Source organism: Dunckerocampus dactyliophorus, chromosome 19 (genome assembly GCF_027744805.1).
Source record: "Dunckerocampus dactyliophorus isolate RoL2022-P2 chromosome 19, RoL_Ddac_1.1, whole genome shotgun sequence".
Lineage (NCBI taxonomy): Eukaryota > Metazoa > Chordata > Actinopteri > Syngnathiformes > Syngnathidae > Dunckerocampus > Dunckerocampus dactyliophorus.
Genome location: NC_072837.1, coordinates 19,191,357 through 19,768,072, shown reverse-complemented (window position 1 = coordinate 19,768,072; position 576,716 = coordinate 19,191,357). Strand labels below are relative to the sequence as shown.

At 42.0% G+C, this 576,716-nt stretch overlaps 21 protein-coding genes across 70 annotated transcripts; 11 read left to right on the top strand and 10 right to left on the bottom strand.

The window, feature by feature from the left end:
- The first annotated feature begins 1,485 nt into the window (after positions 1 to 1,485).
- Positions 1,486 to 85,730, top strand: LOC129172082 (1-phosphatidylinositol 4,5-bisphosphate phosphodiesterase beta-4-like). 4 transcript variants are annotated; one of them, XM_054761455.1, is made up of 40 exons: positions 1,486 to 1,926; positions 5,019 to 5,068; positions 14,691 to 14,754; positions 36,168 to 36,265; positions 44,885 to 44,965; positions 45,142 to 45,201; positions 48,299 to 48,442; positions 51,994 to 52,073; positions 52,152 to 52,205; positions 52,306 to 52,387; positions 52,475 to 52,575; positions 54,056 to 54,113; positions 54,759 to 54,867; positions 58,535 to 58,745; positions 58,817 to 58,910; positions 59,025 to 59,104; positions 60,187 to 60,271; positions 60,350 to 60,440; positions 60,517 to 60,612; positions 62,710 to 62,858; positions 62,945 to 63,040; positions 63,118 to 63,262; positions 64,593 to 64,677; positions 65,830 to 65,954; positions 69,031 to 69,082; positions 69,558 to 69,660; positions 69,772 to 69,936; positions 73,738 to 73,942; positions 75,346 to 75,434; positions 75,521 to 75,677; positions 76,931 to 76,980; positions 77,085 to 77,150; positions 77,225 to 77,340; positions 79,518 to 79,593; positions 79,679 to 79,854; positions 81,894 to 81,995; positions 82,066 to 82,123; positions 82,232 to 82,318; positions 82,495 to 82,534; positions 84,113 to 85,730. In XM_054761455.1, the coding sequence occupies exons 4-40, from the start codon at positions 36,182 to 36,184 to the stop codon at positions 84,187 to 84,189; spliced, it is 3,729 nt and encodes a 1,242-aa protein (XP_054617430.1). In that variant the 5' UTR covers positions 1,486 to 1,926; positions 5,019 to 5,068; positions 14,691 to 14,754; positions 36,168 to 36,181; the 3' UTR covers positions 84,190 to 85,730. The 4 variants fall into 4 exon arrangements, with proteins under 4 accessions (XP_054617430.1, XP_054617431.1, XP_054617432.1 ...); XM_054761456.1 differs by lacking the exon at positions 5,019 to 5,068; XM_054761457.1 differs by lacking the exon at positions 14,691 to 14,754.
- A 1,095-nt stretch (positions 85,731 to 86,825) lies between these two features.
- On the top strand, positions 86,826 to 91,156 carry lamp5 (lysosomal associated membrane protein family member 5). The gene is made up of 6 exons (XM_054761460.1): positions 86,826 to 87,255; positions 87,473 to 87,651; positions 89,020 to 89,151; positions 89,422 to 89,518; positions 89,720 to 89,908; positions 90,620 to 91,156. The coding sequence occupies exons 1-6, from the start codon at positions 87,204 to 87,206 to the stop codon at positions 90,796 to 90,798; spliced, it is 828 nt and encodes a 275-aa protein (XP_054617435.1). The 5' UTR covers positions 86,826 to 87,203; the 3' UTR covers positions 90,799 to 91,156.
- A 9,770-nt stretch (positions 91,157 to 100,926) lies between these two features.
- On the bottom strand, positions 100,927 to 191,147 carry pak5 (p21 protein (Cdc42/Rac)-activated kinase 5). Of its 4 annotated transcripts, XM_054761090.1 has the most exons (12): positions 190,667 to 191,147; positions 154,660 to 154,883; positions 152,113 to 152,157; positions 122,560 to 123,399; positions 118,403 to 118,612; positions 116,630 to 116,771; positions 116,374 to 116,528; positions 115,832 to 115,965; positions 106,389 to 106,515; positions 102,966 to 103,091; positions 102,762 to 102,896; positions 100,929 to 102,080 (listed from the first exon to the last, which is right to left on the bottom strand). In XM_054761090.1, the coding sequence occupies exons 2-12, from the start codon at positions 154,861 to 154,863 to the stop codon at positions 101,925 to 101,927; spliced, it is 2,274 nt and encodes a 757-aa protein (XP_054617065.1). In that variant the 5' UTR covers positions 154,864 to 154,883; positions 190,667 to 191,147; the 3' UTR covers positions 100,929 to 101,924. The 4 variants fall into 4 exon arrangements, with proteins under 4 accessions (XP_054617068.1, XP_054617067.1, XP_054617065.1 ...); XM_054761093.1 differs by lacking the exon at positions 190,667 to 191,147 and having other exon boundaries at positions 100,927 to 102,080; positions 154,660 to 154,878; XM_054761092.1 differs by lacking the exon at positions 118,403 to 118,612 and having other exon boundaries at positions 100,928 to 102,080.
- A 1,594-nt stretch (positions 191,148 to 192,741) lies between these two features.
- On the top strand, positions 192,742 to 200,618 carry LOC129172575 (galectin-3-like). Its single transcript, XM_054762469.1, has 6 exons — positions 192,742 to 192,783; positions 197,044 to 197,090; positions 197,277 to 197,912; positions 197,976 to 198,064; positions 198,129 to 198,300; positions 200,186 to 200,618. The coding sequence occupies exons 2-6, from the start codon at positions 197,049 to 197,051 to the stop codon at positions 200,342 to 200,344; spliced, it is 1,098 nt and encodes a 365-aa protein (XP_054618444.1). The 5' UTR covers positions 192,742 to 192,783; positions 197,044 to 197,048; the 3' UTR covers positions 200,345 to 200,618.
- Positions 200,619 to 201,460: 842 nt separating this feature from the next.
- On the bottom strand, positions 201,461 to 233,251 carry LOC129172392 (mitogen-activated protein kinase-binding protein 1-like). Of its 11 annotated transcripts, none has more exons than XM_054762066.1 (33): positions 232,861 to 233,251; positions 231,974 to 232,065; positions 231,030 to 231,092; positions 230,192 to 230,249; positions 227,237 to 227,407; positions 224,838 to 224,975; positions 222,804 to 222,986; positions 221,463 to 221,623; positions 221,167 to 221,356; positions 219,360 to 219,497; positions 219,118 to 219,290; positions 218,938 to 219,029; positions 218,276 to 218,401; positions 218,048 to 218,118; positions 213,953 to 214,074; positions 213,802 to 213,877; positions 213,622 to 213,733; positions 212,082 to 212,145; positions 211,712 to 211,816; positions 211,505 to 211,644; positions 211,377 to 211,429; positions 209,746 to 209,937; positions 209,563 to 209,672; positions 209,372 to 209,493; positions 209,047 to 209,250; positions 208,898 to 208,964; positions 206,739 to 206,894; positions 206,508 to 206,674; positions 205,816 to 206,277; positions 205,700 to 205,742; positions 202,811 to 203,067; positions 202,588 to 202,673; positions 201,461 to 202,509 (listed from the first exon to the last, which is right to left on the bottom strand). In XM_054762066.1, exons 1-33 carry the CDS (start codon positions 232,954 to 232,956, stop codon positions 202,297 to 202,299), a joined length of 4,503 nt encoding a protein of 1,500 aa, XP_054618041.1. In that variant the 5' UTR covers positions 232,957 to 233,251; the 3' UTR covers positions 201,461 to 202,296. The 11 variants fall into 11 exon arrangements, with proteins under 11 accessions (XP_054618041.1, XP_054618033.1, XP_054618034.1 ...); XM_054762060.1 differs by having other exon boundaries at positions 201,462 to 202,509; positions 206,508 to 206,680; positions 232,861 to 233,250; XM_054762058.1 differs by having other exon boundaries at positions 211,392 to 211,429; positions 219,118 to 219,497.
- A 1,007-nt stretch (positions 233,252 to 234,258) lies between these two features.
- On the bottom strand, positions 234,259 to 258,346 carry magl (MAX dimerization protein MGA-like). Of its 2 annotated transcripts, none has more exons than XM_054762428.1 (22): positions 257,877 to 258,346; positions 255,305 to 256,466; positions 251,685 to 252,135; positions 248,402 to 248,498; positions 248,225 to 248,338; positions 248,021 to 248,149; positions 247,806 to 247,907; positions 247,409 to 247,730; positions 245,987 to 246,158; positions 245,579 to 245,912; positions 244,464 to 244,591; positions 244,122 to 244,254; positions 243,758 to 243,972; positions 242,139 to 242,369; positions 241,797 to 242,040; positions 241,249 to 241,724; positions 239,337 to 239,443; positions 239,227 to 239,266; positions 238,973 to 239,137; positions 237,875 to 237,986; positions 237,126 to 237,725; positions 234,259 to 236,305 (listed from the first exon to the last, which is right to left on the bottom strand). In XM_054762428.1, exons 2-22 carry the CDS (start codon positions 256,435 to 256,437, stop codon positions 235,713 to 235,715), a joined length of 5,898 nt encoding a protein of 1,965 aa, XP_054618403.1. In that variant the 5' UTR covers positions 256,438 to 256,466; positions 257,877 to 258,346; the 3' UTR covers positions 234,259 to 235,712. The 2 variants fall into 2 exon arrangements, with proteins under 2 accessions (XP_054618403.1, XP_054618404.1); XM_054762429.1 differs by having other exon boundaries at positions 234,260 to 236,305; positions 245,579 to 245,783; positions 257,877 to 258,345.
- A 227-nt stretch (positions 258,347 to 258,573) lies between these two features.
- LOC129171914 (bromo adjacent homology domain-containing 1 protein-like) lies at positions 258,574 to 308,311 on the top strand. Of its 11 annotated transcripts, none has more exons than XM_054761051.1 (17): positions 270,240 to 270,789; positions 292,933 to 294,570; positions 294,919 to 295,241; positions 295,432 to 295,591; positions 295,680 to 295,759; positions 296,035 to 296,126; positions 297,056 to 302,366; positions 302,540 to 302,585; positions 302,856 to 302,886; positions 303,010 to 303,177; positions 303,311 to 303,447; positions 303,553 to 303,646; positions 303,743 to 303,801; positions 303,923 to 304,097; positions 304,209 to 304,380; positions 304,465 to 304,592; positions 304,789 to 308,311. In XM_054761051.1, exons 2-7 carry the CDS (start codon positions 292,953 to 292,955, stop codon positions 297,243 to 297,245), a joined length of 2,463 nt encoding a protein of 820 aa, XP_054617026.1. In that variant the 5' UTR covers positions 270,240 to 270,789; positions 292,933 to 292,952; the 3' UTR covers positions 297,246 to 302,366; positions 302,540 to 302,585; positions 302,856 to 302,886; positions 303,010 to 303,177; positions 303,311 to 303,447; positions 303,553 to 303,646; positions 303,743 to 303,801; positions 303,923 to 304,097; positions 304,209 to 304,380; positions 304,465 to 304,592; positions 304,789 to 308,311. The 11 variants fall into 11 exon arrangements, with proteins under 11 accessions (XP_054617022.1, XP_054617028.1, XP_054617026.1 ...); XM_054761049.1 differs by having other exon boundaries at positions 302,540 to 302,738; XM_054761052.1 differs by having other exon boundaries at positions 302,540 to 302,886; positions 303,311 to 303,344; positions 303,407 to 303,447.
- On the bottom strand, positions 260,147 to 270,890 carry LOC129171916 (uncharacterized). Of its 5 annotated transcripts, XM_054761055.1 has the most exons (3): positions 270,270 to 270,890; positions 269,125 to 269,328; positions 260,147 to 264,708 (listed from the first exon to the last, which is right to left on the bottom strand). In XM_054761055.1, exon 3 carries the CDS (start codon positions 264,447 to 264,449, stop codon positions 263,523 to 263,525), a length of 927 nt encoding a protein of 308 aa, XP_054617030.1. In that variant the 5' UTR covers positions 264,450 to 264,708; positions 269,125 to 269,328; positions 270,270 to 270,890; the 3' UTR covers positions 260,147 to 263,522. The 5 variants fall into 5 exon arrangements, with proteins under 5 accessions (XP_054617030.1, XP_054617029.1, XP_054617031.1 ...); XM_054761054.1 differs by having other exon boundaries at positions 269,125 to 270,890; XM_054761056.1 differs by having other exon boundaries at positions 260,147 to 264,509; positions 269,125 to 270,890.
- A 5,007-nt stretch (positions 308,312 to 313,318) lies between the features above and the next one.
- On the top strand, positions 313,319 to 322,563 carry LOC129171917 (echinoderm microtubule-associated protein-like 1). 2 transcript variants are annotated; one of them, XM_054761061.1, is made up of 7 exons: positions 313,319 to 313,754; positions 317,302 to 317,493; positions 318,714 to 318,843; positions 320,151 to 320,252; positions 320,429 to 320,463; positions 320,564 to 320,590; positions 321,977 to 322,563. In XM_054761061.1, the coding sequence occupies exons 1-7, from the start codon at positions 313,595 to 313,597 to the stop codon at positions 322,252 to 322,254; spliced, it is 924 nt and encodes a 307-aa protein (XP_054617036.1). In that variant the 5' UTR covers positions 313,319 to 313,594; the 3' UTR covers positions 322,255 to 322,563. The 2 variants fall into 2 exon arrangements, with proteins under 2 accessions (XP_054617036.1, XP_054617037.1); XM_054761062.1 differs by lacking the exon at positions 313,319 to 313,754 and adding an exon at positions 313,762 to 316,103.
- A 1,068-nt stretch (positions 322,564 to 323,631) lies between these two features.
- Positions 323,632 to 369,366, top strand: evlb (Enah/Vasp-like b). Of its 3 annotated transcripts, none has more exons than XM_054761525.1 (13): positions 323,632 to 323,924; positions 356,864 to 357,032; positions 357,578 to 357,755; positions 361,065 to 361,131; positions 365,249 to 365,316; positions 365,388 to 365,626; positions 365,693 to 365,790; positions 367,191 to 367,230; positions 367,317 to 367,368; positions 367,559 to 367,616; positions 368,314 to 368,374; positions 368,446 to 368,503; positions 368,863 to 369,366. In XM_054761525.1, exons 1-13 carry the CDS (start codon positions 323,920 to 323,922, stop codon positions 368,898 to 368,900), a joined length of 1,131 nt encoding a protein of 376 aa, XP_054617500.1. In that variant the 5' UTR covers positions 323,632 to 323,919; the 3' UTR covers positions 368,901 to 369,366. The 3 variants fall into 3 exon arrangements, with proteins under 3 accessions (XP_054617500.1, XP_054617499.1, XP_054617498.1); XM_054761524.1 differs by lacking the exon at positions 323,632 to 323,924 and adding an exon at positions 333,561 to 334,124 and having other exon boundaries at positions 367,194 to 367,230; XM_054761523.1 differs by lacking the exon at positions 323,632 to 323,924 and adding an exon at positions 333,561 to 334,124.
- A 684-nt stretch (positions 369,367 to 370,050) lies between these two features.
- Positions 370,051 to 376,719, top strand: yy1b (YY1 transcription factor b). 2 transcript variants are annotated; one of them, XM_054761527.1, is made up of 5 exons: positions 370,051 to 370,899; positions 372,204 to 372,366; positions 372,445 to 372,505; positions 372,892 to 373,050; positions 375,992 to 376,719. In XM_054761527.1, the coding sequence occupies exons 1-5, from the start codon at positions 370,320 to 370,322 to the stop codon at positions 376,172 to 376,174; spliced, it is 1,146 nt and encodes a 381-aa protein (XP_054617502.1). In that variant the 5' UTR covers positions 370,051 to 370,319; the 3' UTR covers positions 376,175 to 376,719. The 2 variants fall into 2 exon arrangements, with proteins under 2 accessions (XP_054617502.1, XP_054617503.1); XM_054761528.1 differs by having other exon boundaries at positions 370,087 to 370,899; positions 372,216 to 372,366.
- A 17,762-nt stretch (positions 376,720 to 394,481) lies between these two features.
- Positions 394,482 to 418,288, bottom strand: lrfn5b (leucine rich repeat and fibronectin type III domain containing 5b). Of its 2 annotated transcripts, none has more exons than XM_054762288.1 (6): positions 417,686 to 418,288; positions 402,864 to 404,020; positions 402,189 to 402,363; positions 399,695 to 400,031; positions 398,649 to 398,949; positions 394,482 to 397,947 (listed from the first exon to the last, which is right to left on the bottom strand). In XM_054762288.1, the coding sequence occupies exons 2-6, from the start codon at positions 403,764 to 403,766 to the stop codon at positions 397,267 to 397,269; spliced, it is 2,397 nt and encodes a 798-aa protein (XP_054618263.1). In that variant the 5' UTR covers positions 403,767 to 404,020; positions 417,686 to 418,288; the 3' UTR covers positions 394,482 to 397,266. The 2 variants fall into 2 exon arrangements, with proteins under 2 accessions (XP_054618263.1, XP_054618262.1); XM_054762287.1 differs by having other exon boundaries at positions 402,864 to 403,780.
- Positions 418,289 to 420,734: 2,446 nt separating this feature from the next.
- On the bottom strand, positions 420,735 to 426,764 carry LOC129172594 (sterile alpha motif domain-containing protein 15-like). 2 transcript variants are annotated; one of them, XM_054762518.1, is made up of 3 exons: positions 426,268 to 426,764; positions 423,045 to 423,246; positions 420,735 to 421,161 (listed from the first exon to the last, which is right to left on the bottom strand). In XM_054762518.1, the coding sequence occupies exons 1-2, from the start codon at positions 426,352 to 426,354 to the stop codon at positions 423,073 to 423,075; spliced, it is 261 nt and encodes an 86-aa protein (XP_054618493.1). In that variant the 5' UTR covers positions 426,355 to 426,764; the 3' UTR covers positions 420,735 to 421,161; positions 423,045 to 423,072. The 2 variants fall into 2 exon arrangements, with proteins under 2 accessions (XP_054618493.1, XP_054618491.1); XM_054762516.1 differs by lacking the exon at positions 420,735 to 421,161 and having other exon boundaries at positions 422,571 to 423,246.
- On the top strand, positions 426,749 to 439,826 carry LOC129172593 (methylmalonate-semialdehyde dehydrogenase [acylating], mitochondrial-like). Its single transcript, XM_054762515.1, has 12 exons — positions 426,749 to 426,913; positions 427,138 to 427,176; positions 428,017 to 428,091; positions 428,439 to 428,600; positions 428,675 to 428,753; positions 434,460 to 434,762; positions 434,851 to 434,972; positions 436,539 to 436,728; positions 436,803 to 436,984; positions 437,317 to 437,496; positions 439,004 to 439,102; positions 439,211 to 439,826. The coding sequence occupies exons 1-12, from the start codon at positions 426,878 to 426,880 to the stop codon at positions 439,313 to 439,315; spliced, it is 1,572 nt and encodes a 523-aa protein (XP_054618490.1). The 5' UTR covers positions 426,749 to 426,877; the 3' UTR covers positions 439,316 to 439,826.
- A 469-nt stretch (positions 439,827 to 440,295) lies between these two features.
- entpd5b (ectonucleoside triphosphate diphosphohydrolase 5b) lies at positions 440,296 to 452,301 on the top strand. 5 transcript variants are annotated; one of them, XM_054761935.1, is made up of 15 exons: positions 440,296 to 440,331; positions 441,433 to 441,632; positions 442,713 to 442,792; positions 443,164 to 443,307; positions 444,432 to 444,507; positions 444,866 to 444,901; positions 445,099 to 445,187; positions 446,432 to 446,505; positions 446,875 to 446,936; positions 447,050 to 447,151; positions 450,228 to 450,374; positions 450,668 to 450,724; positions 450,793 to 450,908; positions 451,106 to 451,181; positions 451,892 to 452,301. In XM_054761935.1, exons 2-15 carry the CDS (start codon positions 441,440 to 441,442, stop codon positions 451,936 to 451,938), a joined length of 1,299 nt encoding a protein of 432 aa, XP_054617910.1. In that variant the 5' UTR covers positions 440,296 to 440,331; positions 441,433 to 441,439; the 3' UTR covers positions 451,939 to 452,301. The 5 variants fall into 5 exon arrangements, 4 of the variants coding, with proteins under 4 accessions (XP_054617910.1, XP_054617909.1, XP_054617911.1 ...); XM_054761934.1 differs by having other exon boundaries at positions 440,317 to 440,411; XM_054761936.1 differs by lacking the exon at positions 440,296 to 440,331 and adding an exon at positions 440,418 to 440,658.
- On the bottom strand, positions 451,026 to 462,738 carry znf410 (zinc finger protein 410). 3 transcript variants are annotated; one of them, XM_054761938.1, is made up of 12 exons: positions 462,599 to 462,738; positions 462,210 to 462,291; positions 462,092 to 462,146; positions 461,875 to 462,007; positions 460,230 to 460,400; positions 459,939 to 460,163; positions 457,266 to 457,443; positions 455,460 to 455,641; positions 455,157 to 455,246; positions 454,938 to 455,057; positions 452,680 to 452,799; positions 451,026 to 451,983 (listed from the first exon to the last, which is right to left on the bottom strand). In XM_054761938.1, the coding sequence occupies exons 3-12, from the start codon at positions 462,122 to 462,124 to the stop codon at positions 451,886 to 451,888; spliced, it is 1,350 nt and encodes a 449-aa protein (XP_054617913.1). In that variant the 5' UTR covers positions 462,125 to 462,146; positions 462,210 to 462,291; positions 462,599 to 462,738; the 3' UTR covers positions 451,026 to 451,885. The 3 variants fall into 3 exon arrangements, with proteins under 3 accessions (XP_054617913.1, XP_054617915.1, XP_054617914.1); XM_054761940.1 differs by having other exon boundaries at positions 460,230 to 460,397; XM_054761939.1 differs by having other exon boundaries at positions 462,604 to 462,712.
- A 77-nt stretch (positions 462,739 to 462,815) lies between these two features.
- Positions 462,816 to 471,237, bottom strand: cipcb (CLOCK-interacting pacemaker b). 3 transcript variants are annotated; one of them, XM_054762475.1, is made up of 4 exons: positions 470,163 to 471,237; positions 469,665 to 469,853; positions 469,411 to 469,583; positions 462,816 to 468,537 (listed from the first exon to the last, which is right to left on the bottom strand). In XM_054762475.1, the coding sequence occupies exons 2-4, from the start codon at positions 469,834 to 469,836 to the stop codon at positions 467,698 to 467,700; spliced, it is 1,185 nt and encodes a 394-aa protein (XP_054618450.1). In that variant the 5' UTR covers positions 469,837 to 469,853; positions 470,163 to 471,237; the 3' UTR covers positions 462,816 to 467,697. The 3 variants fall into 3 exon arrangements, with proteins under 3 accessions (XP_054618450.1, XP_054618449.1, XP_054618448.1); XM_054762474.1 differs by having other exon boundaries at positions 470,723 to 471,231; XM_054762473.1 differs by having other exon boundaries at positions 469,665 to 471,236.
- A 1,424-nt stretch (positions 471,238 to 472,661) lies between these two features.
- Positions 472,662 to 480,113, bottom strand: actr10 (actin related protein 10). The gene is made up of 12 exons (XM_054761513.1): positions 479,873 to 480,113; positions 478,675 to 478,830; positions 478,492 to 478,600; positions 478,304 to 478,411; positions 476,413 to 476,480; positions 476,219 to 476,298; positions 475,163 to 475,198; positions 475,000 to 475,079; positions 474,085 to 474,158; positions 473,843 to 473,924; positions 473,215 to 473,416; positions 472,662 to 473,134 (listed from the first exon to the last, which is right to left on the bottom strand). The coding sequence occupies exons 1-12, from the start codon at positions 479,947 to 479,949 to the stop codon at positions 472,953 to 472,955; spliced, it is 1,254 nt and encodes a 417-aa protein (XP_054617488.1). The 5' UTR covers positions 479,950 to 480,113; the 3' UTR covers positions 472,662 to 472,952.
- A 68-nt stretch (positions 480,114 to 480,181) lies between these two features.
- Positions 480,182 to 529,711, top strand: LOC129172104 (armadillo-like helical domain-containing protein 4). Of its 4 annotated transcripts, none has more exons than XM_054761510.1 (8): positions 480,182 to 480,521; positions 481,091 to 481,750; positions 484,157 to 484,366; positions 517,708 to 517,812; positions 517,899 to 518,048; positions 518,244 to 518,275; positions 518,380 to 518,529; positions 525,741 to 529,711. In XM_054761510.1, the coding sequence occupies exons 2-8, from the start codon at positions 481,111 to 481,113 to the stop codon at positions 525,813 to 525,815; spliced, it is 1,362 nt and encodes a 453-aa protein (XP_054617485.1). In that variant the 5' UTR covers positions 480,182 to 480,521; positions 481,091 to 481,110; the 3' UTR covers positions 525,816 to 529,711. The 4 variants fall into 4 exon arrangements, with proteins under 4 accessions (XP_054617485.1, XP_054617486.1, XP_054617484.1 ...); XM_054761511.1 differs by having other exon boundaries at positions 480,184 to 480,521; positions 484,154 to 484,366; positions 518,380 to 518,514; XM_054761509.1 differs by having other exon boundaries at positions 480,187 to 480,521; positions 484,154 to 484,366.
- On the bottom strand, positions 529,064 to 539,186 carry naa30 (N-alpha-acetyltransferase 30, NatC catalytic subunit). The gene is made up of 4 exons (XM_054761515.1): positions 537,864 to 539,186; positions 535,385 to 535,508; positions 534,570 to 534,625; positions 529,064 to 533,876 (listed from the first exon to the last, which is right to left on the bottom strand). Exons 1-4 carry the CDS (start codon positions 538,623 to 538,625, stop codon positions 533,739 to 533,741), a joined length of 1,080 nt encoding a protein of 359 aa, XP_054617490.1. The 5' UTR covers positions 538,626 to 539,186; the 3' UTR covers positions 529,064 to 533,738.
- A 21,558-nt stretch (positions 539,187 to 560,744) lies between these two features.
- Positions 560,745 to 567,220, top strand: LOC129172108 (homeobox protein OTX2-like). Of its 2 annotated transcripts, XM_054761517.1 has the most exons (4): positions 560,745 to 560,845; positions 564,051 to 564,161; positions 564,237 to 564,388; positions 564,464 to 567,220. In XM_054761517.1, exons 2-4 carry the CDS (start codon positions 564,065 to 564,067, stop codon positions 565,112 to 565,114), a joined length of 900 nt encoding a protein of 299 aa, XP_054617492.1. In that variant the 5' UTR covers positions 560,745 to 560,845; positions 564,051 to 564,064; the 3' UTR covers positions 565,115 to 567,220. The 2 variants fall into 2 exon arrangements, with proteins under 2 accessions (XP_054617492.1, XP_054617491.1); XM_054761516.1 differs by lacking the exon at positions 560,745 to 560,845 and having other exon boundaries at positions 563,843 to 564,161.
- The last annotated feature ends 9,496 nt before the right edge of the window (positions 567,221 to 576,716 follow it).

Sequence of the window (576,716 nt, the reverse complement as noted above, 5' to 3'; positions counted from 1 at the left end):
ATAAAGTGCTATGAGTGTGTGCGTGTGTTGCGTGCGGCGTGTGTGAGTGCTTCATTGAGAAGCCTGATGGCCTGTGGGTAAAAGCTGTTTGCCAGCCTTGTGGTCCTGGACTTCAAACTCCTGTAGCGTCTGCCTGACGGTAGGAGTGTGAATAATGAGTGTTGTGGATGTGTGCTGTCCTTGATGAGGTTGTGTGTTCTTCGTAGGACTCTAGATTTATAAATGTCTTGCAGTGAGGGGAGGGCTGCCCCAACAATGTTCTGTGAGGTCTTGATCACCCGCTGGAGTGCCTTCCTATCACGTGTTGTACAGTTACCTTTATCGTGTAGTAGTATTGCTACACAATAAGTATTGGACAATGTTGCCCCTAGTGTTTCCAAGAGGTATTGCAGTTATTGCACAGACTTGATGTTTCTGAGGTGTTTTGGTCAATGGAAGGCACTTCCTGTGCTTAGTTTCAACAGCATTCTTGTGGGACGGTGACATACTAGTGCCCCCTTGTGGTTTTACTAACAATGACTCGTAAATATCGTCTTTGTTCTCGGAATAGTTTGACTTCTTCTTGTTGTTTTTTGACTACTTGTAATATTTCTACACATTTATGTCTAAATTGATGACTTCATTCTGGTAAAAGTCTGACTTTTTTCTCATTGGCCTGTGTGGTTGTCGTTGTAGTGTTTTTGCAAATGTGGGCAATGTCGCCCCTAGTGTTTCCCAGAGGTATTGCAGCTGTTGCTAGTAGTGTGCGGCGTGATGTTTGACTTGCAGGTGAAAGCCAATAGGAAAAAAGAGTTGAAAAGGAACTTGAAAGACTATCACTGACAATCAGTGACTCCTGTTTGATTCATCTGGCCTTGTGGGCGTAAAAAAGCCTAGAAAGTCCGTTTGGGAAAGTCATGATTACGGTTTTGCGTGAATCACACAGAATTTGAGCTTGGTAAAGAAAGTGTGTTCGTGTCCCAAACCTGTTTTTTGTCAGCCTGGCTGGAACACGATGAGCGCACGTTATTTACTCAGCATGACAACCTGCAGTCATTCTGTGTTTGCTGTGCCAATAGCACGTCCTCTTTTATTTAGCTGCAGGTTTTGCTTGGCTGGCTCCGCCTCCAGCATCAAGCAACAAACAGCGTGTGGACGCCCTCGTCACGGCCCGGTCTCACACGCCATGTTTTCCCGGTTTATAGCCGTACGCAGGGAGCCAGTTGTCGTGTGGATGTGGAATGTCGGTGCTCATGAAAGGTTACGATCGTTCCGTATCGATTGTCTGCTGTCACGGTCTCACAAGACAGATGTGTTGGTTTTCTTTCTGACCTCACAGAGACAAGTCTCCTTTCTAACAGAGCTTTTTTGTTTAGTGCCATCCACCCCCCTTTAAAGCGGCCTATGGGGCAGTTGTGATAGCGCCCCATGAGCTCTGCCACCGTATTGTTATCACTGATTGTTGTAGCGCAGCAAGGGTGTGTTGAAGGTGGGCACATGGAGGGGCCGAGGGGGCGGTGTTCAGCCTCCAACAAGGCATGGCGGCCACAGCAGTCAGCTGTTAGTCGGGGAGGAGCTGGGTGTGCTTCTGCTGGATGACTCACTCACTCCCTGCGCACACTCATTCACACACAGCGCGCTCGCTTATTAAACGCACACGCTTGCATGTTCGAGTGAGCGCAGAGGGCAACAAGAGGAGCGCTTCCTGCTCGGACGGGCCGCTCAGTCTCCACTGGAGGGCGAGAGCTGCAGGAGCACCGCCGGGACCGCACGGAGGAGAGACGCCGAGGAGGAGACACCATCAGCGGGGGGCCGCGGAGAGGAGGCAGCTGGGAAACGACAGAGGAGAGAGGACAGGAGAAAGAGAAGTGGACTCTTCTCAGCATCCTTCCTTCCTTCCTCCTCTTCCCCTCATCGGATTAAAAGAGGCTGCTGCTGTCAAAGCACGTAAGAACAAGCTAGCTGCATTTCTGTCCTTTTTTCAAATTATTGTTTTTGCTTCCTTGTGTCTCACGGATATTTTTATTTAATGAGAAGAAAAGGCACCCATCACGCACGCACACACACACACACACACACACACACACACACACACACACACACACACACACGGACACACACACACGCACTCACACACATTTATAAACAATACAGTTTAGTAGTCGTTGCTAGCTAGCTAGCCAGCTAGCCATTTCACATGACAACGCTGCTGCATGAGTGTGTATGCACGTGTGCGTGCGCGCGCGTGCGTGTGTGTGTGCGTGTTGGGCTTTAAATGCACAGAGATTATTGATGTTTCCACCAAGGGGGGGTGGTGCTGGTGGTGTTCCAGGACACAGCTAGCTGGAGCGGGACAGAAGCAGACTGCAGCCGGGCAGTGACAGTCAAAGCACCCTGCAAGGCAGCGAATGTGTTTTCATTTGACTTTCCTGGCGTGTTTGTGCACACATGCAACCCACGCATGAAAGGTAGCACTGCTCAGCAAGGTGAAGGCTTCTCTCGTGCTGTAGCTTGATGCATAAAGTACCAGCCAAATGATGTGACGTATCTTTGTCGTTTCAATGAGTCCGGTGTGAAGGACTGCAAATGACCATTAGGGACACACGGAGGACTAAAAGTAGCACTCATGCTGAAGTGTAAAGCTTCCATTAGGAGAAGAAAGTGGAATTATGGCCAGGTTAAAGTCAAAGTCTCACGAGAATAAAGTTGGATCGGAACCATATAGCGCTGTGTTTGTTTCACAAGCACAAACTAGAAACACGACGAGAATACGACACTCATTTCACGTGGATATTTAACGACAACAAAGGGGAGAAATTACAAGAAAAAAGTGTGAATTTTTGGTTGATAAAGCCAAAATAAAAAGTAAAAAGTGATCATGTTAAGAGAATTAAGTTGAGCCTTTTATGAAAAAAGTGTGGAGAAATTACAAGAAAAAAAGTCTGAATTTCTTCTCTTGATAACGCCCAAATATTCAGACTAAAAAGTGTCAATGTTGAAGAATCAAGTTGTGTATTTTATAAGAAAAATGTGGAAATATTACAGGAAAAAAATCAGATTTTTTTGTTGATAAAGCCAAAATATTCAGACTGAAAAGTGTTCATGTTAAGGGAATCAAGTTGTGTATTTTATGAGAAAAATGTGGCGAAATTACAGGAAAAGAAGTCAGCATTTTTTGTTGATAATGCCAAAATATTCGGAGTAAAAGTGTTCATGTCAAGAGAATTAAGTAGCGTATTTTATGAGAAAAATGTGGACATATTAGCGGGGAAAAGAGCAAAAGTCTGAGTGTTGCAGGAAGTAGCAAGATTACGAGGGTGGTGTCCTAAAATGAAGACGAAAATGTCAACATGCTCGAGTGACGGAGCCAAAATATTCCAGAAGAAAAGGAGGAAAGAGTGGAAAATGTTGTAAATTTAAAGTTATTATATTATAAATATTCCAACAAACAAGTCATCCTTAATGTATTATGATGACAAAAAGGATAACATAATAACACGATGGAGGAAAAAGTGGTAATTATTTAGCAATAAAGCCATAAATATATATATTTTTGAGAGTAGTTTTCGGATAAAGGTGTAATACGATGAGGGTAAAAATGCAATGTTATGGGACATGGAAGGGTGCGTCCTGTGGGGATGTGCTGTTTGCCGCGAGGTCACTGTGAAGAAAAGGAGGACTTTTTGGCTGTTATATTTTGGAGAGTGCTGTATGTCGTGTAAAATGTCAGGAGGCGTGTCAGTCAGTGTGGCGGGTGTTTGATGACATGCAGCCAGCGGATGAAGTCTTCCTTATTTGCTCAGCGTAATAACCTGCAGGCGAGCCGCTGGGCTTATTTGCTGTGCACACATCTCCACATGTATGCAACACCTTCCACAAAGTTTCCCCTGGCCCGCCAGCCTCACTAATACATTCTTAGTCTACATTGTCTTGACAAACGTGTTGCATCAGCGCAGAGGAACGGTTCTTGTGGTAACGTCTGCGTACGCTGCAGCTTTGCCTAACAGGAACGATGCACACTTGATCACAGCATCACCTGCTGCCCAAGACACACCAACCCTTCACAAGGCCCAAACCTCAGCTTGAGATCATTTGGAATGCTTCCATTTTTCATGTCCTTGAATGTCCTTGAACTGCTCAACCAGTCACTGTGAAGGTCATGGGGTGTAAAAGGATGTCCATTAGAGGTAGGGTGTTTGGTATTCAAGTGTACGTCACACTTTTTATCGGAGCTGGGCGTCAAGCAAGGCGTCAAGCGAGGCGTAATAAGCAAATATAAAGTCTGCTCACATCAAAAAATCCAACAAGACGGAGCCTCTCACTCGCTGCCTTTTTAAAGCATCAAGGCCGTAATCGTCCGTAAAGCTTCAAAGCGTGGTGGAGTGGAGCCGCAGGGCTCATGAGCGAAGAGAGGACAGCAGGTCATGGAATCGGTCACAGGTCCGTGCTAGCGGGGCTCAAGTGGCGTTAAAGCCTTTCATTTTTCCTGTCCTCGTCTCGCTGAAGGTTGTCTGAGTGTTTCCGTCCGTCTGGTTTGTCATTGCTGACAGGACTCCCTCAGCGCTCCCGTCTCCGCTTCCGTCCAGTCGTTCCTCCAGGCCTCCTATAGGTCTCTGCCAGGTTCCTCCAGGTCTCCTCCAGGCCTTCTCCAGGCCACCTATAGTCCTCCGTCAGGTCTCCTTCGGGTCTCCTCCAGGTCCTCTCCAGGCTTCCTCCATGCCCCCTCCAGGTTTCCTCCAGGACTCCTCAATGGCCTTCGCCAGGCCCCCTCCGGGCTTCCTCCAGGCCCCCTGCGGGCCTCCTCCATGCCTGCTCAAGGCCTTCTCCAGGTCTCCTCCAGGCCTCCTCCAGGCCTCCTCCAGGTCCCCGCCATGTTGACTTTGCTAGTTGTGATTTATGTCCTGTTTTCCTGGGCAGTGACACCCCCTCCTCCCTCGTGAGCTTCTGACTGTAAAGCGGCCAAATAAGTCCAGATTTGTGCTGTTGCGATTCATGAAATTCTCTCCCTCCTGACCGCATGTCCTTTTTTGTGTGTGCAGGCTGGCTGAGCCATGAGCGCATCCCGCTGAGCCTGATTGGTGCACAACTGGTGAGTTAGGGAGCTTCTTTCTTGGCTTGTTTTCATGGCTTCAGCTCGTTTCTTTCCTGAGCATCTGGGCCAACATGGCATCACATGCCATGTTGGCCTCCTGCAGCATGGGGGCCCACCTGACATCCTGCATCAGCAGGATGCAGCAACTAAATCAGGGGTGTCCCAAGTGCAGCCGGGGGGCATTTTCAGCTCTTTTTTAATTTGCGCACAGCACATTCTAAAAGTATCATCTAGCAAGATCATTTAAAAAAGCGCAGCAAAAATTGAAATGTTTGCAGTGTTTTTACAAAAATAAAGTAAGCAGTGTGGAACGGGCCTTCGCCCCCCCCGCACAACTCAGCGTTCACGTAAGTCGCAGGGCGTGCACATTGCATTTCCTGTCGCTACTGGGTGGCGAATTCAGGAAGTGAGCTAAGGTGTCATCTTCATTTCATGTATGAAGTTGTGACCTTGAGGAAGTGACTTATTCATGTTTACACTTCAGTGGCAAATTGCCTGATTGGTCATCCAAGTTTGTTGCCATGCCCCGCCCACATCTTATGGAACATCCTAAAATTGTTCGCAATGTAACATCGCCCGTCTGTCTGGTTTCTGTGGTTTTGGTTTGGGCTCATTTGGTTAAAGTACCCAGGACCAGTTTGTTCAAAAACAAGCCCTGCTTTTTGCCCATCATTGCGTAGCAGAACTACTTGTTTTACTCGGCATATGACATAAAACTCTTAAAATGGCCGACTTCCTGTTTGTTTTAGAACATGGGTTCTTGAGACCTTTTTGTGCATCTTGTCACGATTGACGTCTTCGTCGACTTTGGTGACGTTCTGTGAAACTGGTAGCATTGGCTAATTCTTTCTAAATTTAAAGGGGCGCTACTGAGTGAGCTTTGTTTTGGGGCCCCTGAAATATCACATTTTTCACCAGACTTGACGCGCTTGCAAATGGTGAATTTTCATGCACGTACAGGACTTAAAAATGCAGTGCCTGCATGATGACGATGATGATAATAATAATAATAATAATAATTAATAAACCTAGCAGTATCAAGAGGGCCTTCGCACTGCTACCTACCTAGCTACCGACCTAGCTACATAGCTACCTACCTAGCTACCTACCTAGCTACCTGTAATGGTCAATAAGTTACTGCGGGTGTTCTTTTGATTTGCCGTGGGTGTGGGTTGCGTAGGGCGGAGCATGTCTGTGTCAAGAAGTTCTTATTCGCCGTATTTTTATGCTGCATTGGCAGATATCCGCATAGATGCTAACCCTCCGGAATTCCCCGGGAATGTTTTTGTCTATATAATGTAGCTCCTAAAACACTTGGGAGTATTAGCGCGAGAGCATCATCCCCTCCTGCATGCTAGCTGGCTGTTGAATCCACACACTCATGCTGTTCGTGCACACGCTGCTGCCCCCCACTCCCCCCGGCTCCATCCACTGTGGGGATACACGTGAACACAATTTGCACTTCCAATTAAACTGTCGACCTTTGCTCCAGAATGCAAGACTCGTAAAGGATGGCGTCCCGTCCTGTCCTCCTTGCGCTGGAATGGTTATTATTACCCGGCCCACCAAGGCTTCCTTGCACAGAATGGAAGTCAGCAAAAATAATGAGTACATTCGTCACGCTGTCAGTGTTTCAGCAGGTAAATTGCAAAAGGCCGCAGGTGTTTGTTGACTGCTACTCTTGTAAAGAAAAGATAGAGCGGCACCCTGGTTAGCGTGATTAACTCATTCACCACCAAAGACGTATTTACACGTTCTTTTAAACCCGAACGCTCCCTCCCACAGACATAGTTATACGTCTTTTACGTTTTTTTGTGCGAGAGCCAAAAAGAGGCGGTGATGCAAGTGCACAATAAAGAGGTGGCTTTTCCAGCAGTTTTAAGCCATAAAAACGGCCACAAGGGGGCAGAAGTGCATTTGGTAAGAGCTCGGCATGGATGTTTTGCAGGGATTAACTCGTGCGACAGCAAGGAGGACGTGAGAGAGCGTGGAGGAGTGCAGCGTGCAGAAAGTTACACCATTGTGGGGACATTTAAATGCATGCACACGTGCGCACACACGTGCACACACACACAGTTTAGTTAATAAAAGAATTACAAATAGTTGATGGTGTTATATTTGTAAATGAATACTTGTTTGTGATGTTTTTTGTTGGTATAGTTGTTTAGATATTTCAGCTGCCACAAAAGCTAGATGTTTGTGTCAAAGTGAAAGTTATGCTTGAAATGTATCTTTTCACTAAAAGCTGCTTTTCTCCCTTTTTAGTTGGGAACTGATATTTTCCTGAAACTTAGCTATGTTCTACTGCTGATTACTAAAGAACAGAAAAAGGTAGAAACAAACTTTTTTTCCTGATGAAAGACGGGAGTCTAATGTTTGTTTTGCTAGGTTCCATGTTTATATAACCATACAGCACGGTAGAAAGATCAGTCAGAATCGTCTAAAATGGCCGCTACTGAGCGGGTTGGCTGGGATTGAATGACTTCATTACTTCCAGAAGGTTCGACTCAGACGTTAACCTAATCAATTTTTATCCAATGAAGCCGTTCCAGAAACACAACACACGGTTTCATGGTTTTACACGGTTTTATAGTTTGAAGTTTATGCAGAAAAGAATCGCAAATGCATCTGAAACAAGGCTGTCAAAGTCAAATTTCCTTTAACGCCACTTTTTTTTGATGCGCGACAAACATGCGCACGCCCTGTTTGACCCTCCGCCCACACCTTAGTTTGAGGAAACGCAGCGGGAAGAAATATTGAGCAGAAAGAAAAGGGTAAGTTTATCGTAAAAATTGTAATCAGATTAATCACAGTTAATTAATTAATTAATCACCATTAGCAACTATGTGTGAAATCAAGTATTTAATGAAGAGAAAGCTCAATGACAGGCCAGGATGATATATTTGTATGTGTTAACAGCGCCAAACCAACTGAATGACTCAATCAAGCTCAAAGACACCACACAAGTCTACAAATCTATTGGTCAACACTCGTCTTCAATAGTAGCAGAACCACACTCTAAACCGTGTTATTCTGAGCAATGAGGGGTTGCGTTCAAAGTCATTGTGACATTTAAGGTAAACGTACTTGTTTTCAGTGTATTTCCCAGCATACTTGAACGTAGCAAACCGTACGTCGCCACTGAGTTACAAAGTGAATGATAAGACTGTCCGCTTCATGTTTATTTACACACACACACACACACATACACACATACACACACACACGCATCATAAAGCCGTTTTTGTGATGTTTGGAGTGTCCCTGAATGCATCTGGTGTTCTTGCAGTGAGAATGAGGAAGTGCGGTTCCCAGGCTGAAGGGACTGGCATCGTGTGTGAGTTGGAGGTCCATAGGGTGCACATATGGGCTTGGAACCGTGCTGCTGTTGATGTGCTCAGTTAGAAAAGAGCGCCAGACTCTGTGTGGGGACGCTCCACTGTGCTTCCGTCTGCCGTCTTAACAGGGAGGCGTGCTTGCTGTGGTGCGCATGCGTTAATTCCACAAAAGAATGCAACTTAATTAATGAAATAAACGAGTTACGCTGTTAACATGTTATTTTTGACAGCTCTACTTCAAAGCCGTGGCAGATGGTTCTGGCAGCAAGACCAGCGTTACTTGTAGCTGCTGAGCGGAGTTGCCACGGAGTACGTGGCCTGCTGAGGGAAGTGAGAAGGTACTGGAGCAGTGCCGCTACTTTTCAAATTGCCTTGGCATACGAGTGTCCCAACTAACGGGTGTTTTTTTTTTTTAAATGATTTTTTGCTTTCAACTGCGAGCTAAAATGTGGGGTACGAGCTGCTATTTGCTGGCAGGCATATCCGAGGACGGCTATCTTGTGTCAATGTCACCACAACTGAGGACAAGAGTGGACGTAAACAGCGTTAGCAGCGCACTAGCTCGTCACCGGGAGAGACTTCCAACACATCAGCAAAGCACTCGTGCATTTTAGCATGTCATTGATGTCATTCTTATGGATTGGGTTAGGCTTAGGGTGTGCGTACGTTAGTTCGAGTGTTTGTTTTGTTCCTATTTTGGGGGGTCTGGAATGGATGAATTGGACTGACTTGTGATTTCGTATGAGCAGAAATCGGTTTTCGAACGTTTCATTTTTCATGAGCTTTCGGAAGGACTAAATAAGGAAAAGGTGTATTCCAGTGTGGTCGTCATGGAGACGCTTGTATTCGCTGTGCACTGAGGAGCTGAGCTATAAAATGGTGCAGGATAGGATCCATTCAGAAAGTGAGCATCGCCAACACATGACCGCAGCTCGGCATGATCGCATGACTTGACAGGCAGCATTTTCACCTCCTCTGATTGTAGTGTGTGTGTGTGTGTGTGTGTGTGTGTGTGTGCGTAGAGTATGCAGCGAGTAGGAGATGATAAGTCCAAGCAATTATGTAACATTTATCCAGCGAGCCCCGCAGGCTGGATATGTAGAGCAGTTTCCTTATTGACTGGCGTCATCCCACAGCTGCGAGGGAATGCCTGCTTTTATCCGGCGTGAAGGCTTTAATAGGAGCCTAATTTATGGCCTTCATTTTCAATGGTCTTCTTTCAACTTTATTGCTCGTAAAAACAAAAACAAAGCAGAGGGCCGAGGCGAGCGCTTGAACATTTGAGGATTATAAACAGAAATGGACTTCCCAGCAGTGCCAGATATTCCTCAACAAGCCGCACTTCTGGCGTGTCATCTAAACAAACAACGCGGGTCGTACGTATGCGGTAAATCGTTAGCAGGCCGTCATGAAGTCTGCTAACGGCTGACAATCAAAGCGCGTCGTGCAGTAAAGTGGTGTTAGTGCCACTTCAGCAAAACGGTCAACATCGTTTCTCACCTTTCACACCAGAAAACATATCAAGACAACTTTTCTGTTGTTACTTTCCTCCCATTTCCAAGTAGTTTCATCTCATTTGGGAAGTCAAACAGCTTTTTTACACAGTAAAATAGAGCTAAAGACCTACTTTTAAGTCATTTTAATTTTTTTATGACTTTTTTGTTATTTTTACACTTTGATTTAAATCTTTTTGAATTTGTATTATTTTTCACACTTTTATTTCAGTTATTTTTCATTTGGATTTATCTTTATTATTTGAATGTTTTTATTTGTCATTTTTTTACATTGTTTTACATTTGCATTTTTACATTTAAGTTTACACTTAAGTCATTTGTATTTATTTATTTTTATAATTTCTTACACTTTAAGTCGTTTTTATTTTACACTTAAGTTATTTTTCTTCTTTACACTTTTATTTAAGTCATGCTTATTTTGTTATTTTTTACTTGTATGTAACTCTATTTTTATTTTTTACTCTTTGATTTAAATTATTTGTATTTTTATTTATTTGTGTTATTTTACTCTTATTTAAATAAAATGTGTATTCATTTGTATTATTTTATTGTCATTTTTATTTTACACTTTTATTTAAGTCACCGCACGGAGGTCTCGTGGTTAGCATGTTGGCCACACAGTCACAAGATGGATTCTCCCTTGGGCATTTCTGTGTGGAGTTTGCATGTTCTCCCCGTGCATGTGGGGGTTTTCTGGGTACTCCGGCTTCCTCCCACATTCCAAAAACATGCATGTTAGCTTCATTGGAGACTCTAAATGGTCCATAGGTATGAATGTGAGTGTGAATGGTTGGTATGGTACAGTATATGGTATATGCCATTGGCTGGACACCAGTCCAGGGTGTACCCCACCTCTCGCCCGAAGTCAGCTGGGATAGGCTCCAGCATACCCTGCAACCCTAATGAGGATCAGCGGCATAGAAAATGGATGGATGTTCTTTACATGTTCATGATAACATGTCATACTTGGAGTGTTTTGGGAACTTCCTTCCTGGGTGCATTGATTTCACATAGCAACATAGAAAGGAACAAAAACACAGCAGCTCCAATATGTAGCCTTACCTTTGGCTAGTGTGTGGTGAAGCTAGTCGCTAACCGGCTAGTAGCTAGCCGCTGTGGTGTGGTGAGGTGTCACTACGCCAGTAAGGTAGTTCTTGGACGTAACAATGTTAATAACAATAACAATAATAATAATTGGTTAATATGCAGCTCACATGATGGAAATGGAGCCTTGTCGGCACTATTTGGAGGTTTTTTTCAGAAGTTTCCATGGGCAGAATAGGTGTGTCCCATTACGTGCATTCTTAGCTGCCTCTTTTTACATGTTTTTATATCTTTAGAAGGCGCAGAAAAGACAAAGAAGTGTGTTCATGTCTCACATAAGGATTGTGGATGATGGACAAAATAAAAAAAAAGTGCACTTTTCCTTTCCGTAAATGGAAAAAAAAGAGTCGCCATGTAGAAATTAAATTGCATGTTTGCAATTTTTCTCAATTTTTTTGTGCAGCTCTTGGAAAGTACCATCATCAGGGGCACACAAGTGAAGTTTTCCAGGTGGTTTAATCTCACATTTTTTCCAACACTAGACTGTCATTGGTGGCAAACGACATGTGCCTGCTTTGATCACTCGTTAGCGCGCATGTTGGACCTTATTTAGTTCTTAACAAGGAAAGTGTGTCCTTCTCTGGCTGACTCACTTCATGAAAGAACAGAAAGGGAAAAAACCAAACTCTACCTCTCACTTTGCTTGCATCTTTTCTCCAATTGTTTTTTTTCCCACCCATTGAAGGCCCTTGAGAAATTTCTTCCTCTGACGGCTTGACAAAATAAAAATGGAGACGTCGGTGCGGTATTCTTTCCCCACATCCTACTTGAAGTCATGCACTCATTCCATTCAGCGCCACCTCCAGCTGGGCCTCCTCAATGTTCATTCTGTTGCTTCCAAAACACAAACACACCTAAGAGCGTTTCCCATGAAACCTGTCCAGCAGCTGCTGGAGGTCAGAGTGCTCTTATTGATTTATTCATAGAAAAACTCCCAAAGCTTCAAGCTCCTTGGCCACAGAGGCTGCGCCTTCCAATCTGGAAACCCTCCCGCCACCTTGTCCCAGTGGGATGCAGCTGCACGACGGAGCAGAGGGGGTTCACTCTCCAGCACTTCTCAAATCAGCGGCTTGGCGTGCTTTCAAGTCCCGGAGGAGTCCTGCGTCATAAAACAGGAAGATGGCCGACTTTCAAGGGGCCAAAAATACCAGGACAGGAGGTGTCCGTGGCAACAAAAGCATCCGACTGCGAGTCCCACAGAGAGTTGCATGGCAGGCCAGGATAGGGCAGGGCTGCGTTCCTGAAGAGGGGGCACATGTAGTTTGATCATGGTCGCCCAACACTCTTTATCTCCTGTTGATGTTGAACGTCGCTCCCTTTTTAAGGCTGTGCTTTTTAGTCATGCAATTCCAGCGAGAGATATTTGGGATTCAGACCACCAAGATCCTTTCCTAAGCCCTTTTCTGTGCTTTCTTGGCTTTATTGATCTCCAAAGAGTTTCCCTGGAGGTCACATTTGCCAGCTGTTCTTCATTTCCTTTGGCTTTCCAGCGGTTGGTCGCTGTGTTTGTTTGTTAGCTCGCAGGATTATGCAAAAAGTACATTCAATCCCTTCCGAGATGCTGGACACATTTTTCCCATCGCAAATAACGGAAATAGAAGGATTCCGTTACAGGCTCAAACTCTTTAGTAAGTCTTTAGTAACCTTTAGTAAACTACACACATGTTGTGTTCGAGTCCCATTTCCGCACTTTAAGTGTCATCAACAAAACACTCTCCAGTGTTTATTAACCTTCATAGAAGAGTAAAAAGAAGTTTACCATTCTAAATGTCATTTTTTATGTTATGCTTTGTATTATTTTATTTAGATTTTATTATTTTATGCTAATAATTAGTATTATTAAAATATGCATGTAATGTAAATGAAGTAAATTGATTTCAATTTAAATCAAATGAAGAAAAATATAATTTGTGCAACCTGTGGTATTTTCAAATGAAGTGTTATATTTTATAATAAAATAATATATGGTATAATAAGATTTTATTTTAAAATGTCTTATTAGTAATGAATACATAATTATATGAGTATATACTGTATGTGTATATTGTACTGGCAACTGACATTTTTAAACATGATTACATTAAATAAAAAATTACAATGAAGTAAATTAATTTACATTAAAATTTAATGAAAAAAATATAATAACTCAAATAAAGTGCCAACCAAGTTAAGCTTTGTCATCATTCAAGCATTGTGGCCCTTGAACGCCTCATCTTTTCTTTTCTACAAATATCGCACCTGCTCTGAAAAAATGTCCCCATTTTTTGTCTTTGGTGAGGATTTCCTCACACTAAACATCTCCAGTGATTCATTTCCTCACTGAGAATGGAGTCGACCCTCGTTCTCCTCCAATCTGCCATCTGCAACAAACGTTTCAATCCGACACTTATCTTCGCTCAGCCTCTTGCGTGTCTCACATCGCTTTCCCGCTCGTGTTTCACAGCGTTACATTGCACCTTATCGCCTAGAGCCATTGTTATTATTGTCACCTCCTCTCCTCTGAGAGCCCCGCTGCGTACAAACATCTCACTCTGTTATTTTTAGAAGAGCCTATTTCAGGTATGGTGGAGAGAATGTGGCCGTGTCCCATCTTAGCATACCTGTGGGACTTTGCTGTTGTTTCCATCTCCTGCAGCGCTCCCATTGGTTGAATGCCAAATCAACGCTCTCAGTCACCATACAAAGAAATGTGCCTATCATGCTGTGCTGCTGTGCAGTTGGATGGTCCCACGTGCAAATAATCTGTCCTCAAACTTTAGTGTTGGAGTGCGTGCTTATAAGTTTATCTGCAGCAGGCAACCATGACCTGCACGTGTCCTTTCTCGCTTGGGAACAGCGAGGTGGCGCTGGAAGGATGTGATGACATCCATCCATTTTCTTCCACTTATCCAAGAGGTGGCGGGGCTCCTCAGCTCCTCCTGATGGATCTCGAGGCGTTCCCAGGCCAGCTGAGAGACACAGTCTCTCCAACGTGTCCTGGGTCTTCCCCGAGGCCTCCCACCGGTCAGACGTGCCCTGAACACCTCCCCAGGGAGGCGTCCAGGAGGCATCATGACCAGCTGCCCGAGCCACCTCCTCTGGCTCCTCTCAATGTGGAGGAGCAGTGCTTCTCACCTTATCTCTGAGGGAGAGCCCAGCCTCCCGACAGGGAAAATTGATTTGGGCCGCTTGTATCCGCCATCTTATCCTTTGAGTCACTATCCAAAGCTCATGACCGTAGGTGAGGGTAGGAACGTAGATCGACTGATGCAGTGTCTGCACCACTGCAGACGTCCATCCTTCCCCCACTTGTGAACAAGACCCGGAGGTACTTAAACTCCTCCACGTGGGGCAGGATCTCATTCCCGACCCAAAGATGGCACTCCACCCTTTTCCGGGCGAGAACCATGGACTCGGACTTGGAGGTGCCGATTCTCATGGCGGCCGCTTCACACTCGGCTACAAAGCGATCCAGTGAGAGTTGAAGGTCACGGCTGGATGAAGCCAGCAAACGCTGCATACAGGACTTCATCTCCACCTGTGTAGAGAATGCACACAGGAGGACTGCATGTGTTACTACTGCCATGAATAAGACATGAGCCGCTTGATTACTCTCCGCTAACATTTCATTGTCTTCTTACTGTCTCCATGACTGCTTTTTTCTCCTCTCGCTTTTTCCCCCAGAGTGGCCGAGTGCTGTCCGTCACCGTTTCCCTCCCCTTCCCCTCGTTTTGCTGTCTGTCACTGGGTAAGTACACTTGGAACCACACACTCAACAACCCCTTGCTTGGTGTCACTGCAACGGAATGAATACAATAACTGCAGGCTCAGCCGTGTTTGCCAGCTTGTGTTATCCTCTTAGCGCTTCATTACGCTCCAGCGTCACAGCGCCTCCTTCAGCCAGACAAGCTTTTAACTCACCAAACACCCCCTTATTTTGAACACACTATAGAAGTACAGTATTTCCGCAGTGACTCTTACGTCCTCGACGGCGTGACGCTTGTGTATTAGGACACATTTTTTAATAATAACTGTAATAACTATATGGCCATTTGAATATGGCTCCCTCACTATATTGCGTTTTTTCAAAAAATAAGTTTTGTGGTTGACCATGGCCTATTATTAGTCCAAAAATATAGAAAGCCAAGTTATACAGTCTGTAGTATTGTGGTCAGTAGGTGTCAGTAATGTGATGAGATGACATGACCTTTCACTGCATGGAGGCCAGCAGAGCCCAGCCCACATGCCATGGCTGACACAGAGTTTTTCTTTGTTTTTCTTCCCCACTGCGTTTGAAACACTTTCTTAAGTTTAGAATAAGTAAATTGGAAAGGCTGGCTAGATCGCTCGTTAGCTTGCCGTCTGTTATGTCGCTGCAGTGATCCCTTAGCCTGTGCAATGTGATGTAAACAAAGAATAACAGGAGTGTAAAAGTGACTACAGGGCTGTTATTTGATGTCTCTAATAATGTTAAGACACATTTAGAAAGTCATAAACTGGTTTTCTATGCTAACTAGCAGAATCTTCCATTTATTAATACTGAATGAAATTCACTTATCGCGGTCGGGTCTGGAACCGATTAACCGCCATAAATGACGGCATTCCAAATTTGTCAAATGGAATTCGATTTTAAAAGTAAATAAGAATGGATTTGATTTGAATGTTCTAAGAAGACACGTAGCACATACGCTGTCTCCACATCACGTGAAAACAACACATCTGTGGGTGCTGCTGTTTTGATGAGCAACTGATGAGCAATTGAAATGTGAACAACATCAGGCTTCCCAACTGTTAGTCCAGTTGTCTTCTGTCACTAGCTGGACTTGAAAACAAGATCTGTTTACGATAACACAGCTTAGTGTGTGTCTAATGATGTGTGTCAAGGCTCAGGGGAGCTTTTGGTCCGGGTGGCCTTGTGAGTCCCCCCTTCCCATCAGTATAAATACACACTGGGGTCCAGATCACAGGCTGGAATGTTTTTTGTGTGTGCTTGTTGTTGAGTTTGCTGCGCATGTGTGTGTGTGTGTGCATGATGTCGCTGTAAACAGGCGAGCTGAAGGCTGTGGTTGGCCTTGTAGTGTTGCCATGGCGACCAGTTGTGTTGGCAGAGATGAGCAACATCTGTGGAGTGTTTGTCAGCCAGGTTTTCCTCCTGGTCTGCTTGGGAAGCACTTGTTATAAAAGTTTAAAAATACATTTTTCTTCTCTTTTCATGCTTCCAAGCCAACTCTATCACTGTCGTTCTTGCTCCATACCAGGCGGGTTCAACTGGCGACCCCTCTGGTTCAGTTCAAAACTTCAGCGCCTCAAATTTCTGCAGGAGATTTTGAATAATACCAAAGCACTTTTGTCATAGAGCAGTGGTTCTCAACCGCTTTGGCTGCAGGACCCACCATCATCCAAAGCAGCCATCCACATTACCAGACATTTTTCAGCGCTAATTTCGATGTAGCGTGTGGGGAAGAGTAGCTACTGTGAGGTTACCCAGCATGCCTTGCGGGTTGTAAACGTGGGTATAGATTTGCATGTATGTTAGTGTGTCAGTGTTATTGTGATGCCCGCACCACCTCGTGTAGTGCAGTTGTGTTGTGTGTTACATTTGCGATGACTTGTTGTGTTGTTTTTGTGGGCACCACGAGTTAGATAGACGTTTGTGTTGATGACCTCCTGCCCATTTGTGCAGTGTTGGGAGTATTTGCTGGCTAATTGCTGCAAAGGAAAGTTAAGAGCGATGTTGCCACTTTACTGAGTATTCAATGACCACAGCATTAAAAAATACCTTTCAGAATAATAGCATCATTGTTTTGCTCAGGTAAAAGACCTGCGATCCACTGAAAAAGGGTTTGAGATCCTCTTGTGGAGAATCACTGTTATGGAGGATCTTTGACTAGCATTGCTTTTGCAGTGGATCCTTAAAAAGTGCAGCACACTCTTGTCATATAGAGGATCTTTGCAGTAGATCCTTACTTTGTTTCCTATTTCACATGAAGTTCTGTCCCAGTAAGTTCCATTTCCTGTTCTGTGGTTGTCATCACACTTGTCTACTTCCCCGCACTGGGGCCCTTCTGTGGTGGCATCACAGGAAGGCCAAAAAGCTAAATTGCTAAAAGTATAAATTCTCCAGCCACTGTTTCCCACATCCTGTGGTCAGGAGGAGGCCTTCTGCTCTTTGATCCATGGGGAGTCAATCCCTCGTGGGTCCCAGTCCAACAACCTTCCTGTCCCAAAGCCATGTCTTTGTGACTCTTGTACCTTGTGCAACCCCACAAGGTTGGGGGGGAGCATGTAACCCCTGGACCTCTTCAAAGCTGTCGTCTCTATATGGACATGTTCTATTTCCACAGCTCCTCGGCTCCTGGCCACTGGCGAGGGTGCACGTTCTCCATTAATGCATACTTATTTGGGCAATGGGAGAAATCCTTTATTTTGGTCCAGCTCATCTTCCCCTCCTCGTCCTGTCCTCCCCCATGTCTCCAGCTCCCAAGCATGTGTTTATAGCTCATCTTCCTCGCTGGGTTATGTATGCATGGTTCTTTGCTTGTCGTGTGTGTTGGATGGACAGTTCCCTCCAAAGCAAACATTTTGGTGTATTACCACGTTGTGATGGTTTACAGCAGGGGTGTCCAAAATACGGCCTCAGGTCTCATTTTTGTAAAATGAATGAATTATTCATGTTAAAGCTTATATAGCCCTGGTCTACAGTCCTGTATTTCTTGGTATTAATGCAGAGGAGAACATATTTTACATGTTAATTCCAAATGAGAGAAAATGCAGTCGTCTCTCGTTCACGGCAGCTAATTGGTTCCAGACCCGACTGTGATAAGTACATTTCCGCAAAGTAGGATTCAATATTAATAAATGGAATATTTTCATAGTTAGAGCATATATACTGTATATAGAAAACCTGTTTATGACCTTCTAAAAATGTTTTTTAACATTATGACCGCATGAAATAACACCCCTATAGTCACTTTTATACTGGCATTATCTAATATATTCGACATGGTGACCTGTAATAAGACATACTAACTCACAGTTAGCATTGTTGTAGTTTGGCAAATGTAATGTGGGTCGATCGTGCATGGCATTAAAAAAAGATCATCCATCCTCACTTGATATTCATGCGTCTGACATGCATGTCCCATACACGGACGTACTGCTAGCTTAGTTGACATCACATTGCGCACCGCTTGTGCGCAGGCTACGGCATCTCTGAAGTGACACAAGTGACGGCCGCCGCTTTAAACATAGCAATACTCTATACCGAGCTAACTAGTTAGCCTCCAATTTATTTCTCCTAAACGTAACAACGAGTTTGAAACTGAGTGAGGAAGACGGACAAAATAAGCTGGTAAAAACGTACCACTTCCACACAGAATAATACAAGTAGACCACAGTCAACCACTGAACAGCCATCATTTATTCATTCATTCATTTTTGAAAAGCCGTGATGGAGTGAGGGAGCGCTATTTGAAGTGCGATGTAGCGAGGAACGACTAAAATTCTGTACAACAGTTTGCAGATAGCTTAACTTATCTGTGGAGAATTCCTTTGAAATGAAGATCTGAGGCTTCTCAGACAGTTGGACTGTGTGTGTGTGTGTGTGTGTGTGTGTGTGTGTGTGTGTGTGAGTGCGCATGTGTATGTTTAGGGTTTCTGACCATGTTTGGTCAAATGTGGCCCAGAGGATCCTGTGTAGTTGGGCAAACTGAACCTTTGACCTTCTAATCTGGTCTAACTGAGACCTTCATCACAAGCACACATAGCTGCGTGCTGTTGGAGTGTGTGTGTGTGTGTGTGTGTGATGTAACAGTAATTTTGGGATAATGTGGTATTTTCACTCTGTGCTGGCAAAGGCCAGTTACCTAACTTCTTTGTCCAAAGAATTCCCGGTGTCCCGCCGCCACCTTTCGTCACCTCCTGAGTTGAACCTCAATGCATTTGTGCTCAGATTAGACTTAAACCGTGGTTGTCCTCACATGCCTGCGGGAAAAGATTATAATATGAATATGAAGCCATCTGTGCGTGCTCGATATTTGTGCCTGCAACACGGTGTTGTGTGGAGAGGAGGACATATTTATATTTCCTCACATACAGTTGAGACCACTATTTGAAGTAAGGTGTTTGTTTGGGAGGAGGGAGACACTTACTAAGAGACGCATTACGGTGGGAATAGATGACCATCCATCCCAGCTGACTTCGGGCGGCAGGCGAGGTACACCCTGGACTGGTTGCCAGCCAATGGCAGGGCACATACTGTATAGACAAACAAGCATTCACATTGGAGACATTTGGAGTCTCCAATGAAGCTAACATGCATGTTTTTGGAATGTGGGAGGAAACCAGAGTACCCAGAAAACCCACACACAGTGCTAGTGAGTACTGGTGAGGCATTTATGCGTTTTAAGTGGAGGTGGTGAATGCATGCTCTCTGGTATTTGAGGATATATGCTCATACACCATGTGTGGGGTGCTGTGAGGTCCATGTGATTTCATCATCATCAACTTTATTTCAGACACATACATGGTCCATAGAACTTTATAAAAGATAAATAAATAAATAAACAAAAAAGCACACAATAAAAGATGGGTATCCCTTGCTATATAGGTTAAGGTGAACCTGCCTGAACTTTGTCCAGGGTTGGTCAGCACATGCAGATGTTAGCCTACACATTCATCTGTACATGAGGTTCCACAACACAGCAGCACAAGTTGCTACAGCAGTCAGAAGAAACATTTGACTGGCACTAGTCCAGCGGGGCACCTTAAGCAGCATCCTCATGCCATCCTTGTATGCCACCTGAAGCTTATGTATACTGCTTTTTTTATAATGCTGCCACAAGTGGGCAGTATACATAGGAGTACAATATGCTTTAAAAAGTGCAGTTTTAACAGATACTGAGCACATAGAAAACTTACAACAAGCATATTAGCTTGTGCATATTGCATACAACATTGTCTATAAATGTCTCTATCATCTGTCCGGTCAGTGGATATGTAATGGCCCAAATATTTCACCTCATCATAGACTTTTAGGATGTTATCTGCCAGTGAGAAGTCAGGGAAAGTTAATTTCATGTCCTCTTTACTCCTGACAATCATAATATTGCTCTTTTCTGAATTATATTTAATATGAAAGTCTAGGCCATACTGTGAACAAACCCTTAACCACTGCTGTAGACCAGCACTGTATGGAACGAAGATCACCAGATGGTCAGCATACATCAGGTGGTTTATGGGAGTATCACCAACCTGGCAGCCAGTCCTACATTCATTCAGCAGCTTAGATAGATCATCCATATCCGTGTTAAAAAGACAGGGAGACAAAATGCTGCCTTGTCGCACCCCATTCCCAACATGAAAGGGAGATGATGCTAAGTTTCCCCACTTAACAAAAACAGACTGCTGAGCAGACCAAAACACTAACATTCTTATTCAATATTTTGGGACACCCCTATTATACAATTTGTGAAATAACTTTTCATGATTTATATGGTCAAAAGCCTTTGAGGCGTCAACAAAGCAAATAAACGTGGTAGTATTGTGCCTGTTGTACAGATCCAAAAATGCACATATCTGTGCCAAGCTTGGATTTGAAGCCAAACTGATGATAAACTTCTCCATTCCATTCAACATAGCCCTTTCCAGGACCTTTGATCAGGTACTTGCCAGAGCTATAGGACAATAATTATCTTTACTATTTATTTTTCACAATGGGCACTAAGACAACAGACAATATAGACTTTGGTAAGGTACCATGAATTAAAAACCCAGTAAAACATATTGCTAACAGAGGATGAAGTTTTCTGCTGGTGAATTTTAAATGCTCAGTGGATATCTTGTCTGCACCACAGGCTTATTATTGCTGAGCTTCATCACAATCTCATTGACTTCCTGTACACAAATAGTCACATCTTCATCTTTGTCTACATTGTCCACCACAAGGGAACTACTTTTGACACAATTAAACAGCTCATAGTAATGTTTCTGCCAGAACTGAGTAATTTCATGTGGTCCATTTACCCCATCAATATTTGTTGGCAAAGATGTTTTAAAAGTGTTCAATCTTTTGATTTCTTTCCCAAATTCAATAGGACTATTGTTTTGTCATTTTTTTGCAAGTGAGTCTGATCTCAATGTATTTTCATTCCTCTTAATAAATCTCAGGATATATTTAAAATTTGCATTTTCCTGTTTCTTATAGTCAAATAAGGGGCCATGTTTAGGTTTCCCTGCTTCAACCCACAGTTTAAAGGCTCGTCTGGCCCCAGCATGAAGCTCTTCTGCGTATTCATTCCAGCCTGGCTTGGCTTTATACTTTTTGTTTTGTTTGCATTTATGGCTTTAAGTGGAAATTGAAACACGTTCCTCTCTTGGTTACATTCAACAAACTCCCAAGTAACCCTGAGGACAGACCTTATTTAACCCCCCGCCTCACCTCATTCAGCCCCCCTACCTCATTAATAGCGTTCTTTGAGAGAGCATTGCCTTCAGCTTGGTACTCACACACGCACACACACGCACATGCACTGTAGTCTAATATCCTGTATTTAGTAAAAGCTTTAGGCTATCATTTATTAGGGGGGGGTGCTCCATCCATTCAGCCATGTGTTAAATTCTTTGTAGAAGACAACTTGGCAGCGTGTGCAAAGTAATGACTATATATAGAGCTCTTTGTGTGTGTGTGTGTGTGTGTGTCATTTCCATCTTCCAGCAGGAATTCATGGTGGACATTCACCCTACCCCACCCTTTTAATAGGACTCATCCACTGAACAGTAAATCAGTCATATTTCACGTTGCATGCGTGCTGAGGCTTTGTTGGCCACGTTTTGAACTTGACGTCCACATTAATGATGCAACTGGAGACCAGTGAGTGACTGTGAACTATAAAAGGCAAAGAACAGGGCAGGCCTAGGGTCACTTTATCTTGAAGGGAACATTCTTCTCCCCTTCTCTTCACCAGTCAGAGACTTCAAGACACAAATTACTTTGTTGTTTTTTCCTGAGGGTGTGTACAAAGCTTTTGTTGTGTCATGTCTGTCTGTCAATCAAATGTAATGTTTACCAAAAAGTATTTTGCAATTACCGTAATTTCCGGACTAGAGAACGCACCGGTATTGAAAGGGATACGCTCGCATCTTCTTCTGCTGTGGAACACATACGTAAACAAGATGGCTGCGGCGCGCCATCACAGAAAAAACGTGGTGTTACCGTGAGTGTCTTCATCACATGTGCAGGATACGCTGGGAGACAAATATAACGCAGAGCGTTTTTGTGAAGTCTTGTGTTACTCTTTTGAACGCGTGTTGTTTTGAGAAGCCAAACTCTTTACTTACGTTCCTCGTCACGGATCTCCGACCAGATCGGGACCCACGTGACCAATTGGGGAGGTAAGTCACCCTTGATGTACTACACTGCTGATGGGGATGTCATACAACTTCATGGCAAAAAATCACAGCTATCCCTTTAAGCCACACCCACTAAATTTAAAGACAAAAACAGATTCATGTTTCCATGTGGTGACATGGGATGTTTAGTACACAGAAAGATTAAACATAAAACAGGAGCCCACCACAAAAGTTGTGTTGTCATTGCCATCTTCACCCTTCTCCTTAACCGGACCAGACGTCTTGTTGAACGATCCTGCCATGGAACACAGAACCTGGCCCAGCAAGGTGCACTGCAGTCAGACACACTCTCCAAGTAGCCTATGTGTCGCCCTGGAGGTTAGAGGAACCAGGATATAGAGCGGGTGTGGCCCAGCAAGGTGCACTGTGGTCGGACACACAAGCAAGCAGCCCCGGTGTGCCGCCAATGTTCTCATGCCAGAATACTGGAAGCAAGTGTCTCTTCTTCAGACATTTGCTCAACATTTCTGAGGATATAACTACATTTACTGGTCATATTCCAACATCTGTCCACGCGTTCTCCGTGATGTGGGCGCTGCTCGGAAGCACCCGAGATGTTGCGAGACCAGAACGTGACCACGTATTAGCCACATGTTTCAAAGCATGAGAAAAAAGTAGAAAATGACAGTAAGCAGATGATTTGACTCAAGTTTATCTGCGAATTAAAGAACAAGAATCATTTGTAACGAGCAGTGAATAAGGTGAAGGGAACCCCAACTTCACTTCTTTGTGCAGTCGTACAAATGACTGTCAATGCCACTTGTGGCCCCCCTCTGGGTTGTGGTCAAAATGCTTTGGAAGCCATGCTAGCATACATGTAATACAGATATTGTCAAAGATTTACAATCATGACACAGTCGATGACCTTTGGACAATTAGGCCGTGTCCATACGCGGTCCGATCGGGTCTTGTCCCAAATCGGCGTCATTGGCGTGAGCGTCGTAGCCGTTTTAAACCGAAGCCCATAGTGGCGTCTTTGTTCATCAATATAAAGCACAAGTAGGCGTATGTCTACTCTTATACACACAAAAAGCAGCAATGTAATGTTTGCACACATTCTGTTCTACTCACTAGTGTGGAAATGACAGCACGTAATTGTTACATCATCTGTTGGCAACAAGCCAAAAGCTCTGTTTTCGTTGTCAACACGCATGCGCTGCGTCTGGAGTTTTCCAAAAGCTCAGTTTTTAAGGACAAAAACGTAGTTTTTAAAATATCACTGTTGATGTGGACATGGCCTTAGTTGCTAGGTTACTGAGACGTTTTGCTTGATGGCGGCCATGTTTTCCAACCGATCTTGCTGAAATTTGACACACATGAGCTTGTCAGTCCCTTACAGGTGTGTACCAAATTTGGTGGTGATTCAGCAAAACGTGCTAATGGGTGTAGAGCGCAGTGAGTCAAGTCTCTCCGACATGCAGCATGGCGGTCATACTTTGAGATTTAACAACAGCGCCACCATGTGGTGTATTTGTCCAAAAAATAATGGCACTCGTATCACAGTCTGGGTGCATGTTTTGATGAATGTTCATCCTTTTGTGTGCAGCGGTTCAGGAGTAGAAGAATCCACATACAGTGGAACGCTCCAAAGGCTATACACTTAAGAAACCAATCCAAATGTTTGGGGTAAATTTGGAAAAATGTACAAGTTGAACTGTCATCATGCGTGTAAGGTTTACCGCTTTGCAAGGATTTAGGTTAGGTTTATTTGAACTTAGAAAGACAAGAGTATCAACAAGAAAAAAAAAACGTTATGTAAAGGTATGAGTTGCCAAGAAACAGCCTCGTAATATTCACAATTTTGGAGAGTATTCTTAAAGAGGAGGGTAGTCGAGACTTCCACCAATCGAACTGCGATATTGCAAGGGACGACTGTATAGTTAAAAAAAAGGTTTTATGATGTCTGCATGTGACCATGGAAGAAATTATTTCAAATTCCATCATGTCCTGCAAGAAAACCGTTTTAAAATGCCAACAAATCGGAGGTCAGCCGGCATCCCAGAGTGGATTATGTAATAAAAGTTCTTCTTTTCTTTAGGTCGGTCTGTTCTGTAAGCTGCAGGCTACCACTGACTGTCACTCCTTTAGCAAAGAGCCCCAAGTGGGCTAAAGAAAACACACTTAAGCACACATTGACTGTAAGTAAATAGTCACGCTGGGATACAGATGTACCGCACACACACACACACACACACACACACACACACGATGCTGTAAACAGGCCAGACCGTGAAAAAGCTTATGAAGCTTCATTATCGATTTTTTTAAAAAGTTTTTTTTGCAGATATTCCCTCGCTCTCTTGTATGCTGCCCTGCAAGAATAACAAAATAGTCCAGCTCTCGTTGTACATAACAAGTGTCACCAGCTAGTTGGCCAAACAGCCGTCATGGCTCCTGTGAAAGCTCTCCATCCTTGTTGCGGTGTGTTTACTTTGCTGCTTGCCTGCCAGCCTGCTGCTGGTCACCGACGACGTGAACCATAAAAAAGGCAGCAAAGGCGACAGCAGCATTGATTTTGCTGGCGTATGTGCTGTTTGCTTAGAGAACACAGGTCATATTGCTGTCATAAAGAGTCTTATTGCATTAAAGACGTGCTGTGCTGTGTAAATAGAGCTGTGTGTATGTGTGGCCCTTCCTCTCTCTGCTTCCCAGATGATTTCATCGTATCATTTATCCGATCACAACTCATGGAATGCTGAATTTTGACTTTATGACCAACAAATGTTGCATGTTTGTTGTTACACCATTTGAAAGTATAAAAAATAGGCTTGCATGATTTTTGTACAGCGTACTGCACGATGATGCATGTATCATAAACATGCGTGCAAAAGTAAATGGTTGGAGACAACCACAAAGTGTCTCATTAATGCCAAAGTGGTAAAAACACAACTTCTACGCATCTTATTCATGCTTTATGTTCCGACGCATGCTACGCCGGCTGGCTGGCCCCTCCCCCTCCAAACCCTGCAAAATGTAGCGACTACGTAGAAGCATATCCCAGGCTAGAAGTGGGTAGATTAGAGCTGTCAATCAATCTTCCTTCTGTAGCCACAGCTGACCTGGGGTAGTCTAACGGAAACGTGGCTGCCAATCCACTCCCACAGCCTCTCTGACCACCACCAAACATTCATTCGCTTTCATACACCAGTTTGGGCAGCAGTGGAGGCAAGGCAGGTGAAGTGTCTTGCCCAGGGACACGACAGCAGTGACTGTCGGTTCCGGCTTCCGGTTTCTGGATGACCCGCTCGACCTCCTGAGCCACTGCCTTTTGTTCTGGGGAAAGCACGCAAGAATTAATCAAAAAAGTAAAGGTTTAAAAAAGTCATATTAAAAGACATGGTTTGATAAAAACAGATTATCCTTTACCTTAAGTAAAAGTAAAATAATGCTATTTGGAAATGGCAGAAAGGACATGTACGACCAAATACAAATAGACTGAGTGGACGTTGAAAGGATGAATGACAATACATTTATGGGGATCATAATAGATGAAAAAAATTAGCTGGAAATCTCACATCAGAAATATACAACAAAAGGTGGCAAGAAATACTTCAATATTGAATAAAGCAAAATTTGTTCTTGATCAAAAATGACTCCAAACTCTTTACCGTTCTTTGGTATGACCATATCTAACTTATTGTGTGGAGATATGGGGCAATCATTATAAAAGCAACCTTCACTCACTACATGTACTACAAAAAAGATTGGTGAGGATCATTCATAATGCCAAGTGTAGAGAACATACAAATCCTTTATTTTTTTGAAATCACAAATATTAAAATTGCTGATTTAGTACATTTTCAAACCGCTAAAATAAGCACAGCAGCTATTATGAATAAAATAAACATTTTACATTTTACCTGCAATTGGGTCCTTCTCTCCGCATCCTGGGGTCCTGCCACAACACCACAAGCCAGGATGTGACACTGTCAAACTGAAGCCATTGAGGTTTCACAGACTAGTGTTGATTCTCGCAGCGATACGGGACAAAGTGCGTCTCTTGTGGGCTCAATATGGGTGTTGGCAACCCTACGTGATAGCACACGTGCACATTCATGTCATGTTTGTGTTGTCATGACGCTGCCGCATGGCAGTTTTTGTGATCGGCTTTGAAAGGCATTTACAGACAGATGCCGATCACGTGTTTTTATGGAAAGCGGCCGATACTGATTGGCGGCCGATGGATCGGCGCATCCTTACTTATATGTGACTTTTATCTGGTGCTCTAACTAGTGAACAAAAACATAAAGAATTCCTGCTCTTGCAAGGACGTGTGGGTTGAGCTTTTTGACGTAGATGTGGAAATGAGCTCGTACAGTATTAAAGGGTCAACTTGGCTTAAATGTTCTATATTGTTTGTAATTATGCTCTACGTCAGGGGTCACCAACGTGGTGCCCGCGGGCACCAGGTAGCCCCCCACGACCACATGAGGTGCCCGCAAGCTTGCTTTTCATTCAGGTTTTTAGTTAATAATGAAAGAACAGTAGAAAGAAATGCATTGTGAAATACAACATGTGAGTTGTGGACACCAGCATTTTGTTCATGTTCTGGTAAAACAAGCATATTCGCTTTGTTTGGGTTTAAAATAAGCTCCCAAAATAAATGTTACAAAAATGAGTAGCTCTTGGCCATTTTCATTTTGTAAAAGTAGCTTTCACAAGGAAAAACGTTGGTGACCCCTGCTCTACGTTGTGCAATTTTTGAAAGCGAACATTCAATTTGTTAAAATTACATTTTTGTACGTGGAGGGATCCATTCTGAATTTTCTGCCCAGAAAAGGGGCGTTTCCCGAAGTGATGTCGGTGAAGGCACATCCACGCGTAGAGACATGGTGGCATACAGACAGAGGATGTTTACAGTCATTATAGCCAAGATTTGAGCGATGTGTCACTAGTTTTTGAGGAGGAAGAAACATCTGTAGATGAAATACGTAGAGAACTTGCAGAACAGGGAATTAAGCCGTATTTATTCCAACCAGCGACAATGAAAATAGTGTCTGACGAGGAAGAGACATGGAGAGGAAGAGAATGGTGAGTGTAAATGATCTTGGAGTTGCTTATCGTAATGAGCGTAAAGGGGTCCTTATAGCCTTTTTTAGCGTGTATTTCGCTGCAACCAACATCCACCGTCAACATCCATCCATTTTCTATGCTGCTTGTCCTCACTATTGCTGTGAAAATGTGTTTTATAACATGTGTAATGATTTGAATGCTTGTTGCTATGGTAGCATAGCATCCTAGCATCCAAAATGCGTTTATAGTGTACTTTCAAGCCAAATGCTTCTTGTAAAGGGCGTTTCTTCATAGCAGTCTTCAGTCAAATGAACGAGCGGCGGTGGTCCATTGTCTAGCTTCATTAAACCTTTGTATTTTGGAAAAGAAAACAAACTTACAGTATCACTCGGACACTGTGAACAGCCAGCGGCAACACAACGTTTTGGCATGACTACTAGGTGGGTCCTACTGGCGACTCTAACTTGTCCATAGCTATGAATGTGAGTGTCAACGTTATGTCTATATGTGCCCTGCCATTGGTTGGCCACCAGTCCAGGGTGTACCCCGCCTCTCGTCCAAAGTCAGCTGGGATAGACTCTAGCATACCCGCGACCCTAGTGAGGATAAGCGGCATAGAAAACAGATGGATGAATGGATACTATTTTGATGAAAAATATACCGAATAAAGTGGACGAGCTGCCTCTTGAAGGAGTTGTTCACGAGACGTAAGCTGAGAGCTGCGACTTCACCCACCTCACTTCCGGAAACGCCCCTTTTCTGGGCAGAAAATTCAGAATGGCGCCTGCCACGTCCAAAAATGTTTGCGAATTTAATGTTCACTTTCAAAAAACGAACAACGTAGAAGATAATTACAAACAGTATAGAACATATTTAAGCAAAGTTGAAAAAATCATGTCAGTGACCCTTCAAGGCCTGCCTAAGAAGACTGATTCTGGGCTTTTGACTCGTCCTCAAATGAACACCTAATGTGGATTGAAGGCGTCCTCACTCAACCTTTTCACTGCCTGACAGATGTAGCCTCATTTTGCTTTATGAGGTGTGGGACCGCTGGGTGTTCTCCTGGCTGCTGTCGTAGATGAGGAGGCAAGGAACGGCGTGGCCTCACGGGCTTCCAATCTGCTGCAATTATCTCGTTGTCAGGGGTTGGACAAAGGGCTCGGACCTTACGCTCCCCCCCTCCGCTCGGCGTGACTCCTCACGTGTTCGCTCACGCCTCCCACAGCCACCATTGGACACCTTCCCTGTCGCTGAGGAAGTATTATCTAACGCATTCTGTTGAGAGCGCTGAGATCTAGGCTAGCGTCAGGCAGGACAGCACAACCCAATTAGTCTAAATTAGGAGGCATCCCAAATCTGATTTGGGATTATTTATCAAATTTACCCAACTGTTATTGGATTACATTTTGGATGGGAAAAGACCATCTGTCCCGCAAAAACACCCCATGCATAATTGGATTCTTAGTCGCTGCAGAACACTGATGACAGTTTCTGGGTGTGTACTCCTACCAGGACCATCGCAGCTAAAGTCCTGCATGTTTGGCACGGTGGGAGGAGGAGGGCCACACCAGGATTGCATAGAGTCACACAATGACCGTTCTTAACGATAACCACCATATTTCATTCCATAAAGAAATAGTAATCCCTCCTTTATGGCGGTTAATTAATTCCACACTCGATCCATTCAGTCTTAATACATGGAATATTTTCATACTTATGGTGTAGAAAACTCTTGTAAATATGCGTCTGTGTAAGCTCTCAGTCGTACAGGAGTTGTCCATTGAGGGGAAACTACACATTCTTCACAGAAGTACAGATGACGTCTCAAGAAGCCTTTCCCTCTTGTAAATATGCTTTTTAACATGATTAGAGCCCTCTAGACATGAAATAACAGCCCTATAGTCACCTTTACACTCCTATTACCCAATATAGTAGACATAATAAGTGAAAATAAGACATCCATCCATCCTTTTTCTATGCCGCTTATCCTCACTAGGGTCGCGAGTATGCTGGAGCCTATCCCAGCTGACTTTGAACAAGAGGCAGGGTACACCCTGGACTGGTGGCCAGCCAATGGCAGGGCACATATAGACAAACAATCATTCACACTCACATTCATACCTATGGACAATTTAGAAGCTAACAGTGAAGCTAACAGGCATGTTTTTGGAATGTGGGAGAAAACCGGAGTACCCAGAAAACCCACACACACACGGGGAGAACATGCAAACTCCACACAGAAACGCCCAACGGAGATTCCAACCCAGATCTTCCAGATCTCCTGGCTGTGTGGCCAACATGCTAACCACTAGACCACCGTGCGGCTCAGAAAATAAAACATATTAGACATAAATAAGATAACATAGACTAACACGTTAGCAGTTCCTTGTTGTTTTCTGGACAGCATACCTCCTTGCTAGCGAGCTAACCAGCCTCATTATTTCTAAACTTAAGAAGCCAAAAATGTAGCACTTCCACGCAGAATGGAAGAACTTGTTTTCACTCAATGATGTGGGACATGCATTGGTTGACTTGATGCAGTGTTAAGGTAATGTCATGCAAGCTAATGTCGCAATGTTTTGTGTCATTGCTGCCACCTTGTGACCATAATACTACATAGCACTTGTAATTACTGTACATATGTTTAGACTGATAATAGACCATAGTCTACCACCAAACAGCCATCATTTATTCATTCATTTCTGAAAAACTGTCCTATAGCGAGGAACGACTATGTACAATATTGTGAGTACACCCTTATTTGGACCCGCGTTCAGGTTGGGTTAACTTTCCCTCCTTTGGCAGGATTGCATAAGGTGGCAATGTAGCCTAGTCAGAGAGTGACGGTGATGCCATCACTCTTCGCCACGTGAATGATAAGCTGTGCATTTCATAACATAGATACAGTAGATAGATAGATAGATAGATAGATAGATACTGTAGATAGACTTGCCAGCAACAACATTTCTACTCAAGCCTTGTCATTTAATTCATGCAATCTTCACAAGACTGGAAGTAATCCACCAAGTGTGGGATACTGCAGTAATAGAGTACAGTATTGTGGAAGTGTTTGTAAGACTACATGAGTGGGTCAAAAAAGATCTTTTTGTTACCTTTGTTGATGAAGTAGACTCCATGTTGTCCAAAAGACAGCTAACAGGATGCCCCGTGGGATACGCTGCGGTCGCCTACAAGCGTGCAATTTGTTTTGTAATTATCATTTGTGTGCCTTAAGGTACAATGGTGGTTGCCAGACCCTGCGGGGCTATTTATTTATTGGAACGCAAAGTAAATGTTAGCAGCAGTGATCAATGATTCCAAGTGGATACTTTGCATCTTACTGACATGAACTTGCTGTCCTGGTGGTGGTTATTTATCCGCATAGGAAGCGCGTGTCTATGTTTTCATTCCCCCGACATGCCGAGTGCATCTGTGTTCTCGGTTCCCTGCTTGGACATCACAGATGGCAGAGTGCTGGGCTGGTTGGTCTTGGCCCATTTATTTCTACTTTTCTGTCATGGGGCTGCACGGATCGGGCCAAGTGTACTGCAGAGAAATGACGCACAAACAAGCTGCCCTCATGGGGTGTGAAGGAAATACAGCTGGCAAGTGGTTCCACCGTGTAATGCTCACACAGTTAGCATGTTTTTTTGGTGATCTAATGATATCTTTTTTTTTCAATATTCTTGCGATCGACCGGCAAAGTCCTAAAGATTGACTGGTGGCTCACAATGGTGGCTTACTATCGGACTGCACCAGGCACCAGTAACAACCTTCATTTGGGCCGAGGATGGTCCCGTGTCTTCACTAACAGCCAATGGGATCCTCCGGCTCATTTTTTGGGTCTACCGCTTGACTTTTTTGCTCCAGGATGTTTTTCAGAAGTTTGAGATGAGTGTCTTACTGCGTCCAACCTCAGCAGCAATGGTGCGCTGGGAGAGGCCTTGCTTATGCAGCTCAACAATCCCACCGCCTTCAAAGAGAGAAAGCTTTGTTGCCTTTGCCATCAAGACATCATGACGACACTAAATCACATTCAATCCACATGTTTGCCAGCATTTTGCCTTTTCAAGGCTGTGCTTCACCTGAATGCTTCTTGGTAATAAAATGCTTTTTTGTTACCCTCCCATTTCTTCTTTTTGCAATTTGAATTTCTACTTAGAACCTCCTTAAGATCCAACAGTGCTAAACGTACATGCTTCACATGTTTCAAGAGGCGTTGGACTTTAGAGGTTCCAGTGATTGTGCACGTGGCGTGCCAGTGAGTGAGTCTGCGGCAGAGGTTGTGTTGATGTTGGCATGAGGTGACGGTGTATTCCCCACATCAGGAGCAGACGCCCCCCCGCCTTTGCCATCTCCTCTCTGTCACATGCAGCTGTCTGCCTCATCCTGACCACCACCACCGCTCTCTTGTTGCATTTTACACATCTTCTCCCTCTTAGCTGTCACACATCATTCTGAGTTGTACTGCTCATCCCTGGGAGTGAAACACTTGCTTTAGCATGAAATGTTGCCTTTGTGGGTGGGGGACACAACACTAGCGATGTCACGATCTTTTTTGGCTTCCGATCCAGTACCAATCCTTTTTGTTTTTTTTAATAAGCTTTTGTTCCAAACATGAATTTGTGGAACTGAATATGGTTATGAAAACAGCTCTTCAAAGCATTCCGAAGGATGCAACCCAATGTACTTCGTAGAAGAAACGCGCCTCGGCTTTTTTCACTCAGAACGTGCACCTTGTCAGTGGGCGTTGTAGGAGCGACACAGCCGAATATCCAACGTCCGAAGTGAAACTAAGTTGACCACGGCACACGGAGGACATGTCTGCATGGTGGTGTTGCCTTTTCTTCTTCTTGCGGGTGGCGGGGGTCGAGTGGCAACCAGCTTTGAGGCGCATTAGCGCACCTATCGTGTTGGAGTGTGGCTAAGAGATACCAACGTTATACAACAACCGGATCGGCCTGATCTCGTGGAGGAAGCCGATATTGTCCCATCTTCAAAATACAGCCGATCAGCAGCCGATACCTCTCCTGAAGATGGGATCGGCTCATCCCTACTCCACACACCATCACCATGTATTTGGTGTGATTTTCTATGGTTTTCATTGTTTGTGTAGCTTTCATTGAAATAAAGGCCAAAAGGAGATGATGAAAATGATGCACGCTCCCGCAGTCGAGTCAGTAAATGTCCCAGACTGTTAATAGGCCGATATTTCACTGCATGAGCTATTCTATTGCAGCGTGATGGCAAGGGAGAGGACATTCACAAGGTTCAACACACAGATCCACGTGTGCAGAGAAGCACTACACGCTAGACCATCCATGGTGTCATGATGATGCTAACAGTGAAAATAAAAGACGGGTTTCTGACCTGAGTTTGACTGGCAAACGCTTCAAAGGGAGAAATACTTCAAATAAGAATGCATGAAGTCGCTTCATCACCCTTCAGACACTTGCTAAGGTACACCTGCAGAACCTCACGAGACCAATCAGGTCCGAGAGATCTCATTTTCTTATCATATTTGGCTGGAGTTAAGCAAAATATTAGAAACAGCTCTCATTTCAACATAGCATCTTATTATTTATACTATTTCATTGATTCCTGCCTTATTTATTGATTATAATAGTAGTAGTAGTAGTGGTAGTAGTAGTGGTAGTAGTGGTAGTGGTAGTAGTAGGGGTAGTAGTAGTAGTTGTAGTAGTCGTAGTAGTAGTAGTAGTAGTGGTAGTAGTGGTAGTGGTAGTAGTAGGGGTAGTAGTAGTAGTAGTAGTAGTCGTGGTAGTAGTAGTGGTAGTAGTGGTAGTGGTAGTAGTAGGGGTAGTAGTAGTAGTTGTAGTAGTCGTAGTAGTAGTAGTAGTAGTCGTGGTAGTAGTAGTGGTAGTAGTGGTAGTGGTAGTAGTAGGGGTAGTAGTTGTAGTAGTAGTAGTAGTAGTCGTGGTAGTAGTAGTGGTAGTAGTAGTAGTCGTGGTAGTAGTAGTGGTAGTGGTTGTAGTAGTAGTAGTGGTAGTAGTAGTGGTGGTGGTAGTAGTAGTGGTAGTAATAGTCATGGTAGTAGTAGTGGTAGTAGTGGTGGTAGTAGTAGTCATGGTACTAGTAGTAGTGGTAGTAGTAGTAGTAGTAGTCATGGTGGTAGTAGGAGTGGTAGTAGTAGTGGTAGTAGTAGTAGTAGTAGTAGTGGTAGTTGTAGTCATGGTAGTAGTAGTGGTGGTAGTAGTAGTACTAGTGGTAGTAGTAGTAGTAGTGGTAGTAGTAGTCATGGTAGTAGTAGTAGTAGTAGTAGTGGTGGTGGTAGTAGTGGTAGTAGTAGTGGTAGTCATGGTAGTAGTAGTGGTAGTAGTAGTCATGGTAGTAGTAGTGGTAGTAGTAGTAGTGGTGGTAGTAGTAGTCATGGTAGTAGTAGTAGTAGTGGTAGTAGTAGTCATGGTAGTAGTAGTGCTAGTGGTAGTAGTAGTCATGGTAGTGGTAGTAGTAGTCATTGTAGTAGTAGTAGTGGTGGTAGTAGTAGTGGTGGTAGTAGTAGTAGTAATAGTGGTAGTACTAGTGGTAGTGGTAGTAGTAGTCATGGTAGTAGTAGTCATGGTAGTAGTAGTAGTAGTAATCATGGTAGTAGTAGTAGTGGTAGTAGTGGTATAGTGGTAGTAGTGGTAGTACTAGTGGTAGTGGTGGTAGTAGTAGTCATGGTAGTAGTAGTAGTAGTGGTAGTAGTAGTCATGGTAGTGGTAGTAGTAGTCATGGTAGTAGTAGTAGTAGTGGTAGTACTAGTGGTAGTGGTAGTAGTAGTCATGGTAGTAGTAGTAGTAATCATGGTAGTAGTAGTAGTGGTAGTAGTGGTATAGTGGTAGTGGTAGTAGTGGTATAGTGGTAGTAGTAGTAGTGGTAGTACTAGTGGTAGTGGTAGTAGTAGTAGTCATGGTAGTAGTAGTGGTAGTGGTATAGTGGTAGTAGTAGTAGTAGTAGTAGTGGTAGTACTAGTGGTAGTGGTAGTAGTAGTCATGGTAGTAGTAGTAATAGTAGTAGTAGTAGTCATGGTAGTGGTAGTGGTCGTGGTAGTAGTAATAGTGGTAGTGGTAGTAGTAGTAGTAGTGGTATAGTGGTAGTAGTAGTAGTGGTATAGTGGTGGTAGTAGTAGTAGTGGTAGTGGTAGTAGTAGTAGTAGTAGTAGTAGTGGTAGTAGTGGTAGTAGTAGTAGTAGTGGTATAGTGGTAGTAGTGGTAGTGGTAGTAGTAGTGGTAGAAGTAGTAATGGTATAGTGGTGGTAGTAGTAGTAGTGGTGGTAGTAGTAGTAGTGGTATAGTGGTGGTAGTAGTAGTAGTAGTGGTAGTAGTAGTGGTAGTGGTATAGTGGTGGTGGTGGTAGTAGTAGTAGTAGTGGTAGTAGTAGTAGTAGTAGTAGTGGTAGTAGTAGTAGTGGTATAGTGGTGGTAGTAGTAGTAGTAGTAGTAGTGGTAGTAGTAGTAGTGGTATAGTGGTAGTAGTGGTAGTAGTAGTAGTAGTGGTAGTAGTAGTAGTGGTATAGTGGTAGTAGTAGTAGTGGTAGTAATAGTAGTGGTATAGTGGTAGTAGTAGTAGTGGTATAGTGGTAGTAGTAGTAGTAGTGGTATAGTGGTAGTAGTAGTGGTATAGTGGTAGTAGTAGTAGTGGTATAGTGGTAGTAGTAGTAGTAGTAGTAGTAGTGGTAGTAGTAGTAGTGGTATAGTGGTAGTAGTAGTGGTAGTAGTAGTAGTGGTATAGTGGTAGTAGTAGTAGTAGTAGTAGTATAGTGGTAGCAGTGGTAGAAGTAGTGGTAGTAGTAGTAGTGGTGGTAGTGGTGGTAGTGGTAGTAGTAGTGGTATAGTGGTAGTAGTAGTAGTGGTATAGTGGTAGTAGTAGTGGTGGTAGTGGTAGTAGTAGTAGTAGTAGTGGTATAGTGGTAGTAGTAGTGGTGGTAGTGGTAGTAGTAGTAGTAGTAGTGGTATAGTAGTAGTAGTAGTAGTGGTATAGTGGTAGTGGTGGTAGTGGTGGTAGTGGTGGTAGTAGTAGTGGTAGTGGTGGTAGTAGTAGTGGTGGTAGTGGTGGTAGTACTGTAGACTAGTGCTTGAGTCGAAGGTGAACCATGACAGAAGGAAACAATAGCGTGATGATGATGCTTGACTGGTGTGTTTGTATTGGATGTCATGAGGTGTGCCGTGGCCACTGTTGTGTTTTATTTGGATGTATGGTTCCAATGTGGTTCCAATGTGGTTCCAATGTGGTTCCAGTGTGGTTCCAAGTGCAGTAAAAGCAAAGCTGTGGGCTGAGAATGAGGCGTAAAGGAAACAAGTACAGTATGTGTGATTTGATGAGAGAATGAGGATGACTTGATACTTCCTGCACGTAACGTTACGCGTCATGTTCCCGCCATTGCTCGCCACATTTGACAGTGACGTAAAGAGAAGACTATATTTGGCGTGGTGCCATCAACATTTTCCTGTCGGCAGCCCCCCACCCCCGCACCTCGCGGCGCATGTCTCGGCACGTGCAGGTGTGTTGCATCCATCCAGCCTGCTGAGGATCCGTCGACTCTTCCACCCTCGCGTCGCCCAAATTAATCTTCCTCTTGTGCGCTTCTTTTGTCCGTGTCGTTACTCGGGGCCACGCCGCATGATTAGCACTTTAGCATGTGACAGCCCCCCGCCCCCCAGTGATAGAAGACAAAGGGAATCCGTGCTTGGCCGCATTTCTGTTGCACATAAGACTAATTTTCCTTACCTTCTGTTTGCAGGTTTGTGAGCAGCCATGACAAAGTCCTATGAGTTCAACTGGCAGAAGCACGTACCCGACTTCCTGCAGGACGGCGCCTCCTTCGACAGGTTTGATGAGGTAAAGACGAGGGATGGCTTCCATCCTGCCCGTTGGGTTTGGAAACTACCAGCTTCAAGTAGCTTCAGTGGAGTCTTACCTCTTTCACTGTCACCTTCTGCATCTTCTTTGCAATGGCTGGTGCGAAAAAGCCAAAGAAAAAGCTAAAAACGTGCAGAGTGAATGCTTTGCTACTCGCTGAAGTTTAGTAACGCATCCTGACGTTTTTAGTGTGATGTTGTGCGTGGTGAGTGTTGCAAAAAGCCAAAGAACAAGCAAAAAACATGCAGCGTTAATCCTTTGCTACTCGCTAAACTTTCATTTGGTGTGAGAGAGTTGCAAAAAGCCAAATAAAAAGCTAAAAACCTGTGCAGAGTCAACCCTGTGCTACTCGCTGAATTTATGCACCTTATGCTGACGCTCGGTGTGACGTCGTGTTGCAAATATCCTAAGAAAAAGCTAAAAACACGCACGCAGGAGCTTTAGCATCAAATGTTTACGTTGTTGGTGTGATGTCATGCATGATAAGAAGTGTTGCAAAAAGCTAAAAACACGTGCAGAGCTTGCATGTGTGTGGTTTTTTTAAGCTTTTTCTTTGGCTTTTTGCACCACTTTGTGACAGCATGCCACCATGCTAAAGTTTGGCCAAGTACCAAAGGATTGACTCTGCTCATCTTTGCGACACTTCTTGTCATGCATGATGTTGCAGTAAAAAGGTGAGGATACGGTGCTAAACCTCAGTGCCCAAAGCCAAAGAAAAAGCTACTTTGCTACCTGCTGAACTTGGGCACCACATGCTGGCATTTGCTGCGAGGTTGTGTTGGTAAGTGTTTAGTGAGCGCTTAATTAGCCTATGTGTGTTGCTAGCTACACAATAAGCTTGTTGACGCTGGCATCATTTGCTGTGTCTTATTATCATCCTTCGCTTTTAACCACCGGCCAGTCATTAGAGTGACATGCACACGCACACACACACAGTAGCAGGAGAGCAGAGGCGTGTTGTCTACTGTATATACAGTACTGCTGTGGATGCCACATTGATCACGCTCATTAAGAAGCCATAAGGCGACGGCTCCTTGTCTGCAGCTGATCTTTATCACTGATGCTGCATAAGTAATGGGACACAGGAGACAATTCTACTCCAGTAAAACAAGTCTTCATCTTGTGGAACGATTGCAGAGGACACGAGGACAGGGGAAGTGTGTCACCTAGTGTAGACATGCTAGTGGATGCGCATCGGGAAATCCCCTCAGTCCTCGTCAAGAACGTGACCTCCGGTGAAGGGGGGAGGAGAATCTCTCTCAGGCCCAGAAGAAGGCGTGAAAAAGGCAAAACATCCACAAGTAACTGAACTATAGATGCAGAGTATCTTTTTTTTTTTCAAAACGATACTTATAACTTCCTGCTTCTCAAGACGGCACGGTACTGATAACCCATAACTTTTTTTGTTGCGATGCAAGTGTGGTTTGTGTACACGTGAAATATGATGAATGACTACTAGCACTACTAGCACTACTATCAGGAGAACTATCCGGAGTATAAAGGGGGAGGAGCCACCTGCTGTGGCCCAGCAAGGTGCACTGTATTTGGTCACACGCTCCCAGCAGCCGATGTGCCACCACAGAGGTCTCTGGCAAACCTTTTGCACTTTTCCTTGCCTTTCTGGAACGGCTGAATTGGATTTACATGATTTCTTATTGGAGAAATTGATTTGGTTAGTGTCCGTTTTGGTTAGAGTCACCATTTTGGAAAGAATTAATGACACTAACCAAGGTTTTGCTTTACAGTACAGGCCAGAAGTTTGGACTCACCTTCTCATTCAATGCGTTGTATTTATTTACATTGTAGAGTCTCAGAACTGTGAATGAACACATGTGGAATTATGTACTTAACAAAATTGTAATTGTACACTAAGTCCCCTACAAACGAACATCCGACGTGCAAACTTTAGGAGGTACGAACAAAGCCGACTAGTCTATATTTTCATGTGTTTTGCCTTATAAGTCCATATTTCTACTGTACATGCTTGACCAGCAGAGGGCACTGTTACACTGCTAATGGGACCAACAGCGGTAGAACAAGAGGAGGAGGAGGGGAGGAGAGAGAAAGCTACATTGTTAGCTGTATGATACAACCAGGACAGAGCGTGTGATTCAAGTTTATGAAGAGTTAATAGGCCTGCTTAATTCTACACCACCCACAGAACACTACCTCTTTTAGAAGCGTCTAACCACCACGATGATTTTTACTTTTTTCCATTACCACCAACGACGTATGCTCGACCACTCCTCTTCAAAGGTAAATAACATTTATCATTACGTATTATTATATCATTTTTATTATTGTTTTTTTCATTAATTATCCTGGTTTAATATTACTACTGCATCCAAACTCATATTCAAGATTCAAGATTCAAGAGAGTTTTATTGTCATGTGCATGGTAAAACAGCAGTTATACCATGCAATGAAAATCTTATTCTGTTCATTCTCCCACAAAAAGAAAGAAAACACAAGAAAGAATAAGAACATAAGAAACATAAACACATAAACATATATACCAATAAATTAAGCAACAAAAACAGAAGAGACATTAATACAAATAAATAATACAAATAAATAAATAAATGAATAAATAAAGTGCTATGAGTGTGTGTGTGTGTTGCGTGCGGCGTGTGTGAGTGCTTCGTTGAGAAGCCTGATGGCCTGTGGGTAAAAGCTGTTTGCCAGCCTTGTGGTCCTGGACTTCAAACTCCTGTAGCGTCTGCCTGACGGTAGGAGTGTGAATAATGAGTGTTGTGGATGTGTGCTGTCCTTGATGAGGTTGTGTGTTCTTCGTAGGACTCTAGTTTTATAAATGTCTTGCAGTGAGGGGAGGGCTGCCCCAACATTTACATACACACACATATACTGTATATGTATACACGTACATGTAGTACCTACATCATTGGTAATATTACCTTTTCCTCTACTTAAGAACAATTAGGACTTAAGAACGGTGGTCTGGAACCAATTGTGTTCGTTAGTTGGGGATTTAGTATGTTGTGTGTGTCCAATCGTTTGGCCTGTAAGTGGAAACAATGAAGAAGCAAATTCTTGGAGGCTCCCAAACACAAACAGCTGATTAGCATTAAAGCTATACAGCGCGTTCCCGGTAGGAGCACTTTTCACTCGTCTAAATTGCAGCTTCAAGGTTAGATTTGGACAACACACTATAGTGGCACCTCTGACCTTTCAAATGGTTGAAAAATTCTACAATATGCGACCTTTGGGAAAATAAAAAAAACTGTGTAAATGGAGGCTTGATGAAAATGTTGAAAATGAAGATGAAAATGATATCCAGGAGTACATTTGGGAAAGATGATGATGTTATGTGTTAGCTGGTGATGTTTGTCTTCCACAGCGTGTGTGCCGAGTGGGACTGGAAACACCTTTTCCAAATAAGATGTTCACTAAGGCAACATTTAACCAACATGGCCGCTCCGAGCTCTAAGCCTCGACAAATCACAGTAAAGACGAGCAAATAGACACGCAGACAATTCCGCACCCTCCACTTATCTTTACATTCAATAGCTTTTTTAAATGATGTTACAACATCATTGGCCACTTTGGTACATTTTCTATATTAAAGATGCTAAAATAATGTATACAAGTGTCATTCTTACAGTACAAGAGCACATCATATCCCCAAGCATGCTGTAAGGCACGGGTCCCCAACTACCCGTCCGCAGGAAACGTTCAGCCGCCGCAATGATTAAGAAAACACTTGAAAAAAGAAAGAATAAAAGAATATGTAAATTGATTTAAATTTTGGAAATATGGGCCGTTAATTTAGTCAAAAAATAATATACAGTTTAATTCAAGATTCGACTTGTGCCACTTTGTTGGACAGCTCTTGAACGCACCATGTCCGACGCTGCACAGATCGACTACTATACTGTATTTTTACCCTTTTTCTTTCACCTCATATGTGCTTCTTGCGGTACCTGGTGCATGTCTCTACAATCCATCCATCTAAGGATCTATGGCTGATTCTTAGCTGCTACCTGTGCTGCCAAGTCAGAGCGTAGCTCCGATCGCATGGGTTTACCCCTCACAAGCCGAGTATTCATTCATCACTCGTGTGAGTAAATGGGAGTGAATACACCTCCTCTGCAGCATGGGAAATAGGAAGCCTGGAGGCAGTGTCTGCGTCCATTTCAATGGTGTCTGCCAAGTTCTCCCACACTAACACACACGCACACGCACACACACACACACACGCACACACACACACACACACACACACAAACAACACAAATATGCTAAACAGTATGGATTTTTTCTCCTCAAAAACACTGTGAGCCAAACCCTGCTGAGTGACAGATGGTCCAGACAGGTAACATGCATGTGTGTTAGTGAGTGTGTGTGTGGGTGTGTGCGCGTGTTGAGCAACAGGACGTGTCTTATCTATTTATAATGAATGTGCTTTAAAGACTCCTCCCTGAGCTACCACCTTATCGTGGTGGAGGAGTTTGCGTGTCCCGATGATCCTAGGAGCTAAGTTGTCAGGGGTTTCTATGCCCCTGGTAGGGTCACCCACGACAAACAGGTCCTAGGTGAGGGACCAGACAAAGAGTAGCTCAATAGACCTCTATGTTGACAAAAAACATTGGACCACGTTTTCCCTTGCCCGGACGCGGGTCACTGGGGCCCCCCTCTGGAGCCAGGCCTGGAGGAGGGGCACGATGGCGAGCGTCTGGTGGCCGGGCCAACGCCCATGGGGCTCGGCCGGGCACAGCCCGAAGAGACAACATGGGTCCCCCCTCCAATGAGCTCACCACTCATGGGAGGGGCCAAAGGGGTCGGGTGCAGAGTGAGCTGGGTGACAGCCGAAGGCGGGGGACCTTGGCGGTCCAATCCTCAGCTACAGAAACTAGCTCTAGGGACATGGAATGTCACCTCTCTGGTAGGGAAAGAGCCTGAGCTGGTGCATGAGGTTGAGAAGTTCCGGCTAGATATAGTCGGACTCACCTCAACGCACAGCAAGGGCTCTGGAACCAGTCCTCTTGAGAGGGGTTGGACCTTGTTCCACTCTGGCGTTGCCAGCAGTGAGAGGCGACGGGCAGGGGTGGCAATTCTTGTTGTGCCCCGGCTTGTGGCCGGCATGTTGGAGTTTAACCCGGTGAACGAGTGGTGGTTCCCCTTTTTAAGAAGGGGGACCGGAGGGTGTGTTCCAACTATCGTGGAATCACACTCCTCAGCCTCCCTGGTAAGGTCTATTCAGGGGTTCTGCAGATGAGGATCCGCTGGATAGTTGAATCTCGGATTCAGGAGGAGCAGTGTGGTTTTCGTCCTGGTCGTGGAACTGTGGACCAGCTCTACACTCTCAGCAGGGTCCTTGAGGGTGCATGGGAGTTTGCCCAACCAGTCTACATGTGTTTTGTGGACTTGGAGAAGGCATTCGACCGTGTTCCTCGAGGAATTTTGTGGGGAGTACTCCGGGAGTATGGGGTATCGGACCAGCTAATTCAAGCTGTTCGTTCCCTGTATGACCGGTGTCAGAGTTTGGTTCGCATTGCCGGCAATAAGTCGGACCCGTTTCCAGTGAAGGTTGGACTCCGCCAGGGCTGCCCTTTGTCACCAATTCTGTTCATTATTTTTATGGACAGAATTTCTAGGCGCAGCCAGGGCGTTGAGGGGTTCCGGTTTGGTGGCTGCAGGATTGAGTCTCTGCTTTTTGCAGATGATGTGGTCCTGCTGGCTTCATCAAGCCGTGAACTTCAACTTTCACTGGATCGGTTCGCAGCCGAGTGCGAAGCGGCCGGGATGAGAATCAGCACCTCCAAGTCCGAGTCCATGGTTCTCGCCCGGAAAAGGGTGGAATGCCATCTCCAGGTCGGGGATGAGATCCTGCCCCAAGTGGAGGAGTTTAGGTACCTTGGGGTCTTATTCACGAGTGAGGGAAGGATGGAACGCAAGATCGATAAGCGAATTGGTGCGGCGTCTGCAGTGATGCAGACGCTACATCGGTCTGTTGTGGTGAAGAGAGAGCTAAGCCAAAAGGCAAAGCTCTCAATTTACTGGTCGATCTACGTTCCTACCCTCACCTATGGTCATGAGCTTTGGGTAATGACCGAAAGGACAAGATCGCGGGTACAAGCGGCCGAAATGAGTTTTCTCCGTAGGGTGACTGGGCTCTCCCTTAGAGATAAGGTGAGAAGCACTGTCATCCGGGAGAGACTCGGAGTAGAACCGCTGCTCCTCCGCATTGAGAGGAGCCAGATGAGGTGGCTTGGGCATCTGGTCAGGATGCCTCCCGGACGCCTCCCTGGGGAGGTGTTCAGGGCAAGTCCGACCGGTAAAAGGCCTCGGGGAAGACCCAGGACACGTTGGAGAGACTATGTTTCCCAACTGGCCTGGGAACGCCTCGGGATCCACCGGGAGGAGCTGGACGAAGTGGCTGGGGAGACGAAAATCTGGGCCTCCCTGCTTAGGCTGTTGGCCCCGCGACCCGATCTCGGATAAGCGGTAGAAGATGGATGGATGGATGGTGCTTTAAAGAAAATACGCTTTTACCTCCCCGATTGATTTCAAGTTATGAATGTTTTTTTTGAGTGAGTTTGGTGAAATGAACTTCCCAGCGTTGGATGAATCTCCAGGCAGGCAGGTCAGAGGTCAGCTATGAGCTTCCGTCTTTATCACATGGCTTGGAAGTCAGTTGGTTGGTGTGTTTGGTTTCACGTGCGCTGCAAAGCCGCGTAATGATGACATCAGAAACCCTCAATTGGAGGGAAATAAACGTACCAAAACCAAACAAAGCAGACAAAGACTTCTTGGGATCTTTCTGGTGCTTGTTCCTTTTTTTGGCATGAAGGACAAAGACAAACCCTTTTAGTTTTTCACAGCATGACAGCTTTGCTGCCAAAGGAAAAGTGCCCATCATTCACAATCCTTATGTGAGACATGAACACACGTCTTTCTCTTGTCTGTGCCTTCTAAAGATATCAAAAAAGATAAAACGAGGCAGCTAAGAATGCACGTAATGGGACGCACCTGCAAAAACAGCCAACCAGCTCCATTTCCATCATGTGGGCTGCATATGAACAACATTGTTATTATTATTGTTATTAACATTGTTACGTCCAAGAACTACGTTACTGGCGTAGTGACACTTCACCACACCACAGTGGCTAGCTACTAGCCGGCTAGCGACTAGCTTCACCACACACTAGCCAAAGGTAAGGCTACATATTGGAGCTGCTGTGTTTTTGTTCCTTTCTATGTTGCTATGTGAAATCAATGCACCCAGGAAGGAAGTTCCCAAAATACTCCAAGTATGACATGTTATCATGAATGTACCTGTTACTACTTGATCACAGCATGGATGGAAAACCACTAAACCTTCTTGGAGCTTTTTGGACGTGTTTTTATAGGCGGGATAGGTGCGTCCCATTACATGCATTCTTAGCTGCCTCATTTTAGCTGTTTTTATATCTTTTAGAAGGCACAGAAAAGAGAAGGACGTGTGTTCATGTCTCACATAAGGATTGTGGGCAACAATCCACCCCCAAAAAAGTGCACTTTTCCCTTTCTTTTTTTTGTTTTTTACGACGTGAGGGGGAGCGGTGTTGGCGTCAGTCAGGCTGGAGATGAAAGTGGCCGGTGGAGCTTTGTCTATCTGCTCTGCTTTTTGGGGCTTTCATAAAAAGAAGGCAGACTCCTGAATGACATAGTAGCCACTTTTCAGCGTTTTTGGCAGGCTTTGGAAGTAACATCACAGCCGTAACAGAAGAGGGACATTGGAGCTTTTCCATCGGGTCCATGTGTGTTTTGGGGTCTTTGAAACTTTGTACAACATCACAGGCAGTTGACTGTAGAGCAGGCATCTTCAATTAAAATTGAGTATGGGGTCTGTTTATGCAACATTTTTCACGTCAAAGTTCCGAACCTCATTTTGTCTTAAATTGCATCAAACAAACTAGCTTAAACTAACTCGCAACATACCAGTCTGACTCCCAACGTCATCTTTCAAAGAACACTTTACTAACAGCACTACATTCATCACACAGCAACTCACACTCAAAACATACATATACAAACATGTACCAATATGACTTTAAAGTGTTGCTTTCTTCATTTTAAAGTTTTCTCATAAGGCATTGCGTCTGAGCAATGCATTCATTGGGATGCTGCAGTGCCGTCAGCTTCCCTCTGGGCTTTGGGCTAGGGGTCCTCTGGCTCCCTCTGGTGAACAAAGGCAGCATTGCAGCACCATTCACCATTTTCTATGTTTTCTATGATCTACCAATGCAATGGTTTTCTCAAACGAAAAGCATTATGGGAAAACATTAAAAAAAATCATATTTTAAACTGTTGTATTGGTCCATGTTTGTATATTTCTGAGTTATAACGATTGAGTGTTAAGTTGCTGTGTGATGAATTTCATGTTGTGTGTAAGATAAACTGTGAGTCAGACTGTTCTACTTCCACTTCAATCATAGCTCATGATTGGCTCCTGTCAAATAAAGAGCTGATTGGCCCTCACGGACTCCTGTGCGCCACAATATGCCATGACGTGGACACGTGCGGCTTATACACTGAAATTGACGGTACTTTTATTTGCCTAGCGTTCCCTTATGAACTGTTTTCCCTTCTTTCCAGGACCCATATATCTTTGAGCCCAACTGTCAGGTGAAGGTGGACGAGTATGGCTTTTTCATCACCTGGAAGAGCGAAGGAAAGGTACAAAAGCGAAGAAGAGCCAATGGCGGCCATGTTAGTTGTGTTGTTGACGCAGCAAGGGAAGAGGTGTCGGCCATGTTTGGTGTCGCTGATGTCAGATGATGGTAGAGCGTCATGGCAGGCATCACGTGTCTCCGTCCTCTCAGTGTCCTTCCTGTCCACCTGTCCTCCTGCAGGAAGGCCAGGTACTGGAGTGTTCCCTCATCAACAGTATTCGCGTCGGTGCCGTCCCAAAGGTGAGAAAACAAACCGTACCCGAATTTTATTTATTTCATTTATTTTTTGCATCTGCAGCCGTCTCTGCAGCTTCCCATCCACTTTTGGGTCAAATAGGACACTCTGTCTCTGTCACACAAGTCATTGTGCTACACTCGCCCCAAAAATACACATAATATTCGGTCACTTGATTGGATGTACACTAAGTCCCCTACTAACGAACATCCGACATGCGAACAATCGGAGATACGAACACAAGCCGACTGGTCTATTTTTTCATGTGTTTTGCCTTATAAGTCCATATTTATACTGTACATGCTTGACCAGCAGAGGGCACTGTTACACTGCTAATGGGACCAACAGATACAGGAAGACGAGGAAGAGGAGAGAGGAAGGCTACATTGTAGCTGTACAATGCAACCCGAACAGAGCATGTGATTAAAGTTTATGAAGAGTTAATAGGCCTGCTTAATTCTACACCACCCACAGAACACTACCTCTTTTAGAAGAGTCTAACCACGACGACCATTTGTCCTTTTTTTCAATAACTCCTCCTCCAACTCCACCACAACGACGTATGCTCGACCACTCCTCTTCAAAGGTAAATAACATTTATCATTACGTATTATTATATCACTTTTATTATTGTTTTTTTCATGAATTATCCTGGTTTAATATTACTACTGCATCCAAACTCATATTTACATACACACACATATACTGTATATGTATACACGTACATGTAGTACCTACATCATTGGTAATATTACCTTTAATATTACCTTTAATATTTCCTTTTCCTGTGTGTATATATATATATATATATATACACACAGTATATAGCGTTATTTTTTTTTATCTTTATTTTGTAATTAAGGTCATCAATTATATTTTAAAAATGCATTATTTAATGTGCTAAAATCTTTTTGTGTATTTATGTTGTATTATTTCCAAAAATATTCCTGGTACACTGTTTTAATTCTACATGTACTGTAACACATAAGACATACTGCCGAGTGAATATTTTATCTACCTTCATGGATGATCATTATAAGACAGAGAAACAACAAATGTTTCAAATTGAAATAAAAATACAACAAAAAAATAAAGGAAAAATATAAAATTGTAAAATATTATATATTTGTTGTTTTAGGACAGGGGTGTCCAAAGTGGGGCCGGGGGGCCATTTGCGGCCTGTTTACTGTTGGCCCGTGGCACATGGCAGAAATACAGTTAAACACTAAAAAAAACAGCAAAAATGGACAAACCACAGCAAAAAGGTACAATGTAAAGAAACCAGCTTCAAATATGTAAATAATAATACATTTATTATTATTCTGTTGCAATTATTATATATTACTCTTATTTATTATTATATGTAAATGTTTTTTTAGCGGCCGCACGGTGGTCTAGTGGTTAGCACGTTGGCCAACACAGTAACAGCTTGGAGATCGGGAAGACCTGGGTTGGATTCTCCCTTGGGCATTTCTGTGTGGAGTTTGCATGTTCTCCCCGTGTGTGTGTGGGTTTTCTCCGGGTACTCCGGCTTCCTCCCACATTCCAAAAACATGCAGGTGAGGTTAATTGGAGACTCTAAATTGTCCATAGGTGTGAATGTGAGTGTGAATGGTTGTTTGTCTATATGTGCCCTGCCATTGGCTGGCCACCAGTCCAGGGTGTACCCCGCCTGTCGCCCGAAGTCAGCTGGGATAGGCTCCAGCATGCCCCCGCGACCCTAATGAGGATGAAGCGGTATAGAAAATGGATGGATGGATGTTTTTTTAGCCTTTTAATAAAATAAAAAAGTGGCCCCCACATTCTTTGATTTTCTGTACGTGGCCCTCAGTGGAAAAGGTTTGGACACCCCTGTTGTATGATTTTCCATAAATGTTCCTTTATTCATTCATTGCGAGCAATTTCATTAATCCCAAAGTAGGACTTTCTGCTGCGGAAGTGTGACACGTACAGTACAGTATAGTATAGTACAGTATAATATAGCACAGTGCAGTATAGCATAGTACGTATAGTGCAGTACAGTATAGTATAGTATGTGTAGTACAGTATAGTACGTGTAGTACAGTATAGTACAGTATAGTATAGTACAGTACAGTATAGTATAGTACGTGTAGTGCAGTATAGTACAGTATAGTATAGCACAGTATAGTATAGTACAGTATAGTACAGTACAATATAGTATAGTACGTATAGTATAGCACAGTATAGTATAGTACAGTATAGAATAGTACAGTACAGTATAGTATAGTACGTATAGTACAGTATAGTATAGCACAGTATAGTATAGTACAGTATAGTACAGTACAATATAGTATAGTACGTATAGTAGTGTCGCATGCATAAAACATACAGTATAGTATAGTACAGTATAGTACGTATAGTACAGTATAGTACAGTACAGTATAGTATAGTACGTATAGTAGTGTCGCATGCATAAAACATACAGTATAGTATAGTACACATAGTACAGTATAGCACAGTATAGTATAGTACAGTATAGTACAGTACAGTATAGTAGAGTACGTATAGTAGTGTCGCATGCATAAAACATACAGTATAGTATAGTACAGTACAGTATAGTATAGTATGTATAGTACAGTACAGTACAGTATACTATAGTACGTATAGTAGAGTGGCATGCATAAAAGAGTGTCACACGTCATGCAGAAAGAAAGACGTTATGCACGGCTGACAGATAATTACGATGCAATGCCGTCAAGTCGCCAGCCTGCCGCCGCCGCAAGGGTGCGAGCGGGCTTTGCTAGCTGCGTATTGTTGACAGAGAGCAGACGTCCGTTTGCTGTCTGATCCCTGGCGTGTACACATGTAAGAGCACGTCGCAAGATGGTGTGGCCAGATAGCAGCTCGCCTTGTTGTTTGGCTAAAACGCTGCTTTGACTGCTGATGAGCGAGAGAGAGAGGGGGAGGGAGAGAGAGGGCTTCTCCTCCGAGGTTAATGTGGTTACTTACACAAGCCCTCAGAGCTGTAACACATCATGCAATGAGCCACAGGAGATGTGGGCCAGCTGCTCGGTGTCCGCGTTTATGTCCCATTTCAACCTTTTCTACTCGCCACACCTATAAAACGTCTTCTTGTGTCAGGACCCAAAGATCCTGTCGTCATTCGAGGCCATCGGGAAGACGGAGGCCGACCTGGAGGGCTGCATCATCTGCATCTGCAGCGGCGCCGACCTGGTCAACCTCAGCTTCATGTTCATGGTGGCGGAGAACCCGGACACCGCCAGGGTAAAGAAACCCACAAATAATCCTTCCCACGGCCTTGAGATTAGAACATGAGGCACGGTTGCACATTCAGCAGTGCACATGCATGAGCGAGGACAAATGCATAGGCAGCTCAATATATAATAAATACAAGAAATATAAAACAAATACATACATACAGTACAAGTGTTGTGACAACAAACAGACAAGAGTTCCTTTGAAGCCAATAAATAAATAAATCAACTAATAGCCATAAATAGTCTGTAAAGGAAGTATGACCCGTTGCTTGTAGCATGTGCCCCACATCCCACTGGTGCCCTCCTGACATTAGTGATCCACTCACTTGTCACCATGCTCTAAAACAACAGCGGTGCAGCGCGCGCACGTGTGTGTGCATGTGCAGCTGACCCCTAAAAAGCTGCCTTACTGTACGTTTGTCTTAGTCATGACAAAGTGTGCATTAGTGATGGGCTTTTAATAGACAACAATCAAGGGACATTTTCCCTTGACTGATGAAAAATGACACATACTGGATGGAGCGACATATTTGAAGCTCCAGCGTTTGCCGCTTGAGGCCACATGTCCGGGCAAAACATTAGGTACGCCTGGATTTCTCTCACTCAACTAGAAAAAAAGCAGTCAAAGGCAAACACAAGCAAAATGCTCATCATTTGTGTAAAGCTGACTTCATGCTGTTTTTTCAAGAATCGCACATTTACTCTTACCAGTCGCATCGCATCAAAACAATTCATCTTTTCTGCTTTTCTAAAGAGATAGAATTGACATGAATGAATGCTGATGAGTGAATTTTCGTGAAGGATGCCTTACTTATAAATGGAACCTTTTTGTAGTCATGGCATAGAAAACCCATTTACGACCTTATACATTCACTTTAGAACATTACTAGAGCCGTCTAGACATGAAATAACACCCCTATAGTCACCTTTACACACCTATTACCCAATATGGTAGTAACCTTATCCAAGGCCACTAATTGATGTTTTTTTCAGGATTAACTGCACTGCAAATTTGTGGACTTTTATTATTTTTTTCCAAAATAGGCCCTTTTTTTTTAACAACACATTTTAATACTCATAAGTTGGTAATAATGTATAAATAAGTAATATGGGTAAAACTGCAGATGTACAATATCTTCTTTTTTTCCTCAAACCAATACCAATAACATTCTGCTTCTCAAGATCGATATGATACCGATAACCGATCACCTGGAGGTAAGAAGGACTGGAACAAATTAGGATTTCATTGATTAGTCCTCATGAAATATGATGACATTACAACTACCACATATCACTACTATCAGGAGAACCAGAGTATAGAGGGGGAGGAGCCACCTGCTGTGACCCAGCAAGGTGCACTGTATTCGGGCACATGTTCCGAGCAGCAGGTGTGACGCCACGGAGGTCTCCGGCAAACCTTTTGCACTTTTCAAACGTTTCAGGTGGCTGATAAGGTTTTTTCCTTGATGTTTTTTTCCCGTTTGGTACAACTGGCATACAAAAGTAAAGTTTAGCCAAGTGAAAATGAGTAGTAGTAACTGTTGCATGGATGCTGGGCTAAGCTAAAGCTAAAGCTCCTCCGGGCCTGTTTATAACTTTATGTTGACCTGAAAGATGATAAAATATATACATTTCCAGGAAAACCTTACATTTATTTCACAATATGTGACATTTTGTCTAATGGCATGTTTAGCAAAGTTAGAATGAGTAACAGTCAGTTGCATTTATGCTAGGCTAAGCTGAAGCTCCTCCAGGCCCATTTTTTTCAGAATATGTGAATATATTTTAGACATTTTGTGTAATGATATGTTCGGCTTCTTTTTAACTAAAACTGAACTGACTTAAGTTTTCGTTGACTAAAACTAGACTAACACAGTTACAGTTTTTGTCTACTAAAATTGGCCTAAAAGGATCGCATACACAGTAGAACTGGCTCAAATGTGACTAAAACAAGCAGCATTTTCCTCCAAAAGACTCCAAATAAAATCGCAACGCTGGTTCATCATCATGCACAAATGTACAGTATGCACACAGCATCTTTGTCCACAGGTGGAAGCACCCCAGCCCGCCATGTTCCTTGCTCACACGCACACAAACGCACCAAGACACCATCAGCACCTCTCAGCATGAACGTGGCCCACAGTGGCAGACCTCCGGACGTGATAGACTTATTTACATCTCACACACAGTAACAGATTGACTGCTGCCACAAACAGACTGCAGGCCCCGCAGGCTGTGTTATCTTGCTTAATGGCGTTATCTTCATGTCAGTCGTTAATGTGCTACGCCGCCACGGGCAAAGATGTTGATGGGAGATGCTCTCCTACTCACCAAGCTTCTCTCCTGTCTTCATACTGTTCCGTGGCGGCGACAGGGATTGAATTTCACCCAACCTGCGGCAGAATCTGCAGAAAATGTGTATTTTAATGTTGCCGTCACGGGAAAAGGTGTGTTTGCTCAAGATGGTGCATGATATGCTGCTTGCTCCAAATCCTCGGCGAACTGTAGAACAAGAAACCATTTTTTAAAATTCAAAATAGTGATTGCTTTTGACCCAAAATGTTTAACACGCCACAGATTATTTTGATGTTGCCATCATGAGAATAGTGCATGGTATGCTGCTTGGCTGAACTCAGGAAGATTCGTGGGTACAAGCGGCAGAAACCCTTTTTCTCCGTAGGGTGGCTGGGCTCTCCCTTAGAGATGAAGTGGGAAGCTCGGGGTAGAAGCGCTGCTCCTCCGCATTGAGTGGAGCCAGTTGAGGTGGCTCGGGCATCTGGGCTCCCTGGGGAGGGGTTCAGGGCACGTCCGACCCAGGACGCGTTGGAGAGACTATGTCTCTCAGCTGGCCTGGGAAGTTTGGCTGCTGGCGTCACGTTATTGAAGTAGGGAAGGAGTAGATTACAGTCAGTCAGTCCAACGTGTGGATAGTCCTTTCATGGGAAGAGGTTTCTTTAATGCAAGATAGTGCATGATATGCTGCTTTCTGCTATAAAGGAACAGAGGAAAAAACACTCAGGAGTAGTTAAGACCCAAAGGTTGGCCAAATCTGAGCACTATTAGCAGTGCTGTGCGTCATGTCACATGATCAGACTCTGACCATGCATGATATGCTGCTTGGTAAATGACATATTTTTCAAAATGTGGAATCATTTGGATTTTCAATCTGAGGACAAATGGGTTCAGTGTGCCGGCAAAGGCTAGGCTAGCTGGTTTGACGTCACACTCCACGTGGGTCATCTTCTTCGATGCCACAGACACAACCATCTTTATTCAAGAGAGTGCATGATATGCTGCCTGCATCTTGCTGAAGGAAAGAAAGACACCGCAGCCCAAATGTCCAGACAGGCAGGCGCTATCTCGTACGTCATGTGATCAGCATCACGTGACCTGTTTTGCTGCTGTGCTGTGCGCAGCATTGCATGTATCTCACGTCTAATAGCGATCCTAACGTCATGGCATTCTCAATGGGCGGGTTAGAAATAGCATAACGTGAGCATTTAACTCTACGCTGACATCCTGCTGGCATCTTTCTGTGTGCGCCGGTTGTGCTTCCAGAAATGGACGGAGGGACTGAGGTCGGTGATTCACAACTTCAAGGCCAACAACGTGTGCCCGATGACGTGCCTGAAGAAGCAGTGAGTGCGCCGTGCAGCCGTCCTTCCCGGCCTGGCAGCCAGGTCTAATGTGTCTTCATTTGCATGTCCTTGTCTTAGCTGGATGAGAATGTGCGTCCTGACCAACGTTAACGGCAAGATTCCCGTGAGAGGGTAAGAGTCCGTCCTCAGCGAGATGTTCGCTGCATGAACTCATTTCCATGCCAGAAAAATCCACTCATCTTTTTCTTTTCTTTCCATGTGTCCTGTAAAGGATTACACGGACATTTGCGTCAGGGAAGACGGAGAAGGGGATTTTTCAGGCTTTGAAGGACTTGGGCCTTCCTAGCGGCAAGGTCAGGCCTCGTTTCCACATGCGCTGCGAGGGCTTCAGCAGCTAATGTTGATTTAACGCGGATGTTTTGGATCATTTCCATCCGCAGAATGACGAGATTGAGCCATCAGCGTTCACATTCGACATTTTCTACGCACTCACACAGAAGATCTGTCCGCGCACAGACATAGAGGACCTCTTCAAGAAGATGTAAGACCCTCCCCCCTCCATGTTTTAACTTTCCTTGCACTTTACTGACTTATTGTAATCATTCTGTACCTCAGCATAGTAACACAGTGGAACCTCGAAAGTCAAACACAATATTTCTATTCATCAATAAGCTGATCCATTCATCACGTGGAGGTAATCATAATAAGGCAACATGGAGTGCACTACTGGGGTGCAACCAGCAGAGGCGCTTTGTAGTATTTTCTAAATTAGTTTTTTTTGTTCTATTTTTTTAAATATCAAGGATTTATATCGTTTAGAGAATTATAGTATTGCATTTTGTTTTATTTCATTGTGGAAAACACACTTTTTGTATATTTTCTATTTATTTTTCTGTTAAAAAAAGAAAATCAATTCATCGATTGTTAATTTTCCGTATCGCCGACCAGCAGGTGCCGTTGAAGCAGTCTTGCTTTAGTAATTTTATAGCATATAAATGAATGAAAAATAAAATGATATTTTAAAAAAACAATTGACTAATTTCCCTTAAATATTGAAAAACAATCTTAAAATAAAATAAACTTTTTGCTTATTTTTTGCATCTAAAGTGAATAGAAAATAATATGTCAACTATGAAAATGAACTGACAGAAATGAAGGGATGTTCCTCATGGCCAACCAGCAGGGGCGCTGTTGATGCAGTCTCTCTTTAGTATTTTATACCATATCCAATGTTTTAAATATTTTTTTAAATAACTGATTGTTCATTTTGTCTAAATAAAAAACAAATAAATGAAAAAATAATTTTTTTTTTGCATATTTCCTGCTGTCTGAAATCAACAAAGTAATATGTCAACTTAACACAGAATGAATGGATGAATTGATGGGTCATTTTCTGGAAAGCACACTTTCTTGAGTATTTCCAGTCATCTACCAAATGTCATAAAATGATAAGAAATGTGTCGTCCAAAGTCAAGCGCTAAAGTAGAATAAACATGTCCTAAAAGAATATTCAGCCATTAAAGCCATTCGAGCGTCAGATGTGCTGTTTTACTTTGACAGAAAGTAAAATATGTTTAAAAACCAGTGAGTCTGCTTACTTTCTGTGCCCCACGTACATGTTTTTATTTCTATTTCTATTCTGTCGATACAAGCTAAGCACGTGATGATTGGTGCTGGTTGACGTGTGCATGATGCTTTGAACTGAGTGCAACTTTAGGTGCACGTTTGAAACGGACGTTGGAGGTTCCACGGTGGAGCGTTTTTAAACGTGAGCAACACAAGAATGTCCCGGCCGGTCAGTGGCCTTGCATCGCAGTCCCTCCACTTGACCCGAGTTTAGCAGGAAGAAGAATTCCTCAATACTGCATCTTGCGGTGCCGCACTAATAACTTTGTGTGACGAGCCTAACCTGCTTGTAGCTGATGACCACATTCTCGTACGTGACTTCCTCGTGACAGCTGACTGTTTCCAGGAGCCTAACATTTTCTTTTTGTTTTTTCTTCTAATGAATTCCTTTGCAGCAATGGGAGCAAAAGTGATTATTTAACTGTAGACCAGTTAGTCAGCTTTCTGAATGAAGTAAGCTCTTTCTTATTGTTGTGTTTTTACAGTCGCTTGCCATCCTTGCCTGCTCCTTTTGTCCCCTCAGCTTCCCTCCACGCCCCCTCCATCCCGGTAGCCCAGATCTTCCCTTCCCTACGACTCCGTTCAGGAGACGTTTCACTTCCAGACAACCTTCCAAGGGCAACTTCCGCCCGACTCCGCCTCTGCATGCCACCCCTCATCGCTCATCGCTCGTCCCTCTGTCTCTCTCTGCTGCCGTCGTCGCTTGCCTGCCCTGTGTGTGATTGGTGTTGCCACGGCAACGGGAAGGTAGAAGTTTCCGTCCTGTCGCTCCGTCTCACTGGGCTGGGCTGGTCTGGTTCCCTGCTGGCTGTGTTCTGTGGCTGAATAGCTGCTGCGCTTGGGCCCGTGTGTTCCATGCCGCACGCTGGCAGCACCCTAATTGGAGCTTTGGGTTAGATGAATAAGACCACCGTACCCCCTCCTCCTATTGGACCGTCATACGGCCGCACTAGTGGAACATGAAATCACCTCCATGCAAACATCCTTTAGTCCCGTGTTGCCTCACCTGTGTGCTGTGTGCCACTTGTTCTCTCTCTTTTTGTTTTCTGGCCTGTGGATTTGTTTTTGTGACACCTGACCTGTACGTATACTTCCCAGAACCAGCGGGATCCCCGGCTAAACGAGATCCTGTTCCCGTTCTACGACCCCAAGAGAGCCACGCAGATCATAGACAAATACGAGAGGGATGACGAGCTGAAGAAGAAAGGTAAAGAGAGAGGAAGGTGTGGGCCTGTGCTGCCATCTGGCGGTGAGGGAGTGAAACTACACCACAAACAAATTTGCACATTAGCACTCTCCAAGGTCAACTCTGACCTCCATGCATTCCCACATAGTGTCAGCATTTGGGAGCAAACATGAGGTGCAAGAAAAAGGCTAAAAATACAGAATAGTAGTCTATCAGTGCAACGTTACATGGTGCGTTCAAGGACCGCCACTCACAACAAACAACAAAACATGAAAAACTTTACGTTATTTTTTAATAAAGTAATAGCCCACATTTTTAAATTGGTATGCATCTACAGGAAATGTAATGTACTTATTTACAATGTCATTTTTTTTCTGGTGGGTGGGGGCCCCTGGTATATACTGTAGTACATTTCAAGGGACCCAATTTCATGTAATATGTAATATACTTACTTTACGGAGCTGTTTTTTTTTTATTGGAAGCTTCTTAAGACATTTACTTTTCAAACAATATTATTGTTTTACTTTGAAACATTTAGTGGATTTTAATGTAACAATTACAATGTTAGAATTCATGATATACTGTAGTTCTCTTATTGCCATTAATATTTTTTAATTATGATTTAATAAAAACATTTTAGAGGAGAAGCGGATGGATGGATGGATTATTCAAATTTTATAAAAAAAAATACAGCAACAGTTGTAGTTCCTCTCATATTTTGTATCATTTATTTTATGCATTATTGGAGTATAACACAAGACAATTATGCTTTTGTGACATTATTACAATTTTTTGTGTTATTATTATGGTTAAACAGCATATTTTTGTGCATATTTACTGGAGGTTATTAATAATAACACCATCCCTCGTTTATGGTGGCTAATTGGTTCCAGACTCGACCACAATATGTGAATTTCTGTGAAATAGGATTCAATATGAATAAATGGAATAGTTCTGTACTTTCTAAATACAGCTTTTAACATTATTAGAGCCCTCAAGGTGAGCACTCCCTGAAATAACACGACCTATAGTCACCTTTCCACTCCTATTATTCTTTGTTTACATCACATTGCGCAGGCTACAGGATCACTGCTGGAACGGCTGCCGCTAGCATAGCAATCTAGCTAAACTTAAGAAAGTGTTTGAAACAGAGTGGGGACGATAGACAAAGAAGGCAAAAACTTACCACTTTCACACGGGATGAGAGGAGAACCTTTTCTCCACTCGATCTCGGCCATGGTGTGTGCGTCTCGCCATCGTGAGGGACGACTATGCTTTGAAACGCAGAGCTAAGTAGGTTAGTAGCAACTAACTAAACTGCTGCGTAGGTCTCAAACTATTCAAGATTCAAGAGATTCAAGAGAGTTTTATTGTCATGTGCATAGTACAACAGCAGTTATACCATGCAATGAAAATCTTATTCTGTTCATTCTCCCAAGAAAAGAAAGAAAACAAATGAAAGAATAAGAACATAAGAAACATAAACACATAAACATATATACCAATAAATTAAGCAACAACAACAGAAGAGACATTAATACAAGTAAATAATACAAATAAATAAATAAATAAAGTGCTATGAGTGTGTGCGTGTGTTGCGTGCGGCGTGTGCGAGTGCTTCGTTGAGGAGCCTGATGGCCTGTGGGTAAAAGCTGTTTGCCAGCCTTGTGGTCCTGGACTTCAAACTCCTGTAGCGCCTGCCTGACGGTAGGAGTGTGAATAATGAGTGTTGTGGATGTGTGCTGTCCTTGATGAGGTTGTGTGTTCTGCGTAGGACTCTAGATGTATAAATGTCTTGCAGTGAGGGGAGGGCTGCCCCAACAATGTTCTGTGAGGTCTTGATCACCCGCTGGAGTGCCTTCCTATCACGTGTTGTACAGTTACCGTACCAAACAGTGATGGAGGCGGTAAGGACACTTTCGATAGTGCATCTGTAGAAGCAACTCAGGATTGTGGTGGACATGCCAAATTTCCTCAGTCTTCTCAGGAAGTACAGTCTCCTTTGGGACTTCTTCAGAATTTGTTGGGTGTTGTGAGACCAGGTGAGGTCCTCGCTGATGTGTGTGCCAAGGAACTTGAAGGTTTTCACCCTCTCCACCTCAGTCTCATCAATAAACAGGGGTCTATGCGGCTCCTTTTCCCTTGTTCTTGGGTCGATGATCATCTCTTTAGTCTTATCTGTATTGAGAAGGAGATTGTTATCACGACACCAAGCTATGAGGTCCGCCACCTCTCTTCTGTATGATGTTTCAACACCACCAGTGATCAGTCCGATGACTGTAGTGTCATCTGCAAATTTAATGATGCTGGTGTTGTTCTGGGAGGCCACGCAATCGTAGGTGAAGAGCGTGTAGAGGAGTGGACTCAGCACACACCCCTGTGGGGTCCCAGTGCTCACAATTCTTGAGCTGGATGTGCGGTTGTGGACTCTGACTGACTGGGGCCTGCCTGTGAGAAAGTTAAACACCCAGTTACAGAGGGAGGGAGACAGGCCAAGTGTGAGGAGCTTATCTGTGAGTTTGTGGGGGCTGACTGTATTAAAAGCAGAGCTATAGTCTATAAATAGCATTCTGACGTATGTGTCCTGGCCCTGTAGGTGAGAAAGGGCTGTGTGGATGGCAGTGTTGACTGCATCATCCGTGGACCGGTTCTGGCGATATGCAAACTGTAGAGGGTCCACGGTTGCCGCCGGGATGCTCTTTTTGATGTGGGTCATGACTAATCTTTCAAAGCACTTCATAACAATAGGAGTGAGTGCTATAGGGCGATAGTCATTCAAGCAGGTCACGTTGCTCTTCTTGGGTACGGGCACTATGGTGGTGGACTTAAAGCAGGTCGGTACAGATGCTTGTGCAAGCGACAGGTTAAATATGTCAGCAAGCACATCAGCTAGCTCTGATGAGCAAACCCGAAGTGCACGTCCTGAGATGTTGTCTGGCCCTGCTGCTTTTCGTGGGTTTGTTTTGTTTAGAACCCTGCGCACATCAGCTGATGTCACCATGAGAGGTGAGTCCTGTGTGCTCCCCAGGTTCAGCCACCCTCTCTGCTCATCAGGAGTTTGGGTGTCAAAGCGGGCATAGAACTCATTCAACTCATCAGGAAGTGTGGTTTGGCTGGACGTGGCTACGCTACTCTGCTGTCGATAGTCTGTGATGTGCTGGAGCCCCGCCCACATGCGCCGAGGGTCTGAGGTGGAATAGTAGCCCTCCAGCTTCTGTCTGTACTGTCTTTTGGCCTCTCGTATGGACCTCCTCAGGTCATATCTGGCCTTTTTGTAGTCATCAGCGGTGCCCATGACAAATGCAGTCGAACGAGCACGTAGCTTAGCCCTTACATCACAGTTCATCCACTGTTTTTGGTTAGGGTATTTTCTGTAATACTTGGTGGTGGTAACAGTCTCTATGCATGTGCTAATGTAGCCAGTAACAGCAGAAGCATATTCATCCAAGTCAACAGTACAATCTTCCCTCCCCGCTGCAGTTTTAAACACATCCCAGTTTGTGCAGCCAAAGCAGTCCTGAAGTACTTGATCAGTTTCTTCATTCCACACTTTAACTGCTGTACTTACAGGGGGAGCTTTTTTAAGAAGTTGTCTGTATGTTGGATAAAGGAATATAGAGATGTGCTGCTATTGGGTGATTGACGTAATTATTCTCATTAGTGATTCATTCATCTTGTTTTCCCGTAGGCCTCATGTCCAGCGATGGCTTCTGCAGGTACCTGATGTCGGACGAGAACGCTCCGGTCTTCCTGGACCGGCTGGAGCTGTACCAGGACATGGACCAGCCTCTGGCCCACTACTTCATCAGCTCGTCACACAACTCCTACCTGACGGGGCGACAGTTTGGAGGGAAGTCGTCGGTGGAGATGTATCGCCAGGCCCTGCTGTCGGGATGCAGGTATTTCAGCGCTGCCTTGAATGCACGTGAGTTGCTGTGCTGGGATAGCGGAGATGCATGCTTTGTGTCAGATGCGTGGAGCTGGACTGCTGGGACGGCAAAGGCGAGGACCAGGAGCCCATCATCACTCACGGCAAGGCCATGTGCACCGACATCCTGTTCAAAGTGAGCACTCTCACTCTTACGTGCTGCGTGGACACCCTCTTGTGGTCAGACTGTGATGCTGCGTCTGCAATGACTCCTCCCAGTTGTCTTTGAAAGAATCATGTCTTCACACAGGACGTCATCCAAGCCATCAAAGAGACGGCATTTGTCACGTCAGAGTTTCCTGTCATTTTATCTTTTGAAAACCACTGCAGGTATGTTACATCATTACCCACTATTGGTCATGGATTTACTAGGGCTGTCAAATGAGTGCAAATTTCATCCAATTCATCTTAGTTGACAAAGGAATTAATCATGATGAGTCACATTTGCAACTAACAAAAAGATAAATGACAGGACAGGATTATATATATACATATATATATATGTATTCTATGTATCTTATATGTTGATATGCAGTATATTTACATGTACACTACAGTATATATGTACTGACAGCTTCAAATCAACGGAACATTTAGATGAAGCTACTAGATAGCACACACGTCTGCAAAGGTACTTGCCTAACACTACTAGTCTCTCTAATAGTAGCACGACATTGGAACTTGAACACTAAACCGTCTTATGAGCTATGAAGAGTTGCGATCAAAGACACCACGTAACTTAAGGTTGAACTGGCATGTTTTGAGTGTATTTTCTGGGATTTCCGAGCACACTTAAACGCATCAAATTGTACTTCCGCAATAAGAGTTACGAATCCACGTATTGTTTTTCTTTGTTTTTCTGTTCATTTAGACCAGGGGTGTCAAACTGGTGCCATGGAGGGCCGAGACACTGCAGGTTTTCTTTCCAGCCAGTCACTAAAGCAGGTGATCTTAATGATCAACACCTTCAGTTTGAGGGAAGGAGCTCATCAATTAATCACCTGCTGGAGAAACTGGTTAGAGAAAACCTGCAGCGTCTCGGCCCTCCAGGGCACCAGTTTGACACATGTGGTGTAGATGTATCATAAAGACGCTGATTTTCGGCGTGTCCGTGAATGCATCTCACAGCCGTTTAGTGACACTGAGGAGGTGTCGTAGCATCGACGAATGGACCAGAGACGTGTGTGTTTGTTGGCCGAGAGGTCGGAATAAAGTTCTAAAAGCGCGGCAGATGCTGTGCGACTTCGTGGGGACGCTACCAGAGATGTGTGTGTTGTGTATGATGCACATGCATTAATTACGCTAATAGTTGTACTGTAAGTCATAAAGTAAATGAGTTACCACGTTAGCATGCTATTTTTGACATCCCTAGTATTTACTATTATACGCTAGCTCACGTCTTTCACCCCCAGTAAACCACAACAGTACAAGATGGCCAAGTATTGTGAGGAGATCTTTGGGGACTTCCTCCTGAAACAACCCCTGGAGAACTTCCCGGTAACTTCTCCTATCCCCGTTCCTGCCCTCTGCTTGGCTTCTTTTTACACTTACAATTTCAAGTGTTTCCTCGCACAGATTGAAGCTGGACGCCCTCTCCCCTCGCCAAATGAACTCAGACGTAAAATCCTCATCAAAAACAAACGCTTGAAACCCGAAGTGGAACAGAGTAAGCATGCGGCTCAGCCTCTATGTTGCCCGTCCTTCCCGAAGCTGGCTTACGGTGAATGTTTCATGTCACACAGAGCAGCTGGAGGCCTTCAAGAAGCACATGGAGGCGGGCGAAACCAACACCACCGCAATCATCATGGGAGAGGAGAACGAGGACGAAACAGAGAACGGTCAGATGATGTTTGTGTAGACATCATTTTACAACATACACATGCACGCCACAGCGGGGCTTACAAGCTTCAGCACCACGGACAGCGATTATGGCATTTTGAGTATAACAAACCAAGAGAAGGATGAAAACAAGAGATAGATACTTTATTCATCTCCAAACAGGGCTTTGGTTGCTCACTAATAATAAGGGCCCGCCTTCTCAAGCCGCCCTGAGTCGTGGTAGAGGCCCGGCTCCCTTAAAGGAAAAGTGCACTTTTTTAGGAGTATTGCCCATCATCCACAATCCTTATGTGAGACATGAACACACACGTCTTTCTCATTTCTGTCCCTTCTAAAGATATAAAAACAAGTAAAAAGAGGCAGCTAAGAATGCACGTAATGGGACGCACCTATTCCACTTTCTGAAAAAACCTCCAAAAAGCGCCAACAAGGCTCCATTTCCATCATGTGGGCTGCATATGAAGCACATTGTTGTTATTATTGTTATTAACATTGTTCCGCCCAAGAAGGACCTTACTGGCGTAGTGACACCTCACCACACCACAGTGGCTAGCGACTAGCTTCACCACACACTAGCCAAAGGTAAGGCTACATATTGGAGCTGCTGTGTTTTTGTTCCTTTCTATGTTGCTATGTGAAATCAATGCACCCAGGAAGGAAGTTCCCAAAATACTCCAAGTATGACATCTTATCATGAATGTACCTGTTACTACATGATCACAGCATGGATGGAAAACCACTAAATCTTCTTGGATCTTCTTGGAGGTGTTTTAATAGCAACCTTTCTAGGCGGAATGGGTGCGTCCCGTTACGTGCATTCTTAACTTCCTCTATTTATCTGTTTGTATGTCTTTATAACGCACAGAAAAGAGAAACACATGTGTCACATAAGGATTGTGGATGATGGGTAAAATTCCCCCCCAAAAAGTGCACTTCCAGAAGGGCGTGGGAAGGGGGTGTGCCACCCACCCAGCCCCTCCGAAGTCCCTTTGCAGTTGGCGTACACACTTTTGGGAGACGTGGCAAAAAGGCGACACATATTTGAAGCAGTGAAGTGAAATCATATGTTAGAAATAAACACGCTGTGAAAGATTTATCCATCGTTGCATGAAAACGTAATGCCTTTACTGACTTAAAAACATTTGTGGTAAGTGTTGCTGTTTTCCATGACATTTATCATAAGCACCATTACATACCGGTGTAGCATCTGCACTAAAAGGTACATGAAATTGTAATTAGACAATATAAACATACATTTGTTAATTTCAGGGTTTCATTTTGTTGAGAAACCCTTTTATGGTGCTTATAATGGAAGTCAATGGGTTTTTTCTGGTAGGAAACACCACTGCCTACAATGTGAAAAAAACAGTAAATATCACACATTGGACTATTTTTCAACAAAATGAAACACTGAAATTACAAAATGCATGCTTCTGCTGCATATTACCAATGTGTAGAGAAATGGTGCTTATAATGGAAGTCCATTGGACTTTTTTGTCCCCTTGGGATCCCAAAGGGTGGGACATTTAGAATCTGACCCTGCAAAAGAAACAAAAAAAACAAAGCATCAAAATCAATTTTATTACTAATCTTGTGTGCAGATCAACCTTAGCTTTGACATGGTGCCCCAGCCCCCTACCATTTACTGGACTCCTTTTCTAAGCAAAGCACGGACATCATTCAATCGAACGGGCGTTTAGAGGGCTCAAATCATACCAATATTTACATGTTTGGTTGATTAGAACTCAAGTTGATTAAAATATTTGAACAAAAATAGTAGAAAAAAAATATTGATCAGTTATGGGTTTTTTTTGGGGAGTACATTTTTTTGTTGTCCTCTAGGGACCCCAAAGGGGGGGAAGTTGGCCTGGGTGTTTATGATTTGTAATGAAAACCAACATCATGCCATATGGCGTAACACAAGCAATGTTCTGAGCAAAAAACAAGCAAAACAGTCCTTGGGGACCCCAGAGGGTTAAAGTATCTCCTTGCCCTCATCTCCTCTTCTCCTTTTGAGCACGGAAGTAAATGCAAAGGGAGAGACCCCCGTTGTCCTTCAGTGTTGTCGTGCTGATGCCTTCAACGTCTGCGTGCAGGAGAAAAGGAGGCCGAGGACAAGGATGTGACGTCGGAGGCTCCCAGCAGCTTGTCGGAGGCGGCCAGCGACAAAGAGGCCAATAGTGACACGCAGTCCAACGCTGTGAGCGCCAAGAAGGATGAGGAGCGCAGCAACAGTATCAAGAAGGTGGGCGGCCATCTTGGCGTGCTGCTGCGTCCACCATACACAGCAGACATGCTTTCATGTGACGTTGTCTTTATCGGTGTGTCCAGGTGCCTGAAGATGATGCAACTGAGGCGTCAGAAGCTACAGAAACTGCAGACGCCACAGATATCTCAGAGGCGTCCGACCCAGACAACAACAAGAAGGTCCGAAAAAACCCCAAAACAAGCAGCATCACATCTGGACCCATCCGTCCAATCTTAATCCATGTCTGTCTGATCAGGGTGGCGACGGCTCAGAGGACTTGGAGGAGGCTCTCATCGCTCAGTACACGTACGTGGGCGCCACCACCAACATCCACCCCTACCTGTCCGCCATGGTCAACTACGCACAGCCCGTCAAGTTCCAGAGTTTCGACGTGGCTGAGGGTGAGGGTGCTTTCATCTCTGCTAAAATTGTAAACCTTGTATGTCCCGTTGCTCTTTTTCCCCCTCAAGCATGGGGACAAAACTTGATGTCATTGAACTTTGGTTCTTAACTGCTTCAGCTGTGGGACCACCATCAGCCCTCAGTGGTGACCCAAATTACAGATAACTTATTTAAAGGGTGCCTGGCATGATTCATCAACTTTGCTTAAATATGTTGTTTATTGTTTGGAATTATATTCTACATTGTTCCATTTTTTAAAGCCAATGTCAAATTTGCAAAAATGGCAATTAAGTTGATGGCGCCAAGTTTTGATGTTTTTCCTGTGTACCGCATCCAATAGCATCCATTTTCAAAGTGAGTTTATATCGTACTTTCAAGCCAAATGCTTCTTGCAAAGGTGGTCCTTCATAGTCGTCTGTGAAACGATCACTGCAAAGAACTGAACCCAAGGTGGACAACAGTATCACTGGGATACTGTGAACATCCAGCAGCAACACGACATTTTGGCGTGACTACAATTTGGATGAAAAATATACTGAACCAAGTCGACCATCTGCCTCGAGAAGCGTTTGTTTGTGTTTGAGAGGTGTCACCCTGATGACGTCACTTCCAGAAATGAGACTGAACTGCGAGAGCTCAGATGTTTTCCACATGGCACAGTGGAGGGGGCGGCATCATCATCATCCTTCAATAGAACAATGGAGCTTCAGATTGTGCAGGGGTGTCAAATGGCAGCCTCGTCTGTGTGGTAATGACTGGCTTTTTGAACAGGACAACGCCGCACTTCACAAAGAGGAATAAGCTCACTCTTTTGGACCATCCGATGTGTTCCCCTCATCTAAATCCAATGGACAACATTTGGGGATGGATTTACAAAAAACACGAGTTCAGTGGAGACAGTGGATGTCCTCCGTGAAGGCATCTTCACCACCTGGAGCAACATTCCCACTAGCCTCCTGGAAACACTGGCATAAGCATGCCCAAAGCCATTTCTCACCTCATGAACAAGAATGAAGAAAGAACTCCTTTTTACACATTTTATTTCTACTTTAGGGGGGGTTCCTGTGTCTTTTTTAAGCTATGGTCTTAAACTTTTGATCAGCTGATGAACAGCCTATTTCACTTGAATGCTTCTTCGCTGTAAATTGCTTTTTTGTCTCGCTCCCATTTCTTCTTTTTGCATTTTGAATCTCTCCTAAAGATCCAACAGTGCTAAATGTACATGCTTCACATGTTTCAGCTGCTCCCAACATTTGGATGAGGAGTGTATGTTTATTGTCTGTATGTGTTTTTGGTATTGAATGGTCTTTATCTTGTCATCTTCTCTAGACAAAAACATCCACCACAACATGTCGTCTTTCAATGAGTCGGTGGGTCTGGGCTACCTGAAGACCAACGCCATTGAATTTGTCAAGTATCCTTTTGGTTTGGGTGCAAGTGGGCTCTCGAGGCCTCTGTAAACTTGTTTCACTTGTTGGTTCCATTTGTGTATGAATGTAATAATGTAATAATCCATCCAATGTGGACGTCTAGAGACTGAGCGATGACATATTTGTAGGTGTATACACTCCATGACCCCTCCTGGGGGGTGCTGCTTCATGGCCGAGACCACTTGCTGACCACTGCTGTACATTTTACCAGTACGGTCGTCCCTCGCTACATCGCGGTTCCAACATGGCTGCCTCACTCTATCACGCTTTTTCAAAATTGCATTTTTGCATATTTAAGCAAATTGTACATATTTTTGTGCAGTGAGACAAACACCAAACTAGATCGCTGGAACAGCAGGCTTTTTTTAGGCACAATAATAATAACAAAATAATAACAATAATAACACGGGTTATTGAAAGCTGAAAGTCAACTCTGAATCCCCAACATCACTTCCTGTCCACCCCTGATTCTGCTCCCCTACAAGATAAACTGTCTTATAGGTCTTATTGTCTTATTATGTCAACTATATTGGGTAATAGAAGTGTAAAGGTCACCATAGGGCTGTTATTTCATGTCCAGAGGGCTCTAATTATGTTAAAAACATTAGAAAGTTTTCTATGCTAAAGAATTCCAGTTATAAAGAAGGAATCCTACTTTGTGGAAATTCTCTTATGGCCCAGCGTGGGACCAATGAACCGCCTAAAGGAGGGATTACTGTAGTATCTTGGATCGGTCATAAATACAAAGGACTCGATGGACAAAAGATGGTAATCATGTGAGGCGTGGATGTTGAGAATGGCGTGGGAACTTTATGTCAACCATGGGAATTCAATTATGACTGACTTAGAGTGAATGAGATGTTTTCTGTGGAAAAAAGGCTGACTGTTTTCGGGGAATAAAAATATGTTTTTGACAGAAATCAGCTGAATAGTGAATGTGCGTGAATCCACCGTACACAACTCACCCACACGTTTTACCTCTCCTCCTCCAGTGGGACTGCTTGACCCAAGATGCTCACACTAAAAATAGCCCTGTGGTCCGTCTGATGCACACATGCACACACACACACGCACACACACACACACACACATGCTCTGTGGGTCTTTGCTGTAATTTTTCCTGAGCATCAGTGCAGCTACAACAAGCGTCAGATGAGCCGTATCTACCCCAAAGGGGGCCGAGTGGACTCCAGTAATTACATGCCTCAGATCTTCTGGAACGCAGGCTGCCAGATGGTCTCGCTCAACTTCCAGACCCCAGGTACCGCATCACGCGACGTGGACCACACACACACACACACACACACACGCTGCAGATAAATATGTGCTGTATTTACAGTATGCAGTACACTGCTTTAGCCATCAGTCAGAGCCATGGGATGGACAACGTGTTACAAGAGTATAAATTGTGAATGTTAGGAGGTGTCGGTGCACGGCGACGTATGAGTTCAACCTCCGAGGCCTGATTTCACAGCTTTAGCACAGAGGTGTCCAAAGTTCAGCCCAGGGCCATTTGCAGCCAGCGGCACAGTCTCAAAATGTAATTTAACAAGGAAACTAAAAAAACAACAACAAGAGCAGCAAAACGGGGAAAATCAATCAAAAGTCAAAATATTAAGAGAAGAGTTGTAATCTAGCAAGGAAAAAAAGCCAACATTTCACAAGAATAAAGTAATAGTATGAGGAAAAATGTCATTTTAGTAGCATGAAGTTGAAATATTAAAGGAAAAAGTGATATTTTTTAAAGTCAAAAACAATGAATAAAGTTGTACTTTTTGGAAGCTTGGGTTGGGGGAAAATTGATAACATACATCAAAAATATTAGGAGAAGAAAAGAAGTTGAAACATTTGGAAAACTATACAAAAAAAATCAACAGCAGAAATTTTACCAGAGAAAAGTCAAAATATTAACAGGAAAAAAAATATCTCTGAAATGAAAAAAATTCTAATGAGAAAAAAGTTGTAAAATGAGGAAAAATATCATTGCAGTAACAATAATGAAATAAAGAAAAAATAAAAGATAGAAAGTTATAATGACGAGAAGAAAATGTACAAGAGGAAAGCTGAATTGAAATACAGTAGACGCCCCTACAACGTAAATAATCCGTTCAGAGAACTTTTATGTTATAGGGTTTTTACATTATAGGAAGCGTAAAATACATGTAAATAGCCTAATCTGTTCCAAGATCTTCCCAAACTCACCCCTTTGGCACTTCAAAATATTCAAAATCCACCAAATATGGTGGGAAAATATCAGAAAACGTTAGCATAAACATAGTAGAGTAACATTCCAATATAAAATAAGGTAATAAATAAGATTACTGTAAAGGAATAAAACTGAAAAACAAAAACAATCCTACCGTTCACGAGATGTCTTGATCAGGAGCGCAAGTGGAGGCAGGAAGGAGGAGGAGGACTAGCAAGTCGAAACGCGACTCAAAGAGGCTAAGAGTCATCTGGTCTCACAGACATACGCACTCGCACTACACGATAATGCTGTGTGCAAAATGTTAATTTAACTTAACTTAATTGTTTAGGTTAGTTTCAGGGCGACTACGAAGAGGAAGGAGGTTGAAGGGACAAGCCTGTCTCTCACACAAACTCACGTACGTGCTGGATAACTCAGCCAATGAGATGAGAGCGGAGGCGGTGCCCCGATAATCAGCCAATGAGAGCGTGATGCGTCAGAAGGCGTCACCAAGTGTTAGTCTGAACTTGCACCGACTTGAGGCATTAATAAAGTTGATTGAAGAAAAAAAAAAAACTTGCACCGACTTGACGCTTTACGTTATATGGAATTATTTCCGTAATACGAAGCAAAAACTTTACATAAATTCTTTACGTTCAGTGGAATTTACGTAAAAGGAGGTTTATGTTATGCGAGGTACTACTGTAGTTGGAAAATAAAAAAAATCAGCAGCAATGGAAAAAAACTGCTGTAATTTTACGGGAATAAAGTCCAAATACTAGTCATCATCCAATGAATAACAAAAGTCCATATTTTACAAGAATAAAGTCATTTTATTACGAAACAAAAACAGGATTTTTAGTAGCATTTCATCTATATTCCAAAGGTGAAATGCAGTTGTTTCTTGAGCTACATGAAGCCTCTTAGCATTTCTCAATGTGTTGCTTTACTAAATATCAAAGGGGCCCTTGCATCCTTTCGTTTTTCACTATGTGGCCCCCGCTGGTTTGGACACCCCTGCTTTAGAAGGTCATGTGTTCCAGGGTTACACTGTAGCCCTCGTTAAACTTGTATATTTCTCAGTGAAATCATATTTTGTCTTATTTGGCATCCCAAAAGCCAAGCACACATGTGGAGACGCTCCTTTAAAAATTCTAATAAAAAAAGATCCAGTGCTATAGTATTCCAACAATATTTATTTGTTGTTTTCAAGGTCAACTTGAAGGAAGTAATGAAAGAAATACTGTATTTAGGGGTGCACGGTAATTATCCAGCGATAATTATCTGGCCGATATCAGATACTAATACATCTGATAACATTAAATTACATTAAATAACATTAAATAATAATTTTTTGAAACGCTCCAATGAGGCGAGATTACCCATATGGTGCAGGTGAGCAACTCAAGCACTCCTTTTTTCTCCTGCCTGTGACATTAACAGCCTGTCGTAACGTCCCCTGAGCTCACTTGTAAACAAACATTCACTTGAACAGGAAGGACGTTGTACCAAATCAAACACCTGAAAAGCCAGCGCCGCAGTGTTTGAAACGTGCCAAAGGTTTGCCAGAGACGTCCGTGGCGTCACACCGGCTGCTCGGAGCGTGTGCCTCAGTACAGTGCACATTATAATGTCATGAGATCTTGTGACACCCCTAATAAATGCTAGTAATACATACATAATAAAAATGCAAATGACTTTCTGGCCATACGTTATACAGTAGATTCTGCAGGCATTCTGATGAAAGTCTGCTGCTGTGATGTTTGCCACGTATGCTGTCATGTGACATTCACAACAGCCGTTCAGGCTTTGTAATGCTACTTTTTCTTTCTGAAAACGTTGGTTGGACCGTAAAGGGCATTACAATTTTAGTGCGGCCTTACGTACCCAGTCAGTGTAAGGGTGTAGTGGATGCAGCCTGTTGGAAAGCAGCTGTTGCCCCATGCCTGTATGCCTGTATGCCTGTATGCCCGTATGCCCATATGCCCATATGCCCACATGGCCACATGGCCACATGCCCATGAGCAAGAGGCTACAGGGGTTCAGCACATGGCTCTCTTGCAGCTGCTTACGTGGAAGACTGCACATGAGAGGATGAGCATTGGGGAGGGGGGGATGTTCCATCATTTGATTTTTGTGTATTTTTCAGATCTGGCTATGCAGTTGAACCAGGGCAAGTTTGAATACAACGGCTCATGCGGGTAAGAGAAATATTAACAAAAGAATATAACAATTGTAGTCATAATTACCAGAAGAAAATTTCCAAGTGGGGGGGAATATATGTATGTATGTACTGTATGTACAGTATATATGTGTGCATATTATATATATATATATATATATATATATATATATATATATATATATATATATATATATATATATATATATATGTTAACACGTGCAAAAGATGCATGCCGAGCACCAATGAAACACACTTCTGCCACCTTGTGGCCGTTTGGTATGGAATGATTTACAAATGGCGACGTTTGAACCACAGGACGTGAACATGATCAGCTTCTTTTTAATGGCAGAAAGAATGATCGGTAAGAGATATGGAAGGAAGAGAAGTAAATAAGCTCGGCTTCTTCCTGCATGTGACCTTCCCGAATGTAACTTCATGTTAAGAAACCATAAGCATCAACCTTAACTAAAAGTCATTTATTTGTGTTGAAGGTATCTGCAGAAGCCTGACTTCATGCGGCGGTCCGACCGGATGTTTGACCCTTTTTCCGAGACGCCGGTAGACGGCGTCATTGCCGCCACCTGCAGCGTACAGGTCAGACCTTCTTATTTGTCACCTCATCATCAGTTGTTGTTCCAGTCAAGTGTACGCTTTTTCCTTTCACAAGCTGCTCAACCTCTCTCGCTCTCTGTCTTGTCCACGCAGGTGTTCTCGGGCCAGTTCCTGTCCGACAAGAAGATCGGCACGTACGTGGAGGTGGACATGTACGGCCTCCCGACCGACACCATCCGCAAAGAGTTCCGCACGCGCATGGTCATGAACAACGGCCTCAACCCCGCCTACAACGAGGAACCCTTCGTCTTCAGAAAGGTACGCCTCAGGGGAAGAAATGTAAAATACTCTGTTACATTATTTGGAGCTTTTAATGGCAAAAATATACATTTGATTGCATATTGAATGTTGTTGAGTATTATTATTGAATACATGATAGTATATGCACTTTCATATATTATAATAGACAGAACCAGAACCAGTCTTTGACTGAACAATTACTTGCATTTGTTTGTATTGAAACAAATAAATATAACATATTTTCTTATATAACAGAATATTTAATATACAATCAATAATATGATATACAATGAATAATATTTATTTGATATATCATATGATTGTATGTTCTATTATTATTGATGCATTTTTAAATGTAAAACAATAAATAAATGTCACTAAATAAATGCCTATTTGAATAGAATGTATTGGATGGGGTTGGATATGTAAGAGATAGATGATACAAGTAGCACAAGCAAGGGTGTCTTGAGGGCCTTGTGTGTGTGTGTGTGTGTGTGTGTGTGTGTGTGTGTGTGTGTGTGTGTGTGTGTGTGTGCAATAGTGCTGCTCTCAGCAGAATGAGAAGTCTCTCAGCCGTGACTGTGACTCCAACTCCTTAACACACACCATCAATCACAACCTCGTGCAACACGACACACACACACACACACACACACACACACACACACACACTGCAGTATATGCATACACGCACGGGGCACATACACACCGCCACGGGCATCACAAGCTGCTGGCAAGATCTCTTTTGTCACATGTGCTCACGCTCCGACACAAACACCTTCAGAAGCTCACTTTGCGCGTGCGTGCGTGCGTGCGTGCGTGCGTGCGTGCGTGCGTGCACACATACTGTACATACACGACCATGATGACTCACACACACACACACACGCGCACGCACACAGAAGACCACTTCCACTCATTCATCTCGAGTGAGTATTCTTGCACTCTTATCTCTTCCTCAGAGGTATTCATCATCATCCTCTTCCTTCGCTTATCTACTCACTGGAGGCCTCTCTCTCTCTCTCTCTCTCTCTCTCTCTCTCTGTCTCTCTCTCTCTCTCTCTCTCTCTCTCTCTCTCACTCACACACACAGAGATATAGAAATATACATACAAGATCTAGCGCAGCAGTGTAAGAGGTGTGTGTTGTCAGCGTGTTGTGTTGCTATCGCCCCATGGCGTTCACCTCCCGAAGCTCCGTCCACTAAGGACGCTTCAGCTTGAGCAAGACATTCTTCTTGAATACAACTGTAAAGGTGAATACACCCGTAAAGGTGAATACACCCGTAAAGATGAATACACCCGTAAAGGTGAATACCCCGTAAAGGTGAATACACCCTTAAAGGTGAATACACCCGTAAAGGTGAATACACCCGTAAAGGTGAGTACACCCGTAAAGGTGAATACACCCGTAAAGGTGAATACAACTGTAAAGGTGAATACACCCGTAAAGGTGAATACACCCGTAAAGGTGAATACACCCTTAAAGGTGAATACACCCGTAAAGGTGAATACACCCGTAAAGGTGAATACACCCGTAAAGGTGGATACCCCGTAAAGGTGAATACAACTGTAAAGGTGAATACACCCGTAAAGGTGAATACACCCGTAAAGGTGAATAACCCGTAAAGGTGAATACAACTGTAAAGGTGAATACACCCGTAAAGGTGAATACACCCGTAAAGGTGAATAACCCGTAAAGGTGAATACAACTGTAAAGGTGAATACACCCGTAAAGGTGAATAACCCGTAAAGGTGAATACACCCTTAAAGGTGAGTACACCCGTAAAGGTGAATACAACTGTAAAGGTGAATACACCCGTAAAGGTGAATACATCCGTAAAGGTGAATACAACTGTAAAGGTGAATACACCCGTAAAGGTGAATACCCCGTAAAGGTGAATACACCCTTAAAGGTGAATACACCCGTAAAGGTGAATACACCCGTAAAGGTGAGTACACCCGTAAAGGTGAATACACCCGTAAAGGTGAGTACACCCGTAAAGGTGAATACACCCGTAAAGGTGAATACAACTGTAAAGGTGAATACACCCGTAAAGGTGAATACACCCGTAAAGGTGAATACATCCGTAAAGGTGAATACACCCTTAAAGGTGAATACACCCGTAAAGGTGAATACACCCGTAAAGGTGAATACACCCGTAAAGGTGGATACCCCGTAAAGGTGAATACAACTGTAAAGGTGAATACACCCGTAAAGGTGAATACACCCGTAAAGGTGAATAACCCGTAAAGGTGAATACAACTGTAAAGGTGAATACACCCGTAAAGGTGAATACACCCGTAAAGGTGAATAACCCGTAAAGGTGAATACAACTGTAAAGGTGAATACACCCGTAAAGGTGAATACACCCGTAAAGGTGAATACCCCGTAAAGGTGAATACACCCTTAAAGGTGAATACACCCATAAAGGTGAATACACCCGTAAAGGTGAATACCCCGTAAAGGTGAATACACCCTTAAAGGTGAATACACCCGTAAAGGTGAATACACCCGTAAAGGTGAGTACACCCGTAAAGGTGAATACACCAGTGAAGGTGAATACACCCGTAAAGGTGAGTACACCCGTAAAGGTGAGTACACCCGTAAAGGTGAATACACCAGTGAAGGTGAATACACCCGTAAAAGTGAATACAAAATCAAATGATGTTAAAAAACGCAGGTCCTGCATTTTAAATACACTTTGAAATAATACATTTGTCAACAAGTACATGGACGTTAATGTGAAGGGATATGGATTTTGGAATTATGGGCCATTATTTTAGCTTTTGCATGTTGAAATTGTTTGTTGCTCATCCCATTTTGTTGGACAGTCCTTGAATGCACCATGTAACGTTGTCCCACGCTGCACAGATGGACTACAATACTCTACTTTTAGCCTTTTTCTTTCACCTCATACTTGCTCCCAAACGGTCATGCTATGTGCGAAGTGCTAATCACACACATCAAACAGCCACGGAAGAATCTTCTCTCTGAAAAAGCAAGTCCAGGCTGGTACTGGTGGGTGCTGGCTCTGTATTCATTTAGTGCTTTTCATTTGAATGTCTTAGTTTTCCACAATGCATCATAAATAAGATGAATTAGATCATGCATCATGTATCATCATAATAACAGAAAGAGATCATAATAATAGCATGATCATAAAAGAATATAGATCATAATATTAACATAATAATACAATAATATACTGTAAATCATAATAATAACAGAAAGAGATCATAATAATAGCATGATCATAAAAGAATATAGATCATAATATTAACATAATAATACAATAATATACTGTAAATCATAATAATAACAGAAAGAGATCATAATAATAGCATGATCATAAAAGAATATAGATCATAATATTAACATAATAATACAATAATATACTGTAGATCATAATAATAACAGAAATAGATCATAATAATAGCATGATAATAACAGAATATAGATCATAATATTATCATAATAATACAATAATATACTGTAGATCATAATAATAACAGAAATAGATCATAATAATAGCATGATAATAACAGAATATAGATCATAATATTATCATAATAATACAATAATATACTGTAGATCATAATAATAACAGAAATAGATCATAATAATAGCATGATAATAACAGAATATAGATCATTATCTAGTCCAGAGACATAGGAAAAGTGTGACGATAACCATAGAGGAAATCATGGTGACATCATGGTCATCTGTGGCAGCATCACAATAAAAGGCGTGAAAGCCAAAGAAAAAGCATGGACATTGAGCATCGTGCCATCTGTCTCATTTTTTGTTTCCTCCCAGGTGATCCTGCCGGACCTGGCGGTGCTGCGCCTGGCGGTGTACGACGACAACAACAAGCTGATTGGCCAGCGCATCCTGCCCCTGGACGGCCTGCAGGCCGGCTACCGTCACATCTCCCTGAGGAACGAGGGCAACAAGCCCCTCTCCTTGCCCACCATCTTCTGCCAGATCATCCTCAAGACCTACGTGCCCGACGGCTTCGGAGGTGAGCGAAACAAACTTAATCACCAGCTTTTTTGTTTTTTTTAATGGGGTTTCAGGTTTGGGTCTTTTACGGCACCGGATGTACCCCCCAGGGGTAATAAAGTGGCGTCTGCAGCCTCGTTTGTCTTTCTTTCGCTGGCTGCCTCGGGTGGGCTTGAACATTTGCACTAATGACTCGCCCACAGAGGATGATGACGGCCATAGAAGCTTTAAAGCTGAGCAAGGACGTGAAATCAAGCCAACGGCTTTGAGCCCAGGAAATATCCATGACTCCAGTCGTTAGCCACATCCTCCTTGGGGCTTTTAGCTTCTTTTTTGTATTTTCTAATGACCATGCTGTCCTCTAATGGTTGCTTCTTTTTGTACCTCTGGCAACAAGACACGTGGTGTTTTCACCCAGCATGAAAGGTTGCAACTCTGATATTCTGATGTAAGAAGTTCTACGTAGTTCAATGCATCCAGCCTCGTGAGACACTGGAGATGGTTTTATTAGCAAGTACACCAACGACACTCTTTTTTTCACTGCTTTTTTTAACTCTTCCAAATATTTGGCTTTCTTCATAAATAATCTTCATCAATTCCCTACACTTATATACTGTATATTCTGATATATATCACCTTTATTCTTGTAAAATTACAGCTTTTTCATTCCATCTCTGCTGTTTCCACTTTCTTCTTGTCAGTTTTCTTCTTGTAATGTTAGGACTTGCTTTCCATCTTTTTTTTACTTTATTTCATATATTATGATAACATTAGTATTCCTATAATATTATGATAACATTAGTATTCCTATAATAATATGATAACATTAGTATTCCTATAATAATATGATAACATTAGTATTCCTATAATAATATGATAACATTAGTATTCCTATAATATTATGATAACATTAGTATTTCCATAACATTATGATAACATTTGCCCCAGCTTCATTTTCCAACAATTGCAAGTGTATTTTGTTGTGTTTGTCGTAATATTCCGACGTAGAAGCCCACTAGTAGGGAACGTATACGAGGGTGAGGTCGACGGGCGGATCGGCGTGATGCACCGTGGTGGTGAAGAGAGAGCTGAGCCGGAAGGCAAAGCTCTCAGTCCCCATTCATTGTATTAAATGGTTATATTTGATTTGTGCTTTTTTATTATTTAAAAAATATTGATGTATCTAAAATAATTACAAATAAATAAATATACAGCTTGTATTAATTTTCCTCTCAAATGGAGGTGAATGTAGAACGTAAGAATGAAAATATGATGATAAAATAGAATGAATACAAAGTATTTCTATTGATGGTCTGATGGTCCTGTTGGAGTTCCTGCGTGGCTCCCAGGGAGGCAAACGTGGACTTTAGAGGAGCTTGAGGAGGATGGTTGTGCTTTAATGAAAGAGGGGGTGTGTTGCAGCCATCGTGGACGCTCTCTCAGACCCAAAGAAGTTTCTGACCATCGCGGAGAAGAGAGCTGACCAGATGAAAGCGCTCGGCATCGACACGGTACCCTTAGAACGTTGATACGGTGATGGAACACATGCATGAACACAAAGCATCCGCTGACGGAGCTTGTGCATCTCCTCCTTCAGAACGACATTGCAGACGTTCCCAGCGGAAGCTCCAAGAACGACAAGAAGGGGAAAGGCAAAGGGGACACGGTGAAGGCCAACGTGACGCCTCAGACCAGCTCGGACATGGCCCAGACCTCCAACGCCGCCCAGAACAACACGGCAGAGACCAAGAAGGGTGCGCTTGGACTTCATTATCCAGTAGAGTCGCACCTCGTTTACAGCGCTTCCTTGGTTCCACGCCCGACCACGATGAATGAATTTATAGGATAGAAATATGCAGTATATAATAAATGCAACATTTTTGTAGTTAGAGTGTAGAAAACCTGTTTAGGACTTTCTATATACGCTTTTTAACATGATTAGAGCCCTGCAGACATGAAATAACACCCCTATAGTCCCCTTTACACTCCTTTTACCCAATATACAGTAGTAGACATAATCAGAGAAAGTAAGACATATAGGACATAGAAAACCTGTTTACCACTTTTCTAAATACACTTTTTTAACAATATTAGAGCTCTGCAGACATGAAATAACAACCCTATAGTCACATTTACACTCCTATTATTCTTTGTTTACACCACATTGCAACTCTTATGCTGCAGGAACTTGAGACGGCTGCTAGTTAGCCAGCTAACCAGTTAGCCTCAAATTTATTTATTCTAAACGTAAGACGCCAAAAACGTACCACTTTCACACAGAGGGGGAGGAGAACTTTTGTTCATTCTATGATGTGGGACATACCGTGGCTGACTTGATGCAGTGTTAAGCTAATGTCATGTAAGCTAATGTCGCAATGTTTTGTGTCATTACTGCCACCTAGTGACCACAATGCTACATATGACTGGTATTTCCCTATCATAATAGACCACAGCCTACAGCCATCATTAGCATAGGCCTACGGCATGCAGCGCGCAGGTTTTGTTTCTGCCGGCATTTATCTGTTTGCTTGTCTGGTAGTGTTCAAAATAACTTGAAAAATTCTGAATTGATTTGGATGAAATGGAATGTGGAAGAACTGATTACATTTTTGTGGTGATCCGGATCACCGTCTGGATCCAGGATTCTTTAACATGGTGACATAGGACCACTTTTGGCATTTGTGGATACAACTCCACAAAAAATTGGTCAGAGCACTTTTAAACGGGACATTTAACCTTCCCGGTACGTTTCGCTATCATTGTTAGCATGTTAAGATCATCATGTTAGCATTGCTGGCATGCTAATATTAGCATAGTAGCATTTTTATCCATTTTCATTGGTAGACACTATTATGCTAGGTGTTAGCATTGCAGCTAGCATGCTAACATTATTCATTCATTCAAAAAGAGCAATATTGCGAGGGATGATTGTACGCAGGTTTCACAAAATAAGCACACGTCCATGTTGCTTGGGTCGCATGGCCTGCGTGTGTCTCGTGTCTTTCAGATAATGCACTGGTGCCCAACGTCAGCATTGATGACCTGAAACAAATGAAGGTGCGTCCCTGACATCACGCCATCATTCTCCACTTGGTTTGCATATGAAAGCGTGGTTATATTTAGCTGTGTCTTCCCCCCGTGGTGTGTCTGTGTGGCTGCAGACGTACCTGAAACTGATCAAGAAGCAGCAGAAGGAGCTCAGCACCTTGAAGAAGAAACACTCAAAGGTGAGTTGATGCAAAGATGGCGCCTCCTGATTGTTGCTACGTCGCGAGTGGACGTTATTTGTTCCTGGCTCCAGGATCAAAACATCATGCAGAAGGCGCACTGCACGCAGGTGGACAAGATGGTGTCTGCACACGACAAGGAGAAGACCATCTTGGAGAAACTGCTGGACAAGGCCATGAAGAAACGAGGGTGAGGAGCCCGTCATTCCTCCCCATCTAATCATACAGTGTACACTCGATGCATTGGAATGGACCGTTTAAAAAGGAGTCCATTACAATCAAATAATAATACAAGGGTGTCCAAAGTGTAGCCCAGGGGCCATTTGCGGCCTGAGGCAGGTTTTTTTATTGGCCCGTGGCGGATTCTAAAAAATATCATTTAACAAGATGAAAAAAAAACAGAAAAAATAAAAAAATCAGCAGTCATTTTACAAGAAAAAAATGTGAAAGAGGTCATTGTATTATATTATGAACACAAATCAAACTCAATAGATGAAGATTATGTTTATTTTTATTACGTTGGGTGGAAAAAGTCCAAATATTATGGCAGTGTCATTTCACAAGAAAACAAATAAAACAACAGCAGTAAAAATGGAACAATCGGCAGTCATTTTACACGAATGAAATCAAAACAAGGAGAGAAAGTCATATTATGAGGAAAGATAACCTCGGTTAGTAGCATAGCATTGGAATATTATTATGAGTCATAATATTATGAGGGACCAAGAACACAAGAATTAAAGTAGTCATTTTTGGAACATTAGCTTGCTGAAAAACATATTCTAAGTCCAAATATTAGGGGAATAAAGTTCTAATTATGAAAAGAACATTTACAAGAAGAAAGAAGAAAAAAAAACAAAAATTGGAGGGGGGGGGGAGCAAATACCAAAGTTCTTACCAATAAAACGCTTTTCGATGGAAAACAGCTGGGATTTTACGATACGAGAATAAAGTCCAAATATAAGAGAAAAAAGTCATCTAGTAATGGGAGCTAAAGGTGCAATCTAATGACAACAAACTGGTGATATTATGAGGTCTTGTTAGTAGCATGGAGCTGAAACACTCAAAGCACAAAATCAAGTTGTAATTGATGGGAAATGATGTTGGGGGGAAAGAATGAAAAGTATGATGGGAATGATGCCAAAATATTATGGGAATTAAATCATGATCTTAAGAAAATGAATAAATAATGAAAATGAGTTAAGAAGAAAGTTGAAATATTTGGAATAGCAAAAATGTGAAGAGTGAAGTTGGTATTCATAATAAAGCTACAGCATATGACGAAGATGAGGTGAAATACACACAGTAGAACTCATTAGCATTTCTACACATGTTGCTTTGCTAAAGCATTCTTCACTGCAGAACCCCCTGGACACCCCTGCCACAATAAATAGCTTTACAACCTTGGAAGAAAATATGTTTGTTTGTAGTATTCAAATATTGTACAATACACGTAATGGAATATTAAAATACAGGAAATACTGAAATATTGATATAATAGCGTGGATTTTTCTTTGGGCTTTTCTGAAATATGTATTAGCAATATGCAGTACCAGTCAAAAGTTTAGATACACTTTCTCATGCAATTCAATAAGAAGGTGTCTTTAAACTTTTGCCCAGTTTTTTATTACTTGATTGTTGTTTTTTTAATGAAAAAATAAAATAACAACCTTCGGAATGGAAAAAATATATACATTTCTATTAAAATGGTTTAATTGTGAAATAAAAAAACAAATATACCCAAATATAATTGCAAATTTAATCAAATATATGTATTTTTTAAAGCTATAAATGAATGTTGCCTGGCTGCATGCTTGCATGAGTTAGTATAAATGTATTGTATTGTACTGTACTGTACATGTTTATGAATGTATTGTACTGTACTGTACGTGTTTATGAATGTATTGTACTGTACGTGTTTATTGTGTCATTAGTAAGGATGTCCGATAATATCGGTTGGCTGATATTATCCCTCCTATTGGCATAAAAATGTAATATCGGTATGTTTTTTTCCCCTATGATGGAAGCCGATATACGTAGCCCTTTAAGTGCCTCATGTAGTTAACGCTTCACACCAGCAGATGGTGGACATCTCTAACTTCAATCTGAGTGGCATTTGTGGACTTTGTGGACTTGTGGCAGTCCGCACACGGCGCATGCTTGAGCCCATGCTTTGCTTGGCAGCGTTCGGGGTGGCAGGTCGCGGTGGGTTGTCGGGGCACTGCTGGTGGCGGCGGGGCGGACGTGGTGCCGGACTCCTCGGCGGAGGGTGCGCGGCTGCCGGACTTTTTGTCCACGTAATTAGTGTACCTAATGAGCGCTAGTGAGTACGTGTGATGTGTATTTGTACGCTCTGTGCTCCATCAGGGAAAACAACTGCCAAGATCTGAAGAAGGAAACCGAAGACAAAATCCAGATGCTGGTGACTGATCACAAGGCTAAGGTGCGTCTCGTCCATTGTTTGCCGTTTGCACGTGAACTCGTGTTGTGTCGTGTTGTGAGCTCGGCGCACTTTGCGGCGCGTGCAGGTGAAGGACATGACGGCGCAGCACACCAAGGAGTGGTCGGAGCTGATCGGCAGCCACGGCAACGAGGAGCAGGAGATGAAGGACAACCACGTCACTCAGCAGTGCGAAAACCTCAAGAAGCTGCTGAGCGGCGTCCAGGAGCAGCAGACCGGGCAGCTCAAACTCATCCATGAGCGGTCAGAACCTCTTCAAACGTTCTTCCTCAACAACTTGGTAGCGATGAAATACCCGTAAACGTCTGAGTTCATTCATTGGTCATTCCAGTTGGCTGGAATTCATCTCTTCTTGAAGCAAAGCAGGCTAAATGGGGTGCACTACCTGGCTGCAACCAGCAGGGGCGCTGTTGATTTAGTCTTTCTGCCCTCTACAATTCATACCAAACAAATGACACTCATAATTGTTGAGAGTTGTAATTTTATTTTATTTTACACACTTTTGGTATATTTTTGCCATCTACACTCGATATTCAGTCCTGACAGAACACATAAATAAACACACATTATCAGTTTCTCAAATCAGGGGACGCCAAAACATCATTTCTGTCCCCCAGTGGGGGCTTGACAGAAAATAAGGCTCTTTCATAATAATAATAATAAAAAAATAATAATAATAATAATAATGAACTGTACATTTAAATGGGGGGAACACAGTGTGTATTTTCTGCCATCTAAAAATCAACATAAAAAATATTTCCATCTAAAAATCAACATAAAAAATATTTGAAAAACAATAATCAATTACTGAATTGATCATTTTCCCACGAGCCAAGAATATGTCGTCCAATTTATTCATCACTTTTGGATGCAAGTATCTTTTTACAAATAACATATCATTGTCCAAAACACACCTTTTGATCTGTGTAAAAAGTGGTGGTGCGTTAAAGGCTAACCGAAAACCGGCGCCACAAGCAAAATTCCACTAAGCAAGCCGGTGGCCGAGCCGGAAAGCTGGGGAGGCAACTGGGCTCACCTGAGGAGACGCTTGAGTGTAAGTTCAAGTCCAGCGCGTAATGTAACACAACTGCAGATGACACAACAAGTCCAAAGGAAAATGTGCTGGCAGGTAAGCCAACATCTGCGTGGGCGAGCAATGAGGAATAAACCGACGTCTCCCGGCTGCTGTCCATCAGCTCAAGTAAGACACATCCAGTCCAGCTCTGGTGCGCCCAGTTGCCCCGCCTCCAGCTGTCACGAAAATTGTTGTCACCAAAGTTAGTTTCACGTTGGAAGCTGAATGTTTGTCTCATTTCACGTTTACAATTGGACATTCGGCTCCATAGCGACAGCGGTAGTTCCCCCTCGCGCCCTCATGGTGCGGGGAGCTGGCACAGGAAGAGTGTGTGGAAATATTTCCCCAGCGGACCGCTCGTTCACAGCAGCATGTCCTCACAAACACTAAGCGGCCCTCTCCTGACACTAAACATGTTGAGGCAACCAGAAGCCACCCAACGTGAGCTTGAGCTCACGGACAACAATAGCCAGCATAAGCTAGCTGGGTTAGCTTGGTTTAGCGGGGCATGCTAATGCAGCTGTGTGCGTGTGTGTGTGTGTGCACGTGTGTGCACGTGTGTGCGCGCCACTCAGACTGTGAGTTGTGCTTTTGTGCTCGTTAATGTAGGCCAGTGTTTAGGTACTCCGTAGCTATCTCCCTTAGCCATGGTTAAGACACATTTTCGTCACACTTTTGGCCTTCAAAATAAGAGCGGCATGCACCCTGTCTAATAGCGGGTGTCATAAAACTAGCTTGCATGAATAAAGATGTTAGAATTGCATCTGCAGTTTTATGTACAAGCTCCTGGCATTCCGATGACATCGTTAGATACTCTGGAGAAATTCAGGTTTGTTGCGTTTGATGTCATCGCATTATTATGCCGTATAATCCATGAAAAAAATGGTCTCAAAAATGTTGTCAATAATATCGATTATTGACAATAATTTGTAGGACAGTTATCGTCCAGCAGAATGTATTATCGTGACAGGCCGGGGAACAACACAGGACGTGACATTTGTAGTGAAGATTAGGGAAAAGAGGCTAAAATCAACATCATTCAGAAATAATATTTTCCAATAACAATGAATGGATTATAGATTGTCTCTATAGTTGAGGAGATGTCAGCAGTTTGAAGGGAATGCTTGGATTAGAATGTTGAAGAACATCTCCATCATGAGGAAAGGCTTATTCAAAGAAAGAAATAATGTTGTGTTGTGTCGTGCAGGCAGAGTAAAGACATGCGAGCCAATCAGGCTAAGATGTCCATGGAGAACAGCAAAGCCATCAGTCAGGACAAGAGCATCAAAAACAAGGCGGAGAGAGAAAGGTGATTGTTGCTGATGCGTTTGCGTGATGGGGCGTGTTCGTTTCAACACAAGTTTGTTGTCATCCTGCAGGAGAGTACGAGAGCTGAACAGCAGCAACACCAAGAAGTTCATGGATGAGAGGAAGCGAGTGGGTGCTCTTCTTCTTATCCCTTCTACATACAAGCACACATGAAATAGAGTATCACTATAATGATTGCGTTGTGTTGTGTTACTGTGTGTGTGTGTGTGTGTGCAGCTGGCCATGAAGCACCAGAAGGAAATGGAGCAGCTGGAGAAAAGCCAGAGAGAGCAGGTGGAGAAACTGGACAAGTTCAATGAGCAGGTACAACACGTACACACGTATAGGAAAGTACACGTGAACACTGCATTGTGTCATTCCTCCATGTTTGTGTGTGTTGTAAGAGCGTGCACGTGAGAGTATGCATGTACTGTGCATACTGTATGTGTTGATATTGCGAGGAGTTTATTTTTTACTATGATTTGCTTCTCCTGGCACAGCTTTTGACATCCCACCATGCAAACAAACAAAAGCTTGCAGGTAAGACGGCGACGCCGCCTTCATCATCCTCACGTGCGTCCAAGTACGTTACTTTGTGTTTTTGTGCATTTAAAGGATGCCAACGTCATCATTTCTTTATTTTTGCTGCTTTCAACCATGACTCATCACTTCACGTCAACAACATCTGGTCCACCATAGTGGGGGTGGGGGGTGGCGGGGGTACACACTTTCCAATTTAAATTTGAAACATTACTACATGACATTACTATTACTACAACAAACATTCATTTCCATTTAACATTGGAACACTTTTAAACATGACTATTGTCCTCAACATAGCACTCTTTGACCACATGGTCATTTATGAAGAAACATTAGCAGCAACAGAACCAATGTTGTCATTTATGATGAAACTTATTAGCATCGAGAGGACCAATGCTGTAATTTATAAACAAACATAGCAGCAACAGAACCAATGTTGTAATTTATGAAGAAACGTATTAACATCGAGAGGACCAATGATGTAATTTATAAACAAACAGCAACAGAGCCAATGTTGTAATTTATGAACAAACACGTGAGCAACAACAGAACCAATGATGTAATTTATGGTCAAACATAGCAGCAACAGAACCAATGTTGTAATTTATGAACACAGAATATTAGCAGCAACAGAACCAATTTTGTAATGGCATGAAGGAGCCAGCTGCTGAGTCAGCATTAAAAGTGTGAATGAGTAAAGGACAGTGTGGGAAATACAGCTGAGTAGCAACATTTTAAAGTGCACACAGAGCTAGATAATGCTGCTGGATATTGACCATTTGTGATACAGTCGTCCCTCGTTTGTGGTGGTTAATTGGTTCAAGACCCAACAATATTAATAAATGGAATATTTTCAAAACCTGTTTACAAGACACTTTTTAACATGATTAGAGCCCTGTAGACATGAACTAACACCCCTAGAGTCACCTGTACACTCCTATCACCCAGTAGTGCCCAGTAGACATAATGAGAGAAAATACGACATATTAGACATAAATAAGATAAGAGACTCACATGTTAGCAGTTTCTTAAAAATCAGTGTCACAGTAAATGTGTTCCCTAAGGAACCTTGGTGAGGAGTCCAGTGCGTGTCTCACCTAGTGGCCACTGCACAACACTACATTCACGTTTAGAATGCTTCTTCTGCCTTTCATTTTTTTACTAATAATAGGCCATCGTCAACCACGAAACAGCCATCATTCATTCATTCATTTGTGAAAAAATGCTAGTGGTGTTCCAATCGTAATGTAGCTAGGGACGACTGTATTTGAAATGTATAACATTACCCCGGGAGGTTGCCTACAGCCACGGCTATTGATGCCATTGTAAAAAAAAATATAAAAAATACAGACAGTATAATGTGAATCAGCATTTTATTTTGAAAGTGAGTGTTTAACGCTGAAAGGTACTCAGCAGAAGCAGTCTTGTTGCTTCAAGTTGAGGAAGGCTTTTTCATGTCAGTGACTGTTGGGGGGCGTGGCTACATGTGGATTGGCATGTGAGTGAGCGTGTCTCCACCAATGAGAAGCGGATGGACTGTGTGTGTGTTGATGTTGTGTTTTTGTGTGTTTGAAGGCCAAGGACATGCAGCAGATGGCCAAGTTGGAGGAGGAGATGCAGCGCAGACCCACCACGGTGGTCTGAGCGCTTGACACGCACCTCAACACCCGTCTGTCCACACACAAACACACTGTAGCCCCGCCCCCTCGCCGTGTCTACTGGTAACTCAGCCCCCTCTCTCACACACACACACACACACACACACACACACACACACACACACACACACACACACGTACTGGGTTTGGACCACTGAGCCGCCATCACAAACACGCCAGAAAGGGAGCGCTCGTCACCATTTTCCAGTTCTTTTTCCTCCATGGCGCCCCCTGTGGATTGTGGTCAGCATTCACCAAATTGTTACTTATGGACAATTTTGCTTGATGGCGGCCATGTTTTTGAACCAGTCTTGCTCAAATTTGACACGCACGTGCTTGTCCGTCCCCTAAAGGTGCGGACCAAATTTCGTGGCGAAGCGGCTAAGCACCCTGAAATTACGGCAGGTGTTTTGTAGCGCACGCCTGGGAAATTTCAATTCAGTTCCACGTATGGGGTTTAATAACAGCGCCACCATGTGGTGTATTTGTCAAAAAAGTAATAGCACAGGCAACACAGTCGGGGGGCATGTTTTGACCAATTTTCACATTTGAATGTGCAGCACTTCACGAGAAGAAGAGTTTCTTCATATATCATATATACTACATGATATACCATGCATACTTTATGTTAACACATAGAATATCAAATTTTGACATATTTTATTGATTTACTTCAACAAATTCATCACTCAGTGTGTTTAGAAAATATACAATAACAGTTAAGAAATGGCAAGCAAGGTTGATGTTGAAAAACTACAAAAATGGCCGCCCAAACGCTTTGTCACTTTTTTTTCCCCAACAAAGTGCTCCTTTTATTTATGTCATGAAAACTAATGTAATTTACTGACACGCACGCACGCGCACACACACGCACGCACACACACGCACGCACACACACACACACACACACACAGCTGCTTGTTAAGCAACGTAACTGGGTCACCATGGCAACAGAGCATCCACAACCAAATATGTCCACACAAAGAAACAATTAGTTTTATTTTCCTGTGCCCTGCCCCCCCCTAACAGCTAACGACTAAAATGGGTTTCAAAAAGAGAAAAAGTGCTTTTATTCCCCGGCTTTGCAGCGTGCCACTCTTCTTGTCTGTTGTTAAGATGTTTATTCCAGTTTTTCATTCTGTTTTGCCATAAAATGCCAAAATTAAAGGGTTATTTATATGAAGATATACATATATAAATAAATGAACATATATATTATATATATTAGATATGTTGTAGTTTTAAAGGTTGTTTATTAGAGGCTTTTATTTTTCTTTATGTCAACCTTGTCTTTCTAGTCGCTCCACAGGCAAATTATTTTTGCTAAATTCTCCTTCTTTGCTTGTTTGCTCTCCTTTTCATGGTAGCTCTCCACCCAACTATACTGTGCATGTTTTCATCTTTGTTTTTATTTTGTATTTCTATTCTTATCGTACTGTTCTTGTAACTTCTAGCAAAGAAGATGCGGTTGTTACCCGGCTCCTTTAATACTGTTTTATAGTATGTGTACCAATAAACCAAGGTGGAACATGGGAGCATTTTGCCCATCTTGTGGTTTTACTCACCTTCACAAATGGAAATAATCTGTTCCAGGCTGTCATGCAACCTTTATTGAGTGAACAGGCAAGGTTTGAAGTAACTTTCTTCACTTTCAAGTGTAAAAAGAAGTTAAATGCGATAAAAGAGGCTGCTAAGGATGCGTATTAGTGCCGCTGGACAGTCAAGTAACTTCCTGTTTATCTTCTTTCTCCTCTCTGGTTGGGGATAATCCTTCTTTTGGAAGGAAAAACGCTGCGTTTCCCCGCAGTTCATGTCCAAAACACGCCAAAAAAAGAAGAGAAGAGCGCCATCTTTGGTCCAACACATGTAAGGGTTCGATCCCAACTGCATCCAAAGTGAACAATTCTACAAGTACAAGAAACCTTTTGCTCATGCAGCAGCGGCAGCTTGCTCCAAAATAGGCTTTAAAAAAATGTTTTTTTCTTTAAAACTTTTATAAAATATATATTAAAAATACTAGAAAAATACTGTATATATATATATATATATATATATGTATATAAAAGACTATTTTTTAACGACAATGAATAATGAATGATTGTTGAGTGATGAATGAAATAATGAAAATTATAAATGACGTGCAAATGGTCAAAGTATGAGTTCCTAATAATAAAAGTCAGTGCAGCTAAAGTTGCAGATGAACGCGTTCTGCAGACTGAGAAGAAGTGAGCTGCTTCTGCTGGGGTCTGCAGTGTTCCTCAAAGGGGGAGGGGTCACGTGCACGCGCCTGATGCATCTCCAACTGCAACCCGTCGTAAGGAAGAAAAATCACTTGAAAAGAGTTGCTTTTCATTCAAAATGTCATTTTAGGTTCCTCATTTTCCAGACCTGCTTCGCATTGGAGACCTCACTCATCCTTTTGGGGAAATTGTTTTCCAGTTTCGGATTTGTTGCAAAGTCAGCACGCGGGAAACAGAAGCCGACCCAGAAATGTGACTTTTTCTGCTTTACTTCTGCACAACTCCGTCAAAGTAGCGAATAAACGACGACACTCGCTTTTGTTGCGACGCAGCGGTGGCGGTGGGGGGTTCGGGATTGGGGGTTTCGTGGGGGGTGGGGGTCTCCCGTCACGCCTCGCTTCCAAGCAGAACCTGCAGCGGCTGGAGCGCCACCTTTCACGAGGAGCCACTGCCGGGAATCACGCACGGGGATTGCCGGTGACGTGCATGGTGTGATTTTTGGGAGCTGGGGGGTTCGTTTGGACCATCGGAGCCAGTTTGGAGCCCACCCAAGACTGGATGAAGTGGACTTTTTTTGGTGCATTTGCGTGGAATTTCAGTGCGCGCTGAGTGGAGGAGGCATCCGTCCTCCCTCCCTCTCTCTCTTCCTCTCTCTCCTCCCTCTTTCCTCCCTCCTCTCCTCTCCTCTTTCCTGGTCTTGTTTCTGCTGCGCTCAGGTGGATCCACTCGGTCCTGATCCGCTCCTCCAGCGGCGGGAAAGTGTTGAAGATGGGTCGAGCGGGTTTCAGCACCACGGAGAGCTGCCGGCTCCTGCTGCTGGGTACGTGCCTGCGCGCGTGTGTGTACTGTATGTGCGTGTGCGTGCGTCGTGACTCCACGCTGCTGTGCGTGTGCGTGTGCGTGATTCAGCCATCACTTTTCTACTTGCACAAAAAAAAGATGACTTTCTTTTTGGAAAGATTTGTGCTGACTGTGCGTCTTTTGGGCGGCATAGTGACACCCCCTCCCCTCCTCCTCCCCTCTCTCTTCTCGTGCAGGTGTGCTGGTTCTGTCCGCGGTTCTGGCCGAGCAGGAGGGTGAGAACCTGTCCGGGCTTTCCAACAATCCGGACCGAGCCATCTTTGCCGTCAGGGAGAACGGAACCACGTGTCTGATGGTGGAGTTCGCAGTGAAATTTCTCGTGCCGTACGACGTGCTCGCGCTCAACCGGATTGACGTAGGTCCCCCCCACCCCCATATCTAAATCCCCCACCACCCCAACCCCTTTAAAAGGTCGGTGGATGCTTTCCAGCATGTTTCATGCTCGTGCGTAAAAGTGATTCTACAAGCACGTTGGGGTCTTAAATATGAATCGAGCGCTTCTTTTTCTTCTCATTTTAGTAATGCCACTCATAATGTGAGCCACGTGTGGTCCAAATGAGGCAACTGATCGTTAAAAGTTCATTAAAATTCATTTTCTTGAGGCTGTGCGTTGGTGCGTAAAACGCTGACTGTGCAGGCGTGTCGTCTTTGAATGTGCTGTTTTTACTCGAACTGGAATGCCGAGGACATGTTTCTACTTATAAAAGGGAAGAATAACACATTGGAAAGACCACGCATGCTTTTGCAAAATCAGGAGTGTAAAAGTGCCCTTCTTGCAGTCATGGTGGTGTGAAATGTAAAATGTGTCAAACGTCTCCCTTATTTGGAATCACATTTGTCGTAATCAAAGTGTCACGTGGTTAAAATGAGTTGATTGGTGCTTGAAGTGAATAAAAATGCAACTGAAGGCTGCAGTTTGCATGCGTAAAATGCTGACTCTGCATTCTAAAAGCACATTCCGTTCTCATCAGTTCGGATTCAATGCGGATTCAACTCTTTTCTCTTTGCTAGTAGTTTAAAGCAAACATTTTAATCGTCGTTTTTCACAATTTCACTGCATTTTTCCACACTGTTTGGTTCGTAAACGTGTCTTTCTCCTTTCAACGTCAATCACTTGAAAAAAAAGTATTTATCATAACGAAACTCGTATGGATTAAAAACCGGTTCAGATCATTAAAAGTGCATTTTTGGGGGACACTGAGGTGTGGGTGCGTGCGCGTGTGTGTGTAAAATGCTGACTCTGCATCATAAAATGTCTTTTATTCGTGAGAAAAGGCTCTTTTTCCTTTTGCTAATATGCAAAATACATTTGAAACATTTGACATGTTTTTGTCGTTTATTCTTCTTGAGCTGCCAAAAGCTTTTCTTTCCTCCAACTCAGGCGTATTAAGTGTGAAGATGTTGAACTAAATATTTGCCATCGTGAAGCTGACGTGATTCAAACTGAGGTCATGTGGATGACTTAAGATCAATAAACGGTCATTTTTAGTATTTTTTCTAGGCTGAGGTTTGGGGTGTGAGTGTGAGTGTGCATAAAATGCTGAGTCGGCATCATAAAGAGTTTAATTTCCTTTCAAGAGTGAAGATAAATGACACATTTTTTATTCTTTACTCGTAAAAACGTGTAGCATAAACTCTACATGCTCTTTTTTTTGCTTAAAAGTGACTCACACTTTGTTCACTTGCTCCTTGTGTGTGCGTGTGCGCGTGTGCGTGTGTGCAGCTGATCACAGAGCAGGCGTCCTTCACGCTGCCTCGTGGGGCTCAGATTGATGGCAAGTGTGGCAGCACTGAGTCAGAGATTCACATTAGCTGGAAGAACAACGCGTACACGCTACGCATCTTCTTCTCCAAGGTACAACGCTACACTACACTTAATTACACTCGACTACGCTAGACTCGACTCGACTCGACTCGCTCTGGAGCCTCTTGCCAGGTCACCATCGTAAATGAGAACCTGTTCTCAACTGATCCTGGTAAAATCCGGGTGAGAAAAAGAAAAGCAGAATACACGAGGCTAGAGCTAGGCTTCGACTCCTGACTAGACTGGACTACGTTCGAGTAGAGTAGATGGACGTGTATGAGGGAAGGAGAAGTAGCGGGATGTATCTGTGGTGTGTTTCAGGACGTGCGTGATAAGGGCGTGGACGTGTGGAAGATCAGCAAGGTTCAGTTTGTGTACGACACGTCGGAAAGTACACACTTCATCAACGCGTACAACCGTAAGTCTTTCTTTTACTTCCTGGTCCGCATCTTCTAAGACGCCACCCACAGCCACTGGACACTTGATTAGGTACACCATCATGACATCCATCATCCTAATCACAATGATAATCATCATTACGATACCTAATCAAGTGCTGCCAGCACCCCAACACACGCACACGACACTGGCACTGACGGACGTGTTCGCGTTTCCCCAGCCGGGAGGCACACGGCCAACACGCACCGCCTGTCAGCCTTGGTGACCCCCGCCGGGCGCTCGTACGTGTGCACGGCCCAGCAGACCCTCACCCTCATCAGCAGCGACCACCAGAAGGGCGTCACCGTCGCCATGTACGACATCCAGATTCAACCTTTCGACATGACCTCCGACTTCGTCTTCAGCGAGCGTGAGTACCACCCTCACCTGGAGGCAGGGGGGGAACCCAGACGGTGGTCTTCCTGTCCATCAGCAAGACTACGAAGTATATGAATACTAAGTCATAAGTGGACAAAACATTTCCTAAAATTGTGTAAAAATCTATATTTGACCTTTCTTCATATTGTGTGTATTGGAGTCGTCATCCAGTCTTATGAATTATTCTTATACAGTATTCATCGTATTGTTTGATTGCATACTTTCCATTTATTATTAATTACATCATTATTAAATAATTATTGTTCAATAATGATTGAATTTTAACCATTTTTTTATATCACATTTTTATTGCTAATTATTTTCCATTTCTTTCATATTATTAATTCTATTAAACTGATACATGAACATTTCTATTTATTATTAAATAATTATTCAAATCTTATCATTCAATCATGATTTCATTATTCATGTCTTTATTATTCGTGATTATTTTTCTTGCCAGAAACGTTGACAAACTGAAGAAAAACCAAATTCCAAATTGCTCCAAACCTCCTTGGCTCCATTTGGTCGAACCGTTTCTTTTGAAATAAAAGACGCATTTGAAACGCGTGGAATTCATACATCTTCTTTTGGGTGGAGAATTTTTGCAATTATGATTTTTTTTTCCAGTAATGGACACCATTTTTTGTACTTCCTGTGACATGAACGTGTGTGTGCGCGTGCGTGCGTGTGTGCGTTGCAGCGTACAAGTGCATGACGGACCAGCGGGAGCGCCTGGAGGAGACCCTGCCGCTGATCTTGGGTCTGATCTTGGCGCTGATCATCGTCATCACGCTGACCGTGTACCACTTCCACCTCAAGCTGACCGCCGCCAGCCAGCCGCAGCTTCCCCGCGACCGCTCCATGTACAAGAACATGTAGGGCCGGGGGGGGCGCCCTACAAAGGAGATGTGGACATTTGGTGTTTTTTGGGGGGGTGGGGAGAGGCTTGCATGGATGTGGTCGACCCTCCAAAGAAACCTGCTCTCACCGTGACCACGCCTCCCACACAGAAGCCACGCCTCCATGTCACCAACTTCCTGTTAACGTTTCTTGTCTTTTAGGCTTCCTGACCTTTGACCTGTCATGTTTGTTCACGGTGGACGTCTCGTCACGCGTGCAGTGTCGTCTTTCATGCTTTTTTTGGTTGGTTTGACCACGTGTTCCAAATGTCCAATATTTTTGAGAAAGTCTATGCATAAAAAAATAAAAGCTTCTCCTGAAGCGCTGGCGTGTCTTTTTATCTTCCTCCTCCTCCTCCTCCTCCTCCTCGTCATGGCCGCCATGTGAGCGATGAGAGGAGTCGGAGGACAGATGAACTATCGATTTAGTCATCGGCCGGGCTGACAAAGAAGAGTCGTTCGTTAAAGACGAGCGTGTAAAACATCCCAGATGCTGATTTATGGACACCGGATGAAGGTCGCAGACGAGATGAAGGTCACACAAAGCAGCGCCTTCACTTCATCTTCTTGGCTGCAGCTAACTGGAATTATTTCCTGCACTTTTTAGGACGTGATGGAAGGAAGTTGGACATTTTTGTCACATGACACATCCATCCATCTTCCAAGGTCGGGAAGCGGGGGCGGCAGCCTAAGCAGGGAAGCCCAGACTTCCCTCTCCCCGGCTCACTAGTCTCTCCGTCGTGTCCTGGGTCTCCCCCGTGGCCTCCCACGTGCCCTGAACACCTCCCCAGGGAGGCGACGCTCGAGCCACCGCATGTTCTCCTTTCAATGCGACGGAGCAGCGCTTCTACGCTTGAGTTTCTCGCAGTGCTTCTCAGCGGCAGCGTGTGCGTAAAAGGGGGCTCACGTCCCCCCGTACGTGCTCCTGCGCGCAAAAATGGGCAAAATCGCAAGAGACACGCACGTGGCCCGCACTGATTTTCAAACCTGCAGACAGAACGCAAAGCCCGTAGGAGGAAAATTGGGATGCAAATTATTTTGTGCGTGCACGCAGCCAGGTGGCGAGGGCCAGGCACAGGAGGGCATCCGACATTAACGCTGCCACGGCGGGCCGCTCTTCCCGCTGTACACTCTGGTTCTCCCAGTCAGGGATGCCGGTACGCCCGTCTTGCGATCGGAGCGAGCGGCCTTCACGTAAACATGAAGCACACCTGGCACGCACGGGTCGCACGCCGCCCTCACCATCTGAAAGCTACGGCAAGCACGTGGTGTCACGAGTCACTTGCAACCCCTCTGACACTCTACTTCCTGTACGTGCTGGCCACGGCCAACACTTTTCCCACAAATTGCAGAGCCCGTGCGTGTGGCACCATGTGATGTCAGGCCCCCCTACGGAGAAAACTCATCTGGGTCGCTTGTACTCGCCTTCCTGTCCTTTGGTCACGACCCAAAGCTCATGACCAAAGGTGAGGGTAGGAACGTACAGTAGATCCAACGCTGAATTCTTTAGGCTCAGCGCCTCTTCAGCACAACGGACGCCACACGAACATCCATACTGAAATATCGATACTTCCGATACCAGCTCTTCAGGCTCTGAAATGGATTCTCAAATGAAAATACTGATTTTGACGTCACGCTTGTCTGCTGAAGCATTGGCCGATTGTAAAGTGAGCCGCGTGTCATCAAGGTTGTCATTCTTAAAGAACTTCTTCATTTATTTCATTTTCCTTTTCTCTGCTTTAAAATACCATTTTCACATCTTTGATATGATTTAGTTGCATATTAGCTTGGCTGCACTCCAAATCACGCCGCTACCTCAAAATGCTTCCGATAAATCACATTTTAAAATAATGAAAGAAATAAAAAGAATAAATATATTTTAAAAATGAATTTACAAAGTATCGGTAATGGTCGGGTATCACCGATACCGGCCTAACTTTTACTCAGTATCAGATCAGATCAGACATGAAATGAGTGGTATCGCACATCACTACATGGCACACATGTCCTAAGATGTTTTTTTTCAAGTCCTACTACACGTCACGTTTTACAAACAGTGTGGAATTGGAGCAAGTGGGCCAAAAGGAGACGAACGCCCAGTATTCCTGTATTTTATTTTGGAAAAACCTGCTAGAGTGGCCCACTGGGATGAAATATCATTTTTTAAATGAGCACGAGGCAAATCCATTGGCTAATCCATTTCCTTGGCGTACGAGCCCTCCCCTCCCTCGTTTATTTACTGGAGTGTCGTCCGGCCTCAATCAATATCCCATTACGCCGCTGCCACGGGAGGGAAAATGGCTCCGAGGACAGAAGGAGAAATAAGCTCATCAATTACGACCTCCTCTTCAGCTCTGGGCGCTTGGGGGGGGGGGGGCTGCCGTGAAAAGAAGGAAGAAGAGGAAGAAGCGACACAACCTTCTTATGGAAATCCCTTTCGCTTTCTTTTCATTCAAAACATCCGCACTCGCAGGCACGAACATGCTAGTCTTACTCATCCTCACACACACGTTATTATACACGTTATTATACATGTTATTATACACGTTATTATACATGTTATTATTCATGTTATTATACATGTTATTATACATGTTATTATTCATGTTATTATACATGTTATTCATGTTATTATACATGTTATTATACATGTTATTCATGTTATTATACACATTATTATACATGTTATTATACATGTTATTATACATGTTATTATACACATTATTATACATGTTATTATACATGTTATTATACATGTTATTATACATGTTATTCATGTTATTATACACATTATTATACATGTTATTATACATGTTATTATACATGTTGTTATACATGTTATTATACATGTTGTTATACATGTTATTATTCATGTTATTGTACGTTATTATTCATGTTATTCATGTTATTATACATGTTAATATACATGTTATACATGTTATTATTCACGTTATTATACATGTATTATACATGTTATTATACATGTTATTATACATGTTGTTATACATGTTATTATTCATGTTATTGTACATGTTATTCATGTTATTATACATATTATTATTCATGTTATTATATGTTATTCATGTTATTATACATGTTATTATACATGTTATTATATGTTATTCATGTTATTATACATGTTATTATACATGTTATTATACATGTTATTCATGTTATTATACATGTTATTATTCATGTTATTATACATGTTATTACTCATGTTATTCATGTTATTATACATGTTATGATACATGTTATTATACATGTTATACATGTTATTATACATCTTATTATACATGTTATTCATGTTATTATACATGTTATTATACATGTTATTATACATGTTATTCATGTTATTATACATGTTATTATACATGTTATTATACATGTTATACATGTTATTATACATGTTATTATACATGTTATTATACATATTATTATTCATGTTATTATACATGTTATTATACATGTTATTATTCATGTTATTCATGTTATTATACATGTTATTATACATGTTATTATACATGTTATTCATGTTATTATACATGTTATTATTCATGTTATTATATGTTATTCATGTTATTATACATGTTATTATACATGTTATTCATGTTATTATACATGTTATTATACATGTTATTATACATGTTATACATGTTATTATACATGTTATACATGTTATTATACATCTTATTATACATGTTATTCATGTTATTATACATGTTATTATACATGTTATTATACATGTTATACATGTTATTATACATGTTATTATACATGTTATTCATGTTATTATACATGTTATTATACATGTTATTATACATGTTATACATGTTATTATACATGTTATTATACATGTTATTCATGTTATTATACATGTTATTATACATGTTATACATGTTATTATTCATGTTATTATACATGTATTATACATATTATACATGTTAGTCATGTTATTATACATGTTATTATACATCTTATTATACATGTTATTCATGTTATTATACATCTTATTATACATGTTATTAATGTTATTATACATCTTATTATACATGTTATTCATGTTATTATACATGTTATTATACATGTTATTCATGTTATTATACATGTTATTATACATGTTATTATTCATGTTATTATACATGTATTATACATGTTATTCATGTTATTATACATGTTATTATACATCTTATTATACATGTTATTATTCATGTTATTATACATGTTATTCATGTTATTATACATGTTATTATTCATGTTATTATATGTTATTCATGTTATTATACATGTTATTATACATATTATTCATGTTATTATACATGTTATTCATGTTATTATACATGTTATTATTCATGTTATTATGTTATTCATGTTATTATACATGTTATTATACATGTGATTATTCATGTTATTCATGTTATTATACATGTTATTATACATGTTATTATACATGTTATTATTCATGTTATTATATGTTATTCATGTTATTATACATGTTAGTATTCATGTTATTCATGTTATTATACATATTATACATGTTATACATGTTATTATACATGTTATTATACATGTTATTATACACATTATTATACATGTTATTATACATGTTATTATACATGTTATTATACATGTTATTCATGTTATTATACACATTATTATACATGTTATTATACATGTTATTATACATGTTGTTATACATGTTATTATACATGTTGTTATACATGTTATTATTCATGTTATTGTACGTTATTATTCATGTTATTCATGTTATTATACATGTTATTATACATGTTATACATGTTATTATTCACGTTATTATACATGTATTATACATGTTATTATACATGTTATTATACATGTTGTTATACATGTTATTATTCATGTTATTGTACATGTTATTCATGTTATTATACATATTATTATTCATGTTATTATATGTTATTCATGTTATTATACATGTTATTATACATGTTATTATATGTTATTCATGTTATTATACATGTTATTATACATGTTATTATACATGTTATTCATGTTATTATACATGTTATTATTCATGTTATTATACATGTTATTACTCATGTTATTCATGTTATTATACATGTTATGATACATGTTATTATACATGTTATACATCTGTGTAGGCTCTCAGTCGTACAGGAGTTGTCCATCGAGGAAAAGGCTTCTTGAGACGTCATCTGTACTTCTGTGTAGAAGGTGTCGGACGTTTCGCTCCTCATCCGAAGAGCTTCGTCAGCAAACTAATAAGTGCTGGTAGCTTAGGCCTTAAATACAGTAAGAGTGGGCGGAATTGGTGTGCCAACACCCTCCTCCTATTGGTTCGTTACACTAAGCCTGCATTCCTCATCTTTACAGTGGTATAATCCTATCCTGTTATTCACACCTACGATAAAAGGGAAGTGTCGCTCCCTGAATTGGGTATGAACGACTCTGATACTGGCTTGTTAGCATCTATTGTTCTGGCTCGGCCCTGCCTTCACCTCATTTGCAAGACTAAGAGCTGTGGGTTTTGGTCTCAGTAACCTGCTGAACACAGGGTCCAAATTGAACCTCAAACCACCATTCCGATTCAATGATGGGTTCTGTTGTTTGACAAAAATAGCTTCCTTTACTCCTCTTTCAAACCATCTGTTTTCTTTGGCCAAAATCTTTACCTCGCTGTCCTGAAAAGAGTGATTGGTAGCTTTCAGGTGTAGATGTACTGCTGATTGAGGACCACTAGCATTGTCCCTGCGATGTTGATAAAGCCTTTTTTGGAGCATTTGCTTAGTTTCCCCAATGTAGTGCTCTTTGCATTCCTCATCTTTACAGTGGATGGAATAGACCACATTGCTCTGTTTCTGGTTTGGAGCCTTGTCTTTAGGATGCACTAATTTTTGTCTCAGGGTATTTACTGGTTTGAAATAGGTAGGAATTTTGTGTTGCCATAAGATCCTCTGGAGTTTTTCGGAGACCCCCGCTACATAAGGGACTACCACTCCTCTCCTTTTAGCTTCTGTGGGCTTTTGGGTTTCTTTCCCTACTCTCTTCTTTTGACATTTGTTAAAAGCCCACCGTGGGTACCCACAGGTTGAGAGCGCTCTCTGGACATGTTGTGTCTCCTTTTTCTTTCCCTCAGCACTAGTTGGTATTTGTTCCGCTCTATGTTGGAGGGTCCTAATAACCCCTAGTTTATGTTGTAGTGGATGGTTTGATTCAAAAAGCAGGTATTGGTCAGTGTGTGTGGCCTTTCTAAAGACCTCTGTAAGTAGCTGTCTGTCCTTTCCTATAATTACCTTGCAGTCTAAGAAGGCTAGTTGGTTTTCTTTAGTGTCCTCGCGAGTAAATTTGATATTGGTGTCCACCGCATTGATGTGATCTGTGAAAGACTGAATTTCTTGTTTTTTTGATTATGACAAAGGTGTCATCCACGTATCTAAACCAGTGCCTTGGTTTTGTTCCTGAGAAGGATGTGAGAGCCTGTTTCTCCATCTCTTCCATGTACAGATTCGCCACTATGGGTGAGACTGGTGAGCCCATAGCACAACCATGAATTTGTCTGTAGAATTTCCCTCTAAACTGAAAATATGTGGTGTTAAGGCAAATTTCCAGTAATTGGCAGATGTGGTCAGCACTAAGTTTTGTTCTCCGATGCAGAGTTGAGTCCTCGAGCAGTCTCTTCCTCACCACCGAGACTGCTGCTGAGGTGGGGACAGATGTGAAAAGTGAAGTCACATCATAAGACACCAAAGTTTCCTCTGGCTCCAATCTGAGGTCTTTGATGCTCGCCACAAACCCTTTTTGTGTTCTCTATATGATGATCAGTGTTGCCTACCAATGGGGATAAGACTGTTTTTACATATTTCGCTACATTGTACGTGGTAGAGTCAATGCTACAGACAATGGGTCTGAGGGGAAACCCTTCCTTGTGGATTTTTGGAAGGCCATAGATACATGGTGTAGCCTCCCCAGGGTATAACCTATGATACATCTGTCTGTCAATTAGTTCTCAACACATTGGACTACGAAGAAAAAATAACAAGTCTAATTAGTGATGCCAACACATATGAGCAACTTAAAAGGGACCCATCCAGCAGGTATAAGAAAGAAATCATACACTGTCTCCAAAAGTTAGAGAAGGAAGAACTAATTGACAGACAGATGTATCATAGGTTATACCCTGGGGAGGCTACACCATGTATCTATGGCCTTCCAAAAATCCACAAGGAAGGGTTTCCCCTCAGACCCATTGTCTGTAGCATTGACTCTACCACGTACAATGTAGCGAAATATGTAAAAACAGTCTTATCCCCATTGGTAGGCAACACTGATCATCATATAGAGAACACAAAAAGGGTTTGTGGCGAGCATCAAAGACCTCAGATTGGAGCCAGAGGAAACTTTGGTGTCTTATGATGTGACTTCACTTTTCACATCTGTCCCCACCTCAGCAGCAGTCTCGGTGGTGAGGAAGAGACTGCTCGAGGACTCAACTCTGCATCGGAGAACAAAACTTAGTGCTGACCACATCTGCCAATTACTGGAAATTTGCCTTAACACCACATATTTTCAGTTTAGAGGGAAATTCTACAGACAAATTCATGGTTGTGCTATGGGCTCACCAGTCTCACCCATAGTGGCGAATCTGTACATGGAAGAGATGGAGAAACAGGCTCTCACATCCTTCTCAGGAACAAAACCAAGGCACTGGTTTAGATACGTGGATGACACCTTTGTCATAATCAAAAAAACAAGAAATTCAGTCTTTCACAGATCACATCAATGCGGTGGACACCAATATCAAATTTACTCGCGAGGACACTAAAGAAAACCAACTAGCCTTCTTAGACTGCAAGGTAATTATAGGAAAGGACAGACAGCTACTTACAGAGGTCTTTAGAAAGGCCACACACACTGACCAATACCTGCTTTTTGAATCAAACCATCCACTACAACATAAACTAGGGGTTATTAGGACCCTCCAACATAGAGCGGAACAAATACCAACTAGTGCTGAGGGAAAGAAAAAGGAGACACAACATGTCCAGAGAGCGCTCTCAACCTGTGGGTACCCACGGTGGGCTTTTAACAAATGTCAAAAGAAGAGAGTAGGGAAAGAAACCCAAAAGCCCACAGAAGCTAAAAGGAGAGGAGTGGTAGTCCCTTATGTAGCGGGGGTCTCCGAAAAACTCCAGAGGATCTTATGGCAACACAAAATTCCTACCTATTTCAAACCAGTAAATACCCTGAGACAAAAATTAGTGCATCCTAAAGACAAGGCTCCAAACCAGAAACAGAGCAATGTGGTCTATTCCATCCACTGTAAAGATGAGGAATGCAAAGAGCACTACATTGGGGAAACTAAGCAAATGCTCCAAAAAAGGCTTTATCAACATCGCAGGGACAATGCTAGTGGTCCTCAATCAGCAGTACATCTACACCTGAAAGCTACCAATCACTCTTTTCAGGACAGCGAGGTAAAGATTTTGGCCAAAGAAAACAGATGGTTTGAAAGAGGAGTAAAGGAAGCTATTTTTGTCAAACAACAGAACCCATCATTGAATCGGAATGGTGGTTTGAGGTTCAATTTGGACCCTGTGTTCAGCAGGTTACTGAGACCAAAACCCACAGCTCTTAGTCTTGCAAATGAGGTGAAGGCAGGGCCGAGCCAGAACAATAGATGCTAACAAGCCAGTATCAGAGTCGTTCATACCCAATTCAGGGAGCGACACTTCCCTTTTATCGTAGGTGTGAATAACAGGATAGGATTATACCACTGTAAAGATGAGGAATGCAGGCTTAGTGTAACGAACCAATAGGAGGAGGGTGTTGGCACACCAATTCCGCCCACTCTTACTGTATTTAAGGCCTAAGCTACCAGCACTTATTAGTTTGCTGACGAAGCTCTTCGGATGAGGAGCGAAACGTCCGACACCTTCTACACAGAAGTACAGATGACGTCTCAAGAAGCCTTTTCCTACATGTTATACATGTTATTATACATCTTATTATACATGTTATTCATGTTATTATACATGTTATTATACATGTTATTATACATGTTATTCATGTTATTATACATGTTATTATACATGTTATTATACATGTTATACATGTTATTATACATGTTATTATACATGTTATTATACATATTATTATTCATGTTATTATACATGTTATTATACATGTTATTATTCATGTTATTCATGTTATTATACATGTTATTATACATGTTATTATACATGTTATTCATGTTATTATACATGTTATTATTCATGTTATTATATGTTATTCATGTTATTATACATGTTATTATACATGTTATTCATGTTATTATACATGTTATTATACATGTTATTATACATGTTATACATGTTATTATACATGTTATACATGTTATTATACATCTTATTATACATGTTATTCATGTTATTATACATGTTATTATACATGTTATACATGTTATTATACATGTTATTATACATGTTATTCATGTTATTATACATGTTATTATACATGTTATTATACATGTTATACATGTTATTATACATGTTATTATACATGTTATTCATGTTATTATACATGTTATTATACATGTTATACATGTTATTATTCATGTTATTATACATGTATTATACATATTATACATGTTAGTCATGTTATTATACATGTTATTATACATCTTATTATACATGTTATTCATGTTATTATACATCTTATTATACATGTTATTAATGTTATTATACATCTTATTATACATGTTATTCATGTTATTATACATGTTATTATACATGTTATTCATGTTATTATACATGTTATTATACATGTTATTATTCATGTTATTATACATGTATTATACATGTTATTCATGTTATTATACATGTTATTATACATCTTATTATACATGTTATTCATGTTATTATACATCTTATTATACATGTTATTATTCATGTTATTATACATGTTATTCATGTTATTATACATGTTATTATTCATGTTATTATATGTTATTCATGTTATTATACATGTTATTATACATATTATTCATGTTATTATACATGTTATTCATGTTATTATACATGTTATTATTCATGTTATTATGTTATTCATGTTATTATACATGTTATTATACATGTGATTATTCATGTTATTCATGTTATTATACATGTTATTATACATGTTATTCATGTTATTATACATGTTATTATTCATGTTATTATATGTTATTCATGTTATTATACATGTTAGTATTCATGTTATTCATGTTATTATACATGTTATTATACATGTTATACATGTTATTATTCACGTTATTATACATGTATTATACATGTTATTATACATGTTATTCATGTTATTATACATCTTATTATACATCTTATTATACATGTTATTCATGTTATTATACATCTTATTATACATGGTATTCATGTTATTATACATGTTATTATACATGTTATACATGTTATTATACATGTTATTGTACATGTATTTATGTATCCACAAAAATATTCCAATAAAAGTGCAATAATAAAGAAACAGTTGAAAAGGTGAAAAATCCGAAGGACACGAGTCTTTGTTGGCCAACGTTTAATGGAAGTTGCGTCTACAAAGATAGAGCATCATCATCATCATCATAAATATATGGACTGTTTTTAGCAAGGGTTGGCTTGAGGTGGGTTCATGTGGGATGTTTGTATTAGAAAGAGTAGGAAAGATGAATACTGCTCATATGACAAGCACACCAGAAAATACTGAAAATTATCAAAACTATACAGCAGATCTTACAATTTCTCTAAAATACATTTTCACCGCCAGGCGAGCGGATCATCGCTCTGCTGCTGTGGTCTGCAGCCACGCCCGCCCTTTGGAAGCCCCGCCCACTATGGAGCATTTCAGCTGCAGTCCTGAAAAGGAGGTGGGGCCTGCTCAGGTCCATAAAGGTGCATAAAACACCTGGAGTCCTCTCCAGACTTCATTGCTGTGAGTGTGTAGGGTGTTTTTTTGTGGTAAATAAAGTTTGAGCTAATCTACGTCACGGTTACAAAGTGTCGGCGGCGCCGTGGCGGCGGCGGTGGCGGGGCTGCTGTGCGCACCGCTCAAAGGTCAGCGGTGGCGGTAGTGTCTCATGAGGGGGACGATGCAGGACGGCGGTCCGGAAAGTTTCAGGAAGGAATGCTGGAGGAGTTCCTGGGCCGTGGCTCGCTGGGAAGGCTCCCGGACCAGCATGAGGTCCAGGAAGGAGCGCAGTACCGACGAGACCTGGACCGACCACACGCAAGCATGATGCTTTTTATTTGGACTTCATCCTCTAACATCTAAAGACTTTACATCATCTTTCATTTCCTGCCACTGCGTCACTAAAACCAGTCGAAAGTCAGACAAGTAGGGGTGCACCATGACGATCACACCGATATGAGGGCATTATGACATCATACCGATCAATCCCATAACATTAACAAAAGCTCCGACAAACCATCATTTAAAAAAACGCTCCAATGAGGCGAGAGCTCCTTTTTTCCTTCTGCCTGAAGGACGTTGAACCAAATGCGCAATGAGAGAAAACCCCCATGGAGCACACTAAAACCTCATCAGCCACCTGCAACGTTTGAAAAGTGCAAAAGGTTTGTCAGAGACCTCCATGCCATCACGCCGGCTCGGAGTGTGTGCCCGAATACAGTGCACCTTGCTGGGCCACAGCAGGTGGCTCCTCCCCCTCTATACTCTGGTTCTCTTGATAGTAGTGATGTCATCATATTTCATTAGGACTAATCAACAAATCCTAATTTGTTCCAGTCCTTCTTCCCTCCACGTGTGCACAAACTACACTTCCATCTACGTTTAAAAAGTCGAAATGGGTTGTCGTATGAGAAGCAGGAAGTCATCGCTATGGGTTTGACAAAAAAGATATCGTGCATCGACATACACACGTGCACAAGTTACCTTGTGGGACTCTTTTAGCCGTGGGGGCAGGTTGTCGCGTATCCTCCTCATGGCCTGCAGGGGGGGCTCATTAAAGTAGGGGGGCTCGCCATCCACCATCTCGATCACCATGATGCCCAAGGACCAAATGTCCACCTGCAGACACAACACCACAATGCTGATGCAACGTGTGTGTGTGTGTGTGTGTGTGTGTGTGAGGGTCACCTCAGTGCCGTAAGGTAGTCGGGAGATGACCTCAGGTGCCATCCAGTATGGCGTCCCCACCAGGGACTTCCTCTTGGGCACCTCTTTGGACACTTGGGCACAGAAGCCAAAGTCTGACAGTTTGATCTGCACACACACACACACACACACACACACACACATGAACACACACACACACACACACACACACACGAACACACACACACACACACACACACACACAGAGGGAAAAGGTCATTGTTGGATTCCTTAGCGGAGGCGTGCTGATCCACGGCGAGGGAGGTGCTAATGTGATGTATTAGCAGCTAATCAGCCTTCAATGAGTCACGTCTCACCCTTTCATTACTCACCCTTTCATTACTACACCTCACTGATGAGGAGGTCACATGCTGAGTTAGGAGAGGTCAGTGTGTGTGTGTGTGTGTGTGTGTGTGTGTTTTGCAGCAACACATCGTGAGTAGCATCAAAGTGAGCATGAAAGATGAAGCATGTACTACAGTACATGTACTGTACATGCAGTATGTGCAGTACCGTATGTACTGCATGTATACTTATCACGTGTACTTCTTACTGCAATCTGAGTCAAGGATGCTCATTCCTCATTGGTTCCCACTTTTGTTAGCAAGAGGACGTTTTTTGTTGGCGTCACTTTCTTTCATTTGTTGGTGCGTCATGCGGGAAGATGAATAAAAAAAGCACTTTCTAGGGAAAACAACCATTTTTATAACTTAGAGGAGACATACTGACATCACTACAAGGCCATAATAATACACTTTATACGGTATACAGTATTTATACTTTTCTTCTCATTTTATTTCATGAAAAATCATCTAAAATCAAATATTACAACAAAAAAATGGTCATATATATGTATATATTAAATGATTGATACATAATTATTGATGTAATATTAAAAAACATTTTTATTATTTGATTTTATTAAAAAGAAATATCTGCATTGTTAAAATAAAATAAAAAAATACGTAATTATTATTGATGTCAAACTAAAAAAAAGTTTCTCATTTGATTTTATAAAAAAGTAAATTATACTAAAAAAACATATATATAATTATTTTATTTATATTGTTCATGTTTGTATATTATTACTTTTCTATAATTATTATAAATTTATATTTTACTGTGAATTGATGCGCTACTAAAAAAAGTTACCAAAGTAAAAACAAGTCTCACAATGTGCTCCAATAATCAGAATTATGCAATAATAATAAGCAAATAAACACTATCCATCCATCCATCCATCCATCCATCCATCCATCCATCTTCTATACCGCTTCTCCTCATTAGGGTCACAGGGGTATGCTGGAGCCTATCCCAGCTGACTTGGGGCGACAGGCGGGTCCACCCTGGACTGGTGTCCAGCCAATGGCAGGGCACATGTAGACAAACACTCACATTCATAGCTATGGACCATTTAGAGTCTCCAATGAAGCTAACATGCATGTTTTTGGAATGTGGGAGGAAAGCCAGAAAACCCCCCCACACACGAGGAGAACATGCAAACTCCACACAGAAATGCCCAACGGAGAATCCAACCCAGGTTTTCCCATCTCCAGGCTGTGACTGGGGGGCCAACATGCTAACCACTAGACCACCGTGCAGCCCCAAATAAAGGCTATTAAACTACAAATGTAAAAATAAATAAATAACTTTTTTTTTTAAAGTAAAACACAAATAAATACATTTATTTAAAGTACTGCATATTATGAATCTAATTTTATTATTCATTTTATTAAAACAAAATCTACAAACAAATATAAAATTGCGTCAAATATCAAAATAAATAATAGTTCACTCCTGAGGAGCAGCTGAAACATGTGAAGCATGTACATTTAGCACTGTTGGATCTTTAGGAGGTTCTAAGTAGAGATTCAAAATGCAAAAAGAAGAAATGGGAGCGAGACAAAAAAGCAATTTATTGCAAAGAAGCATTCAAGTGGAATAGGCTGTTGATCAGCACAGCCTTAAAAAGGCAAAATGATGACAAACATGTGGATTGAATGTGATTTAGTGTCGTCATGATGTCTTGATGGCAAAGGCAACAAAGCTTTCTCTCTTTGAAGGCGGTGGGATTGTTGAGCTGCATAAGCAAGGCCTCTCCCAGCGCACCATTGCTGCTGAGGTTGGACGCAGTAAGACACTCATCTCAAACTTCTGAAAAACATCCTGGAGCAAAAAAGTCAAGTGGTAGACCCAAAAAAATGAGCCGAAGGATCCCATTGGCTCTCCGTCAAGATCACAGGACCATCCTCGGCCCAGATGGAGGCTGTTATTGGTGCCGAGTGCAGTCCAATAACCATCAGAGGCCATCTGGCAGAGAATGCTTTTAAGAAGAAAAAAGCTCTTCAAAAGGTTTGGAATTTACAGGAGAGCACCAAACATGGGACATTGAAAGGTGGAAGAAACTTTTATTCTCCCTTGACAGCCCTGATGGCTTCCAACGTTACTGGCATGACAAGGAGATGTTTTCCCACACAGCACGGTGGAGGGGACACCATCATGATCCTTTAATGGAAGAATGGAGCTTCAGGTTGCGCAGGGGCGTCAAACAGCAGATGGCTATGTGGAGATGTTGCAGGGGGCATCCCTCATGACTGAAGGCCCTGGTCTGTGTGGTGATGACTGGCTTTTTCCAACACTTCATTAAGAACTTCCTCCAGAGGAAAAAGCTCACTCTTTTGGACCATCCTGCGTGTTCCCCTCATCTAAATCCAATGGATTTACAAAAATGGACATGAGCTCCAGACAGTAGATGTCCTCCGTGAAGGCATCTTCACCACCTGGAGCAACATTCCCACTAGCCTCCTGGAAACACTGGCATAAGCATGCCCAAAGCCATTTCTCACCTCATGAACAAGAATGAAGAAAGAACTCCTTTTTACACATTTTATTTCTACTTTAGGGGGGGTTCCTGTGTCTTTTTTAAGCTATGCTCTTAAACTTTTGATCAGCTGATGACCAGCCTATTTCACTTTAATGCTTCTTTGCAATAAATTGCTTTTTGTCTCACTCTCATTTTGTCTTTTTGCATTTGGAATCTCTACTTAGAACCTCCTAAAGATTCAACAGTGCAAAACGTACATGCTTCACATGTTTCAGCTGCTCCCAACATTTGGATGAGGAGTGCATCACCAGCCGATCGCCACAAAAAAGTTTTTAAAAAACATCTTTTAATGTGGTAGAATATATATTTTAGTCAAAGTGTCCACTTTCATCTTTCAACTTTCATCCAATCAGTGCGTTTTTGTTTGTTTACTTTGAAAATACATTTTCTTTGGGATGCTGTTCCTTTCTACTTTGCTACTTGGAGAGGTAAAAACAGGATTTTCTGGTGTGTGTGGCGTTGCTTTCATGTGTTTAAAAGGTCGTGGGTGTAAGATTGTCAAGATGGCGTAGGCACGTTACCCGTCCGTCGTTGGTCAGCAGGATGGAGTCGCTCTTGATGTCGCGGTGGATGACGCCCTGAGTGTGCAGGTAGGACAGCGCCCTCAGCACCGACAGGCACACGGTGGCGATCTGCTCCTCGTTCATCCTGCAAGCACGCGTGACACACAAACACGTCACAAACACGTCACAAGCGCATCAAGCACCGCTGCGGCCACAGCGTTTGGACTTTGTTTTAAATAAAGACGGAGCAGGCGGAGGCACGCCCGCAGCGTTTTGCAGCAATGACGTGCAGAGCGGGAGGTCCCAGATGGAGGTTGAGGCGCAGTGCGGTGCCTCGCACACACGCACACACGAACACACACACGCACACACACGCACACACACACACACAAACTTACAGCTCCAATGAACATGCAGGTCCAGCTGGCCTGCTGCGTGTGCGTGTGTGTGTGTGTGTGTGTATGTGTGTGCGCGTGTGTGTGTGTGTGTGTGTGTGTGTGTGTGCGTGTGTGTGTGTATGTATGTTCTGAGCTGCAAATGCCACATGAGCAGAAAGTCATGCTCACTTGTAGGCTAACACACACACACACACACACACACACACACGCGCGCACACACACACACACACTAGTCGGAGTAGATTAAGTGTCACACACTGACAGTCACAGAAGACAAATGAGCCATGTGATAACCAACTGTGCCAAAAAAAGCCTACGTGCGCGCACACACACACACACGCACACACAGACACACACATGCACACACACACACACGCACACACACACCCACATGCACACACAGACACACACATGCACACACACACACACGCACACACACACCCACATGCACACACAGACACACACACACACACGCACACACACACACCCACACGCACACACACACCCACATGCACACACAGACACACACACACGCACACACACACCCACACGCACACACACACCCACATGCACACACAGACACACACATGCACACACAGAGATGCACAAAGATTAGAAGAACATGATCACTGAAATAGAAAATTGTTTTCAAGAAAAAACATGTTAATGATCTTGTAAGGTTGTCAAGGGAAGGACAATTACATTCAAATATTACACACCAATTCCACAATATTACTCATACTACTACTACTAGTACTACTACCACCACCACTAGTACTACTACTAATCATGACTACAATCAATATTAGCAATTTAATGTCTTATTTTGTTGGAATGGTGAACAAAAGTTCATAAAAAGTTGTGTAGTGGAATTAATTTCCTTAACACCCCCCCAACTATTTCAATGAGTTTAACATAGGCAAGGGGTGTCCAAAGTGTGGCTTGGGGGCCATGTGCAGCCCCGAGAGACGTTTATTATTAGCACGCGGCACATGGTAGGAATAAAATATAACACTAAAGAAACCCAGCAAAAAGGGACAAAACACAGCAGATGCAAAGACAACAACAATAAGAGATGGTGGGGGTGTTAGGGGTGTTAAGGGTGTTAGGGGCGTTAGGGGTGTTAAGGGTGTTAAGGGTGTTAAGGGTGTTAGGGGTGTTAAGGGTGTTAGAGGTGTTAGGGGTGTTAGGGGTGTTAAGGGTGTTAGGGGTGTTAAGGGTGTTAGGGGTGTTAGGGGTGTTTAGGGGTGTTAGGGGTGTTAGGGGTGTTAGGGGTGTTTAGGGGTGTTAAGGGTGTTAGGGGTGTTAGGGGTGTTAGGGGTGTTAAGGGTGTTAGGGGTGTTAAGGGTGTTAGGGGTGTTAGGGGTGTTAGGGGTGTTAAGGGTGTTAGGGGTGTTAGGGGTGTTTAGGGGTGTTAAGGGTGTTAGGGGTGTTAGGGGTGTTAGGGGTGTTAAGGGTGTTAGGGGTGTTAGGGGTGTTAGGGGTGTTAGGGGTGTTAGGGGTGTTAAGGGTGTTAGGGGTGTTAGGGGTGTTAGGGGTGTTAGGGGTGTTAGGGGTGTTAAGGGTGTTAAGGGTGTTAGGGGTGTTAAGGGTGTTAAGGGTGTTAGGGGTGTTACCAGACGCACAAGACGACACATGAGATCTTAATATTTTTAAGAGAAGTATAGTGAAAAACTCTGAGAATATTGCCATCTACTATTTTCATTCTCCTACACTCTGTGTGTACGCCAGCCGCCCCGTCTTCACCCACCCAGACAAAGAGACCGTACGGCTGGCAAAAGGGCTCACTCTGTTCATGCCGTTGTTCTATGGAACAAACCAAAGCAATGCACGCATGCACGTGGCAATATATTGATTATCCACTTCCTTTTCAGTTCTTGTGTCATTCATTCATTCATTCATTGATTATTGTCCCGGGCGCAGTGCCCACCACATGGCAAACCTTCATCTGGCAAGATCCTGTGACACCCCTAGTTATGGTTTTTAACCTTTTTATAAAAATAAAAATATACATAAAAATATCAAAGTGGCCCCCAGAATGATTAGATTTTTCTGTATGCAGCCCTCTGTGGAAAAAGTTTGGACGCCCCAGAGTAGGGTTGCCATGGTAACGCCACAGGGTAAAATGACAACATATTGTTGCTTTGTCATGCCCGCCTAAGTTTTCTTTTCTTTCTTTCCAGCGAGACAACTGAAGAGAGAACATCTTTACACACACACCCCCACACACACACGCACACACACACACACACACGCGCACACACGCACAGTGTGTGTGTGTGTGTAAGATGGCGTAGCGCCGCTCGTTCTCACTGAAGCTTGTTATTAGTGCGCGATACAAGCGCTGACACGCCACGCAAATGATTGTAATTAAAACGACAAACACGACGTGGGCTTGAAACAATCGAGACGGCGATGGCGATGGAATGGTGATGACGATGACGATGGCGATGGCGATGGCGATGACGATGGCGATGGCGATGGCGATGACGATGGCATGGAAACACGCCTCATCAACAGAGAGCCGATAACTGGTACGGTAACTGTACAACACGTGATAGGAAGGCACTCCAGCGGGTGATCAAGACCTCACAGAACATTGTTGGGGCAGCCCTCCCCTCACTGCAAGACATTTATAAAACTAGAGTCCTACGAAGAACACACAACCTCATCAAGGACAGCACACATCCACAACACTCATTATTCACACTCCTACCGTCAGGCAGACGCTACAGGAGTTTGAAGTCCAGGACCACAAGGCTGGCAAACAGCTTTTACCCACAGGCCATCAGGCTTCTCAACGAAGCACTCGCACACGCCGCACGCAACACACGCACACACTCATAGCACTTTATTTATTTATTTATTTATTTGTATTAATGTCTCTTGTTGTTGTTGCTTAATTTATTGGTATTTATGTTTCTTATGTTTTATTCTTTCTTGTGTTTTCTTTCTTTTCTTGGGAGAATGAACAGAATAAGAATTTCATTGCATAGTAGAACTGCTGTTTTACTATACATATGACAATAAAACTCTTGAATCTTGAATGTAAGAACTTAAGTGATGTTAGTTACTGTATCATCAAGAAAAGCATGGAAGTTGCTCGATATCAGCAATAAAACTCTTGAATCTTGAATCTTGAAAGTAGTTAAGAAAAAGCAAAGACTCTCAAGTGTTGTTAAAGACTCGCTTCCAGCCCATCTGTATCGTCTTCTTCTAAAGTGAGTTTGCTACTTTATGGCGGAGACCATAAGAGCCCCCTCCCTCAAAGATACTCCATCTGTGTGTCGCCATTTGGATCGTCACTCCAGGCTAACTTGGATTTCACCACACACGACCCACACGCAAAAACACATCCAATCCCAATAAACGGCCATCTTTAGCGCCCCCTCCAGATTGTGTTGAAAATGCTTTAGCACCAACGTGATGCAAATATCCTCAAAGTTATGCAATCATTCCACAGATGATCAGTGGCTTATGGACACTTAGCACCTTTTGTCAAGCGCAGATGAGAAATTTCAAGTCCATCAGACTTATGGGGTTTAATAACAGCGCCACCATGTGGCAGCACAGCGGTGGTGCACGTTTTCATGTTCATTCTTTTGTGTGCAGCACTTCACTAATACAAGAGTTAGCTCGCAGCAGGGGTGGCCAAAGTGCAACCTGGGGGCCATTTGGAGCCCTTCGATGTTTTTTTTTTTGTTGGCCCCGTGGGACTTTCGAGAAACATCATTTAACAATTAAACTGTTTTTAAAAAAACAGCAAAAATGGAAAAATCTGCTATAATTTAGCAAGAATAAAGTCAAAATATCAAGAGAACCGAACAAGAAAGTCACAATTTAATAATATTTTGGGAATAAAGTCCTAATATTTTGGGAATAAAGTCCTAACATTATGGGAATAAAGTCATAATATTATGGGAATAAAGTCCTAAAATTATGTGAATAAAGTCCTAATATTTTGGGAATAAAGTCCTAACATTATGGGAATAAAGTCATAATATTATGGGAATAAAGTCCTAAAATTATGTGAATAAAGTCATAATATTATGGGAATAAAGTCAGAATATTTTGGGAATAAAGTCCTAATATTATGGGAATAAAGTCCTAATATTATGGGAATAAAGTCCTAATATTATGGGAATAAAGTCATAATATTATGGGAATAAAGTCAGAATATTTTGGGAATAAAGTAATAATATTATGGGAATAAAGTAATAATATTATGGGAATAAAGTCATAATATTTTGGGAATAAAGTCAGAATATTTTGGGAATAAAGTCAGAATATTTTGGGAATAAAGTCCTAACATTATGGGAATAAAGTCCTAATATTATGGGAATAAAGTCAGAATATTTTGGGAATAAAGTCCTAACATTATGGGAATAAAGTCCTAATATTATGGGAATAAAGTCCTAATATTTTGGGAATAAAGTCCTAATATTATGGGAATAAAGTCCTAATATTATGGGAATAAAGTCCTAATATTTTGGGAATAAAGTCCTAATATTATGGGAATAAAGTCATAATATTATGGGAATAAAGTCATAATATTTTGGGAATAAAGTCCTAATATTATGGGAATAAAGTCCTAATATTATGGGAATAAAGTCATAATATTATGGAAATAAAGTCATAATATTATGGGAATAAAGTCATACTATTATGGGAATAAAGTCATAATATTATGGGAATAAAGTCATAATATTATGGTAATAAAGTAATAATATTATGGGAATAAAGTCATAATATTATGGGAATAAAGTCATAATATTTTGGGAATAAAGTAATAATATTATGGGAATAAAGTCATAATATTTTGGGAATAAAGTCAGAATATTTTGGGAATAAAGTCATAATATTATGGGAATAAAGTCATAATATTATGGGAATAAAGTCAGAATATTATGGGAATAAAGTCATAATATTATGGGAATAAAGTCATAATATTATGGAAATAAAGTCATAATAATATGGGAATAAAGTCATACTATTATGGGAATAAAGTCATAATATTTTGGGAATAAAGTCATAATATTATGGGAATAAAGTCATAATATTATGGGAATAAAGTCAGAATATTATGGGAATAAAGTCAGAATATTATGGGAATAAAGTCATAATATTTTGGGAATAAAGTAATAATATTATGGGAATAAAGTCATAATATTATGGGAATAAAGTCAGAATATTATGGGAATAAAGTCATAATATTTTGGGAATAAAGTCATAATATTTTGGGAATAAAGTCATAATATTATGGGAATAAAGTCATAATATTATGGGAATAAAGTCCTAAAATTATGTGAATAAAGTCATAATATTTTGGGAATAAAGTCCTAACATTATGGGAATAAAGTCATAATATTATGGGAATAAAGTCCTAAAATTATGTGAATAAAGTCATAATATTATGGGAATAAAGTCAGAATATTTTGGGAATAAAGTCCTAATATTATGGGAATAAAGTCCTAATATTTTGGGAATAAAGTCATAATATTATGGGAATAAAGTCATAATATTTTGGGAATAAAGTCATAATATTATGGGAATAAAGTAATAATATTATGGGAATAAAGTCATAATATTTTGGGAATAAAGTCAGAATATTTTGGGAATAAAGTCAGAATATTTTGGGAATAAAGTCCTAACATTATGGGAATAAAGTCCTAATATTATGGGAATAAAGTCAGAATATTTTGGGAATAAAGTCCTAACATTATGGGAATAAAGTCCTAATATTATGGGAATAAAGTCCTAATATTTTGGGAATAAAGTCCTAATATTATGGGAATAAAGTCATAATATTATGGGAATAAAGTCATAATATTTTGGGAATAAAGTCCTAATATTATGGGAATAAAGTCATAATATTATGGGAATAAAGTCATAATATTTTGGGAATAAAGTCCTAATATTATGGGAATAAAGTCCTAATATTATGGGAATAAAGTCATAATATTATGGAAATAAAGTCATAATATTATGGGAATAAAGTCATACTATTATGGGAATAAAGTCATAATATTATGGGAATAAAGTCATAATATTATGGTAATAAAGTAATAATATTATGGGAATAAAGTCATAATATTATGGGAATAAAGTCATAATATTTTGGGAATAAAGTAATAATATTATGGGAATAAAGTCATAATATTTTGGGAATAAAGTCAGAATATTTTGGGAATAAAGTCATAATATTATGGGAATAAAGTCATAATATTTTGGGAATAAAGTCATAATATTATGGGAATAAAGTCATAATATTATGGGAATAAAGTCATAATATTATGGAAATAAAGTCATAATAATATGGGAATAAAGTCATACTATTATGGGAATAAAGTCATAATATTTTGGGAATAAAGTCATAATATTATGGGAATAAAGTAATAATACTTTTGGGAATAAAGTCATAATATTATGGGAATAAAGTCAGAATATTATGGGAATAAAGTCATAATATTTTGGGAATAAAGTAATAATATGGGAATAAAGTCATAATATTATGGGAATAAAGTCAGAATATTTTGGGAATAAAGTCCTAACATTATGGGAATAAAGTCCTAATATTATGGGAATAAAGTCCTAATATTTTGGGAATAAAGTCCTAATATTATGGGAATAAAGTCCTAATATTATGGGAATAAAGTCCTAATATTTTGGGAATAAAGTCCTAATATTATGGGAATAAAGTCATAATATTATGGGAATAAAGTCATAATATTTTGGGAATAAAGTCCTAATATTATGGGAATAAAGTCCTAATATTATGGGAATAAAGTCATAATATTATGGAAATAAAGTCATAATATTATGGGAATAAAGTCATACTATTATGGGAATAAAGTCATAATATTATGGGAATAAAGTCATAATATTATGGTAATAAAGTAATAATATTATGGGAATAAAGTCATAATATTATGGGAATAAAGTCATAATATTTTGGGAATAAAGTAATAATATTATGGGAATAAAGTCATAATATTTTGGGAATAAAGTCAGAATATTTTGGGAATAAAGTCATAATATTATGGGAATAAAGTCATAATATTATGGGAATAAAGTCAGAATATTATGGGAATAAAGTCATAATATTATGGGAATAAAGTCATAATATTATGGAAATAAAGTCATAATAATATGGGAATAAAGTCATACTATTATGGGAATAAAGTCATAATATTTTGGGAATAAAGTCATAATATTATGGGAATAAAGTCATAATATTATGGGAATAAAGTCAGAATATTATGGGAATAAAGTCAGAATATTATGGGAATAAAGTCATAATATTTTGGGAATAAAGTAATAATATTATGGGAATAAAGTCATAATATTATGGGAATAAAGTCAGAATATTATGGGAATAAAGTCATAATATTTTGGGAATAAAGTCATAATATTTTGGGAATAAAGTCATAATATTATGGGAATAAAGTCATAATATTATGGGAATAAAGTCCTAAAATTATGTGAATAAAGTCATAATATTTTGGGAATAAAGTCCTAACATTATGGGAATAAAGTCATAATATTATGGGAATAAAGTCCTAAAATTATGTGAATAAAGTCATAATATTATGGGAATAAAGTCAGAATATTTTGGGAATAAAGTCCTAATATTATGGGAATAAAGTCCTAATATTTTGGGAATAAAGTCATAATATTATGGGAATAAAGTCATAATATTTTGGGAATAAAGTCATAATATTATGGGAATAAAGTAATAATATTATGGGAATAAAGTCATAATATTTTGGGAATAAAGTCAGAATATTTTGGGAATAAAGTCAGAATATTTTGGGAATAAAGTCCTAACATTATGGGAATAAAGTCCTAATATTATGGGAATAAAGTCAGAATATTTTGGGAATAAAGTCCTAACATTATGGGAATAAAGTCCTAATATTATGGGAATAAAGTCCTAATATTTTGGGAATAAAGTCCTAATATTATGGGAATAAAGTCATAATATTATGGGAATAAAGTCATAATATTTTGGGAATAAAGTCCTAATATTATGGGAATAAAGTCATAATATTATGGGAATAAAGTCATAATATTTTGGGAATAAAGTCCTAATATTATGGGAATAAAGTCCTAATATTATGGGAATAAAGTCATAATATTATGGAAATAAAGTCATAATATTATGGGAATAAAGTCATACTATTATGGGAATAAAGTCATAATATTATGGGAATAAAGTCATAATATTATGGTAATAAAGTAATAATATTATGGGAATAAAGTCATAATATTATGGGAATAAAGTCATAATATTTTGGGAATAAAGTAATAATATTATGGGAATAAAGTCATAATATTTTGGGAATAAAGTCAGAATATTTTGGGAATAAAGTCATAATATTATGGGAATAAAGTCATAATATTTTGGGAATAAAGTCATAATATTATGGGAATAAAGTCATAATATTATGGGAATAAAGTCATAATATTATGGAAATAAAGTCATAATAATATGGGAATAAAGTCATACTATTATGGGAATAAAGTCATAATATTTTGGGAATAAAGTCATAATATTATGGGAATAAAGTAATAATACTTTTGGGAATAAAGTCATAATATTATGGGAATAAAGTCAGAATATTATGGGAATAAAGTCATAATATTTTGGGAATAAAGTAATAATATGGGAATAAAGTCATAATATTATGGGAATAAAGTCAGAATATTATGGGAATAAAGTCATAATATTTTGGGAATAAAGTCATAATATTATGGGAATAAAGTCATAATATTATGGGAATAAAGTCATAATATTTTGGGAATAAAGTCAGAATATTTTGGGAATAAAGTAATAATATGATGGGATTAAAGTTGTGTGAAATGTGAAATGTGAAAAGAGAGCAAAGACAAGCTAAATATGCTTTTCCATCTTCATGACAAACTGAGATGCACTGTTGTCTGTACTGTGTAAATTGTCACCATATGTACCTGGCTTACCCGTGCATGCACGCCTACATTCATGTGACATTCATGATAATATTTGTTTACGTGCGAAGCCAGCCAAGCTAACGGCGTGGTCACCTGGTGTGGGTCACGATGTCGGTGAGCGCTCCGCCCTCCAGGAACTCCATGACCACCCACAGCTCGTCCCCCACCAGGTAGCTGTTGTACATGTCCACCACGTTCTCGTGGTGGTAGTCCCTCATGATCACCACCTGCAGAGAAGACGTGACGGCACGTGAGACGTGTCATTTCATAATCAACCCCCCCGTGTGGTGGATTGATCCAATTTATCTCATTTGAGCACGCTCTGAACTCTTAACTTAACAGGATTACATGCAGGGGGACTAAGAGGATTACAATAAAACTAATTAGCTGGAGAATCAACACCCACCACACACACACACACACACACACACACACACACACGCACACGTGCACGTGCATACAGTGTGATAATGCCTGATAGTGTAAATGTAAATGTGTGTGCCAAAACATGTTCACGTTCACGTTCACGTTCACGTTCACGTTCATGCATACTCAGCTGTGGCTAAACAATAAAGTTGCAAAGGCGGGAAGAAAGGCGGATGATTAAAAGGAGCAAGATGATGGATGCCCCCCACCTCGTTAAAGAGCAGCTCCCTCCTCTGCTGCTTCCTCAGGTCCATCTTCTTCACCGCCACCTGCTTGCCGCTGTGCTTCTCGCTGGCGATGCACACGATGCCCGTGGAGCCCTCGCCTATCTTGATGAAGCTGTCCAGGTACTCCCGGGGGTCGCCTGAAGGGGAGAACATGTACGCACGCACACGCGCACGCACACACACACACTGACACTGACACTTGCGCGCCACAAGAGAAAGGTGCCCTTTTCCAACTCACCTGGATTGACCACGAGTTGGAGAGCGGCTCGGAACTGCTCGTGAGACACCCTGGAGGGCTGGGTGTCGGAGCTGGAGCCCCAGGAGGGTGGTGGGTATGCCCCCGGGAGGATGTAGGGGGACGAAGGTTGGGAGTAGGCCCCCTGGGGGGAAAGTACGGACATGGGGAGAGGAGATCTTCACATACTGAAAAGCTATTACAGACAATAAATTATTATTATTATTATTATTATTATTATTATTATTATTATTGTTGTTATTTTTATTATTAGAGAAGCATCATATCTTTTTTTCCAAACTGATACCAACAGAAGTGTAGTTTGTGCACACGAGGAGGTAAGAAGGACTGGAACAAATTAGGATTGGATTGATGTGTCCAAATGAAACATGACATCACTACTATCAGGAGAACCAGAGTATAGAGGGGGAGGAGCCACCTGCTGTGGCCCAGCAAGGTGCACTGTATTTGGACAAACGCTCCTGCCATGGAGGTCTCTGGCAAACCTTGTGCCCTTTTGTCAGTCATACTATGTCTTTTTCTTGGTGGGTGGAGGCGGGGCTGCTGAGTGTAGAAGAGAGTAAAGTAGTGGAAAATTATATCAGTAGATTGCAATATATTCTCATTTATTTTCCACATTTTTTCATTGCACTTTTCTTCCAAGTAATGTTACAATGTCGTCCCGTAGACCCGTAGACAGCGGATGAAGGTGCATGGTGGTCTGTGGGTGCTGTGTGGTCCAGTGTGTGTGTGTTATTGTGTTACTGCTACCAGTAGAGGGTGTCTACTCATGTTGAAGACGCGTGCAGCTCCACCTCGTCCCTGTGCTTACGTGCCAGCACGAGCATAGTAGGAACCCACAGTAGACAATAGCCGGCTAAATATAGCGCCACAACAGCGCTTATTGGCTAAGGGACAACCCGCCTATTGTGCTCTGCATCCTGATTGGCTGTAGACCATTGTCAATCAATCTCCTTCGTGCCGTTTCCTGTTGTGGTCAATGGTCGCTAGCAAACTAGCGGTGTGAACTGCTTGCTAACAGCCAATAAACAATGGAAGAAGAAGCAGCTAACCAGCTGTAGGGCGCTATTGCGCAACAAATAGAGTAGGACGAGGAGGAGTAAAATACGACGGCAAAGTGATATGTTTTAACACGGATGCAAAAATGCTACAGCCGAACGGCGCCAGGACGAGGCACGGTCGGATGAGTGAAATACACGTGAGTCACTTATTACATCTTGTGTCCAACCTAGCAGGTTGATCATTCAAATTCCAATGAAATCTGAACTTTGAGTGTTTAAATGTGAGAAAATGTTATGTCTGTCTGAGAAAAGTGTATAAAGTGTACGGGGAGGGGGGGTTTACAGCCTTAAAACATATAGAATCATTGGGAACAAATAAAGTTGGCTATGTTGTGGCTTTCACTTACTGTGGGCTATTTTGGGAACCTTTCCCCTGCGATAAACGAGGGAACACTGTAGAAGTGTAAAGGTGACTGTAGGGGTGTAATTTCATGTCTAGCGGGCTGAAGGAAACAGGTGGGAAACAGGTTTTCTATGCCATAGCTATGAAAATATTGCCTTGATTAATATTCAGTGCTACTGAGCCATAAACGAGGGATTGCTGAACTTTCACGTCCGTACAGCTAAACTAGAAAGCAGCGAGGCTGGGGGGGTCCAAAGTCTGCCACTGGGGCCATTTGCAGCCCACAGCAGAATGTTACACTTCAGAACATTGTAAAGGAGCATTGAAAACAGACTGGGCGTGGTACAGTACCTGGGGGGTGTAAGGTGGGCTGGGCTGGGAGGGGGGATGGTGGTAGGGTGAGGGCTTGTAGTGGTGAAAGACGGGCGGGTAGGGCAGGTGCACCGGCGGGTAGCCTGGGGGCTTGGCGTGGTTCTGAGGTAGCTTGAGAGGCCCGCGGGGGTAGGTGTCGCCGGATGCCACCTGGGGGCTGCCGTCCCGCGACGCTCGCTCGTATTCACCCTGCGGGAGGCGACGGGAGCAAAGTTAGCGGCCGCTGCAAACCTCCGTGAGTCTTCTCAAGGAACTTGAGTGCAGCTTTTATCATTAGCAGCCTCCGATGCGACCATTCATCACCCGAATCTGGGACACCCCCCCTTCCTAAATATCCTCAGAGGCTTACGTGTGGACACCAGCTGCTACACAACTTCACGCACAAACACTTCATGATACTCCTCAAGTCAATGAACAAGAACGTGAGCAAATAAAAAGTGCCTCTTTGTTACTGTCTCAAACAAACACACGTGCACACACACACACACACACACACACACACACACACACACACACACACACACACACACACACAGAGGGCAGGAAGAGGAGGAGGAGCCATGACGTGTATAATTACATGCTTTTAATCAATCACTCTCAGCAGGTGTGTGAGGGGCTGCTGCTGATGGGACAGTCCAATCTCAGCCCCCCCACGGCCCCCACCTCCGTATTGTTGTCCGGCACCGCTGGCTGGCTGTCAGCCAAGGGGTCTCCTGATCCATGTTGGTTAAACGCGCATTAATCTGAGTTTGGCAGGGTAATCAACAACCTAACTCAACTGTGAAATTGAATTCGGCGCTGGAACATCGTCGGGGCCGCTTTTATGCTAAGGCTGCAGAAACGGGGGTGGGGGGGTTGAAGTGCCGCAACATCAATTTGTCACCGAGAGCTGCGGCAGGCGAGCGAGCTTCCACAAAACAGAGAATTAGGAGAAGACGACAAAGAGAGAGAGTGTGTGTGTGTGTGTGTGTGTGGTGCACCTACCCCCACCTGGTAGAGGGAGGGAACAAATAAAGCAAGACTTGTGTGGGCTGCACCAGCTAAGAGAGAAGAAAAGGCTGAGTTTGTTACAAGGTTGGCCGGCCCGGAAGAATGGTGGTGCTTGCTAAAGCTGCTGGATTGTTCTCAGCCGTGCAACAGCATCCAAATGGTCATGGACTCCACCTCCTCCTCCTCCTCCTCCTCCTCCTCCTCCTCCCCCATCCTGCTTTGACTCTCACATATCTTCTAAAACATGAAATAATGCATCAGCGTGAGAAAATGACCTCCTCCTCCTCCTGCAGCACCATCCTGCATGGCTTGCATTCTCCACCACGGTTTTCTTTTTTCTGTCTTTCCAAGCGGCTATTTAGCGAAGCGTGCAGGTTAAATGGTTTTTCATCAAGGCGCCCTGGGATCGACATCAGCAAACACACTTTCCCTCTCAGCCGCTGGAGTCGTGGAGGTGGAAGTGGAGGAGGCGGAGGAGGAAGGTGATAGCGCCGCAGATGCTATCATGCTGTGCGGCGGCCTTAATGGTGCACGGAGAGCAACATAAGGACCCCCCCACCACCACCACCGCCACCCTCGTACAGGTTGACCGCATGAGTACCTCCTGCCCACCCCCACTGCAGGTGCTCTAGAACTGCCAATGCAGATATTTGGAGAAACTGTGGCCTACAGGAAGTGCAAGGTGTGACGGCACTGCGACAGCCGGGCGGTACGCTCGTGTAGTCCGTAGTCTTCACTTCACATGGATCATTGCAAGTACAGCGGTGCCTTGGCTAACGTCGCTACTAAAACCAAAACACACTCTAACCAAGGCAACTTTTCAAGTCTGTTGAAGGCTTTTTAACATGCACGCTTTTACATTCCACAAACAAAGCCACAAGCATGACATACAGGACACACCTATTCTGCCTATAAAGCCTTCTGAAAAAAACAACAGGCCATTTCCATAATATGACCTGCACGTTGTTATTATTATTAACATTGTTATTATTATTGTTATTTTTGTTATTAATATTGTTATTATTATTGTTATTAACATTGCTATTATTATTGTTATTTTTGTTATTAATATTGTTATTATTATTGTTATTAACATTGTTATTATTATTGTTATTTTGTTATTAATATTGTTATTATTATTGTTATTAACATTGTTATTATTATTGTTATTAACATTGTTACGTCTAAGAACAACCTTACTGGTGTAGTGACACCTCACCACACCACTAGCCGGCTAGCGACTAGCTTCACCACACACTAGCCAAAGGTAAGGCTACATATTGGAGCTGCTGTGTTTTTGTTCCTTTCTATGTTGCTATGTGAAATCAATGCACCCACCCATCCGCTAATGTAAATGTAATAATTTCTTTCATCATTACATTATTATTGCTATTACATGACATTATTATTACTCCTTATTGTTTCTACGTTAAAATATCAAAAAAATCTTAGTAGAAATGAACACAAAGCCTGAAAATACTCCATCGAGTCAAACATGGCAGGCTGGCTCTCCACAGTACATTCATGCACGTAAGAAAGACTAGTCTGTTCACGAGTGCGATCACTCCTCTGAGTTCATGAATGATAGCCAGCCAGCCTCGCTGGGGGGGGGGGGCCAGGAGGAAGCGCCAGGCGTCACGCCAACATGAATAAAACGCTGCAGCTTGTAAAGTCAAATGTACATACGGTAATCCCTCGCAATATCGCAGTTTGATTACCGCTCACTCGCGGATTTAAGCAAATTCTACTCATTCTTGGCCTAAATGAAGCATTTTCGAGCAAAAAAAGGTGAAATGATCGAAGTAAATGAAGTAACGTAGAAATACAAGGCAGAAGAAGCATTGTGTAATATTATCATCCATTATTATTACCATTATCCTCCATCAGTACGAGTGCAGGCCAGAAGAGGGCTTTGGTGCACCTGAATGTGGACTCCATGGGTGGCTTTTCATATTTCATCTCTTTCATCTGTTTGGTTGTTTTTGGAGCACCTTCTTCATTTGGCCTCTTACATAATAAGCACATTAAAGCACAGCATATTATTCAAATGCCATCTTGTTCCGGGACGTCTCTGATTCCTTTTGTCGTGTCCCTCGCTCCCCCCCTCGACCTGGCTTTGTCTCCTCGGCCGGGCTGAGTGTGTCAGAGCCGCGAGGTCGACGCTTAAGCGCTGCCGGTAATTGATCCGACTGCAGAAGGATGATCCTGAACACGCCCGTCGTCTTTGGGGAAGAGTCGGTTAATGTGGGAGTGTGTCTATGTATGTCAGCAAACTACACACACACGTACTCACACACACACACACACACACACACACACACACAAACCACAGGTGCACCATACCTTTTTTTTTTCTAACCCATAACGGTCTGCTTCTCAAGACCGATATGGTATCGATAACCAATAACTTTTTAAATTTAGACGGCGTAGTTTGTGCACACGTGGAGGTGAGAAGGACTGCAACAAATTAGGATTAGTCCTAATGAAATATGATGACATCACTACTACCAGGACAACCAGAGTATAGAGGGGGAGGAGCCACCTGCTGTGGCCCAGCAAGATGCACTGTATTTGGGCACACCCTCCGAGCCGCCGGTGTGACCCCACTGGTGTTTCAGGTGGCTGACAAGGTTTTTCGTGCGCTCCATGGGTTTTTTCCCCCCCTCATGCAGAGCATTTGGTACAACGTCCTTCCTCTGAAAGTGAATGTTTGTTTACAAGTGAGCTCAGGGGACGTCACAGGCAGGAGGGAAAAAAAGGAGCGCTTGATTTGCTCATGGGAGCGTTTTTTAAAATTATAATTCTTGTGTGCCCCTAATATAAACGCATATAAATGACGATGGAAAGGGATGAATGACCATTTAAGGTTACTTTTACCTTCACTGAAGACGTGAGTGAAAACAGGAAGGTGGTGGTGGTGGATCTGGTGGTGGCGCCACATCGTGTCTTTGGGATCAATCATGTCTTCAACGAAGTAAAAGTACGCCTGCCATATTGTATGCTAAACGGCTGAGTGAGGCATAAATGTGGCATACATTTTCAACCTTAACCAAAAAACATGCTAACCGAGGCGGACGCTAACCAAGGTTCCAGTGTACATTAGTTGATAATGTATTCTATATGTGGATCCGTGTTTGTGCAGTTACCTTGTTGATGGTCTGCGAGGTGGCGAGGCTCTCAGAGAGGCGAGGGTAGGTGTAGGAGCTGTACGGGTGGGCCTGGGCGGGGTTCTTGAAGGCCCCGCTGGCCACATAGGGGACGTTGGGCTCCTGCAGCCCGGAGCCCGAGCGAGACCTTTGCCTTATAGCCGGCGTGGGGCTGGTCTGCATCACGTAGGAGCTCTTGGGCCGCTTGTCGTAGTCATCCCGCATGGCTCCGTAGCTCCACTCGCTATCCGGGTAGTTGATCTGCTCGCTGTGCAAGGAAGCGCGGGACGGCGTCCCTACTGATGTGTCCCGGTAGTCCTGGCTGGACGAGCCTCCGACAGATGCCCGGTAGTAGCCGCTGGAGCCCACCCCGCTCCCCACGGTGGAAGCCACCTCGTCGGCGGAGCGCCCCTTGCTCTCCAGGTAGGTGTGGTAGTCAGGGGGAAGCTTGCCATAGTCTGACTTTTGGGGCATGGCGTCAGGGTAGAAGTGGCTGCGGATGGGGTGCGAGTGGCCATTCTGTTTGGTGAAGCGATAGTGCCGCCCCACCGCCCAGTCCCCGTCCATGGGGAAGCCCGGCTTGCTTGGGTCCAGAGAGTAGTCCCTGCTGGAGGTGTCCAGGTCGCAGGAGTAGCGTGAGTAGTAGTGGTTGAAGCCGTTCTCCTCAGGGCCGCCAGGTCGAAGGCCCATGCAGGGTTTGGAGCCGGCGCCGGCCTGGTGGGGCCCCGGCGGGCTCTCTTTGCGCAGCGAGTTGGAGCGCGTCACCGAGATGTTGTCAAACTCCTCCAGCAGGCCGTTAATGGACGCGTCCTTGGGCGGCCGGTTCCCTCGCACGATTGTCTACAAGAGGAACACACAGGGTCAGTCCTGAAATGCCACGCGGCGCCTCCGAGCGTGACGGCAGCAGGCTGATAAAACGCCGGGGGTGCATTCCATTTCAGTTCAGCCATTCTGTCTGAAAACTGAATGAATTGAAATTCATCAATGGACACAATTTCAATTCCTGTGCATCGGGGACAAGTATGAAGTCAATCATCACTTGCAACAAATGAGCAGGCGTCATGTGGTCATGTGACAGTCGACGCGGGGACACCTCGGATCCCAACAGGGAACCGGCGGCGGATCGGAGCGACAACGCTCCCTGCCCCCTTTCCCTCGCAACGCATTAGCTTGATTTCCAGTGGGCGGATGGGGTTTGGTTCTACAGTCAAAGTCGTGACGTTGGGCTCTAGGAGCACACAAAGGGAGCACGATTACGCATCTGCTCGGGAGCATTAAACGTCGGGGGCGCTTCTCATCCCCTCCTACCCTGCGCTAAGCCCTTTACACGCCTGCGTTGTTGTTGCTGTCGTGAGTCACGAGGAGGCTGGTGCTGCGGCTCGCTTGGTGTCGTAGAGCGCGGATGAAAAGCACATCAAGCAAATCAAGTCGCAGCGGGTGCATGTTTTTACAAATCTGCTGCGTGACCACTGAGGGAGGGACAGGGAAGGGGTGGGGGCCGATGCTGAATTCTTGCATAATGTCCATGAGTGCTTCCTGCTATTTATTGTCAAGCATCTTTCATCGCTGGGCTTTGTCTTTGGATTCATCCATCTAAGACTGACTGCACCGCCTGGATTTCAGTGCACTTCAGGTCTACGGTGATCCACCAGCCCGCCCACATGGCAGCGCTAACGCGTGTGAGACGCGCAGGCTAGCCCTTCTGCACACATGACATGTGAAGCAGCCCTTTCAAGTGTGGCAATCACCGCGTGGAAGACGCTAAGGCCCCGCCCACACGGGAACCTTCCTGGGATTTACCCAGCAATCCCAAAAGTACCAACAAAAAATACATTTTATAGAGAATAATTACACATGGGAGGTAATTTATACAGGAGGGATGGCTGGAACTTCCCAGACATGGTGTTTCTCACCTTCTGCATCCAAGTGTGGCCCCATGGCGGGTTATTTAGCAGTCGCACTCAGGTAAGAATGCACAATTGCTTGGGCACTCAGTTTCGCAGGATAAACGCACCATATGAAAAACAAGACGGTGTCAAAACTGAAAAAAACGAGGCAAAATTGTGCAAACATTTTGAGCGAAAACCCAAAAGTGAGAAAAGTCACTTTGATCCTTCACAGGGCACTCGCTGAAAAATGCTGGAAAAACAAAATCCATCCATCCGTCCATCTTCTATGCCACTTGTCCTCACTAGAGCCGCGGGGGTGTGCTGGAGCCTATCCCAGATGACTTATGGCCGAGAAAAATTTGTCTTACTGAGCATATTTTTCTAAATGTTTTTATCATTGGCATTAATATTTATGAAAATGATACATCAGTATAATAATGCATACGAAACTAGATATAGAATTCAACTCTACATTAGAATTACATGAAAACAAAACATTTTTTACAATAAAATATCACATTTCTCAGAAAAGGCGATGTGAAAACAGTTGATTTGTTCGCAGACTAAACGGATGACTAATATTACATGAAGATCATCAAGTAAGGCTGTTATGATAATCAAGTCATGGGTTTATCATGAGTATTATTCCCACTCCTTTCCAATTGGCGGGGAGAATGTTTTATGTCTTGTTATTATGTCTTCATATAAATACGCTCCCTGTTTCCTTTGAAGAGCTCCAATTGGGGCAAAATACCAAATCATTCTGTGAAATATGAGTGGTTCCGTATGTTTTCCGAGCGCCATAAGACAAAGCTTTGCCCAGCGTGGACAGGATTGATCGGGCGATGCTGTGGTTATTGTTGGCGCGGTGCTGACCCGTCAGCAGCTTGTTACTTCTGACACGTCTCTGTCACAGCGTTGTCACATGTGCTGAGGCAGGAAGGTGGGAAAGCCGCCAATGTGCTGACACGTGGATGGCGCTGGGTTGGAGAGCGCACGACGCATTTACACGACTCCGGTCTTCCATCAGAATGCAGGATTGGAAAGACGAGTGTACAAGCTGTGCATACCATTTACTGTATACAGCAGCTAATAAGACATACTGTAATAATAAGACAATATCTTACATCAACACGCACACGCACAGCTGGCTGTGAGCGGGCGTCCTCAGCATCTTCTAACTAGAAAAAAGTTGCAATTTTACGAGAATAAACTCGTTATATTATGAGAAAAGATTAGGTCATTTTTGTAGCAAAAAGGTGAAATATTAAGGATTTTTTTTAAACAATGTAATTCTATGAGAAACAAACAAAACAACAAAAAGTTGTAATTTTTGGAAAATGAAGTTGTGGGAAGAGTTGTAATATTAGCAGAATAAAGTCCCAATAGTGTGGAGATAAAGTCATCACGATGAGAAGAAAGTTTACGAGAGGAAGGATGAAATAGTTGATCAAAAAGGAGCAGAAATGGAAAAAAACAATTGTCATTTTGTGACAATAAAGTCTAAATATTATGGAAATAAAGTCATAATTTTATTAGATGACAACTTAGAAGAAGAAGGTCTGAATAAGGGCCGCACGGTGGCTGAGTGGTTAGCATGTTGGCCACACAGTCTGGAGATGGGAAGACCTGGGTTGGCATCTCTGTGTGGAGTTTGCATGTTCTCCCCATGTGTGGGGGGGTTTTCTGGATACTCCGCTTTCCTCCCACATCCAAAAACATGAATGTTAGCTTCACTGGGGACTCTAAATGGTCCATAGGATGCTTGTTTGTCTACATGTGCGCTTCCATTGGCTGGACACCAGTCCAGGGTGTACCCCGCCCAAAGTCAGCTTGGATAGCCTCCAGCAAACCCACACGAGCCTCATGAGGATAAGCGGCATAGAGGATGCCTGGATGGAAGGTTTGAATATTTGGAAAACATTTTTTCAAAAAAAAAGGAAAGCAGCAGAAATGGAAAAAACAAACATTTTATGAGAATAAACTCATAATATTATGAGGAAAATGTAGTATTATAGAGTTCAAATATTCAAGATTGTCTTTAACAACCTAATATCACATCCTGGATTTGTGCAGGTTTTATTTTTGCGCCACATTGCAATAACTGGGGGGCTTCATCTGCTCACGTTTCTACTAAACATTTCTTACGGTCGCCCCTCAGCTGCTAGTTTCATCACATCTGCTTCACACCATCAAATATCAAATATCAAATATCTTCCCTTCCCAGCCCAGCCCAGCCCACCTCCCCTCTGGGGGGACCCGACTATGATCTGCTCGGCGCTGTGAAGCGGGACGTGAGGTGAAACGTGCGCTAAAGGGCACGGAGCTACGCCAGGCTGAGGGGCTGCAGGATGGATGCTCGGTGAGCAGACATCCATCAGGCTTTTGTCTCGATGCGCAGCACGCTTCGCCTGACACAAAGCATTAAGTAAGAAACACAACTTCCACGATGGACTCCTTTTTACACTGCACACGTCTTTCTGTGGCACCGGTCACCCACAAGGAATGCATTCCTGGCGACGGTGCAAGCCATGCGGTGCTGGTGTACAACCAGGAGGGTCATGTGGAGACTATTCTGGAAACATGCAGGTGGAGTCCCCCGTTGTGCAGCAACGTGCGTCCCTAGACCCTGACTGTCACAACCACGTTGCCTCGTGGTGTTGGACATCAAAAGCTCCTTCCTCAGGCTTTGCTACACGTCTTAAAAAGGAGGCCGGGTGCTCTGCCAACTATCTGTCAGTCGGCTGCAGATATGGTTGCTGCACGTTTCACCGTTTTGAGGCTAAGCTAGCATGAGGCTGCTGTTCAAATGGGAGTGTAAGGCAGGGGTGTCCAAAGCGTGGCCCCGGGGGCCATTTGTGGCACACGGATGTTTTTTATTGGCCTGTGGCACATTATAAAAATATCATTTAATATTTCATGAAAATAATATTGACATCGTAGGAGGAAAATAATATCATTTTAGCAGCATAAAGATACAAATAGTAACGAAAAATGAACACTGAACACAAACACAACAAAACCACACTGGAATTGTGCGCAAGGTTAGCTTGTGGCAACAAAGTCAGCAAAATTGACCAGAACAAAGTGGAAAGAGTTGGAAAAATAATACTGCTGTAATTTTAGGAGAACAAAGTCAAAATATTCAGAAAAAAAATGAAGTTGAAAAAAAAAACTTTATGAGAATAAGCTCAGAATCTTATGGACGAAAAATAATATCATTTTAGCAGCATCAACTTGAAATATTAAAGAAAAAATACCTTATTTAAAAAAAAAAGAGTAACAAACAAAACAAAATAAAATGGTGGTCATTTTTGAAAAATGAGGTTAGAATATTACGGGAACAAAGTCAATATATTACATATGCATACAGTATATACATTAGGGATGTCCGATATTGGCTTTTTCGCTGATATCCAATATGCCGATATTGTCCAACTCTCAATTTCCAATTCCAATATCAGCCGATCTGTTCCGTACTTATTTATTTATTTATTCTTATTCTACATATTTTCTTATTTTTCGGATCTCTCGTGAATTTCTCTTGGACATTAAAGGGACGGGTGTGATTTTTTAACATCCCCATCAGCAGGGTAGTCCGTCAACAGCGACTTACCCCCCCACTTGGTCTTGCCAATGTTGATGGGGATGTCCTACAACTTCATGTCAAAAAATCCCAACGATCCTTTAAAACGTCCATCCATACTGTGTTCCCTCGCTCTACCGTGGTTCACTTTCACAGATTCTATTTTTTAGGTGTTTTTTTTTTATTACAGCGTATGAATGCTGTTGCAGGCCGAGCCTGGCCCTTTAAGAAGAACTGCATCGTAGGAAGTTGAGTGTCTCTCTCTTCCCTCTGTTGTCTGTCTGCGCCTCCCATTGTTTTCCACGTCCTGATTGGACCATTGTCACTCAAGCTCCTTCGTGCCGCCCTGCCGTGTCTCCTGTGCCATCGCTAGCTTGCTAGCTTGCTAGCTTGTAAATGAATCTTCAGTGTGTTTTAGCAAGGACACAAAAGCACTAGAGTACAGCAGGACGAAAAGGCACGGCCACAGGAGTGAAATATGCGTGAGTGACTTTATAATCATAACCAAAATAATAATAATAATCATTCAAATTCAAACGAAGGTTTGAACTTCTTTGAGAGTGTTTAACAAGAGAGAGATGTGAGAAAATGTTACCATGTGGAAGGTGAGGGCTTTTGCAGCCTTGAAACTTATAATAACGGTAAACGAATCAAGTTGGCTCCTCACTTATTTCGAGCTATTTTGGGAACATTTGCCCTGCAATAAACAAAATAATCAAAATCAAACTGTAATTTTTAGAAAATTAGGCTGGGAGAAAAGCTTTATTGTTACGAAAGGATTATTTATGAAGAAAATAGAAATATTTGGAAAATTAAAAAAAAAAAACAACAGCAAAAATGGGAAAAAGAGCAGTTGATATGAATAATGTGCTTTTTCAGCTAATTAGCATCCAGCAGTCATCACCTAATAAGCTCCTAATCAATATGAGCGTGTTGAGGCGGGTGGCGGCCTGTGGTGAAATGCGGCTGGTGGCGGAGGTGTGGAGGGGGAGGGGGTGCCGGAGAGAGCAAGAGAGAGCGAGAGAGAGAGAGAGAGAGAGAGACAAGGTTAATTGTGTGCCAAATCACAGTCAAACGTCCGGGATCGCACCTGGAAATCTTTCCATTAATTTGAATTAGGGGGCTTATACTGTGAAAGCGCCCGCCCCCCCTTTACGCACTTGAGCCCCGCTCACGAGGTCGTGTTCGGCGGCGGCTCTGACAGCGGCCATATTTCACCGGCGTGCGGCGTTGGCCTGTCCTTTAGTGATAAGCTGTAATAGATCTACTCCTGCTCGCCACGGCCTGATCAAGGTAAGCACGGCCCGGGGGTGGGGGGAGGACAGCACAGCACAGTACAGGACAGCCACAAGAAGGACTGGACTTGGGGGGAGGAAATGAGAAGACAAGAAGAGCAGGGAGGGTGGATTGGAAAAGAAAAGCAGAAAAGTAGGAATGAAAATAAAGAGAATAAAGTCAACAAGAAAAGATGGGAAGGGGCGGGGGCAGCAGAGGGAGGGTGTGATGAAAAATGAGGCTCATTGGGAGATAAGGGGGGGATTAACCTTGCTGGTAATGAAGGAGGGAGGGGGGAGGGATAATTAATGACTCCTGGAGAGAGACAAGCCGCAGCAGAGTCCCGGGACAGCTGAGGGGAACAAGCGCACACGCCGGATGGTCAGATTGTTTTTTTCTTTACGTTTTTTGGCACATAAAGGCATCGGCCAATCACAACACTCACTACCGGTGGGGGGGGTGGGCGCTGTAGCTCGTTTCGCTATTTCACGACACGAAGATAAAAAACTCCTCAATGAAATACGACACCACTAAACTGCTGCTGCGACCTCTGGGAAAAATGTCACATCCCCCCCCCCCCCAAAGTGACGACAGAAGACAAGGACGTCACAGTGCAAAAGTGCCGCATCATTCCATTTGCACACTACAAGAAAGAAGATGCTGCATTACGGTGAGCTTCTGGATAAAGGTGCGCACACGCACACTGCTTTTCAACAAAAGCTAAAATGGACAAATGAGCAGTGATTGTGCAAGAATAAAGTCCTCGCATTACGGGACAAAAGTAGTGATTTGATGAGAATAAAAGTCATCTCAACAGAAGGCTGCAATTTTTGGAAAATGAAAAAAAAACAAGTTACAATATTAGGAGAATAAAGTCAAAATATTATGGTAATAAAGTATTAGGAGTATTCAAGTACTGTGAGACAAACATTAACTAGAGGAAAGTTGAAAAAAGTAAAAAAAAACCCAAAATGTTATGAGAATAAAGTCGTATTCTAACAAGAAAGAACGGCACAATTTCACAAGAATAAATTTGTCACTTACGAGGAAAAAAAGGTCATAGAGTTGAAATATTAAAGAACTTAAAAAAAAACAATGAGGTAATATTAGGAGAGACAAACAACAACAAAAGCTTGCAATTTCTTGTGAATAAAGTTGTAATATTATGTAATAAAGTCCTATAATTACCAGAAGAACTTGATAGTTGGGAAAAAACAGAAAATGAATAAAGTCATATTCTAACGAGAAGGAGAATAAGAATCAACTTGTAACATTATGAGGAGAAATAATGTCCTTTCAGTAGAAAAGAGTTGAAATATTAAAGAAACTATTTCTTTTAAGCAACGTAATATGAAAAACATAACATCGTTTGGAAATGAAGTTGCAAAAGGAGAAAAAAGTCACAGTATTTTAATAATAAAATAAACTCATAGAATTATGAGAAGAAATTTGACAAGAAGAAAGTTGAAGCAGTTGGAAAAAAACAACAGCAGAAACAAAACAAAGAAAAATGTAAAATTCTGACAGAAAATGATGTCTTTTTAGTAGCATAGAGTTGAAACATCAAAGATGTATTTTAATAGTAGGATATTTATTTTAGTAGGATATGTATTTTAATAGTAGGATAATACGTCTCATGATTATGGGAATAAAGGAATAATGTTATTACCTGACGATTTACAAGAAGAAACTTGAAATATTTTGAAATTTAAAAAAAACAACAGCAGAAATGGAACAAAATGCAAAATTGTTATGAGAATAAAATCATATTCTAATGAGAAAACGAGAATAAAGTCAATATTCTGAGGAAAAGTAATGTCCTTTTAGAGTTAAATATGAAAGATGTTTTTATTCTTATAAGCAACGTAATATGAGAAAGAAAGAAAAGAATAAAAAAGTAGTACTTTTTAGGATTGTATTGTATTTGGCCCGTGCACGCTACATGGCTCCTGGGGTGCACGTGGCAGATCAGATGAAATCAATACACCAATAAACAGGATCATTGATCCACTGTACTGCCATTGCTAAATAGACATTAGCAGCTAGGATATACAGGATGACACATATTGACTTCTTGTATTGGCTTGTGTACCTAATAAAGTGACCTGTGAGGCACTGCAAACGTGTCTGTTAGCCTGTGGCGCCCTCTGTTGGATACCGTCAGTGAGTGCAACAAGCTGCTTTTTGTGTTCGCTGTGTGACTGTCCTGGAACAAACAACACACACGAACACTTGCATTTCTACACTGATTCCATGCATTTAAGAAACCAACAAGATGATCACTGAGTGCAAGCAGCGGTGCAGACGGGCAGCTCGTCATTGCACATCATCTTCCATTTCGTTTGGGAGAAAACCTTCTCCACCTTCTGTACTCTGCTGCACCCTGCTGGACGGCTTGGGTACTTCATGACCACGCCAGCTGCTTACAGTCTGACCGTATTGCTTCCGGCTAAGGCGGGGGGGGACATTGATGGCCCGCAGCACATTCTAATAATATCATTGGACAAGAAAAGTAAAAACAACAGCAAGACTCCTGCTTAGGAAAAGCGCACATGCTTGACTGTTTTGATGAAATAGTTGAATTTGTGACTCCAAGTTCTGTTATGTGACTCATCAGGATTCATTTGTAATGAACACAGGAAGTGAAGGCTACTGTCAGCGTTTACTAAAACATGGCCAGTATTTACACAGGCTTGTTATGTGCAAAGGGATGAGATAAAGACATAAAAATCGTATTTCATTTGAAGAATCACACAGTACGTGCGTTTTATTGGACAGTGACGTCAAGAAATGGTGTGTTGTAGTTCCCTATCCGGCCATACGAGGGCGCCAGAGGGCCTTGGACGTAACTTGAAAGTTGCAAAGCAGGACCTGATAAACAGCAAATAACAAGCTGTCATGTCGGAGACACAAACATACTTTCACAAAGACTGGGACTTGTGGCATGTGACTAGTGATGTCCGATACCAGCTATTCGCTATTCGTGCATCAGCGATAAAGCCAAGCTAAAATACAACAACAGAAAAATCACATGAAATATGCGAAGGTACTTAGGAAATAAACCAGAAAATAAGCAATAAATCAGTAAAAACTGGTTGTGAAAAGAACCTCCAACCATGGCCACAGATACAGACAGAAAAGATTTAGTTTTTATGTATCTACAAGGATGTATGTGCACATGCCAACTACTATGGACTGACCCCCCCCCAGTCACATATGATGCATCTACTGTATGTCAACTAATCAGCCACTGATTAAGAACTACCAGAAGAACGTATTGACCATCCGCACATGGCTCGTGGCAACACACGAGCGTGACCTCAAATGACTCACGCATCAAAAGGATGGAAGGTCTGCCTGCCTGCCTACCTACCTACCTATCTATCTATCTATCTATCTATCTATCTATCTATCTATCTATCTATCTATCTATCTACCTACCTACCTATCTATCTATCTATCTATCTATCTACCTATCTACCTATCTATCTATCTATCTATCTATCTATCTATCTATCTATCTATCTATCTATCTATCTATCTATCTATCTACTGATATTGTCCAACTCTCACGCCGCCACGAGTGTCTGCCTTTCTTTTATCGTGGAAGAAGCCAATGCAGACATCTACTGATATCACATTTTTATGGCAATATCAGGCCGATAATTTTCACAGCATGGAGCGGCACATCACCACATGTGACAGCAAAGACCTTTACACCTGCTGCTCTTCATGACCCCTCACCTCACCTTTTCCAGCGCAGATTGCACCCTGCTTAAGATTCACAGCTTGAAGGTACAATCCCCCCCCCCCCCCCCCCCCCCCCCCCAAAAAAAAAAAAAAAACTCAATAAGATACTGAAAGATGGACGTTTTTGATGCTCGCCTGGCAGGGAACACCACACATGAGCTGATCTGCTGGCTCTGACTGAGAACGGCGGCACCGACTGACGAGGAGACAAAACCAGAAAAGGAACGAGCAAGGTCGAAATCAATGACATCCGCGCCGAAAGACAGATGCTCTCTCACACGCACACACACGCACACGCACGCACACACACACACACACACACCCATCACTGGTATCTTCCTTGGTGTATTCCTGCTCGGATCAATTAAGGACGCGGCGGCAGGCGGCTGACCCGAGATGAGGTGGATTGAAATAGAAGTTGAAATGAATGAAAGGCGTATTGATCACAGCCAAGTGGATCTCTCTTCATCACATGACGATGACGATGACGTGATGATGATGATGAAAGAGGCCTTCAGTGTCATCGTGACCTCGGCCAAGGAACTACGCTTCCATTTCTTAAAGGACAAGTGTACCTTTTGGGGGAAATGTTGCCCCTCATCCACGATCCTTCTAAGAGACATTGCAGACATTACATTCATTCATTCATTTATAAAAACACAAGAGAGCAACGCTACGATAATCAAACCTCGATACTGCGAGGCACGGCTATTAGAATACGATATGATATTACAAGAGTTTGACTTTATTACAGTAATATTACACATTTTTCCCCAACCTAATTTTCCAAAAATTGCAACTTTGTCATTTGATTTGTTTATTTCTCATATTATTATTACATTTTTTTAAATTACATAATTTAGCCGTATTTAATATCATGACTTTATTCTCCTAATATTTTTGTTTTATTCTTATAACACTACAGTAATTTTTAGATTTTTGCTGGGTTTTTTGTTTCTCATTTAATTGTATTTTTAGAACATGCCGAGGGCCAATAAAAAAGGGTCGTGGGAGAAGTGCACTTTTTTTTAATGTTGCCCATCCTCCACAATCCTCCCCTGAGACACGTTGTACACGTTGTACATGTTGTACACGTTGTACACGTTGTACACGTTGTACATGTTGTACACGTTGTACACGTTGTACACGTTGTACACGTTGTACACGTTGTACACGTTGTACACGTTGTACACATTGTACACGTTGTACACGTTGTACATGTTGTACATGTTGTACACGTTGTACAAGTTGTACACGTTGTACACATTGTACACGTTGTACACGTTGTACACGTTGTACACGTTGTACACGTTGTACACATTGTACACGTTGTACACGTTGTACATGTTGTACATGTTGTACACGTTGTACAAGTTGTACACGTTGTACACATTGTACATGTTGTACATGTTGTACACGTTGTACATGTTGTACACGTTGTACAAGTTGTACACGTTGTACACATTGTACACGTTGTACAAGTTGTACACGTTGTACACATTGTACATGTTGTACATGTTGTACACGTTGTACAAGTTGTACACGTTGTACACATTGTACACGTTGTACACGTTGTACAAGTTGTACATGTTGTACATGTTGTACACGTTGTACAAGTTGTACACGTTGTACACGTTGTAAACGTTGTACACGTTGTACAAGTTGTACAAGTTGTACATGTTGTACACGTTGTACACGTTGTACAAGTTGTACACGTTGTACAAGTTGTACAAGTTGTACAAGTTGTACAAGTTGTACATGTTGTACACGTTGTACACGTTGTACACGTTGTAGATAATCAATTCATTCATTTGTGAAAGCCTGCAGTACCACACTGTGACGTTGGAGGACGACTGTTAGTATCAACTTCTTATCCTTACGTTACAATTTTTATTTTTTACAAATATTTCAACTTTCTTCTTGTGCATTTTATTCTTGTCCTGGTATGACTTTATTCTCATCATATTTGAACTTTATTATAATAATATTACACATTTTTCCCAACCTGATTTTTTTTAAATTGCAACTTTGTTCTTTGATTTGTTTATTTCTCATAATGTTACTACATTTTAAACAATTACATATTTTATATTAATTTAATATTTCAACTTCTTAATATTATGACTTTATTCTCTGTAAAATCACTGCTCTTTTTTTCATTTTTGCATTTTTGGGGGTTTTATTTAATTGTATTTTTAGAATGTGCTGAGGGCCAATAAAAAAACTCATTTTAGATATCATTTATTTCAACAAGTATTTCATCTTTCTTCTTGTTATTTTTATGACTTTATTCTCATCATATTTGGACTTTATTAGAATAATATCCTACATTTTTCCCAACCTCATTATCCAAAAGTTGCAACTTTGGTGTTTCATTTGTTAGTTTCTACAGTATGTTCTATATTACTACATTTAAAAAGTGACTTCTGGAAGTCTTCCAAACTCTTTCCGTGATTCAGACTTGAACTGCCCCGTTTGGCACCGCAGGCGAACCCGACGGTGGCGACGTAGTTTGTCCTTCGCTTCTCTCCTGGACAAACGGGCGATTTTGGTAAGGTGGACGGATGCTACCCCGCCTATCATGTCCTGCTTCAATTTAGAGAAAATACACAACTCAATCAGTAACACATTCCAAATTGCACGGGGACCCTTCATAGTGAATTTCCACAACTTGAATTGAACTGAGCTCCCAAATATCATTTCCCCTCTCTTGGCCACCGAAGGTTTTGTCTGTTTATGCATTTGCTTTGGCCAATGAAGCGTCTTATCCTCCCAGGTTTAGCTTTCTGTCTCTTCTGGCTGTGTGTGGCTTGCTTTGTGAAGGGCTTTTTATGGTTGTTTCTTTTCTTCTTTTTGCTTTCCTCTTGTTCTCTGTACAAACTTCCAGTAAACATTGTGTACATTTGTTGGTGACTTTGTTCAAATTCAATGCATATATTTCTGATTTAAAAACGTACATATTTTAGCCTTTACTATTTCACCGTTATGCTATTTTTTCTCTTCAGATGATGACTTTGTTCTCATAATATTTTTGCTTTATTGCTGTAAAATTACTGCTCTTTTTTTCCATTCCAAGTTTTCTTGTTTAATCGTATTTTTAGAATGTGCCAAGGGCCAATAAAAAAGTGGTGGATTGCAAATGCCCCCCGGCGCTGCAGTTTGGAGACCCCTGCTTAAAAGGAAAGTGTACTTTTTCATCCACAATCCTTATGTGAGACATGAACACACACATCTTTCTATTTTCTGTGTCTTCTAAAGATATAAAACAGCTAAAAAGAGGCAGCTAAGAATGCATGTAATGGGACGCACCTATTCCACCTTCTGAAAAAACCTCCAAGAAGCGCCATCAAGGCTCCATCTCCATCATGCGAGCTGCATATGAGCACATTGTTCTTATTATTGCTGTTAACATTGTTACGCCCAAGAACTACCTTACTGGCGTAGTGACACCACCGTCCACAGATTGATGGCTAAGAATGACAATATGTTGAAGTGAAGATGAATCCTGCCAGTGCATTACTCAGCTGCAACCAGCAGAGGCGCTGTTGATTCAAAGCATATTTTGACTTCAGGACATTGAAACAGGAGTTCAGAACACTCAGAAGAAACAAGTGACTGTTTGGTTCTTGGTTCTTTCCATTGTTGATGAGGGATATTTTGTCAAATCCATCCCATACTGAGAGGTTCGCCAATGATCTACGGTTTTTCCGTGTTGTTATTGCTGTTTCAAAGCTGAATGATCATAAAGACGTGGTTAGATGCAAGCGTGGGTTTGTTTGTTTCATCAAAGACAATCCAAAAGATTCCTTTTAGCCTTTCCTCGTGTAAACTCAGCACAGCAACAAACCTGCCAGCCCGAGAGAGAGAACAAGCTGAGTGCTGCCCACCTAGAACCAACGTCAAGAGTTGGGCGCTGAAAATGCACCCAAAATAGAACGTCAAATACGTGACCGCTTTGAACACTCCACCCTCAAGCCGCGCACAAAATCACAAAATGCAACGTTCGCACTGCAGGTCGAGTCCCATTTCTTTGGCTCATATGTGACTTTTTCACGCCAGGGTGGACTCAGGCCTCCTTTGGCTGTAGACATAAATCCCATAGATATGCAATCTACTGCAGTCTGTACTGTACCTACTGTATATGTCATGGAAAGCCAGAGTTCGGGAAAAGTACTTACAGAAAGTTTGGACCTTCTCATTCAATGCGTCGTCCTTATTTTCATTGTAGATTCCCAAAACTATGAATGAACACACGTGGAATTACGTAACTGAAAATACGTGGTATTCTTAGCTTTTTCTGGTGTTCTCTCAATGAGCTTCCTACTTCACAGGTGGGCCTTCACTGTCATCCAAAACTGATATAAAAACGTGCGTCAGTGAAGCGTCACAGCGAGTCCCTCGCAAACCTCCACAGCCAGACGTCTTCCTTCTTAATCGCCCACGTGAATCATTTGGTGAAGAAAGGAGATTTGGTGACCACAAAGGAGAGCACAAACACGTCATGACGCCATGGTGTGCACATGCACGTGACTTCCCCACGCATCGCGTTCATATCTAGAAGTTGCAGTGTTTTGGTAACGTAAACAATAGGGACGTAAATCTCTTTGTGCTGAAGCGTTCCATGCGCGATACACGGGTTAAGATAGCATTGAAAAAGTACACAAGCTAAAAATGGAACAATTCCATCTAGCGTACAAACGATACCGTTCCATTTGACTCCATCGTAGGGCTCCGTTTGTAGACATGAATCTTACTTTAAAAAATAAAGAAGCCAATTGCATAACACACATGTCATTCTTTCAAATGCGCCAACGAGCACATCATATCCCCAAGCATGCTGTAAGGCAGGGAGGGGTCCCCAACCACCCGGCTGTGGGAAACATTCAGGCGCAATGATACCAAAAAACTTTAAAAAATACAAATAATGATTTGTAAATAGCTGCACGGTGGTCTAGTGGTTAGCACGTTGGCCAACACAGGAACAGCTTGGAGATCGGGAAGACCTGCGTTGGATTCTCCCTTGGGCATTTCTGTGTGGAGTTTGCATGTTCTCCCCATGTGTGGGGGGGTTTTCTGGGTACCCCGGCTTCCTCCCACATTCCCAAAAACATGCAGGTGAGGTTAATTGGAGACTCTAAATTGTCCATAGGTATGAATGTGAGTGTGAATGGTTGTTCGTCTATATGTGCCCTGCCATTGGCTGGCGACCAGTCCAGGGTGTACCCCGCCTGTCACCCGAAGTCAGCTGGGATAGGCTCCAGCATGCCCCCGCGACCCTAATGAGGATGAAGTGGTATTGAAAATGGATGGATGGATGGATGGATTTGTAAATAACCACATCAAATTGTATGTTAAGGGATATCCATCCATCCATCCATCCATCCATCCATCCATCCATCCATCCATCCACCCACCCATCCATCCACCCACCCATCCATCCATTCATCTACCCACCCATCCATCCATCCAACCTTCCATCCATCCATCCATCCATCCATCCATCCATCCACCCACCCATCCATCCAACCTTCCATCCATCCATCCATCCATCCATCCATCCACCCATCCATCCATTCATCTACCCACCCATCCATCCATCCAACCTTCCATCCATCCATCCATCCATCCATCCATCCATCCATCCATCCATCCATCCATCCAACCTTCCATCCATCCATCCACCCACCCATCCATCCAACCTTCCTTCCATCCATCCATCCATCCATCCATCCAACCATCCATCATCCATCCAACCATCCATCATCCACCCATCCATCCATCCGTCCATCCATCCATCCACCCACCCATCCATCCAACCTTCCATCCATCCATCCATCCATCCAACCATCCATCATCCATCCAACCATCCATCATCCATCCATCCATCCAACCGTCCATCCATCCATCCAACCGTCCATCCATCCATCCACCCATCCATCCAACCATCCATCATCCATCCATCCATCCATCCATCCAACCGTCCATCCATCCATCCATCCATTCATCCATCCATCCATCCATTCATCTGTTTTCTATGCCGCTTATCCCCATTAGGGGTGCGGGGGCTTGCTGGACTGGTGGCGGGCCAATGTTGGTCATTCATATTCACATTCATACCTATGGACTATTTAGAGCAGGGGTGTCAAACTGGTGCCATGGAGGGCCGAGACACTGCAGGTTTTCTTTCCAGCCAGTCACTAAAGCAGGTGATCTTAATGATCAACACCTTCAGTTTGAGGGAAGGAGCTCATCAATTAATCACCTGCTGGAGAAACTGGTTAGAGAAAACCTGCAGCGTCTCGGCCCTCCAGGGCACCAGTTTGACACATGTGGTGTAGAGTTTCTAATGAAGCTAACATGCATGTTTTTGGAATGTGGGAGGAAACCGGAGTACCCGGAAAACCCACACACACACGGGGAGAACATGCAAACTCCACACAGAAATGCCCAAGCAGAAATTTGAACCCAGGTCTTCCCCATCCTCTGACTGCATGGCTAACATGCTAACCACCTGGTCACTTTGTCAGACAGTCCTTGAACGCACCATGTAATGTTGTAACGTTGTCCCACGCTGCGCAGATGGACTACTATACGCTACTTTTACCCTTTTTCCTTCACCTCATACTTGCTCCCACATGTGGGGATGCATAAAGTTAAGATTTGATGAGCTTATTGAGTGCTAATGTGCATATTTGTTCTCTGAAAAGCAAAGTCCAGGCTGGTACTGGTGGATGGTGGCTGTGTATTCATTTAGTGCTTTTCATTTGATGTTGTTCCTGTCTTAGTTTTACACCACCCATGATAAACAAGATGAATTAGATGGCTACAAGTATAATGTACGTATGTTATGCTGTTGTGTTGAAAATCTTTCCCGGTGATTAGCTAGCGTGCTGCTAATGCTATTTACAGTCACACTAAGCTCTCGTGTTGTTGAAGAGACGGGCTGTCAAGCGGTGGCTAGTCTTGCGATACCTGGTGCGTGTCTCTACGATCCATCTAAGGATTCATGTCGGATTCTCATCCATCCAGGAGGCTGATACCCGTGCCTTTTGCACTTGTCAAAACATCGGTTTATCCTTCACAACCTCACAATCTCATGAACACATCTACAGTAGACGTGTGGACCCCACCCGAATCGCAACAGCAAAGCCCCCACCTGTTGTTGCATCCGGGCAGCTGCCTTCCCCCGGTTTGGCTCCGGCCTCCCTGTGCCTCTCCACTCTGCCACCCCCGTTCCTGGTCCCGCCTCCATGGCTGCTTGACCCCCTGCCGTGGACCGGCACCGAGGGGGCCAAGTTGACGACCCCGTGCGAGAGGCAGCGGCAACCAGCAGCGGCTGAACGAGCTCACGATCAGGTTTCGTCTAAAAGAGTTGGTGGGCGGCCCCGTGACATTTAGACTATCACGTGCTGCCTTTTCAACTCTTTGTCAGGCACACTCTGACCCCCCCCCCACGACTCAACGACCAATGAATTTACCACCACTGTGACTCTGCACCAAAGTAGTAGACGCCACATACACCCGCCCCTCGTTTATACCCGACCATGATAAATGAATTTCCGCTATGTGGGATTCAATGTTATGAAATGGAATCTCCTGGTTTATCATAGAAAAGCTTTGAATGGTTTTCTACATGATTAGAACCCCTGGACATGAAATAGCAGCCCCATAGTCACTTTACTGTCCCACCACGCACCACTTCGGGCGTGACAGCTTCTTTATTCCTCAGTTCTGCTTTTCAGGGCCTTATTTTGTATTACTTCCTGTTTTGTTCTGTTCTGTTTTTTGTTTTTTTGCACACCTGGCGCAAATTTGTGTGTGAGTATTTAGCTCAGCCGGTGGTGTCTTGCTGTCGTCGGAGCGTTGTTTGTTAAGGTCTCATTTTGGCTACATGCTTTGGCTAGTTTCCTTTTTTCTGCTCTGCATTTATTATAATTGAAGACTTCTCACCTGCACTGGGTTCCCGTCTCTGCATCTTGGGGGTCATCGCCACACCGGATTGTCACACTTTACACTCCTATTATTCATTGTTTACAACACATCGCTCAACTCTTATCCTGCAGGGACTCCAGCCAGCTCCAAGTTTGCGAGCTAACCAGTTAGCCTCGAATTTAGCCAAAAATGTACCACTTCCACATGGAATGGGAGGAAAACTTTTTTCAGTCTATGGTGTGGGACATGCCATGACTGACTTGATGACTTGGTGCAGGGTGAAGGTAAAGTCATGGAAGCTAATGGCTCAATGTTTTGTATCATTACTGCCACCTAGTGACCACAATGCTACATAGCACTTGTATTTCATATAATAACAGACCAACATCATTTATTCATTCACTCTGAAAAAAGCCAGTATAGCGAGGGACGACTGTCTCACATGCTACACCGTAACATGAAGACGTGGGACGGGAGGACACAAACGTGAGGTCACACTAGCATAGCTACAGTATGTGAGCTAAAGTGCTAACATACAACAGCAACATCATGCTAGCTCAGCCCATTTGCTGAAGAAAAACAAGACGATCAAACTCACAGCTCTCATCTGTAGCTGACTGACAGCAAGTTGGCAGGGCTCCGCGCTTTCTTTTAAGATGTGTAGCGAAGCCTGGTGAAGGAAGGGGTTTTTTGTTCATGACGCCATGAACATCTAGAGCTTCAAAAGCGAGCGTATGGTTATTCCCACGCGTGTGGAGTTATCCACTGAAGCCAGTCTGCCAGCACGCGGCATCCAGAAGGAATAAGACGTCCACATCGATCATAAGCAACGTTTGCCTGCAGCCCGCCTTCTCCAGCGTGATGCAAGGCTGAGATATTTAGAGTGTGCCGCTATAACGTTCGGCTTCCTCAAAAAAACCCACAGCGATTTATCCGCCCACGCGGTACCTACAGCGCACGGAGCAGCTCCACGCACAAAGTTGGCAAGCTGACTGCGGGGGCTGCCTTGCCATCTCTCTGCACGGCGACAAGACAAAGAGAGAAGCAAAGATGGCGCCTTTGAATATCAAGGAAACTCCTGGATGCCAACAGTAGATCTTCCTACCACCCAGCAACACCAACTCATTTACTTCTTCATGAGTTATTTATTGGCTTCCACAAATAACTGGTGGGGCGGGGGGGCGCATATGCCTTTACATTTTGGTGCAGATCTGGATAAAGGTGTGTATTTATTAACACTTAGTTCACTGGCATTGGAGCCGAGTGGGGCAGTGACCTGCCTCACCCAGCAGATGGAGCTGTGGTGGATAACGTCTGCTGGCGCCCACTTTCTAATGTACACTACCGCCCTCTGGGGGACTGGAGGGTAACTTCCGGTGGTTTTTAATGTCTCATTTGCAGATGTGACCAAGTGTTTCCACGTTGGAGCGCCACTTCTCTCATATCACAGTTTCCAAAGAGTGACTTTGCCATAGCGTGGCATACCTTGGCACCGCTAACAGCCCACGTCCAACTGTTTCCTTTCCAAAAGCTGTGGAGCAGAACCCAGTGGAGCCAGACCAGCGATGAAGGCCAGAAAGGCGGCGGAAACGAAAACACCACAAGAGCGTTAACATCTTTTCCCCCGTACTTTCTTGGAAGTCAGTGATCCCGCACTGATTGGCATTTTCATCACGTCACACGGTAGCCACGCCTCAGGTAACATGGCAAGTAGCGCGCACACACACATGCACACACACGCACACGCACGCACACACACGGACACACACGGACACATCCCACCAAATGACCTGCTTTGAGGGTGTGAAAGTCAAGGTGCAACATGAGACGACTTACATGAAGGCAGCGGGGGGAGACTGGGGGTTGCATGCATATTTCACATGAACAGCATATGTGCCCTTGACACATGCACACATTTGAAGCACCTGCATACAGAAGACACGCCCACGTAGAGAATTAAAGGTAGAAATGAAGCCTCACAGGTGCCACAATGGAAGCACCGGCTTTGCTTTCGTGTGTCAGTAGCGTTAATGCTAATGACTTTTAATGCTATAGATGCCAAATATCACCTACCACATGAGCTACACTAGCATAGCTATGTGAGCTAAAGTGTTAACATCACACTCACATTTTACCAGAAACATCATGCTAGCTTAGCCTATCCACTGAGGAAACACAACATGATCAAACATCCATGCCTTCCATGTCTGTAGTTGACTGATGGAGAGCTGGCAGAACTCCATGCTGCATTTTAAGATATGTAGCGAAGCCTGGACAATGAGGGTTATTTCTCATGGCGTCATGAACAGCCCCAACTTCAAAAGCAAGAGTTGAGCACCCCTTCTCTCAAAAGTGTAACAAACACACAAGGGGGATGATAAACTAGCATGGCTATGTGTGCTAAATTGCTAACATTACAATCCCATTTTAACAGCAACATCATGCTAAGTTAGCCTACTTGCAAAAGAAAAACAACATGATCAAACTGAATCCATCTGTAGCTCACTGATGGGCAGCTAGCAAAGCCTAATAATAATAATAATAATAATAATAATAATAATAATAATAATAATAATAATAATAATAATAGTGATAATCATCTATCCATCCATCCATCCATCCATCTTCTTCCACTTATCCGAGGTCGGGTCACGGGGGCAGCAGCCTAAGCAGGAAAGCCCAGACTTCCCTCTCCTCGGCTCCTTGGTCCAGCTGCTCCCGGCGGATCCCGAGGCGTTCCCAGGCCAGCTGAGAGACATAGTCTCTCCACCGTGTCCTGGTGTTACACACAAGCTGCAACAACGGGAAGCTTTCTGATGCACACATTAAAGCAGCGCACATGCTTAGCTTGCTCCGTCTTTGCGTGCACACAAGTGAGCACAGGAGTTGCGTGGGAGTCGGAGGAGCGACCCCGACCTCCTATTGCTTTTCATACGTGTGTACGAGACACCCGCATTAGCACTAGCGTTAGCACGTGGCTGGCCACACGAGTGGCATCTGTGGCACTCTGTGGCCGCGTGGGAAAAGTGGACCGCTTCCGACGTGCGGCAAAGCTGCTGTGTGCCGTTTGTGTGTGTGTGTGTGTGTGTGTGTGTGTGCACCCCACACCTACTTTTCACTCTCACGAGCCATTTCACTGCAAAAAAGAAAAAAGAAAAAAGAAAAACATGCACGTCGCCTCCTGCTTTCGTATGAAATTCCTCCCTTTTACCTTCTGCTGGACTGCACAAGCATGAAAAGTGCCAAGGGCGTTTTCACAACGAGCTCAATGACATCAAAATGTATGGAAAAAGATCTGTTTAGTATACCTCCTGCCCCTGGACGCATGGGTACTCAACTGCAGAGAGCAGCAGGCATCTACAGTATGAGGGGCGGGCAGTTCTTTGTATTTGTAAGTTAATATTGAATAATATTATAAGATATTTTTTGGATTACTTTTCCACAAATAAACGATGACAACATGCATCATCGTAAAATATGCATTCATAAGCGGAACATAACAATTACATTTTGTGACTTTTTTATCCAAAAAAAACACCACCAACAAAAATAAGTACGGGGCATCTGTGAGGGGCGGGCAGTTATTTGCCAATATATGAAAACAACATATTAAAGTCATAAACATAATATTGTTGCTGTCCAATCAATTAACCTTAAATGAAACATTTTGTGATTTTTATTTAAAAAAAACAACAATTCTTATTTACTCAACAGCAAAGAGTACCAGGCAGCTACTTACTGCATATTTGTATCATTATGTTTGGTTATGATCCTTTTTTATTATTATCATTCTCTTGTTAGATTGTTGTATTATTTCTATTCTTAGGATCTTATTACACAACTGCTTTTGATCATTTGTCCACAAATAACGACACTTGCTTCAAACTGTACGACAACAATAATAAATCATGTATTGCTAAAGAAACATGGATATTTAGATTTCAATTTATTAAATGGTAAATAATAAATCAATCAATTGTTACAATAGTATCTGTAACTGTATCTGTAACTGTATCTGTGACTGTAACTGTATCTGTAACTGTATCTGTAACTGTATCTGTGACTGTAACTGTAACGGTATCTGTGACTGTATCTGTGACTGTATCTGTGACTGTATCTGTAACTGTATCTGTGACTGTAACTGTATCTGTAACTGTATCTGTAACTGTATCTGTGACTGTAACTGTGACTGTATCTGTATCTGTAACTGTATCTGTGACTGTAACTGTAACTGTATCTGTAACTGTATCTGTATCTGTAACTGTATCTGTGACTGTAACTGTATGTGTAACTGTATCTGTATCTGTAACTGTAACTTTATCTGTAACTGTATCTGTGACTGTATCTGTGACTGTAACTGTATCTGTAACTGTATCTGTAACTGTAACTTTATCTGTAACTGTATCTATAACTGTATCTGTATCTGTAACTGTAACTTTATCTGTAACTGTATCTGTAACTGTATCTGTATCTGTATCTGTAACTGTAACTTTATCTGTAACTGTATCTGTAACTGTATCTGTATCTGTATCTGTAACTGTAACTTTATCTGTAACTGTATCTGTGACTGTATCTGTGACTGTAACTGTGACTGTATCTGTAACGGTATCTGTATCTGTAACTGTATCTGTAACTGTATCTGTGACTGTAACTGTAACGGTATCTGTGACTGTATCTGTGACTGTATCTGTATCTGTGACTGTATCTGTAACTGTATCTGTGACTGTAACTGTAACTGTATCTGTAACTGTATCTGTATCTGTAACTGTATCTGTAACTGTATCTGTGACTGTAACTGTATCTGTATCTGTAACTTTATCTGTAACTGTATCTGTGACTGTATCTGTGACTGTAACTGTATCTGTAACTGTATCTGTAACTGTAACTTTATCTGTAACTGTATCTGTAACTGTATCTGTATCTGTATCTGTAACTGTAACTTTATCTGTAACTGTATCTGTAACTGTATCTGTATCTGTAACTGTAACTTTATCTGTAACTGTATCTGTGACTGTATCTGTGACTGTAACTGTGACTGTATCTGTAACGGTATCTGTATCTGTAACTGTATCTGTATCTGTGACTGTATCTGTGACTGTAACTGTAACGGTATCTGTGACTGTATCTGTGACTGTAACTGTATCTGTATCTGTAACTGTAACTTTATCTGTAACTGTATCTGTAACTGTATCTGTATCTGTATCTGTAACTGTAACTTTATCTGTAACTGTATCTGTGACTGTATCTGTATCTGTATCTGTAACTGTAACTTTATCTGTAACTGTATCTGTGACTGTATCTGTAACTGTATCTGTGACTGTAACTGTAACGGTATCTGTGACTGTATCTGTGACTGTATCTGTGACTGTATCTGTATCTGTAACTGTATCTGTATCTGTATCTGTAACTGTATCTGTAACTGTATCTGTGACTGTAACTGTAACGGTATCTGTGACTGTATCTGTGACTGTAACTGTATCTGTAACTGTAACTTTATCTGTAACTGTATCTGTAACTGTATCTGTAACTGTATCTGTATCTGTATCTGTAACTGTAACTGTATCTGTAACTGTATCTGTGACTGTATCTGTAACTGTATCTGTGACTGTAACTGTAACGGTATCTGTGACTGTATCTGTGACTGTATCTGTGACTGTAACTGTGACTGTATCTGTATCTGTAACTGTATCTGTATCTGTAACTGTATCTGTAACTGTATCTGTGACTGTAACTGTAACGGTATCTGTGACTGTATCTGTGACTGTATCTGTGACTGTAACTGTGACTGTATCTGTATCTGTAACTGTATCTGTGACTGTATCTGTAACTGTATCTGTAACTGTAACTGTGACTGTATCTGTAATTGTATCTGTGACTGTAACTGTATCTGTAACTGTATCTGTAACTGCAACTGTGACTGTATCTGTGACTGTATCTGTAACTGTATCTGTGACTGTAACTGTATCTGTAACTGTATCTGTAACTGTAACTGTAACTGTGACTGTATCTGTGACTGTATCTGTCTCTGTAACTGTGACTGTATCTGTAACTGTATCTGTGACTGTATCTGTATCTGTGACTGTATCTGTATCTGTAACTGTATCTGTAACTGTATCTGTGACTGTATCTGTAACTGTATCTGTAACTGTATCTGTAACTGTATCTGTGACTGTAACTGTGACTGTATCTGTGACTGTATCTGTATCTGTAACTGTATCTGTAACTGTATCTGTAATTGTATCTGTAACTGTATCTGTGACTGTATCTGTGACTGTATCTGTATCTGTATCTGTATCTGATGTGGGACTGTATCTGTAACTGTATCTGTATCTGTATCTGTGACTGTAACTGTAACGGTATCTGTGACTGTATCTGTGACTGTATCTGTGACTGTAACTGTGACTGTATCTGTAACTGTATCTGTAACTGTATCTGTAATTGTATCTGTAACTGTATCTGTGACTGTATCTGTGACTGTATCTGTATCTGTATCTGTATCTGTATCTGTGACTGTATCTGTATCTGTAACTGTATCTGTAACTGTATCTGTAATTGTATCTGTAACTGTATCTGTGACTGTATCTGTGACTGTATCTGTATCTGTATCTGTGACTGTAACTGTATCTGTAACTGTATCTGTATCTGTATCTGTGACTGCAACTGTAACGGTATCTGTGACTGTATCTGTGACTGTATCTGTGACTGTAACTGTGACTGTATCTGTATCTGTATCTGTGACTGTAACTGTAACGGTATCTGTGACTGTATCTGTGACTGTATCTGTGACTGTAACTGTGACTGTATCTGTAATTGTATCTGTGACTGTAACTGTATCTGTAACTGAATCTGTAACTGTATCTGTAACTGTATCTGTGACTGTATCTGTCTCTGTAACTGTGACTGTATCTGTAACTGTATCTGTGACTGTATCTGTCTCTGTAACTGTGACTGTATCTGTAACTGTATCTGTGACTGTAACTGTATCTGTAACTGTATCTGTAACTGTAACTGTGACTGTATCTGTGACTGTATCTGTCTCTGTAACTGTGACTGTATCTGTAACTGTATCTGTGACTGTATCTGTATCTGTAACTGTATCTGTAACTGTATCTGTGACTGTATCTGTAACTGTATTTGTAACTGTATCTGTAACTGTAACTGTGACTGTATCTGTGACTGTATCTGTGACTGTATCTGTAACTGTATCTGTGACTGTAACTGTATCTGTATCTGTATCTGTAACTGTATCTGTGACTGTATCTGTAACTGTATCTGTGACTGTATCTGTATCTGTATCTGTAACTGTGACTGTATCTGTGACTGCATCTGTGACTGTATCTGTAACTGTAACTGTGACTGTATCTGTATCTGTGACTGTATCTGTATCTGTATCTGTATCTGTAACTGTATCTGTGACTGTATCTGTAACTGTATCTGTGACTGTATCTGTATCTGTATCTGTATCTGTGACTGTATCTGTGACTGTAACTGTGACTGTATCTGTAACTGTATCTGTAACTGTATCTGTAATTGTATCTGTAACTGTATCTGTGACTGTATCTGTGACTGTATCTGTATCTGTATCTGTATCTGTGACTGTATCTGTATCTGTAACTGTATCTGTAACTGTATCTGTAATTGTATCTGTAACTGTATCTGTGACTGTATCTGTGACTGTATCTGTATCTGTATCTGTATCTGTGACTGTATCTGTATCTGTATCTGTGACTGTAACTGTATCTGTAACTGTATCTGTATCTGTATCTGTGACTGTATCTGTATCTGTATCTGTATCTGTAACTGTATCTGTGACTGTATCTGTAACTGTATCTGTGACTGTATCTGTATCTGTGACTGTATCTGTATCTGTATCTGTATCTGTAACTGTATCTGTAACTGTATCTGTGACTGTATCTGTATCTGTATCTGTGACTGTATCTGTAACTGTAACTGTGACTGTATCTGTAACTGTATCTGTGACTGTATCTGTAACTGTAACTGTGACTGTATCTGTAACTGTATCTGTGACTGTATCTGTGACTGTATCTGTGACTGTATCTGTCTCTGTAACTGTGACTGTATCTGTAACTGTATCTGTATCTGTATCTGTGACTGTAACTGTAACGGTATCTGTGACTGTATCTGTGACTGTAACTGTGACTGTATCTGTATCTGTAACTGTATCTGTGACTGTATCTGTAATTGTATCTGTGACTGTAACTGTATCTGTAACTGTATCTGTAACTGTAACTGTGACTGTATCTGTAATTGTATCTGTGAATGTATCTGTAACTGTATTTGTAACTGTATCTGTAACTGTAACTGTGACTGTATCTGTGACTGTATCTGTGACTGTATCTGTAACTGTATCTGTGACTGTAACTGTATCTGTAACTGTATCTGTAACTGTAACTGTGACTGTATCTGTGACTGTATCTGTGACTGTATCTGTAACTGTATCTGTATCTGTGACTGTATCTGTATCTGTATCTGTATCTGTATCTGTAACTGTATCTGTGACTGTATCTGTAACTGTATCTGTGACTGTATCTGTATCTGTAACTGTATCTGTGACTGTATCTGTAACTGTATCTGTGACTGTATCTGTAACTGTATCTGTGACTGTATCTGTAACTGTAACTGTGACTGTATCTGTAACTGTATCTGTGACTGTATCTGTCTCTGTAACTGTGACTGTATCTGTAACTGTATCTGTATCTGTAACTGTATCTGTGACTGTATCTGTAACTGTATCTGTGACTGTATCTGTATCTGTGACTGTATCTGTATCTGTATCTGTATCTGTAACTGTATCTGTAACTGTATCTGTGACTGTATCTGTAACTGTATCTGTGACTGTATCTGTATCTGTATCTGTGACTGTATCTGTAACTGTAACTGTGACTGTATCTGTAACTGTATCTGTGACTGTATCTGTAACTGTAACTGTGACTGTATCTGTAACTGTATCTGTGACTGTATCTGTGACTGTATCTGTGACTGTATCTGTCTCTGTAACTGTGACTGTATCTGTAACTGTATCTGTATCTGTATCTGTGACTGTAACTGTAACGGTATCTGTGACTGTATCTGTGACTGTAACTGTGACTGTATCTGTATCTGTAACTGTATCTGTGACTGTATCTGTAATTGTATCTGTGACTGTAACTGTATCTGTAACTGTATCTGTAACTGTAACTGTGACTGTATCTGTAATTGTATCTGTGAATGTATCTGTAACTGTATTTGTAACTGTATCTGTAACTGTAACTGTGACTGTATCTGTGACTGTATCTGTGACTGTATCTGTAACTGTATCTGTGACTGTAACTGTATCTGTAACTGTATCTGTAACTGTAACTGTGACTGTATCTGTGACTGTATCTGTGACTGTATCTGTAACTGTAACTGTATCTGTATCTGTGACTGTATCTGTATCTGTATCTGTATCTGTATCTGTAACTGTATCTGTGACTGTATCTGTAACTGTATCTGTGACTGTATCTGTATCTGTAACTGTATCTGTGACTGTATCTGTAACTGTATCTGTGACTGTATCTGTAACTGTAACTGTGACTGTATCTGTAACTGTATCTGTGACTGTATCTGTAATTGTATCTGTGACTGTAACTGTATCTGTAACTGTATCTGTAACTGTAACTGTGACTGTATCTGTAATTGTATCTGTGACTGTAACTGTATCTGTAACTGTATCTGTAACTGTAACTGTGACTGTATCTGTGACTGTATCTGTAACTGTATCTGTGACTGTAACTGTATCTGTAACTGTATCTGTAACTGTGACTGTATCTGTGACTGTATCTGTGACTGTATCTGTCTCTGTAACTGTGACTGTATCTGTAACTGTATCTGTAACTGTATCTGTGACTGTAACTGTATCTGTAACTGTATCTGTATCTGTAACTGTATCTGTGACTGTATCTGTAACTGTATCTGTGACTGTATCTGTAACTGTAACTGTATCTGTATCTGTATCTGTATCTGTATCTGTGACTGTATCTGTATCTGTATCTGTATCTGTGACTGTATCTGTAACTTTATCTGTGACTGTATCTGTATCTGTATCTGTAACTGTATCTGTGACTGTATCTGTAACTGTAACTGTGACTGTATCTGTAACTGTATCTGTGACTGTAACTGTAACGGTATCTGTATCTGTGACTGTATCTGTATCTGTATCTGTATCTGTAACTGTATCTGTGACTGTATCTGTAACTGTATCTGTGACTGTATCTGTATCTGTAACTGTATCTGTGACTGTATCTGTAACTGTATCTGTGACTGTATCTGTAACTGTAACTGTGACTGTATCTGTAATTGTATCTGTGACTGTAACTGTATCTGTAACTGTATCTGTGACTGTATCTGTCTCTGTAACTGTGACTGTATCTGTGACTGTATCTGTGACTGTATCTGTAACTGTAACTGTATCTGTATCTGTGACTGTATCTGTAACTGTATCTGTGACTGTATCTGTATCTGTATCTGTAACTGTATCTGTGACTGTATCTGTAACTGTATCTGTGACTGTATCTGTAACTGTAACTGTGACTGTATCTGTATCTGTGACTGTATCTCAGAGTCTTTTTTTGAAAAATTAGAAAATGCGTACCTGGAGAGCAGCGCAGCCGACAAGCGTATTCGGGGGTCAAAATGCGTGCTGAGTACAACAAATGTGTAGACATTGGCAGGTGTGACATCCCTCAGCTCGTCAGGGAATGGCTCATTACCCTGAAAGACTTTGCACCTTCACCTTACTGATGCTAATGATTAGCATGATGGTAGCTAATCGGGGTAGAAAGATGGGAACATGCCGCTACAGCTCATCTAGTGTTTGCTACGTTTGGGGGGGGGGGCAGTCATGCGTATGACGGAAGGACAGGGTGGAAATGAAGTCTAGAGGAGCCATGTCGTTATGTCATGTGATCTCTCGGTTCCCCGCCTCCACCCGAACGCATGGCAGCAGGCGGCGGAGACGACGGGAGGAGATGCGGTAACAAGGCGGCGGCGGGGGCGGGGTGGGGGTGTGTGCTAGTGCCAGTGCAGTGCGGAGGGGCGGTGGGGTGGGGGGGTTAACAAAGGGGAAAGAGGGAGTCATACTTTGGGCAACGGTGTTTCGGACGGCCGGACCTTCTTGGGAGATATCTGTGAAGAGAGCAAGAGAATTAACCTTCTTGTTCCCGCCTCTTCAGAGATATTTCCTGTGGCATATTGCTGTTCTTGGGATGGGGGGGTTGGGCCTCCTGGCACGGTTTCCTCTAAGCAAATCATCATCTTTTTGCCAAATGATGCATTTGGCAGGACGGCTGACAAGTGTGCTATGATTGGACAAACACATCCATCCCAAACGTCCAGTATGGAGGGCAGAGCGCCCCCCGCTGGAAGTGTACCATGGGCAGTCTTTCTCACCTACTGGTGTGATATACGATTACTGCAGGGAACCAATGAACAACAACACGACAGAAAAGACACTCAGAAGGGTCGTCAGACACAAGAAGACACAAAAAAAGAGGACGGGGGTGAAAAGACATCATTGCTTTCATGCTCTTTAAATCTGCATTAAACGCAGCATGGGAACGTTACCTTGCACTCACTTCCAAGTCAGTCTTTTTGGGGCCATCTGGGGCACAAAACAACCTGCAACATTTGCCCGAGTCATGTTTTAGTCTCAGGTGCTACACCAAGAATGTAAAGCAGGGGTGTCCAAACTTATTCCTCGGGTGAGGGCCACATCGTACACTTTCGGACTTTATTTATGACTTCATTCCCGTAATATTTTCACATTAAAACTTTTTCCACAACCAAACTTTCCCCCAAAAATTATTTTTTTACTTTTCAGAATATTACACCTTTTTTTTCAAGTATTTTTCTTTAATATAAAAAATGTTTTGCCACTAAAATGATGTTATTTTAGATGTTATTTATTACCAGATTATTCTTGTAAAATTGGGACTTTTTTCTTGCAAGAGTAATTTTTTTGTCTTAATATTTTGACTTTATTCTCATAAAATTACAGCAACTTTTTTCATTTTTGGTGTTTTTTTATTTTAATTTTCCAAATATTTCAACTTTGTTCTACATTTTCTTGTCCTAATTATGACTCTATTCCCGAAACATTTTGATTTGTAACATTACAACTTTTGTTGCAACCTAATTTTCTAAAATATGTTTGGGTTTTTTGTTTTTCAACTTTTTTTTTTGTAAGTATTTTTCTTTAATATTTCAATTTTCTGCCACTAAAATGATGTTATTTTTCTTCATAATATTACGAGATTATTCTTGTAAAGTTGGGACTTTTTTCTTGCAAGAGTAATTTTTTTGTCTTAATATTTTGACTTTATTCTCATAAAATCACAGCAATTTTTTTCATTTTTGCTGTTTTTTTAAATTTTCCAAATATTTCACCTTTGTTGTAAATGTGTTGTACATTTTCTTGTCATAATTATGACTCTATTCCCGTAATATTTTCATTTGTAACATTGGAAATTTTTCCGCAACCTCATTTTCCAAAATATCGTTGGGTTTTTTTGTTTTTCAGAAAATTACAACTTTTTAAAAATGTATTTTTTTTTAATATTTCAATTTTCTGCCACTAAAATGATGTTATTTTTTGTCATAATAGGTTATTCTTGTAAAATTGTGACTTTTTTTGCAAGAATTCTTTTTGTCTTAGAATTTTGACTTTATTCTCATAAAATGACTGTTATTTTTAACAGTTTTTTTCCCCAACTATTTCAACTTTCTTCTAAATCTTCTTGTCATGTGTATGACTTTATGCCCCTTTTTCAGCAAACGAATTTTCCAAAAATGACAACTTTATTCACGGTTCTGTTACTTTTTCATGATTTGAGTCTTTTTTCTTCTCTACTAAAATGATGCTATTTTTCCTCATGACGGTACAACGCTACACTTGTAAACTCTTTGTTCTCTTATTATAATTTGAATGTAGTCCATTTTTGCTGTGGTTGTTGTGTACTTTTAACGGGCGGCACGTTGGCCACCCCTGCTGGAGGTGATTTTTTTGCTCAGATCTCCGGCGGCTTTGAATGCAACAACCAAGCGAGCAAATGCTCCACTGAGCGCATCCAATCGTCGCCGAGTGCGTGGTCTGCACTGACTTACGCAACACGTGATCATTGTGTAACATTGGCATTGACAGATGTGGCTGGAGGCCAACCCTGTGATGTACTGGCAGAAATGGCAGTCGCTGCATTTGAAGGTGTATTCACCTCTGCATGCGCTTTAAAATGTTTCCCCTACTCTATGCTCTATTACAACATTGGTTCTGTTGTTTATTTATGATATATTTATCATAACTGACCATGTGGTCGAAAAGAGCAACATCTTCCTTTCCACTTTCTCATGCACTCCAAATCATGCAGGTTTCTAAAAGCACTTGTCATGTCTAATATTTCCTCACGTTCCACAGCATTTGGCTTAATGCAGGTTTAAAGCAGTGCTCTTTGATGTAAATAGTGATATACTGTATACTGTATGCCAGATGCTACTTGAGAAAGAAAGCAGACGAGCTTTTAGTGTAAAAGAGTCCAGATGAGTGACATTGCAGGATTGAGGGGGGCTACAAGTTAGTGGGGGTCAAAATGGAGGAGTTAGACAAGGAAGGCGGAGGCCGTGTGGTCACACTACCTTCATGGGCGCCAGCTGGATGGGGGTGATGTAGGAGGGGTCCACCATGGGCTTGGGCCGGTTGGCGGTGTCCGCCAGGAGGCTCTGCCATTGCTGGGGCAGCCCGGTAAACTTCTGCTCGCGCGGGTCAAAGCCCGTGTGGACCCGGTGCTCGAAGTTTGACGGAGCCGAGATCTCCAGCCGTTTCTTCTTCTTCCCAAACATGCTGGAAAACCCTGACAAACCTGACAAACACAAAAGGAAACACATGAACGTCGGTGCACGCTAGCAGGCGTGTGGCGTGCTAGGTGTCGGGAGTCATCGCTTGCGGTGTAAAATGATTTGAACAGGAGCAGACTGAAGAACGCTTAGGTCTGTCGCCATAAACCATAAATCCATTGATGCAACTGTATAAAAAAAACAACGATCAATTTTGTCGTCCTGAATAAATTGCCATGCGCATGCATTGTGTTTGTATTCCTCGTCTGGATGACGAGAGGCTTCACTCTGCAGCTGTCTGTGTGTGTGAGTGAGCGAGCGAGCCCTCCTGTCGTCTCCTCCCCGCTACCTTGTGTAGCAGCAAGTTAGCTTCGTGAGCCAGCTTACGCTAACATGAATGATGGCACAAAAGCGATAGTTTCTAAGAATGAATGCTACAGCCACGGTGGGGGAATATTTGGGTTTTAAACAGAATGAACAAGGTGAGTGCATGAACACCGACGACCGACACGGGCAGTTTTCTCAACGGGGGGAAAAAAACTACAGATGGAGGTGTCTCAGGCAGCGGGGCCTTACTGAGGCGTTTGGTCGGCAAAGTAAGTATAAACAAAACAATGCAAAATGGTGCTAATGTGGCTCAAGCAGGCAAAAAATATTGTTGATAATGTCGATTATCGACGATAATTTGTAGCACAATTATCAACCAGCAAAATTTGTTATGGTGACAGGCCGAGTGATGTTAAAAAGATAGAGTCATATGAAGCATAAGGCAGCCACTTGTCAGGTTTTCTGTCCCTGCCTGAGAGCAACATGGTCCAAGTCTGACAGATTGGCGCTAACAAGCACTTCAAGCGTGACTGTCATGCATTCTTCCGGTCGTGTGGCACGCTGAAGTCAAGCTTTGCCATGCTGCGGGACACAAACAAGGCAAGAACAAGCACAAATGTCTCAACATGCGAAGAGAAGAAAAAAAAACAACAACAAGCAAAAAGCCAACAGTCCACTTTGGTTGCGTAACATCAACAGCAGGAGGAAAGAAAAGCTCCTTGCCAAGTTAGTGTGCATGGCCGAACAAAATGGAAGAAAAACAAGACAACTTGGGACTGCTTGCATCTTTCATCTCCGTAGCCGCAATCAGTCACATGCACTTTTCAACTTGACGCCAGCGTGCAGTGCGTGGTGTCACAGGAACAAAATGTCATGGCGGTGAAAGGAGTTCATTGTGCTCCTTCTAGGAGCCTTTGTCCTCACAGTCACACTTGTGGGGCCCCTCCCTCGGCATTCTCTTCCTATCCGACTGCTCTTATTATACAGTATGTACACTTCTCCATGTCTGGCTTTCTCATGGCTCTATTATACAAACGTAGCGTCTTAGTGTGCAAATACGCAACACTACTACGACTGCACCAGAATCCTCAGTCCCACGTGAGGGAATTATGACGTCATGCAGAAAATACTGTCATCATAGTAGCGTAAAGGGGAAATAGTAAAGAAAGAAGTTGTTTTTTTAAGTTGTAATATGACATTGAAAAATGACAAAACTTAGAATATCTTGGCAATAAAGACAAGCTATTATGGGAACAAAGCAACAATATGATGAGAGGAAAATTGAAATAGTTGGGGAAAAAAAACAAAAACAGCAGCAGAAAAGAATTTTTCAAAATGTTAAGAGAAAAAAGTTGTATTCTTACCAAAAAAGTCACAATTTTATGAGAATAAATTTGTAATATCCATCCATCCATTTTCTGTACCGCTTCATCCTCATTAGGGTAGCGGGGGCATGCTGGAGCCTATCCCAGCTGACTTAGGGCAACAGGCGGGGGTTTTTTTTAGAAAATGGAAATGAAATAAAAATGGAAAATCTGCAGTAATTTTACAAGAATAAAATATTAAGTGCAAAATTTGTAAACTAATGAGAAAAAGTTTCAGTTTGACCACAATCTTCCCATAATATGTTGAGGAAAACAACTTTACTGGCACAATGTTGAAATGTTTTTTGAAAAGATAAATAAAGGTTGAAAACAAACCCTGGGTGACCTCTGAGATTAAGGCCCTGCTGAACAAGAAGAAGAGGGTCTTCAACTCGGGGGACAAGGAGGAGCTGTGCAGAGTCCAGAGGGAACTCCGGCATAAGATCAGGAAGGGGAAGGACTGCTACAGGAGGAAACTGGAGAAGCGGCTGGAGGAGAATAATGCCAGGGAAGTCTGGAGAGACCTGCAGACCATCACAGGCCATGGCAAAGGAGTGGGGAGAGACCAAGCCAGTGGGGACAAGATCTGGGCAGATGAACTCTGTTTTTCAACAGATTTGAGTCTGCCCCCCCTCCCTCCCCTACCAACTCACCACTCTTCACCCCCACAACCCCATCCCAGCCATCCTCTACTCCCCTCTCCATAACGGATGATCAGGTGAGAAGTCAGCTGAAGAAGATCAAGGGAAGGAAGGCCCCGGGACCGGACGGCATCAGCCCTAGAATCCTCAAGGACTGTGCTGACCAGCTCTGTGGAGTTCTCAGGCACTTGTTCAACCTCAGCCTGAGCCTGGAGAAAGTCCCAGCCCTGTGGAAGACCTCCTGTGTGGTCCCGATCCCAAAGACACCGCGTCCCAAGGAGCCTAACCACTTCAGGCCTGTTGCCTTGACCTCTCACCTGATGAAGACCATGGAGAGGATTATCCTGCAGCACCTGCGACCCCTGGTGGGCACTCAGCTGGACCCCCTGCAGTTTGCTTACCGGTGGACGACGCAGTGATGTACCTGCTGCACAGATCACTGCTACACCTGGAGGACAGCGGGAGCACTGTGAGGGTCATGTTTTTTGACTTCTCCAGTGCCTTTAACACCATCCAGCCGTCACTACTCAGAGTGAAGATGGAGAGTGTGGGAGTAGACCAACACCTGACTGCATGGGTTATAGACTACCTCACCAACAGACCACAGTATGTGAGGCTCCGTCACTGTGTGTCTGACATGGTACTCTGCAGCACAGGTGCCCCTCAGGGTAGAGATTGTTATCACGACACCAAGCTATGAGGTCCGCCACCTCTCTTCTGTATGACGTTTCAACACCACCAGTGATCAGTCCGATGACTGTAGTGTCATCCGCAAATTTAATGATGCTGGTGTTGTTCTGGGAGGCCACGCAATCGTAGGTGAAGAGCGTGTAGAGGAGCGGACTCAGCACACACCCCTGGGGGGGTCCCAGTGCTCACAATTCTTGAGCTGGACTACATGACTAGCTATAGCATTGTACTGCCAAAAAATGGAACTCTTAGGAGCTATTTTTGTTGTCATTGTTATGTTTGTCCAAGCAAAGCTCCCTTTAGTTGCATCAGGCTTTCACATCAACTAGAAACGTCGATCATGTTGTCCATGACTGTACTGTAGCTGGGGTGCTCACACTTCCCCAGCCTGCCAGCTACTTTTAAAATGAGCCAGTCCCAAAGATCTACTGCCTACTAAATGTACAGAATGTATTTACTATATTTACAAATAGGAGCATTTATGTACGTTTTTACAGTACACGTATATCAGGCGTGCACGTACTTTTTCAGCATTCACGTTACAAGGTGACCTGATCAACTCCTACTATCAAACATATCAACTCTAAGCAGTAATCTACTAAACTACTAAACTACTGTACTGAATCCTAATGATTAGTGGGGGTGCTCTGATCGATCGGCCACCGACTGCCGTGTGGGACGTCCTGTCATTGTGAGAGCCGTGTACGTTTTGCGCCCAGCAAAACACGCCTTAAAACTCTTTAGTTTGGTACGGCGTTTGGGGGGCGGTCACTTGGTGTGGTGAGTTTTCGCAGCCCGCGATGTGATCGTCGGTCAGTTGGGCAGCTGATTAGCCAAACGCGGGACAGGCGCCCGTGATAGCCCGAACACTGGTTTTCAGTTAATAACATGACGACACTAGAAAGGAACGCATTCTGAACTCGAACATGCGAGTTGTGGGTACCAGCGTTTTGTTCATGTTCTGGTCAAACAAGCATATTTGCTTTGTTTGGCTTGAAATAAGCTATGAAAAGAAATGCTTTTTTAATGTTTTTATTAAAAAATGTACACTTGATCTCTGTGATCGGTATCGGTAGCATAAAAACCTGATCGGAGCATCCTGAATGAGTAGTATTTCACAGTCACACTTTCAGAGTTTAAAGGTAATCCAAGATGATGACACGTAATCCCCCAATCGTTGTGTACACAGCCTGAGTATTACGTCAGTCCAAAGAGCTACGTAGCGTTCATCAGACACACACTTCACGTTAGCATTTGCTATCAAACATTACAGACATGCAAGAAACCAAAAAGGCAATGCAGCCCAAATCAAGGCAACATATGAAAGAGCTGTCAGCATCGGGCACGTTTTCCAATCATGAAATAATAGTTGAACAGATGGAAGTGTAGAAAACACACATTTCTACAGTGGAGTTCATGACGTGACTTTTTTCTACATAACTAGACCCTGTGAAAAACAACAGCATTTTTATGACCAAATTGTGCATTTCTGTGACAATATATAGTATTTAAAAGCAAAACATAGCACATTTTTGGTCAACTATAGGTTTTATTCCAAAAAATGGCATTTTTTTGAGATAATATTGCATTTGTGTGACAATATAATGCATTTTGCTGCAAAATGTAGTATTTTTGTGTTTTTATGACAAAATGTTGCATTTGTGTGACAATACATAGTATTTGTCTGAAGTCATGAAGTCAGCCATGGCATGTCCCACATCATAGAGTGAAAAAGCGTCTCCCCCAGTTCTGTGTGCAAGCAGCACGTTTTTGGGTTCTTAAGTTTAGAAGAAATAAATTCGAGGCTAACTGGTTCGCTAGCAGCCGTCTCGAGTTCCTGCAGCATAAGAGTTGTGCAATGTGTTGTAAACAATGACTAATAGGAGTGTACAGGTGACTATAGGGGTGTTAATTCAGGTCTACAGGGCTCTAATCATGTTAAAAAGCGTATTTATAAAATTTCTATGACGTAGCTACGAAAATATTCCATATAACATTAACTCCTGTGTGGCTGTAATTCATTTATCGAGGTGGGGTCTGGAACCAAATAAGCGCTATAAACGAGGGACGACTGTATGGGCAAAAGTTGTGTGGCACAGAATTGACTCACTTAAAAATGAATCAATCAATGAATCAATCAGGGGTTGGACTGGAACCCTGATTGATTCATTCTTCATCTTTTGGACAACCTTTACAAATGAATAGAACGTAGACAGGAAGGTCAAACATCAGCAAAACTGGAGAAAAAAAGCAGAAAACCAAAAATGTGTTGGCATGGTAAGACGTAGACACTCGCCACAGGTGTCCCGTTAGATAAGCATCCACAAACGCAGGCCAATCCTTCCTGTTTCTGCTGATCTGCAAGTGCTAACTCACGCAAGGCTCTCCGCTCTGGGCTGATGTCCAGTTAAAACCCCCATGACCCAAAGTCCCCACAACCTCACTTCCACTTTTAGCGCCAGCGCACAAAGTGACCTCTGCAAGATGGAATATTGACGTGCAGATGATTCCCGTAAGTAATTACATTTCCAAAGCAGGGCCAGCCATGACGACAGACGGCGACACCACAATGTTGTGCAAATATGGGCGGCAAAAGTTTGCGATCCCCAAACGCGAGCGTCGGCTGAGAAAGTGGGACCACAGCTTGATGCTGAGTCATGGACAAATGCTGTAGAGCACACTGTACGCCACACTGACACGCCAGCGAAAAGCACCGTCACGCATGGATTCTACAAGATGAACATTGCTAGAAATACCAAGCACAGAGTAAACACAACATAAACACGTAGTTTTACGTTAAAAGGGCTGAGTCATCCCAGGACTCCCAGGCTGATTTGTCTCCAAACCATCTGTCACCATCTGAGCCTCCACAGGCATTTCCCCTTTTTGCTACTGGCAGGACTTTGGACTGGAACCTGCCCCGCCTTGGATCAAACTGCACAGCATGTGTACCTGTGTGTCATCTGGAACCCAGGGGCCCATTTATTAGGCAATAAAACATTCAGATAATTCAGAGTCGCCTTTACACTCCATTATTCTTTGTTTCCATTGCATTGCGCAGGCTACAGGATCACTGCAGGGACATAGCATGCAAGCTAGCGAGCTAACTAGCTAGCCTCGTGACCACAATGCTACATATAACTTGTCTTTCAATATATTTTGACTAAGTCAACCATGAAATGGCCATCATGTATTAATTCATTATCTTTTGAAAAAGGGACAACTGTAAAACATTCCAATAACCATTTTTTTCAATGAAAAAAAAACAACTAAATATCATCATGAATTCCTTCCGGAAGGTCCAACTCTAACCAAATCAACTTTTCCCATGAAAAAAATAATGGAAATCCAATTCATCCATGCCAAAAAGCCCAAAATGTTTTTATAGTTTTACAATAATAGTTTTACGTGCAGAAAACAAGGTGAAAAGCATATAAGTGCATATAAATGAACATTTACGGTTACTTTTACCTTCACTGAAGACGTGAGTGAAAACAGGAAGGTGGTGATGGTTGATCTTGCTGCCACGTCGTGTCTTTGGGAACAATCACCAGGCCTAAAAGTTCACTTATCCCTTTCATTCATCATTTATATGCATTTAGCAGTTGTATGCACGTAAAAGTATCATTGTCAAACTAGAAAAACGTCTTTTATGTGAACATTTTTGAAGGGCGTACCGAGACAAGGGTGCAAGGCCTCCCAATTTTCTGGCTTAAAGAGAAGACTGTCATCATTTCAGAGGTACGTAAATGGGACGGGAGTGGCTCGGCCATCGGCTGCGATGCACAGCTGGTTCCCGCGTGACAGCCTGTCATCCCGGATGGAGCGCATGGATGGTGACACTGGGTGTTTCTGCCTGTCTCATTTTACATGACAACACATAACTTCTGCTTCCAACAGCAAAACATAAGCATTCCGTAGCATGTTCACATCGTGCACAGTCAAACATAGCACATGCCAAACATAGCACGTAGCACACCTTCTCCTCACCGGCGCACTCTACTTGTTTTTTTCATTTTCAATATTGATGTGCAAGGTGCATGTTTATTGGTTCTAGAACGTTGATACTTAGTTTGATGTGAAAGTGGCCGCAGCAGAATTGGGTGCTTATTTTGTGTTATTTTGTTAATTGATGGTTTGGTGGGTTTTTGCCCAACAAAACCATGTAAAAATGTTCAGTTGTCCATTCATTTGTCATGCTTAAATATTTTTGCATCAATGTCTGCATGTAAAACTATAATTATTGTTCTGAAGTTAGTTTTTTGTTAACATTTTTGGGTGTCTGGAACCGATTGATTGCATTTACATTTTTTTCTATGGGAAATTTTGCTTTGGTTAGAGTCCATTTTGGTTTGAGTCATGAAGGGATTCATAACTAAGGCACCGCTGCATTATCATAACAGTGTTTTTATTTGGTCTCCAAAAATGTAAACAGTAATATTGTTTAGCACCAATTTGTGGGACAATAAGCATTTAAACCCCCCTTTTGGCGCAGTACTGATTATTATAATGCTATAATGGTCCGATTAATGGGCGGGGCCGTACTATTAGCGGCGTGAGCATTTGCTGTGCTCGTGTTGCATCCCTTGAGGGTGCTATCTGGAGGCTGGAAAGTTGCAATTAAAATGCAAGAGGAGAACAATTTTACAAAACTTCATCCATTATTCAAAATGTGTTAAGAAAAAGGACAGCATCTGATAAACAAGGCGAGGGAAGGGTAATTATTTGCAGCAGAGGAGAAGGTACTTTCATTAAAAGGTCACATATTTTGCGGGTATGGGGCGTCCTGCAGGATTTAGGGCCGATAAACATCACTTGTTTGTGTAGCCGCATCAATAGAATTTGTCTTGTTCTGTTTTGTAGCGCTGCTGCTCAGTTCTGCTCCCATTTGCATCGATTTGTTCCCTCCAGACTTGCGCCTGATTTAATTGGCTTAAAAAGAGTTACACAGACACGCTTTTCACCTTCCGCTGCCTGCAGCTGTGTTTGCAGGGCTGTGAACACGCTGGGAGGTTCCACAGCTCCACCTCCCAATTCTAATGAGACGTTACGACCCAAATGATGACCACTTCATGAGTCCGTTTCCGTGACGCTCTTACCTGGGAGGAAATGGACAGTGTCTTTCAACCAATCACAGTGCTGCGGATAAGCCACGGTTCAGTCGCTAATGGCTCCATGAGTCACCAGAGAGGACAATGACAATGAGCACCCCTGCCACGGGGGGACAAGTGATTCAGGTGAGATCCAGAACCCAGAAGTCGCTATGACAACAAGCTTGCTGCTTCTGTGCCCCTCCGTGTCTGCACGCTCTGATAAGTCCAAATGTGAGACGCACGGGGCGCAAAAAAGTGCGGACGCCAGCAGCCCGCGTCAAGGCACGGCCAGACAGCTTTAAGCCCGGACGCGTCCCGTTTCGCTTTCATTGTTTGCCTAACTCCGTTTGACCGGGTCGCATCCCAAACCGAGCAGCCTTTGACTTTGGCTGTGCTTGTGCTGCAAACAGAAGAGCAAAGCGTCCCGCAGATGGTGCCCTGCTCGACCTCGCAGACTCTACACGGAGATGCACGCTCATGCCAGCGTGTCGCAACCCGCCTCTTTGGTGGGGGACAAAATGGCCTGGCGTAGGAGATAAGATGGAAGCAAGAGAATGAAACAGCTGGTCTGGTCTGCGGCTGTGACGGCGCCTGGCCGCTCGCCGAGTGATGGAGGGACGTTGGCGGGGACGGACACGGACTGGCCCGGCGCTGAGGGCCAGCACCGGCTGTGGTGGATCACACAGAGACCATATGGGAACCGGTCCGCCACACCTCTACAGTGGCTGAGGGCTGAAGTGACAAACACTCGCTTTGGACAAAGTCTGTATAAGCTAGCCATAGAGCTCGGTTAAGCAACATCTACCAAGTCAGTCTTTCATTTACAGCTTTAGTGGCCAAGAGAAACACTGCAAACGTCGTAAAAAGTCAAGAGGATGCTACAAAATGTTGATATTGCCGTGTATGGCTGCCTTTTGTCGATCCCAGGAGCAAAATACTGTATATCTGCTGTAGCAAATAGGGGTGCACCATAATTATCCAGCCAATATGAGAAAATTATGACATCATACCGACCTGTTTACCACCTTCTCAATACGATAGAGCCCTCTAGGCATGAACTAACACCCCTATAGTCACCTTTACACCCATATTACCTGATATAATAGACATAATAAGGGAAAATAACACATATTAGACATGGAAAACCTGTTTACAACCTTCTAAATATGGTTTTAACATGATTAGAGCCCTCTAGACATGAACTAACACCCCTATAGTCACCTTTACACTCCTATCACCCAATATAGTAGACATAGTAAGAGAAAAAAAAACGTATTAGGCATAGAAAACCTGTTCATGGCCTTCTAAATACGCTTTAAGCGCTCCTTTTTTCTCCTGCCTGTGACATTAACAACCTGTCGTAACCTCCCTGAGCTCGCTTGTAAACAAACATTCACTTTAAGAGGAAGGACGGGGTACCAAATGCTCCACCATGAGGGGGAAAAACCCCATCGAGCACACAAAAAAACCTTGTCAGCCGCCTGAACCGCCAGCGCTGCTGCATTTGAAAAGTGCAAAAGGTTCACCAGAGACCTCCGTGGCGTCACACCGGCTGCTCGGAGCGTGTGCCTGAATACAGTGCACCTTGCTGGGCCACAGCAGGCGGCTCCTCCCCCTCTGTACTCTAGTAGTGATTATGGGTGTCACAAGATTAAAATGTGACAAGAATCTGGTGGGCACTAGGCCAGAGACAATAATTAATGAATGAATTAATCACACAATAAATGAAAATGAACTAATTATGTCGGCCCTCATATATTGCCATGTGCATGCGTATGTTTTCTATGAGTTCACTGTGCCTTGGTTCAGCACCAAGATGCTTCATAGAACAACTGTGAACAAAGTGAGACCTCTTGTCAATCATACAGTTGCTTTGTCTCGGTGGGTGGAGGTGGGGCCGGTTGCATACACACACGTAGTGTCACGTAGTAGAAATTAAATCAGTAGATTGCAATACATTGTCTTATATTTGTTACATTTTTCTTCAAAGTAATGTTAAACTGGTCTGGTCGTCTGGTCTGGTCTTATGATGTGGTAATGTCATGATATTTGATCCAATCAACACGTACAGTTGGTCAAATACTAGTTTGTTCCAGTCCTTCTTACCTGGAGGTGTGCACAAACTACACTTACATCTACATTTTTAAAAATACATATTTAATAAAGTTATGGGTCATCGGTTTCATATCGGTCTTGAAAAGCACAAAGTTACCGGTATCAGTATTGGTATCGGTATGGGTTTGTAAAAAAGATATGGTGCATCTCTAGTATGCACTTGGCATCCTTTTTAAGATCTGCTTCAGTGTGCAGTACGGGAGGGATACCACTAAGGCCTTCTCGGGACCAGAAAATGTGTTTGATGGCTAAAAGGGTGTCTCACACACACACACACACACGCACAGACACACACACACACACACACACACACACACACACACACACACACACACACACACACACACACACACACACAGCAGACACGCCCCTCCACAAATACGAGCTATAAATATCCAACACTACCTTCGAGGGTCTCACCCCGGGTCTTTCCCTGCGCCTGCCAAACACAAGCTTGCGTGCAGGGGGGCGTAATGTATGAGCTCTCCGGAGGCTGGGCCTGGGGGGTGGGGGGTGCAGCTGCACACTAAATGGAGAGAGCCGTAACTGGAATTATGGCAGTTGAGGCTGGTTTGGTTGTGCTAAGTACACAGCTCTTTCAAATAGTTCTAAAGGGAAGCACCCACACGCCTGCTCGAGGGCCACATCTGTCCCGTACGTGATCATTGTGGAAGGGTCTGCTCAGCATATCCTTTAGCCATGCAAACATGCAGGACATTGAAACTTATCTCAATGAGGTCTCTGCAGGTTTTGTGTATACGCGTGTCCGCAACAAGTGTGTGGCCCTACGTCGACGTAAAACGCTCCAAATATAAGCTAGGGTGCTTATTTAGCTCAAGTGAAAAGACCGAGAACATTCTGCTTCTCAAGACCGACATGATACAGAGCATGGAGCCGAGGGAGCCGCCTGCTGCGGCCCAGCAAGGTGCACTGTATTCGGGCACACGCTCTGAGCACTTTTTGCACTTTTCCAATGGCGTGGTTCTGGTGTTTCAGGTGGCTGATAAGGTTTTTTGTGTGCTTTCCCCTCATCGTGGAGCCTTTGGTACAATTAGCACGCAAAATGTCTTCCTCGGAAAGCTAATGTTTGTTTACAAGTGAGCGCATGCCATTAATGTCACAGGCAGGAGAAAAAAGGCACGCTTGATTTGCTCACCCGCACAGTACGGGTAATCTCACCTCATTGGAGCATTTTTTTTTTTAAAGACTGGTTTTTGGAGGTATTTTTAATGTTATCTGATTTATCGGTATGACGTCAAAATTCCCTCCTACACCCCCACTCACTTTAAGAATGATTTGGAGTGGAAACCAGCCATCTTTGACCAGGCTGCCGTCTATTGACAACTATACGTATTTCCCAACACAGCAGCACCACAACCAATGTTGTAGTAACGGTCAGGAGAAAACTGCTCAGCCAGCATTTATATGAGCTGATGAGTTCATTGTATGGAAAGTGCAACGCGCACGAGTTCCATTTCGACAGCTGAGTAACAACATTTTAAAGTGCATGCAGAGGTAGGTAAAACTGCAGGATGCTGAGCACTCATGACGCTGAATCAAAGAAAGGAGGTTGCCTACAGCCACAGTGCTTGATGACAATGTTTTTGAAGCCACAGCCAGCAACTACATCCAGGAGGCGTATGGTGGAGTGTTTACGGTATAATAGGACCCACAAACGCTCCATTTTGCAGCGTCTTCAAGCGCCTGGGAGGGGCAAACACCCTGCAGGTGGTAGATGGTGACATGGGATTCCATTTGCTGACACACAGGGCATTCAGCGACACACCCCCAAGGTTTGTCCTTCCCTGGGGGGCTAGATGAGGTCTAAGGACAGAGCACAGCCAGCATGGACAGAAGATGTTTGCATGATGGCGGAAGTAACCTTTTCTTCTGGGCACCATGAATAACGTGAAGCTAAGACAGCGCCATGTGCTGCTGGTTTTAGTGCCCTTGGGCAAACCTCTGCATGCACAGCCAGACTGAATAGACACAGAATAGACACTAGCTCATCAGTAGACGGTGAAAAGGAATGGCTGGCAACACTGCAGGGCACGTTGTGCCACATTTCTTTATGCTAGCATGTGTGCGTGTGTGTGCGCGTGTGTGCGCGTGCGTGCGTGTTTGATGGCCAACGAGTGAATGAACAGCCTATGATTAAGACACCGTGCATGAGGTACAACAAAATGCTTCCAGCATTGTCCCACATTCAATAGGAAATCAATACTGTTTGTAGTTTGTAGTGCATGTTACAACACCGTGTACACACTGCGTACTTTTAAGACTTTTCAGCTGATTTTATTCAGGTTGTACTCCACACACATGAACACTTTTTGCGCTTTTTGGGGAATTTTGCCCATCATCCACAATCCTTATATTAAACATAATCCTCTTTTCTGTGCCTTCTAAAGATATAAAAACAGCTAAAAAGAGGCAGGTAAGGAATGCATGTAATGGGACGCACCTATTCCGCCTATGAAAACACGTCCAAAAAGCTCCAAGAAGGTTTAGTGGTTTTCCATCCATGCTGTGATCATGTAGTAACAGGTACATTCATGATAACATGTCATACTTGGAGTATTTTGGGAACTTCCTTCCTGGGTGCATTGATTTCACATAGCAACATAGAAAGGAACAAAAACACAGCAGCTCCAATATGTAGCCTTACCTTTGGCTAGTGTGTGGTGAAGCTAGTCGCTAGCCGGCTAGTAGCTAGCCACTGTGGTGTGGTGAAGTGTCACTACGCCAGTAACGTAGTTCTTGGGCGTAACAATGTTAATAACAATAATAATAACAATGTGCTTCATATGCAGCCCACATGATGGAAATGGAGCCTTTCTGGCGCTTTTTGGAGGCGGAATAGGTGTGTCCCATTATGTGCATTCTTAGCTGCCTCTTTTTAGCTGTTTTTATATCTTTAGAAGCAGAGAAAAAAGAAAGACGTGTGTTCATGTCTCACATAAGGAGTGTGGATGAGGGGCAACATTACAAAAAAGTGCACTTTTCCTTTAAGGATAATAATAATAATGATGATTGCCATTTTAGCTAAGTTATCCTTGCAGCCATGTTTCTATCTATTTCAAGTAACAAACAATAACATAGAAATAAATAACATACTTCCTGCTGGTGGTTTTCTGCGCTAAAAGCACCGTGTTCTTTGAAACCTTTCTCAGGCCATTATCGCTGTGATCACGTTGAAACCGCGAACAATCGTTTATTATTGATAGCCTGGGCGAGAAAACCCTCTCTCCTGTTGTTAAGGGGAGGGAAGAGGTTTACGACTGGGACGTAAAAAGATGGAGGGTTTTTGCAGAGAGAGCAGCTTTGGATCGCTGGTCATAGTTGAAGTCAAAGAAAACGATACATCAGATTTGAATGGAAGCCGCATGAATAAAATCCGCTCCCATTTGGTGTTGTGAGGCAGCGGGGTCGCGTCCAAGTGTTGTCCATGGGGGAGGTTAATGGTTCATGAGCTGGCTAATACGGTGCTGTTGACACCACATCAAACCCTCTCACTTCAGCCAAGGTTACAACAACAACAACAAAAAACGTCAACTCTGACAGATGACGCACCAGCGTAGAACCATCCTGTCTGGTTTACACCAAACGCTTGCTTCCAGCCGTTTGCATTAATCCCCGGAAAGCCACACGCACACACACTCATGCATCCGAGGAATGCCAGCGTGACCTCATTTTAAAGAGCAAAAGGTCACGTGAGCATGCGCTGGCGGACTGGGAGGAGACGAGGGTTCAGACTTGGCAGCATCGCTCTCGATGTACTCGGGTCTCTCACTGGTACTGTCCTGTCATAGCGCTTGGAATACAAATACCACCCAAAGAAGTCACAAAAAAGCCAAAGAAAAAGCAAAAGACACTTGCTTGTTAAGATTTGCAGATGAAACTGACAGGGGTGCCATTATGTCAATCGCGAGCTACCGGTCGATCGCAAAGGCAGTTTGGGTCGACAGCGTAAACGTCTATTGTAGATGTCACATGGCATTAGTCAGCTGACATTAAGCTCCCCTCCTGATTTGCTCTTGCTCCCCTGCAGCAAAGATGAAGTGGTGAACAGACGTCTCAAACTACACACATGGAGGTGCAGCTTCCATCTTTATTATTCCGATTAGGGATCAACTGAGGGAGCGGTAAGAAGCCTATACAGCAGGGGTCACCAACCTTTTTCCTTGTGAGAGCTACTTTTAGAAAATGAAAATGGCCACGAGCTACTCATTTTTGTAGAAATGATTTTCATAGCTTATTTCAACCCAAACAGATCAAATATGCTTGTTTTACCAGAACATTCACAAAATGCTGGTATCCACAACTCACATTTTATGTTTCACAATACTTTTCTTTCTAGTGTTCTCACATGATTAACTGAAAGCCTGAATGAAAAGCAGGCTTGCGGGCACCTCATGTGGTCGTGGGGGGCTACCTGGTGCCCGCGGGCACTGTGTTGGTGACCCCTGCTATACAGTATCTACTGGATAACAAAAGTTATCTGTTCACCTGCAGCGGCTACTCAATCGTCCAAAAGTCAGTTGCTTTGCTTCGCGTCATGCACTCCACTATAGAAACGTGTGCTTTCTACACTTTTGCTTAATTATTTCTTGATGAAATGGAAAGCTTTTTAACACGTTGCCTTGACTTCGGCTGCATTGTCTTTTGCGTCATCATTTTCATTTCTTGCTGATGTGTAATGTTTGATAGCAAATGCTAACATGACGTGTGTGTATAATGAACGCTACGTAGCTGTTTGACTATTGAGGAATCTCGTGTAATTATCTTTACTGCCATACTGAATTGAATTGTGAATCATCTGTGAATAGTATCCTACTACTACTTACTACTTTGATATCAACGATTACCTGTAAACTCTGAAAGTGTGAATGTGAAATACGTTTAGTCGAATAGTTTGAAGGTCTACTGGTTAGATATGTTTGTCTTATAGTAAGAGACAGACCAGGTGACTTGTGCACCTCTGACGTACATGGACACTATACATAAATAATCACATTTGTACATATAGTAAATATATCTTTTTCCTGTACACTGCAAAAACAACATTTCAAGAATGTAAAAAAAAGTCCCACTTTAAGCAACCATTTCTTTTTTTTTCCTAAAAGGAAAAAGTATCTTGTCTAGCAATTTTCACTTAAGAAAAATCATCTTCTATTAAGAAAGGATGGCTAGCCAATTCTTACGAAGAGACTTTGGCCACAAATTAGTTCTGTTTTCTAATAACGAGCTAAATTCTTCAACAACAGATTAACATATATTTGTCTTAAATTAAGAATAAAACCGCTTTCTAAACGTTCTAAATTTACGGATGGACGGACGGACTCTAACAACAGAAACTATATCAGTGGTGTCCAAAGTGCAGCCCGGGGGCCATTTGCAGCCCGCGGCTGTGATTTTATCGGCCCGCAGCACAGTCTAAAAATGTCAATTGACAAGGAAACTTCAAAAAAAACAACAACAGCAGCAAAACGGGGAAAATCAATCAAAAGTCAAAATAAGTCAAAGTCTAGCAAGGAAAAAAAGCCAACATTTCACAAGAATAAAGTAATAGTATGAGGATGTCTTTTTAGTAGCATGAAGTTGAAATATTACAGAAAAAAGTGATATATATTTTTAAGTGTGAAACAATGAATAAAGTTGCACTTTTAGGAAGACAACATTGGAATAAAGTCAAAATATCAGGAGAAGAAAAATATACAGTAAAAACTATACAAAAAAAATCAACAGCAGATATTTTACCAGAGAAAAGTCAAAATATTAACAGAAAATGAGAAAAAAGTTGTAAAATGAGGAAAAATATCATTGTAGTAACAATGTTGAAATAAAGAAAAATAAAAGATAGAAAGTTATAATGACGAGAAGAAAATGTACAAGAGGAAAGCTGGAGGAAATGAAATAGTTGGAAAATGTAAAAAAAATCAGCAGAAATGGGAAAAAAGGCTGTAATTTTACGGGAATAAAGTCCAAATATTAGTCATCAAAGGTTGGATTTAAAATCTGTAAATGTGTAAAATGATTCAACTCGATGCAAGAAAATATGACTCCCTTTTTGTCTCGCCTATGAACGTAAAAACAAGGAAATTTACATGCAAATCACGCCCAAAAAAAGAATTCTGATAATGTTTATGACAGCAGGTTTTCCTAAATGAAGTGAATTTTAGATACAATCACACTTTTCTCTTTTGAAGTCAAACAGTTCCATCCATATGCTTTGCTTCATGCTTGCTGAAAAGCTCAGACGGCTGAAGGAGGAACCAACATAACCAACATGCCGACACGTAGCCATCTTCACTGTACGGTGGCAGAGTGGTTAGCACGTTGCCCCCCCCCTTCCACATTGCATGACAGCTTCATTGGAGGCTGTCAAAATGGTATGAATGGTTGTTAGTCTGGAGGAAAATCTCTCTTCAAGAATAGTAACTCCTGCATCTGGAATATGGAAAAACCTTTTGCTGACATCGAGACTCATAAAGGCAAATTTGATCTCAGTTTATGAATCTTACAGGAGCATTTGGTTGACTTCTTCCCTTAAATAAGAACATGTGACTTTAATCTCGCTATGGGATTAAGAACAGCTTGTTTATTTTAGGACTCGTTATATTATATTGGTAAAGTCACAAGAAAAAGATTCTAGTGAACAGAATTTTAGCCAAGCAACTTTTGCTTACCCCATTGGCAGAATGTTTTGCTTGAATAAGAAAAGTTGTCTCATTTGAAAGTCATGTGGGCTCCTTTCAAGTATGGCTGTTTCTGCAGCGTATTAATACGCAGTATATAGCAGTAGATCGGAGATAGCAGTAGATCTTTGGGACTTGGTCATTTTAAAAGCGGCTTGCAGGCTGAAGAAGTGCGAGCACCCCTGCTTTAGAATGACAAGTGTGGGACGGAGCGTGGTCCGGTGCTGGTGCCTTGTGATTGGCAGAGCACATCAATAGAAGTGGCGTCTTGTGTCTGGCCTTCTTTGTGTTTTTCTTTCAGGGAAGAATGCCAGGACAATACGCTGCGTTATCTTGACCACACAGGCTTGGCCCACGCATGGCACACGCGAGATAAGTGGGTGTACTACAAACTTAGAAAACATAGATCAGAGCCCCCGCTACAGTGCCTTTATCCCCGCCCTCCACCATCCACTCAGCCCTGCGTGTGCGGTGATTACAGCCTCGCTGTGTCCTCTTCCACTCTGCTTGTCTGGAGCTTACACCTGTTGACCTACATTGCTGCCATCTTGAGCAGCAGAGGTTGTGGTAATCCTGTAACTAGTGTAGAGGTGGGGGGGGGCGTCCATGGGCCGAGATCTGTTTGCAGGCTCAGTCCTGCTACGAGGAGCAAGCAGTAGTAAATCATTTGGTCGCTGGGAAATGCGGTCAGATTGAAGCAATTAGGACACAAACTGAGCAAATTTGTTGAAATAATTAGACTAAACTAAGGTAAGATAAGCTAAACTAAGAGGGAGGTCCCTGTTACGCAAAAGTCATGTTCTAACAGTCATATGTGTCGCTACGACCTCCAGCCATCTGTTTTCTCGGGGTTGCGGGGGTATGCTGGAGCCTATCCCAGCTCACTTTGGGCGTGAGGCGGGGTACACCCTGGACTGGTCGGCCTCGACAACCTGCTTATGAAAATGTCAGAAAAATCTCCTCCTTTGTTTGCTCCAATTTTGAGAGGAGAGGCACCTGAGCCGGATCAGCCTGCCTCGTGGATACGCCCTGTAAAATAAAAGCAGGCTTCGCTACACATCTTAAATTTAGCACTAGGTGTCACTAGTAACACGCACCAGACTTGATCGCTAATGAGAGCCTTTTACTATTTTAAAACGACTTAAGGCACAATGATAATAGTCATCATCATCATCATCATCATCATAACACGGGCTACTGCTGAGGCCGTACTCCAGCTACAACTCAACTCAAGCCCTGATGATGACAGGAGTGCACTGTGAGGTGCGGAGGAGAGCGTATAAAAGAGAAGGCAGCGCTGCCTTGAAAGGCCACTCCAAGGCCACCAGCCAACAGTGGCTGTCTGCAACCAGTCCCGCTGCTCTTTGCTCAGGTGCCGCTTGGCTTCTGGACAACTCGACGGGCCTGGCAGCAAAGGGCTGCTCTGGCGGGTAGCAGCGAACGCCTCCGACCTTTGGTGGACAAAAAGTGCTGTTCTGGGAGCTGTCCGCTCTCGTGACATACTTGTGTAGCTATTTTGGGAAGCATGGTGAAATGGCGTGCATTATTCATCATGGTTGGACGTTTGCGGGCTAGAGAACATGCCCTAGTGAATATGTAAGACTAGTAGCCACTAGTCCACCAGAGCCCCGGTCACAAACGTTTGTACGAGCTCCTACAGCTGGTCGCATGTGTGACGTGCAGATTTTTGCTCTGTCTCTATTGCCATGTATGTGAGGGGGGTCACATGTTAAAACGTCGGCCTGGGAAAATAATACATTCATTACTTAATCACACAACAAATGCAAATGAAGCCAACCATTTAGCAGACCTCCATACACGATGGAGATCAAAGATACATGATCAAAGATGGCGCCCTCCGTGGCAGACGTCTCTGTGACACTCTCCTGTTTTTTTCTATTTTTTGCTATTTTATTGTTCATTTTGGACATTCAACACACTCACGCAGTACATTACAACAGAGAGAGGTTCACCATGAACTTTCATTTAGCCTCTCAGACTTTGCCTTTCTTCTGCGCCGGGAGAACGCAGCAGCCGGCGAGCAAAGCATCCGAGGCGGAAACGAGGCAAGAGAGGTGGCCTGCATGCTAGGCTAAAAGCTAGAGCGAGTAGGCCACCGCTACCAAGCTTGCTGCTAGCCAACGTCCGCTCTCTTGAAAACAAGATGGACAAACTAAGAGCAAGGATTACAGCTCAACGTGAGATCAGGGAATGCTGTGTGCTCACCTTCACAGAAACCTGGCTGACGGAGGATATAGCGGACTCGGCGATCCAGTTGGAAACATTTGCTGCTTACCGGGGAGATCGGACTTTAGCGTCTGGTAAACACAGAGGTGGCGGCGTCTGTGTTTACGTAAACAAACGGTGGTGCACAGACGTACAGACGATGGAAAAGCACTGCTCGCAGGACATTGAGCTGCTGATGGTGAAATGCAGACCTTTTTATTTGCCTCGTGAGTTTAGCGCTGTGTATTTAACTGCTGTTTACATCCCACCACGAGCTAACACCGCTAACGCACTAGGCCTCCTGCATGACATCATTGATAAACACGAGACCAAACACCCAGACGCTGTATTCATTATATCTGGCGATTTCAACCACTGTAACCTCAGGACTGTCCTCCCCAAATATTACCAGGGAGGGAAGATTGTACTGTTGATTTGGATGAATATGCTTCTGCTGTTACTGGCTACATTAGCACATGCATAGAGACTGTTACCACCACCAAGTATTACAGAAAATACCCTAACCAAAAACAGTGGATGAACTGTGATGTAAGGGCTAAGCTACGTGCTCGTTCGACTGCATTTGTCATGGGCACCGCTGAGGACTACAAAAAGGCCAGATATGACCTGAGGAGGTCCATACGAGAGGCCAAAAGACAGTACAGACAGAAGCTGGAGGGCTACTATTCCACCTCAGACCCTCGGCGCATGTGGGCGGGGCTCCAGCACATCACAGACTATCGACAGCGGAGTAGCGTAGCCACGTCCAGCCAAACCACACTTCCAGATGAGCTGAATGAGTTCTATGCCCGCTTTGACACCCAAACTCCTGATGAGCAGAGAGGGTGGCTGGACTTGGGGAGCACACAGGACTCACCTCTCATGGTGACATCAGCTGATGTGCGCAGGGTTCTGAACAAAACAAACCCACGAAAAGCAGCAGGCCCAGACAACATCTCAGGACGTGCACTTCGGGTTTGCTCATCAGAGCTAGCTGATGTGCTTGCTGACATATTTAACCTGTCGCTTGCACAAGCATCTGTACCGACCTGCTTTAAGTCCACCATCATAGTGCCCGTACCCAAGAAGAGCAACGTGACCTGCTTGAATGACTATCGCCCTATAGCACTCACTCCTATTGTTATGAAGTGCTTTGAAAGAATAGTCATGACCCACATCAAAAAGAGCATCCCGGCGGCAACCGTGGACCCTCTACAGTTTGCATATCGCCAGAACCGGTCCACGGATGATGCAGTCAACACTGCCATCCACACAGCCCTTTCTCACCTACAGGGCCAGGACACATACGTCAGAATGCTATTTATAGACTATAGCTCTGCTTTTAACACAGTCAGCCCCCACAAACTCACAGATAAGCTCCTCACACTTGGCCTGTCACCCTCCCTCTGTAACTGGGTGTTTAACTTTCTAACAGGCAGGCCCCAGTCAGTCAGAGTCCACAATCGCACATCCAGCTCAAGAATTGTGAGCACTGGGACCCCCCAGGGGTGTGTGCTGAGTCCGCTCCTCTACACGCTCTTCACCTACGATTGCGTGGCCTCCCAGAACAACACCAGCATCATTAAATTTGCGGATGACACTACAGTCATCGGACTGATCACTGGTGGGGTTGAAACATCATACAGAAGAGAGGTGGCGGACCTCATAGCTTGGTGTCGTGATAACAATCTCCTTCTCAATACAGATAAGACTAAAGAGATGATCATCGACCCAAGAACAAGGGAAAAGGAGCCACATAGACCCCTGTTTATTGGTGAGACTGAGGTGGAGAGGGTGAAAACCTTCAAGTTCCTTGGCACACACATCAGCGAGGACCTCACCTGGTCTCACAACACCCAACAAATTCTGAAGAAGTCCCAAAGGAGACTGTACTTCCTGAGAAGACTGAGGAAATTTGGCATGTCCACCACAATCCTGAGTTGCTTCTACAGATGCACTATGGAAAGTGTCCTTACCGCCTCCATCACTGTTTGGTACGGTAACTGTACAACACGTGATAGGAAGGCACTCCAGCGGGTGATCAAGACGTCACAGAACATTGTTGGGGCAGCCCTCCCCTCACTGCAAGACATTTATAAAACTAGAGTCCTACGCAGAACACACAACCTCATCAAGGACAGCACACATCCACAACACTCATTATTCACACTCCTACCGTCAGGCAGACGCTACAGGAGTTTGAAGTCCAGGACCACAAGGCTGGCAAACAGCTTTTACCCACAGGCCATCAGGCTTCTCAACGAAGCACTCACACACGCCGCACGCAACACACGCACACACTCATAGCACTTTATTTATTTATTTTATTTATTCATTTATTTATTTGTATTATTTTTATTATTATATTATCTGTATTAATGTCTCTTTGTTGTTGTTGCTTAATTTATTGGTATTTATGTTTCTTATGTTTTATTCTTTCTTGTGTTTTCTTTCTTTTCTTGGGAGAATGAACAGAATAAGATTTTTATTGCATAGTATAACTGCTGTTTTACAATGAATATGACAATAAAACTCTCTTGAATCTTGAATCTTGAATCTTGAATACACGGCCAGGCCTCATCACTCACCTCCAAACAAACAGGAAGAGAGTTCACTCTGTGCATTGCTTTCAGCGCAGTGGCACATTTGTGCTATAGAACAACGGCATGAACGGAGTGAACCCTTTTGTCAGTCATACAGTGTCTATGTCTCGTTGGGTGGAGGCGGGGCCACCAGCATACACACAGAGTGTAACGTAGTAGAAATTCTATTAGTAGATTGCAATACATTGTCATTTCATATTTTTTCATAAATCTTGTCTCGTCTTGTTGTCGTAGACCTAGGCCTGTCACAATAATCGATAAATCAATAAATCGAACAATTAAAAAAAAAACAAAGTCGATAATTATGCCGGCCTCGATAACTTGACACGTGCATGCATGCGAGTTTCAGGCTGGATGAGCAGAGGGTTCAGTCTGCATGTGTCTGTGTGCATTGCTTCTACAGTGGAATGAACTGAGAGAGTGAACCCTCATCTCATTCAGCCTCTTTGTGGAGGCGGGGCTACTAGTGAGTGGTGTTAGCAGTTAGCCTTGCGAACCAGCATATGCTAACATGAACGAAGGCGCAGAAGTGATGGTTTCTGAGGCGAACGCCACAGCTGACTGTGGGAATATTTTGGTTTTAAACAGAATGAACAAGTTGAGCGCATGAACACCGATGAACCAATGTTGCATTTGTTGGAAAGTAGTGACAAGGAAGAAGAGGAACACGACCAACTTGTATGCACACCTGAAACACAACCATTCTTTTCAGTTTTCCCAACTGGGAAAACAAAACTACCTCTGGAGTTGCACCGGAGCCTTCGTCCCGACTGCCAACGTTTACTGAGGCGTTTGGTCGGCGATGTAAATATAAACGAAGTAGCGCAAAATGGTGCGCGCTCACAGACAGTGTTGCTCGCTACACTCCAAAAGAAATGCAACCATTCAATACGGTTACATGGCATACATTTTATAAAGCTGTTGTCAAAATTATCGTTTATTAATGATAATTTGTCGCACAATTATCGACCGGCAAAAGTTGTTATCGTGGCAGTCCTACGTAGACCCAATCTTATGTATCGTCCCGTCTTGTGACACCCCTAACATATATGTAAATACATATTTCTATCTGACTCCTGTTACAATGCATATTGTTATTTACGTGAGCGGATATGACGCATACGCCTGTGGTGCATCGTGCATGTGCTGCGTGAGGTCACAGGTGGTGAATAACGAGCATCTACATGCTGGCCAGTCTTCTAATAAGCGCCATTAAGGAAAAGAACATATTACGTATGGTTATTGAACATTTATGTTCATAAACATAACATTTATATGACGGCACGTGACGTCACAGAAGATCTGTCGTAAAAAAGTGAGTAGAGGAAGTGACGTAGGTCTTGCGCATGTGCAGAATCAATCATGATTCCGGTACAGATCTTACGTGGTTGGTACGGACAACGTACAGCGCCCGCGTACTTCTTGCAACCTTCATACGATGCCCGCATGGAACGCGAGGTCAGTACTTTTGGTTTTCCAACTTGTATGAACGCACGCATGAGCATTGGGTGCGAGGTACGCACGTTCCACTTGCAGGACGTTGGGTGCGTGGCGATCTTACTCCTTCGTGGTCACCACAACTACATTCTCCAACAACAACAAAAAACAACAAAACGCAGCGTTTTGGGGAAGGCAACAAATCACACAGTCAAACAAACGTGCGTCCCTCCTTCACTTTGAGACATGCGGCCTAGAACAACCTCGCTGTGAAGTGATGAGAGATGTTCTCATCCGCACATCTCTTGGAGGCGCAGACTCATACCGGTCCACATGACTTCACACGCTGATGCGCCGAGATAACACGTCGGGATTAGGGCCGCCGTGTGTCTGCTTTGTGTGTGTGGGGGTGGGGACGGATCGGTTTGAAAACGTGACGATTCCTACCCGTGGCAATCAGAGCGAGAGTCTACGGCAGCCCTTTCCAACATGGGGGATTAAACCCACTCTTGGGGGGGACGCATGGAGAACAGAAGTGATGAAATACAAAGGCAGGCTGAGGAAGAACAATTGGACCAAAGTTTGTTGCTGTCACAAGCGCCTCAAGGACCAATACTAACCTGGATATACTGGAGAGTAGTCAGTGTGCAGCTTGCATAACAGTGTACTGTAGATTATTCCAGGGGTGTATAATTATCGGCCCAATGACATCATACCGATAAATCCGATAACATTAACATTAACTTCCCCTGAGCTCACTTGTAGACAAACATTTACTTCCCGAGAAAGACATTTTGCGTGCTGGTTGTACCAAATGCTCCGACATGAAAAACATGAAGCACACAAAGCACCTTATCAGCCGCCTGAAACACCAGCACTGTGCTGTTTGAAAAGTGCAAAGGGTTTGACCTGCTCGGAACGTGTGCCCGAATACAGTGCACCTTGCTGGGGCACAGCAGGTGGCTCCTCCCCCTCTATACTCTGGTTCTCCTGGTAGTAGTGATGTGCTAGTAGTCATGTGATCACATTTGATTAGGACTAATCAACACATTCTAATCTGTCCTTCTTACCTCCAGGTGTGCACAAGCTACACTTCCACCTAAATAAAAAAGTAGATAAAAAGGTGATAGGTTATGTGCACCACATCCGTGTCGGCTTGAAAAGAAGATATCAGGGCCGCATGCTGACACTCAAAGGATGCGGGGTGCCACTGATATCATTTAGAGCGTGTGCATGTGTGTTATTATGGAACTTTAAAGCGTGCACTTTGCATATATAAAAATTCCAAAGTATCCGAGTGGAATACAAGAATAAACTGAGTACTTCCTGCCAAATGGTCCACTTGTGCAGATGAGTGGCACAGGCACCTGCTGCATGCTAACAAAGAGGCTTTACTGGCGGGGATGAAAATAAAATAAGAATAATTCCTCGTGCTTTTTACCAGGGGAGCATCCCGAGAGAGGACCAGACAGCCGCCCGCAGAGGTGAACGACCTGGTTTAACTGCTGCCTTCTGGGGTTACGGAGGTCGTGCTATTTCTGACCGGATCAAGGAAAGAAAGACGCGCATCCCACCACCACAGCACGAGGGACACATGAACAAACAAAGACACATCTCCGTCTCAGCAAACACTATACAGTGTAAAGCTGGGGGGGGGCGGTGTTCTGATCAATGTTTTATAATTCGCTGCACGACCACAACCCTGCAAGGCTGCAAAGAGCTTGATAAGCCTTCCTGCTGCATACTGAACTTCATGCTTAGCGGAGGAGTAACAGTGTTTAGGGGTGTCCAAAGTGCGGCCCGAGGGCCATTTGTTAAGTATCATTCAGAAGTACACAATCACAATCAGAAGTACTTTTACGAGAAGAAAGCCAAAACATTAACACAAAAAAGATGCAATATAACGAGAAATAACTTCTTCATATTATGAGGGAAAAAAAACTTTTAGTAGCAGAAAATGTAAATATTGAGAAAAAAAAATATGTTGTTTTTTAAGTCAAAATGAAAAGTAAAAACATTCTGAGAATTACAAGAAGAAAGTTGAAATATTTGTAAAATAAAAAAAAAATAGCAAAAATGGAGAAAATGGACCAAAAACTTAAGTTCCTGCGAATAATACACTTTACATACACACAACGATGGAAAAAGCAGCAGGATTTTAAGAGAAGAAACGCAAAAAAATTTAGAGGAAAAAAAGTCATATTCCAACAAGAAGAAAGTCATAATTTGTATTTTTATTTTATTATGTTGAAAAATAATGTCATCTTAGTAGCATAGAGTTTAGAGGTTTTTTTACATTAAAATAAAGTTGTCATTTTTGGAAAATTAGGTGGGGGAAGAAGTACTAATATTATGGGAAGAAAAGTTACAAGAAGAACATTTAAATACTGAATAAATAAAATAAGAAGAATAAAGTCAAAATACTAAGAAAAAAAGTATGTAAAAAATGTCATTTTCATAACATAAAGTTGAATTATTAAAGAAAATATTTTTTAAAGTCATATTATTATGAGAAACAAACACAACAAAATAAAGTTGTACATTTTGGAAAGGTAAGTTGTGGAAAAAGTTATAATATCATTGGAATAAAGTCAAAATATCACAAGAAAAACATTTACAAGAAGTAAGTTGAAATATTTGGAAAATATGAAAAACCACAGCAAAAATGGGGTAAAAAGAGCAAATACCACAGTTCATCCAAATACACTTTTTCACCTAAAAATAGTCAAATTAAAAAACAGCAGAAATGGAAAAAACAGCTGTAATTTGACAAGAATGGTGAAAATAAGTCGCAATTTTATGAGAATAAGCTTGTAGTATCATGCGGGGGAAAATTCATTTACACAGCATAGACTTGAAATATTCAAGAAAAGTGTCGTAATACGATGAGAAACAAACAAAACAAGATCAACTTGTACATTTTGGAAAAGTAGGACGGGAGAAAAGTTCAACTATTATGGCAGTAAAGTCGTAAAATGATGAGAAGAACATTTACAAGAAGAAAGTTGGAATATTTGGAAATGTCAAAATAAAAGCTGCAAAAACAAAGAGTGAAGTGAAGCAAAGCGACCAAAGTGGGGGTTCGGCGTACACAGCCATGCTAAGGTTGCGATGATGTTCTGACGGATCCTAAGCTGAGCCACGCTCATGTGACCACAGAAGCCATGCGCTTCATAGCAAAGAGAGAACGATGCCAAGCGACGTCACGGCCGTACTTGATGAGCCTGAGCGTGCAGCTGCTGCAGGTTACAGAGCGCTGAGCACGCCACGCACGTCAGCATGCATCTTATTTGGATTTTTGGATTTTTACAAGCACCGGCGTCCCTCCGTGGCACTCATTTCCTGCTGTTTCATGCCCGAGCATCAAAGAGGGCACAGCTGTGTCACTGGATAACTGCTTTCATCTATTCAGCCGCTGCATCTGCGCGCTTTGGTTTTATGCTACGTCATTAGCGGCAACAGACCTGCCCCTCCACTGCTCCCTGGGCTCTAATGTGTGTGTGGATGTGCATAGACTACCAGTGCAGCACAGTGACCATGGAGGTTAACGAGACTTGTTAAGCCTGAGGTTGTGTTGGCTGAAGGCGCCATTGAGATGCTACAAGCGTCACGTCACACACTCCCTGGTGCTAAATTTAGGAGGGATGACAGCTTTTGGCTGCAGAGGATCGAGGCGTATCTGCAGAAAAGACGAGCCACAAGCCGCACAGTCGAACTGAACCGAGTCTGACGGACGCAAGCGGGCCAGAACCGGGTCGTTAGATGACCCATTAGCATTTGAATGAGGCAGATGTCATTGTGAGCCGCTATTACATTTACACTAGCTCACATTCATCCACAGGCTCATGTGCGACCTTTTAGAGACTTTATAAGCAGATCTTACATTTATTCATTTGCGGAATATGCCAGGATGACATTTTCATCCTAATATTACACATTTTTCCCAACATCATTTTACAAAAGTTCTGGTTTGTTTATTTCTCATAATATTGTGCCTTTTTTAAACTACATATTTTACTACTTTTTGTGTTTTGATATTGTGACTTTATTGTCGCAAAATTACCGCTCTTTTTTTACATTTTGGCTGTTTTTTTTACTTTTCTGATTTCATTGTGTTTTTAGAACGTGCCGCCGGCCAATAAGAAGCAGTCGCGGGCTACAAGTCTTCATTGACCATGTGATCGACCACGTCTTCAGTGAAGGTCAAAGTAAGCTTAAATGTTCATTCATGGCTTTCCTTCCTGGTTTACATTTACCGTTGTTTCAGGCATGGAAAACGATTTAAAAAACTGTTTTGGGGGAATTTTTTTGAGTCAACAGGCGATGTAACTTATGGTTCCGGTTGCTAGCTTGCTAATAGAATGCTAACAAGGAAGGACATTTCGTGATGGCAAACAAATATGAAGAAATAGGGGCGTTCACAAGATGAGACATTGAATGATAAAATATGACAATATACTGCAATCTATTAAAACAATTTCTACTACGTTACACTCTCCTGCACTCTGTGTGTATGCTAGCAGCCCCGCCTCCACCCACCGAGACAAGAGACTGTATGACTGACAAAAGAGCTCACTTCGTTCACGCCATTGTTCTATGCAACAAACGCACCAAGGAGCTGAAAGTAATGCACAGAGTGAAGTTTATTGATGAATTCATTTATTTACTAACAACCAAGGCCCGCCCACCGCACATCATTTCTTCAGAAGGAGAAACCTTGTCATGTTTTCTTGTGCCACCCCTGTTAAGAACACAGTTGGACTCGACATTAACGACACGACAAGACGCACACAAACTGGAGAATGCACACAAACAAACAAAGTTGTGGCGTACATTTTCTACGTTAACCTGAAAACACGCGAACCAGGGCGTTTGTTTTTCCAACAGCAACAGGACCATTGTAGGACAGCGATATTCATTGAATGATGATGCCTTTTTACCTAATACTTGCACCCATAAACCATGGGACAGTGGGGGCAGGTGAATGTTTACAGTATCGTCTGGGCTGGCGTGATTCAAGTGATCTATTCTGTATAATTAGCTTCGTGAGTCTTATGCCGAGCGATGGGCTTTGAGCCGTTTGCTGAGGGCACATGGGGCTCCGAACACTCGCTGTTTCAAGGCCTTCGTGGTTTTCCCTGCCTTCATTCACTACTCGGGGTACCACGAGACCTCGCAAGATTAAAACGTCACAAGATTTCTCGTTCTCGTGGGCAGTAGAGCTGGGACCATAATGAATGAACCAATCAATGAAAATGAAGTGGGTCATCAATATATCGCCTCCTTGCCCCCCGCCTCCAAACAGGGCACCTTTGCACGTTTGTTCCACAGAACAACGGAATGAGCAGAGTGAGCCCTTTTGTCAGTCATACAGTCTCTTTGTCTCAGTGGGTGGAGGCGGGGCCGCTAGCATACACACGGTTCAAAGGTTACATGAGGTCTGACGCTGTCCAATGAGCACCCCCTCATGGCGCCATGCGGTTGGTGGAGAAGACATCAATCCCTGACTGATACCAGACCTCCTCCTCTTTCCTTTGAAGCGGGGGGGTTGGTAATGAATCACGCAGAGGCGTATTCAACTTCGCTTTGATGCGATTCCACCTGACTGATCTCAAATCACGGAACAAAACAGGCACGAGCTCGCCAGCGGCCGCCGGGAGCGCCGCGGCATCGCTCGCTGCCAATGTGACGGATTCCTTCAGGATGCGTGAGCGTGCGTCTCCTTCCTCCGGTCCAATTCCCTCCGCCAGCACAACACAGAGATTGAGAGAAATGTATTTTAACTCCTGCTAGGCTGTCGTGCTTGGCGGAGCGGCGTGGTTTAGTGTCGTCCTGCTGACCTGGGATCTGCTTTTATGGCAGCAAGCATGTGGAGCAATCAATGCACACGCTGGAAAGACACACTAAACAACGCAGCCCTGTTACACACACACCTTTCCACCAATTAGTACACGTTGGTTCCGCTTAGCAAGGCGGCGGGTTGATGAGGTCATAACGCCACCCAAAGGCGGTCCCATTCAAAGGCTGCTGTGTTCAAATAACCCAAGGGTGTCCTCATTGTCACACATGACTGTACGTGTTTGTGGAAGCTAACTCGTCCCAATCCTGAAACGCTGCACACAAAAGAGTAAAAATGTTTCCAAACATGCGTCCTTGCTGTGTTTTTATTCTTTTTCAGACAAACACACCACTTGGTGGGCTTGATATTTCTCACACGGTTCCACATCCTGCACAAAACACCCGCCCGCCTTGTGCGGTCACGTGCCCTTTCGAGCGCGGGCAGCAGCAAGCACTTAGCAGAGGTTAGCGTTGTTGGGCTTGGCCAAGGAAAGTATATTGCTGTGTTGTTTATTTGTGTTTTTTTAATAAAACACATTTTCAGCACATTGAAGAAGACTGCCACTGCGTATTGGGGGTGTCACCAGACACCAGTTCACAAGAAGAGACAACATTTTAACATTACGTTTAGGAAACGTACAAGGAAGGAATATATGACAATATACTGCAATCTACTCATACCATTTCTACTACGTTACACTCTTCTGCACTCTCTGTGTGTATGCTAGCAGCCCCGCCGCCACCCACCGAGACAAAGAGACTGTATGACTGACAAAAGGGCTCACTCCGTTCATGCCGATGTTCTGTGGAAGAAACGTGCCAAGGTGCTGAAAGCCATGCTCTTCCTGCCTGCTTGGAGGCGGGAGACGAGGAAAACAGACACGCATGCACACGGCCGGCAAAATGATCGCGTTGATTGTCATTTATTGTGTGATTTATTTACTTATTGATGATTTATTGATGATTTATTACGGTCCCAGGCCTACTGCCCACAATACTTTTTTTTTTCAAATGAGAAATCTCGCCACATTTTAATCTGGCAAGACCGTGCGACACCCCTAATATGAATTTCTGCTAAGACACACATTCATGTCACACTGACTCGCTATGCTTATCTGCCGGAGGCCTCTTGTGGCTAAAACAAGTCCTCCGCATGCTTATCACCTGATTCAAATATCCTTGGGTGCCTGGCCATGTGAGTCTGCCCGTCATCACCTCCCCTGGCATGTGTGGTTTGCTATATTGGGCATGGATCATCTTTTTGGGTGGTGTTATCTATGATCTATTTATGAGCTATTTTGGAGCCAGCAGTCGAGTTTGCCTTGACAGCATAAAAGTTTTTGTTTGTTTGTTTTTTTTTACCCGCCTTGCTGGACTGGTTGGTTTGCTTCCTTGGTGACGTTCCTTTTGGGTGGGTCTCGTTTGTGTGCTTTCTTAATCACATGATCCCTCCTCAAAGCACAATGAAGGCGTGCAAACTGCTGCAAAGAAACGACATGACCTCCTTCTACTCTGTTGCTATAACTACTGACACTCGCATCGTCCTATTGGAGCATCAGCCTTGTTTCAGTGGCGGCCTCCTAGCATCACTCTGCTTCCTTTTCATTTCGTTTGCTATTCCATGAAGCCGCTCAGGGCGCTAGACACGGAGCAAATGGCACAAACGGCTCCTTGCTTTAACGACATGCGCGGATGATTAAAAGTTGCTATTGTTCCTGCTGATAAAGCTGCCAGACGTGCTTTAGGGGGAAGGGACGGGCGCAGACGCCGCAATTGGCTTTCTCCACCCGCCCATTCCAAACAGGTATCGCTTTAATGGCGATTAAACTGGAATTAGTCTCCGACTGGTAGCACTTTACAAGTCCATGCGCACCTCGCGTGCAAGAAGCAAACGCAACATGCAGGAGGACGCTTGGCAACGGCGCGTGCTGGCAGTAATGTTTCAAAATGTTTTGAAAAATCGAAGAAAATAGCACCACGGCTTCAGCCTGAAGGGCCAGGCGGTCGGGGCAGCAGAGGCAGATGCAACGCTCCGAGGCCCGAAGGCAGCGCTGGATGTTCAGGCTTCACTGGGCCTCCTCACACACACCCACACACACACACACACACACACACACACACACACACACACACAGCCTTTTCAAACAGACACGAGGAAGAAGTAGAACAGCCTCATTGAGCCGAGAAATGTGAAGAGGATTTAGGTTACGTGTCCCTCTGGAGAAAAAAAACTAATTCCGTGGAAGCATTTGGATGAAGTCTTTGTGTTTGCATGCTGGTGCATCCTTAAAGGTCCCCCATTATCCAAGAGTGACTTTTTAATGATGCTGTAAGAGGAAGATGTGTCCCTGTAGCCTGTTTATGAGCAACAAACATGAGAGAGATCTGTCATCTGCTTCGCTTGTTTGCTCCACTTACGGCTCGCTTTTCATGACATCATGGAGGAAAAACCTCATACCGCCGCCGACGTGCCCACAGATAGATGAGACCGCCCGTGTATACACCCACCACCAAAAAAAGCAAAAGCAAAGCAAAGCAGGCTTCGCTACACATCTTTAAATGCAGCCTGGAGGTCTGTCAACTATTTGTCAGTCAGTTACAAATGTTTGATCACTGTTTTTCTTCACACACGTCTTTCTCTTTTCTGTGCCTTCTAAAGATATAAAAACAGGTAAAAAGAGGCAGCTAATGAATGCATGTGATGGGACACACCCATTTCACCTAAAAAGGCCGCTATTAAAACACGTCCAAGAAGATCCAAGAAGGTTTAGTGGTTTTCCATCCATGCTGTGATCATGTAGTAACAGGTACATTCATGATAACATGTCATACTTGGAGTATTTTGGGAACTTCCTTCCTGGGTGCATTGATTTCACATAGCAACATAGAAAGGAACAAAAACACAGCAGCTCCAATATGTAGCCTTACCTTTGGCTAGTGTGTGGTGAAGCTAGTCGCTAGCCGGCTAGTAGCTAGCCGCTGTGGTGCGGCGAGGTGTCACTACGCCAGAAAGGTAGTTCTTGGGCGTAACAATGTTAATAACAATAATAATAACAATCATAATGTGCTTCATATGCAGCTCACTTTATGGAAAGCCTTGTTGTTCTTTCAGAAGGTTTCATTGGTGGAATAGGTGCGTCCCATTACGTGCATTCTTAGCTGCCTCTTTTTACCTGCTTTCATATCTTTAGAAAAAAGAAAGACGTGTGTGTTCCTGTCTCACATAAGGATTGTGGATGATGGACAACATTCTAAATAAAAGTGCACTTTTCCTTTAACGCAAATCCACAATGAAATAAATGTATGACGCCACAGGGGTAGAAGTCCATCCAAGTCATATTAGACGTGCGGCTAACTGGTGGCAGCGTCGCCTTGTCACCGTCTGAGAGTCTTCATCTCAGGTGGATTAGCCAAGCTTTAAGAATTCAAAGTGGCTGTTGGGTCAACAACAGTTGCTATTTTGCACGGCCCACCTGCACCCTCAATAAAACCCCACAGTCCAGCTCTGATGATGAATCCCCCCCCCCTTATTAGTCAACCATCTGATGCACCCTTTCACATCACATCATCTCTATTTCCCTTTCATCCTCGCTGGCCTCCATCGTCTTCCACCTCTTCACGGTCACCTGCGCTCTTATTCTCTGCACGTCTATCTCGCCTTCATCCTCAGCCCCCCCTCGTCCCCCATCTATCACAGTGCCAGGAGGCTCCTGTTTAAACACAGATGGGATTCAATGACAGGTAACAAACAAAGATGGCGGCGTACGCCGACGGCACGTGGGGTCAGGGCTGATGATTGAGGACGCGGCGCCGCTACCCGATGATGTAACATCTTCCTCCTCCTGGTCAAATTATTCAACGTATGACTCCACGGGTTCTTATGTAATTGGTGAGCAATGACGGCGATGCTATAGGGGGCAAAACTAGACGCTTGCTAAGCACCCAAAAACAGAAAAAGACCTGCATGAGAGGCAGAATGTGAAGTTACTGTCCATATGATTATTATTACCACTCCTGCAGGCCGCTTTGATCATTATGTAAAGCTCTGGTGCTGAGAACCCGCAAGCTAGCAAGCGTACACGCACGGCACATCAACAAATTTAGAGAAGAATTTAGTGACCAAAAAACCCCCCCAAAAAACCGTATGCATTGTGCAACACGTTGGAGCTCATTAGCGTGCGACAGAGGAGCAGGCGTGTAGATTACAAGGTTTAACGACGAGTACGATGTTATGTTGATTAAATGGCGCCATATGCCACGCTAGAATTTATGCTCCATTGGAGGGGGTGGGCGGGGGACAGGCTGCCATCAATATGCTTATTGGACAGGGTCAATGGCATTTAAATCAACAAGCTCAAGTAAAAATTGAGCGTGTGTGATATTTTTCCACCAGTGGAACACACACACGCACACACACACACACACACACACTGTCACCCTTATTTATGTCTTTCCATGGCGAAAGAAAGCCCGTGCAGACATTTCCGAGCCTCGTTCATCCATATGTTGCATAATTGAGAAAATAATGCTATGGCAAGCTGCCAAGTGTCAACAAATAGTAGCAGTGACTTGACACCATACCCCAAACAATCAGCACACGAGATGCCCATTTTTCTACCCTCTGGAAATGTTTGTTTTTTTAATGTGTGTATGTATACCTTTACTGGCTTTACGGCTTTTAACAGCAACCAAAAAGAGGGAGCATATTACCCCAATTTTAGCTTCCCTGCACTGGTTGCCTGTGCGTTTTAGGATTGATTTTAAGATTTTATTGTTTGTTTTTAAGGCTTTGAATGGGCTGGCCCCTCAGTACATCTCGGACCTCATCCAAATCAACACTCCAGCGCGCACATTGAGGTCCGAAGGTCAGCTCCAACCGGTGGTGCCTAAGACCAGACTTAAGACCAGGGGAGACCGGGCCTTTTCCGTAGTTGGCCCAAAGCTGTGGAACACTCTTCCCCCCTCATGTAAAAACGGCCCCCACAGTTGAAAGATTTAAGTCTCGTCTTAAAACTCACTTTTATTCTCTGGCTTTTAACTTGGCGTCAGTCGTGTGGTCCTCTGTGTCTTTTATTATTTTTTAGTTTTAAGTGTTTTATTTATTTTAGTTTTTAAATTTCATTTACTTATTTATTTTTTACCTACTTCTTGGACTTTTGGCTTTTATTGTTTCGATTTCTTGTTTTAAATATTTTATTGTAGTACGTTTCTTTGTTTCTATTTGATCTTTTAGTTTTTATTGTCGTAATTTTTACTTATTATTTACATTTACATTCCTTTATTTACTATTATTTATGGTTTTGCTAGTCTGTGCAGCACTTTGGAAATAGTGTTTATAAAACGTGCTACATAAATAAAGTGGATTGGATTGGATTGGATTACTGTGTGTCAACACACACCACCTGCAGAGCAGACGTGGCATCTGTAAAGCTGACGTTTCAGGTGGCGTTTCAAAGAGAAGGTGCAGGGCTTTATGGGAAAATGTGATATTATTCAACATATTTGGCAAGGAATGAATGACTAGCGTCTCATCATTGCCTTCACAGCGCCTGCACCTGTACACATGGCATCTGTAAAGCTGAAGTCTACGGTGGCTAAGTGCAGCTACGCGTACGCAGAATTCAGCATTAAGGAAAAATATATGGGATTTTTGTACAGGTTTTTAATGCATTTGCACAAATATGGCACTGCAGCCTTACCCAAAAATAGATGTTTAGTACCCTCTGCAGTTGAGTCAACAGTGCAACTATGTGAGGAAATAAAGTATGCAACCTGCTTGCACTAAAAGGACGAATCAAACAGGCGGGCATCACTGTTGGAACAGCTTGGGGTGTGTTTTGCACCAGTTATTACCTCCATTAGCGTTGGTAGCGCTGCAGCTAAGGGCGATTATGAGCTTAGCAGGGGAACCCCAGCTGAAGAGGGGCCCGGCCACCACTTTTAATTTTCGTCTCCACATTCTAATCCCAAAGAAATCCAGGGTGAACTTGAACACCAGCCATCTGTCCCTGTCCTTTATTTACCTGCTGGCCTACATTACAGCCACACATATACAGTACACACGCCGGCACAGGGGGCCTTGTGGGTAGCATGACTGCCTTACAGTATGCACACCGGGGGTTCGAATAGCCATGTGTTGCATGTTCGACTAATTGAAGGCTCTAAATCGTCCAAATGTGAGAGAGAACGGTCTGTATGTAGTCAGCTGGGATAGGCTCCAGCAGCAAGTAATATAGAATATGGATGGATAAACACACCCTGGAGGATGTGTACACAAATCCGTACATGTCTTCTTGCATCCTGCTAAAAGGGATGCAGAAATGGGGATGTGGCCATGACACAGGTGGAAGAATCAGAGCACAAATAATAGCTACAACGAAGCTACAAACATACGCATCCATAAAAATAAACAATGTGAGCAACTAATTCGATGATAACATGCAGCAGTCATGACAACAAGGCAGGCACGTTCACAAAAATGGTGCAAAAAAGATCCAGAAAGGGTGTGATGCACGCCAGCTTCAACACCAAGGACAGCGGCCGATGCACGGCGAGCCTGACAGCCATGACAACAACAACACAGCTCTGTTTTCGGCACGGATGTATCGTTACAAACGGCCGTGCAGAATTGCAGCTCGGACACAAACCTGCACATTAAGCCGACCAGCAGTTCGCTTTTCGCGGCGGCGAGCGTCCCTTGACCCCCTCCTTCCACCATCCAGCAACAGACGGAGCTCGGCCACAATTGGGCAAAATGGAATAAATACAATGTACACTCACCCGCTCGTCCGGATCGAACAGCTCACATGTCCCGTGGTTTCTGGTCCTCTCATGCAATGATGATCATTATTGGGATAATAACAGCGGGCAACGTTACGTGTGAGCCAGCGCCATGTTAGTCAGTCAGGGAGCTCTCCTGTGCGCCACATCCGGGCCGCTCGGCGGAGCGAATGAGCGGCAGAGAGGGGCGGAGAAGCGCCGGGGCGAAGTGGAGCACCTGTGCAGGGGGACGTATCTCCTCCACACCTACGGAACGAAGTTGCCCACTGATAACAGCCCGCTGTATTTCCACTAAAACAAGTTATCCCCTCTGCTTGGCCCCTTAAATGCCGTCAGTGAAGGGGCTTATGGCAGCGGCAACAACAAGCTAACGTCATTACAATTTCATTAGGGATGCTAACTAGCATTCACGTACACTGCCATTTCCAATTAGCATGTACAGGTTGTACAGGTTTGGGAGAAACAATCAAGCAGGGCTGTTTAGGTGACCTAAAGGGTTCTAAGAATACAAATTCACCGTTTTTAGAACGGCATGGGGGAAGGGGGCTGTGTGAAGGGGTGCTACAAATGACGAAAGTGTTCAACGTCATAGAAGGGATGCCACCATTACTTCTTTGACGTCGCCATCTTGTGGTGCGTTGTGGGAATGCGCGGCCCTTAACGGTGGGCTTCTTTATAACCTTATAACCGTGCCATAAATGGGAAAAAAGTGTCGTAAAATACAACTTCCTCAATTTAACGTTATAGAAAAAGGTCATTTGTATTGGACGGCCGGTCTGCTCTGCAGTTGAGTAAATATTGGTGTTACATGAGGAAAGTATGGTATACTCAATCAGCATGCAGTAAAAATGACCAAAATAAAGCCCTATATACACACTAGCTTCCTTTATGGGTTCCTGATTGAAAATCAATAGCTGCTAAATAATGTAACGTTGTTTCTGACGACTGTGTCTCCAAGCAGCTGTAAATAAATCCTCACAGGATTAGTCAATCTCAGCATTCTAAACTTCTCCGCCATTTCTTACTTTTTTTTTAGCTAATCTAATAACAACGAGAGGACAACAAGCGGGATTGTTACATCCTTCAGCGAGGGTTATTTGTTGGGTGGTTGCCATGGAGATGTATTGCAAGACATTGTCTCTTGTCAGTGAGATTCTCTTAGTTGACATTTTGCTGGGTTAGCTTGGTTGTTGTCATGGCAGCATAAACTTTATGACTCTTGGGAACAAATCAGCAAATGTAAATATATAAAATATATATCAATCTAACATATATACTATTATATGCCATATATAAATATATATCAATCTAATATATATTATTGTATGCCATATATAAAATATATATCAATCTTATATATATATTATTATATGCCATATATAAAATATATATCAATCTAATATATATATTATTATATGCCATATATAAATATATATCAATCTAATATATATATTATTGTATGCCATATATAACATATATATCAATCTAATATATATATTATTATATGCCATATATAAATATATATCAATCTAATATATATATTATTGTATGCCATATATAAAATATATATCAATCTAATATATATATTATTATATGCCATATATAATAAAACTGAATATATACATAAATATATAAAATGTAAATAAGTCATTTTAAGACATCTTTTTTTCAAATTCTGTTAAAACAAAATAAATGAATAAACACGATTGAAGCAAAAAGAATTATACATCAATTTTTTTTTTTAATATAAATAAAAACACAACACAACCTTAAAAATCAGCAGTCAAACCATGCAACACTAAAAAAGCAAACATAAATACTACACAAAGTCAATTAAATGTCAAATAAAATACAAAATGAATACAAATGGAGTTCTGGAAAAAAACCAAAAGCGGCTGAGATTGCAGACCTTTTTTTCTAAATATCTTTCCATGAGTAAGACAAATCATGTGAACTGTTGATGTGTGCGTGTCAGTGTTGTGTGACGGTGACAAAAAGAGGTGTGGCCAATCGGTGAGGCCGTGTTTGGCCTATAAAAGCTCATTTCATTGGCCGCAGGCGGACTCATTCCGCCTTAACCACAACACTGCAGCCTGCAAGCAACACCAGCGCCACAGGTAACTCCATTTATTCACCACATTTGATTTGCATTAGTTGATTTAATGCATGCATTTATTTTTTGGTTACTTTTTGCACACGTGTGGATCATAATGGTCAGCAGTACAGTAGATTTAACAGGACATTTCTGTGCATAAATGAATACATAAACTAGTACGGCAAATGACAAATCAAAGAGAAATTGATTAATAAACTTACTGCCCATTTTATTAAGTACACCCTCACAATCTACGGCAAACCAATACAAAATTGTGCCTTTGAAAGTGTAACAATATTATTATTATTGTGCTTGCAGTGGAGTACAACTCACTGCACCTTGCTCTGAGATAATATTTTGGTTATTATTAGGGGTGCATGATGTCATACTGATAAATCCCATAACATGAATTCATTCAATCCCAGCCTTTTTTCAAAAGAAAACCCCTTCAGTCGCGGCCATTTTACACCCTTTGGACTCATCTTTCAAGACACACAGAATATTGTCTTCCATGGTTATATCCAGTAAACGTGGAACCTACCAAAAGAAACATTAGACTCCCGTCTTTGTTTCTACCATTTCCCCTTCTTTAGCAATCAGCAGAAGAACATAGCTAGGTTTCAGGGAAATATCAGTTCCCAACTAAAAAGGGAGAAAAGCAGCTTTTAGTGAAAAGATACATTTCAAGCATAACTTTCACTTTGACACAAACATTTGTTGCTTTTGTGACAGCTCAGATATCTAAACAACTACACCGACATAAACAACACAAAAAGGCTTGTTTGGTTGGATTCTCCCTTGGGCATTTGTGGAGTTTGCATGTCTCCCCGTGTGTGTGTGTGTGTGGGGGGGGGTTTCTCCGGGTACTCCGGTTTCCTCCCACATTCCAAAAACATGCATGTTAGCTTCATTGGAGACTCTAAATTGTCCATAATTGTCCATGAATGTGAGCGTGAATCGTTGTCTATATGTGCCCTGCCATTGGCTGTCGACCAGTCCAGGGTGTACCCCGCCTCTCGCCCGAAGTCAGCTGGGATAGGCTCCAGCATGCCCCCGCCACCCTAATGAGGAGAAGCGGTAGGAAGCCACCTGAAACGCCAGCGGCACCACGTCTGAAAGTACAAAAGGTTTGCCAGACATCTCCATGGTGTCCCACCGGCTGCTCGGTGCGTGTGCCCGAATACAGTGCACCTTGCTGGGCCACAGCAGGTGGCTCCTCCCCCTCTATACTCTGGCTCTCCTGATAGTAGTGATGTCATCATATTTCATTAGGACTATTCAGTCAATCCTAATTTGTTCCGGTTCTTCTTACCTCCACGTGTGAACAAACTACACTTAAATCGGTTATCGGTCTCAGAAAGTTAAGGCTGTTGGTTTAAAAAAAAAGATATTGTGCATCTGTAGTTATTATTTATTTATATGAGAGCGTGAAAAGATTACAAACATCTCTCAGTGGAAATCTCTATCATTGCAAAATACAACCACAATAAAAAAAACATTGTAAAATTCATACTATTTACATGAAAATGAAGCATTATTATCCTTCTAAAGTTAGATTTTGAAAGGAATGAAGTGTCCAGAGAACGTGTGTGTGCGACTGAGAAGTTGCACAAGGATGCGCATTTTTATGAACTAATTGAATGTGCAGTCACAAGAGCGAGTAACGAGGTAATGCTGAGGTCCTGACACATCACTCATTCTTCCAGCAGCCGTGTCAGCAACATCCTCACACGCTGTGTGTTTGTCTGCATGACTCACTTTGCCATCCCTGTGCTCATCTTTCAATTACCAGCCTCAAGTTAGTTGGCGTGTGAGACATTTTCACAGAAGTCCTCTGCTGGACACTTCATGGACTTCTCTTCATAGGCGTGTAATTTCAAACTAAAAAACATCCATCAGTTGTTCATTGGTCAAAAGGAAGCTGGAGTCTACCCAGGAGTCTTCCAGGAAACTAAGGAAACCATTTTTCACAAACATCAAAGACAAATTAGTCTTTAATGCGCCAAGTTAAAGCGTAAGTTTTCGTAATTGTTAGAAGACAATTTAGAGTCTTCAACGAACCTCGCGTACGTGTTTTAGACAATTTAGCCGTACAAGTTTCCGATGCATCAAGGACAGCTCGTCAATGATGTTCACGTACGCGTCTTCACATACACTGAGGAGAATTACTTTAAATAGATTGGATCTTGCACCAAGCTCTCAGACTAGAGCTGTCCTATCTAGTCTGGCTGGTGTGTGTCCCACCTAGTCTCTGAGGATGAACTGGTGAAGCCTGCTCGGAATGAGAGGCCAAACGTCTCCTAGGACAACCCTGTGAACACATGACCAGGATGAATGAGAATATTCACAGGCATTCAGCAAAGCATGCTGGGAAGTGCGTCATTCCACAGATGCCAACTCTTCCGGGCTACACATCCCACGGATTGTGATGAGATAAAAGAGTGTAGCTTTTGCCCGGACATTGAGAGAATGACGAAGAGGTGGTCACTCAACAATCACTTTGTTGAAGCCAACAACCGCGCCTAAACAAGCACAGTCGTGCCGTGTATCCGCAGGGAAGCAGAAAGCAGACATTTCAAGCAGGAATGAACGGACAGTGAAGTTTGAAAAAAATGTATGTCCACATAAAGACACATTCACCAGCTGTCATGCACACAGTATGTTCCCATCCCGGCACTGCACGCGCGGGGAACCGAGACAAAAGCTGTGTAGGCTGCTTACTTATCTAGTCGTCATTGCTTATGAGAGATTTTCTCAAAATGTGACCATACTAACTACTATTTTTTCCACCCGGATTATTGGTGCATGTCCTGGAGCATCTGTGCATGCGTTGATGATGCACATGAGTGTCCTTCATTCACCAGTTATCTTGCTAAAAACCTTTTTAATACTTTCAATATGCAGAAATATACAAGTGTTGAACATTTCAGGATAAATAAGAAAGATACAAAGTTGGGGGGTGGGGTGGAGGTAATGTCCAGCGGGCTTTGAGTTTTGGCCCCCTGTGCAATTGAGTTTGACTCCCCTGATTTAGAGTCTTCCACAACCCTAGCGTGTGTGTTTAGCCGTTTGGCAAGTTTTCCAATACATCAAGGTCAATTACGTCTTCAGGTCACCTAATCTCAGAAGATGATTTCAACTCTTCAAACTGCTATGTTTATTACTATTACATTACAATACATTACTATTACTACATATTTATTATTCCGCCAAGGGCAGTGTTTTTGCCGGCTTTCATCTGTTTCTTTGCCTGTTTTGTGTTCAAAATAACTTGGAAAGTTGTGAATGGACTTGGATGAAATTTTGAGGAATTGACCGAAATGGGACATGGAAGCACTGGCACATTTTGGGGGTGATACAGATCACCGTCTGGATCCAGGATTTTTTTAAAGGATTCTTGAACATTGTGAGATAGGACCATTTTCGGCATTTGTGCATATAACGCCACATAAAATGGAGAGCACTTGGGAAAAAAATACAGAATGAGTTCCAACAGCTTCTACAAAATATCAAAGGCTGATCCAAAATATGTAGGATTATTATTTTGGTATGAATCACACTTTCCTTGCACTTTTTAGGGCCTTGTCATGCATAAAAAGTCACCAACACGTCAGGTCCGGTGGAAAACCCGATATTTCACGGACCCACAAACACAAAACCCGCAGAACTCACTCAGGAGCTTGCCACCAGTTTCACAGAACATCACCAAATTTGGTGGAGACGTCAATCGTGACGGGACGCACAAAAAAGTCTCAAGAACCGATGTTCTAAAACAAACAGGAAGTCAGCTATTTTGGTTTCCTGCTGCAATTTTGGGCAAAAACTAGGGGTTGTATTGGAAAGAGCTAGACTTGGCCAAGAGAGCCCAATGAAAATCACAGACACTAGACAGGCAGGCAATGTTGTACTGAGAAGGACCTCAGGCTGTCCCATAAGATGTGGGCGGGGCATGGCAACAACCTTGGACAACCAATCAGACAAGTCACTACTAAAGTCACACCTTCATCATCATTGGTACGTCAAATGAAGAGGACACCTTGAAGCGATACATAATCTCACTTCCTGAATTCATCTCAGCGCCACCCGGTGGCAACAGGAGATGGAAAGCTCACGCCCTCCACCTTACGTCAACCCTGAGGTGTGTGGGGGTGCGAGAGCCCGCCCAACGCAGCTGGCAGCTTTCGTTGTTCTTGCATTGATTGGAGTCTAATAATGTGGAGAATTTTCAGGCAAATTGTGTGTGTTGTGATGAAGCAATGACGGAGCGGTGTTGTGTTGCCAGGCATCATGGACGTAAGTACCCCCCCACAATATCAGATGGCAGCTCAGGTGAGAACATTTGCTCTTTTTTTCTGGTCTAAATGAGAATGTTGAAATGTTTGCTTGTGTGGATGTTGAACCTGCAAGTTGGTGTCCTCCATCCTTTCAACCCTCTCTCTCCCTCAAACCTCCATCCTGGCCCCCGAACCCCCGCCCTCCCCGTCATCACCATCTCCTCCTCCTGCCACTCTTCAGCATGCTGACGTTCTGTGTGGCAGCTGCCCGCCTGGTTCTGCCCCACAGACTAGCACCCTCTGGCCCGGTCAGGTGTCTGGGGCCACGTTCCCTTCATGGCCCGGACAAGCCGCCCAGTCTGCCCCGCCTGCCCAGCCTGCCTTGCCTCCCCAGCCGGCTGCATGCTGGACCGGCCAGCCTAACACTCCCTGCTGGCTTGGAACTCAACCGCTGCCGGTCTCTGGGGTCACCCCTGTTCCGGTCCTGCCTCAGGCCGTAACACCCTCCCCTGCCCCAACCACAAACATGGTCCCGGCTCCAGCTCCCACCATGGCTCCAGCTCCGAGTCAGAACTGCCAGCCTTGTTGGCCGGGAACCCAGTACCAGCCGGCTCAGCCGCCGGCTCCGGTTCAACCCCAGGTACCCTATCAGGTTCCAGCCATATCTCCTGTCCCTGTGCCACCAGCACCCGCCCCTGCTTCTGTTCCTGCAATTGCTCCCGTCCCTGCTCCTCTTCCTGTTCCAAACCACCATCCAAACATGCCTGGCTGGCCCGCCCACCCCGGTTGGCCGTACAACCCAGGACAGTCAGGATGGCCGGGACAGAACCCGTCCCTGGTGCCCCAACACTGGCTCCCGCCCACATCAGGACCGCTAGTGAGTACAGCCCACAAACAGGACCTGAGTTTGTATCGATGTTAACATTTATCCATGTTTTAGAGCGTACCGTACAACCTGAACCTGTCCAGAGGCGTGTATGACAAGATGATGATGACCATCCTGGGCCACGTTAAACCCAACGCTAAGATGTAAGCAATCCCGCCCGCTCCTGATGGACGCCGTCTGAGAACAACGTTGTTCTTGTTCTTGCAGGTTCACCATCAACTTCCTGAGAGGAAACGACATCGCCCTCCACATCAACCCCCGCTTCAGCGAGGGCGGCAAACAGGTGCTGGTGCGCAACCACAAAGTGGGCGAGCGCTGGGGGGCCGAAGAGCGAGACCTGAAGGGACCCTTCCCTTTCGCCCTGGGGAGCCCCTTTGAGGTGAGCGGAGCGGGGCCAGACAGGAAGCGTTGAAATAAACAAGATACGCCCGCGGGAGTTTTTGTTGATGCTTCTTTCACGTGGCGTCGCCACTGACTGACTGCACGGTTTTAATGTCAGGATAACGTTTGGCTGAAAAGGTGGAAAGGGTTGGAAAGACGTTTGGGACAGCTGGTCCTAGATCAGGGAAGTGCTGTGCTGCAGGGAGACTCCTGGAGGTCAGTCGCGGTCTGGTGTTGTTGCTCTATCGCAGTGTTTCCCAAATTGCAACTCTTACGGAAGTTAAGCTAGCAAGCTAACCAGTTAGCCTAGAATGTATTTCTTCTACACTTAAGAAGCCAAAAACGTACCACTTCCACACAGGATGGGAGGATAACTTTTTTTTCACTCTATCATGTTGATACTGAAATATCCATACGTCCCATACCAGCTCATCATAAAATCTGTCAAATTGATTCTCAAATCAAAATATCGATACTTTCGATAGTCTTTCATTTGAAGTAGTGTAAACGGAGCCATGTGTAGATTCTGAATAACGTTTTCATTCTAATCACTTATTTGAACTGATTTATTATTTTGCTCTTTTCTTTATTTATTCTTTAAAATACCATTTTCACATATTTGATACGATTTTTGTCCTCAGTTTTTTCTGTTGTTGTGTATCAGCTTGGCTATATTGTAAATCACCCTGCTAGCTCAATTCCCTTCACGGGTTAAAAGAAATAAATACATTCCGGAGTCTAAGTCGCACCAGCCAGAAATGCACAATGAAGAGGAAAAAAACATACAGAAGTCGCAGTGGGATATAAGTCGCAGTCAAGACCAGGAACAGACATTTTATCTTGAAAGGCAAGTTAAAGTAATAACAGTAAAATGGAGAACAGGCTAAACAGGCGTCTGTTAACGGAACGTAAATAGGTGGTATGCTAACGTAACGTCAGATTACTATAGCCTAAACCACATAATTGGTTTACTTGCGGCTTGTAATCTTTTTGGGGGCATTTGTGTTCCGTCTTTAGAAGTTGATGTTTACATTGTACATTTTAGTAGTACAGGAGTGGTGGGAGTAGCAGATACTGGCACACAAGCCTAGAGTGCCCTCTCATGGCTGTCAGTGTGAAAACAAACATACAGTATAGAGGTCGCTCCGGAGTATAAATGGCAGGACCAGCCAAACCATGAAAAAAGGCGCAAATTATAGTCTGGAAAATACAATCATGAAATTAATTAGTATATTATTCATTTATTTAAATGAATAACTTATTAAGTTAATAAATGAATGGTATTGTATTCTTTATGCTATGATATGAAAACACATTTACCAGAAACATTAGGTAAATTTGCACAAAGTATCAGTAGATGGTATCGTTGATACCGGCCTGAATTTGACTCCATATTGGGTCGGAAAGGAAATCAGCAGTATCGCACATCACTACATGCCATGGCTGGCCTCATGACTTCATGCAGTGTTAAGCTAATGTCATGTAAGCTAATGTCTCATCAATGTTTTGTGTCATTACTGCCACCTAGTGACCACAATACTACATATTACTTGTATTTCCATGTGTTTTGACTAATAATAGACCATATATAGTCAATCATTTATTTATTCATTCATTCATTCATTTATGGAAAAAAATGCAATATAGCGAGGGACGACGGTAGAGCGTTACTCAGCTAAGAAAGGACAGGGAGAGACGGCAGGGACAGTCAGCCAGACACACAGTAAGTTATGATACAAACATACAGTAGGAGATACCATAGAAGGAACTTTTCCAATAAAGTAAACCATAACCATAATAAGCTTACCCCCTGCTGGATGTGGGGGGACACTGCAATGCAACATAAAATGCTACAAGGTTTTGTGTGCGTGTTCGTGTTGCAGATGAAGATCCTGTGCACGCAGGAGGCGTTCCGCGTGGCGGTCAACAACATTCCGCTGTTTGAGTTCAGACACCGCGTCAGAGAGCTCAACCAGATCAACCGCATCAACATCCTGCACGACGTCGTCCTCACCTTCGTCCACGTGGAGACGCTCCCGTAGGAGAGGCGTGCAAATGTTGGATATAAAAGTACTAGATTGTCAGTTCGTCTTTATGGCATGATATTGGGATTGAACAATAATAACAACAATAACAATAATAATAATGTGAGCTGAGCTCCTTCACAACTAAACGGCAAAGTACTAATAAGCATTTATGAAAAGAAACGCAGCTTTCTTTGGACTGTGTGCTTTCTACCACAAATCTATGTACTCGCTATGTACTCGCTACTATATTTTGTACCATTCATTAACAATTAAACTGCCTCAAACTCAATGACGGATGCTCTTTGAATTATTTTTTTATGCACTTGTATTATTATTACTGTTATTATTATGATTATTATCATTATTACTGTCTACACATGTTAAATAAATGAAAATATAGAAATGAAAAGCAATAAAAAAAGAATAACATAAAAGTATGTTTTTAAAAATCAAAAATCTATGAAATTATAATAATAATAATAATAATATAATAATAATAATAATAATAATAATATATAATAATTATTATAATATATATCTTCTCCCAGCAATTAAAAAAAGAATAACAAAAGCATTTGATACACTTTTAAAAATGAAAAATATTTTTAAACATTTAAAATATTTTTTCTAATATTTTTGAATTTTCTTAACATTTTTTTAAAGATAAAAAAATCAAATACTAACAAAACAAAAATCAAAACACAGAATAACCTCAATATGGCTTTTTTATTTTAAAAAAACACTTTTTCTACTATTGTTTTTTAAAGAAATAAAATATAATATAAAAATATTCTTTAAAAAAATTCCAAAATACTGTAAATATCTCCACCCAGCAATAAAAAAAAACAGAATAACTAAAGCATTTCATACCTTTTTTTTTAAATAAGCTTTTTTTTTACACATTTAAAGATTTATAAATATTTTTTTTCAAAGATAACAGTTTTTAAAGAGAGAAAAATGAAATACAAAAAAAAAATAAAAATCAAAAAATAGAATAACATCAATATATGTTTTTTTTAGATTTAAAAAATCATTTAAAAAATATTTTTTCGACATTTTTTAAAAAGATTTTTTTAAACTGATTTAATGAAAATTAAAAAATACTGTAAATATCTCCTCCCAGCAATAAAAAAAAGAACAGTGAAAGCATTTGATAATTTTTTTTATAAAAATTATTTTTAAATATTTAAAGATAAAAAATATTTATTTTCTAAGATTTTTTTTTAATGTAAACTTTTTAAAAGATAAATCAAATGCTAAAGAAATACAAAAACAGAACAACAACGATATATGTTTATTTTTAAATTTAGAAATTAATTTTAAAACACTTTTCTAAGATTACATTTTTTTAAAGATAAAAAAATATTTAAATAAATTCAAAAATATTATTATAACATTGAATATGTTTTGTTTTTTTTAATGACAAATATCTGTAAACCTTTTTCTAAAGTGCCCTGTGATTGGCTGGTGACCAGTCCATCGTGTACCCCAAGACAGCTGGGATAGGCTCCAGCACAGCCGTGGCCCTAGTGAGGTCAGGGAAGGATGGACATTTTCTGAAGATGAAAAGTGTTGCTTAAATGCTAAATGAAAAGAAAGATGCTTGGCTTTGTTTTGTTTATTTGGAGTCGATAGTGTGGTCAAGTACGCACACGACGTTCTTACAGGATGAAAGCTTACTGGCTCACAAAGAAGAAAACGATTGAGACGCGTGCATTTCCAACCTGATCACTCCTTCACCTCAACTTGTCTTTCATGAAAGGTGAGACTTGTCTTTTATGTGGGGGTGTTCATTGCGATAAGATGACAAAAGGTGCTTAGAAAATACAAATGAAACAACAAAGAGCTAAGGCAACGCATCATTATTATTTGAGCAGAATAAGGCAGACTGCTTGAAGTCTTTTAGTGCAAAATCCTCAGCGACAAATAAGAGTCGGTTACCATCTTTGCGGGGGTGTCCTCCTCGGTCACATCTTTCCATCCAGCTTCCTCTCCACGGACTTCAGCAGCAGCTCGGCATACTGCTCCAGCAGGGCCAGGGCTTCGCCTTTCACCTCTGAACCCGTCGTGGAACGAGACAGCGGGTCCAGCTCAGCCTTGACGGACGCCAGGGCTTCAGACAAAATCTTCTCCATCTCCTGGAGACCTTCACCTGCGGCCTGTGGATGGCGCTGGAGCACCTGATTGTCCGGACAGAACCACAACGCTTTGAGAATGTGTCCTAGAAGTGGAACACATGGGACGGAAGGTACACTGACCGCCGTGTACAGCGTGATGGTTCTCCTCAGACTGCTGTGAAGATCACCGACAGCCTGCTTGCACGTTTCCAAGGTGATGGACTCCCCTGCACACACGCACACACAGAAGTGTAAGAGTTATCAACCCAAGCGGAAACACAAACAGATGGGAAAGTTGAGGACAAAAGAAGAAAAATGAGATGAGCAAACGCAGAAGACGCCTAAAGGAGTTCCTACTGCTCACCGCCGTGGCACTGCCAGCAGGGGGGCGGCGCCACACACGGAGGAGACACGGGCGACACGCACGCAGACTGACACACGGGCCGGGCGGCGAGTGGTGGCCGGCGCGGAGCAAGAGAATGACGATGAAGACAAAGAGGAGGGCTAGGGAGCGACAGGTTAGGAACAAATGGGACACCTGGCTGGGAGTCAGGAGGGGGTGCACAGAGATGTTCCACCGCCAGAGGGAGCTCTTCAGGTCCAAACCCTGCATCCTGGTTACTACGGGACAAATGTGGAAAATATTTGTTTCCTTTTCCATTTGATATTTTTCTTTGCTCAGAACACATAACTCTTTTAAGAATATCGTCAAATATACTTTATACTGTAAATATCAGACAAATGTAACATTGTACAAGCACACAACCATCATAACTTTAGAACATTTCATCTCATTTAAGCTATTCATTTTTATTTATTACCATTATTTATTTATTATTCTATTCAAATTTGTGCTTCTTAATTTGACAAATTAGTAAAAAAAAAAAAATTGTAAATACTTGTTTTGTTATTATCATCATTTGAAATTTTATTTTATTTTATTTAACTATTGTGCTTTATAATAAAAGAATAATATTACACAAAAATTCAATATTAAAAAAGAGAATTGGGGCCGCACGGTGGTCTAGTGGTTAGCATGTTGGCCAACACAGTAACAGCCTGGAGATCGGGAAGACCTGGGTTGGATTCTCCCTTGGGCATTTCTGTGTGGAGTTTGCATGTTCTCCCCGTGTGTGGGGGGGTTTTCTCCGGGTACTCCGGCTTCCTCCCACATTCCAAAAACATGCAGGTGAGGTTAATTGGCGACTCTAAATTGCCCATAGGTATGAATGTGAGTGTGAATGGTTGTTTGTCTATATGTGCCCTGCCATTGGCTGGCGACCAGTCCAGGGTGTACCCCGCCTGTCGCCCGAAGTCAGCTGGGATAGGCTCCAGCATGCCCCCACGACCCTAATGAGGAAGAAGCGGTATAGAAAATGGATGGATGGAAAAAGAGAACTGCATCTGAATTGTCAAAATTTAAAAATATGGGAAAATATGTTCCCATCACATAAATAATATTACAAAAAATGAAACTGGATTGGATTTCCAGAATTTAATGGGAAAATATGTTATTAATGTAATGAAATAATCAATAAATACATTAATGAATTAATAATAATACATATATTATATATATATATATATATATATACAGCCTGAATTCCTCAAGGCTTTGGATGTTGAGGGACTGTCTTGGCTGACACGTCTCTTCAACATTGCGTGGAAGTCAGGAACAGTACCTCTGGATTGGCAGACTGGGGTGGTGGTCCCCCTTTTCAAGAAGGGTGACCGGAGGGTGTGTTCCAACTATAGGGGGGTCACACTCCTCAGCCTCCCTGGGAAAGTCTATTCCAGGGTGCTGGAGAGAAGGGTACGACGGTTAATCGAACCTCGGCTACAGGAGGTGCAATGTGGTTTTCGTCCTGGTCGCGGAACACTGGACCAGCTCTACACCCTTGCAAGGGTCCTGGAGGGTACTTGGGAGTTTGCCCAACCGGTCTACATGTGCTTTGTGGACCTGGAAAAGGCATTCGACCGTGTCCCTCGCGGTGTCCTGTGGGGGGTGCTCCGGGAGTATCGGATTGGTGGCACCCTACTACGTGCCATTCGGTCCTTGTACAACCGGAGCAGGAGCCTGGTTCGCATTGCCAGTAGTAAGTCAAGCCTGTTTCCGGTGAACGTTGGCCTCCGCCAAGGCTGCCCTTTGTCACCGATTCTGTTCATAATTTTCATGGACAGAATTTCTAGGCGCAGCCAAGGTGTCGAGGGAGTCCAGTTCGGGGGCACTAGGATCTCATCTCTGCTATTTGCAGACGATGTGGTCCTGATGGCCTCATCGAGCTGTGACCTGCAGCGTTTACTGGGACGGTTTGCATCTGAGTGTGAAGCTTCTGGGATGAGACTCAGCACCTCCAAATCCGAGGCCATGGTTCTCAGTCGGAAAAGGGTGGATTGCTCCCTCCGGGTTGGGAATGAGGTCCTGCCCCAGGTGGAGGAGTTCAAGTATCTCGGGGTCTTGTTCACAAGTGAGGGAAGGTTGGAGCGTGAGGTCAATAGGCGGATCGGCGCAGCGTCTGCAGTAATGCGGTCGCTGTACCGGACCGTCGTGGTGAAGAGAGAGCTGAGCCGGAAGGCAAAGCTCTCAATTTACCGATCGATCTATGTTCCCACCCTCACCTATGGTCATGAGCTTTGGGTCATGACCGAAAGAACGAGATCGCGGATACAAGCGGCTGAAATGAGTTTTCTTCGTAGGGTAGCGGGACTCACCCTAAGAGACAGGGTGAGGAGCTCGATTATCCGAGAGGAGCTCAGAGTAGAGCCGCTGCTCCTTCACATGGAGAGGAGCCAGCTGAGGTGGCTCGGGCATCTAGTCCGGATGCCTCCCGGACGCCTCCCTGGTGAGGTGTTTCGGGCATGCCCAGCCGGGAGAAGGCCCCGGGGAAGACCTAGGACACGCTGGAGGGATTATGTCTCACAGCTGGCCTGGGAACGCCTCGGTGTCCTCCCGGTGGAGCTGGAGGAGGTGGTCGGGGACCGGGAAGTCTGGGCTTCCCTACTGAGACTGCTGCCCCCGCGACCCGGACCCGGATAAGCGGAGGAAAATGGAATGGAATAATAATACATGGAATCAAATAATAAATACTATTACAACAAATAAAACACTGCATCTGGATTTCCAGAATTTAAGTGGAAAAATATGATCCCATCATGAAAATAAAAATCCAGACCAACAAAAATGAAAAGAATAAATGTGAATAGAGGAAAGATCAAATAAATCCCCTAAATGAGATCAAGCCAAACGACGTACCTCCGTGACACAAACACGGTCTTCTTGTCATCTGGAGCCGCTGCTTGAAAGGACAAAAGGAAACAAAGCTATACTTTTATTCTGGACTTGTATAAAGTTGAGTGATGTCGTCTAACCCTTTGTGCGTCCTGGAGAGGAAGTGACATCACACGCTGGTTCCACGGCCAGACAGGAAGTCTTTGTGCCGGCCTTCAAGTCCGAGCAGAGGCTGCGTCGCGGGCCGAGCGGCTGCTTGGGCTGAGGGATACGAGTTGGCAGAACTGTGGCGGTGGGCTGAAGACAGGCCAGCGCGGGCGACTCCGCCTCCAGATCCCCCGACAATGACCTTCTGGAGGAAAGGGAGAAGCTGAGGGGGAGGGCGGCGTGGAGGCCTTCGCCCAGTGAGGAGGAGCGGCTGCTCTTGGCCAGGGAGCTGGCTGTGGGATTCATGTAGGAGTGGGGGGAGCGGGGAGACTGCGGCGACCCCGGGGAGGGCGAGGACAAGTAGGAGGGCTTGGGAGCGTCACGGTCCAGAAGAAGATGCTGGGGCCTCTTGCACACCTCTATCCGGTCGCTGGAGGGCAGTGGAGAGCGTGGAGCTACAGAGTGAAGAAGAAAATGAGGAAATTCATGACTATTTTTTTCTACATTTTTTCTTTTTCCTTTACTTTTTTTTTATGTGACCCGCTCAATCCAAATATTATTCACTGACTCTGAAATGTTAGGCTTTGTTTGTCCTGCCAGAAGATGAAGGGCAACACCACAAACAACCACTAGGGGGCTGTGTGGGGCTTGCTATGGCATGCTGTGATGTGCGTATGCAACGTACAGGTTAAGGTCAGGTTCTGGACGGACTGAGACTTCTGCAGACTCATGGCTCCGTCCAGCAGCAGTGGAGGTGTGGACGGTGGTGTGGAGAGCCTCCAAAGGTGGGACGCAGATGTGGTCTTCTTCTGCGGTCTCGGGATGGGAGCAGAGACGGCGGTAGCCCCCCTGCTGAGACTAACCTTTTTATCAAACCACTTGAACATTTTTCACATCATCGTCTCTTCCTTCTTACTTTGGACCGTGGGTGGTGCTGGGGGACACGGGGGTCTTGTCCTCCAGGTTTCTGCTCACCCCTTCTTCCATCAAGGGTCTTACTTTTGACACAGGGGGCTTGGAGGAGGGGCTGCTGGGTGCCTTTCCCTGCACTTTAGCCAACAGGGGGTCTCCGCTGCACATGGAAAAGTCAGTCAGCAGTGTGGCTTTAAAGGGTCACCAACATGATTCATCAACTTTGCTTAAACACTGTATGTTGTACATTGTTTGTCATTATGTTCTACCATGTTCGTGTTCTGAAAGCCAACCATACATTTGGAACAATTCCATTTATAGTACGTAGCGGGAGCCATTCCGGAGGCGACGTCTGCGACGGCATACACTTTATGTCTATGGCCGCAGCGTAAACAAAAGCTTCTAGAGGCAGCTCGTCGACTTCGTTCGGTCTATTTTTAATCAAAATCGCAGTCATGCTAAAATGTTGTGTTGCCGCTGGATGTTCAGTGTACGAGTGATACTGTACGTTTCTTTTCTTTTCCAAAAGACCAAGCTTTAAGACTACAATGGATGAAGCCAGTACAGAGAACGAGAGACAAATGGACCCCCGCCTCGCCTTCTGTTCTTTGCAATAATCATTTCACTGAAGACTGCAATGAAGGAACACATTTACAAGAAGCATTTGGCTTGAAAGTACGCATTTTGGATGCTAGGATGCTATTCCTGATGCTATGCTACACAGGGGGCAGCGCCAAAGTTGCCACAGAACACAGTAAGTCACATCTTATTTACATATGGTATTCTAAACACTATGTTGCCATGGCGACCAGCATTCCAAGCATGATACATGCTCTAAAACATACATTCACAGCCATATGCTGACGGCGAGGAAATACACAATAAAAAAAGGCTCTAAAGACATCTTTACGCTCATTAAGAAGCCCATTTAAAACAATACTTGAAGGATAAGCAACTCCACGGTCATCCACACTTAGCATTCTGTGTTTACAAGGCACCTCCACATCTCAGCGTCTGACACGCCCGTTTCATAGTCGGCTTCTGAACGATACGGCTTGAATAAATACTGCTTAATTCCCTGTTCTGAAAGTTCAAATCTTGGCTATAGTCGCTGTGAACATCCTTTGATACGGCGCCATGTCTGCCTACGTGTGAACGTGCCTTGGCCGACGTCACCTTCAAGGACGGCCGTTAGTTATGGCTCCTGCCACGCACTGCAAATGTCATTTTTAAGAATTTACCGTTGGCTTTCAATAAACGTAGACCATAATTACAAACAATATAGATCATACTTAAGCAAAGTAACACTCCATTAAGTTACAATAAAACATACATGCTTTAAAATAATATAGTTTTATTGACACAATATTTGGCTCTTTTTAAATTAAAAAAAATAATAAAAATATTAAAGTGGCCCTTGATTTTTCAGCCCCCAAAGTTGGGACACCCCTGCACCGCACTATTAAGTCAAAAGTTTGGAGGCACTTTCTGATGCTATTAAGTAGCAAAGTGTCTCCTACCTTTCGGTTGGTACAGATGACGGTCCTATGATTTCCATGTTAACAGAATCACAGAATTGTCTAATAACAACGGAATTTACTGTGACTGGCAGGCGACCGGTCCAGGCTGTACCCCGCCTCTCAGCTGGGATAGGCTCCAGCATACCCCCGCAACGCTAGTGAGGACAAGCAGCATAGAAGAAGGATGGATGGAAAACGAAATTTACTGTTGAACGCTGAATCATGCAGAGAGTGACATAATGTGAATGAAATAATGTCACTGTGAGAAGGAACATTTGTGTGGGGAAGAATTTCCCCGGTGGACCGCTCAATCGTGGAGGAATCTCGCCCCCTCCCGAATTAAACGTGTCGAACCGGTGGCCTAAAACACCGGTGAAAGTTTGCAAAAAAAGCTGAAAACTCCTCGTTATGGAAGCTAGCGGGGTTAGCTTAGTTTAGCAGCGCATGCTAGTGCGGCCGTATGAGTGCGCTTACACTGTGCTTGTGTTGTGTTTTACCGCCAGCGAGCGTTTTACGACACCCGCAAATGTAAGGGAAAAAAGCACAAAATCTATGCTGGTAAAATAAGTGGAAAAGGTAAAAAAAACGGAATTTGGGAAGAAAAAGGGATTTCGTTGTGCCCTAGTAGAGGTGAAGTAGTGACCTGCTATGGTGTCCTCTGGCCAGGAAGCGTGAAGACATGCTGAGCCTCGGGACTCTGATGGGCTCAGCTGCCGAACACACACACAAAAAGTACCACAGTTCAGTATTTTTGTCTGTTCAAGTCAAAATGTTCCTTCAAGGTTCTCCAACCTATGCTGCAGCCATCTGCCAGCGTCTCAAAGTTCTGCTTGAGGAAATCTTCTCGGCTGTCGAGCTCGGAGGTCACCGTCTTAAGAGCTTCATCCACGCCGGTGGTCTCAGCCTTCTCTGCCTCCTCGTCTTCATCCGTGCCGTCCTCCATCTCCTCGTCGTCATCCGAGCTGTCCAGGCTGAGGGACGCTGCATCGGCAGAGTCTGACAAGAAAAGGGAGCACAAGTGAGGTGCAAAATCTTCTCCAGAACCTTCAACTTGCTAAAATGTAGGCAAGATGATGAGATGAAGCAGTGACTAGTAAAAGTCTGCTTAAAAGTTCACCATCCAGGACTCCATCAGGACTGGTCCCTCTGCTGTCGTAGCCCAGCGAGCAGGCGCTGTCCGGGCTGTAGCTGTCCTGGCTCTTGCTGAGGACTTTCTTGCACGGTGGATCCCTCACCATGCTGTACAGAAGAAAATGATGAGAGGCAGATCATGCCCAAGTACCCACCTTCTCTCTGCATGAGGCCTACATGTCTTGTGGACCCGTCTCCCCCTCGTCTCTGTTCTCGTCTGTGCCGTCCATTTTCGTCCAATCGCGGCATCGCCCGGGCCGACGCTTGGCCCGCTCCTCAAGGTGCTGCTGTAGAAAGACGACAGTGAGCCACCGGAGAAGAGAACTCAGGCATTGGACATTCTTGGAGGTTCAAGCTCACCGTGGGCTCCCGGAGGCTGGACGTGCTGTGTCGGTCTCCATTGCGAGCGTGGGAGTCCGCGGGTTTACTGGGGGCAAAGGTTTCCAGCTGCCTCAGGTCCAGCATGGACTTCACCATCAATTCCAGGGAGCCCATACGACGGGACCAGCGCCTGCGAGGACGACGACTGGTGCTGGGTGTGGTCACCACGGGCTGTAATCACGTGCAAAATATGATATGAGCATGAGTAGTACTAGTACTAGTACTAGTACTAGTACTAGTATGTACTGTATGTGTGCTGTTTTACTTATTTTACTGTAATTAATTTCATTAAAAAAACTTTTATTTATTTAGTTATTTCATATACATTTAGTCACTTAACTCTTAGTATTTTTTACTTTGGTAGGTTTGTCCCCCCAAAAAATATTATTATATTCATATTATATACAAAAAAATGTATAATTATATAAAACATTTATTAAAAGAATTATATTCCTTTAATAAATAAAATATACATATTCATTATATATATAGTATATATGTTTTATTAAGTATAAGATTGACTTAATTTAATAAACTAATATATATATTACATACATAAGTCTTTATTAATTTACTTATTATTTATTATATATTAGTTTTATTAATTAAATCCATTTTTAATAGAATGCTTTAAATATATAATTTTATATAATGTTTTATATATATATATATATATATATATATATATATATATATATATATAATGCTAATTATTTCTGGTGAGGGACAAACTGAAGTGGAAATAGGAAGAGTTTAGGAAGAGTTAGGAAGAGACTAAATAAGGTTCCACTGTCTAATAAAGGGATTACAATATTGAAATCGTACACATAGAAATTAAATTAATTAATTCTAATTCCATTTTTTTAAATGTTTGAATTTGAAAAAGGCCGCACGGTGGCCTCGTGGTTAGCATGTTAGCATGTTGGCCACACAGTCAGGAGATCTGGGTTGGATTCTCCCTTGGGCATTTCTGTGTGGAGTTTGCATGTTCTCCCCGTGTGTGTGTGGGTTTTCTCCGGGTACTCCGGCTTCCTCCCACATTCCCAAAAACATGCATGTTAGCTTCATTGGAGACTCTAAATTGTCCATAGGTATGAATGCGAGTGTGAATGCTTGTTTGTCTATATGTGCCCTGCCATTGGCTGGCCACCAGTTCAGGGTGTACGCCGCCTCTAGGCTGAAGTCAGCTGGGATAGGCTCCAGCATACCCACGACCCTGTGAGGATAAGCGGCATAGAAAACGGATGGACGAATTTGAAAAAGAATTCAAGTGATTTTCCACATGTTCCCTGGTGGAAAAGGATATTTGATGCTTTTATGTTGGCACATTAAGTTGGTCAAATGTTCTTTTCCAATATCAAATGGAAGCGTGTGGAAGTCGTGTAGATCAGATGTTAGGTATGTGTACTGATATTATAGTTGTATTCAAATGCATGACTGCACTTCCTCACATGAAACTAATGGCGGCGTGCTCTACCATTTGAAAGAGAAGAGAAATGGTGGCCATATTGTATAAAGTCTATATATACAGTATATAGAGTATAACAAGAGAAGTATGAAGTCATATATTGTAGTTCATTATGAAAGGATAGTTCACCTTAAGCACTTACGGTAGCATCACTTACTTTTGTCAACCCCCAGTCAGGTCCTTCATCGGAGCCCCCTGTTGATGATAAGACAATGAGAGGAAATAAAATGGGCTTTTCATGGCTATTGAGGGTCAGTGCTCTGCTTAAACCTGTGTCCTCTTCGCCATGGCTGCTGTCAGAGGACGTGTTCATGGCTGAGTTCTCTTCCTGGCGGTTGGAGTCTTCGTTGTGACCGCCGTCTTCGTCCGAGGAGAGGCCGACCAGAGCGGGAGCGCTGTACGCCTCTCGCCTGCCCAGAAAAACAGAACAAATCAGCGTGAAACACAGACGGTGTACAGTTAGTACACGTGCTTCACCTGAGGGTGGCGCTCTTGTGGGTGTTTGCGCCCTGCCGGAGCTGAAAGAGCCTCTCTCTCATGCTGATGGTCATCTCTGAGGCCAGACGCCACACCAGGATGCAGCTTGAGGATGAAAGCACACACCAGCGTTAAAAATTCAGCGGCTCATTTCAGCTGCAGCACCATGTGCAAACTCATCTCCACACTTGTTTGCCGCGGCCACACAGGTCGAAAATGATTGCCATTTATCATGGAGCGTGTGTACTCATCACATGACCATATTTGGGCTTTGTAATGTGACAGCAGCGCCAGCTATTGACACTGATCAAGAATGGTGCCTTTGTAAGTTGAACAATACATGAGTGTACAACGTGTGCGCTGGCCTCACCTGTCCCCCGACACGCTGATCAAATGCTTGCAGTCGTTGGTGAACCTCATCCCAGTGACGATCTCTGAAAGCCCAACAAGCTAGCTTTGTTAGCCATAATGTGTATTTCATAGCAGTTTTTATGTTTGCATATAATATTTACCAGACTTGACAAAATTTGTAATTGTTTTTATGAGGGTGCACGATAATTATCGGGCCGATAGGAGGGAATCATGATGTCAAACCGTCACGATAATAGATAAATCCACCAGAATGGATGTCAAGAGTGTTCACTTCGCATGTGTCTGTGCACATTGGTTCTATAGTGTAAGGAGTATAACGAACCCTCCTGTCCTCCTTGTGGAGGCGGGGCTGCTAGTGAGTGGATACAGACTGCTAGCCGTTAGCCTCGTGAGAAAGCGCACGCTAACATGAAAGAAGGCACAGGAGTGGTGGTTTCTAAGGCGAACACAACACCCTAGTGTGGGAATATTTTGGTTTTAAACAGAATGAACAAAGTGAGCGCATGAACACAGACAAACCGATTGTTGGAAAGTAGTGACGAGGTAGAAGGGGAACACGACCAACTAGCGCTGAGAGCCAAAGCGGCGAAAACAATCCTCGTAGTCCCGTGGAACATTATGTGGGAAGCGCACCACCTGGGGAGAAGGTGGCAGCCAGGATTTGAGCTTCACAAGTCTGTCACCCCATGTCCCCCTGCGTGTACGTTTTCCTGGGAAGCAACGGCTCCTCCCGCAGCAGGAACTCTGGCACGTCGGCCAGGTAAGAGGGACGCGGTTTGTTTGGCCCCCGTACTCTTGTTTCGCACAGGCGGCCACAATGTCCTGGATTTTAAGTCATTCTTGACGATCATACACCAGCAGAGAGTCGATGGTCCTCATGACAAATGATAAAACCAAGATAAAACCCACCACAGTGAGCTGACGGAGGTGGCGAGCCAGACACACCGGCTTATATTATGTCATAAAATTCATGAAAAAAATGGTTTAAAAAAATGCCGATAAATACGATTATCAACAATAACTTGTAGGACCAATAAATAATACCAATACCAATAAATCTGATCATGTAAAAAACACTTCAATGAGGTGAAATTCCCCTTACTGGGTGGGTGAGCAAATCAAGCGCTCCTTCTTTCATGGCGCACAGCCATCTGAAGTGCGAGCACCGCAGCGTTTAGAAGTGCAGAAGGTTTGCCAGAGACCTCCATAGCGGCCCACTGGCGACTCACAGCATTCGCCCGAATACAGTGCACCTTGCTGGGCCACAGCAGGTGGCTCCTCCCCCTCTATACTCTGGTTCTCCTGATAGTAGTGAAGTGGTAGTAGTAATGTTATCATATTTCATTAGGACAAACCAAAAAATCCTAATTTGGTTCAGCCCTTCTTACCTCCAGGTGTACACAAACTACACTTAAATCTACATTTTAAAAAGTAGTCAGTCTTAAGAAGATGATTATCGGTATCGGTTTGAAAAAGAAAATATCGTGCATCTCTAGTATTTCATGTCCACTTGTGGCCCCTGATGGTGGGTGTCTTACCGGAATGTCCAAACATGGTGGCCACACACTCGCCGCTGTAGAAGTCAAAGATGCTGATGTTCTTATTGGAGCAGCTCGCAGCCACATACTGACCCGATGGATCGATCTGAACCTGCAAGGCAGACGACAACATTTAGGTAAAGATCCACACCCAGATCCAAAGAGGAGGTGAGGTGTTACCCTGAGCAGGCTGCCGTCCTCACTGAGGGATCCTTTGTAAAGCTTCCTCTGTTTGCCACTACTGATGTTGAAAATCCTGGTGATAAAATACAGGTAACAACATCAGCGTGTGAGCTGTCCATTGCAACGCACGGCCTTGAAGGACACGCACCTGATGCAGCGGTCCTGGCAGCCCACAGCGGCGTACTTGCAGGTGGGGTCGACACCCAAGTCGTACAGCGTGCTCTTCCTCACCGTGTGGTGGGAAGGTCGAAACGCTGCTCCTTTGTCACTCTGCAACAACAACAGTACGATATGTCGCCTTATTCAACATGTTGCATTTGCATGTTCTACAATAGATTGGATTAGACAGAACTTTATTGATCACTTGGGCGTGGGCCCTCAGGGAAATGAAGGTTCCAATATTAGCAACAGTGTATTTGGGATACCAGACCCAGCAACAAGCAATAGCAGCACAATATGCAGAATCAAACAGGCATTTTTTTTGTTAACAAAGGATAGAAAAAAAAAAACAGCTGCAGCTCCACCCCAGTCCAGCTCCACAACACCCAAACAGACAAAAATCCACACAAAACAATCAAAAAGAGAACATCCAACCAAAATAAAACACCAAAAAATACAAACAAAAGCAATTAGAACAACAACAACGATGATGATGATGATAATAATAACAATCACAACAGCAAAAATAATAATAAATAATAAACTGCAATAACAATACCTTTTACAACCGTCTTGCGATCCTCATCAACACTACTACCACCCCCAATAACAACAACAGTCACAATGGCTTACACCTGCACGCTGCAGTCATCATGCATTCATTTATATCTGAAAATCATACAATTCCACTTATGCAAGGAAGGACATTTACATTTTAATAGTTCATATAATGGACCCCAGATTTCTAAAGGGGGTACAGTGGTTCCTCGTTTATCGCGGGGGAGAGGTTCCCAAAATATCCTGCAATAAGTGTTTCATTTTGTTTACAATTATTATATCTGTTTTAAGGCTGTAAAAGCCCTCACCACACACTTTATGCACTTTTCCCAGACAGGCAATAACATTTCTCACATTTCTCTCTCGTTTAAACACTCTCAAAAAAAGTTCAAACCTTTGTTTGAATTTTAATGATCACCACAAAAAATGACTCAGTCACTCACGAGCATTTCGCTTCATCCTGGCGCTGTTCCGCTGTACTGTAGCGCTTTTGTATCCTTGCTAAATCATGTTGCTGCAGACGAACTGAAGATTCCTTTACAAGCTAGCAAGCTATGCAATGGCACAGGACACATGACAAGACAGGACCACACGAATGACAATGGTCTACAGCCAATCAGGACACAGAAAACAATGGGCGGTGCAGACACATCAGAGAGAGAGAAGAGATAAACACTCAACTTCCCACAATGCAATTATTCTTAAAGGCCTGGTCTCGGCCTGTAACAGCGTTCATACACTGTAACAAAAAAAAGAAGCACTAAAAAAAATCTGCGAAAGGTGAAGCGAAACACTGCATGCAGCAAAAGTGGCTCAACAAAGCCAGGCTTTGTGCTCAAGATGCAACTCGACAAAACCTAACATCCGCCATCAGATTAATTGGTCTTGCGACGGTGGTTATCAACTCACTTTGTCGAGTCCAGTTTTTGGCTTTGTGCTAAGTGCGCGTTCACATGAAAGGGGGCGTTTGACGTATTATTCTACTTCCGCTGAAAAGTGAAGCAAACCCAGACAGACAGTGTATTTGACAAAAAATGAGTATGGAATTATGATGGAGCCTTATGAGGGGTTCCCAAAAGATGATGACTGCTCAAAGCAACACTGTCGCCGCCAAAAGCGAGAGGAAGTTAATACTGACCTATTATACTAAGGGGGTATTCTGCAAAGTGAGTTTAGTGGGTTAGCGAGCTGTGTCGTGTGGATAGCCGGACTCACGTGTTCAGCGACGGTAGCTCTCTTTTAAAGCAGTTGTATCGCCATGGTAACCGGGACCAAATTATGTCCAGGCTTTCAGCCTAACATCAGCCATGAAAGTGCCACTGTTTCTGTTTAACTAAGTCGGAGATGGCGTCACCATTTATTTAGAATCTACGAGGTTCCCGAGGGGACATGGAAAAAAATATAAAACAAGAGCATTCCCTGATGATATTATCCATCTGTAAGTGAGGTACATTTTCAGCCGAGTAAATACGCTAGGTGTGCTCACGCAAGCACCAGAAATAAAATGCAATATGAAATATGAATAATTCATGTTAACAGATGTAAATGTCATAGGAGTCCTTGGGTGAGTACTGAGCCTGTTAGTCTTCTTATATTACAATATTTGTTGGAGGAAAAAACACTCTGAGGCATCAATCAACTGCATTAAAACACTTGTTTTATTATAAAACCGAAAAAAATGTAAAAGTCTCCACAAAATCAATACAGATAAGACTAAAGAGATGATCATCGACCCAAGAACAAGGGAAAAGGAGCCGCATAGACCCCTGTTTATTGATGAGACTGAGGTGGAGAGGGTGAAAACCTTCAAGTTCCTTGGCACACACATCAGCGAGGACCTCACCTGGTCTCACAACACCCAACAAATTCTGAAGAAGTCCCAAAGGAGACTGTACTTCCTGAGAAGACTGAGGAAATTTGGCATGTCCACCACAATCCTGAGTTGCTTCTACAGATGCACTATGGAAAGTGTCCTTACCGCCTCCATCACTGTTTGGTACGGTAACTGTACAACACGTGATAGGAAGGCACTCCAGCGGGTGATCAAGACGTCACAGAACATTGTTGGGGCAGCCCTCCCCTCACTGCAAGACATTTATAAAACTAGAGTCCTACGCAGAACACACAACCTCATCAAGGACAGCACACATCCACAACACTCATTATTCACACTCCTACCGTCAGGCAGACGCTACAGGAGTTTGAAGTCCAGGACCACAAGGCTGGCAAACAGCTTTTACCCACAGGCCATCAGGCTTCTCAACGAAGCACTCACACATGCCGCACGCAACACACGCACACACTCATAGCACTTTATTTATTTATTTATTTATTTATTTATTTGTATTATTTATCTGTATTAATGTCTCTTCTGTTGTTGTTGTTGATTAATATATTGGTATTTATGTTTCATATGATGGTATTTGTTTCTTATGTTGGTATTTAGCCGCACGGTGGTCTAGTGGTTAGCACGTTGGCCAATACAGGCACAACCTGGAGATCAGGAAGACCTGGGTTTGATTCTCCCCTGGGCATTTCTGTGTTGTTTGCATGTTCTCCCCGTGTGTGTGGGTTTTCTCTGGGTACTCCGGCTTCCTCCCACATTTCCAAAAATGAGGTTAATTGGCGACTCTAAATCGTCCATGTGAGTTTGAATGGTTGTTTGTGCCCTGCGATTGGCTGGCGACCAGTCCAGGGTGTACACACACACACACACACATATATATATATATATATATATATATATATATATAGTAATTGGATAATCAGGAAACATATACATAAATTAAAAGTAACTAATCAGTTTCAACATATAATATGGGCTCTCTTTTGTTCAATTTATGACTAAAATGAGCTCATGGTCAGGGGTTATAGTGCCCCCTGTTGCTTTGGTGGGCACTTGACAGCCTCAGCATGGATTCTGATATATTTTTTGAGCTGAATGTGATTTAAAAAAAGGAGCTTTGTTCACATGTCTGTCTGTTACCCACATGCAATCAAACAAATGCTAACACCTCCAAAATCCTTAGGCCGTGCCAGTGTGTGATTACGAGGAAGCTCGTTTAGGATTCCCACGGGCAGGTCAGGAGAGCTCCGTAGATCTTGCCTGAGACTAACAAGCCTTTTGTTTATCGTGCTCCATAAAAGTTGATGTTGGGGAGTCGGCGGCAGCAGCGGCGATGGCCTGAATTGCGCTTTTGGAAGGAGGAGGAATGAGGTGACGTCTTATGCAACAAAACGCTGGCCCAGTAAACCGGCAGCCAGTCACCGCGAGGAAAGAATGAATACCTTTCAGCATGTTAAGTTATGTAACCTGCAACTCCTACTAAGATGCGTGATGGAAGCAAGATGTGCTTATTAAAAAAAGACATCCCATTAAATACAAATATTATACAATCTTCTGGTTGGTTTTAGCCTTGTTGGTCGTTTACTACTAGTTCAAAACTTTACGCTAAGCTAATTACTACAGCTACACATTTAGGACCCCCCACAGGTGTTGCATGTGTGGAAAAAGGTGCGAGCTTACCATATGGGCAGTGCGAAAATAGATGCTTTTATCCGCCCCACAGCTGATCAGCCTCACCTTGCTGTCATTGGCTGAAGGACAACAGGAAAAACACACATGTAATTATGCAATATCAAAAATAAAAGTATTGGGTCAGACTTCGCTCACTGACTACACATGTCTGGTTGTAATCAATTATTTAAAGGCGCAGCACTGTGAAACAAACAAGGCGCTGTTTGCGCGGCTCACCGGCAAAGCGAACGGCGGTTATGGACGAGGAGTGCTCATCCAGCGTTTGCACCAGACTGTAGTCGGCGGCGGCATCCAGGACGTGGATCAAGCGGTCCCTGCTCGCTGTGGCCAGCAGCTGCAGACCTGTGCAATGAAAAACTACCGTAACTTCCGCTGTATAAGCCGCTACTTTTTTGTAAACTTTGAACCCTGCGGCTTATACAGCACTGCAGCTAATTTATAATTTATTTATTCATTTAAAAATGATACGTGAGGAATGGGTGGAAAATCTGGCAAAATGGAATGCAATTGTGTTTATCACCTTCTGCATCAAAGTTTGCAGTCACACGCAATAAAAAATGAGGCGAACATAATCCGAGGCAAACTTTTGATGAAAATTTTGGACAAAATCCAAATCATGCAAACACTGGGAGGATCTATTATTTAGCTACAGTGGAAAAAGGAAGGGCCGTGGAAGCAACAGAACCAATGTTGTAATAGCGGTAAGCAGCAACATTTTAAAACGCATGCAGAGCTAGATGAAGCTAGATGAAGCTGACCACTCCATCAGCCACAGCGGTTATTGTCAATGTTTTTTTTTGTCCTGGCACAAATTCCAGACATGGGTGGTTATTTACCTTTGTAGACCACGCCCCCCGTGAATATTAGGATACACTGACCAGTTTCTGGTTTGCTGTACTCCAGGCACAGGATTTCAGCATCATGGGCTTGGACTTGAAGAATCTCCTCCATGCTGCTGAGGGTGTGAACTCTGAACAACAAAGACGAGGCACATGTCAGGTGTACCTAATGTTGCGTCCGGCGTGTACGGATGGACAATTTGGAGTCCCTGCACTCACCTCAGCATCCCGTTTCTGTCTCCAGACGCCAGGTGTTTGCCGTCGGGGCTGACACAGATGGTCCTGATGCCTGTTCGGCTTTCTGCCGCTTTACCCAGACTCACGTTGGTCGTAATTTCAGGGTCATGCAAGGCGACGGTGCTGCCGCCGGTGTAGATGATCTTAAGGAGATCCTGCATACAAAGACAAGTCAGCACTTCCTCGTTGGCATGTGCAATTTTTTGGAGGGAAGTGAAACTCACCTTGCTAAGGATGTTGCTAGAATGAACTTGCGCACGGTCCTCTACGTTCCAAAGTCTGATGGTGTTATCTGACGAACAGCTGAGGAACGCAGCAGGAGACAGCCCAGCTGCTGTTTCTCCAGGAACATCTGGAAACATCTACGGAAGATTACAGACACACAATTCATCCATCCATCCATTTTCTTCCACTTATCCGGGTCCGGGTTGCGGGGGAATCAGTCTTAGTAGGCAAGCCCAGACTTCCCGGTCCCCGGCCACCTCTTCCAGTTCCACCGAGAGGCCACCAAGGCGTTCCCAGGCCAGCTGTGAGACATAATCCCTCGGTCTGCCCCGGCTGGGCATGCCCGGACAACCTCACCAGGGAGGCATCCAGACTAGATGCCCGAGCCACCTCAACTGGCTCCTCTTCTGACTCTCTCTTCACCATGACGGTCCGGTATGGCGACCGCATTACTGCAGACGCTGCGCCGATCCGCCTGTCGACATCACGCTCCAACCTTCCCTCACTCGTGAACAAGACCTCGAGATACTTGAACTCCTCCAACTCGTGCAGGACCTCATTCTCAACCCGGAGGGTGCAGTCCACCCTCTTCCGACTGAGGTACAGTAAAGGTGTAAAAACAATGTGACAATATATTGCAATCTATTAATTGAATTTCTACTACGTTGCACTCTTCTGCACTCTGTGTGTATGCTAGCGGCCACGCATCCACCCACCCAGACAAAGAGACTGTATGACTGACAAAAGGGCTCACTCTGTTCACGCCATTGTTCTATGCAACAAACACACCAAGGAGCTGAAAGCAGTGCACAGAGTGAACCCTCTTCCTGCCTGGCTAGAGGCCAGAGACGAGGAAAACAGACACGCACGCACATGGCGATACAGTATTTTGATGATCTGCTCCATTTTCATTGATTGTGTGATTCATTTATTTATTATCGTCCCAGGCCTAGTGCCCATGAGACAGTTTTTTTCTGAATGACAAATCTTGTCATGTTTTAATCTTGCAAGATATTGTTACCCCCCCCCCACTTTATAAAATTTTTATATATTTTTTTATATTTGCAATTAATTAGTTTACACTCACAAATATGTACAAATGTGCTAAATATTTGTAATTGTTTTTATTCAGGGTGCACAATAATTATTGGACTGATAATTATCGGGCCGATATCAGTGAATTATGACATCATACCGACAAATCCGATAACTGCTGATAACCCGATAATTAAAAAAAAAAAAACTCTCCAATGAGGCGAGATTACCTGTACTTTTCTCCTGCCTGTGATGTTAACAGCCTGTCGCAACTTCCCCTGAGCTCACTTGTAAACAAACATTCACTTTAAGAGGAAGGACGTTGTACCAAATGCCCCACCATGGAGGGAAGAAAACCCCCATGGAGCACACAAAAAACCTTATTAGCCACCTGAAACGCCAGCGCTGCAGCGTTTGACAAGTGCCAAAGCTTTGCCGGAGACCTCCGGGGCGTCAAACCGGCTGCTCGGTGCGTGTGCCCGAATACAGTGCACCTTGCTGGGTCACAGAAATCAGCAGGTGGCTCCTCCCCCTCTATACTCTGGTTCTCCTGGCAGTGGTGATGTGCTAGTAGTCATGTCATCATATTTCATTAGGACTAATCAACAAATCCTAATTTGTTCCAGTCCTTCTTACCGCTACGTGTGCACACAACACACTTCAATCTAAATTAAAAAAGTAAAAGTAGATATAAAAACTATATTGGGATATTGGCATCACGGTGCTGCTGGATGCATGTTTCATGGCACATGTTTCCTGGCCAGTGTTTACCTCCAGGTCCCAGACGCACGCAGCATGGAAGAGGGCAGAGTGGACCTTTCCTACGCTGTTGAAGTCTCTCACATCCCACACGTACAAGCTGTGGTCGTCGTACACGCAGCTGAGCCAGAAGTTGACGGAGTCGTAGGTTACTGCGATGGCGTCCGGGTAGCGTGCGTCGGTCTTTGTGCAAAGTAATTGACTGGCAAAAGAGAGACGCATTAGCTCGGTGGAATGACACGACAACTAAGGAAGGGCGATTCATTGACAAGCATTTATTTCGCCAATGGATGACTGCCAAACCCCACCTAGCCTTGGTAATAGACGCAATGTCCGTGCCCAGGGGGTGTGGCCGGGGCAGCGTGCAGACAAAGCGCAGGTCAAACAGGCTGAAGGCTCGAACCGTTCCATCGGCGCAGGCGCAGAAGATCCTGTCCTCGGACAAAGACAGCGACTGGGCCATGCTTGTCTGCAACATAAGAGAAACGTGAAGATCCCCTATTTTGCAAAAATCACTTTTTAGCAAGTCACAAATGGAAAACTTCCTTCCACAGGCTTCGCTACAAATCTTAAAATAAAGCACGGTAATCTGGCAACACCCCGTCAGTTAGTCCGTAAATTGGATCATTTTGTTTTTTCGTCAGTAATTTTACAAGAATAAAGTCCAACTATTAAGGGGAAAAAGTTGTAGTCTAACGAGAAAAAGTCCTAATTTTACAGAAAAAGAATCATAATTTTACAAGAATAATATTTTGAGGAAAAATAACATAATTTTAGTAGCTTAACGTTGAAATATTTAAGAAAAAAGACATTTTGTACAAGTCATAACATTTTGAGAAACAAGCAAAAAACAATGAAAAAAGTTAGGCTGCGGAAAAGGTTATGAGAATAAAGTCAAAATATTATGTAAATAAAGTCAGAATTACCAAAAAATATATTACAAGATTATGAAAAAAATAAATAAACAGCAAAAATTGAAAAAATATGCTGAAATTTTCAGAAAATAAAGTCAAAATACCCTGAGAAAAAAGCCGTATGCTAACGATAAAAATAGAGGCAATTTAACGAGACTACGCTCCTAATATTACAAAGAAAAATAATGTCATTTTAATAGCCTGGAGTTGAAATATTAAAGAAAAAATACTTGTTTTTGGAAAAAAAAAGTCGTAATAGAGTCGTAATATTACGAAAAGAACATTTACAAAGATTATTTAAGAAGGAAGTTTAAATATTTGGGAAAAAAACAGCAACAATTGTAAAAAAAAAAATAAAATAAAATAAAAAAGAGTGAAATTTATATTGATAACAGGCTTTTTCACCTTTAGGACAAAGCTGAGTTGCACTTTTTAGCCCGCTAGCTTTTCCCAACGTCACAAATGAAAAACTTCCTTGCTGTTAAAATGTGAGTGTAATGTTAGCATTCGTGTTAGCACTAGTGTTGCTAACATTTGTGTCGTCCTGTCCCACTCCTTAATGTTACGTTGTTGCATGCGATGTATGCCGTCCATTATGCTGGATGAATGCAGAATGACGGTGTATGGACACACACACGCACACACACGCACACCAAACGACGTGTTCCCAGTAAGGCTTTAACTACAAGCACTTTTCAGCAAAAACTGCATCATCAAGGTAAGCTGTCCTCTTACCCGCAGGTCCACCCACTTGTCCAGCATCCTCTTGCCGTTGAACTCGCACAGCAGGCCGGAGGAAGTGATGCAGAAGGTGGAGTCCCATTTCTGGCCCCGCCCGCACGCCACATGGCAGAAGTTGTTGTTCCTCAGCTCGCCCAGCAGCCCCGAGCGGCCCAGCAGGGGGACGGGGGCGCTGGCCTGAAACACCACACAGGTGAGCCTTAATCATTGGAGGCTTATGCTCCCGCAGATGGCGCTATGATGCATATTTTATATCTAATAAAGAGTAGAGATTCCATTGATGTGCAGAAACAAACATTCCTCCTCAGCCTCATGAAGTCCTTTTTACAGTAAAAATCAAATGTATTAAAAAAAAAAAAAAAAAAAAAAGCTGACTTGCTCTGTCCTTTCCACTTTCCCCCAAACCGCCAAAGCAAGAGCAAAGTGAACGAACTGGATGCCTTTTTTTGGATTGGGCAAATGAATTCTGCCTAGTAACACATTCTACTACAAATGAAAGCATTTTTTAAAAATGCAATGATGCGCTTGGTGCTCGGGTGTTTTTACTGGCCCACGTCACATTCTGGAAATATCACCTAACAGGAAAACTAAAAACAACAGCAAACATGGAAAAGTCAGGAGTCATTTTACAAGACTAAAGTCCATATATTAAGAGGAAAAAGCTGTAATCACACAAGAAAAAGTCCTAATTTTACAAGAATAAGGTTGTAATATTACCGGGAAAAAAATCATTTTAGTAGCTTAACGGTGAAATATTAAAGAAAAAAAACTTAGTTTGAAAGTCATAACATTATGAGAAACAAACAAAAAACAATGAATAAAGTTAGGTTGCAGAAAAAGTTATGTTATGAAAATAAAGTCAAAATATTATGGTAATAATAAGTCTTACTTACAAAAAGAAAATACAAGATGTTTTTTATTTAAAAAAAGAGCAAAAATCTTTTTTAAAAATGCAAACATTTTAGGAGAATAAAGTCTAAATATTCTGAGGAAAAGTCGTATTCTAACGAGAAAAATAGACGCAATTTTACAAGCCTAAATGCCTTATATTAGAGGCAAAATGATGTCATTTTAGTAGCCTGAAGTTGAAATATTAAAGAAAAAATACCTTATTTTGTTCTAAGTTGTAATACAATCATAATATTATGGGGGAAAAGTCTTCAATATTATTAAATAATTTAGTTATTTAATTATGACTATTATTTAAGAAGAAATTTGAAATATTTGGAAAAAAACAGCAAAAATGTTTAAAAAAAGAGTGAAGTTGATATTAATATGCTTTTACACCTTTACGACAAAGCTGAGATGCAGTTTTTTCTTGAAATGTATGTAAGTACAGTACATGTAAGTTATTGTCTAACAAGAAAAAGTTGTTGTCATTTCACAAGAATAACATTGTAATATTTTGAGGAAGAATAATGTAATTTTAGTAGCATAAAGTTAGAAACTATTCAAATATTAAAGAAAAAATATTTTCTTTTTCAAAGTTGTAATATGAGAAACAAACACAACAAAATAATGATGTCATTTTTGAAAAATGAAGTTTGGGGAAAAGTTAGAATATTATGGCAATAAAGGCAAACTATTATGGGAATAAAGTCATAATGTTACGAGAGGAAAACTTACAAGAAGAAAACTGAAATAGTTGGGAAAAACCCCCAAAACAGCAGCAGAAAAGAAAAAAAAACAGCTGTAATTTTACAAGAATAAAGTCAAAAGATTACGAGAAAAAAAGTTGCATTCTTACAACAAAAAAAGTCACAAGTTAACGAGAAGAAATGTCGTTTATCATGGAAATAAAGTCAAAATATGGCGAGACAAAAGATGAAAGAGTGAAGTTGATATTGATAACAGTCATGTTCACCTTCATGACAAAGTTGAGATGAAATACTCGATATAGAACTTCTTAGCATATCTACAAAATATTCAAGTGGCAAAGTTGCGTCCTTTCATTTGTCCTTTCAAGTGGGCCCCGGTAGAACAAGTTTGTACAGCCCAAAATAGTGAAGAGAAGAATGCTTGGAATACCTTGGTGGCCTTGCAGTGGTCCAGATACCAGAACTTGACATGCCTGTTGCCCACCGTGACAAAGTAGGAGCTGTCCTCGGAGAAGGACACCCCCGTCACCTTGCTGGACACCTTGTTGGCGGCGACCACCACGTCCTTCTGCGACACAAACACAAACAATAACAAATTTGCTACAGATTGACAAACTGTGGTGCGAGTCCCACTGCTGGTACGCAGGTTCCATTCTGGGGTACGCGGGTACGCCACATTTTCTTTATCAGAGGAATAAATGACACACGTAGACAGATGAAATAACTACACAAATACAAATGAAGCCACCTCATACACCGCAGCCCAATTAGCTAAGAGTACACGCCGCAGGGTCCAAGCTACACCGTGATGGTGAGCCGACGGAGCAAAAAAAACACAGTGGTGTGAAAAAGCTGATTTCTGGGTTTTGTGCATGTTTGTCACACTTAAATGTTTCAGATCATCAAACAAATGTAAATATTAGTCAATGACAACACAACTGAACGTTTTACTATTAAGGGAGAAAAAAAATCCAAAGCTACATGGCCCCCTGTTAAAACATAACTTAAGAGATTGAGATCTATCTGTATAGAAAAGGTTATAAAGTCATTTCTAAAGCTTTGGGACTCCAGCAAACCACAGTGAGAGCCATTATCCATAAATGGCAAAAACATGGAACAGTGGTGAACCTTCCCAGGAGGGGCCGGCCAACCAAAATGACGCCAAGACCGCAGCCACGACTCATCCGAGAGGTCACAAAAGACCCCACAACAACATCCAAAGAACTGCAGGCCTCACTTGCCTCAGTTAAGGTCAGTGTTCATGACTCATGACCATAAGAAAGACACTGGGCAAAAACGGCCTGCATGGCAGAGTTCCAAGACCAAAACCACTGCTGAACAAAAACAACATTAAAGCTTGTCTCAATTTTGCCAGAAAACATCTTGATGATCAGCAAGACCTTTGGGAAAATACTCAAAAGTTGAACTTTTTGAAAGGTGTGTGTCCCATTACATCTGGTGTTTCAGAAAAAGAACATCATAGCAAGAGTAAAATCTGGTGGTGGTAGTGTGATGGTCTGCGGCTGTTTTGCTGCTTGCTGTGGTAAGTGGAAGCATGAATTCTGCTGAAGGACAATGTCCAGCCATCTGTTGGTGACCTCAAGCTGAAAGCAACTTGGGTTCTACAGCAGGACAATGATCCAAAACACACCAGCAAGTCCACCTCTGAATGGCTAAAGACTTTGGAGTGGTCTAGTCCAAGTCCTGACCTGAATCCTATTGAGATGCTGTGGCATGACCTTAAAAAGGAAAAGCCCCCAATGTGGCTGAATGACAACAATTGTGCAAAATTCCTCCCGAGCGCTGGAAGAGACTCATTGCAAGTTGATTGCAGTTGTTGCTGCTAAGGGGGGCCCAACCACTTATTAGCTTCAGGGGGCCATCACTTTTCACACAGGGCCATGAAGTGTTGAGTTGTGTTGTCATGGACTAATATTTACATTTCTTTGATGATGTGAAACATTGAAGTGTGACAAACATGCAAAATGATAAGGAATCAGGATGGGGGCAGGCACTTTTTCACACCACTGTACTTACAAAGAAAAATATCCTGGAGGTGCTTCTTGGCGTAAAAGGTGGAGAACCACCATCCTATCGGAGACCTGCCAACCGAACAACATTTACATCAGGGGTGTCCAAACTTTTTATATAGTAAAAATACATCGTAAAAAAATACAAGGATTCAACTTTGTCACATTCATATTTTATAAGACGTTGCATAAAAAAACTCAACTGCACTCTTTGCTCTTCTTTTTTTGCTGTTTTTTTCCCCAAACATTTCAACTTTCTTCTGAAATAATCTCTTCATAAATGTTCTTTTCCTAATATTGACTTCATTCCCATCATATTTTGACTGTATTCCCATAAAACAACATTTTCCCCAACCTCATTTTCTAAAAATGACAACCCCTTATTTTATTTTATTTGTTTTTAATTATATTACCACTTTTTTAAACAAATAACATATTTCTTCATATTTCTACTCTAGGCTCCTTTATTATTCTATTATTCTATTATTATGTATTATTATATTATATTATTATTTTATTTATTTCTCCTAATATTAGGAGTTTATTCTATTTATTTTTCCTCATAACATTATGATGTTATTCTACTAAAATTATGACTTTCTGGTTAGATTACAACTTTTTTCTCTGAATATTTTATACTTTTTGTCTGTTTTTGTTTTTCTTGTGAAATGATATTTTTGAATGTGCCGCGGGAAAAGAAAAAACTTTGGACACCCCTGGTCTACGGTGAAGATGCTTCGGCACGTATTGAAGTCGTGTCTGCTATGGTCGTACGTCGTCACGGGCGGGGGGCGCTTACTTTCCACGCCCACACGTTGACCATCATGTCGTGCTGGTTGCCCACGCTGATGATGTACTTGCAGTCAGGTGAGAAGGTCACGCAGGAGACGCCGTATTTGTGCTTCTGGAGCTCGGCCACCTGCCGTCGCTCAGCCACGTCCCATAGTCTGACAGCGGGAAGGTGGCCGCTCTGGGGGGAGGAAACACCAACGCATAAGCAAGCGTGTCCCGCGGCTCTTCTATTCTGAGGATGCACTCGTCTAAAAGTGATTATCCTCTTCCTCCTCCGCTCAATGCACAGCGCTACATGACCTTTGAACTGCTCACATATCTCTCTCTCTAAGGGATCACGAGGCTATTTGCGCAGCCTCTTCTTGAAGACGACAAAGTCAAGGTCGGAGATAATAGGTTGAGAGAGAAGGACGCCTGCAGCCTGGAGGACACGGAGCGCCCGCGCAGGACTTGACGTGCACACAGATGAGACCTTTATGCTAATGAAGACGTGATGAAGCTGCTTTATGGACACTCAAATGTTGAGTGATTTAAGCGCTCATCACATAACTGCTGAAAAACAACATTCCGCATGACTTCATACGCATTGTTGTCAAACTCCTTTTCACATTGCGCCACATTGCAGTTATGGTTGCCCTCCCAGGGCCGCCTGGAGATGCCAAACTGTAGAAATAAATGTACAATCACCTCATGATATGACTGGGCATGATATGACTGGGCTATACCGTATACGTATGGCCACACTCCCACTTCTGTAAAATACTCACTCTTCTTCAGCACTCCATTTCTTCTAAGCTGTCAATATTCATTCCGCTTAGTTGCTGGGTGTTTTTTTTGCAAAGGTTTATTTGTAACGTCAGTCACAATTAGGCCTGTCAAGATAATTGATTAATCGAACAATTAAAAAAAAACCCTGGATAAATTGACATGTGCACGTATGCGTGTGTGTTTCATGTGCTCGTCTCTGTGCCACACAGGCTGGATGACCAGAGGGTTCACTCTGCATGTGTCTGTGTGCATTGCTTCTATAGTGGAATGAACGGAGAGAGTGAACCCTCGTCTCATTAACTGTCTTTGTGGAGGCGGGGCTACTAGAATTTCAAGAATTTCATTGCATAGCAGAACTACCTGTTTTACTGTGCATATGACAATAAAACTCTTGAATCTAGTGAGTGGCTACAAAGTGCTAGCAGTTAGCCTCATGAGAGAGCATACGCTAACATGAATGAAGGCGCAGAAGCAATGGTTTCTGAGGCGAATGCCACAGCCGACAGCCCCGGCGTGGGAATATTTGGGTTTAAAACAGAATGAACAAGGTGAGCGCATGAACACCAATGACCGACACGGACAGTTTTCTCAACTGGGAACAAAAAATACCGCCGGAGGTGCAGCAAAGCCTTCGTCCCAACAGTCAATGCTAACTGAGGCGTTTGCTCGGCAATGTAAATATAAACAAAACAGCGCAAAATGGTGCGCGCTCACAGACGGTGTCGCTCGCGACATTGCAAAAGAAATGCAACCATTCAATGCGGTTATATGGCATACATTTTAAACAACATACATACAGGCAACTTCTGTGTCAAGCTAATGTGGCTCACACAGGTACACTATACTTGAGTACCTTCTAGTGGTTCAAATGTGAATTACACCTCTCATGATAATAATTTTTTAAATGGTCTCAAAACATGTTGACAATAATATCGATTATCGACGCTAATTTGTAGCACAATTATCGACCAGCAAAATGTGTTATCGTGACAAGCCGAGTCCAAACGGTATTTAAAGAGATGATTTGCTTAAAGAGAATGACATGTGAGTGATGGACAGTTTACCTTACCGATGTCTACTTGTTGTACTTTGGCTTTGCTTTTTATACATTCATGTCCATTTTGCTTTGAGCTGTTTAAAGAAAACAGAATGTTTCACAAACAAAAATGTGCAAAAAGCAAACATATTTACCTGTCTCATGTTGATAGGTGTATTAAAAACTTTAAAATTCAAAATCTGCCATTAATAATTGTGATTAATTACGAGTTGTCTATGACAACTTAAATCATTTAATCAATTGGCAGCCATCGTTAATATTAACAATGCTTGGCTTCTTTTCACACTTGTATAAATGTTTAAAAAAAACAAATAGATGGATTCATACGTCAGCATCATTAAAGTTAAAACTGGAGTGTTGTTATTGTTTTTAGGCTTCAGTTTTAGCAGCAGTTCATTTCTTTTTACACTTGCATGACAAGTACATTCAAAAAATGGATGCATCTGCAATGCAAATGATATGTGCATTACCCTGTAAGGATTGAGATTTCATGTTTATGCGTTAGTTAACTGTGGTTAGCTTCTTTTTACAGTTGTATGACAAGTAAAAATGTTTTAAAAATGAGATGCATCACAGTCTTGTTTTTGGGATTTGTCGTTAAAGTTCAAACATGAGTTCTATTTCCATTACTCCCGATGGGGATTTTTTTGTGTTGGTTCAAATATGCATGCTTTTACATCGTACTCTTGCCAACTAACAAAACAATGGTGAAATCATCCATTGCAATATACACAGGGCATCAACTGTTTTTGAACTTTGGTCTCTGCTGTCATGGCAACCACTTATCCGCTCAACACGGAGAAGTCTTTAATCAGCTTTGATTGGCCGGGTGGGGGAGGAAGGGGGGGCTGGGGGGAGGGATTACGACGGACCGGCACGTTGTTTGGAGGCTGAAAGGAAACGAGCTGTGAGGTACACGGTCTGATACATGTGGGGCCTAATCCTGCAGAGATTTTCTCAATGGAGCACGACACCTGCATGCACCTGCATGCACCTACTTGCACCTGCATGCGCCTGCATGGACTTACATGACAACACCACGCTCATAATTAGTCTTCTATCAAGCTGACACGGTGACTGAATGATTGCAGAGCAGATATGTGATAAGATGTGGAAATGAGATCATAAGAGCCTCACCTCTCCCGTGACCAGGTGTTTTCCATCCGGGGAGAAGGACAGAGCTGTGATGGTCTTTCTGTGAAGAGGAAGAGGAGAATGTCGGCACACTTTAATGGTAGTGACGTGCGATACCACTGATTTTGCTTCTGATCCGATACCGGGTCAAACTTAGGCAGTTATCGGCGGTATTTTGCACCAATTCACCTGTGTCTGGTCAATTTTAAACAGTAGTGTATAGTAGTGAATACCAGATAAATAATGTATTTAAATAAAATAATAATTGAATAATGAATTTAATTTATTTATATATTTATTTTAAACCTGGAAGTTAGATTTACAATATCGCCAAGCTAATATACATCCACAGAAAAAAAGAGAAGACAAAACCATGTAAAAAAAAATGTGAAAATGGTATTTTAAACTATTAAAAAACAAATAACTGTACACTATTTTTTGTGGCAACCTTGTTTTTTACCACGACAGGATGTGCTATTATTTTGAAGGCTCGGTAGTCATGTTGTTATTGCACTCTTTTGCTATTCCCTTGTTTGGGAATGGATTGATTGTGTGGAACGGTAGCAACCCGCGCGATTCGGCTCGTGTCCTTTCGTTGCCACTCCACTCCCACAACATTAGTGGGGATCTTCACCCGCTCAGATAAATAAGTAAAATATAAAACCATTCAAATAAATGCTAAATTATGAAGAACTACTATACGAATGAAAATTGTATTCGCAATTCACACATGGCTCCGGTTACGACGGGTCATCCTTTCAACGACGTTTCAGACAAACATTACCTGAAATGACTGCAGTATCAAAGCATTATGTTGTCTTTCTAAGGCAAACAAGCTCACCCTGACGTGTTGATAAGGTGCTGCTGTCTGTTCTTTCTGGGGTTCAGCAAAACAAGCACACACCTGCAATGGGAATCCACTTTGTGTTATTGCTTTCAATGCAAAATAGACACATTTACACGACTGGAACGCATGCGGTTTTATCTATGTAATGGGCTTCACGTTAGTAATCTCAGATAATCTACTATTAGCATTGTTCTGTGTACTCTGTTAAATAACACTGGAGGAAGGATTACAAGGAAACACACGGGACTATTGTGCTCAGAAGTGCTAAACTATTTTGCCCAATACTTAACTTTAAACACTAAATGCTTTACATACCTTCATGTCCATGCACATATCTCTTTTCAGAATTGTCATCTACTCGTTAGCATTTTTAATTTGGTTAAAAATATTGCCAAAACATAAGAAATAAAGCGTTTAATTGACGTAAAAGATGTTTTTGTAGTACTAGCAGCGCTACAGCAACTGACGTTAGCATGCTAGCTATATGTAAAGAGAACACAAAAATGGCGCTAGTACAATGTTTATTTTTCTTTAAAAATGATTTCACATAAGTAACAAATAAACCTGTGTGATGATGATGATGATGACGATAATATTACGTTTAGCAAATGGTAATTATGTTATTTCTGCCCTAGCGAGCCCTTTCTTCTCCAGTAGAGGGGGGACAAACCAGCGTTTTGTAACATGCTGCCCCCTATGGCCTGGAGTGTGAACTACATCTGCTTGATCGTAAGCATTGCAATTGAAGATACGCATACTGTATAAAATAACCTGTTTTTAAAAAAATTATTGAATTGATATTAATTTATATTTACATAATTATAATTTATATATATAATAATTGTAATTCTTAAAATTATAATAATATATATCATTTCTATTTATAATAATTTATTTATTTATGTTAACAGGGAAATAACGTTCATTTTACTTCTCACCCTGCAGGATAAGCCACTAGTCCAGTTTTGGGGTCGCAGGTCAGGCCGCTGTTGCCCAAAGTGGTGATGCCCAGAACCTTCTCCAATGTTACCTGTGAGAGGTAGACATCAAGATGAGGTTTCATCGATGGTAAACAGGATCATTGTAAAGTTCAACTACGTTTACACTATTTCATAATGAAGTGTAACACATAATACCATTTCCTAATCGTTTTTTCTTGTTGCTTAACAGGAAACGTTGCTCAACGGGAAATGAAAATAACAGAAGGCCCGACAAGTCTTAATCTATAAAACATCTGTTAGTGCCATTGATTTATCGGGAGGACCTGAACTTCACATGAGAGACCTGCTCAGGCAGATGGCGGTCAAGTGTGGCAAACGTTACAAATATGCCGCTTGTCCTCACTCGCGCCGCGGGGGAATGCTGGCGCCTATTCCAGCTGATTTGGGGCGAGATGCGGGGTACACCGTGGACTCGTTGCCAGCCAGTCGCAGATTATGTTAATATTAATATCTGTATATATTATGTATATATAACTGACCCTTGACGCTTAAAAGTAGATAATTAGCTCCCAGTTTGATGAAGATCTCGGTTGAAGACCACCACAATCCATGCCATCGGGCATCTTCCAATTGCTTGTGACACGTGGACCCATACAAATGTTCACTGTTGTGGTTGCAAATGACCCTGGATGCTTACAAATAAGCTAACCAAAAACATGGGCTCTCGGTACGGCACGGCCACAATGTACCCCATTGGGCATCCTCCGATTGCTTGTGATAATCTGGTTACAATAGTAGGACAGGGAGACAGTATTTTGACCCTTGTTGATGTCTCAAGTAGTGTCTCACACACACACTAAAATGTCAGTAATGGTATGAGAAACCTTGTCGATGATGTTGTCCCTCCTGGCCTTCCTGGCTGAAGGAGACCTCAGCAGGTTCCTAATGCGACTCTTGAATGTAAATCCATCGACAGGCATGGTGGAGGAATGCGGGGTTGGGGGGGATGCCTGTCAAATCCAAAAGTCACTCTCAAGACAATTCAGAATTCCTCCCGACCAACAGAAGCAAAACCGGCAGCGGCGGACTCCCTCCCGAGAACGAGGCTGCGAGACAAAGTGGGACAGTGTTCCCGCTGATGCCGGGACATGTGGACGCTAATCTCCTGAGTGGGTTTAGCGCTGCTGTGAGTGAGGCTCGCTTGTCAAGGCCCGCCTGTCGCCTCACATCAAGCTCCGAGTCCTGCAGCCTCCTCCTCCACCTCCTGCTGCTCTTTGCTTCCAAGTGGAGCGACCTCATGATTACATCAACGCTGGCGTTTGTGCCTCGTTAATTCACTTGATTGGATTAAAGGGAGAGAGATGGGGTGCTTGTTTGTAGGCTGACACATGTTCATGTATGCTCAACCGCACTAATTACATTTCATCATCTTGTTTTTTTTTCCAAATTTGGTTAATTACCAAAGGAAAGAAAAAAGAAACAACCCCAACTCCACCCCAGTCCGGTTCTTTTATGACCCTGTGTGAAAACTGCGGTATGTTCAATTCTTATTTTTATTTTCATCAGTAGCGCTGTAACAGCGGTACCTAATTAATTTCCTTAACTACGTTAAAGGTTTTAGCGTCATTAACGCATGCGTAGGACTGTCACGATAATAAATCAATTAATTGCACGATAAAAAGGAAGCAGATAATGGATGTATTGACATGTGAATGCGTGTTTGTTTTCCTCCTCTCTCTACCAAGCAGGCTGGATGACAGAGGATTCACACCTGGGCGTGTTGGTTCTCTAGCGGAATGAACAGAGTGAGTGAACCATTCAGCCTATTTGTCCCAGTGGGGATAGGCGGGGCATGTACTTGCTAGCTGTGTGTGTGGTGTGCTTGTTGTGTATAAAACACCGTCTGATGTCAATTTCAGCCTGTTTGCTATTGATGAGGAATTAAAGTTAGATTGTTGTTGATATGGTGTACTGGCATTATTATGCCATAATAATGTTGCCGATAATATCGTTTAGCTGCAATAATTTGTGGGACAATTATTGTCCAGCAATATTTGTGATGGTGACGGGCCTACAAGCCACATCTCTGTTATGACAGCACACAAGCCACAACAGCATCCCCACAGAGCCTGCTGCTCTTTTATAACTTTATTCTGACCTGAACACATAGCAGCAGAGCAATTCCATCACCACATATCTATGGCCAACTAGTACACTTCCTCATTGTGACTACACTACAGCGAGGTGCTTTCACTGACACTCCGAAAATCACAGCAATAAATATGGACACAGAAAAAAAGATTGATGGGTAAATAAAAAAAGACAAATTTTTGCTAGATTTCGCAAAACTGTTTACAATAACAGCATTGTACGTCCACTACTTCCGTGTTCAGGACGTTGAAACTTCAAAGCAGCACATTGGTTGAGTTTCTGATATGAGTGTTTACCGACAAGACAAGCAGTGCACACAAGTGAAAGACTCCCATGTATGGATAATCAATGTATTTCCTTTGCAGTACTAGCAGTACTCAGAGTTTCCAGCAACACTAACTAGGACCGGATGTTGACATTTTATTTTTCAAAAGACGAGCCGATTAACCATCACGGAATTTAAAAATTGTTCCTGTAGTTACAATATCACTTTATACAAGTGTGCAGTGAGGGATGCGGAAATGGTAAAGATGGAAATTAAATCACGCATTTCCACTCGCTGTGTCGGCAAGCTATGACCGGAAGTGTGTCCTGTAGCGTCACATACTTTTGCGAGATGACGAGTGAACGCAATAATTCATCTTTTTACCCATCTTTTTTTTCCTTCTGTCCCCTCGGTGGCTCCGTATGTATGCGTGGTCTAGATAAACAGAAATACAAAGAAAAACAGTAAGTACATAATTCTTCTCTCACCAAGTTTTACTGCGGAAGTACAAATTGCTGTATTCAAGTTTACTCGGACGTCTTAGAGAATACATCTACTCAAAACTACAATGAATTACGTTACGTGTTGTCTTTGAACGCAACACCTCATGGATCATAATAATGCAGTTAGTGTGAAAACTGATTAATTTGATTGCAATTTGTAATCATTTGACAGCCCTAATTATTTTGTTTTATTATTTTTATTTGACAAGGCTACACGAACTGAACAGTGACAATCACAGTAAAAAAAAAAAAAATTACAATATTCCTTTTGATACAACACGTGGCTCTTGTGTTGCTTGTAACCCAGAAAAGGTTGACGTCTTCCACCAAAAAACAACATTCAACCACTGGGAAAAAAAAAAAAAATCATCATTTGTATAAGACAGCTTTTCCCAGTTTGTGTGTGGAAATAATGATTCAGTGCATTTTAATGCCGAGCATACGTTAAAACAAAGTACAGTATTTACCATTAATTGCTTTTTCACCTTTCACACCCATTTATTGTCAACTTAAATCCATGTGGCATTTACCTAAACAAAAGAGTGTGTGTGTGTGTGTGTGTGTGTGTGTGTGTGTGTGTGTGTGTGTGAGCAATCATACATCATGCAAACATTCAGCAGGATTAATTTACGTACCTGATAAAGTAAGAGCGGTCCGCAAGCTAACTAAGCAGCATTAAGTGTTTCACAGTGACTCTGGTCCTTTACATTCATTCTCACACAGACACACACACGCACAGACACACACACACTTAGGCACATCAGGTGATGATTAGCGACCTGTATTTCCCACTGTAGTGATTCCAACCCACGCAGACTCAGTCTGACTCAGATTCAGGCTCCAGCTCCATCTCGAGGTCTATCCAGGACCGCCTCTTGGCGCTGGGGAAGTTCTTACCCAGTGAGGCCCGTGTTCGTGGCCGTGACCCGCTGCCACCTCCAGAGGAGTCTGCGGTGGCGGTGACGTGGGCGAAGTTGTCCTCTCCGTGTCCCACCACCAGTGGCTTCTTCCGAGGTCTCCCCCTGGGACGTTTGCACGGCGGGGCGTTCCTTCTCGTTTTCACGCTCACCAAACATTTTTTGTCCTTTGCAGGCGGGGGGATTCTGGCGTGCTTCGGCGGTCGACCTCTGGGTCGATGTACGACAGGCGGGCTGGGATCTGTTTTGAGGGGATGCCGCTTCTCGCCACATGTTTTCACGTTGGGTTGCCCGGCATCCGATGCGGCGCTGCCAGATGAGACGTTCGGCGAGGACTGGCCGGGTGCGTCCTGAGGCCTCGCCGAGTCTGCCGGAGAAACTTGGTCCTGGTTCTTGTCAGAGGTCACGTTGGACGTCCGTATGCTGAGGACGGAGTCCATCTCTCCTTCCTGGGTGGGGTTCCTGAACATGAGCGTGTAGACGCCTTGGACAGCTGCCACAACAAAAAACACACATTACAATAAATACACACAGCTTACAAATACACATTCACTCATGTGCTTCTATCAGGGGGCAGGCATTAACCTGGGGGGAGGCCTACATTTTTAGACATTTTTAATCATTTATCCTAAAAAATGACAGAAATATGCATTTGAATAAAACGTATCCTACGAGACAAACCAAAAGGCTCAGCGTCCACACACAAACACTGAGTGAGAGTTCTGCATAATGGACAATTATGCAAACTGGAAATGAGACTGCAACACTGCTGCATATCAACTATTGTGTGTTCGAATGGAGGTACGGCATCTATTCCAGCAGGGGCCACTATGAGGAAATATGGTGGACTGTTGCTGTCCATTTAAAAACCTTTAAATTCAATTTAAAAAATATAAACATTTTTAAAAAATGAACACAAATCTCTGAAGCCTATAAATATTTACTAGAGGTGCGCCATAATTATTGGACTATGAGGGAATTCTCATACTGATAAAGCCAATAGCATGAAAAAACGCTCCAACGAGGAGAGTTTACCCGTACAGTGCAGGTGAGCAAATCGAGCGCTCCTTTTTTCTCCCACCTGTGAGCTCACTTGTAAACAAGCATTCACTTTAAGAGGGAAACCCCCCATGGAGCACACATCAGCCACATGAAACGCCAGCGTCGCTACATTTCAAACGTTGGTTTGCTAGAGACCTCCGTGGCGTCACCGCGTGTGCCCGAATACAGGACGCCTTGCTGGGCCACTCCATTTTGGATGCGAACTTGACAGACATTGAAGCTGCGGCGGGCACCATGAGGAGGAAACTTACGTGGCTTCAGACACGAGGGAAGGATGAGTCTGCCAGTCTTGGAACGAATCAGAGGCAGCGATAAAGGCTGCGTGGGTGGAGTCACGGTCACCTTGGCAGGAGGAGGAGGATCTGATGGCGCTTGAGGGGGAGGGGGTGGCTTTGGGGGGTCGGAGGGAAGCAGTGGTTGGGCATCACTTTGGGGCGGCGGGGAGGGATTGCTTGCCGGAGGCGGAACTGAAGGGGGGTGAGGTTGGTGCACTGGTTCAGGTAAAGATGGGGTTGGGGGAGGAGGCAGCGGCAGTACTGGGGCTGGCGGTGGGGGTGGAGGCGACTGCAGCTTGGGCTGGGTGGTTGCCGCTGACAGTTTGGGCTGGATGGTTGCTGCTGGAAGTGGGGTCGGGGTCGGCGGTGACTGCAGCTTGGGTTGGGTGGTTGCCGCTGGCGGTTTGGGCTGGGTGGTTGCCGCTGGCAGCGGGGTGGTCACCAGTTTGAGGGGGTCAGCTGTGGACTGGTGCTGCTGAGGCATGAAGAGAGGCTCCGATGTGCTGGAGCTGCCTTTGCCCTTCAACCTCTTGAAGAGGATTTTCAGGTTGCTTTGGATCCGTTCCTCTGACTTCCCTAAAAAAAAACAAACAAACAAAAAAAAACATTCAAGTTGATCTAGAGGTTTGTTTGAACTCTGGGGAGACGTGATCAGATGCAGCCAAAGATTCTCTTGGAGATGAATCAAGTGTCCAACATGGGCAATATGAGCAGCAGAAACGCACCAGACAAGGAAGACAGCTTCTTCAGGTGGAGCGCTTGAATCCGAGCCAGCTGGTTCTTGGTCTCCAGCAGGCTGTTGGCCATGGCAGTCAGCATGTGGATCTCATTAGTAGCCTGCCAGCAACACAAGGCCACCACAGGTGAGCTTACAATTCAACACAGCCGATCCCCACCTAATGTATTTCTATTTCAGCATTCACGGCCCCGCATATTTGCAGATTTCTTATCAGAATGTTTTGGGTTTTTTTAATCACAGTAATTCCTCCTTTATCAAAGGTAATTGGTTCCTCCTTACTTATAAATACAACATTTTCATAGTTAAAGCATAGAAAACCTGTTTACAATAATTGAATATGGTTTTTAACATCATTAGAGGGTCATCATTAACACCCCTATAGTCATCATTACACTCCTATTACCCGATATACTGTAGTACCCATAGTAAGAGAAAATAAAACATAAGACATAGCAAACCTGTTTATGACCTTCTAAACATGCTTTTTTAAACATAATTAGAGGTTCCTAGACATGAACTAACACCTCTATAGTCACCTTTACACTGCTATTACCCAACATAGTAGACATAAGAGAAAATAAGCCACTTAAGACATACATAAGACTGGTGCTTGTGTGTGTGTGTTGCTATAAATGTGTGCCCTAGGGGAGGTGAGTGAGGGGTAGACAGGAAGTGATGTTGGAAGCTCTTACAGCTATAAAAGTAGCCCGTGGACCATACAGGAGACTATTAACTCATTCAATACCAAAGACGTATTCATACGGAATTTATGTTTTTTTGCGCAAGAGGCAAAAAGAGGTGATGATTCAAGTGCAAAATAAAAGAGGTCACTTTTCAAGCGGTTTTAAGCCATAAAAACGGCCACAAGGTGGCAGAAGTGCATTTGATAAGAGCTCTGCTTGAATTTTAACTCCTGTGCAATATGAAAGTTATAAATAGTTCATGGTGTTGTAAATAGATGCATGGTGTAAATAAATTGTTATTTTTATAAAAACGTGTGAGGCGTATTATAGGTGTCATTTTCGCGATCGTGTGCATTGTTTGGGTTTTTCCCCACTATTTGCTGGTGTCGCGTGAAACCGACCATTGTGAGAAGGTGCAGTCTGGAGGTTGCCTGTTTTTCCAGGACGTCCTGGAGCCCGTCGAAAAGGGCCCGCTGCTCAAAGCGCCGCTGTCTCTCCAGCACCGTGTGCTGCCTTCGCTTCTTGGTCAGCAGACAGCTAGCGTCGTCCTCATCGTCTTTGCTTTCCTGAAGCAGTAAAACAGAATCAATGTCCGAAAATAAGGAAAGAAACTGCACGTACAATATATGCCATCTTCGGTGTTTAAATGCCATACCTGCTTTTTAAGCCATGCATCATCGACAGCAGAGCGATGACTGGAAGAGAAACGAGATGTCAAAGTCAAGACATGCAAAAGGTAAAATCCTCTGCTTCAGGAAAACATACGGCAAGATTTTGGTTCCTTCTGACTCCTTGGCCATTTCCTTCAATCTGGCAATGGCCTTTTTCTGTTTGGCCTCCTCCACAGTCTCGATGTCCACAGAGGAGTTCTCCTGGGGAGAGCGTAAGGAGAATATGAGGCATTTGCTTTAACAACACTACGACGACATGCAGTCATGTTCCATGATGGCTCACTGCACATAAAAAGGTGAAAATGTGTCACAACATGCACCCCTACTGTGCTGCCTGTACAAATACACCACACGGTGGCGCAGTTATTCAAACCCCCCAAGTCAGATCGACTACTCACATAGCTCATGCGCTCCACAAAACACCAACTGGAACTTTAGGGCAGGGGTGGCCCAAGTGCGGCCCGAGGGCCATTTTGGCCTGTGGCTGTTTTTTTTTTTTTTTTTTTTTTAAAGTTCTAATAATATTATTTAACAGGAAAACTAAAAAAAAAAAAAAAAAAGCAGCAAAAGCTAAAATGGAAAAATCAGCAGTCATTTTACAAGAATAAAGTCAAAATATTAAGGGGAAAAAGTTGCATTGTAAGAAAAAAATCTGCCATTTCATGAGAATATCTATCTAAACTCGTAATATTATGAGGGAAAATAATGCTATTTTAGTAGCATAAAGTTGAAATATTAAAGAAAAAAGCCGTAATATGAGAATTAGGCCTGCCACGATTGCAAATGTTGCTGGTCGATAGTTGATAGACAACATTTTTTCATTAATTGTCATGAGAGGAAGGTACTCAAGTATAGTGTACCTGTGTGAGCCACATTAGCTCGACACATTATTTGCCTGTACGCATGTTGTTTAAAATGGATGCCATTGAATGGTTGCATTTCTTTTGCAATGTAGCGAGCGACCCTGTCTGTGAGCGCGCACCATTTTGCACTGTTTTGTTTATATTTACATTGCCGACCAAACGCCTCAGTTAGCGTTGACTGTCTAGACGAAGTCTCCGCTGCCCGAGGCACCACCATCGGGAGTTTTTTTTCCCAGTTGAGACAACTGTCCATGTCGGTCGTCGGTGCTCATCCGCTCACCTCGTTCATTCTGTTTAATACCAAAATATTCCCACACCGGGGCTGTTGGCTGTAGCATTCGCCTCAGAAGCCATCACTTTTGTGCCTTCATTCATGTTAGCGTATTCCGTCTCACGAGGCTAACTGCTAGCAATCTGTAGCCACTCACTTGTAGCCCCGCCTCCACAAAGAGGCTGAATGAGACGAGGGTTCACTCTCTCCGTTCATTCCACTATAGAAGCAATGCACACAGACACATGCAGAGTGAACCCTCTGGTCATCCAGCCTGTGTGGCACAGAGACGAGCACATGAAACACACACGCATACGTGCACATGTCAATTTATCGAGTGCGTCATAATTATCAATGCTATCACAGTGATGCTATCACAGGGGTCTCCAACAGGTAGCTCGTAAGCTAGCTGTAGCTCACCAGCTGATGTTGACTACTTTACCAAAGAATATTTGCTTCCCCTCTTAGTTCTATTCAAAGATGACACCTGATCACACTGAGTGGAGATGTGCTTTGCAAATAAAGTGTCATTTAAATGTTGGCAGTGCTCTCAGCGACTGACGAGCACGTGTCAAATTTGAGCAAGACTGGTTGAAAAACATGCCGCCTTCAAGCAACTTACAAAGGATGACAGAATGTCTTCCAATGAATTTTGTCCGCATCCCATAGGGGGCGCCACAAGTGTCACTTCATTTCATTAATGTCATTTAGTGAGAGAACTTGTAATTCAGGTAGTATGCATCATTAGCTGACATGGTGATGTTGACACTGAATCAAGAGCGCACGCCATTGATTCATGGCCAATTCCATCCAATACGTCACAGTATATCATGAAGCACATGCCAAGTCATAACACTTAAAGTGTCACTCACGTCACTCAAGTCAGACGAGCCCGAGTCGGAGCTTTCATCTTCGGAAGAAGAAGAAATCAGGATGACCCCCTCTGTCCCTGAAAGCGTTCCAATAATGGCCTTTGTCACCTCCCCCGGCTCCTCCGCCACTTTACAGGTTTCGTCGGTCCCTGCCGTTTGCAGCCCCGTGGGCGCAGCTTCCGGCTTTGGCAGCTGAATGAGGGTGAAGCCCCCCGGCAAGGAGATGCCCGGCTGCTTCTGGTCTCCTTGGACCGGGTTGGACGGAGGGCAGATCCTGAAGCAGTAGGTCCCGCTCTGGCTCAGGAAGCTGGGAGTTTTCAGCGAGGGCGACACTGTAAGAGAGACGGGCGAGCATGAGGGCCTTTGGAAGGCGCCTAGGGGCCCCAGCGCTGATCTCTGGTTGAGGGATGAGGTCGGAGCTTGCTGCGGCAGAGTCTCAGCCTCCTTGTTTTCACGCTGCGCTTTTAACAAGTGAACTGAGGAAAAAGAAGCAGATAAATCAAGCTGGTGAAAGTGTGCTCCATAAAATGAATAAAAGGGACACGTACACAATGGGTGCGTCTTCACGTCAGTGCTGTTCTTCGCCGAGACCACAAGGGGAAGCAGTCTGCCGGCGACCTTTAAGCTCTGTTTAGCAGCCGGGTCGTGTTTCGGTCCGCCGTCGGTTTTCAAAGGGATGTCCACGCTGGGCTGCAGCCTTCCAGTGACGTACGCTGCCAGCCGGTTGGCCGGGTGCAGGGAGCCCATGCTGCCCAACAACAGCCGCGCCTGATTGTAGGACTTCCCGTTGACCTGTGACGAAAAGGGTAGGAAAAATAGGATTCTTTTACTCAACTGAAGAGAGTAGCAGGCATGTACTTTTATTATGCGAATGCATTTTGCACACCAACCACTATGAGTCCAGACTCTTGGACACCGACGGGTTTCATCCTGGCGACCATCACGCCAGCAGACATCACGCCACTCAGGAAGGGCGTGACTCCCAACAGCCTCGAGCCCTCGACCTCCGCCAGGACCTGCTCTTCGTCACAGCTGTTGTTAGCGAATTCAGCATCCTCCTGCTCCTCCTCCTCCATGTTGTTGTTGCCCAAGGTAATTCTTGCACTTCGACCGATGTGTACCTGCAGTGGGGACGATACACCAACACACATGTATTAAATTCCTACATTTTGGTAGGAATGCACACATTGGATGGGGTGGAAACATTTGTAAAGATATTTATGTTAAAAATAATAACTAAATACAGTAGGTCCGCACGGTGGTCTAGTGGTTAGCACGTTGGCCACACAGTCACAGTCTGGAGATCGGGAAGACCTGGGTTCGATTCTCCATTTCTGTGTGGAGTTTGCATGTTCTCCCTGTGTGTGGGTTTGCTCCGGGTACTCCGGTTTCCTCCCACATTCCAAAAACATTGGTGACTCTAAATTGTCCATAGGTATGAATGTGAGTGTGAATGGTTGTTTGTCTATATGTGCCCTGCCATTGGCTGGACACCAGTTCAGGGTGTACCTCGCCTCTCGCCCCAAGTCAGCTGAAATAGGCTCCAGCATGCTCCCGCGACCCTAACGAGGAGAAGCGGTATAGAAAATGGATGGATGGATAACTAAATAATGGACATTTTATATAATAGTTAATAAGAATAATATATAGATATATAATAATACATCATAATAATTATTATTGATTATAATAGATTTTTTTAATTAATTAAATTAAAAAAACTGTAACAAAAATGTGCTGTATATCCTTGGTTGAAGTTTCAGCCAGATGAAATCCATTTCATTTTGCTTAAATGGAACAATAATATAATAGTTATATATTGTTACATAGGTGGCTGATAAGGTTTTTTGTGTTCTCAGTGGGTTTCCCCTCCCCCCATCGCGGAGCATTTGGTACAACTAGCGTGCAAAATGTCTCTGAAAGTGAACGTTTGTTTACAAGTGAGCTCAGGGGAAGTTATGACAGGCCGTTAACGTCACAGGCAGGAGAAAAAAGGAGCGCTTGATTTGCTCACTCACACAGTACCGGTAATCTTGCCTCATTGGAGTGTTTTTTTAAATGATCAGTTGTCTGAGCTATTTTTAATGTTATCGGTATGGCGTCATGATTCCATCATATCGGCCCGATAATTATCTTGCATCGCTATTTTTTTCATTTAAAAACTGTGGCTTAATGTACACATGCTGACATATTAAGGATTTGAAAAAAAAACAACACTACAACAAAAGGTTACTTCCATTTATTCACCGCTTAGTTTTAATTTTTTAATTTGCCTACCAGGTTATGCTACTTTTTCCCATTGAAAGCATGCAGCAAAAGTGCCTTGCTACTGAAATGACAGGTGTGTCTCTCTTGATATTGATTTCAGGTGCTTCTTTCTGTCAAATCTTATCAGATCCTGGATGGTAATCACACTCATGTTTTAGCCTTGGCAGAGGTCCTCGTGATTAACAAAGCCTGTCTGAGTCCACCGCACCCTTGTCTTCTCGTGCTGTTTGTGCAAACTCACCCTGTAGGTGAGGACGGCTCCGCTGGGCTTCTTTATGAAGATCCTCATGATGGGGTGGATGTGATACGGTCCCACGGTGAACGAGTCGGACAGCTTGTTCTGACTCATGCGCTGGCACAGGGCCTCCAGGACCATCTGGGTGTCTTTTTCCCAACAGCACGCCGACTGGATCTCGATGTGTTTTTTAACTGCCACTTGTTTGGACGCCGTGCTTTCTATCGGGAAACACGCACGCACGCACGCACGCACGCACGCACGCACGCACGCACGCACGCACGCACGCACGCACGCACGCACGCACGCACAGGAGTCACACTCTGGAGCGCAAGATGGTTCATAATAAATACCGATGACACAGTCTTACCGCTTAGTGTGGCGATGCCATTGGGCTCGATGGTGAGCTGAGCCGGCGGGTCGCTATCGATCGTCCGTACGCGGGCGCACGTCAAGAAGCTCTCCAAGTATTTATACACCGGATCCTTGTCCTCTTCCTTAATCTGCAATCATGTTGGCATTTTTCATGTGGCAAGCGTAAATATTTACATTTCAAATAATCACCCTTTTCCTATAGCGAGGGAAAAGAATAAAAAGTGTGTGTGGGAATAGACAAAGGCTCATGAAGTGATCAAAGATAAGAGTAGAAAAAATAAATAAAAGCACTGAAGTCAATGAAAACAAAAATGTGGAGGATTGTTTTTTTTTGTACCTTTTGCAGCAGAGGAGCACTGCAGGCTTTAGGTGTCTTCAGAAGGGACGCGCTGAGGCTTTTTGGAGAAAAAAGCGGCTCGAGATCCTTGTCCAAAATGTTGTGATTCCACAGTTTACTAGACCTTGCTGGCGAAAACACAAAAACCAAAATCTGTGTGAAGGTTGTGAGCCATAAAAGTGGCAGCAAAGCAAAACAATAAGCGGGACCTACAGGATAATAACCAGGGCCCGGCTAGGCAGCGACTAACACATTCCTAAATACACTAAAGCACTGTCATAGAGAGGATCTTTGACTAGTACTTTCTGCCACAGCACCAGAGCAATCCTGTCTTATAGAGCAGTGGTCCTCAACCCCCGGGCCGCGACCCGGTACCGGGCCGCACAGAAAGAAAAAATAACCTCCATTATTTCTTTTTTGGTGTTTTATTTTGAAAAGTGGCCGGATTCCCCGTTACACCCGTCTCACTTGACGCATGTCCATTGTGGGTGTGCTAACTTTATCTCATGCTGCACAGATAGACTACTACTGTATTTTTTTTATATACTGGAGCATTTTTCTTTCACCTCATATGTGGTATAAATGCTGATACTACGCGGGAATGCATGAAGGTAAGTTTGGATGACATATTGAGTGCTAATGTGCACATTTGTCTCAAGTTAATTCATGCTAGCGATGTCATCATCTCTCTGGAAAAACTAGGCAGGAACTTGAACTGGTGGACGGTGGGTCGCCATTCATTTTGTGCTTTTAATTTGATGTTATTCATGTCTTAGTTTTACACAATACATAATAAATAAGATAAATTAGATCGCTATAATGTACGACACCCCCGCCGCCCCCCCGGTCCGCGGGAGATTTGTAGGAACAAAAGGCCGGTCCGTGGGTCAAAAAAGGTTGGGGACCACTGATATAGAAGATCTTTGCATGGAGTTATTGTGCAACAGGTGCTTCAAAACAGCACCGCGCTTTGTTGTCATGCCTGTGCTGCTCCCAGCCACTAGGGGGCACACTTTCATGGTGACATGCTGTGATGTAATAACTGCTATTTGGCAACAGCCAATGACTGTACAACTTCAAAGGCACCTTATGATCACAAAGTGCAATCATCTTACCCTGAGTCGCTTCAGCTGTTTTGTGCTGGTAGCAGGTGCAGCCCAACATGCATTCGGGCTGCCGGCAGTGGTGGGGGCCAGCTTTGGGATATTGGAGGCTGGGGCAAACGCAGCCCAGCCTGCAGAACTCCTGGCCACATTCTGGCCCTGTGGCATTGTGGTCCAGGTGCGGGGGAGATCTCTGCAGAGCCTGGCGGTGCGGCGTCTGATCAAAAACAGGAGGAGGAGCAGGAGAGGTCTCAAGGTCATTTCTGCAGGTCTCTGGACCTGATGGATGCTGTATGAACACCGTTTGTTGACATGTACACTGGCCACTCCAGCTGTATCGAGAATTCTGACTCCACAAACATAATAATGTTAATTTCTTTACTGACATCATCGAGCAACACACACGCACCTATTTCCTACCTTTTCAGTCAACATGACAGACAGAGCAGCCGACATCCTCTTTGACGTCACCTGCGTTCTCTCCCATCCCTGGCTGACGGCCTCCGCCTCCATGTCCATCAGCTTGGACTGAACCTGTGGGTCGCACAAAGGTCTGCTCAGGCTGGAGCTCGGGGACGTCTGCTTGGAAGAACTGAGGATAGACGGAACAGAAAAGTCAATTCTTTGCCGTACCCAAGCAGACAAATACATGCATCACAAACAAAAGATACATTCCCATTTCAGCTGCTACATCTATCTACCCAGGTTCTTTGGGTTTTAAAAGTTCTCCTGTTATGTAAATGTGATGTTTTACTGTAATGTGTCCCCTTAAAGCCTGTCTATGGGCACCAAACACGCACAAAAACACCTACCACTCAATAACTTGATGTTCTGTTATTGAATAACATTCAAAAACTCGAGATAATGTCACATATTTCACAAAACAAAAGCTCAGTTTTACCATCACACAAACACACAGTCAGAGTTTGTGAAAATCTCCACTCTGGCCGAATTTTGCATCATGCAAACTGTACAACGATGCCACCTACCCCCCACAAATAGACGCCAAAATTAGACTGCAGTCCTGTGGGAACCACTGTACAGTTGACCCTCATTTATGGTTCATTGGTTACAGACCCGGCCGCGATAAGTGAATTTCGGAGAATTCAATATTAATAAGCGGAATATTTTCGCAGTTAGAGCATAGAAAACCTGTTTATGACTTTCTAAAAACGGCTTTTAACGTTATTAGCAACCTCTAGACATGAAATAACACCCCATAGTCACGTTTACACTCCTATTATTCTTTGTTTACATCACATTGCGCAGGCAACACGATCACTGCAGGGACATAACAAACGGCCAACGCTAGCACAGCAAGCTATCTAGTTAGCCTCTCCAATTTAGTTATTCTAAACTTAAGTGTTTCAAACGGAATGGGGAAGAAGGTCAAAGAAGTCAAAAATGTACCACTTCCACATGGAATGAGAGGAGACCCTTTACCTTCTCAGCCATAGCATGACGGCTCAGCTGTGCTGGCTTGGTAGCCAGTCTCCATGAAAGGTCATGTAGTCTAACGTCATGTCTCATAACATTACTGATGCCAAGTGACCACAAGACTACATGTAACTTGTCCACAGTCAACTATGAAACAGCCATTATTGAAAAGCCGTGATAGTGAGCGAGCGATATTGGAATTGCGACTGTACAGACATACAAGACGGAGTGCTATCAGTAAGGCTTATGAAAGCACTTTTAAACTGTCTAAAGATTCCAACACACTACTGTGGCACCCCTAACACTAATTTCAAATCCCTTATTCTCATTAAAAAACAAATGTGATTTTCAATTCAATTTTGCCTGAACAGCAACAATAGTAGGAAAAAGCCATCAAGTTATTACCTTTGTGGATCAGAACCAGCACTAGCATCTTCCGCTGCAAGTTTCGCCAGCCCTGGAGCCGGTGACATCAAGGCGGCATAAAGGAGGGGCTTGAAGGACCGCGGGCACGGCCTGTTGACGCCCAGGGCGGCCTTGCGCCGCTTGAGCACGCTGTCAAGCGTTTTAACGTAGCTGGAGCTTTTCTCTGGCAGCTGATAGGCCACCGATGCCACCTCGGGGCTGGTGGAGAAGGCGGCGGCGCGCTCGCTGATTTGCTGCGCTTCACTCTCCAGGTACTCATCCAGCATGTTGCTGCAGAAGGCTGAGTGGTTCTTTTGGGATGCTAAATACGTCAAATGAGTCTATTGAGGTCATATTTACTCGCCATTCATTGCAAGGTTTAAAAAAAACCCCTCACCATCACTTGCTTGCTTGCTTTGAATGAACTTGTTTTTCCAACCCTTTATTTTGGTTATGTCACTTGTCTTTCCTGTTCGGGAGATGAAGGGCAATCCCTCACCTGCACAGAAAGCACAATGCAAGAGCTTTCACTTTCACAACACTGTTCAACACCGCATAAATAGCATTTACTCCTTTATTCTGTTCATTATAGAACTGATGAGTGCAACTTACCGTCAGTGCCCATACAGGTGCCGCCATTGTCTGCTCTTGGCAGCTCCAAGGGGGGCAGCGGCAGGCGAACCCCCAGGTAACGCAGGTCGATGGACTTGGTGAGGTCAAGGGAGCTCAACTTCAAACCCACTAAATAGAACACAGGTAGTAGTACAGATTTGGTAAGATTTAAGGACTGCATCGTCAAAGTGCGTGTCCACTCACCCTCCTGGAGGACAGGGTGGATGACCTGTCTGTGTTTGATAACTTTGAGGTCCTTCAGTAAGATGGCCTCCAGGCGACAAATCTTCTCCTCAAGCGTCTCTAGGATCAGCTCCTCTGAAACATCCCAAAGGCATCAAGAAAATGCAAGGCAACGTTTGGTCGTCACAAGCTTCTTACCCGTCTTTTTGGACTGCGTGGGAGTTGCTGAGGAATCTGACGGTGTTGTCGAGGCCGGATTGGCGGGAAAGGCTCTGACATGACTCTCCAGGGCCTCCTGTGACACCAGTAAAAGTATGAACTGGAAGGAGGTTTCAGGGTATCTAGTTCAGCGTGTCCAAACTTTTTCGAGTGAGGGCCACATAGTGAAAAATGTGATATTTTGTAAAACACCACATGTAGATACTAGGGATGTCCGATGCCGGCTTTTTTGCAGATAACCGATATCCCGATATTGTCCAACTCTCAACTTCTGTTATCAACCGATACCGATATGCGTAACGTGACATATCTCCTGGGCTGGACTTATTACCTTATTATGTATATTTATGTATTATTGCAGTACAAATTTAACATGATCTGTTCCGTATTTATTTATTCATTCTATTTTCGTATTTTTCTTATGTCTCGTGTCTTGCCTTGGTTGTTCTATTTTGTGATTAAGTTCACTATGACATTTTTGCACAGCTGCTGGAAATGTAAATTTCCCTTGGAGATGATTAAAATATCTATTTTCTTTTTTCACCGATACTGTCCAACTCTCAATTACCAATATGTGTAACATCACATATCTCCTGCCGTGGCATTAACACCGCTGCCACGAGTGGCTGCCTTACAAGCAGCTCTGTTTTCTCATTCAAGCACATTTGTACGTACCATGAGCGCGACGTCCCTCATCCTTGTCCTGTTTACTCCTTCATATGGAGGCAGCACAGTCCGGGCGAAGATGAAAGTCAAGCGGCTAGCAAAGAAGTGGAAATTCAAGCCTTCGGTACCTTACGAGCTGGCAAGAACGTCCAGACCTTCAGGGAGTGCAGCTTATTTGTATTTGCAAAGGAGGTGGGCTTGCACTGTATGCGAACAAACTGTGGTGTCATCCTGGCCATGTGAACATTAAAATATCCATCTATACAACATTTTTAACATCGGTTTTCATTATCAGACAAAAACCCAAGCCAATGCCGATATCTACTGATATCACATTTTTGCCAATATCGAGCCCGATATTATCGAACATCCCTAGTCGATATGCTAACGAGTTATACAGTGGCGTGAAAAAGTCTTTGCCCCCTTCATGATTTCTTTTTTTTTTTCATGTTTGTCACACAATGTTTCAGATCATCAAACAAATGTAAATATTAGTCAATGACAACATACCTCAACACAAAATGCAGTTTTTAAATGAAACTTTTTATTATTAAAAGGGAGAAAAAAATCCAAAGCTACATGGCCCTGTGTGAAAAAGTGATTGCACCCTAAACTTAATAACTGGTTGGGTCCCCCTCAGCAGCAACAACTGCAAGACCATCACACTACTACCACATTTTACTCTTGCTATGATGTTCTTTTTCTGAAATGTGCCGTTACTTTTACACCAGATAAAATGGGACACACACCTTCCAAAAAATTTAACTTTTGTCTCATCAGTATTCCCAAAGGTCTTGGGGATCATCAAGATGTTTTCTGACAAAACTGGGACGAGCCCTAATGTTCTTTTTGTTCAGCAGTGGTTTTGGTCTTGGAACTCTGTCATGCAGGCTGTTTTTGCCCAGTGTCTTTCTTATGGTGGAGTCATGAACACTGACCTTAACTGAAGCAAGTGAGGCCTGCAGTTCTTTGGATGTTGTTGTGGGGTCTTTTGTGACCTCTCAGATGAGTCGTGGCTGCGCTCTTGGGGTCATTTGGTTTGGCGGGCCACTCCTGGGAAGGTTCACCACTGTTCCATGTTTTGGCCATTTGTGGATAATGCCTCTCACTGTGGTTCGCTGGAGTCCCAAAGCTTTAGAAATTACTTTCTAACTATTTCCACACTGATAGAGCTCAGTTTTTTCTTTCTCATTTCTTCCTGATTTTCTTTACATCTTGGCATGATTTCTAGCTTTTGGGGATCTTTTGGTGTATTTCACTTTGTCAGACAGGTCCTATTTAAGTGATTCCTTGATTGAGAACAGGTGTGGCGGTAATCAGGCCTTGGTGTGGCGAGTGAAATTCAACCCAGGTGTAATAAACCAGTTAAGTTATGTTTTAACAGGGAGCAATCACTTTTTCACACAGGGCCATGTAGGTTTTGTCATGTTCCACATGACAGGTGACACTTATGCTTTTGAGTTCTCTCGACCTTGTTCTGAGGCAGCTACTGGTCTCAGCTGTTCCTCGTTAGCAATCAGCAGGCTTGTTAAGCACAGTATTGTCACTGGGACAATGCTGCACTATTACGTTTTCATGGGATTATTGGAAGTGATTTAATGGTGAGTTTATGCTACTTTGCTTTGGACTTTTGTATTTTTACATTTTGTTGTGTCAGCCTTAGTGAGCCGTGCTGCTCTTAGTGCGCTCAGTTCTTGGACAATAAAGACCTATTTTGACATGCCTGAGCATCCTGGGGCAAAACATAACACGTTTGGATCTGTCTTCCTTAATAAAAAAGTTTCATTTAAAAACAGGATTTTGTATTCAGATTGTGTTGTCACTGACTAATATTTAAAATTGTTTGTTGATCTGAAACATGGGCCGCACGGTGGATAAGTGGTTATCCACAGTCAGGAGATCTGGAAGACCTGGGTTGGAATCTCCGCTGGGCATTTCTGTGTGGAGTTTGCATGTTCTCCCCGTACGTGTGTGGGTTTTCTCCGGTTACTCCGGTTTCGGCCCACATTCCAAAAACATGCATGTTAGGTCAATTGGAGACTCTAAATTGTCCATAGGTATGAATGTGAGTGTGAATGGTTGTTTGTCTATATGTGCCCTGACTGGCGACAAGTCTCTCATCATACCCCCGCGACCCCAATTAGGACAAGAGGCATAGAAAATGGATGGATGGATCTGAAACATTTAAGTGTGACAAACATGCAAAAAAAATATGAAATCAGCAAGGGGCAAACACGTGTGTGTGTGTGTGTGTGTGTGTGTGTGTGTGTATATATATATATTTACGTATATATATGAGTTGTATTTTAAATATGATGTATGTACGTATATTTATATAATTTGTTAGCTGTAAATATAAGGAAATTGGCTACATTATTATTATTAGCAGTTAAACTGATGTGTAGATTAAAATATTACAGCAGGACACTGCATTTTTACTTGACTTTTGAATGGTATGGAAAGGGGGCTAACGTGTTATTTGTCAAATCAAATGCTTGAATTAATTAGAAAAAAATGTAATTTTCAATCATTAATAAATAAAACCTGATGCATCGTTTTGGAAAAAAAAAGAAAAAGAATAAATGTTGAGTCTTACTCTCGTGTGGAATGACAAAAAGGTGATGCCCTCCACCTCATCCAACTCTGGTTGCGTAGCGACGCCAAATGACGGCCTGTGGTCTTCTGCGGGGGAGGGTGCGAATTTCCATCCTGGGCGGAATCTCGCCCAGTGCCCCCTCCTCCTGCCGTGCACTTTCAGGGACTCCTGGACGGATGCTGACGGTAACGATGGTGATGGTGATGACACCTGTGTTTTCGGGGTGACTTCCATGTGCGGCTGCTTGCTGGGGGGAGCATCATCAACATCAACTTTATCATCATCATCCACATCTTCTTCTTGGACTTCCACAAGTGAACGTTTTGAGGTGAGCACAAGGTCCCCCGAGGCTTGACTGCCCGTCACACACCTGGTGATGTGCTCGTCCTTTGGGGTGGGGTTGAGGGGGATGGGCTCAGCGGGGAGGGACACGGACTTGGTGCTCAGAGGGCTGTGAGACATGAGACAGTTGCAAAGAATCAAGATACACGACACGTTCACACTCGACTGGGTCTGTTTGAGAAAAGACGCCTTTGAGGTGCTATTCTGTTACTACTGTATATTGTGAATGACTGCAATGTGTGCGCACGTTACAAAGACAAGCAAATAGTAGTTCATCAATTAATGCCATCGCTTCGCCTGGCCTCACCCGCCAGGGCAGCGCACTCAATTCGCCCTTGTTGCAGGACAGGGAAAGTGAGGAGGAAGAGTCGGCCATCATGCTAAAGACAGTGCCGCCAGTGTTTCCCATACCTTCATTAATTTGTGGTGGCCTGCCACGAATACATTTGGCGCTACCTGTTGGCCCTCGCCCGTAAACACATTATAATGGGACTGCTTGTGAATGGAGCCTGTCGTTCGAGCTCGATGGCATTGGAACTGCTTCTTAACACGCCTCACACGCACCTGCTCTGCCACAGAATAAGAAGATGTAGCAGGAGGGATCAGTGTTGCCAATTTAGGGACTTTGTTGCTGTTTTTGTGAGTATTCAGACCCCACTGGATTAAAAAAATGACTAGCAACAAATCTGTGAACTTTTTCCCCATGTTATTGGACACCTGCTGTGCCCGCCACCAGCAAGGCGGCCTTTCTTGTTTGTGACACCAAAAAAACACACACAAAAAGAAGCAACATAAAGAAAGCTACTGTATGTCTAGAAAGGCTAGGTGTAGCGTTCCTTTCTGTGTTGCTACGTGAAATCAATGCACCCAGGAAGGAAGTTCCCACAATACTGCCATTATTACATGTTGTACCTCAGGGTTTCTGCTACGTGCAATTCGTGGTGGCGATGCACCACTACAAAATAAAAGCCACCACACCTCAAAAATTACTTTTTTTCTTTTAAAAACTTGAAAAAAATGTTTAAGTAGTATATTGCATGAATGTGAATACAGTATATATACACACTCCTGATCAAAATCTTAAGACCAGTTGAACAACTGCTAGAATGATCATTTTGCACATTTGGATCTTAATGAGGTTTTAAGTAGAGCTACAACATGCAAACACAAGAAAGGGGGTGAGACAAAAAACATTTTGAAAAAGTAATTGATTGAAAACAACAATTCAACTGAAATAGGTTGTTTATCAGCTGATCAAAAGTTTAAGACCATCGCTCAAAAAAGAAAAAAAAAAACCTCTCCAAAGAGGGTTTCCAGGAGGCTAGTGCACTGCAGTCAGCACCAGTGAGGGCCTTCATGTGGGTGGAAGACCGCCCGCCCTGTGTCTTGATGGACAGCCAATTGGACCCTCCGGCTCAGCGCAGGTGATGTTCTTGGGTCTACCACTTGACTTTTTTGTTCCATAATGCTCAGGATCTTTCCAAAACTTCAAATTGAACTGATTTCCTGCTCCCAACCTCAGCAGCCATGGCACACTGCGAGAGGCCTTGCTTATGCAGCTCCACAATCCCACCATGTTGAAAAAGAGAAAGCTTCTTAGCTTCACCATCAGGAGGGCATGACAGTGGGAATGATGACACCACATCAACATTTGGAGCACATTTGGGCTTTTATAGCCTGTGGTCTTAAACTTTTGATCAGCTGATAAACAACCTATTTCAGTTTTTTTTGTTTAAATTACAAGTTCAAAAAAATGTTTTTTGTCTCACACCCCCTTCTTGCTTTTGCGTATTGTAGCTCTACTTAAAACCTCATTAAGATCCAAATGTGCAACATGCTAATGCTAGCAGTTTTTCAACTGGTCTTAAGATTTTGATGAGTGTGTATGTATGCTATATAGATACATACACAGGTTATTATTATTTCCGCACATATTGAGCACAATTAAGTTTGAAAACGATTTAAAATACAAAAATGTTTCACTGCGCTTTATTTTGATAAACATGCACCGGAATTGCCCGTCAGCCTTGCTGGCATGTGACCAGTGACCAGATATGCGACACATCTTGTGTTGACTTTCACTTTGTTTCTTACTATCGGGAGAATGAACAACAGCCGTTTCAATCTCATTCCACTTTCTGGCATTTCTGTTTACATGCCTGGCTAGCGGCATCAAGCTAACTCTGTGGCTACTACTTTCTAACCTTCTAACTACGTTCATGGGATACGTCAAACATCACTACTTACTTTTTAAAGTGCTCTCTTGTTATCATTATAATACTTATGCTTGTCTTCAAAACACTAGCAGTGTGTTGAAGTTGTGCAACAGAACACGTGGTGTGTACAGCTTTAGACTGTGATGCTATCACAGGGGTTTCCAACAGGTAGCTCGTAAGCTAGCAGTAGCTTACCAGCTGATGTTGAGTAGAATATTTGCTTCACCTCTTAATAGTTTTATAAGTGTTGATTCAAACATGACACCTGTATTTAATGACAAGTGAGCACACTGTGTGGAGATGTACTTTGTAAATAAAGTGCAAATTAAATGTTGTAACTTTGCCATTAAATTAACAGTTTTGCAATGTTCTCGGTTCATGTTCGGTTAGTTATTGGAAAAAGTTAAATAAGTTAATAAATAAATAAATCATTTAAAAAATGTAAATCCTTCCTTTTTTTAAAAAAAATGGAGAAGCAGCAGCGGCACGACACAGCAGTGGTAATCCGCCCTCCCATGCAGCCCTCCACCACAGCTTCCAAAAATCCCAGGGAAAATCCTGTTTTGGAGGTGTTTTTATAGCTCCCTTTCTAGGCAGAATATGTGCATCCCATTACGTGCATTAATTACCTGCCTCTTTTTTACCTCTTTTTATATCTTTAGAACGCACATATGTATTCATGTCTCACATAAGGATTGTGGATGATGGGCAGAAATTCAAAAAAGTGCCCTTTTCTGTTAAAGACTACCAGACCTCCAATAAGGATAACCCCTAAATTGCACATTCTGTAGACGTGAACCTCATGTGTATTGCTGATATTGATCATTTAGACTCATCCTTTAAGCCATGGATCTGCACCTTTATCCAGACCGGCACCAAAAACTGTGATGATTCTTGCATCACTCTGCTCCTTGGTGGACGAATTAAGGTGCAGTCTTTTTGTGAAGTGTACACAATAATGATTCGAATTTCGTTAAATGTATGCATGTTAACCAGCTATTATGACAAAAAAAACTCCATGGCGCAAACAAGAAGTGCACTTTTGGGAAAGTAACAGCATACCTTTGCTCCACATGTTCGTCTTTGGTTTCCATTTGTTCCTCAGGCTGTAGGCCCAGAGGTTCGCTGTTCAGCAGCAGCGTCCCCGTTCCACGCAATGGAGTGTCACCCCTGTCCTCCCTGAAGCCCTTGGCAAAAGGATTGTGGTTAATTTTCAGCTGGGTGATCATAAAGTTCTGGTAAGTGGTCACGGCCTTGAATTCCGTCTGTGAAAAGGTGAAGGTCATGGTCTCTGGACCGATGACAAGAGGCTGCTGCAGCGGGGGTGTGACCTCGTTGAGAAGGGGGATGATGTGCAGCCTGGGAATGTAGCGCCGCATGGACGTCAGGATGAGGTGGCCCTCCAGGTCCCTGGGGTTGTTGGTCAGTTTGACCTTGTAGAAGGACACCAGCCCGCCCATCAAGTCGGAGCCGAGGCATGGCGTGTAGTGATGGCAAAAGGCCCGCACCGGACTCTCTGCCTGCTGCTCCGCCAATCCAATGACCTCCCACTTTGAGGAGTTCCAGCGGTACCTGTACGTGTCTGCTGGAATGATGGAGAGCACCAGGCTGTAGCGCTGGTTGGGATCCAGACCCGCCATGCGGTAGCGGCAGTAGGGGAACATGCGGCGGCCGTGTTTGGTGACGATCATCTCGGTTCCGCAGCTGTAAAACTGCTTCCACACACGGTCGTTCTCCAGAGTCACACTGACACCTCTGAAGGTCAAGACGGCAGGATGGTCATCCGTCTGGAGCGTTGAACCAAAATCAGAAGCCGGCGGCGCGGTCGACACCGGTGCCGATTCTGTTATGTGGACCAGGCTGCTGTCGGCGTACGCTACAGAGTCCGAAGCTGAGATAGCTGGGCCCGTCTCCGCCGTGCTGTCCAAGGTGGTGGGCGATGCTACGCCGGGCTTGGCCGGGCTGGCCTCGGCGGGGGAGTGGAGCGGCATGACGCCGTCGCTATGCGCCACGGAGACCGCCTTGCTCTCCAGTGACGCTTCGCTGCCAAAGCCTGGTGTCGCGGCGGTGGGAAAAGTGGGTGTAGAGGAAGGGACCACGGGGAGGGGACCTGACGGGGGCGCGTTAGCCAGGCTTCCCTCCTCCACATGCTGGTCCTCCATGATGCCGCCCGGTTCATCGTCAGTAGCAGGCATCACAGTCCACTGAGCGCAATCACCTCATCCTGTTTGGGAAAGTATAAATATATAAACACGTCAGACGTCACACTACCCAATATTGCTAATATCCTTACATTAGTCACTGACAATCAGTGAGATCCTCTATGTGCAACAATGCTAGTCAAAGATCCTCTATATGACGGGAGTGCTCTGCTGTTTATAAGGATGTAATAAAACAATGCTAGTCAGAGATCCTCTATGTCAGGGGTCCTCAGCCACTGGGCCACTGCCCGGTTGGGCTGAACCGGGCCACGGGAAACTTTCAGGCGCAATGATACAAAAAAACAGTCACATAAAATTTGTTTTATTCAAATAAGTACATCAAATTTGATGAAAATGGATATAAATTCCCCCGCTGGAGATTTGTGGGAACGAAAGCCGGTCCGTGGGTCCAAAAAGGTTGGGGACCACTGCTCTATATGACGGCAACGCACTGTTGTTTTTGAGGACCTTCTACAAAAATAGTCAAAAATGCTCTATAAAAATAGGAGTGCAAGGCTAAACTGCAGTTGGATGTCATCCACGGGCCAAATTGCCAGTTGAACACCCCTCAAAATAGCATGCTTTTATGATAACAATGCTTAGGGGTGTTCCTAATATTGTGACTCTCTACTATCGCTACATAAGGTGGGCAAAAAAAAGAGGAACATCTCTCAATATGATGCACGTGGTTATACACCACCGCGAACAACATAACATTTTGTTCAAGTTCTACCTCTCTGATCGTCACCATTATTGTTGTAAAGGCAGACGTGCACGTGCTTTTTTTTTATCATATTTGTCTGTAAGCTTAAAACTGAAATTTTGATACGTTTTTTTTCCCATATGGTCATCGTAACATTACGTCACAGCCATCAAAACACTATTGACCAACGATGACAGATATCACAATGGGCATTTAATTTTTTAAAAAGAGCAGCTTTTTACCTATTTTAGTCCAGTCAAGTGCGAGAAAAGTGGACTTTGATAACAGCGTGAGCTGTTCGGTGCGACTGACCAATAGCAGCTCGGTGTCTTTACTCGTGGAGGACATGGCTGACATGGCCGGATAGTCCCGTGATAAACTCGAATGAAAAACGGTAACAATATAAGCACGCCACAAGAGTATTTTATAGCGTGTTTAAATGATGACGAAACCTTGTAAATGAAATATTATTCAAATAGAATAACCATCGTTTAAAGCGGTGAGCACGAGCACACCGCCGTAGAGCTACACAGTCACACCAACATGATGCCGTTGACCAAAGGTGTTAATCGCTATCAAACGGCTCCCAGCCACCATGTTTACGTCCTCAATCTTCTGCTTCTACCCCGAAACCACCGAGCTTTAAAAGAAGGAAGTAAATTAAGTTGTTGGGAAAAGAAATAAAGAAAAAATGAGAGCCAGCGAACGAAGCAGGCAGGCCGCCACTCACCAAGTTGGAAAAGTTGCAGTTTCCTCAAACGCCTCACGACTCGGCTCCGGTGCAGCCAACGTGGGCCTTGCACAACTGTTGCACCGCCCGGCTTTATCCTTTTTGTTTTTATTTATCCGTCGATCGCAGAGATGGCAAAGGGGGAAGGCCGAGGAGCCACGCCAAAGCCAGGGCTGCTGCTGCTCCGCATCGACCGACCCCGCTGTGCGTGCACGTCGTGGAGCCAAGAAAGCGCATGCACAGTATCTCCACTCCTCCCCCTTTCTTTACTTCCACCAATGACGCTGGATCCGCCAGGAACGCGGGAGTTTTTTCGTCGTACTGGTGTAAATAATAATCAAAAATAAACTCAATGAAGTTCGCACTATTATTTAAAAAATCCAGAAACTTCTTTGGCGTCTTCTTCTTCGTCGTCGTCTACCTGCTCGTGAGTACACACACACAAACACTGGCGCTCGAGGTTGTGACGTAACACCCTCACCATGGCGCCACAGCTCCAGTGGGCCAATACGCATGCTCCTTCCGGTTTGTGGAGCCCGTCAACTGCTTGAGTTTAACCTCAGAGTTCAAAATAAATTACGTTGAATAATCACAATGATGGAAACATTACAAAATCTACAACATGAGCATTTGTTGAGAGTTACTGCTTTAAACGAGATAAATCTGATTCGCCATTGGTCGCCGCTATGTTGTGACAAAATGGCGGCCTGGCGGAGTCGCGTAAGTACTAAGTACAGTTTACACGGTAAAAATGACTTCTTAAAACACAATATATTGAAGCTATTGTGCTGTTCTAAACAGTCATGCAGTAAATATGATAACCTAAAGTTATCTCACCTTAGTTAAATTCGGTGTGATTTAAATGTATACTAACACAATGGAGCTATCCTTAACAATAGCTACAGTATCTATCTGGCAGGATTGTGTCGTTAGCTCACAGTAATGTTAGCAGTGTTGTTCCTTACAGCAGCTATACAGTGCATGAATAGTGCTAAACATATAGTTAAATATATAACATGTATTTCCTAAAATGACAACTCACTGTATTTCATTGTTTTGGTAGTGATGAGCAATACCTCTGATATAATTTCCGATCCGATACTGAGTAAAATTCAGGCTGGTCTTGGCAATGACGATCCGATACCGCTACTTTGTGCAAATTCACCTCATGTGTTTGGTAAATTTGAAAAAGTAGTGTATTTCATATCATATAATATAAAGCATACAAGACATTTAATTGATCATTTACATAAACTAATAATTTAATAATTACTTTAAGTTTTTTATTTGTTAATTTTGAACCATGAAGTATGTTGAGGTAGCAGAGTGATTTATAGTATAGCCAAGCTAATATACAACAATACAAAAAACAGGGCATAATCGTATAAAATATGTGAAAATGGTATTTTAAACGATCAAAAAAGGAAATAAGTAATATAATAAAACCATTAAAATAAATGATGAATTCTTAAGAGCTGCTATAAGAATGAAAACTTCAGTCACAATTCACACGTGGCTCCGTTTATGATCAGTCATCCTTTCATCAGACAAACATTACCTCAAATGACCAAAGCGTTGAAAGTATCGATATTTTTGATTTGAGAAATGATTTTAGAGCATGATGGGTAGGTATCGGAAGTATCGATAGTTCAGTATTGAGCTGCACATCAGATGGATAGATCAATAGATACTTTATTCTTCCCAGAGAGAAAGTCACATTTCCAGCAGCTCTGCAAAAATGCCATAATAAACTTAAGCACTTAAAAATAAAACAAACAATGCAAGATAGAAGCGATAAGAACAATAAGAAAATAGAATAAGACTAAAGAAATTTCATTACCTAAATTTCACTACATCACTACCTTTTGTTGTGGTTTAACAAAAAAGTACATCAAAAGCCCTGTTTCATATGCCTTAAATATATAAATATGCCTTATATTTATTTATTTATTTATTTATTTATTTATTTATTTATTTAAAAAAAATATATATATATATTTTTTTATTCACAAAAAACTATATATATATTTATTTAAAAAAAACTATATATATATATATATTTTTTTTTTTTACCAAATGTGACTAAGTTTAAGGCATATGAAACAGGGCTTTTGATGTACATACTTCTTTGTTAAACCACAACAAAAGGTAGTGATGTAGTGAAATTTAGGTAATGAAATTTTTTTATTTAGTCTTTATGTATATGTATGTATGTGCATGGCTTAGATCAAGGGTACGGAAGTGTTACATTTAAAATTTTAAACTCGTGGATAGACCTTGGTAATGTTATCAAGACAAACTTCAGACATTGCAAAACACACACCCAACATACCAGAGCTGGAGACATCTTCCATTTCCCATAGCAACCCTCCCAAGTTCACTCTTTCTTAAATGTAAAGTACATAACTCGGTGTCCACTCGGTGTTAGACTTTTGTTCAAATAATCTTATTTTACTCTTTTATACACAAAAAAATCACTTTAGTTGCAGAGTTGAGTAATTATTCCATGAATATATACCATTGTAATCGTGGGGTTTGTTTTTCCATGGAATTATGTTCTTCAAAATTTTCAGCAGCAGGCGGACACGAAGGTTATGTACTTTTCACTAATGATTACACAACAGTTGTTTTTTTTTTACACTGAGAATATTTCAATAAAACACATTAGAAACCAATTTCAGACGACATTCTTTAATTCTAAGTAGAAATCATGACACAATTATCAGAGAAAATATTGTTAATTTCACAACAAAAGTAGACAGGCTTTACATGGAACATTTCAATGTCCAAATATAGACACTTTTTTACAACATAGCCGTGCTAGCGCGAAATAAAAACATGAACAGGCTTAATTTATGGTTTGGTAAGCTTCCTCACTCTATAAACGTCAGAGTGATAGGGATAGTACACATTGTTAGAACAACAACTTCAAATACTACTCAAGTGAAGTTGAAGACAGAAAAGGGTACCCTTGATCTGAGCCATGCACATATATATTACAGCTGTCAATCGATTAAAATATTTAATCATGATTAATCACATGTTGTCAATAGTTAACGAATAATTAGTCACGCATAATCGCAGATAGAAATACGTGTTTATCTATAATAAGTAGGGATGTAAATCTCTTAGTGGTAAACAATTTGATACGTAACGAGGAGAACTACATCATTTATGCAAAGGGTTGTCACTTTTGGAAATATCGGCCATTATTTAATTCAGAAATCAATCCACATTTAGAAATCCCCCAGTTTTTGCATGTTTAAAGCAAGTCCTTGAACGCACCTTGTACAGTTGTCCCATGCAGTACAGATAGACCACTATACTGTATTTTGATCCTTTTTCTTTCACCTCACATTTGCTTCCAAGTTCTGATACTATGTGGGAATGCATAAAGGTCACATTTGATGACCTTATTGAGCGCTAATGTGCTTGTTTGTTGGGTGGACGGCCTCTCTGGCAGATGGTGGCTTTGTATTCATTTCGTGCTTCCTCAAACTACGGTGTGGGACGAGGGTCAAACAAGACATGTGCACGTTAATCACGCGTCCAAAAAATGAGTGCCGTTAAAGGAAATGTCTGTTAATGCGTTAACGTCGACATATTCACAAACATGCAAGAATGTAGACAGCAAAGTGAACCACAACAAGAGAATGGTGGATACACCTTTTATTTACCTGCAACATATTGAACCTGTATGGCAGCAAATCATGTTAAAATGTGACTTAAAACATCGCATGCAGAGTTAATAAAGGTTTTATGATGGAGATGAATTGACGCTGGAGTGAATGATGGAGTCATGTCAGGATTCAACGGTTATAAAACAGTCATTAGGTGACAAAGTGTCAATACCAACACTAGTTTGGCACATCTCATTGCATTTTTTTTACAGAGAAAAACTAAAGCACACAAGAAATATAATGACTAAAGATATACGGTTGCTTTACTTAAGAAGAGGACACATTTGTTTGGAGACAAAAAAGAGGTATTCCCTCCAAACCCTAGAACTAAGAAAAGTGATTATTGACGTAATGTGCACCCACTTTAATATTTATTAGGCAGATAAAAACAGTGGCATATGATAGAAAAGCTCTGCAATAAACCCCCTCTCCAGGGTGAGGGGGTGGGGGGGATTATAATGTGCTGCAGTTTTTATTGAATGTGAAAGTCGCTCAGTCCAATAAAACTAAACGGCAGGATTACGCAAAAACATGTGGTGAGAAACGGCCTCTTACATTTTGGTGCAAAGCTTTTGGTCGTTTGGTTCAGGATGGTACTCAGGAGTAGAGCCGGGTGGATCGATACCATTATTGATAGCAATTGAAAGCGTGACGAGATCTATGTTTTTCAGTTCTCTTCTGTCTTTATTTTCAAAAATATCTGAGTGTGTGTTTGGACTTTGAAGGATTTGAATGCCAATAGGAGTTTTTGTTTATCTCTGGCACTATTGACTTCATTTTGCTGAAGCAATTGTTTCTTCTACAATATGAACAATCCTTATATTTTATTTAGTAGGGGTGGGAATCTCTGGTCACCTCACGATTCGATGTGATTACGATTCAGAGGCCTGCGATTCGATGATCGATGCATCCTTTTTTGTAATCAATAGTTTGTCAATTTTTTCAAGCATGTTTTTTTTCTCCATATAATTTCTTTTTACTCACTATGTACTACTAAAACAAAGCATATAAGCATTGTAATGATCCCCAATTAAAATAAACATGACACAGATGAATTGACTTCCATTATCTTTGAATAACTGGAAGGTTCCATCTACCAACATATTTCCCATTGCACGGCACCAGCAGGACAAGTGAAGTGCACCAGTAGCAGCGTATACGACCGCAAATCCTTTGCAATAAAAGTGTTTCAAGCAGAAACACTTTTCCAAAGAGTTGGGTGGAAAATTAGTTATCACCTGCTCGATGGTTCTCTGGCTGGTTGGGGTGGAAACGTGTTATGTGCTTTCTCATATTTGTCGTGTTCCCAAAGTATCTGAAGCTTGTATGACAAAGCTTGCATATTGTCTGGCTGTTGTCCAAATCTCTTTTACCTTCAACGACGTGAAAGCCAAAGCGCTTCCAGACGCTCGCTTTGAATCCAGCGGGTGCGAGTCGGAGTTTACGCTCAGCCGTTCTGGTAGCGTCTTACGCCTAGGTGCACCACCATAAACCGTCCAGGCTGCACTTCCGCTTTCCGTCTTTTTGTTCCGTCGGCATGGATTATTTTAATTTATGAATCCATTAATAATCGTCAATGTCCGCATCGCGATGCGTATAAGAATCAATTATCAATCAATTATTATTGTTTGTTAAATTGTTCACAAATAAGGTTGTTGATAATATATTTGTTTTCCTAAAGTCTGTGTCCTGTGTTTCATTCTGATAATAATCAATTTAAGGCAAAATCATTCAATGATCCTGAAAAAAGTGTAAAGAAAGAAAAAGTGTCAGTATCAATGAGTACTTTCTCTGTATTGACTTGGCATTGGATTGCCCACCCTGACTCAGGACTACAGAGTCCCACACCCATCTATTTGTGACATGCTCCGTCATTCTCCATGACCCACAAAGTAGCTTTGGAACTAACAATCGGACGTACAAACAAGCAGAAATAAGGTGCTTCACCATTTTCCCACCTTTGCCACTACAAGAACATTCTTCTAAAGTTCTTGACGGAGAACAAGCTATTCCCAGTCCCGTACACGTATGGACTAATGGACGTATAGGACGTGGATATAAAGAACTCCAATTCCGCCCAAAACGGGACATCTGTGGGGTTGAAAGCCATCTGGAAGACCAGATAGAGAGTCCAGTCCACCTGGAAGAGCGCCATGGCCGCCAGGATAGCGACGGTGCTCCGGTGAAGCCTCCGACTGTTACGCTTTCTCACGGTCTGCGTCGAGCCGCTCACGCTGGCAATGGGCATCACAGTCGTCGTCCGACTGAGCAGCACAGCGACGATGAGACCGCTGGTGAGCGTGACAACGATCAGAGGCAGTAGATTGCACAGCAGGAGGAAGACGTACTTGTAAACGCGGTTGACTGTTGGACAGTGATGGTTGCTGCAAAGGAAGAAGTCCAATGGGCATCCTGTGTGGTTCCTCGTGAGGTTCCCTGCCTGGCCTTGCAGGTTCATGACAAAGATAGGGGTGCTCAGGACAACGGAGATGCCGACGCAAAGCCCGCTCACCATCCAGGCCGCCCGGATGTTGTCCAGGTAGATGGGAAGGTGGACCCTTTTGTTGCTATCTCTCATCTTCTGGTAGCGATAGATGCTGATGAGGACGGTGAAGAGGATGCTGCTAATTTCTCCAAACACGGTCAGGAACTTCAGCGAGCGACAGGACCAAGCGTCCGAGACGACGTACGAGGTCTGAAGGACGTCATCGATGTTGATGATGAGAATCTCCTCCAGGTTGGCCGTGGCCAATCCCAGAAGAAACAGCTTGAATGTTTTGAGTGGGGAGACCCCGGTGTGAATGATGGAAAGGATGAGGACCGCATTACCCACCAGCCCCATGCAGGAGAGGACCACTCTTAATATCAGGAGGTGGATGGACAACTCCAGCATGATTGGATCAGTGACTCCTCACTTTGGAGCATCGGTGAGGAGACGCTTGTTATCAAAGTTCTCCGAGATGTGACAAGAGTGGAGAGAGAGAGAGAGAGAGAGACTGTGATGATTGCTCATTATAAAGACAGCAAAACAAACCTTCTGGAAACTTCTGAAGGCTGGGAGTCATTAAAGTTTCACCTCTGAGCTTTGCAAAGCATCATCCAGAGACCATGGATTGATTGAAGGCATGGACATGTTTGTTGTTTTCCACTGGCTGACATCGACAAATACACCTTTACTTGTTCAGCGCTTAGTTTTGGAATCACACTCTTCAGAAATTAGTTATTCAAATCATTTTCTCCAGTAAGTACAGTAGCTGCATATAACATCAAAAATTAAAGGAAAAGTGCACTTTTTGGGGGAATTTCCTATCCACAATCCTTATGTGATACGTGAACACACGTCTTTCTCTTTTCTGTGCGTTCTGAACATATAAAAACATAAAAAAGAGGCAGCTAAGAATGTGTGTAATGGGAAGCACCTCCAAAAGGCACCAACAAGGCTCCATTTCCATAATGTGAGCTGCATATGAACCACATTGTTGTTATTATTATTGTTATTAACATTGTTACGCCCAAGAACTACCTTACTGGCGTAGTGACACCTCACCACACCACAGCGGCTAGTTACCAGCCGGCTAGCTACTAGCTTCACCACACACTCGCTCACAATGCCTCAGGCCACTAGCCAAAGGTAACGCTACGTATTGGAGCTGCCGCCACTGCTGCTGTGTTTTTGAATTTGAAAAAGTTAACACTAACGTGGACACCACCTTGAGTTATTTTGTGAATTCACGAGTGTTTCCCGTCTTTATCAAACGCTGGCACTTGCAACTGTCTGTGGCTCCGTGATGGGTCAGATTGCAGCTGTCAAAGATTAAGCAAAAAATCTAAGTTTGTTATTGTAGGATATTTATGAGAGATGCACGATGTCTTTTTTTCAAACCGATAACCTTCTGCTTCTCAAGGCTGATATGATGCAGATAAGTACTAACTTCTTATATGTATCAATATACTTTTTTAAAGATTGAAGTATAGTTTGTGCACACCTTGAGGTAAGAAGGACTAGAACAAATTAGGATTAGTTGGTTTGTCCTAATCAAATATGATGACATCAGTACTATCAGAAGAACCGGAGTATAGAGGGGGAGGAGCCACCTGCTGTGGCCCAGCAAGGTGCACTGTATTCGGGCACACGCTCTGTGCAGCTGGTCTGGCAACATGGAGGTCTCTGGCAAACCTTTCGCATTGTTCAAACACAGCGGCACCAGCGTTTCAGCTGGCTGATAAGGTTTTTTGTGTGCTCGATGTTTTTTTTTTTTTTCCCCCCTCACGGTGGAGCAACGTCCTTCTTCCTTAAAGTGAAAGTTTGTTTACAAGCAGGGGTGTATTTAATAAATTGCGGGCCCAAGGCAAAACTAGTCATTGGGGCCCCTCCACTATGTCATTTAGGCCACTTTTTTTTTCCTGCTTTTGAAATCTGTCACATTTATCTCTCAGTTTAAGTTACTAGTTACTTAGCCATGTTTATACCCCCCCCCCCCCCCCCCCCCCCCCCCCCACACACACACGTAATATTTGAAATATTAATATTTATCATCTTCTAACAAGTGTGAATATGAGAAAAATCTCCTATTTCCAGAAGTAGCTCAAGTCCTTAAACTCCTCCTGGGGGATTATTATTACCGAACAAGTCAATCATCTCAACGCTTTTTCTGTAATTGATAAGAAGATGATGTGACATTTAACATAGTTTAACATACTGTAGTTTGGCGCTTTAATACTCGCATCTTTGTGATGAAAAGCGCCCCCAGCAGCTTCATCTCCATGCATTCTCCTAAGTTGACACGGACAGTAGCGGTGCTGCTGTGCTCGTGGCTACGTTTGTTGTGACTGTGAAAAAGGTTGACACAGTTTCACAGACAGTTTCCATTTAAAACTTTAAAACTTTTCTCCCATCTTTGGGACATGCGAGGTAACATGGAATAGTCCATTGTTGAAACACTGATGAAAGATTACACATTTTGATGTGAAGTTTTCAGCACGTGAATTAAAACTAAAACAGTAGGATTAAATTGAAGGGGGAAAAAACTCAATAATCACTTTTTATAACATGTTTGGGGGCCCCTGGAAATCTCGGGGCCCCAGGAAATTGCCTAATGGTAGGTCTGCCCCTGTTTACACGTAAGGTCAGGGGAAGTTACGGCAGGCCGTTAACATCACAGGCAGGAGAAAAAAAAAGGAGCGCTTGATTTGCTCACTCGCACAGTACAGGTAATCTCGCCTCATTAGGCCGTTTTTTGAAATGATCAGTTATTGAGCGATCTTAGCATATTTACGGGTATGACATCATAGTTCCCTCATATATAATTATCAGTCCAATAATAATAATAATTATTATTATGGTGCACCTTTATATTGATTTATTTATTGTTTTACTGCGTTTATTGTTATAGTCTGTACAGCTTGTGCAGCACTTTGGTTGTTTTAAATGCACTATAGAAATAAAGTTTGACTTGACGTGACGTGATGAAAAGAAAAGCATGGACTTTTATCTTCTTTTTAGACGTGCAGGACAACTAGGAATTTTCAAAAGTGGTTACAGTTTAGACTGAATGTTTTATTATTTTTATTTGTATGGCGGTACAGAATGATCAAATGAGATATTAAACATTGCCTTGACTGTTTAAGCTTGAATGATGGCTACAGTTTGACCCTGGAACAGACCATTACTATTTCCTATTGGAAAAACAGTTTCCGAGGCGGACTAGCATCTTAGTAATAACATGCGCACGGACAAATGAGGAAGCCGTAATGGGACACGGGAGTCTCGCTGCTGACAGAGGACCAGTTCATGTTCCAGCTTGTCTCCTTCCCTTGCTTAGTGCATCGTCTCGTTAGCAAGCCCTGCATCCTGATTCAGCTTAATGCTGTGTGTGTGTGTGTGTGTCTGTGTGTGTGTGTGTGTGTGTGATTAACGATAAGCCCTATGCTGGCAGTAAATGGGAATGTTGGGGATTGAACGTTGGCAGTTTAGCATCTGATAATTATCAATCAAGAACCTGAAGACATGAAATTAGGTTTTGTTGTACAAATGTAAGTTCTTTTTTTGTTGTTTTTGGTCTCAAACGTCTCTGCTGCGGACCGTCATCAGCTTTCATTTCCCTCAATATTAGCCTTTTACACCAAACCCTAGTTTCTTCTTTATGTTATGTAAATGTAGTCTGTGGATACATTAATAGTTGGCATGAGTTAAAGCAATAAAAGGCTTAACTGTGGCAGACGACAAAGCACTCATTGATTAGCACTGACGACAATCAGTTGACAAGTCTAAACTGAGCAAAGATGTCACCTTTGGCCCCATCGGATATACACTGCTCAAAAAAATTAGAGGAACACTTGGAAAACACATCAGATCTAAACTGGGGGAAAAATGATGTTGAATATGTTTCCTGATAATAAGTGGGTGATGTATTAGTAACAAAATGATGCCACATCATTTGATAGAAATGAAAATGATCACCCTATAGAGGGGGGAAATCAAAGACACCCCAAAAATGAAAGTGAAAAAATGATGCAGCACACTGGTCCATTTTGCTAAAATGTCATTGTAGCAACTCAAAATGATTCTCAGTAGTTTGTGTGGCCCCCACGTGCTTGTACGCATGCCTGACAACATGGGGGCATGCTCCTAATGAGACTACGGATGGTGTCCTGGGGGATCTCCTCCCAGATCTGGACCAGGGTATCACTGTGGTACCTGGACGCATGGAGGAGATTCCAGGAGACAGGTAGTTACTCCAGGAGAGCTGGACAGGGCCGTAGAAGGTCCTTCAACCCTCAGCAGGATCGGTATCTGCTCCTTTGTGCAAGGAGGAACAGGATGAGCACTGCCAGAGCCCTACAAAATGACCTCCAGCAGGCCACTGGTGTGAATGTTTCTGACCAAACAATCAGAAACAGGCTCCATGAGGGTGGCCTGAGGGCCCGACGTCCTGTGGTGGGCCCTGTGCTCACTGCCCAGCACCGTAGAGCTGGACTGGCATTTGCCATAGACCACCAGAATTGGCAACTACACCACTGGTGCCCTGTGCTCTTTCTTCCCTGATGAGAGCAAGTTCAACCTGAGCACATGCGACAGACATGAAAGGGTCTGGAGATGCCGTGGAGAACGTTATTGGGACATTATGTTTAGGTCCATCCGGCGCCGCCAGGTTACTCCTCAGACTGGAGCTCATTGATGCCCTGGTCCAGATCTGGGAGGAGATCCCCCAGGACACCATCCGTAGTCTCATTAGGAGCATGCCCCCACGTTGTCAGGCATGCGTACAAGCACGTGGGGGCCACACAAACTACTGAGAATCATTTTGAGTTGCTACAATGACATTTTGGCAAAATAATTTTTTCACTTTCATTTTTGGGGTGTCTTTGATTTCCCCCCTCTATAGGGTGATCATTTTCATTTCTATCAAATGATGTGGCATCATTTTGTTACTAATACATCACCCACTTATTATCAGGAAACATATTCAACATCATTTTTCCCCCAGTTTAGATCTGATGTGTTTTCCAAGTGTTCCTCTAATTTTTTTAGCAGTATATTTTAACATTCCAGGATTGTATAATCTTACTTAAAAATAGGCATGTCCAGATCAGAGCTTCAGGATCGGGATCGGCTGCCGATACTCTTTATTTTGAAGATCGGATAGTATCGGCTTCTGCCACGAGATCGGGCCAATCCGGTTGCCGTTTAGCGTTCGTAACTCTGGGCCACACTCCAACACGGTAGGTGCGGTAATGCGCCTCAAAGCTGGTTGCCACTCGACTCCCGTCACCTGCAAGAAGAAGAAAACGCAACACCACCATGCAGCTAGTTTTACGTTGGATGTTCGGCTCCATAGCTACAGCGATAGTTCCCTCTCACTCTGCCTGGACTGCTGTGTCATGGTGCGGGGAGCTCACACGGGAAGTGCCGCTCTAACCATTGGTTGTCTATACTAGGGACCGTCATTGAATTACTTTTGCGTTGAAAAGAGTTTGTCACACCGCAAATTGATCAATAACCATGTCAAATGATTAGTGCTACCCTAAAAGTATTTTGCACGCCCATTTTTTCCAATTTGATCTTTTATTGGATGGACTTTTATTGGATCTATTATTGGATTAGGGACCTGACTCACAGAGGTTTGTTTCAAAAGCCAAACAATATTGTTAGTCATGCTGTGTAATAATAAAGTACATTTAGCAATACTTTGCTTACATTCTTTTTAATGTTTTGAAGAGCTATTTTCATAATCATTTTCAAGTCCACAAATTGATGTTTGTAACTATGCTTATTAATAAAAAAAAATTGGATCGATCTGAAGCCAAAAATGTGGATCAGGACATCCCTGCTTACAAATGACGGACATAGTTTGACCCTGGGACGGATTTATTCTCTTGCCATTTGTTGTTATGGGGAAAAAATTATTCTAAATCCAAACAAATCAGTCTTCCGCGGTTCATCACGGATAAGCTTTGATGTCATTACTTTTTGCAGTGCTTAACTTCCTTTTACACTTGCGTGACAGTTTAGAACGTTAGCAAGTGCGTGCAACAGGAGGTACACGGGTGTTGTGCACAGGTGTTGCATGTAGTTGTTGTACATACAGTAGGTGCTTGCATTAACACAGGAACGTCACAGTGGAGCTCCCCTGCGAAGTTGACAGGGTGGGTCGCGTACGTGTGAGCGTGTACGTGCGTGAGTCACGCGTGGATACCCCTTTAAAAGGCTCACCATGTTGCCATCACATGCTCCAGCAGCAGCGAAGTAGGATGTGTAGAACGTTCCTCCTCTTGTTATGTAAAACGTTAGAAGAACAGGCAGCAATCATCAACCAACGTGGAGACTTTTGTTCGCCGAGCATCTGCTGACTTTGCGCCCGGCGAGAGGGGGACAGGGCTCGGCCCGTGTGTCAGCCCGAGCCTCGCTGCTGCTGGTCGTTGTGTTGTTCAGCTCGCTGGCCAACCCAAAGCTCCGTGTAGCGGCTGGAGGTGCAGGATCCGAGCCGATCGGCTCTCCGTCGCGGAGTGGAGTGGATGGAACGCGAGGGGAAGCGTGCTCGTCTCGGCGTGGAGTGCTGCCCGTCTTCGTTGGTGGTGGAAGCTCCGACTTGTTTGCTTGCAGTCTTCGTCGAGGAAGCGAGACAGAGCTCGGTTGTGGGAGTCTTGCTGGGTCGGACTGTGAGCAGGCTGGCTGGTCTTTAACCGGAGCGTTCGGTGGAGCACAAGGTGCCCCGAAGCTCAACTACATCCCGGTAAGCTCCACATGATTACTTGTATTATTATCCGTCATCGGGCCTCGTTGGAGTTGAAGAAGTCACGTCTGATCGTAATGGTGATCATGCTGTATAGTGGTACAGTGGTGCTGCTAGGGAGGTGTAGTCTTCTACTTTAGTTTCTCCTCCAGCCGCCAGTAAAGTGCAGTGCGAACATTGTACTTCAGTAATATATGGCTAATGTTTAGATAAACTGCTTGATTTGTTTCCCTCACTGCTGGAGTCAATTTGTGCCTGTCGGGGTTTGCAGAGTACCCCCATATAGGACTAGTCACTGACCTGGAAAAGGTACAGGCGTGTTCCCAAACTGTCACAATGTTAAGGGTGTAGTCAGACTTGTGTACCACAGCAGGTTTGAAGCAGCAAGCAGCAAGCATAGTCCATTTATGGAACTTATTCGGTCAACTCTCCTTACCTGTTCCAGGATCAAAAAGTGCCCCCTTTTTATAGTGGATCAGTGAAGTCAAGGGTGTAAAAAGTCAGTATTTGATTGTACCACCCCAGTTAAGAAACACCCAATGAGTCTATGAGTCTGTGTCTCAAGGCAGTAGTGGAGATAATTAATTGGACTCCTTCCTGTTCCCAAACCAAAAAAGGGAGTGATATTTAATTGTACAACCCCAGAGGCATTTTGTAGGTACAGTAGGGTGAAGTATTGAAGTCATTGTACCTGTTCTAGAACCTGAAAGGTACTTATGTGTTTCCAAACTGGACCAGTCAAGGGTGTAAAAGCAGAAGATTTCCGTGTACAAACTTTAGTTAAAATAAAATACAACCCCGCAGGAGTGCATTTATACGACTCAAGGTAGAGTAAGACTCTGTGTACCGGTTCTGGAGCCAAAAAGCAAAAAAGTGTGTAGTTCAACTGTAACAGCAAAGAGTCAAGGGTGTAAAAACGGAATATTTGATTGTACCGTGCCAGTTAAAATAACCCGAAGGGGTCAGTTTATGGCACTCAGTGTTTGGTAGGTTGCTCCAGTGTAACAATAAAGAGTCACTGCTGTAAAAAGGGATTATTTAACAGTACAACCTCAGTTAAAATAGACTAGAACTCTTTAGGAGTCATTTTTAGCGAAGTCACTGTACCTGTTCCAGAAGCTAAAAGGTACTTGCGTGTTTCTAAACTAAACGTATCAAAGTGGAACATGTAAGTGCAACACCAGCACTTCAAGTACAACAGAACCCTGCATGGGAAGCACTATTCACTGTATACAACTTTGTGTACCTCAGGGGTGTCCAAAGGTTTTCCCAATCGCTTTGGAAATATTTGTTTTGCAATATTATGGCTTTATTCCCTTAATGTTTTGGCTTTATTCCCATAATATAACTTCTTCCCCAACCTAATTTCTGCTGTTTTTACATTTTTCTTACAAATTGTCTTTTTGTAATCATGACTTTTATTCTAATAATATTTTGACTTTATTCTTGTAAGATAACTTTTTTCGCAATCAAACTTTATTTGTTGTTTGTTTCTCACAATGTTACGACTTAAAAAAGAAAACATCTTTTTTGTTTAATATTTCAAATCTATGCTACTAAAATTACGTTATTTTCCCTCCACAATATTTGGAGTTTATTTCTGTAAACTTGCGTCTATTTTTCTTGGTAGAATATGACTTTTTCCTTTCACTTAATATTTTGACATTAATCTTGTAAAAATTTTAGCAGTTTTTACATTTTTTTTCTTTCTTGTAAAATTTCTTCTGGTCATTTTGACTTTATTCCTGTAACATTATAACTTTTTCCACAACCTAACTTTATTTGTTGTTTTTTGTTTGCTTCTCATAATGTTACCACTTTGTTATACTTTATAATATTTCAACTATCACTGTAACAAATTTTGCTGGCCGATAATTGTCCTACAAATTATGGGCGATAATCGATATTATCGACAACATTTTCTGAGACATTGTCATGAGAGGTGTACTTCACATTTGAGCCACTAGATGGTACTCAAGACTGAAGCCTCTCGTCGTCCAGCCTGAAAGAGGGACGAGGAATACAAGCACATGAATGCATGCACATGTCAAATATCCAGGCCGACAAAAAAGATCAACGTTGTTTTGTTTTAATCATTTGATTAAATGATTTATTGATTGACATGACTGGCCTATTTCAACTGAAATGTTCATTTTATATCACATATTTCATATTACGGCGTTATTCTCCTAAAATGATGACCTTTCCTCATTAGATTACAACTTTTTCTCTTCATATTTTGTACCTTATATTCTTGGAAAATGACAGATTTTCCATTTTTACTGATGTTGTTTTTAATAATAATAATAATACATTTTATTCAGAAGCGCTTTTCTAAAAACTCAAAGGCACTTTCCACTCAATGAAGCAATGCCATCAATACAATGCACCATAAAACAGAAGAATACAAGACATGTACAGTTAAGGTGAGAATAAGTAAGCAAAAAATGGGATTAAACATTATAAGCTTAAAGGTGGACAGGTCAGTGCAATTACGGGCGGGTGCAGGGAGGGAGTTCCAGAGGGAGGGGGCAGCAAAACTAAAGGTTCTGTCGCCTTTTGTTTTAGTTTTCTTGTTAAATGACATGTTTAGAATGTGCCGCGGGCCAATAAAAAAACAGCCACGGGCTGTAAACGGCCCCCGGGCTGCACTTTGGACACCCCTGGTGTAGCCATTTCAGAAGCAAACGTACGTCCAGTCATGTTAAAGTCCAATCACGAAGCGCTGAAGTGGAGCCGTTAATAAAGGAGCATGGAGTACATGAAATAACCAACTGTATTCCTATGGGCGGGCTTAACATCCTAATAATAAGACACTTTATTCTGTTACGTCTGGCCCGTTTCTCTGGGGTGCTTTAGGTTGTCAGCGTGTGACTCATTGGGCCTGATGGGAAAATAAATGCGCTAACATTGAGAGGAGAAGAGTGGCTTGTTGCTGCACAGATAGAAAGGTAGGAAGCAGAGAAGCGCCATGACAACGTAGAACAAACAGATATACGCGTGTTCTCATGGACGCTCGTGACAACGAGGTCGTAAATGCAGGGTACGCTCAGGGCGGGTGACGCCAGCATCATGTCATCACTGATCAGTGGCGTTGGGAGCGAGCACATCTGGCAAGAAAGGAAACTATTCAATGGAATCACTCAGTGATGATCAAAGCGGCCTATGGCGGTTAAACGTGCACCATTCAACTAAGAATGATCATAAACACTGTGGCCATCCCACAACCTTTATAAAGCCAACATGCAACGCCTTAGCACACACTGACACATTCTTAACTGCCTTAAAGCTGTACAACCAAAACGTAAAACTTCACAGCCAAATATTTCATTTCATTTTTCAGAAATGAATGAATAAATGATGGCTGTTTGGTGGTAGACTAGGGTCTATTTTTAGCCAAAACATATGGAAATATAAGTGATATGTAACATTGTGGTCACCAGGTGGCAGTAATGACACAAAACATTGAGACATTAGCTTACATGACGTTACCTTAATACCGCGTGAAGTCATGAAGTCAGCCATGGCATGTCCCACGTCATACACTGGGGAAAATAAGTTCTCCCATTCTGCATGGAAGTGGTAAATGTTTGGCTTCTTAAGTTTAGAAGGATAAATTCAAGGCTAACTGGTTAGCTCACTAGCTGGTGGCCGTCTCAAGTCCCTGCTGCATAAGAGTTGCAATGTGTTGTAAACAATGAATAATAGGCGTGTAAAGGTGACTCTAGGGGTGTTATTTCATGAGCACAGGGCTCTAGTAATGTTAAAATGCATATACTGTATAGAAAGTCACAAACAGGTTTTATATGCTCTAACCACAAAAACATTCCATTTATTAACATTGAACCCTATATTGCGGAAATTCATTTATCTCGTTCTGGAAAGAATGAACTGCTATCAAAGAGGGACGACTACGACAGTGGGTGTCACAAGATCTCAGGATCTCGAAAGATTAAAACATGACAGGATTTCTTGTTCTGGGATGATAGATAAGTGAATCACACAAAAAATAAAAATGAACTGGATAATCAATACATTGTCGTGGGCATGCGTGTCTGTTTTCCTCATCAGAGGTTCACTCTGTGCATTGGTTCCAGCACTCTTTGTCTCGGTGGGTGGAGGCGGGGCCTCTAGCATACACACAGAGTGCAGAAGAGTGTAACATAGAGTCATGTAGGAGAAATTAAACTTTTGGAGCTGAGTGTCTTGTGACGTCCTTAGTATGATATACACTTATAAAGCTAACCGGTTTCAATAGCAAAATGTAAAAAAAGTACGTCTTTTTTTAAAGCAACATTTTATTTATGGTCATACAAGTTTAAAAAGAAGTTCATCACCGTTTTCCCCCTTAACATTTTACACTACATGCAGACTTCATGGAGTTATTAATAACAGTCATTCATTGGATCATTTACAGTGTATATATTTGTTTATTTTTCTTAATAATAATAATAATTATTGTACATTGACGTACATGGATAGGCGCCTTTCTGGACACTCAAGGACAATGTGTAAAAACACACACACACACACACACACACAGGCTGCAGCAATAAAACAGCTAAATAATAATCGGTCAATTAAAAATGATATACATGTTGGATGGGAGTGTAATGAAAAAGTGATGGGTTGTAGAATAATAAATGTATCGAAATATGTTTAGTGTTTTTGTAGTTTGTCGTATGATGCAAAAAACCACCATAAAATACTACAAAACAATAATAATAAACATGAAATAAAATGAACAACTAGAGGAATTAATTGTAAACAAATCTTGAATGTGGCTTTGTGTTGTTTGTGTTTTCTATTTTGATATGAACAGATATTTATTTGTATATCATGCAGGGGACATGATGTGATTGTGTAGTTGGTTTTGTTGCTGTGTTATGTTCCTGTATGAGTCCACCAGCTACAGTAGTTTAGTGTAGTGCAGTGGTTCCTAAACCTGTGACAGTGGCGTACCCCTTCAGACATTTGACCTGAAGCCACGTACCCCCTACACTTAAACATACCATTCACCCTTTTATCTTTATTAACTTGAAATATTGAACACAATTCATTGGTTCATTCACTTGATAGTAATTCCGAGTCAAAATGTTGTATTTTGCTTGGGTACATTTTGATCAAGTTTGACATGAGCGCTGCTAAATGGATAATTAATCATCCTGCATATCTTTTATTCCAGTCTGATGTTGGCATCCTTCTGCTTGAATTTGTCCACTCACGATGGCTATGGTTTAAGTCTGCATATTCACTTAACACCAAATTGAAGTGGAGTGTTTAACAATCACGATAGAGCAGTATCCCAAGGACACAAATACACACAACCAAAGATAAATCCCCAATCACAGTGCCGGGTTTTCACTGCTGCGCCGTGCGGAGATTGGAAGAGCGATATCAATGAAATCTTCAAGATTAAACACCAAATAATCATCAGACTTACTTATTTGTTGATATGATGCACGCAGAGCAATGGACAACTTCATGCTTCGTCTCCTTGATGCTCCGTTGTCATTGCGCCGTGAGGCGTTCAGGCGCATTCGTAGTTGAGAGTGCTGGGCGCTAATTGCTTTTACATTTTTATTCACGTCCCCCGTATGACAATTTGCGTTCCCCCGCTTTGGGGCGCTAGGGTGTAGCGTATATGTTTGGTGTGACATGATGCTCTTCATTCACTCTTTAGCAGCTACAGGTTGGTTTTTTTGGACCCATTTTCCTTACAAGGTAGAATCTTTTTGTGGTCACTTCTTGCGGACCATGTGACTCCTCTGTAGCCAAAACATGAGAACGCCCACAGAAACATCTTCACAGCGCTGTCCCAGCTCGGCTTCCCACCTCTCTTCCACGTTTGATTTAGCTCTCGGTCTGGCTTGTACTCCTTGAGTTTTGCTAAATGCAGCACTCCAAGCTGTTTCAAAGTGACTTACAGTACTTGCTCGCGTTTAAGCACTTTGTGGGCTGTAAGACTTCTCGGAATGGGATTTCTTTTGGTGGGGAACATAGCTACAGATAGCTACAGAAACTGCAGAGCACGAAGGACCAACTCAGACCAGCAGGATTCAGAAAAAAAACAGGAGTTGAGTGAACTGGCAGGCGATAACTGCCTCATTTGGACTTTTTCCACCTCGTTCATCATGGTTAATTGGTTCCAGAGATAAATGAATTTCCGTGAAGTCGGATTCAGTATTAACTTAATACCAAAGACGTATTTCTATGTTTTTATGAACCCAAACACCCGAGCCCAAAGACGTATTTGTACATCTTTTACATTTTTTGTTGTTTTTTTTTTGTGTGTGAGAGACAAAAAGAGGTGCACACTAATAGATGTCACTTTTAGAGCAGTTTGAAGTCATAAAAACGGCCACAAAGTGGCAGAAGTGCATTTGATAGGAGCTTAGCATGGATCTTTTGTCTGTAAAAACACACTTGACAGCAAGGAGGAAGCAGAACAGTGTGGAGGAGTGTAGCGTGCAGAAGGTTACGCATTGTAGGGAAATTTTAACACACGTACACGTGCACACACATAGTTTAGTTCCAAATGTGAGAATTGTAAATAGTTGGTGTTTTATTTGTAAATAAATTGTTATTTTGATGTAAAACAAGCCTTTTTGTGTTGTTTATGCTGGTATAGTTGTTTAGATATTTGAGCTGTCACAAAAGCAGAAAAGTGAAAGTTATGCTTGAAATGTATCTTTTCACTAAAAGCTGTTTTTTCCTTTTCTCGTCAGGAACTGACATTTTCCTGAAACTTAGCTATGTTCTACTGCTGATTACCAAAGCACGGGAAAAGGTAGAACAAACTTATTTTATCTGATGAAAGACGGGGTTTAAACTTTCTTTTGCTAGGTTCCATGTTTATATAACCATAGAACACAATATTCTGTGTGCCTTGAAAGATCAGTGAAAATGGTGTAAAATGGCCGGTACTGAAGAGGGTGTCTTTTGGAAAAATGGCTGGGATTGAATGGGTTAATCAGCATTTGGCACTCTATGTGAAATATTCCTATTTTTGCTGTATTTTATGAAATGACAGGACACTATGATATACATACCGTATTTTCACGACCATAAAGCGCACCGTATTAAAAGGCACAGTCTCAGTTACAGGTGCTATTTTTGTATGTAACACATACACAAGGCGCACCTTATCATAGGGCGCAGGTATGCACAGTATCTGTCGCTCAGAAGTCAGTGAGGAAGCGACAATGATTTATTTCTGTAGATAAATTAAGAGCAGAACTCTCATTCAGTTTATTAAACCCATTTGAAATCAGGATGGTCATCACTCAACACAACAGTCTCAGTCATGGTGCACAGCTAAAAACATCACACAGCAACGCAAAAACAGACCAGACACTACCGCTACTTTTGCAGAACAATAACTAACAACTATGTAGCTTGAAAATGTAGCTTTAAGAGCATTTGCACCAAAACACGACCGCAACACACGCTGGGGAACAGGAAGTGCTCCCAGCGACGCTACAATATGCTAGCATGCATGCTATTTATGTTTTTAAAAAGCCAGCGAGAGCAAAACTGAGTTGGGTTGTCCGTCATTGAAGTATTTAACAATGTACTCACGTTATTTTTGATCAATCCTCATCCACACATCCATCAAAGTCCTCATCTTCTATATCCCAAATGAACAGCGGGACAAGTTCTCCATCAAACACGCCAGGTTCCCTGTCGTCATTGTCAGTCAGTCTCGTTGCCGTGCGGCGCCTCAGAAATGGTGCTGGCTTTTGTGAAAGCTCCAACAACAGTGCATCAGACGCGTTAGCCCAAGCATCCACAATCCATTAGTGAAGCTGTGTTCGCTAGCTGTCATCCATCTCTCCCACGCCGCTCGCAACTTCACTTTAAACGCCGTGTTTACATCCATTCAAAAATGGTGGCGAAACTCGCACGGTGCTACCTCCCAGTGTTAGTGAAGCTGTGTTCACTAGCTGTCATCTATTGCTCCCACGCCGCTCGCAACTTCACTTTAAACGCCGTGTTTACACCGATGTCCAACGGTTGGAGTTCCTTCATCAAGCCTCCTGGAATGATGTTCCAAGTTAATTTGCTGCACTTGTGACGCGTGTGAAAAACAACAGTAACAGTAAAAGCTGACTTCTCGTGCCCTGTTGTGTGTGATGTGGAAAGTGAGCGGCACGTCGTCCATGTTGGTGATGTAGTTGTCTGCAATGTTTTTACTGCAGTAGGAGCGGAAGATGGCCAGCTTTCCTTGTAATCCGCTGGATGTCGCTGCGCCACGGTAGTCCTTGCCCGGATGGATAGATGGCGCCATTTTATAAAATATACTTGTATAACTACTGGGGCGTGCCTTTAGCGTCCTCAGTCACGTCCACCTTTCCTCTATACAAGCAGCGTGTCGGCAGGAGACGCTCCCAGTCAGTCGAGCGGAGCGCTCATGAAAGTCACACAGCAACACTTACAGATTTTGGAACTCGGTACACACATACGGTGCTCCGCATTATAAGGCGCCCCACCCATTTTGGACAAAATTTAAGATGTGCGTTGTGGTCGTGAAAATACGGTATATTTGTATGTATTAACAGCACCAAGCTAAAAAAATAACACGTCTGAAAATGTATTAGTCTCTTTAGTAGTAGCAGAATCACACTTGAATTGTGTTGTTATCAGCCATGAGGGGTTGGTTGCATTCAAAGACACCACGTAATTTTTGAAGTTTTATTCACTGTTTTCAGTGTAGATGTATTTTCAGGGATTTCTAATGCAGCAGATTGTGCTGTCAGAGTTGCGTTGGGGAGGGATAAGAATATCCACTTACTGTTTTTCTTTGGTTTATTTGTTCCTTTTCTTTCTTTCTTATGAAAAATGTCTGGGATTGAATGAACGGAATATTTTTGCAGTTCTGGCATAGAAAACCTGTTTACAAGTACCGTGTGTTTTTTTCCCCCACTTATAGTCACCTGTACATTACAATGACCAAATATACAGAGAAATAAGAAGGTACCATAGACTCACAGGTTGTGAATAATCATTTGAGTTGCATTTGAGTTGCAGCACTGTAGGTTGGGCAGATATGCTGGGAAGGAATAATGGTCTGGATATGTGAAAGAGCGGCGCTGCCAGGTCCATTGTGTATGAATTGATGACATCCCGGTGTCGTCTAAGTCAGTCGTTTGTAAGTGAAAGTTGATTCGCCACAAAATGAGGCCTGCTTTGACCGTAAAATGTGATTTATCTATGGTTGACATCATCAATAAGTTATCATTCCATAGGGCCTCCCCCCTCAATCAATACTCCTTTACAGCTTTACAGCGTTGGCACACTTCTTTCCTTCTGTCCAAATGATACAACATTAATGACATGTGATCAGTCAGGACTGGAATAATGGAAGTGATTGGGTCAGCTTCCAGGTATTGATTTATTGTGTCACTGCCGTCTCTTTTAAGTTGCTGAGCGGCAGCGCAAAAACACCCCCAGCCTGTCACTTGAATGAATCAAAAAACGTGCTTTTTGTCACGTGAAACCAAAACTGTGGGTTTCTACTGTATCTCCCTACAAGATGTTCATGAAGTTGCCGTTAAGATGGAAATATTAGCATCACCTGTCAATATTGCAAGGAAAGTACACTTCCATCCAAAGTTTCTTTTCATAAAATACTCCATGAATATCAAGTCGTGTACAGAGCAAATCTACATTCTTCTCCTCTTTGCCAAAATGCTCAATTCGGCAGCCTCCTCCTCCGACCACGCCTACTCTGTTGGGAGGGGTCGGGAGTGGAGGTTACGTGTTGGTGGTTATCAGCAAACATTAGAGAATATTGGCTATTGGATGAATACTGGAGAATCCGGCGTCATGAAACGGTTATCTATGAAGTGGCGAGAGCAGGGACCGCATGCTAGGTCTTTACCTCCCTGAAAACAAAAAATTCTGCTGTTTTCTGCCAAAATGCTAGTCAATGATCCTCTGTGTGATGGGAGTACTTTGCTGGTTTTGAGGATGTACAGTACTGCAAAAACACAAGTCAAAGATCCTCTATATCAGGGGTGTCCAAACACATAGTGGAAAAAAGAAAGGATGCAACTTTGCCACTTGAATATCTTGTAAAGCAGCTTTGTGATATACAGTAGGTGAAAGTCTATTATTAGTTTCAACTTCGCTCCTTCCTATTTTTTTCCCAATTTTTGGTGTTTTTTTCTTTAAATGTACCAAATACACTCAGTCCCCAACTTACGAACATCCGACTTGCAAACAATCGGAGATACGAACGCAAGCTGACTGGTCTATATTTTCATGTATTTTGCCTTGTAGTAACTCCATATTTATACTGTACTGCTTGACCAGCAGAGGGCACTGTGACACTGCTAATGGGACCAACAGGTGGAGGAAGAAGGTGGGGAGAGAGTGTAAAGGAGAAATGGAAAGCTAAATTGTAGCTGTACAATGCAACCCTGACAGAGCGTGTGATTAAAGTTTATGAAGAGTTAATAGGCCTGCTTAATTCTACACCACCCACAGAACACTACCTCTTTTAGAAGAGTCTAACCACCATGATGATTTTTACTTTTTTCCATTACCACCAACGACGTATGCTTGACCACTCCTCTTCAAAGGTAAATAACATTTATCATTACGTATTATTATATCATTTTTATTATTGTTTTTTTCATTAGTTATCCTGGTTTAATATTACTACTACATCCAAACTCATATGTACATACATACACATATACTGTATATGTATACACGTACATGTAGTACCTAAATCATTGGTAATAGTACCTTTTGTTGGACTTACGAATAAATCGACTTGCGAACGGTCGTCTGGAACCAATTGTGTTCGTTAGTTGGGGACTTGTGTATTTCATTTTTCTTCTGAAATACTTAGGAATTCTTCCTTCTCATAATATTATGAGTTTATTTCTATAATATTTTTACTCTATTCCCATATTATAACTTTTTCCCCAACATAATTTTCCAAAAATTACAACTTATTTAGTTTTTTTCTCATAATATTATGATGACTTTATTCCCATGATGTTTTGATTTTATTCCCATAATATTATTTTTTTCCCCAACCTAATTTTCAAACAATTAAAAACTACTTTTGCCCCCGGGCCACAGTTTGGGCACCCCTGCTCTATATGACGGGAATACTGCAGTTTTTAAGGACCTACAACGAGAACACTTGTCAAAAATCCTCAGTATGACAGGAGTGTTTTGCTGTTTTTAAAGACCAACTCCAAAAACGCTAGTCAAAGACTGCTGTTTTTAAGGACCTACTGCGAAGACGCTCATCAAAGATCCTCTATGTGACAGAAACACCCTTGTTTTTAAGGAGCCGCTGTTTTCAGCAGGTGGTGGGTCTTTTGTCCGGGCAAAAGAATACATGATGTAATGACCCGATGTCCGTGAATGCACCACGCGCTCCTGTCCTTGCGCTTTGCTCGTCACCATGTGCGTGCCTAACAAACGGTCCTTTTAAATATAAGGCATTTGATAAGTTTGACTTGAAAAATGTGTGCCATTTGGGTCATTGAGGGGTGATGGTGGGTCATTGAGGGGTGATGGTGGGTCCTGCAGCCTAACCGGTTGAGAATCAGTGCTCTATATGACAGGACCGGTGACTGCAAAAACGCTATACGACCGGAGTGCTTTGCTGTTTTAGGACAGACGGCAAAAACGCTAGTCAAAGTTCTTATATATGACAGGAATGCTTTGCTGTTTTTGAGGATATACTGCAAAAGCACTTATTAAAGATACTCTGTGTGATAGGCTCATTTTTAAGGATCTACCACAAAAAGGATGCTACTAAGTCTTGAACTGAACTCGCAGGTCACTCAGATATCACTCACGGGCCACTCTGACATCATTCATGTGCCACTCTGATATTACTCAGGGTACACTCTGATTACATTCGGAGCCACTCTGATATCATTCACGGGCCACTCTGATATCACTCAATGGCCATTGTAATATAATTTACGTGCCACTCTATCATTCACGGCCACTCTGATATCACTCAGTGGCCATTCTGATATCAATCACGTGCCAGTCTGATATATTCTCACAAGCCACTCTGATATCATTCATGGGTCTCATTTGGCCCACAGGCAGCCAGCTGAATGAGTGCTGGAGGTAGGAGATGTTACGTATTCCGGAAAAAGTCCAATGATAAGACAGAAACGGCAGCGAGTGTTTTTAATGAAGTGGACTCTTGGAAGCTGTTAACGGAAGGAAGCCACGATACTGGTCTCGATTCGGATTCAGTTCGCTTGCAAACGGTGGGAGCACAACCAGGAAGAACACGCGCACACGCACGTACAGTTGCACGCGCGCGCGCGGGCACACACACACACACACACACACACACACACACACACACACACACAGCGCCACTGATCGTCCTCCACTCCTCCCCAACTCTCCCAGTTTACCGAGCCGTGCCATCGCACCAGTCCGGCTCCCTCGCCTCGCTCCCCGGCACACGTTCACTCGCACGACGCCCCCCCGGCAGGCAGGAAGTGCGGCGGTAAGTTGTCGCTTCGATCGCGGTCGTCGCTTCGTGCTTCAAGTTGTTCCGAAGGAAAAGGGAGGGGGCGAAGGCAATTCTTTTAAAAATGTCATATTTATTTGTCGACGCGGTGGAGAGGGGAGGGAGGGAGGGAGGTGTGGAGCCTCACGCCGGTCGGAGCCTCCTCCTCTTGGGTCTCTTCTCGCCCGGCCATTCGGTCGTGTCCGCCGCCGTGTCGCTAATGAGGGTTCGAAAATGCGATCGGATCGTGGAGGGAGGGGAGGGGAGTGCAGGGGGGTGCCTTTTTATTTGGCTTCTATCGGCGTCTGCCTCCCTTTCCTCCCTCCTTCTCCCCCAGCCCATATTTAGAGCCTGACTGGCTTCTTCAGATGGGCAAGCGACGTCAAGCTTTACTGTATCCCATCCTGCTGAATTAGTATTATTCATACTGCAACATGCATGGATGTGTGCACGCACGGCAAAGTATGCGCGGAAGACACACACAGGCAGAAGGTGAAAACTTGACGCTTTGGAATTCTTTTTTATCTCCTACAAGCTCAACATGCCAACGCCTCCTGTGGGCTGTCACGTCGAACGTGTCAGTGGGTGACATGCAAACCTTACAATGCTTTGCGTTTCTCCTGTTGTCACTTCATTCATTACTCTGAAGTTGCAAGCTGGCTGGGCTTCCTGGTGTACACTTCAGTGTGATCCCACAAGCAGAGAAGATACTCCGTTGCAATAATGCAGAAATCATTCAGAAAAGGCGGGGGGATGGGTGGGAAATGTGCAACTATGACCTGCGATGTGCTTGTAGAGGTGTTCCTAATCATTTGGATGCCTACCTGAGGCAGTCCAGATGTGATGTGTAGTACACAACAATAATGTCGTCATGTTTGTCAAGGTAGAATGTTACTAGATTGTGCAGGTGTACCTCTTGGTGTCTGTGAAGGACTGGAAAGTTCAAGGAAAAGTCGCTTTTTTGTGAAATCCCAACCCACCCATCATCCAGAATTCTTACGTGAGACATCAACACACGTCTTTCTCGATTTTGTGCGTTCTAAAGATATAAAAACAGGTAAAAAGAGGGAGCGCAGAATGCACGTCTTGGGGCGCACCTATTCCACCTATAAAGCCTTCTGAAAAAACCTCCACAAATATCATTTTACACGATTGTCACTTTTCATTTTACCACAATAAAGACCAAACCATTACAATAATGTACATTCACATGAAAAATGTAGCATTGTTATGAAAAAAGCAGAAAATGTGTCATTTTATAAGCGTACTTAAATCATGGGGTAAAAAAAAATGGTCATTTGTTGCCAATAAAGTCACACTCTAACGGCAATAGCGGCACATTTTTACAAGCATAAAGTTGTGAATTCACAGAGAAAAGTAGTAATGTCACGGGGAAAAATCACATTGTCATTTTATGATCGTACAAGCAAAAAACATCCACTGCACTCCACTTTTTCTCATAACATCACGTCTCCAACAACCATCTATGAGGCCAAAAAATACTGTAAACAAAGTATAAAACGACACCTGTTTCCCCTCTGCAGTGTAAAAATGTTGTTCATTTAAACTCAAATTTCTCTCTTCTGACAGCCAAGTTAGAAAACCTCACAACTGAACAAGGATTTTAGCTCACTAAGCCTGATCATGTTAGCATGGCCACCGTTGCTAGGCAGAGTTCGTGGGGCGCTATCATAACTGCCCCGTAGGACGCCTTGAATAAAAAGTGCACTTCTTTCGGAATTTTGCCTGTCATCCACAATCCTTATGTGAGACATGAACACACGTCTTTGTCTTTTCTGTGCATTCTAAAGCTATAAAAACGGGTAAAAAGAAGCAGTCAAGAATGCACGTAATGGGACACACCTATTCCGCCTGTAAAGCCTTTTGAACAAATGGCGCCAAAAAGGCTCCATTTCCATAATGTGAGCTGCATATGAACCACATTATTATTATTATTATTGTTATTGTTATTAACATTGTTACGCCCTAGAACTACGTTACTTGCGTAGTGACACCTCACCACGCTACTAGCCGGCTAGCTACTAGCTTCACCACACACTAGCCAAAGGTAAGGCTACATATTGGAGCTGCTGTGTTTTTGTTCCTTTCTATGTTGCTATGTGAAATCAATGCACCCAGGAAGGAAGTTCCCAAAATACTCCCAAGTATGACATCTTATCATGAATGTACCTGTTACTACATGATCACAGCATGGATGGAAAACCACTAAACCATCTTGGAGCTTTTTGGACGTGTTTTAATAGGTGGAATAGGTGCGTCCCATTACATGCATTCCTTACCTACCTCTTTTTAGCTGTTTTTATATCTTTAGAAGGCACAGAAAAGAGAAAGACGTGTGTTCATGTCTCACATAAGGATTGTGGATGATGGGCGCACTTTTTGCTTTGAAAGTGAACAATTTGGATGGAAGTAGTGTTTATTTTAGGGGGTGGTACGTCATCAAAATGTAAATTTCCTTTGGGGGAGGGGGCTGGAGTTTCCTGCATATCTTTGTGCACATGTATGACTGTATTTTTTTTTCATGTGGTGTTCACTATTAAGTGGCTGTAATCGACTCAGCTGAGACCCAACAGTTTTGTGTTGTTTTTGTTGGCTTATTTAACGACCCGAGAGGGTTCACAATATTAGAAGCAGTTCTTAATATGATGCAGTGATGCAAGCCTCCAGCCACAATAATTCACACAGAGCGTTATTGTGGATATTTTCGTATTGGATTGCATGTGCATGTGCATGTGTACCTAATGGTGTGCTTTTAAAACTCTGTAAAGTTAAAGTGAAGAATTTGGATGGAAATCTGTGTACTTGGGGTGTGGTATGTCATCAGGATGGCAATTTTTGGAGGGACCGTTGCAAGCACTACATGGTGAGTTTCCTGGGTTTCCCATTTTTTATGCAACGTGAACTACACTCCTGATCAAAATTTTAAGATCAGTTGAAAAATGTGAAGAAAGTACATTTTGCACTGTTGGATCGTAAGGAGGTTCTAAGCAGAGATTCAAAAAAGAAGAAATGGGAGTGAGACAAAAAGCAATTTAATGCAAAGACGAAATAGTAAGTGAAATCAAGTGAAATAGGCTGTTCATCAGCTGATCAAAAGTTTAAGAGCATAGCTTAAAAAAACCCTGAAATAGAAATAAACTGTGTAAAAAAGGGGTGGGTAATGAGTCGCTGTGCCATTCTTGTTCATGAGGTGACAGATGGGTTGGGCATGCTTGATGCCCGTGACTACGTTTACATGCAGTCAGTATTCGGGTTGAAGTCAATATTCTGGTTTTGGAAACATTCGGAATAACGCGTTTACATGCGTGACGTGAAAAAAAAAACACACTGACAAGGTTTCGACGCACGGTAAACATCATGAGGCAATGCCTGTCATTTCCACTTCTTCTTCCTGTATCCAAAAACAACAACACCGGCACGGCGGATAATGAACGCTGTGCCATCCACATCCACGCTACATCCCCAGAGCCCCCCGACATGAACATGCGGTCATACCAACCCTGCTTGGCGTAACTGCTTGCTCACCTTCTGATAGATTTGGCTATTGTGGTACTTCCTACCATCAATAAAAGACGTAATGTTCCTGTCTTTCCCCGCACTAACAAGGTGGCTTGTTTGCCTCTCGCTCCAAAAGTGGGGGTTTGCATGTCGTCATATTTACAAGTAGTTCCTGCCAAAGACACAAGAGTCCCTTCCAATAGAACATGCAGAACACAAATTAATGTTCCTTTTCATCGGGATATCCCCATGGGTGTATACATGACCCGATTTTCGGGTTAGAAAAGGAGTAACCCAGGCGTAATATTTGGGTTTTTAAAAACTGGAATATGAGCATATTCAGGTTTTTCAAAAGGGTTATTGGTGTTTACATGGCCAAGTGTTCTCCATTGGATTTTGATGAGGGGAACACACAGTTTTGAGGGATGCCCCCCTGCAACATCTCCATGTAGCTGGCTGCCGTTTGACGCCCCTGCACAACCTGAAGCTCCATTGTTCCACTGAAGGATGATGATGATGATGCCCCCTCCACTGTGCCATGTGGAAAACATCTGAGGTGGGATCTCCTTGTCATGCCAGTAACGTTGGAAGCCATCAGGGCTGTCAAGGGAGAATAAAAGTTTCTTCCACCTTTCAATGTCCCATGTTTGGTGCTATCCTCCTGAAAATTCCAAACGCCCAATTTTGAAGAGCTTTTTTCTTGTTAAAAGCCTTCTCTGTCAGATGGCGTCTGATGGTTATCGGACTGCACCAGGCACCAGTAACAACCTTCATTTGGGCCGAGGATGGTCCCGTGTCTTCACTAACAGCCAATGGGATCCTCCGGCTCATTTTTTTGGGTCTACCGCTTGACTGTTTTGCTCCATGAGCCTCAGGATGTTTTTCAGAAGTTTGAGATGAGTGTCTTACTGCGTCCAACCTCAGCAGCAATGGTGCGCTGGGAGAGGCCTTGCTTATGCAGCTCAACAATCCCACCGCCTTCAAAGAGAGAAAGCTTTGTTGCCTTTGCCATCAAGACATCATGACGACACTAAATCACATTCAATCCACGTTTGCCAGCATTTTGCCTTTTCAAGGCTGTGCTGATCAACAGCCTATTCCACTTGAATGCTTCTTGCAATAAATTGCTTCTTTGTTTTGCTCCCATTTTGTCTTTTTGCATTTTGAATCTCTACTTAGAACCTCCTAAAGATCCAACAGTGCTAAATGTACATGCTTCACATGTTTCAGCTGCTCCTAACATTTGGATCAGGAGTGAACTATTAAGTGGCTGCAATGGACTGAGCTGAGACCAGCCGTGGGGGGGGTGTTGCTCCGGATGTGACGCAGTGCAGAAGCAAGAAATAATAACGGACTATTTTCTTTGTAAAGGCAGAAATGTTGTGTTGCATGTCATTAGCTCATGACTGCAGTTTGTATAGAAATGTGTGGCATGCTATCCAAATGTACATTTTTGGGGGGGTTACTGGTGCAGATATTTGTCTTTCTGCATGTTTCTACATATGATCTATTTTTGATGTGAAGTGCACTTTTAAGTGGCTATAATTGACTCAGCTGAGACCAGCAGTTTTGCATGATTGCTATTTTTTACAAACATTTTTGCTGCACAGTTAACTGGGAAAAAACATACTTAGTCCACTATGAAGAAAGACTTGGCTTGCATTTTATTGCATCCTACCTTGCTCCCCTTATCATTTTTATAGCGAGTTCTGCTGCACACCAGTTATTTTTGGTTCCTCCGACTAATACAAGTCATGATTGTGCTGTTTCCATGGCGGTGCACAACCTCGTAGCACGGTGAAAAAAACGAGTCCAGCGACACCCAGGAACTACTATTTGTGTTGTAGTAACAACAGCTGGTGGTAATTTATGCTCTTTAGGATTGTTGACAAAGTATGTGTGAAACGTACGCAGCTCTTTTGGGCAAGAGCACGCCTGCTGTTTTCAAGGCGTTTAGCGCTGGCTCATTCATCCACTGTAAACAGGACACCACTTCCTGGAACAGGCAGCTGAACTGGCTTTAAAGGAGCCAAATTGCTGCTCGGCCACAGCGCTACCGCACGAGATGTAAACTCCACAGTGGCCACCTACATGACATGACATCGCATTGCATTACATGACATTCATGACAGTACATGACAGTACATGACAGTACATGACATTACATGACAGTACATGACAGTACATGACATCGCATTGCATTACATGACAGTACATGACATTCATGACAGTACATGACAGTACATGACAGTACATGACATTCATGACAGTACATGACAGTACATGACATTACATTGCAGTACATGACAGTACATGACAGTACATGACATTACATTGCAGTACATGACAGTACATGACATTACATTGCAGTACATGACATTCATGACAGTACATTAGACTACACATTAGACTACACTGTCTATTTCATATTTAAAGTAGCACTGTCAAATGATCAAAAACGAATCCCAGTTTTCTAATGAACTCATCCTGATGAACTCATTCAATAGCAAAGGCGTATTGATACGTTTGTATAAACATCCCAACAAGGTATTTTTATGTCTTTTACGGCCACCAGGTGGCATAAGTGCATTTGATAAGAGCTCTGCAGAGATCATGCGGACGGAAAAAACACACATGACAGCAAGGAGGAAGTGAGAGAGCGTGGAGGAGTGTAGCGTGCGGAAGCTTACGCATCGTAGGGAAATTTTAGCACCCACACACACACAGTTAAGTTCCAAATGTGAGATGTGTTATATTTGTAAATAAATAGTTATTTGGATGTTGTTTATGTTGGTGTAGTTGTTTAGATATCTGGGCTGTCACAACAGCAACAAATGTGTCAAAGTGAAAGTTATGCTCGAAATGTATCTTTTTTCACAGAAAGCTGTTTTTCTCCTTTTTTTTGGTGGGAACTGATATTTCCCTGAAACGTAGCTCCAGTATGTTCTACTGCTGATTACGAAAGAACGCAGGAAGGTGGAAACAACCTACTTTATCTGATGAAAGACGGGAGTCCCATCTTCCTTTTGGTAGGTGTCCATGTTTATATAGCCATAGACAAGGGCGGAACTTTGGCTCTACCACTGGGGGGGTTCAAATCTTTGCCTGTTTATTTATTTATTGAATCCTTTACTTTTTATTTGGCGTGTCTGTATTAGAAATACACTGTGATACTTTTACTGTGATTAGGCTGTGCCTCCTCCGTCATTTCCTCCTCTTTGGTCACCTGTTGGGAAATCACATTCTGGGACCTGATATTAAAAAAAGCTCACTTTAGTTCATGTCCACATGGTAACAGGCCAGTGACGTCAAAGCACAATTGAAGGACATACATTCGGGTATTTCCCAAAGCTTGACATGAAGTCGCTCTACACTTCTGTCACTGTCACCCCCAGGGTGCTCCCCAGCCGCCAGGACTGGTGCGTAATGTCACTTGAAGGAGCGTCTGTCATCACCATGGTTACCGATCTGACTGCCTGGTTAAATGTGGCTGCTGTGTAGGCGACGGCGTTATTTGGTCAGTAAAATACCTTCACTACTTCACTCCCAAGATATTTGATGTGAAAAACAGCGGCGTTGCGATCACTCAACTGAGAAATGTAGTTGAACTCGTAACGCCGCTACCCAGCACTGTGTGTTGGAGCAAAGTCAGCCCAACTGACATTGGCCCTTCACAGTACATCCCTGACCCCCGCTGGCAACGGAACAACTAGCTTGCTGACAAACCATCGCCTAACTTAACAATGCGGTATTTACCTCTTTTTGGTCAGGATTTTTTTCCTTTTTTTATGAGGTTTAGGTGTCGACCAACAATTACAAATTGTGGTCTGTCCGCCTTTTTTGTGGTCTTTTCATTTTTCATGCCAAACATACAGCAAATGGTGAACATCAGCTGGAGAAAGCGGGTTGGCTAATACCAAGTAAACGGGGAGGGGAGGTGTTCCATTACTGGATGACTAAACATGCTACTGTTTTGCTGGCAAATGACATAAAGAAAGAATATCAACAAGATATTCATGCAAGATAATGTATATTTTTTTATTAAATTGGAATCATGTGGTTATATCCGGGGGGGTTATATTGGCTGGATCAAATTTTTGCAGGGGTCACGACCCCCATATCCCCGGTCCAAATGACACACTTGGCCATAGAACACAATATTGTGTGTTGCTTGAAAGATCAGTCCGAATGGTGTAGAATGGCCGCTACTGGAGGAGTGAATGAGTTCACGACCGTTTGCTGCTATATGAGAAATATGCCTATTTTTGCTGGATTTCATGAAGATAAAGTTAAATGGCAGGACACAATGAAACATATGTGTGCGTATGAACAGCTCCAAGCTAAAACATACCATGTCTGAACGCTAGTCTCTTTTAATAGAATCACACTTGAATTGCGTCATTATGAGCCATGAGTTGCATTCAAAGACACCACGTAATGTTTGAGGTTTTAGTCACCCTTTTGGGTGTAGATGTACTTTCTGGGGTTTCCAAGCGTGCTTAAATGCAACAAACTGTACTTCTGTTGTAAGAGTTACGTTGGTGAGAGATAAGAATGTCCACTTGCCGTTTTAGACCACACATACACACATAATAAAGACGTTGTGGTGTTCGGAGTGGCCCTGAACGCACCTCGCCGTGGTCTAGTGACAAAGAGGGCTAGAGATCTACGTACGTGCGTACACACTGTGTATGTGGTGTTGGCATACCTGCTGAGTAAAGTTCTAAGAGACTGTGGGGATGCTCTTGTGCCTTCGTCTGTCGTCTTAACAGAGAGGGGCGGCCTGACATGGCTAAAAATGTGTGCGTGATGAATGAAATAAGAGTACATTTTGGGCAGTAATGAAAGATGCTGAGTGAGTCATTCCTTGTGATTGAAGTGACTCAAGCCTGAGCTGCCTCACACATCAACGCTGGATCTCATTGTCTTTTGAACACAACTCACATTTCGACGCACGTTGTCTTCAGTTTCTCGTCATAAACAAGAGCGGTGAACACTCTGGTCTGATTTATTTTGCGGTTTGGTGTGTGAGGTGTGACGTTGGCCTGTTTGCGGCCTGAAGGAGCTGTTAGGTCGTCATGCTGTCTGCGCGCCAGTCAATAAAGAATGAAGCGTATGAATTGAGCCCGTCATTAAGCTCTAAATGATGAGTCAAACGTGCGTGCGTGTTTGTCTTTGCTTCTCGTTTTCATTTGCTGTAGCAGCCTGGGCTCTTTCAGCGCCTGCATTCAAGTCAGGGGAAGGGAAATGTGTTCGATGATGTTCATGGTCCCTACTCCACGCCGCAAATCGCTGGTAGCGCTCCCCGACTGTCAACACTCATCATCAGTCCTGCTCTCAAACGTGCCCGCCAATTTTAGCATCTGCTGCTAAAGGGGCGTCTTTCGTTTAAAATCCTGGTTTTGAGCATTTTTTGCCTCCCAGCAAGAAAGGCTCTGGTTCAACTAGAGCTGAAACACTCGGAACGCCTCATTTCCAGGTCTCTCTTTGTGGCGCTTTTCTCTGGTGCTGCAGTTTCCCCCGACACCAAAAGCACATCATGTTCATTTCCAGCCAGCTCCTCAACAATGACGATGACAAAATTGTATCGTTGACGAAAAAGAGACGGTGACGAGCTAAACATGGCTCTTTGATGACTAAAACCAGATGACTTGTGTGAGTTTTCATGACAAGACAAGGCTGGATGAAAATGTTAGTGGGTGCTCTATCGCGATCTAATATAGCTTATTTATTATGTATGGTGTCAAAGTTAGACAGTAGCAACATCAAATTAAAAGCACAAAATGAATACTGACCCCCCGTAAAAGGCAGTGTGCTAGCATGAATTACCTTGCGGTTCTTGACATAAATTAAGTTTTTTACATTTTTTTTGGACTAAAACTGAAGTAAAACGCTTTTAGTTTTTGTTGACTAAATTAAGACTAAAACTGTCACAAATAAAAATGTGACTTAAACATGAAGAGTTTTCATCCAAAAAACTAAGACTAAAAATAAAACTGCTGCCAAAAACAGCACTGGTGCACACGATGTCTGGGTCCGCTCCACAGGGACACCATGTTTGCCAGCAGCTGCCAGCAGTAAACGATCTGTACTTTCCGTCTGCTTCTCACCTGCAGGCCCAGTCAAGAAGCATGTGATGACCCACACCAAGCAAAGGGGTTCCAACCAACACTGGGACCGCAGCCCCCCGTGGCCGCATGGTGCCGCTATGGGCGGAGACCAGCCCGAGCGCTCACTCCGCTTCGGCCGGACCAAGAAGATAAGTGAGGTCGTCCGTCGAAGGAAGACGATGAAGGACAAGGGATCCAATCATACCCAGAAACTGGACTGCAATAAAAAATGGGACAGGAAGTTGTATCCTCTAAGGGGGAGGGTGGGGGACGGGCTTAGCTGTCATGTCCTCCTCACGAGGTTGGAGGAAAGCATCCGCGGGCAAAAGAAAGCTGAAGAGAGAAAGGTGTCCGACAAGGCCAGGAAAGGTGGGATCAGCGTAAGAACGGAGGCCAAGTTGACGTCAAAACTCAAATCGAAGCTGAGGGACTTCGTACATGTCTCGCAACCACGCAAGCGCCGCCTCGCCTCCCTCAACGCCGAGGCGGTGAACAGCCTGCTGCTGGAAAGAGCCACTGACCAGCCGGCAGTCAAACAGGCTAAAAGACAGGAGGAGCCCACAAATGGAGCGCTCTCCATGGAGGAGTTTCCCACGTCCAGGAGCACCACCACGGCAGCTCTGAAAGTCTCACGAGGGAGCGTCGCTAAACCCTCCTCGTCTCACAAACCAGACCAGTGCCGAATCTCCGTGAAGGTCAAGAGAAAAACCTCCAGAGGAGGCGAGAGTAGAGGGTTGAGTTTGGACATTCTGGATACGCCCACGCCGAGGCGACTGGCTGGTCTTAACGCCGCCGCCCTGCTGAAGTTGACCAGCTCATCTGCTGTGACGAAGCAGCGAGTAAAGGCGCCCCCCAGCGCTACCATCACATCTGACTGCAAGAACCCTGCTGCGACCCAAAAACAGCCCCCTCGAGTCAAACACAAAGAGCGCTCGCCGAAACAAAAAAGGAGTCCCATGAAGGTGTCCCCCATGCACTGCAGCTGCTCAGCTTGCAAAGAGAAGGCGGACTTTGAGCCCAAAGTGGAGTGGGAGTCCGGTACCGTTGCCAAACCGGGCTACCAGCCACGCAGCATGCTAGGCTACTCGCTGAAAAATGTGAAGGAAGAGCAGCTGGAAACGGAACTAAGCCCCTGCTACTGCTGCCCCCCTGAGGGCTCTGTGGAATACTGTCACCGCCTGGCCTTCTTCCTGGGCCAGCAGCCCTACGCAGAGTCAGGTGATCAACCCATCAGCTCGGCGGTGACCCCTGTGAAGCGTGAATGCCTGGTCACCTCGCCGTCCCTTACCCACTCCCACCCGGCCCTGACCCTCAGCCACCACCCCTGCCTCTGCTACTACGTCCACATCACCCCACACCCGCCGCACACTGGAACATCTGCACCGCCGCTCCCATCCAGACGCCTGAGCTTTGCCCCACCCGGCTTGTGCCCTAATCGGACGATTGCCTCCGAGCCGCCGGGTCCTCCGGTGACACACACATCAGGAATGCCCCACCCGGCCTACTGCAACACGGTGGGCTCGCCTTGCTGCGGCCAAGCCTGCGGGATCAACGGCTACACCTGCAGGGCATTGCCTCCTCTCAACAGCAGGGGATGCTCGTTCAGCGCAGGATGCACTGGATGCTCGCGTGGCATCAAAACAGGTTTGTCGAAAACACAGTTCTGGAGAACTGTCCTCAGGGGGCCACTTATCCAATTCTTACGCTAGCTTGATGCAAGCGTGAACATCTCTGAAGAGGTTTTGTATCTTATGATCTCTCACATTGTACTCACAGTAGCTCAGGGCTCAGATTTAGATCTTCCCTGATAAGACAGAAGCATATCTACACGAGAACCACGACAAGCCACCCACAACCTTCAGTTTCCCGCCACTAGCTCCATCTTCTTAAGGCGTTCTATGGGGTTCTATGGGTAGTCATGCTGTTAGCTGCTAGTCTCAAAAGTTTCCGGTGTTAATCCGAAGTGTGACGTTGTCGCTTCTCTCTCCCCAGAGACTTTCTCCTCCCCTCAGGGTGACCACAGTCCCTCCCTTCTGGTCCCCCCACCTATCTCCACCCAGACTAATCCCCACCTGCTGACCCCTCTATCGGACCGGGATCAGCAGCCCCGGGCCAGGCTAAAAGCGGCCGCAGACCACCCACGAGGCACCAAGGCCTCCTCCAACGGCACCCTGCCCGCGGGCCGCCTGCGGTCGCCCCAGCAGCTTCCTCCATCCCCCCCAAGCCCCTGCAAACAAAAGAAAGTGGTTCGCAGACGCGCCACCAACGGCTGGCGGCCTGTTGGAACCCCCGCAGGGAAGGAGGTTTTTATCGCGGTGAGTGTGTTTCTGCTGAAGATGAGAGATTACACGGCAGCGGGATCGTCTCTCTCAGGGTAGATTTACTCTCAAGGCTGCTTGCCAGAAGAAGACGGGAAAAAAAAAAATCATCTCCGGGGCAAGTGGAGATAATTGTGTGACAGTTTTCTTTTGGGTGTTTATAAGGAGGACTCTATTTGTGTGTCAGGGGGAGGATGAGACGGCGCTCCGGCTGTGCTACGAAGGCGTCGAGAGGGACGGCGAAGTGATCCGCGTTCGAGACACGGTGCTGCTGCGATCGGGCCCCAGGAAGAAATCCCTGCCGTACGTGGCCAAGATATCAGCACTGTGGGAGGATCCCAAATCAGGTACAGGAGATGAGAACATGACAGCGGGATTGATGGATGGAGGGTCAAGGCTGTGTGTGCTCATACGCGCGCTTATGTGCCGCCCCAGGGGAGCTGATGATGAGTCTGTTCTGGTACTACCGACCTGAGCACACCCAGGGAGGCCGAGATCCCAGCACACACTGTGAGGTGACACTGTTCATTACTACGACAAACCTACATCCACAACGGAAGCCGTAGCACTAACAGCTCTCAGCAGGAGTTGCACGATAATAAAGCCATACGTCTGTGAAAGTCCTCCCGACCGAGCACATTATTATCTGGCTGCCCGCAGACAACTGCAGTGATGCTATCTGTCACACGGCTCACACCACATGTCTGCTCTCCTCATGGGCACCAGCGGTGCTGTCTGCATGCGAGCCTTTTCTTGTCCTAAAACTAAACGAGGTGTTTGCCGCTTCCAGAACGAGATCTTCGCCTCTCGACATCAGGACGAGAACAGCGTGGCCTGCATTGAAGACAGATGCTACGTCCTCCCGCTAGCCCAGTACTGTCGGTGAGGAACAGAACCACACTCGCTAGAATCAAAACGTACCACTGGACATACCTCATAATCAGTTAATCATCTCTTAAGTACTTAATTCTTCATTCTGGCAAGACATTTTGGACGGTTGTGTGCTTCCAGCAGTGACCGATGACCTAACAAATGCACACAAAAATAGTTACTGGCGCGTAAAACAGTTGCAATGTTAGCAGACACCCAACACACCAGATGAGATTGGAACATTCCTTTGAAGAAAAGCACATGACTAAATATGACTGGACAAACAGACTTTTTAAAAATGTTTGTCCCACAAATTCATAACACAACAACGACACGAATCATTGATTGACGTTACATCACATGACCTGAACACTGCATGCCGTCAGCCACGGCATGACAGAGTGGAAAAAAGTGGTAAGTCCTTGGCTTCTTACTTTTTCTTTCTTCCCCACTTGGTTGGAAAACATTCTTAAGTTTAGAATACATAAATTGTAGGCTAACTAGTTAGCTTGCTAGCTTGCAATGCAGCCGTGGCCGTCTCTTGTGTCCCTGCAGTGATCATGTAGCTTGCGCATTAGCGTAAAATGAATAAAAGGAGTGTAAAGGTGGCTATAGGGGTGTTATTTCATGTCTAAATGGTAAAAAAAGAATATTTAGAAAGTGATAAACAGGCTTTCAATGGTCTAACTACAAAAATATTCCATTTATTGACATTGAATCCTGGAACCAATTAGCCACCATCAGCGAGGGATGACGGTACTGTTTATCAGTACTTAACACAAACATGAAAAAATATTCCTTAAGCACGCGACATGTACAGACATTTTGATGTTTCCTGTTTGGTTGAAACACGCTGATTTGTCAGTTGAGTCACTGCTCTGAATGAACATAAAATACTTTTATGTCCACGTACTGTAACTGCGCTGTGTGCGTGTTTGCAGATATTGTGCCTTGATGAAGCGACGTTCCGAAGGCGCCCCGCCCGGCGGCTCCAGCACGGTGCCCCCGTGCACGGACTTCGTGCCCCCCTCCCACCGCTGTGTGCCCAGCGACGTGGACCCGGAGCTGGTGTACCTGTGCCGCCACGTCTACGACTTCCGCTACGGACGCATCCTCAAGAACCTGCAGTAGGATTTTCCATGAATTATTAATCACCATCCAGTACACCCCCTGCCCCCCCGTCCAGCTGAAGGACTGGCTTGTGGGGGGGGTGAAGCACGGAGCCCTTTAGCTGGCTGAAGAGGTTACAATGAAATAGATGATGTATGATGTCTCAGCCAGATTTGAGCGTCCTCCACCACCAATACCCCACCCCCACCCTTCGCCCACCCCCCCGTCTCTCTGGCTGCCAGGCATGCTGTACACCACACTGATCTGGCCGACCGTCTCTAGCATGTTTGCCCCAAAAGCATGTTAGCACTACAGCCGTGTTTCTAAACCACCGGCTCAGGGGGGCTCTGGTGGCTAAGGTTCTTCCGGGGTGGGGTGGGGTGGGGTGGGGGGGACGCACTGGACCTCAACTGTGCTCAAGCATGCAGGCTGGAGGAGCACCTAATGGACACTTTGGGCTGGCGTGTGTGCGTGGGAGAGCGAGTGCTGTCAGTGTGGATAAATGTGGGAATGTGTTTTGCTGGTGTTTTATTTTTTCCCGACGCTTTCAGGCAATCAAACCAAACAAAAGCAGCTTTTTTAGAGGACGAGGATCTCTGTGCCGCTCAGTTTCTTATCCCGTTTCTAAATGACGCTCTGCACAATCTAAAATATTCCTTTGACAGACCAAAGTCGCCCCGGATTTAACTTCTGCTCACCTTTTGCCTATTTTGAGGGTGTCTTTTTTTATTTTTATTTTTTAATGGGTCCAATCGGGAAAGAAGGAAGCAGTTGAAGGAGCCTTCCTTGCACTCTACCGCTTCCATTTTGTCCAGGGTCACTGGGGGAGCTGAAGAGGACGTTTGCCAGCTACGTGAAAAAGGTTCCATCAAAGTACAGCTGGCCACTCTATGGTTTGTGTTTCCAGTGCAGACGGGATGACGTTGACCGTTAGCTGCTACGTAAATAGTAGGGGTGTCACAAGATTTGTCCTTCTCGTGGGCACAAGGCCTGGGACCACCATAAATACATAAATGAATGAATCACACAATAAATGAAAGTGAACTGGATCATTTTGCCGGCCTCAATATATCGCCATGTGCATGTGCGTCCGTTCTCCTCGACTCCCGCCTCCAAACAGCAGGAAGTGGGTTGACTTTGTGCATTGCTTTTGTTTATTCCATAGAACAACAGCATGAATGGAGTGAGCCCTTTGACAGTCATACAGTCTCTTTGTCTGGGTGGGTGGAGGCGGGTCCGCTAGCATGCACACAGCGTGCAGGGGAATGTAACCTCGTGAGGAGCAAATGTAAGGTAACGCAGTAGAAATTAAAGTAGTAGGTTGCAACATATTTTTTATTCTACATTTCTTAAGTCATGTTGAAATCTTGTAGCGTCTCGTCTGGTGAACCGGGTGTCTCGTGACCCCCCTGGTAAATAGCGAGACGTGGTGCTAAGGAAATCGGCATCACCTCAAAAATATTTAGCTACCTCTGCTTGCCAGCACGGTTTGCCTTCCAATATGTGGCTTGCACTCAGCGTATGAGGAAAGTTCAATGCTTACTTTGAATTCATCCATCTTCCGCTTATCCAAGATGGCGTCGCGGGGGCTCATATGTTTGTATTTGTAGTCATGACACGTATGTGTCGCTAATATCATTTCATTACGTTCATTTTCTAAAATCTGGTGTTCCTGAGTACCACTAGATCAGGGGTCTCAAACTTGAGGGGCCATTCGCAGCCCACCAAATCGTATCTTGCGGCCCCCGTCTGGACATCAAAGAGTAGTGTAACTGCAGCCTGCAACATCCGGCCAAGCTCAGTGTGGCTTCCATACTTCCAGGGGCAAGGAAACGCCAACACTGAACTACCAGTGGTGTTATCACATGGATGCATGTGAATGGTATCGTATCGTGAGGTACCCTGACATTCCCAGCCCTACCCCCAATAGTTGATGCGGCCCAGCCTCACCCACACTCTACCTCCACTGGCCCGCAGTGGAATTGAGTTTGAGACCCCTGCACTAGATGGAGTCAGTGGGCCACCGGGGCTATGCCCTAATGCCCTAATGGAAAGCTTGCTAACTGTTTGCTACGGAAACAGCCCAAAGCTAACCAAGGTCACGGTGACAACGCATGTCTTCTGTGATACTTCCTGCGTTCTCAGCCCCACCACACAGGAAGTTCCACTCAGTTCGGCGCAGTTTATTTTGTCAGTGTTTCCATCGTCAAAAGTTACATGGAAGACCATCAGTACCAGCCCCCCCCCACCATCGTCACCATCCGTCCTCCACGCCGTGCACTGGAAACACACGCCAGATCGCGATTTACTGACTTTTTGAGACACGAATCGATTGCTTTGGTCTGGAAAGTCCATTGCTCAGATTGAAGCAATTGCACCCCTCAGCTGCCCCGTGTTTCCATAAATATCCATTTGTCTCTCCACTTCCTGGTCTGATGCCACACAAGTCCCACCCCCTCCACATCCTCCACTCCTCATCAGAACTTCGCTTCGTTCTTGTGTTGTTTTGCACTAAAACATTCCTAATCATCTTAGGCGACGCAGTAGTGAAGATGTCATGGCTGCTATCAGTAGTAGTAGTAGTAGTAGTAGTAGTAGTGTTAAAGTTGTACTACTTGTTACTGGCCCAGTACGGTAAACATGACTGAAGCCATTCCGTTGATTTAGCTTTGAAGTACTTATGAATATATATCCATCTTTATGAATATATGTATTTCAAAGAGAAAAGAGAAGGTGAGAAGCGTCTTTGTGAAGCCATCGTTGCGTGTTGGAGGTGCATGAATCCTCGAGCCCAAATTCCGCATATTCTCCTAAGTAGTATTTTTCCCTGGGATGTACATGCAGTATATTTTTAGACTGTCTTGGTTTCCTCCAAGCAGCAAAGCAACACAACAAGTCTGACATGAAAGACCAATACATTGAAATGACTAAGAAGACACGTGAGCCCTGTTGAAACAGCCAATAGAATCACAGCCGAGCCTTTCTCTTCTCACTCTGTTGAAAGCAAGGAACACCAATATTTGTACAATACAGTATATTAAGGTATGGGTTAACTTATTTGGGGGGCATGCTTTGTTGAAATAATGAACTATGATGTGTTTTGTTGGATGGAATTTTGAAAATGTGATTTTTAAAAATTTTTTTTTGGCAAGAGCGAAGCACGCGCTCACATTAGGCAGGTTGAAATATTTCCTCAAATAGTTGCCTCCGCTCTAATCGGCGCCGTTCCTTGTGCGTTGCAGACGGACATAAATAGACGCCCCTCGGGGGAATAAATAACGAGGGTGCACGATAATTATCACATGGATTTATGACGTCATACCGAGAGATCCCACCAATCGTCATCTCCGTGTTTTTTCATCTCCAAATGTTTCTCCCTTCTTTTCTCCTGGAAAGCTGTTGGCGCTCCAGATGTCCCCAACCACACTTTTCAGCTTCCCATTGGATTTTTTTATAGTCTTGCCAGTCTGATCCGATCCGATACCGATCCCTTTTCTTAATAATAAGTTCGTCCTGTGTGGCGCCATCAACTAATAATGTTGTTTTTGCATACTTGGGACAGGGCACTTGCAGTGCACAATGTGGGAGTATTGAAGTTGGTGAGAAACGCTATCATGGGACCTTTAAGTAGGAAGGTTGAGCTCCGCCTCTCACAACACTGCATTAATTACAGGAAGCACAAATAAAGCGCAGCACAAATAGAAACTGAAGTCAGGCTGTTCTATGCTCACTCTAACTGCGCATTTGGACATTTGAAACGCCCGGCACTCTCTGCACTTGGGCAAATAAACGCCCTCGGCCACTATTAGAGGAAATACGGCGCAAGCTTGAGGCGTGCGAGCTCTCCCGCCGACCTTCACATGTGACACGTGGGTTGGAGTGGTGGTCACCTGAGCCTCCTGTTGATTTGTGCTGATAAAAGACGGCGTGGGACAGGACGTCCCCCCATGAAAGGAGGACTCTTCCTCTACACACCCATACGTGCATGCAGCTGGCCTTTCTTCCAGATGTGCACCCAAAAAGCCTCATGCCCCCGACCCCCCCGCCCTTCTTGTGGGAAAGCAGAAGAAGCTGTGAGGTTTTTTGGGGGGGGTTAGTGTGCAGCTGTGTAAGAATTGTGTTTTTTTTTCTTTTTGTGACGTCACACAGGAAGCGTCACAAGTCAAAACGAAAGCGTGCTCTGCACTTTCTGTCGACATATATTTTGATATATTTGGGGTGCAGGGGCTTAAAAAGTTGGGGTATTTTTGCAGTAAAAACGTGTGTATCGGATTTATGGTGACTTTTTTTGTCAGATGATGTAACATCCCTGCTGATTTCAAGTTGCATTGAAAGAATATTTATACATTTGAAATGAAGCCCTTTGTGAAAACTTGGCGTGTGCGAGCGCTTTTTTTCCTTTCATTTCAGACTTCAGCGCACTCGGCTGCCTTCCCTGTTCGCAGGGCGCTGGACTGCAAAAGGGAAGCTCGTCCGCTCGCATGTGATCAAAATAGGAAGCGTGCGAGAGCCTCCCCCCCCCCCCTTAGCGGAATAAGGGAGGGAGGTCCTGCATCCAAATCTCCACAGGAGGTCAGCATTGAGACGAGCGTGCGTGCGGATCAGGGTCACTAGACCCTCCGCAGCCTTTGCAAGGACTGCAGGTCTTAATGAGGTCGCTCACTGCATCTGCTTAGGACGATGGAGGTGTAACCCCCGCCCCCTCCCGCTGGCATTCTGCCTACACACACACACGCACGCGCGCACATCCTGCCACTCATTATCTACCAGCAGCATTAGGAAGCCCACACACAGCAAATTGAGGAGTGTTAATTTTTTGGTGTTGATGAGAATCTTGAAGTTGGAGTGTGAATTTTACACTATTTGGAGTTGATCTAACACTGCATTTTCTTAAAAATGTTAAATTTAACACTGGATCATGAAAGTGTTGTAGTTAAAATGGAGTGTTGAAAATGTTCAAATCTTGTTAGTGTCACAATAAAGACATTCAACACTTCCACACTCCATTTAACACCTAACAGTGTTCGCTGTCTTAAGCTCCGCCCACGGACATTTCATTTAGACTCCACCACTCACTTCACGTTGCTGAAATGAAAAGCAGATGGAAGAAGTTGACAATTAGGAATCATTTTGCATCAGTAGGTAAGTAAACGTTTAAATAGATGAACTAATGAATTGTGTTGTACCTTGTTTACACATAAAAAACGTTAGCCTTTGGTGTGATATTTAAGACTAAAAAACTGAGGCACCTGTTTCCACCCAAAGCCTTTGCTAATGTTAGCTCGTGTTTTTGCTAAGTTATATTTTCTATTTAGTGTTGCTGTGAGCTGAATCGGCACTGCCTGTGCAACATTTGGCAAAGTAAGTGAACGCTACGTTACATCTTCATTATACTGTCTTCATTTTGAATAAGCTAATGGCTAACTAGCTAATTAGCACGAGGAGCCCCCACATGTAGGCCTGCTGGCCCCCAGCAAAGGACTTGATATGCTGTACAAGATACAAGATATCAAGGTTGGGCAACTGTAATTGTTACTTTAACTTAAAAATAATTGTCAGGCGTGTGTTGGAAGTGAACTACACAATTTTTTTTTAGAATGATGCATCTTTATTTTTCTTCTTGATTCACAGAAAACCTTTGCTGGAGTCTTACATGAATGTGGTAAGTAATATCTTTTTTTTTAAATCAAGGCATAATAAGCCCTGCAACTGTGGCAATTCCATATTTATTTTATTATTTTAGTAGGATGTTTTATATTATTATTTTATTTATTCTTATTCTCAGAGGTGGATGGAGATGTGTAGACTCCACTATCCCTTCACCCCAGTTATCGCCAGTGGTGGTGAGCCTCCACTCTTGCCGACTACATCCCATTCATTGGGTTCAACAATTTATCCTTCAGCCCACAAGAGGAACCCAACAGAACCAATGGATCAGGATGAAGCATGACAGGTAAGCTTTGAGTAAATAAATGTAAAATTAATATTATCAATGATACATAGTGTTTTTATGCATGACATTGTTTTATTGAAAAATCCTCTTGAATTCCCATGAACACACTATATCATTTTAATATTTTTGGCAGAAAGTCGGTGGTGTTTTGAGGGCCAATCCGAAAGGTGAGGAAATCTTCAAGGAGTGCAACAAGACTGAAACACTAACCGATGCAAGGTGTAAACAGATGGTGAACATCCTGGTTGCAGATATGATGGAGCTGCATGGGTAAGAAGAACTTCCCCCTTTCCATTAGAACAGTCATTCCATGTAAGACCATGTACTGTGGGAATGGTTCTGTCTGTGATCATTAACTATGATTTGTTTTGAAAGGAGGGTTCCGCCATCATGTGTGATGAGAAATTACGCCCTGAGAATTGTGACTTGTTTTCCATACCTCAAAGATCCATTCTCCAAACCTGGATATGTACGTGTCTTTTCAATGTAAAACCCAAAGTACTGTTTTTGTTTTTCCTTTAGGTGTGTAGTTTGTATTCAAATCTTGTTTCAAATATGTTCATAGGATGCTTAGCTTAGCTGCAGTGGCTCAAGAGGTAGAGCAGGTCGTCCAGAAATCGTAAGGTTGGTTCGATCCTTGCGCCCAGTCACTGTTGTGTCCTACACGGCTCTCAAAGCCGTTCCAAGACTGTTTCTTCATGATGGTCCAAAAACCAGAGGAGAATATCTGTTAACTGGTCAACAGCTGTTTGGTGAGGAGTGCAAGGAGGCGCTATCTACAATAAGACATTCAACCGATGAATCCGTGGTCAAAGAAGATGAGAGCAACTTTCCAGTATTGACAGAATATGATCCAAGCGGAAGATGTATCATCGTCTGTCCTTGATGTGTTCACTCGCTTCCTTGATGTTCCAGGATTGGTAAGGAAATCTTTAGTATTTAGACTAGTTCAGTATTGGATTACCCATTACGTCAACCATTTGTAAACCTGTAGGCCTACAGTATTTGAAATATTCATGTCTTGTTTCGAGATTGACCAGGATTTCTCAATGATGTTTGCTGATGAAGTATCTCAGAGGTTCCTGGCTAAGTGGTCAACTGTCTTCAAAGCAGAAGTCATTGCAGACTGCAAGACTCTCCCGCAAAAGCGGAACATTGATGAGATGCTGTCAGGAACTGAACCTCAACCTGATGACAGCTGTGGTCAGTAGAAACAGTTCTGTATTACGCAAATAACTTCAAATATTTATTTCCTAGCTGTTTTAAAAATGATTTTTTTCCTTTTAGGCTGGGGCAGTGATACATCCTCCATCCTTCTACTCCTGCATCTGCTCCCTCTGACCTCTAGAGGCCAGGAAAAAAAACAGCAAAGATCAGTTTGTCAAGCAGCCAACCATCTTCTCAGATATCTTAAGGTATGCAAAGGTCCATTTTTACATATCAAAATATGATTTCTGTCTCAAAGCATTCATTTTAGGTTGCAGATGTTCTTGAATCGGCTAATTGCGTTGATTCAATGTTGTATCGTAATAAGGTGTGCTAAACGCCTGAGAAATGGAAACCAGGCAAAGGGGTTTCAATTGTTGTTGTTGTTGCCCTTTTCAAACACAGGAAGGAGCCAGTGTGACCCCCTTCCAAGACTGTTGACACAAGACAAGCATTTCTCCTCTGCATCAGTGAGCGAAGGTGACATCCAGAGGGTTTGCATGATTGACCAAAAGCCGATTACATGCAAGGCATATACATTTATTGCAGCTTTTGATGAAATGTTCAAAGCTCACTATGTCTTCAGTCTCTCGTATGGTTAAAAATGGATAAGAGCAAACATTTGGGTCTGAATGCTGCCCAGTCATGGTGTCTTCTATGTAACACTCCACTTCTATTTGGTGATGGCATTGAAAGGAAGAATGATCACTGGAACTTCCTCCTCCTTTTGATGCAGATTGTCAACATACCTGTAGTGTTCTCCTACACCATAACTGATGGAATGATCCTTTACTTGAAACATCTGATAAGTGACCCCCACACTCGGTACAAAGCATTGCTTCCTGGTAAGAAGTTGATTCCCAAGCACCGCTTGATGATACACTATCCAAGATGCATACAAAAAATTGGCCCTCTTTTCCAGACGTGGTGAATGCGTTTTTGAAGCCAAACACAATTTTTTCAAAAGGAGTGGTTAAAATTTTTAAAAATCTCAGCCGTTTGTCGTGGCCTTTCACTATGAAAATTATTATTTTAGAAGATTTGAATTTGGCCCTACATCAAAAACAATCTGCAACTTGAAAGGAGGGGAGGAGCGTGGTCAGGCATGATGTCTGCAAGCATCTTCAAGTGTGTCAAGTACCAACTGGGTGAGAAGTTACGGTATAGAGCACCATGTTGGTGTGTTCATATGTACTGGATGTAGCTTTGATCTACCTGTGTTCAAGAAGATCTGTGATATAATAAAACACAAAGAATGTGCTTTCATAATAGCTGTAATGTAGAAACGATGTACTATGATGACCCGTTTAACGCGTACTGCAAAGAAGACCAAATGCTTGAGTTTTCTGTCATGTGTTTAAATGAACTGACTCATTTCAGACCATTTGACAAGCAGTGCTCTAATGACAAGTGTCAAGGAGCATACATACTGTAGTGCCTGCTGTTATTTAAGCTACTGTCTGTTGGAAATGAAATGTTTTTGAATAAAATGTATGAAGCAGTCAACTAGTCATTTTTTAAAAAATTTTAAATTTTATTTTGAAGTAGTATATTAACACTTTTATAGTGTTAATGTTGCAACTCCTTTTGAGAGTAAAATGACACTATAAGAGTCAATAAATGACTCTTAAGAGAATTAATTTGTGACACCTCACACTAGTGTTAAAAAAATGCAACACCGGTTGGTGTCGAGGAGTGTTAAATTTTAACTATATAAATAGTTAATATTGACTCTACAATGGTGTAAAAATGCCTACACTTTCAAAAGTGTTAAAATAACACTTTGTAGAGTGGACCCCATGGGACACTTTGAAAGTGTTGAGATTAACTCCTACAGTGTCAATTTAGGCCTGCTGAATTTGCTGTGCACGAGGCTCAGTTACGCAGCAAAGCTCGTGATGAGTGTCTTATAAGAACAGAACCCAAGAAGCTCGGTGACTGGGAAACAACAATAAGGGCTGTTTGCTACATCAATACTGGGGGGTCCGCAGTGTCAAAGTCCACAGCACATTCTAAAAATGTCATTTACAAAATAAGCTAAAAAAAACACGCAAAAATGGAAAAATCATCTGTAGTTTTACAAGAATAAAGTCCAAATATCAAGAGAAAAAAGTGGGTTACAAGAAAAGTTACACCAATAATCTTGATATTTGTCATTTTGGTAGCATAAAGGTGAAATATTAAATGACTTTTTTTAAAGTCTTACTACTATGAGAAACAAACCAAATTGCGAAAAAAGTTCTAATGTCACAAGAATAAAGTCCAAATGCAGTATGTGAATAAAGCCCTAATAATGAGAAGAAAACTGAAATAGGGAAAAGAAACAGCAGAAATGCTAAAAAGAGCTCATTTTACGAGAATAAAAGGCAAAAATATGAAGAGAAGAAAGTTGTATTCTAACACGAAAAAAGCAATTTTACAAGAATAAATCAAATATGAGGGAAAATAATTGTAATATTTCAGCAGCATAGAGTTGAAATATTGAAGAAAAAAAATGTTTTTTTAAAACTCGTAATATTATGAGAAACAAACAAAACAAAATAAAGTTGTAATTTTTTGCAAAATTCCGAGAAAAGTTAGAAAAGTGTTGGAATATTTGTCATTTTAGTAGCATGAAGCTGAAATATTAAATTAAAAGGTGTTATATTTTAAAAGTCTTAATACTGTGAAACAAAACAACAAATAAAGTTGTAATTGTCGGAAAAACAGTTTGCAAAAAAAGTCAGAAGAATAAAGTGGAAATATTATGGCAATAAAGTCAAAATTATGAGAAGAAAATTGAAATAGTTGGAAAAATTCAAAAACCCCAGCAGGAATGCAAAGAAGCTGTAATTTTAGGAGAATAAAATCTAAATGTTAAGAGGAAAAAGTTGGATCCTAACAATAAAAAAGTAGCAATTTAACAAGGGAATTTAACAATATGTCAAAGTCCCATGTATTTATAAATAGAAAAAAAGCCTCACCCAGGCTTCGCTACACATCTTTAAATGACGCCTTGAGTTCTACCAAGTATCCATCAGTCAGCTATGAATGTGGGCGCTGTCAGTTTCATCATTTATCGGCTAACCTAGCGTGATGCCAGCGCTGTAGCATCAATCACATAGCTATGCTAGTGTTGCTAGCATTTGTGTCCTCCTGTCCAGCTGCTTCATGTTTTGCTGTTGTGTGTGATACATCCATTACGTCGCAAGCGCAGCGTTTTGAGGACAGCCCCTGGCCAAATTGGGACCCTAAGTAAAATTTTATTGAATGCGCCCCCTTGGATCATGGGGCTCCATGCACAGCACGTGTTCTGCCTGTGGGGGGGGGCGGTCCTGGCTCCAGTACAGTACAGTAGTCCCTCGCCACTTCACGCTTCAAATTTCGTGGCTTCACTCTCACGGTTTTTAGTCCAAAAATATGCCCATTTAAACAAATGTTGCGTATTTTGCCATCTTCGAGCATATCTAAAAATGGCTAAATGGACTTAAATACAAATATATGGCATTCAGAATATGTAGTACTGTGCACTGGTCACTAGGTGTCAGTAATGTTACAGTCATGTTGGCTGAGACACACAAGCACCAGAATCGGTGGCTGTTATTGCACATTAACTCCCAACATGGGCTACTGTTGCGATCATAACCCACGCCAAGCTAAAACTCAACTCTGAACCCTCAATGTCACTTCCTGTCCACCGGAGCACATTTGTATCCACACACATCAGTGCGAGTCTTATTTTCTCTCATGTATGCTACATTGGGTAATAGGAGTGTGAAGGAGGTGGTTAGCATGTTGGCCACACAGTAACAGCCTGGAGATGGGAAGACCTGGGTTGGATTCTCCCTTGGGCATTTCTGTGTGGAGTTTGCATGTTCTCCCCGTGTGTGGGGGGGTTTTCTGGGTACTCCAGTTTCCTCCCACATTTCAAAAACATGCATGAATTACTTTCAAGATGGCGCCGGTGTGTCTGGCTCGCCACTTCCCTCAGTTTACTGTGATCGGTTTTATTGTTATCCTTGCATTTTTTACGAGGACCATCGACTCTCTGTTGGTGTATGACCGTCAGGAACTATTTGACATCCTAGACACTGTAGCCGCTGGTGCGAGACAAGAGCAATGGGGGCCAAATAAACCGTGTCCGTCGTACCTGTCTGACGTACCAGACTTTCTGCTTCGGGCGGAGCCGTCGCTTCCCAGGAAACGGAGACGCCGGGGCGCACGAGGTGGAAGACTGGTAAAGCTCAAAACTTGGCTGGCGCTTTCTCCCGAGGCGGCAAGGCTCCCACGTAATGTTCCGAGGGACTTTGAGGATTGCTTTCGCCGCTTCATCTCTCGGCGTTTTGTCACCTCCGTTGGGGCCTGGCTGGTGCCCATCGTTGGGCGGCGCGACGAGCGCTGTGCGCTGCGCCCTCGCCGCTCTCCTGTTGCCTCTGCCGGCGTGAACCCCGGCAACCTCCGGCTGCTGAACCGGGCAGCTTCAGCAGCTTCAGCGGCTCTTCGGGTTTCAACGAAGTGTGCACTGGTGAATGCGAGGTCAGTTTCAAACAAGACTTTTATCCTCCAGGACCTCTTTAAGGAGCATTCTTTGGATTTATTATTCGTCACTGAGACCTGGATTCATGCCGGTGAGTCCGCTTCCTTCTCTGAGCTGTTGCCTCCCGATTGTACTTTCATTAACACGCCAAGAACTACCGGCCGTGGAGGAGGCATCGCTACTATTTTAAAAACGTCCTTACACCATAAGCCATCGTCCATGGTGTCTTTCTCCTCATTTGAGGTGAGCTGCTTCGAACTGCGACAGTCTGAGCCGCTGTTGTGCGCGGTCATTTACAGACCACCCAAACACAACAACGACTTTGTCCGGGATTTTTCTGACTTTATCGCTGCAATGTTGGTAAAGTTTGACAGAATGTTAATTGTGGGTGATTTTAATGTTCATGTCTGCTGCCCTTCTACGCCTATGGTGAAAGACTTTTTAGAGTTGGTGGAGGCTTTTAATTTAGTACAAAATGTTACAGGAGCTACACAAATATACGGACACACTTTGGACCTTGTATTGTCTCATGGACTGGCTGTTGATAGTGTCTCTGTAGGGGATGCAGTGTTCTCTGACCACAGTCCGGTCATGTTTGACTTTGATTTGCACTGCAGTGCCACCCTGCCTGCTCCTGCTCGCCTTGGCCGTTTCATCAAGCCTGACACGGCCTCTGCCTTTGCCTCTCTGTTCGCCACTGCATCTCGGGTTGCAATGGCTCCAGACGCTGCTCTTGATACTGAGCAGCTAATGAACTGCTTTACTTCTACCTGTGCTGATGTCCTGGACAGTCTAGCCCCGCGTAAAACCATGCTCCCTAAAACTAAACAGGATGTGTGGCTCAACGATGTCACACGAGAAGCACGCCGTGAATGCCGAAAGGCCGAGCGCAGGTGGAAGAAAGATGGTCTGCAAGGTTCCTTTGAAACCCTCAAAGCCAGTTGGAGGCGATATCAAAACATAGTGAAGGCTGAGAAAAGAAAATACCTCTCAGATGTGATATCAAAAAATATGAACAACCCACGTGTTCTTTTTAAAACTATTGACTCTGTTTTAAACCCCAGTCCATCCACGACACTGGAAGTCTCATCTGACACTTGTGAACATTTCCTGCACTTTTTTAATAATAAGGTTGCGTCTATACGAGCCAATATATCACCCCCCTCTATTAATTTGTCTACAGTGACACAGTGTTCTAAAGTTTTTAATCAGTTTGAACCTGTGTTGCTGGCCTTCATTACCAAGGTAGTTGATGGTCTTAAGCCTTCTTCCTCTCCCACTGACCCACTCCCCCCTCGCTTTTTTAGGGAGGTGTGGGAAACTATTGGCCCCTATGTTTGTGATATCATCAACAGCAGCCTGTCCTCTGGTATTGTTCCTTCCTTTTGTAAAGAGGCTGCTGTTGAACCTTTGCTTAAAAAAAAAAACAGGTCTGGATCCTTCAATTTTATCAAAGTATCAGCCCATTTCTAAACTACCTTTTATCTCAAAGATTTTAGAAAGAAGTGTTCTTGCACAGATGCAGCCTTTTTTAGATGAAAATGGGATTTTAGACACCTTCCAGTCAGGTTACAGGGCCTTTCATAGCACTGAGTCTGCACTTTTAAAGGTTTTTAATGACCTGTTTTTAATGACTGATACTGGTGGTTCAGCCATTTTAGTGCTTTTAGACCTGACTGCTGCCTTTGACACAGTGGACCACACTATGCTTTTATCTCGCTTGGAAAACTGTGTGGGTGTCGGGGGGGCTGCCCTTGATTGGTTTAGGTCTTATTTGTCAGGGAGATGCCTTACTGTGGGACTTGGTGACTCCACCTCATACTGCCCCTTTGAATGTGGAGTCCCCCAGGGATCAATCCTGGGGCCCATCCTATTTGTTCTCTACCTTAGCCCACTTAATACAATTTTTAGACAGCATGGCATCTCCTATCACTTTTATGCAGATGATTGCCAGATCTACTTATCAATGACAAGAAATGACCATGCCCCCCTGACTCCCCTTCTTGAGTGCTTAAGTGACGTCAAGGTCTGGTTGGCTCAAAATGTTTTAAAGCTCAATGAGGGGAAGACAGAAGTTATCATCCTTAATAATAATGACCCCCACTTGGACTTGGGTCCCATGAAAAACCATGTCAGTCCCACAGCCACCAGCCTTGGCGTCATCATTGATAGTGATTTTAAACTTAATAAACAAATCAATGCCGTTGTAAAATCCTGTTTTTATCATCTTAGGCTTTTATCCAAAGTCAAATAATTTTTATCATTGCAACATTTCGAACAAGCCATGCAGGCTTTTATTTCGTAACATCTGGACTACTGTAATGGGCTTTACTCTGGAATAAGCCATAAATGACTCTCTGGCTTCCAGTTAGTCCAGAACTCTCCAGCAAGGCTTTTAACAGCAACCAAAAAGAGGGAGCATATTACCCCAATTTTAGCTTCCCTGCACTGGTTGCCTGTGCGTTTTAGGATTGATTTTAAGATTTTATTGTTTGTTTTTAAGGCTTTGAATGGGCTGGCCCCTCAGTACATCTCGGACCTCATCCAAATCAACACTCCAGCTCGCACATTGAGGTCCGAAGGCCAGCTCCAACCGGTGGTGCCTAAGACCAGACTTAAGACCAGGGGAGACCGGGCCTTTTCCGTAGTTGGCCCAAAGCTGTGGAACACTCTTCCCCCCTCATGTAAAAACGGCCCCCACAGTTGAAAGCTTTAAGTCTCGTCTTAAAACTCACTTTTATTCTCTGGCTTTTAACTTGGCGTCAGTCGTGTGGTCCTCTGTGTCTTTTATTATTTTTTAGTTTTAATTGGTTTTATTTATTTTAGTTTTTAAATTTAATTTACTTATTTATTTTTTACCTACTTCTTGGACTTTTGGCTTTTATTGTTTCGATTTCTTGTTTTAAATATTTTATTGTAGTACGTTTCTTTGTTTCTATTTGATCTTTTAGTTTTTATTGTCGTAATTTTTACTTATTATTTACATTTACATTCCTTTATTTACTTATTATTTATGGTTTTGCTAGTCTGTGCAGCACTTTGGAAACAGTGTTTATAAAATGTGCTACATAAATAAAGTGGATTGGATTGGTTAGCTTCATTGTTAGCTTCTAAATGGTTCATAGGTATGAATGTGAGTGTTTGTCTATATGTGCCCTGCCATTGGCTGGACACCAGTCTAGGGTGTACCCTGCCCAAAGTCAGCTGGGATAGGCTCCAGCATACCCACGACCTATGTCTTATTTTCTCTTATGTCTACTATATCAGGTAATAGGAGTGTAAAGGCGACTATAGGGGTGTTATTTCATGTCTCGAGGGCTCTAATCGTGTTAAAAAGCATATTCAGAAGGTGGTAGACAGGTTTTCCATGCTCACACTACAAAAATATTCCATTCATAAATAAAGAGTCCTACTTAAAGTCAAGTTATATGAAAATGGACTTATTTCGGTCGGGTGTGGAACAGATTAACCGCGATAAAGGAGTGCTTACTGTACTTGTAAAAAGTAGATAAATGCATAATAGCACACACACGACACTTCCTGTTTGGACAAACTCAGCTCATCAGCATTAAAGCTACAGACACAACATAATTGTTAGTAAAAGAAAACAGCCAGCATCAAAGCTTGACTTGCAGTAGACGATGGTGGCGTGGATGGTGGCGTGGATGGTGGCGTGGATGGTGGCATGGATGGTGGCGTGGATGGTGGCGTGGATGGTGGCGTGGACGGTGGCGTGGACGGTGGCGTGGACGGTGGCGTGGACGGTGGCGTGGACGGTGGCGTGGATGGTGGCGTGGACGGTGGCGTGGATGGTGGCGTGGATGGTGGCGTGGACGGTGGCATGGATGGTGGCGTGGACGGTGGCATGGATGGTGGCGTGGACGGTGGCGTGGAGGGTGGCGTGGACGGTGGCATGGAGACTTGATTAAAAGAGGTTCAACGTAGCGGAATATTGGACTTTTCATTGGAAGGGAAGCAATAGCGCGACACTGCAGAAAAAGCTGGACAGCTCAGCAAGAAAGAGAAAGAAAGAGCATCTGGTGGAAGACAAAAAAACAAACCAGCCAGAAAACAAAGTCAATCCAGCGAGTGCGGCGTAGACAGAAAGTTAGCTTTCCCACCGGGGGGAGACACTGACGAAATCTCCTAACTGGCTCCTCTCCTCTTCCTCTCTCGGCCTAATTAGCGCATTCAGCGTATTGTCCTTCCGATGACGGCAATTCATCAAGTCCTGCTCCCTAATCTGTGGATGTCCTCATCCTGGCGCACAGCGGATGGCAGCCTGATGTCAGCGCTTTTTAAAGATGGCACTCGTCTGCTTTGCAACAAGTGGCCATCTGTGTAGTTTGGTGGAAGTTTGTCCGTGAAAGTAGTCAGTGTTTACTTCCTAACACCCCCCCCGCACACACACACACACACACACACACACACACACACACACACACACACACACACACACACACAGCGTCTCTGCCCCTCGAATAAGTGTTGAGATGGCTTACCAGACGCTTAATCTGTCCTCTGAGTGACATCACCCTCTCCCTGCACCCTCGCCATGATCCTTAGCAAAGCAACCTCTGAAGATGCAGGTGGGCGGGTGCCTGTAGGTGGGAGGGGTGCGTTGGGAGCACTTGTTTAGAGAAGGTGACCCACATCAACAGTGGTACGACTCATCAAGCCGGGCCAGTGGCAACCATGGCAACAGGAATGTCCGAGGGGGACACGGAGGAGCTGGTGGATGCTGGTTTGGGGATGGATGAGGACCCGGGGGCCCAAGGGGTCCTACAGAGGGCCTTGCTGAAGGAGGGCTATCACAGCGACTCCCTGCTGGCGCCTGACGGCGACTCCATGACAGGTAGACAGCTTCGTTTCTCATGAATAAAACGTCAAATCCTTTGGAGGAGCGTTTCCAAGCTGAGGATCAGGGACCAGAATGGGTCCTGGGGTGACGTTTCATTGGGTGGCAGATCGTTAAGGGTACGATTGTGAGGTTTTTTATTAAGTTCTCATTTAAAGTGTGTTAATGCATCGTCAGTGTTTTGGCAGTACAGCGTATGTTTTATAAGAGTTTGGTCCTTAACTGCCCTCCGGATTCTGCGGTATGAAAGCTAAAATAAATCAGTTTGCACTGAAATGTTATTTATGCCTGTCACTGAAAGCATTCAAGTTACGTGGTTGAAGGTGACCCCCCCCAGACATAATATACAGTAGTACCAGTGTGGTCATATGTGAAGGCTTGCATGAGCGCACGCTGTTCCTTCATTCAGTCAAATCCTTCTGGGAGCAGAGATGAAAAAGTCCAGTGCTTTCTTCAACATTTCACTGAAATGCAAAAAGTGTCTTTTTGATTTGTGCAAAGCTCTCCTGAATTTGCTTGTATTTTTTAAAGGTGTTTTTACAAGAATGTTTGCATGAAAGGCATCCGCCGAGAGGCTGTTCTTTGTGCGTCTGAGTTGAGCTTTGGGCGCTAATTCCCTTTTACAGGAGCGGGATTATGTGCTATTCTAAATCCCAATCCCCATATGGAGCGTGTGTGTGTGTGTGTGTGTGTGTGTGCACGTGGATGATGTCACGGCCGGGACGAAGGGACAAACAGGAAATCAAAGGCCGACACGGCAACATGGCAGATTAAGGGCCTGCGGTGGCGTGCGTGCTTGCATGATTACCAGCCATACCTGCCAACATTTGCATTCTAAAATAAGTGACATTTAAGGGAAAATGAGGGAAATCCTGGTCTTCCACAAGAATTTAGTGGAAAAACATGGGAAGGGTTAACATGGGCGGGCGCCAGGAAAGAAGGGAAAAATACGGCCGTTTTGTAGTGAAAACGGGAGGATTGACAGGTACTGTATGTGCTGGTTTATGCACGAGTTTAAAAAAAACTCAGGGCGCTGCAATGATGTCAGCCTCCCAATGGGCCCCTCCAGCTCCCTCTGTTGGACAGACACAGCATTGCAGCACCTTGGCAGGCATAACCAACTAAATGCTTTGCTGGGACAAAATGCATCGTGGGAAAATGTTGTTCTTTTTTAATTGTTACTTGTATTTATTTCTTAGCTACCTTTGAGTGTTAAGTTGCTGTGTGATGATTTTAGCATTCTTCGTAAAATGACACTGAGTCATGACCTCCTGCTTTTTCATAGCTCATGATTGGCTCCTGGACCTACCTGGTCCTCACGGACCCGTGAGCAATGCAAAACGTCATTTTATGACATGGACATGTGTGGCTTATATATGTACAAATCTGTTTTTCTCTCTACATTTGGTGGGTGTGGCTTAAACACCGGTGCGTCTTACACAACACAAGTTACGGTAATGAGTTAAAAAAAACACAATATAGTGAGGGAGTGATAATCAAACTGCGATATTGCGAGGGTTTACAGAATTTTTTTGTGGTATTTTTGGACCCTGCTTTGACCTTAAACCAGGGCAGCAAGAGAAAAGTGCCTTCTGTAAAGCACACAGGTGTCCAAAAGGTCTTGCAAAGATGCAGAATGAAGAACTAAGCAGCTACTAAGGAGTCTAGTCCTCCCTTTGACTGATTCATTCAATGAAGAGGTGAGTCCAAAGCCTTGTGTCCACAAAGTACAATAAAATACTGAGCCAAAAACTCCCAATGGATGCTTGTTCCAATGTGGGCGCATCACAACTCATCTCCTTGCTCCACACCATGAAGATATTCTGTAGACATGATGACACGGGGAGGAGGTAGAGGACCTTGTTGCTCTGCCCGTTTCCTCCCTCGTTCTCCAGTTGTCTCAGTGACATGAGGCTTATGGGCCAGGGCAAGGGGGCGGGGTCAAAGAGGCTCAGTCTGGGGGATTATCATTGTACTCTCCACACACACACACACACACACACACTGTACTGTACATACCATTTAGGCTGATTTGGACGACTGCTGAGGACTTTAGTCATTCCCATCACCGCATCTGACTGTTGGTCAGGCAGTCGCCGTGGAAACGACCAGGCTGGATGCTAGGAGGCGGACCAAACACTTTTTAAAAGAGAGTTTGGCAGATCGGGAGATGAGATCTTAGGAAGATGGAGGGAGAGTTGGCCTATCTGAGCGGATCCAGAGGAGGGGGGAGGAGGACGGAGAGGATGTGCTCGCGGGAGGAGAGGAAGAGGAGAAAGAAGGTGGCGGAGGAAGGCCTGCAGAGACACCTCGAAAACTCGTCCTCGGTGTCCAGCGGCTCGCACGGTACCAGAACTTTTGCTAAACGCGACGGCGGGACCTTTGTTTACGATCTGCTGTGTCCAGCTGTGCCCTGACCTCATTTGCTTTACACTGACTAGCATGTGTGAACGGGGCGGGGGGTGCAGAGCTTATACTTTATTCTGATAAACGCAAAAATATTGCTTTTGTGATGAGTTTGTTTGCCACAGGAGAAAAGCAATAATATGCTGAGTTTTGATTGGCACGGCCGTGAAACAAAAGGCTTATTTCAGCAGAGGAGTTCTTACTTTTGCTCATGTGCGTTTCTGTGGACCCGCAAAAGATACTTCAGCGATTTTCAAGTACATTTGAAGAGTCGGGAGGCACACAAGAAGCCAGCAGGCGCCTGAAAAGGGCTGAAATGCACTGGCAGTTCAAAAACAGGTTTTCTATTGATTGTTTAATAAGATGAAATATGAAATAGCAGCGACGTCACGAGACACTCGGCTCATCGGACGAGACGATACACGAGATCGGGTCTAAGACAACGAGACGAGAAGAGATTTTAGCATCATTTTTAAGAAAAGTACGATGAAAAAATATATAAAATATATGACAACATATCGCAATCTGCTCACTTAATTTCTACTACGTTACACTCTTCTGCACTCTGTGTGTATGCTAGCGGCCCCGCCTCCACCCACCGAGACAAAGAGACTGTATGACTGACAAAAGGGCTCACTCCATTCATGCCGTCGTTCTATGGAACGAATGTGCCAAGGCGCTGAAGGCAATGCACAGAGTGAACTCTCTTCCTGCCTGTTATCTTCATATTCACTTATTGTGCGACCGATTCATTTATTTCTCATCATCCCAGGCCTAGTGCCAAGCGTTTTTTGCCGAATGAGAAATCTTGTCACATTTTAATCTCGTGAGATGTTGTGGCACCCGTATGAAATAGAAATGCAACTTATAAAAAACAGACAATAAAACCAAAATAGAAATCTTCTAAAATGTAAATATATCATGTCAAGTAAATAAAACAACACATGCGCACGCAGGCACATGCCAACCTATGGAGGGCAGCATAATTATCAACTTTTTTAATCATTTGATGAACGGATGATCGTGCCTCCGTCATGGCCTCCTCCTTAACGTTGAAACATGAGGCAAACAAGCGAGGGTTCACGGGATCCCTCATGTTCTAATGAGCTGTGATGCAACAACCGTCCACCCCCCACAGATGGTCGCAGTTCAGCGGCCAGCAACCTGGACGTGGCCGACCGGCTGACCTACCTGGAGCAGAGGATGCAGATGCAGGAGGACGAGATCCAGCTGCTGAAGATGACCCTGGCTGATGTCCTCAAGAGGCTCAACATCTCCGAGGAGCACCAGGCCGCCACCGCCGGCGGGAGGAGGGTGCCGGGCACTAAAGGTCAGCGAAGATCTGTGTTAGCAACATCGTTATTGACACCTTCATTTTGTTCCTGGGAAGACTATTGACTCTTATCTTGTTGTCATGCTCTGTTAATTGGACAGGGACTAATTGATTTCTGGTCCATGTCAGCTTCCATCAGCTTTAATTAAGCATTAACTGTGTTTTACTGGACAATTTGGATATTTTGACACGTTATTGCTTTATTGTTGTTAGTAAATGCTGCTTATTAAACATAACTTGACTTTGAGATGCAATCGACCCTTATTTTTCCTTTAATAATCACACTTTAAGGGGAGAATTAAACTAATAATACTAAATAATTCGGAAAATGGTCCAGCCATTAGCTAATTGTGATTATACGTGCTCGTTCACACAAAACGATAATTCAACTCATGTGACCCATCGCCTTCTGGGGATTAGAGTCAATCATTGGGGAAGGTCTTCCTAATGTGTCTATCCCATTTTGGTGACCCATGTTTTCTTAATAAAAAATCATTTATTAGGAGTTGAGATGCACGACGTCTTGTTTTTCCAAACTGATAACTTTCTGCTTTTCAAGACCGATACGACACCGATAACAGATTGAACAGTAGTTGGTGTACGCCTGGAGCTTAGAAGGACTGGACAAAGTAGGATGTGACCGACTGCACCGATATGGGAAAATATGGGAATAAAGTAAAAAAAACAACCAACAAATAAAGTTGTAAAATATGATGGGAATAAAGTAATAGTTACAAGAAGAGAAAAAAGTTGAACTAGCTGGACATGTAATAAAAAACAAACAGTAGAAATGAAAACATAGACGTCATTTTACAAGAATAAAGTCAAAATATTCCGAGAAAAAAGCATACTTGCGAGATTTTACGGGAATAAACTCGTAGTATTTTGAGGAAAAGTAACGTTCTTTTAGCAGCGTACAGTTGAAATACTAAAGAAAAAATGTTTTCTGACTTGTGGGTTTGTGCCAATGAAATCCGATGACATCACTACTACCAGGAGAACCACAGTATAGAGGGAGGGGAGCCGCCTGCTGTGGCCCAGCAAGGTGCTCTGGATTCGGGAGATTTCTTTACGTTATCGGCTAGCTGAGCTTTTTAAGGTTATCCAATTTATGAGTATGACGTCATAATTCTGTCATATCCACCCCATAATTATGGTGCACCCCTATTTTAGAGTGCATTACAATAACTGTCTAATGGTGTAATCTTTACCCCCAGGGAGGCCGGTCTCAATGGCCCTGCCCCCCAGACCCCACATGGTGACCTCCACTGCCGCCAGCTTGAGGAAGAGCTCCACGCTGCCCTCCAGCGCCACGGGCAGGAACTACAGCCCCACGCCTCCTCGCAGGTGCAAGCGCTCCTGTGCAGCCACACAATATATGGATTATATTCCAGGGTTTCCACTACATGTAACTACAAAATAAAAGCCGCCACACCTTAAAAATGTTTTGTTTTTTTTTACTTGAAAACAATGTTCAGTAATATATTTTATGAATGGATATACTGCATATGCTATATAGATACATATTTTATTATTATTGTTATTATTATTTATGCACATATTGACTACAATTTGTTTGAAAACAGTTTAAAATATCATACAAATGTTTCACTGCGCTTTATTTTGACAAACATGTCACGCACACGTCCGACCAGATAAACGCACGCGTCTTGTGTTGATGTTCACTTTGTACCTTGTTATTGTGAGAACTGACGACAGCTGATCACAGGCAAAGCCAGCGTGTGTGATCGCTGATGTTTCAATCCCATTCGACTTTGTGGCATCGTTGTTTACGCCGTTTGCCTCTCACGGCCTCTCGGCGGCAGCCAGCCAGCTGCTTTTTGCCCCGTGAAGGGCGAGCGACAAGTCACGTTCAAAGTGTCACTGACAATCTTGCTGTCTTCTTGTCGCTCTAATTCTTATGGCTTGTTTTCAAAACACTAGTTGTGTGTGGAAGTTGTGCAACAGAAACACGCAGTGTGTACAGCTTTAAGTGATGCTATCATGGGGGTCTCCAACATGTCGAGTAGTTCACCAAAGAATATTTGCTTCGCCTCTTAGTAGTTTTATAAGTGTTCTACCCAAACATGACGCCTGCTAATGACAAATGAGCACCCTGAGTGGCGACGTGCCGTTTACACCTGTGCTATCATAACCCTGCACTCTCAATTTATACTCTTCATACACCACGTTTCTATCGCAAACATATTTACATTGATATTTTATTTTGTTAATTGTTCATTTTTTTAATTAAAATATATATTATTGAACAATTCATTTCCCATGTATTTGCATTACTCTAAAACAGGGATCAAATTAAATTGAGGTTTTTGTCAAATAGTACAAAACGTTGTACTTTTGTACTATTGGACTAATTAAATTAACTAACATTAACATTAAATTAACAGTTTTGCAGTGTTCTTCATTCATGTCCTGCTGGTTGTTGAAAAATGTTAAATAAATAATAAATAAGTCTGAAAAATAGTTATTTGTCATAATAAAAAATAATAAATGCAGACGCAGCAGTGGCACGACACAGCAGCGGCAGTGCCATGCAGCCCACCACCACAGCTTCCCAAAATCCAAGGGGAAACCCTGTGTTCTTGTAGAAAAAGAAGAGATTTACTTACTTTGTTGCTTTGTCTTCTTTCCAGCGGCGTCAGGAGCCCGGCAGGAAGCGTGAAGGACAGCCCTTGCAAGACCCCCAAAACACGCCCAAGCTCATCAGCTTCCACCTGTAAGACAGCCAACGAAGGGTAAGAAAATGTATCCTACACGTGCTAGCATAAAAACAACATAACCACATTAGCGTTATATTAGTTGTAAAGGCAAATAGCACTGGTTCCAGTAGGCCGCCTTGCGGAACACCACTGATGAGCAGCAGTTGCCACTTTGTCTGTGTCATCTGTTTTTCTTGTCTTGTTCGCAATAGGAGCAGCAGGTCCAGGGAAGGATCAGTAACTTTAGGTTAGTCAATCTTTTTGATGTATGAACCATATGTCAATCTACGAAGGAGGCTGCCATACGGAACACTTACCCAACCTTTTTCCACGCTCTTATGATGCAGGCACAAGGAGAGTGACACACTGCAAAGGTAGGATTCACCACTGACGACACACTCGTAACACTTAACCTCGGACTCGACATCATAGAAACGGCATTACGGTCGTCCCTCGCAATATCGCCATTTTTCAGAAATGTATTCATTCATAAATGAATGCTGTGTGGTGGTATACTACGGTCTATTATTCGTCAAAACAGCGCAAATAAGAGGTGGCAGTAAAACACAAAACATTGAGACATTAGCTTACGTGACATTACCTTAACACTGCCTCAAGTCATGAAGTCAGCCATGGTAGGTCACACATCATGCTGGAGAGTGAGCAAAAGTTCTCCTTCTCCTGTGTGGTAAGGTTTTGGCTTCTTAAGTTTAGAAGAAATAAACTCGATGCTCACTGGTCAGCTTGCTAGCTAGCTGTCTCGAGTCCCTGCAGTGTTGCGCAATGTGATGTAAACAATGAATAATAGCAGTGTAAAGGTGACTATAGGGGTGTTATTTCATGTCTACAGGGCTCTAGTAATGCTGAAAAACATATTTAGAAAGTCATAAACAGGTTTTGTTGTTCCAACAACAAAAATATTGAATCCTATATAGAATCCTATTAATAATATTTATATAATATTCATTTATCGCGGTTGGGTCTGGAACCAATTAACCGCAATAAACGAGGGACGACTGTAAATGATAGACCAGAAATTTGATGACTTTACCGACATTACATGAAATTTCTGGCAATGTTTACACCTCTGCTGTCACTTAAAAAGTGACACACATAAAATAATAAAACAATAGTAAAATAAAAACAGCATAGATAAATATAGATAAAATTATGTATGATAAAATTACAATAATTTATTAAGTATAAAATATTAAATAAAATTAAAATCTTTATTTAGTTACCAGAAATAATAAACATCCTAATTAAAAAGAATTTAAATACAAAATTTCAACCGGTGTGTTGTATTACAAATGAACAGCGTCCGCTAAATAAATAAAATATAATAAATAAATGCGCTAATAGAACTTCATTGTGTGAGACAAATTACTACGACAGCGACTAGAAATAATAATTGTCGTGGTAATAAATACAGACAACTTTCTACCTTAAAGTAGAATTGTTTAATTTCTAAATAAATATACATTTAACAGGAACACTTATACTGTAATAAAGCACCAGTTGTACTTTCCATGAACTTTTTATTTCATAAAACATTTGACTTTTTAACCCTCGAGACAAGTGGTGATGGAAGCTTAATTCTTAATTCATCATATTTTTGTGAATAGTGTTTGAGTCTCTTGTCTCTGTGTCCATCCTTCATTCATTTCCACATCTCACCATGACTTCTTTGCCACCCCTTCGCCCCGCCCCCTTCGCCATCACCCTTCACCCTCCTCACCTCATGCCACCACTTCACTTAGTGACTATGCAGATCTATCTGAGCCCCCTCGCAAGAAAGACTGGGTCTTCTGAGAGCGCCACGTCCGCCCCCACCGTGCCTGCCGGTGGCGGCGGGCCAGGTCATCTTCAGGCCAGGGGCGGAGCCAAGACAGTGGCGCGTAGAAACAGCCCGTCCTTCACTTTGAACCTGCAGAAGACCACAACTAACGTCAGCAACAACAAGAACACACAGCAGGACGCTCCTAACTTCACAAGTCCACTTAAGTCGCCCAGTCAGTACTTTCAGATTTGTTACTGAGGAAGTAAAACCTTCATCTAATATCTGATCTCTCCTAAAACCTGAAACTGATTTCTTGGACAACATTTGGCCAACTGTTGAATTAAGTTAGCTTAAATATGCTTTCTCACTTGCTATTTCCTGGTTATGTGTTGTTTGTTATTGCTTTTTATGATGCGTGTGTGTTTTTGCATTGATTATGTCTGTTTGACTTGCTGTTATGTCGTAGAACTCCCACATTGTGCATTTGCTAACGCGCAGCGCTGTACTGTGTGTACTACAATGTAAGGTTAAGTGAAATGAATAAATTAACTGTGCTGTGATGTCAAATGTTGCGTTTGTTTTATCAGAGGAGCAAGTTTCCTGGATGAGTTCAGGTAAAAAAACAAAAAATCACAGATAACCACCTCTTGCAGATGCCTAATGCATTATTTATTGATGGAAAATGCCCTAATGACTAAGGTTAACAAAATGAATAAAGCCTGCGTCCGCCACTTTATCCAGATTTGCACTAAAGTGTAATACGTTTCTTTTGGCCAAACTCAGCACAGTAGTTTTTGCATATTCCTGTTGAATAAATAATGGCGGTGGTGGAAATGGTGCCATAAAAACGTGCAGTAGCTTCTATGTTGGCCTTGTAACACTTCATATCATTTAAACGTTATTGTATTCATCCTAATTAAATTAAATGTCATACATTAGGATCACGGGCCGCACGGTGGTCTAGTGGTTAGCATGTTGGCCACACAGTCACAGTCTAGAGATGGGAATATCTGGGTTGGATTCTCCCTTGGGCATTTCTGTGTGGAGTTTGCATGTTCTCCCCGTGTGTGGGGGGGTTTTCTCCGGGTACTCTGGTTTCCTCCCACATTCCAAAAACATGCATGTTAGCTTCATTGGAGACTCTAAATTGCGAATTGTGAATGGTTGTTTGTCTATATGTGCCCTGCCATTGGCTGGCGACCAGTCCAGGGTGTACCCCGCCTGTCGCCCGAAGTCAACTGGGATAGGCTCCAGCATGCCCCCGCAACCCTAATCGGGAGAAGCGGCATAGAAAATGTATGGATAGCTATTAGGATCATGTGAATCAGGACAGAGCTTTGGCGTCCTCTTGTGGTTATGAAAAGCCACACATCCATTATAACAGGCTTACTGTATTGCTACCAAGCAACACTATTAGTGCCAAATCGAACACATTTTCTACAGCTTTCTATCAGGTTTCCCTCAGTTTTGTGGACAGTTATTCTTTATACATTTATTCATCTATCTAAAATTTAAATACAACAAACATACTAATTTTAACGATTACAGAAATTGTATTAGTTTCACTTTGGTTACAGTACCAGTACCGCAGAGGGCGCTGGACTACATCAACAGTGTCCGTGTTCTTCCTCCTCCGTGCTGCCATCTGGCGGACGATGATAAGACAAGATGGCACCTCTGGAGCAGCGCGCAGCCACTCCGCCCGGCTTCTAGTCCATTGGATGGCGGCGCGCCGGCGTGAAATGGCTCCTCGTGAAGCACCACCGCGACTATTTGTTTGAACTAAAACGGCATCTGACGAGAGAAGTGTGGCCATTTCCTTCACCTGCCTCCTCCTCCTCCCCCCGAGAACATCTGCATATCCAGGCGGCAGCAGGGCGGTCAAAGCCGGGTTGAGCCGCTGGACGTTGACGTAGACACAAGATGAGGTAAGCAGACGTTTTTGCTCTGTTGTGGGTTTTAACAGCTATACTCAAGGCTAACTTGCTATGTTTACATCCAGTGTATGGGGTCTCAGGCCTGTGGCCCGCCTATCACCTGCCGCTAAAATAAGGTGCGCTTGCTCTGATTGGCCAGCCGGCAGGTCATGTGTTCGGCTGCAATAGGTGCGTCCCTTTAAGATGGCGTCACTGATCCTATCCATTGTCGCTGCTGAATCGCGTTTCCAAATATAATATTAAGCTCAATTGTGAAACAATAGGTAATATGAATCTTAACTGTGACTTCGAATTTGACATGAAGCTTCATTGTCACAGCGATGACCTCAAACAAGCATGCTAGAACTATTTTAGTCCAGTTTACGTGCGTCTAATCCAGCCAATTAGAAGCAAGTTTGCTGTTTTAGTAGGAAAAGCAGGACGTGGTTGTTTCTTTTTATCTTCCTGCGACCCAGAAAGATATGCCACAATATTTGTTCGTGAGAAAATCAAATAATCTCAAGATCTGTGACAATGGAATTGCCTTCTTGTCTTTATAGAGTAGTGATGGACATTTCGGCTCTTGCTCTTTAGAGAGGCGGTTCTTTTGGCGCCCCGCTAAAAAGAGCCGGCTCTTTCGGCACCCAAGTGGCTCCTCAGATTTTTTTGTTGTGTTAGTTTATTGTATTGTGTAAAATAATTAATAATTAAAAAAAAATACAAAATCAATCAAATGTTTATTATTTCAGTGGATTTATTTAAATCCTCAATGAACAGCTACAAAAATATAATAATATATTATAAAATACAAAAACAAAGACCCATCTCAATAGACAAGATCAAATCTCTGCATGCAAATTTCTAACCATTTACAATGAAACAATACAAAACCAACAAAATACCAGACAAGAAAACATAAATTAAAAAGTGCAAAATGAAAAGAAAAGGCAGCATCCAGGTAAATGTTAACTTCACACTGTCTACACTCTGTTTCTTAAAATGTGTCCAGACTTTATTTGTTTTTCTGTCACTCATGTTTTTCCTTTCTGGCGCCGGTGTCTCTCTCTCTCTGTCTCCCTCCCTCCTGTTTGTGTGCTGCTTTGTTGTGCTCCGCGTGCTGTGTGTGTTTAACCCCGCCCCTCCACCTGCCCAGTGTGGACACATAGACGCTGCCACACATGATGACCGATGACTTTTGCCTTTAACACTCGGTCTACCAGAATTCTGCAACTACTAGAATGACCATAGCAGTCATTTTGACTCTTGTATATAATTTGGATTATCATTAAAAAGATCTCAAAATAAATTGGTGGAATGGGTAAAAAACACATCAGGACACTAAATGAAAACCATAGTGATGGAGTGTTTGATTGAATTGACACAACAACACTTCTCTGCAATTACACGTGCGAACTCGAACTGCAACCATTTTCTCTGAAGCAAGGCTAAAGCCTCCATAGCTGTCACCTTCTTTCTACTTGTCATTTTTGTCTCTCTTGGGTTTAGAGTGAAGCTATAGCTAGGTTTTAGCATCACAGAGCATAAAAAACAAACAGCCAATAGAGCAGGAGGAAGGGCGGGAAAAATGTAGCAAATAGTGAAATATGACACCCCCTGTAAAAAGCAGGCAGTCAATTTGACTGCTGTGGTCATTCGAGGTAGTAACGCTCAGATCTCTTTTGTGTTTTGAAATTTTAATGATAAAACAATGTTAGAATAAAATATACACACATTTAGGAAAAGTCAGGGTCCTATGGGTACATAGTTTTGAAAACAGTCTAAATGACTGCCTTGGGAGTGTTAACAGAAAAAAAGACGAGGAAAAAACGAATTGGCTCCTAACGACGCGAGCCGGCTCCTTCCGTTCATTTCAAGGAGCTCAAATGGCTCTTAGAGGCGATTTGTTTGTGACCGACTCATCAGTATTACAGGGGAGGGGCAGTTGTACCTAATGTTGTGACCGGTGCGCTTCACAGACGTGCTCTGTAGGGGGCAACACAGGCAAGTTGGAGGAGGTTGGGGGTAAATGATCTTTTGCCCATGTATGACGTCAGTGAGTGCAGCGTGTGTCAAATATTCATTTATTTTGGTGAAGATGGTTTAGATGTAATGAAGGGCAAAGGGTTGTGCGGTGTATTCAAATACTGCAGAAAACATTTAGTGACCTTTCTAGCCTTCTTCACAGATGATGCACGCTGATGTTTGTGTCATCATGTGCACTAATCAGCTTTCTCCTGCTTTAACTTGACATCTTGGCCCAAGCAGCACTGACTTTGCATGTGAAGCGGCGCCCTCCTAACTGCGGCCCACTCGTAGCGGGATCGATGAGCGGGACCAAGTGTGCGCTCCATCGACGGAGCATCATCAGTGCTGCCTGATGCGTATTGACAGCGGGCCTTGTGACCCATATGAATGGCAGCCCCGATGGTGATAGTGTGTTGGTTGAATGCAGGACAAGGGCAAAGAGGGGAGCTGAGTTCATTGTTGCGGGTCATGTGATGCAGGTGTGAATGTAAACCACAAGTGTGCCTAATGTTGTGACCAGTGTGTTTATATTGTGTGCTGCATCCATTTTGAACCATTGTGTTTGTAATAATAACACTGATGGAGTCTGACACCCATCTGTGTGCGTGTGTGTGCGTGTGTGTGCGTGTGTCAGGTTGGCTTAGTATGCACCGAAACATCCGGTGTCAGGTGTGAGATCGTGTGACCTGTCACGCTGTGCATTCTGGGTGAGATGAGTCACACAGTTCTAAACACTGAAGCGGTGATGCTTGCTGTGTGTTTGTTGTGAATGAAAGGTATCCCCTCCCCCCAATTGCTCGCAACTCGTCTGCCACTAATAAATCTGAGGACGATTATCGCTTGTCTCTTCACCTGCTGACCACTTGCAGGTGGCCTGTGTGTGGGCGAAGGAAGGTCAGAATGGATTTGACATGCCGACGTGTGACAGGTTTGCCAGAAAAGGCAGGAAACCCAAGTGATGTTTGTTGTTAGTGATGCACTGTGTGTTGCCGTGCAAACGGTACTAAACTGCAGCACCCAGTGTTTCCAGCCCCAGTTACACAGCAAGGCAATGTCATGCAACATTCGACGCTCCAAACAAATTTAAATTTCCCTGCTGGCCGAACGCAGTGACGCACGACGGATGGTGGCGGCCTGAGCTGTGTACTAGAAAGAATACTGCACTAGCAGGGTGTAAATATGGGAGGGATTTATAGTGATTGCTGTGGAGATTATTTTTTTCCATAGCCACACACACACAGAGCACTTACTGTATATGACTTATAATCTGCATGCATCTGCGCAAGATGAAGTGCGTCGATATTAAAAGGGCAAAGTTCACCCCAGGATGCAAAGAGCGGTTCTGGCTTTGACTTGAAGCCTGATTTGAGGAACAGTGTGGCCCACTGAGGTCACATGTTGCTGTTTTTCTGGTATTTTTCATTCATTTCTACTATGGGTGCACGATGATTATTGGACCGATACTTATTGGTCTGATGTGAGGGAATTATGACGTCATACCGATAAATCAGATAACATTAAAAATACTTCCGATAACCAACAATTAAAAAAGTACTCCAACGAGGTGAGAGCGGCCTGTCGTAACTTCCCCTAAGCTCACTTGTAAACAAACATTTGCTGTCTGAGGAAGACATTTTGCGTGCTACTTGTACCAAATGCTCCTCCCCGATGAGGGGAAAAATAGAACAACAAGCACACAAAAAACTTGATCAGCCACCTGAAACTCCAGCGCCGCGGCATTTGAAAAGCAAAAGGTTCATCTCTCTCTGTCTCGCTTGTTCCATTGCCGCTTTGCTGCTTTGCCGTGTCCCTTTCCTTAGTTTTAGTCTGCAGCACAGAATCCCATGTTACTTTGGGTAGGCTTAGTTATTTCCTCTCTTTTCTTGCTGGGCTCCCTGTGCCTATTTGGGGTTATTTTGTGACTATTTCTTGTGAAATAAATCATTGTTTGAGCACGGTCGTGGCTGCCTCGTATGTTATGCGTCCCTTTTCACCCGAGACGACTGTAACAGGGACCGTAATAGTGAATGAAAAAACACCCGTGGTAAATCAGAAGTAGTTTAGTGAAAGAGTAGAGCTTTTATTGTGGCGTAAATATGGTACATTAGTGGTGCATTAGGCACATTAGAGCAGTGGTCTCCAACTTTTTTTTTGTGAGAGCTACTTTTACAAAGCACTTGTGAAAATGCCAAAGGACCTCCCTACCACATCAAAGGCCTCGTTTCAGTGTTGGTTTTATTAGACTTTACAGCAAGCAGCATTCGACTCAGCTGATCACCAAATTCTAATACAAAGATTAGAGCATGCCCTTGGCATTAAAATGGTTCCGGTCCTATTTGTCCGATTGCCTGCAGTTTCTATCCATTAGTAATAAAGAATCCAGACGTGTGAAGATCAGTCATGGCATCCCACAGGGTTCTGTGCTAGGACCTGTATTATTCAGTCTTTATACAGTATGTCCCCCTCAGGTAACATCATTAGAAAACAACTCCATAACTTCCACTGCTGTGCAGATGACACACAAGTGTACTGCACACAACCGGAGAGCTGGATGACCTCAAAGGTGTTGTTATTAAACTCAGATAAGACTGAAATCATAGTCTTTGGTTCCCAGCACCTCAGAGACATGATTATGATATTAGTGCCCCAGATGGTCTTGCACTCACCCCCCACAATACAGTCCAAAACCTTGGTGCTATCTTTGATCAGGACCTTTCCTTTAGTTCCCAAAATACGACAAGTGTCAAAAACAGCATGTTTTCATTTACCAAACATAAAGAAAATCAGAAAATTCCTGTCACCGCCAGATGCAGAAAAACTTGTTTGTGCTTTTGTGACCTCCAGGTTGGATTATTGTTAGTAGGGTGCCCTGCGAAATCTTTAAAGACCCTTCAGTTAGCCCAAAATACTGCTGCACGAGTCTTAACCGGAACCTGCACTGGTTACCTGTCAGATTTAGAATTGTGTTTAAAATTCTTCTTCTTGCACTTAAAGCACTACACGGCCAGGCACCAGTATATCTGAAAGAGCTCCTAGAACCCTGTCAACCCAGGAGAACACTACGCTCCCACAACTTACAATTACTTGCCACTCCTAGAATGTTTACAAGTAGAATGGGAGGCAGAGCATTTAGTTATCAGGCTCCTCTGTTGTGGAACCATCAACACCCTCCCTCTATTTGAAAGTCAACTCTAAACCTCCCACTTTGCTAAAACATAAAGTTAGAACAGCCCCCTGATAGGCTGATATCTATCAGAGACACTCCTCTATGTTCCTTGGACTAAGAGTAAGACTTCTGGCTTCTGGCTTCTGGCTTCTGGCTACCATCTATCCCTCTGCTCTATTTTATATCTTAACCCAAACGGTCGAGACAGACGGCCGCCCCACAGAGCCTGGGTTCTGTTCAAGGCTTCTTCCCCAGAGGGAGTTTTTCCTTGCCTCCGTCGCCAAGTGCCCATGAGGGGTTTCAGTTGGTTCTCTGTTTTTCATTTATAAATGTGACCATGCAAACTTTTATGACCCTGCCTTTTAAAAGCGTCGGAACCAAGACTCGTTAGGAACTGCAATAGAAACGAGGAATCATAATTGGAACCAGAATCGTTCAAATTCAAACGATGTCCAACCCTAAACATAAACACACAATAGGTCAGATAAAGAAGAAGAAGCCAGGCCGTTCAGCGGGTTAAAAACCAAAAGTAGAGTTTTAAACTGGATCCTGGAATGAACAGGCAGCCAGTGTAAGGAGGCCGGGACTGGGGTTATGTGTTCCCGTCTCTTGGTGCCAGTCTACACGCGGGCAGCTATGTTTTGAGCCAGTTGGAGATGATCTGTATAGGACTGGTCCGGACCACAATACAAAGAGTTGCAGTTTACAAAGTTTAAAGGAGGCATCCAAAAACACGCCAAGGTTTTTACCATGTGCTTGGCAGTATGACGATGATGGGCCCAATATGCTGTCACACCATCTGAAACATGTGCATGTGCTGAAACAACAGCATGTGAGCTTTCCCACAAGGGAAAATAACATCCTGGACCAAGTCTACAGCAACATGAAAGGTGCTTTGAAGGCTGTTCCAAGACCCCACTTTGGAAAGGCCGACCACATCTCTATATTCCTTTATCCAACATACAGACAACTTCTTAAAAAAGCTCCCCCTGTAAGTACAGCAGTTAAAGTGTGGAATGAAGAAACTGATCAAGTACTTCAGGACTGCTTTGGCTGCACAAACTGGGATGTGTTTAAAACTGCAGCGGGGAGGGAAGATTGTACTGTTGATTTGGATGAATATGCTTCTGCTGTTACTGGCTACATTAGCACATGCATAGAGACTGTTACCACCACCAAGTATTACAGAAAATACCCTAACCAAAAACAGTGGATGAACTGTGATGTAAGGGCTAAGCTACGTGCTCGTTCGACTGCATTTGTCATGGGCACCGCTGATGACTACAAAAAGGCCAGATATGACCTGAGGAGGTCCATACGGGAGGCCAAAAGACAGTACAGACAGAAGCTGGAGGGCTACTATTCCACCTCAGACCCTCGGCGCATGTGGGCGGGGCTCCAGCACATCACAGACTATCGACAGCAGAGTAGCGTAGCCACGTCCAGCCAAACCACACTTCCAGATGAGCTGAACGAGTTCTATGCCCGCTTTGACACCCAAACTTCTGATGAGCAGAGAGGGTGGCTGGACTTGGGGAGCACACAGGACTCACCTCTCATGGTGACATCAGCTGATGTGCGCAGGGTTCTAAACAAAACAAACCCACGAAAAGCAGCAGGCCCAGACAACATCTCAGGACGTGCACTTCGGGTTTGCTCATCAGAGCTAGCTGATGTGCTTGCTGACATATTTAACCTGTCGCTTGCACAAGCATCTGTACTGACCTGCTTTAAGTCCACCACCATAGTGCCCGTACCCAAGAAGAGCAACGTGACCTGCTTGAATGACTATCGCCCTATAGCACTCACTCCTATTGTAATGAAGTGCTTTGAAAGAATAGTCATGACCCACATCAAAAAGAGCATCCCGGCGGCAACTGTGGACCCTCTACAGTTTGCATATCGCCAGAACCGGTCCACGGATGATGCAGTCAACACTGCCATCCACACAGCCCTTTCTCACCTACAGGGCCAGGACACATACGTCAGAATGCTATTTATAGACTATAGCTCTGCTTTTAATACAGTCTGCCCCCACAAACTCACAAATAAGCTCCTCACACTTGGCCTGTCTCCCTCCCTCTGTAACTGGGTGTTTAACTTTCTCACGGGCAGACCCCAGTCAGTCAGAGTCCACAACCGCACATCCAGCTCAAGAATTGTGAGCACTGGGACCCCACAGGGGTGTGTGCTGAGTCCACTCCTCTACACGCTCTTCACCTACGATTGCGTGGCCTCCCAGAACAACACCAACATAATTAAATTTGCGGATGACACTACAGTCATCGGACTGATCACTGGTGGGGTTGAAACATCATACAGAAGAGAGGTGGCGGACCTCATAGCTTGGTGTCGTGATAACAATCTCCTTCTCAATACAGATAAGACTAAAGAGATGATCATCGACCCAAGAACAAGGGAAAAGGAGCCGCATAGACCCCTGTTTATTGGTGAGACTGAGGTGGAGAGGGTGAAAACCTTCAAGTTCTTTGGCACACACATCAGCGAGGACCTCACCTGGTCTCACAACACCCAACAAATCCTGAAGAAGTCCCAAAGGAGACTGTACTTCCTGAGAAGACTGAGGAAATTTGGCATGTCCACCACAATCCTGAGTTGCTTCTACAGATGCACTATGGAAAGTGTCCTTACCGCCTCCATCACTGTTTGGTACGGTAACTGTACAACACGTGATAGGAAGGCACTCCAGCGGGTGATCAAGACCTCACAGAACATTGTTGGGGCAGCCCTCCCCTCACTGCAAGACATTTATAAATCTAGAGTCCTACGCAGAACACACAACCTCATCAAGGACAGCACACATCCACAACACTCATTATTCACACTCCTACCGTCAGGCAGACGCTACAGGAGTTTGAAGTCCAGGACCACAAGGCTGGCAAACAGCTTTTACCCACAGGCCATCAGGCTTCTCAATGAAGCACTCAGACACGCCACACGCAACACACGCACACACTCATAGCACTTTATTTATTTATTTATTTATTTGTATTATTTACTTGTATTAATGTCTCTTCTGTTGTTGTTGCTTAATTTATTGGTATTTATGTTTATGTGTTTATGTTTCTTATGTTCTTATTCTTTCTTGTGTTTTCTTTCTTTTCTTGGGAGAATGAACAGAATAAGATTTTCATTGCATGGTATAACTGCTGTTTTACCATGCACATGACAATAAAACTCTCTTGAATCTTGAATCTTGAATCTTGAACAGGGGTGTCCAAAGTGCGGCCCAGGGACCATTTGCCGCCCGCGGCTGTGATTTTACCGGCCCGCAGCACAGTCTAAAAATGTAATTTAACTATTTAAAAAAAACACCACCAGCAAAAATGGGAAAGTTAAAATATTAATTTAAGAGAAGAGTTGTAATCTAGCAAAGAAAAAAAGATTTAAAAAGTATGAGGATGTAAAGAAATGTCATTTTAGTAGCATGAAGTTGAAATATTAAAGAAAGGTTTTTTTTTTTTTTTTTAAGTCAAAACCAGTGAATAAAGTTATAACTTTTGGAAACTTAGGTTGGGGGAAAATATAGAAAATGGGAATAAAGTCAAAATATTAGGAGAAGAAAATATACAAGAAGAAAGTTGAGATATTTGGAAAAAAAAGCAACAGCAGAAATGGAAAACAGCAGAAATGTTACCAGAGTAAAGTCAGAATATTAAGAGAAAAAAATAGTTTTCTAATGAGAAAAAGTTGCAATTTTATGACAATAGACTTGTAAAATGAGAAAAAATATAATTTTAGTAATAATGTAACGCTGAAATGCTGTTGTTTCTTGAGCTCCTTACGGTGAAGCCTCGAAGCATATCTCTGTGTGGCGCTTTACTAAATATCCAAGTGGCCCTTTCATCCTTTCATTTTTCACTATGTGGCCCTCGGAGGACAACGTTTGGGCACCCCTGATGTAAAAGATGGGTTTTTGGTGGTTCAGCTTGATGACTGGAGTGGAATGGTCTTTCACAAGAGACTTACATCCCTCGTGAAGTTGCATCACGTTGTTCCATTCATTCATTCATTCATTGCGCTCATGCACAGCCACTGACTTTCTCATCGTCTCCTCCACCTGTGTCCCACTTTGTTAATCAGCATCCAGTCAAAGCGTCTGTGTGTGTGTGTGTGTGTGTGTGTGTGTGTGTGTGTGTGTGTGTTCCAGCTAGACGTGAGCCATCAGATGAATTAAACTCTCTAGCTCCGCCCCCTCTTCTCTCCATCTTTCTCCGGCACCACGTGGTTTATGGATCCCGGCCTGGGCCAATCCAGCAGATGGTGGGAGAGGAGGCGAAGGGAGGGCAGGCGAAGAGGAGAGAGAGATGATGGATGGAGGAGAGGAGGGAGGAGAGGGGGGAGGGCAGGACCAGCCGTTCTTGACACAGCTGGGAGGGGAGAAAGGCGGGGAGGGAGGGATGGCGAGCGAGTAGGTAATCCAATGAGACACAGAGAGGAGAGGCAGAGCGAGGGCAACGCCTCAAAGCACCGGGAAGCTCTCTCTATCCATCTCCATCTCTCTCCCCTTTTCCCTCTCTCTCCTCTGTGAAGCGTAAAGCGACCTGTCGTCTGGATGTGGCTGCAGCTCTCGCCTTTTGTCGCCACTGAATAGCCGCCCAGCGTTTATTCCTACACCAAAGAATGAAGTGGTGACCAGCTCCTCGGATTGTTGCTCTTTTTTTTCCCCCCCTCAGTGGCGTCATCTTTGTTGGGGGAGTGGGGAAAGAGGTTAGTGGACCTTTTTTCCAGCTGAGAAGCAAGAGGCGTTTGTGTGACAGGCAAGGGGGGGCATGCCTTCCTAGCAGGTAGACATTCGGGGTGCGATGCCGCCGCTTGAACTCTGACCTGACACAAGCAGGACAAAGCAAAAAAAAGGGGGTTATTCTTCTTCAAGGGTTTTTTTGTTCTTTCTTTGCTGTCATCATGGACATCAACCTCCAGTCGCACCGCTTCTACTTCCCTCAGATCTACTGTGCCGAGCCGGGGGCGCAGCCGCAGCTGACCGAGTTCAAAGTCAGGTATGTGATGTCAGCGAGGTGTCCTCATGTTAGCTAGCTAGAGTGTCTCTGCAATGATGCTGAATGTGCAGTGGAGGCTGCTGTGGCCTTGCGGGGGGAGGGAGGGGTGGCTGCATGCTAGTGCGCTTGCTGGCTCTGCAGAGAGCGCTTTGGCCCCCGAGGAGCAGCATTGATGGCCCATGAAGGAGCTTGACAAGTTTGGCAGCGCTGGTTTAAGTTGGGGGGGAGGTTGACAGTGACAGTGTCGTATTCCCAACGCCACCCGGGGCAAACACTCTCATTGCCTACCCCCCGCCCCCCGTGCGCCTCCTTTGTTCTCCGTGCTGGCGTTGCCGCTTCCTCCCTCCAGCTGGTGTGTGTAAAGTGCTCACAGGCACCTTGTTGCATCAACAGGCGGCCCTCCTGTTCGCCTGACGCTCGCATGATGACATCCAAAGATGTCCCCCACTTGTCACTGTTACTCAGATTCAGTAACAGAAGCATGGATTTGTCTCTTCACAGTCACCACCGTATGCTAACTCTCCTACTTCTGAATAGGCATGGCGTGGTTAGCGGTGTCAACGTACACCACGCTATGAAAAAGTCACCCTTTTAAAACCACTGACCATTTTGTGTCGTACTGTTTGTACGATACGATACGATATGAAGTGGAAGTCCAGCACCGCCACCATGTGGAAACCACTTGGTCACGTCCTGTGTTGTTCCTCGTGGTCCAAACTGGGCTTCGGTGTGCAGGCGTGTGCTGTGTTAGCATTACTTTATCGTCATGTTACTCACGTGGAGGGTCACCAAATGTGGAGATGTGATTGAGAAGCAGACAGGAGTGGAGGAGAAGTGCTAAAGAGCGTTTATTCTCCACTTAACAACAAGCAACAACCACTTAACAATAGGGGAGGGGGAAATCATCGATTCTTAGATACATGGCGATGCGGACATTGACGATTATTAATCGATTCATAAATGTCAATAATCGATGCCGACGCAGCAAAAAGACAGAAGCTACCAGAACGGCTGAGCGTAAACTCCGACTCGCACCCGCTGGATTCAAAGCGAGTGTCTGGAAGCGCTTTGGCTTTCACGTCGTTGAAGGTAAAAGAGAGCTGGCCAACAGCCAGACAATATGCAATCTTTGTCATACAAGCTTCAGATACTTTGGGAACACGACAAATATGAGAAAGCACATCGCACGTTTCCACCCCAACCAGGAGGAAAAACAGCCTGAGAACCATCAAGCAGGTGATAACTCATTTTCCACCCAACTCGGAAAAGTGTTTCTGCTTGAAATGCTTTTATTGCAAAGGATTTGCGACCGTATTCGGTTGTTGAGAAGCAAGGAACCCAGATAATACGTCCCATCACAACATTATTTCACTGGCACTGCAATTGTGTTTAAGGGCAGCCTAGTATTTTTGGTTATTCAGAATATACTGGCGTCTGCAAGCATTAGCCTTGTATGAAAGCCGCTGGTACAGAAATCTATATTTTTATATGAAATCTGTTTTGACTTTGCTGTACTGCAAAAAATTTTAGTTTGAATTCACAAAGATTTCACTTATTTTGTTGTTATCTATTTTAAATGCATATGTTCCACTTCCATCATGTGGTTTAAAAATGACTGTTTTGAGTTGCATTTTTTCCTCTTTTCAATAGAGATATTTCAAAATAACACATTTTGGAGGTGTAATTGTAATACGGTGATATTTTTGCCCAAGGTTATCATACCGGCCCATGCATACTCCTGAACCGCTGCACACAAAACGTGCACCTCAACCGTGTTACTTGTGCCTATTTTTATCACAAATACACCACATGGTGGCGCTGTTATTGTACCCCAAAGTGTGATCCCAATAAGTCGTACTGACTAGAAATTTCTCACACAGCTCAATGCGCTCTACAAAAACGAGTACTGTTACTTTAGGGTCTTTAGCCAAATGACCACAAAATTTGTAACACACCTTCAGGGGACTGACAAGCACGTGTATCAAATCCAAGCAAGATTGCTTGAGAAACATGGCCGCCAGTAAACGAAACACAACGTGTCATAGCATGTCTTCCACAGCATTTTGAACACAACCCATAGGGGGCGCCAAATGTCATTCATTGCACAGTAAGTTAATTTAAAAAAACATTGTGATAAGAGCTTCCAATTGATGACAGCTACAGTCACTCATTACCTGGTTGCGTTAAATGAAATTCTGCAATATAGGATTCAATGTTAATGAATGGAATATAGTTAGAGCATAGAAAACCTGTTTCTGACTTTCTAAATACCCTTTTTCAACATGATTAGAGCCCTGTAGACATGAAATAACACCCCTATAATCACCTTTACACTCCTATTGTTTATTTACATCACATTGCGACTCTTATGCTGTGCTGGAGGGACTCAAGATGGCCGCCAGGTAGTGAGCTAACCAGTTAGCCTCGAATTTATTGCTTAGAAACTTGAGAAGCCCAAAAATTCCCACTTCCACACGGGATGGGAGGAGAACTTTTGTTCACTCTCTGATGTGGGACGTGCCATGGCGGACTTCATGACTTGATGCAGTGTTAAGGTAATGTCATGTAAGCTAATGTCTCAATGCATTGTATCGTTACTGCCACCTAGTGACCACAGTACTACATATCAGTTGTATTTCAATATGTTGTGACTAATAATAGACCATAGTCTACCACCAAACAGCCATCATTTTTGAGACCAAGATCCCTGGTCTCGGCCGTGAACCTGCACAAGAGCTACCCGCCCCCCCGAACAAGCGGGATATATGCTTTGTGTTATTATTGGTTGTTGTTTTCAACATTTCAACTTTTTCTCATGGTGCCTTTTGCTGTATTTTATCATTTTTCCAGTATTTTACATTTTGTTTAGTTTCTACAGTGATGCAATGACAAATGAGCCACGGGCCGCAGAAGGCCCCTGAGCCACACTTCGGGCATCTCTACACCCCTACATTTGTGGCTCTTGGTCCGGGTCGGGCTTGTTGGCTCAGCGTAGTGGACGAGCGATGCAGACTGAGGAGAGAGGCGCTGGTCAACGCGCTTCAACAGTCAAACCTTAAAGAACGGCGGCGTCGCGGCTCAAAGATTTTTTTGGAGGTGCACATCTATGAAGTTATATTTGTGCCTTAACTTTGAGGTACCAAAGGCAGACTTTGAGCCCTATTAACCTGCAATAATTGCTGTTGTGTGCGCAGGCACATCGCTGCAGCGCTCTGTCACTCCCTCCCTCTCTCGCTGGACCTTTTTGCTAGCGCGAGGGGGGTCGAGTCTGTATGAGGCGAGCCGGTGTTTTGGGGACGAGGCTGCTTGCTGGGGCTCTCGGTTTGCTGCCTGGATAGCGGCGAGGCATACGGGTGTCAGTGGACAAAATGCCTGCTTGTTGGTTGCTCTCCGGGAGGCGAGGGCGCTGATATGATAACACATTTTTGAGATTGACCAGCAAAGTGGCAAAGATGGACTAGTAGCGCACCATGGACGGGTTGGCGACCCCTGTGGTAAAGAGTGATGCTGCCACCTGCGGGATTACCAACTTTACTGTGACACAGCAGGGTTCAGTATTTTTTATTTTTTACCTCATGAACACATCTGAAGGTCATTTTTTGGTGTAACTAACTGTGTCCTGTTACAATGGAGGAATGTATCACAAAAGAACGTTTTTCTCATGAACCCAGCTGTGGCACACATCAGCGTTAGGGGGATTGTTTGACCACCGCTCGGCTAACGGCTCTGATTAGTGCAGCTTTAAGGGACTCGGCCCTGCTAAGAAGCTTTCAGTTTGGCAGCGCTTCTCTCGAGTTGGAGAAGGTTTACGGGGGCCGTGACGTGTCACGACATCACAGCCTCACCGGAAACAGGAGACAGGAAAAGGTGTCTTAAAACAAGCATGGCGCTACATCACAGCTGTGCTGTTGTTTTTATACCATTAGAGGAAGAAACTTGATGGACGTCATTTACCTAAAATTCACCTTTTAGCATCAGCAAATGTTTAAAAATGTCCGCAAACAGCATCTTTCCTTGTGTCTACAACCACACACCACGACAAAGCTGAATGCCAATTCTTTTACATATTTGAAGGGTTTTTTTTAAAACAAAGGAACGTAATTCTGTTACTAATTCAATCACTTTCTTGGGAAAGTAACTATCATGATGACTTTTTCCAGTAATTTGCCCAACACCGCTCGTAAGCGACGTTAATGGTTGCAAATCAGTTCCGTGCGGATTAGGTAAACAGTTGCGCTCAAGAAGGCAAACTGTAGCCATTGATTGTAAGGTGAGCCTTTGAAGCGAGAGGGAGGATGAGGAGAAGAAGCCGAGGAAGGAGGAGAATAAGAGATGGGGGATGGGGGGAACAGAAGAGCCCAGCAAAAGGGAGCAAATATGAGAGAGGAAAATGACCCATGGATGTATTGGGATTAGAGGAGGAGAAGCACAGCAAGTAGCAGTAATATGAATGTCTTGTTGTGTTTTGAGGTTTGGTGCTTGAGAGCATTTCTTTGTGAAGGATGCTGGCGTACGTTAGGTTGTGTGGTGGTTGAGGTATGGCCACATCGCCATGGCAACCAGCTCCGGTCAATTATAAGGCCACACTGGTATACAGCACGTAAAGACAGTAAAGAAGAATGTTCTTCATGTTGCTCTAGCGGTCATCGTGTTTACACAGCCCATTTTTTTAATACAGTCGTCGCTATATCGCGGCTCGAATATCACTCCCTCACTATATAAACTATAAAAATTGGGGCGTTCTAAAACTTTTGACCGGTAGTGTTGCTATCTATTCTTAAAGCTGCTGTGGTCAGATGAACTAGCCACCACAGCGACAGCCTTTTTGGTTAAAAATGTTTGCTGAAGCCAACACACGCCGCCATGTGTTCTGCGTGGAAAGCTTATTAGTAGAGATGATGTCATTAGCATTGTTGACTCGACGCTGTTTTATTCACGAGGGAGGTTTATTGCGCGAAGGCCACAGCTGCACCATTTGCTAATTAGCTACTTTGGTAGCAATTATCTAACGACTTTGCTTTAGTCATGTGTCTGCTGGTGGTGGCTTTGTTAGAAAGTGCCATAAGATAAGAGAAAATCTGTGTTGGCACTTTTATGAAATGACTGTAATGGATGTATATTCATGCTAATGTTGCTGCTAGCGATGCTGCTAGTGATGCTGCTAGCGATGCTGCTAGCGATGCTGCTAGCCGTGCAGCTACTGTGTTTTTAATGAATAAGAAAGCTGCCAGCAATAAAGACTCAGAAGATAAAATGACACAAAGGATGCTGATATTAATTGTTATACTTTAAATCAGATGTTTAGCTGCAGATTTTGCTGCTTAGCACTTAGGACTGTCACAATGACTAATTTTGCTGGTTGATAATTGTGCTGCAAATTATCGGCGATAATCGATATTAGCAACATTTTTTTAAGACCATTTCTTTCATTAATTGTATGTCATAAAATGTATGCCATATAACCGTATTGAATGGTTGCATTTGTTTTGCAATGTAGCGAGTGACACTGTGTTTGCATTTTGCATTTTGCGCTGTTCTCTTTATATTTACATTGCCAAGCAAACGCCACAGTAAGATGGTTGTGTTTTAGGTGTGCATACAAGTTGGTCGTGTTCCCCTTCTTTCTCGTCACTACTTTCAAACAAATGCGACATATCGGTTCATCGGTGTTCATGCGTTCACCTTGTTCATTCTTTTTAAAACCCAAATATTCCCACACTGGGGCTGTTGCGTCCGCCTCCATTCATGTTAGCGTATGCTTTCTCATGAGGCTAATTTGCTGCTAGCACTCTGAGCACTCTGTATCCACTCACTAGTAGCCCCGCCTCCACAAAGAGGGTGAATGAGAGGATGTTTCACTCCCTCCGTTCATTCCACTATCGAGCCAGACAGATGCAGAGTCAACCGTCTTGTCATCCAGCCTGTGTGGCTCAGAGAGACGAGCACATGAAACACACTCGCATGCATGCACATGTCAATTTATCAGCTTTTTTTTTTTAATTGTTCAATTCATCGATTAGTGTGAAAGGCTTATTAGCACTATTAGCGACATTGGCTAACAGCATTAGCCGTTAGCTCAGATTGGATTTCCACATCATGCACATTTGACACAACCTGTTGACAATAGAAATATTTTGGAATGTTTGATGATGATTTAACCTTTATGTACGTAAAACGAGCATTGTCACAGTTTTCTTTTCTTCACCTGGCTTCAATCCAAAGTGCTTCTGTAATACGGTTTATCGGTGGAGGATAAAGTCCCAGGACGATGCAGGCAGGGCTTTCTGGTTTCCAGGATTCCCAAAGGGGAGGTAGCAAATATGCCAGGTTATTCCCGTAGATGCGCCGCGCTCCGACAGATTACAGCTGAACTCCACGGCGCACGCATGATGCAAAACACGGGGGGGGGGGGGCACTGCTGGGAATTTGTAACATATTCTGGGTCACTGGATGCGGCGAGTGATGACTCGTGGCTGCACGCAACAAGATGTCCGTGGCGGTGGACACGCTGCCAATTACAGAAGTGCCTGCGAGACCTTGGCGTCCCACAGGCACTTAAGCTAATAGCACGTTTTCACCTGGGTTGTTGGCGTTCACAGTGTAAACAGTTTGTGCCTGATTGTTGAGGATTCTGTGTGGATTCTGTGCTTGTTGATGACAGTAATCCACTTTGGATTTTGCGGCTGTTTTGCGGTTGAATGCGGCCATTTATTAGTCTAAAATTATGCATATGTAAGCAAATGTTACATATTTTTACAAAAATGAAAAAATGTTCAAGCATAAAATGTGATAAATGAAGTAAAATATAAACATAAGGCATTCACAAGACACATTCAAAGAGGTTGTGATGATATGTAGTATTCTACACTGGTCACTAGGTGTCAGTACTGTTACTCTAATAATGGCTGAGACACACAAGCACCAGACTTGAATGCCAGAACAAGAGGTTTTCATTGCAGCTTTGATTGATCTCACAGCAGGCACAATGATCCCTGAGACAAGCTAAAACTTAACGTCACTTCCTGTTCGCCTCCCCGCTCAGCTCCCCGAGCACCAGACGAGCACAAGTCTCATTTATGTCTTATTTTCAGTTATGATGTCTACCCTATGGGGCAATAGGAGTGTAAAGGCGACTACAGGGGTGTTATTTCATGTCTAGAGGGCTCTAGTAATGTTAAAAAACACATTTAGAAGGTGCTAAACCTGTTTTCTATGCTCTAACTACCAGAATATTCCATTTATAAAAAAAAAAAAATCCTACGTAGCAGAAATTCACTTACCACGGTCCGGGTTGGAATCAATGAACCGCCATAAACCAGTGATTCCTGGAGTCACTTTTTGAGGCAACTGAGACAAACGTTGCATCGTTCTCCATCAAGCAGGAGGTGGCAGGTGTACCTAATGTTGTGTCCAGTGAGTGCGACAGTTAAAGCACATTTTGTGCCAACATCGCAGCCCGAGGCAGAGATTAAAGCGTGCCGAGAGTTGTGTATGGAGACCAGGGCAGCCAGAAGCCAACGGCATGGCTACTATGGATGATAATACATGAATCATTAATTAATGTCTGCACCCTTAATCATAGAGCGGTTCTGTTGACGCTCATTGCATTTGCATCACTTTCAAGCCCCCGCGATCGCCTGCTCCGTTTCATAACACCTCATGCATCCATGTTGACAATTTAGCAACACGGTCGATATATTTAGCGTGTAAGAGTGCGCATGCATTTATTCGGTAAGTAAATACAAGCCATCAACAAAGGTGAAGTGCCCGCAGAGTGAGCTCCACCTGTGTAACACCGTGCAATGCACGTCTGGAAGCTGTAAAAACCCTCCACAATGCAACCCAGCCCTTGACCCACCTTGAGCCAAGAAGGCAGAGCTTGGACACACACCTCCGTCGCCTTGCAGCTCCTCGCCTTCCCGCTGAAACACGCATGCGTGTATCCAAAGTGTGGCGCAGGGGCCATCTGTGGAATGTGGCTCAATGCAGAATTAAAATAAACAAAAAAAAGTGGAAAAATAGAGCAAAATGGCATAAAGTAACTAGAAAAAGCGAGAATGTTGATCCTAATAAGTAATAAAAACACAAAGGTTTGTCTTTAAATATATGTATAATGTTTTTTTTTTATTCTAAATTGTTTTTTCTTTAATTTTAAATATTAAAGGACAGGTGGACAGCCCTGACATAAATAGTCGAAGACAGGTAGACAAGTAGTTGCATTATTATTATTATTATTATTATTATTATTATTATTATTATTATCATAACAGTGGTTTATTTGGTCTCAAAAAAATGTTGACAACAATATCTTTGAGCGTCAATTCATCAGACAATAAACATTTCAAAACACAGTTTGTTTGTCCAGTCATATTTTTTCGTTGTACTTTTCTTAAAATTAATGTTCAAATCTTGTCTTGTTTGGTTCTCGTGGATCCAATCTCGTGCATCGTCTCGTCCCGACACCCCTACTGATGCATGTTTACAATTCCCTGAGTCTCTGAAAATGACCTGTAAACTAGTTTGAAACCTCATCTGCATGCACCTTGTCAAGTCTCCACTATGTGTGTGTGTGTGTGTGTGTGTGTGTGTGTGTGTGTGTGTGTGTGTGTGCTCACAGATTAACTTGTTTGTTGAGGGCCTCATCAGGGATATATTGACTTCCAAGTGTTGGCTGCACTCGTGTTATGTCAGAGGATTTGGATTTGGTCTTTGGCGGGCAACATCAAGAAGCAATCCTCTTCCTTTCTCTTGTTTTCCACCCCCTCTCATCTCCATTAGAGGACATCCCATCAGTCAGCTACCGACGTGGCAGAAGTAGTGTACGTAAAGGTGCTCTATGTGTGCTACATGCAGCTTAAAGACTGAAAAAACATTTCCTGCCATGGCCGCATAAAGTGCAGACGCCACGCTTTACAATAATGCCTGCATCAAAGTCGCTCATTAAACTTTCACATCAACCTACTGCTGTGCATCCCTCAGCATCAGCAACCTGCAGGAAGCTCTTTAATGCTTTATGGGACCTCGTGTAGACGCAGGAAAAGCAACCCATCCCTCCGTGGATGTTCAGAAGACCACCAAGTAACGTATAACGCAGTTCTAGAGGATTTTGGAGTGTGCCTGTGGGAATTTGCGTCCTTCTGTTGGACGTGTTGGCTCTGTATTCGGGCACACGGTCGGAGCAACTGGTGTGACACCGCGGAGGTCTCTGGCAAACCTTTTGCACTTTTCAAATGTCGCAGTGCTGGCGTTTCAGGTGGCTGATAAGGTTTTTTTTGTGGTTTTTTTCCCCTCATGGCGGAGCATTTGGTACCGCGTCCTTTCTCCTAAAATGAATGTTTGTTTGCAAGTGAGCTCAGGGGAAGTTACGACACGCTGTCAACGTCACAGGCAGGAGAAAAAAGAAGCGCTTGATTCACTCACCCCCTCACAGTACGGGTAATCTCGCCTCATTGGAACATTTTTTTTTAAATGATCAGTTTTGGATTTATCGGTATGATGTCGTAATTCCCTTATAGCGTCCCAATAATTATCGTGCACCCCTAATTTAAATTAGCCCATCAAGAGCATGCCAGGGCAACAGTGGATGCCATACTCCTGAATTATTGCTTCATATTCGTCGGGGTGAATGTGGCATTGCATAAAAGCAAAATCATACACGGTAGTGCCAGTCAAAAGTTTAGACACACTTTCCCATGCTAATAAATGAGGAGGTGTATCCAAACTTTTGACTGTTGCTGTATGTGGCCTGATAACGTCATGTCATGCATGAGTTAGCAGCAATAAAGAAAAAAAACATGGCGTTTTTTCTGAAGTTCTCCGAGGGCCATCGTGAAACAAGATGATGCGGCCGTTGGTGACTAGTCTACAAGTCATGAGCATTTGTGTGTTGTGGTTGTTGCTGGACAGCATATAGGAAGCCCCCGTCACGTCCTCATGAGACGTGTGATTATGAGAGGATGAGACAGGATGTGGAGTGTCTTACAAAGACCGCCAGCCAAGTCATTAATGAGATGCTTTTTTTCTTCATTTATTTATTTATATCTCACAGCTCATTCATCTTTTTCTTCCCAGCCTGCCATACAGTATTTTCTAGGCCAGAGCCAATATTCCACGCCTGTTGTCATGCCAACAGATTAGCCTGCTCGTGCATGCCCTCAACAGTCTAACACTGTGGAGTGTGTGTGTGTGTGTGTGTGTGTTGTGTTCACGCGCACACAGATAGTGGCTCAGAGTGTGTGTATAAAATAGGGTGTCTGCCAGTATGAAAGCACGCGGATGATATCGATGTTTTTTCCATAATTGAAGCCATCAGTGCTGGACTCGCATATTCCCAACGCCATAAAAAGGGATTATGTGAATTAGCATTAAAACTGTTGTCAGTGCTCCAAGCGTCCAAATGAGCTGTTGGAGATGCTGACTTCCTCCCTAAAATATCTCCTGCCAGCTGATTTTTCCACACTTTAATAAGATCCAGGTTCTGTCAATACAGTGGAACCTCGGTTAGCGTTAGCCCTTGTCATGTTCTTGTCATGTTCATGTATTTTAAGCAGAAAACATCTTTCCTTGTTAGCATCTTATTAGCTAGCTAAACAAAATGGCAAAGGGAACCTTAACCTTAACGTCAAATGTTCATTTATCCCTGTCATTCATCATTTATATGCATCTCCAGTTGTTTTTTTGCCTGTAAAACTATCATTTTAGAGCTATAAAAATGTGTTTTTGGGCTTTCTGGAATGGGTTAATTGGATTTACATGATTTCTTATCGGAAAATCAATTCAGTTAACGTCTTTTTCAGTTAGAGTCGGACCTTCTGAAACTAATGAATGACGCTAACCAAGGTTCCACTGCACACTTAAGGAGTGGGACAGGAGGACACAAACGTTAGCAACACTAGCATAGCGAGCTACGTGAGCTACAGTGCTAACATTACACTCACATTTTAACAGCGACGTCATGCTCGGTAGGCTAATAGACTGTTGGAGCTAGTGCTTCCGTAACCAGATACAACTATGGTGCGTTCAAGGGCCACTAAAAAAAGTGCAAAATCATAACACTTGATGGAAAAATATTATCAGTGAAGCATAAAGACTTAAACATGTCAAAATATAGGCTTTTAAAAAAATTTTAAGTAAATGAAGTAAAAAATGTAATTGAAAAATTGACTTTTGATCAATTTAAAGTGTTTTATATGGAAAAAAACTGAACTTATCCCGATCCTTATCCCTGACCATGAATGCTAAACTGCAACTGTGCGGGGACACACTGTACATTGCAGCCTCTTAACAATATAACAGCAAATATATCAGTATATTGTCTTTGGCATATAATTGACAACAGAACAGGTTGCATAGGCCCTAAGGAAATCAAAGCGTTAAAATAAATAGATTTTTTAAATAAAAAAATGTACTATGTAGTTTTTATTGTGTAAAACTGTAATTATACATGTTTTAAGATGTGTAGCAAAGCCTGGTGAAAGAGGTTTTTCCTCCACGAACTTGTAAAGCAAGCTTTTGAGCGCCTCTTCTCTGAAAAGTGGAGCAAACAAGTGAGGGACAGGATAGCTGTTTGTCACGTTTGGTGCTCCTGGGACATACAGTGTTCCTCTTAGAACATCAATCACAAGTAGAGAAGAGTGTCGCAAGAGCTCGCACCACAATCAATGAAAACAAAGACATGTCATTTTTATGGAGGAGAAATCTTGTGATGTTTTAATCTCACAAGATCTTGTGACACCCCTTGTAGGATATTTTGTCACATAATTTTAATAACAATAATAATAATGGATTTTATATTATATTATATTATATTTTATATTATATTTCATATAGCACTTTTCAAAGCACCCAGAGCGCTTCACAATGAAGTGAAGCCATTATTCATTCACTCTGCAGTCACACACTGGCGGTGGTGTTCTACATCTGTAGCCACAGCTGCCGGGGGTAGTCAGACAGAAACGACCAGCACCAAACATTCATTCCCATTCATACGCCAGCGTGAGTGAAGTGTCTGTGGTTAATATTTTTTCATTGTACGTTTCTTAAAAGTAAAGTTTGAATTCAAAATGTGTGTAAACAGGAGTTCAGAACATTAATTTTCTCCCATATGTCAAAATGCGTGCGTGTGTAACGGATGCTAGCCGGTGTGGCTGCGCACGTGTGCGTCAGTAAAACCTCTCTCCCTGCGCCTTAAGAGCTGCGCTGAATGCTAAGTTGACAGTCCGGGCTTTTGGCCCAATGGTCAGCGCTCTCGTCTGCCATTCCGAAGGTCCTGTGTTCGAGTTGCAGCGCGGGCAGCCGGGTTACACGTGTTTGGGTTTTCTCCGGGTCCTCCTACTTCTTCCCACATTCCAAAAAATCCATGTCAGGTGAAGTGGCGACCCCTAAATGGTCCATAGGCATGAATGTGAGTGTTAATGCTTGTTTGTCTATATGTGCCCTGCCATTGGCTGGCCACCAGCCCAGGGTGCACCCCGCCTCTTGCCCGAAGTCAGCTGGGATAGGCTCCAGCATAGCCCCCACAGCCCTAGGGAGGACAAGCGGCGTAGAAGATGGATGGATGTTGAAAACGAATATTTCCAAAGTAAGAATGGTTTGATTGTTAGTCCAGTGTCACTGATCCAAATAGTGGATGAAAGAATGGCCGTCCCTTCTTGGAAGGAGGGGAACCCAACACAAGCAGCTGCACGCCAGCACACAAACCTCCCTTTTCTGCCAGTGTTGACTGACAGCGGTCAAGTGCTGCAGCGCTGGGCCCGAGTGTCATTACCCAAAGTGGCCCCCGCCCGATGCCAGCTGGACGGCAGCGGAGCGTTTTTAGCCCACTTTATTCCATTTTCTATTAAAGCCGAGACGAGTGCTAATGTAGCGTGCTTATAAATGTTTAAGCCCTCAGCTGTCAGCTTCTCCGCTTCATGCTTCTTTCATAGCTTCATGCAGGAGAAGCACAGGCGCTTTTTGCAACAGGCGCCTCCAAGGACAGACAAGGTTTTGTTAAAGATTTCGCCAAAGCGATAAAGAGTTTGTGGAGACGATTGTGAGGAAGAGTTTTGGACGTTCCCTCCGAGCAGCTGCCGGGAGCCACAAAGACGCCTTCTGTTGTGTCGCCTCTTTTCAGACGCCGCTGATGCTGCAGGGCGGCTGTGTGGTCACGTGTGCTGAATCAGCTACTGTAGTGGACGCCAGTACACTAATGCATCACTGTGGGGGACTCAATGGACTTTGTGGTTCCGTACCGGAGCTCGGCGACACAAAACACACGTGCAGCTGGAGGAAAATAAATCATCATCTCATCTCAAGGTTTTAGAAGAATAACGTCCTATTTTTACAAGGTTTTATTCATCATTTACAAGGTCAAGATATCAAACAAGAGTAAAGATAAGAGAAGATAAGATATGCCTTATGGACGCATTAAGACACTCATCTCAAACTTCTTCACACATCCTGAGGCTCATGGAACAAAAAAGTCCCAAAAAAATGAGCCGCAGGATCCCATTGGCTGTCCGTCAAGACACGGGACCATCCTCGGCCCAAATGAAGGTTGTCACTGGTGCCGAGTGCAGTCCGATAACCGTCAGACGCCATCTGCCAGAGAAGGCTTTTAACAAGAAAAAAGCACATTCTGAATTTACAGGAGAGCACCAAACATGGGACATTGAAAGGTGGAAGAAACTTTTATTCTCCCTTGACAGCCCTGATGGCTTCCAACGTTACTGGCATGACAAGGAGATCCCACCTCAGATGTTTTCCACACGGCACAGTGGAGGGGGCGGCATCATCATCCTTCAGTGGAACAATGGAGCACCAGATTGTGCAGGGGCGTCAAACGGCAGCCTCATCTGTGTAGTAATGACTGGACAGGGCAATGCTGCACTTCACAAAGAGGAAGAAGCTCACTCTGATGGACCATCCTGCGTGTTCCCCTCATCTAAATCCAATGGAGAACATTTGGGGATGGATTTACAAAAATGGACATGAGCTCCAGACAGTAGATGTCCTCCGTGAAGGCATCTTCACCACCTGGAGCAACATTCCCACTAGCCTCCTGGAAACACTGGCATAAGCATGCCCAAAGCCATTTCTCACCTCATGAACAAGAATGAAGAAAGAACTCCTTTTTACACATTTTATTTCCATTTTAGTTTTTTTTAAGCTATGCTCCTAAACTTTTGATCAGCTGATGAACAGCCTATTCCACTTGAATGCTTCTTTGCAATAAGTTGAGTTTTTGTCTCACTCTCATTTCGTCTTTTTGCATTTTGAATCTCTCCTTAGAACCTCCTAAAGATCCAACAGTGCTAAACGTACATGCTTCACATGTTTCAGCTGCTCCCAACATTTGGATGAGGAGTGCATTGCAAGAATGAAGTCATATGTTCACAGGAATACGAGAAGAGTAAAGTCATACTTTTACAACAATACATTTTTATTTTACTTTACGAGGGCAAAGCAGTCATTTTTAGTGAATCCAGTTGCAAAGTTTTGCCGTAATGAAGCTTTCATTTTCTGTGTTTATTTCTGCGTGTGTTACCATGGCGACCCATCATGATGACTCTTTAACCTCCAGCTTAGTACGCCTCATCGGTGGGCAGCAAAATTCCCTTCCTGTCTCTCTCCTTCCGCTCCCATGTGGAGAGCGAGGCAAGTAACCTTGGGAAAAGGTCATTATGTTCTCTGCTTCCTGATGCGGTAGATTTATGTGACTTTGGAAACAGAATCACTGAGGCTTGGAGAGCTTTAGGAAGCGAAATGCAACAAATAAAGAATGTGGCAAATACGGAGGAGCAAAATATTACAAAAAACGCAAATTAGTTGTTGATAGTGCTCGTATTTTTTTATTTTAATAACCATTCAGTGACCCAAGCCCCGGCAAGGAGCTGTTTAATTGTGTGTGTGTGTGTGTGTGTGTGTGTGTGTGTGTGTGTGTGTGTGGATGAGATGAAAAGGATAAAACATGAATTCATGCTTGAATTTGTGCTGTGTGGATGTGAATAATTCATGTGTTTATCCTTCCATGTGACCTCACAGTCAACTATGAATTTAATGATGAAAGACAAACTTTAGCAAAATCACCACTTCATAACACTTACAGACGATGAAGGAATTAGTCCAAACATTTCCTTTCTTATTTGTAAATTCATGACATTGCGCCACAGCCGCCCACTACTGTACATGAGATCCCAATGCACTCTACACACCCTAACTAATAACAGGTGTCATTTATCACACACAACAACCTTGCATGAAGTAGTGGCGCAGGACGACACAAACACTAGCACAGCTACGTATGTTAGCTACAGTGCTAACACTACACTCGCATGCTAACATGGGGGTGTCTAAAGTGCGGCCCGGGGGCCATTAGTGGCAAGGGCATGTTCTTAAACTATCATTTAAGAAGAAAACTAAAACAAAAGCAAAAATGGAAAAATCAGCAGTAATTTTACAAGAATAAAGTCAAAATATTAAGTGAAAAAAGTTGTAAACTAACGAGAAAAATGTGAAATTTTACAAGAATAAACTCGTAATATGAGGGAAAATAACATATTTTTGGTTAGGAAAAAAATATTATTTTTTAAATTTGTGATATTATGAGAAACACACAAAACAACGACTAAAGTTGCAATTTTGGGGAAAAATAGGTTTTGAAAATGTTCTGGGAAATATTATGGGAATAAGGTCATAATTGCGAGCAGAAAATGTGCGTTCCGGTATTGGCCGGGTTCTTGGTTCCGTTTCAGATTTCTTCTGCACTTCTTCAGAGGTCCAAAAGGACAAGAGACGGTGTGTTCCTCTGGTGTCCGTGCTTTGGGAGCCTTTTCCATTGGTGGCGTTGCAATGCAATGCAGCAAAGGTGGAGGCAAACCCGCCCACCTCATTATGCTGTTCGCTATTCGCTGGAGCGGACTGCCGGGTCGTTGGCACAGCTTCACGCATCATTTTAAGATATGTAGCAAAGCCTGAAAGAGTTTGTTTTTTTTCTCTTAGAAGTGGATCCAAGTGTGGGAGATGGTGGATTTTTGTCACATGAGGTTCTCATAAACATCTTGGAGGAAGACTCATTACTGGTAGAACATCATAGTACGTCATGCTAACGGTGGACCTTTAAGACAAGTCACTTGTGTGAGGATGATCTCTCCCCCGTCACAATTCAACGAGGGTGACATTTAGAGTGTGTGTGTGTGTGTGTGTGTGTGTGTGTGTGTGTGTGTGTGTGTGTGTGATGATATATTCAGAAGTGCCTGATTAATTCATGTCTCATGGAGAACTTATTCACATTTCAAACAAGGGTGGCATGCGCCGATCCAAGCTGCACATGACTGTGTTTGCCTTTGTGTTTGTGTGCGCGTGTGTGGTGCGTGTGCGCGTGTGCGTCCTCTCCTTGGACCCGCCTTCTTCCCGCCTTCTCCTCTTTTAGCACAAGGCCCTCATTTATTCATGCCGCTGGGACTTTTCTCCACCATTTTCTGCCAGTCGTCGAGGAGCAGCGTTTAAAGTTTAACCGAGTCGACATGTTAAATCAAGAAAATGAATTATAAACACGTCGCTGTGCTTGCTGGCGCGCGTGTGTGTGTGTGTGTGTGTGCGTGTGTGTGTGTGCAACATATGGCAACATGACGTGGCATACAAACGTACAGAGGTTACTTTTATTTTCTTACTACACTTGAGAATAAAGTCAAAATATTAGGAGAAGACTAATGAGAAAAATGTGTAATTTCATGAGAATAAACTGGTAATATGAGGGAAAATGACGTCATTTTAGTAGCCTTAAGAAGAAAAAAAATGTTTTTAAAAAAAAATTCATTATATGGAAGATGTAATCGGTGATACGTCATAATTGTCACGATTAATCAATCTAAGATGATGGTTTGAACTCCCAAGTTTTGATCTTTTGAGTTTTGAGGAAATTTAGGTTTTATCTCCAAATTTTAGTGACTTAGTGGGGACGTTGGACCTTGAGGCTATCATTGTATAACTTCCAGTGGCGCCCCCTTACTGGCTGCAATGTATTACTGCAACTGTCAAGTTTCCACTTTCGAGAAGATCATCTACTTGGCGTTTTATGAGATGGATTTGGGCGACCACAATATTAGAAACAGCAGTACGCTGCAATTAGTCCTGTCACGATAATCAATAAATCAATTAACTGCACGATAAATACATTTTATCGTTTCAATATATTGACATGTGCATCCGTGTTTGTTTTCCTCCTCTCTTTCTCCCAAACCAAGGCTGGATGACAAGAGGGTTCACTCTGTGCATCTGTCTCAACACCTGGGCGTGTTGGTTCTATAGCGGAATGAGCGGAGTGAGTCAACCCTCCTGTTAGTCATTCACTCTCTTTGTCCCGGTGGGGGGAGGCAGGGCTGCTGCTTGCTAGCTGTGTGTGTGGTGTGCTACATGATGGAATACTTTCTTGGTGCCATCTGACAGCACTTTCAGCCCGTTTGCGCATCGTCATTTTGTGACATAAAAAGGTTTGAGACAAAGACTATTAAATAAATACAGTGTTCCCTCATTTATCGCAGGGGATAGGTTCCCAAAATATCCCGCAATAAGAGAAAACCACCAAGTAGCCAACCTTATTTGTTTCCAATGACTCTCTGTTTTAAAGCTTTAAAAGCCCTCACCACTTTTGATACACTTTTCTCAGGCAGGCGTGTACATTTTCTCACATTTCTCTCAAGTTTAAACACTCTCAAAGACGTTCAAACCTTCCTTCTTCGAATTGAAGATTCATTTGCAAGCTAGCAACAAGCAAGTTAGCGATGACACAGGAGACACGGCAGGGCGGCACGAAGGAAATTGATTGACAATGGTCTACAGCCAATCAGGATGCAGAAAGGAAAGGGTGGTGCAGCCAGGAAGAGAGAGACACTCAACTTTCCACAATGCAATTCTTCTTAAAGGGCCAGGTTCGGCCTGTAACAGCGTTCACACGCTGTAATAAAAAAAAATAAGCACAAAAAAATTTCAGAGAAATTTCAGCGAATCCACGAAATGGGAACTGCGATAGAGCGAGGGAGCGCTGTGCTGTAAATTCCGGTGTATAAGCTGCTACTTTTTTCTGACTTTCTTACTTCTTTACTTCAGAACTACTGCTAATTGTTTGAATACTGTGCTGCTTGTGAGTCAGTGAGGAAACGCTAGCTCTTTCTTTGGCAGGAGCCAATCACAAGCTATCAGTGCACTCACAACGAGTTTGTCAACCCACTGGAAATCGCAGGAGGTCATTATATATAACAACATAACAGTATGACTCACATTAAACTCATCACACAGCAACTTAACACTCAAAATGTATACCTGGGAAATATACAAACATGTACCAGTACGAGTTCCAAAAAACAGCTCTTGTTGTTTTCCCATAATGCTTTGCGTCTGAGCAACTCATTCATTGGGGTGCTGCAATGACATCAGCCTCCCTTTTAACGTTCCATCTCGTTAAAGGAAAACGGCGTACTCCACACACAATGTTGCTGAAAGTCAATCAAGCAAGTGTGTATGCAAATGAGCTGACGTCTGCATTGACACACAATGTCAACTTCACAGCATTTCCAGACTATTTTTTGTTTGTTTTATTAGGTTTGTTTAATTTGTTTGATTTAAAATCTCTTGACATTTCAGTTCCAATGTTAAATACTCTTCCTGACAGGGTGCACTGGCATGAGGATGCCGTATCTTATCTTTACAGTCATGAAAACACAATAATATCGGCCATCATTTGTAGGACGATCATAGTCCAGCAAAATGTGTTACTGTGACAGGCCTTATCAAGGAGTGGCATGCTAGCGTGGCGTCTGGGCATGGAGCCCATCCCATCCAGTATCAGTATCGGGTTCCCATACCAGCGTAAATAATAATTGGAAATTGCCGATACCACTTGCAGAGATTTCCGATCCTTTGGTCACATCTGTGCTTTAAGTTGTCAGCTTGTTGCTGGCAGAAAACATACAGGTGGCTACTAGAATGTCAGCAAACGCCGCGCTTGCCGGAGGTAGTCATTTGTGGGACAACTATCGTCCAGCAAAATTAGATACGGTGACTGGCCTGGCCGAAAAATACATGTCATTCTTTCTGGGACATCACTGATAATTAGTCATCATTTGGAAAAACATCAAAGGCTTTTTAAACACACATTGCAGCACATATCAGTTCATCTGGCTGCAGCGTGCTAATCCATGCTTACACTAATTGTCTAATCCAAATGCAATCTGCTGGCATTCTTAATGAATGAGGGTGTGTGTGTGTGTGTGTGTGTGTGTGGGTGTGTGTGTGTGTGTGTGTGTGGCCTCCAGTGTTGTGTCTGCATGCTTTTCCCCATCTGACTGCGTTTATCTCAGCCCACCGTGGCGCCCTTTGTCGCCCCACTTTCCCTTACACTGCAACACACACACACACACACACACACACACACACACACGCTTCCTTCACCATGTGCTCCACAGACAAAACACACAAGCGCCAAAAAAAAAGAGGTAAATGAAATGGAATTATGTGAAGACTGATGAAGCCGGGAACAAAACACAAGACACACAAACAATTTTTGACTTGCAAATGAGATTAACGAGCAAAGTCCCATCTGTGTCTTTGCCTCTCTGCCAAGCTAAAATTAGACGACGGACCCTCGAGGCAGAGCTAAAAAGCTGCGTCAGAAAAGACTAGAGGAAGAAGAATGTCGTTGGAGGAGGCGAGAGAGAGAGAGAGTGAACGCGTTCACACACCCACCAGCCACTTTATTAGGTACATGACAGCCAGGACGCGAGCTGGATGGAAAAGCCAACGACACCAATGCTCCGTTTTGTGTGTTGTGGTGCCACGCTTAATATTATTGCACTTGCATCATACTCAGCGGTTTCTCATATTCAGCCAATAATAAATGGAGGAGGAAGTTCCCAGAATAAAGTTTATGATGATGAAGTCGCACTTTTACGTGGAAAAAAAACTGTCAGTATTATGATAAAAAGCTGGACTTCTATAAGAAAAATGAGTAATACAGTATTACTACAGTATCATCAATTTACAATACAACACTCGACGTTTATGGGAATAAAGTTGCAATTTTACAAGAAAGGTTAACATTTTCAAAGAATGAAGTCATAATATTACGAGGAAGAAGGGGTCCTAATTTTATGACAATGAAGTCATAATGTTGTGGGCTGCAAAAAAAGTTAACAATTTTGCAATATTTCAGGGGTGAAATCTTAATTTTTCTGGGAATAAAGTATGGATGCTCCAATTAACCGGACACTGGTCAGTATCGACCGATTTCCGTAAAAAAATCATGTGATCGACATACGCCAATCACCTGTGGCTAGCACTATTGCAGCGTGCAGCGTAGTCAACATCTTGGGCCCATAGCACCCATCATAAATACATTTCAAAGTGTATAATTCATCCATGTGATCGGTATCAGCCGATTTCAGTCCTGGATGATTCGGTATCGGAATCGGCAGCATCAAACCCTGATGGGAGCATCCCTAGCATAAAGTCATAACATTGCAAGGAAGAAGTTGTAATTTCATCAAATATATACAATATTGACAGACAGATATGGATAATGTACATAGCAAGCTGTCTTTATCGTGTGTTATTATTCTATGCTTCCTATGCTGTCTGCCCATGTGGCTGCTCTACAAAAGCATCAGTTTCCTGCCAATGATCACTAACGGTTTCTCTATATCTTTGTATCGTTCCATTGGAATACATTTGATAGTTTGAGGGTAAAGAAAACTTTGAGAAGAATGAAAGAATGACGTGATAATGTGATGAGAAAGACGAGCCCTCATTCAAATGAGAATTAAGTCAGAACTTTGTGGGGGCCAAAAAAATGGACAGTTTTGTAATATTACAGGGAAAAAATTGGAATTTTTCTGGGAGTAAAGCAGGGGTGTCCAAACTTTTTCCAGCGAAGGCCACATAGTGAAAAACGAAAGGAAGCGACACGTAGAGATATGCTAAGAAGCTGTACGGCGCTCAAGAAAAAACAGCATTTCACCCTTTTTCCACAATAATACGAGTTTATTCTTGTCACATTGCAACTTTTGTTCTTCATTCGATTAGGACTTTTTATCTTAATATTTTGACTTTATTCCCATAAAATTACAGCAGTTTTTCCCATTTCTGCTGTTTATTTAATTTTCCAAGTATTCCATTTCAGCTTTCCTCTTTAAATTTTCTTCTCCAAATATTTTCCCTTTATTTGCATAATATTTTTTATCCTTAAAAAATATAATGTACTTTTTCTTTATTTGCACATTGTTACTAAAATGATATTTTTCCTCAAATTACAAGTTTAGTCTCATAAAATTGCAACTTTTTTCTCATTAGAAAGCTGTTTTTTTACTTTTTACTCCGGCTTTACTCTGGTAAAACTTCTGCTGTTTTCCATTTCTGCTGTTGGTTTTCTTTGGACAATTTTCCCAATATTTCAACTTTCTTCTTGTATATTTTCTTCTCCTAATATTTCCACTTTATTCCCATCTTATCAATTTCCCCCCAAGCTAAGTGTCACGATACGTTGAAGCTGTCGGCAGGTTGACCCCCAGGGTGCAGAGAGAAGGCGGCAAAGTGCAAAAATAAAAGTAATTTTATTGCACAGGACAGGAACAAACTAAAAGTGACAGAGGAAAAACTCTGTGGGAAAATAATACCAACTATAAACAGGCAGGTGACAGCACGGGAAAATCAACGATGGAAATGACAACAATGAACCAGCGCGGCGCATACGACGGCGCTGGTCTTTTAACTGTCAGTGATTAGAATTGACCGCAGCTGTGCGGCCACCAGGCGTGGAGTGGCAGTTCCTTCCACCACCCCGGAAGCATCGCTTGCCAGAATAATGGCGCAGGACAGAAGTGCACGCTCCTGTCCTGCGAAGCGTGACACTAAGTTTCCAAAAATTCCAACTTTATTCATTGTTTTTGACTTAAAAAATGCAACTAAAAGGATATTTTTCCTCATACTATGACTTTATTCTTGTGAAATGATGGCTTTTTTGTCTTGCTAGATTACAACTCTTCTTTTAGTATTTAGACTTTTCATCGATTTTCCCATTTTTGCTGCTTGTTTATTGCTCCTTGTTAAATTACATTTTTAGACTGTGCTGCAAATGGCCCCCGGGCCGCACTTCGGACACCCCTGGAATAAAGTCATGATACTGCGAGGAGGAAGTCAGAATTTACATTGCTATATTGATAAGAATATATATTGATCATGCATAATGTACATAGCAAGCTGTCTTTGTTTTTATTCTATTTTATTTCTTTTTGAATTTCAGTTTGTCTCAATATGATTTAGTGAGAACCAAAAAAAAAATCGAATGGAAATAAAACTTTAATATTACGAGAAAAAAGAATAAAACCATATTACCGTATGAGGAAGTTGTCATTTATTTCTATTTTTGTAGTAGGTGTGCAAGACAAAAGCTCATAATATTACATGACTGCGGTCGTCAGGGTGTTACTACGTTGTTCATGTTGTTGTCATCATGAGACTGCAGTGAAAGGATGAAAGCTGTCTCCACACATGGCGCTGGGGCCAGCGGAGGATTAGCTTAGCATGGCATGAACACAGGAAGCAGGAGGGGGGAGGTAGCACATCCAAAAGAGTCTCACGAAGCTGTTTTTTTGCTCACAAATCAAACTTCTCAGCTTTGTGGTTAATTAGGAGCTTGGCGTTCAGGTGCCAGCCAGCGTGAGGCTGAGGTCATTAAAAGTCTCCTAACTTTGTTGCGTCCTCCGCAGTGAACAGAGCATCTGCCAGGCGCGGGCCTCCGTCATGGTCTACGACGACACCAGCAAGAAGTGGGTGCCCATCAAGCCGGGCCAGCAGGGATTCAGCCGCATCAACATCTACCACAACACCGGCAACAACACCTTCAGGGTGGTCGGCGTCAAGCTGCAGGACCAGCAGGTAACAAGCAAAAGCAGTGTGTCCAGTCCTCCCTCGCTGTGTTGCCCTTCCAATATCGCCCTCACTGTGTCATTAACTGCCATAAATGAGGGACTGTATGGAGTTTTGACTGCATTTATGGTGTCAAACTGTAATTCTACATGTTTTAAGATGTGTAGCGAAGCCTGGTTCATAATGCCATGAGCTTGAAAAGTGAGCGTTTGAGCGCCTCTTCTCTCAAACACGCGCGGGTGATGATGGCTTTTTGGTGCTCTGGGGACACACACACTGTTACTGTGGGAACATCAACAACAAGTACGATGTCACAAGATCTCACCAGTTTAAAACCCTCGTGGTCACTACACCTGGGATGACAACTCTCGGGGTGTTATTTCACGTCTGGAGGGCTCTAGTAACGTTAAAACGTGTATTTAGAAAGCCATGAACATGTTTTCTGTGCTCTAACTACAAGAATATTCCCTTTGTTAACGTTGAATGCTATACAGTAGTGTGGAAATTCATTCAACGGTACAAAAGTGGGTCTCATGTGCCGTCTCCTGCCCCAGGTGGTCATCAACTACTCTATCGTGAAGGGCCTTAAGTACAACCAGGCCACGCCCACCTTCCACCAATGGCGGGACGCCCGGCAGGTCTACGGCCTCAACTTTGCCAGCAAGGAGGAGGCCACCACCTTCTCCAACGCCATGCTCTTTGCCCTCAACGTGCTCAGCGCCCAGGATGGAGGTGGGTCCTTGTAACCTGCTCTCTTTTTTTTTTGTCTTTACGCAGAATAACGTCATCACGTAATACCTCGTGATGTCCTGGTGCCACGTCGGTGCCATGTCAGCTTGATAACAAATAAACACACGTCATTCAGACACCCACCACATTTTTGGGGGCATAAAACATGCTGGGGTAAGAGCATGATCCTAGTCTCACGTGTGATTGGCCGCATGGATTCTCAGCGAGTCCGCTGAGCAGGAGAGGCTGAAGAATCAATTCTCCCCGATGGGAGTCGACTATTCGTGTTCACTACAAAGCATCAAGAGCCGACTCGTTTGTGAACGACTCATTTCTAGTCTACAGTATTTCTGTAGACTTAATGTTAACATTTGTATGTCCATTCACATAAACACTTCATGTAAACCTTTGTATGTCCATTCATGCATGAATGTTATCATTTGTATGTCTATTCACATCTAATGTTGTCATTTGTATGTCCATTCACACATAATGTTATCATTTGTACTGTATGTATGTTCACATTCACACGTTAGCCCTTGTGTGTCCATTCACATTGGGCAAAGTGTGATGATGTATGTGTGTGTGTGTGTGTGTGTGTGTACTGTAAACATGATGATGAGTGTGTGTGTGTGTGTGTGGGGGGGGGTGTGTGTGTGGAGTGTTTGATCTTTCTCCCAAAAGCAAATATGAAAGTCAGACATGAATCCCAGCTTTTCCTCTTTCTCCGCCCAAATGAGTTCCCCCGTGTGCCCATAATCCTCTTGCGTAGAAGCATCATCATGCAGGAGGTCTTTCAAACCTGGAAAGACTGATGGATTTAATGCCCCCCCTCAAAAAAAGAAAAAAATGGTCTGTGTGGAGATGACACGGATTAGAAAGATGAACAGTTGTCAGACAAACAGATGAAGAAAGACAGAAAAAATACAAATGATGCTTTAGTGTTGATATGATAAACTAAAACACACCCGTATGTCCATTTGCACACATAATGTCATCATGTCATAATGTATATCCATTCACATACATGCATAATGTACACATTTGTGTGTCCATTCATATGTACACATGATGCAAACCTTGGTCTCTCCATTCACATACACACATTCAGTACATACACATTTACATGTTAACATGGGTTTGTCCATTCACATACATGCATACTTGTTGTCTATTCGCATTTGTTTATAAAATGCTACGATAAAAATGTTATCAGATACCTTCTGTGATTATTTTCCCTGCTAGGCAACATCACACTTCTATGCAGGGAATTTTTGCGAGACAGACTCTTTGGGGCACGATCTTAATTGCCCCACCGCTCAATTAAAAAAAGTAAAAGTAAAACAGTCTTTAGCTTTAAAGGGATAGTCGGGATTTTTTGACATGAACTTGTAGGACAGCCCCATCAGCAGTGTGGTGCATCAACAGTGACTTACCTTCATGCTACACGTTAGCATGCTAATGTTGGCATGTTAGCATTGCTAGCATGCTAATGTTAGCATAATTGCATTTTTAGCTATTTTCATGGGTAGACACATATATAAACACTTAGCACTGTTATGCTACATGTTAGCATGACATTAGCATTATAGCATTGTTATCCATTTTCATAGCTAGACACTAAAATAAACACCACGATTATGCTACGTGTTAGCGTAACATTAGCATAGTAGCATTTTAGCCATCTTCATAGCTAGACACTTATATAAACACTTTCCACTATTATGCTAGGTGTTAGCCTGCTAACATAAGCATGTTAGCACTGCTATTGCTAACATTAGTAATCTAAATATGTAGATAAAATAAATGTAGGACTAATATTGATGGTGCAAATCACAATATGGGGGAACTATGGCGCTTCGTGGAGGTCTGCGCTGTCCGAGTGCTTTTCGAGTTATTACATCAACTCTGGTCAGATTCCGAAATGTACTACCTCCAGCTGCACCATCTGGTGGCTCATCCCCGCCCAGCGCCCCTGCACCTGCAAACATAATCGCCGCTGACTGTTTGAAAGAACACGGAACCTGAAACATGATCCTGCTCGCTGCACTTCTGCTGCCCGAAGGTTTGCATTACAGCGACGTGACAGATGATCCCGTTTGTGGCCCGACGTAGGGGGAGGGAGGTCAAGTGAGGTTCTGGAGGATGAGGAAGGGCAGGTGAAGGCGAGCGATGGTAGTGAGCAGGGAAAGGTTGTGTCAGTGTCTCTGTGTCTGCTACAGCCGCTTCCTCTTCTTCAGCATGTCATGTAGGTGGACCAGCTCGCTGTCTGTGCATGACTTTCACTCTTGGATGTGTTTACTGGTCAAAGGTCGGCGTGTGCACCACGGGTATGGGTAAGCTGACTCGTCTGCTCCTGAAGCGCTGCACACAAAAGGGTGAAAATGTGTCAAAACACGCACCCTTGTTGTGTTGATGTGTGCCTGTGGCAGAGCCGGCTGGACGATCAGGCAATATTGGCGACGCTAAGGGCGTGAACCTTGAATATAAAACTAGTCAGGGCTTTCTTAGTTGATTAATAAGAAGCTTGTTGTTTGGGTTGATGGAGTAATGGGTTCGACCCAACACCGGCGGTGTCCAAACCTTTTTCCAGCGACGGCCACGTAGTGAAAATGAAAGGATGCAACTTTGCCGCTTTGATATTTCGTAAAGCAACACTTGCACAGTAGATACAGGTATGCTAACAAGTTATGTTTTATATGTTAAGTTATAAGTTATATTTCACCTCAGCGTTGTCAAAAAGCATATTATTATTATCAACTTCACTTTTTGCTGATGTTTTTTTTAATCTTCCAAATATTTCAACTTTCTTTGTAAATTTTATTCTCTTTGTTCCCTTAATATTTTGACTTTAGTCCAATAATATCACAACTTTTTATGTTACAAAAAAATAGATCTTTTTTTTTTTAACATGGCTTCCTTATTCCAGTACTTGTTGTTGAGCAGGTCCTTGCCGCGCAAATGTCAAATGTTATCGAATTTAATTCTTTCTTTGTGGGTCGTATCCTCTTGGCCTCTAACCGAAAAATGTGCTAACCGGGGCGGATGCTAACCGAGGTGCCACTGTAATACTACTAATATTATTATTCATTACCTTATTTACAGGGTTTTGTAGTTCATATTTTTTGTATTTATTTGTAGCTCGTTAACTGTGGGTAGGAGCGGGTTCTGGCTGTGCTTTGCTTTTTCTGACAAATACACCACATGGCGGCGCTGTTGTTAAGATGACCACATGGAGTACATGGGATGAACTTGAAATGTGCTTGATGATGTCTGAAGTCCGTTTCACCTGAGATGTTTCCTCCCCGCCAGGTCCAGCTGTGCAGCGTCAAGTCCAAAATGGACCCACCTCGGAAGAGGTGGAAGCCCAGAGAGCGAGGTATGGAACCAAGAACCCAACATAACTGATAACAAACCTCACAGGCCCACTCGCATTGGACTTTTTCTGCTCGGGGAGGGGAATATTTCAACTTTCTTCTTGAATAGTCTTTGTAAATTTTATTCTCATAATATTTGGACTTTATTCCCATCACATGATAACTTTATTCCCCAAGTTAATTTTCCAAAAATGACAACTTTATTTTGTTCTGTTTCTTATAATATTCCGACCAAAAAAAATATTTTTTCTTTAACATTTCAACTCTGTGCTGCTAAAAATGACTTTCTTTTTCCTCATAATATTACCAGTTTATTCTGTAACTTTTTTCCTCAGTAGAATTCAGTAGACGCCCCTACAACCTAAATAATCCGTTCCGAGAACGTTTATGTTATAGGGTTTTTATGTTATACGAAGCGTAAAATACATGTAAATAGCCTAATCTGTTCCAAGATCTTCCCAAACTCACACCTTTGGCCCTTCAAAATATTCAAAGTCCACCAAATATGGTGGGAAAATATAAGAAAACGTTAGCATAAACATAGTAGAGTAACATTCCAATATAGAATAAAGTAATAAATAGATTACTGTAAATGAATAAAACTGAAAAACAAAAACAATCAACTAGTTTCAGGGCGACTACGAAGAGGAAGGAGGTTGAAGGGAGAAGCCTGTCTCTCACACAAACTCACGTACGCGCTGTATAACTCAGCCAATGAGATGAGAGCGTAGGCGGTGCCCTGATAATCAGCCAATGAGAGCGTGAAGCGTCAGGAGGCGTCACCAAGCGTACTCTGTTAGTCATGGAAAATGTTTCCCTCTCTGTCGCGTGAGCTATTCAAATCGAATTTCTGAACTTGCGCCGACTTGACGCTTTACGTTATATGGAATTTCTTGCGTAATACGATACAAAAACTTGACATAAATTCTTTACGTTCAGTGGAATTTACGTAAAAGGAGGTTTATGTGATGCGAGGTACTACTGTACAACATTTTTACTTTACTCTCAGAAAATTCACTTTTTTTTTCATTCCTGGGGTTGTTTTTTTTGTTTTTTCCCAAACATTTCCTGCTGAAAAAAACCTAAACTAATAAAAATACTCACACTGACTCAGTTTGGACTTTTTCTGCTCAGGGAGGCGAATGAAAAAAAAAAAAAGCTGCTTCCAAATCCTCTTTGGTGATGTAACCCTCTTCCAAATGAGTCCAACCTTTGACCTTTAGCAGACAGCTCATTGGTTTCATGTTGGATTAAAAAAAAAGAGAGAGATTGTTGACTTAAAATAAAAAAACTAACACAAATCTCCCGGCGCACCCAAATAACAATTTCAAGCGGACGTGCCGTCATTTCAACTCATTGAGGACGGTGATCCTCATCACTTAAAGCTCATTTTTATTCATGGCTCAGGTTGTCCCTTTAAGCTAAACAGTCCTAAAATACATCCAACATGGTGACAATGCCCCCAACGTGGCGTGTTTAGCCAGACAAAACCCCCTTTCTGTGTGTTGCGCTACACAGTGTAGTCGTGTGGTGTATTTTTAGTGTCTGACAACAAGGCACCGTTGCAAAGTATCATCTGACAAAGCAGCGGGCGAACTCTGAGTGAACCCAAAGACGAGCAGTGGTCAGGATTATTACACTGCTGTGTGTGTGTGTGTGTGTGTGTGTGTGTGTGTGTGTGTGTGGCATGCAGTGACGTGACCATGAGCTAGACGTTTGTTTACGTTGACTGTATTCCCCAAAGAGTCATCCAGCGGCGTTGTTGTAATCTCATCTAAGCTACTGTACATACCTTCAGTTCCACCACCAGCACACCACAAACTCTTGTAGAAAGTCTTCCCTGAAGAACGGAAGCGGCGCGACCTTACATGTACTTGAACGTTCACTTCCTGGAGGTACAAGGTGGCCCAATACTTTTGCCTTTATAGTTCCTGTAGAGCGGGGGTGTTTCCCCCCTCCCAGTGAGGGTCACATAGTGACCGATGAAAGGATGCCACACATGTAGCGATGCTAGCAAGTTAGTGTATATATGCTGTATACCAGGGGTGTCCAAATTGTGGCCCGGGGGCCATTTGCAGCCAGCGGCTGTGATTTTATTGGCCTGCAGCACAGCCTAAAAATGTAATGTAGCAAGAAAACTACACACAAAAAAACACCAGCAGCAAAAATGGGAAAGTCAAAGTATTATTTTAAGAGAGGAGTTGTAATCTAGCAAGGAAAAAAAACATCATTCCACAAGATTAAAACAGTATTGTGAGGATTTGTCTGACACTTGCAGAGGCGTACACCCATGTGGATGAAACAGTCTTTTTAATACTACAAAACAGCTCAGGAACAAAAAGTTACGATGCCATGGAACGAAAAGGGCATTGCGGAAAAATGGAATAATATGCAACTTAAAGGAATACCAAAGCTGCTCAGGCGGAGCTACAAACAAAGCCGTGGGGAAAAACCAGGCAGGACTGGATGGCCGACGGCAGCAGCACAGATCTTGGCTTGGAGGTTCAGGCACGAGGAATCACCGAGTGCCATCCAGTCGCCACAGGTGAGCTAAAAAGGAGTGACAGACAATGAGGCACAGCTGTGCCTGTTCTGTAGCTCCGCCCACTAGAGATCCCCAGGATCTGTGTGATAAAACAAAAGCAGATAATGAACAAGGGAAAGGAAATATGACACAAATAATAACCTGAACCCAAAATGGATAACTGGTGTCGACGCCAGGCGTGACAAGTATGAGGATGTCAAGAAATGTCATGTCAGTAGCATGAGGTTGAAATATTCAAGAAAAAAGGTTTGTTGTTTTTTTTAAGTCAAAAACAATCAATAGAGTGGAAATTTTTGGAAACTTAAGTTGGGGGAAAATTTATAAAATTTGAATAAAGTCAAAATATTAGGAGAATAAAATACAAGAATAAAGTTGAGATATTTGAGAAAAAAAATAAAGTAAAAATATCAAGAGAAAAAAAAAATTCTAATGAGAAAAAAGTTGCATTTTTTTTATAAATAAATAAAAACAAAAATAAAATTAAAAAAAATTAAAAAAAAAATGTTGCAATTTTATGAGAATAAACTTAAAATGAGGAAAAATATCATTTTTGTTACAATGTTGAAATAAAGAAAAAAATCTTTTTTTTAAAGATATAAAGTTCTAATTACGAGAAGAACATTTACAAGAGGGAAGCTGAAATGAAATAGTTGTGAAATAAAGAAAACACGGAAATGGAAAAAACAGATGGAATTTTCCAGGAGTCAAAAGTCAAAATATTAAGAAAAAAAGTCACAATTTTACAAAACAGAAACTGGTATTATTTTGGAAAAAAAGTCTTTTTCAGTATCATTTCACCTATATTAAAAAGCCCAAATGCTTCTTAGCACATCTCTATGTGGTGCTTGACTAAATATCCAAGTGGCCCCTGCCTCCTTTCATTTTTCACCATGTGGCCCTCGGTGGAAAAGGTTTGGACGCCCCTGCTGCATGCTGGAGTTCGTCCCAGCGTCGTCACAGAGCTGGAAAAGCATATTGTTAATATCAGCTTCGCTCTTCGCTCTTTTTCCCCCACCTTTGCGTTCTTTTTATTTTCCAAACACAGCGTTCGCTCGCTCTATTGCGGTTCACCTTTCGCGGATTTGCTGTTTTTGTGTTTTTGTGTAATGAAAGCAGGGATTTCATTTCATCTTTCTTCTTGTAATGTTGACTTTATTCCAGCCATATTTAGCCTTTATTCTTGTCATGTTGTAACCTTTTACACAACCCAGTTGGCCAAAAATGCCAGTTTTATTGACTGTTTTGTTTGCTTTTCATAATCTTACAACTTTGAGAGCAGTTCTTGAATATTTGAAGTTTATGCAACTAAAGTGAGGTTAGTTTTCCTCGTGATAGCACCACCTTATTCTCCTAAAATTACAACTGTTTTTTCTCTAATGTTTTTTACATTATTCTTATAAAATTGCTGCTGATTTTTCCATTTGTGCTGTTTTTTTTTTTAGTTTTCCTGTTATATTTTTAGAATGTGCCACAAGCCAATAAAAAAACACCCCTGATGCAGCCAGTATAAAGATGTGTGTGCGTGTGTGTGTGTGCGTGTGCGTGTGCGTGCGTGCGTGCGTGCGTGCGTGCAGGCAGATGATGGAGCAGCAGCAGCAGATGCAAGCCCACATGGAGCGAGAGCGACGCTCCTCCAACTCAGGTAGTGACGTCACACTCCTCACGTTATTCCTGTTTGGTGCAAAAGAAGCCACCCTGATGCGTTCCCCCCAGGTTCTCCTTTCCAAGGCCACCCCGCGGTGCTCTCTGTGGCGCCCCCCGTCGTACCTCCCCCCGCCAACATGGGGGCGGCTCCTCCTCCACCGCCGCCACCCCCGGGGCCTCCGCCGCCTTCCGCCGGGGCACCTCCGCCTCCCCTCCCTCCTCCGCTGCCGAGTCACGGGGAGGAGCCGGCGGCCCCGACGGGTCTCGCCGCCATGATTGCGGGCGCCAAGCTGCGCCGCGTTCAAAGAGTGAGTTGTTCAGTTTTGTAAATATCGCTGGGGGACATCTCAACCCACGTCCTTTCCTCTCACCAGCCGGAGGACAGCACGCCCAGCGCCAAGAACGAAGTCAACCGGACGAGCGGCGGCAGCGGAGGGCTGATGGAGGAGATGAACGCTCTGTTGGCGCGAAGGTCAGACAATTTAACATGATTAGGAATTTGATGCTTGAATTTGCATGTTCAAGGTTTGGAAAGTGCTTGAAAATATGACAAAGAGCTGCCCGACACCCCCGCTCAATCACACCGGCACCCCATCGGACTTGGGCCCCCTCCACAGCCATGCGCGTCCCACGGCCCCCGGCCTTGGCGTCATTCCAGACAGTGATCGCAAGCTCAAGAAAGAAACGGTGGTGAAATGAATACTTGAACTTAGTACTTATTTAATATTTAGTATATAGTACTTATTTACCTAGTATAGTTGTACTACTCTGGGCAGCACTTTGGAAACGCCTCCTAAAATGTGCTCTATAAAGAAAATGCATTGGGTTGGGTTGGACTGACAGCATCGTTTGCTTGTGAGGCAGCAGAACTCAAATAAAACCTTCTTCACCGTAAGACAACGTTGTATGTTGACAGCAGAAAGGTTCCTCCCTGGGGGGTCATTCATCAGATACTTCCAACACAGACAAATAACATGTATTCAAGTATCTTGTATGTCCATAGCTTCTTTTTGTGCTCAATAAACTAGTGTGAAAAAAGACATACTGTAAATGTATGACGCAAAAATAAGATAAAAATGGGATGTTTATAGCAAAACATTGTGTTTTTGTGAGGTCAATGAATCAATGATTTTTTACGATGAATAAATAAGACTAATGCAAAGGCATCTGTGTAACGTATGGCAAGAAAATGAAACTAAAATGATTTGTCAAGTCAAGGTGATATACTGCATCTTAGTGAGGAAAATTAACCAAATATATTTTTTAAAAATGTATAAATGATACCTATTCAAACATACTGTGTAATGTGTAACAATAACATTTCATTACAATTATTTGTAAGAGGTTATAGCAAAATATTGTGTCTTTGTTTATTAAAGAAATATATTTTTACATTCATAAATAAAACCTAAACAAACACATAATGTATAATATGTAAAACAATTAAATAAAATTACAATTATATGACGATGTAATTATAGCAAAATATTGCGTTTCTCTGAGGGACATTAATTACAAAAATGTAATGAATAAATACGACCTATGCAAGCACATACTGTGTATTGTATATAATTAACTTAACTAAAATGACTTGATCATTTATAGCAAAACATTGTGTGTTTCTGAGGTAAATGAAAATAAATAAATGAAAGATATGCAGTAAAATATAGAGATAGGACATGTATTTACTGATATAATAGGAAATAAATCAGCACTTCCAAAATGAGGGTTAGTGAGAAAGATGACTTCACCAATGACAGTACAAAATAAGATGTGAGGAGCAGGAACACGTGCTAAGAAAGAGTTACACGTAGCCTTGGAAGTCATTTTACTGATTTGGATATCTAACATGGCGCCTTTTCTTGCTCCCAGAAGAAAAGCAGCGTCAGAGAAGCCGGAAGACAACCAAAATGTGAGTGTGCACCTCCCACCTCATATAATAACCACCGTCACCGTGCAAGTGGGGAGAAAACACTGTCATGCCGTGTCTTCCTTTAGGATGACCCAAATTCTTCATCGCCCAACACCAGGGGGAGTCACAACTCCACAGGTGGGCTAACATTTTTCCGTTCATATTGTTTTTTGTGGTCTACAGCATCGTTCTCCATCGTTACGTTTATTTACACACCACTGGAGACTGTGTAGTTCCTGCATATCTGTGTATAAACCACACGTGGTCATATAAATGCATAATGTATGCTGTTTTTTATTTGTGCCAAACACTTGCCAATGTCGCCAAGATGGTGCTAAAAAGCCCTGGGACCGAGCCAACTCCGTGGACAGGTCCATGGCTGCAAGGTAAGAGCACCACACGTCTTACTGTGCACCACAATATCACACAAGTGCATTATTGTTATTATTATTAGGGGTGCACGATAATCATCGGGCTGATATGAGGGAATTATCACGCCATACCGAGAAATCCGATAACATTAAAAATAGCTCAGATAACCGATATTAAAAAAACGTTCCAATGGGGTGCGGGTGGAAAAATCAAGCGCTCCTTTTTTTCCTGCCTGTGATGTTAAACGGCCTGTTGTTGTTCACAACAGGCTGTTGTTCACTTGTAAACAAACATTTACTTTCCGAGGAAGACGTTTCGGATGCTAGTTGTACCAAATGCTCTGCGATGAGGGGGAAAAACCCCATGGAGCACACAAAACAACCTTAGCAGCCACCTGAAATGCCAGCGCGGCAGCATTTGAAAAGTGCAAAAGGTTTGCCAGAGATCTCCTTGGCAGCGCACCGGCTGCGTGTGCCAGAATACAGTGCACCTTGCTGGGCCACGCCAGGTGGCTCCTGCCGCTCTATACTCCGGTTCTTCTGACCACCGGAGTCTTTTGAATCTTTCTTTCCTCCGAGTGTGCACAAACTACAGTTAAATGAAAATTTTAAAAGTAGATTTCAGAAGTACAAAGTTATCGGTTTCAGTTTTTTTAAAAAAAGATATGCATGTCTAATTATGATGGTTGGTATTTTTCCTATGATAATGCAGGATACGACCAGCGGGGAGTGCCAACGACACAGACTCGCTAGACATGGATAGAATGAAACAGGTGGGAAGGATTGTGTTTTTGTAAAGGCTCTGGCCAAGAGAATAAATCCAAAATGATTCTTGTTCCCTTAGGAAATCTTGGAAGAAGTGTTCCGTGAGTTGCACAAAGTGAAGGAAGAAATAATTGATGGTAAGTTTACATTTTATCTGTTTAAGATTTAACTTGAATGGGAACCAGTTTGATGTTGCAATGCACGCTGGTGGACACTGGAGGGCACTATAAGCATTAGCTTCTAACCACAAACACATACTATGGAGCACAGTGTACAGTCACACGTGTTTGGTTGTATTAAAAAACAATCAGCATTGGCAGATTTTTGGTCCAAAAAAGTAACTTTTTGTAATGAATGTATTTATCCATTTATTCTCTGAAAATACACGGTTTTCTTGCAGAAAACACATCTCAGCCACTCTAAGTCATAAATCATTTGTCATGTTGTCATTACAAGCCTGACTCTCTTGTCTTTGTGTTCTCTCCCTCCTCCGTAGCCATTAGACATGAACTCAGTCGAGTTAGCACGACATAATCTTCCAGAAACACGCGCCTCTTTAAGCAGAAGGAGGACGAGGAGGAGGAGAAGTCAGGCTCAAACTGTGACATTCACTGTGGTGTTGAGGCGCCGCCATGTTGCTGTGACACTTGTGAGTGACAAGTGTGTGTGACATTGACTTTGTGCTTCTCCAGGGAGCCGTGTGTGTGTGTGTGTGTGTGTGTGTGTGTGTGTGTGTGAAGGGACGCTATACAATTTTTACATTTCTGTCTCTTTGTTGCCCACTTTGTTCCTCTGTCTCTGTTTGGCTGAAAGAACACTAGAAGATTCTATATATTTGGATTGTTTTATGCTTTTCAAAGGATTATTTCACATTTTTACATGTTTACTCTCATTCTTATTACCCTTACTTTCATATTTCTCATTATTGATGTATTCCTAGAGGAAACGTCATCAGTAACAATGAGGAGAATATGATAGTAAAGATAAAACTATTATTGCACATATTTGTAATTCGTTCAGTTTTATATTATTCACTTATGAACTGTACAACCAAATGTTTCTCATCATCTGACCTGTATTTGTTTTATATTTTTATTAGATATTAATCTTTATGGCCAACACAGCAATGCAGCTTTGACCAACGACAAACAGTGGGGGAACATTGCAAACTTTTGAACAGAATAATAATAATAAGAAGAAGAAGAATAAATAACACATGGGAGTATTTGTGGTCATGTTGTTAATAATCATTTTTTTTAATGTTTATTGGCTGCCAGTATTGTTCATTTTATTATCTTTATGACAAAGTGCTTCCTTGTTGGACAGTGGAGAGGGGAAAAAAGAAAACGCACTGACTTTGAAATTAATTCAAATAAAACTGTGAACAACGTCTTGGATAATTAAGCCTCACTGTTTCATTTAATGTGTGTGTGTGTGTGTGTGTTTTTAATATTTAAAAAATATATTTGTATGAATATGTATGAGTTCCAATGCAGTCAGTTATGGGCTATTTTTGGATATGGGTGCCAGATACAGGAAAGAGCAATTAAAACACCCATGCCAAACGTTTGCTACGACATAAAAAAAAAGTTGTTAAACATAGTGTTTCAGCAATTTACAGTGGTAATTGGGTATTTATTTCTTGAATTGTGTGTACATTAAACAAACAACAACAAAAACAAGAAACGTTGAAACAAGAATCTTCCGCCTTTGGTATTCGCGTCTCGCTCAAGCCTCGCGATGTTTCCCTACGAGGGCGCAAAGTGGCGACGAGATCTGGTGTGGGACTGGAGAGTGGCGATAGTTGGTGCCGAAGAAGAGGCATCGCAGGCGGGCAGAAGCAAGAGCCGAGCTGGGGGGCGTGTGAGAGCAAACGTGGTGGGTGCTTAATCCCCACCAAAACAGTATCACAAACACGGCGTGAATGAGACAGGCAAGCTGGCGGACTTCAACATGGCATCCGGAGATACGCTGTACATAGCGACAGACGGCTCGGAGATGCCGGCCGAGATCGTGGAGCTCCACGAGATAGAGGTGGAGACCATACCGGTGGAGACCATTGAGACCACGGTGGTCGGCGGCGACGACGACGACGACGACGACGACGATGATGATGAGGAGGAGGAGGAGGACGAAGACGACGATGAACAGCCCATGATTGCGCTTCAGCCGCTGGACAACCACAGCTCTATCCACCATCACCACCCGGAGGTGATCCTGGTTCAGACCCGGGAGGAGGTGGTCGGCGGGGATGATTGCGATCTGCACACGGATGACGGCGGCGGGGGATTCGAAGACCAGATCCTCATCCCGGTGCCGGCCCCCGGGGTGGAGGACGAGTACATCGAGCAGACTTTGGTGACTGTTGCTGGGAAGAGCTCCGTGGGTAGAGTGAAGCGGGGAGGCGGTGGGAAGAAAGCGGGCAAAAAGAGCTATTTGAGTGGCTCGGAGGCCGGAGCGAGGAAATGGGAACAGAAGCAGGTGCAGATAAAGACACTGGAGGGGGAATTCTCGGTGACGATGTGGGCGTCGGGTGAGTAGCGTTAGCCCAGCTGCGGCTGTCACATATCGGCTACATGAGGCCTCATTGCCAGGGCGTTGTCCTTGCTGCACCCGACTACTTCCTGGAACGTTCCGGTTGCAACCACCATGAGAAGCGACAACCCGAGCGAGATTTTGTTTTGTTTTCGACGTGAAATCTCGGCTCGGTGCGCGGAAATGTGTTTATGTTTTGACGGGAAGCCATGTTTTAAGTGTTACTGGGCGCCGCCATATTCCCCGAGTCTGAGAAGTATGGCGGCGGCCCCGAAAAATGGCGATGGCGGTTAGGTGGTTACGGCGGCAGCCGTGCTCTCAGCGGAGGGAGAGAGGCACACACTGTCGTTTTTTTGTTATTTACAGATCGAAACACGCCGGCGTTGTGGCGTTGACACATTCCCGGAGCATTTTGTTGAGTACACGTTCACATTAGGGTCTGTTTTTCCCCCCAATTTTAGTTCAGTTTAGCTACAAGCTATCTTGTATTAGCCGTTAGCAGCTCAGCTAACAGTTGGCCTTATTGCGCCTTGACAAGGTGTCAGTAAATCTGTCGACGTTGTTTAACAAATTAAGGCAGTTACACAAGTTGTTGTTCTCTTATACTGTTTATTTCTGTACTAGTGTCATTGAAAACCACAAAATTAGCGTGCACGTTTATTGGAATGCAATGTTTTCCAGGATGGCGCTATTTTTAGGGCACTCTGATGGTTAGAACTAGAAGTGAAGAGTAGAGCTGTGCGAGTCATGAACGAATCGGTAAAAATTCACGGGTACTCGTACGTTAACTTGTTCACTTACTCACCCACGTGTTTAAATGCGGGACACGCCGGGGGAGGGGTGGAGCTTATTTGTGATGGGGGTGACTCGAGGGAATCGAGTACCCGGTTGACAACTTGTTGCGCACGTGGAAGTTATTGTTCATGCTCTGTGATGGTAACCCTGAAAGAATCGAGTACCTGATTGACTTCAGGGGAAAATGTGCAGCAACGACTAAACACTCCAAACACAGAAATTATCCTAAACTAAAAACCTGCGTTATTTTAGATTTTGCATGATATTCCTGTCTGCTTTTGTAACACTTTCAATGGACAGAATGTGATGACAGTCCACTCACATGGTCCCATAGTTAATAATTACAAAATTCCCTCTTTTTTTAAATTTCACTTTACCTCTGAAATAATCACACATACAGTTGTGTCATTTTCCCGTGCACTGTTGCTGCTGCAGCTGCTTCCCGCAGGTGCTCGCTCAGGGAAATGCCATTGTGTTTTCGGTTCAGTCTCTGTAATGTATTTTTAGATGACAATAAAGACATCGACCACGAGTCGGTGGTGGAGGAGCAGATTGTCGGGGAGAATTCCCCCCCAGATTACTCGGAGTACATGACTGGGAAGAAACTGCCCCCTGGTGGCATCCCGGGCATTGACCTTTCCGACCCCAAGCAACTGGCTGAATTTGCCAGGTGAGTGTTCACCAAAGACATGGTGTCTGAAGGTGGGATTGAAATTATATATACTGTATATTTTTTTCTTTTTAACAGGATGAAGCCCAGGAAAGTCAAAGAAGACGATGCTCCACGGACGATAGCTTGTCCTCATAAAGTAAATTTGATGCCGCACACCTGCACAATATCTGCATCGGCTCATATCACATACTGTATCACACTGAGAACTGTTCTGGTTGCCTTCTTTTGCACAAGGTGCTCACAGCATGCTTGTTATCATGCAAACCACAAATAAGTAATAATAACCAAGCATTATCGTATTTGTAAAGCCAGATGTTTTAAATAGAGTTCCTCTCATTTGCTTTTGCAGGTGTACCAAATGAAATGAGCAGGTACACTTCAGGACTTAGACCTGAAGCCTTTCAAATTAAAAACACAAAGACACCCACACTGTCTATTTTTGTGCGCACCATCTGTGCAGTCTTTTTGTTGTTTTTTTTTTTAACGTGTGTTTGCGTGTGTGACGGCGGTTATTCTCCTCAGGGCTGCACAAAGATGTTCAGGGACAACTCGGCCATGAGGAAGCATCTCCACACCCACGGGCCCCGCGTGCACGTCTGTGCAGAGTGTGGCAAGGCCTTCGTGGAGAGCTCTAAGCTCAAACGCCACCAGCTTGTCCACACGGGGGAGAAACCCTTCCAGGTTGGCTTAGGCTACTGTCACGTAGCACTTACTGCATTAGCCTGTCATCTTAAACATCTCCTTGATGTAACTTGCAACATGAAGGGGATTTAATAGCGCAGTTAGCTGGAGGTTGCGGGGTTAATGGGCTGTTAAATGGATGAAAGGTGCATGGGTCACAGAGTGGCCGATTAAAGCCTCCTCTTCTTTCTGTGGATGAAAAGCTGCTGACCAGCGTTCAAATGGGCACATCTTACCAAATTGAATTAAGGTTTTGTAGTTAACACACTGTTAACCCAAGTCAAGTGGTATTTTTGATCATTTGCAAACAAGACATTGTTTTTACATCATTTTCATGAAGGAATGTGAAAACATCCTGTTTGTTGATGCATTTATTAGAGATGCACGATATCTTTTTTTGCAAACCAATACTGATAACTTTGTGCTCCTCTAGACTGACCCAATAACTTTTTTTGGATATCTATTTTTTCTAATTTAGATTTAAGTGTAGTTTGTGCACATCTGGAGGTAAGAAGTACTGGAACAAATTAGGATTTGTTGATTTGTCCTAATCAGGTATCATGACACTACTACTACCACATCACTACTATCAGGAGAACCAGAGTATAGAGGGGAGGAGCCATGTGGCGTGGCCCAGCAAGGTGCACTGTATTCAGACACATGCTCAGAGCAGTCGGTCCGTGGCCAACTTTTTGCGCTTTTCAAACACGGCGCTGCTAGCGTTTCAGGTGGCTGATAAGGTTTTTTGTGTGCTTGATGGGTTTTCCCCCCCCCCCATTGTGGAGCATTTGGTACAACATCCTTCCTCTGAAAGTGAATGCTTGTTTACAAGTGAGCTCAGGGGAAGTTACGACAAAACTTCCAAGGCAGGAGGAAAAAGGAGCACTTGATTTGCTCACCCGCACAGTACAGGTAAACTTGCCTCATTGGAGCCTTTTTTTTTAAGTTATTGGTTATTTGAGCTATTTTTAATAGGATGTATCGGTATGATGTCTTAATTCCCTCATATCAGCCCAGTAATTATCGGTCCGATAATTATTGTGCACCCCTAGTATTTATTTTAAAAATCCAACAAATGATGCTTAAATTTCCTCTACTGTGACAAAGTTTTGAATTACCTTTTTTTTTCTTTTTTTTAAATGATGTTGAAACAGTAAAACGTGTCCCCAGAGCCTGTTTATGAGCACCAAACGTCATCTCCATCACTTGTTTGCTCTTAAGTTTTTCATGACAAAGGGAAAAACGTCCTTCATCAGGGACTCGCCCCATGTGTACACATGAAGGAGGACAGCTTTTTTAAATAAATAAATTAGTAAATAAATACATACAAAAAAGCAGGCTTCTCTACACATCTTAAAATAAATAATATGTGACCTTGAAGCAATGTTCTGTACGTGGGGTTGGTGCTTTGTGCCAAAGATGTCAACTGCAACACATGACCATATCAGTCTGATTAAAAGAAATTACAGCCGCCCAGGAGGCGTTTTTTTAGGTGCATCATTTATTTATTCAAGTTAGGGCTGTCACATAATTAATCACATGATCAATAAAAATGAAGTGGATAATTTTGCTGGCCTCAATATATTGACATGCGTGTTCGTTGTCCTCCTCTCTCTCTCGCTAACAAACAGATTTGATGACCTGTTTGTTTAATTTATTTAATTTAAAAGCTTGTTACATTTCGCTGACAATGTTCAACACTCTTGGGAAAATAAAGTTGCTTTTGTTACAGTGTACTCGCACTATTATGCCATATATTAGCATTATATTCATGAAAAATATTGTCTCAAAATAATGTTGATAATGGTATCGTTTATCTGCAATAATTTGTGGGACAATTATTGTCCAGCAAAATTTGTTACGGTGACAGGACAAATTCAAGTGGACGGAGATTATTTGGAGCGTGGCGTCCATTTGAGCAGAGGGGGAGGCAAATAATGTATATTGTGTGCTGGAAATGTTAGAGACTGTAAAAAAAAAAAAAAAAAAAAAGAACAACAAAATAATTAGGGCTGCAGCTAACGATTATTTTAATAACCGATAAATTGGTTGATAATTTTTAAATTACTCGGATCGGATTAAAAAAACGCATTTTTAATTTCCGCCTCTGTATTCAAAAATAGAAGATTTGAACTGACAGAGCAAATAAGTGCACAAACACCAGGTTGCTGCTGGAATATTCTGCTAAAATGTTTAATAATAAAAAATATAAATGTTTGTCAAATAGCTTCAGTAAAACAATAAGTGTACACAAAAACACAATCATGATCATTTTCTTAGTTGATGAATCTGAAGCTTGTTTCAGTGAATGGCATAGTGGGTTAGACCATAGATGGACCAAATGAATGTGAAGCAAACACCTGCAGTTAGTGGTTGAAAAGAGGCAAAAATGCCCATCACTGTTTTCCAAAGTCAAAGCTGATATGTGTGAATAACAAAAAGATAATAGGTCTGCTTTCATGGATGACTAAGGAAATTCCAAAATATTCACATTTGAGAGGCTGAAATCAGGATATTTACATATTTAAATCAAGAAACGATTAATTGTTGCGGCTCTCAAAATAGTAGTTCTGTGGTGTCCAAAGTGTGGCCCACAGATCGTTTTTATGATTATTTAAAATGTTTATTATGTATGCTTTTTATTATTACACTTAAAAATAGCCTAAAAAATAAAAACAATTAAAAATTGGGGGAGAGAAAAATGACAAAGTAGAAATGTTGATTTGTTTGGTTTGGTTGGTTTTAGCCAATACAAATAACAGGATGGTCCCCAAATCCTTTGATGTTTCAGTTTGTGGCCCTCGAAGGAAACCCCCCAGCAGTAGTTCATCACACTTGTCAGCAATGTTTTCTTGTTTAGCTGCCAGTTTTCTCAAATACAGCAGTTACACAGCGCTTCCTTTGGGTAGCTAACCTTTGACCTCCTGTTTCCCCTGGGCAGTGCACCTTCGAAGGCTGCGGCAAGCGCTTCTCCCTGGACTTCAACCTGCGCACGCACGTCCGCATCCACACGGGCGACCGGCCGTACGTGTGCCCCTTCGACGGCTGCAATAAGAAATTCGCCCAGTCGACCAACCTCAAGTCTCACATCCTCACACACGCCAAAGCCAAGAATAACCAATGAGGCGGCCGCGGGGTGCGGCCGCGGGGTACGCCCACAGGGACGCGTCCTCACGGAATGACAAGACTTTTATTCTATGACTAAAACAACACCTGACAGACTTTTTCCAGAGAAAAAAAAGACACTGAGTGTGCTCTCCTGCATCTCGTCGCTTTGGCTGTCATTTCCAATCAGAAACACGGTGACGACAAACCCCCTTCCCACTCTCCAAAAGGCCCGATGCGGTCCCTCCAGGCCCCCCTAGATTGCTCAAGACCGAGCCCAGGGAGAAAAACATCAGAGACTTATTTTTACCAGAGCGAGCAGCGAGGCGCATATCTACTGTTTGTTGTTTTCATGGAGTCACATGGCTTTTATTTGCCTTTCAGGTGTGCATATTGTACGCCTTTGTTTCACCACCAAGCTGTAATGTTTGCATCCGCACACTAATCCATGCTAACCACACAATAACCTCCTGTACTTGTATCATATGGCTGTATTGGACTTGCATAGACATTTAGAGGTGGGATTAGATTTTTTTTTTTTTTTTTTTTTTTTTTTTCGTGTTTAACCAGTTAATCTTCTAGTCGCAGCCAGGTGGGCATCACTTCCTTTTTTATTTTGTTAGAATGTCATGTACAGACAATAATCAATAACCTCTCCCGTGTTGCACCCATGTGTATCAATAAAGCGACACCACGCCAGCACTGTTGGATTATAACGCAACTGTGTCTTAACTGCGACATTTTCCTGTGGTTTTCTTCATGTTGCATCTTTTTGCAGTAAAACGTGGCTGAGAGCAAAGTAGCTCAGTCGATGTGAAGGTTTTAGGAAACACCTTGTACGCTTGTTTTTTTGTTTTGATGGAATTACTGTCAGCCTAAAATACATGTAAAGGCTGCTGTGCTGTTACAGTGAAAGCAGTCACTGCCTTGCACAAAGATTGAATGACACTTTCAGATGGGTATTATTATTATAAATATATGTACTATTGGCTATCTTGCTTAGATATCTTTCACTGCGGTAATATTAACACTTCTGACCAAATATGACTATAAGCAATTATGTGGTTGTGGTCATTTTAATAGTATTGATTTCATTTGACCATTTTATTCAATTTTGTCATGTATTTCTATTGTTTGTTTTTAATATCTGACATTTTTATGTTTTAGCTAAGTGCCAGCTTGTATGGCCAGTGGACACAATTTTAGAGGTTTTCTCGTCATGTGCAGCTTGCGAGACTTTGCCAAGCTAGCTGGGATTTTCTTCCTTATTTCCCTTCCACTTCTATGCTGAAGTTAACTCCAGTGTTTGTGTTGTGCTCACTCAGCAGGATTAATTTAACTGTCGACGTCAGCAGCGTCCTGCAGAGGTGTTCCTTTCTCCTGCCGGCTTCGAGACGCCCACATACTGCTGCTGCTGCCGCTACTGCCCCCTTCTGGCATCTGGAAGTAGCTACGACAGGGAGCTCTCCATGGTGCTGATCTCCAGTCATGGTGAGGAAGAAAAGGCTTCATTTATTTAAGACTTTAAACTGGCGTCTAGATTATTCCGGTAAGTACTGGTCCATCAAATCCCACACCACCCGAGATGAACTTGACGATGACGATGTAAGCCCCGCCCACATTTTGTCTTTGTCTTCAAATCTCTGAAATGTTGGGCTTTTTCTTTAGCTTTTCTGTGATGTCACCAGACCACAGAAAGGTACCGATAGGGACAGAGGAATAATGCGATGATGGCCCTATGGAAATGCAACATAGGAAATGAGTGCATTCTAGTACAGTAATCCCTTGTTTATTGCGGTTAATTGTTTCCAGACTGTGATAAGTGAATGTCAGCAAATTAGGATTCCTTATGTATAAATGGAATATTTTTGTAATTAGAGAATAGAAAACCTGTTTACCACCTTCTAAATATGCTTTTAACATTAGAGCCCTCTGGACAAGAAATAACACCCCTATAATCACCTTTCCACTCATATTATCCAACATAGTAGAATAAGAGAAAATAAGACATAATATCGACTCACGTTAGCAGTGGGAGAGTTCCTTGTTCTTTTTTTACTTTCCGTTTCTGGACAGTTTGTCCTGCGGTGGCTCTGGTCTCATCCATGTAACACTACTGACACCCAGTGGCCAGTGTAGAATAGTACATATCGTCACGTCTTCGAATGTATTTTCTGAATGCCTTATAATATTTGTATTGTAGCTCATTTAGACCTTTTTATTCTAGAAAAAAACACAAGGTAGGCCAAAAATACTTAAAATTTGCTTGAATATGCATATTTTTTTGGACTCATAATTGACCATAGTCAACTACAAAACTGTGATGATTTATTAATATATTTTCAACCACCATGATAGTAGTGACGCCGCAAAATTCAAAGTCTGATGTGGCGAGTGATGACGAGTGATAAAAATGTCCATCAATCCATTTTCAATGCCACTTGTCCTCACATCATTAAAAAAAGTGGAAAATTCTCCTGCCTGTGTCATTAACAACCTGTTGTAACTTCCCCTGAGCTCACTTGTGAACAAACATTCACTTTAAGAGGAAGGACGTTGTACCAAATGCTCCGCCATGAGAGGTAAAAAAAAACATCAAGCACATAAAAAAACTTATCAGCCACCTGAAATGCCAGCGCTGTCAGCGTTTGAACAGTGCGAAAGGTTTGCCAGAGACCTCCGTGGCGTCACACCGGCTGCTCGGAGCGTGTCCCCGAATACAGTGCACCTTGCTGGGCCACAGCAGGTGGCTCCCTCCACTCTATACCGTGGTTCTCCTGATAGTAGTGATGTGCTAGTAGTAATGTCATGATATTTCATTAGGACTAATCAACAAATCCGAATTTGTTCCAGTCCTTCTTACCCTCAGGTGTGCACAAACTACACTTCTATCTAAATTTAAAAAACAGTTCAGTTCAGTTCAGTGGATCATACTTGTTTTGAGAAGCAGAAAGTTATCACTATCAGTTTGAAAAAAAGATATTGTACATCTCTAATATATATCATTGTATACAATCATAAATATTTGGAAAAAAATAAAGAAAAAGTAAGTAAAATAAAGAAAAAGGCTGCAGTTAACATTTAAAAGTGTCCAATAAAGTTTTAGCAACGTACACAATATAGAGTATGTGTAATATACAGTGATTCCCTAACTTTTTCCCCTTGCATGACAGTAAAGAATGCTAAAATGCTCCATAAAGCGTTACCTGTACACTTAATAAATGTTTCACGGTGGCCCCGCTTTGACCCTGGAACAGATGATTTCTATTTCCATGATTTCCTTTCGGGGAAGTTGAGCTTTCACTTTATTGTAAATGTTCAGGCTCTTTTGCAGGCCAGTTGCACCAAAGTGTGTCTTGTTGTGTTTTTAAGTAAGAGGTTATTTATCCAGCAGATTGGCATGACTGACAAAAGCAAGGAGAGGGTAAATGCGCTACTTGTTATGCAGCTGAAGTCTGTCAAGGCTCCAACACCTGCTCTCTTTCACAGGCTTATTTCATTATGGCTCCCAGGAGTCAAAGCACTCACTCCTTCTCCCCCCTCCCACTCTCTCTCTTTAATCCCGTGCTCCGTGTTTACCTGGATGCCATTCTCATCCTTTTTAGTTATTTGCAGCAGGCGGCCATCGCCGCTACCGTGCTACTCGGCAGCTGGATTTATCCTTTCATTAGTCTGTCTCCCGCCTGCCTCGGCAAGCTGCGAAACAAAGCTGTGTCACGGCGGGGAAAAAGATGCGGCGCTAAGCCCCTTTCATCTCCGCGCCGACACCATCAGGACATCCGCCCCTCGGCCCTCTGCGGTTTATTATTCCTTTTCCGTTGCCTCATAACAAGGTTCTTTTTCACCCTCCCTCTTTTTGTCTGCGCTCAGCTTGTCAAGACCTAAATGAATCCCCGGGAAGGGTGTAATCACAAAACGGCCCGAGCAAATGGTGGTAATGGTCTTCCTTTTAAATCTCCACAAACTTTACTGTGCACACACTCACTGGACACTTGATTAGGTACACCAGTACCATCCAAGATGTCTGTAATATTTCATGTGAGTCGTAGTCATAGAGGAATCAAAAGATCAGAAACAGCAACTTGTGTTCCTAATGACGTGACTTCCCTTCTTTGCGCCATCTCTTCAGGCAATTTAATGAAGGGAGACACGCATCACGAGGTCAATTTTAACAACTTAAACCTGTCTTTACACGTGTCGGAATGTATTGAAGTGGATTTTTTTCTTTCCCAGCGAGTGCAGCCACAGATGCTATTCCCATGCAGAAAATATGTTGCCAAGGTAACAGAGGAGAGAGTGTGAAAGGCAGGCTGCAGACAGCGCGAGCGTCGCCGGCGTTCGACACTTACTTACACATGTGATGGCTGCCTTTGAATAGTTGAAATGTCAAGGCTGGCTTCTTTGCCTTCTTTTTTTCCCCCTTCCGTGTCATAACACAGAATATCGCTTGGAATTCATCCTCCGCCTTCTCCTTGCTGTGATGCCCTTGTCTCCTCCAGTGTGTACCGACGCACTTTCTGTCTCTGGGCGGCCTTATTTGCAGTCAGCGTCTGTCTCCGTGCCGCCGCCTGATTTGTTTCGCCAGAGTAATTAAGCCCCGAATTACCCGAGCAATTTGTAACACTCGAGTATGACCACTCGCAATGTCGGCATGGAGATGCAGAACGCCTCGCATGTTAGCTCACAGCACACCCATCTTCATCTCCTCTGCTAATGATGTTAATCATCTGAATTATGTCATCGGGCGGCTTACTGTCTCTACTGTTGCCAAACACCTCATTAGCACCACAGTCTAATGAGAGCCAGCGCAAGAATCCTGCTTTGACAAACAGTGCATTGATTATTGTGGTCAAACCGTGACTTATGTTGTGTTTCAATGCCGAGCGTTGATGTTGGGCCAGGATTTAACTGGGCATCTCCTGCAGAAACGAACACCAATGAAAGCTGCAAGCAGCTTTGAACGGGCCCTCGCACCCACACGCAACCCAGGGTTCACCGACATCTGGGGGCATGTCCGTTCCATTTCCTGTTGCCACTGGGAGGCGCTGAGACGAATTCAGGAAGTGACCCAAGTATAGCTTCAAGGTGTCGTCTTCATTATATGTACCACTGACACTCCTGAAATGTGAAGCATGTACATTTAGCACTGTTGGATCTTTAGGAGGTTCCAAGTAGAGATTTAAAATGCAAAAAGACGAAATGGGAGCAAAACAAAGAAGCAATTTATTGCAAGAAGCATTCAAGTGGAATAGGCTGTTGATCAGCACAGCCTTAAAAAGGCAAAATGATGACAAACATGTGGATTGAATGTGATTTAGTGTCGTCATGATGTCTTGATGGCAAAGGCAACAAAGCTTTCTCTCTTTGAAGGCGGTGGGATTGTTGAGCTGCATAAGCAAGGCCTCTCCCAGCGCACCATTGCTGCTGAGGTTGGACGCAGTAAGACACTCATCTCAAACTTCTTCACACATCCTGAGGCTCATGGAGCAAAACAGTCAAGCGGTAGACCCAAAAAAATGAGCCGGAGGATCCCATTGGCTGTTAGTGAAGACACGGGACCATCCTCGGCCCAAATGAAGGTTGTTACTGGTGCCTGGTGCAGTCCAATAACCATCAGACACCATCTGCCACAGAAGGCTTTTAACAAGAAAAAATGTTGTCTCCTTCAAGGCCACAAAATTGGGCGTTTGGAATTTGCAGGAGAGCACCAAACATGGGACATTGAAAGGTGGAAGAAACTTTTATTCTCCCTTGACAGCCCTGATGGCTTCCAATGTAACTGGCATGACAAGGAGATCCCACCTCAGATGTTTTCCATCATCATGATCCTTCAGTAGAACAATGGAGCTTTGTGTTGTGCAGGGGTGTCAAACCGGCAGGGGGTTGGAGAGGGCATCGTCTGCGTGGTGATGAGCGGCTTTTTCAACAGGACAACGCCACACTTCACTAAGGACTTCTTCCAGAGGAATAAGCTCACTCTTTTGGACCATCCTGCGTGTTCCCCTTATCTAAATCCAATGGAGAACGTTTGCAAAACTGGACATGAGTTCCAGACAGTAGATGTCCTCCGTGAAGGCATCATCACCACCTGGAGCAACATTCCCACTAGCCTCCTGGAAACACTGGCATAAGCATGCCCAAAGCCCTTTTTAGCACAGCTACTCATTACTCACCCCTTTTTTATTTCTATTTTAGGGGAGTTTGGGTTTTTTGAGCTATGGTCTTATACTTTTGATCAGCGGATGAACAGCCTATTTCACTTTAATTGCTAACTGAAAATGTTTTGTTTCACTCCCATTTCTTATTTAGGACAGTGCTTGCAGTCCTTGCAGTTTTTCAACTGGTGTTAACATTTTGACCAGGAGTGCATGACGAGCATCTCACCTTGTGGAATTATTAACGTTTACAGATTAGTGGCGAGTTTGATCATCAAAGTTTGTCGCCATGTCCCGCCCACACCTTATGGAAGAGCCTAAAATCCATTGCGAGATGACGTCACCCGCTTCATAAGGGCTCTTTTGGTCCAAGCGCTAGGACTAGTTTGTTGAAATACAACCCCTGCTTTTCGCCCAAAATTGCCGCTGGAAACCAAAATGGCTGACTTCCTGTATGTTTTAGAACATGGCTTCTTCAGACTTTTTTGTGCGTCGTGTCACAGTAGCCACCAAATTTGGTGAAGTTGCATGGGCTAGTTTTTTTATGATTTAAAGGGGGCGCTACTGAGTGAGTTTTGGTTGCTTGTGTTCGGGATCACTGAAATATTTTTGGAAAATTGTAAATTTGGATTGGTTTCATGAATGGTAAGGCCCCCAAAAATGTGAGGAAACTGCCGGCATTATAATATTAACAGTAAATACAGCAGCTTGAAGGGGGCCCTTGCACAGTGGTGCTGGGGCCCTAATAAGGTCCTCCACATTCTCTTTCTCACTTGTGTTCAGTCGTGATGGAGTTGTGCTGTGCTGAGTACAACTCTAGATATGCTATATTGGCAGAAGTACTCCATAAAGGTCTCCTATTGTGCCAAAGTGACTTTTTAATGATGTTGTAACAGTAAGGTGTCTCGCTAGAGCCTGTTTATGAGCACCCAACTCATTCATCGCCCTTGCTTCTCTGCTCCACTTTTGACAGAAGAGGCGCTCAAATGCTCAAAATGCTTTCAAATTTGCAGATTGTCATGACATCACGAAGGACTCCTTCCTCGTGGACATGATACCTGCCTCGAGTATACACCCGCCGCTATGGGGTTTCACGACACATAATGGTCAGCAGCATAGGTGGGGGCTGTGAGTTTAATGCAGGATGGAATCGTAATAATTACACATTAGGTAGAAATATTTGCTCAAGTAGTGCTGTAATAGACGCCGTGCCTTGTGCGTCGTCAACAAACTAATGCATCATCTCAAACAGACGTCCCTCTGGGGGGGAAAACAGGCAGCTGTCATTACCTGTGCTGTAGCCAGTACACTTCACGGAGGACAGCTTTGTAAAAATCGCTACACATCTTAAAATGGCGGCTGGAACTCTGCCAACTGTCCGTCAGTGAGTTACAGACGTGGGAGCCGTAGTAGTTTCACATAAGATTGAAATATTTCCTCAAATAGCGGCACCGTGGCTTGTGCATCGTAAACAAAGAAATGCTGTCATTACCTTCACTATAGCCGCTAGACGTCACAGCAGGCTTCGCTACACATCTTAAAATGAACCCTGCCAACTATCCATCAGTCAGCAACAGACGTGGGAGCTGTAAGCTTACAGCTTGAAATATTTCCTCAAATAGCGGCCTCCCTTCAAATAGACGCCGTGCCTTGTTCGTCAAAAACACACAAATGTGTCGACTCAAATAGCGGTTCCTGCCCCTCCATTTGTTTGTAACAAACAGTACACTCCATGGTGGACAGTTTTTCTAAAAAAATGTATTAAAAAATCAGGCTTCACTACATATCCTAAAATAAAGCCCAGAACTCTGCAAGTGAGCTACAGACGTGGGAGTTTGCTGTTGCTACTAAAATGTGAGTGTAATGTTAGCACTGTAGCTCACATAGCGATGCTAATGTCACTACTCCTTACTGTTACGTTGCATGAGGAGTTACTACTTCCTGTTTGCCCAGTACTTTTGCGTAGCAAATGTTTGTAGGCGGGGTTGTGTTGTCATTGCTGTTATTATACAATGGCGAGCAGAACGATGATAATGAAGGTGCTGTTCTCCGCCACACATCAGCTGCTGCTTTTCTCTCCCAGGCTCTCCCGTCAATCAAGACTTGACCTTTATGTCGGGATGAATGCTTCATTTCAGGCCCTCCGTCACGTCCCAGCCTCGGAAGGTGAGCCATCTTCTAACGACTTTTTTTTTCTGCAAAGAGGTTGTAATCAGCATGGAGGTTCCACTTTGCAAATAGGACTGATCAAAAGGCCTTGTTGTTGGCGAGGGGCATCCTCCCAGCTGCTGTCCCATCATCCCCGGTAGATGACGGATGATCAAGCCGTAGCTGCGGGGGCTGCCGCAGCTCCCGTGTTAAGTCCATACACGCCCCTTTAACGCATGCTCGCCGTGCACGCCCAATTAGCGTCACACCCATGTTAAATGCGACGCGGCGGCTCCCGACAAGCTTGCTGAGATGAGATCAGCGTGAGCAATAAATAAGATTAGCGCACAAAAAACACAGTGGATTCATAATCCTGTACCATCCATCCGGCTGAGGGAGCCCCCGCCGGCCATGTGGATTTCTGCATCGCTATGACATGACTCAGCATTTGAAGAGCTCGGGAGGCGCTCGGGTTAAGCGCGACAAGGCCGGCACCCCTCCCCGCCTTCCCTGCCACCCTGCAGCAGCTTCCCATCCTCTATTACCACATAGGCCTGAAGTGATAACAAGATTAGCATAAGCACTTTTTAAAAAGTCACACTGAATGGCAGCCCTAAAGAGGCTTAAACTGCGACGCACCCCCACCCCCCCTCCCCCCACCTCTGCTCTGCTCTGCAGCACAGGATGGATTGTGGGAGCTCGCCGGAAACATCTGCCTGCTTGTTCTCTTTGTGATCTCCAACACAGGGAGAATCAATGAGAGATCCATCATTGGCAACGATTGGTGAAGAGACGGAGCAAATCACCTGGATGAGCGATAGCGGCTATCAGGCAAAATGCTTCCTAATGGTGCCTGCTGTGTCTGCTGTAAAATGCAGCCAGCCTCCGCGTCGTCCATCACCCCAGAGCACATGTAACTGAGAACACGGAGGATGGTGGGCCCAGGGGGGTTGGGGGGTTGAGGAAAAGAAGCAAGCCCGGGTGCGGCATGGGAACCTTGCTGGGGAGGCAAAGGCGATGATGCCAGTTGACGTAGTCTAAACGCTGTTGTCTGTGCGGCTAAATTCACTTGTTAGCCTTCATGCTGCCTTTGAGGACCCTGTGGGGTCGGTAATGTGTTCCAGGGTTTGACCTCAGAGCTACACTGACCTTGATAAGTGTGTCGTCTCGCGGTTGACGTACTTTATTGTCCATTCGATGAACACTACAGGTGGTGGATGTTTTGATGTACGCATGTCAAATAAGTCACTCACATTGTACACAAAACACGTGAAGGACACGTCAAATGCAGTAGTACAAAGAGAAATACATGTAATGTACATGCAGGGGAACCTTGGTTAGCATCATTCATTCATTACAGCGGGTTAGACTGTAACCCAAACGGGATCCAATTCTCCAAAAAATCCAATTTTCCCACAAGAATGAATGTAAATACCATACATCCGTTCCAGAAATGTTAACACAAAACTAGGGATGTCCTGATCCACATTGTTTTGGCTTCTGATCCGAGAGCAGTAAGAAGAAGGGAGGGGGAATCGCTGTGTTTGTGAATGATAGATGGTGCCACCCGGGACACATCTGTGTGAAGGAGCAACTGTGCACCAGAGACGTGGAACTGTTAGCGGTTAGCATGCGGCCATACTACCTTCCGAGGGAGTTTTCACATGTTATTGCTATGACTGTGTACATCCCTCCCTCAGCGGTCGCTGCTGCAGCTATAGAGCAGATCCACACCATCGTCTCTCAACTTCAGAACCAGCACCCCCAATCCCTCCTCCTCATCTCCGGTGACTTCAATCATGCTTCCCTGTCCTCTGCTCTTCCCACCTTCACCCAGTATGTCAGATGCCACACTAGAGACAATAAAACTTTGGACCTCCTGTATGCAAACATCAAGGATGCATACACCTCATCCCCCCTCCCCCCGCTGGGTCGTTGTGATCACAACCTCGTCCATCTCGTCACAGACTACACTCCAGTAGTGAATAGACAACCCCCTGTGAAGAGGCCTGTGAAGCAGTGGTCTGAGGAGAGCAGTGCTAGGCTAAGAGACTGCTTCCAGACAACAGACTGGGAAGCGCTCTGTAGTCCCCATGGCAGTGACATTGACAGCATGACGCACTGCATCACAGACTATATCAACTTCTGTGTGGAGAACACTGTGCCCTCCAAGGTGGTGCGGTGTTTTCCCAACAACAAACCCTGGGTGACCTCTGAGATTAAGGCCCTGCTGAACAAGAAGAAGAGGGTCTTCAACTCGGGGGACAAGGAGGAGCTGTGCAGAATCCAGAGGGAACTCCGGCACAAGATCAGGAAGGGGAAGGACTGCTACAGGAGGAAACTGGAGAAGCGGCTGGAGGAGAATAATGCCAGGGAAGTCTGGAGAGGCCTGCAGACCATCACAGGCCATGGTAAAGGAGTGGGGAGAGACCAAGCCAGTGGGGACAAGATCTGGGCAGATGAACTCAATCTGTTTTTCAACAGATTTGAGTCTGCCCCCCCTCCCTCCCCTACCAACTCACCACTCTTCACCCCCACATCCCCATCCCAGCCATCCTCTACCCCCCCTCTCCATAACTGATGATCAGGTGAGGAGTCAGCTGAAGAAGATCAAGGCAAGGAAGGCCCCGGGACCGGACGGCATCAGCCCAAGAATCATCAAGGACTGTGCTGACCAGCTCTGTGGAGTTCTCAGGCACTTGTTCAATCTCAGCCTGAGCCTGGAGAAAGTTCTTCCCTGTGGAAGACCTCCTGTGTGGTCCCGATACCAAAGACACCACGTCCCAAGGAGCCTAACCACTTCAGGCCTGTTACCTTGACCTCTCACCTGATGAAGACCATGGAGAAGATTATCCTGCAGCACCTGCGACCCCTGGTGGGCACTCAGCTGGACCCCCTGCAGTTTGCTTACCGGTGGACGACGCAGTGATCTACCTGCTGCACAGATCGCTGCTACACCTGGAGAACAGCGGGAGCGCTGTGAGGGTCATGTTTTTGGACTTCTCCAGTGCCTTTAACACCATCCAGCCGTCACTACTCAGAGTGAAGATGGAGAGTGTGGGAGTAGACCAACACCTGACTGCATGGGTTATAGACTACCTCACCAACAGACCACAGTATGTGAGGCTCCGTCACTGTGTGTCTGACATGGTACTCTGCAGCACAGGTGCCCCTCAGGGTACGGTGCTCTCCCCTTTCCTCTTCACCCTCTACACCTCGGACTTCACACACAACTCCACACAGTGTCACATCCAGAAGTTCTCCGACGACACAGCCATGGTTGGTTGTGTTTCAGAGGGGAATGATCTGGAATACAGGACGGTCATCAGGGACTTTGTCAGCTGGAGTGAGCTTAACCAGCTGCAGCTCAACACCAGCAAGACAAAGGAGATGATCATTAACTTCCAGAGGAAAACATCTCACTTCACACCGGTGAACATCCAGGGAGCAGACATAGAGTTGGTAGACAGCTACAAATTCCTGGGTGTTCACCTTAACAACAAGCTGGACTGGTCCGTCAACACCCACGCCCTCTACAAGAAGGGCCAGAGTCGCCTCCACCTGCTGAGGAGACTGAGGTCCTTTGGTGTGTGCAGGACTCTTTTACGGACCTTTTATGACTCTGTGGTGGCCTCAGCCATCTTCTATGCTGTGGGCTGCTGGAGAGGGGGCAGCACGGACAGGGACAGGAGCAGGATCAATAGGCTGATCAGGAGAGCGAGCTCTGTCCTGGATGGTCCTCTGGACTCCGTGGAGGAAGTGGGGGAGAGAAGGATGTTGGCTAAGCTGACATCCATCATGGACAACACCTCTCACCCGCTACATGACACTGTGGGTTCCCTTAGCAGCTCCTTCAGCAGCAGACTGTTACACCCACGGTGTAAGAAGGAGAGGTTCCGCAGGTCCTTCATACCGACCGCTGTCAGGCTCTACAACACCTGCACCACCTGAACCATGTTGTAGTCACTATGTATTCTTTACTTGCGTATCTTGCTTGCTGCTGTAACAAGTCAATTTCCCCGCTGTGGGATAAATAAAGAATACAGATCCGGTGCTGACCAACAATATTGTCTGGCTTTTGGAACAAACCCCTGTGAGTCAGGCCCCTAATCCAATAAAAGAGCCAATAAAAGTCCATCCAATAAAAGATCAAATTGGAAAAAATGGGTAGGACTGATCATTTGACATGCTTATTGATCAATATGTTGCGTTATTTAGAATATATGATTTTTCTTTTTTTTTTTCCAACTGTCTCAGGGCCGTATAAAATCTGTTCTATTTTTCCCCAAATTCTGTTTTTTCAGTTTAAATTTTTAGAATTGTGTTTTTTACCTTTTGCACTCATTTTACCAGCATCGGGTGTGTGCTATTTGGATTAGTGAATAAAGTCCATGAATGAAATGCAAAAATCCTTGCATTTATTAATGCAAAACATCAATGGCCCATTTTGTCCAGTAACTGGGGAATGGATGTAGCCTAGCTAACTTTTCTTTTAATAAGATGTCAGCCTCAGGATCTTCAACAAACTGTAGTGCTTGTCATCAAGGGAGATGGAGTCACCCATGCAATTCCATTCACGTTATTAATGTAAGATATTTTTAGGACACAATTGTGACACAGAGCGCTCTTATTTTGAAGTGTTGTTGTGTGTGTTGAAAATGGCAATTGACGTGGATACGAGCTGAGTGCAAGAATAAACGTGCCTCGTCTTTTTCCACTCAGAACCTGCACGTTGTCAGTGGGCAATGTAGAATGGTCCTGGCGTTAAAGCGGTAAAACACAACACGGTAAAAATATACTCATCCAGCCTGAGTCTCACACTCAGCTGCACTGCTCAACTAAGCTGACCCGCTAGCTTCCATTCACGCTCCGTAACAGAGGAGCTACGGAGCCCATTATCCAACGTCGTGGCGGAGGCCGATATTATCCGATCTTGAAAATACAGTGGATCAGCAGCCGATCCCGATCCTGAAGATGGGATCGGGTCACCCTAGTTTTTATACATTGTGTGCACAATTCTTAGGCAATTTGCATTATTGAAGATTAGCTTTATTGTTGAAGAATAACAGTGCTCTTGGTCAATCCAAAATGTTAATAAACCTCAAACTTGAATATTTAAGGAAGTGAAAGTGAGATGTTGGCTTTTATTGAGAATATCTGTGTGCACTTTTATCAATTATCAGCCAACTCAAACAAAAATAAAAATATCCTCATCTCAACACTTTATTTTCTTTTTTTTAAGTCAGAATGATAAACAAACAACACAAACTTTACAAATAAATATTTCTGATATTTCCAAGAGTGAATCAGTGACCAGTATAGCCACCCTTCTTTTCAATAACACGGAAAAGCCTTCCATCCATGGAGTCTCACTTTCTTGATCGTTTGGTTTGGTTTAGTTTGGTTTGGTTTGGTTTGGTTTATTTGACCATCAACTTTTTGTGCAGCAGTAACCAAAGCCTCCCAGACACTTATCAGAGAGGTGGACTGTTTTTCTTCACTGTAAATCTTACGTTCAAGGGCCCACAAGTACTCAATAGGGTTTAGGTCAGGTGAGCAAGGAGGTCATGTCATTATTTTTGAAGACCTTTGCTAGCTAGCCACACAGTGGAGTACTTGGATGCATGAGATGGAGCTTTGTCCTGCATAAAAGGCATGGTCTTCTTGAAAGATGCACACTTTTTCCTGTCCCACTGTGGGGAAACATGGCAGTAGGTTTGGGAGTTGAGTTGGAGTCCATCTACAAGCTGAAAAGCCCAACAAGCTCATCTTGGATTAATTGCAGCCCTTACCAGTACCCCACCTCCACCTTGCTGCCATCTGAGTTGGAGTGGAGCTCTCTGCCCGTTGCTGATGCATCCATCTGGTCCATCAAGAGTCACTCATCTCATCAGCCCATAAAACTTTGGAAAAATGTGTCTGCAGATATTTCTCAGCCAAGTCGTAGCCCTTCAGCTTGTGTGTCTTGTTCAGTGGTGGTGGGGTTTCAGCCTTTCTTACCTTGGCCATGTCTCTTGAGCGCTGAACACCATCTACCGTACTTCTGGACACTCCAGGTAGATTACAGGCTTCCTGGGAGATTCACCTTGGATTTTTCTGAAATATTTGGCGGTTCATTTGCATGTTTTTCTCTCCACACGTTTCTTGCGGCCCTTTTGTCCACTTGCAACAAAACATTTAATGGTGCTGTGGTCACGTCCTGATGTCTTGGCAATTTCAAGAGCGCTGCATCCCTGTGAAAGATGTTTTACAGTTCTTGATGACTTCTTTCAGGGTCTGCTAAGTCTCTTCTGGCCCATTGTGTCCACCCCCTCCCTCAGTACACACATGCACGTCACCTGGCACACCCAATAGGCATTCAAGTTTATTCAGCTTGGGGGTGGAAATTAGGCATAAAAATGAGAATATGGTCAAAATACTGACTCTCCTAATAATTGTGCACACAGTGTGGTTTGCAATTATAGATTGACATGCAGAAAAGAATTGGCAATGTGTAGAAATTACATATAAATTAGACCGCATGCCAACAGCGCCTCTGCTGGTTACAGACAGGTAGTGCACTCCATTTAACCTCTGTTGCTGCAAGACGAGCTTCACTGGCAACCACTTTCAACCGAATCCCGGCTTCCTTCTGCTGCCAGTTGGGATCCAAGAGAAGCTGCGTCCAGAAATGGTTGTTTTGGTAAAGGAAGCTCAGCAGCGTCAGGCGGGGATCGTAATGATGACGAGGCGGCGGGTGCTCCGTTACCGCCAGGATACTTGGCCCTCTCAACCAGTCACAGTTGGTGCTGAGTAAACAAGTCGGTCTGGTTTGGAATTAGCCGTTTCAATTACCTCCTCTTCCCTCCCTTCCCATCCTATCCCCCGTGCCCAGACGGCTGTTTTCCCAGAAACAGTAGTCACATTCACTATTAATGAGCTATGATGTTCATCCTGGACCCATTTACTCTTCTCAATAATGCATACTCCATGAAAATTGCCGGTGCATATTTTACACCGCCACCTCCAGTCCCACCCCCCTTTCCTGGGAGGAGGGATGTGTTGTTTTGGTGGCGCTCGCTATCTGGCCCCGGGCTCTCCTCATGTACTCCCAGGAATGATGCTTAGCGGGGAAACAATGGTCTCATGTGTGAATGATAATGAGAGCGGCTGCTGCTGGGAGATAATGAAACGCCGGCGAGCCAAAGGTGCTAAAGCACTCGTCGGAGCACCTCGGTGTACTTTGATGAAGTATTCCTATTACCCGGCTGATTCAAACGGGCCCTTCAGTTTGTTCAAATAGGCCCGGCGACGTCTTTAAAAACAAAGACGACGCCACCAATTGGAGCCATCAGAGCTCCAATGGGGTTGTCCCGCTCATCATGGCTGTCGTTAAAAGCAGGCGGCGGTGGCGGCGTCATCCATAAAGGGACTCGCGACTCAAAAGTTGCAGAAAGAAATGAAAAGCCTATTAGCATTAGCACAGAGAAATTGAATTTAATTGGTGGAACAGCGAGGAGGGGGAAAGAGATGCTAATCAAAGAGCCTCAGATGAACACCCTGACCCGGCGGCGTTTGAGCAGCATTTCAAATCAGGCGCACAAAAGCCTCTTTCACACAGAGATACCGCAAAATTGCTAAATCCCAGCTGTAACGGTGTATCCCCCGTTTGTCTGTGCATTTCACACAGAACGCAGCCAAGCAGGGTATCACAGTGATTATGGTGCAGAATCCTGTTATCACATGATTTGCACGCATGACGGCGCCAACATCTGGGGTGTCATGGTGGGGAGCAACAACTGCTTTCAACACGACAGGACGGGCGATGTGACTGTCACGCTCATCCTGCGCTTTCACACAGGTGTCGTGTTGCCTCCCTTACGGCTCCAGTATCACAACCAAAGAGGCAGCGGCTCAACCCCCCCCCATTCCACGTCAGTACCATCCATGTTGAAGAGCGGCACATAAAAACTCCCCTAAGAGCTGTGTGAAAGGGGCTACAGATGGTTGTTTTCCTGATGGTCAGGTGCACAAAAGGCCCCTTTCACACACAGATCAGGCAAAATTGATGCATGACTGCTGTAACACCAAATCCCACATTTGTTTGCCTGTGCATTTCACACAGAACACAGCGAAGCAGGAGACTGCAGTGGGTGTGATTTCCCGTGGTCATGTATCTACAAGTAGTACGACCTCCAAAGCCTCTAAAAATTGAAAGAAGAGCAGCATGTGTAAATAATGTGGGGGTGTCAAAGCCATCTTTTAAGAGCTGTGTGAAAGGGGCTACAGATCAGCATCAGTTGGTGATGGCGGCTGTTTGATGATTTTTTTTGGGCGAGTTGTTTTTCTGTAGGCGAGGAGCGCAAAAGACGAATTTTTCAAAAGAAAAATAGCTAAACCTGAGCCATGACAGCAAACCCCGCTTCTCATGTTTCTGTGCATTTCACACAGAATCTAGCAAAGCAGGACTTGTCAGACAGTATTTTTGTGCCAATTGCTTTTAACTAGGGGTGTCACGAGACACTCAGTTCATGAGATTGGGTCTTGTACTTTCAAGAAAAGTACAAGAAAAAAAACAATATATTGCAGTCTACTAATTTCATTTCACTACGTTACTCTTCTGCACTCTGTGTGTATGCTAGTGGCCCCGCCTCCGCCCACCGAGACAAACAGACTGTATAACTGACAAAAGGGCTCACTCCGTTCACGCCGTTCTATGGAACAAACGTGCCAAGGCGCTGGAAGCCATGCACAGAGTGAACTCTCTTCCTGCCTGTTTGGAGGCGACAGGAGAGGGAAACAGACGCATGCACATGGAAATATATTGATTATCCACTTCATTTTTATTTGTTGTGGGATTCATTTATTTATTATCATCCCAGGCCTCGTGTCCACCAGATTTTTTTTTTCCCAGCGAGAAATCTTGCCATGTTTTAATCTCGCGAGATCTCGTGACACCCCAACTTTGAACACAACAGGGCGAGAGAAGTTCAAGCTCAAGTTAAAGTAGAGCACTCTTATGTTATTTCGTTGGTGAGAGCCCCGCCTCTGTTATGGCTCCAGTACGCAAAAACGCCGTCTTTTTAAGAGCTGTGTGAAAGGAGCTACAGATGGTCAGCGCCTGTTGCGGATGGTTTGTGTGCTTGAGGTGTTTTGGGAGGCTTGAGAGGCTTGAGTGAACACATTGGTAGGACTTCGGAAAGCAGGTCGCGCTCGTGCGGTGTCACTAAGGAGCCGCTTGTGTATTCGATCTGACCCCCCACGACCCCTCCAGACCTCCAGCCAATGTCTGTCACCTCAGTGCCCCCACACAACCCCACCCCCACTTCCCCTCTTTGGATGGCTGCCTTGAATACAGAAGAGCCGGCGGCTACATGGCCGCCGTACAGAGGATGCTCTTTCCCTGTCTCCTCCCCTTCTTGTGTTTCACTCCACATTCTTTCCCACTCCCCCTGCGGCCTCTTCTCCCAGCTCCTCCGCCTCCCTCGTCATCCTTACCCCCTTTCCTCCCGCCCTCCTCCCTGTGTATTTGTTTCGCAAAACCTTCCATCTTTTCCTGCTCTCCTCCTCGTCTCTCCCCCCCTGCATCTATTATTAACAGGCACCTCTGGCTTTCTGCAAGGAATGAACTAAGGCTCAGGCCAGGCTCCTCCGCATTTTAATCACCCCTAATGAGCTCGTAATGATGAATAAACATGCTAGGCACCAGCCGGCACGCATGAAAGCAAAGCTTTGTCGTACGCGTCGCGCGCTCCGCTTGTCTTTGCAGGCTCCCCCCGCGTGACTGCATGACTCTGTATGTATTATAGCCGCCGTTTGCGCAGCCCCCACCCCCGAGACTTCCTGCTGTGCAAGGCAAAGCGCACGTAAGAATCAATCAGGCAACATCCGACGACTAAAATACACAGCGTGTCAGCTCATGTTGCAGCCGATGCTGGTATCGCCGTCTCAGATCAATGTCGGCCAGCAGGACGTATCCACCGAGCGGCACCGTTCCTTCGCTGTGGTTTGGAACGGTAAACCAACAGCGGTGCGGTTGAGTAAATGGTGTGACATCACACCGTGCAAGGCGGCCATGAATTCAACAAAAAGGCCTCACAGTAAACAAAGTAAGAAACAACGGAGGACATCTTTGTTGATGTCTTTGTTTTTTGTTTAGTTTGCGTCGTGAAAGCCACCTTCATCTGTCCACCAATTAGCCAACCGCCCTTTTGGCACTGTAGCACTACCCAGCACCCTACTAGCCTACTACCCACACCCTGTAGCACCCTACTGTAGGTAGGGCGCCCAACAAGCGGTATAACTGAGACACATTATATTGGTGCCCTTCAAAACTTTTCAAACACTAACACGTCTCGCAATAGCAAATCCATTCAACTAAAATCAACAAACAGTGCAGCTGGGTTCCGTCCAGCGCGCTACGCTGCAAACACTGACATCTAAGCAAGATTAAATACCTCGAGTCGAGGTCACAAATCCTTATTTCGGATAAACAAGCACATTTTGTCTTAGCGGGCACTTTCTATGTCGGATCAGTTAGCTTCTTTTAAGTCATATACACTCAAATATGAGATATGCTTTAAAATGAGCAAAATAATCACAGCAGCAAGAAAAAATATTTTATGAACTGTTTGAAACCAGTAAAGTTCCGGCAAGCAACATCTTCTGCAGGGTTAGATATTCTGCTTATTTTTAGTAGTACAATATTCCCTCCTTTATGGCGGTTAACCGGTTCCAGACCCGACCGTGATAAGTCCATTTCCACAAAGTAGTACTTTTGTAGTCAGAGCACAGAAAACCTGTTTACCACCTTCTAAATATGCTTTTTGACATGATTAGAGCCCTCTAAACATGAAATAACACCCCTACAGTCACTTTTACACTCCTATTACCCAATATACATGTAGTAGACATAATAAGACATTAGTCATCATTAGTGACACTGAGTGACCAGTGTGGAATAACACTGTACATATCATCACATCTTTGAAGGTGTCTTTTGAATGCCTTATATTTGTATTTTACTTTAATTAGCCATGTTTATGTTTGAAAATGCTCAATTTAGGCAAAAGATATGAAGACATTTGCTTAGATATGTATATTATTTTTGGACGAGTAATCGGCTAGACTAGTAATAGGCCGGGCCGCACGGAGGTCTAGTGGTTAGCACGTTGGCCAACACAGGAACAGCTTGGAGATCGATGCTTGGTTGGATTCTCCCCTGGGCATTTCTGTGTGGAGTTTGCATGTTCTCCCCGTGTGTGTGTGGGTTTTCTCCGGGTACTCCGGTTTCCTCCCACATTCCAAAAACATGCATGTGAGGTTAATTGGCGACTCTAAATTGTCCATAGGTATGAATGTGAGTGTGAATGGTTGTTTGTCTATATGTGCCCTGCCATTGGCTGGCCACCAGTCCAGGGTGTACCCCTCCTGTCGCCCGAAGTCAGCTGGGCTAGGCTCCAGCATGCCCCCGCGACCCTAATGAGGAAGAAGCGGTATAGAAAATGGATGGATGGATAGTAAGAGGCCATAATTCCCCCACAACACTGAAAATGATTTCTTGATATATTTTTGAAAAACCGTGATAGAGTGAAGCCGTAAAATTCCAAGTGGTGAGTGGTTACGCTGTCTCAGTTTTTAGTACATATTACCAAGTTGTTCTAACGTAATAAGGAACAAATAGCCCAAAACATACCCTTGACCTTGATTTGAGATATTCGGTCTTGCTTAGATTTCAGTTTCTGCACTGCTGTTGTCAAACTTTGATCTGTAAGTGGTGGTGCGCTACCTGATAGGGTGGCGCTCGGCCCTAGTTGACATCACTGGAATGGGAAGAACACCATTTCAAAGAAAATATGGTTTGACTCAGTATGGAGTCATCTAATTAATGGGATTTGTTGACATGATGTCTCACGATTTCCGAAGCTGATGTAGTCATCCCGCCGACAAACCCTGCGGTAGAAACATGAGCCTGATCGGGATTGACAGCTCCAGAGAAATTGGCGGGAACTTGTTTTTGCTTCTGGAACCGGCGCCCCATGGCGACTGCAAAGCAACAAGGGTACATACTGGAGTGCTGGACATCACACATGGAATGTCCCTTGTATCACTGGTTTATTTGGACTGTTAAACATCAAACAGAAACAACAGCAAAATCAATCCGATACCTGCAATGGTCGTTCCGCTTACAAGTTCATTTACATCAGCATGTCATGATAATACGTGGAAAAAAATAATATATAAAAAAAAAAGAAGAAGAAGCATGGAAATGTCTCATCCACGCAGAACGCCGACATCACTCCTCCTCTCGCCCCGTGGGGCGTTGCGTCTGCGCCAGTCGTCATTCAAAGCGTTTCTCGGGTCTTTGTGTAATTAAATGATAGAAACGATTTGATCGATTCAAACCGGAGGGCAGTATCAAGGCTGAGTCAACGTGTGCCACAAAAAATGCTGCATTGTGCTGCGTCTGGGATGTAAAGCACATTCATTATCTCTCTGAAAACCAGCGCCAAGGTCACAAGTATGTGTGCTTGCTGTCTGTCTTTAGGGCACGACAACCCCGTCTTTGTTATCGTCCAGCGTGTGCAGGTTACTGCATTCGTTTACACACAGCTAAACATTTGTATAGGAGTTCTTTTATACACTTGTGCTTTTCTTGGTCCGCCCAAAGTCCCTTACGAAGAAGACATTGATAGGTTATAGTGTATAAAACAAAAGTGAAGCCATAATATTCCCTTTGAGTTGTGCGGGCGACCTTCAGGGCAGTTCCACAACAGGCCACAAATCCCCCCCCCCAAAAAAACAAAGGATGCAAGCAGTAAACTCCAAATCATAAAGTGCTCTCCAGAAGCCACTCAGACCTGCACAGCTTGTCGCGAGCCCGGTGAATGTTTGTTACGCTTTGCAGCTGCGGCAGCTCGCCGCTCATGGACAGGCTTCGCTTGGAGCGCAGGCTGGCTCCTGTTTTGGGGTACGCCACGTACAAGCGCTCCCTGGATGAGTCCACATTCAGGGAGTGTCTGCGGTTCAGCCTCACACCCCCGGCGGGCACAGTCATGTAGTGTCGTGGTGCCTGGCGGGCTCGCGGAACCCTGGGAGCCGCAGTCCATTGTCCGGGCGTGACTCGGGCCACGACAGGCGGCATCTGCGAGGAGTTATTGCGGTTCACATTGTTGAGTTCAATGTCTGCCAGGCGGACCTCGGACGGTTTGGACGGCGTCATGGAACGTTTCACCCTGGGGGCACCCGGTGATGCCGGGTGCCAACTGTGGCTGGCAGCCGAGGTGGACACGGTACAGTCGGGGACGCAGGGTTTGGTTGCGGCGTTGGCGGCGGTTGCAGTGGCAGCCGTTCGCTGCTTGGCTGGCTCCAGCGGCGGCAATGCAACTCTGAGACAGTCCTTGTCGTTCTTCTCCGGACGCAGGACCTGCTTGGAGAGAGATTTGGGAAGCCCGCAGCCTTGAAGCTGTCCGTCACTGCTCAGGGAACGTATGTCACCCATCTCCAGGGCCTGACAGGAAGTAGGAGAAAGAGAGGAATGAGAGATATTCATTCCCCTGGGCAAACCAGTTTTCATTGATAAAGTGTTGTTTTGTCCTTTTGTTAGCTTGACAACTGTGTTTTGGAGTGTGACAATGGAATTAGGTGTCAGTGATGTCCAGTGACTGAATGGACAAGATGGTGGGTACAAGCGGCCGAAATGAGTTTTCTCCGTAGGGGGATGCTGCCTTCGAGATAAGGAGAGAAGCACTGTCATCCGGGAGAAACTCGGAGTAGAAGCGCTGCTCCTCCGCATTGGGAGGAGACAGATGAGGTGGCTCGGGCATCTGGTCAGGATGCCACCCGGACACCTCCCTGGGGAGGTGTTCAGGTCACGTTCGACCGATAGGAGGCCTTGAGGAAGACCCAGGACACGTTGGAGAGACTGTATCTCAACTGGCCTGGGAACACCTCGAGATCTGCCGGGAGGAGCTCGACAAAGTAGCCGGGGAGAGGGAAGTCTGGGCTTCCCTGCTTAGGCTGCTGCCCCCGCGACCTGACCTCAGATAAGTGGGAGAAGACGGATGGATGGATTTAGTATTCAGTGTTGACTTGTGAGAAACTACCATTGGACCATTGGCTAAAACCTGTGCCTATCACCAACTACTGGCCTGGGATTTACTTGATAGATCCCAACTGATGACAAGGCACGAAGGATCATGCGAGGCTAACCTTGTCCGTGTCTCCTTGGTTGCACACCCGGTAGCGCACAATGAGAAAGATGATAAAAGCCAACACGGAGGCCACGATGATCCCCCCGATGATGACCACGATGGTTCCGCCCAGGAACTGCGACTGCATGAAATGGCATCTCAGGTACTGCGGCTCAGTGGTGAAGTGGGCGCAGCCGATGACCCGGGTGGCGGTCAGGGAGGTCACCTGGTCGTCGTAGATGGCCAGGACGCACAGGTCGTACTGTGTCCCTGCCGCCAGGTTGTTCAGCAGGATGTTCTCGCTGGTCGGCGGGATCATTCTGTGTTGGGGGGGAAAGAGGCGGGTGAGATTAGAGCGGTTTGTTTTGACGGCGACGGAACGACGTTGACAGCCGTTCATCTCCGGGGTGCCGTTTAAGACGCGTCTGCGCGGAGTCAGTTGTGACATGTGATTCTTTCCCTGCGCCGTCATTAGCGATAAAAGCTTGCTATTTGGGCTTCTGTTTCTCTGACACATCTAAGCTATCTAATGTGTCTGCCGCGCTGCAAGCATGCTGTTGACTTCAACGTTTTTTTGGTGTGTGTGTGACCGTCCTATCATGTGGCGGCGCTAAGTAAGGACCGAAAGAGATGAAAGAATGCTGCCTTCGTGACGCCTTGGATGCTTTTTGCGAAACACTGCCTTACTGCTCTTTCATCTTCCTATGCGCGCGGCTTAGTGCTGACATTTTGTTTTTTGATTTTGTTGATTAAGCATTATCAAGGCAGTAAATGGTACACGGCGGCAAAGGGGATTATGAGTTGAAGAATGAGAAGTCAGATGCAGTGCATTAGTACTCCTGATAGGATTAATGGACACCGCAAATAATCACAAAGACAGTCGAGTCCCAACCCAGGAGACAACATCCTTCGGGATTTAAGCATCCGGAGCAGGTAAAACCAGGGTCATGGAATTTTTAATCATGTGGTTAAGGTCATCTGGAGTTTAGCTGCTTGCTTTGTCTCTCCAGTTTTTAATTGGACACCAAATCTCTATCCCTATCCTAAGGTTTGGTATTTGCTGACCTGTAGACTAGAGAGTCATCATAGGTCCCGTTATACTGGATCTGGAACATGCGGATCCCCGGAATGTTCCTCTGAAACTGAAACTGGACCATGGCTGAGTTGGACGTGGCCTCGGCGATGACCACCTTCCTCTCTTGGCTCGTCTTGGCATTCCCCAGAGGCACCCCGCCCGGCCCCTCCGCCCCCGTCTTGGTCACCGTGGCAATATCCGACGACCCGGGGTCGGGCTCCCGCTCGGCGGCCGTGTTGTTGGTGATGTGAGGGAGTTTGGCGATGAGCAGGTCCACCTTCTGCTGGGCCTCGCCGGCTGGGTTGGAGGCCACGCAGGTGAAAGAACCTGGAAGGTGATAAGCTAATTAGCTTAGCGCTCTCGCTGGGTTTTATCACAATGTACAGTAGGGACACACTTGGACAGACGTCCAATATGCTAATCCCAAGAGTCATTATATACTTGGCTCCATTTCTTGCACATACTCACACGGTTTAGGTCCATTACGCTTACACTGAAATGTATTTACAGCATCCGCTTGGCTTCATTGAGCACAAACATTACAAAGGTTCAGCGCAAAGGTAATAAAAGCCAGACTAGCACTCGTTAAGTGCGTGTTTAATGCGGTACATCTCGGAATCCGACTGTAAGGACACAGCACTCCAAGTAAATGAATGTCCCTAGCTTTTTTTTTTTCTTCTTCTTCTTTTTGCACATACATTACACTTTTTTTTATAGAGACGAAACAAAGAAGGCACAATATGGTGAGTTTCACGGGTGCGTTGAGGAGCATATTGTTACTTTTAGCGGCTAGCAAGAAGGCTAATGCTTTGCTAACCCTTGGCAGCAGCATTTTACCATCCTACTCAAAAATACTGCAGCATACTACACCTACACTGTCTTTAACCACCAAAACCAGGGGTTAGGGTTAGGGTTAGGGTTAGGGTTATTAGGGTTAGGGTTAGGGTTAGGGTTAAGGTTAAGGCTAACTCTGTCCAAAGTGCAGCTCGGGAGCCAAAAGCAACAACAGCAAAAATTGAAAAATCTGTAATTTTACAAGAATTAAGTCAAAACATTAGAGAAAAAGTTGTAATCTAATTTAAAAAAAGTAATAATTTTACGAGAATAACATCATAGTATTCTGAGGAAAAATAACGTCATTTTTGTAGCATTAAGTTGAAATTTTAAATAATTTTTTAAAAAGTCATAATATTATTAAAAACAAACAAAAAAACAACAACAAATAAAGCTGTAATTTTTGGAAAGTTAGGTTGTGGAAAAAATTCTAATGTTACGAGAATAAAGTCCAAATATTATGGGAATAAAGTCGGGAAGAAAATTGGAGGCCATTTACGACCCGCGGCTGTTTTTTTATTGGCCCTGGGCACATTCTAAAAATACAATTAAACAAGAAAACTAAAAAAACAACAGCAACATTTGAAAAAAGAGCAGTAATTTTACAAGAATACTGACAAAATTAGGAAAATGAATTTGGAATATTGACAGAAAAAAAATAAGACTAAAATATGTTTTAAAAAAAATATAATATTTATAATATAATTATTATAAAATAAAATGATGAGAAACAATTTTAGAAAAATTAGGTTGGTAAGAGTTGTAATATTACAATAATAGTCTAAATATCATGAGAATGAAGACATAATCTTACAATCAGAAAGTGTAAATATTTGTAAAAATGAAAACAAAAACAAAAACAAAGGAGCAAACAAGCGTAATGTAAGTTAAAAAGTTGATCTAAATGTACGCTTTGTCAGCCATCACACTAAGCTGAGGTGCAGGCTGGTTTTTCTTTAAATATGAGTTCAGGGCTGCAGCACGTTAACGGCGGTAACTGATTTATTTCATTCATTAGGTTAAAATTCTTAACGTAATTAACACATGCGCGTCATGTCAAGCCACTCCTCTCCGTTATGACGGCAGACGGAGCCGCAGTAGCGTCCCCGCAGTCACACAGAGGCCGACGCTCTTTCATAACTTTATTCTCTCATTCCTGTTGTCACCAGATGACCACGAAGTGCATTCAGGGACACTCCGAACATCACAACAACGTCTTTATTATGCGTGTTTGTGTGGTCTAAATAAACAGACAAAGAATTATGATGAATTCATATGAAAACTGTGATTAGCCGTAATTTGGCTACAATTTTGAATCGTTTGACAGCCCTAAATAAAACAGAGGTGGGAATAAGACGTAGCCAGCCTGTGGCAAGCTGCCACTTTGGTGGGAAAATGTTAGATTTCACAGCCATTAGGCCCTTGAACTGGGAAGCAGGTCAGTGGAGGAAAAAAGTGCATTCTTGCAAAAATACGTCCACTCACCAGCCACAGTATTGTACAAGCTAATGAGGTCCAATTTTAGATACAGCTCTTGTACTGGAACTCATGAGCCGGTGTGCCTAATGTTGTGGCTGGTGAGTGTTTACTGTCACATTTCCATGTCATGGTTCTACTATAGAATGTATGATTGGGTGTCTTTCAACCAACCTGAGTCCTTGACGGTGCTGATGAGGATGTCCAGTGTGCCGTCGGTGTGGACCGTGGCCCGGGAGGAGTTGGACATGAGGCGCCCGTCGGGGGCGATCCAGTGGATGATGGGGTCCGGGTCGCCGCGGGCTTTGCAGCGCAGCGTGACGCTTTGACCCTCCAAAGCTCGCAGCTCCTGACGACGAGGTAAGAGAAAGAAGAGGTAAACGCTTGCTGATATGTGGGGCACGTTGTGCTTTCCACCGCTGTATTCCCTGTAAATGGAATCGACTATTGATCATCTCCCTCACGTTGAATTAGCTCGATTTAGGGCAGTCGATATGGTGGCACGTCTCGCAGTAAACATGCGCTTGGCTGCGTGAAAGATAAATGCCTGCAATTATGCAAAAGAGGCCTGCGTCGCAGCTTCTGTCATTTGATGCGGATTTGATGGCATGCTTTTATTTGGATGCATGAGTCAAGGCTGTAATCACCCTAATAGGAGCCTCACTGCATCATAAAGCTGCTAAAAGCTCATTAAACCCCCCTCAAGATCAGCTTTTAGGTAAACCTTGAACATACTTCAGAATATCTTGTTAGCGGAGTGGACCAGGAAGGTCCCACGAGGTTAGCAAATGAAATGTTTGATGTGACAATATGAGAAAAGGCTCAGCGGATTAAGTTCTAAGGTCACACCTGAGAGTGCCTGGTGATGAGAGGAGGCTCGCACAGGAACTCTTCCTCCGACACGGACCAGAAATAGCGTCCGGCGAGGTGCTGCGGTGAAGCGCAGGTCTCCAGGTCATCCTCTCGTAGCAATCTCCGCAGCCAGAGCAGCTCGCAGTTGCATCTCAGCGGGTTCCCTCCGAAGCTCAACGCGAACGACGTGGGCCCCATGATCCCTGAAGTGGCCAGGGCGCCTGCTCTTTGGAAAATGGGATCCGGAGGAAGCTTCTGCAGCTTGTTGGAGGTCACGTCCAGCCTCTTGAGCTTCTGCAGACCCGAGAAGGTGCCCTCGGGGATGTAGCTGAGCATGTTGTGGTCCAAATTGAGGGTGTGGAGGCTGGACATTCTCTGGATAGCCACCCAGGGGATGCTCTCCAGGTTGTTGTAAGACAAATCCAGTTCCTCCAGCGCCGTCAGGTCATTGAAGGCCCCGATCTGGATGTAGGTCAGCTGGTTGTTGTTGAGGATGAGGTGGTGCAGCTTGGACATGCCGCTGAAGGTGTCGTTGGTGATGCGCGTCAGCCGGTTGCTGTCCAGGTGCAGTGCTCGCAGGTTCTCCAGGTCTTTAAAAGCGTTGGGCACGATGGTCCCGATGGTGTTGCGGGAGAGCGTCAGGTCCACCAGCTTGGTCATGTTGGCAAAGTCCTTGCGCTTGATGCTGGTCACAAAATTATCGCCCAGTCGCATTTCCACGGTGTGCCTGTCGATGTTGGGGGGCACAAAGAGCAGCCCCTTCTTGCCGCACAGCGTGGCCAGGTTGGGGTTAAGCACCTGGCACATGCAGCGCCTCGGGCAGACTTGAACTTTGTGGGCCCTGACAGCCGCACAGAGGACAATCAGATAAAGCAGGAGGGTCTCCATTGGACTTGTCATTCACGTTGTTACGCCTGCAAAGATAAGGCAAAAAGAGAGAGACAGATAGAGGGAAACGGTTTATCGAGCAGCGGAAGACTGCAAAGCAACCCGAACGAGCTCTGTCATCTCTATTAAACATTAATTTGTCTTGCTGGGGAATTCACTCGGAGAAATCCTCCCTTCAAGAAGGAGCATTTGGTTTCTTTGTGCTGGGTTGGAAATAGAGTCAGTCGCTGGCGAGTCCGGCTTGTAAGCAGGGGGTCAGTCAGCGCCTGTGCAAACAATAAACGACGTGCAATTAGCCATGGAGCTAATTAGTCACCTGCAGACTTGAGAGGGAAACATGACTGCTAGGCCTGGGATGGATTTGGGAGCCCGTTTGCGTGCTAATTTAGTGGGATTTCATGAAGGGAAAGGATTCCAAATGAGTGTAACATACGTAAGACTGTCACAAAGGTAGCCTTTCACCAGGTCTTTATTCCAAGATAAATGATATTAGTTGATAATATGTTTGCTACACGGGGATTAAAGCCTTAAGTGTCAGTCGGGTCCTGATGAGAATTAGACGGTTATCTCGGAGGATCATATGGCCAAAGGGGGCAGGGATGATTGGGCCCGGTGGCTCTGCAAGGATGTGCTCTGCCTCGCTATTGATTTTCTCTCCGCTGCTACTCTCACTTATGACACGACTGAGATGAGGGATAAGGGGGGGATCCATTTGATGAATCCCGAGAACTTGTCGGGGGGGATAGAACGTAAACCCTGAGAAAAGCGGAGACGGCATCGCAGCGAGCGAGCGGCCTCGGCTGAAATTTGGAAGGTTTAATATTCAGGCCCGCGGCCGCGCAATCACGTCACGCGGAATTGAAGACCAATCCAATCAAACACGGAGAACAAGAGATCTCATCCCACAACTGTAGTAAAAATCTAAAGGCTAACCTTTAAACACAGACGAGAAGGGCTGATTTATGGTTATGGCTCGGCGGTTTGCTCGTAATGCCTCCATTGTCGGTGCCGGGTCCTGACAGTGTGGATAAAAGTCTTACCTCAGCAAGGGGCCGGCCAAATGAATAGCGTCATGATTCAAAGGCCCTCTTGTTTGCCGCCGACATGTGACCCCACCTGCCGCCTAATAACCTTGACAGTCAGCAATTGGAGGAAAGATTACGGAGCGAAGAAAGATCAGACTTGACGCGGGCCCGGCGATGGCGGCGGTTACCCTCTGACAGCTGAGGGAAATGTAGCAAAGGAGGACAGAAGGAGGTCATATTTAAAACGGGCGCTGATGATGAAATGATACCACTGGAGCGAGCCTGCTGGGTCGGACATTTTTCACGAATACTGCTGATCAAGCCGCAGTGAATCTTCCATGACCTATTTTTTATTTGCAAGAGAAAACTTCACCGAGTCCCACACAGAAATTACAATTCCCTCAGACGCATGCTGTCACCGCGTTTAACAAGAGAAACTGAAAATGTCACTCAGCCAAGACCCAACACTCGCAAGTTCCACAAATTGGAATCACCACATTATCGGAATCCACTCCCAACAAACAATTGAACGGAATAAACTGAGGACTGGAACATCGGTTAAGTGCACACGTGCTCCCTTGGGGCTGTGATCAGCAACACAGCAACCTGATGGGACACCCAGGACGTGCCTTCTTCTTGCACGTTGCCGTGACATCAGTACCGCAACATTCCATCCCTGCCGTCATCCCGTCTACGCCTGGAGAAGGTTGAACGTCAGAAACCATGGAAGTGTTTTCACATGCCCTCCCCATCCAAATTTTAAGATCGGTTAAAAAATGTGAAGAATGTACATTTTGCAAAAATAAAAAATGGGAGTGAGACAAAAAAAGCAATTTATTGCAAAGAAGCATTCAAGTCGAATATGCTGTTCATCAGCTGATCAAAGGTTCAAGACCAGAGCTCCAAATAATCCTGCCCCCCCTAAAATAGAAATGAAATGTCTAAAAAAGGAGTGAGTGATGAGTCGCTGTGCCAGTGTTGCTCCAGGTGGTGAAGATGGCTTCACGGAGGGCATCCACTGTCTGCAACCGATGTCCATGTTTGCCACCCATCCCCAAATGTTCTCCATTGGGTTTAGATCAGGGGAGCACGCGGGATGGTCCACCAGGATCGTCAAAGGAGAATAAAACTTTCTTGCACCTTTCGATGTCCCGTGTTTGGTGCTCTCCGGCATATTTCAAACGCCCAATTTTGTGGCCTTGAAGGAGACGAAGCCTTTGAAGAGGTTTTTTGTTCTTAAAAGCCTTCTCTGGCAGATGGCGTCTGATGGTTATTGGACTGCACTCGGCCCCAGTAACAACCTTCATTTGGGCCGAGGATGGTCCCGTGTCGGGACGTTCACGCAGGATGAGGGTCCAAGATGTGCAGTGTATGTTCATAGCCATATACTGCATGTTTGAAGCACTGAGGTACAGACAGTATATGCTGAGAAGGATCTGAGGTATACATTTATCTTCACCAGGAGCTGAGGTGTATATGTTCATCTCCATTAGCAGCTAAGGTGTACTTTAACATTCATGACTAGCAGAAATCTAAACGTTCACGTGTATGAGGAGGAGCAGATGTGTATTCATTCACATTGATGAGGAAATGAGGTGTATATGTTCATGTGTGGAACTGAGGTTTACACACCATATATACTGACCACCAGGAGCTGAGGTATACAATCATGTTAGTGAGAAACTGGGGCGTATACGTTCGAGTTGAGAGGGGCTGATGTGCATACGTTCACCTTGAGGAGGCCCAGATGTTTGTATGTTCACATTGGTGAGGGCTGAGGTACATACTTTGATATTGATGAGGGCCTGTGGTGTATACATCCGCGTTGGTGAGGGTCTGAGGTGTATATGTACATGTTGATGAGGGTCTGAGGTGTACATGTACATGTTGGTGAGGGTCTGAGGTGTACATGTACATGTTGGTGAGGGTCTGAGGTGTATATGTACATGTTGGTGAGGGTCTGAGGTGTATATGTACATGTTGATGAGGGTCTGAGGTGTACATGTACATGTTGGTGAGGGTCTGAGGTGTATATGTACATGTTGATGAGGGTCTGAGGTGTATATGTACATGTTGGTGAGGGTCTGAGGTGTATATGTACATGTTGATGAGGGTCTGAGGTGTACATGTACATGTTGGTGAGGGTCTGAGGTGTACATGTACATGTTGGTGAGGGTCTGAGGTGTATATGTACATGTTGGTGAGGGTCTGAGGTGTATATGTACATGTTGGTGAGGGTCTGAGGTGTACATGTACATGTTGGTGAGGGTCTGAGGTGTATATGTACATGTTGATGAGGGTCTGAGGTGTACATGTACATGTTGGTGAGGGTCTGAGGTGTATATGTACATGTTGGTGAGGGTCTGAGGTGTACATGTACATGTTGGTGAGGGTCTGAGGTGTATATGTACATGTTGATGAGGGTCTGAGGTGTATATGTACATGTTGGTGAGGGTCTGAGGTGTATATGTACATGTTGGTGAGGGTCTGAGGTGTACATGTTGGTGAGGGTCTGAGGTGTATATGTACATGTTGATGAGGGTCTGAGGTGTATATGTACATGTTGATGAGGGTCTGAGGTGTATATGTACATGTTGGTGAGGGTCTGAGGTGTACATGTTGGTGAGGGTCTGAGGTGTATACAGTATGTACATGTTGATGAGGGTCTGAGGTGTACATGTACATGTTGGTGAGGGTCTGAGGTGTACATGTACATGTTGATGAGGGTCTGAGGTGTATATGTACATGTTGATGAGGGTCTGAGGTGTACATGTACATGTTGGTGAGGGTCTGAGGTGTATACAGTATGTACATGTTGATGAGGGTCTGAGGTGTACATGTACATGTTGGTGAGGGTCTGAGGTGTATATGTACATGTTGGTGAGGGTCTGAGGTGTACATGTTGGTGAGGGTCTGAGGTGTATACAGTATGTACATGTTGATGAGGGTCTGAGGTGTACATGTACATGTTGGTGAGGGTCTGAGGTGTATATGTACATGTTGATGAGGGTCTGAGGTGTATATGTACATGTTGGTGAGGGTCTGAGGTGTACATGTACATGTTGATGAGGGTCTGAGGTGTATATGTACATGTTGGTGAGGGTCTGAGGTGTACATGTTGGTGAGGGTCTGAGGTGTATACAGTATGTACATGTTGATGAGGGTCTGAGGTGTACATGTACATGTTGATGAGGGTCTGAGGTGTACATGTACATGTTGGTGAGGGTCTGAGGTGTACATGTACATGTTGGTGAGGGTCTGAGGTGTATATGTACATGTTGGTGAGGGTCTGAGGTGTACATGTACATGTTGGTGAGGGTCTGAGGTGTATATGTACATGTTGATGAGGGTCTGAGGTGTACATGTACATGTTGGTGAGGGTCTGAGGTGTATATGTACATGTTGGTGAGGGTCTGAGGTGTACATGTACATGTTGGTGAGGGTCTGAGGTGTATATGTACATGTTGGTGAGGGTCTGAGGTGTATATGTACATGTTGATGAGGGTCTGAGGTGTACATGTACATGTTGGTGAGGGTCTGAGGTGTATATGTACATGTTGGTGAGGGTCTGAGGTGTACATGTACATGTTGGTGAGGGTCTGAGGTGTATATGTACATGTTGATGAGGGTCTGAGGTGTATATGTACATGTTGGTGAGGGTCTGAGGTGTACATGTTGGTGAGGGTCTGAGGTGTATATGTACATGTTGATGAGGGTCTGAGGTGTATATGTACATGTTGGTGAGGGTCTGAGGTGTACATGTACATGTTGGTGAGGGTCTGAGGTGTATACAGTATGTACATGTTGATGAGGGTCTGAGGTGTACATGTACATGTTGGTGAGGGTCTGAGGTGTACATGTACATGTTGATGAGGGTCTGAGGTGTATATGTACATGTTGGTGAGGGTCTGAGGTGTACATGTACATGTTGATGAGGGTCTGAGGTGTATATGTACATGTTGATGAGGGTCTGAGGTGTACATGTACATGTTGGTGAGGGTCTGAGGTGTATACAGTATGTACATGTTGATGAGGGTCTGAGGTGTACATGTACATGTTGGTGAGGGTCTGAGGTGTACATGTTGGTGAGGGTCTGAGGTGTATACAGTATGTACATGTTGATGAGGGTCTGAGGTGTACATGTACATGTTGGTGAGGGTCTGAGGTGTATATGTACATGTTGATGAGGGTCTGAGGTGTATATGTACATGTTGGTGAGGGTCTGAGGTGTATATGTACATGTTGGTGAGGGTCTGAGGTGTACATGTTGGTGAGGGTCTGAGGTGTATACAGTATGTACATGTTGATGAGGGTCTGAGGTGTACATGTACATGTTGGTGAGGGTCTGAGGTGTACATGTTGGTGAGGGTCTGAGGTGTATACAGTATGTACATGTTGATGAGGGTCTGAGGTGTACATGTACATGTTGGTGAGGGTCTGAGGTGTATATGTACATGTTGATGAGGGTCTGAGGTGTATATGTACATGTTGGTGAGGGTCTGAGGTGTACATGTACATGTTGATGAGGGTCTGAGGTGTATATGTACATGTTGATGAGGGTCTGAGGTGTATATGTACATGTTGGTGAGGGTCTGAGGTGTACATGTTGGTGAGGGTCTGAGGTGTATATGTACATGTTGGTGAGGGTCTGAGGTGTACATGTTGGTGAGGGTCTGAGGTGTATATGTACATGTTGGTGAGGGTCTGAGGTGTACATGTACATGTTGGTGAGGGTCTGAGGTGTATATGTACATGTTGGTGAGGGTCTGAGGTGTACATGTTGGTGAGACCTGAGGAGTCAATGGGGGTCTGAGGTGTACATGTACACGTTGATGAGGGTCTGAGGTTTGAGGTGCTCTGACTGGCAAGGCCTGTGGTTGTGCAATGAGGCGGAGACAACCTGCTACTTTCAGGCTGGAATTGCGCTCAAGACGCAATATCGATTCACTCTGTGGAGATTGAGGGTTTTTTTTCTTTCCATGGAAAAGTCATCTGAACGTGAAGTGAATGCTCCCAAGTGTAATCTGTACTAAAGGCCTTCTCCTCCAGCGAGGACGAGAGACAGGACAGGAAATATCTGTCGCTGTCCTCCTAATTTGCATTTAATTACGGGCGTTCCACTGAGATTTGCATAACAGGTTGCACTCATCAGGTACACGAACAAATAAGTAGATAATCAATCCATGCATTCATCAATCACACACTTCATCTCTAAATGTCACACACCCTCCAGAAAGTCATTATCCTGCAGGTTGGGCTGTTCATTATGCAGCGGTGACTGGGGAGGGCCCCAAATAAAGCAGAAAACAGGTAATCTACTGATGCATTGACCATCATATCCTTCCCAGTCAATCAAATGTTGCTTTACTCGCTGCCGGCATGTCTTTCCGCCCTCGGAGAACACAACAGACTGACAGCACACACCCACACATGCGCCGGTGGGTGGATTTGTGCCTAAAGAGGTAGCGCGCTTCACAAGCGCCAGCCATGGAAACAGCAGCAGCAGCAGTGATGTACAGCAGCACAGCCTATCCACGCTCTCCAGGGGCGGCCTTCTCTGAGAAAAGCCCAGCAGCGTGCCTCATCCTGCACGCTGCTGGGCTGGCGGCGGGGTCACGGGGGAAATGTTTTCAGATGGTCCAAATTACGCGGAGAAAGCCTCAGCAATCCGCGTCTGTGCAGGGAATCACGGGAAGGCGAGGGGTGGCTAATGAGACGTCTGGCCGTGGCACCTGGCAGCGCCTTGCCTCACCTTGCTTTTCTCTGGGAAAAGCAGACGGACACGTGCGCCTGCCAAAAATGCTGCTCACTCTTCTGCTCGCTGGTGGCAAAATGGCTCCAGCAAAGCAGTAAAACATCTCTGCGGTTATTAGAAAATAAGCCAACATGGATGTTGCTATGGCTGCCTGATTAACACGTTGTGTGCGTATGCACTGTGACACCCCGTCCTTCTTTTCGCTCTGTGTTCTCTGCCAACGATAGAATGCGATAACTCTTGGGTGACAGCCTCGATGCCATGGCAACACTGAAAACGTCACTTTGGGGGCGAGATGCAATCAGGGGCTCATTTGAAGATCACCTAATGACATTTAGAACAAAGAATCCCCGCCGGAGAGGAGAGGACCCGGACAATTTAGTCACGGATAACAAATGAGGTTCTGGTTAAAGCCCGGAACACCATGAGGCTGGTATTGCTCGCTAATGGCGTGTGAATAGTAAGAGACAGCCATTCACACTCATGCTATTTTTCTTATTGCTCTTATTGATACCCTCCGCCAGCTGCAAAAGCGTGAAGGTGATGAGGTTTGCTTTGATCGCTGTTACTTTAATGAGCAAAACTACAAGGTGGAAGTCTTCTACCCTTCAACCGCTGCACACAACCGGCTGAAAATTAGTCAAAACATGCACCCTTACTGTATTACCTGTGCTATTACCTTTATGACAAATACACCACATGATGGCGCTGTTGTTAAACCCCAACGTGAGCCGGGTTGACTTGAAATTTCTCATACAGCTCACAGCACCCTCTGTACTTTAGACTGTTTCGCTTAATCTTCGTGAAATTTGGTACACACCTTTAGGGGACTAACAACCATTTCTGTGTCAAATTTGAGCAAGATTGGTTGGAAAAACAAAGCAAAAACATCTTTTAAGAAAAGTACAATAAAAAAATGGCAAACTACTAATTTAGTTATTACTATGTTATACTTCTGCACTCTGCGTGCGTATGCTGGTGGCTCCGTCTCCACCCACCGAGACAAAGAGGCTGTAGGACTGACAAAAGGGTGCGTGTCTGTTTTCCTCGTCTCCCGCCTCCAAACAGGCAGGAAGAAGGTTCGCTCTGTGCATTGCTTTCAGCACCTTGGTACGTTTGTTCCATACAACAACGGCATGAACAGAGTGAGCCCTTCTGTCAGTCATACTGTCTCGGTGGGTGGAGACGAGGCCGCTAGCATACACAGGGTGCAGCAGTGTAACATAGTAATAAAATTAGTAGACTGCACATATTGAGAACATAGAACATATTGTCATATTCGTTTAACATTTTTTCATTGTACTTTTCCTAAAAGATGCTTTTGCTTTGTTTTACAACCAATCTTGCTCAAATTTGACACAGAAATGGTTGTCACTCCCCCAATGGTGTGTACCAAATTTCATTGTGCTTTTCTTAAAAGTAACGTTAAAATCTCGTCTCATCTCGTTCTCGTCGACCTAATCTTGTGTATCATCTCACCCAAAAATATTAACAAAAAACATATTTCATAGAGAATAATATAAAAACAATGTGAAGTCATGATAAATGAGGAATGGTGATACAGACATCCTGATTATCCTGGCGAGATGGAATTCAATCGTGTTTCTCGCCTTCTGCATCAAATTGCTGGCACTTGCAACTTTCTTTGGCCCCGTGGTGAGTCATTTAGCAGTCGTACTCAATAATAAAAAATAAAAAAATACCAGGGCAGTGGGTTGGCAAAGCGTAGGGTGCTTTGTTTGGGGACTATATTTTGTGGAACGATAGGGTACGAGACAAATGGACGAGTACATTCACACTGCAGGGTATGATGCCCTATTTGGATTTTTTTGTTAATAAACGACGTGTGTTCCGAGGAACGTGTGGGTGGCAGGAGCCACTTCGATGACACTTTTTAAAATAATTTTTGACTGACAAGAACTTTTGCCTACATGGGTGAGCACCGTATTTTCCATACTTTTTTTTCATGGTTTGGCTGGCCCTGCTACTTATACTCTGGAGCAACTTACATGTATGTGTTTTTTTCATGCTGACAGCCATGAGAGGGCGCTTTAGGCTTGTGTGCCAGTATCTGCTACTCTTATCCCTCCTGTACCACTGAAAATGTACAATGTAAACATCAACTTATAAAGACAGAACACGAATGCCCCCAACAAGAAAATCCTATTGTGCAGATTACAAGCTGCAAGTAAGCTAGTTATGTTAGGTTGTTTAGGCTAGCTATCTGATGTTACCTTAACATGCCACCTGTTCACGTTAACAGACGCCTATTTTTATTGTTATTAAAGCTTGCCTTTCAAGATGAAATGTTTCTGATTTTATCAAATAAATTTTCCCCCCAAAATGCAACTTACAGTCCACTGCGACTTCTATATGTTTATTCTTCTACATTCTGCATTTTTGGCTGATGCAACTTATACTCCGGAGCCACTTATAGTCAGGAAAATACGGTACCTTTGTCCAAGTCGTGCACGGTAAACCACGCCTTTCGATGACGAGCAGGTGGGATAAATGCACCCTGACAGTTCAGACTGCAAGTGGGATACAGATGGGATTTATATGGTATCTACGTACCAATGAGGCCTGAGCCACATTTGAAAAGATGGGAACTGTACTCCTCACCCTGACGTGAAACAATCAGATGCAGGTCACATATCAGCAAAACAATTGTTATTGACCTGCAGTGTGAACATAGCCCTAGTCTGTTACGAGGCGGTGCACACAAAACGCTGCAAAATTGTACCGAAAAAGAGGTTTGACTATCCAAATTCTTTAGGGGGGTATTTGCACGGGGGTTGCTATGATATGCTGTGATGCCGTGGACTTGGCATATCAGCGTCTCTCATCATTCAAATGTGCACTTTCTGAGGTAACTGCACTCTCTTATTGGACCTCAAGGCTTGATGCCGGATTGTTGTATCATCAGGTTTGTGTGTGTGCGTGCGTGTGCGTGTGCGTGTGCGTGTCCAAGGGGATGGCATACTAAGCAGACCCCAGTGCATGAAGAGAAGTGCTGTTCATCAGCATTTACAACTCTTCCCCTGCCATTTTAGCAAGTGTTTTCCCTCGCACGGCATCCGAGCAAGAAGACAGAACCTCGATACGCTCGCCAGGAAAAACAGACACAACCCTCCTCGTATTTTCCGACGTCTCGCTCAAGCAAACAACAAACAATCAAAAAAAAAAAAGAAACAGCAGTAGACGAGTCTCAAAACGGCAATCTGCATTCCACTGCTATGCAATCGCACCCCTGATGTGAGGGGGGCTTATGACCCGGGATTTTCTCTCAGAAGTGGAGGGGGGGGGGCAGAAACCTTGAAAACCACTCTAGAATATCAACACAGCCCCGGCAGAGAGCACATTCTCATTTGCAGTTTGATTCCTGCGTGTTGGACGCTCAAGATTTCATGTAGAGGAAGTGAAAGAGGGGTTGGGTGGGGATTTAAAAAAAAAAAGTTCAATCCCTTCCCACGTTGCGAGCAGACAAAAGCTCCATAACAGGTTTTATTTGTCGTGTTTGCGGGGAAACAAGGACAAGCTAAATTGAATCCATCATGGCTGTACTGGCTGTGGACTCCATAGAAAGTCAACACACTGCTACTAAAAAATAACACCGTGGTGAATCCTGTTTTAAATCTGTTTTTTAAAAGGATCATCTGCAACGGGTGCAATTCCACTGAAAAGAAACTAGAAAAAAAAATAGAAGCTCACCATAAAAGTCATATAAGGGTCTATCTTTCCAACACTTAAAGGGTCCCTGACATGATTGGTCAACTTTGCTTAAATATTTTAAATATTGTTTGTAATTATGTTCTACATTGTTCCATTTTTGAAAGCAAATGGTAAATTTGCAAAAATGACATTCATAGTTGATGGCGCCTCGCAGTTTCAGCCTCATTTCCGTAAGTGACATCATCAGGGTGACATCACTCAGGTAAACAAACATGGCGGTGTACGAGGCGGAGGATGTTTACAGTGATTATAGCCAAGATTTGAGCCATGTGTCGATCATTTTCCAGGAGGAAGAAACATTTGGAGGTGAAATAAAGAACCTTTAGAACATGGACTTAAGCCTTAAGACATGGAGATGAAGATTGGTCGCCTTGAAAACACAGAATGGTAAGTGGAAATTACTCAAGAGTTGCTTATATTTCAATTATTGTTTTAAATCGGCTTCTTTATGAGCATAAAGGGCTTTTTCTAGCATGTTTGATTGTATATGTGGATAAATGTTCGCCCCTGCCACCCAGTAAACATACAGCTGTAAAAAGATGTTTATATAACATGTATAATGCTTTGCAGCCTTGTCGCTATTGTGGAATAGTGTTTAGAAGACGTTGTGCAAACAAGACATGACTTACTCTCTTGTGGCCACTTTGACATAGTGGTCGTTCTTGTTTTTTCCCTTTTCAAAAATGCGTTTTTAGAGTACTTTCAAGCCAAAAGCTTTTTGTAAAGGTGTTCCTTTGTAGCTGTCGTCAGTGAAATGGTGACTGCAAAAGAATAGAACTTGAGGTGGGCGTCCATCTGTCTCTTGTTTGCTGTGTCCATTGTTGTCTTGAACCTTCCTTTTTTGGAAAAGAAAACAAACTTACAGTATCACTGATACTATGAACATCCAGCAGCAACACAACATTTTCACTTCACTACTATTTTGATGAAAATTATACTCAACTAAGTCAACCATCTACCTCGACAAGCATTTGTTTACTCAACAATTAGTTTACTTCAGCTGAGAGGTGTCACCCTGATGACGTCACTTCCGGAAATGAGGCTTAGCTTATCATTTTTGCCAATTTACCGTTCGCTTTCAAAAATGGAACAATGTAGTACATCATTACAAATATACAAATATAACGTATTCAAGCAAATTTCATGAATCATTTCAGGGACCCTTGAAGTTTCGTGCAGAAGCGCCCATTTAGATCACCCCAGAGATTTTTAATGGGTTTTAGGTCTTTAGGTCCGTATTTGTAGACGCCCCTGAAAATGGCAGTACTCTGCATAAAAATAGCCATAATTAAAAAAAAAAAAAGCCACATTTTTGTGTAACACTTTAAAATCTACACTTCTACTCCATGGTTATTGTTTTATTTCACATCCACTGTGGTGGTCAAGGCAAAAAAACAAACTCATTTTCAAAACTGAAAATGAAGGCATAAAAATGGCTGTAATTTCGTTTATGTCATATTTTCATCTTAAAGCAAACCTTAGATTCTACCTGAGCTTTTTATTTAAAATCAATTGAGATGGTGCATAAAGGCAAAATTATTTTTTAAAAAAACAATGCCAAATACTTTTGCATCAAAGTGTACTTTTGAGCTCCTGAATGTGGAGGCATAAAATTGATGAAATGTTAGGTGCCATATTTTTGTGCAACATCTTAAATCAAAGCTTAAAGTCTTCTACTTCTATCACACATGACTTTTTGGAATGTTTCCAATCAAATGTGGTGGCGCAGAAACGGGAAAAGAAATGCTAAAAACTGCATTTGGATGAAACTGTAAGATGGAGTCATAAAACGGATATCATTTCTACACGGTGAATGCCATATTTTTGCCAAACCTCAGAAATGAAAGCTGAAAGTCTCCACTTCACTCACATGTGAATTGTTTCAGTTCAAATCCACTGCGATAGCGTGTAAACACATGCTCATAAAAGCACCGTTGTTGTCCAAATACTTTTGCCCCTAACTATTTTGAGCCCCTGAAAAGCAAGGCATGCAAATGTCTGTAATTGCTCAACGATGAATGCCATTTTGGCCATAATGCTACAAATACGGCAGTAATTGTTGACGAACATAAGAGACGTGGAAAATAGTACATTCCTTTTTGAAGAGAATCTTAATTAATCTCCAAGAAGTCGACTTGTGGATCCAAAGGGTGTTTGTTTGGCTGTTGTGAGAGGACCCTAAAATAGGCGCGTGCCTGGTTGTGCCCGCAGCCAGGCCACGACCCGAGCCCGTCTGCCAAGCACTCTTGCGGGGCTGCTGCTGATGCGGGGCCACCGAACTTGGCAGCCTTTTTTGAGCCCCTGAAAAGGAAGGCATACGAATGTCTGTAATTCCTCAGCGACTAATGCCACTTTGGCCATCATGCCGTAAATATGGCTTGTTGTTGAAGAATTATTAGCCATTTTTATGCCTTCCTTTTCAGGGGCTCAAAAAATGGTTAGGTATTTGGACAATAACAGTGAAAGCTCTTCAATGAAAGCTGAAAATCTCCACTTGAATCATGTATGAATAGTTTTTTCCAAATCCACTGTGCATGAAGGCAAATCATAACAGCCAGTACAGAACCCGTGGGTGTGGTGTTGAAAGGCATGGAGTAGTTCTCCACCTTTCAGCTTCCTGGCGGACATTTGAAGGTTTTTGGCGCCGAACGTGACCGTTCAGTAGTGATGAACCTCTCTTCTCTTTGACAAGAGAGGAAGTTGGACAAGAGCACATCCTCTGCAACAACACGCTTTCCTCCCAAGTGAGCCAAAATGTGGGTCATTGAAAGTCAAGTGAGCACGGTGTGCAGGAAGGAGCTCACCTGTCTGCAAAGCAAAAAAAATCAGACACTAAAACGAGGCGTGGGCCCGCTCGCATGCCCGCCTGCATGCATGCATGGAGCGCTCCGATGGTGCCTGCGGGCGCTCATGAATAATAAGCCGTGTGATAACCAACACTTGACACCAAGCAAGGCCGCTCAAGCTGGAAAATCTTGAGAGGGGGGAAAAAAACAACCTTGTTTCATCAGCCCGAGTTGGACTCCATCACACCTTGCCACCGAGGCGGCATTTACATATCAGCTCGGCTTCAATCACTTCACAGCAGCGAGGAGGAGGAGGCGAAGGAGAAGGAGCACCTATCAGTGCATCCCCAGGGCAGAGGCAATAAAACAAGCATCATTGCAGCAGACATCTTATCTCAAGGAGGGAGGGGGGCACAGAATTATGTCCATGTTGGACCACAGTATCACCTGTGTGAGGACAACAAGAACAAAACAGCCCAGAAGATGCAATCTAATGACCTTGCAGGAGTGCTGCATGCAACTGTGCACACTTCAACAACCCCTCCCCCCCCCCCCCCCCCCCCCCCCCCCATCACAAGAGTTGCTTATTGATTGACAGCAGCCCATCACATCATGTGATTAATGCCTATTTACCTTGCCGGGGACACATCAGTCAGAAGAGGAGCGCCTTCCCAGCGGAGAAGACGAGCAACGGGAGGGAGAGGAGAATTGAATTTAGTCCCGGACGCGCTGGCTCGGCTTGCGCTGACATGTGTCCGGCCTTGGCAGCCCGTCGATGCCCTTCAAGAAGAAGAAGAAGAAGAAGAGGAAGAGGAGGAGGAGGATGGAGCGACGGGAGCATTGCACGGCGCGGACGAGCTCACGCTGCAGGGTCCCGCTGAGGCTTCTTTGGAGGCTGAGCGGGATCGCCTCTTCCACTGCGCACCACCCCCCAAACACTCCCACCCACCCCCCCAAAAAAAGAGAGAGCTAGAAAACGCCTTTGTGGATGGAGAGAGGGAGGTTGCAGCCAGATGTTCCTAATTCCTCTCTCTCTCTCGCTCTCTCTCTCTCACTAGTTAATCCAGATTGCCTGAAAGGTTGCAGCCGTCATGCATCCTCATCCTCCTCCCCTCCCCCTGCCCTCGGACGCCTGTCAACCACAGAGCCGGCTCCATTTCTGCGTGTGGAGCAGAGGTGCGCTGTGCCCGGAATGGTAATGGCGAGCAGCACTGGAGGCTGCACACACACACACACACACACACACGCGCGCGCGCTCTCAAAGAGAGAGAGCGAGAGAGAGCATTTGTGTGTGCAGACAGATGCACAGCCCTCCCGGCCTCACTCACAGCCAAGCGTCATCATTTATTCATGGACATGGAGAGAGAGAGGCAGCCTGCTTGCTGCATGCAAGACAAAAAAAAATGCTTGCACGGTGCACCATCTTCTTCTTCTTCTTCTTCTTCTTCAGGAAGTCCTGATTAGTTTGTGGGGAGACCAAGAAGGTTCTCATTCATGCTCAAATGTCCTGGTTTGTGTCTTGCAGGATCCCAAATAGCAATGTGGGCAGTCTCTCTTACAGAAGGATTCAAATGTTGAGTTGGCTGAAACTTAAAGCCCATCGCTCCCTGTGGGTCTGTACCCCCTCCCTCATTACGCCGTCTGATGCTATTGTGTAGAAGTTAACAAAGCGGCTTAACACAATAACGCATTGTCAACACATTTACTGTATATCCAATGACAGCACGAAACAAACGCAAAATGACAAAATGCTGCAAATGAGAACGGCTGCAGGGTCAGAAACAAATCCCAAGAACGCACAGAAAGGAACAGCTGTTCCAGGGAGCGGAGAGGCGTAGGGGGCTTAGCACGCAGCCTTGTGGGGTACACCAGTGCTGAGGCTGATGTTGGAGGAAGTGTGGGGGCTGACTCTCACCCTCTGGGAGCGATCTCTCAGGACATTGTGGCTCCAGCTGCAGGGTGAAGGGGAGACAAACCCAGCCAGTCTGTGTGGGAGGACAGCATGGAAAGCGGCGTGTCCCGTGTTGCCCTGCTTTGTTAACAAACAAAAACATTTCACCTCAATTTGAATGCAAAAAATGACTTAGAACTTGTGTGATTCAGTCAAAATGTTGTTTTTGATATCTAGTGGAATCCTGGGTTAGCATCATTAATCCACTCCAGAAGGTCCGACTCTCACCGAAACGAACGCCAACTGAATCCATTTTTACATAAGAAATGTCAATCCAATTCATCCGTTCCAATAAGCCAAAAATAACACAAACACGTTTTTATACTTTTCATTCTAATTAGACACACAGAAAACAATGTGAAAAGCACATAAACCATGAATGAAAGGGTTAAGTGAACATTTAATGAAGATGCGATCGAGTGAAAAGAGGAAGGTGGTGGTGGTTGATCTGGCTGCCACATCGTGTCTTTGGGAACAATCACGTCTTCAATGAAGGTAAAAGTTACATTAAATGTTCACTTATCCCTTTCATTCGTGGTTTACATGCATTGACAATAGTTTTATGCATGGAAAACTACATAAACGTGTTTTGTTTTAAGTCAACTGCTATTGACATCATAGACGGGCTGCTTGCCATTTTGTTTAGCTAGCTAATAACATGCTAACAAGGAAAGACGTTTTCTGATTTAAGAAAATACAGTCAGAACACAGTAGACTCGTGCAGTGCATTAATAACGCGACGTATGCTAATCAGAGAATGAACGCGAACAGAGGCAAAATTTTAGCAAAAGTTTTGGATGTTTACCAAAAAACCCTAACCGGGGCGGACGCTTGTCTTATTTACTCTCACCGCATCTTGTAACTTATTTATTTATATTGATTGGTAATGGTTTCATTGTATTTGAAGATGCATTACAACGGAATACATCACATCATTCAATTCACACTTCCACATGTCCAAAAGGCGTAGGAAGAAGCAAATTATTGTTAAACATTCATTCCTATTTCATCAATTTTATTCCGTGTTAATCTCATTTTTTTATTTTTTTCCACATTATTTCTTCCTTTTCCTTAACACTGCACATGCTTCTTGACCCTTTTCTCCTTCAGCGCCGTCCTGTCTTCACATTTGACACGTAAATGCCAACATGGAAGCATTGTGAAGCCTGCGGTGAGAAATTAATGATCAGTGGGAGACATGAAGAAATATTTTCATTTCAACAATTAAATATAAACTCTGCTTCTTCCTACTCCTTTTCAGATGTGTTGGCTGTTTGTGAAGAGTTTCTATTTCTAATCAATAGTTTGACCCGTCACAGGTCATGCAGCCGATCAATAAGGACACCCGTTAGGTCGGCTCGTCAATTTATATACTCACTGGCCACTTCATTAGGTACACCACTGGGATTACAGCCGTGCTTGTAGGGGTTGTCAAGCGAGGTAGGAATCTTCATCAATACGCTTTTATGTCTGATAGATGAAGGCAAAATATGAGACATGTTTTTCAAGCGATATCCATTTCATTTGCTGAATGTGTGACCTTTGGACATGAAGAGCGTCCTGTGATGGCAAAATGTGTGTGTGATACTAAGATGTTGATGTTGCAATAGCGGCTGGGGTGGCTTGTCAATGCAAACCAGGTGAAACAGGTCAACCGGAAGTAGCGAGGGTTGTGCTGTATTCATAATCATAAAAAAAAAGAGTACAATGAACAAAATGTACAAAAACCAGTGCAGCAACGGGAATGTAATGTCTTTCAGATGCGATTGTGTTTGGACAAATCTTGTAAAACATTTGGGAGTTATTGGAATTTGGTGTGATGCATACAAACTGGAAGGAACCACTTTAGTTATCCTCCACAGATGGAAAGCACCGCCCAAACAGTCCTATGAAAGCTGAACCTATGATACCTAAACGTATCAAAACAGTCATTCCATTTCCTTCCACTTATCTGGGTCCTTGAGGTGGGGGCAGCAGACTCAGTAGGGAAGTCCAGACTTCCCGCTCCAAGGCCACCTCTTCCACCGGGAGGCCCCCTAGGCGTTCCCAGGCCAGCTGTGAGACATAATCCCTCCAGTGTGTCATAAGTCCGGCTTGGCATGCCCGGGACACCTCACCAGGGAGGCATCCGGGAGGCATTCCGGCAGTCGTATGAAACCTAAACGTATGAAAATGAAAGCTAAACTTATGAAAACAGTCGTCGTATGAAACCGAAGTATAGGAAGAGTTGTGTGAAAGTAAAAGATGCACAACAGCAGCAGAGTTGGAACACCCAAGCTACTTCCTCATAACGGCCACTCATCTTCAGGAACCAGAGACCGCACCCCTTATCCGGCACGGGGGCTTCCACCCTCCAGGAACCTGGTGATTGGCATCAGGCAAAGGGTGGGTGCCACACACGGGAGACAACAAACAACTGCGATTGGTGCAACTCATCGCCAACGCGTAGCACACGGGAGGCAATGAGCGGCTGTGACCAGCTACACCGTTCACATCCAGAAATGGACAAGTGTCCCATGGTTTTGATTAGCCGTCAGATGTGGAGGGAATTTGGGGGTATCAAAGTAGTTCAGAGTAGGAAAAGCGGCCGGTGTTGATCGAGTCCTCTTGCTAGTACCGGATCTTGCTAGTATTGCAGATAACCTTCCATAAATGTCCGTGTAAATTCATGAAAACTTGTAAACGAGTTCCCATGCCGCTGCTTTTTTCTTTATATCTCTACATTCTTTTTTTAGAAATCAGCTCCGGGAAATCTGAAACGGGAAGTATTGTTTTACCTCCATGTTTACGTGCAAGAGAGTACTGATTGGCATCCTTTCCACTCATTGGTCGATCAATAAACCTCCCGCTGATTGGTCGACTGCGATGAAAAGGTGAACATTTTCAACTTTCTGGGATCACGTTGCAAGCCAGCGTGTGCACGAGCACAAACTTTGCACATCGCTTGGCCGAACGGTGACTCGCGATAATGGCCCTATCATGCCGGTTCCATTGCAAATGAATGGAGTGGAGGCTGTGCCGCCCATTGCTTTGTTGCGATTAGCACACGTTTTGCCCCATGGTTTTTCCAGTTTAACTAGGTTGGCTAGTGGCAGGTTTGCCGCCCCGGCCCCAGAGGTTACTCACTATAAGGTTCTTTTTTTCTTACACTTGACTTTTACAGTTTAGAAACATCCCTGTACCCATTTTGACCTTGGATAAGGTATAAGCAGCTATCAGTGCAGCTACATTGTCCCCTTAAGGGTACAGTGGCCTGCCACTGGGATGGTGTTCTGTTTTTGTGCCCTTGACACTTGACTTTTCACGTCTTTGGACCATACTGGCCCTGAAAAGGTACAAAGAGTCCAATAATTAGCGTTATGTGCTGTGGAGGTCTGGACCCCAGATGCAGAGTCATGAGGCTGAAAAACAGTTTTAGTCTCTTTAATGGGAGTCCCACCAAGTCGAACAAAGCCAACAAAGGAAGGAGCAAAACAAAAGGCGATGGTGCACACCAGCTTAACTGACAACAGACGCCACGATAAAGCCTACTGTTGTAAAACAAGGAAAAGCAGAGGGCCAGGCTGGTTGGCAAGGAAACAATGAGGGTGGGGACGCTACTAGAAGATGCAAGCAATTACATGTCCAAAAATGAGAAGAAATCTAAGCGAGAGCGTCCTGGGAGCATGGAAAAAAGAACAGGCGTCTCCCAGCTGCAAACAATTGGTTTTAAGTTGTCCCATCTCCAGCCGGAGCTGGCTCATGTGGAAGGTAACAAATGAGCCTTTTAATGTAATAGCTTACAGAAATGGGACGGTACGGCTAACAAACACAGCTGCATGATATTTAAGCGGGTGTTTATTGAGATGAATATTACATGGATTTGATGAGACAGCATATTCTAATAAATGTATTTTGTACCAGCCTCAATTACTGCACGCCAGCACTCAGCAGGTGGGAAGTGTGAATGTCAGGGCCCGCATGCAAGTGAGTCACCAAGACAGTTGGCGGGATGAAAATTGCATTGACACATCCCGCTTTCCACCACTTTGTCACACTCACACTCTCACGCACGCTGGGTTTCGTCTCGTCAGTGGCAGATGTCATCCAGGAGCTGCTGATAGGTGAGCTGGTCCGACTTGACACCTGTGCGGCTCTTCATCTCCAGGAAGAGGCCCATGTTATCCCGCGGCGGGTCGGCGATGCTGCGACTCCACAGGGCTTCTGTGATGCCCAGCAGCTCGCGCACACGAGCGGAGATGGCCTGTAGAGGGGAGGGTGGGGGGAAGGGGGAGTCCTGTGTGAGTCCTTTGATAGAGCTCACGCTGTATCTTTACTTTTGTTCAGTCGTGCCGAGAGTTGCGGCAATCTCGACATTTGAGATAAGGGTTTAGGGGAAGATGAAGTGTGCGTACGCCTGCTTCACCTTGATGTTTCCACAGCGAACTCATTTAGTTGTCATCTCAGAGAACGATAAAGGCGAAAAAAACCCCAACACAAATAGGACGTATGGGATGCTCCTTCCCTCCTTCTCACGGGATTATTTCTGGATGCCTCACTCTTCAATGTAAGCACTAGTTCTGTTTGAGATATATAATTGAGTTGGCACCAGCATCGCTCTTTGATTCGGCGCCTCCTCTACCTACACGCTGCCCACTCGAGTGCCGTCATCCATTTGAATGTAGCGCGCTGGACACTTCATTAGGCACACTTGCAACCTCCATTCACCTCTCAGCTGTGCCAAGAGAGCGATGCACGTGCTATGTTATACTGCATTTCCTCAAATAGTGACTATCCTCAGCTCTGTTAAACACCGCACCTCGAATAGACGCCATCTTTACTCACAGGAACAAAACAAGCGGCCCAACGGGGCATCTGTAATCACCTAAAAAGTACATGTTTGGTTTTGATGAAAACAATGTCTTAACCTCAGCTCTAATGGATGCCACACCTCAAATAGACGACACCTTTTTACTCACAAGAACAAAACAAGCGGTGCAACTGGCCGTCTGTAATCACCTAAGATCATGTTTGGTTTTGATTAAAACAATGTCAGACGTACTAGTGCATTTTCTTCAAATAGAGACCTCTGCTCTAATGGATGCCGCACCTCAAATAGACGCCACCTTTTTACTCCCAAGAACAAAACAAGTGGTCAAACTTGGTGCCTGTAATTACTTACAAAGATAATAAGGCTCAGTTTTAATCAAAACAATGTCAGAACTGTTACTGTAGTTCCTCAAATAGTGACCTCAGCTCTACTAGGCACCACACCTCAAATAGACGCCACCTTTTTACTCTCAAGAACAAAACAAGTGGCACCACAAGTGCCTGTAATTACTCACAAATATATTGTAATGTTCTGTTTTGATGCAAATATTATTATTAGTGTATTTTCTTCAAATAGTGACCTCAACTCCAATGAATGCCGCACCTCAAATAGATGGCACCCTTTTACACTTAAGAACAAAAAAAGTGGGGCAACTTGGTGTCTATAATTACAAAGATAATAATGCTCAGTTTTAATGAAGACAAGGTCAAAAGTGTTACTGTATTTCCTCAAATAGTGACCTCTGCTGTTTTAGGCACCACACCTCAAACAGACGCCGCCTTTTTACTCTCAAGAATTAAACAAGTGGCACCACTTGGTGTCTGTGATCAAAAGATAATAATGTTCACTTTTGATGAAAACAATGTTAGAAGTAGTAGTGTTCCCTCAAATAGTGACCTCAGCTCTATTAGAAGTCACACCTCAAATAGATGCCACTTTTTACTCTCAAGAACAAAAGTGGTGCAACTAGATGTTTAGAATTACTAATGAAGAGGATAATGTTCAGTTTTGATGAAAACAATGTCAGAAGTGTTACGGTATTTCCTCAAATAGTGACCTCAGCTCTATGAGACGCCACATCAAATAGATGCCACCTTTATGCTCTCAAGAACAAAACAAGTGGTGCAAGGTGTCTGTCTTACAAAGACAATAATGTTCACTTTATGATGGAAACAATGTCAGACGTATTAGTGTATTTTGTGGCCTCAGCTGTAATGGAGGCCGCACCGCAAATAGACACCACTTTTCTACTCTCAAGAATAAAACAAGTGGTGTTTGGAATTTCTTGCAAAGATAGGTTTTGATGAAAAAAATGTCAGAAGTGTTGTTGTATTCTTTCAAATACAGCAGTGACCTCAGCTCTATTAGATGCCACACCTCAGATAGATGCCACCTTTTTACTCTCAAGAACAAAGCAAAAGGGGGAAGGTGTCTAAAAACAGACAATAATGTTCACTTTTGATGAAAACAATTTCAGAAGTATACTGTATTTTCTTCAAATAGTGACCTCAGCTCTAATGGAGGCCGCACCTCACATACTCTCAAGAACAAAGCAAGTGGCGCAGCTAGGTGTCGGTAATTACTTATGAATATAGTAATTTTTTGTTTCCATTAAAATGTCAAAGGTATTACTGTATTTTTTTTAAATAGCTTGAATAGAGGCCGCACCTCAAATAGACTACTTTTTTTTTTTTTACAAGCGGTGCCACTTGGCATCTGTTAATGTGATACCGCCATGTATCATGTAGACATTTTTAACATGACAATCAGTGCCTTCAAAGCACAGAGCATCTGTAAAGCTGGAATGTACTGTATATTACATACTTATTTGTGGAAAATTTGCAAAAATATGATCAAGTAATGCGTACACCAAATAGACGGCTGTCACTTTCTGCGGTTGACTAAACAAGGGCCACTGTATGAGGACACATGTTTATTCATGTGGTTGTAGTTGGTGGTGTCAAACTTTTGGTAACCTTGTTTAGATCCATGAGCGATGCAGTTCATCAAAATGTTATCCATTGTGTAGGTGTAACCTAATTATGTGTGTGAGTCATCTGCTTTAATGTGTGCATTGTCAACTGTTCATTCAAATGAAGGCACAGCTAAAGAACAAGTGTTGGAAAAGCAGATGGCCACACTTGGTAATGCGCCACACAGCTTCTTTAAAACTTCTTTCATCTTAGATTTGGAACGGTGATCGTTTCTGAACAAAGGAGACTCAAACTGAGCGCATCCTTCTGTTTTTGTTTTTGTTTTACTACCTGCATGTCTTTAAAATCTGTGATTCCAAGTCTTGGCATGTGGACACAATCCACAAAAATCAGCTTCCTGCCGGTGACGCAGTTCTCAACGAAACATGGCTGCCATAAAACATAATTTCAATTACCATAGTCGTGATCATATTTGTACTGTATTGTTTGTCTCTGCATAACTATTACAATGTAAACCTACTTTATACTGTGGAAATCCTATAGACTCAATCCATCTTGCAACCTCCTCAGAAGTCCATTTCAGGAAGTCCATGTTTCCTGTATCCATGTTGCCATGGAAACTGGCACTTGGCCGCTCAATGTTCCTCCGTGCTTCTTTCAGTGATAAAAAAAAAAACAGTTTTAGTGGTAAAAATAGATTTTCAAAAATCCCCACTGGACTAGTTTGACGTTGCTGTACGACCTCGCAACATTTTTTGACGCGTTCATTTAGGAAAGGTTTGAACTAGAGAAGTTCTGCTCGCGTCTGTGACAACAACCAATGAGCTGCTTGGAACACAGGGCGGCTGCTGAATACCGTTTGTGATTGGCCTTTACGTTGGCTGCCCCGCCTTCAAAGGAGAGACTAGACCAATGTCGCGCTTGACAGGTTTTACTGATTAAAAAATCACGTGGAGCTACGCTTGCCTCTAACTTTTGAGCGCTCTAAGGTTTATAGATCGCAGCCTCAAAGCCCCGCCCACCCGTCCCTAGTATTTCTGCCAGCGGAAGTTCGTACAGGTTTCTACGGTCTCTGGTGAGTCGGTTCAAGGGCTCCGGGGCTAACAAAAAAGACACCTGACTTTAACACAATGGCAGCAATACTCCGGTCCGTCCTGAACAACAAGGTAACGCAGACACTGGAGCGTTAAAATTGTTACAATTCTGGGCTAGGCGGTTGACGCTAGCGACCGACGTGGCTAGCTTAGCTTGGCATGCGCTGCTGGTACTTTGCTAATACTTGTGTAACACTAGTTAGGTCGCTTAAATCCGGGTTTATTTACAATGCATAATCTAACGCCAACTGTGGTGGCCGCCGTGTAAAGTAAAATTTATGTTTGATTCCTTGCAGAACCCGCTGCAGCTGAGCCGTATGTGTTACTCCTCTGTGGTAAGAGCGCTCACTGTGCAGCTTTTGTAAGTCATACACGTGAACGTCACACTGGACGTCAACGTGAGAGGCCATCACGTCACGTTACATGTTGCTACACTTCAATAACGCACTTTTCCCACAACATGAGAAATATCGTGACATATTAAGATTTATTTTATGGAGTGAGCTTGGTTGAAACCAATGTGTCGTTCCTGTCTTGGAAACTGCAGTCAAATGTTTATTTTCTGAGCTACTTGTTTAGGGTTACTTGTACTTGATCCCTATAGTCAATCACAAGACACAGACATTTATTTAAGTCATATTGTGTGCATTATATATACACCATACACACCTATGGACAATTTAGTGTCTCTGATAAACTTAAAATGCTTGTGTTTTTTTGGGTCGTAGGTGGAAGAGTACTTGGAGAAAATCCAGGCATGCACACATGCTTGAGGAGAACATGCAAACTCCACGCAGCGATGCGACAAATAATGTTGCACTTTTCTTATCCAAACCAAAAAAGCTGTTTTACCTGTCCATACAGAAACAGTGCAACTGGAGTTTTTCCAAAGCTCCATTTTTAAAAACAAAAATGTATATTTGCATGTGGACAAGAGGTGAAAATGCATAGACAAATACAAGTTTTTAAAATATCTACTTGCGAGGACATGGCCCTCACTTTGAACACATTGCACACAAATTGTGCTTTGACAGCAGTTAGTATGATCCATTTCAACCCACAATGAGAAACCTAATGAATACATTTGTAGCTGTACTATCTTTGTAACTTGTATTTTTACAAGACTGTGTGCATTACATGGTGTGACTGTACATGGTGTGACTGTGACATTGCAGCCCTCCACCAAGCTCTTCATCGACGGCAAGTTTGTGGAGTCCAACAGCTCCGAATGGCTCGACATTCACAACCCCGTGAGTATTTATAGACGCTGTGTGGCCTGTCTGATAATAACCGAGTTTGTTTATGTGTTCCCTAAAAATGAATATTTGAGATCGATTGCCCACGATAAACGATCACAAAAAAAGGCATCTGAGGCTGTGCGAGTTTCATTCTGGCTGTAGTTCAAGCGGTGATGTTTCCAGCAAGGTTATGATAGCTCGTAAAGACAGCCGAATGCAAACAGACACATTTACAACATTGTAAAAGGATAAAAACATGCATTTTGCCATCGACGTGAATGCATTAGAGCACATGTCGTAATCTCAAGTAATGACTGCTCCTCGTCAGCGTGTCTGTCTGTTCTCCGTCTGCCCCTCAGGCCACTAATGAGGTGGTGGGCCGCGTTCCTAAAGCCACCCAGACCGAGATGCTGGCGGCCGTGGATTCCTGTTCCAAAGCCTTCCGGTTCTGGTCCGAGACCTCCATCCTGAGCCGGCAGCAGATCTTCCTGCGCTACCAGCAACTCATCAAGGACAACATTGTAAGACTTATTTCACATCAGTTTACTGCAGGAACTCTACTCTTCTGTTGTTATATATCCTCTACTCTTTTTAGAAAGAGCTGGCCAAGATGATCACGCTGGAGCAAGGCAAGACTCTTGCAGACGCTGAAGGCGACGTATTCAGAGGACTGCGTAAGTGACATTGATTGCTTCTTTTTTTTTAGCCTTACAAAAATAAATATATTGTACATTGAACCAACACTGGATAGAGCAAACAAAAATATACATACAAATACAGTAGCTATAAAGAAGAAAATGGAAATTCTAAAACTAGCTTGAAAAAGAGTTGGAAGAAGACAAACTTATTCACTCCCACCTTCTATTCATACATAAATTATATGGTTGCTATTATAACTTAAATAATAACAAATAAAATGGTGGACTAGATTTTATATAGCACTTTTCAAGGTATCTTAAAGCACTTCACAATGAAGTGAACCCATTATTCATTCACTCCTCAGTCACACACTGGTGGTGGTAATCTACATCTGTAGCACAGCTGCCCTGGGGTAGTCTGACAGAAACGTGGCTGCCAATTCACGCCTACAGCCTCTCCGACCACCACCAAACATTCATTCCCATTCATATGACAGTGTGGGCAGCACTGGCGGCAAGGTGGGTCAGTGTTGCCCAAGGACACAACAACACTGACTGGGGGGAGGGAGCGAGGATCGAACTTCCAACTTCGTTTCTGGGCAACCTGCTCTACCACTTGGTTCAGTTTTATTTGAACATACATGCAGGTTGCAATGGAATACATCTCATCAATCATTTCACAGTTCCACATGTCCAAATGGAGTAGGAAGAAGCAAAGCTTATTTAATCCTACCCCCCCATCCGTTCCACATCTTGTACAGTTCATATTATTCACTTCCTGCATTACATATAATATTATTCCATATAATAACCCATGTAGTAGTAATAAATAAATAATAATAAATAAAACAATCATGACAGAACAATAAATATAATAATCAATATACGGTAATCATAAATAAATAAGATGAAGGCAAGCGTAATAAAGCAAGTTCAAGCCTTCTGCCTTGTGTTTAGCAAACATCAACTGCTTGTATTGTTTATTGAATTTGCTCATCTCTGTACTTTGTTTGAGTTCCTTACTCAATCCATTCCATAATTTAATTGGGCATACTGAAATGCTGTGGGTTTTCACTGTTGTTCTGGCATAGAAGTGTTTTAAGTTTAATTTTCCTCTAAGATCATATTTCTCCTCGCTTATAGAGAAATACTGTATGACGTTTTGGGCAACAAGTTATTAACTTTATGCATTATTTTGGCAGTTTGAAAATGTAGTAAATCAGCAAACTTTAGTATCTGTGATTTTAAAAATAAAGGCTTTGTATCTTCTCTATAGGAATTATCCTCACCCATTTTTTTTTGCAGTACATTGAGTGAGTGAAGATTGCTTTTATAATGATTGCCCCATATCTCCACACAATAAGTTAGATATGGTCATACCAAAGAACAGTAAAGAGTGTGGACTGATTTTTGATCAAAACAAATTTTGCTTTATTCAATATTGAAGTATTTCTCGCCACCTTTTGTTGTATATTTTTGTCCCACACGTGGTGCAGCAAGTGATTGTGTCAAAGCGCTAGCTTCTGGGCTCTGTTGGTCAAGGGCTGGGTTGCATTGTGGAAGGTTTTTTACAGCTTTCAGCGCGGCATTACGGAAGTGAGGCTCACTCTCGCTCGCCTGCTCGGCAGATTCTTCACATTTTGTTGATGGCTTGTATTTAATTGCCGAAAAATGTATGACGCAAGAAACACTTATATGCACACCCTTACTCCCTTACAGGGAGCGTCAATAGAAGCGCTCTGTAATTAAGGGTGCAGACAAGTTCGAACATTTGCGTAGGTTCATCTGACAAATCTTGTCAAATGTACACTGCGCCCACAATTCGTAGGCAATTTTCATTATTGAAGATTAGTTTTATTACTGAAGAATAACAGTGCTCTTGGTCAATCCAAAATGTTAATAAACCTCAAACTTGAATATTTAAGGAGCCCTTACCAGTACCCCACCTCCACCTTGCTGCCATCTGAGTTGGAGTGGAGCTCTCTGCCCGTTGCTGATGCATCCATCTGGTCCATCAAGAGTCACTCATCTCATCAGCCTATAAAACTTTGGAAAAATGTGTCTGCAGATATTTCTCAGCCAAGTCGTAGCCCTTCAGCTTGTGTGTCTTGTTCAGTGGTGGTGGGGTTTCAGCCTTTCTTACCTTGGCCATGTCTCTTGAGCGCTGAACACCATCTACCGTACTTCTGGACACTCCAGGTAGATTACAGGTCTGGAATATGACGGCACCAGAGGATTGATTTTTCTGAAATATTTGGCGGTTCATTTGCATGTTTTTCTCTCCACACGTTTATTGCAACCCTTTTGTCCACTTGCAACAAAACATTTAATGGTGCTGTGGTCACGTCCTGATGTCTTGGCAATTTCAAGAGTGCTGCATCCCTGTGAAAGATGTTTTACAGTTCTTGACTTTTCAGAGTCCGTTAAGTCTCTTCTGGACCATTTTGCCAGAGGAAAAGAAGCTGCCTAATAATTGTGCACACCTCGTAAAAGTCGTTGATCTCCTCAGGCCACACCCTCCCTCAGTACACACATGCACATGACCTTGTATGCTTAAACCCAATAGGCATTCAAGTTTATTCAGCTTGGGCTTGGAAACACAAATGACGACCTGGTCAAAACACTGCCTTGCCTAATAATTGTGCACAGTATGGAATTACTGCAGCTTCTGTTTGGACATCAACAAGTCGCAAGCAGCTGTTTAACTCCTGGGGAAAAAACAGCCACACGTCACAAATGGCAATATATTGAGGCTGGCAAAATCAATTTTCATTTATTGTGTGATTGATTAATTGATTTTTCCAAACAAGAAATCTTGCCACATTTGCCACATTTGCAAAAAAAAAAAAACACAGAATTTCAATGTGTGCCCTCATGGAAACTCTAATGAAGCCGCTTTAATTTCAACACATTTGAAGGAAGTCCGTGGTGGAAAAAGCACAATCACAACAGCTAGGATTAATACAGAAGTAGTTACTTTTAAATGTGTCATACTAGTAAAGAAATAATAAAACAAAAAATACAGATTACCAGTAGCAGGTGGATTAGACAATTGTTATCCAATCAAATGCAGTCAAATGGTTGACTGAAATGTATGGAAAAATACAAGTGACTTTTTAAAGAATCTCCCACAGTAACACTTTTCTTCACTACCTCGTGAAAATCCAGCCAGGTTATTTATTATTTTTCTGGATTGATGCCTTTCCAGTAAAGACGAGCAAACAGAACAGCGGCGTCTCCAGCGTGGTCCCAGGGAGGTTTTTATGTGCGTCTTTGGGATTGATCGCTGCTGGCCAGCAGCTAGTTAATGGGCCGCGATAAAAACACAATTTCACCCTCGCTCTGTGTTTCTGATGACAAGAACAGAAAGCCTGCTGGTGACGCCAGCTATATCGTGTGCTTGTCTGCTGTGGGGCACCACTGGCTATAGTCTGGGTGGGGTGACTCGGCAACTTACGAGTCAAATTCAAGGAAATCCAAAATACTTTCATTTATATGATGTTTTTATACATGTTGTGTGTTAAAGATGATCAAATCAGTCCATTGTAGGCCAATATATGCTAAGCCAAAGGTGTCCAACTCTTTTTCACTGTGGGCCACGTCACAGTTCTAGTTACCCTCAGAGGGTCACCTGTAACTATGAAAGCATATTCATGTATCATAGTCTCATAATATTATGCCACATTTGATCATCATTTTCATTTCATGTTGTTTTACCAACAAACTTGCATTGAAAGAAGTCAAAGTGCCAATCACAAATTTCAGTATATTATAATAATAATAATAATAATAATAATAAATACTAATTATAATAAAAAATAAATAATGATGATGATAATTATTGTATTAATTATTCTTCAATAAATACTAAAAAAGTAATATTTGGGTTCTGGCAACATAACAATTATATAAAAAAATAACTTAAGTTTTAAAAATAATAAAGTAATAAAAGTTTTAAAAATAATAAAGTAATAAAGTAAAATATATGCAAATATTATGAAAAATAATAATATAAAATAAGTGGGGTTTTTTTATATTGTTTAATAAAATGGCCACCAGGATGCACTTTGGACACTACTGACTTATTGGATCAAACTTTTAATAATAAACAGCGCAGTTTAATTATTATTAATAATGTTTAATAACAGCGCCACCCTGCGGTGTATTTGCCGATATAAATGATAGCACAGGAAGCACAGTAGGGTTGCTTGTTTTCACCCTTTTAGTGTACAGCGGGTCAGGAGTAGAAGAGTTGCATCATGGGTCTCCTAGGTTTTTCACAGGCCCATGCATGCTGTTTCTAATAAGGGTGTCACAAGATCTCACAAGATTAAAACTTTACAAGATTTATCGTTGAGGAAAATGTGTCTCGTGGGCACTGGGGCCTTGGATGATAATAAATTAATGAATCACACAATACATGAAAATGATGTGGATAATCAATATATTTCCATGTGCATGCTTGTCTGTTTTCCTCGTCTCTCGCACCAAACAGCCAGGAAGAGGATTCACTCTGTGCATTGCCTTCAGCGCCTTGGCACGTTTGTTCCATAGAACAACAGCATGTACGGAGTGAGCCGTTTTGTCAGTCATGCAGTCTTTTTGTCTCGGTGGGTGGAGGCGGGGCCGCTAGCATACACAGAGGGTGCAATGTAGTGGAAATGATATTAGTAGATTCCAATATATTGTCATTTTTTTAATTGTGCTTTTCTTAAAAGTAATGTTAAAATCTAGTCTTGTCTTGTTCTCAAAGACCCAATCTTGTGCATCATCTTGTCTTGTGACACCCCAATCTTGTGTATCATCTCGTCTTGTGACACCCCAATCTTGTGTATCATCTCGTCTTGTGACACCCCAATCTTGTGCATCATCTTGTCTTGTGACACCCCAATCTTGTGCATCATCTCATCTTGTGACACCCCAATCTTGTGCATCATCTTGTCTTGTGACACCCCTAGTTTCTAATATTTTTATACACTTTTGTGTAGATAACTAAGGTAACCAAAATAGTATAAACTACAAACCACAATAGCAAGCACCTGTTGAATGACTACCACTGAGAAAAAGAGTGTTATGTTTGTAAAAGCAGGATTTTGTCATTTGATGAAGCAAGTCAACCTGCAAATGTGATTGATTTTTTTTTTGTTTATTTCAATCCAAAATGGGATGAGTTGTCTATTTTGCCTGTATTGCTGTGCCAAGTTCCAAATGACATTCCAATTAAGATGGCAGAGGGTGTTAAATGTATTTAGCGCCAGCGTTCCTTCCCGTGTAGCACTTTGGCAACAATTATGCCCCTCCCTTACGCTCCTCCACTGTGGCGGCGGCGTCAGCGCGCCAATCCTGTCGAGGAATGAAGTGCAGCGGCGTCCGTTGCAAATAACAGCACATCAATCCGTGTTATTAGTGCCAGATGCTGCGCCAAAGTGTGGCTTTGTTCAGCTCGCGGCGGTCAAATAACGGTTATCAGCAGCCAGACAGGCGAGGCGCACAGGTGTGCTGCCAGCGCGGGGATTTACTGGCGCACAGTCGCCACCGCCGTCAACTTTTCACAAGTTGCTGAAAGGGAATCGACAGCTCACATGCTCGCTGCTGCACCGAGAGAGCAGAATGCATTGTTATGCAAACATCTTGCATACACAATGTGCATCAGGCAGGCAGGTTGTATTATTGAACTACTACTCGTGCTCTTTGTTCGGCTTTTTTAAAAATGTATTTAATTACTGTCCCCGCCCCCCGCAGAGGTGGTGGAGCACGCCTGCAGCATCACGTCACTCATGCTGGGCGAGACGCTGCCGTCCATCACCAAGGACATGGACACGTACACCTACCGGCTGCCCATCGGTGTGTGCGCCGGCATCGCCCCCTTCAACTTCCCGGCCATGATCCCGCTGTGGATGTTCCCCATCGGCATGGTGTGCGGCAACACCTACCTGATGAAGCCCTCGGAGCGTGTGCCTGGATGCACCATGCTGCTGGCCAAAATGCTGCAGGATGCTGGGGCGCCCGACGGCACGCTCAACATCATCCACGGGCAGCACGCTGGCACGTCCGCAATCTTCCAGCTAACATCTTCCTGGAAAAACATCAAAAGTTTGAGTGTTTTTTAATTTATCTCTTTATTTGTACATAGCGGTGAACTTCATCTGCGACCACCCTGCCATCAAAGCCATCAGCTTTGTGGGCTCCAACCAGGCAGGAGAGTACATCTACGAGAGGGGCTCCAAGAACGGCAAGAGGGTGCAGTCCAACATGGTAATACAATGCCCAAATATCACTCTACCACCATTTTACACAATACACTTGGTTACTCTGCCATGGTGGTTTTCTCTGCAATGGCTTTTAAAGATATTAATCTCTGTAAAAAAAAAAATTAAAATAAATTAAAAGTTTTTGTAATATTATGATTTTATTCCCATAAGTTTTTGACTTTTTTCCCTATATTATTACGTTTTATTAACCTAATTTTGCAAAAATTACATTTAAGATTGTTTGTTTCTCATAATATGACTTTTTTTTTTTTTTTAAAAAGCATATTTTCTTTAATATTTTAGTGGTATTCTACTAAAATAGTTTTATTTTTTGTCATAATATTATGAGTTTAATCTTATAAAATTGCGACTTTTTTCCTCGTTAGAATACAACTTTTTTGTCAGTATTTCTGTTTTTTTTTTCTCCACAACTACTTCCACTTTGTTCTTGTAAATTTCCCTCTCGTATTTATGACTATTTTCAGATTTTAACTTTATTCTCATAACATTTGAACTTTTTCCGCAACTTAATTTTCCAAAAAGTAAAACTTTATTTGTTGTTTTGCTTGTTTCTCCTATTTTGACTTTTAAAAGAAAACTTCTTTTGTCTTTAATATTTCAACTTTATGCAACTGAAATGTTATTTTTCCTCATAAAATTACAACATTTTCTCGTGAGATTCCAACTTTTTTCTCTTAATGTTTTGACTTTATTCTTGTCAAATTTCTGTTGATTTTTCCAGTTTTGCTATTTTATTTTTTGGTTTTCTTGTTAAATTATATGCCGCGGGCCAATAGAGAAGAAAAAAACACAAAAAAAACAGCTGTGGGCCGCAAATGGCCCGAGCCCTGATTTTAGACACCCCTGCTGTACATCCTATAATTTGATATCATAATGAGGATAAATTTTAGTTTAATTATATTAATTTAGACATAATTATTCATGGTTGCATTAATTATACAGTGTAGTATATATTTTGTCTATGATATAATACAATATAACACTTGGTTTAGTTTATTTGAACATGAAGGTTCCAATGGAATACATGTCATGAATCATTCTTTGACAGATACACGTGTCCAAAAGGAGTAGGAAGAAGCAAAGCTTATTTAATCCTACCCCCATCTATTCCACATCTATTACAACACTTGTTATTCACTTCCTGCGTTCCATGTCATGTTTTCTATGGTAATCAGGATAATAGATAATAGATGACAGTAAGACCAAAAAAAAAAAAGAATATATAAGTTAAAAATGAATAAAGAAAGAATTTTTTTCTTTTTTTTTTTTTTTCTTTTTTCTTTTCCCTTCCCCCTTTCTTCTCTTTTCTTTTTCTCCTCCCCTTTCCTTAAAAAAACCAAAGCAAAATAAATAAATAAATAAAAAATATACATTTTAATATTTTGTGGCTTTATGGTTGAAATATAGTTTTTAAAACTTGAATGAAAAATAGCAACCAGCCCTTGCACATTCTTGAATTTAATGTTTAAAAAGCCTTGGCGGAGGTCTGTTCTTATGTTTAGCCTTTTATGATCTTGGCAATGTCACATGACTTTATTCTGCATTGCAGGGCGCCAAGAATCACGGCGTGGTGATGCCCGATGCCAACAAAGAGAACACCATCAACCAGTTGGTGGGCGCCGCCTTCGGAGCGGCTGGCCAGCGCTGCATGGCGCTGTCCACCGCCATCTTTGTGGGCGAGTCTCGCGAGTGGCTGCCCGAGCTGGTGGAGCGCTCCAAATCGCTGCGCGTCAACGCAGGTGATTACCGTCACTCGCTGAGAGCCGGGACGGCGGCGCTTCAGCTCAGCAAAACAATGTGTCTTTCTGCGAAGGTGATCAGCCTGGCGCCGACGTGGGACCCCTGATCTCTCCTGAGGCCAAGAACCGGGTGGAGTCTCTGATCCAGAGCGGCGTGAAGGAGGGGGCCAAGCTGCTGCTGGACGGGAGGAACGTCAACGTCAAAGGATATGAAAACGGCAACTTTGTGGGACCCACCATCTTGGGCGGCGTGACGGTAAGCTGAGGGCCAACATGGCCGCTCGTCCAGTCTAATAACTGATGGGCTTTGTGTTGTTTAATGCCGTTTTTACATAGTGGATACAGTGGAACCTGCTTGAGTCAGTGCCGTTTATGGTGACCAACTCGTCTAGCCCTGGTCCACCGTGTTCTTATTACCATAAAGTGCCTGCTTAAGTCGACGCCTACAAACATGGCTGACCGCTTTTTGGGTCCGTTTGTGTTGTAGTATTTTCACCTTCACCATACCAGTTGATTTAACGTCTCAATGCACATTTTGCTGTTTTTTTTTTTTTACAATTCATGCCGTCTCATTCTCTCTTCCTCCAGACAAACATGACTTGCTACAAGGAGGAGATCTTCGGGCCGGTGCTGGTGGTCCTGGAGGCAGACAGTCTCGATGAGGCCATAGCGCTGATCAACAGCAACCCCTACGGAAACGGCACCGCCATCTTCACGTCCAATGGCGCCACGGCGCGCCGATACACACATGAGGTGGACGTGGGCCAGGTGAGACTGTGGCAACACATTTTGTTCTCAGTTTACAATGAAAAGTGCTGCAGTTGTACCTGCCTTGACAATACAATCATACCTCATTTATTGCGGTTAATTGGTTCCAGGCCCAACCGCGAAAAGTGAATTTCCGCAAAGTAGCATTCAATATTAAAAACAGAATCTTTTGGCAGTTCGAGCATAGAGAACATGTTTATGACTTTCTACTGTAAATGAGAGTTTTAACATTATTAGAGCCCTGTGGACATGAAATAACACCCCATAGTCACCTTTACACTCATTATTCTTTATTTATAACACATTGCACAGGGTATGGGATCACTGCAGGGACGTAAGACAGGCAGCGCTAGCATAGCAAGCTACCACGCTAACTAGTTAGCCTCTCCAATTTACTTATTCTCAACTTAAAGGAATTTTGCCCACCATTCACAATCGTTATGTGGGACATGAACACACGTCCTTCCCTTCTCTGTGTATTCTAGAGATATAAAAACAGCTAAAAAGAGGCAGCTAAGAATGCAATGGGACACACCTATTCCGTCTATAAAGCCGTCTGAAAAAACCTCAAACGCTCCATTTCCATAATGTGACCTGCATATTAACCAAGCTACAGCGACGTTGGTGTTGTTAATAATAATAATAATGATAATATTATTATTATTATTGTTAACATTGTTACACCTAAGAACTACCTTAGCGGTGTAGTGACACCTCGCCACACCTACCACATACTGGCCAGCCAGCGACTAGCTTCGCCACACACTAGCGAAAGGTAACGCTCCATATTGGAGCTGCCGCCACTGCTGCTGTGTTTTTGTTTTTGAGGCTCGTGTAGCGTTCCTTTCTATGTTGCTATGTGAAATCAATGCACCCAGGAGGAGGAGGTTCCCACAATACTACAAGTATGACATGTTATGATGAATGTACCTGTTATTACATGATCACAGCATGGATGGAAAACCACTAAACCTTCTTGGAGGTTTTTGGAGGTGTTTTCATAGGCGGAATAGGTGTGTCCCATTACATGCATTCATTATCTGCCTCTGTTTAGCTGTTTTTATATATTTTAGAATGCACGTGTGTTCATGTCTCACATAAGGATTGTGGACGATGGGCAAAATAAATTTTAAAAAAGTGCACTTTTCCTTTAAGAAAGTCTTTCAAACAGAGTGAGGAAGGACAAAGGAGACAAAAACTTGCCCCTTCCACACAGAATGAGAGGAGAAACCCCCCCCCTTCCCAGTCTATCTCAGCCTAGGCATGTGGGCTGGGTTCTGCTGGCTCAGTAGCCAATGTCCATGCAGTGTGAAAGGTCATGTAATCTAATAACATTACTGATGCCTAGTAACCACAATACTACATATAACTTGTCTTTCAGTATTTAGTGACTAATAGGCCATAGTCAACCATGACATAATTTATTCATTTTTTAAATGGCCATACAGTATAGTGAGGGAGCGATATAGCGAGGGTGACGGTAAGGTGTATTTATGTGCTTGTGCAGATTGGCGTGAACGTCCCCATCCCAGTCCCCCTGCCCATGTTTTCTTTCACGGGCTCCCGGGGTTCCTTCAGAGGAGACACCAACTTCTACGGCAAGCAGGTCAGAAAGCTTTTTTTAAAAATTAAAAAAAAAAAAAACATTAAAAAGCTAGTCTGCTGTGTAGTTTTCAACAGAGTAGCTCACAGTGTTGTGTTTTTTTCCGTGTAGGGCATCCAGTTCTACACCCAGATCAAGACCGTCACGTCACAGTGGAAGGCCGAGGACGCCACCCTGACAAGCCCTGCCGTCACCATGCCAACCATGGGACGCTAAGCTTCACACTTTACCATCAGTGACTTTTAACATGCCTTAAAACATGACTCATTTAAGAGGGATGGAGAAAGGTTTTGTGTTTTTTTTTTTTGTTTTGTTTTTTTTTAAACAAAGTTTATTAGTTGCTGAATGTTTAGTCTCCTCCTCCTATGGAGAAAATTGACCCGCTGTTGTCGGTCACCACTGATGTTTTGTGTTTTATTCCCCTCATGTCCTGGGTTTAATCCTTGGAATGATCTTATTTGCTCTCACGTTCCTCTAAGCCTGCAGGGAGCAATCAAAAGATCGGGGATTAAAAAAAGGACGTCTTCCGCCACTCTGTTTGAGGGCTACATTTGACATGCATAATGCTGTGGAGGGGAACACTAGAACTGAAACTATGCACTCATCTGTTGTGCTTTATTCATCCATACTGGCTGCTCTGTCAGACTAGGCTTCCTCTTTGTATTGGATGTGATGGTTAAGATTGTCAAGAGCAATAAACTGCAGTGGTTTGCTTGTCTAACTTGTTTTTCTGTTTGGAAATGGGCATTGATCATTTGGTTTTTAAGTGAGAACAGCTCACATTGGCTGTTTGTAGTTGCACAATATCAGAGCAAGTGAAGGCAACACTCCAGTAGCTGTTGCATGCAGTTGGATCATCAAGCCTTGAAAGTGTTTTTCCCAGTAAATAAAGGTTGAACCCTTATTAAAGTTTATCTGATGGGATGAAGAAGCCTCGTAAAAGATACTTATGTGTTTTGTGTTTTATCAAGTAAAAATCCACAAAAAGATGCAATACGGTACTCCTTTTTACATTTTTTTTTTTTACATACATACTTTTTACATACTCTTTAAACAACACTGTACGGGGCTCAATCATAAACGTTTTATATTTACCTGCCAAGTCAGTAATTTTATTATTTTTGGCTTAAAGAAGGGCTAAATGATGTCGTTAGTCGGTTGTATTTTAAAACGACAAGAAACGTGTTGCGTGGCAGCGACGTCACAGCTACGTAACCTTACGCAACATCATGGTGAGCCTACCCAGCGTGTGGTATTCTTGTTGCTTTGACGTACTTTGTTGTGGTGCTTATTCGGTGGAGTTCGTATTGGGGTGAGGAGTCTTTATTGGTTAAATGTCTGGTAAATTTTGCTTGCTCGAGCTCGCTTGCTAGTTTAGCTTGCGTTGTCCAGTTTCGCCAAGTTAGCCAGCAACCCAGCGAGCTAGCTGAAGTTGTTAAAAAAAAACAAAAAACAAAAAAAAAAACAAGCGGACTTTGCTGAGTGATGAAATACGGAACAATAAAACTAAGCAAGCGAACTATGCTGATTGGTGAAATACGGAACAAGTTGTGCTTTTGGTGAGGAAACAAGGTAGTGACTCCGTGTGTTATAATATAACAATATAAACACTACCGACTTTGAACGACATGATTGACTCTCTGCCAGAAAGCGCAGGTGGCTAATTAGCATCACCTGCAATTTCAGCTAGCAGCTTGCAGCATTATTGACTTTATACCGTTATTTACTGAACTGTTTTTTGTTGGACAACCTTTAGCATAGCTAAAGCCATAAGAAGGTATTCATGTGTTCCTTTTCATATTTAGATATAGTCATACATTTTCGCATAGACGTAACGACAATAGACTAGTGGTGTGCGGATCGATACTGAAATTTAGATACCAGCTCTTCACGCTCTAAAATTGAACCTCAAATCAAAATATCGATACTATTGATAATTCAGTCATTTTAGGTAATGTTTGTCAGTTGACAATTGTGAGTGAATCATTTGAATGCTTTTATTACTACAAGTGTGAATGCACCCAAACATAAAAAAAGAAGTGAACTTGTATTGTTGTTTCATACGTCATCTGTATGATGATGGCAGATGTTCCAGCATCGTGGCGTTGCAGTGATTTGAGGTAAGTGATCAAGGGCTTCGCGTTCCTGTCATGACTCAGCAAGCCCAGCCAGTGATCTGATGTTACTCAGAACGTCCAAAAGTGACACCCCGCTAAATAACACCATAGCCTGTTGCCCCCCTACAGCGTGTCACGCTGATATCCCCCAGCACGAGTCACTGAGCTTTAGCCGAGCCCATTCAACTTCTAATGATGTGTCGTCGTCCTCCTCAGAGTGAAGATGAATCTCGTGCTTCTGCTGACGCTCGCTGTTGCAGGAGGTCAGGTTGCCACTTGTGGTGGGGGCTTCAACGGCGTTCTTCCCAGCCTCCACCGCCCGGCCAACCACAGCCACATCTTCTACGCCGTGATGTTTGACGCCGGGAGCACGGGGACCAGAATTCACATCTACACTTTCATCCGCAAGGAGTCAGGTGATCTAGCGGCACCTCATTTAGCTTTAAAAGTTAAACCATTGGTATCGCATCATCATATGTAGAAAGTGTTGCAAGCACGTGTAAAATATTCTTTATTCCCTCACAAATTTGAAGCTTTAAGGCGAGAGTTGAGGTGAATTTGGTACCTGGGCCTACAGTGGGTACTCGATCCACCTCTTAATACCACCACTATCACATCACAATTACACAAACTACCAATAATATACAAAAGCGCAATATAACAATTGGTGTCATAACAGAATTGGGGATGAATAGCATTATTAATAAAGCAAGAAACCCAGTGAACCCTTTATCTTCCCATACGTCGTATCTAAACTCATTTGTTCCTGTTACCCACGCATAATGCTGGACAACTGTTGGAACACGAAGCGCTGCACCGTCCATGTGATGGGGTGTTCAAGCGCACTGCGCAACTCTAACCAATCGGGACAGACTGACGTCGCTGTACGCCTGCTAGCTGGACATGTGAGCTGAATCTGGAATCAGATTGGTTAAAAAAACAGCCCCGTTGCTAATAGTGCTGAGACATGGGCCAGCACTGCTGAATCTGAAGACCCTGGGCGTATTTGTTTGACATGGCAAGATAATAGACTGTCAGGAATAAAATGAACACCATTTCACGGAACAAATGCTAGGATAGAAGGTGAAAATGTAGGTCAGTGCTTCTGATAGTGTTTAGTCCACCTCTGCTGGCCCTGACCGCCAGCCACTGGGTAAAGTTGAACCACTATAATGTGGTTATGTTTGTTTCACATTGCCTGGAACGTTATGTCCAACACTGTTTTCCACATCTGGCAGCTCTAGATCTTAGCTGAACTACCATCTTACCCAGCAAGACCTCCGCCAAGGCTGACTGGATTCTGTCCAGTTAATAATATGCCCAATTGTTATTGAGATTCATGCCTTACTCGCTGAGAAAGTAAGAACGGGCCAAAAATGGAATGCCAGCAAAATAGAAAAATGGATCTGTATAAAAGTCTAATTAAAAAGTTCCTTGGTGGAGGTAATAGTGATATTAATGACTGTACTACCTCTGGTATGGATGTTGTCTTGCAGAGGCGCTGCCCGTGTTGGACAATGAGATGTTCCACTGGGTGAAGCCCGGTTTGTCAGCCCACGCCGACTCTCCCGTGACGGTGAGTTCATTGTCCCGTTGGATCGATGGTATCGACCGATAGGAGGAGGGAAGGTTGGGTGCCTCTCAATGTGTGTGTGGTCTGGGAGCGCGGCCAGCAGTGTGCTCATGAAAGCGGGAAACAGGAAGTGACAGCAGCAAAAAGACAAAAGCAGACCTGCCAACATGGACGTATTATTAGGAATACAGCATTTTTTGTATGTGGCAGCGACGCGGACCATTAAGGCTGTGATTGACATCCCAAATCTGTGAATGACTTCTCCTTCAATTTCTGATCAACATTTGCAATAAGAATGACTTGATTTGTTCCGAAGAACAGCTGAACACAGTGGCTGGAACGAATACAAAAAAGCTGTGTGTGTGTGTGTGTAGGCTGCGCACTCGCTGAGGGAGTTGTTGAAGGTGGCCAAGAGCACGGTGCCTCGTCCGGAATGGAAGAGGACTCCGGTGGTGCTAAGAGCCACAGCTGGACTTAGACTGCTGCCTGCCCCCAAAGCCCAGAGTCTCTTGGACCAGGTGACATGACACCAGCACACATGCATCCCAGTATCACTTCAACAGTCTTTCTTCCTTTCTTAGCAGGTTGGATGATTGCAACTTGCAGCTAATCCAGTATCTCCAGAAAATGTGAAAAATAATCAAGAAGTTGAATATTGTCAACTACTAGCTCACATTCCAATTAGCAAATCAACTGGAAAACTCCCTCATTGATCTCTGAAGGCGGGGGGGTTGGACAAAGTGTACACCCCATGGCGCAGTCTGAAAATACAATCAAACAAGAAAACTAAAAAAAACCAACAGCAAACATGGAAAAAAAAGCAGTAGTTTCACCAGAATAAATATTAGGAGAATGAAATAATAAGAGAGAAAATAGTTGACATATTAAAGACAAATATGTGTTTTTAAAAAGTTGTAATGTTATTATGAGACACAAAACAAGGAATAGAATTGCAAGTTTAGGAAAATAAGGGTAACAGCTAGAAGATGTGGTCATCAAGTCAAAATGTCCTGAGAATAAAACATAAGATTTAAGAAAGTAAAAATATTTGGTTTAGAAAAAAAAGCAATTTAAGGAGAAAAAGTTGATGTGCAGTTTCATTTTTTAAAAACATATTCAATTTGATTAAAAAAAATTGTATTAACTATTTTTGTATGTATATATATATCAATGTTTTCTTATTTTAATTTTAATATATGTAATTATTTTTATATATACAACATCTATTTCCAACATTAAGCATAAATCAATTCATGTTAGATGCAGGCCAACACTTGTTTTTAGCTGATACCACCCGATATCTGATATCAGTATGGGATCGGGACTAGCCAGTGGTCTTTGCCAAGCTTTCAGAAGAAGCCCAAAGATTGTGATTGAATTTGTTGTTTGTGTTGCCATGCGAGTGTGTGTCTGTCAGAGCAAAGTGTAACGACTCAGCCGTAAAAAAGTGAGCCAAGTTAAGAAGCAAAGAGGAGTGTTATCAGTGAGGAGGGATAAATAGTCATGCGTGTCCTTGGGGCGCCTTGGCAGATAAAGCATACTTTATTAATCCTCCTCAAGAGGGAATTAATCAATCCCTTGAAGCGGAGTAGCTGCCATTAAACATTTAAGGCCATTTTTTCACTTCCTCCTCCTCCTGAAGGTCCGACGTGTGTTTGATGAGTCTCCGTTTCTGGTCCCTGACAACAGCGTGAGCATCATGAACGGCACGAGTGAAGGTAACGTGTCACGCTGATGCACCAAGATGGTGATGGAAAGACCCAATACATGATCTTAACTCACTCCTTCACAACCCAATACATGATCTTCACTCACTCCTTCACAACCCAATACATGATCTTCACTCACTCCTTCACAACCCAATACATGATCTTAACTCACTCCTTCACAACCCAATACATGATCTTCACTCACTCCTTCACAACCCAATACATGATCTTCACTCACTCCTTCACAACCCAATACATGATCTTAACTCACTCCTTCACAACCCAATACATGATCTTCACTCACTCCTTCACAACCCAATACATGATCTTCACTCACTCCTTCACATCATCATGTGTTTTCATTTAGGAATCCTGGCGTGGATATCAGTCAACTTTCTGTCAGGTGAGTGGTGTCTCCATGGGGGGTTGATACTGTCAGGTGAGTGGTGTCTCCATGGGGGTTGATACTGTCAGGTGAGTGGTGTCTCCATGGGGGTTGATACTGCCAGGTGAGTGGTGTCTCCATGGGGGGTTGATATTGATATTGTTGGATGTATTGGAAGACCACATGTAAATGAGCGCAGGTGCAAATGTTTCCAGGCCACCTTCATGCTGGGACCAAACAGACGGTGGGAATCCTGGATTTGGGAGGAGGATCCACGCAGATTACCTTCCTGCCACACGTCAAGGTGAGACCAAAGCCCTTCATCACTCTGCAGAGGGGACAGATGGCTGCAGCAGTATAGGACATCATCACGATCCCAACCATCCAGGCTTGATTAACTTACATACACGTGTCAAAATAACCAAACATTTCATCTTTATAATACAACCTAAATAGATATTTTATTCTTTTAATTACATTTGTTAAATGTAATATTTTATTTTATATTATATACTGTTGATATATTTATATTTTCTTTCTTCTGTTTTTTAAAATGTACATTTTAAATTATATATGATCATATTATTTTTTTTTATTCATTCATATTTGTTTTTTAAGTATTTTTTGTAGGAACTATTTTGTATAATGTAATGTATGTTATATTAACACTTAAATTAATACATTAATCTTATTTTAACTGATTGTATTGAATTTAATATATATTTATATATGATCATATATACTTTTATTTTCATCCATCCATCCATCCATTTTCTATACCGCTTCTTCCTCATTAGGGTCGCGGGGGTATGCTGGAGCCTATCCCAGCTGACTTCGGGCGACAGGCGGGGTACACCCTGGACTGGTGGCCAGCCAATGGCAGGGCACATATAGACAAACAACCATTCACACTCACATTCATACCTATGGACAATTTAGAGTCGCCAATTAACCTCACCTGCATGTTTTTGGAATGTGGGAGGAAGCCGGGGTACCCAGAAAACCCCCCCACACACGGGGAGAACATGCAAACTCCACACAGAAATGCCCAGGGGAGAATCGAACCCAGGTCTTCCCGATCTCCAAGCTGCTACTGTGTTGGCCAACATGCTAACCACTAGACCACCGTGCGGCCTCCTTTTATTTTCATTTTTTATTTAATTTGATTTTTGTATGAAATATTTAGTATGTCTATGTTATATTAGTATAGCTCTTTCTAAAGTTAATATATCAATATTTCCTCATTTTAATTGTATTAATTTAAATGTAGTTTTATATGCGATCATAAATACGGTTTTATTTTCCTTTTTTATGTAGTTTGATTTTGGTAAATCATTTTTTGCATTCAATATTTTTGTGTAATGTATGTATATTATATTAATATATCTAATTTAAACTAATATAATACTGTTCTGTTTTCATTTTTTTAAACAATTTGAACTATTTTTTAAAATAATGAATGCTTTTTTTGTAAAAGTTTTTAGTGTAACTCTGAGTAAAAGTACATTGAATTGTCATTACGCTTGTGCTCTGGTGTTGTCGCTGCAGGCAGACGTTGAAAAAGCAGACGAGGTTGGCAGACTGAACATCTTCAACTCCTCCTTTGTGTTGTACACTCGCAGGTTAGCAAAGCCTTGTGCTCTTTGCACAAAGTGAAGGCAATGAAGCCCCAACACCCGAATACCTTCCTTACCGTCCCCTGCAAGTCATTGATAGTCCCATACAGAACAATGGTTTATTACAATATAGAGAGAAATAAATGATCAAAAATGTATAAATGTTTCCCAAAATGGAGGTACTTTTCGGGGATGGAGTGTATAGAAAGTGTTTGTATTGACGGCTCCAAATGTCACTGACTGCAAAGTTGCAGAGAAAAACAAGTTGGAAATGTCAGTTGAATCAGTTCTTGATCAAATGAGTCATGGGGATGTGAATAATAAGCTTCCTTTGTGTCACCGCCGCTCGCCTAACAATCCCTTGTTGTCCTGCAGTTACCTTGGCAACGGGCTGATGGCGGCACGACTTTCCACGCTGGGAGCGCTCGGCGCCCGAGGTACCGTTTTGTGTTGATGCTGCTTAGCGTTCGAGGCTGATCAACAACACGGGAGTCATGCTGACACGCAACACAAAGAAACTCATCCTGTGTGTGCGTCCTCGCTCTGGCAGGGCCGCCGCAGACTGTTTTTAAGAGTCCATGCTTGCCGAAAGAGTTCCAGGACCGGTGGAGCTTTGGGGGGGAGACCTACCATGTGAGCGGAGACCCAGTTGGTGCGTCAGTTGCAAACGTTCATGTAACGTTATCAGTTCATCAGAAACACCAAACATGGCTGGCATCGCTTGCATGTTGGCGTCGTGGCCTGTTGGCGTCGTGACCTGTTGGCGTCGTGGCCTGTTGGCGTCGTGGCCTGTTGGCGTCGTGGCCTGTTGCGTGTGTGCAATTTTGAGGAAACAGCGCCGCTGCTGGTCACAGCCCAGTACTGCATAGACCAGGTGTGTCCTAACTTTGAAAGGATGCCACTTTGATATTTTGTAATAGATATGCTAACGAGTTATATAGAATTTAAGAAGAAAGTGCATCTCAGCGAAAAAGCAGATTTGATATTATTGCTGTTTTTTTCCCAAATTTCTTCTTAAATGATCTCCCTAAATGTTATTTTCCTAATATCAGGACTTTATTCCAATATAACTTTTTCCACAAACTAATTTTCTTAAAATTACAACTTTATTCTTTGTTTCTCATATTATGACTTTTTAAAAAGTTTAAAAATATATATATATTTCGACTCTATTCTATATGAATTTATTTGCTTAAAATAGTTACGTTGTTCTCTTAATATTTAATTTTATTCTTGTGAAATTACAGCTTTTTTTAATTAGTTTTTTAATTTTCCAACAATTTCAACTTTCTTTGTAAATTTTTCTCATAGTGATGATTTTACAGTCAAACCTGTCTTAGCGGCCACCTTTATAGAACGGCCACCTGCCTATAGCAGCCACTGAAAAATCCCCCGCAGCAAATTTACATGTTATAGACCCTGTGTATAGCAGTCACCTGTCCAACGCGGCCAGCGGTCACCCATTTTGTCTCCCTTGGTCATATAGCGGCCAAATTACCAACTCAAGTAGAAGCTTCATGCACGAAAAAGTTTAGTTTTTCAATCAATGAAGCCGTCGTGTGTAGACTTTAATTACTGAGTCCTAGCTCAGTCACAATCATTCACAAGATCCACACAAACTGTCAGTTGTTCCACATGAAGAAGCCGTCTTCTTTTGAGCTTGCTATTTCCTGGTCAAACATGTAACTTTAAAAGCATTTGCACCAAAACATTACCGCAAAGTAGGCTGGGAACAGGACGTGCTCCCAGCGACGCTACAATAAAAAAAAAAAAAACATACGCTAGCATGCATGCGGCAGCGGGAGCAAAACTGAGTTGGGTTGTACTTAATTGAAGTATTTTAGAATGTACTCACGTTATTTCTCATCAATCCTCATCCACAAATCCATCAAAGTCCTCATCTTCTGTATTCGACACAAACAAAGCCGTCTTCTTTTCCGTTCGCTACTAGTCTGTTAACTTGTCAGTGTTATTCAGCTCCGAAGCAAAGAAGGAAACTTCTCCTGTTGCTTCTGCCAACTTTATTTATTGAACGCGGCCACCAGACAGCAGCTCAGAACACACACATCTCTCAGCATCGTCTCTCCTTCCTGCTTGCCCACAAGGCAAAGGTTAAACAAGCCCCACTACATAGCTGTCCAGCCAATGCCTGTAACAAGTGACACCGTTTATTTCCTGGTGTGCACTGGTCAATACTGTAATGCCGCTTGTTGTGGGGAAGGAGAGACTCACGTCGCCGATGCACTTTAATGGCTTTATTAACAGCGGAGAACACTGCAGGACTTTACATCCACGCCAACATAAACACACTTCCCAACTCTCTCCAAACTCACAGCTAGCACTGAGCCTAGCTCTCCTGCTCGGGACGCCCACCGTCACTTCCCGTCACTTCCTGATGAACTAAAGCTGTAAAAAGTAAAATATAAAAAACAAGCGTAAGACATTACTAGCACAGCTTTGTTCTGTGGGTGGTGGATATATTCTATCAGTTATTATTAAGCCTCTAGCTTCCTTTTAGTAAGTAAAAACCTTGGCTATGATTGCACTACATTGTCATGTAGACCTACAAAGTACACTTGGAAGAACAAGAGGTGAATAAATGTATTGCAACTGATGTGAAACTGATGAGGGGTAGGATTAAATAAGCTTTGCTTCTTCCTACTCCTTTTTGGACATGCAAAATTGTGAATGTGATGTGCTACTGTTTGACTCATGCATGTTCAGGATGAATTAAAACCATGAACCATGATAATAACAAGCCTAGTAGTGCTGTACAACTTTTATCCGCAGTCCGCAGTGCCCTCTACTGGTCAACATTATTATTTTTTTCCCCTTTTTTTATTTTTTTTTCCCTCTACTGGTCAACATTCAAACTGGACGCCAACCTGTCTATAGAGGCCACCTGTCTATAGCGGCCACTTTTGCAGACTCCCTCTAGTGGCCGCTATAAACAAGTTTGACTGTATTTCTATAATATTCTGACATTCGAACTTTTTATGCAAACTGTATTCATTTTGGGGCTTTTTTGGTAATATTTTAACTTTATCCTAGTAAAATGACGTTGACATTATTTTCATAAAATTTGTTTTAAAAAATTGTGTTTTAAACTTTTATGCTCGTAAAAAGATGTTGACGTTATGTTTTTTTCATAAAATTACAACTTTAAAAAAAGGTTTTTGTTGTATTTGACTATTATGCTACTAAAGACGGTGACTTCATTTTCATAAAGTAATTTTTAAAAAATTATGTATTTTTTAAAATAACTTACCTTTATGCTACTGAAATTATTTTCATTAAATTTCTTTTTTTTATATTTTTTTAGATTTGAAAATTAAAACTTAAAAAATATTTTTTTTTACTTTACTAAAATATAATTTTCATAAAATTACTTTAAAAAAAATAGAACTTTATGTCACTAAAACATGTTATTTTTAAATTAAAATACTTTTTAGTAATATTTGAACTTGATTACTAAAATGTTTTATTTGTTTTTTGAATATTTTTTTGTAATAGAACTTTATGCTACTAAAAAGATGTTGACGTTATATTTTCATAATATAACTTTTTTTTTTCTTTTTTAGATTACATTTTTCACTTCAAATTTTGACTCTATTCTTGTAAAATTACTGCTGATTTTTGCTGCTGAGTTTTGTTGTAGTCCTTGAAAATGACATTTTCCTTTTGGACCCCCCCAGAATGGACGTCTGATATGCGTGTGTTGTGTGCAGGTGCATCAGGATTCGACGTGTGCTATCAGGACGTGTTGAAGACAGTCAAGGGGATTATTCATCAACCGCAGCAGCTGAGAGACACCACCCATCTTTTCTACGCCTTCTCTTACTACTTTGACCGAGCCTTGGATGCCGGCCTCATTGGTACGTACACACGCATGCTTTACAAAAAGATAGAGAGAGCCAGCAGGATGTTATTAGCCATTCCCATGCAAGATGCAGGCAGCGTGACTCATCTGCACCTGTCTCAGGGGATTTGAGGAGCTGGGGGTGCGTGCTGATTAGAGACATTGCTATTCTGGGCCGGTCCAGGCTGAAAGGCCACCAGCGCTATTATTATCATCACCCACATTTGTGGGGAGTTTTTAATTTTTCTTTTAATTTGTATGAAATGTGAGGTAGAAGCGCTGCAATCAAGCCTTCTTCTTCCGTTGCAGATGAAGTCCAGGGAGGAACGCTGGAGGTCAGCGACTTCACGAGAAGAGCCGAGGAGGGTGAGATGCACATGACACAGCGACGTGCAGTTTCACACGACACCACTTCTTCCTCCTCGTGTGCTCAGTGTGCAAGAAGAGCAGCAGGGAGACTCGCATCAGACCTTTCCTGTGTCTGGACTTGACCTACATCTCCTCTTTGCTCAAGGACGGCTTTGGCTTCAAGGAGAGCACACGACTGCTGGTAAGCCACCACAAAATGACGATTCCTAAAAACCGTCCTTTTGAAGTTGAGCTTTCATGCTTTGTAGCAAATCGCCAGAACTAAATAACAATTCAAGACTCACAGAAACAAAGCAAACACTTTCTTGTTTTTGTAATTTGAGTTCAATAAATACAAAAAGGCATTTTGAGTTATTTGGTTATTGTGACGCTTTGCAGTTGGCCAAGAAAGTGAACAACGTGGAGGCAAGTTGGGCCCTGGGGGCCATGTTGGACCACCTCAACTTCTTGCAAAGTGAGTGTGGCTTTTGTTCCATTCATCACATTTTTTCCACTTACAGGGATGTATTTTACACACACACACTTGATGAATAGGCTTAAGTGCAGGGGGGTGGGGAACCTTTCTGGCTAAGAGAGCCATGAAAGCCACAAACAGCAAATACAACCAAATGTGTTTTTTAAGCAAGACCAACAATTTTAGAATATTAGAAGTCTCTGAATGTATTCTTTGTAATGTTATTCTGAAGCTAACCAATAATAAAATACTTCTTACTGATGCCACCGCATTCAACTAGAAAATGGATGAATTAAAATGCATATTATAGTTTATTATTTTCCAACACGGGGATTTTTTATGTTTTACTTTGTTTGAAATGTCAGCAAAAAAAAAGTTGAATAAATAAATGTTATGGTGTTAAGAAATATGAGATAGATGGAATCATCAAAAAAGCCTCATGTGGCTCCCGAGCCATAGGTTCCCTCCTCCCTTCTCATGATGTCTCCACTGGTAACAAATGCTCACACATTTTTGCTCAGACATTTTTTTTAAACCCGTCTCAGTACTTCTTTGGGAGTATTTTCTTCTTGATTTTGTACAAACGCCGTTCCACAGCCGTCAGAAATAGAAGCATTGGTTGGCAGCTCCTCGGGGCTGATATGTACAAGACTTCTTACAAAGTCACTCATGAAGAAGCTATTTACACTTTGCCCTCTGACACGCTACAGCAGCGCCACCACATCCCCATAGGTGGCGCCCTCTGTCGTCATGGTGACCAGTTCATGTGGCGGAGAGAGGACCACGACGGAATCTGCAGGGCCTGAAATGGAGAACAAGAACCATAGTGGTCATGTGAACACACCCCGGTTAAACAACCACTACTTGTATGTAGCGAAGCACATGTATTTACTTTTTTTATCTTTGACTCAGCATAATTCAACAACATATTACAAACATACATAGTACGTATGACTGTGTACATTTACTGTAATGCAGGGTGTCCTTTATGTCTGGACACACACACACACACACTATACCAAAAACATTTAATTAACATATTACTCATTTATCCACAATAAGTAAAATATGAATAATGTGTATATGGACACACACCTTTGTATTAAATGTTTAAGAAATATTTGTATATTATCTGCATTTGTGTTCAGAAATGAGGGCCACCCTGAAAAAACTATGTAACAAAAATGCACTTTAAAATTTTTTTTTTTTATTAGCTTTTGACAAAAAGCGTGTTATTTATTGAACAGTAAAAATGAATTATCATCCATAATAGTTTCTAGAAATGTCAAGCCTACGTTTAAGCAAAAGGAAAATGTGATTTTAATATGAATGATGAATAAAAAACAAGACCGTGTGGGGGGGGGGGAGTGACTAAGTAGTTTGACGAGTGGCAGAAGGCCGTTACGCCCGAGAGTGAAAAGTTGAAGTCTTTTGTTGAGAAAGTACAATGTCATCAATGACTCAGCGCAAGAAGAGTGTAAACATCGGCGACGCCTACCTGGTGATCTCAGCATGGCGTGATGAAGATTGATGGGTTGCACGCCGGTCGTCAGGGCGACCATCCCGGCCTCGTTGTCGCCATCTGCCTCCAGCAGGCTGCTGTGTGTCAGCGCTTCCCCTGTCACACAGAAAACTGTCATGTCAGACCAGTCCTTCCTTACCCTAACTAACCAAAGCACGAGCCCAGGGGTGAGCAAAGTGCAGCCACTGGCACAATCTAAATATAAGCACTAAAAAAAAAAACCAACAAAAATTGAAAACAGTAATTTTACAAGAATAAAGTCATATTAAGAGAAAAAAGTTGTAGTCTAACAAAAAGTTGTAATTTTGTGAGAAAAATTGTCACTTTATTCTTGTGAAATTACAGCTTTTTTTCTTTTGCACTTGTTGATTTTAATTTTCCAACTATTTCAACGTTCTTTGTAAATTTTCCTACTGTAATTATGACTTTATATTTTTATGTTGTAACTTTACACAAACTATTCTTTGTTTTGTTTTTTGACTTTGAAAAAAAAAACACTTGTAGTATTTTTACTTTGTTACTAAAATATTATTTTTGCAAAATTGGAACTCTTCATAATTTTGACTTGTAAAATTTTCCAACTATTTAAATAGTTGGAAAATTAAACAAATCAGCAGAAACGGAAAAAAAACAGCAATCATTTTACCAGAATAAAGCCAAAACATGAGAAAAAAGTGTCAATTTTACAAGAACAAACTCAAAACTATGAGAAAAAATTAAGTCACTTTGGTAGCATAAAGCTGAAATAAAATATATTTTTAAAAAAGTCATAATATTAGAAACAAAATAAAAGTTGTAATCTTTGGCAAATTAGGTTGGGGAAAAGTTAGAATTTTATGGAAAAGTCAAATATGAGAATAAAGTCAGTTAAACGAGAAAAAGATTTAAGAAGAAAGAAAAAAACAGCAAAAATGGAGGAAAAAAGAAGAGTGAAGTTGGTATGTTTTTTTGCAGCTAAATGACAAAAGCTGGGATGAAATCTACACAACTACGGTAGTTAGCATACAGCATCTACATGTGTTGCCTTACTAAATATCAACCTTTCCTTTTTCACTGCGTGGCCTCACTGGGAGAAAGCTTGGACACCCCTGGCCTAACTCCTAACTCTTTTTTTTTTTTTTATTTTTTTTTTAGGTAAAAGTATGTGTGGATAGACTACGGTCTTATTTCTTTTTTCAGTTAAGATCACAAGTGGCTGTTAAGTTCATGGGGTACATCAATCATCCATCATCACAACTTACTTGTTTTAGAACAGGGGTGTCAAACTGGTGCCATGGAGGGCCGAGAGACTGCAGGTTTTCTTTCCAGCCAGTCACTAAAGCAGGTGATTTTAATGATCAACACCTTCAGTTTGAGGGAAGGAGCTCATCAATTAAATCACCTGCTGGAGAAACTGCTTGGAGAAAACCTGCAGCGTCTCGGCCCTCCAGGGCACCAGTTTGACACGTGCTTTAAAGTGTCACGTCACAGTCTTGCTCTCTTGTTATCATTCTATACTTGTGCTCGTCTTCAAAACACTAGCTGTGTGTTGAAGTTGTGCAACAGAAACATGTTGGTGGCGTGTAGTTTTAGACAGGGATGCTACCACAGGGGTCTCCAATTGTAGCACACAAGCATGTAGTTCACCAAAGAATATCTGCTTCACCTCTTAGTGTTTGTAGAAGTGTTCTATTCCAACATGACGCCTGTGTTTAATGACAAGTAAGCACACTGAGTGATGTGCTTTGTAAATAAAGTGCCATTTAAATGTTGGCAGTGCCCTCAGCAACTTTGCCGTTAAATTAACAGTTTTGCAATGTTCCTGGTTCATGTTCTGCTAGTTGTTGAAACAGTTAAATAAGTCATTAAAAAATTGCTATTTGTCATTAAAAAAAACTGCAGGCACAGCAGCAGCACGACACAGCGGCGGCAGTTCACCCTCCCATGCAGCCCACCACCACAGCGTCAAAAAAATCCTAAATGAAACCTTGAACAGGCTAAACTAATCTAATTCAAAAACCTAAAACTAGGACTAGTACCTCCTTTTTGTCAGTGGAAAAGCACCAGTAGCAAGTGGAGCCAAGAAGGTACCATGCAGTGGCCGTGAGCCGTTAACGAGAAGAAAGCTTTCAGCTGTCAACCTAAATATTCTTCTGTGATCACACTTAAAATGCACGAGCTGCAGTGAAGCGACATAATCTGAGGGATTAGCATACGTCCTTAGCGGGGTGGTGTCGCGTGAAAGGGAGACAGACCTGTCTCTCCGCTGTCGGCGGCGAGTCCCTCCTCTCCGTGCCGCCTCCTTATGTGAACGTTCCTGCTGCCCGACTGGGAGAATGTCTTGCCGCAGATCCCGCAGTGATGGGGCTTCTCGCCTGCAGCGCACGCACGCACATGACAGTGTTGCCACATAGGAAGTGTAAAGTGGACATCAAGTAAAATCAAGCGTGTAAGAGCATGGGGGCGCCACTCACCAGAATGTACCAGCATGTGTTTTCTGAGACTGGAATACTCTGCAAAGGATCGCCCGCAACCATCTGCTTCGCAAAGGAAAGGCTTCTCTCCTGCAGGAAAAGACGCCGTCAGGTGATGGTTATCATTTACACAGCGTGCAGAGTTCAAAGCCAGTTAGCTCTTTAGGCGCCAGAGCGCCACTGAAGGTCACCCTCGATGAAATACGAGCTCTTTCTCCCTGGTGGCAACCGCCACTAACGAGTCATCAGCTCGCCAGTTAGGACGGCGCGAATGGAACGGAGCGAGCAGGGCGGCATGCTCACCGGTGTGTACGCGTCGGTGGTTCTTCAGGTTCCCGGCGGTGGTGAACTTCTTGCCGCAGTTCTTCTCCTTGCAAATGAAGGGCTTCTCGCCATTGTGCGTCCTCATGTGGACCTGCAGACGCTGCAGCACGTAGAAGCTCTTGCCGCAGCCTTCCGCGCCGCAGCGGAACATGCGGTCGTTCCTGCAGGCAAAGCGGAAGACGTGATGGATGATATCAACATTACTTTTATATGACAGGATAGTGGATACACAGTACAGCCTCCATTCATTTGGGACAAATATAGAAAGTTAGGATAGCTCGCATTCAAAGGCGAGCTTTTGCTTTTTAGGCCTTCTCCCAACTTTTGTCCAAGCTCGCCACACACTTAATTTAGAGTTGTTGGTTTTTTACCGTGGTTACCTTTACCACCAGGCTAGTGAAGGACGAACCCATCACGCCGCCCACCCGATATCCGCTTTAAAAAGTGAGAGATACGGCTGCAATCGGTAGCTGGATCGATAAGCATCTGCCAGAAATCCTTATATAAATCTGTTGTGATGTACAATAGCACCGATTTCATTTCCAATCCGATACTGAGTAAATTCAGGCTGGTGTCGGCGACACCAATCGGATAGCGATACTTTGCTAATTCACCTAACATGTCTGGTAAATTAAGTTGTTTATTTAATATTGTAGCATAAACAATACAAGACATTTCATAATCTAATCAATTCATTAATAAAATCTTAATTTAAGTGCATTAATTATTGCGAATTACTATTAAAATGATAACTTTATTGACAATTCACACGTGGCTCCCTTTACGATTGGTCAACGTTCCAACAGACAAACATGACCTCAAATGACTCAACTATCCATATTTTGATTTGAGAGTCGATGGCAGAGCATGAAACAGCTGCTATCGGAAGTATTATTTCAGTATCGATCCGCACATCGATAATGGATTGTAGCGACATGCACCCGCTATCGCGAGATGAGGAGCCGGACGACAATCCGTCTCTTTAACATCGCGAGAGCCTGGGCTGCGGGCGCAAGCTCCGTAGCTTAGCATGGCTGAAGACCAGAATGGCTCTAAATAGCATTAGCAGCGCTAGCATTAGCAGCGCCCCAGCTAATCAACTGGAAAGATTTTCAACACAACAGCAAATCATGCGTACATTATAGCACTCTAATTGGTCTTATTGATGATTGATATTGTGTAAAGCTAAGACAGGAACAACGTCAAATTAAAAGCACTAAAAGAATAAAGAGCCACCAGCAGGACTACAAGCCTGGACTTTGTTTTTCTGTGAACAAATATGAACATTAGCGCTCAATAAGGTCATTAAATCTTACCTCGATGCATTCCCACATAGTATCAGCATTTGGGAGCAAATGTGAGGTGAAAGAAAAACGGTAAAAGTAAAGCGAAAAAGCGTATAGTAGTAGTAGTAGTCCACCTGTACAGGAGGGAGATAATTAGATGGTGCGTTCACGGACCGTCGACAGTGGGACAAGTCGCCGCTGGCATTAAACATGCAAAAACTGGAATTTCTAACCGTATTACTTTAGGAATTAAATATTTCCAAAATTGATATCGCTTTACATAAAAATGTGATGTAGTTATATACAAATGATTTCATTTTTTGAAGTGTTTGGTTGGGGACCCCCGCCTTACAGCATGCTTGGGGATATGATGCGCTCTTTGACACATTACAAAATACTGTAAGAATGACACTTTAATACACTTTATCTTATAATGTAAGATTCACGTCTACGTCAACAAATGGAACCGCTAATGGTCGGTGTTCAAACAAGGCGTCACCTGTGTGTTTTCAGGTGGTACTTGAGGTGAGCGGGCCAGGTGAAGGTCCGACAGCAGCCTTCAAATGAGCAGCGGAGGACCTGCCTGGTGAGGGGGCGCCCGGTCCGAGGTGGTGGTGGCGGCAGCGGCGGCGCCTCTCGCTTTTCCCCTTCGGACAGTGAGCCGTGCGTGTGGTCGCCTAGGAAACGCAGGGAAGGAGTGGAGGGAGGGAAGGCAAGAAAAAAAAAGTGAAGAAAAAGGGGAGTGCCAGGTGGTTGCTCCCTGGAGGTGGGCTGTTAAAAGAGCTAATGGCGGGCGGCTGATGGACGCCTGCTGGACTGGAGCGGCTAAACGAGACAAGCGGAGCAGCTGCCCTGCTTTGACTGCTCCAATTAGGTGCAAGGCATGCCAGCAGCAATGGGCCTAAAAGTCATAGCCTGCTGCTAAACGTACCAGAACATTTCAAAGAGCTCATCGCTTCTCACCTTTAACCACCGTCTACGCTCTAATTATGGCCGGGGTGTTCATGTAGCGAAGCTGCAGTTGGAAACAGGTGTTCACGGGAGCGATGCTGTTGCTTCCTCATTCTGCACAACCACTTTTTCAACTTGAGTAATGATTTGGAGTGCATGAGAAAGTGGAACGCCATCTCTTTGACCACATCAAGCGTATTGCTTTCACGTGACGTCACATCCGGTTGAAAGATGGGAGACAAACAAGCGTTTGTGTGACCAGAAGTAAAGTCACAGCAAGAATACACACAGATGCACCACTCTCTTATGTGGAAATCATTCAAATATGTATTTCATAAGGGTGTCACATGACAAGACGACATATTAACATTACTTTTAGGAAAAGTACAATGAAAAAATATTAAAAATATATTGCAATCTACTAATTTAATTTCTGCTACGTTACATTCTTCTGCACTCTGTGTGCATGTTAGCAGCCCCGCCTCCACCCACCCACATAAAGACTGTATGACTGACAAAAGGGCTCACTCCATTCATGCCGTTGTTCTATGGAACAAACGTGCCAAGGTGCTGAAACCAATGCACAGAGTGAACTCTCTTCCTGCCTGTTTAGGGGAAAACAGACATCCATGCACATGGCAATACATATATTAAAAGGAAAAGTGCTTTTTAAAAAATGTTGTCCCCCATCTTTCTCTTTTCTGCACGTTCTAAAGGTATAAAAACAGCTACAATGAGGCAGCTGCATGCACATAACGGGACGCATGTGTTATTTCATGTCTAGAGGGTTCTAATAATGTTAAAACCCACATTTAGAAGGTTGTAAATAGGTTTACTATACCCAATATGTCTTACCTTCTCTTATTATGTCTACATATTGGGTAATAGGAGTGTAAAGGTGGCTATAGGGGTGTTATTTCATGTCTAGAGGGTTCTAATAATGTTAAAAAGCATATTTAGAAGGTTGTAAATAGGTTTACTATACCCAATATGTCTTACCTTCTCTTATTATGTCTACATATTGGGTAATAGGAGTGTAAAGGTGACTTGTAGAGGTGTTATTTCATGTCTACAGAGCTCTAATAATGTTAAAAAGCGTATTTAGAAGGTGGTAAACAGGTTTTCTATCCTCTAACTATGAAAATATTCCATTTATAAATAAGGAATCTTACGTCGTAGAAATGGACTTATCAAAGTTATGTGTGGAACCAGTTAAGCGGCACCAAGGAGGGATTACTGTAGTCCAGAAAGCAGGTTTTTCATTATGACATGAAACCATTAGTGTAAATAGAAGTAAGGCAGGAGAACTTTCCAGACAGCCTCACGGGGAGTTGAAAGATGAGGAAAGTGGTGACATTTCACAGGACGGTAAAGGTCATTTGGACATGTTTTACCAACTTGTACATGTTGTCATCCTGTCATCACTAGTTGGCATGGAGACCATATTAGCATATTAGTATTTCATATATGTCATGTATTCTATGTATGTCATTTTTCTCTTTAACATGAGCGACATTTCACAACTTCTTTAAGCATTCATGGCAAGATGCGCAAACAATCAGGCTACAAATTTAATTTGATGCCGAGACCTTTGATGAGAGCGGCTGAAAAGCGTTGGGAGTCACTGCTGATTAGACGACGTTTCATCTCGACTGCTCTGACCTCCTTTCAGCTCGCCTCCCTCTTTTTTTGATGCTTCTTGTGAAGCACGCTTGCTTTTTTCCCCCCTTCTAATATTAGTCTGCACATGACGTCATAGATATAACAGGCTGGCTGCACCACACCTCAACTCCTGGCATCCAATATTCAAGAGTCAATTTGGCGTCTTGTGCGCTATATTATTAGATTACATCATCCTTATTGTAGAGTATAATACTTCCAAACAATCCCAAATAGTCCTCGCACTGCATGTTATTAGGCATCACCTAATCAATCATTCTCCTGAGACAGGTGTGTCCAAAGTGCGGCACGGGGGCCATTTGCACATCATAAACTACTATTGAACAAGAATACTAAAAATAACACTAAAAAGAGTGAAAAAAGCCACAATGCAATGAGAAAAAGGTGAAATGTTATACTAACAAGGTTGACATGCAGGCTGTTGTGTCTTTAAATATATAAACATATACATATAGAAAGGTTTTAGCATATACAGTATATATATCTGGTTTTAGCCCGATTACAAAATGTAAAATATCCAAATGGCCAAAAGCGTGGTTACCGTTTATGGCGACATTTGCCGCCCTGGCGTCCTGACTGGCCTTGGCATCCCGAGCCAGCTGTGCCCGCGTGGCTGCAATGAGGCTGTCGTGCGCCAGTTCCTGCACGCGCAGATACCAGGGGGCGCTACCGTCCAAACCGTAGTCCCCCGACGACACGCCCTCGTCTTCCTCGTCACCGGCGCCGTCCGCAGCAAAGATGAGGGAGTCGGAGGAGGTGGTGATGTCTGGAAGAGTGAGTGACTCCTGTCACTGTGAAGGCGATGATAGTGTGTTGGACTGGTGTGGATTACTTTTAGCCAGGTTGAGGAGGACGTAGGATGTGCCATCCGACTGCTGCAGGTCATGGAGGATGGGCGGGGGGCTGGGCGAGGAACGCGGGTGCACATTGTGCGTCTGCACCACCAGGGGGCTTCGTTCTGACGACACGCCTCCAAGTTCTGACAGAACTTTTTCAGAACCTACTGCAAAGAAAAATATGCAAGTCAGAGTCTAGATGATGACAGGAGCACTCTGCTGTTTTTAAGAATCTACTGCAAAAACATGCTAGTCAAAGATCCTTTATAGGACAGGAGCATGCTACTGCTTTTCAAAACCTACTGTAAAAGCACCAGTCAAAGATCCTCCATATGACTACTGTTTAAGAACATAGAACAAAAATGTTATTCAAAGATCCCCTATGTACCAACATGAGCACTCTGCTCTTTTTAAAAACCTACTGCAGAAAATGCAAGTCAAAGGTCCTCTATATGATAGGAGGACTTTGCTGTTTTTAAGAGCCTTCTGCAAAAATGCTAGCCAAAGATAATTTGTATGACAGGAGCGCACTCCTCTTTTTAAGAACCTAATGCAAAAATTTTTTTTTTTAATAAATAGCCAAAGATCATCTACAGAGCACACTACTGTTTTTAAAAACTTAACGCAAAAAATGATACTCAAAATATCCTCTATGTAAAAGGAGAAGTTTTTCTCTTTTTAAGAAGTACTGCAACATTGTTCGTCAAAGATCCTATGATCCTTACGGCAGGAGCACACTACTCTTTTTAAGAACCTACTGGAAAAGATTCTCTATTAAAGAAAGGGAGCACCCTGCTGGTTTTAAGACAGCACTCTGCTCTTTACAAAAACCTACCGTAAAAAAAGAACATCCATCCATCCACAATGTAGTAGTACTGTAATAGTAATGTAGTAGTAATGTAGTGGTAATGCAGTAGTACTGTGATAGCAACGTAGTAGGACTGTAATATTAATCTAGTAGCAGTGTAGTAGTACTTTGATTGTAATGTAGTAGTACTGTGATAGTAATGTGGTGGTAATGCAGTAGTACTGTGATAGCAACGTAACAGTACTGTAATATTAATCTAGTAGCAGTGTAGTAGTACTTTGATAGTAATGTAGTGGTAATGCAATAGTACTGTGATAGTAATGTAGTAGTAGTAGGATAGTAGTACTGTGATAGCAAGGTAGTAGTACAGTGATTGTAATGTAGTAGTCATGTAGTGGTAATGCAGTAGTACTGTGATAGTAATGTTGTGGTAGTACAGTAGTACTGTGATAGTAATGTAGTAGTATTGTGATAGTAATGCAGTAGTAGTGTAGCAGCAGTAGTAGTAGTAGAGGTGTGGTGGTACTGTGATAGTGATGCAGTAGTAGTAGTAGTAGTAGAAGTAGTGGTAGTAGTAGTGAAGTGGTTTGTGATAGTAAAGTAGTAGTAGTAATAGTAGTAGTAGTGTAGTGGTATTGTGATAGTGTAGTAGTAGTAGTAATAGTAGTGGTAGTGTGATAGTAATGTATTAGTAGGAGTAGTAGTGTAGTGGTACAGTGATAGTAATGTAGTAGTAGTAGTAGTAGTCGTGGTGCTAGTGGTAGTGTGATAGTAATGTAGTAGTAGTAGTAGTAGTAGTAGTAGTAGTAGTGCAGTGGTGGTCATGTTGTGACCTGTTAGCTCGAGCTGGCTGCACAGGGAGCTTTCAACAGGGGCCAGCAGAGGAAGGCAGGAGTGTTTGGGCTCAGAGTCCTCCAGACCCTGAACCAGAGGGATGGAAGCGTTCTGGACAAACTGCACCAGCAGCTGGAAAACATGAAAAACATGCTGAATGTACAGGTCGCTGTGTGAAAGGTATAGAAAGGGTTGCTGTATTAAAGGTGAAGTCACCTCTGGCTTGGAGTCCAGCTCATCGGAAAGCATGAGTGTCCCTGCTGTGTGTCACCTGCAAAGCAACGCAAAAAATGTCATTATCTTACTTCTTCAAATCATAAAATGATGCGCTCACCTTCAATCCAACCTGCTAAAAGTGCCAGTCTCTTCGGGTCATTGGTTTGTGGTCATCCTGGAACTCCAAAACATGGCACGAGCTGCGGTGAAACGTCACACAACAGTTAGCTCGAGCCAACATTTCAGATTTACAGCAACTTTAAAACACACTTAAAAATAAACTCCGCCAGCAAAATTCATCTCAAAGCACAGTTTGGCATCATGACGAGTGTTGTCAATCATGTCAATGATGGAAGACGCTCGAAAAGTGTCATTAACTTTAGCGGCTAGTGTTGTTAGCCATTTGCTAAGTAGCCACTGGGGCTAGCAGCTGGCCGACCGGTGTTTAAACTTATACAGACACAAGACGCGGGGAATTAAACAACAGAGGTGAAGTCTACGTGTTACCTTACAGCAGCGATGTAAAGACAAGACTTTTTCGGAAGAAGTTGGTTTAATATGTCCTTAACAAGTGCCGTTAGCCAGCTGGCTAGCAAGTGCAACTGTACGGCGTCTCTGATGGAACAATGTTAATATGGAACACCGCCTTCTCAACTCTGCGATCACTACTGACATCTAGCGGCCAAAGAATGACATGACAAATAGTGTATTTTTTTATTTAATATTTAATACATAAGCAATGAAATGAAAAATACAAAACCGCTCCAAATCACCTCACACACACGCACACAAAAGAAAATAAAGTGATTCTACTTGTATTGATCCCAGAAGTTGGAATAGTTATAAAATAGAATGCTAGCATACATTCAGTCTGCAAAATGAGTCAATGATTGTGTGTGTCAGATTGAAACACAAGCACCCTGTCTCTGCTGTACACACCAAAAAACACTGCTGCGCTTCTTCAGTTTTAATACACGTCAATTTGACCTCGCCTGCACACTGTGCAACCGTTTCTTACAACTGATCGCCAGTGGCAGTAAAGCGTTTTTTTATTTTATTTTATTAAATGTGAGGGACCGTAAACAGTTTCTGAAGAAGAAAGCTGCTGCAAAAAGGGCACAAATGCACTTTTGTTTCATCCGAATCAAAGACGTGCCAAGCGGTCTGGCCTCAGCCGTCTCACGAAGGCCCTCCCTTAAAAGCCTGAGGGAGGACGCGTGACTCGTACAATGACTTGCTGTACTTGACCGCTCATTTTCTCGGGTCACACATGTAAGGTGTCGAGTTGACTCCCAACAGCCTCCGAAAAAAGAGAAAAAAGATTGCACAAAGGCTGCTATGCAAATAAGCGATAGAGGACAAAAAAGGGCAACACTATCTGAGCCCGGGGGTTGATTAGACAAACAACGGCCCCTGAATCAGTTGGAAAGCTGCTGATTGTGCGAGCGTGTTCTGTTGAAAGTGGTAAGTAGCAGATAAGGGCGTAAATCAGTCAAACAGAAGCACGGAGGTTAAAAAATGTCTTTTTTTTCCCAGCTGGAAATGAGTGAAGCCGTGACAAACAGATGGCCTAGTTTTGTCGAGGAGGAACAGAACTGGTTACCATCATTTAAGACTTGATTCCACCAGCCTGGCTGTCACGTTGAAAATGAAAAGGAAGATGTATAAAAAGGAAAAGACAACAGCACACAATAATTGATAGGATTCAACCATTTTTTAAAATCTGTTTGTGTCCAAATATGAGCATTATATATTTACCAGAATCCTTTTTCTTTACTAGAAGATATTAAAATCCAAATCCACCACGTTCGTTTGAATGATGTCAACTATATAGCTGCCTTTGGGATGCTGCTTAAGGGCTTCAACGCTTGAAAAGTGCACTTTTTTTTCCTATTTTGCCCATCATCCAGAATTCTTACGTGAGACATGAACACATCCTCTTTTCTGTGCCTTTTAAAGATATAAAAACAGCTAAAAAGAGGCAGCTAATTAAGGCGCGCAATGGGACGCACCTACAAAGCCTTCAGAAAAAAACTCCAAAAAGCGCCAACAAGGCTCCATTTCCATAATGTGAGCAGCATGATAAAACCACATTGTTATTATTATTGGCATTGTTACGCCAAAGAACTGCGTTACTGGTGTAGTGACACCTCACCACACCAGCTAGCTACTACAATGCCTCAGGCCACTTGCCAAAGGTAATGCTACATATTAAAGCTGCCGTAACTGCTGCTGTGTTTTTGGTTTTAACGCTATGTATAGCGTTCCTTTCTATGTTGCTATGTGAAATCAATGCACCCAGGAAGGAAGTTCCCACAATACTAAAAGTATGACATGTTATCATGAATGTACCTGTTACTACATGCTCACCGCATGGATAGAAAACCACAAAACCTTGGAGCTTTTTGGAGGTGTTTTAATAGCAACTTTTCAAGGCGGAAAAGGTGCATCCCATTACGTGCATTTTTTACCTGCTTTTATATCTTTAGATATAAAACCATCCAGCGCCTCATAAAGGGGAAGCAGGGCCTGCTGACGGTGGAAGGAATACTTTGAGGCCCTTCTCAATCCCACTGACATACCTTCCATAGAGGAAGCCGAGTCTGAGGACACAAACGAGGACAGTTCCATCACCGTGGCTGAGGTATCTGGGGTAGTCAAAATGCTCCCCAGTGGCAAAGCACCGTGGGTGGACGAGTTTCGCCCTGAATTCCTCAAGGCTCTGGATGTAGAGGGACTGTCTTGGGTGACATGTCTTTTCAACATTGCGTTGAAGTCAGGAACAGTACCTCTGGATTAGCAGACCAGGGTGGTGGTCCCCCTTCTCAAGAAGGGTGACCGGAGGGTGCGTTGCAACTATAGGGTGATCACACTCCTCAGCCTCCCTGGGAAAGTCTATTCCAGGGTGCTGGAGAGAAGGGTACAACCTCGGCTACAGGAGGTGCAATGTGGTTTTCGTCCACACTGGACCAGCTCTACACCCTTGCAAGGGTACTGGAGGGTACTTGGGAGTTTGCCCAACCGGTCTACATGTGCTTTGTGGACCTGGAAAAGGAATTTGACCGTGTCCCTCGTGGTGTCCTGTGGGGGGTGCACCGGGAGTACGTGATTGGTGGCGTGCTACTACGTGCCATTCGGTCCTTGTACAACCGGAGAAGGAGCCTGGTTGGCATTGCCAGCAGTAGGTCAAGCCTGTTTCCGGTGAATGTTGGCCTCCGCCAAGGCTGCCCTTTGTCACCGATTCTGTTCATAATTTTCATGGACAGAATTATGTCTCACAGCTGGCCTGGGAGCACCTGGGGTCTTCCAGGTGGAGCTGGAGGAGATGGCCGGGCACCAGGAAGTCTGGGCTTCCACACTGAGACTGCTGCCCTCGTGACCCGGATAAGCGGAGGAAGATGGATGGATGGATGGATAACTTTAGAAGACGTTGTGTTCATGTCTCACATAAGGATTGTAAATGATGGGCAAAATTCCCACAAAGTGCACTTTTCCTTGAAGGCTGTTCATTAAAAACAAGCTCTTGCTATTAAAAGCAAACCATGATAAAAGAGCTGCTGCGCTAACAGGAAGTTGGTTTGTGGCAGCTGCCAGCCACGCTTGGGGGAAGCTAACGACTGCTAGCCTGTGCAGGAAATGATGAATAAAAAAAAAAAACAACAAAAAGACACTTGTGTGCTAAAAAAACCCCAACACAACCACTCAGAAAAAAAGTTCCAGGTGCGGTTATGTCACATGATCAGTGTGAAGCAGACACCTAGGCCAACTCCGCTTCAACTCCTCTGGAATTTTCTGCGTGCTGTAAAGACCTCGTTTGAACCCTTGGTGGCCGTGACACTCGCATGCCGACGACGCCCCGGTCACGACCTGACCTTTCCAGTGAAACTGAGCTTCTTGTGTGAAATGAGGGCAGCGCACCGGATAAGTGGGATGCACTGCGGCCTCACAAGTTTTCGAGTTCCAATCGCGTGTCAAAATACGTGGCTTTTGGCGTGTGGAGCCCCCAAAGGCCAAACACAAGTACTGCATTTCCTCAAAGTGTGGCCTCCGCCGTATCTCAGCTCATTGCTGGGTTTTTATTCAGCAATTTAATGCATCTTAATGCTTTCACCCCATACTAGTTATCTACTTTACTATCACTTTTGATACCACCGTGTGACGTGCTAGGCGTGGCATCTGTAAAGCTGACATTTTTTAGCGGAGGGAGTTTAACGAGAAACCGAAGCAAAGAGTGGAACAGAAGCTGCAAAAACTTTCAACAAAGACGCAACAAAAAGGCAAATATGTTGTAAGAAATACTACTAATTATGTTTTGGACTTGGATAGCTCCTTTCAAGATAATAAAAGATGAACCAAAGCAAAAAAAGTATACCAAGTATACTTATTATAGTACTTCTATTCTGACACATATTACTATGATTATCCATATTTGTATAAAAAATATACATATATATTTATTCAAATAGATTAAAGATGCACGATATCTTTTGTTTCAAACCGATACCAATAACTTTCTGCTTCTCAAGACCGATAACAGACATTTCACATCTACTTTGTGAAATTTACATGTAAGTGTAGTTTGTGCACACCTGGAGGTAAGAAGGACTGGAACAAATGAGGATTTGACCAACTGCACCTGTTGATTTGTCCTAATGAAATATGGTGACATTACTAGCACATCACTACTATCAGGAGAACCAGAGTCTAGAGCAGAGCAAGGTCCACTGTATTCAGGCACACACTCCGAGAAGCCGGCGTCACGCCACGGAGGTCTCTGGCAAACCTTTTGCACTTTTCAGAGGCTGCAGCGCTGGCCTTTCAGGTGGCTGATAAGGATTTTTGAGGAGAATTTGGTACAACTAGCACGCTAAATGTCTTGGCTGATAAGGTTTTTTTGTGTGCTACATGGGGGTTCTCTCCCCCGCCTCATGTGTCCTTACAAGTGAGCCCAGGTGAAGTTACAACAGGCAATTAATGTCACCGGCAGGAGAAAAAAGGAGCGCTTCATTTGCTCGCCTGCATGTTACAGGTAATCTCGCCTCAATGGACCGTTTAAAAACAATTTTTTGGAGCTATTGGATTTATCAAATGATGTCATAATTCCCTCAAATTGGCACGATAAACATCGTGCGCGCCTAAAATAGATGTATTATTCATAGATATATGATGAAAATTCCTGGTACACTATGCAGCCACTGTTTGAGGAAATAGAGTATTTATGAATGCGGTCGCCAGGTTTGAGGCCCCTGGCCAGAATGTAGGCTATGTAGGTTGAAATCAAAGTGTATTTTGGTGTGTAACATGAAAAGTGTTTTGTTGTGTGACAGGGGTAGAGAGAAGTATGATCATTATTATTATTGTGAAGAATAACAACGCAGTAATAAAAAAAAGTAGAGGTCGCCCCCCCCACCCCGAGGGCAGGTGGCAGCCAAATGTAGGCCAGTGCCAACTGTGTGAAGTAGTGGGTGTGGAATGTGGGCCACATTACTCTCGGTCCATCTGTCTGTGCTCACCACCCCCCACTCCCTCCTTCTACTCATCCTTGCAAACGAGCTTGGCCTTCCTCTCGCCGTGTCAGTCAGGAGGATTTACCGTGCGGTCCGAGTCTAATCGGCCTTTGAGCCGGTCACGGCCGCCCGCTCCCTCTCCTTGTCGCCCCCCTCCTCCTCCTCCTGGAGGCTGGAGTGCAGCTTGACGCAAATGCCGGCGTCGCCGCTGCGCACGGCCTGCAGGAAGAGGTCCGTGTGCTCTCGGAGTCGGTCCAGGTCCGTCTGGGTGCGGCGGTTCTGCCGGAGCAGCTCCTTGGTGCGCAGCGTGATGTCCAGAAGGCCTGACTTGCTGAGGATGTTGTAGGTGTTGCAGAAGCGCTTCCTCCTGGTGTCGTCGTCACCGCCACTGTCCTCATGCTTCTGCTCCGCTGGGGAGGTGTCCTCTCTGGGGTCAAGGGTCGCCAGGTTATTGGAGAGAGAGGGCGAGGGCGTGAAATCCGACCGGCTGACAGCTGGCGAAGGCGTCTCGCTGCGGTTTGAAGTTTGAGGGAGTCGACTCAGTGGCAGAGTTGAGTTTGGGGTCCCGGAAAGATGACCTGAGTTACCAGAGCGACCGCTTTGGCTTTTCTGCTGCTTCTCTCGCTGGCAGTGGTCACGGTGACCGGAAGCTGAGGCACTGCCCCTCTCCGACCCCGAAGATGATGACACGGAGGATGCGGTTCCCCTCCCAGAGCTGGAGCTGTCTCCGGGATACGGCGCGATTTTGGGGTAGGACTTGAGGATGGGAAGATACTTCTTGGGACGCCTGTGTCGGGAGGCCTCCTTGGTGGCCGGGGAAGCTTGACGGGAGACAACGGGCTGGAGGAAGACCACCTGGGGCTGCTGGACCACCGGCTGAACCACCTCCACGGCGGGCCTGAAGCCCCAGGGCTTCATAGCTGGGGGGTTGTCTCCAGGCTGCCAAGAGAACACAGTCAATATGATTGCACCATAAAAAGCAACACACCCATTTACATTTTACTGTTTTTTTATTTTCACGGTTCAGGTGTTCATTAACCACCCAATTGAACTTAATATCCTGAACCATCACTTGCTAACAGAGCAGAGCCCTTTAAGTACCTCACATTGTGCTTATTCATGCCTGTGACAAACAATCACGTACAAAAAAATGGGACATGCTCCAAATACAACAGTGACCTCTGCTCTGTGCACAAAAAAAATCAATGTGGGCACTATGATGCCAATATATATTTTATATGATGCCAATATATATTTTATATTTAAATGTATTTTTCTTGCAAAGGGTCGCAAATATATATATTTGAGTGTGCATATGGTTCTAAAACCTGTAAAAAGAATTTGATTTTTATTTTTGAAATATGCCTCCATAAATGTAGGAAAAATCCCTTCCTCAGGTATTGTGCTCAAAGTCACATAATAGAAGGAAAAGAAGAATAAAAACAAGAAGATACCCCTGGACAGTGTACGATACGCTGCGAAAATTAACAAGAAAAAGGTCCCATTCTTGGGAAAAGACTTATTTCTTTAAATATTGTAAAACATCAATAGGTTTAAAGTCCTGGGAGTCAAACCTGAGGGAAAATCTTCATTGACTCGTAACTTTAAAAACTTAGTCACGACTAAGTGCTGTTTGCTACAGGTCAACAGGGACTGTTTAAACTATGTGACCGGTCAGCCTTTTTTTGGGTGACACATTCCAGACAGCTGAGTTGAGACCGTGAAGGAGACACTTAAAAGTGTCAAGACAAGAGCGCGGGTTCAATTCCTAGTGTGGCCAGGCTGAAAATGACAGCATGAAGACGTTTTTACCTGCTTTAAGAGCACGTTGTTCATGATGATCATGGGGGAAATGCTGGAGTAGGACCCCCTCACCATAGCCAGCGGCCCAGAAGCGGACGTCGGGGGGCCCGGCTGCACAAAAGGGCGTGGCGAGTCCTCGGAATCAGTGGTGTCCATGGTGCTCATGTGCTCCGAGCTTGCATCTTCAGAGGAGGAGAAGAAGAAGAATTAGACGTGACTAACTGGGTGTCCATTCAAAAACACGTAGTAAATTGATATTAAACCTGAGAATCCTGAGTCCCTCTCAGAGTCGGCTCGCGAGTTCCCGTGAGACTTCATGATGCGTGGCCGGCTGGCGGCCTTGGAGTCACTGTCGGCCTTCCTCTTGGTGCTCATCGTCTCCTCTTGCTGCTGCGGCTGTGGATGCGGCGCTTGGCACTCTCGGATCATCAGCATTATCAGAGAGGGTACATCTGGAAAGGGATAGACAAACATCCAGTAGATGGGCACTCACTCACATGGACTGTGCCCAAAAGGAGGCGCTTGATAAGTTTGCGTTAAGGAACATCACGTGATTCTACATGTCCCAAAAGGAGCAGGACAAAGCACAGCTTATTTAATTTACATATTTTATTTTTTGTATTTTAAAATGACATAGCTTATTTCATCCCAGCAATTATTGTTACTTTGTTCACTTCCTGTTTTTAATATGGAAAGAAACGAATGAACAAATAAATGATTCCAGAGAATATGATTCTAAACAGTCTTCTTTTGTCATATACCTTGTATGTGATGGCACCATTTCTTCAAAGTCCATTCCAGATTTACTCCGCATATTGATATAAAAGTGACATTTTAAATAACATTTTCTCCGGATGTCATATTACAGAAAAAAATGTGGAACTTTAATGTGCTGCAGATTGTTCTTTGCTTAAATTGTGGTTTTTAAATCATTCTCTCCACCAGGTGCGTGGATGTTTACATCTTAATCACTTTCTGCTCTGTATTATTTATAAAGTGAAATGAATGAAAACAGCAAGTCCTCAGAGTAGCTGTTAAAACTGGCAGTAGTTTTAGCTAGCAGACTATTTACATGTGTTCAGACTCGAATATGAACACGCTATAGACGCGTATTGGATTAAAACGGGTGTTTTAACGGTAAGAATATGGTTGGAATAAATCCAAAATGTGGACAAATGAACACTTTCGGTTAGGACTTGGCTAGCGAGGCGCTAACTTGACGACGCACACAAAGCTAATGTTAGCCTTTAGCATCGACTGTCATTAAAAAGGTATAAAATGCAACACGACACTCCGTAAATGTAAAAAATAAACAGCGTACTTTCCCACTCGGTCACGTTCCGAAGAGTCGGAGAACAATAGGAGTCAGAACATCTCGCTGGTTCCCCGGTAAGGCAGCCTGCTTGTGGGGCGGATGCCTTCCAGTGTCTGTCTGGACGTGGCTGCTTGCCAACACTCGGCGTTCCACGGTACAGTACACGGGACACAAGGCTCCTCCCCCGGACCTCCGTCACATGCAAACCACGGTGTCACCAACCGGCGTCAGCTGTCTTAAACTGTCACTTAACTGCAGTCAAAATGACTTAAAGAGCAACAAATGGCGGAGCTGTCGCATTTCCTCCGGAAAAATGTCGCTCAAAGACAAAAAGCAAGGAAACAGCGCCCAGGCGCTCCACCATATTTGGCAATGAGGAGGCGTGGTTTTGGGCGAAGGCTAAATGACGTCAACGACTGGAGCGGCAGGCGCACGCCCACATTGTAGCCTTCTGCGCTTCTGATTGGCCAGCGAGGCCAGCAGCTGAAAAACGTGACCGCTGCCCAATGCGTGGCAAGATGAGGACATCGTGTTCACAGTCAGGAGGTGTTCTTACCCCACACACACAAGCATATCTCATGTATCATCAGGGAATCCAGTGACGTGGGCTCTTTCTCTCGGGTGTAATATTGTGGCGCATTACATAATAGCCTGCTTGCTTGCTTGTCCTGCAGCTAACCTGCGCCTGGGTACAAAACGTCCTCACGTTCTCCATCCATGCTGCAGCAACAAAACTGGAAGATAATAATTAACAACACATCAAAGTCCCAACACAGGAACAAGTCAATTCTGCTCAATGTGCAAGGCGCTGTATTTGATACCACAGTATTGCTATTAAATGCATTGCTACTGCATTTACAAGACAAGAAGAGCTCACGTCCATGGCATGCAAGTACCAACCATACAGCGCTACCAATGTTTACATTTTGCTTTTTTAAAACTATTTGGTGCTTGGACCTGTTTGTATGACATTTTCAAGCACAAAAAACCCACATTTTGATCATTATGTCAACATGACGTCCAGAATGACAAAATAATTGCAAATCTGGAAAGCCCTCATCCCCGTGACTAATATGAGGTATCACTCGACATGGTGTGTTTCACACCGATTCGTGACTTTGTTACAAGTGAACACTGATCAGAGGACTTATCTGACCTTAACTGTGGCACTACTAGAAAAAGCCATGATAAAAATGGATAGACATGGTAGTTTTGTACTGAAATAACATATGTAGATTTATGACATTTTAAAGCAAAAAAGCATGTATATTGTCAAAATTTAAGCTCATAATGGCAAAATCATTTCAACCCTCATAAGCCTTCACCAGAATTGCTGTAATATGTGGTATCACTTGCTTAACTTCCTCTAAGGTAAATATATGAGCCAAAATACACATGCAAATCACTTTTAAAAACTCGTTGAATAAACTATTAGTACAAACATGATGCAGCACATGTCAGCAAACTGGTTCAGCTGAGGTAACAGAAGGCAACACGCGCCCTCTGGTGGTCAAATGACAGAGCTACACCCGTACACGACTAATGCTTCAGCGATGACGCAGCACACTGCATTTCAGATCACCATTTTCCATGTTACTTCAATGGGTTTATAGAGAAAATATGTTTTGTGTGTGTATAGAAATGCTTATAATAGCTACTGTCTTGCAAAATGACTTTTATGAAGGCTTATTGTGGGAAAAGGAGGCTGGAGGGTGCTCCCCCTACATTATTTATGAGCATCCAGGTGTGTTTTCAAGGCAGCGTAATTGGGCTGAAGAATGGCTGTCGAGATAAAGGCGGATGGTTGCCTCTTTCCCATTGCCTTTTCGAGCAAGTCTGTGTTGCATCGTTTTGTGCACTAAACCATGAAAAAAACACACCTTCATTCATTCAAGCCATTTTCCATCCCTTTGAGTCAGAGGTTTGTATAGCTGGAATGACTGAAAACACAAGAGTGCACGTGCAGGAGCTTTTATTTCAGGGCTTGGACCAACACCAGCTGTGCAAATAATAAATTAACAAAACTTTCTTTTGTCCATGCAGCCTCAAGTGCCAACATTTAGTAGAAGTTTGCCTGCTGAGACCATTTTAACACTGTTGACATTTGTTGGAACCTCAAAATTCACTTCCATTCAAGAAACCGGCTCACAAACTGGTCCAGACACATGATTAATATGGAAATATGACAGGTGCGAAAAGATATCTAGCCAATATGAGAGAGTGTTGAATACTTGATCTATTTTTCAGTGGAGAAGGCTCTCTTCATGAGCGGGGGCGGGGTCTTGCCGGCCTCATAAAGGGAATCGGGCAGAGGCGAGCTCAGACAGCACCAGTCCGGGATACGTCCTGTCTGGTTGTAGTAGTCACGAGACACCGACCTGCTGCCCAGGATGTCCTGGAGAGCCCCGAAGATGGCACCTGGAGAGCAGAACACAAAAAAATCGGTTAAGAAAGAGGTCAGTCTGGGAAAAAACTAATGAAACAGCGAAGCGCCCAACCTCCCAGCCAAGCAGTGCAGTTGGGCTTGGCGGGCGGCAAGTGGATGCGGAAGCTCTTGCTGGCCAGGACGTCGCGGTACTTGGGCCTCTCCACCAGCAGGCGTATCTCGGCCAGCAGCCGGTGCAGGAAACCTGGCAACATGGCTGTCCCGCCGATGACCACCAAGTTCTCAGACAGCACTTTGCGCGCGTCGATTGGACACTAGAAGGAAACCCAACGGAAGAGCAAGGTGGTATGATGTCATTGTATTATTATTTCTGCTCGTTTTATTAAAAATGTTGATTAATATACAGGTACGTTGCATTTATTTCATGTTTAATGAATAAAACCACACAGTACATCTCACAGCCACCAGGGAGCACAGTTCGGGATTACTATGATGCGCTGTGATGGAATCTCTTTACTGAGGCTTTAATTCCCTTCACAGCAGTCCAATTAATTAGCCTACCCTACATGTGATGAAAAGCACAATGGAGAAAGTGTTGCCATGGAAACCGCACTATGGATCAAACAGCTTCCTCCTTAGAGGAACAACGTGCTACTGCAAAGGATTGTTGAGGCTGAGACGGCCAACTAATTATGAGCATGCAAATGGAGGCAGATAGAGACGAGCGGGTCACGGCGTACCTTCACCAGAGCGTCGAGTATCAGCGAGGCCACACTCTTCTCCTCGTTGTCCTGCTCAAACAGAATCTCCATTAGGGAGTCCCTGCCCCAAAAAAAAAGGGGGTTCATTAGTTCACCATTAGTATGTCTTCAAGACATACTGGATGCTCACTAGTCATTTGGTGTTTGTATTGAAGCAATGGAGACATCATGAATACTACTCGGCAGAAACCAGCAGAGGGCGCTACAAAATCAGACCCAACCTGATGGATCCTTTGATGTGCAGGATTTTCTGTCCATCCAGAGGATAGTCAACATCAGGAGGCGGGGCTGGACGCTACAAACAAACACACAGGAAGAAGTTGTATTAATATCTTCTTTTTCAAACCGATACCGATAACTTCCAGCTTCTCAAGACACACATGATACTGACAACCGATAACTTTTTGATATCAAGTCTAGTTTTTAAATCTAACTGTAGTTTGTGCAGCCGCACAATGGCCGAGTGGTTAGCATGTTGTCCACACAGTCAGGCGATCGGGAAGACCTGGGTTCGAATCTCTGCTTGAGCATCGCTGTGTGGAGTCTGCGCGTGTTGGGTTTCTCCAGGTACTCCGGTTTACTCCCACATTCCAAAAACGTGCATGTTAGCTTCATTGGAAACTCTCAATTGTCTATAGGTATGATTGTGAATGTTTGTCTATATGTGCCCTGCGATTGGCTGGCGTACCCTGCCTCTCACCCAAAGTCAGGTGGGATAGGTTCCCGCATACCCCTGCAACCCTAATGAGAAGCGGCATAGAAAATCACACCTGGAGGTAGGGACTGAAACCAATTTTTGCAGAACATTTGGTACAATTAGCTTACTAAACGTCTTCCTCGGAGAGTGAATGTTTTTTTCTCCAAGTGACCTCGGGGAAGGTTCGACAGGCCGTTAACGTCACAGGCAGGAGAAAGAAGGAGCGCTTGATTTGCTCACCAACACAGTACAGGTAATCTCGCCTCATTGGAGCGTTTTTTTTTTCTATTATCGGTTATCTGGACTATTTTTAGTGTTGTCGGATATATTGGTATGATGTCATAAATCCCTTATATCGGCCTGATAATTACATGCACCCCTAATAATCATACACAATATTGTGTGTACTTCATGTATTAAGTGAGCACATCTTCCTCACCTCAGCTGTACCGTCCAGATTGAACTTGGCCTCCTGAATCTTGACGCCTCGCTGCAGGTCGCTGACGAAGCACGTTCTCACTGCCAAAAGAGAGACGTGTGTTCTAGAAGCAAACATTGCTTGAACTGAATGCAGCACTTGGTAGAAGCTCAGTCCAACTCACCCTTAATGTCCTCCACGGTCTCCTCTGGGATTGTTCCTGGGGAATAAAAGATGCACAATGCTCAGTATGAATTGCAGCAATAGGGTCCAGTTAAGCGAGTCTCTATGAATATTTCATGTGACCAGCTTTAGAAGTCACAGCTCAACACAGTAGCACGTCTATTTGGTTTGAAAGGTGAGCTAAAATAGATTCTAAGTGTATGAATAATTGCTGGGTCACATTCGGTTGTTGTCAGCCCTGCCCCAGAGAGATGGGGGATGGGGCAAACAAGCGTATTCGTAACTACAAGTAATGCAAAATTGGAGCAAAAATACCAGAGATCCACCATTATCGCATGTGGAAATCGTTCAAATATGTATTTGGGAAAACGTTATTACTAAGATAGCCCATCACAACGGGAAAAAAGTCCAGGAAACGCGGAGAAGCCACCGTTTTCAGCGTTTGCTAACCAGCTGTGGCTCTGGTGGAACAGAGTACACGCGCTCCAGTTTAAAGTGAGCAACAAGAAGCACAATTCATACTCAAATCAAAGTTAAAACTTTGTTGAAACTCAAAAATGTGAAATGCAGCCACATGGAAGAATGTCCAGCAATGCTCCACAGAGGGCTTGGAAGTGACAATAGCTAACTAAATAGCAGCCCAGAAATAGTGCGTAAAATCTGGCTGAAAATTGGTAATGGAGCTCAAACAGTACAGCGAAACGATGAAGGACATACACAAGAATGTATTCATGCACACTGATTGGGTGTAAGAAGGCAAACGGACATGTTACAAGCATTATTGTCATGTCTGACACTGCTTTTCGACCATCTTGTTTTCGACTATTTTATGTCTTCATGCTCCACGCCAGGTACACTCACACAACTGGAGCAAATCATTTCAACAACATGCACCGTTATTCTCTTCACTCTCCAAAATACAGCACAAACGTACTGAGTGCACATGTGGCCGTAGCTTATGCTTGACCCCCGTCTGCCTCTAGGTCATGTGGTTGAAACCCAGCAATTCACACACAGTCTTCATGTAAAAGTCTAACAAACATTACAGCATGATTACCAATGCTAGCTGGTATAGTTTGTCCAGTGGTGGTGTCTGTGTCCACGGTGCACTGCTCCACAAGAACGGTGTTCAGTTCTCTAAAGGAAACACATTTTTCAGTCAGAAGGCTTCCATGTTTCACTGAAAATGTACAAAAGCAGAGTTCTTCCATTAGGCAAGTGAGCACAATGTCACACATAAAAGCCTCTTACTTGTGGATGGCTTTTCCACCCAAAGGCAAGGCCTCCCAGGCAGGCAGGATGGGAGTGCACTCGTAAACCTGCCTCCGGAGTTAAGGGGTTAACATACACATTCCACCTCTCTGTTTATATGCAATGTAACGTAAAGGGTCCCTGACATGATTCATCATCATTGCTTAAATGTGTTACAGTATATATTGTTTGTAATTATGTTCTACATTGTTCCATTTTTTTTAAGTAAACGGCACATTTGCAAAAATGACATTTATAGTTGATGGCGCCACCCATGACGACAAGCTAGCTGTCACTGTTCCGCCTCGTTCCAGAAGTTACGTCATCGAGGTGACACCTCTCAGCTAAAGTAGAGCCAACAAACGCGTCTCCAGGCAGATGGTCGACTTGGTTCAGAAAATGTTGTATTGCTGCTGGATGTTAACAGTATCCGAGTGATACTGGAAGTTTGTTTTCTTTTCCAAAAGAGGAAGGTTTAAGACAACAATGGATGAACCAAGTGCAGAGAACGTGAGACAGATGGACTCCCACCTCGAGTTCTGTTCTTTGCACCTTTACAAGACGCATTTGGCTTGAAAGTACGGTATCAATGCGTGTTGAAAAAGGATATTATTCCGTTGGTACACAGAAAAAAAACAAGACCAGAAGACCACTGCGTCAAAGTTGCCACAGAACAAAGTCATGTCTTCTTTACATAATGTCTTCACACTATTCCACACTAGTCTACGATAGCGACAAGGCTGCAAAACATTATACACTAAGTCCCCAACTAACGAACACAATTGGTTCCAGACGACCGTTCTTATGTCGAATTGTTCTTAAGTAGGGTAAACGGTAATGGAGGAGATATTGGAAAAAAAGGACAAATCATCGTCGTCGTCGTTAGACTCTTCTAAAAGAGGTAGTGTTCTGTCTCTCTCTCTCTCTCTCTCTCTCTCTTGAATGTAGAATGAAGCAGGCCTATTAACTCTTCATAAACTTTAATCACAAGCTGTGCCGGGTTGCATGTACAGCTACATCTTAGCTTTTCTTCACGTCTCCTCCCCCTGGTCCTCATCGCCTGTGGGTCCCATTAGCAGTGTCACAGTGCCCTCTACTGGTCAAGCATGTGAAACATGGACTTAAATATAAATAAATATGGACTTATAAGGCAAAACACATGAAAATATAGACCAGTCAGCTTGTGTTCGTATCTCCGAATGTTCGCTAGTCGGACATTCGTAAGTTGGGGACTTAGTGTACATGTTATACAAACATCTTTTCACAGCGATATGTTTACTGTGGACGGCGGAAAAACATAAAAGAAAAAATGGTGATCGAGACCGCTTTACGCTCATTAAGAAGCCGATTTGAAACAATAATTGAAGGACAAGCAACTCCAGAGTATTTCACACTTACCATTCTGTTTTTCATCTCCATGTCTTAAGGCTTAAGTGCATGTTCTGCAAGTTGGCTATTTCATCTCCAAATGTTTCTCCCTTCTTTTCTCCTCAAAAACTATTGACACATCGCTCACATCTTCACTATAATGACTGTAAACATCCTGTGTCTCGTACACCGCCATGTTTGTTTACCTGAGTGATAGTATCGATGCCGTCACTTCCGGAAATGAGACTGAACTGCGACAGCTAGCTCATCATGGCTGGCGCCATCAACTATAAATGTTGTTTTTGCAAATGTACTGTTTGCTTTCAAAAATGGAACAATGTAGAACATAATTACAAACAATATTTAACACATTTAAGCAAAGTTAATGAATCATGTCAGGGACCCTTTAAGGCTAATGTGTTCCTTGCTTTTTTTGTTAACCATTACCTTACAGCATGATGCTGTTAATATTCTATTTTGTATGGGGAATTATTCTTGCTAAGGGGCGGACACTAAAGGATACAGGCAGCACCAGTGTCTCCGTGTGGCCGCAGTCCATCACAAGAGCCGAGTTGATGCCTAAAGTCATGATGGCCATCAGGTGACTTGGTGCAAACAGCACAGAGGGCACCTGGGAAACAATCACACAGTAAAATATTAGAAACTCTGTGCTTGTTTTCTTTTAGTATGACGTAGAGGAGCTGGCGTTACCTCAAACTGTTTGAAGAAAACCTTGGTGAGCGTCTCCCTGAAGTGGGACGGGCAGAGGATGGACTCGATAACGACCACTCTTCTGTCGCGAGGGTTCACCAGCAGGTGCCTGGTGATGGAAAACAAGAAGATGAGTATTGGATGACTGAATTTCACCTTTTCCCCCCAATAAAGTCTTCTTACCTGAAGTAGAGTGTGTGGATAAACTCTTTGAGGATGACATAGAGCTCTTCTGTGTTGATGTTGTACTGGACCACTTTGGTGGCCTGCTGCTGGCCCAGCTTCCGGATCTCGCTCGGAATTATGAACCTGGGCCCCGTTTCCCCTGCAAAGCCACATCTGCAGCCGAAAACACAAGCAACAGCGATCCAACACAACAATTCTGGCATTACAAAGAAAACCTCTAACTGACATAGAGGACGTACAGTTGTAGTTTGGAGTAATATTCCAAGCCTTTCATGTAGCTAAATAAGGTAACCCAAACAGAACTAGCTCTGATGCAGTGCACTTCGACGCCAAGTTGTGGGACAAAGACGTCTTTATCTGTACTTGTTGCACTCTAGCGCCATGTGATTTGCTGTCGGCGAAGTTGTTCAGCTTGCTTGACTAAATCCAGGATGCTGTTCACTGGACAAACTGTAATAATTACTTCACCACGCTATCATACATTAAGTGGAGTAGTTAAATTGAAAGGGATGGCTGATGTTAACTTTTAGGCTTATAGGAAGGAATTGCCACAACAGACAGACAGAAAGGAATCCACTTTAAGATAGGTCAAGGTTCTCCTGACCTCTGTAGTGGCAAACTGGCTGCTCGGAGCATGTGTCCGAATACAGTGCACTTTGCTGGGCCACAGCAGGTGGCTCCCTCGGCTCTATACTCTGGTTCTCCTGATAGTAGCGATGTCATGATATTTGATTAGGATAAATAAACAAATCCTACTTTGTTCCAGTCCTCCTTACCGCACTTAAATCTACACTTTAAAAGTAAATATAAAAAAGTTATCGGTATCGATTTGAAAAATAGACATTGTGCATCTCTAATTTTAAAGACACGTAACAAATGCACAATGACATTACGCACTTAACCGTATAATGCGCGCACATGGACAAATGTCGACAATGTGTCCATAAGTGGGTCACTATGTTGTGTTGCTTCTTACAGCATTGGATCTTGTTTAGTTAGCTCCACAGTCGCTAACCCTGACAGGTTAGCACTGCTTTATCTATCTTTATTGATTAGAACCGATAACAAACTTACACTTTATGAAGTGAAAAATGTATCTTAATTGACCACTTATGTAATAAATAAAATAAAGACAAAAAACATAACATTTATGCCTGCGACGGAAGCTAGCAGAATGCTAACGATTAGCACTCACTTTGTGTACGCTGCTCCCAAATCGATGACGATGGCTGTCTTCTCCGCTCCACTTCCCAGACCATCAAATAATGGCATCTTTAAGTTATTGAACTGTATTCAGCGAAATAACAGCGCACAATTCAGCCTTTACGGTCTTATCACATAATTACTATTATACGAAATCACGAGCGTCGGTTGGTGGAATAGAAAATCTGTTAACTTCCGGTTGGGCTGACTTGGGGCTTGAGAGGCGCGGTGACGTCACGAAAAGGCGCCTGTTCAAAAATGTGTCAAAATTGTCGGTCAAATGCGAAAATATTCATTTCATTGTCGGCTTTTAAATTACGACTACATGCGTTTGTGCCGTTTGTGTCTTGTTAGGCACATGTACGATAATATATGCGTGCACAAATAATTCAACTATGACGATTAATTAGCATTTACATCAAACTTACACAAAAATAACGGCTTAAATGCCATTTTGCACGACTGTCTTGGATTTAAGGCGTCTGGTGGCAGGACTCAAAGCTGCAACAACACCACCGAACCTCCTCTCCTCTCTCCATCCTCTCTCTCACACACACACGCGCGCGTGCGCGCGTGCGAGAAAACCCAAATTCCCGTCTCATCCTCTGGCGTCTGCCATCCATCATGACGATCTCTGCAAGGTAAAGACACTTGGGTTTATTTTTAGCCCTATGCGACCTTACTGTCATTTATATGCTCTATGGCGCTGAATGCACAACAATATATCTTTAATTGGCAACGTGTTTCAATAGCTCATCGTTTGCTTGTTTGCGAAGTGTACGTGGCTGCCCAAATTAGCCGTTACGGGGAAAGTGGGTTTGTATGTTATTGTTTATTTTATTTGATGGATCTTTGTGCACCACTTGGCGATGCTTACAGTGACTCAGCTCGGATTTTGTAACCATGACACAGCGGATCAGAAGATTATTGCAATCAAAGGACGTAAAATTAATGGAAAAAATAGTTATTATTTGTGACATATCACATTAATGCATTTTTGCAAAAGAGAATAGGTGCTATTTTTGTAGAGGAAATGCCTCTTAATTTGTACAAAAACATTAAAATGATGCAGGTACTACACTAAAGTAGGGAAAATGTAGAAAAAATACACTTGCACTGGCCCTTTAAGGTGCAGTCTCACAGAATAATAGAAGTTCCAACAGTCACTTTAAGCCTCTTAGCATTTCTCATGTGTATCCACTTCCTGCAGGCACTGAGAGCAGACAGAAGATGCTGATGTTGCACACGCTCCATCACTTCATCCTGGCTGGAGCATGCCTGTGTGTGTGTGGAAGTCCAGTCCAGCAGGATCCAGCAGCACGTGGCGGCGCACCAAAAACATCCAAGTCAAGAGATGGCAGCCATGTGAGCGGCCTGGTTCTGGAGGTGGGCGCAGGCTCACGTGGACCAGCATGGAGACATGGGGGGGTAGCGGTGTTGCTGCAAAACAGGGACAGTCTCCATGTGGAATCTAGGCTGAGCACGTCTGACATGAGGAGGGGGACGCAAGAAGCTGCAGGTACGGGAAGTTTAAAGAAGGGCAACCTGGAAGCTGTGCTAACTTCTCCAAGGACAAGGACGCCAAGAGACAAGGAGGACAGGCAGGATGGTGACCAAGATGCACAGACAAGGCAGATATCCTCCACTGAGCATCCAAATACATCTTTTGGGATACACAGTCCTGCCTCCTCCAGCACCATTCCTCCATCCACCTCCCCTCCGACCTTCACGCCTTTACCATTGTGGGACAATGAAGGAGCACTCATGGCCACGCCACCAGAAGCACTCTTACCTGACATTGAACCCAACATGATGCCCAAAGAGGATGGCATGGAGAGCCTTTGGACCGAGGCTGCCAGACCTGGTGGAGGTAAGGAATGAAGCACATGTGACAACATTGGTTTGGTTTGGTTTGGAATTAGTTTATTTGAACATGAAGGTTACAATGGAATACATCTCATGAATCATTCTTTTGACAGTTTCACATGTTGCTTCATCTCATGAGATCCAACACTGCAATTCTGCTTTGACAAAGATAACCATGTTAACCATGTTAACCATGTTAACGTTAATTATTGGGGTTCTGCCCTACAATTCTAACATTCTGCTGACCTTACGTAATAGGCTGGTCACGCCAACAAATTTTGCTGGTCAATAATTTTGCTACAAATTATCAGCGATAATCGATATTATCGACTACAGTTTTTGAGACCATTTTTTCATTATTGTCATGAGAGGGGCAATTCACATTTGAACCACTAGATGGCACTCAAGTACAGTTTACCTGTGTGAGCTACATTAGCTTGACACAGAAGTTGTCTGTATGATACAGGCAACTGGTAGATAATTGTCCTACAAATGATTGTCTGATCGATGTTATTGACATTTTTAGACCATTTTTTCATTATTTATTTGGCATATTAGTGCAAGTACTTTCTCAGGTGTATTTAACATTATAATCGGACTGTCAAGAGGTTTTAAATACAATACATTATATACCGAAATGTTGGCTTTCAACCGTATTGAATGGTTGCATTTCCTTTGCAATGTAGCAAGCGACACCGTCTGTGAGCGCACACCATTTTGCGCTATTTTGTTTATATTTACTTTGCCGAACATACGCCTCGGTAGGCGCTGGCTGTCCGGACGAAGGCTCTGCTGCACCTCCAGCAGTACATTTTTTTTTTTCCCAGTTGGGAAAACTGAAAAGGATGGTTGTGTTTCACATGGGCAACAAGTTGGTTGTGTTCTCCTGCTTCCCCAGTCTCAGTATGATGCATCACAATTTGGCAGCACTGCAAACCACAATCACAAACATGGTGTTCCACTTTGAACCCCAACAGGGACCTGTGGCCATCTAATTAAGTTCTCTTTCTAGTTCTGTTTCTGTTTGGGCCGGGTAGCAGGGCATGTTCAACAAGCCTTGCTTGGTCATGTCTTGAGTTTTTATGCTGCCAAAATCAAATAAACATGAAGCTAATTGAATAGATTAAAATCTGAAGTCATAAATTAATTGAATTAACTCATCAGTCTGAATTAATTAATCACTCTGGCTTAACTATCCAGCCATCCTTTTTCTATGCTGCTTATCCTCATTAGGGTCGCGGGGGTGTGCTGGAGCCTATCCCAGCTGACTTCGGGCACATATAGACAAACAGCCATTCACACTCACATTCATAACTATGGACAATTTAGAGTCTCCAATGAAGCTAACATGCATGTTTTTGGAATGTGGGAGGAAACCGGAGTACCTGCAGAAAACCCCCACATGCACGGGGAGAACATGCAAACTCCACACAGAGATGCCCAAGGGAGAATCCAACCCAGGTCTTGAATTACGTAACTAATCAATCTGAATTAATTAATCACTCTGACTTAACTAATTAATTGCAAAAATTAATTGAAATCATTGAATTAGTTTGTTAATTATTGAATCATTAAATATGATCAGAATCAATTAAATTGAACCATTTGTTTTTTATTCACTTTATTTATTCCATTGGCGCTTTTCATTGTGCTGCAGCATCATGAAATAAAAATTTCTAAAAAGTCAACTAAATACTAAAAATGAAAATGTAATTCAATAAATAAAAAATGGGTGTGAAATGTATAAATTGTTCAAAATGTAAGTCATTTATTCTGAATATATTTTACAATTTCATTTATTGATGGTCATTTTTTTCCAAAGAATACTTGAACTATACTTGAACTATCTATTTAGTGGGCTATCATTTGGGCTGCATGCAGCATAAAGGATGCTGTCTAAGCCAAGGTGTGCTCTTCCAATGTCGCTGACAAACTTTATAAGCAACTTTCTGGCTTTGGACCTAAAAAAAAAAAAAATGCACTTTTTGTGAAAGGGTATATTTTTTCCCCCGCAGTCTTTTTGTAACGGTGCGCTAGCTACATTGTGAACTCCGAGCTTCAGCGTGTAGAGAATTGTGCGTCCAAAGATGTCACAGTGGAACATTCCGATCTCGACCCAGCGCATCAACAAAACATCTCCAGGTTTTCCTGACATTTTTGTGATAAAATGACAGATACGGTAACTAGAATAGCTCTCAGCAGAGCGCAGACCGCCACCAAGGTGGAAAAACATCTGTCAATACAGGGAACGTTATTGAAGACTTGCTGTAGTACCACTATCTGGTCACAAGATGGCAGCAAATTAAAGGGCACACAGCCATTTGGGTAGTGGGTTGGTGCGGTGCTGTCTGGTGTTGTACCTGATGTTGTGGCCTTAAACGTGCCTCTCGTTTTTCGACAACGACAGCAGACACGGCAGCACCGCCGTCTCAGGACGACGCCACTGAGGGCACCATGTCGTCCGAGTCCCTCCCTCTCATCTTTGAGCCTCTGGAGGAATCTGTGGAGGATGGCGCCCCGCTTCCCACCGCTGCCATGGCGACGGGAGGAGCGCCCCTGTCTGAGGCGGACCTGGAACTGCTGGTCACCTGGGAGACAGACAAGGGAGCCAGCCAATTAGGTCGGTTTGCTTCAATGCAAAAAAAAAAGTTGGATGGTACCAGAATAGAAAATAACACAGGCCTGCCTTACTTCCGTGTGAGAGCTTGTCTTGCTCCAGGCGCTCCTGACTTTCACTCACAGAAGGCTGCCTTCTGAAAATCATTCTGAAGAGATGAGAGAGCAAGTTTGAGTGAGTTATTTGGAAAAAAAAAAAAAGTTGGTTACATCAGGACGCTTTGATCGACTGAAGGGAAAACATCAAATGCTAATTAAAAAGTATCAGAGGAGAAATATCCTGGCATTTAAACGGGAGGAGCGCCAACGCTGTTTAATTATGCAGCACGACGGATAATGCTGACATTAGATGGATAGATTCATCATTATTCATCATTATTCATCTCCAAGAGACATTGTGCACGTTCGAGAAAGGTCACTGGCACTGCAACTTCTTGCTAGTCTAATTAACAGACGTTAACTCCTAGGGCAGTACAGTATTATTCATATACAATATTGTTCACATACAGTATTATGCTTACACAGTATTGTTCATATACATTATTATTCTTATACAGTATTGTACATATACAATATTGTTCACATACAATATTGTTTATATACAGTATTATTCATATAAATATTGTTCACATACAGTATTGTTTATATACAGTATTATTTATATACAGTATAGTTCATATACGGTATAGTTCATATACAGTATTATTTATATACAGTATTATTTAAATACAGTATAGTTCATATACAGTAATATTCACATACAGTATAGTTCACATACAGTATTATTCATATACAGTATAGTTCATATACAGTATAGTTCATATATAGTATTGTTCATATACAGTATAGTTCATATACAGTATAGTTCATATACAGTATTATTTATATACAGTATTATTTACTGTACATACAGTATAGTTCATATACAGTATTATTTATATACAGTATAGTTCATATACAGTATAGTTCATAGACAGTATTATTTATATACAGTATTATTTACTGTATATACAGTATAGTTCATATACAGTATTATTTATATACAGTATAGTTCATATACAGTATAGTTCATAGACAGTATTATTTATATACAGTATTATTTATATACAGTATAGTTCATATGCAGTATTGTTCATATACAGTATAGTTCATATACAGTATTATTTACATACAGTATAGTTCACATACAGTATTATTCATATACAGTATAGTTCATATACAGTATTATTTATATACAGTATTATTTATATACAGTATAGTTCATATACAGTATAGTTCATATACAGTATTATTTATATACAGTATTATTCATATACAGTATAGTTCATATACAGTATTATTTATATACAGTATAGTTCATATACAATATTATTCATATACAGTATAGTTCATATACAGTATTATTCATATACAGTATAGTTCATATATAGTATTGTTCATATACAGTATAGTTCATATACAGTATTATTTATATACAGTATTATTCATATACAGTATAGTTCATATACAGTATAGTTCATATATAGTATTGTTCATATACAGTATTATTTATATACAGTATAGTTCATGTACAGTATAGTTCATACACAGTATTATTTATATACAGTATTATTTATATACAGTATAGTTCATATACAGTATTATTCATATACAGTATAGTTCATATATAGTATTGTTCATATACAGTATAGTTCATATACAGTATTGTTCATATACAGTATAGTTCATATACAGTATTATTTATATACAGTATAGTTCATATACAGTATAGTTCATAGACAGTATTATTTATATACAGTATTATTTATATACAGTATAGTTCATATGCAGTATTGTTCATATACAGTATAGTTCATATACAGTATTATTCACATACAGTATAGTTCAAATACAGTATTATTCATATACAGTATAGTTCATATACAGTATTATTTATATACAGTATTATTTATATACAGTATAGTTCATATACAATATTATTTATATACAGTATAGTTCATATACAGTATTATTCATATACAGTATAGTTCATATACAGTATAGTTCATATACAGTATTATTTATATACAGTATAGTTCATATACAGTATTATTTATATACAGTATTATTTATATACAGTATAGTTCATATACAATATTATTTATATACAGTATAGTTCATATACAGTATTATTCATATACAGTATAGTTCATATATAGTATTGTTCATATACAGTATAGTTCATATACAGTATTATTTATATACAGTATTATTTATATACAGTATAGTTCATATGCAGTATTGTTCATATACAGTATAGTTCATATACAGTATTATTTATATACAGTATAGTTCATATATAGTATTGTTCATATACAGTATAGTTCATATACTGTACAGTATTATTTATATACAGTATAGTTCATATACAGTATAGTTCATATACAGTATTATTTATATACAGTATTATTTATATACAGTATAGTTCATATACAGTATTATTCATATACAGTATAGTTCATATATAGTATTGTTCATATACAGTATAGTTCATATACAGTATTATTTATATACAGTATTATTTATATACAGTATAGTTCATATACAGTATAGTTCATATACAGTATAGTTCACATACAGTATTATTATATACAGTATTATTTATATACAGTATAGTTCATATACAGTATTATTTATATACAGTATTATTTATATACAGTATTGTTCATATACAGTATAGTTCATATACAGTATTATTTATATACAGTATAGTTCATATACAGTATTATTCATATACAGTATAGTTCATATACAATATTATTCATATACAGTATAGTTCATATACAGTGTAGTTCATATACAGTATTATTTATATACAGTATAGTTCATATACAGTATTATTCATTTACAGTATAGTTCACATACAGTATTATTTACATACAGTATAGTTCATATACAGTATAGTTCACATACAGTATTATTCATATACAGTATAGTTCATATACAGTATTATTTATATACAGTATAGTTCATATACAATATTATTTATATACAGTATAGTTCATATACAGTATTATTCATATACAGTATAGTTCATATACAGTATAGTTCATATACAGTATTATTTATATACAGTATAGTTCATATACAGTATAGTTCATATACAGTATTATTTATATACAGTATAGTTCATATATAGTATTGTTCATATACAGTATAGTTCATATACTGTACAGTATTATTTATATACAGTATAGTTCATATACAGTATAGTTCATATACAGTATTATTTATATACAGTATTATTTATATACAGTATAGTTCATATACAGTATTATTCATATACGTTATAGTTCATATATAGTATTGTTCATATACAGTATAGTTCATATACAGTATTATTTATATACAGTATTATTTATATACAGTATAGTTCATATACAGTATTATTCATATACAGTATAGTTCATATACAGTATAGTTCATATACAGTATTATTTATATACAGTATAGTTCATATGCAGTATTGTTCATATACAGTATAGTTCATATACAGTATTATTCACATACAGTATAGTTCACATACAGTATTATTCATATACAGTATAGTTCATATACAGTATTATTTATATACAGTATTATTTATATACAGTATAGTTCATATACAATATTATTTATATACAGTATAGTTCATATACAGTATTATTCATATACAGTATAGTTCATATACAGTATTATTTATATACAGTATAGTTCATATACAGTATAGTTCATATACAGTATTATTTATATACAGTATTATTTATATACAGTATAGTTCATATACAATATTATTTATATACAGTATAGTTCATATACAGTATTATTCATATACAGTATAGTTCATATATAGTATTGTTCATATACAGTATAGTTCATATACAGTATAGTTCATATACTGTACAGTATTATTTATATACAGTATAGTTCATATACAGTATAGTTCATATACAGTATTATTTATATACAGTATTATTTATATACAGTATAGTTCATATACAGTACTATTCATATACAGTATAGTTCATATATAGTATTGTTCATATACAGTATAGTTCATATACAGTATTATTTATATACAGTATTATTTATATACAGTATAGTTCATATACAGTATAGTTCATATACAGTATAGTTCATATACAGTATAGTTCACATACAGTATTATTATATACAGTATTATTTATATACAGTATAGTTCATATACAGTATTATTTATATACAGTATTATTTATATACAGTATTGTTCATATACAGTATAGTTCATATACAGTATTATTTATATACAGTATTATTTATATACAGTATAGTTCATATACAGTATTATTCATATACAGTATAGTTCATATACAATATTATTCATATACAGTATAGTTCATATACAGTGTAGTTCATATACAGTATTATTTATATACAGTATTATTCATATACAGTATAGTTCACATACAGTATTATTTACATACAGTATAGTTCATATACAGTATTATTCATATACAGTATAGTTCACATACAGTATTATTCATATACAGTATAGTTCATATACAGTATTATTTATATACAGTATTATTTATATACAGTATAGTTCATATACAATATTATTTATATACAGTATAGTTCATATACAGTATTATTCATATACAGTATAGTTCATATACAGTATAGTTCATATACAGTATTATTTATATACAGTATAGTTCATATACAGTATAGTTCATATACAGTATTATTTATATACAGTATTATTTATATACAGTATAGTTCATATACAATATTATTTATATACAGTATAGTTCATATACAGTATTATTCATATACAGTATAGTTCATATATAGTATTGTTCATATACAGTATAGTTCATATACAGTATTATTTATATACAGTATTATTTATATACAGTATAGTTCATATGCAGTATTGTTCATATACAGTATAGTTCATATACAATATTATTTATATACAGTATAGTTCATATATAGTATTGTTCATATACAGTATAGTTCATATACAATATTATTTATATACAGTATAGTTCATATACAGTATTATTCATATACAGTATAGTTCATATACAGTATAGTTCATATACAGTATTATTTATATACAGTATAGTTCATATACAGTATAGTTCATATACAGTATTATTTATATACAGTATTATTTATATACAGTATAGTTCATATACAATATTATTTATATACAGTATAGTTCATATACAGTATTATTCATATACAGTATAGTTCATATATAGTATTGTTCATATACAGTATAGTTCATATACAGTATTATTTATATACAGTATTATTTATATACAGTATAGTTCATATGCAGTATTGTTCATATACAGTATAGTTCATATACAGTATTATTTATATACAGTATAGTTCATATATAGTATTGTTCATATACAGTATAGTTCATATACTGTACAGTATTATTTATATACAGTATAGTTCATATACAGTATAGTTCATATACAGTATTATTTATATACAGTATTATTTATATACAGTATAGTTCATATACAGTATTATTCATATACGTTATAGTTCATATATAGTATTATTCATATACAGTATAGTTCATATACAGTATTATTTATATACAGTATTATTTATATACAGTATAGTTCATATACAGTATTATTCATATACAGTATAGTTCATATACAGTATAGTTCATAGACAGTATTATTTATATACAGTATTATTTATATACAGTATAGTTCATATGCAGTATTGTTCATATACAGTATAGTTCATATACAGTATTATTCACATACAGTATAGTTCACATACAGAATTATTCATATACAGTATAGTTCATATACAGTATTATTTATATACAGTATTATTTATATACAGTATAGTTCATATACAATATTATTTATATACAGTATAGTTCATATACAGTATTATTCATATACAGTATAGTTCATATACAGTATAGTTCATATACAGTATTATTTATATACAGTATAGTTCATATACAGTATAGTTCATATACAGTATTATTTATATACAGTATTATTTATATACAGTATAGTTCATATACAATATTATTTATATACAGTATAGTTCATATACAGTATTATTCATATACAGTATAGTTCATATATAGTATTGTTCATATACAGTATAGTTCATATACAGTATTATTTATATACAGTATTATTTATATACAGTATAGTTCATATATAGTATTGTTCATATACAGTATAGTTCATATACTGTACAGTATTATTTATATACAGTATAGTTCATATACAGTATAGTTCATATACTGTACAGTATTATTTATATACAGTATAGTTCATATACAGTATAGTTCATATACAGTATTATTTATATACAGTATTATTTATATACAGTATAGTTCATATACAGTACTATTCATATACAGTATAGTTCATATATAGTATTGTTCATATACAGTATAGTTCATATACAGTATTATTTATATACAGTATTATTTATATACAGTATAGTTCATATACAGTATAGTTCATATACAGTATAGTTCACATACAGTATTATATACAGTATTATTTATATACAGTATAGTTCATATACAGTAATATTTATATACAGTATTATTTATATACAGTATTGTTCATATACAGTATAGTTCATATACAGTATTATTTATATACAGTATTATTTATATACAGTATAGTTCATATACAGTATTATTCATATACAGTATAGTTCATATACAATATTATTCATATACAGTATAGTTCATATACAGTGTAGTTCATATACAGTATTATTTATATACAGTATAGTTCATATACAGTATTATTCATATACAGTATAGTTCACATACAGTATTATTTACATACAGTATAGTTCATATACAGTATTATTCATATACAGTATAGTTCACATACAGTATTATTCATATACAGTATAGTTCATATACAGTATTATTTATATACAGTATTATTTATATACAGTATAGTTCATATACAATATTATTTATATACAGTATAGTTCATATACAGTATTATTCATATACAGTATAGTTCATATATAGTATTGTTCATATACAGTATAGTTCATATACAGTATTATTTATATACAGTATTATTTATATACAGTATAGTTCATATGCAGTATTGTTCATATACAGTATAGTTCATATACAATATTATTTATATACAGTATAGTTCATATATAGTATTGTTCATATACAGTATAGTTCATATACTGTACAGTATTATTTATATACAGTATAGTTCATATACAGTATAGTTCATATACAGTATTATTTATATACAGTATTATTTATATACAGTATTATTCATATACAGTATTATTTATATACAGTATAGTTCATATACAGTATAGTTCATATACAGTATTATTTATATACAGTATTATTTATATACAGTATAGTTCATATGCAGTATTGTTCATATACAGTATAGTTCATATACAGTATTATTCATATACAGTATAGTTCATATATAGTATTGTTCATATACAGTATAGTTCATATACAGTATTATTTATATACAGTATTATTTATATACAGTATAGTTCATATGCAGTATTGTTCATATACAGTATAGTTCATATACAATATTATTTATATACAGTATAGTTCATATATAGTATTGTTCATATACAGTATAGTTCATATACTGTACAGTATTATTTATATACAGTATAGTTCATATACAGTATAGTTCATATACAGTATTATTTATATACAGTATTATTTATATACAGTATTATTCATATACAGTATTATTCATATACGTTATAGTTCATATACAGTATAGTTCATATACAGTATTATTTATATACAGTATTATTTATATACAGTATAGTTCATATACAGTATTATTCATATACAGTATAGTTCATATACAGTATAGTTCACATACAGTATTATTATATACAGTATTATTTATATACAGTATAGTTCATATACAGTATTATTTATATACAGTATTGTTCATATACAGTATAGTTCATATACAGTATTATTTATATACAGTATTATTTATATACAGTATAGTTCATATACAGTATTATTCATATACAGTATAGTTCATATACAATATTATTCATATACAGTATAGTTCATATACAGTGTAGTTCATATACAGTGTAGTTCATATACAGTATTATTTATATACAGTATAGTTCATATACAGTATTATTCATATACAGTATTATTTATATACAGTATAGTTCATATACAATATTATTCATATACAGTATAGTTCATATACAGTATTATTCATATACAGTATTATTTATATACAGTATAGTTCATATACAATATTATTCATATACAGTATAGTTCATATACAGTATAGTTCACATACAGTATTATTCATATACAGTATAGTTCATATATAGTATTGTTCATATACAGTATAGTTCATATACAGTATTATTTATATACAGTATAGTTTATATACAATATTATTTATATACAGTATAGTTCATATACAGTATTATTCAAATACAGTATTATTTATATACAGTATAGTTCATATACAGTATTATTCATATACAGTATAGTTCATATACAGTATAGTTCATATACACTATTATTTATATACAGTATAGTTCATATACAGTATTATTCATATACAGTATTATTTATATACAGTATAGTTCATATACAATATTATTCATATACAGTATAGTTCATATACAGTATAGTTCATATACAGTATTATTCATATACAGTATTATTTATATACAGTATAGTTCATATACAATATTATTCATATACAGTATAGTTCATATACTGTATAGTTCATATACAGTATTATTCATATACAATATTATTTATATACAGTATAGTTCATATACAATATTATTTATATACAGTATTATTTATTTACAGTAATTATTTAATATACAGTATTATTCATATACAGTATAGTTCATATACAGTATAGTTCATATATAGTATTGTTCATATACAGTGTAGTTCATATACAGTATTATTTATATACAGTATAGTTCATATACAATATTATTTATATACAGTATAGTTCATATACAGTATAGTTCATATACAGTATTATTTATATACAGTACAGTTCATATACAATATTATTCATATACAGTATTATTTATATACAGTATTATTCCTATACAGTATAGTTCATATACAGTATTATTCATATACAGTATTATTTATATACAGTATAGTTCATATACAGTATAGTTCATATATAGTATTGTTCATATACAGTATAGTTCATATACAGTATTATTTATATACAGTATAGTTCACATACAGTATTATTTATATACAGTATTATTTATATACAGTATAGTTCATATACAGTATTATTCATATACAGTATAGTTCATATATAGTATTGTTCATATACAGTATTACTTATATACAGTATTATTTATATACAGTATAGTTCATATACAATATTATTCATATACAGTATAGTTCATATACAGTATTATTCATATACAGTATAGTTCATATACAGTATAGTTCATATATAGTATTGTTCATATACAGTATCGTTCATATACAGTATTATTTATATACAGTATTATTCATATACAGTATAGTTCATATACAGTATAGTTCATATACAGTATTATTCATATACAGTATTATTTATATACAGTATAGTTCATATACAATATTATTCATATACAGTATAGTTCATATACAGTATAGTTCATATACAGTATTATTCATATACAGTATTATTTATATACAGTATAGTTCATATACAATATTATTCATATACAGTATAGTTCATATACAGTATTATTCATATACAGTATTATTTACTATATACAGTATAATTCATATACAATATTATTTATATACAGTATAGTTCATATACAGTATAGTTCACATACAGTATTATTCATATACAGTATAGTTCATATACAGTATAGTTCATATACAGTATTATTCATATACAGTATTATTTATATACAGTATAGTTCATATACAATATTATTCATATACAGTATAGTTCATATACAGTATTATTCATATACAGTATTATTTATATACAGTATAGTTCATATACAATATTGTTCATATACAGTATAGTTCATATACAGTATTATTCATATACAATATTATTTATATACAGTATAGTTCATATACAGTATTATTTATATACAGTATTATTTATTTACAGTAATTATTTAATATACAGTATTATTCATATACAGTATAGTTCATATACAGTATAGTTCATATATAGTATTGTTCATATACAGTGTAGTTCATATACAGTATTATTTATATACAGTATAGTTCATATACAATATTATTTATATACAGTATAGTTCATATACAGTATAGTTCATATACAGTATTATTTATATACAGTACAGTTCATATACAATATTATTCATATACAGTATTATTTATATACAGTATTATTCATATACAGTATAGTTCATATACAATATTATTCATATACAGTATAGTTCATATACAGTATAGTTCATATACAGTATTATTCATATACAGTATTATTTATATACAGTATAGTTCATATACAATATTATTCATATACAGTATAGTTCATATACAGTATTATTCATATACAGTATTATTTACTATATACAGTATAGTTCATATACAATATTATTTATATACAGTATAGTTCATATACAGTATAGTTCATATACAGTATTATTCATATACAGTATTATTTATATACAGTATAGTTCATATACAGTATAGTTCATATACAGTATAGTTCATATATAGTATTGTTCATATACAGTATAGTTCATATACAGTATTATTTATATACAGTATAGTTCACATACAGTATTATTTATATACAGTATTATTTATATACAGTATAGTTCATCTACAGTATTATTCATATACAGTATAGTTCATATATAGTATTGTTCATATACAGTATTACTTATATACAGTATTATTTATATACAGTATAGTTCATATACAATATTATTCATATACAGTATAGTTCATATATAGTATTGTTCATATACAGTATAGTTCATATACAGTATTATTTATATACAGTATTATTCATATACAGTATAGTTCATATACAGTATAGTTCATATACAGTATTATTCATATATAGTATTATTTATATACAGTATAGTTCATATACAATATTATTCATATACAGTATAGTTCATATACAGTATAGTTCATATACAGTATTATTCATATACAGTATTATTTATATACAGTATAGTTCATATACAATATTATTCATATACCGTATAGTTCATATACAGTATTATTCATATACAGTATTATTTACTATATACAGTATAGTTCATATACAATATTATTTATATACAGTATAGTTCATATACAGTATAGTTCACATACAGTATTATTCATATAAAGTATTATTTATATACAGTATAGTTCATATACAATATTATTCATATACAGTATAGTTCACATATAGTATTGTTCATATACAGTATAGTTCATATACAGTATTATTTATATACAGTATAGTTCATATACAGTATAGTTCACATACAGTATTATTTATATACAGTATAGTTCATATATAGTATTGTTCATATACAGTATTATTTATATACAGTATTATTTATATACAGTATAGTTCATATACAATATTATTCATATACAGTATAGTTCATATACAGTATTATTCATATACAGTATAGTTCATATATAGTATAGTTCATATACAGTATAGTTCATATACAGTATTATTTATATACAGTATTATTCATATACAGTATAGTTCATATACAGTATAGTTCATATACAGTATTATTTATATACAGTATAGTTCATATACAGTATTATTCATATACAGTATTATTTATATACAGTATAGTTCATATACAATATTATTCATATACAGTATAGTTCATATACAGTATAGTTCATATACAGTATTATTCATATACAGTATTATTTATATACAGTATAGTTCATATACAATATTATTCATATACAGTATAGTTCATATACAGTATAGTTCATATACAGTATTATTCATATACAGTATTATTTACTATATACAGTATAGTTCATATACAGTATAGTTCATATACAGTATTATTTATATACAGTATAGTTCATATACAGTATAGTTCACATACAGTATAGTTCATATACAATATTATTCATATACAGTATAGTTCATATACAGTATTATTCATATACAGTATAGTTCATATACAGTATAGTTCATATATAATATTGTTCATATACAGTATAGTTCATATACAGTATTATTTATAGACAGTATTATTCATATACAGTATAGTTCATATACAGTATAGTTCATATACAGTATTATTCATATACAGTATTATTTATATACAGTATAGTTCATATACAATATTATTCATATACAGTATAGTTCATATACAGTATTATTTATATACAGTATAGTTCATATACAGTATTATTCATATACAGTATTATTTATATACAGTATAGTTCATATATAGTATTGTTCATATACAGTATTATTTATATACAGTATTATTTATATACAGTATAGTTCATATACAATATTATTCACATACAGTATAGTTCATATACAGTATAGTTCTCTTACAGTATTATTTATATACAGTATTATTTATATACAGTATAGTTCATATACAGTATTATTCATATACAGTATAGTTCATATATAGTATTGTTCATATACAGTATTATTTATATACAGTATTATTTATATACAGTATAGTTCATATACAATATTATTCACATAGAGTATAGTTCATATACAGTATTATTCATATACAGTATAGTTCATATATAGTATAGTTCATATACAGTATAGTTCATATACAGTATTATTTATATACAGTATTATTTATATACAGTATAGTTCATATACAGTATAGTTCATATACAGTATTATTTATATACAGTATAGTTCATATACAGTATTATTCATATACAGTATTATTTATATACAGTATAGTTCATATACAATATTATTCATATACAGTATAGTTCATATATAGTATAGTTCATATACAGTATTATTCATATACAGTATTATTTATATACAGTATAGTTCATATACAATATTATTCATATACAGTATTATTTATATACAGTATTATTCATATACAGTATAGTTCATATACAATATTATTCATATACAGTATTGTTCATATACAGTATAGTTCATATACAGTATAGTTCATATACAGTATTGTTCATATACAGTATTATTTACTATATACAGTATAGTTCATATACAGTATTATTCATATACAGTATTATTTACTATATACAGTATAGTTCATATACAGTATTATTCATATACAGTATTATTTATATACAGTATAGTTCATATACAGTATAGTTCATATATAGTATTGTTCATATACAGTATAGTTCATATACAGTATTATTTATATACAGTATAGTTCATATACAGTATAGTTCACATACAGTATTATTTATATACAGTATTATTTATATACAGTATAGTTCATATACAGTATTATTCATATACAGTATAGTTCATATATAGTATTGTTCATATACAGTATTACTTATATACAGTATTATTTATATACAGTATAGTTCATATACAATATTATTCATATACAGTATAGTTCATATACAGTATTATTCATATACAGTATAGTTCATATACAGTATTGTTCATATACAGTATAGTTCATATACAGTATTATTTATATACAGTATTATTCATATACAGTATAGTTCATATACAGTATAGTTCATATACAGTATTATTCATATACAGTATTATTTATATACAGTATAGTTCATATACAATATTATTCATATACAGTATAGTTCATATACAGTATAGTTCATATACAGTATTATTTATATACAGTATAGTTCATATACAATATTATTCATATACAGTATAGTTCATATATAGTATTATTCATATACAGTATTATTTACTATATACAGTATAGTTCATATACAATATTATTCATATACAGTATAGTTCATATACAATATTATTTATATACAGTATAGTTCATATACAGTATAGTTCTCTTACAGTATTATTTATATACAGTATTATTTATATACAGTATAGTTCATATACAGTATTATTCATATACAGTATAGTTCATATATAGTATTGTTCATATACAGTATTATTTATATACAGTATTATTTATATACAGTATAGTTCATATACAATATTATTCACATACAGTATAGTTCATATACAGTATTATTCATATACAGTATAGTTGATATATAGTATAGTTCATATACAGTATTATTCATATACAGTATAGTTCATATACAGTATTATTTATATACAGTATAGTTCATATACAGTATTATTCATATACAGTATTATTTATATACAGTATAGTTCATATATAGTATAGTTCATATACAGTATAGTTCATATACAGTATTATTTATATACAGTATTATTTATATACAGTATAGTTCATATACAGTATTATTCATATACAGTATTATTTATATACAGTATAGTTCATATACAATATTATTCATATACAGTATAGTTCATATATAGTATAGTTCATATACAGGATTATTCATATACAGTATTATTTATATACAGTATAGTTCATATACAATATTATTCATATACAGTATTATTTATATACAGTATAGTTCATATACAATATTATTCATATACAGTATTGTTCATATACAGTATAGTTCATATACAGTATAGTTCATATACAGTATTGTTCATATACAGTATTATTTACTATATACAGTATAGTTCATATACAGTATTATTCATATACAGTATTATTTACTATATACAGTATAGTTCATATACAGTATTCATATACAGTATTATTTATATACAGTATAGTTCATATACAGTATAGTTCATATATAGTATTGTTCATATACAGTATAGTTCATATACAGTATTATTTATATACAGTATAGTTCATATACAGTATAGTTCACATACAGTATTATTTATATACAGTATTATTTATATACAGTATAGTTCATATACAGTATTATTCATATACAGTATAGTTCATATATAGTATTGTTCATATACAGTATTACTTATATACAGTATTATTTATATACAGTATAGTTCATATACAATATTATTCATATACAGTATAGTTCATATACAGTATTATTCATATACAGTATAGTTCATATACAGTATTGTTCATATACAGTATAGTTCATATACAGTATTATTTATATACAGTATTATTCATATACAGTATAGTTCATATACAGTATAGTTCATATACAGTATTATTCATATACAGTATTATTTATATACAGTATAGTTCATATACAATATTATTCATATACAGTATAGTTCATATACAGTATAGTTCATATACAGTATTATTTATATACAGTATAGTTCATATACAATATTATTCATATACAGTATAGTTCATATATAGTATTATTCATATACAGTATTATTTACTATATACAGTATAGTTCATATACAATATTATTCATATACAGTATAGTTCATATACAATATTATTTATATACAGTATAGTTCATATACAGTATAGTTCTCTTACAGTATTATTTATATACAGTATTATTTATATACAGTATAGTTCATATACAGTATTATTCATATACAGTATAGTTCATATATAGTATTGTTCATATACAGTATTATTTATATACAGTATTATTTATATACAGTATAGTTCATATACAATATTATTCACATACAGTATAGTTCATATACAGTATTGTTCATATACAGTATTATTTATATACAGTATTATTTATATACAGTATAGTTCATATACAGTATTATTCATATACAGTATTATTTATATACAGTATAGTTCATATACAATATTATTTATATACAGTATAGTTCATATACAGTATAGTTCTCTTACAGTATTATTTATATACAGTATTATTTATATACAGTATAGTTCATATACAGTATTATTCATATACAGTATAGTTCATATATAGTATTGTTCATATACAGTATTATTTATATACAGTATTATTTATATACAGTATAGTTCATATACAATATTATTCACATACAGTATAGTTCATATACAGTATTATTCATATACAGTATAGTTCATATATAGTATAGTTCATATACAGTATAGTTCATATACAGTATTATTTATATACAGTATTATTCATATACAGTATAGTTCATATACAGTATAGTTCATATACAGTATTATTTATATACAGTATAGTTCATATACAGTATTATTCATATACAGTATTATTTATATACAGTATAGTTCATATATAGTATTGTTCATATACAGTATTATTTATATACAGTATTATTTATATACAGTATAGTTCATATACAATATTATTCACATACAGTATAGTTCATATACAGTATTATTCATATACAGTATAGTTCATATATAGTATAGTTCATATACAGTATTATTCATATACAGTATAGTTCATATACAGTATTATTTATATACAGTATAGTTCATATACAGTATTATTCATATACAGTATTATTTATATACAGTATAGTTCATATACAATATTATTTATATACAGTATAGTTCATATACAGTATAGTTCTCTTACAGTATTATTTATATACAGTATTATTTATATACAGTATAGTTCATATACAGTATTATTCATATACAGTATAGTTCATATATAGTATTGTTCATATACAGTATTATTTATATACAGTATTATTTATATACAGTATAGTTCATATACAATATTATTCACATACAGTATAGTTCATATACAGTATTATTCATATACAGTATAGTTCATATATAGTATAGTTCATATACAGTATAGTTCATATACAGTATTATTTATATACAGTATTATTCATATACAGTATAGTTCATATACAGTATAGTTCATATACAGTATTATTTATATACAGTATAGTTCATATACAGTATTATTCATATACAGTATTATTTATATACAGTATAGTTCATATACAATATTATTCATATACAGTATAGTTCATATACAATATTATTCATATACAGTATTATTTATATACAGTATAGTTCATATACAATATTATTCATATACAGTATTGTTCATATACAGTATAGTTCATATACAGTATAGTTCATATACAGTATTGTTCATATACAGTATTATTTACTATATACAGTATAGTTCATATACAGTATTATTCATATACAGTATTATTTACTATATACAGTATAGTTCATATACAGTATTATTCATATACAGTATTATTTATATACAGTATAGTTCATATACAGTATAGTTCATATATAGTATTGTTCATATACAGTATAGTTCATATACAGTATTATTTATATACAGTATAGTTCATATACAGTATAGTTCACATACAGTATTATTTATATACAGTATTATTTATATACAGTATAGTTCATATACAGTATTATTCATATACAGTATAGTTCATATATAGTATTGTTCATATACAGTATTACTTATATACAGTATTATTTATATACAGTATAGTTCATATACAATATTATTCATATACAGTATAGTTCATATACAGTATTATTCATATACAGTATAGTTCATATATAGTATTGTTCATATACAGTATAGTTCATATACAGTATAGTTCATATATAGTATTGTTCATATACAGTATAGTTCATATACAGTATTGTTCATATACAGTATAGTTCATATACAGTATTATTTATATACAGTATTATTCATATACAGTATAGTTCATATACAGTATAGTTCATATACAGTATTATTCATATACAGTATTATTTATATACAGTATAGTTCATATACAATATTATTCATATACAGTATAGTTCATATACAGTATAGTTCATATACAGTATAGTTCATATACAGTATTATTTATATACAGTATAGTTCATATACAATATTATTCATATACAGTATAGTTCATATACAGCATTATTCATATACAGTATTATTTACTATATACAGTATAGTTCATATACAATATTATTCATATACAGTATAGTTCATATACAGTGTGCAGGCCTTGCTAGCCAACCAGTTAAACAGTTCCCGAAAGGAGATGAAAGAGGCAGGTCTTTCTTCTTTAGCCTTTATAGGATTTTGTGAAACTGTAATACAATACAGAACTTAAATAAGAACAGAACAATAAAACTCTCTTGAATCTTGAATCACAAAGGTTGGCCGCATGTAGAATTAACAACAAGAATAAAGTTAAAGCTCCATAGGCAAAGATACCAAAGGGAAAGCTGGCTTAGCCTACTAGGGGAACACCAGCTACCATTGCACAAGACTACTTAATATGAAAAAACACAAACTGCACTTACAGACGTTGCTTTAGCTGTAGGAACAAGGAAAGACAGGGTAGTGTAACTGGAAACCGAACATGAAGGGCAGGAGTGGAAGTATTCACTGAGAAAAAGTCAATGAGAGCAGCGATAGGAATAGACAACTGACGAGTCACGTTAACGTAATGTTGAGAAAAAAGAGAAAATGACCCGTATGTACAATAGGGACCATTGCTTAATACGTCCACAAGGGGGTGCCATTACACAAGAAAACATAGGCTCTGCTCAGGAGACTGAACATACAGTATAGTTCATATACAGTATTATTCATATACAGTATAGTTCATATTCAGTATAGTTCATATACAATATTATTCATATACAGTATTATTTATATACAGTATAGTTCATATACAGTATTATTCATATACAGTATAGTTCATATATAGTATAGTTCATATACAGTATAGTTCATATACAGTATTATTCATATACAGTATAGTTCATATACAGTATTATTTATATACAGTATTATTTATATACAGTATAGTTCATATGCAGTATTGTTCATATACAGTATAGTTCATATACAGTATTATTTATATACAGTATAGTTCATATATAGTATTGTTCATATACAGTATAGTTCATATACTGTACAGTATTATTTATATACAGTATAGTTCATATACAGTATAGTTCATATACAGTATTATTTATATACAGTATTATTTATATACAGTATAGTTCATATACAGTATTATTCATATACGTTATAGTTCATATATAGTATTATTCATATACAGTATAGTTCATATACAGTATTATTTATATACAGTATTATTTATATACAGTATAGTTCATATACAGTATTATTCATATACAGTATAGTTCATATACAGTATAGTTCATAGACAGTATTATTTATATACAGTATTATTTATATACAGTATAGTTCATATGCAGTATTGTTCATATACAGTATAGTTCATATACAGTATTATTCACATACAGTATAGTTCACATACAGAATTATTCATATACAGTATAGTTCATATACAGTATTATTTATATACAGTATTATTTATATACAGTATAGTTCATATACAATATTATTTATATACAGTATAGTTCATATACAGTATTATTCATATACAGTATAGTTCATATACAGTATAGTTCATATACAGTATTATTTATATACAGTATAGTTCATATACAGTATAGTTCATATACAGTATTATTTATATACAGTATTATTTATATACAGTATAGTTCATATACAATATTATTTATATACAGTATAGTTCATATATAGTATTGTTCATATACAGTATAGTTCATATACAGTATTATTTATATACAGTATTATTTATATACAGTATAGTTCATATATAGTATTGTTCATATACAGTATAGTTCATATACTGTACAGTATTATTTATATACAGTATAGTTCATATACAGTATAGTTCATATACTGTACAGTATTATTTATATACAGTATAGTTCATATACAGTATAGTTCATATACAGTATTATTTATATACAGTATTATTTATATACAGTATAGTTCATATACAGTACTATTCATATACAGTATAGTTCATATATAGTATTGTTCATATACAGTATAGTTCATATACAGTATTATTTATATACAGTATTATTTATATACAGTATAGTTCATATACAGTATAGTTCATATACAGTATAGTTCACATACAGTATTATATACAGTATTATTTATATACAGTATAGTTCATATACAGTATTATTTATATACAGTATTATTTATATACAGTATTGTTCATATACAGTATAGTTCATATACAGTATTATTTATATACAGTATTATTTATATACAGTATAGTTCATATACAGTATTATTCATATACAGTATAGTTCATATACAATATTATTCATATACAGTATAGTTCATATACAGTGTAGTTCATATACAGTATTATTTATATACAGTATAGTTCATATACAGTATTATTCATATACAGTATAGTTCACATACAGTATTATTTACATACAGTATAGTTCATATACAGTATTATTCATATACAGTATAGTTCACATACAGTATTATTCATATACAGTATAGTTCATATACAGTATTATTTATATACAGTATTATTTATATACAGTATAGTTCATATACAATATTATTTATATACAGTATAGTTCATATACAGTATTATTCATATACAGTATAGTTCATATATAGTATTGTTCATATACAGTATAGTTCATATACAGTATTATTTATATACAGTATTATTTATATACAGTATAGTTCATATGCAGTATTGTTCATATACAGTATAGTTCATATACAATATTATTTATATACAGTATAGTTCATATATAGTATTGTTCATATACAGTATAGTTCATATACTGTACAGTATTATTTATATACAGTATAGTTCATATACAGTATAGTTCATATACAGTATTATTTATATACAGTATTATTTATATACAGTATTATTCATATACAGTATTATTTATATACAGTATAGTTCATATACAGTATAGTTCATATACAGTATTATTTATATACAGTATTATTTATATACAGTATAGTTCATATGCAGTATTGTTCATATACAGTATAGTTCATATACAGTATTATTCATATACAGTATAGTTCATATATAGTATTGTTCATATACAGTATAGTTCATATACAGTATTATTTATATACAGTATTATTTATATACAGTATAGTTCATATGCAGTATTGTTCATATACAGTATAGTTCATATACAATATTATTTATATACAGTATAGTTCATATATAGTATTGTTCATATACAGTATAGTTCATATACTGTACAGTATTATTTATATACAGTATAGTTCATATACAGTATAGTTCATATACAGTATTATTTATATACAGTATTATTTATATACAGTATTATTCATATACAGTATTATTCATATACGTTATAGTTCATATACAGTATAGTTCATATACAGTATTATTTATATACAGTATTATTTATATACAGTATAGTTCATATACAGTATTATTCATATACAGTATAGTTCATATACAGTATAGTTCACATACAGTATTATTATATACAGTATTATTTATATACAGTATAGTTCATATACAGTATTATTTATATACAGTATTGTTCATATACAGTATAGTTCATATACAGTATTATTTATATACAGTATTATTTATATACAGTATAGTTCATATACAGTATTATTCATATACAGTATAGTTCATATACAATATTATTCATATACAGTATAGTTCATATACAGTGTAGTTCATATACAGTGTAGTTCATATACAGTATTATTTATATACAGTATAGTTCATATACAGTATTATTCATATACAGTATTATTTATATACAGTATAGTTCATATACAATATTATTCATATACAGTATAGTTCATATACAGTATTATTCATATACAGTATTATTTATATACAGTATAGTTCATATACAATATTATTCATATACAGTATAGTTCATATACAGTATAGTTCACATACAGTATTATTCATATACAGTATAGTTCATATATAGTATTGTTCATATACAGTATAGTTCATATACAGTATTATTTATATACAGTATAGTTTATATACAATATTATTTATATACAGTATAGTTCATATACAGTATTATTCAAATACAGTATTATTTATATACAGTATAGTTCATATACAGTATTATTCATATACAGTATAGTTCATATACAGTATAGTTCATATACACTATTATTTATATACAGTATAGTTCATATACAGTATTATTCATATACAGTATTATTTATATACAGTATAGTTCATATACAATATTATTCATATACAGTATAGTTCATATACAGTATAGTTCATATACAGTATTATTCATATACAGTATTATTTATATACAGTATAGTTCATATACAATATTATTCATATACAGTATAGTTCATATACTGTATAGTTCATATACAGTATTATTCATATACAATATTATTTATATACAGTATAGTTCATATACAATATTATTTATATACAGTATTATTTATTTACAGTAATTATTTAATATACAGTATTATTCATATACAGTATAGTTCATATACAGTATAGTTCATATATAGTATTGTTCATATACAGTGTAGTTCATATACAGTATTATTTATATACAGTATAGTTCATATACAATATTATTTATATACAGTATAGTTCATATACAGTATAGTTCATATACAGTATTATTTATATACAGTACAGTTCATATACAATATTATTCATATACAGTATTATTTATATACAGTATTATTCCTATACAGTATAGTTCATATACAGTATTATTCATATACAGTATTATTTATATACAGTATAGTTCATATACAGTATAGTTCATATATAGTATTGTTCATATACAGTATAGTTCATATACAGTATTATTTATATACAGTATAGTTCACATACAGTATTATTTATATACAGTATTATTTATATACAGTATAGTTCATATACAGTATTATTCATATACAGTATAGTTCATATATAGTATTGTTCATATACAGTATTACTTATATACAGTATTATTTATATACAGTATAGTTCATATACAATATTATTCATATACAGTATAGTTCATATACAGTATTATTCATATACAGTATAGTTCATATACAGTATAGTTCATATATAGTATTGTTCATATACAGTATCGTTCATATACAGTATTATTTATATACAGTATTATTCATATACAGTATAGTTCATATACAGTATAGTTCATATACAGTATTATTCATATACAGTATTATTTATATACAGTATAGTTCATATACAATATTATTCATATACAGTATAGTTCATATACAGTATAGTTCATATACAGTATTATTCATATACAGTATTATTTATATACAGTATAGTTCATATACAATATTATTCATATACAGTATAGTTCATATACAGTATTATTCATATACAGTATTATTTACTATATACAGTATAATTCATATACAATATTATTTATATACAGTATAGTTCATATACAGTATAGTTCACATACAGTATTATTCATATACAGTATAGTTCATATACAGTATAGTTCATATACAGTATTATTCATATACAGTATTATTTATATACAGTATAGTTCATATACAATATTATTCATATACAGTATAGTTCATATACAGTATTATTCATATACAGTATTATTTATATACAGTATAGTTCATATACAATATTGTTCATATACAGTATAGTTCATATACAGTATTATTCATATACAATATTATTTATATACAGTATAGTTCATATACAGTATTATTTATATACAGTATTATTTATTTACAGTAATTATTTAATATACAGTATTATTCATATACAGTATAGTTCATATACAGTATAGTTCATATATAGTATTGTTCATATACAGTGTAGTTCATATACAGTATTATTTATATACAGTATAGTTCATATACAATATTATTTATATACAGTATAGTTCATATACAGTATAGTTCATATACAGTATTATTTATATACAGTACAGTTCATATACAATATTATTCATATACAGTATTATTTATATACAGTATTATTCATATACAGTATAGTTCATATACAATATTATTCATATACAGTATAGTTCATATACAGTATAGTTCATATACAGTATTATTCATATACAGTATTATTTATATACAGTATAGTTCATATACAATATTATTCATATACAGTATAGTTCATATACAGTATTATTCATATACAGTATTATTTACTATATACAGTATAGTTCATATACAATATTATTTATATACAGTATAGTTCATATACAGTATAGTTCATATACAGTATTATTCATATACAGTATTATTTATATACAGTATAGTTCATATACAGTATAGTTCATATACAGTATAGTTCATATATAGTATTGTTCATATACAGTATAGTTCATATACAGTATTATTTATATACAGTATAGTTCACATACAGTATTATTTATATACAGTATTATTTATATACAGTATAGTTCATCTACAGTATTATTCATATACAGTATAGTTCATATATAGTATTGTTCATATACAGTATTACTTATATACAGTATTATTTATATACAGTATAGTTCATATACAATATTATTCATATACAGTATAGTTCATATATAGTATTGTTCATATACAGTATAGTTCATATACAGTATTATTTATATACAGTATTATTCATATACAGTATAGTTCATATACAGTATAGTTCATATACAGTATTATTCATATATAGTATTATTTATATACAGTATAGTTCATATACAATATTATTCATATACAGTATAGTTCATATACAGTATAGTTCATATACAGTATTATTCATATACAGTATTATTTATATACAGTATAGTTCATATACAATATTATTCATATACCGTATAGTTCATATACAGTATTATTCATATACAGTATTATTTACTATATACAGTATAGTTCATATACAATATTATTTATATACAGTATAGTTCATATACAGTATAGTTCACATACAGTATTATTCATATAAAGTATTATTTATATACAGTATAGTTCATATACAATATTATTCATATACAGTATAGTTCACATATAGTATTGTTCATATACAGTATAGTTCATATACAGTATTATTTATATACAGTATAGTTCATATACAGTATAGTTCACATACAGTATTATTTATATACAGTATAGTTCATATATAGTATTGTTCATATACAGTATTATTTATATACAGTATTATTTATATACAGTATAGTTCATATACAATATTATTCATATACAGTATAGTTCATATACAGTATTATTCATATACAGTATAGTTCATATATAGTATAGTTCATATACAGTATAGTTCATATACAGTATTATTTATATACAGTATTATTCATATACAGTATAGTTCATATACAGTATAGTTCATATACAGTATTATTTATATACAGTATAGTTCATATACAGTATTATTCATATACAGTATTATTTATATACAGTATAGTTCATATACAATATTATTCATATACAGTATAGTTCATATACAGTATAGTTCATATACAGTATTATTCATATACAGTATTATTTATATACAGTATAGTTCATATACAATATTATTCATATACAGTATAGTTCATATACAGTATAGTTCATATACAGTATTATTCATATACAGTATTATTTACTATATACAGTATAGTTCATATACAGTATAGTTCATATACAGTATTATTTATATACAGTATAGTTCATATACAGTATAGTTCACATACAGTATAGTTCATATACAATATTATTCATATACAGTATAGTTCATATACAGTATTATTCATATACAGTATAGTTCATATACAGTATAGTTCATATATAATATTGTTCATATACAGTATAGTTCATATACAGTATTATTTATAGACAGTATTATTCATATACAGTATAGTTCATATACAGTATAGTTCATATACAGTATTATTCATATACAGTATTATTTATATACAGTATAGTTCATATACAATATTATTCATATACAGTATAGTTCATATACAGTATTATTTATATACAGTATAGTTCATATACAGTATTATTCATATACAGTATTATTTATATACAGTATAGTTCATATATAGTATTGTTCATATACAGTATTATTTATATACAGTATTATTTATATACAGTATAGTTCATATACAATATTATTCACATACAGTATAGTTCATATACAGTATAGTTCTCTTACAGTATTATTTATATACAGTATTATTTATATACAGTATAGTTCATATACAGTATTATTCATATACAGTATAGTTCATATATAGTATTGTTCATATACAGTATTATTTATATACAGTATTATTTATATACAGTATAGTTCATATACAATATTATTCACATACAGTATAGTTCATATACAGTATTATTCATATACAGTATAGTTCATATATAGTATAGTTCATATACAGTATAGTTCATATACAGTATTATTTATATACAGTATTATTTATATACAGTATAGTTCATATACAGTATAGTTCATATACAGTATTATTTATATACAGTATAGTTCATATACAGTATTATTCATATACAGTATTATTTATATACAGTATAGTTCATATACAATATTATTCATATACAGTATAGTTCATATATAGTATAGTTCATATACAGTATTATTCATATACAGTATTATTTATATACAGTATAGTTCATATACAATATTATTCATATACAGTATTATTTATATACAGTATTATTCATATACAGTATAGTTCATATACAATATTATTCATATACAGTATTGTTCATATACAGTATAGTTCATATACAGTATAGTTCATATACAGTATTGTTCATATACAGTATTATTTACTATATACAGTATAGTTCATATACAGTATTATTCATATACAGTATTATTTACTATATACAGTATAGTTCATATACAGTATTATTCATATACAGTATTATTTATATACAGTATAGTTCATATACAGTATAGTTCATATATAGTATTGTTCATATACAGTATAGTTCATATACAGTATTATTTATATACAGTATAGTTCATATACAGTATAGTTCACATACAGTATTATTTATATACAGTATTATTTATATACAGTATAGTTCATATACAGTATTATTCATATACAGTATAGTTCATATATAGTATTGTTCATATACAGTATTACTTATATACAGTATTATTTATATACAGTATAGTTCATATACAATATTATTCATATACAGTATAGTTCATATACAGTATTATTCATATACAGTATAGTTCATATACAGTATTGTTCATATACAGTATAGTTCATATACAGTATTATTTATATACAGTATTATTCATATACAGTATAGTTCATATACAGTATAGTTCATATACAGTATTATTCATATACAGTATTATTTATATACAGTATAGTTCATATACAATATTATTCATATACAGTATAGTTCATATACAGTATAGTTCATATACAGTATTATTTATATACAGTATAGTTCATATACAATATTATTCATATACAGTATAGTTCATATATAGTATTATTCATATACAGTATTATTTACTATATACAGTATAGTTCATATACAATATTATTCATATACAGTATAGTTCATATACAATATTATTTATATACAGTATAGTTCATATACAGTATAGTTCTCTTACAGTATTATTTATATACAGTATTATTTATATACAGTATAGTTCATATACAGTATTATTCATATACAGTATAGTTCATATATAGTATTGTTCATATACAGTATTATTTATATACAGTATTATTTATATACAGTATAGTTCATATACAATATTATTCACATACAGTATAGTTCATATACAGTATTATTCATATACAGTATAGTTGATATATAGTATAGTTCATATACAGTATTATTCATATACAGTATAGTTCATATACAGTATTATTTATATACAGTATAGTTCATATACAGTATTATTCATATACAGTATTATTTATATACAGTATAGTTCATATATAGTATAGTTCATATACAGTATAGTTCATATACAGTATTATTTATATACAGTATTATTTATATACAGTATAGTTCATATACAGTATTATTCATATACAGTATTATTTATATACAGTATAGTTCATATACAATATTATTCATATACAGTATAGTTCATATATAGTATAGTTCATATACAGGATTATTCATATACAGTATTATTTATATACAGTATAGTTCATATACAATATTATTCATATACAGTATTATTTATATACAGTATAGTTCATATACAATATTATTCATATACAGTATTGTTCATATACAGTATAGTTCATATACAGTATAGTTCATATACAGTATTGTTCATATACAGTATTATTTACTATATACAGTATAGTTCATATACAGTATTATTCATATACAGTATTATTTACTATATACAGTATAGTTCATATACAGTATTCATATACAGTATTATTTATATACAGTATAGTTCATATACAGTATAGTTCATATATAGTATTGTTCATATACAGTATAGTTCATATACAGTATTATTTATATACAGTATAGTTCATATACAGTATAGTTCACATACAGTATTATTTATATACAGTATTATTTATATACAGTATAGTTCATATACAGTATTATTCATATACAGTATAGTTCATATATAGTATTGTTCATATACAGTATTACTTATATACAGTATTATTTATATACAGTATAGTTCATATACAATATTATTCATATACAGTATAGTTCATATACAGTATTATTCATATACAGTATAGTTCATATACAGTATTGTTCATATACAGTATAGTTCATATACAGTATTATTTATATACAGTATTATTCATATACAGTATAGTTCATATACAGTATAGTTCATATACAGTATTATTCATATACAGTATTATTTATATACAGTATAGTTCATATACAATATTATTCATATACAGTATAGTTCATATACAGTATAGTTCATATACAGTATTATTTATATACAGTATAGTTCATATACAATATTATTCATATACAGTATAGTTCATATATAGTATTATTCATATACAGTATTATTTACTATATACAGTATAGTTCATATACAATATTATTCATATACAGTATAGTTCATATACAATATTATTTATATACAGTATAGTTCATATACAGTATAGTTCTCTTACAGTATTATTTATATACAGTATTATTTATATACAGTATAGTTCATATACAGTATTATTCATATACAGTATAGTTCATATATAGTATTGTTCATATACAGTATTATTTATATACAGTATTATTTATATACAGTATAGTTCATATACAATATTATTCACATACAGTATAGTTCATATACAGTATTGTTCATATACAGTATTATTTATATACAGTATTATTTATATACAGTATAGTTCATATACAGTATTATTCATATACAGTATTATTTATATACAGTATAGTTCATATACAATATTATTTATATACAGTATAGTTCATATACAGTATAGTTCTCTTACAGTATTATTTATATACAGTATTATTTATATACAGTATAGTTCATATACAGTATTATTCATATACAGTATAGTTCATATATAGTATTGTTCATATACAGTATTATTTATATACAGTATTATTTATATACAGTATAGTTCATATACAATATTATTCACATACAGTATAGTTCATATACAGTATTATTCATATACAGTATAGTTCATATATAGTATAGTTCATATACAGTATAGTTCATATACAGTATTATTTATATACAGTATTATTCATATACAGTATAGTTCATATACAGTATAGTTCATATACAGTATTATTTATATACAGTATAGTTCATATACAGTATTATTCATATACAGTATTATTTATATACAGTATAGTTCATATATAGTATTGTTCATATACAGTATTATTTATATACAGTATTATTTATATACAGTATAGTTCATATACAATATTATTCACATACAGTATAGTTCATATACAGTATTATTCATATACAGTATAGTTCATATATAGTATAGTTCATATACAGTATTATTCATATACAGTATAGTTCATATACAGTATTATTTATATACAGTATAGTTCATATACAGTATTATTCATATACAGTATTATTTATATACAGTATAGTTCATATACAATATTATTTATATACAGTATAGTTCATATACAGTATAGTTCTCTTACAGTATTATTTATATACAGTATTATTTATATACAGTATAGTTCATATACAGTATTATTCATATACAGTATAGTTCATATATAGTATTGTTCATATACAGTATTATTTATATACAGTATTATTTATATACAGTATAGTTCATATACAATATTATTCACATACAGTATAGTTCATATACAGTATTATTCATATACAGTATAGTTCATATATAGTATAGTTCATATACAGTATAGTTCATATACAGTATTATTTATATACAGTATTATTCATATACAGTATAGTTCATATACAGTATAGTTCATATACAGTATTATTTATATACAGTATAGTTCATATACAGTATTATTCATATACAGTATTATTTATATACAGTATAGTTCATATACAATATTATTCATATACAGTATAGTTCATATACAATATTATTCATATACAGTATTATTTATATACAGTATAGTTCATATACAATATTATTCATATACAGTATTGTTCATATACAGTATAGTTCATATACAGTATAGTTCATATACAGTATTGTTCATATACAGTATTATTTACTATATACAGTATAGTTCATATACAGTATTATTCATATACAGTATTATTTACTATATACAGTATAGTTCATATACAGTATTATTCATATACAGTATTATTTATATACAGTATAGTTCATATACAGTATAGTTCATATATAGTATTGTTCATATACAGTATAGTTCATATACAGTATTATTTATATACAGTATAGTTCATATACAGTATAGTTCACATACAGTATTATTTATATACAGTATTATTTATATACAGTATAGTTCATATACAGTATTATTCATATACAGTATAGTTCATATATAGTATTGTTCATATACAGTATTACTTATATACAGTATTATTTATATACAGTATAGTTCATATACAATATTATTCATATACAGTATAGTTCATATACAGTATTATTCATATACAGTATAGTTCATATATAGTATTGTTCATATACAGTATAGTTCATATACAGTATAGTTCATATATAGTATTGTTCATATACAGTATAGTTCATATACAGTATTGTTCATATACAGTATAGTTCATATACAGTATTATTTATATACAGTATTATTCATATACAGTATAGTTCATATACAGTATAGTTCATATACAGTATTATTCATATACAGTATTATTTATATACAGTATAGTTCATATACAATATTATTCATATACAGTATAGTTCATATACAGTATAGTTCATATACAGTATAGTTCATATACAGTATTATTTATATACAGTATAGTTCATATACAATATTATTCATATACAGTATAGTTCATATACAGCATTATTCATATACAGTATTATTTACTATATACAGTATAGTTCATATACAATATTATTCATATACAGTATAGTTCATATACAGTGTGCAGGCCTTGCTAGCCAACCAGTTAAACAGTTCCCGAAAGGAGATGAAAGAGGCAGGTCTTTCTTCTTTAGCCTTTATAGGATTTTGTGAAACTGTAATACAATACAGAACTTAAATAAGAACAGAACAATAAAACTCTCTTGAATCTTGAATCACAAAGGTTGGCCGCATGTAGAATTAACAACAAGAATAAAGTTAAAGCTCCATAGGCAAAGATACCAAAGGGAAAGCTGGCTTAGCCTACTAGGGGAACACCAGCTACCATTGCACAAGACTACTTAATATGAAAAAACACAAACTGCACTTACAGACGTTGCTTTAGCTGTAGGAACAAGGAAAGACAGGGTAGTGTAACTGGAAACCGAACATGAAGGGCAGGAGTGGAAGTATTCACTGAGAAAAAGTCAATGAGAGCAGCGATAGGAATAGACAACTGACGAGTCACGTTAACGTAATGTTGAGAAAAAAGAGAAAATGACCCGTATGTACAATAGGGACCATTGCTTAATACGTCCACAAGGGGGTGCCATTACACAAGAAAACATAGGCTCTGCTCAGGAGACTGAACATACAGTATAGTTCATATACAGTATTATTCATATACAGTATAGTTCATATTCAGTATAGTTCATATACAATATTATTCATATACAGTATTATTTATATACAGTATAGTTCATATACAGTATTATTCATATACAGTATAGTTCATATATAGTATAGTTCATATACAGTATAGTTCATATACAGTATTATTCATATACAGTATAGTTCATATACAGTATTATTCATATACAGTATAGTTCATATATAGTATAGTTCATATACAGTATAGTTCATATACAGTATTATTCATATACAGTATAGTTCATATATAGTATAGTTCATATACAGTATAGTTCATATACAGTATTATTCATATACAGTATAGTTCATATACAGTATTATTCATATACAGTATAGTTCATATATAGTATAGTTCATATACAGTATAGTTCATATACAATATTATTCATATACAGTATAGTTCATATGGAAGGTTTTCATCCAAACAATCTAAACAGCAAACAAACTGTAACTATACCACCAACGGACTAATAAATACAATGACTAAGCATGATATGTGAATAAAACCTACCTTTAACTGCATATTAACTGAAAATAGTTACAATTGTTTGTGCCATTAAAAGGGTTGTTTGTGCTGTTTTATAGGTCAATCTAAGTTCACTGAGCTTTCCTTTTTCTCCATATTAAACAAAAATAGTTTGCAATCCTTTGTGCTGTTTTTGTTTTTGAGTTATTAAAAGGTCATTTTATAGGTCGATCTTAATTCACCCAGCCTCCCAGCTACTCCAAAAAATAGTCGCAATTGTTTATGGTAGGTTTGTGCCATAAAAATGATCATTTGTGCTGCTATACTTCTTAATTTGATAAAGATTTAAAGCAATATACTACTGCCAAACACAAAATACCAGAGCATTTGTGCCATAAAAATGATTGTACTGCTGTACCTGATACTGATTCATGAAGATATTTTACAGCGGTGACGTCATCCAGGCCCAACACTGACTACAAATTGAGCAACAATGGTGTGTCGACTCTCATTACCTGATGGCAACTTCTTGACCTGCCCTTTATGTGTCTTTCTCAAACAAATCACCAAGTGACAAGTGTCAATGGCGTTTTAGCACCCTCTGCTGGAAAAAATATGCGATGACACCTTTTGACGCTTTGATAATAACAAACGTTTGCACTTTAATAAACATATCCATAAGGTTTCCATTAAATAATAACGAATAATAAGAATATCAGGAAATGTAAACAAACAATCAAATATATTTGATCATTAAAGTGTATTAAAATGATAATGATCTATGATCTAAGTGTAGGACATTTTTTAAAAAGTCATTTGTGACATTCAGGCACCGTGCAGACGTCAGACTTTGCTGACAACGAGCAGGTTACCATGACAACGCATCCCACTGTGCACAAATCCCAATCAGGATTAGACGAGATGGAGTCTGAGGGTATGTTTCACACGCTGTGTGATCGTGTCGCATAAGAGGTGGCCTTTTCTACTTACTGCAATGCAAACTCCTCCTTTTCCCCACAGAGGATCCGGATGACGAGCATTCCGAGGAATCCGTGGAGGAGGAGGAGAGTGAAGAAGACCTGATAGAGACCACTAAAACGTCCTTGACGCAGCCTCCGTACAGCCTCATCCCTCCGCCGCCCATCTGGGTCCAGCGCAACCAGGGCCTGAGTAAGATACAGCACCGCAACACACAAGCATTCAGATGGTAGGGGGCGCCATTTAGCTAAACCGTATGACTTTTTCGTACCCTACAGTAGGGAATCGGTACCTAAATAGGTGGAGCGCAATGATAGAAATACAAGCCCTTTCTGTACGGTGGAATAGAAACATTCATATTCTTACAAAATTATTCTTTTCTTCCAGTGCGCAGCTGGGTGGCGCTAATCAGAGAAAAGGTGAGACTGCCCCCTGCTGGCCCAACATGCGCATTACGAGGTCCAGCTGTTGTCTTGCTGTGTCTGAATCTTTACTCACCTTCGTTTGGGCCTCCGCTGTGCAGGCAGGTTACGTGTCGGGCATGTTGGCCCCAGTGGGCATCGGCATCGCTGGGGCCCTGCTCATTGTGGGCGCCCTCTACGGCGTCAGGAGGCTTCAGCGCAAGAGGAGGAACAGCTTCAAGCACCAGCGGAGGAAGGTCAGACAAGCAGAGGTCAATACACTTCCTGTATTACTACTACTACTACCACTACCACTCAAATATTGTTCTTATACTCTTATATGTGAAAGTAGATTACTTAGATGTGCGTTAGTCAAGCAAGCAAGGAGGTTTTTGGTTGTTTCAACAAATTTAAATTACATTTTTAGAGAATTATTTATTACGTTTTCATGGGCCAATCCAAGAGTATTTAAAGTAGAATCCGATCCAGAATGTTGGACGATGTCTTTTTTCCCCCCCCAATAGGAAATCATGGAAATAGAAAAAATCTGTTCCAGGGTCAAACTGTGGCCATCATGAAGCAGTAGGCGTCAAAAGACATAAAAAGAAGCTAACTGCTGTTAATAGTTATAATGAAATTAAAATTAAAATTGCGCTTTGGGCGGTGGTCGAGGGCGGGCGCCTAGGCGACCTGGTCTTCGGCAGCCAAATCTGGTTCTTGGGACATGGAATGTCACTTCTCTGGCGGGGAAGGAGCCCGAACTTGTGACAGAGGTTGAGACATTCCGACTAGATACAGTCGGACTCACCTCGACCCACAGTTTGGGTTCTGGATCCAAACTCCTCGAGAGGGGCTGGACCTTGTTCTACTCTGGAGTTGCTGCAGGGGAAAGGCGGTGAGCTGGTGTGGGCTTATTAATGGCCCCCCGGCTTGGTGCCTCTGTGTTGGAGTCATCCCAGGTGAACGAGAGGGTCATTTCCCTACGCCTCCGGGTTGGGGAAAGGGTCCTGACTGTCGTTTGTGCGTACGTGCCAAACAGCAGTTCAGAGTACCCAGCCTTCCTGGAGTCCATCAGAGGGGTGCTGGAGAGCACCCCAACTGGTGACTCTGTCGTTTTGCTGGGAGACTTCAACGTTCATGTGGGCAATGACAGTGTGACCTGGAGGGGCGTGATTGGGAGGAACGGCCTCCCCGATCTGAACCCGTGCGGTGTGATGTTGTTGGACTTCTGTGCGAACCACAGTTTGTCCATCACAAACACCATGTTTGAACATAAGGATGTCCACAAGTGCACATGGCACTAGGACACCGTAGGCCGCAGGTTTATGATCGACTTTGTAGTCGTATCACCAGACCTGCGTCCGCATGTTCTGGACACGCGGGTAAAGAGAGGGGCTGAGCTGTCAACTGATCACCACCTGGTGATGAGTTGGATTAGATGGCGGGGGAGGATGCTGGACAGACCCGGATGACCCAAACGTGTAGTGAGGGTGTGCGGGGAACGTTTGGCAGAGTCTCCTGTTTGTCGAGTCTTCAGCTCTCACCTCCGGCAGAGCTTCGGCTGCATCCCGGGGGAGGACGAGGATATTGAGTCCGAATGGGCTCTATTCCGTGCCTCCATTGCTGAGGCATCTGATCGGAGCTGCGGCCGCAAGGTGGTCGGTGCCAGTCGTGGCGGCAAGCCCCGAACCCGATGGTGGACACCAGAGTTCAGGGCTGCCGTCAAGCTGAAGAAGGAGTCGTATCGAGCATGGATGGTTTGTGGGACTCCTGAAGTAGCTGACAGGTACCGGCAGGCCAAGCGCCTCGCGGCTTCAGCTGTGGTCGAGGCAAAAACTCGGGTGTGGGAGGAGTTCGGTGAGGCCATGGAACACGACTTTCGATCGGCCTTGAAGAGGTTCTGGCAAACCGTCCGGCGTCTCAGAAAGGGGAAGCAGTGCCCGGTCCACACTGTTTACAGTGGGGACGGGGGCCTGCTGACCTCGACTGAGGATATAGTTAGGCGGTGGAAGGAATACTTTGAGGCCCTTCTCAATCCCACGGACATACCTTCCATAGAGGAAGCAGAGACTGAGGACACGAACGCGGACAGTTCCATCACCGTGGCTGAGGTATCTGGGGTAGTCAAAACGCTCCCCAGTGGCAAAGCACCGGGCGTGGATGAGTTTCGCCCTGAATTCCTCAAGGCTCTGGATGTTGAGGGACTGTCTTGGCTGACACGTCTCTTCAACATTGCGTGGAAGTCGGGAACAGTACCTCTGGATTGGCAGACTGGGGTGGCGGTCCCCCTTTTCAAGAAGGTTGACTGGAGGGTGTGTTCCAACTATAGGGGGATCACACTCCTCAGCCTCCCTGGGAAAGTCTATTCCAGGGTGCTGGAGAGAGCGGTACGACCGTTAATCGAACCTCGGCTACAGGAGGTGCAATGTGGTTTTCGTCCTGGTTGCGGAACACTGGACCAGATCTACACCCTTGCAAGGGTACTAGAGGATACTTGGGAGTTTGCCCAACCGGTCTACATGTGCTTTGTGGACCTGGAAAAGGCATTCGACCGTGTCCCTCGCGGTGTCCTGTGGGGGGTGCTCCGGGAGTATCGGATTGGTGGCACGCTACTACGTGCCATTCGGTCCTTGTACAACCGGAGCAGGAGACTGGTTGGCATTGCCAGTAGTAAGTCAAGCCTGTTTCTGGTGAACGTTGGCCTCCACCAAGGCTGCCCTTTGTCACCGATTCTGTTCATAATTTTCATGGACAGAATTTCTAGGCGCAGCCAAGGTGTCGAGGGAGTCCAGTTCGGGGGCCTTAGGATCTCATCTCTGCTATTTGCGGACGATGTGGTCCTGATGGCCTCATCGAGCTGTGACCTGCAGCGTTTACTGGGACGGTTTGCATCGGCCCCTCCGTGAATCACCACCTTACCGTGGTGGAGGGGTTTGTGTGCCCGAGTGATCCTAGGAGCTATGTTGTCTGGGGCTATATGCCCCTGGTAGGGTCTCCCAAGGCAAACAGGTCCTGGGTGACGGACCAGACCAAGAGTGATTCAGAAGACCCCTATGAATAAACACACGAGGAGAGACCGCACCTCGCCCGGAAGTGGGATACCGGGGCCTCACCCTGGAGCCAGGCCTGGGGGAGGGGCTCGCAGGCGAGCGTCTGGTGGTCGGGCTTTCACCCGTGGGACCCGGCCGGGCTCAGCCCGAAGAAGCCACACGGGATCTCCCCCCCGTAGACCCACCACCTGCGGGGGCAAGCATAAGGGTCCGGTGCATTGCGTTTTGGGTGGCGGTCGAGGGCGGGCACCTAGGCGACCTGGTCTTCGGCGGCCAAATCTGGTTCTTGGGACATGGAACGTCACTTCTCTGGCGGGGAAGGAGCCCGAACTTGTGAGAGAGGTTGAGACATTCCGACTAGATATAGTCGGACTCACCTCGACCCACAGTTTGGGTTCTGGATCCAAACTCCTCGAGAGGGGTTGGACCTTGTTCTACTCTGGAGTTGCTGCAGGGGAGAGGCGGCGAGCTGGTGTGGGCTTATTAATAGCCCCCCGGCTCGGTGCCTCTGTGTTGGAGTCATCCCCGGTAAACGAGAGGGTCATTTCCCTACGCCTTCGGGTTGGGGAAAGGGTCCTGACTGTCGTTTGTGCGTACGCGCCAAACGGCAGTTCAGAGTACCCAGCCTTCCTGGAGTTCATCAGAGGGGTGCTGGAGAGCACCCCAACTGGTGACTCTGTCGTTTTGCTGGGAGACTTCAACGCCCATGTGGGCAATGACAGTGTGACCTGGAGGGGCGTGATTGGGAGGAACGGCCTCCCCGATCTGAACCCGTGCGGTGTGATGTTGTTGGACTTCTGTGCGAACCACAGTTTGTCCATCACAAACACCATGTTCCAGCATAAGGATGTCCATAAGTGCACATGGCACCAGGACACCCTAGGCCGCAGGTCTATGATCGACTTTGTAGTCGTATCATCAGACCTGCGTCCGCATGTTTTGGACACACGGGTAAAGAGAGGGGCTGAGCTGTCAACTGATCACCACCTGGTGATGAGTTGGATTAGATGGCGGGGGAGGATGCCGGACAGACCCGGGAGACCCAAACGTGTAGTGAGGGTGTGCTGGGAACGTTTGGCAGAGTCTCCTGTTCGTCGAGTCTTCAGCTCTCACCTCCGGCAGAGCTTCTCCTGCATCCCGGGGGAGGACGAGGATATCGAGTCCGAATGGGCTCTATTCCGTGCCTCCATTGCTGAGGCAGCCGATCGGAGCTGCGGCCGCAAGGTGGTCGGTGCCAGTCGTGGCGGCAAGCCCCGAACCCGATGGTGGACACCAGAGGTCAGGGCTGCCGTCAAGCTGAAGAAGGAGTCCTATCGAGCATGGATGGCTTGTGGGACTCCTGAAGCAGCTGACGGGTACCGGCAGGCCAGGCGGCACGCGGCTTCGGCGGTGATCGAGGCAAAAACTCGGGTGTGGGAGGAGTTCGGTGAGGCCATGGAACACGACTTTCGGTCGGCCTCGAAGAGGTTCTGGCAAACCGTCCGGCGCCTCAGAAAGGGGAAGCAGTGCCCGGTCCACACTGTTTACAGTGGGGACGGGAGCCTGCTGACCTCGACTGAGGATATAGTTGGGCGGTGGAAGGAATACTTTGAGGCCCTTCTCAATCCCACTGACATACCTTCCCTAGAGGAAGCAGAGACTGAGGATACGAACGCGGACAGTTCCATCACCGTGGCTGAGGTATCTGGGGTAGTCAAAATGCTCCCCAGTGGCAAAGCTCCGGGGGTGGACGAGTTTCGCCCTGAATTCCTCAAGGCTTTGGATGTTGCGGGACTGTCTTGGCTGACACGTCTCTTCAACATTGCGTGGAAGTCGGGAACAGTACCTCTGGATTGGCAGACTGGGGTGGTGGTCCCCCTTTTCAAGAAGGGTGACCGGAGGGTGTGTTCCAACTATAGGGGGATCACACTCCTCAGCCTCCCTGGGAAAGTCTATTCCAGGGTGCTGGAGAGAAGGGTACGACCGTTAATCGAACCTCGGCTACAGGAGGTGCAATGTGGTTTTCGTCCTGGTCGCGGAACACTGGACCAGCTCTACACCCTTGCAAGGGTCCTGGAGGGTACTTGGGAGTTTGCCCAACCGGTCTACATGTGCTTTGTGGACCTGGAAAAGGCATTCGACCGTGTCCCTCGCGGTGTCCTGTGGGGGTTGCTCCGGGAGTATGGGATTGGTGGCGCGCTACTACGTGCCATTCAGTCCTTGTACAACCGGAGCAGGAGCCTGGTTCGCATTGCCAGTAGTAAGTCAAGCCTGTTTCCGGTGAACGTTGGCCTCCGCCAAGGCTGCCCTTTGTCACCGATTCTGTTCATAATTTTCATGGACAGTATTTCTAGGCGCAGCCAAGGTGTCGAGGGAGTCCAGTTCGGGGACACTAGGATCTCATCTCTGCTATTTGCAGACGATGTGGTCCTGATGGCCTCATCGAGCTGTGACCTGCAGCGTTTACTGGGACGGTTTGCATCTGAGTGTGAAGCTTCTGGGATTAGACTCAGCACCTCCAAATCCGAGGCCATGGTTCTCAGTCGGAAAAGGGTGGATTGCTCCCTCCGGGTTGGGAATGAGGTCCTGCCCCAGGTGGAGGAGTTCAAGTATCTCGGGGTCTTGTTCACGAGTGAGGGAAGGTTGGAGCGTGAGGTCGATAGGCGGATCGGCGCAGCGTCTGCAGTAATGCGGTCGCTGTACCGGACCGTCGTGGTGAAGAGAGAGTTGAGCCGGAAGGCAAAGCTCTCAATTTACCGATCGATCTATGTTCCCACCCTCACCTATGGTCATGAGCTTTGGGTCATGACCGAAAGAACGAGATCGCGGATACAAGCGGCTGAAATGAGTTTTCTTCGTAGGGTAGCGGGACTCACCCTAAGAGACAGGGTGAGGAGCTCGGTTATCCGGGAGGAGCTCAGAGTAGAGCCGCTGCTCTTTCACATGCAGAGGAGCCAGCTGAGGTGGCTCGGGCATCTAGTCCGGATGCCTCCCGGACGCCTCCCTGGTGAGGTGTTTCGGGCATGCCCAGCTGGGAGAAGGCCCCGGGGAAGACCTAGGACACGCTGGAGGGATTATGTCTCACAGCTGGCCTGGGAACGCCTTGGCGTCCTCCCGGTGGAGCTGGAGGAGGTGGTCGGGGACCGGGAAGTCTGGGCTTCCCTACTGAGACTGCTGCCCCCGTGACCCGGACCCGGATAAGCGGAGGAAAATGGAATGGAATGAAATTAAAATAAAATACAATTTAAATTAAAAATAAAAAATAAAATACAAGTGAATTTTTCCTGGGTATGACCAAAGTATCTGAAAGTAATGGCGTATCTTTAAAAAAATAAAATAAATAGAAAATAAAAGAAGCGCTGCAAAACGTACTGTTGTACTTTATTGGATTGCAAGTGATTTGGAAGCAAAACTAATACCGGATGCAAAGGTGATTTGTGTCACAGCGTCGCTGCATCTTGTTTTTGTTTTTTTTCCCATTTTAACTGTCGCACAAGCGTAAAAAGAAGCAAACCAACGGTAACAGCAAAGCCACGGGTCAAACTCAGATTTGTTTTTAGCAATGTTAGTGTATTTTTTTCTGAATTGCACGACTTTATCCACGTTTGATGTCAGCGTTTCCACCGTACAGTCAAACCACGTTTTTTGTTGGAAAAATGTCACCCAAATTTTGCCTTGACTTTTGTTACAATTTTGCACGAAACAAACTAGTGTGTTTGCCCTGTCTGGACTGTATTGCACTTCTTTCTGGAAATATAAAAGCTACAACGCAATTACCGAGGTCGCGGGAGAAAAATACAACAAAAAAAAGCTCAACTGCCTCCAATATGGCTGTTTAATCAAACCAAATTAATCCCGCATATGACACTCCCTCCCCCCTAAGTAAACATATTCAGCCCTCTGCACTCCCTCGACCTCCCCACCCGCCAACAAAAGGAATCATACCAGTAATCTGGTCAAAAAATGGAAAAGTCAAAATGTTAATTCACTAATTAGTTTGACACGGTGGCCTAAACGCCGGCTCGCAAGATCCCAGGTTGGTGTGTGACATCACTCTACCCGCCTGTTGGCGCGCGGCACATGCCTTCGTAAATACACACCTTAAAGGTTTAACAAAAGGAATTTGTAAATGCCTGATGGGCCAGATGTGGCCCGCGGGCCGCAGTTTACCCTCCCCTGCCCCACACCGTGCTGACTCACCGTACGTGTATTTTTTGAGTGTGTCTGCTAAATAACCCGCCATGGGGCCAAAGAAAGTTGCGAGTGGCAGCAATTTGATAAAGAAAGTAAGAAACACTATTGAATTCAATGTCGCCAGGATGTGCGGGAAGCCGGAATCAACAATAAGCTCCACTCACTCCTCATTTAGAATTACTTTGCATTGTTTTCTGCACGTAAAACCAGAATTATTCTCAATCAAATGTATTCAGTGTCATCAATCCCCTTACCTCCAGCAACCTCGCGAGGTGGACACAAGCCGCCAGGATCAGGCCATGCTGCTGGCGGACAGCTCCGAGGACGAGTTCTGATCCGGGTCCAAAGGCTGAGGCTGCCGCTGGAAGTCGACATCATCATGACAACCGCATCCATCACTCTTGAGCTGTTTTGCTGTGACTCGTCGCATAAACGGTGTGCAGAGTGAATGAAGGAGTGCGCCCCCTAGTGCTCACTAGCTTTGGAGTCTGGCACTTTGACCCACTCAAACAGTGATGTGCGATACCACTGATTTAGTTTGCGATCCAATACAAAGTAAAATTCAGGCTGGTATCAGCGATACTGATCCTATACTTTGTACAAATTCACCTAATGTGTCTGGTAAATTTTTAAAACTTTTGTATTCCATATCATAGCATAAAGAAGACATTACATGAATGTATGAATTACATAAATTATGAATAAATATGAATTAAAAATGTAAGTAATTTATTATTAGTTTTTTTAAAATATATGAAGTATATAATATAGCCAAGCTAATAAGCAATAGAAAAAATGGAGGACAAAATCATATAATATGTGAAAATTGTATTTTAACACAATAAAAAGAGAAAAGTACAATTATAAAAACGTTAAAATCACTGATTAATAAGTACTACTATAAGAATGAAAACAATCATCGTTTCAGCAGACAAACTTTACCTGAAATGACTCAAGTATCAAAAGAATCGATATTTCAATTTGAGAATCAATTTTAGAGCATGAGGAGCTGTTATGGGAAGTATCGATACTTCAGAATCGATCCGCACATCACTACTAGTAAATAATGAGCAGGCTGTGTCACTAGCAATCCATACCGGAAACACAGTCGGTTCTATGCACTGATCTAAAAAAAGACTGGATCGAGCTTCTATTGTTTTATTTTTGAAGCCAATGGAAATTTGCGGCGGCCATCTTGGTGAGACCACTTTGCTGTGAGACAACAGTATGGCAACGCACTGGTAAAACTTCGATTGATCGTATAGCCACCAAAATCAACTGCTAAAGGTTATAACTACTCAGATTTATACGCTTTTGTGTCATTTATCAAGCTAGTAAGATGTATTTTAGCTTCGAGACGGACGAAAAATTGGCTGTGTGGCAGCCTGCAAACATTGTTTACGTACGGAATTTAAAGTCTATCTTTGTCTAATTATTTTCCTACGGTAAACCATTATTTTTTTATCTCAGGATAAGGTTAAGGCAGGAAGAAAGCAGAAATTTTGTCACGTCTTCTACTTTTGCGTGAATCATGTGTGGTATCAGAATTAATGTAACTGGGTAGTTGTGGTAGCTTTTAAAAAAGCTGTTTTTGGTACAAAAAGACATTAGATAAGTGCAAATACTCAAAGCCTACTGTAAAAAACTGCATAGAAATAATTTTATCATTGATTGCTAGGCTAGGCACCAAAAAAAGGCCTAGTTGTTACAGGAAGGTGTAACGAGAAAATTCTTGCAAAACCACCCATCAAAGTTCATACTTTAACTTTTGGTTACATTTCGAGAACTTTTCAAAGCAAAGCCGTTCAAGTAGTGGCACATATATCAGGTCAAAAAAAGGTGCCAAGTAAAAGTACTTACGAGTGGAAGGTTCTTGGGAAGTGCTTTTTAAGTTGTGTTTCCTCATCCTCGCTTCCTTCACTGGCACTCCTGATGTTTTTGATGATTTTTCACAAATTCTGCGTTCGTATACCAGCACAATCACAAAGCTGTGGCACGTAAGGTGGTCTCACCAAGATGGCGGCGATCGAAAAAATCTGGCTTCAAATTTTGGCGCGTGAAAACAATAGGTTGCTCGATCCAGTCTTTTTTTTAGATCAGTGGTTCTATGCATGTGCAGAATGCGGCTACAACGGTCGGCAGTCACGTGTTAAGCACGCGTAATCTAAGTCATGCATTTTATGCGCTGATCTGTACGAAAACAATCTGGATAGCCCATTGGTCAATGACTTGTGAAGCCATGCAGCAGCCATATTGCCACGCACAAGAAACACTTCTCGGACAATGCCTTATGTGAGAACTTGTGAGTTAAGTCTGTTGTTAGTTTGTTACCCACTCACACTAAATGCAAGGTTAGTCTTCAGTGGGGGTTTTTCTAAACGGAGAAATAGCATCCATCCAAACATATCTTGCTAGCAAATGCTTTTGTGTATAGTTTTTCAGTGGCGAAAAAAATTTAAAATAATTTATGGAATCAAGAAAAGAGGGCTTATAATTAATATCCACTTGCACCAAGGATATAATATAAGACAAAAAAATGTTATTTTGTAATTTCTCAAATCTTAACGTTATTTGAGGGGGGGACGTATATTGCACATTCGTAGTAGAAATCTTGTTGCTTGACGTGTATGCTCTGTAACTGCCATAAAACCACTGATCTGTACGAAAAAAATCTGGAGAGATCATACCTCGCATGCGCCCGTGCAAGCCGCTGACTCCACAGCGCACGCACGAGAGGCCATCTTACCACTCACATCTCGTACGTAGCAGACTACATTGGCACAGCGTACACGGTGTACAAAGCAGATGAAGAGGCTCGCACAACATAATTAAAAAGCGGGGAGATTCTCCCATTCCTTCAAGTAACGCAACCTTCGTCCCTTAAAAACCATTTGATACGTTATTCTCTATCTTTTGCTATATTAAATGTACTTTTTCCCCTTCCAATTCTCATTGCCTTTGGGACAAAAGTCTACTGTGCACCCTGGCTCAGCACTCCCCTATAGCAATGATAGTTTTACTCCTCTCGAAAGAGATTTTCATTTGAACTGCATATCCCATCCCTTTTTTCCACTAAAATCCATGGTCATGATCCTTTACTTTCTATTTTACTTTCATACAATTCACTATGCTCTCGTCTGTACAAAATATGAATCACAAAATAGAGTGACTTTGGACAAGTTTTAAAGTCATTTAACATTTTGCTGATTTTTTTTGTTTCGGGTACGGATTGCGTAGCGAAAGGCTGTAAGCAGCGGGTAAAGCAAGAAAGGGCTGTCAAGAAAATAAAAGGTGTAAATATATTTGCTGTAAATGTCTGTCATACTAGTGTACATACAATTTCCTTTATGTTAGACACTTGTAGGGATCAGCAAAATAGGTTTATGTAACTAAAGCCAATTAGCTTAGCCAAATCCTTTCAAAAATGGCACACAAGCATGAAAAGAAGCTAACCAGACGTTAAAGGGTTAATAGCAACATCACCGTTTCTCGAAGTCAAATTTCCCCCTGCTACTTCAGTCTTGTATAGCGTGTAAAGCCCGTTAGCCTAGCTTAGCAAAAGCTGCAAGGGTTAGCCTAGGTCCTTTCCAAAATGGCGTATCACAATTGCCGTCATTTCAGATGCTACCGTAGCATAGAGCTCGTGTTTTATTGTTAAGATTTAAGAGCACTGTTACTTACCTAGTGAACAGAACCGGGCGAGCCGTTGACTTTCTCCCATGATGTGCTAACAGCGGTAGCTTCTTCAAAGCAGGGTGTTGTGGTGTCACATACACCCTCATTTATCGCGGTTAATTGGTTCCAGCCGCGTTGTATGAATTTCCACACTATATGAGACAATGTTATTAAATTGACCATTTTCGTAGTTATAGCATACACAACGTGTTTATGACTTTCTAAATACGTGTTTTAACATTATTGGAGCCCCGTAGCCACGAAATTACACCAATAGTCACTTTGACACTCCTATTATTGTATCCTATCACATTGCTACGGGATCGCAGGGACATAAGACATGCCCGCAGTAGCATAGCAAGTTTACTGAGCTAACTAGTCATAACATTAGGTACTGAAGTCTGGTGACCACAATACTACACATAACTTATCTTTCATAATTTTTTTGACTAATAGTAGGCCATAGTCAACCACAAAACAGCTATCATTCATTAATTATATTCGAACTGTGATATAGGGATTGCTGTAGTTACTTTTGAGTAAATTGTTTTGTTATCCCCAACAAATCACTGATGTTTGCTGCAAAAGTGCAACTTGGAACTCCCGCGTCAGTCGTCGTATGTGCCGTTTGTTGGAAAAGAACAAATGATGGTATTTGGTGAAAAAAGAAATGTCCACTTACTGTACATGGACTTCTTTGTATTGTCACTGTTCAACAGCAGGTGTTTATGCAATAATACTGTTTTATGGCTGTCAATGTGATGTAAAAGAGTGATTTTGTCTTCTATGTGTAGATATGAAACAAGTGTGACCAAATCAAAAAATATTTCTCAGAATAAAGACTATGGGGGGCGTGGGGGAGTGACTTGTGTTGAAAACAACTGACAACTCCAGTTTACAGCATTAAAAAAAAATCAAATAATTTATTTCTGTGTTCTTTTTTTTTGTTTGTTTCTCTCCACATTAAATAAAAACTCTCTCGGACATTTCCAGATTCAAATGGGGGTTGGGGGGTGGAGGAAGGAAAAAGGGCAAGGGAAACAAGTCTGACATGCAGAAGAAAAATAAAACACAAAAATATTCATTTTGCTCTCTGGTGGTGGCGATGGCGCTCGAGGCGGGGCTGCCAAGAGACAGGAAGCCCCGCCCAGAGTGTGTTTTGTGAATAAAGTGGTCCATGGGGAGGAAAAGGAAGGGGGATGGCACTTCTGGGATGGCATCCCATGAGCGAATCGACATCTTTTTAAGCAAAATCGGGCCGTTATTATGAAGCCACGGCGACAAACAAACATGATGAAGCCCTTCAGTCGGATGCGGTTGTAACGCCCTTTAAAGATGGTGGCAAGGGAACTGAACATAAGTGACTCGTACATGACGCTCCTTTTGGAATCGAATCGTTTGAACACCCGCGGCCACATCTCCTGTGACCGAGAATCGCCCTCCCACGATGGATGATTCATCAAGGACATGATTTGGGAGCAAACATGTTACAAAAAATGAGAAAATGTAGTAGTTAGTTCCGTGTCATCACGCAAACACACAAGATGTTGTAAACGTGTCGCAAAATTGGCTCCGTCACCCAAGCAAAAATCACATTTTAAGAAAAGTAGCAAAGTGTCTTTTTTTTCTCGCTTACGGCAGCTAAGGACAGGAAAATTTTTTTAAAAAAAAAAGCACGGACAGGCGGCCATTTGCATATTTTTTGCTTCAATTGCACACTTCCAAGGGGAGGAGCTTACAGGCCAAAATGAAAAGAAAAACATGTAAAATTACGATAAAGAAAAACCTACACAGTTCCGAGAATAAAGTCGTATTGTTATGAGTAGTCTTTTTTTGTTTTAGTGTCTTGAATGTTCGCAAGTTACATTTTAGAAAACAAAAAGTTTGTATTGTTTTGAGTATAAAAGTTGTCATTTTACGAGATTGTGTTCTTAAGAGAAAAGTCGTAATGTCACGAGAATAACGTGTTTTCAGGAAAATGTCATTATATCCCCCCCCCAAAAAAACATAACATTACCAAGTGTTAGAACGCGAATACCTTTACTTCTGTGTTTCTAAGAATAGAATAGTAATGTTGCCAGAATAAAGTCATACTTTGGAAAAAGATGTAGAAAAAAAACCCATAATGCTACGAAAATGTTCGGAAGTCGTATTTATAAAAAAAAAAAAAAAAAGAAAAAAAAGGTGAGATCGGAAGAAAACAATTCGTATTGTTCCGAGAAGAAAGTTGTAATTTTACGAGGATTTTTTGTTAGTATTTTTAATAGGAAAACCATAATGTCATAAAGTCATATTAAGCTAAATAAGTTGTAACGTTACGAGAATAACGACATGTTTTCAGGAAATAAATCAAATCAGACTGTTACTTTGACAATAGTCCCATTTTTACTTCTGTATTTCTAAGAAAATAACTCGCATGTTGAAAAAGTTGCTGCCTTGTGAGGATAAAAAGTCATAACGTTATGAAAATAAATGTTCAGAAGTCGTATTTTTAAAGAAAGGGTTGATACTAGAAGAAAAAAATATGTATTGTTCCGCGAATAAAGTTGTCATTTTGCGAAACGCAGTTTTTTTTGTTAGCCGTAATGTCATCAAGTCATATTGTGGAAAAAAAAGTAATGTTGCGAGAATAACCGTGTTTTCAGGAAAACGTAACATTCTAAAAATAAAATGGTAATGTTACCAAGCGTTACTATGCGAATACCTTTACTTCTGTTTTTCTAAGAAAAGAATAGTAATGTTGCCACAATAAAGTCGTACAAAAAAAGCCATAAAGCTACGAAAATAAGTGTGCGGGAGTTGTATGTTTAAAGAATGTGGTGATAATACAAGAAAAAAATTACCATTGTTCCGAAAGTAAAGTTATAATTTTATGAGTACAAGTATTAAGAAAAAGCCGTAATGTAACAAAGTCATGTTGAGAAAAAAAAAGTCGTAATACAGTCAAAAATAAAACTAACATTACCAAGGGTTATTATGCCATTTCTACGAAAAGAACAGTAATGTTACAAGAATAAAGCTGCATTTTGAAAAGTCATGCTATGAAAAAATATTCTGAAGTGGTATTTTTGAGAAAGGTGCGAAATAATGACTATATTTAATTATTCCAAGAATAAAGTACAGACTTACGAGAGAAAAAATGTCATATTCCTAGAATAAAGTTCTGACTTTATTCTTGGAATAATTCCATTTGATTAGGATTAGAAGTGTTTTTCTTTTCAGCGTGGCCGTAAAACTCCTTTGAATGAATTCTAGTTTCCTTGTGCAGGCCTTTTTGAAGACAAAAGTAAAAAATAAAAAAAATCTGAATAAACCCACACAGCAAAACAGACAAAATAGGACACACACATACACACAAACACACAAAACTGCGGCAAGTTCCAAACAAGTGCATCTGACCTTTTTTTTAAAAAAAAAAAAAAAAAAAAAAAGCAAAACAAAAAAAGCGCTTCTTTGTCGCCGGTGGTGTCGTCTGCGGGGACACTTTCTTGGCCGTGAAGGTGCGCAAACAGAAAAATGGGAGACTCACACTGGGAGGCGGGGCCTAACTGCTGTACTCTGAGGCAGGGCGGAGCTTGACCTCAAGTGTGCTGCAGCCTGCCAGCGTGCAGCACAGCGGCGCCACCGCCTGGCCAACACTGACTTTATCGTCCAAAAGGCGCCACAACTTGACTATCTGAGCCAAATCCCGTTTGTTTGGCCTTGATGGACGTCTGTGTTCTACTGGGTGTCATTCTACTTGGCATTGTCTCCTACACACACACACACACACGTCGGTTTTGGGGGGAGGCTGGCAGTGCATTGTGGGAAACGTTGCAACTTTTAAAGTAGAGATTGACTGTGATGACAGACTTTGGATCTTAAAGAAAAAATGGAGGTGAGGTTTGAGGTGATCAAAGCGGAGTGATGAAGGAGTTCACACTGGTTGTCATCTGCGCACGCACACGTACACACACACACACACACACACACACACACACACACACACACACACAAAATAAAATAAACGCATGCGCAGCTTTACAGGCTTTAGTCCTTGAGAGGCTGTGATGTCTGGCTGACACAGCGCTGCCATGTGAACACATTTGGGACGACACGCAACAGTCGCGCGCGCGCACACACACACACACACACACACACACACACACACACACAGTCGTTAACCCTCCAAGGTTTTAAAAAAAAAAAAAGAAACACAAAAATAAACTCCACCAATAAGTTTCTGTGTCTTGCTGCTTATTTGTTTTTTTCTTCAAGTTTGTTCCGAGTATCCGTCCAGCAAGGCTTCGCCCGATGTCCCCATTCCTTGTCCTCCTCCTCCCGTCTTTGAAGGTCAAAAAAAACCCCAAAATGTCATCCCATAGACCACCTCCTCCCCACTAGCTCCTCCTTTAAAAAAAGAGTTGATGGAGGAGGAGAGACGGGGAGGTGTCTGTTTTGAAACTTGTTCAAGGTTGAATATAGTGTGTGTGTGTGTGTGTGTGTGTGTGTGTGTGTGAAGAGGTGAACAGCACGTCCTGTCTGTTCGTCTGTCTTAACGCGCCCCCCCCAGGTCTCCCGTCCTGTTCTTCCCCCTCCCTCTTTCAGCGGAGCCACAGTTTGAGTCGCAGCGCGTCCACGCCGTTCAGGTAGTATCTGAAGAGCCGCTTGTCCCTCACAAAGCCTAAGTTCTCGTAGAGCTTCAGGGCGGACTTGTTTGTGATCTCAGTCTCCAAAACCACCTGGAAGAAAAGGAAGGGAGGGAGCATCAAGGTGCTGTTGGGTTACTTTCAGGGATATTGGCATAAAAATGGAATATTGGATCATATCGGTATCATTTTTTCTGCTGTTTATGATATCAGTGCACGAGTGACACCTCATTATTTTATCTGAGCTATTTTTTTTTGGTCATATTTCTCTGTATGATGTTGTAATTCCTCATATCGGCCCAACAGTTATCTGTCCAATATTTATGGTGCACCCCTAAGGAAAACCAAAACTCAAGTCAGAAAAACCTGCCATGCGGCACATGACCTAAAGCGCTGATTACGCGCGGTGGGTCCGTGATGTTATGATTGTGAGATAATTCCAAGGGATCGTTGGAATTTGTTGACATGAAGTTGGATGACAGCCCCATCAGCAGTGTAGTACATCAACAAATTACCCGGGAGTGTCCCTACATCTCGCCAAGTCTGTATTTATGTTTAGTCAAGAGGAAATTAGCTAAAATGCTAACAGTTAGCATTCTAGCACCCTGTACCAAAAGTACCCAGGCAGTTCTAGAGTGTCCCTACATCACACCATGCCTGTATTTACATTTAGTCATGAGGAAATTAGCTAAAATGCCAACATCTGCTGCCGATATCGGTACCTGTAATACAGTGCCGGATATGAGAAAGCCAATAGAGCATCTCTTGTTATTTTGTGGCTCTTACCTCGTCACAGTCGCCCTCCACCATGGCGTAGATGGCCTTCTTCACCAGATTAGTACCTGGAATGCCAAAGATGCAGGATTGTGGCTTTTTAAAGATGTTCTAACAATTACAAGTGTTCTTAGAGACTGTTTGTGAGCACCAAAGGTAAGACAATTGATAATCTGCCTCACTTATTTGCCCCACGAGCTCAAACGCTTGCTTTTGAAATTGTGATTTTCCGTGATGTCACAAAGGAAAAACCTTCCTCATACACGATACCGCCTCTGACCTGCCCCTAACTAGACAAGCCTGCCTGTTTATATGCCCGCTACTTTGTAAAAGGATAGCTTTGTAGAAAAAAAAAGAATGGAAACAAAAAGAGAGGCTTCGCTGCACATCTTAAAAATAAAAGCTGGATCTCTGCCATCTATCTGGAAATCAGCTACAAATGTGAAACGCTGTAAAGCCTGGATTATGCTTCTCCGTCGAGGCTCATCCCCCCTCCAAACCTTCCCACGTAGCTTGACGTGCACCTGCGTAACATCTTCCCATAAAGGCTGTGATTGGTCGGCTTGTAGGACATTATTTCCTGTGTGTGGTGCTTACATGGCCCATCAGATTACTTCCAGTCATTTCTCTCTTTAGTTGCTCATACTCACTTGCGACCCAGGAAGCTAACAAACTAATCAACGAAACTTGTGGTTGAGTCTCTGAAAAACACGACCCGCCACCCCCCACTGTGATAAGAGCACAGTGTGACAGTTCCACAGCTGTATTTGCAAGCAAGTACTGTATGTATTGATGCAAATGGCCTGATGACTTTTTGGTGCTCTCACCGATGCTTTTCCTTCTGTGTTTGGAGTCGACGGCCAGCATGGCGATGTAGCCGCGCCGGAACATCTTCTTGTGCAAGTCAAGCTTACATACGATGGCGCCGACGCACTCCTGCTCCACCATGGCCTGGCGAGCACAAACAAACTCATGTCACACGCGGTACATTTTGGACATGTTACATTCATTTCATAACAACAGATCGTAATCAGTATTGACACCGCATGTCGGGGGTGTAAAACATGCATATGCAACGACAATAACCTTATTTTGTGTAAAGATGCTACTCGTGAAGGATTCTTTGAAAAGGGATGCACATTTAGAACACTTAAAATACACACTGGTCGCATACCTTGATGGGGGTGCACAGCTCGCCAAGACACCAGCTCGATCGCTCGATTAGGGCTTTCTTTTATTTCAAATTCCGTTTGAATTTTTTTGGTATCGCGTTTTTTACCTTGTCCGCTTATTTAACCAGCATAGAAGGTGTGCTTCTTGGTTTAGTGGATGAAATGCAAAAACCCTTACATTTATTAATGTAATACATCATTTGCCAATTTAGGGCAGCAATTGATGAATGGATGTAGCTTGGCTGAGTTTTCTAATGGGAGGTCAGCCTCTGCACACATTGCCAAAAAACCTTCAACAAACTGTAACGCCTGTGCTCGACATTAAGGACATGCTTAGTTCGGGAGGGGGGGAGGGGTGATGAGATTCCACCACAATTGGGCGGTCCGCCGGGGAAATACTCCCCCACATTAACATAATGCCACTTTCCGCAAGATTCCGCGTTTAACAGTGAATTCTGATTTGATCGACTAATTCCGCGATTGCTTAAACATGGAAATCATGGGGCCCTACTTGATGGTAATGTAAACATGCATGAGCAAGCTGGTTTTCAATCGCATAATTTCAATTCTTCTTCCATTCTTTTTATAGCACTCTCACAACCTGACAGCTTCTCACAAGGCCCCGTTTCCGCTGACCTCTGAAAATGTTGACTCCCGCTGCACAAAACCCTTGAAATTGCCACAAACGCGCCAAGGAGAGCACATATTGAGGCAATGTTTACTACCGTGAACGCACGTCAAAGCATATGACATTGTGTCTTTACGCATTCACGTCACTTCCCGGACGTTTTGCATTCACACATAATGTGAACGCCCACGTAAAAGACCTGAATTGGGCATCATACTGTCAACGTAGCCTAAAGGATTTAAAGACATCAAAAAGGTTCCCGTAGATGTGCTACAAGGCACTTCTGAAGACCTGGATGAACTGTAACGATCAACAGCATCCTTTTACTGAAAAGACGCAGGCAGGTATTTTTTTACTGCACTTACTTACGAGACACTCAGTTCACGAGACGAGATGATACACAAGATTGGCTCAACGAGAACGAGGCAAGATCGGATTAACAGTACTTTTACGAAAAGTACAATGAAAAGATATGACAAGGTATGACAACATGTTGCAATCTAATCATTTCATTTGGACGACGTTACCTTGCATTGCTCCTCACAAGGCCACACTCGACTGCACTGAGAATTTATGACGGACAAAAAGACTCACTCCGTTCATGCCGTTGTTCTATGGAACAAACGCGCCAAGGTGCTGAAACCAATGGACAGAGTGAAACTGCTTCCTGCCTGTTTGGAGGCGAGAAAGGAGGAAAGCAGACACGCCATGCAAATGGCGATATATTGAGGCTGACAAAATTGTCAAGTTCATTTCAATTTATTGTGTGATTAATTCATTTATTTATTGTCGTCCCGGGCCAGGTGCCCATGAGATAGTTTTTATCTGAACGAGAAATCTTATCACGCTTTAATCTTGCAAGATCTCGTGACACCCCCAGTCGCTGTGCATCACCTGGTTCCGCTCATGATTGATGGCATCGTATTCGCTTTTAACTCAGAACTACACTTGGCTGACGTGTGGATCGAGACCCATGGCTCAGGGCGCGTTCACACTCTTTGGCCTGGTTAAAACAGACTAGAGCCTGTTGTTGACATCATGTTGTTGTGGGTGTACGAGGTCGTCGGACAACGTACTGTACATGTCACATACACCGGCCAATCGAGGCGTGGCTTTCAGCATACAATACAGAGCATTAACTGATAAATATACAAGTTTGAACGCTAACCCGAACACGTTTAAGTGAACAAGTACATCCAAGTGTGAATGGCACTGAACACACCCTCGAGTGGTCTAGGCCCCCCCTGTTGGTCCTGAACTGCGTTTACACTTGAGCAAGGGAGCTGCACAAGCAGAGCAAGCAGACTGTTGTCTGTTTTCCAAAGACCAAAGATGACAAGTGTGAACGTACAAGCAGATCAGCTAGATCTGGACCACAGCTCCCACAATTAGTGCGGTCAAACTGGTTCTGCCAAACGGAAAGTTGTCAGGATGACAAGTGAACTAAAAATGCACACCTTGTCAACACCAGCAATGGACTAATGGTGCAATGGAGGTGTCACTCACCAGGAAGCAGAGCTGCGGCCAGTTGTGGATGAAGTACCTGTACGTGTAAATGGAATAAGGCTCAGACAAGTCCTTGGTGATCAGTCTCATGATCCACGGCATCTGCAGCTCGGATTCGTAGCGCACATAACAAATGTCGTAGCTCTCCTCCGAGCCGCTCAGATCCAGCCGGGCCAGCTCGGCTGTGGGCGGCTGGGGCTCCTCCGTTCCCGGTTCTACGGGCCCGGAAGCGTTGTGGTCCAAGTCGGCGCCGTCGGTAAGGCTGCGAACCGCCAGAGTTCTTGTCTTGTCCGGCATCCCGTTCATGCTGCTGCTAACCAGCGGCGAGTGGTTGCCGTTTTTGGCGAGGGGGCCTTCATGTTGGCAGTTCTCCACGTCGTTTCCGTCGTTGTCACAGTTGTCCACGGACGGTCTCGGACTGCCAGGCTGGCTCGCTGGGAAAGGGTGGTCGTCCGGCTCCTGGAGGGGACTCGCCAAGCCGTTGAGCTGCTGCTGCTGCTGCTCCCCGGCTTGGAGGTGTAGCGCCGGCTGGCTAGGTCGAGCTAGCATGTTTGTCTGCTTCTTCTTGATCGACTGCTTGGGTTCGCAGACAGCCGGCGTCTTCGCCTTCCCCGCACCGCCGGACACGACCTCCTCCTCCCCGGGGCGACGCGGCCCTCCGTCGTCGCACCCCGACTCCGCGCTCCCTGCCCCGGGGAAAGGTGGACTTTCAGCCGGGGATGCAGGCAGTGCGCTACTAGGCCCAGGCGGCACTGTGGCCATCCCACCGCATCAAGGTGGCGAATCGCGTTTAGGAAACGTTGGACGCAATCTCATCCAAAAGGCGAAGAGATATACGACGACGTCGGAGGTGTCGGTTCGCCGAAAGTGGCGTAAATCCTTGGATTATTGAGGCTAAGGTGTTGCAAGTGGCGACGTTAGTAGTAGCTGCTTTCTCCTCGAGCCCTCTTCGCTACCGCAAAGTGCTGTCGCAGCAAAGGCCATTGCAACACCGCGCAGTGGCGTTTTACGACAGTGCCGTAACGCACCCTTCTACTCGCAGGAAAGATTTCATTCTTAACTCTACGAGTCTCAAGTGCGTCAAATTGTAAAGCCGTACGTGTAATGCGCAATAAACCCTCTATAAAAAGCACATTTTTATTAATTAAAATATGTATGTAAATATATTGAGACATTACAGTGAACAGTTAATTTCATTAAAGGTGCATTTCTCCTCTCCAATGCAGTACTGAAAAAATGTCATCTCTGACATTATGCCTTTGAGCGTTTACAAAGACAGAATAGCTTCACTTGTGTATGCTTGCTTCTGTGCTGTGTAGACTATAAAAGCGCTAGATATTGACATTACACATTGTTAAACGGCAGTAAAAAGTGTCATTTTACCTTTCTTTCTGTCACTTCCAGGGATTTAGGGGTCGAAGAAGGGAAAGGTCACAAACCAAGGCGCTGTAATTTTTCTTTTCCACCAGCAGAGGTCGTCAAATATTTTTTTTTTAAACCACTCACCCGTGTCGTAATACCGTTGTTTTATCAGAAGGTGTCGCCAATTCATTTGTTTTCGTCAACAGTCTGCCAAAGAAGCAAGGTTTTTTTATTATATATTTTTTATATGTACTGTATCATTTTTTTAAAGAATGATCGGCAATTACAGATTCACACACATTTTATATGGCAACAGCGTCACAAACTGACACTTTTCTGGTGAAATTGTCCTGCTGGAACCTTGATACGACAGTACTGCTATGCTGAGACATGTTAGACAACAATGATTGAAATCAGTGAGAAATACACAATATTAATAATTGGACACCTGTTTTATGTTTAACTATTGTGAACCTCTGTATTTTCATACATTTACAGTATATCAAAGATTCTGCCCTACAAAGGTAATAGTGCTCAGTGTTGATAGATTGATGTCGATAGGAAGCATAAAGATGCATATTTTGCCTAAACACAGGAAAGAGACGCGGCGATGTAGCGTTGCAGACAGAGACAACCTTTGAAAGCTCTTACCCTGGGGGGCTGAGAACTCTCTGAAGAGCTGGAATCAGACATGCACAATCAGTTCCCCTCTTCAAATCTCCTTTGCGGGCCTATCTACTTGAACAGGCTTCTCTTAATTACTTTCTCTATCACTTAGCGAGCTTTGCCGGGGACTCTCGAGCAGCCTCTTGCCAGAGACACTTGGCTGCTTTTGGAAGCCGTATTTAAATATGGTCTTTTTCTCACAATTCTGTCCCGCACCTTTTCCAACAACAACACCCCCCCCCCCGCCACACACACACAGGCTCTCCCCATCCTATCTCTTTCCAAATATCTCCAGGGTGTCAGTTGCGTCATGTGACTGGTGTGCTTGTGATTACAGAGCTTGGCACTCACGCTCAACTGAAGCCAGAACCCAAAATACCTTAAAGAAACACACACACAAACGAGTGTAAATAAGAATACGATCAGGATAGGCATCAAGGAAAACCCTGGCTGACAAGGATACCCTGCTTCCTTCTCTTTCTTCTGGTCCACGAGAGCTTGCTTGGCTTATTTCTGTGGTTCCCAAACTTGTGACGGTGGCGTACCCCTTCAGACGTTTGACCTGAAGCCATGTAAACCCTACACTTAGAAAACACGCACCTTTTTATCTTTATGAACTTGAAATATTCAACAAAATGAATTGGTTCATTCATTTTATAGTACTTCCGGGTCAAACGTGTATTTTGCATGGTCACATTATGATGAAGTTTGACATGAGCACTGATAAATAGATCATCCCATATCTCTTTTAGAAATATTGAACATAATTCACCGGTTAATTCAATAGATAGTAATTCCAGGTCAAAATTTAAAATTTTGCGTGGTTACATTTTGATAAAGTTTGACATGAGCACTACTAAATAGACAAGTAATCATCCTCTGATGATGTTAGCTCACGATGGCTGTGGTTTAAGTCTGCATATTAATTTAATACCAAATTGATGGGGAAGGTTTAACAATCATGATAAAGCAGTAGCTGCAGTACAAAAAGACATACAACCAACAATAAAGGCTCATTTTAGGGGGGACTCCTCACTCACAGTGACAGCTGGTTTTCACCGCTGCGGCGTGCGGGGATTGGAACACAGATATAAACTATATCTTCAAGATTAAACACTCTTAATGTGTAAAATCATCATCAAACTACTTACAGTTCATATACAGCAATTCCCAACTTCGCGCTGTCTCTCCTTGCGCCGTGAGGCGTTCAGGCACACTCGTAGCTGCGAGTGGGAGGCGCTAATTGTTTTTAATTTTTATTCACGTACCCCCCATTACAATTGGCGTACCCCACTTTGGGAGCCTAGTATTTACAATATAGCCAAGCTAATGTACAAAAAAAACAGAGGAAAAAATCATGGAAAATATGTGGAAATGGTGTTTTAAACAATAAAAAAGAAAATTACTTCAAATAACAAAAGTACGAAAATGATTTAGAAGCATGAATAATTAAGAACTACGATAAGAATCAAAACTTTATTGACACATGGCTGCATTTACCGGGCGTACGGTGGTCTAGTAGTTAGCATGTTGGCCACACAGTCACAGTCTGGAGATGGGACGACCTGGGTTGGATTCTCCCTTGGGCATTTCTGTGTGGAGTGTGCATGTTCTCCCCGTGTGTGTGTGTGTGGGTGGGTTTTCTCCGGGTACTCTGATTTCCTCCCACATTTCAAAAACATGCATGTTAGCTTCATTGGGGACTCTAAATTGTCCATAGGTATGAATGTGAGTGTGAATGGTTGTTTGTCGATATGTGCTCTGCCATTGGCTGGCCACCAGTCCAGGGTGTACGCCGCCTGTTGCCCCAAGTCAGCTGGGATCTGCTCCAGCATGCCCCCGCGACACTAATGAGGAGAAGCGGTATAGAAAATGGATGGATGGGCTGCATTTACCATCACTCAACGTTTCAGACAAACATTACCTCAAATGACTCAAGTATGAAAAAAGTATCCATATTTTGATTAGAGAATTATCAAGAGATATCCAAAGTATCGATATTTCAGTATCGATCCGCACATGACTAGCATGCGGCCTTGGGTGGAATGAAAGCAAGTGAAGTGTAGATCAAATGCTTAGCGGAGGGCCTGTGAAGCGTACATCAGTCTGTGTGACGCACACGGAAAAGAAATGAAAATGCCACACGGCGCCAGCCTGGGGGAGATTAAAGCCGCAGCAGCGTGAAGGTGGAGAAAAAAAATGCTCAAGCAGACGCAAAATAAAGAAGAAGGAATGACAAGACTGGATTTGACCTTTTCCGAGAGGAGAGGAGAAAGGAGAGGAGGGCATCTCTGGCATGGCTGAAGGGCCCCTGAGTGGGCAAGGGTGCCGGGGCCCTTTAGACAGGCGCCAGCCCAGCAGGGAGGCCGAGACAATCACTCCGCATCCAATGGAGGGATGCAGGGGGGATGGAGAGGGGAAGGATACGGAGGGGCTCAAGGTGGAGGAGCGAGAGAAGCGGCGAGAGGAGACGTCGGAAGAAAGATGGCATCCATTCCCTCCCTCTGTTACAGTCTTTATCAGCGGGCCAGATCGTGGCGTATGAACAGCCATCCAAGTCAACCATCTGCTGAGGCTAGATAAGCCTGGGAGAGCCGGGTATTGAGCTGTCACTCAGCGAGAAAGAGAGGAGGAATAAAGACGGAAGAGGCAGGGAGGGGTGTCTACAAGGTAGGAGAAGGCAAAAAAAAAAAAGATTGCTGCAGTCCGGCGAGCATCTGTCTAGTGCCGGGAAAGACTTAACGTCAACTTGACGTCCGGCCGTCACCTGATCTGGGAATAATCCCGCTTCTCTAATGAGGAGAAGTCTATTTGCTGGTTTGTCTTTTTGTCAGTCCACTTCTGTGGCTAATCATGACGTGCAGGCGTGTTTTTTTTAAATAACTATGTCGTCAGGATGGCTTTGTGCACAATGTAGCTTCCCATGAAACACAGCATCAAAATAACCAAAGCTGCTGTTTCGGGACTATCATAATGGATGAGACACCTCGGGATCCCCACAGTGAGAGCTTGATTAAGCCCGTGTGCAGGTGATTAAGTTCAATCTCACTTAAACATGACTCCATAAACCACTTAAGTGCACAGCGAGGAATGACAGCGCCGCTCAATCACACAATCGCTTGATTTTCAATAATAACACCCTTGTTTTGATGTCTTAAAAAGCTACATTTTAGAGTGCGCGACTGTGGCAGCAGTGCGGGGGCATGAATTAAGGCCCCGAGGGGGGGGTCAGGCCTGGGAGTGGGGGTTAGCAAGGGATTAGCCGAGGCCAGTTGGATCATTTTACAGCCGCAGGACCCCCTCTCACCCTCGGCAGTCTCCCGGACAATAAGGATTAAACTCCTCTTGTTCCTCAACTCGGAAAAAACGGCAGGGCGACAAAAGGCGCTATTCCACCCGGGTGCCTGGCTGGGAGATGGGAGCTGAGTCGAGGCTGGCTGAGGGGGGTGGGGGTGCGGGGGGCTGCAGGAGAAGGCAGGGGGTCCATCATAAAATTAATCCCTTCACAGTTTCCTCATGGGTGCAAAGTGAGATATGAGGCAGACACGTCTAATGAAGCGCCACAGTCATGGAAGGGCACGACGATAAAAGCACGTATCAAACTGGCGGCGCTCATCATTAGTGCCTCCATTAAGCCCGTCGAGAGGTTGGCGCTCTCCTCGCAGATTAATCACTCCATGCAACAAAACTCCACCTACCATCCATATCTTGCTTGGGAGCAGAACATACACTGTTACATTTCTTTTCCATTCAAACACACATTCTACTTGGGAGCGAAACAAAAAGCAAACACCACTTGGTAATGTGTTGCAAGAGGAAGGAAAAGCGGCCAGTTAGCATCTGCTGAAAGCTCTTTAATTGACTCATTGCCCTCTTTCTTTAATCCCTTACACTCTCAAACCTATATGCGTCTACATCGCCATTATGCACCAATGACACAAGAGATGTAAGATGTTCACGACAGGAGCTTTTGGGGTGTTAAAGATCAGCGCGACATTAGCTCACCACCAAATGTAGCTGCTTTTCACATGAAAAAAAAAAGTTGTGGGTAGAAGTATTTAATAAAAACAGCACACTTAATTTTTATTGTATTTATTTTCATTACTATATATCCAGTATGCACATAGAATATATAGTATTATTTTGTTTTATATACTTATATTTAATTATCACATGTAGTATATAGTAGAGATGTGCAATATCTTTTTTATCAAAACGATAACTTTCTGCTTTTCAAGACCGATAACTTTTTCATATCTACTTTTTAAAAATTTAGATTGAAGTGTAGTTTTTGCACACCTGGAGGTAAGAAGGACTGGAACAAATTTGGAATTGACCAACTGTACCTGTTGATTTGATTTATTGGACCGATAATTATTGGGCCGATATCAAGGCATCATGCCGTCATAGCAATAAATCCGATAACATTAAAAATAGCTGTGATAAACAATAATTAAAAAAAAAAACACACACAAAAAAAACGCTCCAATGAGGCAAGATTACCTGTATTGTGCGGGCGAGGAAATCAAGCGCTCCTTTTTACACAAAGTTCTACAACTGGAAACGTTTTGCCTTCCAGAACACAAACAAGTGGATTTGGAAAAAGACATACCGGTAGATTCGGACACAAACTTCAAGAGAAACAACTGCTGTTACTACACGGAAGAACAATCAGGCGATATTTGAATCAATTCAAGGAGCCCTTCAAAGTAATTGCAATCTCAGAAACTTGGACGAAAAGACGAGCTGGAAATCTCGCTAAAAACATACAACATAAAGTTGAATAAAGCCAAATTGGTCCTGGATCAAAAATCCCTCCATACTCTCCATCGCTCCCTGGTGTTACCACATCTAACTTACTGTGTGGAGATATGGGGAAATAACTCCAAAAGCACATTTCACTGGCTAAAGATACTGCCAGAAAGATCAATTGGGATAATCCATAACGCCGCGTATAGAGAACATCCAAATCCTCTAGTTCTAAAATCACAGTTCAGAAAATGTGATGATCTAGTTGGTTTTCAAACAGCTGAAACGATGCATAAAGCAAACAGTGATCTGCTACCTAAAAATGTCATACAATTCTTCTCGACAAGGGAGGAGAAATACGAGCTCAGGGAAAAATGAAACTCAGAGCGTTTATACGCGAGAACGACGCTAAAAACCTTCCGCATGTGGGATCAAACTATGGAACAGATTGAGCAAGGAACTAAAACAACGCATGAAGATGAGCGATTTCAAGAAACAATACAAACAGTTGACGTTTGCAAAGTAGAAGGAAGAAGAGTCCTGAAACACTGTACATGTAATGCTATGTCCAAACACCACTACACTACACTCACTACTAACTCTTGCTTCTTGCCACTTACTGCATTACTCTTCAGTCTTATGCAAGTACTCACCCATTATCCATCTACTTATTATTATACATCATACTTCTATTTCATTTGCCACTGCTACGTCTAATCACTACCACACTTATTACTTACTCTTCCTTTTTATGAGTTCCTTGTCAGCTATGATCAAACTGTTGAGTTATGTCTACTTGGTATTACAAGTATTCATCAGGATTGTCACATCAAGGAGTTACGATGACAAGAAATCTGACTACATTTGAAACTTGACTAGTATTTTTTCTACTATTTATCACATGATTACATTATCTCATCAGGAAGAGAGTGTATTTGGAATACAGGAAGTGAACAAATGCATTGCAATTGATGTCAAACGCTTGGGGGAGAGGATGAAATAAGCTTTGCTTCTTCCTACTTCTATTGGAACAATGAATTGCAATACAGTATGAGATGTATTCCAAGTATGCAAGTATGCATACTTGAAGAGAAAGCAAGAAATTAAACCATTTTTTCTCCTGCCTATGACGTTAACGGCCTATCGTAACTTCTCCTAAGATCACTTGTAAACAAACATTCACTTTAAGAGGAAGGACGTCGTACCAAATGCTCCGTGATGAGGGGGGAAAAACCCTCATGGAGCACACAAAAACCTTATCAGCCGCCTGAAACGCCAGCGCTGCGGCGTTTGAAAAGTGCCAAAGATTTGCGAGAGACCTCCGTGGCGGCACACCGGCTGCTCGGAGCGTGTGCCCGAATAAAGTGCACGTTGCTGGGCCACGGCAGGTGGCTCCTCCTCGACTATACTCTGGTTCTCCTGATAGTAGTGATGTGCTTGTAGTGATGTCATCATATTTCATTAGGACACATCAACATGTACAGTTGGTTTCTCACAATGTTATAACTTTAAAAAAAACATCTTTTAAGAATTCAACTCTGCTACTAAAAAGGACATCATATTTAGTTTATTCGCATAAAATCTTGCAATGGCCCACCAATATTGGCAGAAAAATGTATTATCGGTATCAGGTTTTTTCCCTATAATGAAAACCGATTTGTAAAAATGCTGTATATAGGCCTACGGGCTCCCGTTTTTTCCGGTGCACAAATGATGACCTCATCAAAACGCGTCTGAAGCGTGGGTGGCTAGCAACAAGCTTGCTCGCTCCTGACTAACGCTATGACTGTCTGTGGTGTCTCCTTCGGATATTAAAGTTGCAATGACTGCGAAGCGTTGGCCAAGACTTCTTCCTTCTATACTTCCACTTCCCAGGGCGAAAGCCATCAGTCGGAAAATCATGGAGTGTAGCGCACTGGATAACCAGCCCTTTTCTATCGTGCAAGACGGATTCACCAAACTTGTGGAGTTCCTCAAGCCATGCGCTGCCCAATCGCAAGTGTTTCTCAGATGTTTTCTTGCAGTTGTACAATGTTGTTTACAGCCACGTCAAGAAGGTCATTGCAGATGCTGAAGGTCATTGCCGATGCCGAAGGTCAATGCCGATGCTGTATCCATTAGCTTCACAACAGATATGCGTTAGTTCCACAACAGGAGACGTGATGTTACACATGTCGGTATCGGTATTGATTGATATCGGAATTGAGAGTTGGACAATATCAGCATATTGGATATCCGCAAAAAAGCCACATTTTTTCTCTTAATATTTTATTCTTGTAAAATTACAGCTATTTTTTTCAATTTCTACTGTTTGTTTTTTTTTTTTATTTTTCCACTATATTTCAACTTTCTTGTAAATTTTCTTCTTGCAATTATGACTTTATTGCAATAATATTTTGACTTTTTCTGCAACCTAATTTAAAAAAAATTCTAACTTTGTTTTTTTTCGGAATATTACAATAAAAAAATTATTTAATATTTCAACTTTATGCTACTAAAATGACTACTTTTTTCTCACAATATTACAAGATTATTCTTGTAAAATTGGGACTTTTTTCTTGCGAGAATACTTTTTTGTCTCAAGAATTTGACCTTTTATTGTATTATTTTTATTGTAATTTGTTGGGTTTTTTGTAAGTTTCCAACTATTTCAACTTTCTTGTAAATGTTCTTCTAGTAATCATGACTTTATTACCATAATATTTTGACTTGTAGCATTAGAACAAGTACAGTTGGTCAAATCCTAATTTGTTCCAGTTCTTCTTACCTCCTACTGTGCACAAACTACACTTCAATCTACATTTAAAAAAGTAATCATTCAGTCCTGAGAAGCAGAACGTTATCGATATCTGTTTGGAAAAAAAAAAAAGATATGGTGCATCTCTAATAATGAAATAGATTTTCATTGGTTGCTTGTTAGAAAGCCAAACCTGCCATGAAATGGACATATAATAATGGTATCAGTCCCGTCGACGTAATGGCTTACAACTTAAATGTGACAATAATTGGGAAGCACAGTGTCACAAGGTAATACCCAAACAATTGGAAGGTAAAACCTAAGCCCCAGGCTAAGATCTCCACGAGGCTCAGCGTCTTCCCCAGAGTGTCATTCTTTGTTTGTCCTCCGTACGATTAGGATAACCATGACAAGACAATCTGGAATATTGATGGATCGGTTTTCATAGCGGTCAACATCCAAGGTGGAAGGGACCAGAAATGGAAACAGTCCACTGCTTTTCGAAGTAGAACAAGCAACAAAACGCACCGAGCAGCACAACAGAACCAGTGGGGGAGTAAGTGGAGAGGCGGGGCCCTTCATATAAAAAAAATAAATAAAAGAGGCTCTGTTTTTTAAAAAAAGAGCAAAAGAAAAGCTTCTTCTCGCCTCCTGGACGCGGTGTCAAACCCAATCAGTGTCTGTTCTGGCAGCGCCGGCCGTCTCCCAGGCACCGGATCACAATGGAGGCCGACACACCTCTCACTTCCAATCTGCATCCTGCAGGACAAAGCTCCAACCATCTTCAAACTCCCATTAAAGCCAGTCAAACATTTCAAATGCAAGCGGGCTTCTAATTGATAAAGCGTCCAAAACGGATGAACAGGTGGGAGTCCATTCATTCACTCATTCATTGTTGTGGGAGGTTTCTGGACTTGTGTGCATAAAGCCAAACATAAACACGGATAAACTGCCAGTGATTACAACGGGCGACAATCGTGAGCTGTGGCGTCCCGCGCTAATAAACGTGAGCAACAAGGCTTGATCCTCAAAAACCTCGCCACTCAAATAAAAAAAAATGTCTATGTTGAAAGGACAACCCCCCCCCACCACCCCCAAACGGCATTGTTGGGCAAATCCGGTGATAAAAGGGGGAAAGAGTAACTCTGCATTTATACTCTTCAAGACTTTAGTTAAGCCAGTGCCTCTGCTACTTTGCAAAGCGCGCTCCTTCCAGCCAGGATAAATCTGTCTCTCAATGGCGATTGGCTCAAGCCGAAAGGGGCCATCTTTTTCACACGCCCACCCCCCCACCAGCGCCACGACTCGCCTAGTGTTTACCCGTCACCAAACAAAGGCGGGTTGCTGGCAATTAAACAGCATTTTCCGAGGAATCCGTGGCACTGGTCTAATGTCATTACCGTCGGATGATTCAATCCTTGAATAGTCAACAGGATTTCGCCTCTCTTCAGGAAAATACTGCTTCATCGAATTACCCGTATTACACAGATTTACCCAAAGCTTATGATTCAGGGTTCACAGATTACCGCATTTCTAAAGATGGCAGGAGTGAGCGGCGACGGCCCACAAGAGCCACAAGAGAGGATGATAGTCATTAGGGGTGCACGATAGTAATCAGACCCATATCAGGGAATCATGACATCATACCGATAATTCCGATAACATTCAAAATGGTGGTGTATGTGGAACATCTTTCACATCTTAAGGGAAAGAATCAAATTTCATCGTTTTATTCAGTTTTGCTCTTGCATGATGAGCAATCCTCTACTGACAAGCTAGAGGCGTGGAAATCTGATTTTGAGGAGAGTATGTCAGAGGAAGATTGGAACAGAGCACCTTCCAACGCCCAAAAACAAACCATCAATAAAACCTGTCAAGTTGAACAGCTGGTCTCCTAATACCCCAGACACATTTATTCAATGTGTAAAAAAAACAGCTAGTCTATTTTACTGTGTTTGGGGACGTCCTAAATTACAAAGACACTGGATGGAAGTGGACCAGGCCATGTCCAAAATCCATGGAATTTATGTCCCAAGCAAAACTTTTTGTATTGGGGGTCTACCTGAAAGATTCAGTGGTTTGTTTAAAAAATGAACCTTGATTGACTTTGGACTCCTGCAAGCCAGGAGACTGATTGCACTATTCTGGAAAAAAATGGATGTCCCATCAATAAACCGGATACAGGAAACGACAAGTTCTGTCACATTGGAAAAACTGACTTACGGAAGACAACTCCGATAACCAATCACTAAAAAATGCTCCACTGAAGCGAGGTTACCCGTACTGTGCAGGTGAGCAAATCAAGTGTTCCTTTTTTCTCCTGCCTGCTGTCGTAACGTCCCGAGAGCTCACTTGTAAATAAACATTCACTTTAAGAGGAAGGACATTGTGCCAAATGCTCCGCTATGGGGGAAAAAAAAAACATCGAGCACACAAAAAACCTTATCAGCCACCTGAAACGCCAGCGGTGCGGCGTTTGAAAAGTGTTAAAAGTTTGCCAGAGACCTCCGTAGCGGCACACCAGCTGCTCGGAGCATGTGCCCGAATACAGTGCACCTTGCTGGGCCACAGCACATAGGGCTGGGAATCTCAGGGTACCCCACAATACGGTATGATACGCGATGCACGGCTTCCGATAATGATAATATCTCGATACAGTGATAGGGTGAAACAAAAAAATAAATACATTTATTTCATAGTTTGTATTTTGCTGCATTCAGCTAGGATAGGCTTCAGCTTACTTGTGACCCTAATGAAGACAAGCGATACAAAAAGGGGTGGAATTTTTGCAGCATATTTTAACCAGACTACAAGCAGCAATGGTACAAAAAGAATGAGGATGTTTTAGCAACATAAGTGGAAACAGGATTGAAAAACAGTAAAGCTATTTTAAACTCATTCAAAAAACACAACATCTCATGTCTCTCAAGTAGATCAATGCTATAAAGTAGAATCATATCAAAAATAAATATTGTTTATAGCATTTACACAACTCCATGTCTAGTCGCGGTTTGAGACCCCTGATCTAAAAGCTGTTACCAATCAAGATGATTCGCATGAACAAACGGTGTAGAGTCACGTCTCCCGTGACGCATACAGTACCACGTCAAACTGCACATTGCGCCTTATGACCTTACATGGGCCGAGGCGGGCCGGGCATCTCGAGGAAGACCGGCCAAGTCCATTATCACACAATGACGGACTAATTACCAGGGCGGCGAGCCTCAAATCACACAGCAGCAGACCGCTTGTTGCTGTCCTCCACTCACCCGACATCTTAATTGCTCTTTTATTCTCGCCGTGTTTTCCGACTGTGCCTCCCTCAGCCATTTCCCGCATAAAAGCGAGATGCTAATTGCCTGCTCTGGAAATATCGGTGATTAGCAGGCGACGGACGCTTTGGCCCTTCGCGTGAGGCAGCGCTGAGCCGGCACGCCGGAGGTCGTCTGTTGGTTTGTCTTGGGTTCGACATTTGGGGACGCGAGGTTGACAGTGTCGGGACGGCCATTGTGCGGCAACAGGCAATTTGTCAAGACTGCTTTGCTGGCAAATTGGCGATAGATAATCAGCTTGAGTGAAATTACAGGAAAATGAGCTCAGGCGGTGAATTGTTAGCATTAGCATTCATTACGACCAACCAAATGACTTTGCCCCGTTTCGTCGCAATGTCACGCAAATATTAAAACGGTAACGATGGTAAAAAGGGAATCCAAGGTGGTGAAAGGCACAAAACGTGATTGGTTCATGGAGGAGAATGAGAGAACGAAAGAGAGCGGTGGAGCAAAGTGGAGACCGTGGAGTACAGCCATCCCTCCTTTATGGCGGTTAACTGGTTCCAGACATGACCGCCATAAGTAGATTTCTCTGAAGTAATATTAATAAACACAATATTTTCGTAGTCAGAGCAAAGAAAACCTGTTTGACTTTCTAAATATGCATTTTAACATTATTAGAGCCCTGTAGACATGGAATAACACCCCTAGAGTCACCTGTACACTCCTATTATTCTTTGTTTACATCACATTGCACAGGCTATGGGATCACTGCAGGGTGGGGGGAGTGTGGCCACCAGACACTCAGTACAGAAGATGGGACGATATATGAAGTCCAATAAAAGAAATATGGCAATATATTGCAATCTACTCATTTAATTTCTACTACGTTACACTCTTCTGCACTCTGTGTGTTAGCGGCCCCGCCTCCACCCACCGAGACAAAGAGACTGCATGATTGACAGAATGGTTCACAGGAAAACAGACACACATGCACATGGCAATATATTGATTATATATTGTGATTTATTCATTTATTTATTATTGTCCCAGCCCACGAGACATTTTTTTCTGAACAAGGAATCATTTTCATCTTTAAAAAAAAGTAAGAAAAAATAAAACTATTACTAATAATGAGAGTGAAATCTATATAGACATATTTTTGTAATAATATTAAAATCAGAAAATAAAATAAGTGTCTTTTAGACGTGCATTATTTCAAGCCTTTCGAGGGGTCACTTGAAATGATATGGCGGGTCGAATCGGGTTTAGGTGCATCTGTACACCTGCTGAAAAACAAATGAAAAAGTCCGTAAAATGTACGCCTTTGTTTTATCTACTAAATGGTTAAAAGGTGCAGTGGCACAGTGCGTTTACGTTTGTCATTTCTCGTGTCCTACCCTATGTCCCAATAAATGTTCCAAACGCACACAATATACTTTCCTTCGCCACGCCCAGCATTGCAAACTGCGCCTGTGTGCCCCATCTGAGTGCTTGTCGCTTATCGGGCTCGAAAGGGCATGTGATTGCGCAATGCATTGTGGGCTGCGGGTGCCATTTTTGAGAGCAAGAGCTTTTGTTTACATCTGAATTGGTGCTTTGAGAGAGACTTACACAACCTAACTAACAGATAATTCTCCAGGAAATGAGCAACGCCACTGGTACGTGAGCTTAGTATGGTTATCAATTACAGTTTTACAATCATTTTAATTTGAAATGGTAATACTAACTGGCGGGAGTTTTACCGCAGTTAATCATGACATCCTAGCACAGACACGACATGCTTGGAACACAGACAGACCTGCAGGCACTAGAAAGTACCGCTGTTGGTGCCAATAAGGGAAGCATGAATGTACACTAAAACAAACAAACGTGGGCATGGAAATGACCCTTGAGGAACACCACAATGAAACTAACAATTGGATGATTAAGTGGCTTCCATCTGGGGTTAAAAAGTGCTGTTAGATCTGATTCGGAAGTCTGCCAGACACTTCTTGCCCTCTAAATATTTGTCACAATATCTTTGGTGACCTCAAACTCTAGCCAAGACCTCGGCAACGTTTTTTTTTTTTTGGGGGGGGGGGGGGGGGGGGGGGGGTTACGACAACCCCGTTGCTCTCGCAAATGCTCTTTCACACACTTAATTGCTTTGTGTGATATTTGTGTGAGAAATGAAAAAGGAAGAGAACCTACTTTTCCCAACGGTTGGAGACGTGGAGGGTTCAAGCAGCGCTCGGTGGTGGTGGGGGGTGGTGCAGGTCGGCTGTTCAAAGGCTGGCTTTTTGCATTGTTGGTCAGTTGGGGATTAAGGTCCTTGGTGCAGCAGCCCAATGGTCCCTCTAATTAAAAAGGATAAGAAGGCCGGGGAAAAAATAGCGAGAGGAAGCAAACAGAGAGAGAGAGCAAATTTGAAGAGAAAAGAAAGAAACTGTTTTCAGTGTCACAACAGCGGCCGAGACCATCAATTCAAAATGGATTAACTTTACACTCGCCGCCCTCATTTCTTTCTTTCTTATTCTTGTTCCCTAATATACCAACTTGCATGCTCTGCTTATTGTTGGTAAAGACAGGCTTGCATACATTAGAATTTATAATGAAACTTTTTTTAATGGACTCTTTGTGTGCGTGGCTCACTATTTGCCGTCATCAGAATGTGAATGGAGGACCGTGTGCTGTGGCCCAGATGCTGGCTGACAGTAGGTGGGCTGTTTACCGTGGGGATGCCAGGTTGTGTTTTTGTTTAGCCCGCCTCGCCTCCTCCCCAAGCCCAGTGGGAGGTCCCAGGCTCCCCGTGGCTGGTCCCTGCTGACCAGTACCCAGGTATGAGGCCTCCTCAGTTGGGCTAACACTAAGCTCAACTGGGGGGAGGTTAACGAGGTACCAGCAGGGACAAGACATGCGAACCTCCCGTGGGCAAACTGCAAGTGGGGTGTGTATCTGCCAAGCGGGGTGGACACAAAGACTCCGCAGGAAAAGTGTCGCAGGTGCAAAAGTAACTAAAAACTTGTAATTTGACCAGCCGCGTGTGCTATTTTAACTTTAGCGTCAGTCATCAGCTGCGTGCGTGAGATTATGCACATCAGTTCTTATCTGACAGCATCATTAGCAAGGTGCTAGCTTTAGCATGAGTTACATTCATAACTTCCATGATCGTAAACGTACGTTCATGACAAAACATTTGTGCACCAATACAGTCATCCCTTGTTTATGGCGGTTAATTGGTTCCAGAGCCGACCAGGGATAAGTTCATTTCCGCCATGTAGGATCCAATATTCCATCCATTGACGGAAAAAAAATAATTTACTGAGTGGGTAAATAATTATTACAAGTAGATTTCAGAATAACTGTTTGCATTGATGTCTATTGATTGAATTATTGTTTGGTGCCTTAAAATAAGTACGGCATAGAGTTAACCGGTTAGAACTTAGTGAATGATTCCAAGTAGTTTGTAGAAATAACGCTTTATTAAATCATTAGCCGAGTAGATGAACATCTGTTTAAGTGTGTGGTGCTCACACGGAGGGTACAAACAACTTGCACCAGCTGGGATCAAGAACCAGATAAGGGAACAGACAAAACTGACCTAAGCCTTGAGAGGCTGAGGAAAGGAATGTTTTGTTTATGTCAACAAGTACAGTCAGTGTTATTGGGCCAGCGAAGGAGCCGGCTATCATCTGCTGGCGCCACAAGCTTGGTCAAGGAATCCAGGGAAAAGTTATCCTTGGAGAGACTGATGCAAATGGTCTGAGCAAAACAAGTATCAAATGACAGATGGGACTATCGATCGGGACTCTTTCATTCGGCCGGAAGATGGGAACAGGTGAACGAAATGGGGTCCACGGCTCTGTAAGACCGTGGAAAGATATCCTGTCTGACTTATTTTTCAGTGATTATGTCTGACTTATTCTTCAATACATTTTGTAAATCTAATTTGGTGTGAGTCTTTTTTTCCTTCTCATAACTGGAGATTAGAGAGCACGCAAGGGGGGGGTGAAATTGGCTTCATTAATTTTCCTAAGTGGTCCGTTGACCTTTAGGAGGTTGTGGACAATTTCATCCCCAACACCAATCATCAATTTTGTATGCCGCTTATCCTCACCAGGGTCACGGGTATGTATCGCCGGAGACAGCAATGAAAATGGTGGACTTATGTGACTTAGGTAACATTACCATTTTTTTTTCTTTTTTCTTTTTACAATTTTTTTCTTGTAAAAGAAAAAAAAGCATAATATTACATTATTTAAAAATCGTAGGTTTTGGAGAATAAAGTCATAAATTTACGACTTCCTCATAAATGTACTACTTTTTTTCCTCGCACATTTATGACTTTATTCTCGAAATCTGAGATTATTTTAATACTCCGTTGTAACAGGCATTGCCTGAGACAGCTATGAAAATGAGGGACTTATGTGACCTTTGGCCTTGGGCAAAGGTAATATTACGACTTTTTTTCTCTCTTAAATGTACAACTTTTTACAAATTTTTTCGTGTAAAAGAAAAAAAAAGGCATAATATATTATTTTTTTTAAAAATCGGAGCTTTCAAAAATAGTTGGAAATTTACGACTTTCTCGTAAATGTACAACTTTATTCTCTTAAATTTACGACTTTATTCTCAAAAGCTCTGATTTTTTTTCCCAAGTTGGCCCCAATACTTGGTCGTAAAATAGTGTCATCTGTACTAATTTGTCAGATCTGCATGAAATAAATTAATTTCATTGAATTTTAAAAAACGGATAATTGGAGACTCTACATGGTCCATAGGTATGAATGCGAGTGTGAATGGTTGTTTGTCTATATGTGCCCTGCCATTGGCTGGCCACCAGTCCAGGGTGTACCCCGCCTGTCGCCCAAAGTCAGCTGGGATAGGCTCCAGAATGCCCCCACAACCCTAATGAGGAGAAGCGGTATAGAAGATGGATGGATGGAAACTTTATTGCAGAAGTCCTTCCTTTTCCAATACACTACATTTGTGAGCGTGAGTGGATTATCAATTATTATACTGTATGAGCCAACCCTGCCTTGCACTAGGAAGATCTATGCATGTGAGTTTGCTGCGCTTTATTCATCTACGCGTGTGACAAAGCAAAGTGCAGGACGTGTGGAGGGCGTCGGCGGTGGCTGGGTGACAGTATACCGCAGCTCCATTCATGGCTGACATTCTGCAAATACTGTAAGCCTGATTTTCTTGAATCACCTGCTGTCCCAGACGCTTCGCAACAACACAAAACAAGTCAATAGATACGGGACGCTCGCTTTGCGTCCTTTTTGGCGTTACCAATACGACTACGGCCCCGGCGCCCATCAATAAATCCATCAGTGTGACATCTAGAGTGCAGATGGCACAAGCCAACACAAGCCTCATGTGCCATTCTCTGTGTGGAACAGATGGGGGCGGCAGAGTGGGCCGAGTCATTGATTTGACCTTGAAAATGGACCACAGCAACATGCACTCGCTGGCCACTTCATGAGGCACCCCTGCGATGTAAAAGCCACGTTGCTGCAAACGGAGCATGATTATCTTTGTGAGGACAGTGCGGGTGTACCTAATGGAATGGCAGCAAGGTGTCACATGATCTCATCCGTGACTCGGTCAATTGCCGCAGACGTTAACAAGCCATTCGCCTTTTTTTTCTCTTCTCGGACAAACACGCCTGCCGTTTAGCTTCAAACGCCCCCCCGGGATGCTGCGAGATATTTCCCCATGAATGATATATAACACATCCCCTCAGCTGAAGATGAAAGGACTCAGCGGGCGCCAAGACGACGGCTGAGGGACCGGGAGACGTTCTGACACACGTTTATTAGCCGAGGACGGCTGCCTGCTTGCTTGAGTGCATTATTCCAATGACTCATGCACGTTTATCACTTCAGAAAATAGTAAAAATAACATACTAAATCTTACTCGCTCTTTACGTTTGCCACTTGCAAATGACTAAAACTATGTGATGGCTTTCCTTAACTATAACAAACTCACGCTATGCATGACACAAGAGGGGCATCATTGATTATTTTTCATTAAAAAAACACCAGTTTCAGTGTCGTGCAATGATGTGACTTAAAAAGAAGAAATGCAGGCCTTTATTTTGTACCAAATAATAACTGTGCTATTTTAACTATAATCCATATAAGGCAGGGGTGACCAATGCCCGGCCCAGGGGCCATGTTTGGTCTGCAGCTGAGTTTTTATTGGCCAGCAGAGCAATTAAAACATAAGAAAACAAATGTAAGCCAACATTCTATGCAGCCTTTGATGGAGAAAAAGTTTGGACAACCCAGATATGAGTGGCTTGCCTGTGATACAGTAATCCCTCGCCACTTGGCACTTCCACGGCGCTTGCCTCGATCATGGTTTTTCAAAAATATAGTCATTAATAAGTCATTGGTGTTTTGTGGTTGCATACGGCCTGTAATTACCCAAAAAATATCCATGTTTAAACAGATTTTTTTTCTGCCTAAATGAAGCATTTTCAAGCATAAAAACAGCTAAATGAAGTCAAATACAAATATAAGGCATTCCGAAGATGCATTCAAAGAAGTGATGATATGTAGTATTCTACACTGGTCACTAGGTGTCAGCAATGTTACACTGAGGAGACAATGGCCACCGCAGGAAGTACGTACGGTACAGTACACAAACCAGAAGTAAAAAAAAACAACAAACAAACAAAAAAAAACAAAAAAAAGAAAGAAGGGATTTTCTCGATGCTAACGTGAGTCTCTTATGTCTTATTTTCTCTTATTATGTCTACTTTATTGAGTAATAGGACTGTAATGGTGACTATAGGGGTGCTATTTCATGTCTAATAATGTTTAAAAAAACCTTATTTATAAAGTTAGTAAACAGGTTTTCTTTGCTGTAATTACACAAACATTGTATTTATAAATAAGGAATCCTAATTTGCGGAAATTAACTTATCACATTCAGGTGTGGAACCAATTAACCGTGATAAATGAGGGATTACTGTACCAAGTCTGGCCCAGGGGTCATTTGCAGCGTGTGGCATATTGTCAAAATAAAACTGAACATGAGTTCTTTAGTGGAAAATGTTTGGACTATCCTGATGTGCAGTAAGTGGGTTTGCCTATAGGACACATCCGTTAGGGGTGTCTGATGTCCGGCCCAGGAGGCCATTTGCAGCCCGTAGCTTGGTTTTTATTGGCCTGTGGCATATTCTAAAAATGTAATTAAACACGATTAAGACCACATACGGGAATAAGTTTGGACAAAACCCCGCCCTAACGGAGCCTATGGATGAATGCAAATTACAATCAAATTATGGGCCTATCCATGAAGAGGGCAGACTTCTTAGTAGCTTATTTGTCCATGCTCACGTTCATCACTTTAGACCTGACGGAAGTGACAGCGCAGGATAGAAATGGAGCAAATCAAACCTGCTTCACGCACGCGAATGCCATCGCTGTGATTTACCCGCTTTAGAAAGGTTCATTAGCCACTCTTTCAAACGTACAGCAGAGGTTGCAATGGAGTCCGGCACAAAGAGCCTCTCTTGTCCATTGTTGAAAGGCTCCTATTGATTTTAGGCTGGTCTAACAGGCCTGCCCTTCATCTAGCATGTGGCCTCCATACATGCTAACCTGCACTGCAGCTCATTTAGGAATCTTTTCCACGTCGAGGAGAGGAGGGCGGGGTGCTGGGTGCTGCACGACAACTCTGTCAAAATAGAACAGGAAGGGAGAAAAATATGAACGGTTGATTAGAAATAATCAATACTATGCCAACCAATTAGGCAAAAATTAGCTCTATTAATTAACCACACCAGACTAATCTGTAGTACACCCACCCCCCAGCACCATGACAAGGGGGTGTGGATGGGAGACAGCTCCAATTTAGTGAGGGAGTGTGATTTCATTCTTACACAAATGATATATTATGTTTAAGTCAGACATGACATTAGATACACATGCACCGATACCGATAACTTTTTTATATCCACTTTTTTCTGTAGATTTAAGTGTAGTTTGTGCACACCTGGAAGTAAGAAGGACTGGAACAAATTAGGATTTGTTGATTAGTCCAGATGAAATATGATGACATGACTACTAGCACATCACTACTATCAGGAGAGCCAGAGTATAGAGGGGGAGGAGCCGCCTGGCGTGGCTCAGCAAGGTGCACTGTATACGGGCACACGCTCCGAGCAGCCGCTATGGAGGTCAGGAGAACCAGAGTATAGAGCAGGACGACCCCCCTGCTGTGGCCCAGCAACATGCACTGTATTCGGACACAAAGAAAAAAGGAGCGCTTGATTTGCTCACGGGTAATCTCGCCTCATTGGAGCATTTTTTTTTTTTAAATGATCAGTTATCTGAGCTATTTTTAATGTTAGCAGATTTATTGGTATGACGTCATAATTCCCTGATATTATTCATTTAACGGTTTTTCATATTTTGATGACCCCTTTTCAGCAACAAGAGTGTGATAAAATATTACAGCCCTCAGATGTCAACTGCAGCAACAATAATCAACATATATTGTAAATGAATGGCATCAAAGATGCTAACAGCAACCTAGTGTTGGTTAATATATGCTACGATATCGCAACAAAACATTCACAGCTTTGTGTCGTATGTTAAAATGAACTGAAAATTAGGGTTGAGCGATAACCAGCGACTGGACTTTGAAGTCGTCCTGCCTCCAGACAAGTTTTACTCCGGAGGAACACACCAGTGAAAACATAACTTCGATGAGAAGAAACAAGTGTGTGTAACTACTGACAGTGGATCTAATGTCGTGAAAGCAGCTGCCCTCAACAACTGGAATAGACTGGCTGGCTTTGGACAATCTCTACACCACGGGGGCCCATTACGTCGATTGTGAGCTACCCGTCGATCACGAAGGCAGTTTGGGTCAACCGCATAAACGTGACTTTGTAGATGTCCTATGGCATCAATCAGCTGACATTAAGCTCCCCTCCCGATTCGCTCTTGCTACCCCGCTGCAAAGATGAAGAGGTGAACAGACGTGTAGCGGCTAGTTACGTAGAGTAAAAGTCAATTGTTTCATGGCTTTGCTTGGCGTCATAAACTCCACTACAGAAATGCGTGCTTTTCTACACTTGCGTTTCTTAAACTATTATTTCATGATGAATAGGAAAATGCGCCCGTTGCTGAAACCTTTTTAATATGTTGCCTTGACTTTGGCTGCATTGCCTTTTGCATAGTCATTTTCAATTCCTGCATGTCAGTGACGTTTGATATCAAATGCTAACTGGACGTAATACAGTACATGCCCTGTGTGCCTAATGAACGCTACGTCGATATTTTGACGGACATATTACTGGTACTCTGGTTACGTACACAACTATTGAGGAATTACGTGTAATTATCTTTATTGCCATAGAATTGAATTGAATTGTGAATTATTTATGAATGATATCAGCTACTTAGATTACTGTGAATGTGAAATACTAATCATTTGTATTTAATATAGTAGTTTCAACGGTTACCGGTTAGATTTGACATATATGTTGTGTGTTTTATAGTAGGAAAAAGATCATGTGAAATTCTAACTTGCATGCTGAAAAAGCGTGTGCACCCCAATATACAAGTGCAACGTAGACAAATACTTATATTTATCCAGACAGTAAATATATATATTTCCTAGGAGGTGGATCTTTGGGACTGGGTCATTTTAAAAGTGTGAGCACCCCCCTCTACACAGTGCCATAGGTAAGCTCACGTTTAATGTCATTATTTTTAATGATATGGGTTAAGGGTTGTAGCTTTTCACACAAGACTCGCCTGAATTTAATTATATCCTCATATTGTGATACATCCCAAAAATATCATGATACATGCTAAGGTCCATATCGCCCAACCCTACTGAAGACTGCCCGTGGGCTGCAGTTTGGAAACCCCCCCGCAAATGATTTGCATTGAATCCCATTGTTCAGGTGCGCTTTTAAAAAATAATAATAATTAATGACACTAAACAACCACTGCAGCCTTATGATACTGCATGTTTCTCATTTGGATTGGCTCCTAAATATTCCTCACCATCTCTTTTCCTCTCTCTCTCTCTCCCCCTCTTTCAGTATAAATACTGAGCATCCACTAAGTGTTATCCGCATCCAACAAGCTTACCCGGGAGGAAAAACTCATGAAATCTGCAAGACAGTGCACACCAGCTGCATGCCGCAGACAGCAGAGGCCTTAAAAAGCATCCCAGCCCAAGTAAGTAACAAGATGCTTGTTTGATTTTACATCCAAAAACAAAAGGTTATTTTTATTGTTTTCCTAACTTGTACTGTAATGGAAATGTTTTTTTTTTTTTTTTTTGGGGGGGGGGGGGGGGGGGGGGGGGGGGGGGTTGGATGGCTTGTAGGAGGGAGCAGAGCCCACCCGGGGAGGTAGTAATTGTGGAGGCGTGTTTTTGTTTTTGTGTTAAGGAAACTTTTCACCGCTATCTGACGCCCCTCCGAGCAAAAAAGGCATTGAGGCGGCTAATGGAGCGGTGCACAAGTTGAGATACTGTAAATTCACTTGAGGATGTCGCTCATTTGTGAGTGGGGGGGCTGAATAGAGACATTTAATGATAAGGTGTGTATTAGTAGTACACTGGAGCTCTGAAATAGTTGCAATTGGAATTATTCAATTGAAGATATTACAATACAATTATTTCAGGGTACTTTGCTTTGATTTTTTTTTGCTGGGGGGGGCTTTTGATGTTTTAATTTTTAATCTAATAGGCTAAGATTTTTTTTCTTCAAGAAAAATGCACGTCAGCTCTTTGAATCATTTCTACATTTCTAATTTTTGCTCCATTTGCCACTTTTTTGTTAAGTAACTTTTTTTTTTAAGGTGCAAGCATTCTGGGCCCCATGAAAAAAACCCAGATTGGACCACCCTCTTTTTTTTTATTTTTACCTACTTTTTGGAGGCCCCTGTCAGACAGAGGCCCTCGTCCAAGCCCCCCTGATCTCATCTAATTGTGTTGAGTGAAACATACTTGTACAAACTGCATTTTGACAAAATAATAATTTAACAGGGATAAAACAGAATGGCATTAAAAATCATATCTTGACAATAAATTGGCATAAGTGCAAAGCGGAGCAATTGTGGGAAAAAATGCAACTAACAGGAATGTGAAAATAAAAATATTTGATACTATAATAATGATAATGATTAGTGCACGTGTCGGTTTGTAAAAGGAAGTTGTACGGTACATATTTTGGGTGCTTTGGTTTGGACGGGTAGGGGGTGGGGGTGCTACTGCTGTCTGCCAGTCAGCTGGCCTGAAAAACACAATGCCACTCTTTGTCTTATTTTGGTGACGCAGAAAATTAGGGAGGCCTGAATGGCGACTCGAGGCTGGCTGGCTGGCGTCCTGTAATCAGGGCAGCGCGTGCCACCCGGATTATCGCCTTCATTTCTTACCGAAAAAAAATCATCATCATCATCATCATCATCCTAGCTAGCCAATAATAATTAATGGCTGAGACGGGGGTGGGGGGGTTATTGAACGGATGTGGCGCAACCGGTGGCTGGGGGTAGGTAGGTGGGGGAGTCTGGGGGTGACAGATTGCGTATTGGAGCGTCCGTTATTGGCTCCATAAAAAAGACTGAAATTAAAAATAAGAAAAAAAGAGCAGAAGCTTCCCAGGAATATTATTATCGACGCTAAAAATGAAAGACGAGGTATTAAAATGGCCTGAATACGATTTTTTTTACACTTGTTATTTTCCTTGAATATCATCTTGGTTTGATATTATTGTAATATTTAATCATGAGGAGGCACGCAACGTCTGATGCTTACAACTTTTTGCTTTTTTTTTTAAAACCTGCTGTGCATTTTGTTCCCCTCTGTGTGCATGCAATAAAGTAAAAAATAATAATAACAAAACACTTTAAAAATGTATTGGTTTTGCAAATTAATCCAGTTTTTCGTTACTTTCATATTTCCCAAAATGTGCAAAACAAATGCACAACATAATTCATCATTTGGGTGTTTTAAAATAGGTCAGACTTTAACAATAATAATAATGATAATGATAATGATAATAATAATCATCATAATAATCCACCATGTGAAAAGATTACTTAAAGAATACTCAACATAGTTCGTTTGGATGCATTAAAATGTGTATACTAAAATGTAAAAATAATCATGCAAATGGAACCAGAGTATTATTCGTGACTTTTACCACACATTTATCATTGGGGTTGATTCCAATGTGTATGTTAACAGTTAAAAATTAATTATTTATGGAAATGATTCCGAACGCGCCCATGTTTTAAAAAAAAGTGTTTTCGTGATTTACATAACATAACTGAATGAAAAATGGGCCAAAAATAAGTTGTCTTGCGTGGATTACAATCGGTATAGTTAAGGTTTTAAATTCCTGCAAATAGTACCTGCAAATACCACATACCACGCTATAAGTTGTTAAGTGTTAGATTTGGATATTGATTTTTCCTAAAAGTGCCTGACAGGTCATTAAGAATCATTTGTGTTGTAAATAAAATGTTTTCCTTAAAAAAAAGCCTTCCAATGTGCACGTTCTTAAAAAAAAGTGTCAATCTCCTTGTTTGTTTAGATTGAGATTAAGTGCTGCCTTCTAATCAACACTTTAAGATCGTCTCACCTTCCAAATCTAATTACCGGGAGCAATTCATTAGGAGATGAAGAGGAGGATGAGGAGGAGGGGGGGTTGAGTTGCCTTAAGGAGTGTCAATAAGATGTCAGAATTAGCAAGCTTCTTCATTATTGGGCCCCCAAAAGTTGTCCTTCGTATTTTAATTGGGTCACATTTAAATGTACAAGGCCTTCAATGCAAACTAACAAAAGGCGCCAAATATAGAAATTGGAGGGGTGGTGGTGGTGCGGGGGGGTCCTCCATTGTATATGAATGGGCGGCTCAGTTTGCAGCATGGCCAGCTTTTGTCCCCCCCCCCAAGAAAAGTTCTTTTTGTTATCTGCGTTACTTATCGGTCAACAGTGAGCTTTGTCCCTGCACCCCCCACCCCCCCTCCCCTCCAATCAGCTGCCCATTTAGCTACACACAAACCTGTGGGTATATATGCTAATCAGGAGGGGGGGGGTGCTGCATTTTTAACGACATGTTTTGTTTTTGGTCTTATGAGAGGAGTGTTTTTAAAGGGGCGGGGCGAAAGCAGCAGTTAAGGAGGAAAGGGGGGTGGGTGGGGTGGGGTGGGGGGTAAGAGACAGCCTGAGCATCCTCAGGACAGCTCAAACCGGGGAGGGGTTGGGGGTGTCCTCCACTCGATTTAAGAGCCTCGCCACACATTTGGGACGCTCACTTCTCAGCTGCACTTCCGCCTCATCTTCATCAACTTCTTCTCGTCCTGCAGCATCCAAAACACTCCACAGGATTATTATTATTATTGTTATTAAGACTTTTTGTGTCTTGACACCCAGTTTTTCCTGCAAACATGATGTCCTACTTGAAGCAGCCACCCTACACGGTGAACGGACTCAGCTTATCCACACCTGGAGTGGACCTGCTACACCCTTCGGTGGGCTACCAAGGTAGGATGCACTTCAAGTTCTCCAGGTGGCTCCATCAGCACTTTCTCTGATCACTTGCTTCACCTCTTTTATCAGCCACACCACGCAAGCAGAGGCGAGAGAGGACCACCTTCACCCGGGCTCAACTGGACGTTCTGGAGAACCTGTTCACCAAGACCCGGTACCCAGACATCTTCATGAGGGAGGAGGTGGCCTTGAAGATCAACCTGCCTGAATCCAGAGTCCAGGTGAGGATGCAGAAAGCAAATATATCCGCCAGGAAATGTGTTCTTGATGAGATTTGCCTGACATTTTTTTTGCAGGTATGGTTCAAAAACAGAAGAGCCAAGCACCGTCAGCAGGCCCAGCAGACCCAAAGCGGCGTGCAGAGCAAGCCGGTGAGCAGCAGGCCGGTGAAAAAGAAAGCCTCCCCGGTGCGGGAGGCCAGCTCGGACAGCGGTGCCAGTGGCCAGTTCACGCCGCCCTGCAGCACCTCTCTGCCGGCTGTGAGCAGCAGCACGGCCCCGGTGTCCATCTGGAGCCCGGCCTCCATCTCGCCTCTACCGGACCCGATGTCCACCTCCTCGGCTTCCTCCTGCATGCAGCGCTCCTACCCCATGACCTACAGCCAAGCGTCGGGCTACAACCAGGGCTACTCCTCGTCCTACTTCACCGGCATGGACTGCGGCTCCTACCTGTCGCCGATGCATGCACACCACCACCAGCTGTCCGCAGCCAGCTCCGCGATGAGCCCCATGGGCGGCGGCGGCGGCGGCGGAGGCGGCGTGAGCAGCCACTTGAGCCCGGCGTCATCGCTCTCTTCGTCGGCGTACGGCGCAGCAGGGCTCGGCTACGGAGGCACCGCGGACTGCCTGGACTATAAGGAGCAGACGGCGTCCTCGTGGAAGCTCAACTTCAACGCGGACTGTTTGGATTACAAAGATCAGGCAGCGTGGAAGTTCCAGGTGTTGTGACGCTTCTTCGCCGCGGAGGAGCGGGCCTCGGCGGCCTGAGACTCTCTTCTACCTCTGGCGAGCAGAGCGGGACTGGTCGCCCCCACTTCTTTTGAGCATTCACACTCCAATTTTGATCAAGGACATGGAACTTGCAAGAAAAAGGAGACAAGGAGCAGGAGCTTTTTTGGGGGGTCAAGTTTGATTTTTCTTGGAAATAAAGCTGGCACATGAATGTGTGTGTGACCTCTGACATGGATGCACTACTTTTAATTTATGAGAAATATGTCTAAGACTAGTTATAAAAGACAATCAGCCCCTCTGCCCCTTATTTTTAGTGTCCCTTTATATGTCTTTTTTAAATGTTATTCCAGATTTTTCTTGTCATTTTTCTGTGTACACACAACTGTGTTTTTTTATTTACACATATCATTTCCCTGTCTTTGCTGTCAAGTGATAAATTATTCTACAGGAGTATTAGTTGAAAACGGAATATGCAGGTTAAACCAAGCAGGCTGTATTAAAAGGACACACGCCGTCGTAATATTGATAATAATAAAGAACCCAACTCATCAAGACTGTTTGCATGTGTGCTTAAAAACCATCTGTTACTTACATCATTTGTTTTTTACCTCTCTAAAATAGTCATCTGTTTATTTTGAATTTGTAAAAGCACATCACATTTAAAGTTTGGCCAACACTGGCCGGAATGTGAAGTTATAATCCCGTATCATGAAGAGGATAATCCCATATTTCTTTTTAATGGAAGGCCGCTCAATTGGACTGGAATGAGTTTTGCTGCTGAGGGGCGGGGACACACACACACACGCACACACGCACACAGAAACACTCATACGTATTTTTTGGGGGGGATCAGGGCACTCACACAACCTCTCAACTCTTATCAATGAATCTGATCTCAGATGAACTAATAGGAGATTGTGCAGTAATCGATAACATCGGTTCCATCTGCACGTTGGGATTGTGGAGGAGGTGACCCACCCGGACCCGTGCAAGGATTAAAAGCGGAGGAGAGGCTGGTGCTATCGCTCTAATTAGGACGTGACAAGAGCTTTGTTGTCGTTTGACCTCCAATTAGCAGCCAATGACACACGGACCTGCAGAGAACACTGTGCTCTTTGTATGAAAAAACTTGAAAGTGTGTGCAAAACTGACCGAGACGGCGAAAACGTTGAAGCAAATAGAAGCTGAAGAATAACGAGGTAGAGCCGCCAGAGCTCTAAATCCCGCATAAGGACTTTGGAGTGCTTGTAACAGCTTCCTTCCTGATGTATGGGTCCAAACTGCAACAAGTTCTGATGGAAACAACGTCAGCAAAGAGCAGAAAGTCACAGAGGTCCTGCAGCATGAGGACTTGCCCCACCACCTCCCCCTCGCCCTCAGTATCCATTCGGTTTTAATTAAGCACAAGCAGAACCAGAGAGGCCATATGGGCCCGCCAGACGCGCTCCATTAATCCCCTCGTCGCTTTTGAGGATGTTAAACAAAGTAAGAGGCTCGGAAGCTTCGTCTTGCATGGTCGGCGTGCATATATTTTTTGGGGGGAGTCCCCCAGGCAGGGCTTTCCCAAGCGCAGACAAGAGAATCCCATGCAGGATCCCCGCCGGCGTGGAGGCTCTCCATCACACTTTACTTAAAAAAAAAAAAAAGTAGCATCAGAGGAATTATTAGTTGATCCAAACCAATTAGTTGTCGTTTTTACTACAACTGCTTGAACACACAAACCAACAGATTATGGTTCTCTTGGATAATGACTTCAGCAAGGACACACAAACAAGAACAAAAACACGCAGCATTACGAGAAAGACGCTGGAACGTTATGGGGGGGGAATCAGAACATTGCAAAAATAAAGCCATGTATTGTTGGCCAAACTTAAAAGGTGACTTTGCACTTTTGCACATATTCTAATTGTCATTTCACTAAAGCATTCTTACCATAGCATTTCATATTCAATCACCGTAGCCTTTTTTCCAAACTTGTAAATATATCTGCTTTCCTTCTACATTTTGACGGTATTGCCCTAAATTCGTATGATCAAAAACACAACAACTTGATTCTTGTACTACAAAGACATTGTCAACATAAAACAAACAAATTACAAAAAAAACATATTTTTTTAGTGGTAAAGTCGCATTTTTTTGTAAAATAATTCATATTATTCTACTATTTCTACTTCTTTCAATTGTATTCTCCTAAAATTGTAACTTATTAAAAACATGACAACTTGACTCATACTTTTTCGACATTATTCACATAAAATACCAAAAAAACTAAAAACATAAATGTTGTCTTTTAAAGTCACAATTATTTTCTAAATAAATTACAAATAATACTGCAGCATTTATACTTCTTTCAACTGCAATCTCCTAAATGTGTAAGTTATCAAAAGCGTGACAACCTGATTGTCGTACTACTACATCATTATGAGCATAAAACAAACCGAAGACCTAAAAAAACATTTTTTCTTGTAAAGTTGCAATTTTTTCCTCAACAAAATGAATATTATTGCACAATTCCTGCTTCTTTCAACTGTATTCGCCTAAAATTGTAACTTATCAAAAACACAACAAGTCGACTCTCGTACTTTTTCGACATTATTCACATAAAATAACAAAAAATGTAAAAACATAAATGTTGTCTTTTAAAATCACAATTATTTTTCAAATAAATTACAAATAATATCGCACCATTAATACTTCTTTCAACTGCGTGACAACTTGACTCTCATACTACATTTTTTTCTTGTCAAGTCTAAATTTTTTCTAAACAAAATGAATATTATTCCACTATTTCTACTTCTTTCAACTGTATTCTCCTGAAATTGTAACTAATTAAAAGCATAACTTGACTGTTGTGACTCACAGTCAACCATGAAAAAGCATTTTCATTAACTATTTTTTGAAAAACCGCAATAGAGTGAGAGAGGACTGTACTTGGATGTTTTTCAACCATATTCTTGTGAAACTGACGTTTTTGTCGTAACGCAGCAACTTACCTTGTACTATTAGACAATTTTTCAAGCAAAGTTAGAGTATTGTTCCTATTATATAGTATTACTTTATTCTTTATTCTCATCATTTTGTGGTATTATTTTCATCTCCAAGTCTTGTATGTGAACACTGGCATTCATCAGGGTCAGGTGCCTTGAACGGATGGCAACTGCACTGTTCAGGTTGCCTTGGAAGAGGTATCAGTTCATGCTCAAGGACAACTCTTCCATAGGCCTACAATATGATGGGTACTGCTCAAAGAAAGACGTATTTCTCAGATATTCATTTTGATTTCAGGCAATACGTGTACAATGTGTGTGAAGCGATGCCATAGATGATCTGTCGTGTGTGTGAGATGCAACTGAAATGTCAACTAGTGTGATAGAAAAGGAAAGGCGCGAGAACACATCAAGACACGTTTCAAACAAACAATGGTAGACTACCATTAATATTATCAGCTGTGCGCTGGCAGGCGTGTGACTTTGTTTTGTTCCAAACACAAAGAAAGGAGTGAAAGTAGACCGGGGCAAAGAGAGCAACTGTCAACGAGCGGGATGCTGGCAATCTCGTGAACGTGGGAGCTAAGCAGCCAATTTTGTTGGTGAGAACACAAGTGTAGACCATTGTTATGCATAAGCATGTGTCCTACATTCCCAGCGAGGCAACGTCTATCACATATCGGCACAGCGCTGCATACATTATTCCCCCGCACGGCCCAAAAACAACAACAACAACAACAACGCCGCCACACTCATGGAATCTCATTCAAACCAGTCAGACAATGTGGGCGTTTGTCTGCTGGTGTCAGACGGGCCGTTGAGGGACACGCTCGCCGCTCCTTGACCCGCTCAGCTGTGGGGTATTCTCACAGATTACGCAAGTTGTTGTAGGATTCAACGGCAATCTTTGGAAGCACAGTGTGCTGCCATTCAGTGCAATCACATACTTCATAATCGCATTTATTCTTTCAACCGCATAAGCCATCTAGCCATTGCTACACATTCCATATTATTTAATCTCAAAATACTACAGCATATCTCACTGTACCCAGCATGCCTTGTAGGCACTCTGTAAATAAATTAGAAGCGCTGTGGTTTCAGCATGTTGGCCATATTACTGTTTTCTATTCGTATTTAGATTTTCGAAAAATCTGAATAAAAAAATCGTACAGGTTGATAACGTGTCCAATGTTGTTACTGTCAAAGCAAATTAGAGCATTATGGAAACGCTGCAAAATTGCAATTGGACTGTTCCAAGAAAACGTCGGATTAGTGGTAAGATCACTTTTCTCAAGTAGTATTTTTGTAATTCGATCAGTTTATTTTCTGAAAATCTGAATTAAAAAATCTGATATACTGATAACCAGAATCCAACACTATTAAAGCGGTTTCAGCATGTCGGCCATGTTTTTGAGGCGTTTGGTGGCAGTACTCGATATTTACTGCTGAAGTCAAATTCAGACAAAAAAGCCAAAACGTTACAAATTGCAGTTGGAATGTTCAGAGAAAAAGGTTGAATAGTAGTGCGATCACTTTTTTTTCTCATAATTTACAACTTTTCCTCTGGTATTTTGCCCATTTTTGTAATTCTATGAGTTTATTATCGGAAAAACTAAACAATAAGCAAATTGTGTAGGCTGATAAAGTCCAACATTGCAATTTTCATAGCAAATTAAAGCTTGTTGGCCATCGTTGTGATGCGTGTTGCGGCCGTACTCGACATTCAGTGCCGTTGCAGTGAAATTGAGAGACAAAAAGTGCAAACGTTACAAAAAAGAAGTTGGAATGTCACGAGAAAAAAGTGGGAAGAGCAGCATGATCGCTTTTTTCCAACATTTACGACTTTGTCTATTAAGATTTTGACTACTTTTTGTCATTCTATCAGTTTATTCTCGGAAAATCTAAAAAATAAAAATAAAAAAAAAGAAACACATTTTTGCTTTATTTGACTTTTTTTCTCCTAATATTTTAAACTACATTCTCTTCATTGTATCAATTTATTTTTGCAAAAATGGCTGAATCCCAAGTTGAGAAAAATGTACAAAATGAATACTATAAAGTGGAAATGTTACAAGAACTATAAGTTGTAATGTTCTGAGCGAAAAGTCAAAAGTCGGAATTGTAGCATGATTGCTTTTTTCGTACATTACATCCTTATTTTGCCTTTTCCTATTTTTTTCCCCTAATACTGCTAGGAATGGAATATGTTCCACTCTGTTCCGGGCCGGTACTTTTCTACAACAAAGTGATATCACACTCACAAGACCTTTCACTTGGAACAAAAGTTTCCTGATCACTGTTTCCACGGCAGGCATATGAAGAAGAGGAAATAAGTTTCACTTTAGAGACCTCTTAGACTTGACTAGACCTCGGCTGGGGGGTGGTGCCCGTCCTGCCTGCTGCCAAATTGCGTCACCACAGTTACGCTTTTGCTTGGATTGTTTAGCGCCGCTTATTCCAGTTCTTAATTAGCTTCCTTCCAGTGAATGACCCTCAAGAGACGCTGAAGTAGACAAAATGGGGTACGCTTTATTGACTTAAATATGAATAAAGTGGTCGATTGTAATCCACTTCAGCAATAAAAGCAGTTGAGGCTTCTTTAAAGCTTTGTATGTTCATCTGCCCTTTCATCTCAAACGTGCACACGTAACTTTATACAGAGAGGCTTACAAAGGCAACTTTGGTGAAAATGTGGCGTTGCGTCCAATATTCAGCACTTGTTCACTAAAACAGTGTACAAACACATGTTAAGATGATTAAAGGGTGCAAGAACATCCATCACATGTAAAAAAAAAAGAAGTCATTAGTGAATTAGTGCTTTATATAAAGTTAATGGTTCCTTCTGGCAATTCCGCTTCAATGCAACACGGGATTACGTGACTGGCGGACACTCAGCCAACAAAGCACTCCCGTCCTTGTCAAAAGTGACCATTAGGGGGGGGACTAGCCATAAATCTCCTTATAAAAGAGCAAAATAGAGATTACATGAATTTAATGGTCACAACGTCACATCCATAAGCTGCGCAGCCAAACAGATGTTTGCTAAGTGGCGGCTTAGCCAAGCAAATGTATTTGTTTTTGGGGTTTTTTTAATTACCAGTGTCATCTTTTGAAACATGAATACACATAATTATGTGTCCAAAGTACATTTTACAGGAATTTATTAAGGCATTTTGTCAAGAAAATGAGGAAGAATGTACCTGCAGGAATAGAAATAATGCATAAATTAAAATCACATTTAAAAATTGCACTAAATAATACAGCAAAATCACATATTTCACTTCTAAGTGTGCAATGAATGTACCGTACACCACACAGGAATGACTACAGATGACTACAATATTGCTCAATTGTTAGTTGTAACTTTTTAACTGTAAATTTTCAAAGGTATTGAAAAGCACATGTATGTGACAAAGTCTATAATTATTACTCATTACTTACTATTAACTACAGGGGTGGGAGGGCGGGGGGCTCACGAGACGAGAGGATGCACGAGATTGGAGTCCACGAGAACGAGATGGCACAAGATTTGAATATTCATTTTAAGAAAAGTACCATGAACAACTGACTGGACGCACTTTTTTACTTAACAGAGTCACAAAACCCGCGGGTGCGTTTTGAAATGTTTATTGTCCCACAACTTGACTCTAAACGAAATTATTGTCAACATTTTCTGAGAGCAAATAAACCAGTATTGTAATGATAATACAAATATCACGATAATGCAATATTTCTTTTAATGTGTCAACTATTCACCCTGTACGTGTGTTTTCTCGTTTTGACCGTCAGGATGAAGGCTCTGCATCTCAAAGTGTAGAAAACCGGCTTGGGTGGATGTGTTTGAGATGGGCAAGTTTGTTTTATGTTGCTACCACTCTAATAAATTCGGCATACTGGATCGTTCGCATTGATGGGCTCACCTTGTTCAAAATGAATATTCCCCACACGGCTGCTGTGGCATTTGGCTTTGCAAGTAGCATTTTCCCTCCTAACTTCTACTACGTTACCTTGCACTGCTCCTCGCGAGGCTCCACTCTTTTGCTGTGTGCCTCCCCCCACAGTTACAAAGAGACTATACGACCGATAAGAGGTGTCACTCTGTCACGCCGTTGTTCTATGAAACACCGTTATTCTATGAAGCGTTTAGGTGCTGAAAGCAATGCACAGAATGCCTGTTTGGGGGCGAGACACGAAGAAAACAGACACTCGTGCACATGGCAATATATGGAGGCTGGACAAATGGTCGCGTTAATGGACATTCATCGTGTGATTCATTTTTCGCTGATTTATGATCAGGAGACTGTTTTTTTGTGAACGACAAATCTTGTCATGTCTTAATCTCGTGAGATCTTGTGACACCCCTATTATTAACATTTCAACTTTTTCTAGTTACGTTATGCCTTTTTGCATTTTAGATTTGTATTTTTTTTACTCGAATTGTATTTTTAGAATAAATTGCAGGCCAATAAAAAAAGCACTTTGGTCGGCCCCTGCTTTTTACGTAACCATAAATTGAGCCGAGGTGAAACGAGTGTGTTCAGTGGACACGCGGTGACCTCAACTGCCAAACCTGCCCGGTGCCGACATACAATGTCAAGGTCAGGGGTCAAGGGGCCTCTTCTTGCCTCAATACAGTGGAGAGAATGTGAGAAAAACCAAACACGGCCTCCTCCTCTCGTCACATTTCAAGCCAGGCTGGATTTGCAAGAGAGCGGTGGTGGTGGGGGTAGCAGGGGGAGTCGGAAATATTATCAGCGGCGAGCCATCCTGCTCGTTAAGTCCGTCTCCCAGGGCAGATGGAGGCATGGTACAGTAGACCAGCTCACCGACAGATGCCCTCGCTCCCGGCCCCGCCCACCTGTTAGGAGCAGCCGCAAGCTCCCGGAGGCGAGCGTGTCTGTTTGCGGACGCAGGGTGGGGGAGAGGGGGGGGGGGGGGGGGTCTGGTGATGCTGGCACATGCTCCCCTGAGGAGACCACCACACTGTAACGTGCATTTGTGGCCGTCAGGTGTGTGTGTGTGTGTGTGTGTGTGTGTGATGAGGAGCACAGGTGTGTGTCGCTATGGGATCCCCGCTCCCCCACAGCACAAAGGAGGCTGTGCCGTGTCTTTACGTGGATCTATCGAGTGTTTCGAGGGAGCAGGAGGCGTGTGCCCTGGCTGCACCCCCGCAGCCGCCACACGCCCGGCCACCTGCTCTGGGATTAGAGAGCATGCGGATTACACACGTCACAATGGAGATACACAAACACAAATACATGCCCCTGTAGCCAAGCGTGCGTGCATGTACACGCACGCACACACACACGCGCACACACACATCAAGTGGGCAGGCCTCACCGCTGTTAATCACTTTGAGCATCCTGGATGTTTCAGCACTCGGGCAGATAATGATGCTTTTTATAGCAAGCGTTCTTCTGTTTAACTTACTTTTACACACTAAATCCTTTTTTCTTATTAGAAAATTGCTGAGGCTCTGAGAAGGTAGAGCACTGAATAAGCTCTGCTTCTTCCTGCTCCTTTTTGATCGGAATGGGCGAGACTGCAAATGCAGCTACTGATATGATACCTAGAAAATGCAGGGCCACTATTGCTGATGTTGACACTTTTTATATTTTTCAAGATCACTGAATGATTTTGTCATTATTTTTGCCTGCAATTTGTTCATCTAAAAAAAAACACATTCATATACACACACACACACCCACACACACACACACACACACACATATATATATATATATTAGGGCTGTCAAAAATAGTGCATTATCGGCGGTAACTAATACATTTCATTAATTACGTTACATTTTTTAGTGTAATTAACGCACACACATCATGGCAAGCCACGGCTCTCTGTTATGATGACAGACGGCGGCACAGTGTAGCTCCCCACAGAGTCACACAGTGTCTGACGCTCTATTATAACTTTATTTGTACCTAAACACATCAACAGCAGTGCAGTTCCAACACCATATACACTCCTGATCAAAATCTTAAGACCAGTTGAAAAACTGCTAGAATTTGCATTTTGCACATTTGGATCTTAATGAGGTTTTAAGTAGAGCTACAACATGCAAACACAAGAAGGGGGGGTGAGACAAAAAACATTTTGAAAAAGTAATTGATTAAAAACAACAATTCAACTGAAATAGGCTGTTTATCAGCTGATCAAAAGTTTAAGACCGTCGCTCAAAAAAGAACCAAAAACTCTCCAAGGCAGAACAAAAAATGTTGTCAGTAGGACTCAGTGATGAGGAGCTCCACCGTTCTTGTTCATCACTTCCAAAATGGCTTTGGGCTTTGCTTGATGCCAGTGTTTCCAGGAGGCTAGTGGGAACATTGCTCCAAGTGGTGAAGATGGCTTCACCAAGGGCATCAACTGTCTGGAACTGATGGCCATTTTTAGAAACTTCCCTTGCTATGCATCCCCAAATGTTCTCTATGGGATTTAAATGAGGGGAACATGCAGGATGGTCCAAAAGAATGATGTTATTCTCCTTGAAGAAGTCCTTGGTCAAGCCAGCATTGTGAACTGCAGCGTTGTCCTGTTGAAGAACCCAGCTGGTACCACACACACACACGAGGGCCCTCAGTCATGTGGGACGCCCACCGCAACATCTGCATCCGTTTGACGACCCTGCACCACCTGAAGCTCCGGTGTTCCACTGACTGAAAAAGCACCCCAGATCATGATGGACCCCTGTCCGCTGTGCCGGGTAGAAAACATGTCAAGTGGGATCTCCTTGTCATGCCAGTAACGTTGGAAGCCATCTGGACCGTCAAGGTTACATTTTTTCTCATCAGAGAATAAAACTTTTTTCCACCTTTGAATGTCCCATGTTTGATGCTCCCTGGCAAAGTCTAAACGGGCACTTTTGTGTTGTTGGAGGAGACGAGGTCTTTGAATTCCTTTTTTGTTTTTTAAAGCCTTTTCCCGCAGATGGCGTCTGATGGTTATTGCGCTGCAGTCGGCACCAGTGAGGCCCTTCATGTGGGTGGAACGATATTTGGATTGATCAAATCGGACATGTTGAATTGTGTAAGTGCAACCTTGTGATGTACTTCAATGTAAGAGCGTGTGGCATGTGTTGAAATAAGCTAAACCACATTTTGTGCGGACTTTCTAAGGGTGGCGTTTCCAAGGGTTGATGATATATGCACCGTGCTATTCACGCCTGCTCCACCGTGACCCTGCGTGCGCTCTGCTGCCCTACTTCCCACCCTACTAACAGAGCAACTGCCGTGCCATGCTGATGGAGAAAGCTCCAGAAACCACAAATCATCAACAGCCAGACAGCTGCTGAGCAATCCAGGCTGCTTTAACCAAATTCCCACCACAATTTACAGGATTCCTTCTTGCCGGCCACGCCCCGACCCTCCAGAAAACTTCTACAGATTCCAAAATGTACTTTCTGTGAAATTCTACTCGCCATCAAACAAACGGCAGTGGAATTCTAACCTCATCTTGATGCCTCGATGACATCACAGGGAGTAAGATTGCGTGTTTTCAACGCCATTTTGCCAAGCGATCACACTAACAGCTAAACGTTTGCCCGCTACAAAGCCAAGAAAGACAGATGATAGATCTTCCACTAGTACAGTAAATAACCCCCCCACCCACACAAGCCTCCCAAGCCCCCATGGGGTTGCCGGGTTTGTTTTGCTAATGACCCCATCCCGTTATGACCTCCTTCAAGTTGGGCTCAGTAATTGGTGGCACACTGACACACTGTGGTGATGGGGCGGGGAGGGGGTACGGGAGGAGGGGTATTGAGCCTCATGCCTTGGAGGGGGCGGGGACATCCCATTGTAAACACTCCTGCCCGACAAATAAGGTATTGTTATTGGTGATTAACGGCAATGAAATGGTGTGTGTGTGTGTGTGTGTGTGTGTGTGTTGAGGAAAAGAAAAACGAGGACTAATAAAAAATTCTTTTTTTTTGTGTTGAATGTCTGGCTGTTCCCCCTTTGTATCATTTTTATTTGTACGTTTTGTTGTGATTATTTTATGACATGTAAGGCGACCTTGGGTGTTTTGAAAGGCAGCAACAAATAAAATGTTATTATTATTATTATTGAATCATATGTGTACTATTCTATATGCTCAAACGTCTGCCGAGACGACACGTCATCATGACTCACTCAATTACTCAAGATGCTTCATCTTTTGGTAAAAAGGACATGCGTCCCAATACTTTTGCCCACATAGTGCCTCTTTCACACACTGCAGAGCATAAAATGAGACCCTTGAGATCTGCGCTTGTGGTTGACACGTGCTAAGTGGCTACAAGTCTCTGGTGAGACGCCTGAGGTCATTTATGGCTTTTGCTAATATGGCAACATGTCATTATTCAAATCAAGTGTGTGTGTGTGTGTGTGTGTGTGTGTGTGTGTGTGTGTGTGTGAATGGGAGAAAAAAAGCCTCCTGATGGTTATCAGTGTTCATTAACGTGTGTAGTATGTAATTACAAGCACTTCCCTCTCATTAATCATTAATCACGATGTTCCCTCGCAGTTTTGTGTGATACAACGCTTTTGTCAGCATGTTGTCGTGGGAATTTTAGTTGGAAAAGGCACAAAAAGTGAAGGACTGTTATTTTCAGGCAGTATTA

Bases quoted from the DNA above. Each gene is read 5' to 3' on its own strand.
- LOC129172104 (XM_054761509.1), top strand. From the start codon at position 481,111: ATGCTGATGTTGCACACGCTCCATCACTTCATCCTGGCTGGAGCATGC. The intron at 481,751-484,153 runs GTAAGGAATGAA...CGACAACGACAG, and splicing joins GGCTGCCAGACCTGGTGGAG to CAGACACGGCAGCACCGCCG. The intron at 518,276-518,379 runs GTGAGACTGCCC...TCCGCTGTGCAG, and splicing joins TGGCGCTAATCAGAGAAAAG to GCAGGTTACGTGTCGGGCAT.
- LOC129172593 (XM_054762515.1), top strand. From the start codon at position 426,878: ATGGCAGCAATACTCCGGTCCGTCCTGAACAACAAG. The intron at 434,763-434,850 runs GCACGTCCGCAA...ATTTGTACATAG, and splicing joins CATCCACGGGCAGCACGCTG to CGGTGAACTTCATCTGCGAC. The intron at 434,973-436,538 runs GTAATACAATGC...TCTGCATTGCAG, and splicing joins AGAGGGTGCAGTCCAACATG to GGCGCCAAGAATCACGGCGT.
- lrfn5b (XM_054762288.1), bottom strand. From the start codon at position 403,766: ATGACAAGTCCAATGGAGACCCTCCTGCTTTATCTGATTGTCCTCTGT. The intron at 402,364-402,863 runs GTGTGACCTTAG...CCTCGTCGTCAG, and splicing joins TCATCACCAGGCACTCTCAG to GAGCTGCGAGCTTTGGAGGG. The intron at 397,948-398,648 runs GTTAGCCTCGCA...ACTTCCTGTCAG, and splicing joins ACCAAGGAGACACGGACAAG to GCCCTGGAGATGGGTGACAT.
- znf410 (XM_054761938.1), bottom strand. From the start codon at position 462,124: ATGCTTTCCGATGAGCTGGACTCCAAGCCAGAG. The intron at 462,008-462,091 runs GTGACTTCACCT...CATGTTTTCCAG, and splicing joins AGCTGGACTCCAAGCCAGAG to CTGCTGGTGCAGTTTGTCCA. The intron at 451,984-452,679 runs GTAGGCGTCGCC...TCTCCATTTCAG, and splicing joins CGCCATGCTGAGATCACCAG to GCCCTGCAGATTCCGTCGTG.
- lamp5 (XM_054761460.1), top strand. From the start codon at position 87,204: ATGGGTCGAGCGGGTTTCAGCACCACGGAGAGCTGCCGGCTCCTGCTG. The intron at 89,152-89,421 runs GTACAACGCTAC...GGTGTGTTTCAG, and splicing joins TACGCATCTTCTTCTCCAAG to GACGTGCGTGATAAGGGCGT. The intron at 89,519-89,719 runs GTAAGTCTTTCT...GCGTTTCCCCAG, and splicing joins CTTCATCAACGCGTACAACC to CCGGGAGGCACACGGCCAAC.
- LOC129172392 (XM_054762054.1), bottom strand. From the start codon at position 232,956: ATGCCTGTCGATGGATTTACATTCAAGAGTCGCATTAGGAACCTGCTG. The intron at 219,030-219,117 runs GTGAGTGCAGGG...TTTGTTGTTCAG, and splicing joins GACAGAAACGGGATGCTGAG to AGTTCACACCCTCAGCAGCA. The intron at 218,402-218,937 runs GTCAGTGTATCC...TTCATTGCACAG, and splicing joins GTACAGCAAACCAGAAACTG to GTCTGCAGCTGCTGGCCACA.
- pak5 (XM_054761090.1), bottom strand. From the start codon at position 154,863: ATGTTTGGGAAGAAGAAGAAACGGCTGGAGATCTCGGCTCCGTCAAAC. The intron at 123,400-152,112 runs GTATGACTCCCT...TTCCTCTTGTAG, and splicing joins CCGAAACACCGTTGCCCAAA to ACAATCGTGCGAGGGAACCG. The intron at 102,081-102,761 runs GTAACTTGTGCA...TGGTCGGTCCAG, and splicing joins GGCTAAAAGAGTCCCACAAG to GTCTCGTCGGTACTGCGCTC.
- naa30 (XM_054761515.1), bottom strand. From the start codon at position 538,625: ATGGCCACAGTGCCGCCTGGGCCTAGTAGCGCACTGCCTGCATCCCCG. The intron at 535,509-537,863 runs GTGAGTGACACC...TGTGCTCGCCAG, and splicing joins GGCCGCAGCTCTGCTTCCTG to GCCATGGTGGAGCAGGAGTG. The intron at 534,626-535,384 runs GTGAGAGCACCA...TTGGCATTCCAG, and splicing joins ACACAGAAGGAAAAGCATCG to GTACTAATCTGGTGAAGAAG.
- LOC129171917 (XM_054761061.1), top strand. From the start codon at position 313,595: ATGGCAACAGGAATGTCCGAGGGGGACACGGAGGAGCTGGTGGATGCT. The intron at 313,755-317,301 runs GTAGACAGCTTC...CACCCCCCACAG, and splicing joins TGACGGCGACTCCATGACAG to ATGGTCGCAGTTCAGCGGCC. The intron at 318,844-320,150 runs GTGCAAGCGCTC...TCTTCTTTCCAG, and splicing joins AGCCCCACGCCTCCTCGCAG to CGGCGTCAGGAGCCCGGCAG.
- LOC129172108 (XM_054761517.1), top strand. From the start codon at position 564,065: ATGATGTCCTACTTGAAGCAGCCACCCTACACGGTGAACGGACTCAGC. The intron at 564,162-564,236 runs GTAGGATGCACT...CTCTTTTATCAG, and splicing joins CCCTTCGGTGGGCTACCAAG to CCACACCACGCAAGCAGAGG. The intron at 564,389-564,463 runs GTGAGGATGCAG...TTTTTTTTGCAG, and splicing joins TGCCTGAATCCAGAGTCCAG to GTATGGTTCAAAAACAGAAG.
- cipcb (XM_054762473.1), bottom strand. From the start codon at position 469,875: ATGTTTGTCTATCCCTTTCCAGATGTACCCTCTCTGATAATGCTGATG. The intron at 469,584-469,664 runs GTTTAATATCAA...CCTCCTCTGAAG, and splicing joins GAGGGACTCAGGATTCTCAG to ATGCAAGCTCGGAGCACATG. The intron at 468,538-469,410 runs GTAAAAACGTCT...TTCTCTTGGCAG, and splicing joins ACAACGTGCTCTTAAAGCAG to CCTGGAGACAACCCCCCAGC.
- evlb (XM_054761523.1), top strand. From the start codon at position 334,030: ATGGACATCAACCTCCAGTCGCACCGCTTCTACTTCCCTCAGATCTAC. The intron at 357,033-357,577 runs GTAACAAGCAAA...CTCCTGCCCCAG, and splicing joins TCAAGCTGCAGGACCAGCAG to GTGGTCATCAACTACTCTAT. The intron at 365,627-365,692 runs GTGAGTTGTTCA...TCCTCTCACCAG, and splicing joins AGCTGCGCCGCGTTCAAAGA to CCGGAGGACAGCACGCCCAG.
- magl (XM_054762428.1), bottom strand. From the start codon at position 256,437: ATGCCTGCTACTGACGATGAACCGGGCGGCATCATGGAGGACCAGCAT. The intron at 242,370-243,757 runs GTGAGTTTGCAC...TCCCCACTGCAG, and splicing joins GAGCCGTCCTCACCTACAGG to GTACACATCGGTCGAAGTGC. The intron at 237,726-237,874 runs GTGCGTTTCTGC...GTTTTTTTTTAG, and splicing joins GAAGCTGTCTTCCTTGTCTG to GGAAGTCAGAGGAACGGATC.
- LOC129171914 (XM_054761047.1), top strand. From the start codon at position 292,953: ATGACCCACACCAAGCAAAGGGGTTCCAACCAACACTGGGACCGCAGC. The intron at 295,242-295,431 runs GTGAGTGTGTTT...TTTGTGTGTCAG, and splicing joins GGAAGGAGGTTTTTATCGCG to GGGGAGGATGAGACGGCGCT. The intron at 296,127-297,055 runs GTGAGGAACAGA...GCGTGTTTGCAG, and splicing joins CCGCTAGCCCAGTACTGTCG to ATATTGTGCCTTGATGAAGC.
- actr10 (XM_054761513.1), bottom strand. From the start codon at position 479,949: ATGCCATTATTTGATGGTCTGGGAAGTGGAGCGGAGAAGACAGCCATC. The intron at 478,412-478,491 runs GTAACGCCAGCT...ATTGTTTCCCAG, and splicing joins TTTTCTTCAAACAGTTTGAG to GTGCCCTCTGTGCTGTTTGC. The intron at 473,925-474,084 runs GTTGGGTCTGAT...TTTTTGGGGCAG, and splicing joins CACATCAAAGGATCCATCAG to GGACTCCCTAATGGAGATTC.
- LOC129171916 (XM_054761054.1), bottom strand. From the start codon at position 264,449: ATGCTGGAGTTGTCCATCCACCTCCTGATATTAAGAGTGGTCCTCTCC.
- yy1b (XM_054761527.1), top strand. From the start codon at position 370,320: ATGGCATCCGGAGATACGCTGTACATAGCGACAGACGGCTCGGAGATG. The intron at 370,900-372,203 runs GTGAGTAGCGTT...ATGTATTTTTAG, and splicing joins GGTGACGATGTGGGCGTCGG to ATGACAATAAAGACATCGAC. The intron at 373,051-375,991 runs GTTGGCTTAGGC...TCCCCTGGGCAG, and splicing joins CGGGGGAGAAACCCTTCCAG to TGCACCTTCGAAGGCTGCGG.
- LOC129172082 (XM_054761456.1), top strand. From the start codon at position 36,182: ATGACAAAGTCCTATGAGTTCAACTGGCAGAAGCACGTACCCGACTTC. The intron at 58,911-59,024 runs GTGAGCACTCTC...GTCTTCACACAG, and splicing joins GCACCGACATCCTGTTCAAA to GACGTCATCCAAGCCATCAA. The intron at 82,124-82,231 runs GTGGGTGCTCTT...GTGTGTGTGCAG, and splicing joins TCATGGATGAGAGGAAGCGA to CTGGCCATGAAGCACCAGAA.
- entpd5b (XM_054761934.1), top strand. From the start codon at position 440,329: ATGGTGAGCCTACCCAGCGTGTGGTATTCTTGTTGCTTTGACGTACTT. The intron at 440,412-441,432 runs GTGAGGAGTCTT...CGTCCTCCTCAG, and splicing joins TCGGTGGAGTTCGTATTGGG to AGTGAAGATGAATCTCGTGC. The intron at 447,152-450,227 runs GTGCGTCAGTTG...TGTTGTGTGCAG, and splicing joins TGTGAGCGGAGACCCAGTTG to GTGCATCAGGATTCGACGTG.
- LOC129172575 (XM_054762469.1), top strand. From the start codon at position 197,049: ATGGACGTAAGTACCCCCCCACAATATCAGATGGCAGCTCAG. The intron at 197,913-197,975 runs GTGAGTACAGCC...TCCATGTTTTAG, and splicing joins CGCCCACATCAGGACCGCTA to AGCGTACCGTACAACCTGAA. The intron at 198,301-200,185 runs GTGAGCGGAGCG...TTCGTGTTGCAG, and splicing joins CCCTGGGGAGCCCCTTTGAG to ATGAAGATCCTGTGCACGCA.
- LOC129172594 (XM_054762518.1), bottom strand. From the start codon at position 426,354: ATGGATACAGGAAACATGGACTTCCTGAAATGGACTTCTGAGGAGGTT. The intron at 423,247-426,267 runs GTAGGTTTACAT...TCCCCTCTACAG, and splicing joins TAGGATTTCCACAGTATAAA to GCCATCTCCGCTCGTGTGCG.